The sequence below is a fragment of the Equus asinus genome, chromosome 2, assembly GCF_041296235.1.
Source record: "Equus asinus isolate D_3611 breed Donkey chromosome 2, EquAss-T2T_v2, whole genome shotgun sequence".
NCBI lineage: Eukaryota > Metazoa > Chordata > Mammalia > Perissodactyla > Equidae > Equus > Equus asinus.
Genome location: NC_091791.1, coordinates 83,345,865 through 83,922,580, shown reverse-complemented (window position 1 = coordinate 83,922,580; position 576,716 = coordinate 83,345,865). Strand labels below are relative to the sequence as shown.

At 42.5% G+C, this 576,716-nt stretch overlaps 1 protein-coding gene and 1 pseudogene across 2 annotated transcripts; one reads left to right on the top strand and one right to left on the bottom strand.

The window, feature by feature from the left end:
* Positions 1-22,091: 22,091 nt before the first annotated feature.
* LOC123283676 (U2 spliceosomal RNA) lies at positions 22,092-22,211 on the bottom strand (annotated as a pseudogene).
* A 140,850-nt stretch (positions 22,212-163,061) lies between these two features.
* SLC35F3 (solute carrier family 35 member F3) lies at positions 163,062-539,204 on the top strand. 2 transcript variants are annotated; one of them, XM_070492484.1, is made up of 8 exons: positions 163,062-163,499; positions 163,906-164,135; positions 436,548-436,875; positions 524,396-524,615; positions 531,132-531,257; positions 533,300-533,492; positions 534,329-534,418; positions 537,651-539,204. In XM_070492484.1, the coding sequence occupies exons 1-8, from the start codon at positions 163,447-163,449 to the stop codon at positions 537,884-537,886; spliced, it is 1,476 nt and encodes a 491-aa protein (XP_070348585.1). In that variant the 5' UTR covers positions 163,062-163,446; the 3' UTR covers positions 537,887-539,204. The 2 variants fall into 2 exon arrangements, with proteins under 2 accessions (XP_070348585.1, XP_044614738.1); XM_044758803.2 differs by lacking the exons at positions 163,062-163,499; positions 163,906-164,135 and adding an exon at positions 421,160-421,540 and having other exon boundaries at positions 537,651-539,178.
* Positions 539,205-576,716: the final 37,512 nt, after the last annotated feature.

The following is a 576,716-nucleotide window of genomic DNA, read 5'->3' as shown; positions in this document are numbered from 1 at the left end:
TAACCAAGTGAAAAAGGAGAGTGGTCCACCCATAGTGAACAGCATGAATAGTGGTCCTGTAGTGGGAGGGGCCATAATGATGATCATGAGGGACTAAGTGTGTCCAGAGCAGAGAAATTTAGGGGGGCATGTTGGGAGCTAAGGCCAGAGGGGCAGACCCCTGGGTGAAGTGAAAGAGGATAGTCTGTGTCCTAACAGCTGCGAGAGTTCATTGAAGGGGCTTAGGTAGGTGAGTAACAGGATCCTGTCCAAGTGTAGGAGATCCAACTTGCTTAGATTAGAGCCAGTAGCAAGCAAGACAGAGAGAATGCTGGACATTACCCTAGTTCACACGTGTTCCCACTGCCCAGGGCTGGTCTTGGGCCCAGTGTGGAACGTGGCTGAGTCTGTATGCCGGTGGTCCAAGAGCTTCAGCTGGGCCAGTTAGGGCCTGAGGGCAAAGAGCCAACAGGACAATCGCAGGAAGACAGAGGGGTTTATGTTATTATGCTGGTAACTCAGTTTAAGTTTTGTGTTTAAGAAAAAAGGAGTAGGAGGAGGCTTTGATTACAGATATCCTCTCTTCTTTCTTGACATAAATTTAAACTTCCAGTGGCGCTTTTCTTGTCTCCTCTCTCTTGCTTTGCTCTTCCCCTCCACACTTCTGTAACAGAAGTGCCTGACATCAGGCTTTTGATTGCCAAGGCATCCATTTCAAAAGACATCCATCTCGAATCAACAGCGCCAGCTGTATGACACAGCTACTAGCTAAACAACCAGATAAGGCATTAGGCTGCCTGCCCATGAAGGTCCCTCTTTGAGAAAGCCCTGGGTGACCGAGATGACGGATCACTTAAGTGAGCCCGCTTCCCCCTCCCTCCACCCAAATTCTCATTCTTAGGTTTTCAATTCACCAATGAATAAAGGGTGAACCCATTTAACCCTAGACACCACCCCTCAGACCCTAGGTCTAATAAAAGCAGAGCCCCAGGTCTACTCTCTCTCTCTGTTAGTGCCTACAAGCACAGCTTCCCTACCCGCCACACAAGAGGGGCCAAATGAAAACTGGAACTTCAAGCTTACAGCAAGGAAAGGGTTTTTATTTCGATGATCCCAGCTAGGAGATGATAGTGAGCCCTCAGATTTGTCTCATTTTGTCTCATCTTCCCAAAAGATAGGAGGCAGGGGTTCTAAAGGTTTGTGAGGAATGTGGCTGCTTGTAAAGAGGCCAGGGGAGTGGGGACTTTCCCACCAGCTTGCATTCGGCCTTGGGAGGCTGCTTGTAGGAAGGAGGAGATGATAAGGAATCCAGGTAGTTCCCTTGGCTGTCTGTCTCCATGGCGAATAGTAGATTCAGGAGCCAGGGAGCCAGGGAGTAAGCAGGGAAAGAGTGCTTTGGTTTTAACCCCACATATGCTGGGTTTACTGTGGGGAACTGATCTCAGGGCTGGCATCATCTCTACCCATGACTCACTGCGTGGCCCTCGGGCATGCTGTGTACCCTGCAGGACCTGTGAGTGATAAATCTTGTTCCTCAAAGTTCCCTGAGGGTTGTTGCTGAAGTGCATCCTGCAGTCATAAGAAGAACCCCAAGGGCCAGTCCAGCATTGGCCCTGGTAGATGGCTTGGGGAAGTGTCTGTGGGGGCTCGCCACCCAGGCAAGTGCCTCAGGCATTCCCAACTAGTAGCATCACCATCAACAGGCTGCGGCCAACATAACCACTTGATTTATTTGACTCATCTTCATTTTGTGAACATGATGTGTCAATAACTACTGGATGATAAAGGCACACTGGGAGCCAGACATAGGCCCCTCAGGAGGCTGCACCGTCTGAGCGAGGAGCCACTCTGCACACTCACCCAACACCCCACGTTGGGTCATTGCAGAGCCCTGGCAGGCCTTTCATGGTTTCCCCATGGTCTCACTGCTTCGAGCTTCCTAAATCATCCTCTTCTCCAGGACAGCGCTCAGGAACAGCCAGCCTGAGTGCACATCACCCCTGGTCCTGGCAAATATTGAATAAGAAAGGGAGTTATTGGGAGCTGAGTGGACCCAGGGCAGACTCATGTCTCTTACATCACTTTGAGCTTGAAAACTAATAGTGTGAGAGACACGCCTCCAGAGACTACCCCGCTCTGTGCTGGCTCACAGAGCTGTTTGGACACTCCAGACACTCGCTGTTTCCAAAAATGCACTAACATCTGTTAACCCGGGAAGCAGAAAGCCCCCCTGGAAGGGTGTGGCTGTTACATGAGAAGAGAGGCAGATTATGTCTGTAACTGAACATCCTTGTAAGAGTGATTTTCATGGAGATGAGTGGATTTGACTTTCTATTTGTGAAGGGAAAGAGTGAGGACCTTTTACCCTTCTGGATCTGGGAAGATCTAAGTCCTCATGGGGGAAGGGAGGTGTGTCTGGTGGAGTAAGCAGGTGGCGGGGATGCAGCTGTAGGAAGAGATGCAGGAGCAGAGGAGGGTGGGGTAAAAATAAAGTAGGAGTGTTTTTTCTGTACCCATCACAGTCAGTATTGAATGGTGCTCATTCTGATATTGCATTTTTTTCCTATGATTATTTTCCAAGCATTACTAGGAGATGTCAAGGCAATCCATAAGTCTTAGCTTTTTTGGTAGAAAATAATGATACTTTAGGAAGCAAAACACAAAAAGCAAGGAAATGTGTTGTGCAAAGTACAATTAATGACATCAGTAAGCAGAGCCGAGTTTTCTGATTGACATCAGGAGTCTTTCTCCATACAGAACTGGACTTGCACCCCAGATGATGAAAAACACATGCATGCAAGTTGTTTGTTTGTTGCCCAAATCACAGTTGCCAGTAGAGTCGTGTCATATGGCATCATAGAATGCAAGGCTCACTGTATGAGAACATGGAAAATGACTTCAGGTCTAGGTCTCCCTGTGGATGGTAGGCACTTCACATACACTTTATTATAGTTAGTGCCCACAATATTGCCATGAGATAAATCAGTGTCATTATCTTAGTGGTATAAGTAAAGATATTGCAAAAACGCAAAATAATTTTATCAATAGAGATAGATCCTTGGGTGGCCTCGGCTTGGGCTGATGAGTTGAGAGTCAGCAGCATTTTGCCTAAGAGTGGCTTCCCTTTAGGATTACTGATGACATGGCCATCTTGAGGCTGGAGAAACAGGATTTGACTTTTTAGATCTTCCAGCTCAACTACTTTCTGCCAATTGGATGGAAGAACTGTCACCTTTTTTCTGTTAGTGAGGCATTAGTCAATTTTTCTGAGCAGCTCTCTGACCTCTGTACCATTCATACTTCTCTTTACTATAAGAGCCTTCCCAGGAGAAGACAATAAAAATATCATTGAGGGGCTGGCCTGGTGGCGCAGCGATTAAGTACACACATTTTGCTTTGGTGGCCCGGGGTTCACTGGTTCAGATCCTGGGTGTGGACTTATGCACCACTTGTCAAGCCATGCTGTGGCAGGCGTCCCACATATAAAGTAGAGGAAGATGGGCCTGGATGTTAGCTCAGGGCCAGTCTTCCTCAGCAAAAAGAGGAAGATTGGCAGCAGATGTTAGCTCAGGGCTAATCTTCCTCAAAAAAAAAAAAATCATTGAATATCCCCAGAGTAGGTTTATTAACCTATTTAAATGTAAAACTTCATTAGGTAAAGGCAAAAAACTCATGCCCTTTTTGGGTGTAACCTGAAGTTCAAAATATATGATCAGGTCTAAAAATGAGCGGCAGCAATGGGACACAGAGCTTCTCTGCTTCCAACCACAGCTCCTCCATGAGATTACAATTTTCCCCTCACCACCCGCTCTGTCTCTCCCTGCAGAGTGCTGAGTGAGACACTATTTTGTGGGGCATTCAAAGAACGTTTATTGTCAGTTTTTTATTTCCAAAAAGAACTCCAGATGTTGCAGAAACGATGGCTTAAGTGTCCATCTGTCAGCTCCTGGAACCACACCTTTCCATTTTAGGGCACAGCTAGGAATGGCTGTGCCATCTGCCATAGGGCGTTTGACAAGGTGAGCCAGTAACCTCAGCTCCTCATTATCCTGGAAGCCTGGAATCACTGGAAGCCTGAACTCACTTTGTTGGCCAACAGAGGGGACTCCAAACACTGCCTGGTCACCGCAATTATTTCTGCAGCCCAGAGAGGGGGTTGTCAGAGCCACTTCCTTTACCTCTGCTCCTAACTCAAGCCAAAGGGAGCCTAGAGTGGGGGAAACCTCATCAGAATGATGAAGACGCAGAGAGGTCTTTTAGGAACAATGGGCAGACAATGCCTGGTAAGAGAGATGCTGGTGGATACAAGTAAGCTGAAAGGTTAAATGTAGCGGATGCTAAAGGCAGGCGGAGTCCTTTGAAATGCTGGAGCCCTTCCCTCGGAACCTCTGCCCACGGCCCTTCAGTGTTGGCTTCTGAATAAACAGAGCATTCACCATAAATGTGATTTCTTAAATGTGGATAAAAGTCCATTTAGCAGCCTGCTTCCTCAAAACTTTGATGTGACTGTTTTCTCCAATTTAGACTGTCTCACCACCTGCTGAGAAGGTCTGACACTTTCACGATGACCAGGGTAACTTAATTTAAAATGAGGCAGAATTCTAAAACAATGTAAATTGTTTGTAAGCTTTCCCATGGGGGCCTTGGACAGTCAGTGTCACTATTTAGGTTTCATTTCCCTTATTCCCAGCTTTGTCTTCCCTTCTCGTCTTTTTCTTTTTCTTAATTGAACTATATTTGATGTATAACATTGTGTAAGTTTAAGGTGTATGACATGTTGACTAGATACATTTATATATTGCAATATGATGGCCATTGTAGTGTTAGCATCTCTATCATGTCTCATAATTATCATTTCTTGTTTTGTTTTTGTTTTTGTTTTTGTTTTTGTAGTGAGAATAATTAAGATCTAGCCTCTTAGCAAGTAAACGTAAACTTAGAATTCTACATCCAGGAAGATGAAGTAGAAGTACTTTTTCCTGTTCCTCCCACTAATTACAACCCTGCACATTACATATAAAAGAAACACAAGAAGACTCTGAAAAGTGGAGCAAGGAAGGCAGACCAGCTGCAGAACTCGGGACCCAAGGAAGACACACCAACCAAACACTACAGAAAAAACGGTGGTCCCACGTCATCCATGCCAGCAAAGATAGAGTGGGAAGCCTAGACTTTACCCTCACCAGGCTGTAATGAGGCACCCCAGTGCCCCCACCTAGGTGGTATCAGAGAAGGCCAAGCGGGGCCTGGGGACTGCTCACCAGGCGGTAATGAACCTCTAATGCCACCCATTCAGCCTCCTACACACTGTATCCGTATAGCCTGGCTTCCAGCCCACAGGCAGTAACAGGCACCCCTCCCTCTCCTGCTGGGTGGTGTCAGGGGCAGCCTAGTAGACAGGAATTTAATCACCATCAGGTAGTAATAGCCCACCCACACAACAGTGGAGTGGAGACCATGTGGGGAGCCAGAATTCCCACCTCCATCCTGAAGTAACAATGAGACCCCCTCCCCTCAGGTGTCAATCAGGCCAAGTGGTAAACCTGGACATCTACCTCCTGTTGGTAATGAGGCAGTGCCCTTGCCTTCCCCTGCCGAAGCTGTATCGGAGAAAGCCAGCTAAAAGAGGTTTAAATAAGATACGATCTCATTACACAATATAAAGATGTTCAGTTTTCAATTGAAAAACAGTAATACCAGGAACTCAGAAGATCTCAAACTGAATGAAAAAAGAATCAACAGATGCCAACACCAACATGACACGAATGTTGGAATTACCTGAAAAAGATGTTAAAGTGACCATCATAAAAATGCTTTAATGGGCAGTTATGAACTTGCTTGGAACAAATAAAAAAATACAAAGTCTCAGCCAAGAGGGAAACTTCTTCAACTTGATAGAGAGCATCTATGAAAACTCTACAGCTAACAAGATAAAATGATGAAAAACTGAATGCTTTCCTCCTAAGATTGGGAACAAGGCAAGGATGTCTGCTCTCACCATTTTTTTTTTCCTCAGGAAGATTTACCCTGAGCCAACATCTGTTGCCAATCTTCCTCTTTTTGCTTGAAGAAGATTCTCCCTGAGCTAACATCTGTGACAGTCTTCCTCTACTTTGCATGTGGGTCACTGCCGCAGCATGGCCACTGATGAGATTGCGTAGACTGTGCCCAGGAACCAAACCCAGACTGCCGAAGTGGAGCACACTGAACGTAACAACCAGGCCACAGGGCTGGCCCTGCTTTCACCATTTTTATTCATCATAGTTCTGGACACTGTAGCCAGTGCAATAAGGCAGGAAAAGGAAATAAATGCATAAATATCTGAAAGGAAGAAATAAAACTGTGCCTATTTAAAGATAACATGATTGTCTATATAGATAATCCTAAAGAATTTATTAAAAACAACTTTCTAGAACTCACAAGCAACAGAAGGGAGTTGGATACTTACCTTAAGACCATATACTAAAATTAACTCGAAATAGATGAAAGACCTAAATGTAAGAGTTAAAACTATAAACTCTCAGAAGAAAACATAGAGGAAAAGCTTCATTTGGCCATTATTTCTTGGATATGATACCAAAAACACAGGCAACAAAACAAAAAATAAGTTGCACTTCATCAAAATTAAAAACTTCTGTGCATCAAAGACCACTATCAAGAGAGTGAAAAAGTAACATAGAGAATAGGAGAAAATACTTACATATGACAAATCTGATAAGGGATTAATATCCAAAAGACATAAAGAACTACAATTCAACAATGAAAAACAAACAATCAATTAAAAATGGGTAAAGGACTTAACAGACGTTTCTCCAAGAGAATATGAAAAAAACCAACAAGCACATGAAAGATGTTCACTAATCATTAAGAAATGCAAACAAAACCACAATAGATGCCACTTCACACCCATTAGGATGGCTACTATAAAAAAACAAAACAGAAACGAGTTGGTGAGGATGTGGAGAAATTGTAGCTTTGTGAACTGTAGGCGGAAATGTAAAATAGTGCAGCTGCTGTGGAAAACAGTATGACTGTTCCTCAAAATATTAAACATTGAATTACCATATGATCCAATAATTCCACTGTGGGTTTTATACCAAAAAAAATCAAAGCAGGGACTTGAAGAGCTGAGTAAACAAAACGTGGTAACATATACGACAGAATATTATTCAGTCTTTAAAAGGAAAGAAATTCTTCATTCCAGTGGTATGGCAATTTTAGTTTTTACTGTATCTACACAACATCTGTTCTATTTTATGAAAATTGAATTTTAAAAAATTAACCGAGCATTGCTGGGAAGATGGCAGCATAAGAGGAGTCTGAACTCACCTCCTCCCACAGACAAAACAAATTTGCAACTACCTGTGGAATGATTACTCCTGAGAAAGAACCAGAAACTGGATAAAAAGAACCCCCACAACAGGAGACAACACTGACTGAGGTGGAAGAGGCAGAAATTCCTTTCTGGAGAGGAAAAGACCACATTCTGGCTGTCGTGCTTCACTGCCGTGAGCAATCTTAAAGTACGAAGCTTTATCTGGAGGATCGGGGGACCTGAGCAGGAGAGCTTATGCCACAATAAGCAGCTTTTAAACTCAGCACAACCAAGACAAGTGTTATGATATCTGGCTTTGCTAGCTATTAAAACCAATGAGGAATAACCCCAGAAAAGCTATCAAACATAAGAGAAAGAAAAACCTGCTGTTACAGGCCCCTGCACACATTCACCCATTCCAGAAACCAACACAAAATCACCAGTAAGAAAGGTGCAAAGTCCTTTGGTAAAGGAGACTCACTCGATAAGCTCTGAGTATATCTCAGAGAGGTAGGAGGTTGCAGGATCCACCCCCCAGGGACTAAGACACTGGCAGCAGCCATTATTTGGACCTAGTACAGGTGTGTTGACAGACGCAGGCAGACACCATTACATTTCTTCCCCTGGCCTGTTAGCCCAGGAGTGTGCACTGCCCACTAGAGCACTGATTTAATCCAGCTCAGCCAGGGTAGGCAGCCTGACCCAGGGACTGGCCCCACCTTCCAGCAAGCCTGCAGGCAATTTGTGAGTCCACATAGACAGGGTGTGTGGGACCTCTGCAGTGGGGAAAGAGGGTCCATCTCTGTGGGGAAGGGCATGCCTGAGGGGTAGACTTGCATTGGTGGAGTGTGTGGGACCTCTGCAGCAGAGCAAATGGGTCTGCTTCAGCAGGGCAGGACTACATTAATGAGGTATGTGGGCCTGTGGGCAGTGGGGCTTGTCAGCTGCAGCAGACTTGTGCTTCTCAAACAGCCACATAATGGATCTGCTCCACCTTCCAAAGCTTGAAACAATTGTGTACTGACACACATGGGGTTGGCCCCACACAGCTGCACTCTTGAGAGAGCCAAAAACAGCCTTGCAGGCCAGAGGCCTACAGCAATTGTGAGCCCCTGAGTCTGGCAACCAGCCATGCTGGGGGCCTATTCACTTAACAGCAAAACAGAAGTAAGTGTGTGCTATTAGACCTTGTAGCCAGCTGTGCCGGGACTCCCCCACCCAATAAAGTGACTAAAGGAGCCCTAGCCCCTGCATACAGCTGAGCCTTACAACCAGCCAGCCAGGGGGACAGCCTAGTCTTCCTGTGCACCTGCAGTAAGAGCAACCCTGCCAAAACAGAAGAAGACATGTAGCCCACACAGGTGACACTGTTAGAACTTTTGGAACTGGTGATGAGAAGGAAGCACATTGCTTGGCTTCATAAGGCATCTCTTATACAAGGTTGCTTCTCTAAGACTGGGAGACATAGCTGATCTAACTAATACATAGATATAAGCACAGAGAAATAGGCAAAATGAGGAGAGAAAGGAATATATTCCAAATAAGGGATCAGGGCAAATCCTTAGAAAAACTAAATGAAACAGAGATAAACAATCTACCTGATGAAGAGTACAAACTAATAGTCATAAGGATGCTCACCAATCTTCGGAGAAGAATAGATGAACACAATGAGAACTTCAATAAAGAATGGGAAAATATAAAAAAAGAACAAATCAGAACTGAAGAATACAGTACTGGAGATGAAAACTTCACTAGAGGGAATCAACAGCAGAGTAGATGATACAGAAGAATGGATCAGTGAACTGGACGAATGATTAGAGGAAACCACCCACACTGAACAGATAAAAGAAAAAAGAATTTAAAACCATGAGGACAGTCTGAGGGGCCTCTGGGACAACATCAAGTGCACTAACATCAGTGTTATAGGTGTCCCAGAAAGAGAAGACAGAGACAAAGGGCAGAAAATCTATTTGAAGAAATAATAGCTGAAAACTTCCCTAACATAAGGAAGGAAACAGACATCCAAGTACAGGAAGCACAGAGAGCACCAACCAAGATGAATCCAAAGAGGCTTACATCAAGACATTACAATTAAATTGTCAAGAATTAAAGATAAAGAGAGAATCCTAAAAGCTGCAAGAGAGAGGCAATAAGTTACATACAAAGGAAACCCCATGAGGCTGTCAGCTGACTTCTCAGCAGAAACCTCACAGGCTAGAAGGGAGCGGCATGATACATTTAAAGTGCTGAAAGGAAAAAACCTACAGCCAAGAATACTCTACCCAGCAAGGTTGTCATTCAAAATGGAAGGAGAGAGAAAGAGTTTCCCACAAAAGCAAAAACTAAAGAAGTCTATCACCAAGAAATCGGCTTTACAAGAAATGCTAAAGGGACTTATTTAAATGGAAAAGAAAATACCACAAGTAGGAATAAGAAAATTACTTTAAAAAAAAAAACCACTGGTAAAAGCAAATATACAGTAAATGTAGTAGATCAACTACCTATGAAGGTAATATGAAAGTCAAAAGACAAAAGCACTTAAGTCATCTATATCCAAAGAAGAGCTTAATGGATAGACACATACACAAAAGAGGTTAGATATAACATAAAAAACATAAAATGTGTGGGGAGGGAGTAAAAGAGTAGGGCTTTTAACAAGAGGTCAAACTTAAGAGACCATCAACTTAATATAGATTGCTATTTACATAGGTTATTAGATGAACCTCATGGTAATCACAAACCAGAAACCTATAATAAAGACATAAAAAATTAAGAGAATGGAACCCAAACATAATATTAAAGAAAGCCATCAAACCACAAGGGAAGAGAGCAAGAGAAGAAGAGTGAAACAGAGAAGAACCACTACTAAAAAAAAAAAAAAAAAAAATCAGAAAAAGTAACAAAATGGCAATAAGTACATACTTATTGATAGCTACTGTAAATGTCAATGGACTGAATGCTCCAATCAAAAGACATAGAGTAGCTGATTGGATTAAAAAAAATCCATATATATATGCTGCATACATAAGACATACTTCAGACCTAAAGACACTCACAAACTGAAAGTAAAGGGATTGAAAAAGGAAGTCCATGCAAATAGCAAAGAAAAGAAAGCTGGGGTAGCAATATTTATATCAGACAAAATAGACTTTAAAACAAAAACTGTAATGAGACAAAGAAGGGCACTACATAATGATAAAGGAAACAATCCAACCAGAGGATATAACACTTGTAAATATCTATGCACCCCAAATAGGAGCACCTGAATATATAAAGCGATTATTAACAGACATAAAAGGAGAAATAGACAGTAACACAATAATAGTAGGGGATTTTAACACTCCACTTACCTCAGTGGATAGATCATCCAAACAGAATATCAATACGGGAATATTGGCCTTAAATGACACAATAGACAAGACAGATTTAGTAGACGTATACAGAATATTCCATTCCAAAATCACAGAGCACACATTCTTTTTGAATGCACATGGAACATTCTCCAGGATAGATCACATATTAGGCCACAAAACAGCCTCAATTAATTTAAAATTGAAATAACACCAAGCATCTCTTCTGACCACAATTCTATGAAACTAGAAATCAACTACAAGAAGAAAACTGGAAAAGTGACAAATATCGAGAAATCATTTGCATCTCTAAATACTAGCAATGAACATATAGACAACAAAATTTAAAATGCAATGTCTTTTATATGTGATTCAAAATAAAAATGAATTATTAGTTGTAAATCTAACAGAATATATACAGTTCTTGTATGCTGAAAACTGAAAAAGCTGATGAAAGAAATTAAAGATGATATAAATAAATGGAGAAGCATACCATGTTCATGGATTGGAAGATCAATATAGTAAAGATGCCAGCTCTCCTCTAACTGATACCCAAGTTTAATACAATTTCTATCAAAATTCCAGCAAGATATTTTGTAGATATAGACAAAATTATTATAAAGTTTATATAGAAATGTAAAGTAACTAGAATAGCTAAACCAATTTTTAAAAAGAATAAACTGGGGGATCAGCCTGGTGATGTAGTGTTTAAGCTCAACAAGCTCCACTTCAGTGGCCCAAGTTCTCAGGTTTGGATCCTGGGTGTGGACCTACATCACTCATCAAGCCATGCTGTGGCAGCATCCCACAAACAAAATGGAGGAAGATGGGCACAGATGCTAGCTCAGGGCCAGTCTTTCTCATGCAAAAATAGGAAGATTGCAACAGATATTAGCTTAGGGTCAATCATCCTCACAAAAAAAAAAAAAAAAAGAATAAACTGGGAAGAATCAATCCACTTGAGTATTTAAGATTTATTACGTAGCTAATCAAGATTGAGTGGTATTAGTAAAGTGACAGACACATCAATCAATGAAACACAGTATAGAATCCAGAAATAAAGCCACACAAATATGCCACACTAACTTTTGACAAAGGTGTAGAAACAATTTAGTGGAGGAACTATAGCCTTTTCAACAAACAGTGCTGGAGCAATTGACATCCATAGACAAATAAATATATCTCAATCTTGATCTAAGTTTCACATGTTTCTTGATCACATGATCATAAGTTTCACATTCCTCTCCTGCGGTACAACCCTGCACATGTAGGTACGTTTGGTCCTTGTCACATCACCCCACAGGGAATTGGGGCATAGGGAACTGGTCCTGCTGAGGCGTTCTATGAGCAAGTCTATTTTGTGATCCAGAGACCTCGCATTTCCTGTCCAAATACATAACTCAATATAGATATAAAAACTTGGACAGATTCTCTTGCAAGGCAAGTCTTACTTTCTAATAGCAACACTGATTTTTTATATTTCAAAGTTGGGAGTTAGTAAAAAATTCTCTATGAGGTTGCACGTTCTCATTGCTCATGCTCTGACTGAAACCCAACTATTGACTGCCGACCTGCTTCCACTTTCCTCTCATGTCTTTGGCGCATTGACAAACTCATCTATGAGTCATCCCACACCACAGATCTGCACCTGTAGAGAGTTCTATTGTTGATACAGAGCCATCCTACTCAGGAGTTCTGTTTGTTCCTATGGAAGCTTAGCCTTTGGCCTCCCCAAAGAACCGTAATCTATAATTTCTGCTTTTGTTTATTCCTTCAGGGTATTCAGGGGAAATACAAGCATGCTGTTGAGGGGGAAAGATCACACCATGTAAACCCTTCAACTCTATGTTCCATCAACAAAGTTCCGGGTCCCGTGCACAGCACAGTGCCCACCACATGGTAAGGACTCACTATACAACTATTGATTGAGTGAATGAATGAATGAATGAGTCTTAGACCACACGTTCACCTGTCTAACTTTAATTTCACTGCCACTTCAAGTTCCACTTCCCTCCTCTTTTATTTGCTACCACTGCTGGCACCAGCTCCATGCCCATTTGTCCTGACTGCCATCAGCTGGTGTTCTAATAGCCTAATCCTGTAAAGGTGCCAGCTTTCACCTTGGTGTCTACGCTGGTGCCCGTTACAGCTCTGTCCCTGTTGTTTCTAATTTTTTCTCCTCCCTCCTCCTTTCTACCCCACCACCTGCTATGTGCCAACAAGACATTCATTTCTAGAATCTTCTGTTGTTGTTTCAAAACTGCTCCCTTGAGTAATGCTGTTCACTCCCAATATTTTCTCTTATCCCCTTCCCCAACTTGGTTTGCCTACATCACACATATCTTCCTTTAATTCGCGGATGGATTTTTATATTTTGCTATTAAGTGATTTTGTCTGGCCATTGAACAGGAGCCATGTCTAATCCTGCCTTATTTCTTGTGTCTAGCAAAAATGAGCTGAACATATGCCCAAGACAGGCAAAATATGGGAGCAGAAACTTCTTAATGTTTTGCTCATAATGAGTAAAAAAGTGGAAACGAGGGTAGGGAACTAACATTTATTTTATCAGTAAATCTGTCCTGAGTTCCTACCATGCAGCAGGCACAATTCTAGGTCCTTGGGACATGTCAATGAATAGAAGACAAAAATCTTTGCACTCAAGGAGCTTTCATTCAAGAAGACACTTACCATGTGCCAGGCCCCATTTAGATAATTTACTTCTGTTACCTCCTTTAACCCTCACCCTGATCCCGTTATGTAGGTACCATCCCCAAACGGCACTGAGAATGTTCTTTTGACTGAGTCTTCATTCTCTCATCTGTGATAGGTGGTTAATACTGCCTCATAAGGTAAATGTTAGGAGAGGACACTGATAATTATTGAGCACCTATTGTGTGCCTGGCATTTTTTTAGGTACTTTATAAGCTTTTCCTCACCAGCTCTGTGAAATGAATTGTCTTGTCTCAATTTTCAGGTAAAAAACCTTATTTATCAGAGCAATACAATAACTTGCCTAAAGTCCCATAGCAACTATGTGGCAGAGATTAATTTAAACTAACTCCTGTCTGATGCCATGTGCTAACTCAGACATTATTCAGTTGGAAGTTATTGTTTATTATCTCTTATGTAAAAAGAAATGTGACAGTCCCCAGATAGATTAAAACTGCAGAAATAAAGTCCCTGCCATAAATAATGTTACAGTCTAGTGGAGGAGATAAATTTCATCCCAATTGTCAGAATTAAAGCAATTTTTTAGACTATGGAAAACTGGGATAGAGTCCATATGAGCTGATTTAGGACATATGAAGATTTGTCTTCCATCCTCGGCCTGGTGCATATTGGTTTTGAGGGAACTTCAGGACGTTTAACAGTTGGTGGCCAAAGGCAATTAGGTATACAGTTGTAGATCTCAGGCACACCTTTGGTTATGGGAGTTGGAGCTGTGGAGTGTATGGAATTGTCCTGGACAAGTCAGTAGATTAGTGAGAAAAGAAGCTGCCCAGACAGGAAAAGCCAAGGAACACCAACATTTAAGGCAGTGGTCCTCACATTTGACTGTGCATAAACATTGCCCAGGGCAGTGCTTCCCAACCTTGCTCCCTCTGGGCTCCATGGAAAGGACCTCCCATAACTGGCTTCCCCGACCCCCTACATCCTCCTTTGTCTTTAGCTGAAGCTGATGTTTAAGGTGGTGGCTTTGGCCATTTTGGTGAGTTGCTCAGGTTGCCTGAGCCTCTCCCATGTATATATGTCACAAAGCTTTGTTTAATTTTCTCCTGTTATTCTGTCTCATGAATTTAATTCGTTCTCTGGCCAGAAGAACCCAGAGTGGGTAGAGGAAATGTCTTCCTCCCCTACAGTAGGTCCCAGACTCCAGATTTTTAATTAGCACCTGCAATGATTCTGAGTCAGGTGGGCCAAGGATCTTTCTTTAAGAAACACAATTCTAAGAATTGGATGTAAGGGGAATGTTCAGTTCTCTGAAATGCAATGTCCAGGAAAAGAAAAAAAAAAAAATTAGGGGGATGTTGTGTTATTTTGAAAGCCAAGCAAACATCGTTCCAAAGCAGAAGGAGAGGCCAGGAGTCAAGAATGCCACCAAGAAGCCAAGGAAGACACAAGACACTAACTGAAAATCATGCATTCTGTTACCAGCAAAGGGTAGTGGCAGTGACTTTGGAGAGCTCAGGGGGCCAGTGAGAGGAACATAGGGAGCAGGTAAGTGGAGACAGTGGGTCAAAGACCAAATCTATGGTTAAATCAAGAGCTTGGCTGGAGGGAGGTATGGGGTTGAGGAAAGATTTTGGGGGTTGTTTTTAAAGATGGAAGATACTTGAACAAGTTAAATGCTTGAGAAGGAAACAGTAAACAGAAGAGGTTATAATTTATGAGAACCCTGGGATCATTTGATCTCTGAGGGGCTGAGAGATGGAGGAAGGTGCAGGGACTCAAGCCAGAGAAGCGCTACAATCATTTTTGAAGGGCTATTCAAAGCTGTATTTCCCCAAATGCATAATCATCAGAATTACTATGGAGTGTAGAAAGAATAAAATTTCTCCCCTTCTGCCAACCCTTGGAGTGGCTAATTTAATAAATATGGAGATTTCAATATAGCCAAGACACGGCAACCTATATTATTTAAAAACCTCGAAGGAAGTATGATCATTATCCAGGGTTTAAAACTGTTGCCTTCCTGTTTATTAACTCACGATAAATCACTTTCTCTTAGTCTTTCTCAGAAAATAAACACTGAAACACTTCCTTGGGGTGAAAACAATATATTCTGGGCCTGAGTACTTGGAGGCGGGAAGCAGGATCAGTTAACTTTTGTTCAAACAACGTTCAAAGACCAAAGCTTGTCTATTTCCCAAACATAGTAACAGCTTTCATCACCTTGGGGCACCAGCGACCTTGGGTGTGCTTGTATATAGTCATTTATGGCTGTGGGAGCACAAGAAATTAGAAAAATCTGTTTAAGAAAGTACAGCATGAGGATGGACTTAGCCTTCATTTCACCATATAAACACAAGCAGACCCTGGAGGTGGGGTAACGACAATAGGAAATCAAAGAACCAAGGGCTTTCACATCTGGGGCAGAGACAGGGCTGCCGTTGCAAAGATCTGGTTCAATTTTCAGTCTGCCAGCACCTGCACACGTCACTAGGAGCCAGACATCAGTTTTCTGATCTTATAACTGTGAGTAAAAGTTTCTGTCCCGAACTGCCTCTTGGGAAGGTCATAGCATTAAAACAACATAATAGACACAGTAGTGTTTGGTAGAAACATGCCATATAGACATGATTATCGTGCCGGCCAATGGCCTCAATGAAAAATTTATCCCTAAATAGTTTGCCTGTGAAATTAGGCTGTAAATCATGAAGGAACTCGGCTTTCTAGATGACATGGCAATTCCATCTACTTCCTGTCGGAATGAAAATGATGTGCAAGCCTTTTCTGGCACTTTAACAGTTTACGGATTATGGTGACATGGTGTGTGTGCATACAGCATAAAAATATGTATAAAATAGCAATGTTACCCTTATTCAGTTTCCTCAGCTATCCATTTCAGTGCTCCCTGGTTTCCTGATATACACAGAACAAAAGTCTTTTCATAAGCCTTGAGTTTTAAATATGTATTAAATCTCTTCTTAATGCTCCTTCTCTTAATTACCCCTTAAAATATATAACAGGTCTCAAATTCACATCTTGGCAACGCTAAAGTCTCTCCTATCTCAGCAGAGGGCATTATCATCAACCCTTTATGCTTAAACCAAAAACCCAAGATTTATCCTTTTACTTCCTGAAACCTCATACCTATTTCTCCTTCAATTTACTTGTGACAAACATATCAGATTCTTTTCATTTGCTCAAACAAGCCAAGCCTTTTCTCACGTTTAAGCTTTTGAACTGATGTATTACACTGATGCTAAGGCATATATTTTAACACATTTTAATATCTCTGCAATCAAAATGTGTTTTACAATCAATGGCGAGTCACAGCGATAATTGCGTTGTTTTTTTTCTTTCTCAGAGGTACAATAGTGATGTCTTAAGTCCAATGGAAAAAAACAGAACTGTGGTGCCCTCCTTGTCCCCCAGATCTTTGCATGGCTCGCTCAGTCCTACCCTTCCTGTCCTCTGCTCAGGTGGATGCTCTGTTTCCATCTCCCCAGAAGTTCTCTCCCTCCCATCTCGTCACACTGTACATCTTCTTTATAGCACTTTTACAATTTAAAAAGCATCTAATTGTTTACTTGTTTATTGTCTGTCTCCCTTACAGCCTGTGAGCTCCACAAAACTGAGATTTTGGCTTGTTCTCTGCTGTATCCTGAGAGCTGGTGGGAGAAATTGATGAATGTTTCTTGCAGGAATCTCAAGTCAATGGCATCTCTTCTACAGGAGATAATGTGGCCCGTTCCCACCATCTTGGTGTCTGAGATGAGCACCGCCATCTGTATCCCCAAAGCCCCCATCTCTCCACCACAAGCAATTGCTGTTTAAATCTCTGCCATCAAAAAAGTAGCAGGACTCACAGTGTCGTGGATGATATAAATAGAATTCCTATAGGAAAAGATATTTGGCAAAAAAATTTACTATTTGACATACCTCTATCCTTAAATCCATTGTTGGAACAAAGGATAGGGGAGCCTCACTTCCAAGGCTTGTGTAGTGATGGGTGACAATAAGTCTCCTCTGATTTGTGGTGTGTTAGCTTGAGGTTGGTTGGTTTTATAAATCGAATGAAAGAAAGGTACCCAAAGTGCACCAATTACTCTAAGAAGGTTTCATTTCTTGGAAGCTGACTGATGTAGAAACAAGTGGGTCCTGAAGGATTGGGATTCACTTGGCAGAAGTTGTCCTCCCACTCAAGCCCTTGACCCCAGGGAAACACATCCAGAATTCCTGAGACTGCAGGGACCCAGCTACTGGATGAAATTGTGTCCAGAAACTGGGAAGTGGGACCAGCCATTGTGCAGACCAGCGTTAAATGAGTGGTCTGGGCTGAAGGCGGGAGATCCAGGAAGAAGAGGATTCCTCGCTGTCTCTATCGAGGTAGGGAAGCCCAGACGCATGTAAGTCAGGCCTCTTTACAAACTAGCAAGCTGCCACTGTTCCTATGCTTCTTATGCACCAAAAAGGTGAAGATGAGATGGCCCAGGTGTCCTTACTACAAGGTCCCTAAAAAAGTCTCTTCCTCAAAGGAAAAACCAGTTTCCAAATTCCTCCGAGTAAGCACTCCATGGAGACCAGATTACATTCCTATCATTCCTTGATGCTTTTATAGGTTAGCGTGGAGCCAGCCACCGGCCTTCTCCTTTCACCTGTTTTCCAGGAGCAGCATAAACAGCTTGGAGCTCCAGGGCTCCCAGGCTGCAGCTGCTGCTCGGAGCACATAGCCACCCACCTCGCGGGCCACTGGGGGCTCCCTTCCTTTCCTGGATGGCCTGTTTTCCTCTGAGCCATTCTTCAGTCCTATGAAATGTGAACATATGCCACATTTGAGACGAAAATGCTCTGGGAATCTTGGGACACATAAAGACAAGCAAACAGCCCCACCTGTGTGCGTAGCCTGGCAGACTCACCGCCCATTCGCACCCCAGCCCAGTGAGGCCCGGAGCTAAGTGCTGATTCTCACCCTCTGGGTCCCTGCTTCAGAGCTTCTGGCTCTCAGAGACTTTCCTAAAAAAACCACATGCCAGCATCACTCTACCATACAGAGGACAGCAACTCAGGGCTGTGATTATTTTGTTTTTTAGGTGATGACGTTTTTTCTCACCCTGTGAGCTATTCTGCTTCAGTCTTCCCCTCTTCTGTTTCACGCTGACATTTACACCTGCTGTCAAACCAAACTGAGGCCCAGAATGGACGCTAATGACCAAAAGCTTCATCCAAGGGTTGGCAGTCGTGGGACAGCGACTCCAGGCTCCGGCTCCTGAGGCTGTGCTTTTTTATAAAATTGAGTGAAGAACCGGTTCCTTGTAATGGAATCCCAGTGCCACTGAGGGAAGCAGCTCGGAATTCCGTAGAGCTGGGAGACTCCTGTGTGATCCTTCTCTTTGCCCTTAGCTCCACCTTCCATCCAGTCCCAATTGGCGCTCCTACTGATGGCAATGGTCCCGTATTCCCATCTAAGGAGCCCGCTGCGGCCACCAGCAAGATCTTTCAGGGACATGGAATATCAAAACCTTACGTTCCTGACTGTATTGTCACAGTGCTCCCAGCACCCCATGAGTGGCTGTGCAGATTGTAAAGCTCGCCTATGGCACTACTCTCAGGGACAAGGGGACCGTTGAAGACAGGCTCACAGGAACCGGTTCTGGCCGGTGGAAGGCCTGGTGGCACATTAATAAATCATACACTTAACAGTTTAGATTAAGTCACATCTGAATGAGTCATTTCTCTATGAAACTCGCCGCTCCCCTACGTCAGCAAGGCAGAGGGCCAGAGCAGGGCTGGACACTGGCGCACGGTGCTGGCTGATAAAGTGCTTTTTGTGTAATGATTAAGGGCCTGTGAGAGTCGGGTGCACCGGCCTGGCTGTGGAACCCGAGGCCCCGCACCCCCACAACAGTCGGGGTGGCCCGGTGAGTGCGCCACTGTTCAGACAGCCGCTCTGCGGCTGTGAACCCAGGGCCCCCACACCAACACTAGGGGCCCTGTGTAGTTGGGGAGAGAAGCAGAAACCGTGAACAAACCCATCAGCCAACTTCACCTCCCCGTTTGTTTTTCATTCTGTTTTTTCTTAGACAGGCTCTAAGGTCAGAAGAACAAAGAAGTTGGATGTCTGTAAAGTGAGGGCGTCCTGCCCCTGACACAGGTGATTCCAAGGCCAGGCAGCCAGGGAGGTCAGACAGAGACAGTGCGGGGAGCACCCAGCATCCTGCCTGGGGAGAATGGGGCCAGCACTTCCATGATGTGTCACACACTGGCAGACCTTCCCCCAGATCACAAAGCTAATGCCCTCACAGGTATGCCCACCTGGAGTTCCATTGAACCTGGTAACACCCCACCCACGTGCAGGCCGCTGCCCCTCTGCCTGCAGTCCTGTCTTCAGCCCAGGTGAGAACCTCCAGAGCTGTGCTTGGAAACTTCCATGAGTCGCCAGTTACTCTGGCTGTTGTGCCCTAGACTAGACAATGCCTCCTAACAGGTCTCCTGTCTGAGTCCAGGCCCTTATGCCTCCCTGACCTTCTCCATGATGCCTATTGGATGACCTTTCCTGGTTTTTTTTTGAGGAAGATTAGCCCTGAGCTAACATCTGCTGCCTATCCTCCTCTTTTTGCTGAGGAAGACTGGCCCTGAGCTAACATACGTGCCCATCTTCCTCTACTTTATATGTGGGACCCCTGCCACAGCATGGCTTGCCAAGGGGTGCCATGTCCACACCGGGGATCCAAACTGGCGAACCCCTGGCCGCCAAAGCAGAACATGTGCACTTAACGGCTGCACCACCGGGCCAGCCCCAGGATGATCTTTCTAAAATGCAAATTTTAAGGTGTAATTCTCTAGCTTAGAAAATCCCCAGGACTCCACAGTGCCTGCCTAAGGAAAAGTGCACCCCTCGCCCTGGCACGTGACACTTCCGAGAGCTCAGTCTCCCAGCCTCATCTGCACAGATTTTCTCCCAGGATCCTCCTCAGTTCCACTACCCACCCCTCCCAGAAGCGGTGATAGCAGGTGCCCAGCCACAGGGAAGGACAGGCCCATCACTCCACATGAAGCTCTCCACCGGGATGCAGAGGCCTCTGATGGGGGCTGAACCTGTGCTCATGCTCAGGTAGGGCAGGAGCCAGGAAGATGCCAAAAGAGACAAAAAAGATGCCGAAAGAACTTTTCTCTTTCTGACACACAAGAAACCTTTCAATGCCTCTGTCATGGAAGGCTTAGCTTGCATAACAAACCTAGTCTCCTTTCTGAGCCCTGAGTTCCTGATGCTTTTTTCCCCACTGTCCAACAAGGGGAAAAATTCCTTCCAGGGATTTCCACATTGAACTACAATATGAGGTGGTGTAACAATACTATTGTTATTATTATTATTATTACTTTGGTGAGGAAGATTGGCCCTGAGCTAATATCTGTGCCAGTCTTCCTCTATTTTGTATGTGAGACACGGCCACAGCATGGCTTGATGAGCAGTGTGTAGGTCTACGCCTGGGATCCAAACCTGCGAACCCCAGACCACCAAAGCAGAGTATGAAAACCTAACCACTATGCCACCAGGCCAGCCCCAACAACACTATTTTTGGAAACAGCAGTTTGCTTTAACAATAGCATTCCTGCTTAAACCTGGCTTTGATGAAAAATTCTTCCCCCAAAACTGATTATATAAGTATAGAAACATATTTGATAAGAAAATGTGATATAATTTTAAATAAAATATGTAAAAATGGTTTCAATCAAGGTGCTAAATAGGGAAACCTTCCTCATAATATTTCCTTATTCTAATTCCTTCCTTAAAATTTTCTAAATTTTACATTTCAATTTAATTATTTTAATAATAAATTTAGATGTTTCAGAAAACCCAAATGTTTTTTGTTTGAGATGTTCTGTGCTTTCTATTTTTGTAATGCTTCAAAATTAAAACTTAAAAAGTAATACACTAAAGTTGAAAACCCCAAAATGGATGTGTCTTCATATTATAATGTTGGACTTTCAAAGTTCATTAGGTATCCAGAAATTTCCTAGAATGTATGATTTAAAAAAGTAAAAACATTCAAATGAAGCCTCCAAGAAGTTTTACTTTCCCTATAAATATTAATAATTCCCTGAACAAGATGTGAATTTGGAGCAGAGTTCTGCAGGGGCACACTGGTACAAGAGGCATCCTTTGGGGCCAGCCCAGTGGTGCAGCAGTTAAATTCACACGTTCTGCTTTGGCAGCCCGGGGTTCACCGGTTCAGATCCGGGGTGTGGACATGGCACCACTCATAGAGCCATGCTGTGGCAGGCATCCCACATATAAAGTAGAGGAAGATGGGCACATATGTTAGCTCAGGGCCAGTCTTCCTCAGCAAAAGAAGCAGGATAGGTGGCAGATGTTAGCACAGGGCTGATCTTCCTCAAAAAAAAAAAAAAAAAGAGACATTCATTTGGCTGCTGTGATGCTGCGAGCCTTGTGTGACTTGGAGCCCACAGCCCTGGCACAGGCTTTCTTTTAGGCTATCCTAAAATTGCAGACAAGGTAGTGTGATCCTGAAGTCACCAGCTACGACTTTGGCTTCCTAATTCTCTGTTGTTCAGAGAGTCTTTTCAGCAATTCTGTAAGCACCTTGTCCCTGTATTAAACCCCTTTTGATTAAAATACCTGGAGAGGTTTCTAGTGCCTCATTCTGACTAATACAAAGCCAATTCTTCCCATTATTTTCCCCATTTTATAGGTGAGGAATTTGAGGTATCCTGATTATTCATTTCAGTTATTCCTGCTTCTCCTACTCTCTTTGCTCACAGAAAAATCCTTACCGTTATAACAGCAATTATGGCTTATAAGCCATGAGAAGCACAAAAAGTACTTAAACTGGTAAGAACAGATACTATGCTTGATTTTAGCCAAAAGGCGAAGAAGCAGTGAAAAGTACTTAAGGATAAGAAAATATGTGAGACGTTTATTAAATAAGTTGAAAAAGGCAACCTTGGAGTTAAAAAAAGATGGGCATTAGAAGGCAAAAACTACTCCAAAAAAGGTGAATTAGAGACATTCTAAGGGCTGGGCTCAGATAGAGTGGATAAAACAACAGGATTAGAGTGTGTATTTAAATAGTACCAACGCTCCTAAGAAACATGTCTCCTTTATTAACCCTAAAATCTCTAATATTTGGAGGATAACCATGCCAAAGCCATGATACAGGAGTTGTTGGTGTTAAAGTGGAGGCAGAGGGATACGTATACCATGGGCCATGAGAATGCATCTCACAGATCTCCCATCAGAGAGTGTAATCGATCAAAGGCTCTTGCTCTGTGCCCTGAAATCTATCACTGCTTTTGCCCTGAAGCCATGATTCTCAGTCAATGGCTAGAGCAGCAGGGACAATGAAGAAGGCCATTCCCAGGAGCCACTGGACATCTTTGACATCTGATTTGGCTTGAGGACTCCTTGACAGCCAAGATGAACCTTCCTTAGGTGGTACTGGGCACTGTCCTCTCGGAGGGACACCTCCACCTACCCATCCTCTTCTCCCCACTTCACTCACTGTCAGATTTGCATCGACATCGCTTTTCCAGACTTCCCCATCTCTCTCCCCGTTTCCTCTTACAGGTGTGGCCCCTGATAAAATCCTTGATGTTAAATCCCGTCCTGGCACTTGCTGCTCAGAGGACCTGGACTAACGCATACCCTAAGTACAAAAGGAATACAATGCCATTCTCTGCAGTAGAGCCCAAGGAAAAAAGACACACTTCTAAAATGAACTGTATTTGATGGGCCAGGCAAACTTGGGGGAGGCACCTTCAAGTGCCTTTTTAAGCATTCACTCTGCGCCAGGTGCTGGGCAAGAAATTTTTTCCTACTTGTAGTGAGGTCATAAGTTCACTAACGCTGAAATTCAGATATGCAGAGTCTCTATAAAAATTTGGCCTTCCTGTGGAGCCCTTCCCACCAAGTAGAAATAAAAATTTAACTTTATTTATGTTTGAAAACTTAGACTGATCTGATCATTTATACAGTCCCATGAGTACCTAATTTCTCTTGAATTAAAAGAGCTGTTTCTCTGATAGCTTCTCCCAACTGTTACCGAACCTGAAATGAGTTCGCTCGCCCGTTGCGCAGCAAGCCAATCTCTGACACTGGATGTGGTGGAAGAAAGCAGGAATTTTATTTTTGCACAGCACTGAGCAAGGAGAGAGGGCAGCTAATGCTCAAATCCCAAACTCCCCAAAAAGCTGAAAGGAAGGGTTTTTATTTGGGGTTTTAGGTAGGGGAGGGGGAGCATATGGCCTTGCTGGTCAGAGCTTTCCCACCAGCCCATATCTCTTTGCGGGAGGAGATAGTCCAGGTGCTTGTCCTTGACGGTGTCTGTCTCCATGAAAAATAGCGGATGCTGGAGCCAGGAAGCCAGAGAGTAAGCAGGGAATGAGTGTTTTGGTTTTAACCCCATATATGCTAAGTTTAATATGGGGAAACTGATATCAGGGTCGGTATCACAACCCCTGCCTCTCTTCTTGAAATGATGGCACGGCATCCAGAAGGAACCTGTGGAGAGGGCAGAGACTCCAGGTTCTTAGCTACTCCTTGTCTGGTCTCTCTGCTTGTTCAGAATTCCAGAGGGCTAGTAGTTGCTGGTTTGTCCTCATCTTGGTTCTTGCTGCTGCAGGTCCCCTGGTCTCTGTCGCATCCTCCTTCTGGCCCCTTAGACAGACAATCCCTTACAGTGTCTGCCATGGGCTCACTTGGCCCTGCCACAGCTGGCATCGTGGTCAGACATCTGGGTATCATCTCAGTATCCACACTGTGTGGGGACTAAGGATGGCTACAGCAGTTATGTTCCCAAGGTGATGTGGCCTTGCCCAGGTAGATGAGGCAGCATGTAAGACACGATAACTTAACAGAGTTTGAATGGGGGCAAGGGCACCAATACCTCCATTCTCACCCTTGGTGTAAGGCTCACCTATCTAAAATTCCCGCACCCTGAATATACACACACACACACACACACACACAGAGTGCTGACCAACGCACAGAGAGGAAGTCTCCAAACTTTCCATTAAGCCTTAATGGAGAGCAATGAGGCCTGACTTCGGAATGCATGTGGGTGGGGAAGCCGGGTGCAGAGCACGCATTTTGCAGTGCAGGTCAAGGCAGAGGCAGTGTGCGTCTGAAGGCAGCGGCTCCCAATTCCCCAGACAACTTCCTGGTTCTACAGTCTCATATGGTGTCAGTGGACCCTCTTCACAGAATCTCAGCTAGATTCTACTCTTCAGCCAGTGGTTTTGTAAACCATGTAACGCCCTGAAATAAATCTTTTCCCACGCAAGGTAGCAGTAGTGAATTCTATTGTCTGCTGCTGAACACTGACCACAGCAACACCATATTGAAATTTCATAGTCATCTATCTTCTGCGCTTCACGATTGAGTTCCTTAAAGACAAGGACAGTGCTTTCATTTCTGCAGCCCCAGCAATGAGCACCACGCCTCAGCCCTAATGGGAACAAGAAAGAGCTCTTCCTGTGGGCAAGATATGGTGGGATGTGGAGCAGAGTCAACCAGCAACTTTGTGTCAGAGCCTTAAAGGTAGCTTTTCATTCTTCAGTCAGAGCTGGCAGGATCACTGGGGCCTCCAGTTCAGTTTAGCACTTTATCATTCACTGGTTTTATTCCAGCCATCGCCTTGAGGGTAAAAAAGTCCAATAAACTGTGGTATTCATTTGATATATAATTTGCTTATCATATTTCCTTAGATTTATGACTTTATGGTGCTCATAGTTACTTTATTCCTTTATGTCAACTCATTTTGTCTTCTTTCAAGCATCTTTTGTGGATTTGTTCTGCTTTTCTAAAAAAAAAATGATTTTATTAGAGTTGTACCAAATATTAATCTTTCTCCTAAAATTGTCTTAAAATCAGATTAATGTGGTAAGAACTTCATATGACATAGAGTTTGACTGAAACATTCTGATATCTTCTCCGAATTCTTTTTTACTATCAAATGAAATTGTCCTCAAATTATCTTGGAAGGAAAAAATTGCTTTTGGGGAGCTCTAAAGATTTTCTCTTTATTGGTGATAGATACAAAGTTCAGTCTTCTAAATTGTGATTTAATACAATGTTTTCAAACATTTAATGTTGAAAAGAAAATTTATTTGTTCTAGAGCTTTATAATAATAATAGTCCTATAACTTTAAAACTAACCCTAAAATCACTAGCTTTTAGTCAAGACAAAAATTCTCTGTCCAGAAGGCAATAGTAAGCCACCTTTCATTCTGCAACCCCAGACTTCTCCATTGTGTTGGGATTAAATCCATGTCACTATGCCAATGGATTTAAGGATTTTAGAAGAGGGAGAGGGAAAAGGGGAAAAGTATTATAAAATGATTAATAACTTCTTGGTCTCCCTGACTACAGAGTTCATGGTGCTAATCCTTTGACTACAAAATAGTGTTGCAAAAATGATCTTATTGCTACCTGCCTGATGTCACGGGAGGATGACGAGTTTGCTGTGTTCTGTAGAGGAACCGGTTATAGTTGTAAGTGTCAAGTCAGTACAGCATGCTTTATACACTCCATGATGGACTTTCCACTGCCTCCTCCCACCCTCCCTCCCTCAGTTCCTCTCCCCTTCTCACCCTCTCTTCCCTGCTTGTTCTTTTTTCTTTCCATCCTAGTTTTTATTACCAAATATGATTTTCCTAAGCTCCTTTAAGCTCCTCAAAGTAAGCAAGTTAAATTTTGTCCTCTTCATAATTTTGCCTACTGTCTGCCATTGATCAACAGAAAACTATGAAAAGGTGTGTCTCTATATATATTAAAAACTAAACCTATAGAAGGGTATACAGTGGAAAAACCCAAGTCTATCTCCATGTCCCCTGACTCTCTCAATAGCATTTATCAGAAATACCATTATTAACTTTAAAAAATATGTATTTTATATGTATGTGTGTACATATGTACACATATGTATATTATATGTAAGGATTAGATATACATTTGTGTGCATATATATGTGTATATGTGAGGGCAGATTTCATTTGTGTGTACATACATAAATAGTTATAGATATAGATACAGATTTACATATGTGTTTATGATGATAGATGTATATTTTAAAGTTAATAATTATTATTATATAACCTTGATGTCTTCATCCAGAACTATATTTGAGACTTCTTCCCATTCTTCATAATTGCTACATAGTATCATGGTAGGAATAGATCATAATTTGGGCTACTACTCTTTTTTTATTAGGTTTTTTTTTCCTGTTTGCTGAAATCGTTTATGTTCATTATTGAAAATTTGGAAAGCACAAGCAAGAATGATGAAGGAAATGAATCCAGCTACCGTGGTGTACATACGCTTTAGACTACCTGACAGGGCTGCCCCGTGGAAAGCTGTCTCCAAGAAGACCAGTTGTCCAGCCTTGAGGAAAGAGAAATCTCACTGAGAGCCCTTCTCAAGGGCTCAGATGGGCCTCTGAAATGACACAGCACCTCTGAATTCAGTCCAGATCATATGAGTGCCAAACACCAACAGATGTTTTGAAAAGGCTTATCAGGAGTGATTATTCCTTTGGTTCAATCAGTAATTAATTTCCTCCAGAGTACTTAAGGTGTTGGCCTTGGAGTAGGAAGTATATGGAAGAGCAATCACCTGTTGGTCAAAGAAATCCATTGTGGTATAACCAAGAATATATCTGATCTTTGTCCCTGATTCCTGACACAGCTTCAAAAAGCCTGGAATTTTCTAAGGGACAGGACTGTCCTTTTTATGCTAAGGCTGGAGGGGGCCCCTAAGTAGGTTCATGATGGGATCTGATTACCAGAAAGATCAACCACGTCATTAGAGTGTTGAAAGTTTGGGCCAGTCTGACCTCTAGGAGATTGAGTTCACTCACATGACTGATGATTTAATCAATCCCGCCTATATAAGGAAATCCCAATAAAAACTCTGGACATTGAGGACCTATGCCCACATACCCTCCAAAGCAAAGGCCCAAAAATCATGAGCGTGTAAGCTTTGTCTTATTCCTGGGGTGTTTAATATGGCTGCTTTATTAAATTTCTGCCATGACACAATCTTTAACGCTTCCTGTTAGTGTTACTAAGTACAATGGGAAGCAGCAGAGCCATCTTTAGGCTTCTGCTATTAACAAGACTTGTGACCTGTAGAAGTTACTTAACTCGCCTAAGCCTTAGTTTTCTCATTCACAATAAAGGGAGTTAATACAGTGAAAACTGAAGAACAAGATGGAGGAGTGGGAAAGTGCTTTGAAAGGTTAAAATGTCCTCATCACTACAACCTTCATCTTCGGTATTCAGATTAATCTAGTGTTGACTCATTGTGATAGATCTCAGGACATTGCAACTCTCTACTATTTGTATTTGTATTAATTTCTTTCTGAATTTACATATAGCTAGGATTAGCAGCTGCTTACTTTGTGCTAGGCAATGTGCTGTGGAATTTCTTTCATAACTTTCTCTTGGTCAAGAAGTAGATGCTCTTTTTGGTCTCATTTTATAGATGAGGAAAATGAAATTTAGCAAGGAGAGAGTTAAGCTGCTCGAGGTGACCTATAGTAAGTGATGGAAACCAAGGCTGCCTGTGTTCAGAATGCTTGTCCTTGGCCAAAATCCTCCCCATTTCCTAACTGATACTCCGACATGCCAGGTCCCTGTTCCTATAAAAAAGTCAAGGAAGACAAAAGAAAACAGGCCAATTGTCAATCAGTCTATTCCGATGTTCTCCATTTTCCATATTTGCCCCAGCAATTATATATTCTTTTCAATAACGTTGTCATTCTGTGTTGCTCAAGCACTTGAATGCTATTTTTAAGGTGCATTATTAACAATTTTGGCTATCAAATACTTTTTTCTTCAAAGTATCAAAATTATCACTGATTGCATTCATTATTAACTCATAGCATAGGTCGTATCATGGTTGATTATCTCCTCCTATTCCTGAATTCCTTTGCAGAGGTTACTGTCTGTTATTTTCATGCAGTGGACTGTATTGAATAGAAATTCTATCGCCTGCTTAGTCAGTAATTCATATGCTACTAGCAAAATAAAATCTACCAATCCTATAACTATGTTATCTTGGAAATTACCCTTGATTTATGAAGGATATTACATAGGGTGAAATTGTTCAACATAATTATTTTTTGGCTTGTACGTCAATGTGTTTTCAAATGTAACAGACCAATTGTGAGAGAGCCTTCTACTCTCTGTGTGCTGGCTGAACATACAGTGTGCTGCGGAGAGAAGCTACTGTACATGCAGGAAAGCCACATCCACATCCAGAAGGTCTGAGTTGTTTTGCAACAGTGTCATTTGAAATAGTAGAATCCTTTCATTTTCTCCTGGCCCACCAGCCTCCCCAACCTAATTATCAGATGTGGGGAAGAGGAGTAAAAAGTCATTAAGCTTAAGAAGACAAGGAGTTTGCTAGGCTCCTGCATCAGTTCAGATAATGCAAGCTGTGTACAAACAAACCCAAAGTACCAGAGGTTTACCACAATAGAACTTCATTTTTACTGATGTAACAATCCAATGTCTGTGGAGTGTGTGGCTTTCCACACAGTAACTAAAGATTTGGCTCATTCCGTTTTGCAGCTTCAGAGACTTCAGTCCAGCCAGAAGACAGAAAGAGTATTTTAAAGAATATCAAATTTTGTTTCAATGTCAATAGAAGCCAAATAATCAACAGATTGCCTAGAGATGAAAGAATGAAGCAAAGATGTCAGTTACACGGTATGAATATTCTGTGTCACAGGCTCTGGTAGCCTGAGATGTCCTCTTCCTCAGCTGGAAGATCTGCAAGATGAATCTCCTTACAGACAGGTTGGATGAACACTACCAACTCTGGGATTCTCCTTTTTCTGTGATTGCACTGCTAACTGACTCCTTCTGACCCACCCATTCTTTCTTGTTAGCACGGGCCTGCCATATCCAAGAGGCTGCATGCAATACTGATTCAGGACAGAGCTGTGGGTGTCACTCTAGAGCAAACGTTAGTTCCACTGCCCACCCCTCCCAACTCTGAGGGCCCCACACTCTGTTCACCCTGAGTGCCTATGTGATATGGGTCACACGCTAAGCTTAATGAGATTCATCACTCCAACAATTCTAAAGAAGGCAGAGAAGATACAGATATCAGCCAATGACCCTTCAATGGTATTGACGTTGCATAGACCACATTATGAAATGCTGTCAATGTGTATTCACATTTACAAATGTGCCTCATGAGTCTGTTTAGCACTGGGCCATAAGGTTCCCATTTCCAGAACCACATCCCCACCCCTCAATGATTATGTCAGGGTGTGCATGTTTCTATCAATTGGGTTCCGTCAGCCTTGGGTCTCGGAGCCCTCTGTCTCTTTGACAGGAACCATTTTCCTGAACCAAGAGAGCCATTTTCCATGTAGTGAGTGTATGGTACTTGGGAAACAATAGTGATTATGTATGTTGGTCTCTCCCCCTGGTTCCCGGCACAGAGCTCTTAATACCCTAAGTAATAAGAGCACCAGGGCATCTTTTGTTCTAATATTTGGTCTTTGACCCTGGTTCCTGACACAGGGCTCCTAAACCTCTTGGAATTTCCTGGGTGACAGCAATGTCTTTTGTTCTAATGAGGTGACTCTGGGTGGGTTCCTGGATAAGCACTGTCCCCCGGAAAGACCAAGCCATGGTTAGAAGCTTAGACTTTTCAGCCTTTTCTCTCTTCCCTTGAGAACAGAGAAGGGCTGAAAACAGAGCTAATGATTGATTATGCCTACTTGATGAAGCTTCCATAAGAATCTCAAAAGTACAGAGTTTGGAGAACTTCTAGGTTGGGGAACACATGGAGGTACATGGAGAGTGGCATGCCCAAAAGAGGGATGGGAACTCCGAGCCCCTCCCCTTGCCCTACACATCCTTCCCATCTGGATGTTCATCCGTATCCTTTATCATATCCTTCTATAATAAACTGGTAAACAGTAAGTAAACTGTTTCCCTGAGTTATGTGAGACCGTCTAGCAAATTCGTCGAACCCAAAGAAGGGTGTGGGGACCTCTAATTTATAGCGGATAGGTCAGAAGCATAGGTGTCAACCTGAACTTGCAACCACATCTGAAGTGGGGGTGGGGGGCAGTTTTGTGGGACTGAGCCCTTAACCTGTGGGAACTGGTGACATCTCCGAGTAGATAGTGTAGAATGGAATTAAATTGTAGGACACCCAGCTGGTATCATAGAATTGCTTAGTGGGGGAAAACCCACACATATCAGATGTCAATGCGGTAGTAGTGCTAGAGTAAAAGAGACACACCGGAGGAGAAGTGAGTCTTCCCTGAACAGCTCTGGACAAAGTTTTAGGATGACTTAAGAGAGTAGACAGCTTCCTAGATTGTGTATTTTGAGAGAAATCAAAAAACTCAGCTGCCCAGTCAGTTCTAGCTCTGATCATCAGCTCCTCTGGGCCTCACATCTACTCCAAAGAGCTTGGTCCCAACTGACTCAGATTGTTAAAGTGTGAGTGGATAGTGACCAGCCAATCTAACTAAGCCCTTGATGTCCACCAGAGGGAAGGGCTTGAGGTCGCAGGCAGAACCACTTTGAAGACCAAAGGTCTGCAGAGGAAGAAAGCATGATGGAGCACTGTCAGGAAGTGCTCCATCAAGAGGTGGCGGGTCCCTCTGGGAAATATGAGTATCCTCTAGCCAGGAGAGAAAGTTAGGGTTTAAACATCCCTTCCCTGACAAAGTTGTTTTTGGGCAGTAGGTTACTATGGCAGCAAATATTTAGCCAAGTTATGCCAAAAGTACAAGCACTTTGTAAGCAAGCAGTCACGGAAACATCTGACAACATTTCTTGTATGCTCTGCAAAGCCCTACTCTGTTTTCGGGCACCCCAGTAGGCATCTTGCGTAAACTGTTTGCTCTGAGGTGGAGGCAATATTCTGAGGGCAGGATCACTCAGCCTTATGCTCAGATCAGGTGACAGAGTCCTCCAACAAGTGGGGGGCGCTGACCAACAGGAACTTAGACTTCAGTCCCTGTTTTGAACGCATTAGGCTGCTGGGCCTGACTCTCGTTCTGACCTTGTTTTTCGCGTATAAGCAGAGGCTGGAGAATCTTTTTAAGTTCACCAAGTATTTCCAGCACCACCTATTTATCCATAGCAAAATTATTTCTAGAATCTCTTCTTTGAATGATCAAATCCCTTGAAGATGATTCCTATAGCCATATTAGAAGTACCTAAGTAAGCACCTGGAGTCGTCATCAGTTGTGACCAGATTCTGAGCTTTATCAAGGTGAGTGTTTTAACCTGTTTTGTGCCTTGCTCTATGCTCAGTTCCTAGACCGGTGCCTAAATGATTTCATGCAAACATCCATACATATTTGACATTTGGATTCGTGAATGACTCAGTGTCAATCATGGTTAGGGTACTTTGCATGCTAACTTAGCACCTTTCAGGTCCAGATGAAAGCTAATTTGCATACATATCATGTTTTTATTCTAAAGAATTTCTTAAGTAAATTACCACACTGACAGTATAACAGGAGCACTGTTCCGAGATGACCTCAACATAATTGGGAATTGAAATGATACTAGAGGTGGGAGAAAAAGCTCCCTGAATTTGCACAGGTGTTAGAAATTTTAGTTATGTACTTAATGTCTGATATCATTTGCCAACTCTCAGATATAGAGACATTTCTATAATACTTCATTTAATGACTGTACGCAATTCCTATAGCCACCCTTAGAGATTCTGAGAATGGACCCTTCCTACCCCACATCCTAGTCTCATATGCTGTACAGTCAGCAGAAGGTTAACTATTCCTTTTTTTCTTTCTTATTACATTTTTTATTGCAATAACATTATATTATAACATATAACTTTCAGGTGTACCTCATAATATATTTCAATTTCTGTGTAGATTACATCATGTTCACCACCCAAAGACTAATTACCATCCATCCCCAAACACATATACCTAATCACTGCTTTCACCCTCCTCCTCCCTTCCCCTCTGGTAACAGCCAGTCCAGTCTCTGTCTCTATGTGATTGTTTGTCATTGTTTTAATCTTCTACTTATGAGTGAGATCATACGGTATTTGACTTTCTCCCTTTGACTTATTTCACTCAGCATAATACCCTCAAGTCCCATCCATGTTGTCACAAATGGCCGGATTTCATCATTTCTTATGGTTGAGTAGTACTCCATCGTGTATATATACCACATCTTCTTTATCCATTTGTCCCTTGATGGGCACCTAGGTTTCTTCCAAGTCTTGGCTATTGTGAATAAGGTTGAAATGAACATAGGGGTGCATACATCTTTATGCATTTGTGTTTTCACGTTCTTTGGATAAATAGCCAGCAGTGGAATAGCTGGATCATATGGTAGATCTATTCTTAATATTCTGAGGAAACTTTATATTCTTTTCCATAGTGGCTGCACCAGTTTGCATTCCTACCAGCAGTGTATGAGGGTTTCCTTCTTTCCACATCCTCCCCAACACTTGTTTCCTGTCTTGTTAATTATAGCCACTCTTACCAGAGTGAGATGATATCTCATTGTAGTTTTGATTTGCATTTCCCTGATGGTTAATGATGTTGAACACCTTTTCATGTGCCTGTTGGCCATCTGTATATTTTGTTTGGAGAAATCTCTGGTCAGATCTTTTACCCATTTTTTAATTTGGTTGTTAGTTTTTTTGTTGTTGAGATGTATGAGTTCATTGTGTATTTTGGATATTAATCCCATATCTGATAGACGGTTTGCAAATATCTTCTCCCAGTTGGTAAGTTGTCTTTGCGTTTTGTTGATGGTTTCCTTTGCTGCGCAGAAGCTTTTTAGTTTGATGTAGTCCCATTTGTTTATTTTTTCTATTGTTTCCCCTGCCTGGTCAGATATAGTATTTGAAAAAATGCTGCTAAGACTGATGTCAAAGAGCGTACTGCCTATGTTTTCTTCTAGAAGTTTCATGGTTTCAGGCCTTACATTCAAATCTTTAATACATTTTGAGTTGATTTTTGTGCATGGTGTAAGATTACAGTCTACTTTCATTCTTCCGCATGTGGCTGTCCAGTTTTCCCAACACCATTTATTGAAGAGATTTCCTTTCTCCATTCTATGCTCTTGGCTCCCTTGTTTAAAATTAGCTGCCATAGAACAGTTATTTTATCATTGTTAGCTGCTCAAAGATTTGATCCACAACTTTTTTTTCTCCCTAAAGCTCCAGGACATAGTTGTGTATTCTAGTTGTAGTTCCTTCTAGTTCTTCTTTGTGAGCTGCCACCACAGCATGGCTACTGACAGATGAGTAGTGTGGTTCCACACCCTGGAACTGAACCTGGGCTGCTGAAGTGGACTGCACAGAACTTTAACACCACACCATCAGGGCTGGCTTGATCTAAAACTATTTTTAATACAAATACATTTTATTCCTCATATCCCGTGCTTGGGCAAAAACTCCTCAAAATCACCTGAAAAAAGGGCACACTTGTCCTGCGCATTTGGTTGTTTGACGCATCTCCGTCTACTGCTGCTGCTAATTACTTTGAGTGGCTGTCAAAGGGAACATTTCCCTCCACGTGCTTTCATCTCTCTGCCAGCAGAACTGATCCCACTGCTCCACGGGTTCCAGAGTCATTTATCTCAGTTTAACAGGACATGTGCTAATGGAGCAGGAACAAGGTCACACTGAAAACGCACAGCAGCTTAACCAAAGCATTGCCAGGGAGAAGGCCCCCCAAGTGGATAGCAACATCCACTGCAAATGAAAGGATGGGTTCCTCCATGCATGGACTTAGCAATGACAACTAGGTTCTGTGTCACCCTGAGCACCTGGCCAACCTGATCTGATGTCTCAGTCCCCAGAGCTCCCCATCCCTCAACAGAAGCCCCCTGATTGGTACACGTGTTAGCTACGTGCTGACATAATAATGGATATTTGTGGATGAGTGTTGCTTTCATTCATTCATGCATTCATTCATTCATAGGATGAATACTTTTGGGCACCTCTTTTGGTTCTGCTATGAACCAGGCGCTCTGAATAGAAGATGAATAAAACCTACTTACTGCCCTGAAGGAACACAGAGTCTAGTGTGGGAGAGGCGACACCTACAGTGCATCCTGATGGAGGTATCCACAGGGAATTAGGAGACCAGAGAGATGAGCACCGAAACTAGCTTGGGGAGGCAGGGAAAGCTGCCCAGAGGAAGTAAGGCTACTACTTTCTGAAGTTATGATGCTTTTTATTTCATGGAGGCGACACTCATGGGGGAATCATCAGGCAACAAGATAGGTAAGCTGAGTAGATATTTCAGGGAGATGGGGAATTTGGGATGACTCCCAAATCACAATATTTGAGTGGTATGTCTCTATCACAAAAATAATTCTTTTTCACTTTGTATGGAATCCATAAGAATTACAGAGAACTTGGTTAAAGGAATAGAAACTCCTGAGTACAAGGTGCTTTGTCTTCTTAAGGCTGAGGTAGGATGGAGCTACTGAACTCTCACCTCTCCAGCTTTGTACCCAGCAGGTATTTTGTTTATTTATTTATTTGTGTCTGGCTTTCAGGAAAGGATAAAGCTGAGTACCAGGCCGTGGTTTGCTGCTGCAGCAATTCTTTCCCAGAGAGGCCTCTGAAAGGCCCTCTGATGGAAAACCAAGGATGATGGTGGCAGATAGAGCCCAGGTCAGCCCATGGGTGCCATGGATGTGGGGGAAGACGGAAGGCCATGGCATCCTTGGTCATCAGCGCTGCCCTTTAGCTGGGTGGGCACCAATACTTACACACTGGCACTACTTGAAGTGGGAGAAACTCATTCTTTAAAATTTGTGTTGTTTTTAGTGCTTTCTGGGGAAAAAAGTAGTTGTAACAGGGTTACCATTTAATCCTAAACTGTATCCCTCTGAAGATTGCAGGATGTCAGATCTAAAGGGCTAGTGATTGCGGCCCCGAAGGAGTTTCTTTACATAAAGAAATTGCTTGAGAAGATGAGCCATGTTATGGCACAGGAAGACCAAGGTGTTGAAGCTTTTTCCAGGGCAAAAGGAAGCCTTTGAAGGAGGGACAATTTTGAGAATAGTGTCATGTTTGCCATCTGACTCTTGGATAAGCAGAATCTAAGCAGAAGACAGCTATCAAAAGAAAACGTGTTACTCAACAGCAGCAACAAAAAGAACCACATAAAAAAATGGGCAAAGAACTTCAACAGGCATTTCTCCAAAGAAGACACATGAATGGCCAATAAACACAGGAAAACATGCTCAATATCACTAATCATTAGGGAAATGCAAATAAAAACCACAATAAGATATCTCACACTCATTACGATGGCTACTATCAAGAAAACAGATAACAAGTATTGGAAAGATGTGGAGAAACTAGAACCCTTGGGAATCGCTGATGGGAATGCAAAATGGTGCAGCTGCCATGGAAAAAAATATGGTGGTTCCTCAAAAAACTAAATATAGGGACTGGCCCGGTGATGTAGTGGTTAAGCTTGCATGCTCCACTTCGGTGGCCTGGGTTCACAGGTTCGGATCCTTGGCACGGACTTAGCACCGCTCGTCAAGTCACACTGTGGCGGAATCCCATGTGAAATAGAGGAAGATTGTCAACAGATGTTAGCTCAGGGCCAGTCTTCCTCACAAAAAAAAGAAAAACAATTTAAATATAGAATTACCACATGATCCTGCAATCCCACTTCTGGGTATATGTCCAAGAGAATTGAAAGCAGGGTCTCTAAAAGATATTTGTACACCCATGTTCTTAGCCGCATTCACAATAGCCCAAAGGTAAAAATGGCTCAAATGTCTGTCTATCAACAGATGTATGGATAAACAATATGTGGTATGTCCGTACAGTGGACTATTATTCAGCCTTAAGGAGGAAGGAAATGCTGACACATGCTACAACATGGATGAACCTTGAAGACATCATGCTAAGTGAAATAAGCCAGTCACAAAAGGACAAAAAGTGTATGATTACACTTATATGAGGTACCTAGGATAATCAACTTAATAGTGATAGAAAGTAGACTGGTGGTTGCCACGGGCTGGAGGGGAGGGGAGAATGGGGAGTTGATCGATGGGGACAGGGTTTCAATTTTGTAAGATGAAGACTTCTAGGGATGGATGGTGCTGATGGTTGCACAGCAATATGAATGTATTTAATGCCACTGAACAGGACAGTTAAAAATGGTCAGGGGCTGGCCCGGTGTGTAGTGGTTAATTTTGTGCACTCTGCTTCAGCAGCCTGGGATTCACAGGTTCGCATCCCAGGAGCAGACCTAGCACTGGGGGTCAAGCCACACTTTGGCGGCATCCCACATAAAACAGAGGAAGATTGGCACAGACAGTAGCTCAGCGACACTCCTCCTCTCCAGAAAAAAAAAAAAACACAAAAGAAATATGGTTAAGATGGTACATTTTTAACCAAAATTTAAAAACAAATTTTTAAAAAGGTGGGGGGGCAGAAAACATGTTAAAGGCATTCACCTGGTAAAGGAAACATGAGTGCCCACAGTGGCGAGGAGGTGCCGGAGGTGTTGACAGTAGCAGGACACATCACCCTGGTGGGAACCCCAGCAGGGCACCGCCAATAGGCACTAGCCCACGTGGCCATTATATGCATACGTCAGGTGTGCAGGAAACTCTTTTATTTTCTTAAAATCAGGTACATTTTGACTTCTAGGACTGCCATGTCCCACTGCCACCCCCAATCCCAGGAGGGAAATTCAATCTCAGCAATTATTGGTGCTGCACCCATGCTGGTCCCGGTGCCCCGCAGGTGTGCTTACCCTGTCATTCCTCTGGTCATCCCTCAGGCCACACTGAGGAGATCGGGTCTGGCCCCGCCCTCGGCCTACTCTACGTGGTCCCTTTTTCACCAGAGCCTTTGCCTCTTCCAGGTCAGAGTCAAGGAAGCAGAGTCTTTGGCAAAAAAGCAAGCTTCAGGACTGGATCTCATTTCCCCGGGGACCATTCCGTCACTGTCCCCAGAGGCATGTCCCCTTTCAGAGCCATTACCAGGGAACTTGGCGAAGGGACCTGCAATTCTCTGTCTATTGCCTCTTATTTTGCTCCTCAAAAGCACTCTCGTCCTCTCCTCTCCCCAGGTGCACCCAGCAACGCAGGAGGAGTGTTGACTTCAGGCTGCCCTGCTTCACTATGTGCCCAAGACTCTGAGGCAAGAAATTCCAGAGCCTGTCTGCTTACTTGATAAGGGAGGAGGCGGCAACCCAGGGAAGACAAGCACAATTTAATTTTTAAAATCAAGTATCTTGCTACCATGACTGGTGGGCCCAATGGCAACAAGGCTGGCTCCTTAGCATAGCTGCCACATTCCCTTAATCTTTGAGCTTTCTGGAGAGTCAAGATCCTGTACCCTGGGAGAAGTTAGTGATCATTCAGTTCTCAGACAACATCGATGACCCCTCCCCTCTTTTTTATGATCGACCCCCAAGGGAGAACTCAGCAAGCTTCAGAGATGTGGCAGGAGAAATTGCCTCGTCAAGAGGATTTCGTTGAGTGGAGTTTGAGATCTGTTAGTAGATCACTCAGTCTGGCCGGGATGCCTACCATGCTTCAGTGTAGATGCTTATCTCCAAGCAAACAGACTTACAAAATGGAAATTCTGTGTCCCAAAGAATGACTTCTAAGAAGCCTTTCCCAAAGATACCATCACCAGAGAAGGGGGCAGGTCCCTTCCATTTGTGACTAGGAGTTGCTCCAGGACAGCCTGGCTGCTGGCCGTGCCTGGATTGGTGACTGTTTTTAGATGTTCTATATCTCGCCAAGGAAAATTTGAACCACCTCAATACCTATCCCAAGGCCTATTGAATACTCAGCTCAGAATAAGGATTTGTGTGTGAACAATGAATGTCCTTAGGGTTCATGTATTTGCAATTCTATTCAGGCTCCTTATCCTGCCTTTGCAGACACCGTTTCCTCAATGAAAGGAGCCTCTTTGCCAGGAGGGATCATTAACTCCCTTGTTGGATTTGATTTTCCCTCTGGAAGGCTCAGTGTTAAGGACAAACAACTAGCTCCCCCTTGCATGGAACATGGATGCCTTCAGCACTGTCCACCCTGCAGTGCCTATGGGGACACATCAGCTGCGCTGTGGTAAGGCCTCTTGTGCACAGCCAGACAGCACCTTCTGAGGGCCACTCCGACCTCCAGCACTGCTGCCATCAGGAGCCTGATGCCTCAGGGGAAGCACTTGGGACATGCTTAGGAAAACTGCTCAAAATTTTTGACACTTGGTCCATAGTCTGACACCAGGCACAAGTACCTGCCCCCATCCCTTCTGGGCGTCCTAACCGCCTGAGTGTTGGCATCCTCCAGCTTGCCCACATCCAGCTCCTAGAAGTTCTCTAAGAGGAAGGAACCAGGTAATAGCGGTTTATGGTTCAGTACATGAGACAGCCTGTTCTGCTCCTGTGAAGAGGAGGAACAATTTGCCAAGCACACCCAGTACACCAGCACCTTCAGAATCTGGTTGTGCTTGCCTGAGGGAAGCCAGGGCACTTCTGGACAGCTGGCCATGGCCTCTGGTCATGGGTGACTGCAGGAAATGCTATTTCTCTCTGTGCTGGTCCCTGTCTCTATGACGCTTCCCAACCAAGGTCTTTACCCCATGCTCTCTGCATTCGTACTGTGGAGGACTGAAATTGGCCACCCCAAGATAATGTCTCTTTGGTATGAGGATTATTTTGGGGTGGTTACTTTTAAAAACTGCAGACACACACAAAAAAACTCTGAGAGGCAGAAGTTACCCTTTGTAAGAGATGTTTACATTTGTAAGGGAAATCTCCATCTGTAAAGGTGTCTTCTTCTCTGTATCAGGAAGAAGGGGGGATGATCTTATCTCTAGAAACTCTTATCAATGCAGAAGGCAAGGACTCAAGTCTGCAAAATAACCTCATTCTTGTTTACTGTGCTTTTCTGGTAATCTCCCACAACTGACTCCCCCACCCACAACATCCTCCTTTGTCTTTAGCTGAGGGTGGTATTTAAGGTGGGAGCTTCCGCCATTTTGGCAAGTTGCTCAGTTTGCCTGAGCCTCTCCCACATATACATGTTATAAAGCTTTGTTTAATTTTCTCCTGTTATTCTGTCTCAGGCAAATTTAACTCATTGTCCAGCCAGAAGGACTCGGAGTGGGTAGAGGAAATGTCTTCCTCTCCTAGAGTAACAACAGCTGTTTATCAACCACTTACTGTGTGCTGGATACATGCCTGAGCACTTTGCATATTGTGAATTCACTTAATCTTCAGAACAACCCTAGGGATGAGTGCTATTATTGCCTCTCTTTTCCAGATGAGGTACAGAAGTTAAGTAACTTGCCTAATGTCACCTCAATAATGAGTGATGGAGATGGATTTGAACTGAGACCTCTGGACACTAGAACTCAGGACACAGTGAAATCTTGCCTTTCGTAGCTGGGTTTTTATCTGACGCACAGATCATATCTGTGTAAATTTCTTTGTACATAACTTAATACAGAGATGCAAGCATCAAAGCACGTAGCATACGTTTTTTATTTTTATGAGAAGCAAGCTTTGTCTATCTTGGTAAAGATGCTTGGACACTGTAAAGTCCCGTTCAGGTTGTTCTCTTTATCCTCGGGCCCAACTGGCCTGTTGAGATCTCTGAGGAAACTCCCCACCCTTGGCTTAGACTCAGGAACTGGTTTTCCCTGGCTTTTGTGGCAGTAGTGATATGGCAGGCTAGGTGGTAAGAGCTGTAAATTGTAGAGAAATAACTCATGTCAATTTCCAGTTTCTGCCATTACCTGGAGGGACCACGGAGCATTGCTTGATGGCCTGGAGCAGCTTCAGCCAGTGAAGAATTAGCTTTACAGGCTTCCAGGCAATTTAGCGCCATTAAGAACAATCTGCCCTTTCTTCGCTGTGGTCTATCATTTTGTGACAGAGTCCTTATTTCATGTGACCCTTTCTCTTCTCATAGCGGATGCTCCTCCCTTGAGACGCTTTCCTCTGTGATGGTGCCCTAGGGCTGTGACACTGGCTCCCAGGGTTTTGTTATAAGCCCTGCTTCCAGGGCTGCTGGGAAACCATGATAAAAATGGTTATATGGCCGTCTGCTGGGAAGCTATACCAGGAGGCAACATGTCCGCAATTAACAGTGGTAATTTTCCACAGACATGCTGCAAATGATCTGTTTTATTTCCAGATAGGCCCTTGAATCCTCATGAAGTCCAGAAAAAGCTGATCCTTTGCCCTTGCCAGTGACTGGCAGTTTTCAGACACTTGGAGCAGCGAGATTGCATTTTTAAAAGTGCCACTCTAAATTTAGCAGCCAAATTGCCCATGGCTCCCTCTCCCTTTGTGCTTGCACCACCTAGGAAAGCTCACCTTCACATGCAAGGTCATGCAGATTGGGCAGACCATGATTCTGCTGCCTGGGCGACCCAGAACAGTTCTGCCATGGAAACAAAAACGCTGCACTGGGGGACAACTGCGAAAAACGGATGCTGTTCCGTTCAACTGCGGCAAAGTGCAGAAGCAGAAGAGCATTTTAGCAAGGTCCGTGCATAGAGGTCCTGGTTCCTCCTGGTAAGAGAATTCCCAATCAACATCAGGCCAGAATGAAGTCTTAGAATGAGAGTCTTTGGCAAAATGCCCTAAAATGCCCTCTCTGGCTTTTCTACCTCCTATCCTTATCTTTTATTTGTCTTCTATTATTGTTCTCTTCTTTTGTTCTTCCTTTTTCTCCTTCCTTCCTTCTGTTCAGTTCTCATTTATTAAGGTCTGGCTGTATTTTGTGCAAGCCCGCAGTATTATTACCAAAGGTTGTTAAACAAAAAATGACTGTCCCTATTCGAGGGTTAGACAAAGAAACGGGCAATCATAATATGACATCAGAATAGGACGGCACAGCAGGAAGAAGGGCCCTCAGCCAGCCTGAGAGGTGCCCGGGAAGGTGGCCCAGTGAGAGTGACACTGAACTGAGTTATTCATCTCCCCACTGGATCAAACCTGGCCCAGTCTGAAACTGCCAGGTGCAGAGGGGAGCATGTCCCTTGTTTCTCCTCTGCTAAGCTCACGTGGTTGATAAAAGCGATGTCAGTGACATTTCATCCTGCCGAGCCGTATACTCAGTTCTGTCTGGTCATCACTCCTGGCTTCCTGTCACCCCTCCCACTCAGGCCTGTGGGGATAGAGCTCACACCTCTTCTTAGAGGTTAAGAGAAGGTCTAGAATTCAAAAAATCACAGAAGGAAAATAGTCATGCTCCACCATAGGAGACAAATATTTTAAAACTTATTGCCTACATTTTCAAGGAATGAGAGCTCTGGGAGTTAATGGTGTGCCTCGAAACTGCAACAAATCAAATATAAACTGCTTAGTGAGTGAATAGAGATATCTAGGACTAAATAAGCTTTGTTTATCTGAAGGGAGTCTTTTAAATAAGACAGTTTGCCCTTGGCTAAAAGCTGTCTTGAAAATTAGAAGATGATTAGTCTTTGGCTGGTGAATATGATGTAATCTGCACAGAAATCAAAATATACTGGTATACACCTGAAATTTATATAATGTTATAAACCAATGTTACCACAATAAAAAAATAAACATAGTAAAAAATGAAAATTAGAAGATGTTTTAGGGTATCTGTACATAGATTAGACTTGATGTTGATAAGAATGACAGGGACAGAGGTTTCCAATAGCTTAGGATTCTGCTAGTGAATCTGGTAGTGCATTACCATGTGCATTATTAGATACATAGAGATGTAACTTTCTTTTCTGAACGTGAACTCTACTTAGCTCTGAAGTCCCCACTCAATCCTGCCTGTTTAAGGAGATTTGGTTTCTTGCAAGAAGTCCACCCCCTTTTCTCTCCATCTAGGGTTTAAACTCAATCAGATTGAAGTTCACACTCTGTGACTTCTGTCTGTCTTCCCCCGATCTCCCAGGGTGGCGTCTGCGTGCACAGGGTTCCTGTCTTGGTGCCATCATCTGGGTCTTACTGGCCCCACTGGCTGGATTATCCCTCTTGATCTTTGTAACGTGGTGTCTAGTCCTGCTGCATGTGCTGCAATCTCCCTGGTCCTACCCAGCCTAGGCAGATGCCAGCGCCTGCTGCTCAGGTCCCTGTCCCTGTCCCTGCCACACCCTGCAATGTCCTCTTGCCAGCCCTAGGGTCTTTCCACTGCCCAGCCCCCTCTACAGTCCTGTGATCCCTATTGGACATGCAGGAAAATCTGTGTCTCCCCCAAGGCAGACCACGGGGTCCAGGGAGCATGCTCTCTTTGGCCTTTTCTCTCTGCAGTTGGCCCTGCAGCCATTTCTATGCCACTGTCTCAACACATCACAAGGTTGGGGCACCTTTTGAGGTGGTTTCCTTCCAAGAGTTTCAAACAGGAAATAGGAGGCAAGTCCCATCAAGTCTTCCTTATCTCTCATCTGCCCTGCCCCCTTCCACACACACCTGCACATATACAAGGGCCAGGCGGGTAAGGCACCGGGTCTCAGCTCTGAATCACTCCTGCATCCTTCTGCAGGCCAGAATGGTGTCCATGTCTTCCTCCGAGTCAGGGAAGTTCTCCTACATTCTAACCTCATCCTTGTTACCTATGGTTTAGTTTATAAACCTAGGCTCCAAGAAGCCTAGGCTCACTGACATTTGCAAATCTTTTTTGTTCAGAAAAGTCCAATTCCAGCTTTTTGCAACTGTTGTCTCTGAAAAGGACTTCCAGAGTGTTTTTAGAAGTCACAAGGTGACCATTAATTCCTTCGTTCCTGTTTGGATCTTGTTCCCCCTGAAGCAAGGGAGGCTGTCTCAGTCTCAGTGTGTGGACAGCCTCAGGGCAGCGAAAGTGCCAGGAATGGAAAATGCTCTCAGGTCACATTTCAAAATATCAGTCAACTGCCCGGAGGCTCTCTGAATAGGTGCTCCCCACCCCTGGCCCTTCTTGTCCCCATACCCTTGTCTCCACGGCTTCCTGGCCACAAGCAACCCTCCATTAAAGGAGAAGTGGTTGTGGTGGAAAGATGCCCATTCCTGTACTGGGCAGCATTCCTCTCTCAGAAGAGGGAAGGGAGGGTCAGAGTGCCATTTTGCCAAGGTCACTGTTTCCATCTAGGTCAGAAAATGTATGTGCTTTCCATTTACAAATAGATTTGATAGAAAGTACGACATTTGATCTAGCTGACCAATGGGTGAACCAAGAGGAGGACAAAAGAGCTGTTTAGGAGAATATTCGAGAAGCAGGAAATTGTATATTCGGTTGAGAAAAGAATGCCCAAATGAGATTGCTAAATTAGATACAAAGTTTTAAAATCTGGGGCTGGTACGGGGGTGGGGGGGTTGGGAGGTGGGGGAGGGGAGGAGTAACCTCTCTAACACTATTAACATATAGCTTATCTTTTCCCAACTGACTGTAAGCAGTGCCTCTTACCTGTGAAGTGACAAGCAAATACGCAGTGACAATACAATGAAATGCCACAGGCCTGTCTGATGTTGGTCAACTAACAGATAGCAAAGCCCTATCTTCTTCAAGAGGCTTAAAAGGATATGTTCTAACATCATACGAAAACTAAAGCAATATGTGTTTTCCTTTTTTACAAGTTTAGTAGATATGTAAATATGTTATATATGTAAATATATTATCGATATCTATATGTTTTCCTTCTTACATATGTAATCTGTATATTAAGACCATTCCAGGAAGATATGGGGGTTTTGAATTTCAATCCTCGCTCTCTGACTGACACTTCTGTGAGAATGACAGTGTTTTCATTTATTTTTCCCATGCATATTAATTGGACATCTGCTCTATACCACGCATGTTCCAGGCAACAGGGTACAGCAATGAACACGACCGATAGGGTGCCTGACCTGAGGGACAGGCTTCTTGCCACATTCAGGTAAATATTTAATAAATTACAGTTCATTCAGGTGAGTGTTGAGTGTTTACTTGGTACCAGGCATGGGTTTAAGTCCTGGGGGTACGGTAGTGGGCAAAACAGATCCCACCCCTCACAGAGTGACAGCGGCGATAACTGAGCAGGATCCCAGGAGCAGCCCAGCACTTCTCTGCCCCCTGCCGTCCCTACGTTCCTCTCCTCCCCTACCCGTTGAAACCTTTGTAAGATTTCCTAGCTGTAAGAGTTGAAATAAAATAATTCCCTTCCAGGGATTACACATTCACCAAAGGTTTTACTGAGGGGAAAAATCCTCAGAGAATATTTAGTCCGATCCCTTCATATGTTACCTTCATAGAAATCGAGATGCAAATAGGTTGTAACTTGGCCCCAAATCACTACAGCATGACACAGCTAACACCGGAACTCAGGTTTCCAGGTTCCCACCCCTGAACTCATTCTACTCTATTTTTCCTCTTCTCCACCATTTTGTTATGATGTGGTAGATGGTCATAGAGGTCCTTTACAAGACTCAGGAAGTCCTACTATTCCTATTTGCTAGGAATTTCATTATCCTCTATGAGAATGTACTTTTTCCAAATTTTTTTGGTATCTGTTGAGGTGATCCTATTATTTTTCCTTTATTTTCGTGATTTTTGAATGTTGAATCAATCTTGCATTTTTCAGATAAACCACATAGTGATGATCTTTTAAAAATATTTCAGGAGGCAATTTGCTAATATTTTGTTGTGCATTTTTGTATCTTTTCTTGTAATGTCCTTGTCAAGTTTTGGTATCAGGGCTGTGCTGACTTCAAAAATTGAGTTGGGTACTGTTCCGTCCTCTTTAATTTTCTGAAAGATTTTGTGTAACACTGCTATTAATTCACCAGTAATGCCATTTGGGTCTAAAGTGTTTCTTTGAGGAAAGGCTTTATTTGATTAATTTTGATTACACATTCAGTTTCTTTGTTAGATACAGGTCTATTCTGGTTTTCTATTTCTTCTGAGTCATCTTGGCAAGTTGTGTTTTTTTGAGGAACTGGTCCAATTCATCCAAAATGTCAAATTTATTGGCATAAAGTTTCAAATTATATCCTTTGTTATTCTTTTTTTTAAAGTTCATTCTTTTCTTTTAACTATTCCTTTTTTTTTTTTGGTGAGGAAGATTGGCCCCAGGCTAACCTCTGTTGCCAATCTTCCTCTTTGTTTTTCTCCCCAAAGTCCCAGTATATAGTTGTATATCCTAGTGGTAAGTCCTTCTAGTTCTTCTATGTGGGATGCTGCCACAGCATGGTGTGATGAGCCATGTGCAGGTCCTCACCCAGGATCCAAACTGGTGAACCCTGGGGTCCACAAAGCAGAGCACGTGAACTTAATTACTATGCTACCAGGCTGGCCCCTCCTTTGTTATTCTTTTAAGGCCAGTAGACTGGATCATAGTGGTGTCCCCTCTTTCATTCCTGCTATTGGTAATTGTGCCTATGTTGTTTTTTTCTTGATCATCTAGCTAAAGGTTTTAAATTTTCTTCGTCTTTTCAAAGACTAGCTTTTAGTTGAAATGATTTTCTCTTTTGTTAGTCCCATTTTCTGTTTCATTGATTTCTGCTCTTATTTTTAATTGTTTTCTTTCTTCTACTAACTTTGAGTTTCTTCTATTCTCTCTTTCCTTAACTTTTTTAAGATGAAAACTTAGATCATTAAATTTTTACCTTTTTAAAAATGTGGGCATTTAATGCTATAATTTTCATTCCAAGCACTGCTTTAATGGTGTCCCAGAAAATTTTGATATATTGTATTTTCATTTTCATTCATTTCAAATTATTTTCAATTTCTCTTGTGATTTCTTCTTTGACCTATGTGGGTTATTTAGAAATGTCTTACTCAATTTCTAAATATTCTTCCATTTTCTAGATATCTTTCATTATTTCTTCCTAATTTAATACTATCATGAGTAGAGAGCACACTCTGTGTTATCTTGATCTTTTGAAATTTTTTGAGACTTACTTTACAAGCCAGCCTGAAGTCTCTCTTGGGGAATATTTCAAGTATATCTGAAAAGAATGTGTATTCTCCAGTTATTAGGTATAATGCCCTATAAATATCAACTAGATCAGGTTAGTTATTAGTGCTGTTAAAATCTTCTATATTCTTGCTGGTTTTTCTGTCTAAGGGTTCTATCAGTTACTGAGACAGAAGAGGTTTAAAATATACAATCATAGCTGTGTAATTATTTCTTTCTCCCTTTAGTTCTGCTAATTTCTGCTTTGTAGTTCTCTTATTAGATACATATGCACATTGGATTTTTGTATCTTCTTAATGAATTCAACCTTTCGTCATTATTAAAGGCCCCTCACTGTCTTGAACTTGCAATGTTAGGTATTAATATAGCTATAACAGCTTTCTTATGCATAGTGTTTGCGTGGTATATTTTTAAAATTTCCCTTGTGATTTCTTCTTTGAACCACGGCCTTTTTAGAAAGATGCAGCTTAATTTCCAAATATTTAGGGATATGTTAGTTATCCTCATGTTGTTGATTTCTAATTTAATTCTGTTATAGTCAGAGAGTATACTCTATATAATTTCAGTCTTTTGACTTTTACTGGGACTTATTTGTTTTATAAGCCAGCATAGGGTCCGTCTCAGTGGCAGACTCACAGAGACCCTTGACCTTGTGTAGGCTCCTGGTTTTAAGCTTCGTTAGAGTCATTCTCTTTTTTTCTTGCCTTTAATGTTACGGTGGGGAAAACTACTCCTGAGATATGATCTGTACTCCTAAAGCATTGCCCTTCTGGTGTCCACTGAAAAACGAGACGTGTTTTCCCTGCTTCTCTAACAGCTGGACACAAACCCAAACTTAGTCTCCTCAGTATGGGACACTGCCGAAGTCTCTATTCAGCTGTCGCAGCCCTTCAGAGCTAATTCTTTGATTCACCCCATACATGTGCAGTTAGGTACAGCCAAAGATTTGGGGCTCCCTTTCTATAGTTTTTTTCTATTCCAGGGTTTTCCCCGTCAATTGCCATCTCCTGTCTACTCAGGCCAATACGACTGGATCTTTCTACTTGAGCTCTGTTAACCGCTGTGGACACGGAAGTGTCCTCAGGGGAGAAGCCATATGAAGGTGCATCTCAAAGGGGAGCTCCCTTCTTCAATTGCATCCTCTCCATTGTCAGTTTGCATTCTCTGCTCATCAGTGCCTTTAAGTAGTTGTTTCCAGTATTTTACCCAGCGTTTATAATTGTTTACAGAAAGGTAGTCAAATATAAGGTATTCCACCATTATTGGAAGTCCAAACCTGTGGTTTAATCTAAAACACGAATGGATTGTAGATGCCACGTTTGGAATCTTCATCCAGATCGACTGATTTGCATCCTGGCCCTGTCACATTTAGCTATGGGGTCTTGGCCAGTCTTTCTGTGCTCCAGTATTGTCACCTGTAAAGTGAAGGTGATAATAGTTCCTGAGTCACAAGGTTGTTCTGAGAATGAAATGAGTTAACACATGTAAAGCTCTTAAACAGCATCTAATTCTGGTGTTCAATAAGTATTAGCTAATATCTATTTGGAGACCCCTTGTTTTTCCATTGTGAACACAAAACGCTGTTTCTTTAGCTACTTCTCTTTGACTGAATTCCAGAATGTGATTCCAGTTAATTAGGGTCATATTAAACTCTATAGCTTTTGCTAGTTTCTATTCCAGCATATTGCACTTGAGATAAATGATATCGTGTATATACTTTTCATGCCAACGGAGCTCTTATTAATGATGTAGATAGTTCAATGATTTGTTTTATAGATCTTTTTCCCCTGAAATCTTAAAATCTACTTTTCAACTGAAAGCATATTTAACGTGCTTGTCTCTTCAAAATGCATATTAAAAAATCTTCCAAGCTGACAGTTTATAAACAACATGCCAGAAATAAAGGAATCATCATATTTTTTCTGCCTCCTTTACTTTTTAAAATAGCATCAAGGTAATGTTTTTGAACTCTATTATCTCACTGCCAAATTGGGAGTTGTTATTTTTACCTCTGTAGAGAAGGAAGAAATTTTCCTCTACCCTTCTAGGATCTTCTGGCTGGTCTAAGAGTTAAATTGACTAGAGACAGATTAACAGGAGAAAAATGAACAAAAGTTTAATAAAATGTATACGTGGGAGAGACCCAGGTAAACTGAGTAACTCACCAAAATGTCCAAAGCACCTTAAATACCATCCTCAGCTAAAGACAAAAGAGGATGTTGTGGGTAGTGCTTTGGGACTTCAAAGGAGAGGGAGGCAACTTACCGGGAGATGGAATGCAGATGTTTGAAAAACAAATGTTTGTCATGCCATGCAGAGACAAAGGGACATGGAGAGGACTCTGATCTCTGGGCCCTGCTGGTCTCCCCCACACACCCAGCCCACTTTCTTTGCAGATATTTCTGGTGATAGTTCTGTTCCTGTTACAGCCATTTATCTAAACACCTTAGGCAGTTAAAGGGGAGGTAAAAGAAAAACATCCTGAGGCTTCCTTTTCTTAAAAATGGTCAACCTGACATAATCAATATCCCTAAAGGCGTATTTTGGAGTGGCAAACGCTGTTCCCCTTCATCTCCAAACAAGCACTTTTTCCTTTTGAACTAAACTTAAGAGCAGTGAATCACCACACTAATGAAAGCAAGTTCCAAATCTAGTCAGATAAGACAACAAAATACACTAATGAGGTAGCATGTGAAGGGTAGCAGAAGATACCAGCCCAAAATATGATTGTGGGAGCTCAGGACATGCCACCCAAAGTATGCTCCCTTGGTATATTGATTATTTTGAGCTGTAGACACTTGAAAATAGCAAATGCAGAGAGAGGATTTCTCTGGACTCCCTTTATCTGCCAAAGACAGATCCTCCTAAAGGAACTCAGTTGTCCCAGACCCCCTTCCCCAGAGTTTCATCAACCCGGGAAGACTGACTAACGTCACAGGAGACGAAACTAGAAGCCAACACCACACACAGATGAACTGTCACAAACTATCATACCTCTCATGCGGTCTTCTAAGCGCCCATTCATTTTTCCTAAAATTAATTTACTCACACCCAAGAGGCCTACGTTTCCCCTCCCTTTGCCCTATTAAGATGGTAGTTAAGCCTGAATTCTCAGCCCCCTCCAGGAGGTACTCATTTTTCCCTGGGTGTCTCCTATGTATACATGAGTTATACATGTCAATCAACTTCTGTTTGGTTTGCTCTCGATCATCTTTCATTATGTAGTGTAATAAAGTCATCTGTGGTGTCATCTGTAGTGACCTCAGAACTGATAATAGAAATCAATGAATACAAAAGAACTTCTTATAAGATGTATGGGAGGAAAAAGTGAAACAACAGTGCAACAGGACTGTGAAGTAACAGAAGTGTGAAGCTCAGTGCAGACATAAGACCATGTAATTACTTGTATATGTAAAGCAATAGTTTCCAGTTTAGGAGTTGGTCTCATTTCACATCTTCACCACTATCTTCCATTACAAATTCCTGCATAGCCATGTCCTAATATTTGGAAAAATGTTAATTTTCCTGAGTCATATAAAAAATTAATAACAGGGCTGGCCCAGTGGTGCAGCAGTTACTTTTGCACATTCTGCTCCGGAGGCCCAGGGTTCACCAGTTTGGATCCCAGGTGCAGACATGGCACTGCTTGGCAAAAGTCATGCTGTGGTAAGCGTCCCACATATAAAGCAGAGGAAGATGGGCACGGATGTTAGCTCAGGGCCAGTCTTCCTCAGCAAAAAGAGGAGGATTGGCAGCAGATGTTAGCTCAGGACTAATCTTTCTCAAAACAAAAAAAAAAAAGAAAAAAATTAATAACAGAATCAAATCTACTACCAGATCTCTCTTTTTATGTCTAATCCATGAAACTGATATTTTTGTTTCAGAATCTTCTCTCCTTCTGATTGTCTTGTTATTATAACACAAATTTAGGTCAGTCCCTTCTTATTGCTACTTTGAACTTGTTGACACAAAATAACCAATAACCATTCTATAGATAAGAGAAATAAGGTGAGTTTTACTTGAGCCAGGGTGAGGATTATAATCTGGGAAGGCATTTTCCAGAAAGGAAGAAAATGTTCCAGAGAAGCATGGTTTTTAGTACAGTCTTATACTTTTTTAGAATACAGAACGTTGATTAAATACGCCCAATCATCAAAGATTCAAAAAGGCATCCAGTTGCAAATGAGTAGGTCCACAGGAGCCTGATGTCAGGAAATGGACTAATACCTCGCTACTGATAGGGTGTTACCAATTAGGTTGGAGGAGGGGAAGTACGCATTCTTATCTTAAGAGAGTGCTTTCTTTACGTTAAAGGTTACACAGATGTACTATGTATATTTGACTGCCATAAGTCAGGCTTTTTAGTTCAAGCCAAATCTATTTTGAACCCGAATAGTTACCCCATACACCTCAATATGTGAGCATCTCTTGTCACTAGATAAAGAGTGGTTGCTGCTCTGTGTCTCCCATTTCCAACAGTCTGAACTTAATGAAGATGTGCTTCTGCTTTTCCTTAAGCCACACTGACTCTAAAATGTCATGGTTCCCTTGCTGTAATTTTAAATACTTGGAAATGAAAGACCTTCAAAAAATCCCCTTAGAATAAGCTAGGTCTCTGGGAAATTGGGAGATAATTTGCCATCTTTTCACCTCTTGCAGTTGCTGTAAATTGTTACCTTCTCTATATCCTTATCCTATTGCCATGTGACTTTGCAGCTCATTCTATCAAGAGCTTCTTTCTCCACCCCCGACTCTGAGCTGGGATCATTTCTTGCTTTGACCAACAAAAATGCAGCAGAAGTGATATGCCATTTCCAAGTTAGATCTTAAAAGGCGTGTGTGCTTCTGTGCTCTCTCACAACTCTGCCCAGCTGCCATGTGGAAAGTTTGGGCTGGCCCATTGGAGAATGAGAGCACACGGAGAACAGATGAGCCTTTCCAACTGAGCCTTGACTAGCCATCTCTAGCTGAACCTGCGGCTGACCAGAGATACAGGAGCAAGTCCGGCTGAGACCAGCGGAGCCTGGCCCAGATCATCAGAACTGCCCAGTCACCACACAGACTCATGAACGCAATAAATGTTGATTCTTCACTCCACTAATTTTGGTGGTGGTTTGTTACATTGAAATAACTTGCTGATGTGAATCTTGGTACCTAAAAGTGGGTTGCTGCCGTAATAAAAATCTAAAATATGAAGCATTGGCATGGAGCTTGAGTGATGGGCCAGTGAATCATCTTGTAATTCTCAGTACTTGGAAATAGAATAAGCCAGGCTCAGGAAATCGGGGAAATAAGTAGGTGCCTCTCCATCCTTACCTCCTCTCAACAAATCTTCTTCTAGAACTTACTGTGATCACAGATAACCTATGCTTCAAAGGAATCATCAACTAGGAGGATGAATAAGAAAGGAAAGGATCTCTGGAGTCACAAAATTTAAAAACAAGTACATTTTCAGGATAGTGTAACAATGGGGTTTAATTAGATTGTTTTCCTAACACATTGTATAAAGGTACAGTGTGGCTCGGTCAAACCTAGATGGAGTGCTGTAGTGAAAGGAGGTGGAGGTTGAACAGCCAGAGAGAAACCGTACTGCACTGTCCATGAAGTAACAAGGAGAGGATTGAGGTCAGCAGGAAACGAGGAGATCGAGAAAGGAATACGTGAATGCCGGTGCACATGCACACGCACCCTGGGAGAGACAAGCCACAGACTCAGGCATATTCTACATACCACCTGCTCTCTCTGTCCTGTCTATCCCAGCTCATTCTGTCTGGAGTGGTGAGGTGCGTACATGAGGAGTAATGGACCATCATTGGAGAGCTGGCCGTGTGATGTATTTAATTGGAAGCCAGACTAGGAGACAAACAGAAACCATGAGCACAGCCATGCTTTGTGCAGCTCTGCACTTGCATAGGTTTGCAGAACCTCTGCTTATAGGGGTTTGCTTTAAGATGAAGTCGTCAGAAATGCATTTTCTGTAATAGCAGAAACTGTCTGTCTCTTCTAAAAACGATATCATTAGGATCACTCTCGGAGCCAGCTATTCACTCTTCCTTGAAGTGTTCATAGAAAAAACTTAGATGCATCCCTGTAATCTAGAAAAAGTATGATGCAACAATTTTGCAAAATGTGACCCAAATTGTGTATCCACAGAATCTGTCCCTGTGAGGGATCCAGAAACAATCACAAAGCAAGAGTCCTGGCATTTATGTCTGTGTGCACCAAAGCCCTCCAAGATAGGAAAAGAATTAAGGTCTTTCACTGAAACAGCATCAGCTAAGAGAAAAAAACAGTCCAATTCCAATCAGATATTTCAAGTTTCTGGCCTCTGGGCACTGTTCTACAGCAATCTCTTTTGTGACCTTACTTCACCCTTTATTTACCTGGATGAAATTGGCCATTTCCAAGAGAGTTAGGTCCAAGCCTGGTGCAGAGTTTTAAGAATTAACCTGTATTCGCATATCAGGCAAGGCTCAAAGATGAGGCATACTGCAGGTTTTCATTAATTGTACTTTTAATTACTTCCATTTTGCATGTAGTCCAAGAGGGGAGGAGATGAAAGTAAAATATAAATCAGAACATCATAGTTTTAGGAACTAGAAGAAGTAGCAGCAGCTGTCTGACTACAGCTCTGTGTCTGTAGGAAAAGCAAATTCTCCCAGAGAAGGCACATTTTGATGTCTTTGACTCTGTAAAGTAATAAATGATAATAGCCTAGAGAAAAATTTAAAAGAGAGGCTTGACTACTCTTGTGCTTGCTAGAGGATCAATTTTGCAGAGTAAAAGCTATAAAAGGGATTGAAAATCATAAAAAGCCATGTGAAAAATGTAGTTCAGTGTTATTCTTTTAAACATACTTCTTTTGACAAATTCCTATACACATCATAGCCAAATCCGCAAACTAGTCAAAGTCCAAAGTTGTAGATTACACTTGTGTTTATAAATCTACTCTCATGCTAATGATGTCTGATTTCTTAAGTTTTTGAAACGTGGAATTTTTTCTTTAAAGATTGACACCTGAGCTAACATCTGTTGCCAATCTTTTTTTTTCTGCTTTTTTTCTTCCCAAATCCCCCCAGTATATAGTTGTATGTATATATTTTTTAGTTGTGGGTCCTTCTAGTTGTAGCACGTGGGATGCTTCCTCAGCGTGGCCTGACAAGTGGTGCCATGTCTGCACTCAGGATCCAAACCAGCAAAACCTTGGGCCACTGAAGCAGACCACACATACTTAACCACTCAGCCACGGGTCCAGCCCCTAAACATGGAATGTTTGATGCAGATTTTTTTTTAAGTTCCAACTTAACAAGCTAGAAAAAGAAGAGCAATGTAAACCAAGAGTATGTGCAAGGAAAGCAATAATAAAGATAAGAGCAGGAATCAACATAACAGAAGATAAAAAACTCAACAGAGCCAAAAGATGCTTCTTTGAAAAGATCAGCAAAACTTATAAACTCCAAACAAGATTGATTTAAAAAAAAAAAAACGGAGCAGGGAAGAGAGAGAACACAAATCACCAATATCAGGAGTGAAAGAGGAGTCATCACCACAGATCCTACAAACATTAAAAGGAGGTTAAAGGAATATTATAAACGGTTTTAAGTCAACAATGTGACAAATTAGATGAAATGGACAAATTCTTTAAAAACTAAAATTTACCAAAATAAGAGAGACAATTTACATAGTATATATCTACCAGAGAAATTGAATTATTAAAGACTTTCCCACAAAGAGAACTCCAGGCCAAGAAGTTTTCACTAGTAAAGTCTACCAAACATTTAGGGAGGAAATAACAACAATCTTATAGAACTTCTTTCAGCAAATAGAGGAAGGAGCATTTTCCAACTCATTTTATGAGACCAGCATATGAACACAAAAATACTAAATACAAAGTACCAGATACTAAAACCTGACAAAGACATCACAGAGAAAAGTAGAAAAGAAAAAGAAAATTAAAGACCAATATCACTCAGAAACAGAGATAGAAAACTCTCTAAAGAAAAAAAATAGCAAATCAAATCGGAACATAAAAAGGATACTACATGATTACCATGTAAGGTTCATCTCAGGAACAGAGAGTTAAACAGTCCAAATTTAATCAATATAATTCTCCTACTAATAGAATAAAGGATTAAAAAATTATCATCATTTCAATGGATACAATAAAAATAATGAGCAAAATTCAACATTCTTTCATGATATAAGTGCCCCACAAACTCGGAATGCCAGAGAACTTCCTCAATGTACTAAAAATATCTATAAAAATGTACAGCCAACATCATACTTAATGGTGAAACATTGAACTCTTTCCCCTAAGATCAGAGATGAAGCAAGAAAGCCCATCCACTCTGGGGCCATCCCCGGTGGCCTAGTGGTTAAGTTTAGTTCGCTCTGCTTTGGTGGCCTGAGTTTGGTTCCAGGGCACAGACCTACACCACTCATCTGTCAGTCACCATGCTCTGGTGGCAGCTCACATACAAAAGGAGAAAGATTGGCAGCTAACATTAGCTCAGGGCAAATCTTCCTCAGTAATAAAAAAGAAAAAGAATGCCCACTCTGATCACTTCTATTCATTACTGTAGTATAGGTTCAGCCAGTGTGATAATATAAGAAAAAACAGAAAGACATGAAGCTTAGAAAGGAAGAATTAAAGCCATCTCTACTTGCATATGGCATCATTGTTTACATGGAAGAATCTAAGAAATTTGCAAAGCAACCACTGGAACCAATAAATGAATTTAGCAAGTTGCAGGATCCAAGATTAAAGGTATTTTTATATACTAATAGCAATCAAGTGAGAAATACAATTGAAAAATTCTATTTTCAAAAACATTAAAAATTAAATAACTTAGGAATAAATTTAACAAAAGATATGAAAAGCCATTGCACTGAAGACTACAAAGAATTTTTGCAAGAAATGAAAGAAAGAGCTAAACTAATGAAAAGTATAACATGTTTATAAATTAGAAGACTTATTAATATCATAACAGATATCCATTATTCTCAAATTGATCTATAGATTCAGTGCAATCCCAATCAAAATCTGAGCAGATATTTTGAGTAAAAATTTACAAGTTGAGTTCTAAAATTTATATAGGAATGCAAAGGACTTAAAATAGCAAAACAACTTTGAAAAAGAATAGTTAGATGAATTGCATTACCTGATTTCAAGACTTACTATAAAGGTCCAGCAATGCAGACAGTGTGGTCGACATCCGTAGTCATTAGAGAACCGCAAAATAAAACACCAATGAGATGCCAGCTTACACCCACCAAAATGGTTAACATAAAACGCCACCAAGGAAAACCTAACAATACTACACAGGACTCTCAAACATTGCTGTTGGCGTGTGAAAAGGTACAAACCCTTTGGGTTCTTATAAAAGTTCTACCCCTAGCTTTCATCCAAGGCAAGCGAAAATGTATGTCCACAAAACGTCTTGTAGAAGAGTGTTCATAGCAGCTTTGTTTATAATAGCCCCAAACGAGAAACAGCTTCAGTGTCCATCACAGAATTGCTGGAAATTCATACTATGGAATACTACTCAGCCGTAAAATAGAATGGATTACTGATACCTGCAACCATATAGATGAATGTCAGAAAGCCGCTGAGTGAAAGCGTACTTCCTGTGTGATTCCATTTCTATGACGTTCTGGAATAGGCAAAACTAGTGTGTGATAAGAAGAAACTCAGAACGTTGAGGAAATGGGAATGAGAGTCACTGGGAAGGGGTACAAGGGATTTTTCTGAGGTGAAGCTAATGTGCTCTATCTTGATGGCGGTTGGAGGTTCAAGTGATACGCTTAAAAGATTTGTGCATTTTATTTATATCAATTTAACTCAAAAGAAAAAACCTGTAAGCAAATATGGAATTCTAGTTAATGATGCACATGCAGAAATTTTTTGAGGAGGCATGTCTGATATCTTCAACTTACTTTGAAATGCACAAAAATAAAATGGATTGGTGGTTGGCCAGAGTGATGAAGATATGGACAGATACATAATAAATCAAGTGCAGAAATTTTAACTATTGAATCAAGTGGTAGGTATGTGGGTGTTCAGTGTAAAGTTATTTCAACTTCTCTGTACGTTTGAAAATTCTTATAATAGCATAGAAGACTTTAGGCGATGGTATCACGCCACTTCTGTATTTAGATTCCACAGGATATAAAAGACAAATGTAACAATTACATCTTAAAATGACAATATGTACAATTGTACAATACTCCAGAAATTATAATCTTTGCAGCCATATCAATTTAAGATATAGAATTTTGTTGTCAACCTCACAACATCTAGATGATAGATTTTACAAATCTTTCAGGGGTGCACGGGCAAAAGAAGTTTGAAGACAATCGCACTAATAACCCCTGAGGCCAGTTGTGCGCTGCAGCGTGGTACCTGGACCTGCTGCCTCTCTGCAGAATTTCATGCTTAGCGGGTTTCACACCCCTCCTCCTTCCCACCCCAAGTCTGGACATTTCTGCCCAATTGCTATTACCTCAGGGAGACATGCTGTAGTATAGCAGTTAATGTCTGCAGTATATGAGTTCACGCTAGGCTCTTGGTTCTACGAACCTTTCCAGGTTAAGAATGTTTTGCAGTAATGGTCTGAAAAAATGTATTAACCCAAACCAATGATTCTAAGGGTAGAAATTTAAGGGATCTTGGAAGCCAGTTGGGGAGATCATTTGGGGCAGTCAGAGCCCAAAAAAGACTTGCTCTGTCAGTGTGTTTTAGAAATTTGTGTGAGCATTTCTTGTTTGTCACAATTATTGGGGAGTCAAGTGGATATCGGCATTTAGATATGGGCAGGAATGCTGGATATCCTTCAGCCCGTGGGACAGTCAGGCCCAATAAAGAATTGTCTCACACATCCTGTGTGATTTTCAAGCATCCCAATTTCATCTCAGTGAAAACCCAATTTATATTTAAGTCCATTTTATATGTAAACCTTCCTTTTACATATAAACCAAAACTATTTTTTGCATGATTTAAATTTTCCAAGAATGCTACTGTGAGATTGTATCTTGTTTTGTCTAGAACATAATAAGGAGTAATTTCTCGTTTTAGAACATTCTATTGCTTCTGTCATTGCCCTCTTGACATATGAGTCACTAATATAACCCACTCCATTGCGCCATGTTTGCAGCTATTGCGTTCCTGGTGACTCAGCTCATACGTACAAACATCTACCTACATCCTCTATTGTGATCAGACCTGAGCATTCACATGTGGAAAGACATATTTTGTCACAAGTGGCTTTCCTTGTAGTTTAATTTATATTGCAATTAGAATGATTTATTTTATTGAAATTCTCTGTGTAGGTGGTAATACCATTTGTAGATTTCATTTCTGAACAGTAAGGATGCTGCAATTTATTTGTAAAAATTCACTGATCTGATAGGATTGAAAAACCCTGGCCTATATGCCCCTGGAACTTCTTAGCACACCACACCTCTCAGGCCTCGAGGCCATCACTTCACCAGTTCACGCACTCAAGGTCACCACTGATCTTTCTCTGAGGATTCCTTTGAGCCTCCTGCTCCACTGCTGGGTGAATATTATGGACTGCATGTTTGTGTCCTCCCCTCAAATTCATATCCTGAAACCTTAACCCCCAGTGGGATGGTATTAGGAGGTGGGGTCTTTGGGAGGTGTTTAGGTCATGGGGGTGGAGTCCTCATGAATGGGATTAGGGTCCTCATAAGAAGAGTTTGCTTCCTCTCTCTCTACCATGTGAGGACACAGCAAGAAGACAGCCATCTGTGAACCAGGAAGCAAGGCCTCACCAGACAAGGGATCTGCCAGCACCTTCATCTTGGATATCCAGCCTCCATAACTGTGACAAATAAATTGCTTGCCATCCTGTCCATGGTAACTTTTTCTAGCATCCCCAGTGGCCTAAGTGGGCTTAGATCCAGTGACACCTGTGTGGCAGCCTCCGAAGGTGCTCTTCATCTAAAAGGAAGCCCAATCAGGTGCATTTCAGCAGCATTCAGTGTCCCTTTGAGAGCTGGGGCCTAAGATGATAACACCTCTAAAAGAAGGCAATAAAATGCTGGGCCTGCACACACAGCACCCAATTCCCAGACAGCCTAATGAGATCAAGTATGAGGAAAACAAGCATGTGCAATGCAGGCTAGGAGTAAATAAAACACCTCTGGTTGTGGACTCATGACCATGTCACTACAAATGTGTCCGGGCAGCAGGCTAGTGTCTGCGTGTGTAGATGGTCACGGGTAAGGAAATTTGGGAAATGATTGACCTTATTATGCCAGCCTGCTGGCCTCGCACCAAGTTCCACAGTATGAGAGGAAACCAGGTCGCTCCTACCCTTCAGCTGTGACCCAGTGGGAGGAGACTGAAGTGAATCTCAGGACCTCACGAGCATCGTGGTGCCACCTAGGGATGGAGGCCAAGTTGTTCCAGGTGCCAGGCAGCCTTTTGCACAAGTTGCACAAGGCTCATATGCTGCAGGGTTTTGCTTTTAAAGTATTATTATCAGATTTTACTCAAATTGATTATTAGATCTAATTATATTACATATTGCACATGTATTTTCTAGTTTCTTTTATTAACTGTGTTCAGATAGGTAATACTTCTGCATGGCATGAGATTCAAAAGGTTCAAAAGGGTGCACAGAAGAAGACGAGACCCCTGAACTCTCTGGCCCTCCTATGAGTCTCCTATGTGACAGTGCTCTGTGCATTTTCCCAGAGGTATTGTTTGCACAAATGTGTGAGTGTTGCTACACAAATCATTGCAAACTACACACCCTGTTCTTCACCTGGCTTCTTTACATTTACCAATATGTTTCACAGATGACTCCGTATCAGGATACGTGGAGCTGGTTTACTCTTTTTAACAATTGCTTAGAATTCTACTGGGTCGCTGAACTGTGACTCCTTTAATCTGTTGATGGCTATTTAGGTTGTTTCAAGTATATTTCTATCATAAACAATGCTGTGGTTAATATTCACATCTTCCACACATGCGCATGTGTGTGAAGTCATTTTGCACCTGCGTGAATATCTCTGCGAACACATTCTGGTGAGTGAAATCACCAGGTTAAAGGGTATGTGATGGGAATTTTCAAAGCTTTTGCCAAATGTCCCTTCAGGGAAGTGATAACAATCTACGTGGCCACTGGCAATAGGTGAGAGTTCCTTTTTGCCCCATTCTCACCAGCACAGTGTATTATCGGGCATTTTTATCTTTGCTAACCTGATAGGTGACTAATGAGATCTCAATAGGTTTAATTTGCATTTACAAGACACTGTTATAACCATCCATCTCTTTTAATCCATATCACTTCCCTGTTAGGTATAATTTTGTTAATTTTGCCCATTTTACTGATGAGAAAACTGAAATTAGCGAGGTTAAGTGATTTGCAGAACATCACACAGCTAGAATTAGAACACAAACCCACATGTTCTGCACCCAAATGCATTCTCTTTCCACAAGACCATAGTTGTCTTGGTGGGTAAAGTAGCTATGGCCCAAGGAGCAGTAGATTTTGGTTCTTGCTGGAAGGAAAGTCTAGATGCCTCTGGAAAGATAAGGCTATGAAAGAGAGAAATGGGTTACTTTTTAGTAACCAACCTTCTGAGATAGTAGCAGTCTTTTGAGATCTGGGGTCAACCATAGTGCTACTCTTTGACCTGGGAGACCTCAGATATGGCATCCATTGACCTGAGCCAGAAAGCAATGCCAGCATATTCTGGAGAACATAGACAACCTCCTAGGGAGCCAAAGCCCTTCAGGAAAGGACCCCTCTGAGGAAGTGAAGACACCAAAAGGGATTGCTCATGTCCCAGAAGTTAGGGTATAGGATGAGGCTGGGCTTCAATGATGCTCACAATTAAGGGACCTCTGAGGAGATCGAATGTGCTTCTGTAGCTTCTTGTCTTAGTTTTAGCTGCCGCCCTGCCCCAGTGGAGACCCCTGGAAACTCCTGTAGTAAATTTATTCCTCAAGGAGACTGGTCACAAAATACGACGGTTGTTAAAGAACTAGTGCTGAGGAGCTGAGGTCAGGGGTTCGCTGGTCTTAGTCCAGTTTCTCCCACAAGGGAACCCCTGAGACAAGGATTCAAGTGCAAGTAGCTTTCTTGGGAGATGCAGAGAGGACCAGTAGGGGAGTGGGGAAGTGATGTAGGGACGGGAAGATGGCCCATAACAGTGCATTATAAACAAGCTACCATAGTGGGCTTAGGGGGCTTAATCCCATGAGGGGAGCTCTGGGAAGTGGGATAAAACATACATCTCAGAATCATCCCAACTGAGGGGTGAGGAAGCTGGAGCATTTATATACTAACTCCCAAGAGTCGCTGGTCAAGGGCTGCTCCCAGAGAGGTAAATTCCTTAGTATTTTGGGCTCACCATGCAGGAGTGCAGGGCGGGCCCTGTGATCCAGAAAATGGCTCAGGCACGCCAATCCTGGCAGTTGCAAGCTGGCTGGAGTGCGTGGAACTGGGGTGAGGGACAAGGGCAGGGCACAGACAGGGCTGCAGTGGCCGTGCTCCTCAGCATAGTCACTGGAAAGTGTCCCAGGCTTCAGTGGTGACAGTGAGAGCAGGGAACTGCTCTGATCTCTGCACCCCGGTCCTAAGCAGGGTTGAGTTGAACCTCTGTCTGCACAGAACCCCTGCCCCCACCTCTGCTCCAGACTTGATCATTCCTATCAGTACCATTGTGGAATGTTCACGCCCGGGAATACATGTATCATGTGAGACTTTGATGAAAGTTAAACTTTTCACACAGATATGACATTTTGAATCTTATATATTATGGACATAATTGCACAGATTTCCCAGAAGATCATCTGTGGACCCCTGGGAGGTCCTTTGGAGCCCCCCATGTACATCGACCTTCCATGTGAGTGTGGCTGCCTGCCTGTCCAGTAGCCATGCGCTTCCCCATTGTCAAACATTTCTGATTATCTTCTCCTTAAAACTCATGACCAGATGAATTGAATTGCAAGGTGATCATTTTTGAAGGTTTTATTTTTCAGTTTCACAATATGATTCTCTATTTCCACAGTTTCCTTTGGAGAAATTAAGAGCAATTATGCAAAAGTTCAGCCAGGAAATGCATCACAGCTTGTAATCAGATGTAGTCCAAGTCTTTGAAGACTTGAACTTAGTTAGTGTTCTCCTGTTATGAGTTTTTATAACGTGCATTTGGACAGCTTTTTAGAAACATCTATGCTCTAATTCTGTGCTAGTAGTACTGAGTTGGGTTTTTCTTTAGTGAGTATGTCGCTAGTATTATTAACCAGGGCTCATGAACTACTGATCCTCTCAGATTTTATTTACTGTGAGTGAAGAAGTACAGGGTGCCAATATGCCCTTAGCAGGCAGGCTGCATCTTAATTTCTCCACTTGTAACTGTACATGAATAATGCTGGCTTAACTCTCAGGAGAATTGATTAAATCACTGTTTAATTTGCAAACTGTACTTTCAGTCCAAATCAAAGGAAGTCTAATTTAGAGGAAAGAACTAATTATTATGAAGTAAAACCTTAATCATTTTCCATGTTATACATCTCTCCTGAAACGTATCTGTTCATTTTTTTTTTCTCTCCGGAGCACACTGGGAACTGTAGAGAAGGCAGGGACAAAATGAATTCTGTCTGAAAAACGATAAGGCAAGACAGAGCCACGTGCTGTTCAGACTTCAATATCGGGTGTGCCTTAGCAATAAAGGCTGAACGACGATTTTTCCATTTATTAGGCTAGCCTTCTAAGGCTGGAGCAGAAAGCTGGGGAGGAATATGGGCATGTGTTAGAGTAGCAGAAATTAAAGGCCTGGCTGATGGCGCCTACTATGTCAACAATTTACACTCCCCACCCCTGCTCCCACCCCCACCCCCAAGACTGGAGGGTGGGAAAAATATAATCAAGCATTCGTCTCATTGGAGTACTTATTTTTGGAACACAGAATCCTAGATTTTCCTATAATTTATAGTCCTTTTTAACTCTAGATCCTTACCAGTACTGCATAGAACATCTCGATTTTTCCACAAATTTATAGAGTTAAGTAATACCTGAACAGTGATATAATAAAATCATTCTTCTAGCATTCTATAAAAAAATCTATTATTCTATAAAAAAATACATTCTTCTAGCTATTATTGTATCACTGATGACATAACTAGCATAATTGACTGAGTGTGGTTGACTGATTTCCAGTTCCTTTAAGTTTTCGAATCCCCGAGCATGTGGTTGTCCATAGGATTCCTTTATTAGCGTTTTAATGTCTCTAGGATCTGTAGTGCTGTCCTTTTTTTCCTTCCTGATATTGGTAATTGGTGTGTTACTTTGTGTTGGTCAGTCTGGCTAGAGGTTTATCAATTATATTGATTTCTTCAAATAACCATCTTTTGGTTTCACTGATTTTCTGTCTTGCTTTTGTGTTTTCAATTTTATTGATTCCTGCTCTTTCATTCATTTGAGACCTTTTTCCTTTTCTAATATAAGCATTCTGCTGTAACTTCTTCTCTAAGCACTGTTTCAGCAGTATTCTACAAATTTTGACATGCTGTGTTTTCATTATCATTCAAATCACAATGTTTTCTAATTTTCCTTGACAATTTCTCTTTGACCTACAAGTAAATTTAGGAGTTCATTGTTTAATTTTCAAATATTTGGATATTTTCCAGAAATCTTTCAGTTATTAATTTCTATTTTAATGTCATATGGTCAGAAAAGATACTTTGTATGACTTCACTTCTGTTAAATTTTTTGATTTATTTTACTGCCAAGAATATGGTCTATTTTTGCAAATGTTCCATGTGTATTCGAAAAGAATGTTTTGCTGTTGTTGGCTTGAGTGTTCTATAATTGTCAATTAGATTGAAAGGTTGTAGTGTTGCTCGGGCCTTCTGTATCCTTGCCAATATTCTGTTCATTTGTTCTGTAAATTACTGCAAAATAAGTGCATTCCCTTTGAAAATTATTAATTAGACAAAAATTCCAATCATCACCACTTGAATCCAACATTGAATTAGAGATGTTAGGCAGTACAATAACATAATAAAAAGTTATAATGGTAAAATAATTGGAATAGAAGGAGCGCAATTATCATTATTCACAGATAAAGTGACTTTTTACATACAAAAGTCTGAATGCCTACATAGACAAATTAGTAGGTTCAATAAATGGCAGGCAATGTTACTTAACACTGGATCAATATACAAAGAAATTGCTTGCCATACACCAGTGACAATCAATCAAAAATAACTTTTCAAAAGTTATAATCTGCAATAGAAATAAAAATATATGACATTGAGGAATAAGCCTAACAGGAAAGTTACAAGAAATCATCAAGAAAATGATAAAAATTTATTAAGAGATAGTGAAGGCAACCTAAATAAATAAAAATATTATGTTCATGGGCCTGGCCGGGCGGTGTAGTGGTTAAGTTCACGTACTCTGCTGTGGCGGCCCCGGGTTCGAAGGTTCAGATCCCACGCGTAGACCTAGCATCACTCAAGCCATGCTGTGGCAGCATCCCACATAAAACAGAGGAAGATCGGCACAGATGTTAGCTCAGCCACAATCTGCCTCAAGCAGACAGAGGAAGATTGGCAACAGATGTTAGCTCAGGGCCAATCTTCCTCACATGCACACACAAAAATTATGTTCATGGATGAACAGCAAAAATCAAGAAGGTTAATTATTCCCAAACTAATTTATGAGTTCCATGAAATTCCAGTGCCAATCCCCAACAGACTCCATGTGCGTGGACCGTGGCAAGTGATTCAAATTATATTCGAAAGAGAAAATGTTTAAGAAGTCAAGACAATTTTGAAAAAAATATCCCATGATAAAACCTGTCCTATCAGACATCACAATTGAGTATAAAGCTAAAGTAACTAATACAATGTGTCACTGGCGTGGAGATAAAAAAATAGATGATGGAGCACAATGGAAAGGCGAAAAATAGTCCCATGCACGTGAAAGTGGTTATCCTTATATTTAAAATAAAATTTTTTTCAACTTTACATCATACAAAGAAAAGAATCCATTTGATAAAGTTCTAAATATGAACGGCAAGACATTGAAATTTCAGAAGAAAATTATAGAAGACTGTCTTATGGTCTTTTAATTTTAAAAATTATCTTCTAATTTTAAAAATTAGTCTCCAAAATCAAGAATTCCTGTAAGTCAACAAGAAAATTACTAGCAACAGAGCAAGAAAATGTGGCTAATAATAAGGAGAATAAAACAATAGAAACAGATCCAGAGATAACACATTTGGTGGAAATAGCAATCAAGACATTAAAGTAGCTATTATGAATATGTTCAAGTTTGGGGAGTCATTCAGCAGGTGAATTGTTGAAGATGGATGAAAGGTACATGGGGAGGGTTCATTATACTATTATGTATACTTTTGTATATGTTTGAATTATTCCACAACATAGCTCTAGAATCTGACGGCTTCTCACCACCTCTACTGCTATGGTCTGAGTCACTGAGATGTCCTTTCAACACTATCACATTAGCCTCTGAACAGGATTCCTTCCTTTTGCCATTGCTCTCCTACTATCCATTCCCCTTAGTCCTTTTAAAACAGAAGCCAGACTGTGTCACTCCCCTGCTTGAAATCCTGTAATGGTTCCCATTTCAGTTGAACAAAATCTAAAATGCTACAATATCCAACAGGTCTCCCCAAGGTCTGGTCCCCATTTCCCCTCCATCCCTCTCACTACCCTCCTCCATTACTCGTTCCACTTCAGCCACCCTGGCTTTCTATTATTCCTTGAGCATTGCAGCCTTGCTCTGGGTTCAGGGACTTTGCACTGGCTGTTGATTCTACCTGGAATATTCTTCTCCAAGACATCGTCACAGTTGACCTCATAACCTTATGCCAGTTCTTGCTCGATTGTCTTCTTCCCAGCGAGGCCCTCTGAGGGAGACTGGATTACAGTCTCCAGTTCTTCGCTGCCTCTCTGCTATAGAATTATACATTGACATCTTCATCCGTGACTTTTCAGTCCCTGCCCCTGTGTAGGTGGAGTCTGCTTTTCCTCCTACCTGGGCTTATTTCGTGTGACTTGTTTGAGCTTTGGAATGTTAGCAGACAAGACACAAATGGAGGCCTTGACTATGATTACAGGATTTGGCTTGGTCTCCTGCGCTTCTGACATTTACCATTTGAAAAACACATCTTTGTCCAAAGGACATGAGGAGATCTCATGAGGCTGACCTGGACATAACCCCTCGCCCAGGCCAAATCCAGGTGACCCAGATTCTGAAGCAGAGCCATCCCAGCTGACCCGTAAACCTAGTTTTGTAGCTGCAAACAATTGAGATTTGGGGAGTGTTTTCTATGCAGCTTTATCACGGAAATAGATGACCAGAGCATGCTCCTTGACCAACCATTTACTAGTGTACTCCTCCTCCTGTCGTTTCCAGTCATCCTCACTCTGCTCTATGTTTTCTACAGATTTAACACCTTTTAACAGATAATATTTTCTAAAATTAAATTTACTGTCTCCTCCCAAACATAAGCTCAACGTTGGGCAGAGATCCTTATTGTTTTTCTTCTCCGCTGTATGCCTGGCTCTCAGAGCAGCACCAGCGCTCAACACTGGATGGGATGAAGGAGTGAACGCATGTTTAATGCACTTTTGTTTGATGGCAAAACACGAAAGCAGGGGCCAGCCCGGTGGCGCAGCGGTTAAGTGCGCATGTTCTGCTTCGGCGGCCCGGGGTTTGCCAGTTCGGATCCTGGGTGTGGACATGGCACCTCTTGGCGGGCCATGCTGTGGTGGGTATCCCGCATGTGAAGTAGAGGAAGATGGGCGAAGATGTTGGCTTAAGGCCAGTCTTCCTCAGCAAAAAGTGGACAGTTGGCGGTGGATGTTAGCTCAGGGCTAATCTTCCTCAAAACAAAACAAAACAAAACAAAAAAAACCCGTTAAAGTAACAGGAGAACGAATATATAAATTGTGGTTCAGTACAGTATCCAGCAGTTAAAAACAGTGAACTAGAACTATATTGCCTAAGCAAGAATAAATCTTAAAAATGCAAAGTTGGGAGAAAAGCAAGTTGCAGAATAATACTAATATTTGTATACGTTTTAAAGAACTACTATGGTTTAAGGATATGTGTGTATGTTTATATGCCTGTGTGTATTTATAACAAAAATCTGTCTAAGGAATGATAAATACCAATTCAAGAACATAGTCACCTCTAACAAGGTAGAGAGGGCATGAGATCAAGGAGGAAAGACAGGAGCATTCAACTGTGTCCACAGCAAAATGTGCAGACTGGCAAAGATAAGTGTCGAATACATGAGTGCTGGTTGTGCTATTCTCTTTCCTCATGTTTTAAATGTTCTTTATTTAAGTTTTTAAAAAATTTAATTTTTTAATAATATATTTTTATGGCTCAAAATTCAAAAGATGCAATAAGTTATATGGTAAAAATTTTATTTTCCAATCCTATCCTCTGGCAACACATTTCCTTCCCTGAAGGCAGCCAATTTTACCAGTTTCTTATGTATCTTTACAGAGTTATTCTATGCATATTCAAGGATATTATATACTCTCTCTCATTCAACCATTTACGCAATGTGTAGCATGTTGTACCCATTATTATTATTTTTTTTTAAGGAAAACTAGTCCTGAGCTAACATCCGCTGCCAATCCTCCTGGGTTTTTTTTTTTATAATTTTTTTTTAAAGATTTTATTTTCTCCTTTTCCTCCCCAAAGCCCCCTAGTACATAGTTGCATAATTTTAGTTGTGGGTCCTTCTTGTTGTGGCATGTGGGATGCCGCCTCAGCATGGCTTGATGAGCAGTGCCATGTCCGTGCCCAGGATCCAAATCGGCAAAGCCCTGGGCTGGCGAAGCAGAGCATGAAAGCTCAACCACTCAGCCACGGGGCCGGCCCCCTAATCCTCCTCTTTTTGCTGAAGCAGATTGGCCCTGAGCTAACATCCATGACCATCTTCCTCTACTTTATATGTGAGATGCCTGCCACAGCATGGCCTAATGAGTGGTGTCATGTCAGTGCCTGGGATCCAAACCTACAAACTCTGGGCCACTGAAGTGGAACATGTGAACTTAACCGCTGTGCCACTGGACTGGCCCCTGTACACATTATTTTGGTACTTTTTTTTCACTTAAAATACATCTTAGAGTTTATTACATATTTGTATTTAAGGAACTTCCTTACCCTTTTTATTAGCTGCATAGTATTCAATTGAATAATGCACAATAATTTATTTAATCTTAATTAAGATTAATTTATTTAATCTTAATGATACGATTTTAGACTGATGCCAATCTTGTGCTATTACAAAAAAAGTAATGAGAGGCCGGCCCGGTGGCACAGTGGTTAAGTGCACACGTTCGCTTTGGTGGCCCCAGGTTCACCGGTTCGGATCCCGCGTGCGGACATGGCACTGCTTGGCAAACCATACTGTGGTAGGCATCCCACATATAAAGTAGAGGAAGATGGGCATGGATGTTAGCTCAGGGCCAGTCTTTCTCAGTGAAAAGAGGAGGATTGGCAGCAGTTAGCTCAGGGCTAATCTTCCTCAAAAAAAAAAAAAAGTTGCAACGAAAAACTTTATACAAACTCATTTCATCTATTGTGTGTGTGTACGTATGTGTGTATATCTGCATAGTAAATTTCTAATTGTGGAATCTTCCACTTAAAAGGTATGTACACCTTGAATTTATATTGTATAAATTGTTTATATTGTATATATTGAATTTATATTGTAATTCATAATATCTACAGATATGCTAAATTGCCCTTCACAGAAGATATACCAATTCAGATCTTACTAGCAATAAATGAGAGTGTCTGTCTTCCCATATCCTTGCTAACACAGTATGTTATCAAACTTTATAATTTAAAGAAAAATTAAAGATAAAAATTACTTTGGCTGAATTGTGGAAAATAAGTTTGAGGGAAGGCAGCCTGAGGGCAAAGAAATTATTTAGAGAGTTATTATTATAAATGAGAGAAATATGGAAGTAACAATGGGAATGGAGAAAAATGGATGGTTTTAACATATAATTAATAGCTATAGTTGATAAGATTTAGTCACTTATTTTAATATATAACATTAATTTTGTTGTCACTTATAAAATCAAAAGAATGGAGATAACCTACCTCTTCAAAAATGAGATGCTCTAAATAAATTATAGTTCATTCTTATGATGGTGTGTTACTCAGTAATTAAAACTCAAGCTGCTTAGGGGGCACGCCTGGTGGTACAGTGGGTAAGTTTGCACGTTCCACTTCGGCAGCCCGGGGTTCACTGGTTTAGATCCTGGGTGTAGACATGGCACCACTCAGCAAGCCATGCTGTGGTAGGCATCCCACATGCAAAGTAGAGGAAGATGGGCATGGATATTAGCTCAGGGCCAGTCTTCCTCAGCAAAAAGAGGAGGATTGGCAGCAGATGTTAGCTCAGGGCTAATACGAAAAAGCAGATACAAAACTTAAAATAGACTATGATCTCAATTTTGCTATGTTATACCACTATCTTTATTTTTCAAGGAAATGCACCAAAATGTTAGCATTACTTTTTCTCAATTATGGATCATTTACATTTTTGCTTTATGTTTTTCTGGATATTCTATGTTTTCTTTACAACCGTACTATTTTATACAAGACAAAAAGCAGAACAATTGCATTAACAGGATTATATAACAAGAACTACCATGTCCAATTTGATATCATTGACTTGTAAGTCATGGCCATCTTTACTTACCTTTCTTCAAAGCTAGTTTGTCTTTAAGAGTCTTAAAATACAGTTGAATTATATTCCTGTTGAAAAGGTGATTATGATACTTGTAAAATGCAAGGCAAAAGTCCTTCATGACATAAATGATGGAAATAAGTTCTCCAATTATACGTAAGTGCTCTTAAAGAGCTTTCCTAAAATTCAGACTGTTTAACTCCTTACTAACTGAACCCAAACCAATTTTGATTCTCACTATGTCTGTAACTGTACAGCCTCATCAAGAATCTGATTGATTGTCTAAGACACACAAGGTGAAAGCATTCTGAAAAATCTGTTTTTATTTATGATTTCTGCATTTAGTTCCTGAAAGTTATTGCTTTGTGTGTGTTTACAGTGAGTTTATAATCAAAAGAAAAAAAATGGTTAGATTATCTTGCCTATCATATCATTTTGAGGCAGTAAAAGTGTTCTATAGACATTAATAGGTTAATTCTCTAACTTATGTTGTACTTGGCTGTGGGCTAGTACCTTTTACCTCTTTGAACTAAGGCAGTGAAGAATCATAAAGAAGGAAGTTGACACAAAATAAGGGGCTAGTTCAGTAATAATTTGTCCTATTAATATTTTGATACAAAATTTCTTCTTAAGAAAAAAAAACTTCCCTACAAGTTCCCCCTTATTATGTTCCCAAGAAATGACACTTTTAGTTCCAGATTATTAACCACCTTCATTGTTTAATTAATCAGAAATACACACTTTGTCCAACACCACCTTGTGTTTTTTTAATAGCCAGCACTCAAAGTACCCTTCTCTAAACACCCAAAATGGAAGTGTTCTCTTCATTTTTCTGGTTGCTCTGGCCCACTCACTCTTTTCCACTTCATCTCTTCTGTGACTCATGGGGTAATGCCCTGAACTCAGAAGCAGCCTTCAGCTGGAAAAGAGAACAAAACAAAGCCACTGTGTATAGCAAGACACTCAGACCTTGAATTTATTCACATCTGTTTGCACAATGGAAGCCTGGGTGGTTTATAAACTACTGATGCCTGTGGAGGCACATTTGTGTGTGTGCGTGGTTAGACAACACAGCCATTGTCAAAGAGCAGAGCAGTAAATCATTTCATTTGGGCCTGAAAAGACCACTGTGGTTCTTAACAAGACGTTCACTTGCAGCAGGCTATTTTAGCCAAATACAACTGAAGTCTTCTGGTAGGTCAGACTTTTGCAGATGATACCATGTTGGTGCTATGGAATGTTCAGCATTTTTCATTCCGCTCTCCTTTCTTTTGGTAATACAAGCATTTCAAGAGTCATAGTAATAATATGTTTTTAAGGATCTGGAATAGATAATGAAAACATTTCTAGAACTGAAATGTATCTTTCATATGAATAAAAAGAAAAGAAAGAATCTCCTTGTAGAATACACGATGTATTACGGTATCCTCAAGAATTCAATTGGTAATATCAATAAAACTCTCTTGGAACAGAATGAATGAAGAAAATAAGTATAGTTGTTGTTAACGGTCCCTTAAGGTACACCTCTCAGAATGTATTGAGCATTTAGAAAAAAGCTTTGGTTCTTTTTCACTTTCAAAGGAACAGAATTACCTCTCACTGTATAATATGAATCTCAACAAATTTGCCACACAAGAAAAAGTTTAAATTCAATTAGTTTCAGTTCATGAATACTGTTGAGTACATGCTTTACGTGCTAAAGTCTAAAGGGAATCATAATAAAGTTTTGACCTTCATAGAAGCACTTGGTACATGCACTGAGTATTTTAAGACCTATCAAATATTTTCTTGGAAATTGTTAATATGTTTTAGGTGTGAAAATGGCATTGTTATTAACTCTTTTTTTAAAAAAAAATCTTATTTTTTAGAGATATACACTGAAATGTTGAAAGATGAATTAATACAACATCCGAGATTTGCTTCAAAATAATCTGAAGGGGAGAGCAGACAGAATAGACAGGGGAACGAAGAAAATAAGATTGGCCATGAGTCGATAATTGTCGAAGCCGAGAGATGTATACACCAGGGTTCACTATACCGTTTTCTTACTTTTGCTTAAATTTAAATTTTCCATAATAATTTTTTTAAGTATTTTCCTTGAGACCCATAACTTGTAAGACCTAACGTATAAAGCACTATTCTAAGTATTTTATCTATTTAATACTTATAGGAACGCTGGTGAGATAAATACTGTTATTAACCCCATTTTATATTTGGGGAACTGGAGGCACAGAAAGTTAAATAATTTGCCCGAGGCAACATAGTTATTAAGTGGAAGAGCAGAGACTGGAATCTCGGCACTCTGGCTCCCGAGCCTGAGGTCTTCTGCCACCTGGTAGACAAGCCCCTCTCTCCTTGGGCACAGACCCAGGACACAGCGGCAGAGAGCCCGGATATGGGCGCTGTGCTACGTGGATCCGCCCCATGCTCTCTTCCTGAGGCATTCCACTTCCGGTATCACGCCTTGTGGTACTTAGTTCTAGTTTAAGAAGACGTTTTGAAGGACTCGTTTCCAACGGTTTTGTATTTTTATGAATTTTCTGCTTGTTTCACTAAGCATTTTCTGTTGAATAAATCTTCTCCCGCCTTGGGTTTGGGTTGGTGCGTTCTGTTTTCATCCAACTTCATCATCTGTCTTTCTCATCTTCAGGATTCCTATTTTAAAAGAATGTTCACCTTTTAAATTATCATTCTCTGTTTTTGTCCTTTTACACATTTAAAGTTATTTGTAAATCTTAAATTTCTTTCTTGTCTTATTTCATTATTTCCTTTTTTTCTATTCTGCTGAGATATTACCTGTCTTCTTTATTTTTAAATTTTATTTATATAAGTAATATCCATTTTAAATTTATGTAAAATATTTATTTAAAATTTTTCTTATTTAGATAATATTTATTTTAAATTTTATTCATTTTGGCAATTTAGAAGACTTCTTTTTTAAAATTTTATTTATTCTTCTACTTTCTTAGTCATTTAATGGGAAACTAAAGTTTGCTGGCTTTCCCGGATCTCAACACCCTGAAGATGACAGAAACAACAGGCGTGTTAATGCAGACCTGAGGGAGAAACTTCCAGGGGCACAGAAGGTGGTTGGGGAGAGCTTTGTCCACAAGCCCCTTGCGCTCGCTGACACTGCACTGGGAGGTGCACGGCCAGCCTGTTGTCGCAGGACAGCAGCTATACCAGCCTGACACCAGTATACAGTGGGGACACATGATGGCAGCCCCTGCGCGTTTCTGTGGCAAGCAGAAAATCATCGCCATGGGCAGAAAAGCCAGCCCCAGGACAGCTGCAGTTTGGGCAGAAGGTGAGTCCCATGGTTAGACCTAAATTCTCCTTCTTTTTGAGCCTGTTTAGTATCTGAGGTGTAACTCTCTTAAGTCACAGCTGGATAAGACTTTAAAACAAAGATCCTAATATTGGTCTTTCAGATGTGAGGACGATAGCAAGTTGTCAAAGGTGCTTCTGAGATCTGAAGTCTGGATGATAAAAGGAAATGAAGAAAGACGTCTAGGAGAACCTACGGGGTTTTTTTTTTGAGGGCAGAAGAGATGATGGATGAGCTCAGGGTGAGAGTGTGAGGAGATGTTGGCCCATCATGTGTGATGCCTAGGTGGCAACCTAGTTTTGGAACTCGGGGAAGACAGCTCCAGGCTGTAGATACAGAGGAGAAGCAGAGGAGATTGGAAGGGAGAGAAAAGATAACTTATAGTGTAGTGATGGGGAAAAGGCCCAATGGTGAGAATGAGATGCTGAAGGCAGGCACAAAGGCCAGATTCAAATAGAAGCCAGGGTGTTTATAACAGAGGAGATGCTGGTGGAAAGGAGACCACACAGGGTGCCCGCATCAGTTTATTTTAGTGATTTAGAAAATTGCAAATGGAAACCATCAGCTTAGAGGCAAAGTTGATGCTGGGAGCTTGAAGGGCAAGGGACTCATTTGGAGAAACCACTGTGGCAACTGCAGTATAAACAAGAAATAAATCAAAGCAAACCAAACGGAGGGAGAGGCAACAAGATCAACAGGGAAAGGAGCTGGACTGAGAAAATGACTTTGTGAGTATGAATAGCAGTGGTAGCTACATTTCTTCTGCCTTTTGGACACGTCTAATCTTTGTCTCTCCTTCCCTGCCCAGCATCTGATGAGATTTCACAGATGGTCTGCCTCCAGTGTTTCTTTTCTCCTTTATGCCCTGTGGTTCGAGTGGATTCAGAAACTCTGGTCCGATGATACCCTCAGCTGTAGGCAGAATAATCACAATCTCTGCTCCCCTTTGCTCACACAACTGCCTCGGGCCATGGTTTCTTCCTCTGATGAGCCTGCAGCCATGCTAAATTCTCCCAGCATCCTCAAACCTTAGGCTTGACAGATTCTGGAGGAACCTCACAGTTACAATTTTGAGAGATGCTGTTTTCAGGATGATAAAAAGGAAGTGAAATGCTCCACCATATCCAGAATGGTCCCATAGCCTTTATCTCACTTGACCCACAAATTAGAAGGGGATGATGCTGCTGTAAATGAAGAAAGTAGGTCTCACAAAGCTCAAAGTCACGTGACTGCTTAGCAACAGATCAGAACTGAGAAACACCAGATACGCTGGTGGCTTGTGTTATATCTTTTGTTTTTGTTGTTTTATTTTATGTTATTTCATTATTTTGTTTTATTTTATCATTACACAGAAAGGACCATTTGAATTAGAGGCAGAGTAATAATGTTCTCCAAAATTATTGCTCCCAGAGCCAATATTTAACACTTTTGCGAGCACAAGCTTGATGGAAATTGTATTCTTACCCTGACTGGAAAGATCAGATTCCCAGGAGCCCAACCGAAGCATTAAGGTTTGCTTTTCTCAGAGCTGCTGAAAATTGTAATACAGGACGCAACACTGATCTGCATTTACACAGCTCCTCTGTCCTCTGGGGACCTCAGAGCTGGCAAGAAGTATCCACTCCTCTATTGCCATGTGGACACAATGGCCCTCTTTGGAAGCGCCCAAAGCAGTGTGCTTGTATTAAACCAGCCAGTCCTCCATGGTGGCACTTGTGGGAGTTCGAGAAGCTGAAGGGAAGGTAGGCGCCCACGCCTGCTCCGATTTGGGGGTCATCTGATCTTTCATTATGAGCAGATTCTTCAGCCAAAGTGAGTTAAGTCTTCACAAAAGTGTTCCCCGAGACACACGGTCCTCATCCAGCTCAGTGTCACTCAGCGTGGGCTCAGGGGACCACCTATGCAGAATTACCTGGGAGCTTAGTAAAAATGCGCTTTCCTTGTCTCCACCCCAGACCTACCAAGTTAGACTCTCCGAGTGGCAGGGACCTGGAACCCAACTTTCAGCAAGCCCCTTTGATCTTTGTGCTACTCAAATGTGAAAACCCCTGATCCATTTATTCTTTTATTCTAAAGGTGATAAAAACACTGCCCAGGAAAACAAGGAGAACTGCCTGAGCCTGGAGCTCAATCTCAGGACTCAGCGCCCCTCCAGCACTTTTTTCATGCAAAATCCTCCGTGAGCTGCAGGGCTATGGTCTTTGTGTCCCCCAGTTGTCATCACTCATCCTTGTCATCTGAGGGCCTCAGTGGACATTCTCCACTTGAAAGACAGGTGTGCTGTATTTTACAGCTGTGCCCACTTTTCCAGGAAATTGAGCCTCACCATACTCCATATAAGAAAAAAAAATGGGCAATTAAGGTTTATTTGAACTACCAGTAATTATTATAACTTATTATTGAGAGCTGCCTTCAACATGGCCGGCAGTGGGCTTATCACTCTATATGTGTCATCTCCTTTAGAGTTCACAACCATAATTCCACACCATTCACACCCTTCTCTCCATCCGTAACTTCCTTAATGAGGTGTGGACAGGTGGAGTGACTTACTCCAAGATGTGCAACTAGTTAAGGGGCAGCTGAGATTTCCATCGAGAATGGAACCTCTTTGCTCCTCAGCTCTCAGGATCACCCCATAGGAGACCTGATCCACCACCGAGCCTAACCACTCCATCAGCAGGATGTGTCATCCATGGTCACTGAGCACTTGAACCTCCTTGTTGAGGCCATCCCTGACCCTTAGCGGAAGCAGCCCCCCTCCACACACACGCACACGCCAGCCCTCCTCATTCTCTATTTCCTCCCTGTTTTATTTTCTTCAGGGAATCTGCCACACACTGAAATGGATTTGCTTACTCCTGGGCTCTTGCCTATCTCCCCAGTGGAATTCAGACACCATGAGGGCAGGGATCTTGCCTGTCTGATTGACCATTGTATCATCTACACGTAGAACAGTGCTTGGCACGTAGAAGGTTCTCGGTAAATATCTCTCAAATCAGTAAGTGAATGAATGCATAATCTTTGGTTTCAGTATCTTCCAGCTTTTGTAGAAAAACTCTGCTGATGCTGGAATCTATCTCCTCTTTCTAGAAGTGTGGATTTGGACCCGATTTCATTCCTGATCCTCTAGAAGAAGCCATTCTGCAGCATTTTAAGACAGCCCCTATGCATGAGATTGTTATCACCTCTTAGCACTCTGATTGCTAGTCTTTCTGTCTTCTGGAATCCTTTGATGAAATAGGTACAACTTCCCATTTGTCTTTTGTCCCTGTGTTTCCAATGTCTATGTAGGGTAGGTTACAGCATTGGTGTCAGTGACTCTGCGACCACCTTTAGGTCCAGGTAAGAGAAGCCCCTAACCTGGCCTCCAAAGTATAGAGGCCTTTCACTCTGCCCTCCTCTGGCTGTGCCTCTTCCATGGAATGAGGAGTCTGCAGGGGCAATGGAGCATGCCCTCTGGGACCCATGCCCTCCCCGATAGACTGTGCTGCACATATTTAAAACCTAGGAATTCCCTTCCCAGATGTGCCCAACCCTATAGGGATGATGGGACCTGTATGGGCCTCTATCCTGGGTCAATCCTCCCGAAGGTGCACTGCATTGATGGTGTGCGCCCTCATGTACACCCAGGCCCAAGGGGCAAGTATCTGCAAGGGGGGTGTTGGTGGGACACAGTTGTGTTGCTGGAGCAGGGGATCCACACATGCGCGTAACGATCTTGCAGGGCAAGATGGAACCAAAAGTGGGAAGAGACAGAGGTGGACAGCAGTAAGTTTTCTCTGCCCCCATCACCTTCCAACTCAGGACTCTGGGCATCCTCAATACCAACCTGGTCTTCAGATCATCATGAAGGTATATGTAGGGAGGTAGGATGAGAAAACATATTTTAGGTAAGTTTGCTGACTTGGTTCTAAGTTTTGAATGTTCCAGTCATTTGGCCTGTAGCCTCTCTTTGTGCCTTGTCCTGGGCCCTGCAAGTTTTGGGACAAGCCCGAGTGACTTCTGAAAGTTACACTTGATCGTAGCAATACTGACATGTCCCATGTGCATATCTTGCCTCTCAGCTTAATTTTTAGGTTTCTTATGTGTCTTTTCTTGCCTCAGTTATGCCCAGCACATTAGTCCGCAATGACTACTTCCACAAAAACGAGCAGATCAACGTCTGGATAAACAAGAGAGCCAGATCCATGGCAAACTGGAAATTGGCGTTCAACTTTCCTGACTCCCAGCCCAGGGGGGCCACTCCATTAGTGTGAAGTTTCACACAACAGTAGGCAGAGCATGTGAGGATCCACCCAAAAATCCTTGTGTGCTTCCATTACCCCTGCTCAGAGAGCGTGCCATTCACAGCGCACATTTCTTGTCCACAATTTTTCAATCATTCTCATCATGTAAATGGAAGTGGTTTCAAGAATTCATGTTCTAACTGCATATTCAACCCTCTTAACATAGATACATTTGTGCTTATTTTTAAATGTTTTAAAGGATTATTCTTGCTTGAGCAAATCGAGCAATTTAAGGAGGATCCTGCAGGCTTTATTTACAAATCCACAGAGGCTGATATATGGCCATCTTACTTGAAAGAAAAGAGTAATTATCCACAAAGAGCCATATCACCTCTGGGAGCCAAGTTTGCTGTAAAATGTTTCTGTCTCCATGACTGATAGAGATCAGACGTAAATAATCCGACCCCGTCTAGGAGTGTACTGATGCCTGTTTACCACTGAAGTAGCTTTTGGGGGCTGGCAAAACATTCCATTGACCTTTAGATTTACAATATCATAAAGACATTATAATCTCTTTTATTTATTGTTCATAAAAGTGAGACTAAAAAAAAACTGAACTCACAGGTACAGAGAAGAGATGGGTGGTTGCCAGAGGTAGGGGTTAGGGGACCAGTGAAGTGGGTGAAGGGGGTCAAAAGGTTACAGACTTCCAGTTATAAATGAGTAAGTCCTGGGGATGTGATGCACAGCATGGTGACAATAGTTAATAATACTGTACTGAATATTTGAAAGTTGCTAAGAGAGTAGATCTTAAAAGTTCTCATCACAAGATAAAAATTTTGTAACTATGAGATGTTAATTAGACTTATTGTGGCGATCATTTTGCAATATTCACAAATACTGAATAATTATGTCATACACCTGAAACTAACATATTGTTATATGTCAACTATATCTCAAGAAAAGAAAAGTGAGACCACAAAGGAGGTTAAATATGGTCTCATGAACATAAAGATGCTGATTTCTCCTCTGGGGTTCAGAATCTCCGTCTTTCCTTGCCCAGCCCACACGTGTGACTGGCTCCTTCTCAACATCTCAAGAATAGCTTGTTATTTTCCTGAAAGGGTGGACATATAAGTGATTTTCTAGTTAATATCCCAGAATGTAAAAACACAAATAATTGTTACTCCTTTCAATATGTAGAATCTCATCAACAGAAATTTAAAAATAACTGCCGGAACGTAGGCAATCAACATTGATTGGGAATCTTATAAAACATGTCAAGTTCTACCAAACCGCCAGGAAACAGGCTTCTGCGTGCCAACCGTGGAAGACACATGCGCAGTTAATTTACTGGGCTGATGCTCCTCAGTTCACTGTGACCGGCTCTCTGTGATACACAGCTGTGATGAGCAGTCCAAACTTTCTCTACTTTTATTTTTAGCAGCTTTAATGAGGCATGATTTACATGCAGTAAAATTCACCTACTTTAGGCGTTGAGTTCCGTGAGTTTAGATAACATACAGAGTTGTGTAATAACCACCACAATCCAAGTACAGAACATTTCCATCATCCCTCATGCCTCTTACTTCCCTCTGTTGTTGAGAGACAAGATAACCACTCAGCATTAATCCATGTTAAGGTTAAAATGAAACCATAGACCTCCACTGCTGGAGGCTAGGGACACTATTATTTACCAGTCTTGCCAAGGAGAAAGGAAAGATCACATCTTTACACTTGAGATTTCTTTGAGAAAATAAACATTAAATGCCAGAGAGCCAGGGTTTGGCTATTGTGTGTGGATGTCCAGGTTTATTTGCAGTGCCTGAAATCGAACTTTCCCAAGGTATTTTGAAGCCACAATAACGTAGCCCATGGGATTCTTGACTGCTTCAAGTAGTTATTACGTCTGCTCAGCCCGCTCCACAGCCCCCTGAGGATGAGGTTTGCTGGCACACTAAGCACAGCCCTTGAGAGTCCGACAGATCTGGGTTTTAGACAAAGCTTTGCAGTTTTATCTCTATGTGACCTTGAGAAAGTTATTTAATTCCTCGCTTTTCTCCTCTGTAAAGTAGCAATAAAAACATCATCTCATAGGATTATTATGAGCGTTAAAAGAATTGACATGAACCTACCACTCCACAGGCCACGCATCAGCAGTTTGCATCTGTGGGGAAGAAATTTTCCTCTGTCCTTCTAGGTTCTTCTGGCAGGTCTAAGAATTAAATTGACATGAGATAAATTAACAGGAGAAAATCAAATTTAATTATGGACGTACAGAACCCCACACACCTCAGAGAGTCAGAGACCCTCACGTACAGGAGAGGTCCAAAAACAGAAAATAAAGTGAGGTATTGATGCCATCTTGAGCCAAGGAGGGGGATAAAAGCCTGGAGCTCCAGAGGGGAGAAGGATAATTCACAGGATGATAGGAAGAGCAGATGTTCAGTAATCAGAGGTTTGTCCTGCCATACAGATAGGTCATAAAAAGTTATTTCTGGTAATAACTCTCACTATGGGCAAGGCCCCCAACTTAAATTCTTTAAAGTTTCTCTTGAGCCCTCAGTGTCTTGATTACCTTCATCTCAAAAGAAATCCACATGCCAAAGAGGCACATCTTGGGGAGGCCTGTTCTGAACCCCTTCACATCCTGGCAGGCCAGTTGTAGATTATACACTGGATCTCCAGCTAAGGCTGTTGCCTCCACCATGAAGCCCACCACAGATGCCCTATGGGCTCAGCAGTGCGTGGAGCTCCTTTGCTGCTTCAGGGTGGACGAACAAGCCGTGCTCAGGCTGCTTCTACCCCGTGACAGCCATGTGGAATCAAGCCACCACTGTCCAGCTGAGCCCATCCCCTCCCCGAGGCTTCTCAAAGCCCCCACTACACAGATGCCATCAGTGGTGCAGAAGTGATCCTGGAGATGAAGCCTAGTGTGTTCCTGGTCTGACCAGGAGTTTTCCACCTTAGTATAAAACCTACCATCCTTTTATTTTTGAAAGAAAACCCAATTTTATTCATTTTTGATGTAAAAAAAATACAGTTTTGTAGTTGCATACATGGAAATTTACAGAAAAGCACATGTCAAATTGCTCATTATCTCAAGACCCAGAGAAACCACTTTGATTTAGGGCATTCTTTTTACAAACTTTTTTTCTGGGACTATTTTTTTTTTTTTTTAAAGATTTTATTTTTTCCTTTTTCTCCCCAAAGCCCCCCCGGTACATAGTTGTGTATTCTTTGCTGTGGGTTCTTCTAGTTGTGGCATGTGGGACGCTGCCTCAGCGTGGTCTGATGAGCAGTGCCATGTCCACGCCCAGGATTCGAACTAACGAACCACTGGGCCGCTTGCAGCGGAGCGCGCGAACTTAACCACTCGGCCACGGGGCCAGCCCCTCTGGGACTATTTTTTAAAAGTATTCAAAAAATTTTAAAAGCTTTATGCATCCTTTTAAAGAAAATATGGCAGTTGATCAGTGTAACAAGTGTTTTTTCAGTCCCTGACTCTATATTAAAAATTCAAAGGGATGGAACTATCCACAAGGCCCAGTGCTCCTTGCCAAGAAGTTGGAATAAGCGAGAGGGAGCGATGTACTGACACAAGGCCGAGGTGAGCAGAATGTGATCGGTGCTACGATCGAGCTAGAGGGGCACAGGAAACAGATTAATTGCAAATTGGTGACTGGGTCACGGTGGTGAGTAAGGATTCCCACAACAGGTGACATTTGAGTTGGCTCTCAGAGTTTGGGTAGAATTTCATCAGAGAGTGATGGGGAAAAGGATGTGTTGGAAAAATAAAAGGGAAGACAGAACACAGGTGTGGGTGCAGTTGTGTGCAGGCTGGGTTTGGGGACGCCACGTCGTCTGCTATGGTCAGAAAATAGGGTGAGTGGAGGGGTCAGGTCAGGAAGGGCTCCTTGGAGACAGAATGTGTGATAGTTCTGTGGGCGGTGTTGCCAAGAAGGCAGTTCCATTATTAAGAGAGTCGCTCAAGATGTGAATGTGTTGACAAACTGGCAGTGACAGAAAAGATGCTCCCCAACATACTTTTGATCTGGGGCAATACTGTGAGAAGGTTTGTACGTGAGGGCTACTGTCCTGTGAGCACAGCTTGATTAATATCTCACAGCTTGGTATTCACACTTCCATGTAATTAATGGCTGAAACGCTATAGAGGCAGAACAGCAAGCGGATGTCGTGGGCAGGTAATCGGGGAGGAACGTGTTTGTATGTGGACCAATAATAAGACAGAACTCCAGGCCGGGACTGCAGCATTCTACTCCCACCCGTGACACCCACCCTGCATTTTTAACGTCCCACTGACTGACTGTTATGGCTGCTACTTTATCACCACCTGTCTCATCTAGCCGCCATTTTTCTCTTCTCATGTTATCGTTCTATTGCAGTATTTCTCAACCTTTTTCTATTATTGCCCCCACTAAAGAGAAAAATCACACTAAACTTAAATTTAATTACATCTTTATTAATGTCATTTAATTTCCATATAATGAAATAAATTAAATATTAAAGAATAAGTTTTTTTGGGTAGAGTCGAGCTTTGGAGGGCCATGGATATTACAACATCTAAAATGTTTTATCCCCCCCCCCCCCGCCGCCAAGAACCAGTTTTCATTCCCTTGCGGGTGATAGCACCCCATTGAGAATGTGTGTTCTATTTAGTGTGTGTGTGTGTGTGTGTATAAATAAATAAATACCCACGTATTTTATTGTAAGCCATTCTAAATTTTTCCAGAAATAACTTCAGTATAAATTATCAATGCCGTTTATAACATAGATGTGGTAAGCTTTCACAGAGGAGAGGCTGAATTTGAGATGATGACTTAGCCAATGGGCTCATTTATGAAGGAAACATTAGTCTGTGAATGATTTATTACCCAAGGGGGAATGCGGACCTTCATTTTTTAATTGCTTCTATACAAAATGTTCTGGGACTTCGAAAGAGCATAACACAAAAATAAAAATCTTAAATGGCAATGCCATTTTATAGAGGAAGTTGGAATGACGTGTACAACTAATAGGGCAAGATGATTCAAAGCCTTAGCCTGAAATTCTGTAAAGTCAAAGGCAAGAATAAGATGAGAAATCATTCCTTAATAGAAATCCCAAGACACTTGTAATAGAGGACATTTGAGTTGGACTTAACTAACCCCAAGAAGAAACAAATGGGGCTTCTGGGCCATGTGAAGTCCAAGACGTAAGTTAGTCCCAAAGTTCCTGGACGTGAAGACTCGGAGACTTGAAGCTGAGAAACCTCAGCCAGGGGAGTTTTTCTCTGCAGACTAAAGGAACTCTGCTTCATTTCTTTTTATTTTCTTTTTTCATAATTAATCTTCAGTTTTCTTTGCAAATTAGAAAAAGAGCACACAGCCTCTGTGGCTTGTGATAAAAGAATATTATATAGACAAAACAAAAATAATCTTGAACTGACTTTTATACATAACTACTATGAAGATTTTGTTAGATTTACTTCCCTCTTCTTTCTTATATTTTGATGTGTAGGTATTTTTTCTAAAACTAAGATAATATAATGTGGAATTTTTTACTCTATTTTAAACAATTGCATAGTAAGCATTTCCCCATGGATTTAAATAATTTTAAGTCAAGATTTTTTTGGTGGCTACATGGTAATCTGTCATCTAGAGGTACAATATTTTATTTAACTGTAAGCCATCATGCTGTACATTTATTTTTTGCCTGCTTTTTTAGTAGGATACATGATGCTAAAATAAATATCTTTGCAAATAAGTATTTGTTTATGTTTCTGAGTATTTCCTTAGAAATAGAATTATTAGCTCAAAAAGATATAGAAGGGTTTTTAAAAATGTCTTTGATATGAGATAGAAATCAAAGTTTATTCTTTCCAAGTTTTTAGCCAACTGTTCCAACCGTCCTTGCCCACTGCCCTACGCTGACACACGCGCGTATGTGTGTATGTCCGTGGGCAAATGTGTATGTAAGTGCGTGTGTGCATGTAAGTTCGTATACACACACACACACAAATTTCAGTTCCGCCTTTTTCTTCTTTTTACTTATTTTCTCTCTCCTTCCTCGACAGTCCTCTTCTCTCCGTTCTCCCCACCCCAGATTATCCATATTGACAGTATAGTTTGCATCCTTCCATATTTTAGTGCATATATTTTAAATATTCCAAATTTTCCTCCAAAAACTTAAAACCAATTTACTGTCTTCCTACTAACGTATTCAAGTGAATATTTTACTGGGTATCATATTTTACCTGGAGCTTCTTTTATTCCTAGTGAGTTCAAACACTTTTTCAGGTCATTAATTCCTTATATTACTTTTTGTTTAAACAAATGCTCTATTCTTGTTAGGGCCCCATTTCTTTTTGCATTTGGATACCTTTCTTTTTCTTATTAATTTGTAAAACTGTCAAATAGGTTGCAAATGGTCTTTCTCAGTTTTTTGCATACATTTAAAGTTTGATCAATTTCTTCTTATTGTGGTAAATATACATAACATAAAATTTATGATCTTAACCATGTTTAAATGTACAGTTCCGTGGTATTAAGTATATTCATATCGTTGTGCAACCTTCACCATCATCCATCTCCAGAACACTTTGCATCTCGCAAAATTGAAACTTTGTACCCATTAAACAATAACTTCCCATCTCCCTTTTCCTCAGCCCCTGGTGACCACCATTCTACTCTCGTTACTATGAATTCAGCTTTTACATATATATAAATGTCACATATAAGCGAGATCATACAGTATTTGCCTTCTGTGCCTTGCTGATTTCACTTAGCATAATGCCTTCCAGGCTCATCCATGTTGTCACAAATGGTAGGATTTCCTTCTTTTTTAAGGTTGAATAATATTACTTTGTGTGTGTATATATATACCACATGTTCTTTACCGGTTCATCCATCAACAAACATTTAGGTTGTTTCCATATCTTGGCTATTGTGAATAATGTTACCATGAACACGGGAGTACAGACATCTCTTCAAAGTAGTGATTTCATTTCTTTGGATAGACCCAGAGGTGGGATTGCTGGATCATATGGTAGTTCTACTTTTAAGTTTTTGAGGAACCTCCATACTGTTTTCCACAGTGACTGCATGAATTTATATTCCCACCAACAGTGCACGAAGGTTCCCTTCTCTCCACATCCTCGCCAACACTTGTTATCTCTAGTCTTTTTGATAATAGCCATTCTAACAGGTGTGAGGAGATAACTCATTGTGGTTTTGATTTGCATTTCCCTGATTATTAGTGATGTTGAACACCTTTGCATGCACCTGTTAGCCATCTCTATGTCTTCTTTGGAAAAATGACCACTTTTTTAACCTAGAGAATTTAGTTACTTCTCATTAATTTTATTAATCTTTACCCCTACACTTTCTTTACTCTAAGAATATATAAATATTTACATTTACTTTTTTCATATTTTTATTTTTTTAACTTAAATATTGACTTATTTAGAAATTAATTTTTTAAATTGTATAAGCTGGGGTCTAATTTTATATTATATTAAGGCATATACTTTCCCTAAGAATTAAGCAGTTCCTCTAAGTTTGAATATTAATTCTCTATTTCCCAACTCTGTTTTTTCAATTTCCAAGATTTTTAGTTATATTACCTTTGAATTGGCTATTAGTAGTTATAATTAAGTATATTGAGTCAGATTTAATGTTATATCTCTCCGATTTAAGACTCAATTTCCAGAAAATGGTTGAACCTAAGATGTGGAGGTCTTTTTTGTTTGGAATAACTCGTATCATTTTTCTCCAACTAAATACCGATAAAGCCAGGCTTGGTCAAAACAGTGGCCCATTCATCTCATCTTTGAAAGTCTTTCCAAGGGATGGCTTATGAAAGACTATAAGAATGTCTCTTTATTATATAGTCTTTCCAAGTTATTGGGTTTCTTGAAATATGTTTCAGGATCTGCTAATAACACATTAGATCCACGTGACTTGGTGCTTGTTTCTTAAATTCTCTGCCCCTCAGTTTCTTTAGTTGTAAAATGAGGATAATAAGAAATAATACCTACCTTATACTGTTGTGAGGACTAAATGTGTTAATATGCAGAAAGCATTTAGTACTGGGCCTGGTTGTTAGCAGTTATTATGAATATGCTTATCAAATTTCAGAACTACCTATAAATTAATTGTTATACTTAAGGCCTTTGTAATCTCTTGCTCAACTCTATGTTCTCATCATACTAAGTTACCTGCAATTTCTCAATGTGCTTATTCTTTCATATCTCAGCATCCTTGGGCAGGCTCCTCCCCTTGCCTAGAATGCCCCCCACCCCGTGCCCACCTCTCTGCCACCTTCCCTGACCCCCTGCCTTCCAGCCATCCTTCAGGACTCAGCTCAGGTCTCACCTTCTCTGTGAAGCTTTCTCCAAATCCCCTCAGCGACTCCTTTCCCCACCCTCACACCCCCATCTGGGTTAGGTGCCCCTCTTTTATGATTCCTCAGTACCCTGTACTTTCTCCTATCATAACATTCATTCATCACTCATTCATTCATTCATTCATTTAATAAACACTTATCCAGTGGCTCCCATGTGCCAAACACTTCCTACACCATTGAATTATCAGTCCACTTGCTCCTGGAGGGCATGGTACCCAACCGGCATAGAGTGAGAACTCAATAAATAATGACTAAATGAAGAAATGCCTTCCAATACGTATGCAGCCCTTAAATTTTACCTTCTGGGCTCCTTTCTTAAGCCATCAAAATCCTTTTGGGGAATTCTAAAGTACTCTGCAGTCTAATTTGAGCCTAAAGAAGGATCTTCCTTATCAGAAAACAGATGAGAAAGTGATCATCTAACTTGGACATTCTGTTTTCTTCCTGGGAGAAACAAATTACTGATCAATTTCACCAAATGAGTGTAGACAGTATTTCCCAGGAACCTCGTTAAAATGAAATAAAAAAGGCTTTCTTGCTGCTGCCCTCAGTGGAAAAACTCTTTCTGGCTGTTAGGATTCAGGAGAGGTTTCCCAGCTCCTGATCTGGTGGGAGACATTGGAAAGAATTTGAACAATCAGAGAGTCTGTCTCTTGCCCTAGACACACACACACACCCCTTTCTGTACCACCCCTCTTTCCATGGGGGCTTGCCTGGATTCACATCAGAGAACTCTCACAGCCGTTCTCCAGCCCAGGGAAGGAGTGTTGGAAACAGGCTGAAGCCTTCTCGAGGCTGTGCATTTCTGGATGTTCTTTCTGTAAAGCTCCTTAACCAGGATCAAGTCCCGTATCTTCCTGCCTGCACTTGGTACACAAGGAGTTTCCAGGAGAAAAGGGCACTCTGAGTGAAATGCTGATCTCCTGGTCTTATGAGTGAGTTCATTTCCAGATCGCTCAGTACTTTTGCAGAATAGATACCAAGATGGAAGCGTGTTGCGTCCTCCTAAATCTAACTGGGAGCATCCTCAGTGGTGCGGGGGCCTTGGGGACAGGACCTGCGAATTAGCTTGTGCTCCCTCTAGTGGCTTTGACAGAACACAACATGGATGTTCCGACAGAGAAATTAGATGACAGGAGTTACCAGTCTTGCGCTTTGTTTTCCTTAAGAGTTAGAGGTGGGCGTGTTTTAAAATGTCATTTATTTCAAATTTTAGGAACAATAGTAGGAAACCCTTACCCCGTAATTTAACATTAACGAGTAGTCAAATTTGGCATTTAAACTTACTTCTTGTATCTTTTAAAAAACGATTTCACTTTTAAAAAAGTTACACTTTGAACATCATGCAAATAGGAATGCAAACTTCTAATTCATACCCTTTTATTTGAATTTCCAGTTGATCCAGAATAAAGTAGAGTATAACATCCTTATATAGTCTGCTTTTGAATAAAGTGTGACAAGGTGGGAGGGAGCTGTAATTTTCAGCATTACAAACTGTGTGCGCGTCAGATCGGCACAGAGAAGTGAAGTCTGTGCTCGCTCAGAGCTGCACTGAAGCTCTGCTCTTAGTGTGTTTCGTGTTTCTCCTCACAGCACATGCAGCAGAATCTCTATGCCTTAAACGTAGCCCAGCCCTGCATCTTCGATGCCCCCTGGCACAGACAGTAATAAACCAGCAAGGCCACCACAGCCCCTGCACCGTAAGGTGCATACTTTATGGGCTCTGCTCTCCTCACTGCAGTGTGATTTATCCAGCTCCATGTACTGTGTGCTACTGGCTCCTTTTATTACTTAGCAGAGGTTTGGAAATAAATAAACTCTTCCCCAAGCCATTTGCCCCTACACAGCTGGCTGAGCCAGCCATGCCTCCTTTGGCGGAGTTTAAGCACTGCTCATACGACCTGTGTGTGGGCTAATTTTGTGTGTTAACTTGACTGGGCTAAGAGATGCCCAGAAAGCTGGTAAAACATCATTTCTGGGTGTGTCTGTGAGGGTGTTTCGGGAAGAGGTCAGCGTTTGCATGGGCAGACTGAGTAAAGATCGCCCTCACCAATCCCTTGAGGGCCCAAGGAGAGTGAGAAGGCGGACGAACGGTGAATTCTCTCTCCTTGAACTGAGACATCACTTCTCCTGCCCTCAGAAGTCAGTACTCTCAGTTCTCAGGCCTTTGGATTCCCACTGAATTGCACCACTGCTTCCCTGGGCCTCCAGTGTTCCAACAGCAGATGATGGGCATTCTCAGCCTCTGTGATGGTGTGAACCAATTCCCATAATAAATGTCCTCTTATATTTATATCTCTATATATCTTATTCGTTCCATTTCTCTGGAGAACACTGACTAATATATATTCCGACACCCATGTTTTCCTTATGTCCTGAGTCATTCTTTAAATGCCTTGTGTTGGGGTCAGTCTTTAGGGTACTTTCTAAGAAACTGAATCATGGACTGGCCTGGTGGCATAGCAGTTAAGTTCACATGCTCCACTTTGGTGGCCCAGGGTTTGTAGGTTCCGATCCCGGGCACAGACCTAACACTGCTTGTCAAGCCATGCTGTGGCAGCATCGCACATAAGTAGAGGAAGATTGGCACAGATGTTAGCTCAGCAACAATCTTCTTCAAGCAAAAAGAGGAAGATTGGCAACAGATGTTAGCTCAAGGCCAATCTTCCTCACACACACAAAAAAGAAACTGAATCACGTAATTGAGCAAAGGCATTGGGCTATATGGCCAATTTACCAAAAAGCATCCATTAAAATCCAGCAAAAATCCCAATAACAACAACTGGGGTTTTGAGAAATTGGACCTGGGACAGTTCAGGGCAGGTAAAAAGACCTTGGAGATTGAGGTGAGGGGACCTGTCTCCATAAGTTCTGAATGCTCGAGTAATGTCCCCTTCCTCGCCTCGTGACTCTCATACTCTCAGCCCATTTATGAAACAGGAACTGAAATTAGGGCGGAACAGTAGACAGTGAGAGTCGTTTCATCTAACTACTCATCACCATCATCATTTCGTTCTCCACTGGCTTCTTCTCTCCTCCAACACTCACCTCCGACGTGAGTGCTGTTTTTTCTGTGGACTCAGTGGGGACACCAGGGACTGAGAGAGCCCAGTCATGGCCTGGGGTGTTCTAAGTATATGAAAGTATTATAAGATTTGTTAAAAGCTTTGCTTTAGAAGATGGCAGTGACTTTAGTAACTTAGTCTAAGCCTTTTGGAAAAGGTTGGTGTCACTTTGTTGAAGAGAAAGTTTTAGACACACTCGGTTATGTTCCAAGACTCGCTGGGAATGGTGGTGTCAGTGCTCTCGTATTCAAATGCCCGTGTGAAAGGACAGGGCTAATTAGAACAAAAGCTCACATGGGTAACAATGGTATTAGCATTTATTGAGTGCTTACAGTCTCCCAGCCACTCCACTCAGTGCCTTAACTGACTTAGTTAACAGGCCCATGAGCTGGTGCTGTTACTGTCATCCATCTCACAACGGTGAACCCGAAACGTGGAGAGTTTAGCCTCAAGGTCACACGGGTGGAGAATATAGGCTGTCTGATGCCAGACCCTGTGCTCTGAACCCCTCCTCACCCCCGCCCCACGACCTCTCACAGGACAGGGCAAAAGTCACTGACTGTGGTGCCGTGAGGGCATCCAGCCCACCATCTTAGAGACCAGGGCAGGAATTATCACTTTCAGTTTGCTCCCTATATTGTCAAATCTTGTTTTACTGACCCCATAAGATGGGCTCCTGTAATTTCTCTTCTGGATGTTGGTATTGGGATAATCTTAAAGCGTTTTTAACTCAATTATGTCTCTTTTTCCATATGTAGGAAAGAGCCATAGTTATGTCATGGAGCATACAGTTGTTTAAATGCTTGCACAGGTCATGTTGTCCAGAAGACTGAGACATCCCCTCTCAATCAGAGCTCTCACCTTCCAGATGCGTGTAAACGCCATCCAGCCCGCACGCTACCAAATAGGGTGCGTGCAGGCTTGGTTCATTGCCTTTCCCTGTGGAGAAAAGAGCTCTAGTAACGTGCTCGCCGAGAGAGAGGCAGCTGAGAGAGTGAGGAGGGCTGTGAAGTTAGTCAGTCCTTGTTCCACATTCCAGCTCTTCCATTTACATAAGTAGGTGATGCCAGCAAAACCTGCTAACTTCTCTGAGTTTCCTCTGGGCCATGCGCTGCTACGCCCATAGTTGCCCCATACATAGCCCGGGCCTCACACACAGGAGGTACTCAGTGAATATTTGTGGAAGGAATAAATGCATGAATGAATGAATGAATGACATGATCAATACAAGAGCCTGGCAAAAATAGGGTACAGTCAATAGATGATGGTTACATTCACATTTCTTCCTCCTCTTCTTTGGTGTCATTTTCCCCAGGCCACCTGCACCTGCCAGGAGTTAATAGAGCCTGTACAAGAGCAGTCAGAGACGATCTTTCCTACTGAAAGGGTGACTTATGTACAAGGACTCACCAGCCTAGCTGTGGGTTCACAGTCCTTACAGAGAGGCCAAAGGCTGGTGTTCCAGTTTGTGTCTTTCTGAATGCCACACAGGCTCCTGGTTTGGGCAAGAGCTTAGTTACCGAAGAGATGAAAACCTTTTTTGAGCGTCTACTGGACAGCTTTCCCAACAAGGACACTAAAAGGCACGTTGTAGAAGTGGCCTACCAGGGCCATGCTTGCACCCTGGCCAGTGAAGGGATGGAGGGTTTCTGCTGGCCAGTTTTTACTCTGCCTCACAGCCCTCCAGCTCCACCCCCACCAGAACCTTTTGTTGGCTGGAAGACTCTTTCTGATGACCACGTGCTGCCTGCTCTGATGGGCTAGCTTCAAAGGCTGCTGCTGCCGTTAGAAAGTGCAAGTCCTTTCTGGCTTCCTTCCCAATATGGTCCGTTGTCACAAGACAGAGCATGGTGATGAGGCCCATGGTTGGTATGGAGGACACACTGTGAGCAGTTCTAGAAGGAATGATCGGTAAGTTAAGATTCCTGATTCCTCCCACCTCCACAATACACCAAACTCACAGGACACCAGTTTCCACACTGAAAAATTGAAAATAATAATTGCCCCAGCTTGCTTCTCTGTGTCTCAAGGAATGTTAGAGAGGTGCTACTTGCAAAATACCTCTGTCTACATTAGGGAAATGTGCCTGGTGCTCTTTCAACACAAGCGTTTATGGTTTTGGAGAATTTATTTTAACTATGCAAATTTAAACTGGCCCACAGCCCCAAGGCCAATAAGATTTGGAGGGGGCTCGACAAAATCATTAAAATCCAGAATAAGACGCCTACGTAGTACTTCTCAGAGTTCTGTTGCCCCTTCCTGCCACATCTCTCTTCCATGTATCTCTCCTTAGGGCCACCATCGGTGGTGGCTGCTCCCAGAGGTGGGTTCCCACGTGCTGCAGTATCTTAAATCACCTGCACGTCAAGTGATGTGGAGAGGCGTTGGGAGATGCACAGAATCCCATCACGGGGGCAATTCGTGAGTCTTCTGAGGCTGGATTACCTCCCAGGAATGGTGAAAACCGATTCTTGGCTCCAGATCGGTGCTTGCCACACCTTTCCCCATGGTCCATGGGCTCCTCAGAACCTGTGACATTTGACACCAAACCTCATACTCTGGTTAAAACTCTTGTTGTCTGCTGCAGCATCATAAAACTACAACAGCCATGGGTTTAATAGCCTTGAATAGCTCTATGTAATCGGGTCACACTAGGTAAGGAGACTTTTTCAAACCTTTAATAAAGAAAGACTCAAAAAGAATTGTATTAAACTAGGTGTAGCCCAATCTGTACCCAGACTGGGGCTGCTAAGGCTATTTCTGCCTTGGGGGCATGTGTCAAGGTTTGGTTATTGCACGATTATTTTGTTAGAACAGTAAGACTTCCACAGCCCTTGGGTATGGGTTCAGTTTTCCTAAAGGGAATGGTTTCACATCACCAGTCACTCTGGAAAGAGGTCACTGTTGTGCTAGGAAGTGAGGACCCAGGAAGCCAGTCTTGGACCAAAGGGAAAGAAAAAAATCCTCCTGTATGTGGCAGCTGGAGTTGGTTTTGCAAGCAATCCAAGTCATGCAGATACTCGGAGACTTTCCAGCGATGAAAGAGTGAGCCTCCTCCAGCCGTGTGAAGGCAGATGAACGCAGAGCAGGAGGTCCGTCCGGGAGGGGACCTGAACCCGTGGTCCTTTGTAGCAATTGTAGACTTCTCTTTGTATTGTCCTTCCCCTCAGTCAATTTTTCTTAGAGGTTAAAGCCTTATGTCTGACAGCCACGGTGAATGAAAGAAAAGACCTTAGTCCTGTGGCGTGCTGGGAAACTGGCTCTCTTGGGGAAAAAAACCAAAAAGCTCTGAATTGTAGCATTTGCCCATTTCTCTGGTGTGAATACTCCACCACCATGGCCTATTTCAAGCTACCAATGGTTGACCATATGGCTTCAAAATTCCTCATTAGTTAACAATGTGTCCTTGTGAGCAGCGCAAGCTGAGAAGGGTCACCTCCTCCTGACCTCCCACCCCTCTTCGTCCAGGCCATAGTAGACACAGCAGGGGTGTAGACAGGGCACAGGTGTGTCCGCAGGAGCAGCCCTTCATGAGGGTCATTATCAGAGGAGGCAGCACAGTGGTTCTGGGATGAGGAAGCTGGTACAGGTCGGGATTTTGGCAGTAGAACTGTTGGGGGCTCATAAGCCTGCAATCTGGGCCATGTCCAGGGGTGAGCTAGGGCTGACTCATATGGCTCTCGAGTGCTGATTACTAAAAATTTTCAGGAATTTCGCCAGCTTGCACACTTCATATCACTAACTTAAAATCGACCGCAGTTGGAGTACTTACTTATACCAGGAAATCAGCAAAAGCTACAAATCAAGGCCTTTTTTCCTGGAAATACAGTTTTTCCAAGCACACCACTGTCAACAAGGCAGGTACAATGGATGGAAAACGTGACTTCCCAGCTATCATAGCGAGATAAAGACCAACAAAAAGAATCCCCTACATGTGTACCACTTCACACTTTCATTATCTCCTTTAGTCCTTGCAACAGTCTTGTCAGACACTTGGAGAAAATATTATTTTCCCCATTTTATGGGAAAAAATGACTAAGGAATGGGGAGAATAAAAAGAGGAAAGAGTGTAGAGACTCTTTAGAAGTCAGCTGTATAAAGAAGAGTCTAGTGTCCTAGTGATGAGAGGGCCATCATTCTTACGGAGCTGGTGACAAGTGATGGGAATGGAAGAGGTCTGAGGCACTGCATCGAGTTTCTGGGAGCAGATCTGCTGTTCTCCCTGGAGCTCTCCGTGGTCATAGGAGCAGCTTGGAGAAGTGGGAATATGATTGCCCTGTGACTGGGACTAACACAAGTTTATTAGTCCACCGATTTTTGCAAATCATCCTAAATCTTCACTAATTCATATCCTCTAAACTGGAATTGCAGGATAATTCAGCCAGACTGAGGCTGGCCTTATCCCATACGACTTTAAGGAAGTCAGTCAGATCTTGATGGGCAAGGATAAACTGAGAACATGTTTTTTTACATGTCAGTGATTCACATTCCCATAAAAACAAGACTGTGTGAATTACACCTTTATTAAAACAGGTTCAGTAACCTAATGAGTTGAAAGCTCCTGATATTATAGATACACGGAAGAAAACTTTGGTTGAAAATGGTGTGGAATTCAAATTCTCACAGCTTCTCACTGGCCTTTTCTATCTTGCTCAGATGCTCCTCAATTTAATCCTGAGATACTATTGACAAGAGGGCCTCACGCAGGACCTAACCAACAGGTGATGCCTCTTTGAACCCTTGACCTCTACTAATTTTGAAGGTGTCTTAAGCCTCTTCTCAGCCTTTGGGATTCCTGTTTCCCCCCCAAGTATCTTTAATTCTCATTTGTAAAATAGGAAAAACAGTCTATGATTGCCAATAAAAAAATGTAATTAGAAAAAAACTTATACAGTGTATCTGGTATCAGAAGATTATATTAATCTATGAAAGTGCTGATTAATTATAGATAATGGTTGGGAAAACAAACATTTGTCTCCCTGAGAGAGAAGAAGCTGCCTCAGGGCACACAATCCTGTGCCGGCTGGAGCTCCTACGGGAGCTGAGAGAAAAGAGAATTTAATCTTTATTCATGAATGTCTTTGAGGAAAAAAATGTAAGGAGAACTGAAATGGTTTCCATCTTTGGGGAATGTTTCAGTGAAGTAAGTTAGGATAACAACTATCATTTTGAGCACTGAGGCTCTTTTGCCTTAAAAGCGCAATAATCATCACCTGGAGGGGAACACGAGCAGATATTTATTGAAGCAGCCCGTTGTCATTTTCCTCCACAGAAGTTCAGATCAGAGCAGTGGTTGATAAACGGGCTCTGTGCGTCTAAGACAAAAGGGACCACAGTCTGGCAAATCTGATAGTCAAAGCATCTTTGAAACCCGTCTCATGCCCCACCTCTCCTGTGTGGACCCACACTGATGATGCAGCTGCCATGATGAATGAACTGTCCATGGGATCTTCCCAGTCTCACATCCACTGGTATTGCCAAAAACCTATGAAGGGGCCAGTTTATTCCATTCCAGTTCTTGCTTGAGATAAAGCAGAGCTTATTTCTCCAGGCACCAACATCATCATGAAATATTTCTTGAGAGAACAGGGACTGCTTGCCCCTTTGCTAAATTATTTGCAGCAGATTTCCTTAGTATTCCTGTTTCCTGGATCATGTACATCCTATGGGAGTCCACGTTCTACTAGAGTTTTTTCTCTTCTTCCAGAGAACATTCCTCTCACAAAGATGCTCTCTGAGATTTTTGTTTTCCAGTTTAGGTAAGAAATCTGGGACATAGCACTTGGTTGGTAATGAGAACTGCTTGGCTCTCTTTGAGACTCATCTCTTCCTCCAACACCCACACCTGCAAGATAAATCATATATGTTCTCACAGTTACTTTGCTGACTGCTCAGTAGAAGAGCTGCTCTTCTTTCTGCGATCTTCCACATGATTCTAGAAAAGTTGAATCTGGATACTCTGGCAGAGCAGTACCACTTCCCAGGTCTGATGGTCCAGTCTTGGACTGTGAATGATGAAGACTCAGCATGCTGAGTTTCACCTGGGCATGGAAAACAATAAGCATGAAACAGAGGTCACTGAAATACCCAGTGTCCAACAGCATCTCATATCAAAGAGTGCTTAGTCATCGCTTTCACCCACTGGGAGAGGGGGAGAAAGAGAGGGTGAGAATCACCTGAGGATGAGCTGAAGTGATTCCAGCTCACTGGGGAAAAAGTTTGTACTTTTGACAGTTATGATTGCCCCATTCCTTGTATTGTCAATTATTGTGTCTTAACATGACTCTAGCATCTGTGCGATTAGGGTAAGTAGTGACAGTGGTTTCATCAAAGTAAGTAAGTTGCCTTTTCACCTCTTTTGTTGAAGATAAGAATTAAGGACAGTTTGGAAAGAGTTGGATTGAAAATGGGAACTCAAGAGAGAAAATCAACAAAATCAAAAGCTGGGTCTTTGAAAAGATCAATAAAATGTATCAACTTCTAACTAGGTTTATCTGAGAAAAAAAGGAGAAGACACAAGTTACTAATCTTAAAAATGAAAGGTGGGCCAAAGCTACTGATCCCATGTGCATTAAAAGGATAATAAAGGAACATTCTGAACAACTCTATTCTACAATTTTAATAATGTAGATGAAATGGATCAATTCCTTGAAAGGCACAATCTATTAAAATTCACACAAGGATAATTAGATCATCTGAATATGCCTATATCTATTAAATAAATTGAATAAATAATCAATAACTTTCCAAAAGAGAAAACACCAAGCTCAGATGGATTCACTGATGAATTCTACCAAACACTTAAGGAAGAAATTATACCAGTTCTCTACAATCTATTCCATAAAATAGAAGCACAGGAAAAATTCAATTCACTCTATGAGGCCAGCCTAATGACAAAACTAGACAAAGACATTACAGGAAAAAAAACTACAGACCAATATATCTCATGAATGTAGATTCAAAATCCTCAATATTAATATAGTAAAATCTTAGCAAATCAAATCCAACAATTTATCGAAAGGGTTATACAACATGACCAAGTGGAATTTATCCCAGGAATGCAAGGCTAGTTCAACATTTGAAAAGCAATTAATGTTATCAATCACATCAACAGGCTAAAGAAAAAAAATCACATTATCCTATCAGTAGATGCAGAAAAGGCATTTCACAAAATCCAGCACCTATTCATCATAAAATCTCTCAGAAGACTAGGAATAGAGGGACGCTTCCTCAAATAGATAAAGAACATCTACAGAAAAAAACTCTATGGTTAACATCATAGTCAATGGTGAGGAGCTAGATGCTTTCCCACTAAGGTCAGAAACAGGTCAAAGATTTCCTCTCCCAACACTCCTTTTCAATATCATACAAAAAGTCCTTGCTCAGGCAATAAGACAAGAAAAGGAAATCAAAGGTATATAGATTGGGAAGGTAAAATCAAGCTATATTTGCTCACAGATGACATGATTGTCTAGATAAAAAATCCCAAAGAATTAACAAAAAGGCTTCAAGAAGCAATAAGTGCTTATAGGAAGGTTTCAGGATAAAAGATTAATATACAGAAGTCAAATTCTTTCTTATATACCGACAATGAGCAATTAGAATTTGAAATTAAAAACATAATACTACTTACATTAGCACCAAAAAATGAAATACTTAGATATAAATCTAAAAAAATATTGATCTATGTAAGGAAAACTCTTATGAAAGAAATCAAAGAAGAACTAAAAAAATGAAATCCCACATACTTGGATGGGAAGACACAATATAGTCAAGATGTCAGTTTTTCCCACCTTGATCTATAGATTCAATGCAATTCCAATCAAAAACCCAGGAAATTATTCTGCAGATATGGACAAACTCATTCTGAGGTTTATATGGAAAGGCAAAAGATCCAGAATAGCCTGCATAATATTGAAGAAAATGAACAAAGTTGGAAGACTGACACTCCTAGATTTCAAGGGTTGGATAGCAAGCTAGAGTCACACAAATATAACCAAAAGATCTTTGACAAAGGAGTATAGGATCTTCAGTGGAGAAGGGATAGTTTTTTTTAACAAATGTTGCTGGAACAATTGGATATCCACGTGCGAAAAATGAATATAGATACAGACCTATACTGTTCCCAAAAATTAAGTCGAAGTGGATCACAGACTTGAATGTAAAATGAAAACCCATAAAACTCCTAGAAGATAACATAGGAGAAAATCTCAGTGATGTTGGGTTTGGTGATGACTTTTTAGATACAACACCAAAAACACAGTCCATGAAAGAAATCATTAATAAGTTGGATTTTATTAAAATTAAAAACTTCTTGAAAGTTTGTTGAAAGGCTTCACATTGGAAGACAGTTTAGCAGTTTCTTAGAAAACTAAGCATAACCTTAACATACACGATCCAGCAATTGTGCTCTTAGTATTTCCCCACAAGAGTTGAAAACTTAGGTCATCGCAAAAAATATGCACACAAATGTGTATAGCAGTTGTATTCATAATTGCCAAAACTTGACAGCAACCAAGATGTCCTTCAGTAATTAATAAATTAATGCCTAACTTCCTTTTCTCTGCCGCCTATAGAGGATTCTTTATTAAAAATCATTCTTGAAATGACTAGATCTTACAGCTGAAAAAAGGTTGAGATTCTTTTTGTAAAGTCTCTTTCAAGAGAGGAGACTCAGTTTTGAGGTTTCATTTGGGTTTTTTGCCCTTGCTTTTCCTTCCCTTAGAGCTGAAGATAATAGATTGGGTTTCTCATCACCACAGAGATGTAAATTGGAGAAATTTGTTATCTAAAATGATGAAGCGAGAAGTCAATCAATCACTTAGGAAGTGAACATTCTATGCAAAAATTGTACTATTTTCCCATTAATGCAAATAGAACTGTCAAGAAAAATCTTGCTCTTCAAAATATTATAACTATACGGCAATGGATAATAGAGAAAACAGAGAAAATTTAAATGTTTGCAAAGGAACAAATAAACATAACTTGTAGAGTGTAGCTCATGATTCTTTAAAGTTCTACTGAACTTATTTCTGTTCCATCTGATTTGAGGACTTAATGCATACAGCTTTATTCTTAATTGTTTTAAATCCAAAGATATGATCAGTACAATTCCTGAATAAGAAACTTGTCAGTGCTTCTAACATGTTCACTAAAGCATCTGGCAGAAGCACATGTGGACATATTCTTGATCAACTAGTACTATCATTCAGTCTTAAAGCCACGTCTTAATTATCTGCTTCAAAGAGAGAATATGACGGTGAAGCTGAAGATGGAGCATTAAGAGAGTTGCTAGGTCATACAAAGTGTTCCCCTTTTTTCTGTTCCCCTTAAGGAAATCTTCCACCTATCCTTCAAAATGCAGTTCAACTGTCACCTTCTCTCTGTGAAACCCCCCTAGATCCCCAAGCAAAGAATTTTTTTTTTAAAGATTGGCACCTGAGCTAACAACTGTTGCCAATCTTTTTTGTTTTCTGCTTTATCTCCCCAAATCCCCTCCCAGTACATAGTTGTATATCTTAGTTGCAGGTCCTTCTAGTTGTGGCATGTGGGACACTGCCTCAACATGGCCTGACGAGCGGTACCATGTCCGCGCCCAGGATCCGAACCAGCGAAACCCTGGGCTGCTGCAGTGGAGCATGAGAACTTAACCGCTCGGCCACGGGGCCGGCCCCAGCAAAGAATTTTTTTACAGCTGTGTTCTCAAATGCAACTCTGTTCTAGCTCTTTTAATATTGCATTGAAATCATTTGTGTTCAAGTTGCTCCCCTTCAAAAGCAAAGACAATATATTGTTCATCTTTATGGCCCTACCAGCTTGACACAAGTACAACCTCACTAAAGGTTAAATTAAGGAATGAAATAGTACAAATTATTATTAGTACTTAGGTAACAGATTTTAGCGTCTTATGACCAATTCTCATTTCTCTAGTCCTCAGTTATAGACTAAGCTTCTAACCCTAGTCACATTCCTTATCTTAGTCAATTACCTTAGTCACCAAGTCCTTACCTTACCAGTGTGCAAGTCATCATTCATAAGAAATTGTGGGTCTTTTACTGAGAATTTATCATCACTGCTAAAAAACGTCAACAAGCAGACAACAACCACCACAAAACTTAATAACAATGACAACAACAAAAATGCAAAGTGAATGTCCTCCTAATGACAGTTCAATAGTGCCATCTTTATGGAAGCAGAACATCAAGTTGCATTATTTATTTAAACATCAAACAATGTCTTCTAAGTCTGAGTGATCCCAGGTTCCTCAGGATTCCCCAGCCTATGTATAAATTATTCATTAAAATTTTAATACATCCTGCCCCTACTCACATACGGTAGACATCCCTTCTTTCCTCAAAGTCCCATGAGGCACTGCTTGAGGTCTCTAAAGAGAGACCTGCACTGCTGCCTCCCTTCATGCCCCTTGCTGATGCCCACATGGATGAAACCCTTGAGAGCCGCGTCCCATTACACTGCTATGGGGGCCATTCGTAGAGGCAGTGCTGACTCACCAGGCAAGGGCCAGCGCTCTGAGACCACCAACAGCAAACCCTCACAGTGTCAAGACAAGGCTACATTCACTGCCGCCTGCAAGGAGATGCTCCGAAGTGGAGAGAGTCTTCCTGCCCCCTGTATGGACCATCTGGCCTTTGTCCCTGGTTCCACCAAGCACCCCACAAAGACTCCTTGACTGCCTGCTCCCCTCTCTCCACAGCGTTCACGAAGAAACCCTCATGGAGGGAGTCAGGCCAAGGACTGGCATGTTTACTCTCCGGGTCTCACCTCTGCCAACAGGAACTTGTGGATGACCCTCATCTTGACAAGACTTTTAATGCCAAAAATTAAAAATTAAAAAAGAGATGTCTTTTGGGTGCTGTCATGTTTGAATCTAAATGTAGTCTCCATAAGGACCTCTGTGACAAACAGGAAGCTTACTTTGTCTTTACATTTGAATGTATGGGTTTGATATTCTTAGATATCATAAGCCATATGTAAGTGGCATCAAACTGGGCTTTCTGGCTCCAGCCTTGAGGCTGGCCTCCCTATGGTGTAGACCAGAAGGAACACAAACCAGACTTGGGAAGATCACTGAGAATTAACCTTTACCTAAGACCGCTTTGGGAGGAGTGGAGAGAGTGTTTATGTTGCCCATCACCCAACAAGACTTCCAGGAAATCCACTTTAGACTTCTCTCCCTCTCCCCACGTTCTCTTCCTCACAGAAGCATTTGTCTTCCCCAAACATTCGCGTCACTCTGTGGCTGGGGCTGGAGTAGATGCCACCCAGCATTGAGCCAGCTCTCTCAATGGGCTTTCGTGCTTCAGCATCAGTAAATTAGGAGTATGGAATTCCTCTTTTGAAAAAAACCTTGGGAAACTGTCTCTCTCTTAAAATAATTAATCTGTTTTCAGCAACGCCACTGCTTAAGTGGGAAGCTGTTGAATTCTTTTTTAAAATCCTAAATAGCCATAACACAAAGTATGGCGCATTCCATCCCCATCCAAGATAACCAAACAATTTTCCCATAAAACAAGCATATATTAAGTTTACAAAACAACCCTGGCTTCTTGTTTTCTGAACAGGCATTGTCATCTCCATCTAAATTAGTTCTTTCAGTATCTAGAATTCACACAGCTTTCGGAGAAGTCTAAGTTTTTTAAGTAAGTCCAGGTACAAATTGCTCCTGCAGTGATATGATGCAGCCATGTCTAAACTTCTACTTGGGTTCTAAACCTACGTGTTCCTGTGACCACCAGGGCGGCTCAGAGGTCTCAGTCAGGATAATGGGCAAGGGTCCCAAAGGGAATCAAATACCTCTCCCCTCCCTATGAAATATGTAAATTTTATTGAATTATGCCTCCCCAGAATTTGGGCCAAATAGTAATTTCCAGCCTGCAAACTTGTGAGGAATTTTCTTAGTCTTTCCTAATCAGAAAGTGACAGATCCATGCAAAGGTTTGGTTCTCATGTGATATATACAGAGACTCAGAGTGCTTTTTCCCAAAAACTGTAATTCTGAACTCAGAGTAGTTTCCTTGGCTTCCTTTCCACTTTGAAGAGGACTCCAAGGGTCAGCACAGATTGTGTGTGTTACACCCCAAGCTCCCACACCACCAGTCTAGTACCTTGGCAGTTGTGGTGAAACTACTATAGGGGAGGAAGACATTTCCTCTACCCTCTCTGGGTCCTTCTGGCCAGAAAATGAATTAAATTCACATGAGACAGAATAACAGGAGAAAATTAAACAAAGCTTTGTAACATGTATACATGGGAGAGGCTCAGGCAAACTGAGGAACTCACCAAAATGGCCGAAGCCACCACCTTAAATATCATCTTCAGCTAAAGACAAAGGAGGATGTTGGGGGTGAGGGGTGCCAGTCATGGGAGGTTACCAGAAAAGCACAGTAAACAAGGGTAAGGTTATTATGCAGATTTAAGTCCTTGCCTTCTGCATGAATAAGAGTTTCTAGAGATAAGGTCATCCCCCGCTTCTTCCTGGTACAGAGAGGGAGACACCTTTACAGATGGAGGTTTCCTTTACAAATGCAAATGTCTCTTAACAGAGTTTCTTTCCTGTCTGCAGTTTTTAAAAGTAACCAGCCCCAAATAGTCCTCATGCCAAAGAGATATATCTTGGGGTGGCCAATTCCAGTCCCCCATACTACTCTCTTGACTCAGTTTTAGGTTGGGGTTCAAACCAAGGTATGGCTGGCTAGTCAGGCTCCAATTCCTGGTGACAGTCCATCAAACAGACAAAACCAACAGGCCCTTTTGCTCCTGCTTTGAAGGAAGTCTTAGGATGGCACAGTATCCATAAGACACAAAGTCCAGCACCAGAGCACTGAACAACAATGTAGGGCTTTTCTGAAAGTTTCTTGGGGACGTGTGGAAGGCATGAGGGTAAGGTGGAGTTAACATCATACAACACATGGACAGACTTAGGGAAAATCCATTTGAGACATCTCTCTTTCCCCAAGTATCACTTATAAAGACTGTCCCCAACTCCTACTGTTTTGTGCCTCCAGACATTCCCAAGTCGTTTTACTGTCTTCTCACTCCCCTCTGACTTTGGCCAACCTTCTCTCAGACCTCTACCCCTTCAAGTTGTTATTATTATTATTTGCTCCAGGAATCTGTGTTTTTAATTGAGACATAAGTGACATAGAACATTATGTTAGTTTCAGGTGTACAACATAACGATTCGACATTTGTATGTATCAGGGATCTGCTTGAGGACCTTCCTTATGGGGACCAATTCGGTCTTTCTTATTTTCTCCAAGGGTGTATCTCCACCTCTGACACCATCAGGGAAAACAAGCCCCGGGGTGAGCAGGGAAACGGTTGACACTCTTTTGAAAGACCGGGTGGGGAGAGGGGGATGATGGCAAATGATCAGCATTTCTATCCTGGTCACGCTGAGTTAAACTGTGCTTCAGAGGCCCAGTTGAGGGCTTGTAAAAAGGCTCTAAGCTTTTCTTCCCTGTGGGCTCTCAGTCTCTCCAGCTGTGTTTAGCTGCTGAGAAATAACATTTCCCTGACTCGTGAAAGACAGCTTCCCAAGCACTGGCGCACTCAGCAGCTCTCAGCTTGCTTTCTGCCTCGCACATTTCCTGCGGACAAAAGGTGTAATTAAGTGTTTTGGTTGAGAGAGGGACCCTCCAAACTCCTGCCATTCTGCTTTCCACAGGGATGTAAACAGGCACCGAGGCATCAGAAACAGCGTTCCTTGATAAATGGAACGGATAATGTCATGCGGGAGTTGAGAACAATGTTTACAGCCGCTAGGCCAGAGTTGAGGTAAGGAACTGAGAGAACGTGGTGTTCCATATGGCAGTCTGAGTGCAGCTGGGCGCTGGAGGGACCCTTAATAAGGGCCTGTTGGGATTCGTTCGAGACATCTTCGTGGAGGCGTGTTTTGATCAGTATTTCAAAGAAAGCAAGGTCGTGTTGTTAAGGAAAGAGGAAGAAGCAGGCTTCAGGATAGATGCCTCCCTCACAGGGACACCTGATGTGAAATCTCCGCACCTCACAGGATGACTGACATGCAGCAGGCGCAGGGAGACGATCATTAAGAGGATTCCACAGGGACTGCTGAGCATTCACACCTGCTCCTGGAGCTGACAGCGTCACCGGAGGCAAACAAAAACAATCAGGTACAGGGACAAATGGAGAGACATTGCAGGAGGGACTTTTGATAACTCTTTCTGGGTCCATTCCAGCATCAAGGGACCTTCTAAATTAAACATATTACCTGTTTATTTCACCTAAGAAGGATATAGACACTTCCTTGCCCTGGTATGTAACCACTGAATTCTTAATCTTCTGGATTTCAAGACAAGAATTTGAAAAAGGTATAATGTTTAAGATGCAAATAACAGAGGTGGAAGAGAGTGGATGATTGCTGAGGGTGGTGGGTGCTGTGCGGAGAAGAGTATGGTGAGGCCATATGGCCCATTTAGAAACTCAGTATTACCGTAAGCTGCCTTCAAGCTTCCTCCTGACTCTCCAGAATTTTAGTGTTAGTGCCATATGGATACAATTACTACTTTATGAATAGAATAAAAATGGAGTATTGATTTAGATCATTTTTGTCAGTCTTTGCTTCCTTTTCCATATTCTAATCTAGAATATTTCAAGTATTGATAAAGTGATTGATAGCATTCACATTTCATTGCGAAAAGTAAAGGATGTGTGTGTGTGCGCATGTGCATGTGTAGTTTGTAAATACACAAGTCACCTGGTGTGTGGCCAATTTTCAAGGAAAGATTTTATTTCTATGGTTGGACTTCTCTGTTACTGATTTACCTTTTTTTCTACTTTTTTATTCACTTACTGTCAACCTAGATAAAACCCTTTCTCCTCAATGCGATATTCCCCCCTCACCTCATCCTTTATGCCAAAAAGAAGAATAAAATGTATCTATATCTAGGCCTAAATCTGTCCCTATACCTGTACCTACCCCATATCCATATCTATATCTATTCTTGCTCCTATGCCGCACAATGATAACTTTTTTCCAAAGGTGAGAATGCTACTTTTGTCTTCTCATATTTCTAAGAAATTATCCCAAACCAATAGTCTTGCCCTACCTCACCCCTTTCAAAAAATTTGACTTTTTATTATTCATTCTCAAGAGCATGCCCAGCAAAGAACTAAGAAGGGAAAACCAGGAGCCGAGAGCTTGAGGCTATGGATTAAAGTTGATAGGTCTGAACAGCAGTGTGGGAGTAAAGGAAGACACGCCAGGGGAGAAAAGCAAAGGCTATTTATTCAGAGCTGGTTGCAGCGAGAGCATCAGCCACCATCACCTGGGTTTTGGCAGAGACTCAGAAGCAGGCAGAGGAGGGGGAAAGCTTTGTAGTGGGAAAAAGGAAGCTTCCAGGTATGCTCTGTTGGAGGCTGTTGGTCTGGGGAAGCTGCACGTGGGCTAAGAGAGGGGCATCCTATGTGATGGATAAGGGAACATATTTGGCTTTCTCTGCTTGGTCTTAAGTTGGAAGCCGGAACAAAAATTAAGGATGCTGTCAGTTGTTAATCAAGTCCAGGCCATTTGGGGCTGATTGTTATAGGAGTTGTTATTTGGCTCCCTGGATTGTCGCTAAAGACTGCAGTCTGACTTCCTACAAGTCTGACTTACAGCAGGCTGGCTGCCTAAGCTGTTTATTGTACATAGGGGTTGGTTTCCCAGGCAGGTTGGGCAGGTTGTGGAGCAGAGTTTTATTTTTTGTTCACAGTCTGGCCGTTATCCATTTGTACATCCAGTCCCTCAACAATGCTGCAAGAAGCTGGAGGTAGAACTTGGCCCTAAAGCCAGCAGCAGAGAGAGCTAAAATTTCTGAAGGCACAGAGCTTAAACTGGATTATTCGCCAATTGACATCACCTGATGTGTCACCAATCAAAGCGGGATTGAGGCTTGAGGAGTGGGATCAAGCCCTCCCACTGACTCCCCCATCCCAGGTGACAGCTGGTGATGTTGGGTGACAGGGGGCTGTCCTGTCTGAACCGCACTTTCAGATTGTGGCCCGGGTAGCCTCTGAGCCACTGTAGTGCTCAGCAAAGTAGAGAGGGCACAACTGCTCTGTAATTTGTTCAGAAAGAGGGCACTGTGTGCTCACAATGCCAGGCAGAAGCATTTGAAAAATATCTGCAGACCGTGAGCATGTTAAATGTGGCTCCCAGTCTTCCTTTCCATTGCCATGAGGTTAGCCCAACAGTCCAACACCCTGAAAATAAGACAGCGAGCTGGGGATGCTGTATTTCTTCTTTATTTCTTAATTTAATCCGGCCTACCTCTTCTCCCTTCCATGTCAAACTGTGGGATTCCAAGTTTTTGAAAAATCAAAGCAAAGATTCTCTTGGTGCTAGAGATTGAGTAGTCTGATCAGATAGCTATTAAAGCTCAATTGCAAAGTGATTGATTTGAAGATTCACTTAATAAATGACTGACTGAAAAACAAACTGAATAAATGATCAAGTTAAAAGCCCATCTTAGATTTCACTGCCTCCCGGAAGTTTGCCACACAGCCCTGGTGTGACGGTGCTCCATGCTCCTGTTGGCTCCCATACCTCGTATGAAAGGCCTGCCTGGTGAATGGTGTTGACATCCCCGTCACTCCCCTCCTTTACTCTGGGAGCAACTTGAGGGCCAGGACTACCATGTATCTCTGAATCCCCAGCACCCATCACTGCCCTGCACAGAGCAGGGACTTGTTTGACATTCACTGAAGGAATACCTTAGTCAGTATGAGGACACCACAAGAAAAAGGTTGGCGATTTGGGAATATTAAAGAGAGTGTTAATAGTATCACTGTTCCTGTCTTCTTTACTTTCAAGGATTAGCCACATGTTTCTTAAAATTTTGTTCTACGGTGCATGAATCATTCATCAAAGATTACCAAATAATATAATATTACCTCATCCTTGTAAGGTAGTTGGATCTGAGCACAAGAGCAGGCTATGTTGATAGATTCAAGTAAACCGAATTTGTGCGCAGTAAAGTTCCCACGTGAAGAAGTGATTGTCAAGTAGAGAGAGGTTCGGATGGTGTGGGTGAGAGCGAGGGTTTCTAGCTGAGCCATCATGGTGTCGTCTGAGGGAATAGTGGTCAAAGGTGGTGGGGAGTGGGAGATAAGGACAACCTTGGACATGGTGAATTGGAGGTACCTATCAGACATCTAAGTGGGGTTCAGGAGAAAGGTTCGAGCTGGAAATATAAATTTGGGAGTCAGTACACAGAAATGGTCATTGAAATCTCTTAGTGAAGGCTTCTGTCCGGGTACAGTGAAGAAGAGTGGAGAAAGAGGAGCAGAAAGACTAGAACTGTGCCCTGAGAAACATCCATGTAAGGGACAAGTGGATGTCCACAAATCCAGAAAAGTAGGAGGAGCCAGGAGTAGGAAACCAGGATAAAGACTATTCAGGGACTGTGAAGAAAAAAACTTGGAGTTGTGATTGCCCCCAAACAAAAACATCAGAGGTCAGTCCTGACCTTTATGAAGAGATACGTATATAGATAGTGGTTTTCTGCAGGAAAGAGAAAGAAATAAACATCTTTGATTTCTAAGCCAGAGAGGACTTTTCCAAAAGCCCAGTTGACGGAACAATATAGAAGATAGTTTAAAAAATGCAGACGGTCATACACAAAGCAAAGTTTTCTTTGCTTCCAAAATAATAATAAATAATAATGATAGCAATTACCTACTCTTCCAAAATAACCTGTCAGTGAAATAAAATCCTATTTCTTTTTAAGCCAGAGACAATAGTACAATAACAGTCACCATTTCTATAAAACATATGGTCAATCCAGAGATTTTGTAAGATCCCAGTGGCTCATAGTGACACCCTCATTGCCCATCAAAGTTGTGTTTCCTCAGTTTAGTTCAGAGACTGAGCCATCTTTTCATGGAAAAGGCTCTCCTAGATGAAAGCCTGTGGACTGATGTTTGTTACCTGTTCTGCGACAAGATGGCCGTCTAGGATCAAGGTGGTGGACAGTGTTGGCGGAGGTCGAGAGTCTTCTGTGGCAGGAGGCAAGGAGGAAAGCAGAGGAGAAGGTGGAGCTAAGATTGTTGGTTTGGGAGTAAGAAGTTCATGAATTTTTTTTCTTGATAGCTTCTATTCTCTCTAAAGTAGAAGGTGAGGTAATTTGCTGAGAGTGAGGATGGGGATGAATGTATGACGAGAATGCAAAAGCTTTGAGGTTTCTGTTTTGTTTTGTTTTTTGGTGGAGAACAGAAGAAAAAATTGACTAGAGAATAATAGGATCTCCATATAGTTAATATGGAGTGGCACCAGCCTTAGAATTTTCTTTTCAAACCAAGGCTATTCTAATTCCTTCCATCTGAAAGATGTGAATTTAATTAATCTCTCTTTCTTGCAAATAATATTCATGTTGCTTTTATTCATTTAAGAATAGCCCTTCTGCCAGTGCACCTGCGGCTTAAAGGAGCTGGCTTCCTTCTGATGCTTCATGATGCTTCTCTTATTTCGAGCATCCACCCAGTCATGTGGACAATCCATTGTACCACACAGTCTGGTGCCTCTCCTCTTGCAAGATCATCTAAGAGCTCATAGTCCCAGTGATGGTGCATACAATCTATAAACCCACAAACAATATGCCCACTGCCTCCTCCGTCTCTGGGGGCCAACATTTACTTCATTATTTCCCTTTTCTGTACTCATGTGGTCTGCTACTGGTCTTGTGTATATACCCCAAAGGAACAGTTAAAGCATCAGGAGAATTCCATTCTAAGCTCCCATTTGCTACTCTGAAATCCCCATCACTTCACCTTGATTCCTTTCTCAAAGATGCTCAGTATTCCTGTGGCCTAATAGACTGCTCTGCTGGCTTCTGCCTGGGATCATAGCGCTACTGTCTGTGCTTCTCTGATCCTTTGTGACTCAGGGAATCATTCAAGGGAGACAGGTCTTGTCCATGAGGCCATACTTCTCCCTTTATTGTAAGGAATCTCTGTAGAGCTCACCTCCCATGTATTTTGCTTGAATTAAAATCAAGAATCATTGCCTGTTTTTTACTTTGTTAAAAAGGCCACTATACCCAAAAGCAGCAAAGATTACCATGTCACCTGAAGACATAACCCAGCTCTCTTCAATACTACCCATCCTGTTAGCTATTGATTGGGAATTGATGACTTTGACCCACCGTCTTCATTTTGGGCCTGCTCACAAGAAAGAGGGGCATTCTTACATGAAATAGTATTCTCCAGCCTCCAATGACTGGCAGGGTTGTCACCTTCATTGATCACCAGGTTTCTCCTTCTGCAATGAGAGAGTAAAGCGAATTTTGTGCAAATTGGGTGCATAGGAAACAACAACAGGACCACTACCACAAAAACAGCAGCCAATAAAGGTCAAATGCTTATATAAGCATTTTGTTTATGTGTATTGCTTCTCTTTGTTCACTCATTAAATAAACACTTATCAAGCCTGCTTTGGTGCTGTGCAGTAAGGGGAGGAAGATGAATGAGATGTGGTCTGTCATTCAGGTTGCTCCCAATCCAAAGAGGGGAATGCCATCTCGACACTGTCTGTAGCGTTTTTCACATCCAGAGTAGCACAGTCATCCTTTGCTTCAGAGTGGCAGGGACAGCGTCATAATTTAGGGAAGGGGAGACTGAGCTTGGCCATGAAGAATGAAGAGGAATTTGGGACAAAGGGAAGGGCCTGGGGCTGGACATGGACTCCCAGGGCATTGGATAGTACAGAGGGATACACAGGAGTGAAGGGCCAGGAGGGAAGGCAGGCAAACTACATGACAGTTACATTTCTGAGTGGCTTAAACTTCCTATTAAGGAATTTGTTATTTTCTGTAAACAAATACATACCACTTAAGTATTTTTAAAGCAGAAAGTGATCAACTTAGACTTGTGTGACAATGTCATGGTTCTCTTATGTTTTCCTGGTGTTGTTTATGTACTTTAGTGCTGCCTGCATTACAGCTTAAATCACTTGACGGCAGGAGCTGGATATGTGTGGCTTGATTTATACAGGATTCAGTACAGTGTCAAGCACTGATGTGTGCTTTATTATTATCCTTTGATGCTTACTTCTGGAACTAGACGATCTCTAAGGTGCCCTTCAGCTCTGAAATTCTGTAAGTATTAGTCAGGGTTCTCCAGAAAAACAGAACCAATAGGAGAGATAGATAGTTGATAGATAGATAGATAGAGATGATAGAGATAGATATAGATAGATAACAGTAGATAGATATAGATATTGATTGATAGAAATAGATATAGATAGATAATCTAGATAGATAAAAGTAGATAGATATAGATATTGATTGATAGAAATAGATATAGAGAAATAAAGTATATAGATATCTATAGATAGATGATAGATATAGATATTGATAGATGATAGATAAATAAAGAGATTTATTTTAAGGAATTGGCTCACGGGATTGTGGATGCTAGCATGTCCAAAATTTGCAGGGTGGGCCAGCAGGCTGGAGACCCCAAGAAGAGGTGATACTCTAGTTCAAGTCAGAAGGCCACCTGCTGCCAGAATTCCTTCTTGCTCAGGGATGTCAGTCTTTTCTTCTATTCAAATGTTTAACTGATTGGATAAAGCCTACTCACCATGATGGAGGACAATCTGCTTTAGTCCCACTACCAACCTAAATGTTAATCTCATCCAGAAACACCCTCCCAGAAACTCCCAGAATAATGTTTGACCAAAGACCTGGGCACCATGGCCCAGCCAAGTTGACACGCAAGACTAATTATCACAACTGCCTGTGAAAACAGCAACACTATGCTGATTTCATTTTATGTAAAAAAAAATAATAACCAAAACAATTATATTTTGAGATTTATCTGGAGACTTTGGTAGTACATTGCTCATGTCTTTTTTTTTTTCCTTTTTCTCCCCGAAGTCCCCCAGGTACATAGTTGTATATTTTAGTTGTGGATCCTTCTAGTTGTGGCATGTGGGTGGGATGCCACCTCAGCATGGCGACCCCTGTTCTTGTCTTTAATATTGTAGATGAGTGAAATATGTAGTTGTGGGTATTTTTAATGATACTGAATTTCTTGAGGGAATAAAACCTTGCATTTCTTTTGTGTTGACTTCTTCCACCAGCCTGCACTCAGAGAGTGTGAAACACTGAATGATGACTGCAATGTCCTTGCCATTGTGAAAACCATTCAAAGAACAGGCAATATGAACTGTGAATGCAGAGAACTTTCACTTTAAAATGGCATCTAACTGATGAGCCCTCTGCAACCTCTCTCATAAACACACCAAAATGTTGTAAAAATAGAGAAAGAGAGAGCATTTTTGTTAATCCTGAAATTTAACACTTATACTCAAGCTATTGCCATTGTATTTGATGCAACCAGTGCCTGTACTCAAAGATAAATTTCATAACCTTAAATGCTTTCATTATTTAAAAAGCAAAGAATGAGTGATAATGACAGAATGAGTGAACTACTCGTTCTTTCCAAAATAACAGGCAAAGAATATAAACATGAGGATGGTAGTTAAAAAAAAAACCTTGTCAATAAACGTATGATGAGAAATCAATTCATTTGCAAACAAAAGCAGCCAAATTGAAAACTAAGTTCAGGAACTGGTACTTTGGGTAAAAAATCAATATTTCAGAAAAAATTTAATTTTAACTGTAGAAAAAGATAATTTAACAGAACTAAAAATAATAAGATGTAACTGTGAGTATGATCATTAAAAATGTTTAAGAATTTATTATTTGTTCTAATAAATTAAAAACTTTCAAGGAAATGAATATACTCTTCAAAATATGAATTAGTAAAATTGACTCAAAATAAAGCTGAAAACCTAAGCAGAGAAAAATCTATGAAAGATTTGAGGAAATAGCTAAGTAAATTTACTTTTTCTCTGCTGGTCTTTTTTTTTTTTTTAAAGATTTTATTTTTCCTTTTTCTCCCAAAGCCCCCTGGTACATAGTTGTATATTTTTAGTTGTGGGTCTTTCTAGTTGTGGCATGTGGGATGCCGCCTCAGCATGGCTTGATGAGTGGTGCCATGTCTGCGCCCAGGATTCGAACTGGCAAAACCCTGGGCTGCTGAAGCAGAGAGTGCAAATTTAACCACTCAGCCATGGGACCAGCCCCCCCTTTTTTTTGGTGTGGAAAATTGGCCCTGAGCTCATGCCTGTTGCCAATCCTCCTCATTTTACTTGAGGAAGAGTGGCCGTGAGCTAACATCAGGGCCCATCTTCCTCTATGTAGGATGCCACCACAGCATGGTTTGATGAGTGGTGTAGCTCCACACCCAGGATCTGAACCCATGAACCCATGCCGCTGAAGCAGAGCTCACTGAACTTAACCAGTACACCAGCAGGCTGGCCCCCTCTGCTGGCCTTTTTGATGTTGGACTTCACTACGTCTAATGCGTTATGTATACTATTGAGTCTCCATGGTTGGTTCAGCACACAGAATTCACACGCTTAATTTGATTTCAGGGATCCATTGTGGCAACTGTGTTCATGAAACAGTTTGGAAAATTCTGCTGTAGATAAATTTTGCTATGAATATAGATAGAGTGACCACAAATAAAATGCTAGGAAATTCAATTCAGTAGTACATTAAAAGAATTCAAGGGTAGTTTAATATTAGGTAATCTATTAAATCATCACTTCAATTGGTCCAACAAAAAATCATATGATAGGGGTAATGATTAAGTTCAGCATGCTCCACTTCAGCGACTCCGGTTCACGGGTTTGGATCCTGTGGGCAGACCTTGTACCACTAATCAGCCATCCTGTGGTGGCAACCCACATATAAAATAGAGGAAGACTGGCACAGATGTTAGCTCAGGGCTAATCTTCCTCAGGAAAAAAAATTAAATTAAAAAAATCATCATATGGTAATCTCAATGTAGTCTAAAAGTGAGTAAAGTATAACACTTACTCAAGGTCTTTTTAAAGTTTTTGGAAAACTAGGACTATTATGACGTATTTTTCCTGTGATAAAGGAATCATCAACATCATATTTAATGGTGAAATACTAGAATCATTTCCATTAAGATCAAGAGTGAGTTACAAATACTTTCTAGGACCATCATCATTTAATACTGTTTGAGAAGTTCTGGCCAGTGAAATTGTGTATGAAATAGAAATGAGTAACTCTGAAAAGAAAGAAGAAAAATTTAATTTTCTTACAGTTTATGTGATAATATATCTAAAAAACAGAAAGTTAATTGAAAATTGCTTATAAGCATTAAATGAGTTAGTTGAAAGAGGTGAATGAGGTCAAAAGATACAAACTTCCAGTTATAAAGTAAGTAAGCCCTGGGGGTGTAATGCACAGCATGGCGACTATAGTTAACAATACTGTTTTGTATATTTGAAAGTTACTGAGAGAGTGGATCTTAAAAGTTCTCATTGGAAGAAAAAAATGTATAACTATCTGTGGTGATGGATGTTAACTCGACTTATTGTGATGATAATGTCACAATACATACAAATAGTGAATCATTATATTGTACATCTGAAACGAATATAATGTTATATGTCAATTCTATCTCAAGAAAAAAAAAAATCCTGAAAGCTATCAAAGAAATTTTGAGTAATTTCTCCCCTTTATATATAAAAAGCTTTTGTAAATCAATAAGAAAAACATTCATACTCCAGAAGAAAAACTGGGAAAAAGCCATAAAAAGAGAATTCACCAAAGAAATACAAAAGGTCAATAAACATAACAAAAACGTTTAACCTATTAATCAGAAAAAATCAAAATGAAAACACAGTGCCTGTCACATTGCTAGAAGTTTAGATAATTTAAATCATAATGCTCAATATTGGTGGAGATAAAGTAAGAGCAGCATTCTATCATACTGCTGGTGGAACTATAAATTGGGACAATTTCTCAGAAAAGGATCTGGCAATATAAGTTAAGAACCTTCAAAATGTTCCTAACCTTTGATCAATAATACCACTTCTAGCAATCTATCCTAAAAAAATATGAGGGAGGAAGCCAAAGAGTTGTGTGCAAAGTTTTAACTGTAATATTTATGACAGGGTAAACTGGAACCAACTGAATATACCACAATGGAGAAATTATACAATAAGCTGAGGTACATGCAAAAATGAAATATTGTACAGTCATTAGAATTAGGTTTTTAGAGACTATCAATGGAAATGGAAATTAATAACAGAATTAAAATAAAAATTGCTATGTCAAACCATATATATAAGTAATATGTAAACTGGAACTTTTTCAAAAATTGTATGTATGATTAAAATGTTAACTCTTTAAACAAGACAGGAAATGAGGTTTAAGTTATATTATTTTAATTTTATTCTTTATGCTTGTCTGTGTAAGTTTTTTAAATGAGCATGTAACACTTCTACCTAAGAATCATATTATAAACTTTTTAAATGTTTATAGTCTACTAAAATGAAGTTGGGAATTGTAAAGATGGCTCTAATCTGTCAAAGAACTGAAAAATAAATACACGTAAAATGAAAAGACAATAAAACTGGGGGAATTAGCTTTAAGACTATTAAACGTGCACGTTGTGCATAAGAAAACAATGAAGAAACAGCCAACATGTTTCACTATAAGTACACTATAAAAATATCTGATCAAAAATCTTTAATAAATTTATTAAAGTGTTGTGAAAAAAATACCGAAATTGTATCAACATAAAAACCTTTGAAGAGTTGGCAGCCCGCAAGGAATGTAGTCATAGCGTATGTACTAAAAGTATGATAAATTATTCCTAATTAATCCTTTCTGAACTATTCTAGTCGGTCTAGGTGTATTGTCACTCTAAAAGTCTGATTCAGTCTTTCCAAACACATTCACGAGCGTTGCTGCTGAAGGACTGAATTTCTCCATGCTGCTCATGATGTTTCCCTCTCCCATGGGCCACCATTACAGATATGACAGAAAAACTAGTGGAGAATTTTTAGCAAAACATAGCCTTGTAAAGCTTTATTTCTATATTTTTGCAGGCGGTATGCTGCCATGAGGTCTTTTCAGGAACAGCCCAAAGTTAAGCAGACAGCTATCTATTACATCTGTGTTTTACCCTTAAAGGGTAAGCATGTGTGGACAAGGGATTGAGAACTAGCCCATAAAGAGCATGCAACATCTTCCTGCCTGAGGCCTGGAGAGATGAGATTCATAATGACTGGTATTTAGCACATATGGCTACTCACATTTCCCTCATTTGGTGTGTTTAGGCTGGAATATAAAATGACTCATTCCATCTATAGGCAGACCAAAATTGCTAAAGTATTTTTCAATTCTATGTAAAATTTCTATTCACTTATACAACATCACTTTAAATATTACAGACATTCGGCTCCACTGAACCTTATTTAGGTGGTGCTCAGTCTAATGGTATTAAGAAGATTGAGGCACAAGTCAAGTAAATGACTTGCCCTGCCCTTAAACAAAATAGCAATATGGGAAAAAAAAGAAATTATAAATAATATTTTGGGATGTCTTCAACTAAGTATAGATAATGATAAAACGGTTGTCTGAGTAGTATCTTTCCCTTTGTCCTCTTGTAATCCATACAAAAGCAACAAGGAGAAAAAAAAAGTCACACAAATTTCTTTTTCCACGACACTGAAACAGATGTAATTTACAGATTCAAAAATATGTCTAAGGATACAAATGGTTGACATTGGGCCCAATCTCCACAGATAGAAATGAGGAGAATTATGAAAAGCAGCAAGAGGATCAAGAGGAAAATCACACATTGCATACACAGATCAAAGATGAAAATAATAGCCACATTCTCATAAATAAAATTCTCATCAGAAGCAAAAAGGGAGAGACAACAAATGAGTGAATGGCATCCTTAGAGTGCTCAAAATCAAGGGTCAACCTAAAATTCTATATACAGTGGAAATATTTTCCAAAAATGAAGGTGAAATAAAAAATTCTCTAAACAAAACCTGAAGGAAGTCTTTCCCACCAGATCCACGTTGGAGCAAATGCGAAAGGAAATAGTACTTCAGACTAAAGGGAAACGCTATCTTGTGGGAACTCAGATAGAAAACAGATCGAAGAGAAGAATAAAATTGCTGTATATAGAAAATAATATGTGAATGAATGTAAAAGGCTTTTTCCCCTTTACTTAACTTCTTTCAAAGACAATCGACCATTAAAATAGAAAACAGTGGTGATGGAGGACACATATGTAGATAAACAGAAATAAAATATATGACAACAGTAGCACAGAGAACGGAAGAGGCTAAATAAAAATTTTGCATGAGGTTCTTGCAATATATGTGAAGTGGTTTAATATTATTCAAGTTGAACTGTGATAAGTTAAGGGTAAAAATTATAATCACTAGAGCCATAAAAAATGATACGAAGAGTTATGGAAAAAAATACTAATAGATGAGATAAAATGGAAAACTAGAGGGGACTTGATTACCCCCAAAAAAGCATGACAAAAAAGAGGGAAAACTAGGAAAAAAAATAATAAAATGGTACACCTAAACACAACATATTGATAATTGCACTATGCATAAATGGAATAAATACTCAAACTAAGAGGAGGACTTATTGAATATAAATCCTTGGATTTGCTGGATAACAATGTACGACACAACTATATACTATCTACAAGAGATGTGCTTTAAATATAAAGACATAGGCAAATGGAAAGTAAAAGATGAAAGAAAATATACCATACAGGTACCAGCCAGAAGAAATCTGAGATGACTATATTAACAATCAAATAAAATAGTGTTCAAGAAAAGGAGTATTAGCAGAGATAAAAATTTCATAATGATAAAGGGATCAATCAATCATAAAAATGTAATAATTTAAAATGTATAAAAAATCCTAAAGAATCCACAAAGAACCTATTACAGCTAATGCATGAATTTGGCAAAATTGCAAGATAGAAGATCAACACACAAAAATCCCCTGCATTTCTATACACTTAGCAAAGAACAATCTGAAGACGAAACTAAGAAAAAAATTCCATTCACAATAGCATCAAAAGAATAAAATACTTAGGAGTAAATTTAACCAAGAAGTTCAAGACTTATACACTAAAAACCACAAACTATTTTTGGAAGAAATTAGTAAGACCTAAATAAATGGAAAAACATCCCGTGTTCACGAATTGGAAGACACAATATTGTTAAGAATGGCCATGCTATCCAATGTGATCTACAGGTTCAATGCAATCTCAACCAAAATCCTCATGGCCTTTTTTACATAAATGTGAAAGCTAATCCTAAAATTCATATGGAACTGCAAGTGACCCCAAATAGCCAAAACAATCTTGAAAACTAACAAAGTTGGAGGACTCACAGGTCCCGATTTCAAAACCTGCTATAAAGTTACTATAATTAAGATAGTGTGGCACTGGCACAAAGATAGATATATAGACCAATGTAACAGAATTGAGAATCCTGAAATAAGCCCATCCATCTATGGTCAATTGATTTTCCACAAAGGTGCCAAGACCATACAATGGCGAAAGAATATGCTGTATTTTTCCACAAAGGGCTCAGACAACTGAATATCCACATACAAAAGAATAAAGTTTGTCTCTTAACTCATGCCATATACAAAGATCAACTCAAAATGGATGAAAGACCCAAACGTAAGGGCTAAAACCACAGAACTCTTACAAGAAAGCATAAGGGTAAACATTTTATGACCTTGGATTTGGCAATAGACTTTTAGAAATGATACCAAAAGCGCAAGCCACAAAAGAAAAAAGTAGATAAATTGGATTTCGTGCAAATTACAAACCTTTGTGCATCAAAGGACAGTATCAAGAAAGTAAAAACAGCCCACAGAATGGAAGGAATATTTGCACGTCATCTATCTAGTAAGGATCTAGTTTCCAGACTGTATAAAAAACTCTTAAAACTCAACAACAGAAAGAGAAACCACTTCCTGCCCACTACGATGACTAAAATACAATACAATAAAATAAAATAAAATAAAAATAAGTGTCGACTAGGCTGTGGAGAACTTGGAACTCTCATACATCACTGTGGTAATGTAAAATGGTGTTGCTCCAGTTTGGCCGTTTCTTAATATTTAACCGTAAATTTATCATGTGGTCAAGCAGTTCTTAGGTATCCATCCAAGAGAAATGAAAACATATATTCATACGAATACTTACACACAAATGTTCTTAGCAGCTTCTTCAAGGACAGTGATGGAGAGGGAGAGCGTGCAAGACTGACAGGTAGACCAAGGCTTCTGTAACGTAACGCAGTCAAGGGAGCACCATCCCATTACCTTTGCTGCATTCCCTTAGTAGTTAGAAGCAAGTCACAGGCTCCACCCACACGCAAGGAAAGACGATTTTTCAAGGGTGTGAACACCAGAAGGTGAGATCCTTAAGGGTCACCTTTGTGCCTATCTGCTGGTTTCCTTCTCGGAAAAGTGTTCTCTTATTACTTCGCCCCCTTCCACTCCCATTCCTACGTCCCCTCATCTGTTTTTTCTGCATAGTACTTACTAGTCACTACTTGACATTACTGTGCATAGTCATTTGCTCCTTCTCTTTCTCCCCATGCTGGGAGCTAAGCTCCATGGGACAAGGACATTTGCAGTCTACTGTTGTATTCCCAACACATACAAAAGTGCCTGACACGTGATAGGTGCTTAATAGGTCTTAATGAATAAATGAATGAATGACTGAATGCAAGTAAAGGCAAGATATTTTTTAAAGAATGGCCTCGTGTAAACTCTATTCAGGAGAGATTAATTTGGCTACGCAGACAGGAAAGAGGAGAGGCTGAACGTGGGGAGATTAGTCAGGCGGCCATCGTGACCATCCAAGTGCCTAAAGCCAGGGGTCTGAAGCGAGGAGCCCAGGGAAAGGCAGTGGACCAGAGACACAGCCAGGGAAGCAGTTTCGTGGGTAAGTGCATGCAGAGAGGCCGGTAGACACACAAGGAGGGGCTGGCAGGTCTAGAGCTCTGAAGGGGTCTCAGAATACTCCCTCTCTACCCTCCGCTCCTGCTCCCTCCTCTTCCCCATTTCCCAAGGCGCAGCAGCCAGCTGGGCTGCCTGCCACCCTCTGCTGCAGTGACAGCCAGCTGGTCATGGTAGGAGAGGGCCCTCGCGCCACACTGGAAAGATCTGGCCACATTCGGCCCCTGTGAAGATGGTGCAGGCCCATGACGGGTGAGGGAATTGCGCCCTTTCACAGGGGAGAGCATCTCACGCACACAAAAGCTCTCTCAGTAAATCTGGACCGACACCTGCAACCACCTAAAGAGCATTGCAGCTTAATTAAGGCCCCAGACGGGTGGCGGGATGAAGTCGTGGTTCAGCAGTCTGCATGCAGTCAGCAGTGCACATTTGTCAGATTTACAGGACGGGGCAGAAAGCGCCATAATTTTATCAGCAAGGGTTGATTTTGTATGAATGGATATGTGGTGACCCCATGATTTGAAACCACGGTGGTAACCAGCCCTCAAAAGCCTTGAAGCTGTTTGGGGCCACTTCCTCATGAAAGCTAACCCAGCCCAGAGAAGTGGGCAAACACACTTTAGAGTACTGGCCTGGCCAAGAGGAAAGAGGCTCAAGGAGAAGGTGTTAAAGGTCTAGTGTAGCTCCAAGACTGCCATTCAAAGGCCTACGCGGCCCAGGACTCAGACTCTCACCCTTGTGATCCTTTCACAGGGTGGCTGTCATATCCCCCAGTTATCCAGCAAGGTGACCACAGAACAAAGTGCTATTGAACACTGGAACAGCTTTTCCCAGAGAAGATTCTGGGCACTTTGAGGGGTGTGAGCCCGTATCTAAGCACTTATTGTGCCCGCCTATTTACCTGGAGCTAAAGGCAGGAGTGTGACTAAGATGAGGCTCCTATCAGAAGATAGTATAATGCCGGTGTAAAAAGCAGGAGATTTTGGAGTCAACCTACCTGGGTTTGAACCTCAGCTCTGCTATGGATCAGTTGCATGACCTTGGACAAGTTACTTCATTTCCCTCTGCCTCAGTGATATTTTAAAAACTCAAAATGGGGATGATAATAATAATGGCAATTTCATAGAGTTGTTGTGAGGGTTGAGTGCTTACAAAGACCCTAAATACCTTCTTAAGAGCCATCTGTAAGTGCTGAGAATGATGCCTGGCACATGTAAAAACAGCAAATGTTGGTTATTTTATTAAGGGTCTAAGTCACTGTAAATATTCCAGAACTGAAAAGAAAGAGCTGAATTAGGCATTGTACTAACTGCACAGCATTCACACAAAATTAGAGGCAAGGGAAGAGAGTCTATGTATTGCCCACTCCTTCCTGGACCCTTAAAAATAGATGCAGATCTTCCACACAGGGGATCTAGGAGACCCAAGACCCAGTCTTGGCCACAGCTATGTCTTGTGGCCCAAGAGTCATTCTCACTGTCCCCTTCCTGTCTGCTGAGACCATCTTGGACTTGGCTTTGCCGTCTCCCTCTTGCTGCAGCCTTTGCTCTCATATTCTCTCTGGACATGTCCCTCTGATTTACGGGTCTTCCCTTCTCTAGGTCTGACTTATAGGCTTCTGCTGCTCCACACATCATAGTGTCAGATGAGAGCTGTTTGGGCCCCATGGGACAGAGAATGCGGCCAGCCTCCCTCTGATGGGGAGGGATTGGACGTGCAGGCTTGAGACATTTTTCATGTTATGAAGAGGCTGAAAGCCAGCTTCCTATTGCTTTCTGCTTTTAAGACATTGAAAGGCAACCAATATATATTAATAAAAGGGAGGATGCGTTAAACAGTTTTATAAAGATTACTCTAGAGAAGGTATATACGGGGTTTATAAGCCTAAACATTTGAAAGTATGCGTTAGTAATTATTTCAGATCCTCCATTTTCTCATCCCCTTGTTCAACTAGAATTGTCAAAGACTGATGACGGTAAAGCCTGCCCTTAAATGTTTTAAGCTGAGACCAAACCACAATGCAAGCTTGTACACTGCTCAAAGGCGAGGCCCACCCAGGACTCAGACCCTTCTAAGTATTTGAAATGTCATAAATCAAGCAAGCAACTGTCAAATATATATGTTTTATGCTTTTGCATGGACAAATATACCTTTCTAATGACTTGAAAGGCCAAGGAGAACCCAAACAGAGGTCCACATTGGAACATGGCGATGTTGGAAGGTCCATCCCCCATCCCTTCCCACCTGTGGCTCTGTCCTGCACCACAGAGAAACTCACAAGCACACAGGCATATAGGCACCCCCTCCACATGTCTAAATGTCCTTCACAACTTCTCAGGCACCTTCCCCTTGGCCACCCCTCAGACCTGGGATGCACACACTGGAGGGTCGAGCCCACTCTCAGGAGAACAGACCTGAGGGAGAGGCCTATACAGGTCCTGAAAATATGCTTGGAACCAATTAAGCAGGGAATTACTGGATCCTAAGTCCAGAGTGCGATAGGTCTGGGCTCCAGGTAGATAAGCTGCTTGGTCAGCTCATCTCTTCACCCAAGACTGGAGGGACAGGGGTAGGAAGGTCCCAATAGTGGAAGACAAGAGCAGGTCCACTTAGAGGAGGATGCTGGGGCAAGAAGCCCTCTACCCCAGGTCTAAAAGAGTACTAGGGTGGTATGTTAACAATTTTGCATGTTCTCTTTCCAATTTGTCCTTGCATTTCTAAGAAAATGTTACTTTCTATATTTTAAGCTATGGTTTTAATTACAATTATGTAATATGTCTAATCAAAATGACAAAGTTTTCTGCTTCATAAAAATGAAAAACAGTAAGTCAACTGATCTGATTTTTAAATCCCAACTGTGACCATAAAATGCTGGATCTGATGGTCTCAGGACCCCTGTTGGAGACCATCTCTAAGTCTGTTCAGTAATTCTAGAAGATGAAGACGTAAAATTATTTCACACTTGCCAGTATAAATATCATTGCTAATATGAACTGAAATGTGTAGCTTCTATATGGAATTAGACGGCCACCCCTCCCCGGCTTACCCATACACAAATCCTACTAGCAGTGGAATTTGTTGTTTTCACATGTGCTCACAGTAACGAGGTGACACCACACCTTTTCCCTACTGGAGCGGTATCAGAAAAAAACAGCTAAAACAGGGGTTTAAATAAGATTCAGAGTCTCAGAGCATTATACAAAATGTCTGGGATTCAATAGAAAATCTCTCATCATACCAAGAGCCAGTAAGATCTTAAACTAAATGAAAAAAGACACCAATTAGGAGACAGAGATTGGTAGAGTGGATTTAGAAAACATAACCCAGTTATCGGCTATCTATAAGAAACTCACTTCAAACGTCTCAGGACAGGCAAGTTGAAAGTAAAAGAACAGGAAAAAGATGTATCACACAAACATGAACCAAGGCAAGCGGGAGTGGCTATGCTAATATCATATAAAGTCGACTTCAGAGCAAAGAAAATTACCAGAGACAGAGAGGTCATTATGAAATGGTAAGAGGGTCAATCCACCATGAAAATATAACATTCCTAAATGTGTATGCACCAAACTACCAAGCTGCAAAATATGGGAAGTGAAAATTGGTAGAAACTGCAAGGAGAAATAGACAAATCCATAATTATTCTTGTGGACTTCAACCCCTCTCTCTCAACAATTGACAGAACAGCTAGAAGAAAGTCAGCCAGGATATAGAAGAACTCAATAACACACTCAACCAACCGGACCTGATTGACGTTCATAGAATACTCCAGCAGAATTCGCATTCTTTTCAAGCATCCTACTAGTAGGATGAAAAGATAGGCTATAGACTAGGAGAAAATATTTGCAAACCGTTATGTTCAACAAAGCACTACATCTAGAATATATAAAGAGCTTTCAAAAATCAAACAATCCAATTAGAAAATGGGCAAAAGTCTCAAAAAGATATTTCACTGAGGAGATGGCAAATAAGCACATGAAAAGATGTTTAACCTCATTAGCCATTGGCAGTAACTATGGTTAAAATCACATGAGATATGATTACACACCAATTTAAATGGGTAAAAATAGAAAAAATGTCAAATGTTGGCAAGAATGTAGAGAAACTGGATCCCTCATACGTTGTTGGTGGGAATATAAAATGGTATAGCCCCTCTGGAAAACTGTTCGACAGCTTCTTAAAAAGCATGCAACTGTATACAACCTGCTAATTGCTTTCCTGGGAATTCATCCCAGACAAAAGAAGACATGTTCACATAATAACCTGTACACAAATGTTTATAGCGGTTTAATTTGTAATAACAAAAAACTGGAAACAACCCAGATGTCCTTCAATGGGTGTCCTCTTGAACGAACTATAGTACATCCATCTTGTGGAATTCTACTCAGAAATAAAGAATAATGAACAATCAATACACACAAGCACCTGGATGAACCTCCAGAGAATTTTACTGAGTGAAAAAAAAAGGTCAATTCCAGAAGATTATATACTATATGGTTCCATTCTTATAACATTTATGAAATGACAAAATTATAGAAATGGAGAAGAGATTTGTAGCTGCTGAGGAATAAGGAGGATGTGAAGGAAGGAAGGAAGTGTATGTGTCTATAAACGGGCAACATGAAGGATCCTTGTCTTGATGGAAATGTTCTGTATTTTGACTGGACCCATGTCAATATCTTGGTGCGATAATGTGCTATAGTTCGGTAAGATGCTACCATTAGGGAAACTGCATAAAGGTTATGTGGTATCTCTGTGTATTGTTTTACAACTGCAAGTGAATCTACACTTATTTCAAAATAAACATTTTAATTAAAAAAAGAATGCTCGGGTGCAGCAAGGTCCAGCACAAGTTTCATAGGCTCTAGAAAAATTCACATTGAAATAAAGTCATGAGATTTGGAGGAGAGGAGTAAAGGGTGTTAGTAATGATTTTAATGACTTTTTAAATGATTTTTAAAAGTCAAAAGATCTTTGTAAATATAAATACCCCACCCCAAGCCACGTGTTAGAACTCTGTCCTTGATCTCTTGTCTATGTATCTTAAGTAATGCTTTGCATTCCGTAATTTTTAGTCATCTAGCAATTTACATGATGTGCAAATTATGTCTGCATTTTATAAATAGATTTTAAAACTCAAAGCTGGACATCTTTCTCTTCTGACGTTAGTACTCTGGTCATGAAAATAAAGCCAGGTGTTCCTGGCAGATATTAAATGATTCCTTGGGAGATGAATTTTAAAAGCTTGCTTTTCATCCTTCTATCATATTATGATCATTTATAAAGACCATCAAAGGCAATATTCTCATTTATCTTGCTCATTGAACGTTTTAATACCTACACTTGACCTGGCACTGACTCAAATTAAATGATTTAGCTTATTTCTTTCCCTCTGAGTTCAAAGCCCTGTTAAAATTGCTTGGACGTAATAAGCCCATAGTGGCAGAGAAATTGTATCTTGAATTCAAACACTGGGCAAAAGTGATTTTACCTACCAACCCATTGCTCTTTCTGGTTCTTCCTTATCTTCAGTAGCAACTGCAGTTTTCTGCAGTCTATGTCACTGTTTTACTGCCCAGTTTGTGCTCATTAAAAATGCCATCATCTAGAGATAAATTGGTGAAACTCATTGACTTCTGGTCCATATCTCTTTGTGATTTTTGCTGACAGCTACTGAAAAAAATATTGAAATGTTGATAAGTTGTACATCTGGCAGAAAAGAACGTTCGTCCCCTAGGGTCATGAGATTTTCACAGGTAGTTTTTCAAGTTCTGCCTGAAACTCAGAACAGGAAAGGCACATTGAAAAGGCATACAGGGTATCACTAACTTAATGCAAATTAAATTAAAAAAAAAAAACCCTCCAAACTCCTTTCCTTCATCCTCACAATTAGAGTGCTCTTTATTTCATGATTGACTGATAAAGCTTTGGATCATAAAACAGAGGCAGTTTCAGAGTCAGTATTCTCTTTGTTCAGAATTGTGATCAATTATAAATAAGGAAACAGTAAACGTGTGCTTGGCTTTCCAGATACTTCAGAATTTCCCCCAAATTTGTAGTCTTCAAAATGGCTTTGGACAGACACGTGTGTACACACACGCATGTGTAAATGTGTAGTATTGAACAAAGCTTACCATGTACTTCTGATCCCCAGACTTCCTCACAGACAATCACTACTATGAAATGTATAACATAAAAATTCAGATGTGCATACTTTGAATATTAAGCATCAGTGACACATGCTCGAAAGTCCCGCATTAAATCATTATTGACTAAAATGCAGAGTAACCTAGAAAATAATTTAAGTATTCATGAAAACATTCGTTTTTTATAGGTTCTCCTACAAGGCGTTCCCATAATGCTCATGGCCAGCTTGATGCTTTGTGAACTCTATGATGCAAAGGACTAGGTCTCTTTACTGACAAATATGTACCCAGAGCCTGGCCCTCTGTCTGGCACAAAGCGGGCACTCAGTAAACATTTGTGGAAGATGAGTAAAGTGAGTGTCCAGCATGACTCCCAGGTTTCTGCTTGGGAGCCGAATTGGATGGCGATGACTTTGACGAATAGAAAGTGTAGAATAAGGACAGAAAGAATGAGGAAAAGATAATGAACTTGAGACAGGTATGGGAATGTAAAGAAGGAGGGAGTGTTCCACAGTGTTGAATGCTGCCGAGAGAAAAACATATAAAAGGGCTGAAGAGTCAAGGTCATCACTGATGATCAGAAGATTGTTGGCTACCATGACCAGAACAATTTTAAAGGAGTGAAGTACAGAATCCAGCTCCTCACCCTCCCGCTAAATTCAGGAGCAACCTATACAGCCTAGCAAGATGTACTTTTCCTTATAGCATTTGTCACCTTCTAGCACACTGTATGCCTTCTTATTTATTTTGTTTATTGCCTGTCCCTCTTTGGAGTCTAGCAGAACTGTCCAGTGAACGACTGAGTGAGCTAGCTCTGCATGGCCTGGTAACAAGCAAGCTGGGACCAGGGGCTACTTGTTCCCTCAGTTGGAGGGACTACCTATGAACTCAGCTCCCCAGGGGACAAGGGGTCCAAGATCTCGAAGTGCAGAGTAGCTGGTGTTATCTAGTCCTCACCTAAATAGGTGGTATCTAAGCTCAGACTGCCTGGTGCCTGAACCACAGATGTTTATTCTCTTGTGCAAAGTTATTCTCATTTCTACCCGATAAGAAGGAAACCAACAAAGGCCAGTGTGTCTCTGCTGGAACACAGCCCCATAGTGCATCAGCTGTAATCTGCCCAAACATACTTGTCTGTAGGATGCTGTGAGGATGAGGGACAGGTGTGCCTGTGTCCTTTCTCCCTGTGAGTTCCAGGTGGCACTAAGTGATGGCCCAAGTCACTGTAAGCAGAGAGGTTGCTTAAGTGGGGCAGAGGCCACTGTGCCCCCTGGAGCCTGGTGGAAGACCGACTGGGCCACCTTGAGATAGAAGATATCACATTGGCAGTGAGAGGAGGTCCCTGGGAAGGCCAGTTATGGGAGGGGGGATCTCATTACCCATGTCCACAGGCTCTCCTGACTAAGCATGGCGATGTGGTTTCTATGGGCCACGAGAGCCTGGGAGTGAAGAGGTCATTTGATGACCAGGAGTCCATGATTACCTGATCTCAGAGGAGCTGCTCGTGAAGTGAAGTTGCCTCTATGCCAAAGGCCAATGACGCCCCAGAGTGGGGGAACTGGCAAGGGGGTTCATGGACCACTAAAGGCCAAAAGCACTTGGATTCCCTCACAAATGTCTGAGAGGGGCAAGTGTACCTAGCCTGTTCTTGAATTGGGTGTTGGGGAGTTTGAGTTCACCATGAACAAGGAGGGGAGACTGTCACAAAGTCCTAACTACATGGTGAAGCCCCCCCACAGACCTGCACCAGGTGATGTTCCCTCTGGTATTCACCCTGAACCAGGACACTGGCAGTGGCAGGACACTCCGTTAGAACATCAGCTCCACAACAACAGCAGGGGCTTTGTCCTTGTTTCACTGCTGTATCTCCGGTGCCTAGAACAGCTCCTAGCACGTGGTAACGACCCAATAAACGTTTGTCCAATGAAATGAATGAATGGATTTTTGAGTTGAGGAACACATGAGGATTAGAGAGGTGCAATTATAGAAACATTTAGCTCCTGCACCAGAAGAGCAACACAACTTCTTCTTCTTCTTCTTCTTCTTTTTATTTGCTGAGGAGGATCATCCCTGAGGGAACATCTGTGCCAATCTTCCTCTGTTTTGTATGTGGGACACCACCACAGCATGGCTTGATGAGCCGTGTATAGGTCTGTGCCTGGGATGCGAACCCGCAAACCCCAGGAGGCTGAAGTGGAACCCGCAAACTTAACCACTACGCCCCTGACTTGGCTCCATCAGCACAATTTCTTTTGACGACCATTCTATTCTTGGTTTAGTGATTGGGCAGTAAAGCTATATAGTGTGTGTATATCATTCAACAATGTTACATTGTGGCTTCTTCCCAGAGTTTACCTTCTCCTCCTTTTCATGAACTTACCTTGCAGAATTGAGTTGTTTATACCCCTTACTCCATGTAAGGCTCTCACTTCCTCCTTTATTACCTGTTCAGCTCTCATTCCCTCCTTAGCCAGACCCACTCAACTGCATTTAACATATGTCCTCACTACACACATTTTAGGTGTTCATTGGTATGTGTGTCTGCCTTGACATACAGTTGGCACACATGGGCACAGTGTCTCAGAAGGAGCCAATTCTGATGGGTTAGTATCCATGCCACATCTATTTTTAACTATTTTGAATATAGTCCTTGTGTACAGCCTTGAAAAATACATAATACTTATTTAAAAGCGTTTTTAATTTATATTAATAATATCAGAAAATATATATCTTTCTCATTTTTTCTTCATTGTACTTTCTTTTTGCAAACCATCCACATTGCCTTCATTTCATCTGACTGCTACAAAATGTTCCATTGCATACACACAACATTTTACTTATCCACCCCTCTAAGCACAGACACGGAGGTTACCACCTGCTCTTCGCTGCCATCATCATCACCAATGTAGTCAAGAATGTCCTACTATATCTTTATGGAGCTGTGTGCTAATTTTTGAGGTATGTCCCAGGATGGAACTGCTAAATAGAGTGATGTACGTGACTGACTTCATTATGTACTAATAATTATTCTCTATTAAGGCTGTATCCATTTACATTCTGTCCATTAGTGAATGCAGATTCCTGTGTCCTCTGATGGTCTCTAGAACTTGATATTAGCGACCTTTAAAAAAATTGAGAATAGGGGCTGGCCCCGTGGCCGAGTGGTTAAGTTCGCGCGCTCCGCTGCAGGCGGCCCAGTGTTTCGTTGGTTCGAATCCTGGGCGCGGACATGGCACTGCTCATGAAACCACGCTGAGGCAGCGTCCCACCTGCCACAACTAGAAGGACCCACACGAAGAATATACAACTATGTACTGGGGGGGCTTTGGGGAGAAAAAGGAAAAATTAAATCTTAAAAAAAAAAAAATTTGAGTATAGCGGTATTGCATTGTTGGTTTAATTTCTGCATCTCTAATTTCTAGTGAATATTAGCCTCTTTAATGCTCGTTAGCTATTCAGCTTTTCAATTCTATGAATTGCTTATTCATATCCTATGCCAGTATTTAAAGGGTTTCTTGATTTGCACTATTTATTTTCATGAGTTTCTTAAACATGCCACGTGTGAATCCTTTGTAACTTACTGGAGACTGAAAAATCTTTTTCCCATCTGTTAACATTGCTTTCTCTACAGTATCTCTACAAAGTGGGATGAACTTTATGTCCTGGTATTTCCAGAAGTATGTCCAGGTGCAGGATCGATGTTGATACCTGAATCTTCTACTGCTCTGGGGAAGGTGGCATCTTAAAGAAGGGGACCCAGAGAGTTCCCCTTCACTGAGTTCCCAGTATATACCAGACATCAGGATCCCTGCATCTGATCAGCTGATAGTCTAAAGGGAGAGACACACAAAGAAAGAATCATCCTGACAATGAAAACGTATAGAAAATAACTGATCACACGACACACCTCCCTCCACGATGGACCCGGTGGGTCTCTGACACAAGCACATCATTTGCCAGCAGCATCCCTCCAGTGAGTGCCTGCTGATACGGTGGTTCAGGATTAACTGGCTATAACATCGTGTCACTCTAGAATGCAGCTTGGGGTTGTGTCACATCAGACCAGGCCCTACGGGCTTTCATCCCTGAGGATGGAAATCACCGCTCCAGGCACAGGGTCATACCTGTGCCCTTAGCTCCGCCACGTCAAAGGACGCACCATTTTCTGGAAACCACCTCTGCTGTGCTAGGGCTCACTCTGCGCGCTGCTTATGGAAGGAATCCTAGGAGGACTCAGTGCAAAGCCAGCTCAGGTACTGCCGAAGCCCCAGTGGCCTCCGAGCAGGAAGTCAGGTGCCGAGGATGGCTGATTTGTTGCCTGTTCTGTCAGGTTTGTTCTAAGCAGGAGCTCATAGAGGCTTGTCTTGCTTCAGCTCCCAGCCTGACACGCAGTCAGGGCCCCCTGGGCTGAAATGAAGCACTAGAGTACCTTCTTGCTTGCTCACATTGTAATATTCTGCCAGTTCTTTTGTACACACCTACACTTTCTGTTAAATATTTTAAATCAAGGTAGCAACTCAATGAGATTTTCTGTTCCTTCTCTGTAATTTCCTTCTTATGCTGCTTTCTATCTTCTTTTCTCTTTTGCCCTCCCTAAAGGCATACAGTCAACTCTAAGTTTTAAAGGAAAAAACATGAAGGATGTGAGTTATACAGGCCTCTTGCTTTACCATCTCCTCCTCGTCTGATGACCTGACCATTGTTGGCCATTCATACACTAGGGGATAAAGGACAAGAGGGAAAGAGTAAAAATGGGTTCATTTTATGACCTTTTTGTATCTTTGATTTAAAAACAATTGTGGAAAAGGGCAAGTTAAAGCTACTAGTAAGTAGTGTTTGAGGTTATCTGTGGATGTTGTCATGTCATGTGTAGGCATGACCTCCATTATCTTATAAATAGGATGGTTAATTTCTCACCCTTTCTTTCTTTCGTAGAAAGGTGTCTTTCTAGATCCTTTTTGTGATACTTTCCTGGGGGTTCCAGGTTCAGCTAACTCAGAGAGTGATGTGTGTGTAGGTGGCAAGTTATGGTGCATGGGGCTAAATCTGACCAGAAACAAAATGGATTTTTAAAAAAATTTCTGGGAACCAGCCTGGTGACTAGTGGTTAAGTTTGCACACTCCGCTTTGGTGGCCCGAGGTTCACAGGTTCAGTCCTGGGAGGGGACCTGGTACTGCTGGTCAAGCCATGCTGTGGAGGCATCCCACATAAAACAGAGGAAGATTGGCAACAGATGTTAGCTCAAGGCCAGATCTTCCTCATAGACACAAAAGTAAATAAAAAATTAATCTTCCTAGCTCTTGGCAAAGGTGAACTGGATCTGAATTCTTGATAATACTATCAAGATTCTGAAGACATTTTGAATTTCCCAAAGTGCCAAACAAAGGGGATTCATTTTCTCCAATCTGTGGCCTAAAATCCCATTCTTCTTAACTGGCCATTGTCATGGGCTGATGGAATAGGAGGGTAAAATAAGAATCTTGAACAGCTTCAACTTGAAGCTGACAGCAAGTCACCATCTAAAGAAGAATCAGCCTTTTAGTGTTGGGGTAAGAAAGAGTAGAATGAACCATATCTTGGAAAAAACCCACAACTTTTAAAATTTACTTTTCCTCCTTGAGAAGGCACAAAGACCTTAAGCTTTTAGGGTCAATGGAATGACTGAATGCTTTGCTACTCCAAAATGTGACAGACTCATTCACTACGGAAACTTTCTTTGTTGTTTTATTTGTTGAATACATTTTAAGGAGCCAGAACTCTGTTTCTCCACCCTGATATACATGACCTTGCTGTTTGTAAGTAGTGTAAGTTTTTCTTGACCAGTGCTTATTGAAGTTTCTCCTTAACAATTTCTTTACTAAAGAAAACAAAAGGAATGTTGAAACGATTTTTACCCTCACTCAGTTAATCAGAATATGATACCATTAGCAATGTTCTCCAGATTACCTCCAGGTAGGGTTGCCAGATAAAATACTGGACGCCCAGTTAAATTTGAAGTTCAGATAAAACAGGGAATAATTTTTTTAGTAAAAACCTACCCCAAATTCTGCCAGGGACATACTTATACTACAAAATATTTATTGTTTATCAGAAATTTAAATTTAACTGGGTTTTTAAAATTTAAATTTAACTAGGTACCCTGTATCTTGATTTGCTGTCTCTGGAAACCTAACTTCAGGCCCTTATTTAGTAAGCTATAAATTAGACCTAGATGAGTCTTTTCATCACAGTTTTTAAACTATTTTCTTCTAGCCAAAGAGGTGTGAGCGATCCCATGAAGGAGGAAGGCAGCTGGGTGCATAGAAGGTTCGAGGCTGGGACCTGGGAGCTCGGCTAACTCACGTCACTCACTGGTTAATTGTCATTGGATAAGATGCATCAGCTGTCTCAGCCCCCATTTCTTCAACTACAAATTAGGGGCTTGTGCTGTTTTCTGGCTTCTCTTTAGGGCCCTAAGTTTCCACACCACGCTCTCTAGAGCCCTGGAGGGAAGGAGATGAGCGCAGAGGGCTGAGCTCCCGGCCCTTCCTCTGCTTCAACCTGGGAACCTACATATTGGGCTCCCAGGTCAGCATTCGATACCGCTTGGATAGAGTGTTTGGGGGCTTAGATTTCAAAATAAAAAATCACAGTAGACATATGCAAGGATTCTCCAGTTGTAAATGTTACAAAAGTCTTTAAGGGACCCTGCAGAGAAAAAAGAGGAGTGAGGCTCCACGTCTGAGCAAAACTCAGGAAATTAAGCCTATGTTGACTTTGACCATCAAATTCTGCCAACGAAACCTTATTTGCTTCTCTTTTCCATGAAGTTTATTTTCCTCCTGTGGGTATAATAGGATGTGTTTCCCTTCCACACAGTGAAATATTCTGCCTAAAGAAAGTGCTCTGGGAATGCTAATGAGGTTTTATGGGTAGCAGATTTGAGGGTAGAAGCTGGACAGAGAGAGGAGAATTTACAAGCATCCCAGGATAGAGCTTAACCAGAGGCTAAGGCAATTTTCTAAACAGCATTTCTGTGTCCAGGTTATTAAATGCTTTGCTATCCCAAAATATGAAAGAGTCATTGACTGCCAAAATTTTCTTTCTTGTTTTATTCTTTCAATACATTTTCAAGAGCTGTGACTCTGTTTCTCAAGCCTGGATCCACATTACAAATTCCTAGGAAGCTTTTAAATAATGCCAATGCCGAGGCCTCTTTCTTAGGGGTTGTGATTTAATTGGTGTGAGATCCAGGCATTAGGCACTTTTTAGAAGCTTCCATTTTCTTCTGACTTGCGGCCACAGCTGAGAACTCCTCAGAATGTGTGCAGATCCATCCTGGGTGCTGAGGAGGGACTACCAACCTGCTCAGTGTGCCTCATCTGTGCCATCGTCTTGCCCTTGTGTCCTGAGATGGAGGAAAATAGCCTCTGCTCAGTGCTAAGGCCAATTGCAACAATGTGCCGTGGGCTCCAGCCCCTCCCTACATTGACATGAAGCTATCCCTCACTCTCTTATATCATCACATTTTCTCTCTTGACCATTCCACCTACATGCAAGCATGCTGATAACAAAGCCGCGTGTCCAATAGTCTCTCCTGAGCCACATCCAGCTTCAACCACTGCCCAAGTTCTCTGTTGCCTCTTAGATCAAAGTTCGAGTCCCCTGCACTTGAGGTTTACGCATATTTACCTCCCCGTCTCTCTTTCCATTTTTGTTATGATATATTTTCCCCTGCTAAAAAAACAGATGCAACACATGTATGATTTATGAAGCCCCATAATAAAACAAATATCTGTGATCCCGCTGTCAAATTTAAGATTCTAATATTACTACGCCATGTTTGCCTCCCTTTCACTCTTGTTTGTTTTTAATTGCTTTTAAAGAAGTTGACTAGGTACAAAAGATTGTCTATATTATTGGTAACAGGGAAAAAGATATAAAAATAACAAGAAAGGGAACGTCCATGTACACTACGTGAGTAATATGACATTCCCAGTCGGTTGACTCCCCTCTGGGACTCTGCGTCCCACCTGCTTCCCCCATCCCAGACAAATGCTCTGTTGCATTTCGTATTCGGCATTCACTCGCTTTCCATAGTAATTGTATGAGTCGTATCCTCCAGCAATGTGTAGTTTAGCATGCTTTTGCACTTTCCCCAAGCTTCTCTCTAACCTCCTCTAATCAGGCTTTCATTCCAGCACCGACTGCCAAGTCCAAGACTAACCCTCTGGTCTTCACCATCAGCCTCCCAGCTCCCACGGGCACCCTTGAGTTCGCTCCCCTTGAAAACATAGGATGCATGCTTTCCCGGTGAGTTAGAAAAACAACCCAGTTTTCTACTTTCTGTCTGGGAAAAACCCAGTTCTTCCCTACTATGCATCTCTTTTACTACTCACCCAGAACACTTTACTTCTGACACTTTTGGTCACCGAATAGGTGGAGGTTTTTCCCCATACCAAGCAATTCTCTGTGATACCAGCTGGCTGTCCTACAGTTTAACTCAATTTTGACACTATACCTGGAGGTAGCATCAAATCCCACAGGTTAAGGGCTCAGTCCCCAAAGACCTCCCCTCACTTCAGATGCCAATCACAAGTCCAGGTTGTCACCTGTGCTTCTGATCCATCAGTTATAAATCAGAGGTTACCATGACCTCCTCCTCACATCCAATTAATTTGCTAGAGTGACTGACAGAACTCAGGAAAACAGTTCACTTATGTTTACCGATTCATTATAAAAGGATATGATAGAAGATACAGACGAAGACCCAGATGGCAGAGATGCGTGGGGCAAAGTATGTTGGAAGGGGTGTGGCGCTACCATGCCCTCTCTAGGTGCCACCTTCCCCACAACCCCACCTGTTCACCATCTGGAAGCTCCCTGAGCCCCGTACTGTTAGGATTTCATGGAGGCTTCCTCACGTAGACATGATGAATTATTAAGTCCATTTCCAACCCCTCTCCCCTCTCTGGAGAAGGGGGAACAGGACTGAAAATTCCAAGCTTCTAATCATGTCTTGGTCCCTGTGGTGACCACTCCCCATCCAGGAACCATCTAGGAGCCCACCCGGTGTCACCTTATTGGAACAAAAGATGGCTCCTAACGCTATTATCGCTTGGGAATTTACAAGGGTTCTAGGAGCTCTGTGCTAGGACGGGGGCAGAGATCAGTCTATATATTTTCTCCTATTTCATACCTGGTCTTTCCCTCACGTGTGGTCCTTCTCAGTTCGCTTTCTTGGATGCTTCTCCTCTTGCTGTACTCTACATGTTGGAATACCTGGAACTCACACCTCACACCTCTTCTCTAGCTAAACTCACTCCCCAGCTGACCTTGATCAGTCCAATACTGTAAAAACCATTCACATGCTGATAACCCTGAATATAGCCTCCTCTGAGCTCCCGTTTGTGTATCCAACAGCCTCCTTGACATCTCCACGTGGATGTCTAATTTAATATTACAAAGTGAAAAATATAATGCTTTGTATTGCTTAGCAAACTGCTTCTCTCCACGTCTTTCCTGTCTCAGTAAATGGCAGTTGCATTCTGCCAGTTACTTGGGCCAGAATCTTGGAGCCATTCTCAAATCCTCTTTTTTTTCCCTCAAATGTCACATCTAACCCATGGCAAATCCTGTGAGCTCTATCTTTGGAACCCATCCTGAATGTGCCCACTTCTCACTTCCTCCACCACTATTGCCTTGGTGAGAGCCCCTTTATGTCGCCTGGATCCTGCAAGAGCAACCACTCTGGTCTTTTTTCCATCTTGCTTGCCCCCTGCCCACTCCCACTCCAGTTAATTCTCTACACCCAGGCAGAATGATCATTTTAGAACATTATCAGACAAGGGCCCGAAGCTTCTCCAAGCCCTCCAGAGGCTTCTCATCACACTAAATTCCAAATTGCTTTCCACTCCCACTGCCTACCACACTTTTCCTTGCTCACTCCACCCAAACCACTCCAGCTTCTAGTCCTCAAATGCCAAACACTTTCCCATCTGAGAGCCTTTGCATTTATTACTGGTTTTGTTCAGAGATGCCTTCCCTGACCATGCTACCTAGAGCATCAGATCCTGATATAAGCATTTTCAATATCTAGTTCACTATTGTGTTCTAAGTTCCTGCACCACTATTTGGTACACAATACGTGCTTGATAAACATCAGTTGAAGGAATGAGTGAATGAATGAAAATGACGTGTTTCCTGCTCTCGAGGTCTTACAACAGAGTTGGCAAGATGGGCCACACACTCATTCTACTAATTAGGAATTTTGTTTCAAAGTACCTTAAACAAATTGGAGACAGTCTACGCAGAAAAGAGGAATTCACCACAGAGGTTGAATATATCACTGAAGCAAATGGTAAAAATGCAAATGAGTCTCCCAGGGAGAGAAACTGAGTCTAGGAACTGGAGAACTGTCCACTCTCCCTCTCTTATCTCTGCCTCGCACAGTTCCATCCCTGCTGACCAGTTCCTTCCACTGCGTGTCCTCACAATGGGCGAGGGAGATCCAGCCTACAGTTTCCAAGCAAGTCCCATTACCTGCAGAGACTGACTGTTTTCTCAAATTCAAGCCTCTTCGAGAGAAACTCTTGTTTGGCCAGTTGGCATTGGGTGCCCCACTGTGCCAGGAGAACAGCGCCATTTTTTTCTAGAAAGTGCCCTGAGATCTATCACAGCTAACTGGGAGAAAGGGTCGCAGCCCATGGGGCTCTAAGCAGACATTCTTTAAAGATGGCCGTGCCTGTTTGAACTACAATCCCAAGCATCATATGACTTGGGTTACAATTTCTCCTTTCCCCTGTGTTAGATTGTCAAATGTCTGTTGTCTCCATACCTGAGAATCAAGAACCCAACCTGTAATGGAGGTTCGTTCACTACTCATGTCAGTAGCTGCCCCATGAAGTGGTTCCTTTCACTGGGGTTAAAGCAGAAAGCCTAAACTCTAAGGATGTTTGATTGACATCAAGATAAGCAACCATTTTTCTCTCCTTTTCTTTTAATAAAAATGCATCACCACAGCAGATTTTTCGACATTATATTTAGAAGTGATGCATTAGAGCAACGATTAAAGTGATCTGTAGTTTAAAAGCCATTTGGTGGCTTTCTCTCTTATCTTTAATCTTATTTTCAGCTCTTTCCAACTTATTCCTGATATTTATGTTTCTTCAAGTAAAAGAAAGTGATTTTTTGCTGACTTTTTTGGGATCTCATCTGATGATGGAAGCAAGGGGATTGGCCAAGCAGGGAAGATAAAAGTTGTCCCAGGGCCAAGATAAGAAAAGCTACTGGAGGTGACTGGGCAAAAGGGAAGAGAATGGATTTGATGTGGTTGACGTGGGCCAGAACTGGGGAGGTCTGACCTTGGAGAAACCTTGGAGCTATTTTAATAAGGATAATTTCCTTTTGGAGGGAGTTTGATCCCTACTATTAATGCCACTTTCTGCTCTCCACTGTGGGGCATCCTTCTTACTACACTCATGCCAGCAACCAAAGAAAATGGTTCATTCTATATAAATCAATTGCTATAGGTGTGACAAATACTTTTCTCTGTCTTTGTATTTTAATTTGTGTATGTATATTTATCAAAAGAGGTTTTTAATTCTTATCTGGTCTAATTGGTCAATCTCTTCCTTGAAAGTTTCTGCTTGTGCTTTGCTGTCATTACTGGGTGGTAGAATGAGCTTAGGGCTTCCCACCATTGTCCTACACTGCCATTTGGAGTTCTTTCTTAGCCCAACCAGGATAAGGTGTCCTCCTTCTGGAGGTGAGGGCTAGCTTTGGTATTCTATTCCCCACCCCCATCTCACTGGGTCCCTTCCACCCTCCCCACTTGTCCACACATCCCCTGCGTGACTGCCGTGTGTGAGCTCTGGAGCTCTTTAGACTTATACTTTGTTTAGGGATGGTTCTTTGCTTATCTTCTTTATTTCCGTTTTGTAATTAGTCAATTTAGGTTTTATACTGCTTATTAACCTAATTTTTAAAAAATCAATAGACTTCATGTTTTAGAGCAGTTTTAGGCTTACATAAACATTGAGCAGAGAGTGAAGAAGGTTTCCATATACTTCCTCAGCCCTCCTCTCCTAGTTCCCCCTCTTACCTAGCATCTTGCATTCCTGTGGCACATTTTTCACAATTGACCAGCCAATATCAATACCTTATTATTAACGGAGGTCCCACGTTTACATTAGGGTTCACTCTTGGCGTTGTACATTCTGTAGGTCTGGTCAAATGTATAATGACATGTATCGACTATTACAGTACCATTCAGAATGGTTTCACTGCCCTAAAAATTCCCTGTTCTCACCTTATTCATGTCTCCCTCCACCCACTCCAAAACTCTGGCAACAAATGATCCTTTTGCTGTCTCTGTAGTTTTACCTTTTACAGAATGTCTGACATACAGTTGGTGTTTCAGATTGGCTTTTTTCACTTAGCATCATGCACTTAAGTTTCCTCCATGTCTTTTCATGGTTTGATAGTTCACTTCTTTTTAGTGGTGAATAATATGCCATTGTCTGGATGGACTTATTTATACATGTAAGTATTTATTTATTTATACAATTCACTTATCCCTTCTCCCCTCTACTGAAGGACATCTTGGTTGTTTCCATGTTTTGGCAATTATGAATAAAGCTGCTATAAACATTCATTTGCACGTTTTTGTGTGGAGCTAAGTTTTCAATTCCTTTGGATAAATACCAAGGAGAGCATTTGCGGTTGTATTGTAAGAGTATATTTAGTTTTGTAAGAAACTGCCAAGCTGCCTTCCAAAGCGATTGTACCATTTTACATTCCCACCAGCAAGGAATGAGAGTTTCAGTCCCTCCACACCCTCTCTAGCATTTGGTGTTGCCAGTGGTCTAGATGACAGCCCTTCCAATAGTTGAATAGTGGTATCTCATTGCTGTTTTAATGCGCAGTTACCTAATGGCATATGACATGGAGCATCTTTTCATATGCTTGTTTGCCATCTGTATAACTTCTTTGGTGAGGTGTCTTTTCAGATCTTTGGCCGACTTTTTATTTATTTAGTCAGTTAGTTATTTATTGAGGAAGATTAGCCTTGAGCTAACATCTGCCACCAATCCTCCTCTTTCTTTACTGAGGAGGATTGGCCCTGAGCTAACATCTGTGCCCATCTTCCTCTACTTTATATGTGGGATGCTGCCTCAGCATGGCTTGACATCAGTGCGTAGGTCTGCACTGGGGATCCGAACCAGCAAACCCCGGACCACTGAAGCAGTGTGCGAACTTAACTGCTGCACCACCGGGCAGGCTCCCTGGCTCACTTTTTAATTGCATTGTTTGTTTTCTTATAGTTGACTTTTAAGAGTTCTTTGTATATTTTGGATACCAGTCTGTGATCAGATATGTGTTTTGCAAAGATTTTTCTCCCAGTCTGTGGCTTAGCTTTTCATCCTTTTGACAGTGTCTTTCACAGAGCAGAGTTTTAAATTTTAATGAAGTCCAGCATATCAGTTCTTTCTTTCATGGGTCATGCTTTTGGTGTTGTATCTAAAGAGTCATCACCACATCCAACGTCGTCTATGTTTTCTCCTACGTTATCTTCTAGGAGTTGTATAGTTTTGTGTTTGACATTTAAGTCTAATTTTGCCAATTTATACACATTGAGAAAATCGCCTATTTTGTCCAAATTTTCAAATTTATACATAACATTATCTTAACAGTTTAATTTACTTTCTCTCTAGTTTTGTATCCTTTTTTGTTCTTAATATTATTTGTACCTTTTACATTATTTTTCGTGATCAGCTGTGCCAAAAATTTGTCTGTTTTATTGGTCTTTTAGAGAACCAGCTTTTGGTTCTCTCAATTAATTCTCCCCTTTGTGTGTTCATTTTATTTATTTGATTAATTTGTTTTTAATCTTTATTTGTTCTATCCCTTTACTCTTTGGTTTATTTTTGTTGTCCTTTCTCTCGTTCTTTGAGTCATATGTTTGGTTACTTTATTCTTAATATATCTTGTATTTTAATAAATGCTAATACCTAGGAAATCTCCTCTGTGTATCACTTTGGATTAGACACCAGTTTTGTCATATAGTGCTCTCATTATCACTCATTTTTTATTGTAATTTCAGTTTTGATTTTTATCTTAAAACAGGAGTGAGTTAGAAGAACATTTAAAATTCTTCCAAGGGGTAGATAGTTTTTGGTTATCCTCTTGTTGTTAATTTATATTATCATATTATGATCAGAAAATGTGTCTCGTGTGATCTCTTCTATTATCTCGTTTTTGAAATATGTCATATTTTTATGTCAATACATGGGCAGTTTTTGTTAGTGATCCATGGTTATTTGAGAAAATTGTGTAATTTTTGTTTTTTAGGTAAGCACAGTCAAATAGTGCGTGTGTATGTGTGTGTGTGTGTATGTTTAAAGCTGATGGTTGTGGGTATGTATTAGAACTCGCTAATTGAATTATGTCCTTACTTATTTTTAGACCCCTTAATCCAATTTCTTAGACAGATAGTTAAAAACTCCTGTTACGATGGTGAATTTGCCAGTTTGGTTTCCATTCCTATCCATTTTTGTTGCTGTATTTCCATGCTGTGTTATTCAGTGATCCAGGATCATAACTCTTACGTCTTCATTGAGTGAAACTTCTCTCAAACAATTTTTTGGTCCCATTTAATGCATTCTCTCTGTTAATTACATTTTGTTTATTATTATAGATACTGGTCTTTTACACTTTTCGTGGGATAGTTTTTTTCCCCATTCCTGTATTTCAACAACTCTGTCTTTATAGATTTTTCTTTGATACAGATTTTTCTCTGAGATTTTGTTTGATCTCTTATAAATAGGGTATACTTAGTCTTTGTTTGACTTTTTAACCCAGTTTTTAATATGAAAATTTAATTTCTTCATATATGTTTTCCTTACTGATATGCTTTAACTTACTCTTCTCATTTTATTTATTTCTATTTTCTTACCTATTATCTCCTTTTTATTCCTTTCTTATCTTTTAGAAGTTTTTCATTTAATAGTGGTTTCATTGTTTCATATCCTCCACCCTTCCAAATAGTTTAAAAGATCTGTTTTCTATATCTAATCTTCTTCCCTTTTAAGCACATGTATTCAGATATAATGTTTTTTCAATAGTGAAATAAATCATTAACCACATCCTGCCTACTAATATGAAAAGAGAAACATTGTACCATGATTTAACTTAGCTCATCCCTCTCTTCTGCTAATTCTTCTATGATATCATCTGTGACTATAATATCAGATTGTGATTAGCTTGTTTTTACCTAATGAGTGATATTTATGTTGACTCAACTTTGGCTGTTTATTGCTATTTCTTGTATCCCACACCTTCCTCTTTCTTGAAAATATTCATTTGGCTAGAGAACATTTTTCAATAACTTTCAGAGAGAATTTGTGGTTAGTAAACTTTATTCTTTCCACATGCGATATCATCTTTTTTTAATCATTATTTGCATTTGACTAATAATTTAGCTGGTTATCGAATTCTAGGTTCACAGTCTTTTTCTTCAAATCTCTGAATTAATTTCCCCTGTCACAGAGTGTTGCCAACGAAGTCAGGTGTTGATCTGATTGTTATCCTTCTGTGGTACATGTGATATACCTCATTAACTGCCTGTCAGCATCCTTCTACCCTCCCTTCTTCACATCACCCACATTTCCTTGGAGTATCTAACTCTTTCCCTCATATGCCATGTCCTTTGGAGAAAGCTGGATCTCTCTCCCAATTCTAACCACCATCACAGACTCAGGGTCCTAGATTGGCTTAAGCCAATGAGCACAATGCATTCCTGAAGGCCCCTTCGTTGGTCCAGGTGTAGACATGTGTCTTAACGAATTGTACCAGGACCAATGTCAGGATTCGCGGTTAGAGTGCTAAAACAAAAGCTTGCTCTCTTTTTATAAACAAAGAAGAATGTAGCTCCCACTGAGACTGGCAGTCAGTATGTAAGCCAGTCTTAGAAAAAAACTAATTCTGTGTACAGCAGAACAGAGATAGAAAGAAAATGGCCCTTTGGTGACATCATTGAGCTACCAGATAAACCAGCCCTTGAAAGTTATCCCATTACTGGACTTTACTCATAAGTACCAATGCATCCCCTTTATTCCTTAAGCCTGTTTGAGTTGTGTTTTCTATTAATTTTTGGTAAATAAAGTGAACAGTATGTTTCAAGAAAGTAACTTGTTTTCTTCTCCCTGGAAGTTTTAGAAGTCTCTCTCTATTTTTAGTGTTATGAAATACCACCACATAATGATTAGATCTCTTTCTTCTATCCAGCTAGAACTTCATGAGGGTTTTCATTCTCATGATTCATTCATTCCTAGTCATCAAACAAGTTTTTATTAAACACTATGTGCCAGGTAGTTTTATAATGTGCTAGGATAGAGCAGTGACTATAACAAAGTCCCCATCCTCATGGAGAGACAATACACAAATAAATATATAGTAAAATACATATAATATAGTTTCAGGTGTTCATAAGTGCTGTGACTTGAAATAAAGCAAGGCAGGAAAATAGATTTTGACTGGGGGAGGGATGTTACTACTTGGGTGGTCAGAGAAGACCTCTCCTAAGAGGTGACATTTAAGTAGAGACCCCAGTGACCTGAGAATGAGTCATTTCAGAAAAGTCATGTCTGCAAAGAGTGGTCTCAGTAGAGTAACTAGCAAGGTCTAATTAATGGAATCACATTGTATGTTCAAGGAAGAAAAAAAGAATGAGTGTGATCTGAGCAAAGAGGAGGGGGAGAAGGTGGTAGGAGATGTTGGAAAGGTGACCAGAGGTCGGATCATTAAGGGCTTATAAGCCGTAGTGAAGAGTTTAAATGTTAACATGAGCATAACGGGAAGTCATGGGGGCAGAAGGGAGCTAGTGAGCAGGGAAATGACATAATCTAATTTTAAAAAGCTAAAACATTCGGTCGTCTGTGTAGAGAACTGACTGTATTCGGTACTACTGAATGGGCAGAGTGGAAGCATGAAATAATTATGAGGTTACTGCAGGTGGGAAATGATGGTGGTTTCGATTTTCATGACAGAGGTGGAGGTCGTACGTGAACAGAGTCTGGATACATTTGAAGCAGAGCTCACATGATTTGCTGGGGTTAGTAAACTTTGTGTGAGCTGTGAACATGCTCAGTAATTTTGGTTTACTCACGGTACGCTTTCCTTTTTTATCACCCCTGTTAATGGTTTTTGATTTTTTTCTATGTATCTCTTTTGTCATTTTAAAGAATTCAGATGGTACAGGTGCCATGTGCGTATCTCAGCCTGCCATTTTTATCCAATCTTAAGAACTATTTTCTGGAAAACAAAAATTTTTTACTGGAAGCAGAATACTTAGAATATGATTTAGTAAGATATCAACTATTCCACAATAATTAACATATATTTTAATGAAAAATTCAATTGACTTTCTATAATAAAAGTTCAGGTTTTTGCATACCAGTTAAATTTTCTTCGATTTATTTTAATTCCCTCATTTCACGAACTGCTTTAAACTCTCTGCTTTTGTCTTAACCCCTGTTTTATAGTGTTAAAATATACATAAATATCTTAGTACAAAATTTGGGATTTTCATGGTGCAATGGAAGCATTTTCCTAAGAGATACCAGTGAGCATTAAGCTGTGTGGGTGCCCCACTCTCATGGAGATCTCCATGGGAAGAAAGAGAAGAAGGAATTTCCTAATCTTCATCCAAGGAAAGAGATCATGCTGAAATCATTTCATTATCTTCCTTTCTCAGGCTAATTGCTGCCTTGAAGTTATCATTCTGAGCATCACCAAGTCATAGAAGATAGATCATTGGAACAATGAATTTGGTCAAGCCAATGTGTTTAAATCTGGTGAGGAGGTGCGATGTATATAGTCATGCTGGCTGCATAGGAGGACACTGCTTTCATTCTGTCATTCAAACCACATGTAAAAGGCATGATGACGTGGGAGCAGGCTGCGACCTCTGCTCCCTGTGCTCCTAAACCAAAGGCAGAGCATCTGGGTGTCTCCCTCCCCTGCCCACACTCCACTCCCTGCCTCTGGCCACAGCGGAAGCTTTCTGCCCTCAAATACTTTCCCAATAACCTATACAACTGAAGAAACCTAAGTCCACATCTGTGCACCAATTTAAATGAGCTCTTCAGATGAACAATGCTTTTGTTGTCCTGCTGGAACTGCTTTTATTGTAAGTACTAGACTAAGGCCCACAATGACTTTCTCTTCCATAAATTGTCTGGCAGGATTTCGTCAGATTTCAACTGGGATCTTCCTTGATTCGTCTGGGGTGGCGGGAAGGTAAAGAGATTGTCATCTGAATGCAGCCTTGGAAAAGAGGCACCAGTTTTGTTCAATGTTTGCGAGGGAGGGGCCGGATACAAGAGGGAAACATAGCACAGCACAAAGAAGCATTTCTGTGGGTGCCTGAGGCCGGTGTCAAGCTGTTTTCAACTGAATCCCTTTTTAATTACATTTTCATTAAATGCATAGGATGCCCAGCAACATTCATTCGTGGCTGAGCTTTGACTTGTGCTAAAGCAGGCAAGACACCAGGTCCAGGAGCAGAACTCTGAGCACTGGGAGGACTCTAGTCATGGAAGTGCCTTTCACGCAAGGATTGAGGTTTCTGTCCCTCCGGAGGTGAGGGCGTGGTCTGGGGCTGGGCTGTCCATTATTTAGTTTGGTAAATATTTATTAAGTGCCTCTCCTGTACCAGCTATGATGTGAAACATTGGGATATGCCAGTGAACACAATGCACAAGATCCTTGCTTTCATGGAGCTTACATTCCCGTGGCTAAACAAAGTATATAAATCAGCCTTGTGCTTAGAGGATGTCAGAGCTTTTGAAGAGCAGCAAGGAGGCCGGGATAGCTACAGATCAGTGAACCTACCAAAGGAGAGTAGATAACAAGATCAGAGAGAGCAGAGGCCTTTGGGGCTATTGTTACGTCTTTGGTTTTTACTCTGAGTGAGGCAAAACCCACTGGACAGTTCCAAGCAAGGTAATAACATAATCTGACTAGTATTATGCTAGGATTACTCTGAATGCTGAGTTGGGAACAGACTCTTAAGGAGTGAGGGCCAGAGAGAAATCAGAGAGAGTAATTAGGGGATTATGGTAATAACCCAGGAAAGAGGCAATAGTGGCTCGGAGTGGATGGGGTGGTAGCAGGAGTCATAAGAAAGTAGAGCTAATATGACTCACTGATGGTCTGGATGTGGGGTATGAAGGAACGAGGGGATTCACGAATGATTTCCAGGGTTTTGGCGTGAGCCACTGGGAGGATGACGTGGCTGTTACTTGAGAGGGAGAGATTCTAGGAAGAGTAGGTTTTATTGTGGCAGAGGAAATTTGGGAGTTTGATATTTTTGCAGGGACATGTCAAGCTTGAGATACCCATTAAAGACTCATGTAAAGATGGCCATTGGAGAAGTTTGGGCTGGAGATAAACACGTTGGAATGTGAGATGGGTGAGAACGTTACCTCTACCCTATACCCACTCCTTTCCAAAGGGAAATTATGGTTTTCCTTTCCTTAAGTTCTTAAATCTACACACCATGCTCCAATCCCCTCCCCCACCACCAGGGACATCCCCAGGTTTAAAGCTCATATTTTCTATAATTAAGAAGTGTTAGCAAGTTTTATGTTATGATATCATCTTTGTCCGCCCTAAGTAATGGGTATTCTCCATTTCCTGCACCCAGGATGAGCATCTAATCAGGACCTTTCCAGGTGTGTACCATGTATGGATGGATCCTTAAATAGTTATGTCATTTGCATCAGCAGTAACTACAGACTTTTCCTTTGTGGCTTGAGAAGGAGGCAAAGAAGGATAATAAAGACATGGCCACATTTAACTGTAAATCTGCTGATGGAAACATTGACTTTACAGCATAGGAAATAATATCCACTTCACAGTGAACGTATGAGGGTTGAATGAGAAAATATACATGAGCATTTCTTGTAAACTATTGTGCAAATGTGAAGAATAATACATGTCTTAAGATTCAACTCCTTTTACTGATATTCTAAGAAATAAAATGACTGGATCAAGGTCTCAAAGCTATTTAGTTATAGTGACATTTCAGGGTCAACATCTCCTGATTTTCAGTTCAATGCTCCGTCTCCAACTTCAGATGGAAAATTTCAGCATGCACAACAGTGCTTGTGCTTTTGGTTAGGGTAAGCTTGAGTGCATGTTGCTGCACGTCAGGGTACAAATGAGTGACTGTTCATCAGAACAAGGAATTCACATCAAATTTTGAACAAATCTAAGTCAACTTGCCAAGTGGACAGCTGGCATGTTCAAATAGGCATAGGAATAAAAAATGTTAAATGGATGTTTTTGATGGGCACAAAGAGATTTGAAGACATTTGGAAAGATGCTTTGATGACACTGCTGCTTGAAGTAACCACATGTCTTCATTCTACACTGTAACAAATGTCAAAACTTTGATTGGTTCAAACATCCTATGAACTTTAATAACGATGCTCAAAGCAATAAAAGTAAATAAAAATGCAGACCCCATTACACAGGAAAACGTTAATGGTATGGAAAGTATACCAGAATGAGTTGTGGAAAGAATATTGTCTTAGGAGTTCAAAAACTTCTTTCTAGAACTAAGTTCTCCTTCTAAATCGCTGAGAAACTTGGGTCTTCTCTGGTGCCATCTACAAAATAATGAGTAGCATGAGGTAAGTATATAAAGCTCGAACATTCTACGGTTCTCTAGGGACAATACTTGTAAAGACTGCCCTTCTTTTGGGTAATGGTGAGAAAATGTGAAGATAGAGTGTTGTTATGGTTAATTTATGCGTCAACCTAACTGGACATGGGATGCCCAGATATTTGGCTAAACATTATTCTGAGTATTTCTGTGAGAGTATTTTTGGATGAGTTCAACATTTAAATTGTAGACTGAGTAGAAATGATTGCCCTCCATAAGATGGGTGGGCCTCATCCAATCAGTTGAAGACCTGAGTAGAACAAAAGGCTGACCCTTCCCCTAGTAAGGGAGAATTCCTCAGCCTGTCAGCCTTTGGACTCAAACTGGAACATCAGCTCTGCAAATTTTAGACTTAGCAGCTCTATAATTGCATGAGCCATTCCTTATAAGTGTCAAACTCTTGAGGAAATGCCCAGAGATGAAGCAAGAGGATTTTGGGTTTGTTTTATTATTTTGAATACAATCTGATAGCTAAAAATAAATGAACAATAGAAATATGACAATGTCTTGGAGATTCTGGGAAGTACATGTGGCAAAATTGTTAAATGATTAAATATTGATTTGTCTCTTTAACATAATGCATTACTTATGTAGATTTTACCCTCGATCATTGAACAGTCCAGAATTATTACGTAAAAACTGAAGCATCGAGAGATTCTGTGCAAAGAAAAAAGACTGTGCCATAGCCCATTGATTTGCTTCTGTCTCCTGACAATTTTCCAAATGAGTGAACATTTGGCAAAAAAAAAAAATCCCACAAAACTTAAATTGAGTTGACTTCAGTTTAATCAACCCCATTTTAGCCAGAGTTTGCTTTAAATGATTTCTGACTATTTTCCAAACCAAAAGCCACCCTCCATGAATAAAGATTATCACCGCAAAAGATATTGAAAAGTTTGTGCTATAAATTCTACAGACCATTTTAAAAGCAGAGTTCTGGAAATCTTTTGAGTAATAGCGGTAGGACTGAATTGAGGGAATAATTCCAGGGGCTGAAACTGAAGAAAAATAGCACTTATTTTGGTATCAAATATCTATATCTATGTCTACATCTATATTTATATCTATGTCCACATCTAATGAATGTATATATGCATATAGCCTCTCTCTATATGGCCTGAGGTCATTTATGCTCTCATTGTCACAGCTGTTTTGCAGTGAAATCAGACCTGAGGCTCTAGAGCCATGGGCAGAAAGAAAGGAGATAGGATGTTTGTACAATTTTCATCTTGGTGGGCATGAAACAGCAAAATCCCAGCGAGGCAGTATGTGAAATCCAGCCTCAGCGTCCCAGTGCCCTGGGATGGGACATTTAATCTTGTAATGAGGTGTAAACGGCCTCTAAGTAATGAAGAACACTTTTTCAGGTGCCCCCCAAGTTGTACGCTTCTCTCTTTCCATTGACAGCAATGGGACGTCTAGATTGCTTCCCACAGAGAAAGAGAAAGCCTTGTTGCAGAGAACTGGGTCAGATATAGGAAAAGAAATACAGGAGGATCTAATAATGCAGTTAAGAACCAGAGGCTCAGTACTGAAAGTCTAAACTTTTAGCAAGTGCCCAAAACCTCCCAGGAATCTTGGTAATTAATTAGTGTGTTGGCGATGACGCGAGTGATGAGATAGAGTGGGCTGGCGGGGATTAGCAGGAAAGACGGACTGGAGTGGGGTGCAGAAAAGGATTCTGGAACCAGATGACAAAAAGGAGGAGGCTGGGGAGGGGTCATTTCCCTGGACACTCTTGTCTGAGGGTTTCATCAGTGCCTGATAACACATGACACAGGGTTATAGCCTATAATATTTTAATTTGTTGCACCGGTATAAATATATATTGATGAGTATTTATATCCTTAAATTAACTGTGTTATGCCATTCTCAAGTTATCCTTCTTTTCCTTGCCTTTTAATGTCTAGAATAACAAGAATCCCTTTTGCTATTATTAGATGTTCCAGATCCAGGTGGGCCCAAGCGGCAATGGCAGGAGAATGGAGGTGGCTGAGTGAGCAGCGCCCCTTGTGGTGAAGTGCCTAAGCACATGAAGAGGGCCACATGCTGCACTGCTATGGGCTCACGTTCCATCCAGCTGGGACCTCAGGATTCTCAGACGTGCTACAGCAGCTAGAGCCAATGGGAGCCGGACATGAGGACTAAGTTGCCTTCCTTGCAGTTCTCTTTTATCTTTTCCTTTTTCATAAATCAGAGGCAAGAATTACAGGACCTCAGTGGCTTTGAATAGATGCTACCCTGCTTGGATGATGCTCGTGAAGCAACTTTAAGAAAATTCTCCGGGACAGGTCTAACTGTAAACCCTTTTCAAGGTTATCTTCCTTTCCGGAACCTGATCCTCTCCTCCACCTTTCTATGTTTGCACTCTAACAATATGATGTGCACAGCTTCCTGCCCCGTGGCAGGATGAATTCTACTCTTGCCAGTTCTGTGCAACTCCAAGCGACTTAACCAAAGTTCCTTGACTTTTTCTTAATTCTGAAAATAAGACACTGCTTGCAGTATCAGTTCTATGGCCGAAGAGTCACTCAAAGGCCATGTCATTGTTAGAAGAAAGGTCCTTTGAGAAAGACCATCAAATATGGGTTCCACAGAGCTGAGGGTCTGCACAAGCCAGGGTGAAAGGCAAACCCAGTGCTGAGCTCTCCTGCATTCTAACCGGTGCCAGTTCCCACGGTTCACGTCAGTTGGTTTCTGATCTTCAGCCTTTCCATCCAGACCGTGGATATAAAGACACATTACATAAAAATCAGTTAATGTTTGTGAAGACATTTAGTGAGATTAAAGAGTGGACTCAATGTCTGTGAATTCTGCCACTAGCTCTGCTGTTAAGGTGAGATTGACCCCAGCCAAGTTTTCACCCTCCGGAAATGAGTCTTTTTCTCTATAAGGATAATGGGTTGCCCTGTTTATCAAAAGATCTTAATTATTCAGAAGCTAATTATTCTGCCTCTGCAATATCTTGGTTATTCTTCCTCTTGGCTGCCTATCTCTGGCAGCCTTTTCCCTGATGATTAGTAGAGCAGGGCATGGATTTTCCACTCTGTCCTCAGTTGTGCAAAGAAAATTGACTTTTGTTATCTCCCCTCCTTTCCAACTCACTGGTTAGTGGGGAAGCTTAAACCTGCCCATTAACAATATACCTGTCTTTTTCAGTTTAAACAGTCTCCTTTTGGGTTAAAACAATTGGTTTCAGAATTCTATACTTTTTCCTTCTCTACTACTCTCTATCTCAGACAGAGTTGACAGTTGACAGTATCCTTGATCGATGCAAGGTTCTCTGGATCCCTTCTGGTCTCACTGCAGAATAGTGGGGTGAGCTGGGGACAGCATCTTCTGAAGTGCAACTGGCCCCATCTAGCCTTTTGGAGTGTGATGGCATCCGTTGCCACTGACCAGTGACCTTGCCTTGCGTCTAGTCATTGAGAGGCCCATCCACAGTGTCCTCCTCTTGCAGACCTTAGGACTCTGCCAATCCCATGGTCTTCTCAGCAATAGGGCTTGTGGCCAGCATTGGGCAGGAAGGGGCTAATTCTCTCTCTCTCTCTCACGTACCTTTATCTGGAAGTAGCCTCCACGTCTAGAAGTAGCACACATAACTTCTACCTACATTCTCATTGGCAGCCAGAAGTACCAAAAGCGTGTCGTCTCCTATATTAGAAATCCACAGCCTTTTTATCTTATGCCCAGGGAAACATGCCACCAACCCAGATGCACTTGGGGTCCCCTATACTTACCAGGAAGTTTCTACAGCAGCTTGACCCCAACCTTAGAGAGGTAGCCTCGAATCTGAGAAGAAATGGAAAGCTTGACCTTCAACTTCTTTGGTCTACTCTTGTCTCTCTCTAGCCTCCCACGATCCAGATGGAAAGTTCCACTCTTCTTTCTATTTAGACAAGACTTCCTGGACAGCATACTCTCCTCCTACTTCCCAAGGTGACATCAGCCCTTGCTCCTTCCTTAGAACTCTAGCAGAATGGCGGCCAGAGATAGTCGTTTATAGAGGAGAGGAATGCAAACACATGAGTTAAAATTATTAAAGGTCAATCTTTACTACATCAGGTCTCTATCAGATGGACAAGGGAAGAGTACAAGAGATAAGATCCAAAATGTTCAGTTTGCTTATTTACCAGAAGTTCTATTGAATGATTTGATGGACCGTTAACTAAAACTGTTGGTTTAAATAAAGTTTAAATAATGTGAGAATCCCATTGTACACACATTGTCTCTTTCTTCTCCTCTGGATCACCAAGGGTTAGTTATAATTGCTATTTTAAATAAATCATGATTAAAATATATCCTTGGGAGCCTAGTACCTGGAAGATGACTCATCAATAATGGTAGCAAGGAAGTGGAAGCAGATGTGGAGAAAGAAGGGTGCTTATGCTGACCCAGTCCCTGGCCTTTAAGTGGATTCAGCCCACTGAGAACTCGCTGCTGGGACACAGGAAAACCTTGTCTTGGCAACGCTCATAATTCCCGTTATTTACCCAAACACCCCCCTGCTTTTCTGTTTGAACCCATTTTCATTTGAATCTCTGACCTTATTGTTGCGCATTCTGACTTCTGAAACCTCCTTCAGTCCTCTTCATCAGAAGCTTCATTATGGCCCTCTTCTCCAACTCTGACACTCAGAACCTCTTCACTCTGGGCATGACTTTGCTTTCATCCACCCACACATGTGCAAGAATAAGAGTGTCCTTCCCATGCCATGCCAGCTGGACAGCCTACCTGCCCTCTTACAACTGGTAGAGTGAAAAAATTCTAGAGCCAAGTGCCCCTGCAGTGACAAACTCTCTCCAGTGAAAAACACTTCAAACATTCTTGCGAGACTCCTAACTACCCAGAAACTTTGAATAAGCAAACTGAAAACAAATGCAAGATTCAAATCACTTTGCGTAGACTCTTTTATGAAAATTAGATTAGATCTTAAAATCCTCTAGTATAATGCACTTTTTTGTTTAAGAAGACATTGATGCATTTTGGAAGTTAAGGGAATTATCACCTAAGATTCTATAGCTATTTATCACCAACATTTCCGCGCTTACCATGTATAAATCTCATTAACTTCATCATGTGAAGGGTGGCAAGGGCATGACGATACTGAATGTAATAGACTTGTTATTGCAGGACGTTGTCATGTATGCCACAGTGGATACAACTGAGTCATCTAAGTGGCAATCCATCCCGTCTCACTCTTGGCACTTTTTACCAATGACTACACATAAGGGACTGCTCTGTTGAAATTAGGTGTATATCTATTTTCCCTCTAGATGGTGTGTCCTTGTGTGTAAGGGCTGTGCTTCATTCATGTCTGACTAATGACTGATGTTGTGTTTGACCAGAGTCCCTGCTCAGTGCATGCTTGATACTTAAACTGAATGAAAGGAGTCAGTCACTCAGTTTTGTAGTGAGACTCTCATTCTTAACTTGAGGATCATAGGTCATCTTCAGAAGGTCTGAATTTCTTGAAATGATGCTCAAAATTATAGTATGTGTGTTTGTGCACTCATACATGCTCCCCAGCAACCTTGGGGGAGATATTTCAGTTTTGAGCATCAGAATTTCAAAGGGGTTAAAGGACTAGTGTAACAGAGAAAAAAACTGTGCTGTGTGGAGCACATTTATCACTAATTCCCCTGAAATCCTGACCTCCCTCGAGGGCCTGAGGGACACGTGGGCCTGAGCAGATAGAATCTGGAAATGCTCCAAACAGAAGGGTCGGCATCACTGAAGAGAAAGAAATGGCTCCAAGGGATCATGATGGGGGTGATGTGATTCTCCAGGACCAGCTGGATAACAAAGCAAACAAAAAACACCAGCAAGGCCAAGAGCAGGAGGCATGGGTCAGCCCCCCGTGTTCTTGAGCAGAGAGGCTGTGGACCATGCACGTGGCTTCTCTCCTTCCTGTAGTTTAATGGAGGGACTTCTTTCTCTTGACGCCATATAACAACCCTTCCTCAGAGAATCAGGGAAGAATTATTAGAAAAACAAACAAAAGACGAGTTGAATAGAGTTCAAAATGGAAGTGATGTTTCTGCTTAAATCGACAAAAACAGAGCTAGCTTTTGAGTTGTCCATCAGTAGAAAAGGCTTCTTTGGAAGGCACGAGATCCTGGACACTGGGGGGGTTTAAGCAGAGATGAGATTTCTCCCCCTGAGATGCCACGGAAGAGATTTCTCTCTGTAGAAGCAGTAAGAGTAGCTGACTACTCAAGTCTTCCTAGAAAACTTAAATGTGTTCAGTTGTTAGGCATCTACGCTCATTACCTGTGCGTGTAGAGGGCAAAGTCACAAAGTATACAATACTTACAGAACTTATATTTGTTTGCGAGTTTTGTTTTTGAAATTGGTTTTCTGCCCCTCCTAATATCTGCTTTGGTTAAAACTGGAATTGGTTTAATTCCCAGAGCCCACCTACACTGACAGGAGCTGACAATTATGATATGTGCTGGGTGGCAGGCAAGAATCAGCCTAGAATTTAAAATCTGAAGTGGATATTTTACGAAGCAGATAAAGTGCATGTCCAGGTGATAAATAATCTATTAGGAATGGAAGGCAGGGCATATTCAGATTTTTTTAATTTGCATTTAACACGCAATACAGGAAGTAATCACTTCCTGCTCTAAATTCTTACAGAACTATGTGTGTCTAATGTAAGCACCCCGTGCTTTTTACCTTCTATTTTAATCATTTGTGTATATGTCTTGTCTCCTATCACTTTGCAATTCCTTGAGGGCAAAGCTTTCAGCTTTATGTCACTCAAAGTACCTAAAAATCTTGAAAAGATACAAGTGGGTTATATTTCTCCTGCAACTAATTTTTTCCTTTTCTGTTTTCTGTGATTAAACAAAGATGCCAAATACAGGAACCATATAGCTAAGAGCAAATACACAGCCAAGCAAAAGGTGAGAGGAGAATCATCAAAATTTTGTGCCAGTACACTGTATCAGTCAAGGTAAGCAAGTCAAGATAATGTTTCTATGCTGCCGTAACAAAGAAACCGAAATGTCGGTGGCTTAGTGCACATAAAAAGCTTATTTTTATTTTAATATAATTAAAGTCTTGCTTTTTGCTCATGAGACATCCAAAGGGGATGTTCCTGGGTGGGTGGGTCTCCAAGACAGCTCTCCTCCAAGGGGACAGTCAGGGACCCAGGCTCCTACCTGGTGACATCATCGTTCCCCAGCACCAAAGCAAAAGGAGCACGTGTGAAGTATTTCTCAAGAAGTTTTAGGGGTCACGTCTGGCAGTAGCACACATAACTTCTACCCACATTTCATTGGGAAGAATGCATCAGATGGCCTCCATTAAAGGGAGGCTGAGATATGTAGTCTTACCATATGCCGAGGTTAGGGCATACAGGATAGGTGAAACAGGTATGGTGAACGCAAAGCACTGGCTCTGTCATAGTGACCAGGTATCTATTTTATCAGCGTATGAGTGTACAGAATATGCTCACCCCTTCCCTCAAGAAAACAACTCAAAGTCCCATCAAGTCACTGCATTGCACTCAAAATCCAGGATCTTCCAGCGATGTGTTAATTTTTCAACTTTCCTCTTCCTTAAATTCAAATGTGACCATTGAAAGCAAATCTTTGACTAAAAAACACAAGTTATCTGGCTCACTACACAAACTCGAGATACAATAGTGGAATAAGGACAGGACAACAGCAACAAATCCTTCCTGGAGAAAGGGGAAGAATGAGGAACACACAGAAATTGTCAGTCCATAGCAATGATGAAATCCTGGAGCATAGGCCTTGGAATGGCTCCTACCTGGGGGGTAAGGGAAATTCTTTGGCAAAATGCTGATTCTGCTCTTCAACAGGGAATTCCTTGTCCATTGTTCCCCAGGGCCCTGGGCTCAGCCCCTGGGGAAGTTCACCCTTTCCATATGTCCTCGCTGGCCACAGCTGGAATCATTGTTGAGGAGGATGCTCTTCTTGAGATCTGTGAAGCTTCTGCAGTCTGTTTCCTGTTCTTGAGTCTAGTCCCAAAGGTTGTAGGAAGTGTTGAAGAGCCAAAGGCATTTTTAGTTGGGACTTAACACTTTCTCTGAGTTATCTTTGTCTTAAAAATTGATCTGTTGGCTTCTAGTTGGTACTATGTACCATTAACTATGTCGAGAATTCTCTCCTAAACATAGTTTTCATGTCTCCCTTAATTCTTTGCTTCCTCATCCACATCCTTCTCTCTCTCAATTTAATGGCAACTACCCTGAGGCTATTGGGTTGGGAATACCACATATGTTAATCTGAGAAGATTCAGTTGATCTTCCTTTTTCAGGGGCTTTAAAGTCCCATTTATTACTCTTTGGCGTTTAGAAGCAATTGGCTTTCCCAATCCTGCAAGGCTCCAAATTTCTAAACTGTATCTGTTTTATTTCTTTTCCTCTTACAAATCAACATTTTTTTCTTGAGATCATTTCTTTCTTATAATGTCTTGCCAAACACAGATGATAGTAGCTAATATAGAGGAATACTTTGGAATATAGCATTGTCTTTGCTATTGTCAAAATATCATAATTCGGGCTGAGGATATTCGTCTTAGCTGGTCTGATCACATGTCTGCAGGATCAGAGCAAAGGCCTCCTTTCCTATTGCACATTGAACAACGTTAGAAATCTACTTTTCTCTCTTCCTGCTATTGGTTAATCCGATAACAGTGTTTACTTAGTCATTTGCTGAATACTAGAGGAGTTAGAAAAGAAATGGAAGACATGGCCTCTAAATTTAAAAAGGTTACCATTTATTGAGACAAGATAAAACAAATGCAGTATGTGTGGGTGCCTGTCTGTCTAGCCATCCACCCATTCATTCATTATCTTATCTATCTATTTATCTATCTATCCATCTATCAAAAGTAACCCATATATCTTCCATAAGCATATCAAACACATATATCACAGTGACTAAATCTTCTGAACAAAACATTAGGACATATTCTCTGACAAAAGGAGCATACTTTTGAGAACAGTGAAACAGTATTCAAAAAAAGACTAACTCAGAATATCAGAGACATTTTCTTGCTGCACATACTATCTGGGTTAAAAAATTAGAATTATAGAAAGGCTGAAAGTTAGAGCCCCAGAAGAGAGAGACTGGGAAAGAATTAGTTGTACAATCACTTTGGCAACCTTATAATCTAGTCTTAACCTAGAAACGGGAACTGACAGAAATAAGAAGTGAAAATACATTTTGCAAATTGTGTGCGATACATTTCTCACATATCTTGTTGTCCAATTACAGTCTTAGTCCTTCATTTTCCCCATTTTCTCATTCATTTAACAAATCTTTTTTTAGCAGAACCTACCTACCCAGGCATAACGTTGGATACGAGGGTCACAATGAGAGAAGACCATCTCTGCCTCATGTAACTTTTAGCCTGGTGGGGAGACAGGTTTTAATCAAAGAATCGTATAAATTAATCCGTAAGAAAGCTCTGATAAGGGTTACAAGGCAGCTATAGGGTTGTATGGGCTGGACCTAATCCAGTTTGGGGAGGGTCCGAAAAGTCTTCCTGGAGGGAGAGTCAATAGACGTGTTGCTGTTGAAGGAAATGACAAGGTTAATGGAGGTAGGAGGTGGATAAGGCTTTCCAGGCAGAGAGGGGGTCTTGTGCCGTATCCTGGAGGCAAGAGCAAGTCAAGCACATTCCATGGACTCTAAAAGGCTGATGTGGAAGGAGAGCAGATACAGAGTGCACGACAAGAAGCAGCTCGGGTGGGGCAAGGTTCAGGATCTGTGTCTCTAGCTGAAAGAACCGAGATACCATTGAAAGCGTTTTACATAGGAGAGTCACATGATCAATTCGGCCTTTGAACGGGTTGTTGGCTAAGGAGGTGGAAAGGGCTGGATGTGGGGAGACCAGTTAGGATGTTGCTTCAGTATTCCGGGAATTCTTTTCTGATCTGACTGTGTCTACACCTCCACTCTTACTTACACTCTTACAGCTTCTCCATTCACATTGTGCCCTCCAAACAGGTTGCTGTTTCACACCTCCAGGCCTTTGGATCCGTTACCCATTTCTTCTCCCTTCTGTAACAACTATTTCTCCTCCTCCTCCTCCTCCTCTCCTTCTTCCTCTTCTTCTCCCCTGCTCCCCCTCTCCTCCTCGTCCTTCTTCTTCCCCTGGCTAATTTCTATTCATTTTCCAAAACCAATTTGTGTATTATCTAATCTAAGAAGCATTATCTGACCTCTCCTGATGCTCCATCTCCTTCTCCACTCTTCCCCCAGTACTGACTCAGAAATCCCTTATACATGCTTCTATAGAATCGTTTGCATACATCAGTCATGGCCCGCATTGCACTACACTACAATTGTTGCTTAGTTACTTATTTGTTTGTTTATTATACTGTGAGTTTTAAGGGCAATAATGTCTGTCTTATTTGCTGTATTACTAGCTTCCGTTACAGAACCTAACACATGGTATGCACTCAATAAATGTTTAACTTAATTGTAAAATAGACACATGCCTTAATGTCCTAAATATTTCAAGGTACATGGACCTTTTGTGAAGAATACATCATTCCTATGTCAAAAAACTTGTTAGTAGTAAAGTAATAATTAAAAGTTAATGAGTTAAGCTTCACTTACTGATTTTAAAGGTAAACTATAGAAACACATATGCAGAACATATTCCTTATTAAGAAGTAGCAGTTGACTAAGTTGGATTGCAACACGGTACCCATTTTGATAAACTTAATGACTGAGGTTTTATTATGGGCAGGAAATGAAAAATGCACAACCTCATCCAGGCAATGAGTAGAGTTGTTTCTGCCATGGCATGCAGATATACAGACCACTGCTATTATTATCCTAGTCTCAGAACTAAAATCATTCAAAAATGAATAAAATGCTAACTACTCAAAATGATGCCAGTGCATGATCATTTCCATCCCTGACCCCTTTCCTTCAAATTAACCCAGGAAACAAACGGAAGCCAGAAGAGAAAAAACAAATCTTCTCATAGCAAATTTCTGAGGGCAGCTTGATAAATGTGTTAGCTTTGATGAAGTGTATGATTACTTTAAAAAAGAAAATTGAATAAATGTCTATAAAAATACATATAAGGAAGACATCAACATTCAGGTAGGATGTAGCAGGTGGTATAGTAAAGTTGATCTTGGCAGATCAACACTTTCACTGTGACAACTTGAAAAGCTACGTAAATAATATTTGTAAGGGCATCAGAGAGCTGTGGAAGGAACAATGATTAGGTGAATTTATATTCCTGAGAAGCAAAACTGTTCTAAGGTGAGCTGATGGTTGCCAGCTGTTTTTCTCCCCCTTGGGGCATATGCCAATTCTGGCCACAAGCTGAAGACTGAAAATGGCCTAGGAAGAGGACCTCTACCAAGGATCGGTGAAATCAGCGAAGCTTTTAGTGACTGAGCAGAGCTGGGGGACAAACTGGAGACTCGAAGAGCCCCAAGTTTCCCCGTGGAATACTTGCTGAGTTCTAGGTTTGCGTAGGAAACTGGGGAGCTAGGTCAAAAGCTTCTAAAGGTGGAAGGAGCCCTAAGAGTCTCTTGAGGATTAAGCAACAAAGACCCACTATGAGAAAGAGCCTGTCTAAAGAACACCAATAGTCTCTCTCTTAAGATATTTAGCAGTTTTTAAAACTGCATGGGTGGGAGGCTGGAGACCTGGGTTGGGAACCTCTGAAGGGCAGAGGTGGATTTCCTGCAGACTTTTAGAACTCAGGTGATCAATGCCTGCCAAGCTTTCAATCAAAAGCCTGGGAAGACTATGCCCAAGGAAAAAGGGCAAATCAATGTAGAATTTTACTAATATTGCAACCTAGTCCCAAATCAGTTTAATCCCTGATTGGATTATGGTGATCAATTCTTCATTCTCTCTTCCTCGTAGGAGAAGGAAAAACTTCTCTGATGAGAGATATAATCATCTGGAGGCCCTATAATGTTTCAAATCACAGTATCTGGAATACAATAGAAATTACCAGACGTGCACGTAAGCAAAAACATATGACTGACAATCAAGAGATAAAACAGACAATAGAAACATATCTGTAGAGGACCTGCAATACTGGAGCTAACCAACCAGGACTTTAAAAAAACTATGATTAATTTGTTAAAGAATCACCAGAGAAGCTCTTTGAAAAATATTTATATGCAGTACATACAAAGGAATTTCTTATTGAGGGATCTGTATAGAAGTCTGGAAATTAATATTTTTAGAATACTTCCACATGGTTTTGAGGCATACCTGTCTTTAAGGCATTTAATTCACTGATCATCTGCATCAGCCTCATCAAGAGCGCTCATGAAAATGCAGACTCTCAGGCTTACTGGAGAGAAAACACCTCACTGTGAATAGAATATAAAAGCCTGAGTTTTATGTTTTTCTTCCAGTTTTTTTAGATATAATAGATATAATACAACACTGTGTAAGTTTAAGGTATGCCACATAATGACTGAAATACATATGTATTATGAAATGATTACCAGAATAAGTTTAGTTAGCATCCATTACCTCATATAATTACAAATACAATTTTTTTTCCATGTGATGAGAACTTTTAGGATTTACTGTCTTAGCATCTTGCAAATATACCACACATCAGTGTTAACTATAGTCATCATGTTGTACATTACATCCCCAGAACTTATTGATCTTATAACTGGGAGCTTGTACCTTTTGAACACCTTCACCCAATTCCCTCTCCCCCACTGGCATCTAGCAATCGCCAATCTGATCTTTTTTTCTTTGAGTTTTGTTTTTTCGGATTTCACATATCAGTGGTATACAGATTTTCCTTTCTCTATCTGACTTATTTCACTTAGCATAATGCCCTCAAGGGCCATCCATATTGTTGCAAATGACAGGATTTCCTTCTTTTTAATGGCTGAATAGTATTCAACTGTATATATATACACAACATTTTCTTTATTCATTCATCTGTTGATGAACAATTAGTTTGTTTCCATGTGTTAGCTATTGTAAATAATGCTGCAATGAACATGGGGGTGCAGATATCTCTTTGACATTGTGATTTCATTTCCTTCAGATATATAGCCAGAAGTGGAATTGCTGGGTCATATTGTAGTTCTACTTTTAATTTTAGGGGAAGCTTTCATACTGTTTTCCACAGTGGCTGTACCAGTTTACATTTCCACCAACAAGCACAAGAGTTCTCTTTTCTCCACATCCTTGCCAGCATTTGCTATCTCTTGTCTTTTTGATGGTAGTAATTCTAACAGGCGTGAAGTGATATCTCATTGTGGTTTTGATTTGCATTTCCCTGATGATTAGTGATGTTGAGCACCTGTTCATCTACCTGTTTGGCCAACCGAATATCTTCTTTGAAAAAAATGTCTATTCAGGTTCTGTGCCCATTTTTCAATTGGATTGTTTGTTTTTTTGCTATTGAGCTGTATGAGTTCTTTACATATCTTGGATCATAAGCCCTCTCAGATACATAATTTGCAAATGTTTTCTTCCATTCTGATTGCCTTTTCATTTTGTTGATGGTTTCTTTTGCTGTGCAGAAGCTTTTCAGCTTGATGCCCACTTATTTTTTATTTTGTTGCTGTGCTTTAGGTGTAATATCCAAAAAATCATTGCTAAGAACCATGTCAAGGAGCTTTTCCCCTATGTTTTCTTCTAGGAGTTTTATGGTTTCAGTCTTTAATTTGTTAGCATCTGGAGTGATTCTGAAAAATTATGAAGTTTAAGAACCACCAGTGTAGAGGGTTTTTAAAAAATATTTCCACTATTCTCTTTGTGATTCTGGATGTTCTGCAATATCCCAGAAAGAACTTACATCAGGATCTCTTTTATGCTTGGGGTGGTTCCTACATTCACTGCTGTGTAATGATGTATTGCAAACTGATCTACACCAATAAGTTAGGCTCTTTGGGTGCATAGTGTTAGCCAAGGAAAATTTTTACATAAGTACATGGAAAAGTAGTAACCCATAACCTAGCTATCAGGTTATAATAAAAGCAAGTTACACTAGATTGCACCACACATGCACACAGTTATTAAACAAACAACATTTATCAGCATGTGTGCAGAAAAAAGTTTCTATGGCCTGTTCTCTAAGCTACATGAAGTTTCAGCATTCTGATCACATCTAAAACCTACTCCAGGTAGAAGGATAATTCTTTAGAGCAATATTTCATTACTCTTATAGATGCTATTGGGCAAGTATAAATCCTTATACCTATTAGCTGGGGAAAGGATGGCAAAACTTGGATATCAGCTCTCAGGATAAAGGTTACAAATCCTGTATAACCTGTTTATGCAAAGGTGGAGAGGATCTCTGAAATACAGTATCCAATATCTTGAATTCCTGTAATTCCTCCATGGGAGCCCACTCCTAACTCTTATCATGCCATTAAACAAGCAAATAATTTCACCAATAATAACACACTTCTGATATTCACTGTGCCAAAGAGCAAAGCTTCAGGCGTTGACTGATGTCTGGGGAACAGGACAGCCTGTAGTGGCTGCCTCTGTGTGTGGCCCTTATGCTATAACGCTGGCTGACCACACCTGATTGCTGGCCCTGGCATCCATGAGGGAATGCACATGCAGCATCACACAGCATGGGATGAAGGACTTAATGTGAGTTACAGACATCAGAACAAGATTCAAAGAGGACTGCTTATAGGGTGAGAGCACTGAGGGGTAAGGAGATAAAAGGGGTGCCCACAGCACGTGGTAAGGTGGGGGCAGTGATTGCAATGGCTGACAAAGTCACTGTCCAAAAACAACCCAAGGTGTTACGACAATGACTACATCTGACAAGTGGAAACATTATAGAAGTGACAACAAATGTTATCACTAATATTTCTTGAGCATTAAACCCAGGCTCGGCAGGGTGCTAAATTCTTAATATACTTGAACTTACTCAAATTTTATAATACCTATTTGAGGGTGATGTGAAAAAAATGAGACTTGGAGGTTTCCCAAGATTATCTAGCTGGTGAGTGGAGAAGCCAGTTTATGGCATTTTATCTGTCTCTAAATCTCATGTTATTTATTTATTTATTTATTTTAAAAAAGGTGAAAAAAGAGGACAGTGATGTGGCTTAGCAAATGCACGTGTAAAAATTTTGTAGAGATTTTCGGCAGCACGAACCTGGGTTTGAGTCCACAGTTTGAGGTAGCTGTCAAAAAAACCCAAAGCAAAACAAATTCAACTTTTAGCTGTGTTGCTTATAATAATGGCTCATATCTATTAAGTACTGGTCCTGGCCACGTGCCAGACCCTAGTCTAAGTACTTTATGTGTATTAACTCGTGTTATCTTCACAAGAATCTTTCAAGGTCATCCCTTCATATGGAAGAGGGAACTGAGGCTCAGGCAGGTTAAAGACCTTGCCCAGGGTTACAGCAACCAGAACGAGGTGATTAAATGGGGAGACGCCTCGGTCCTCTTCTGGCTACGCCTTGACCTTCCTTTGGGTTCAGGAAATGTATCTGTAAAAGCAAGGTGGAGGATTCTAAGTTCACAAAACTTCAGGCATTATTTACATGAGTGGTTCTCAAGCAGCGTGCACAGACTCCACCTGGGAAGTTCAATGAAATGGAGAGCTCCCATGCCCGTACTCAGAGGTGATGATTCAGAAGCAGCATTTTAAACAACTGTCTTGAGTGATTCTGATGTCAGCTTGTCCTCTGAGGATGCTCTAGAGACACCAGTTGAAGCGTTCTTCATGGCAGATCAGGATCGGCTTAAGAGGAGATATTTTTGGTACAAGGGAAAAAGAAGACTTGTCTCAAAGTCTCAGAAGAAGGGATTAAGAAGAAACCTTTCAGAAAGAGAAAGAGAGAATCACCTTTTTTCCTAAGGCTCTCACAAAAGAAGGGTTAAAAATTATGTACAATTATGGAGGGACCAGCCTGGTGGCGTAGTGGTTAAGTTTACTTGCTCCACTTTGGCGGCCTGGATCGCGGGTTTGGATCCTGGGTGCAGACCTATACCACTCATCAAGCCATGCTGTGGCGATGTCCCACATACAAAATGGAGGAAGACTGGTATAGATGTTAGCTCACGGCCAGTCTTCCTCACCAAAAAAAAAGTTATGTACAATTATGGAGGATATTAATTTTTTATTTATACACCTAGATATTACTTGTTACTTTTCTTTTTACAATTGTTTTGCTGCTTTTGTAATTATAACAGCTGTAAAAATAATAATACATCCAGTAAAAAAGACATTTTAGAAGAATGTTGTGACACTGGAAAACCGTATAATATAATTTTTTAAATTAAGAGACTTTATTTTTTTTAGAGCAATTTTAGGTTCACAGCAAAATTGAGAAGTACGGACAGTTTGCAAATACCTCCCACCCCCACATACACACACAACCTCCCCACCAGTATCGACATCTTGCATTAGCATGGCACGTTTGTTATGAACAATGAACCAACACTGACACATTATTATCAACCAAAGGCCATAGTTTACATTAAGGTTCACTCTTGGTGTTTTACAATCTATGGATTTTGACAAGTGTGTAATGACATGTATCCACCAGTACAGTATCATACAGAATAGTTATCCTATGCTAAAAATCTCCTGTGCTCACTCATCCATCCCACCCTCCCTATCACTCACCACCCCCACCAGGAATCCCCAGAACCACTGATCGTTTTCCTGTCTCCACAACTTGCCTCTTCCACACCATCATATAGTTGGAACCATATAGTATATAGCTTTTCAGATTGGCTTCTTTCACTTTGCAATATACATTTAAGGTTCTTCCATGGTTTTTCATGACTTGATAGTTTACTAATTTTTACCACTGAAAAATGTATCATTGTACGGATGTACCACAGTTTATTTATCCATTCACCTATTGAAGGATATCTTGGTTGATTCCATGTTTTGGCAATTACGAATAAAGCTGCTATAAGTATTTGTGTGCAAGTTTTTGGGTGGATGTAAGTTTTCAACTCAATTTAGACAAATACCAAAGTGTGCAATTGCTGCATTCTTAAGAGTATATTTGGTTTCACAAGAAACTACACAGCTGTCTTCCAAAGTGGCTGTACCATTTGGCATTTCCACCAGTAATGAATGAGAGTTCCTGTTGCTCCACATCCTCGTCAGCATTTGGTGTTCTCAGTGTTTTGGTTGAATCCATTCTAGTAGGTGTGTAGTGGTATGTCACTCATTGTTTTAATTTCTAATTCCCTAGTGACATATGATATTGAGCATTGTTTCATATGCTTATTGGTGATCTGTATATCATCTTTGGTGACATGTCTGTTCAGATATTTTGCCAATTTGTAAGTTGGGTTGTCCATTTTCTTATTGTTGAGTTTTAAGCATTCTTATTTTGGATAATAGTCCTTTATCAGATATGTCTTGTGCATATATTTTCCATTAGTCTGTGGCTTGTCATCTCATTCTCTTGACAGGGTCTTTTGCAGAGCAGAAGTTTTTAATATTAATAAAGTCCAACTTATCAATATTTTCTTTCATGTATCATGCCTTTGACGTTGTCTCTAAAAAGTCATCACAAACCCAAGTTTGTCTAACTTTTCTCCTGCATTATCTTCTAAGAGTTTTACAGTTTTGCATCTTATATTTAGGCCTATGATCACTTTTTTGCATGTGGATGTCTAGTTGTCCCAGCACCATTTGTTGAAAACACTATCTTTTCTCCATTGAATCAACTTTACTCCTTTGTCAAAGACCACTTGACTATATTTGTATGAGTCTATTTCTAGGCTTTTTATTTCATTCCATTTATCTATCTGTCTATTCTTTCACCAACAGCACACTGTATTGTTTACTGTAGCTTTATACTAAGTCTTGAAGTTGGGTACTGTCAGTCCTCCAACTTTGTTCTTCTCTAAAATTTTCTTGGCTATTCTGGGGTTTTTGCCACTCCATATAAACTCTAGAGTCAGTTTGTTGATATCCACAAAATAACTTGTTGAGATTTTGACTGGGATTACACTGAATCTATATATCAAGTTGGAAGAACTGACATCTTAACAATATTGCTTCGTCCTACCAGCGAACATGGAATATCTCTCCATTTCTTTAGATCTTTGATTTGTTTATTCAGATTTATTTATTATTTATTTTATTTTATTATTTATTCTGAGTTATTTCATCAGTTTTGTATCTTCATATGGATCTTGCACATATTTTGCTATATTTATATGTTTCTTTTTTTGTGCTAATGTAGGTGGTATTATGTTTTAAATTTCAAATTCCCTTCGTTCATTGGTGGTGCATAGGAAGTTGATTGACTTTTGAACATTAACTGTGTATCCTGCAAGCTTGCTATAGTCGATATTTGTTCCAGATTAATTTTTGGTCATTTCTTTGAGGTTTTTCACGTAGATGACCATGTCATTTCTTAACACAGACAGTATTATTTCTTCCTTCCAAATAGGCATACTTCTAATTTCTTTTTCTTATCTTATTGTATCAGCCAGGACTTGCAGTACAATATTAAGGAGTAGTGAGAAGAGAGGTCCTCGCTTTGCTCATGATCTTAGTGGGGAAGCTTCTACTAGTTTCTTACCAGTAAATGTGATGTCAGCTGTAGGTGTTCATAGATCTCCTTTACTAATTTGAGGAAGTGACCCTTTATTCCTAGCTTGCTGAGACACAATATAATTTTAATATAAAAAAGCAAGCATAAAGTAGTGTGTACAATTTGATTTTGACTTGGTGAAAAATGTATTTCGTATTGGAAAAAAGAGTGTAAGGGAATACACTTGTAATGCAAAGTTGTCACTTTGGCTGGAAATGGGTATTTTCTAAATTTGCCCCAATGAAACAATGTGTACTTTTTCATAACAGAAAAATAACATTATGCAAAGTGATTAAACGTTCTGGAAAGAGCGGCTTTCGGATAGAAAAAAACGATTAGAGGCTAAATATACTGGGAATCTAAGACGACCAAACTGACTTAGGAATTGCGTCATCAACAAGAATGCAAGCTCTCTGAGGGCCAGGCCTGACTGAGCGACCCCCGCAGCGTAATGAGTCAGTCACCGCTGCCTCAGCTTTGCCTATCAAATGCCATGTATTTACTTAGCATTCTGAGCATGGTTTTTGTGGATATGCAACCAGGTTTCTGTTTTTCCACGTAGTTTTGCTCATTATTTTAGACTAGGGAGCGAGTGATCGCGAGCTATTGAGCCGTTGAAACTGAAGTGAGCTACTGAACCGAACTACTGAACCGGGAGCACCGTGACCTGACAGGTCATGAGAAGGGAGGAGGAGCGCCCCAAGTCCCCAGGTTGCCCGGCGGAGCGCGGCCGCCCAGTGCCGGCTCCGGAGCCCAGCGCACGCCCCGGCGGCGGGAAGGCGACAGCAGCGCCCCCGCCTGGCTCCTGCGCTCCCGGCCCGGGCACATCGCGCCCGCCCAGGTGCCTCGAGAGCGCACACGGCTCCCAGCGCTCCCCGTGGTTCCGTGGCTCCCGCGTCCGCGGTGTGCTAGGGCGGCGGCGACGGCGACGGGCGAGGGGCGCGGCCCCGCACTGCTTCTGCTGCCTGCTGGCTGCAGCGAGCGCGCGGACCGGCTGGAGCCGGGCTGAGCCACCGCGCCCGCGTCGCGCCGCACGCCGCGGTGGAGCTCGGGGACGGCCGGCGCGGGCGCGCACAGGCGGCGCGGGGCGGCCGGCGCGGCGCGGACCCTCAGCGGGCAGCGCGCCCAACTCCCCCGGGTCGGTGGCTGCAGGCAGCTCGGCCCGTGGCCCCTCCGCCTCAAGTCTGGGAGCTCCCGGCCCCACTCTGCTGTCGCCTATGGGGATCCGAGAGTTTCCCGGCGGCGCATCCAGGGGCAAAAGCATCGCCATGTGAGTAGCACCCTGGGGTGGGTGCGCGAGCGGGCGAGCGGGTGACCGGAGCGTCGGGATGGCCCTTTTGCTGCCAGGACACCGGGTAGTCTGGGGCTCGGGAAGGCGCGGCGCGCGGCGGAGCTGCTCGGGAAGTTTAAGGCGTCCTCTGCCTCGCCGCTCGCCCCAGCCTGCCCTGCCCCGAGGCGCCCAGGGCGGGCACCTGAGACGGGACCCGACGCCGAGGCTGCCGGGGGAGCTGGGGTGGGCGGCAGGCGGTAGGAGGGGGAAGCGCCCGCCCTGCGGCGGCACCTGCCCCTGGAGGGCCCGGGCTGCGCCCTTGCTGGCCCTGGGATCTGCTCCTCACCGAAATCCCCCCCTTCTCTGTCCTGGCTCCCTCTCCCCGTCCACCTGCCCGCGCCCTCAGTGGCATGAGGAGGTCACCGGACGTCAGCCCCCGGAGACTGTCGGACATCAGCCCCCAGCTCCGGCAGCTCAAATACTTGGTGGTGGACGAGGCGATTAAGGAGGATCTGAAATGGTCGCGCTCGGTGGAGGACCTTACGAGCGGGCCCGTGGGGCTCACGTCCATCGAGGAGCGGATCCTGCGAATCACCGGCTACTATGGCTACCAGCCCTGGGCAGCGAGCTACAAAAGTAAGACCTCTCCATCGCCTTATTTCCTGCGTCCGCCGGTCGGTCGCCCCTACCATTGTCACGGCAGCCTCGGGGAGCCGGAGCGCACGCTGCCAAGCGTCCGCCCCCCCTTACCGCCCTGCCCGCAGATACAGACCCAGGTTTGCAACTTTTAGGAAGAGGCTTGGCGACGGAGTTCTCTAGGACCTTTGGGAATTTCTGATCCCTTCTCTTACACCCCCTCCCCCTCCCACACACACCTCTCTATCCACTTCTGCTAGCTCTTGAAGTGTCACAGTGTGGGAGACACATTGGAAACTCTGTACCCGGCACGGTGTGGCTTCCCTGCGGATCTGAAAGTGTTACTCGCCCCGAGTCGGGTCGGGCTCAGCTGGCTCAGTCAGAAACCGCAGGCTTGGCTGGCCTGGATTTTAACTCTTCAGTGTGTCTCTCAGGCCCTGATGGTGGAGGACAGTTCTTGGGGCCTTCATTTTAGATCTCATTCACTCCTGGCCCCAGGTATTTATCTGCCCTCAGCGCAGAGGTTCTATATGGATCCTTCTAGATACTGGCATTTGGTTCCTGAGCCATAAATGGCTGGTGCCAGGTGGAGCAGCTGAAACTTTTCTTTGCCAGTGGGCCCCAGCGGATGGCTTTGGCAGGGCTGTGATCCATTGTACAGACATTACCTGTGTGTGTGACCAGGACTAATTTGCTGGATATTTCTTTCCGTCTCGTTGGAAGGGAAAAGTTGGCTACAGCAGACTCCAGATAGCTATAACTGTAACCATAATTAGATGCTTCCATCACTGTTGTTTGACATAGCAAAAAGAGATTGCCATTTACCATCTCCGTCAGTATAAAAAATGGGTACTGCTTCATTCCATTTGTAATGAAGACTAGCAGCTTAATGATTTTGAGATATGTTTTACCCATCGTTGCCTGAAATTGGAACATACTTTATTGGTCCTTAGGAAAAGAAAATCAGGCTTTTGTAATTTAATCGTATTCAGCTCTAAAAATATGTCTGTCTTTAGCTGTTTCCTAAAACCCTTGATTCCAAGGCAAAGGTCAGCAGTATGCTGCCAGTTAGCTGCTTACTTTTATTTTCAGGAAGAAAGATAGGATTTTAATGTTTTCTTTTCATGCCTTTACTTGTTTTTAAAGGACTGTGGTGATTGCATTTAACTTTGTGTAAGCCTTTTAAAGCTTATCTGTGTCTCCTCAAATCTTCTACTGCTAAAATTGTAGCTGATAAATTGGCTTTGGGTCATAGAAGGAAGACAAGGGACCAAGTTCTCCTTTCAGCTGAAAAGCACTGGGCATAAAATAACCAGACTGAAAACCCATTGGAAACCACTTCTCTTATGGATGAGGATAAGACACTCAATTTCTATTTCTGCTTTCTAAATTTATGGTAGGAATTTTCTGTTTTTTATTTCTGTTCTCTGCTTTCTTAATAACTAAAGACAGTGGTAAAAATTATGGCCTTCCTGGAGTGGTCTCTTTAGCTCCTGAAGTCATGCTAAGCTTTGTCTTTGTAATTCTGCTTGTGACTGCCCCAGGTGTTTTGTAGAAATTGTTATCAAGGTTTGTGACTTTGGGGGTCAGCGGGAGCTTACAGCAGAGATGACTGTGTTTGGTACAAATACCCTTTATAATTAAGGCAGGGGAAAGGCCATATGGAAAATGAGTCCCTTGTACCACCGGTGGTATTTGCAAATATCCTCTCTCTCCGGCTTCACTGAAGGAGTAAATATTAGCAGACAAGGCTGTGGTGATCGTTATCATATGAATAACATCTGCTCACTCCTTCATTCCTGAGAAGATTCCTCTTTATTCTAAGGTATTTCCTTTTTACTGAAATGCTTTAGATGACAACTGACATTTTGATGAATTAATTGGATTTTAAGTTTAAATTTAGAGAAGCTAATGTATTAATATAGCCAAAGAAGTTTTAGAGAGTACTTTTGCTGCTTGCCATTTCTACCCGAGTAGAAAAAAATAATAAGGAGGCTTATCCATATGCCAGTATCAGTTATTTTGTTGGTCGGTTAATAATCACGCTCAAAAGACTGGGAGAGATGGTGATTACAAAAGAAGTATTCTCATGGGCTCCAGAGCAAGCTATGGGATGCTCCAAGCCTCATGCTTGACATTCTTATGTCACCTTTCAGTCATCTTTCAAAGTGACTTATCTATGTCTCCTCTGAAGGAGTTGCCACTGAGAGTTTCTAGACTATTCGAGAGGGAAAAGTCAGCTGCCATTGTAGCAACAGAAATTATTTGGACCACTTGTTCATTCTTATCCTCAATGTTTAGACTTTATTTTGGGCGGTTAAGACAAACAAGGTAAATGTGAACAGTGCAGAAATGATCTTTGCTCAGTGTTCTCAACCTGGTCAGTGAGATGAACAAGTTTCACTGTACACAAGGGACGTTTTGTAAGGATTTTTTTTTCTTGAATCCTAAAGGCCCCTGGGTCTGAGAGGGATGGTTTGTGTGGAACATTCAACTGAGAATTAAACCATAAGCCAGCAGGTAGGAAGGGTCGAGCTCCTCTTCTCAGTGGCTAAAGTCCTTTGAGCAACATTCATGTTTCTGAACCAAACTCCTGGGCAGTGTTCTCAGGCATTCCTTGGATTCCCAGCTGGGAGCGTCCCCAGAGCCCAGAAAGCACGTGGCCCATGGTGGATGCTCAGTAAATATTGTTGAATAAGCGAGTGGATGCTGCCTGAAATACTGACTTCTGGGGGAGAACCTTGGAGAGTACCTCTGTGGTGGTTTGTATATTTTAAGTCTTTATGCTGACTTCCTGTTTGTTTGGAATTGCTTCACTCCTTCCTTGTTCTTCTATCATAAGTGCCACTGCCATCCTTGGCTTTCTGAACCATAGACTAGACCAGAATTCTTGACGGCAAGTTTTGGTTTAGCCCAGGGTTGAGAAACTGTTGACATTTGTGCTGAATAATTCTTTATTGTCAGGGGCTATCCTGTGCCTTAGGGTGTTTAACAGCATCCCTGGCCTCTAGCACGCTTCCAACCCCCCAGGTGACAATCAAAAATGATTTCAGACAATGCCAGATGACTTCTGGCAGTGTCTCTTTGGATCAGAATCCCTCATTTAGCCTCACTCCAAATTCATGCTCCAACTGAACTTTTTTCTCTTGACCGGTAGTGCTAACCCAGCAGGCCTGCCTGCCTTCCAAATTCCTGACCCTCTCCCTTCATTCTTCCCGGACAGCTTCTCAGGTTTTCATGGCGGGCCAGGTCAGAATAAACCGCCTTCTGAATGGGCCTCTTGTGCCTGCAGCTTATGTGGTTCCTCATTCACTCCCTGTAAATTGATACCCTGTGGGAAGTGCTTTAGAATTCATAGCAATTTACATAGTTTATCTAATGACTTCCTTTCCCCTCCCACCTTGTACCACAGCAGAAGAGAAATGGCTGGAGTATCTTCTGCTTCCCCGTTGCTTTCTTATCTCTCCGGTATAGACATCCGCTGGGGAGGAGATGGCCGTAGAAGGGAGGAGGAGGGGCAGAGATCAGGAATAAGTCAGCCATATGGTGGAGAGCCAGGCCCAGGCATCTGACACAGTGGGGACTGGTGGCATTTTGGCACAGGGATGATGGAAGTCGAGTATCTTGGAGATCCCAGATGGAGGCCCTTATGCAGGATGAAGAAGCATTGAAAAATGCTCACTGATTTTCACTTATTCATTCAGCAAACTTTTTGGATCATTTACTAGATGCCAGATTACAGAGATAAGGGATGGGGGAAAAAATGAGGCTCACTACAGAGGTGTGTCTTGTCAAGAAATACCTGCATCTGGATAATAGACGCATTGTTTACATTTAGCAGAGGTGTTTTCCTTCACAGAAAGTTTCCTTAAAGGGTGCTTTCAAAGGGTGAGCTCACAAACATTTCTCTAGTAAAGAAATTTTTTAGGAATAGCTTTTAGGGGGTCATGTTTATTGCTTAAAATGAGGTACAACTGCCTTTTGAGTTGATTTATTAATACTAGGTGGTGCTGGGATGTTCAGATAAAAATGATTTTTTAAAAATGCTGATGGGTTTAGTTTTAAGTGGAGGGTGCTAGTCCCAAATGACCACCCCATCTCTAGCCCACTCCAACCTGCCGTTGGGGACTTGAACCTCGGCCAGGAGCATGTGGATTACTGAGCATAACCCAGTTTGTCTGCTTGGAGGTTTTATAGTTCAGGGTCAGATAATGTAGGTCACTGAATAGCTCACCTGGTGACAAGGAAATCTCATGTTTCAGGATTCTCCAGGGTTACCATGTTCGAAAGGGTTTGCATGAGGTGAGGGGAAGGGGTTTGTGGGGAAAGACCATCTTTCTACTCTCTGTGCCATTCCAGACTCCACTGCGGGCGTAGGTTGCTGACGTCGTTAGCAGTGGTAACTGGAACAGTGGCTCATAGTGTAATTGCATTCATGGTGAGCAGCTTCCCTTTGATCCTCCCAAAATAGTAAAGGTCAGGTCAGCAATTCAAAAATGACCCACTTGTAAGAGATTTATAATTTGGTTGTAAAAGTTTATTCTAGAATGGAGCTTGGCGTATGAAATACTAGATAGAAAAGATTTTAAAAGAAAAAATGTCGGAGCATGGTGGGAGTGGGGCGAGGTGAGTTTAGAGCATGACATTTTCTAATATCTCAGAGAGTAGATTTTATTCCTGAATATGAATACATGCTAACAATTTAGTAAATAGTTTTCTGAGATTTGAAAGAGTTAAAATGCCAAACTGCTATTTTTTAAGGAAACACAGTCCTCCCACGCACACTCAGATCATTGACAGGGGGTTATAAACCTCTGCATCTGGTTGTGAAGGGCATATGGTCCATGCTCTCATCTCCAGGGAAGCAAAGTTCTCAGCTTTAAAAGAGTCCTGGGCAAGGAAATTTCTCCTGGTCCTTAGGAGTCTCTCCTGGGTCTCTTTACAAAGTGTCTAGTCTAAAACACACCCACAGTGAGCTCCGGTCCTTTCCTTAAGGAGTTGGAAGAATTTCAGGTTAGTTGCATTGAAGAATTAATCCATATGTGTATAAGCCATTGAACTCTGAGTGTTGCTAAGGATGCTCATTTGTATTGTAGCCCTCAGTGAAAGAGGGGACAACCTCAGTTTCTTTTATGTTGTCAGGAGAATCAGAGGAAATGGAATCAGGAGGAGTGGCGTTCACATCCCAGCTTTGTACCTTTGTAGCAATATCACTGTTGGCAAGTTACTCACCTCTGTGAGCTTCTGTTTTCTTATCTATAAAATGGAGGATAATGTAACTACTGTTCGGGGTTCTCAAGAGGATTAAATGAAATAATGTATATGCAGCATCCGGCCCTTTCTTGGCATCTATAAATGCTCCTTCATTTGCGTTCATTCATTTAGCAAACTTTTTGGGCGTTTACTATGTGCTCGAATATAGAGAGAAGTGGTGGGAGACACAGACCTTGCCTTCAAATTTTGCAGACTAGAGGGCGAGAAAGTGAAATCTGAAGTGATGATAGGGTGTGATAAAGATTGGCTTGGGGTGCTTCGAGAGCCCTTTGTCACAGTGGTGAGTGCAGTTCCGAAGCTGGAGGAGTAATAAGCTAGCTGCAGGAAGTGGGTGGAGGTGAGGTTTGCGTTCCAGGCAGAGGAACAGTATGTGCACATTTCTGTGCATATACCATTCCTAGAAGGTAATTCAGCTTGACTGGAGCATAGTGGCACCGGAGTGTAAAAGACAAAGTGGGACCGTGAGCAGAAACTGACTCTAGTGTGTTATGCTCTAGTCCTCTGATGTGTGTCATCAGGAGGGCCACTGATGCATGTCACCTTACTCATCCGGTCCCAGTCTAAGTGTCACTTCTTCCAAGGAACCTCCCTGACCGTATTAGATCTGGTGAGGTGTCCTTGCCAGAGGCTCCCACAGTGCTGTCACTTATAATATTGTCCTGGCCAGTTGAAGTGTGTGGCTGAAACTTACAAATGGAAAGCTCTGTAAAGGCAGGGCTCATGACTGTGTCTCCAGCCCTCAGAGTGGCTCTCCGCACTTAGAACTGTAATGAATCTGTCCCCAGCTCATACACTATCTTTGGCACCTAAATCAGTAAACAGTTGTTAAATATATTAATGAAAGGCCACTTACACACACACATAGAGTGACTGCTAAGCATCTACATTTCTGTGGGGTCTTCCAGGATTATCCCACGTAAACACTTCTGATTGCCTTTCTCAGTCAAGAAATGGAACTCCCATGGGTCAGTCTCCTGAGCTCAGTCTCCTTAACTCAGCCCAAAACAGGGGCAAGCGCTGTCACTCCTAGAGCTTATACCTCAGCCGGTCTCATATAAAAGTGTTTGTCTAGTTTTGATAACCTCACTTTAAAAATGATATGCAAAAATGAGCAGGGCCCAGGGAAGAAGAGACAATGGATCAGTGGTAATTGAAAATGTGTTCTACAGGCAAGATTAAAATATTGGAGGAGGGAGAGGGAAAACAGGCATATGACTTGCCATTTGGAGAACAGTTGGGGCGGGCACCTTTGGGAATGTCTTCCCAGCTCACCATGACCCCCTTAACTTCCCTGCACCATGCCGTCAGGGTGGGACTTTAGCAGCCAGAATCACGTCATCTTCCTCCTGGGCACCTTAGATCGGATCGGGGTGGACTCTTGACCCACACCAATGCAATCAGTATTTCCCTCCTAGAATTTGCGATTAAAACCAGGAGATTGTGGTCTGGTGTGGGGTGGTCTTGAGTGGAAACGCTGTGGGGGAGCTGTTCTGGCTTCTGTGTGGATGGAGAGGCAGGGAAAGCTGGTCTACAGAGAGAGAAGAGTCAGGCAGGTGTGCAGAGCAGCCCAGAGCGAGCCTTGGCAATTTCCAGGACTCCATGCTGCGTCCTATTTCCCTCCTGGGTCAAGGTCTTGCCACAGCTCCTCCTCCAGGCTCCAGGAGATGCCACTGTGGCAATACCACAGCCCTTTTCTAATAAGTGAGCAGAAGCTGGGTATTGTTCCATCCTACTGTAGACGCCTATCTGAATAAGATTTCTGAACCACTTCTACTCAGGCTCATGTAGGACAAAACAGGGATATACAAACCAAAGAATTTTCCATTGGAAAGAAGAAATCACTTCTTGACTGCTGAGATAAAGAAGGAGCTTCTGTCACCGAGAGATTCAGAAAGAGGTGGACATTCAGTAACTCAGGCTGAATTAAGTATTTACTTGTCCTCTGTTAGGGGGATGAAGCAGATTTTGTTTTACATGATGCCTTTTGGTTCAATTCAGTGGTGAGTGTCCATTGATCAATAGAGTGATAAACTGGTTTCATTTCTTTATCTTATCTCAGAGCCTGGAAAGGGACTTGTACAAGTAGGTGCCTGATAAATTATTTTGGTTGATATGGTGACAAGCCCTTGAACAATTGCCTAGGACATGGGCACACATTTTTCTCTCATGCAGCTTGAGGTAACCTTAATTTAGGACAGTGTTTGAGATTGTAGGAAATAAATTGCTCCTCTCAGGTGATTTGCAGTGTATAAGGCTAGAGGCTATTTTGGACTCCTGAGACAGAGATATTCCATGTAATTTCTCAGAACGGTTTTCTAGTTTTGACAGATGTTTTCTGCAACATTCAGGTTTTCTCTGTCAGTCTGCCATGTATCCTCTGCAGTACGTGACTGGATAAGAATTTATTAGGAAATTATTATTATTATTTTCTATTTTTTGAGGAAGATCAGCCCTGAGCCAACATCTGCTGCCAATCCTCCTCTTTTTGCGGAGGAAGACTGGCCCTGAGCTAACATCTCTGCCCATCTTCTTCCACTTTATACGTGGGACACCTGCCACAGCATGGCTTGCCAAGTGGTGCCATGTCTGCACCCAGGATCTGAACTGGTGAACCCAGGCTGCTGAAGCAGAACATGTGCACTTAACTGTGCCACCTGGCTGGCCCTTTTTTTTGGGACATTATTTTTATCCTTCACCATCTACTTTGTAACAATGGAGAGTTATAAAAATTTGGGTATGTCCTTAAGGTTTTATTCTAAAGGGTCCGAAGTGGGAGCCACTGTCAAGATGGCAGTGTAGGTGGACTCTGAACTCACCTCCTGCCATAGACACAACGAATTTACAACTACTCTTGGAACAGGTACCCCTAAGAGAGGACTAAAAACTGGATAAAATCCCGACAACAGGGACAGTGCTGACTGAGGTGGAAGAAACAGAAATTCCTTTCTGGAGAGGAAAAGCCACCTTTGAGCCTCAGTGCTTCAACGGCCGGCTGGGAGCAATCCTCGGGTGCACAGGCTTCCCTGGAGGAGTGGGGGATCTGAGCAGGGGAGCATTACCACAATAAGCAGCTTTTGGACTCAACACAGCTGACCAAGGGTCTTAATATGTGCCTTTGCTGGCTGTTAACTACAACAAGGAATCCCCCAGAAAAGCTATTGGACATAAAGGAAAGAAGTCTGCTCTTAAAGGGCCCACACACAAATTCACTCATTTTGGAAAGCAACCTAAACTCACCAAAAAGAAAGGTGCACAGTCCTTTGGTGAAAAGAGATTCACCAGATAAGCTCCGGGTGCATCTTGGTGATAGGTGCGACCTCTTCAGGGACTGAGACATTGGCAGCAGCTATTATTGTGACCTACCACAGGTGTGCTGACACAGACATTGGCAGACGCCGTTGGAGTTCTTCCCCTGGCCTGTTAGCCCAGGGTCTGCCACACCCATTAGAGCACCAATTTAATCCAGCTCAGCCAGGGCAGGCAGCTGCCCTAGGGACTGATCCCATCCAACAGCAAACCCTTGGGCAACTTGTGGGCCTGCATAGGCAGGGTGGGTGCCTGGTACCTCTGCAACTGGGCATGGGTCTGCCTCTGTGGGGCAGGCTGTGTGCAAGGGGTGGGCCCACGTTGGTGGAATGTGTGCAGCCTCTGCAGTGGGGAGACGGGGTCCACTTCACTGGGTCTGGGTGCGCACATGGGGCAGGATTGTGTTGACTGAATGTGTGGCCCTGTGGGCAGTTGGTCCTGACAGCTGCAGCAGACTTGTGCTTCTCAAATAGCCACATAGGAAATTGGCTCCACTTTCCAAAGCCTGAAACACTTGGGTGCTCCCATGCCTTGGGCCAGCTCACTCAGATGCAACCCTGAGAAAGCTGACAAGAGCCTTGCAGGCCAGAGGCCTACAGCAATTGTAAGCTTAGAAACCAGCCACACTGGCGGCCTAGTCACTTAACAGAAAAACTCCACCAGAAATGTGCTATTAGACCTTGCGGCCACCTATGCTGGGACTCCCCACGCCCAAGAAAGTGACTGAAAGGACCATAGCAGCCACATGCAGCTGAGTGTTACAACTAGCCAACCAGGGGGACAGCCTAGCCTCCCTGGGCACCTGCAGCAAGAGCAACCCTGCCACAACCGAAGGACACATGTAGCCCAGAGGGGACACTCCTGGAACATTTGGAATGGGTGACTAGAAGGAAGCACACTGCTGGACTTCATAAGGCATCTCTTACATAAGGCCACTTCTCCAAGATTGGGAGATGTAGCTGACCTATCTATTACATAGATATAAGCACAGAGAAAGAGGCAAAATGAGGAGACAAAGGAATACATTCCAAGTAAGAAACAGGACGAAACACCAGAAAAAGAACTAAAAGAAACGGAAATAACAATCTACCTGACAAAGAGTTAAAACAAATAGTCATAAGGACGCCCACTGATCTTGGGAAAAGAATGGATGAATTCAGAGAGAATGTCAACAAAGAATTGGAAAATATAAAAAAGAACCAATCAGAAATGAAGAATACAATACTGGAAATGAAAAATTCGCTACAAGGACTCAATAGCAGAATAGATGATACAGAAGAACAGATCAGCAAGCCAGATGAAAGACTAGAGGAAATCACCAAAGCTGGACAGATAAAAGAAAAAAGAATTAAAAAGAATGAGAACAGCCTAACGGAACTCTGCGACAACATCAAGTGCACTAACATTCATATTATAGGTGTCTCAGAAGGAGAAGAGAGAAACAAAGGGACGGAGAATCTATTTGAAGAAATAATAGCTGAAAACGCTTCTAATCCAAGAAAGAAAACAGACATTTGGGTACATGAAGCACAGAGAGCACCAAACAAGAAAAACCCAAAGAGGCCCACACCAAGACATGTTATAAGTAAACTCTTAAGAAGTAAAGATAAAGAGAGAATCCTAAAAGTGGCAAGAGAAAGGCAAGCAGTTACATACAAAGGAAACTCCATGAGGCTATCAGCTGACTTCTCAGCAGAAACCTTACAGGCTAGAAGAGAGTGGAATGATATATTTAAAGTGCTGAAAGGAAAAAACCTACAGACAAGAATACTCTACCTTGCAAGGTTATCGTTCAGAATGTAAGGAGAGAAAAAGAGTTTTCCAGACAAGCAAAAACTAAAGGAGTTTTATCACCAAGCAACCAGCTTTACAAGAAATACTAAAGGGGCTTATTTAAGTGGAAAAGAAAAGACTGCAATATGAATAAGAAAATTGCAATTAAAAAAAGCAATAAAATCACTGGTAGAGGCAAATATACAATAAAGGTAGCAGATCAACCACCTATGAAGCTAATATGAAGGTCAAAAGACAAAAGTACTAAAATTATCTATTTCCATGATAAGAGGGTATTGGATACACAAGCACAAAAAAAGAGGTTAAACACAACATCAAAAACATAAAATGTGGGAGGAGGGGTATAAAAGAGTAGAGCTTTTAGAAAGAGGTCAAACTAAAGAGACCATCAACTTAATATAGATTGCTATATACGTAGGTTATCATATACGAACCTCATGGTAATCACAAACCAGAACCCTGTAATAAATAAACAGAAAACTAAGAGAAGTGTATTATGCTGGCATAAGATACCTGAGAGGGACTTGAATTCCCCTCCTCTGTACATTTTTTTTTTTTTAAAGAACAGCAGTGGTTTTGTTTGTTTGTTTGTGTTTGTGAGGAAGATAAGCCCTGAGTTAACATCTGTTGCCAATCTTCCTCTTGTTTTTTTTTCTCCTCAAAGCCCCAGTACACAATTGTATATCCCAGTTGTAGGTCATGCTATGTGAGATGCAGCCTCAGCATGGCTTGATGAGCGGTGCTTAGGTCCACGCACAGGATCGAAACCAGTGAACCCTGGGCCACTGAAGCAGAGCACGTGAACTTAACCCCTCGGCCATGGGGCCAGCCCCGTGTACATTTTTTTAAAATAAATTGGCCAATGAAATAGTTTGAAGACCATTTAAATGCCGTAACCCAGAACAGCAGATTTTAAGGTTTTATCCAAACTTTTACTTTGTCACCATTTTGTTTTATTAAATATGTAGCATAAAACTCTTTTATAAGTTTATTTGAGTTTATGCAATGGGTATATTTTCAAAGTTACATGTAAATACAATTTATAGAATTAGAATTTATTGTAAAAACACTGGTGCTGGTGCATGTGTAACTGTGTGTGTTCTGTCTGTAACCTACTTGTATCTTGTGATTCTCCCAGAATACAGTGAGGAGTTTCAGTGTGGTGGCTGGAAGGTGGAGGAAGGAACCCTTTCAAGCTAGACCCCACTGCCACCATGATCCCTCTTGAGAAGCCAGTGGGCCAGGCTGGGGTTCAGGAAATTGCTGTGTGAAATTTCAAACACTACTCGTGAAGGGGCTCATTTGTGAATGGTTTGGAAACAGATCAAACAATGGAATGTATTGCGAATGAATATTCATTTATCCATTAATCCATCCTTCTGTCTATCCATCCATCCATCCAGTCACTCATTCATTCATTCAAATGTCAAATAGTTCACTGCTTCTAAAGGGCAGTAAATATACTCACTTCTAAGATAAACATATACTAAATATATGGTATAGTTACTATTTCCTAGAAAATTATGTAGTGGGGAGACAAAACAGACACATATCAATCTGTCAGGTCTCATACTTGCCTTGTCTTGGGGCTATCTCCCAGAAGCATCTCACGTGTTTCTTTTTGGTGCTTCCCTGACTAGATACCTTGGGGTCTTTTGGACGATCATTGAACAGCCTTACCCTAAAGTCTGTATTGTGTAAACAGTAGTGTGCACAATTTTTTTATTGTCGAGCACCATAGACAGCTAGTTAGTACAGGATAGATTATTGAGCCCCAGGGAAATTCTTTTTCTCTTCCTTTGGAAACTTGAGCTCTCTTACTGTAATCAGAATTCTAATTTGTTCATTTGATGTATCCCAGACATTAAACACTTTTTCCTTTTAATGAAATCATGCAAAAACAAAGATTTTTGACTGGCTTGATAAGATTAAGCTACTAAACCAGCACATTTCTTCCCTAATGTTTTATGCTGCAGGCATTCTGTTTCTTTCCAGCTCTGAAGAAAGCCAGGCTGAGACCTGAGACATTTTCCGTCCTCTAACTAGGGGCCCGGCAGAAATAGAGTGGACCGGAAGTCAGAGGAGTTGGGATTTCCTGCACTGCCCGTTCTGTCCTGCACTTCTGCACCTTGTTTGTGCAGTGTCTCCAGTTCCTTCAGGAGAAAATTCCCACGTCCATAGAAATGCTCTTTGAAAGCTATTGTCTTGGCTGTTCAGCTTAAGAGTCATAACACTTTTTAATTCATATGGGTGTGACGGGAATGATGTTCCTAAGGGGCATCTTTACTTTTGTACATTAATAACAATCAAAACGTCCTGATTAACGGGACCGTTACTTTCTTTAATGTCGAGAATGGTACGATCTGGAGTTCTGTTCAGCATTTTCTTGCATTAGTTGATCCTGGAGCCACCTCCCCTGTGTGGGTGACTCCAAGCCTCAGGGATGTGGCTGAGCTAACATATAGGGTAAGGCTGTGTTGTTGGAGGACTGTGTCTTACTCCCTCCCTTCCTGTCTTGCTCGCCTCTTTCCTTGCCCCCGGCTTGTCTCTGTGCTGAGCACATGGAAGTCTGAGCACCCAGAGAAGGCCGTGCGTCTTTGGGACTGATGGTCCCTAATGGACAGCAAGTGACCTAGAGTCCCCCGAATCAATGCTGAGTCCTCTCTTGTTTTCTGGTTGATGTGGCTCTTTTAGGGGAGGCAGCCGGGGTCCCCTTGCCACCTGTACCTGTTAAGAGGCCAGGAGGTGATGATAGTTACCTTCTAGTGGCCTGGATCTTTTGTCCCAAAGCCTCAGCAGTGCGCTGGGAACTGCCTCATTTTCTCTGTAGAGGGGTCTGTGTTGCTTTGGTGGAAACATACTGTAAAGAAAAAACACACTGTCATTTTCCTTTACATTACACACGGTACTCTCTGAATAGTACTTCACTTCTGCCGTGGCTGGTCACAAAAGGTGTGGTAGTTTTCCCACACCAAACAATTCTGTGACACCAGCCGGGTGTCCTATGGTTTAACTCAATTGATACTATCTACCTGGAGATAGCGTCAGGCTCTCCTAGGCTGAGGGCTCAGTCCTGCAAGACTGCTCCCCCCATTCAGATGCCAATCACAAGCCCATGTTGTCATCTGTACTTCTGACCAACTGGCTATAAATTGGAGGTTCCCACAGCTCCCTCCTTGAGTTCAATTAATTTGCCAGAGTGGCTTATAGAATTTAGGAAAAAACTTTACTTAGTAGATTGTCAGTTTATCATGCAAGGATCTAACTCAACAGCTCGGTGGAAAGGTGCAAAGGACAAGGTATGTGGGAAGGGGCAGGGAGCTTCTGTGCCCTCTCTGGGTGTGCCACCCTCCCAGCACCTCCATGTGTCCACCGACCTGGAAGCTCTTGGAACCCCCACTTTTTGAGTTTTTATGGAACCTCCATTACATAGGTGCGATCGATTAAATAATTGGCCATTGGTGATTGATTCAATCTCTAGTCCTTCTCCCCTGTCTGGACGGGGCGGAGACTGAAAGTTCCAGCCTTTAATCACAGTCGGTTCCCCTGGCAACCAGCCCCCATCCTTCGGGGCTTTCTAAAAATCACCCCGATAATATAAACTCAGGTGTGGTTGAAAGGGGCTCATCATGAACAACAGAAGACACCCCTTTCACTTTTATTGCTCTTATCACTTAGGAAATTCTCAGGGTTTTAGGAGCTCTGTGCCAGAAATCAGGATGAAAACCAAATATATATTTCTTATTATAAATCACAGTCTCACACACAGATATAAAAGACATTTTTGAGGCAGTTGGAGAAATTTGAATGCCTGCTGTTTATTAAATTATTTTATGGAATATTGTTGTTTTTCTTGGGCTTAATATTAGCGTGGCTGTGAGGAGAGTGTGGTTATTCTTGAGATAATGAAGTATTTAGGGATAAAGTGTCATTATATCTGCAATGTACTTTTATTTGTTTTTTTAAGATTTTATTTTTCCTTTTTCTCCCAAAGCCCCCTGGTACATAGTTGTGTATTTTTAATTGTGGGTCCTTCTAGTTGTGGCATGTGGGACGCTGCCTCAGCATGGCTTGATGAGCGGTGCCATGTCTGCACCCAGGATTCAAACTGGCGAAACCCTGGGCCGCCGAAGCAGAGGGTGCGAGCTTAACCACTCGGCCACGGGGCCAGCCCCAGCAATGTACTTTGAAGTAGTTCAGCAAAAACAAGTATAGATAGATAGATAGATAGATTGACAAACAAAATGGGGCAAAATTTTAATATTTAGGGACTCTAAATAATATACATATGTGTGCATTTTTTGGACTGTTTTCCCCATCTTTCTGTAAATGTGAACAATTTCAAAATAAAATATGTCATTGTTGCGGCCAATGGCACAGCATAGCCCAGGCCTGAAAGGAAAATACTGTATATTTGATTCAGAGTTATTGCATCAGAATTTAGCCAAAAAGCAGGGAGAATTGTGTGACCTCTGACAAGTTGTCTCTGGGAAGGTGGAGGTCCTTTACTTCAGTGGCAGCATTGGCACTGGCTTCCAGCCACACTCAGCTTTCAGTGTCATCTTCTAGGTAGGATTAGAGCCTAAGTGTTGTGGTCTGAATGTTTGCGTTCCCCCAAAATTCAGCTGTTGAGACCCTAGGAGATGGGGCCTTTGGGAGGAAGGTAGGTCATGAAGTTGAGCCCTCTTGGTAGGATTAGTGCCCTTATAAGAAGAGGCCAGAGAGCTAGGTCCTTCTGTTTATTCCGTGTGAGGACACAACGAGAAGCTGGCTGTCCACAGCTGGAAGAGGGCCCTCAGCATAACCCGACCGCGCTGGCACCCGGATCTCGGACTTCAGGCCTCCAGACTGTGAGAAATAAACGTCTGTTGTTTATCAGCCACCCAGTCTGTGGCATTCTGTGACAGCAGCCCAAACTGACTAAGACACCAAGGTAGCATCTGCCTCAGTTTCCCTCCCTTACCTCTGGCCACATCAGTGTCTCTCAAACGTGCTCCTCACCTGGATGTGTTAATGGCATAGATTGTGGCGATGGTTTCACGGGTGTATACTTATCTCCAAACTTATCAAGTTATATACGTTTAATATGTACAGCTTTTTGTATGTCAATTATACTTCAATAAAGTGGTTTTTAATTTTTAAAAAAAACATGCTGCTTGCCTTGTAGGACATGTGTCAGGCTCCAGGATTCTTTTGATGAAAAAACCTGTTTTTCAGGGATTTAGATTTCTGGTCCATTTCTCTAAATGGTTTAACTTTGTACTTTATAGAATAAAAATATGCTTGTATTTGGGGATGATTTGCCTTACCCTGAGAGTGAACAGAGAGCATAGCATCTTAGTCTGCAAAAGAGGCTGTTTTTAAAGGATTCATTGGCCTGTGGTGCAGATTGCATTTCAAGCGCTGAGTCTCTGGAATACTAGTGTCACATCTCCTGTTATGTTTTACGTCTCTCCTGACCAACTGTCATTTACGCTTGAGCACTGTCTTTCCTCCTGGCTCCCAAGGATCAGGGCAGGGCCAGACAGGGAAGGCCACTTTCTTTTGAGAGCTGCTCCCAAGGAAATTGCTTTATCAACTGCTACCCGGGGAAGGATGGCGCTGGGGGCAAGAGGGAAAGAATCCATAAGGCTTCCAGAACTCCTTCTGCACCCTGCGTGTGGGCCAGACTATCAAAATCTCCATTTGCCTTTAGCAGCTCAGAACCCTTGGCAGAATTCAGCTCTTGGGGTCCCTAGACAGACATTATTATTGCTCTTTGTGAACAGAGAAATGAGGCACAGAGTAATGAAGAGAGCACACAGGGATTATTTTTGCCTCAAGGTGAATACGTGAGAATTGGAGGCAATATTTTAAGATATGGGGGTACCCTTGTTAAAATAGGGAAGATCTGCTCCTTGAGAATAAGAAAAAGGGAGACCCTTTTGGAATCCACAGTGGAAGAGAGGAAGCAGAAACGCTACAGTGTATTAAAGAGCAAGTATTCATTGAGCTGCGAGTGGGAACAATTGATTGGTCTCAGAATAAAGTATGCACAAGGTCGGAGAAAGGGTATTGAGTGGAAGGCAGGCGTGGGGTTTGAATTTCAAACAGTTTCGTGAGAAGCGTGTGTGAAGGTGCTAAAGCTGAGGGAGGAGAGAAGACAACTACTTTCTAAAGCTGCTCTGAACATTTCTGTAGTTGTCTCTGCGAATATCAGCGCTCATTTCTGTTGGATATACATCCAAGAGTGGAATTTCAGGGTTGTAGTGTTGTGGTGGACAAACTCCAAGATGATTTCTGATGATCCCCACCTCTGGTATTCAGCCCTGAGTCATTCCCTCCCCTGGAGTGTGGGTGGGACGTGTGACTTGCTTCTAAATGATAGAATGTGGCTCATGGTGGGCTATCATCTCTGTGATTATGTTATGTTATGTGAGATTCCATCTTACCAGCAAACTCACTTCAGATCTTCTCTCTCCCTTGCCAGCCCTGATGAAAGCATTGGCTGTATTGGGAGGTCTATATGGCAAAGACCTGCAGGTGGCCTTTAATAGTTGAGGGTGGCCTCTGGCCAACAGCCAGCAAAAACCTGAAGCTCTCAGTCCTGAACTGAGAGGCTGCCCAACAATCGTGCAAATGGAAAAAGCAAATCCTTCTCAGGTTGAGAACCAGCCCTGGCTGATGATGAGGATTTTTAGGCTGCTTAATTTTAAAACAGTTTATGATGAGGATTTTTAGGCTGGTTAATTTTAAAACTGCAGATGAGAATCAGGCTCCGAGGAGTGGAATTTGCTTGCCCTTTGATCAGAGACAATTGCATTTGTGAAGGAAATCTCCATGCCTCCCTCTCTGCGCCAGGAGGAAGTGGGGGATGGCCTTATCTCTGGAAACTCTTAATGGGGAAGGCAAGAACTTAAGTCGTTTACTGTCTGGCAACCTCATGTAACTGACCCCGCACCCCAAAATCCTCCTTTGTCTTTAGTTGAAGATAATATTTGAGCGGTGACTTCTGCCATTTACTCAATCCGGTTTGATTCTTATCTAAAAGTTGTGGGACCGCCCAATGTCCGGACCCTACCGGCACTGGTACCATTTTAACTTTTTTTCCTTTGTCTTGTAAAGAGATGACTCACATACCCATGCCTTAAATTTAGCCCTAACCCTCAACTCGGGGCAGCAGCAGGAGCTCTGACTGCCCGTGGGTCCTGTCCCCACGCACCAGCTCTGCCTGCCCATGGGTACTGTCCCCATGCCAGCGGGGCAGCAGAAGCTCTGACTGCCCATGGGTCCTGTCCCCATGCTATTCCACACTATTCTCTAAATAAAAGAGCACTACTGCCAGATCTTGAGAGTCTAAGAAATCTTTCTTTCGACTCCTCGGCTCACCTACCCCGCATCAGCTGACATCTTGATTTCAGCCTTCTGTATAGAGGGGAGTAAAGAATAGGCTGAGGATACAATCTACCGCAAGGGTCAAGAAACGGAAGCAGGCATTAGGGCATACCTCAGGTCTGGTCCTGTTCTGCCGTTTACTAACTGGGCATCGTTGATCCAGCCTGGCCATCCCTTACCTTTTATGTTCAATGAAGGGATTTGGCAAGATTATATCCTGAATCCCCAACAGCACAAAATTTTAATGAGTCTAAGATTCATGTACAATATTCAAGGAAATAATCTATCCTATAAATGAGAGTGTAGAGGTAAAAAAAAAATTTAAGAGGCTAAACAAATGTGTGTCCTGTCTAGAAAATTAGCCCAATCTGAGCCACCTCTTCAGTTTGTAGACAGCAAAGCCCACGATTTGACTTTCTGATACTAAGTTACTGGAAAGGGAAACACGTGGATAGAAGAGTTCCTTTTTATCCCACCACTCGTTTTCTCTTATTTCTTTTGGTACATTGATCAAAAATGTATTGGCTAAGTATTTCTTGATTGATTATGTTGAACACTAAAACATGATATATTTCATGTTTGCATTTCAAAGCTTTGAAAAATGCAAGAAATGACATTTTAGGTTTCTATTGCAACTTTTAAAGGAAATGAGGATTTCTGTTGGGCCACAGGGGCACCTGGTCCTGGGGTTACACATTTTAAGGAGCAGAAGGGGCAACCAGGAGTCTTAACACTGGCTTTCACTGGGTTGTTTTCAGAAGACAATTATAGAGCTTTGCATAAATTCCTTGAAGAAGAAGTTGCACCACTGTCGAGCCACTTGAAAGCTCAGCGGGTCTTAGTTGTGAGCAGCTCTGCAGAGATGGTGCCGACAAAAGAAATCTGGCGGGGAGCTATTCCTGGAGGTGAGAGAGATAACAGAAATGGAGAATCTTTGAAAGGCTGTTGAGAGGAGTAGCTTTTGGGAGTTTCCCCTTTGAGAGTGATTGATGAAGGAAGCTTCTACACCCCCAGACAGGGTGCTTTGTTCTGCCATCATCTCTGGCACCAGCTTATCAAGTGTCAGACTGGGAAGGACTCGCTGCCTTTGGTCTTCATCCCTCTCTGCTATTGCAGCAGGAGTTTCCTTTGATTTCTTGAGGCAAAAGCCAACTATGGTTTGTCTTTTGATTTTCTTTCTCACTGCAAAGAGGTATTATAATTTCCCACTTGGCGAGCTGTGGATGTTAGAAGGCTGGAACGAGGACTATTAAACCCCCCATTCGTAGAACCCTTGTATTTTTATGTGGTTCTCAGAGTCCTGTGAGCTTTACAAAAGATGTTATCCCAATACACTGTATGATTCCATCTACATAAAGTTCAAATTTGGCATAACTAATCTGTGCTGGGGAAGGTCAGAAGAGTGGTCATTCCTAGGGTGTACAGACTGGGAAGGGGCATGAGGGAGCCTTCTTTCTGGGGTGGTGGAAATATTCTGTATGGTAGTCTGGGTTGCAGGGTATATGTATATAAAAGGGTGCGTATGCATGTAAAAACTTATCAAGTGCTTTGCTATATATGTTATACCTCAATTTAAGAATCTCTTTTTTTAGAAAGGCGGTCATTGGGTGGAGGGGGCTACTCCATAAGGAGACTTTGGTCCCTGGGTGGATCAGGTTGTTTGTGGAGGACGGTGACCATCTAGGTCCTATGGAAATCAGAACTTAAAATTAGCACTCTGCTTCCTTTGTTGTCATTGTCATTGTTGTTCCATCGAAGTCATGAGTAGCAGGATCACTCTTAAACAGTCCCACTTGTTTTGGACATCTGGATGTTTATAAATAGAAGTACATGGCATTTTCCCATTTTAAAGGAATGCTGCCATTCTTCTCTTTTTGCAAATTAAACTCACTGATTTAGGTGCTCCTTCTTGCAATAGAAGTTCTGAAGAAGTGTGTGCTTAAAGAAAACTGCAGGTTTTGGCTATGTAAGTGATGACGAGGACACTAAGGTCATAATGAAAATAACTAGGACTTTGTGTATGACCCTTTGTGTATGCCAGAGGTACGATAACTTGCCATCATTTTACTACTTATTAGTTTTCCCCCAGAAGATGTGACAAAGGAGATAGAAGGATGGTGAAGTACAAATTGGTTCCCTTAAAAGCTTTATCCCTGTTAATTGCAAGTTTTTATGAAAGCAGCAGTCAAAACTAAGGCTTGAGGGTTTCTCTTTATTTAAATTTCCGTGCTTTGATTAATTCCAAGTAATCCAACCAACTCATTGTTGGCTGTCATTTTGGATACCGTTCTCTCTGTGCCTTTTGGTCTTTAGAAAATTGCAGGTGCAAGGTGGAAATTTGTTTGAAAAAATATAGTCTATCAGCTTGTAATATTAAAAAAAAATTTTTTTAAACGCAATGTAGACTCAATAGTTAGAAGCATACTTTTAATAGAATGGGTAAAATAGAGGACTTGCTTCCTGAACCTGTTGACTAAGAGGCATGCTGATCTGAGGACTCTAGAACTGGAGAAGGAGGGCATGTCAGGGGCTGGAAGGAAGAAGGAGGTGAGGAGCGGAAGCAGGCCAGGGCTGGACTGAAGACAATGGTGTCCCAGGTAGGGTGGGGGTCTGACTTCATTTCCAAAGCACATAGAGATCACCTCTGGTTTTGATACTATTCACTCCTTTGTTTTCTCTGACTCTATTAGCACAAATAGTCTAGAGTTCAGGATGAAGTGCTTTATTCCATTTGGAGCACTATTGTATAAGCTGGTCACCATTCTTCACATGCTACCGAGAAGGATGGAATAGGATGTTGATTATTCATCTGGTTTCAGAGTTTGCCTTTAGGTTGAGATATGTCCAGGCTATAAAATGGATGCATATTTTATCATTCAAATTAAAAAGGGTCTCTGTCCACTTGAGCTTCCCTAAGTAAGGTTTTAGAGAAAAGTGAATGCCCCAGGCATCTATATCCACTTCCTCGTTTTCCAAGACTTTTTTGCTGCTTATGTTTCCATTACATTTGCTACTAGATCTTTTCTGTGCACTTGAGTTCCTTATTCCTAAAAGAAGTCTTCACTAATCCACTCAGGTAATCCAATCCAAATAATTTCCCTGATAATAACTAGTCAGCTAAACAGGTTATACTGTTGACTTATATAACCCATATGCATTTAACTTGCTTGAAAGAACTGCTATTAGACAAGAAAAACATAAATTTTTACCCGAAGTCTTTTAATGAACTGTTTTAAAAATCCATTCTCATTGAGGTAAAATAGCCATAATGAAGTGAGTGTGAGTTCTGAGTGTACAGTTTGATAAACTTTTACAAAATGAATATACACGTGTTTCCTGCATCCAAATCAAGAAACAGAATATTACAGGCATGTAAGCTCTTTATTTTTGACACCTATATGGGAGCTGTCCGTACTTAATTTTAAAGTGATCAAAAAAGCCATACGCTTTTACTCGGCTGCAAAGGTAGCTTCCCATAGAGGTGAAAGATGTTTCGGTGAAAATCTAGCTGTCTCCTGCCCTTTATAAGCAAGCTGTGTCTAGCACTGGTATTTTGTTGCAATGATCAAGATATCTTTCAGACATTCCAATATGGGCATCATGTGAAAAATGGGATCTCATTCTGCTTCTAGGAAGCTTTAGGTTTACTTGATAATTTTAATCTTCCTCTGAAAGAACTGTCTTCCAGGAAGATCTCTGTGCTGAAATTCCCATCTGTTTACGCGTTTTTGTCTACCTGTTCTGTCAGATGCCTCAACATTTTAATCATAGTTATTTTAAAGTTTGTGTCTGATAGAACTGATGTCTGGTAGTCTCTGTATCTGGTTCTGTTGATTGCTTTATTTCTTGACAGTGGATTGTTTTTCTCTTGCTTTTTTGTGTATCTCGTAGCGTTTGATTGAATACTGGATGTTGTGTGCACAAGAAGAGAAGAGACTGAATTATATATTGTTAACGCCCAGAGTTGGACACACATCTTCTTGTGTCAGGCCGTTAGTGCGGGAGGTTGAGTGAGTCTGGCTGGGAATGGACGTGGGTTTGGGGTTTTTTCAGTTCCTTTTTAAACCTTTCCCAGCAGCAATAGATCTTTGCTTGTGTCCTGGGGGCAAGAGGATTTCCTACTTCACTCCAGAGTGAGCTGGCTTTGCTCCTACTCCTACCCCAGCAGCCATAGACTTTTTTCCTTGGCCCTGGGGTGGGAAACTTTGCTGCCCAGTGGCTGAAGACCTGTGCTTTGTAGAGAGAAGGATTGGGGAAGTGGACCGGGCTTCGTCCTGTCTCCTGACAGCCCCTGATCACCTCCCACAGCCTATGCTACCCTGCCAGGCTCTTCTGTCCCCTGCCCAGCCCCCAGTCCTTCTAGTGAGCTGCTTGGTGGAGGTTCAGGGAAAAGAGCTTGTGAGTGGGTGCAGACTCCCCTTGTGTCCAGCTCTTCCGAATTGATACACTAGTCTACACTTTGCCTTTAAGAACTCATTAAAAATTTAGCTGCTTTCTTCTTACCCACTGGTATGGAAGCATCTTCTTTCTTCCGTGCTCTGCTAAAGGTGAAACAGATGATGTGTTTCATCTCAATTTGGAGGCTCTTGTCACTCTTTGGAATTCAATTTGCTTGTTTGTCTGTGACCTCTGCTCTCTGATGGGCTCAATAAATATTGTAATTTTGTAAATGATTCAGCTCTTTCTTGTTTGGGTAATGCTCTCTTGAGTCTTTCTGCATCCTAAGAAGCAGTAGAACTTGGTTCTAAGTTTTGAGTTAATGTCAATTATGTATTGGTTTGTGGTGTTGGCAGATATTACCAACTTGCCAAGGGGTGAGAGGTGCTAAGTATTCCGACATGTTGAAATCCTGCGACCTTGGTGCTGGGGCCTCTTTGGGATCCCAGCTTAGCCTGGTGAAGACAGAGACACTGTCTTAGGAAACGTTATCTATCTTCTGATAATAGTTTGTAAAAGGGGAGCAGACAAATTGACATCCAGCTTAGTTTGAAGGAGTAAGCTTTACTGGTTAAGTAAGGTTTTGTAGGTTACTGTCCTGTCTGAATCATAGTATCTTTGCTCAGTGTCCACGCCTGTCCTCATAAAAAGCTACATTTCAGAACGAGACGAGGGGCCTGGGGAGCATTCCCTGCTTCCCTTCTTGAGTCCCATCCAGTGCCTCTGTCTCATAGACTCCGGCATTTTGTGATGACAATACCTGCCAATTAGCACTTAACAGTCTCTATGTCTACTCCCATCTACTCCGGTGAATCCAGCACTTCACAACATTAGTCACCAAATACCTTCCCCCACATCAAAAGGAGACACTCCCCTGTTTCCTAGAAAGGAGAAAAGATAGAGAACCCTACCTTATAGTAGGATACAGAAAAAAGCCTTCCACTGAATTAGCATGCCACACCTGTGAGTGAGGACCTTGTCTTGGAGAATGAGATGAAGGGCATTTAGAAAGTGATATCTTTGATAAAGGCTTTAGCCAGGATGCAAACAGTAGCTGAACGCGAACCAAATGGATGTGGAGGGTTTAGGATATCCACATTGTTAAAATTCAAGATGTGATATACCTTTTTGATTAAAAAAAAAAGTAAGGAGAAAAATTGCCCAAGCTTGTCTGTCTGTATATCTCTGCCACTGCCGAGTAAGCAGTAAAGATAATCCTAGCCTACCTGATAGCTCTGTGTTTATGCTTGTCCAATATTAGGAAGATTGACTTCTCCTATGAATTCAAAGACATCAGTTATTTTATATTAAAAGTGCCCCGCTGTAGTTGTTTGCTGTTTTGGAAGAGCAAGTCTGAGATTCTCTCACGTAGGCAGAGAAGAGCTTTTGAAGTGTTTGGAGAAGGGATGTGATGGGATCAAATTTTCATTTTGGAAAATCCTCTCTGAAACAGACTGGAGACTGGACTGAAAACGTTGCCTGATTAGGAAGCTAAATGCTATAATCTAGGCAGGAGAAAATAAAGATCACAACCAAGGCTAGGTCAGTGAGGATGCAGGTGGTGGGATAGAAGTGAGGATAACGGGCGTAGAAGTGATGGACTTAGAGATTGATAGTATATGGTGAGTGCAGGAGAAGGCTGAGGAGAGGATGATGGTCAAATTTCTGACTTGGGTAACTGGGTAATCTTCAGGTAGTAACGTCTGTTAATTAGTTGGAGGTAGTTTCTAGAATTCAGGAGAGGTTTGGGTTGATTACAGTTATTAAACTAAAGCTAAAGGAAGCCATGAATCACTGCCATCGTGCCCATTGATTAGTTGGAGTTCTTGGTCACAAGCAACAGATATCCAATCTGTTAATCATATGCAAAAAGGTAATTTCTGGAAGAGCACCAAAGACTCAGATAAACTATGAGAGACCAAATAGCCAGGCCTGAAAAATGGACATGATGCTGGGGCCCCAAATGCTAGGAAGCAGAGACCACGGCAAGGTTCATACCTAAGACGAAGGCCTACAACTGATCAGTCTGATCTGTAGTTGGTTCTTCTGTCTTTGCTTCACTTGCTTAAGATTTACAGGCATCTGATTGGCTGAATCTGGGTGATCTTCCTCTGGCTGCACCAGGAGAGGGTGTTGAAGAATCTTGTGCCCCGACTTAGGTGGTTGGAAGCTGCTGTGAGAGGCAAGTACAGAATATTGCCTTCTGTCAAGATTATACGTAGTGGGAATTTCCCCCCAAATGGATTTTGGGATATTAATAGAGGGGGTGGATGCTAGAAAACAGCCGAAGGGTCATTATATGTAAGGAAGGTGTGGTCGATGAGAAAAAAACGCTAAAAAAATGGATGGAGGGTTGGACAGACTGATGTACAGACATACAGAATATAAAGAAACTAGTGTAGGAAAATAAAAAAGAGTCAAAAAGATAAAAGGAGGACAGATAAAAGAATATAGGGTCACAGAAGCAAGGAAAGGAAAAAGTGCTAAAAAGGCAGGACTGCTTAACATTAAATGCAACATAGCAGTTGAGGAAGATGAGGAATAAAGAGCATCTTTTTGGTTTATTAGTAGGTTATTGGATCTCTGAGCACCCACTCTCCATTATCCACTGTAGAATTTGGAATGGAAAATATATCCATTCTTCCCCAATCTTTGTTATGATGTTTCAATTTCTTTCAAGTTACTAGGATCCAGAAGTGTTCATTTAGAACATCAAGCTAAGTAAATAAATACTATTTCGTGTCTAATTGGCTTGGGCACTGGTATAATTAAGCACTGTTGGGAACTTTGTGAACCCCTGTTCAAAGAAGAGGTGAAGTCAGCTCGTGTTAGAAATGTCTTCCTAACATGGAATAATGAAGCGTGTGTGTCACAGAGAGCTGAGGAGAGTCATCGCCACAGCTGAGAGATGTCAGAGTGCGTAATCACAGTCATTGCTCACTTCTGCTCCTGACACTTAGGCGTTCACTTGTGGGAGAACCACTTACAGAAATCAGCGTGAATCCTCTTCAGAAGAATGGTTCACTTAAGCTCTCTCGGGACTGAACATTTTCTGAAGCAAGGCAGAGCGTGATAAACTCAGGGAGGAAGAAGGAGCCTGGGAGCTATGGAAACCCTGAACAGCACAGAGGTCAAAAGTCACAGTGGCTCCTTTTTTTTTTCCATCTTTTAAAATATTTTTTTGAAATCGTCAAAGTATTATATTAAATTCAAGCAATGCACACAAAAGACAACATAAAATACGCCTGCCCAACTTTCTGAAAATACTCCCTAGAGGTAACCGCTGTTTATATATTGGTGTGAGCCTAAGTGATTTCATTACAAGCATCCACTTGAATGTATACACTCACACGTGTTTTTACTAGAATGGGATCATAATTTGCACATTGTTCTGCAGCTTGCTATTTTTCACTTAATAATACACACATGCACGCACACACACAGTATTGTTGACATCATTCAATGCCAGTGAAATCTTAGTAAATGAATGCTGAACTTATTTCCATTTGACTGTTTGAGCTGGAGAAAAGGAGACACAGAAAAAGGCAAAGAGACACAGAGATGCGTACTCAGAGAAAAGGAATGAAGCGTGGTTTAAGTGGTTCTGCTGAGCCTCTTGCCATTCTGCTCCATCTCCTCTTCCTTTGCTGGGTCTCCATCCCCACATACTTGCAAAGGCTGCGCACTTTGTTGCACTGAGCTTGATTCTCCCATTCAAAGATGGATTCCTAAGCGTCAGCCAGCTCCTTCATTTGACTCTCATCTGAAGAAACAGCAATCAGATATAATTTTGAATAAAGCAAACCTGACTCCTACATGAGATGTGTTTGCAATGTACTGTCATTTATTTAAGCCTTTCCCTGTTGAGGGACAGTAAGGTTGTTTCCAGTTTTTTATTGTTATCATTACAATTTCTGCAGTAACCATCCTTGCACATTTATCTTGTGGATGGATTTGTCTTTGGTTATTCGGTGAGACAGATACTTAGAAGTGCCACTACTGGGTCAAAGGGAATGCACATTAATATTACTGATAAGATACCATTGCTACAAAACGCCTTGCAGAAAGCGTGTACTGATTTCCAACACTTTCACCAACTGTACTTGAGGATGCCTAGATCCTCATGTACTGGATAGGCCATAAACGTATTTTTCATTATTTTTCTCCAATTGCCACCACTGAGAATCCTTTGACTAGCTGCTGCATTGTGCTTGTGCTGAGCGTAGGCAGTTGGAACCGTTAGGGAAACGAACTGTTCTCTTTCCATGCACCTTATATGGTTGTAGCTAAGGTGCTGAGTCCCTGTGAGCATGCCTTTCTCTCATTTTTGTAACTATGGTGTTTCTGCCCCTCGGTGATTCTACTGCGATTTCATTTATTCTTCACAGCACATGAGGACCTTTTTCTAGAAACCCATTTTATGTGAGCCATTGTGATCCTGCATTATAACTTTGTTACTGCAGTAAGTGTACAGATTTAAAAGCTCATAACTAAATTTGCTGGAAAGAGCTAAGAGAGGTACCTTTAAAGCTACTATATAAAATGTCACTGAGTGATTATTTAATGTGAATCCCTCCCATTAGACCAGCCCTGTTCGAGGAACCTTTAGAAAGACAGGGATCATCACGCTGCGCATTTTCCAGGCATCTGGAACCAAGCTTAACACATGGTCTCTGCTCACAACATATTTGTGGAATCAATCAATCAATTAATTAAAGCTTTGTGGGATTTTAAAAACCAATTAGACTGCAACTAGGACACTCAAATGATTGTCATACTTACACGGTGGTCAAGTTGAGAGCCATCCCTAGTTACAACAGTGCTGCCATCGCTCAGACTATTTTTAGAACCCGTTTGGGGGGATTTCCTTTATAAACGGCATCAGAAGAATACTTTTCTTTTGATTGTCCTCCGGGTGGTAAATCATTAACCTTTGAGGCTAGATTTTGCTTGACAGCTTTTTTGAGGTATAGTTGACATGCAAAAAAGTGCGCACATTTAATGTCTACAATTTGATGAGTTTGGACACCTGCATAGACCTGTGAAACCATCATTCTTGTGCCTCTTTGTTTTGTGGTAAGAACACTTGACATCAGATCTACTTTCTTAAATTTTCAGGCGCACACTACAGTTTTGTTAACTATAGGCACAATGTTGTGCAGCAGATCTCCAGAACTTATTCATCTTGTGTAACTGAAGCTTTATACCCAGTGAACAGCAGCTCCCCGTTTCTCTCTTCCCCCGGTTCCAGGAAACCAGCATTCTATTCTCTTCTTCTATGAGTTTGACTATTTTAGATACCTCATATAAGCGGAATCATTCAGTTTTGGACCTTCTGTGACTGGCTTATTTCACTTAGCGCACTGTCCTCCGGGTTCATCCGTGTTGTCGCAAATGGCAGGATTTGCTGTTGTTCACCATAGCCCAGAGAGGGAAACAACCCAAATGTCCTTTGGCAGGTGAATGGAGGCTAGATTTTGTTTTAGAAAATAGACAAACAACATTCTGAGGTAATTCTGGTGATGAAAAGGAGAAACTATAATGGATAATGCCCTGTGACATTTGAAACAAACCTTGCCTATAAAGCAAAAAGACTGTATCTCATTTGGCTCATAAACTGATTCAAAGAGTGGTCTATAGATCTCCATCAATTATCAGTAGTTCAAAGGGAATTTGATAGTTTTCTGAGTGAAAAGTAGTGAAATAAGCTTGTTCACAGATATTTCCCCAAGTTGAAAAGATTCCATGTGATTTTTCCGTAGTCTCAATAAATTCTTATTTATTTTGTTCTTTAACGCTCAGTTAGCCAGGACGCAAATCATGTTTAGTTAATAAAATGCAAGTAGATTTGATCAATATGTGTACGTGTCGTTTTCCGGTTATTATTTCCACTAAGTTTTCATTGTTTCAGTGGGTAGCATTATATTCCTGATATAAAAAAATCCAGTGTAGACATAGACTAAATCTGTATGGACTTGGCCATGTATGTTTGTTAATGTGATAACTTTGTGTAAGCAAATGAAAGGAAAAGTGCAAAAAGATGAACCTCAGTGAACAGCTAAAAATTGAAATTTGTTGCATAACTAATCCATTCGCCTCTAGGCACAAGTATATTGTGGAGAAACTTTACAAATATTGAGAAATATATATATTTTTAATTCAGTTTCAATTTTTATTTTTTCCTGTATTTTTCTTTGGGGTTTCCTCCATAGTATTTTTTTTTTAGCTTGCTGAATTGAAGACTAGCTTCCTCTATTTCTAAATTCTGTTATGTTTTAATGTATGTATGTAAGGCTCTGAGTACCAGTCTGATTACATTCATGTTTTGATATGTGATGCTTATATTGGCGTTCAATTCTAAATCTTTCCTAATTTCCATTGTGGTTTCCAGTTTCCACTTTAGTCTCTGGGTCAGGGCTTCCACATCTAGCAGGGAGTCTGACAACTTGAGCCTCATACGCCCGAAAGTGTAGCTTAGGGGTTCCAGAGCCTCAGGGCTGACTCTTTTTATCACCCACAGTCTGGGGCAGGCAACCGAAGTCTGGTGTCTATGAGTTTCAAACAAAGTGCACTGACCTGTCGTAAACCAGCCATTTCCAGAGAAACACAGGATACATTTTTCCCGTGTGAGAGGGTTGAATGTTGTTGCTAGTGGCAGAGCAGAGATCAAAGCTCTGGAAGCATCCTCGGTGCCCTCCTTGTTGCAGAAACAGGTATGAGTTGTGCCATTGAGAGAAGCTTGCAAAACCAACTGCAAAGTTAATGATAAATTATATTTTTACGATTGTAGAGGGAACAGAAGGAACTATGGCAAAATTCCTTGGTTAAAGGAGACTTGAAATTTGCACGATATTAGTAGCATACAATTAGAAGAACAGTTGCTATCGGTCGTGCGTCCTTGGAGGTATGTTGCTTTGACTGAGATGAAACCACCAATGTGCGAAGTCTGAATTAGTACACCTGCACAGGTATAGGAGGGACAAAGGCTCGATGGGTTTTTGTTGTTGTTTTGTTCGTAATTGAAAATCCATACAAGTAGAAGAGAGTTTTCATTTGGTTAAGGCTTATGTTGTAAACTCTGATGCAGACCAGAAAAACTGACTCAGAGGCAATACCAATGGAGTACCAGTGAAATGTGCAAGCAGAAAGCGCATGGCTACTGCAGTACAAGCCTTCACCCCGAATGGCCAGGCTGCACGCAGCCTTATTTCCAGAGCACAGATCGTGGTCCACAGTGTGCCTCCGGACTGTGATTCGGCGTGGAGGAAATAATGAAAATTACTAAGTCAGTTACGTTATAGACAATAAATACACTTCTTTTTCAGAGGATGTTTGAGAAGAAATAGGCAGCAAGTACAAGACCGTTTTTCTGCAGTGTCTCTCTGGCTATTGAAAGAAAGAAGTGGTTTTTTTTTTTCTTCCACTTTTTGACATGATACTTTATTTTTTCCCCAGCTTTATTGAGATATAGACATATAACATTGTGTAAATTTAAGATGTACAAGGAGAGGATATGATACATGTAGGTATTATGAAATGATTTCCACAATAAGGTTAGTTAGCACATCCATCACCTCCATAATTACAACTTTTTTGTGTGTGGGGAGAATATTTAAGATCTACTCTCTTAGCAACTTTCGAGTATGTAATACAGTATTGGTAACTGTAGTCATCATGCTGAATATTAGATCTCGACCTCATTCATCTTATAACTGGAAATCTGTAGCCTTTGACCAACATCTCCCTTTTTCCCCCACCCCCTGCTCCTGGCAAACACCATCCTACTCTCTGTTTCTTTGAGTTTGGCTTTTGAAATGAGGACAGCGTCAAATGCTTCTTCATGACACCAGTAGTGCTTGGAAAAAGATTCCTGTGATTTCAAATAGATTGCTCAGGTTGCATATCTCAGGGAATGTAGTCAACATTTTGAATAGCCTGGATGTACCACTTTGGGGCTAAGATATGATAGCTTTTAATGTTGAAGATGGGTTTTCAGAATTTCTTAAGGAGACCAAACCGTGCTGCATAGAATCTGATTGCTGAATGTTGGACTGTTTCTCAACAGTCACTGGTTTTCGTTAACAGTTGAAGTAAGAAATTGATGACTGTACAAATGCTGCAACAGAAGAAATACCGAATGGAACCACATCGTTCCAGTGCAGGAGAGAATGGCGTGGGAGTCTATGTGCCACAACTCCCAAACTTCAGCTGTTGAAGGATACTGGCTGTTCTGTTGGTGTGGTGTCTTTTGAAGCAAAGATTTCTTCAGTGAGACATCTCTCTGTAAAATTCAGGATGTATCTTCAATTTGAATATCCAGAACCATCTAACAGAGCCAGCCTACTCTTCTTGATATTCAAAATGGCCTGTAATTTAGTTTGGACTTTTCATTATAATACAAATAAAAATTGAGAAAAGATACCAGATAAATGTGGTTGAAGCTGTCTGTCTTGGAGCCGGATTGTTCATGAATAGTTGCAAACAGTATTTCTGTCATTGTTGTGAAACAGTTTTCATTGTCATTTACAATGTTTTCTTGTCATTTCTGTTTTCTTGTTGAAAATCTTTGGATGAAGCTTTTAAAACAATTTACCTAAGACCAGTGGCCCATGTGCCAACACCCATTAACGGTCAGTGGATGTTAAGAATTTGGAAAGCACTGTTCTAAGGGACTTATGGAGAGGGTTGCTAAAAGTGCGTTAGACAGTGGTAACCACTGAACCAGCTCTGTGTGTGCCCAAAATGATGGCTAAAATGGGCAGTGCATTAGAAAGTGCGAGTTCCTGTTGAAATGACTGAAGATATAGAGCAGGAGAGCCTGTGTACTAGTCACACAGGCTCTGCTGTTGCCTTACTGTGTGACCTAGGATATGTCACGTCTCTTCTTGGCTTAATTTTACCATCTGTGAAATGGAAGAGTTGGATTAAATTTGGGGCAAAATATTCAAGTGTAATTGAGATAAACAGGCAAAATAAATGACTAAAGTGAATCATCTGCAAGAATAATTTTTACTTCTACCAAGAATCACTTTTCCCCCACTTTTATTGAATCTGGAGACTCTGTGTATCCATTGTGTTACTACTTTTGATGTACACATAGATTCAGGAAATAGTCAATTTTGCTCTTAACCCTATCCTAATAAAAACAGCAGTGGAGGCACAATGATAAATAGAAACTAAAATATGGCCTCCGATTTAGTAAGGGGACCACAGTAAGGCATGGTGGCGACTGGGGTAACCTGGAGTGGGCATGCCCTTTTAATGGGGACAGCCACTACTGCCTCCTGCCATCTGTTACCATGGCCAGATCTTGGGATTTTCAAGAGAAGCATAAAATTAGGATTTCTGGGTAAAAACTCTTAAACTTTAATATTTTCAACTAGTTAAAGTTTTTAAAAAGTATTTTCCAAACTTCTGTGAGCTGAATGCTACTCGAGATCTACCAACTACTGATTTTTGATAAGTAATCTTAAAAAATGTATTCTAACTCAAAAAATGTGTATTCCATGAGAATGTATCTTATTAGTTAGCTATGCCTCCTGTGGGAGCCAGAATGATCTGAATTTTAACAAGTATCCCACAGTGTGTGTCCCTGCTCCTTGAAGCAGTAAACAAATACAAGAATATAAAGAACCTGCCACTTGAAAACAAGTGCAAACAAGTAGCAAGATGATTTATTCTCAGGGCTGAGAGCTGAACAGAGAAGTCTTGGTTGGTCATTATCTGAGTTTGTTTTTCCTCCAGTACAGTCTTCGGTTCTGTTTGGACCCCCCTACCCTGCCCAGAGGAGGCTGGTTTCCATGTTCATCTCTGTGGCTTGCATCTGGGGTCAGTGTTTTGCAAAGTCAGGGCTCAGATGGGCACCATAATCATTAAACTGTAAAGGCTAGAAACTTAAGACCAAGTATTACAGGTGAGGCTAGGAAGAGGCGCAAAGTTAGTTAAGGTGCTGTGGTGATAGGCATGCTTGCGTGAATACAAGCACAGCCCCAGCTTAAACATCTTCTAAGATGGGAGGCTGTTTCTCCCCTTCCAGGGGGACTGTGAGAAGCCAGCTGTGCCAGCCTGAGGATACACAGCTGGTAGTGGAACCAGCGCTGGAGCCCTCAACCTCCCACTCAGAGCCCCTTCCATCAGCAGTTAGTGCAGATTCTTGTCCAAAAATTCTTTCCTCCACCCCATTGTGTCATGTAGACCCATGGGTTGCTGGGCTTGTTTTCTCATAATCTCCCATTCAGACGTTGGAGGACAGGTGTCTGCCTTCCTTCGGATCCCCTAACTTTTCCTCAAGGGCTTAATTTTCCCTCCCTTTTCTCCTGGTGGCGTCCCTCCCTATTTTGTCTCCGTGCTCCCCTGAGCTGGCTCAGTGAGATCCTCGAGCATCCACAGCAGCCGGGAGAAGGTGAGGCACCAACTCCCACGGCTTCCCATGGTGTGCGGGGGGCCCTGGGGCTGGTGATCAGTGTGGCGGGTACTTTAGAAACGTTGATGTTTTGGGACGGTGTTCTATGAATGCAGTGGTCAGGGCCGGAGGAAGACCAATGGAGACTGACTTTTGTTCAGGTAAGCGAGGTGGGGCAATGTTGTTACAGAAGAGGGCTGATCTGAAGGAACTGTCATCACCCAAGGACAGAGGTTATTTAAGCGGAAGTGGTTCTGCCTTTGACCCTGAGATCACTGTGGCTGGTGGGCGGATGAACTGGCTGGTGAGAGAGAAGTCCCCCAGGACCGTGATGCCTGCAGAGCCCTTGAGAAGAGCACTGTAGAGCGAGGCCAGGAGAGAACCTCGGGGTCCTCTGATGGCGCTCACTGGGGCTTGTCACCTTGGAATCCTTGCGCCCTTTAGTTAGTGTCTCTAGCAGCCGGGGGAGGGTGTTGACAAGTACATCTGGATATTTAGACCATCTGCTGCATCACTAAATTAAACTGGTACCGAGAATGTACATCCAGGAACCCAAGCCGCTGCTCTCGGTGGGGCAGCCCTACCCCAGATGCAGGAATCCACTGGGAGGCACCCACAGGGCACACAGCAGTCCCCAGCAGAGAGGCCCGGGGTCCTGCAAAGGGCACAGACGTTCCTCACCAGCAAAGGCAGCCTCTGGTCAGACCTGAGGGGGGAACAGGCTGTTAGTCCCCACTTGGCTTCCTCAGGCACCCCTGCACACAAGGTGAGAAAGGCTGTGAGCATCACTATTTTTGAGAACAAAGGACAGCCATCTATTTCCATTGTATCGATCAGTTCTCAGAGGGAAAGCTCCACAGAGCAAAAAAGAAAACAAGGAAGAAAACAATTATCAGTCAAGGAAAGTTTCCCTCCCTCCCTTCCTTCCTTAAATGGCACCTCAAACCAAAAATGTCACAGAAAACAGCGAGGCATCTCTTGAAAATAATTTATCCAAAAGAGCATCTCCTATTATGCTCTATCCCTTTGCCTTGCGTTATGTTTCCTCGTTGGACTTTCCACTCCCTCGACATTATATAATGTTATTTGTTTATCTTGTGCTGTCTGTCTTCCCTCCCTAGAATGGAAGCTTTGGTTTGTTCCTTGCACTGTCTCCAGTATCTGGAATATTGTCTGACTTGAAGGATGGATTGAACGAACCAAGCTTTTAGGGTAACAAGCTCTAATGGTGGTAACCAAAAATAAGGAATTGGGAAAGATTTCTAATAGACACCTTTCTCCCAGGACAGTGTGAGGTGGGAGAGGAAAGGGGAAGTGGGGCAGATTTTTTGGAGAGAAATGCTTTTCATATACCTCTTCGTCCTCTACGATATGCAATGCCATGTCTCTTAGATCAAGTGTATCTTGCTATGGTAGATCAGGGTTTTGAAAGAATGCAATTCTCAAAGACAATGCATTAATTAGCTTAAAGCATGAAAGATGTGGTATTGCATGCTGCAGCATGCCCCAGGTATCTGAGCAGAGACTTTAGGAGGGTTGCTGTTCTCAGGAAAATGCCACATTGTGAATGGTTGGGATCCCCTGTTTCATAGAAACAGTAAGCTCTCAAAGTATGTGTTGCTTAATGATGGGGATACGTTCTGAGAAATGCATTGTTAGGTGATTTCGTTGTGCAAACATCATAGAGTGTACTTTCACAAACTTAGCTGGTATAGCTTACACACGTCTAGGCTATATGGGACCACTGTCATATATGCGGTCCATTGTTGACCAAAACATCATTATGTGGTGCATGGTTGCATAGAAAAATATGGGTTTTTAAGGTCATTATTTTCTAGTGAGTTGGTAATCAAGAGGAAACAGCTCAATCACATCAGAAAAATTGGCCTTGCTTCAATCTTTAAACATCATAGGGTTCTAGGGTTAGATACTGTCAGAGTTTGAGGTGATGAGGCAAACAGTATCATGGAAAAGCCTGTGGACTGGGTGTCAGGAGACCTGGGTTCTGATCCTGTCTGTGCTGATTCAGTGTCTGACCTGGAGCAAGTCACCTGACTTAACTGTCTCCATTACCTTAACTGTCCCATAGTTGTCCCTCAACTGCACCACAGTTTGTTGCTATGTGTATTAGTTTCCTGGGGTTGCCGTAACACATTATCACAAACTTGGTGGTATAAAACAACAGAAATTTATTCTCTCATAATTCTGGAGGCCAGAAGGTCAGTGTTAGTTTCCCTGGGCTGAAGTCGAGATGTCGGTACAGCAGTGCTCACCGTGGAGGCTCCAGGGGAAGATGCATTCTTTGCCTCTTCCAGCTTCTGGCGGCTGCTGGCAGTCCTTGACTCGTGGCTGCATCACGCCAGTCTCTGCCTCTGCAGTCACATTGCCTTCTCCTCTTCTGCATGGTGTCTAATCGCCTTCCATCTCTCTATAAGGACGCTTGTGATGACATGTAGGGCTCATGCAGATAATCCAGGACAACCTCTTCATCCCCAAATCCTTAATTTAATCACATCCGTGAAACTTAAGTATAAAAGCGGACATTCATAGGTTCCAGGAAGTAGGACAGTGACATATCCTTGGGAGCCATTGTTAGCCCACCACACTAGGATGACCTCAATTTCAAACTAAGAAACATTTGTTGATGTCCTACTACATGCAAGACACTGTGCTAGGTTTAATGGAGAAACCAAGTTATGTAAATGCCGTCATATCCTCAAGGAAGACACAGTTTAGATGGGGAGCAAAGACAGGTATGAGTGGAGGACATTACCAACGGGGAGGACAGAGTGAAAACCTGATTGTAAATGATGAGTGTGAGAATAGAGCAGACGGTACTTCAGGAGTTCGTAAAGGAGAGAGCTCCACCACCTGAGGTGGTCAAAGAAAGCTTCAAGGACCATTAAGATGAATCTGGAAGGCTGAGTAGACTCAGGTAGACGAAGAAGAGGGAATTTCAGGTTAGAGTAAGATACACAGAAGCTTAGAAGCCAGATTCTGCGTCAGTTAAGAGGACAGTGCTTAGACCAGCCTGATGAACGTGAGTGCGGTGTGAAGGAGAGTGGGAGAAGTAACCCTGGGCAGGTCATCTGTAGCCAGAGTGGAGGGGGCTTTGAATTTCAGATTGAGCACTTGGAAAACTATTTATTGATTGCATAGGTAATACATTCACATAGCTCAAAATTCTAAAAGAATACGACAGCATACAGTAATTTCAGTATTATATGGTTCTTATTTATCCTACCAGAGAGATATATTGTGTTTGTATCTCATGTGCGCGCACACACACACAGTGGTACATACATCCATATGTAATCTTCTCATTCATTTTTACAGCTGCATAATATTTTACTGTATAGCAGAACCATAATCTATTTAACCAGCCCTTGCTGATGCACCATTAGACTGATTCCAGTCTTTTGTTATCACAAACAGTGCTGCAAAGAATAGCCAGTACACGCTCTGTGCCCATGTTTAGATCTCTAAGTGTATTCCTAGAAGTGAAATTGCTGGTTAAAGAATATCCATTTCTAATATTGGTACATATTGCCAAATTGTCCTTGATAGAAGTTGCATCCATTGGTACTCGCCCATTACATTATCAAAATGGTCCCATCTAACTGATCTTTGCCAATCTAATTGGTGAAAAGCAGACTGCTTTGGGGCCCTTGTAATCTGCATTTCTCCTTTTATGAGTGAGTTTAAGTATTTTTTTCATCTGCTTAAGAGCTATTTGAATTTCCTTTTCTGTGAGTTCTTTCTTTGTATTCATTCCTCTTTCAGTTGATAGTCTTTTTTAAAAATTGATTTACAGCCACTATTAAAAAAATACAGTAAATGTGTGATGGGATTAAAAATGCCCCCAGATTCCATGCAGCTCTTCCCACAAGTGGTGGAGTCTGTTTCTCCATGCCTTGAAATGGAGCTGGTTTTGTGACTTGCTTTGACCAATAGGCTGTGGAGAAAGTGGTGTTGTGTGACTACTGAGCAAGGCCCCTTTTACTTCTTCTCTCAGCCCCTTGCTGCTTTGAGAGAGCCATGTAGAGGAGTCAAGCTAGCCTCTTCAAGGATGAGAGATTACAAGGTACTGCCAACTATCAGACATGTGAGTGAGGTCAACCTGGGCCATCCAACCATTCCAGCCACCAGTATGAGTGTACCCAGAGGAGACCAGCAGAAGAACTGCTTAGCTGAGCCCAGCCTGAATTGCCAACTCAGGGAATGCTAGCAAATACATGTTGTTTTAAGCCATTGATTTGTGAGCTTTTTTTTTTTTTTTTTTTCCAGAAATGGCTAAGTGAAACAAAAAGGAAATTATTCATTTGTAATAAAAATTACTGGGGCAGGCCCCATAGCCAAATGGTTAAGTTCATGCCCTCCACTGCGGCGGCCCAGGGTTTTGCTGGTTCGGATCCTGGGTGTGGACACGGCACCACTCATCAAGCCATGCTGCGCTGGCATCCCACGTGCCACAACTAGAAGGACCCACAACTAAAAGAATATGCAACTGTGCACCAGGGGACTTTGGGGAGAAAGAGGAAAAATAAAATCTTTAAAAAAATAAATAAATGAATAAACAAAAATCACTAATAATTTTTTCAGTTGGTCATTTGTCTTTTGACTATCCTTTGGTGCTTTGGCCATAGAGAAAATTTTTAATAGTCAAATTTATGCATCCTTTTTTGGTTTTTGTTTTTTGGTTTCTGGGTTTTGTGTGTTCATTAGAAAGACTTCTTTCATTCAATGTTTTAAAAAGCATGGGCCTATGTTTTCTTCTATTCATTTATTTAGGAATTATTAGGAATTAAATTAGGAATTTTTCCATTTTCTGCATTGTCCTGGCCTATGACATTTGCAATCTGTTCCATTTCCTTAACTCCCCACATTTGTTTTCATCTGCTCTTATAGTTGAATGAATTTGAGGCTCACTGCCAGTCATTGTGCCAGTTATTTCATCCCCTATTGTTGGAAGTTTGTCCTCTACTATTGTCCTCAAGAGGGGCTGATGGGAGTTTAACTCAGAGTTGGGTTGGGTCATCCCTTCTTTCCCTGAGGACTGTGTCGTGGTCCACTGTGTTCCAGCATTGAATGTTGCTCTGGGGAAGTCTGAGGCCAGCCTGAGTTTTGTTTCTCTGTTATAAGTGGCTTGATATGTTTTGCCTGACTGTCCAAAGGTTTTTCCTCCCCTCTTTCAAACTGATTTTCCTAGCATGCCTTAGAGTTGACTCTTTTGTGTCAATTTCTCCTGAGACATATTGTAACCTTTCAGCATGTAGATTTAGGTCTTCCTTCATGTCGGACGTATCTTTAAATGTTTACTCTGCCCCTTGTTTCCATGTTCATCCTCTGGGACTTCAAATCTACATATCTTGGCTCTCCTTTGCCATGTTTCACATCTATCATTTTCTCTCTAATCCGATTAACTCTTCCTGTATTTTCTTTCCATTTTGCTGGATTTTTCCTTTCTGCCCTCTCTTACCTGTGCTTTCAGCTGTAGTTATCCTTCCTTGTTTTTCTTAGTTTTACATGTATTTCTGTGATGGTTTTGTTCTTTTCTTCTACTTCTTTCCTGATCTCAAAGATGTAATTTCTTCAGAGATGTTGTTACTTCGTTATGTTCTTTGAAATGCGTGGAAAAATGGTAACATTTTCCGTCTGCTCCATGGCAACGCTTTTCTGTAACTGTTCTTTATCTGCCACTGGGTTTTCCTATGCCTTTCCTCCGTTTTTGATTACTTATCACTGAAGCAGGTGACTTTCTAGCACAGTTATTTGTGGGAAGCTGGGGGGGAGGTGGCGATGGGCTGTGTTCCAGATAGCTGGGAAGTCCTCATGCCCCAGGGATATATGTTGTAATTCACTTAGATTTTATTTCTCCCTATCCAATGGGGCTAAGCTGTGTGGTTTTTCACAGTGAAACATCGCTCTTCCCCACCGTTGCTGCAGATGGACTGCATCCTGCCTCCAGACCCCTTCCTGTTTTTTCTCCTTTGGCCCTGCCTCATTTCCTTCCTGCAGTCACACCTGGCCCGCCGTCTGCCACACGCCACACTGCTGCTGTGGCACACGAAGCATTTGGGTTTTGCACCTCAGGAAATGCCTCTCAACTTTGAGAAAAATGCCTTGTCAGCTCTTTTTAATCCCCATGCTCTGATTCTTCTCTTCTTCCCACATGCTCCCCGGTTCATTTGCCATTGATTTGGGTAGGTTTCCCAGCAGTTTTTGGAGTTGGGCATTTTAACTCTTCGTTTCACCAAAAATGTAGTGTTTTCCTCATTCTTTTTTGCTGCTTTTGGAAAATGTTGACTTTATGCTACCTAAAATAGTGGTCCTCCCAAATGGAGAGCTTTGACCTTTAGCCTATGAGTGATGGGTTAGCATTAAAAGGCTTTGAATAGTGAAACAAAATGAAGAAAAAGCTTGAGGATTAATATTGTGGTTGTTTCGTGAAGGATCAGTTCAAAATAATAAAACACTAGAGTCTGGGAGATAATCCTAAAACCAGAGGTAACATCCAAGTATGAGACAATAATGGCCTGAAATGAGCTAACAATGTTAGGATTGCCAAGGAAAGAAAAAGTACAGGAAACATTAAGAAGGAAAAATCAATAATACTTGAAGGTATATTAGATTTGATGGGGGAAGAGGAGTTAATGACTAACAGTTTGAAACTAAGTGAGACATAGAATAAATGAGACTGTGAAATGATAGCTGGGATTTCGCTGAGGCTTAATACTTTTGGTAAAAGAGAAATAAGATTACCTCTGAGAGAGAACTTAAAAGTCAACACAAAAGTAATTGTAGTGGATCTGTACAATTACCTTAAAATGATAGACTGGAGAGACACGGTGTGAGGTGTTGCAAATATCCTTCAAATCACATTCCAGAGGAGTGGAGTCTTGGCTGTCCATCCATCCATCATAGCTCTGTTGGCACAGCCATCTCTGTGGAGGAGGTGCATGCCCCACGCTGCCTTGGCTGATGGCATCTGTCTAGCAGGCAGTTGTCTCTCAGCAGGAATGAGACTTGAGGGAGAGGTGTCACCTGCACAAATACAGGTGGTAGGTAATCCACGAAGTTTCACGGGATAGAATGGGAGAGAAAATCAGACTCTAAGGATAGAGCCTTTAGGAGCAATGATATTTACAGAGTGGCAGGAGGAAGAAGACCTGGATCAGAACCGAATCAGAGAGGCAGGAAGAATATTGGAAAGGTGCAACACCAAGAAGAGAAAAAAGTGCCAGCAATGTGAGGCAACAGTAAGCCGTGGCTGCTGAGGAAGCTCAGGCAGCCGCAGGCTGCATTACTGAAGATAGTGCCTCCAGACAGTCATGACAGGTCACAGGCCCATTGCACTTTGCTGTGTTAAGCTCCATCTGAACACAGCTCCAAAACTAGAACCTCTTTTAAAGAAGGAAGCTGAGATTCTGACAAAATGGAGTGTACTGGAAAGGGGTGGAAGCAGGGGGCAGATGGTAAGCTGTGCCCTGCCTCATGCGGAAGTTAGGCCGGGGAAAGAGAGCACCGAGGAGAAGGTGTTACAAGGAGCCTCAGAACACTGAAGGGCCTTTGTGGCTGACCTGTCTCCCTTCCACCTGTACCGTGAAGGCTATACTGGCAAGCAACTCAGTCTCTGAGCATCCTTTGTAGCTGGGGGTGGCCGTGTGCCATGGTGGCAATGAAATACACAGGAGAGTACCTGGGAAAGGAGTCCTTTACTGAATAGAAGGAGAAGCCTCCCTAAGAGGCTGCTTCCTTCGCCCTCCCCACACCCCTGCTGAGATTCAGGCACAGTGCAATAGCCCTTTTGCAACCATGAGGATGCAAGCTCCCTCCCTGATAGGGATGATAGACCAGGAAGGCAGAAGCTGTCTGGGTCTTTGCTGACATCCATAAACAGCCGCTTCAGCCTGGGACCGTGTATCTCCAGTCTGCTTATTACATGAGGAAAACCAACCGTATCTGTTTCAGCCAGCGTTGACTGGCTTTCTGTTATTTGCAGCAGAAATCATTAACTACAGCTATACCTTTCTGAGTTGCAGGAAGAAAGATTTAAGTTCAGTCAAGAAGACCTTTCTATTGATTGGAGTTGTTCTGCAATAGAACGGACTTCTTTTATCTTTTTCTCTGGAACAGCTCTTTCTCCCTGTAGCATCACTTGATGTCCCCATTTGATGAATGTCCCCACCAGCTGTCTGGTCACCCAGGCCAGAAGCTGGGAGTCGAACTTGCTTCATCCTCCTACAGCCTGTGCATGTAATTGATGGACAACTGAGGTCGGTGCTATCTCTGTAACATGGGTGGGGTTATGATGACAAGTATACAAATGATGATGCCGTGTGTGAACTGTGTGATCTTCTTTTCATGTCATCCCCACCCCCTGCCCCTTCTCGCTGCCTTGGTCCAGGCTCTTACCGTCTCTTACGTGTATGACTAAAGGGCATTTCTAGCTGGTCTCCCACCCTCTAGTCCTTCACATTAATGTTAAGGAGTCCTTCTAAATGCACATCCGTTCCTGTTACTTCTCTACTTAGAAATCCCACAAAATGTCTCTTCACCACCCAAACTATAAACTTTGTTTAAAAGTTAAAAGTTGAGTGTGACTTTCATTATTACCCTGGAATTGATGAGAGTCTGTATTTTATAGAAATTCAGTAAACATTGGGACCAGAACACCCCGCCCTCTCCACATGCACCCCTCCAAATGTCACTAGGAAGCAACCTGGCTGGCCCTGCTCTAGTCACCTACCACTTCAGTTTATGCAGGGAGAGGCCCAGGTGTGCCTTGTAGAGCAGTTGTCATTGCCTGAGGGAGGGTCGCTGTTTGTGCTGAGGCTTTCCCTCTCCTTCCTCCCTAAGCCAAAGGAGGGGAGAGTAGCACCACCAGAAGAGGAGAGTAGACATCTGCTTGCGCACCGGGCCATCTGAGCAGGAGAAAGAGAATTGGAAAGATGTGGCAGGGCAGAGAGAGAGGGCAGCAGGGGGCAGCCCACATGTGCCATTAGAGTGGTTGGTGATGTGTGAGTTTTCCGTGGAAGGGAACTAGACTTGAGATGTCATGCCAGTGTACCACCAAGGAGACTGCCTGCCAGTGAGGGACGCCAGCAGCAAGCAGCTGTGGATGCAATGCCTGGGAGGTGGAGGGTGGAAGATGTGGAGCAGAAGTCTAAACTTCCCCATCAGGAATCCGTGTAGTGGGGAAGCTTGTGGGGCTCTCTGGGGAACCCACCCAGGTGCCCCACAGCAGAGTTAGCGCTTGGAGGGCATCGACCATGTCTCTTAGCCATAATGACTAACCAGGAATGGATGACAGCTGCTCCCAGTTAAGTGAAGACGCCTTTGCCTGGTCCCCTGTCCTGCTGTCCTCTTCTTGCCCTGGAGGACCAAGATGCCAAGAAAGGCAGGTGGGGGGAGAGTAAAAGAGCCCCCATCCCAGCTCCAAGACATCCAGTCCTTGTCCATCTTGCTGAGTGGGAGGAGACTGTTTTGTATTGGAAATGAAATTGGAGTTTTAGACTAGACTAGTTTACTAATTAAAGGAGGCTGAGTGGTAAAGGAAAATTAACCACAACACAGGAGTGTCTGGAAGAGGTGATACCACTCCATCTTCATTCCACCAACTGGTGTTCTAAGTCCCCCCGGCTATGACTGTGGCACCAGCTGGTGTTCCAAGTCCCGCCAGCTGTGGCTATGGTCTCTGTCACCTCTCCGGCTTTATTTCTTTCCCTCCTTTCGGAATACCTAGAATATTCTAGCCTTACTACATCATGTGAAGTTTTCTGAATGTTTCAGTTATCCATTGCCTTGTAACAAACCACATCAGAACTTAGTGACATAAAAATGACAGCCATTTGATTATTACACACGGCTTTTTGGTTGACTGGGCTCGGCTGGGTGGTTCTTCTGCTGGTAGTTCTTGGGTCTGTCCTGTGGTTGTGGTCAGGTGGTGGCTGGGACTGGACCCATCTGGAAGCTCAACTAGGATGCTGAGAAGACTGGGTCTCTTTTCTAAGCTTTAGGACTTCTCACTCTGCATGGCCTCTTTTTATCACTTCTCCACATGGTTACTCCAGTATGCCAAGGGGAGGGAGTAGAAGCTGGCTCTGAGAGGCCAGGCCAGGAATGGGCATAGTGTCGCTATTGCTGACTTCCTCACACTAAGGACTCTGTACTATTTTATGTTTCTGATTTTTTGTGTATAATGATCCTCCTGACTGATGCATCCTACCTGGTCCCTAAGCCTTCTCTGAATAGCTCTTATTGACTCAACGTAGGTCTGATCATTTTCTTCTATGTACCCTGTTATAGGTTTTGGTTCAGGTGCCACTTTCTCCCTGGCTAGACTGTGATCTTCCAAATGGTCATGACTTTCTCCTCTTGTTTCTTTAGTGCTAGCAAGGGGGACTGATGGACACACAGTAGGCATGTAGTACGTGTTTGTTGATGAATGAACAATTGAATGAATGAACCCATTCCATGAGGCCTGGTCCAGTAGGGGCCATTGACCATCATAAGGATTTTCATAGGACATACTCCTACGAGTTCAACCGGGTGACATTTGAGATCCTTTCCAACTCAAAGATTTTATGAATCTTGGTCAAGAGAGGGGAGAGAATATAATACATGAGAATGCATGAGGAAGTATTTTTAAAATTATAAAATATAAGTGCAAAATGTTGTTAGACTGTCGATTTCAATATACCAATTGATTGCTATACCACAGGACTTAAATCCAAGGTTATGCCAGAATTTTGGGAGCAGAGAGAGTTAAAGATTAGTTCCAAGTTACAGAATATAAATTAAGAAAAGTACAAGCAAGTACTTTCAACCTTGCTCAAGTTTTCCTTTGACCTTTGAATACTAAACAAACACATGAGCTGCTGCCCTAAGCCTTACCCTTTTTTCCATGGCAGAAAATAGAAAAACATTTCAGACCACTGTTTATATTATTTTTTCATTTTTGAACTATGGCTGTGATCAGGTACCTCTGAAATGAACAAAAATAAGGAAAAAAACTCTTTGCTTCCTGAAGGAGAATGATTTACTTTCCATTTGCCAGTCATCTCTAGAGACTTTTATAAAATAATACACGTTTGAGTAGCTGATGAAATAGTTTTTAATGGCATTTGCGTGTGTGACTAACTCTAACGCGTATTCTTATTTTCTGATCACCTAATTTATTCCCAGATATAAAGTAGTATACAGTAGCCATGCATTAAAGTTACTTATCACTGATGTAGGTATTTTTTTAAAGAAGGCAGCCTTAGTCTTATCTGCAATTCCAGCATTGAATAGTTTGACAGCCAGATATTTCAAAATACTTAAAGACTTCTGGCCCTTAACTGCAGCTGCTGCAGAAAAGAAAAAAAAGCAATAAGTAGACATAATGGAAATCTCCCCCCAATGGCCTTTCCATTTCCTCTAGGCCCAGGGGAGAGCATTTCACTGGAGAGTGGGAATAAGGAGGATTAGCAGCAAACAATATTAAACGGGGGAAAAAAAGATATAATTTTTTTCAGGAACAAGTCACACTAGGAAACTAATGGAATTCTGTGCTTTGATCCCTGTAAGTTCTATGAATGTCGGTCGAGTTTTAAGACTAAATGGGTAGAAATAACTACAAGCTGTAAAAATTTCATGGAACAATAGAACTGTTGTTGCGGGAGGAGACCTTAGAGATGGATCTTTCTCATGTGCTAAGTTTCTGATGATTTCCAAAGAGGTTGAGTGGCTTGACCAGGACTTTCTAGTGGGTGGCAGGGCTGGGACTAGATCCATGCTTCTCAACTGTGCCTGTGCCTTGAAGTCACCTGGGGGTTTCAAATGCTGATGCCTGGGTCCACCCCACATATTCTGATTTAATTGGTCAAGGGTGACCTGGACGTTGAGAACCCTGATCACCAAACTTCCATGGCAGTTTCTTGTCCACCGCATCATGCGTTTTGTGCAGCATTTTGTGGGTGGCAGGACATAGACATACCTGCCACAGAATGTTTCCTCTCCAGTGCACATATGCTTTCTTATCCCATTCTTGCCTCCTACAGAGTCATCTCTGGATCTGGGGCCTGAAAGAGCCTGTCAGAATCTTGATCACTGCCTGTCTTTCTGGGCGTGGGTCCTGTTCTCATATAAGATTGTATAGCGTGTCTTGGCATGATGTGCTAGTTGGTACTTTGCTGTTCACATGCCCTCCAGTTCTCCTTCCTTCACCTAAGTCAACAGCTATACTTTCGTCACTGCCTTCCTGAGCAGGTGCCCTTGCTTCCCCTCACCCGTGACCCTGCCAGGAGATGACAAAGTAAGAAACCTTCTCCTTGGCCTTCAGGCGAGGCAGTTAAACACCTGTCTCTTTTTTCTTTATCCTCCAATACAAAGGACCACTTTTCTCCCCAGACAGGTGACCCTGTGTCACTTTAAAACACAGAATTTAGAGTTGGAAAGGACATTAAAGATCATCTGGCCAGATGTCTCGCTGGGAAGAAATCCTTTCTCTCCTCGCCTGGCAGATGGCTTCCCAGTTTGGACTTGGATACCTATGGTGAGAGGAGCCATTTCTTCCCACCCCAGCCCATTGAGCTTTTGGATGATGCTCGTTATTAGCGTTCCTTCTTAGGTTAGATCATTTCTTACATTACCCTAGCAGAGTTCCCTCATTATAAACTCCACCCTCAGGTCCTAGTTCACTCTCTGCTTCACTGGGAAAGACAGGTTTAGAAGAATGGCCAGAACAGAGACCCACTGCTAACATCCCCTTGGAAAGAGTGGCATAAAAGGCACATCTAAATGCTTGACAAGCTGTAAGTTCCTTTGACCTTGACCTTGGGTAACTCATTTTCTCCATCCACCTGGGAGCAACAACTGCTTCCTGTGCAAGGGCAGGGTTCTTAGGTTATTAGAGTCAGCTCTGTGTCTCTTGGGGGCTTCACACACCTGCACCACCTGCTGAAGTCCTCGCCCAGACCAGAGAAACTGCCTGGAGAGGTGTGCATGCTTCCCCAGGAGATTGCATGTCTTGCAGGTGGGACAGTTCCGAAGACTAACTGTCCATCCCTGAGTTCCCCATCCCCCAGGAAATTGGATTGAATCCTTCAAAAAGCAACTAAATGCTGGCAGTGCTGTCTGATTTTGCCTCAACAGTGAATGAGGCTCCAGAAGGAAAACAGATATAGCCTACAAGTATTTGTTAAATGCTGGAACAGTCGTAGATCTGAGAAAAACTGTGAGGAAGTGGAATTTGACTTCTAAAACTCTGTCTTTCCCTTTTACTATCTCCCACCTGCATTTTGGTTGCTGTCTCTGAAACCGCCTTCCTCTCCCAACCCATTCACACCCATTCCAGTGACCAGTGTCTTCACGTCGCCCTGACTGTCCAAGCTTTACTGAGCTCACTCTAGGTGCTTTCCTACCCAGCGTGGTACCCTATTCAGACCAGCAGCCCGGGCATCACCTGGGAGCTTGTTAGAAAGACACAATCTTGGGCCCCACCCGGGACAGACCTACTGAATTCGAATCTGTGTTTTAAGATTCCTAGTTTACACTTTGAGAAGCACTGCTCTGAGATCTTTCATGACACCTGAACTTTCACCTCCCAAGTTCTGATAAACATGTCCTCATCTCAGCTTTCTTAGGGACCTGCTTTGTCAGGTGACAGCTCTCCAGCTTGTTATGCTAATGTGTTAGTGTCTTACCTTTCTGTGAAGGTTAGGTGCATTTTAACTGGAATGGGCATAGTGTCTTAACCCAGGGCAGTGATGCTAACGGTGTGACAAGGAAGCAGGTGGTATTGGGGACAGAAGAACCTTCTGGCATGTTCCAACCAAAATCCATAGAGATGAGGCTACAGAGGGATTGTTCACGAAATTCTCATGGGGTTGTGCATTCGTTCATTCATTCATTCATTCATTATAAGAGTAAATATGATCATGGTAGCAACCTTGTTAAATATAAAAGTGTATATGTCAGAAAATTAAAACCATCTATATTTCCACCATACAGAAAACCATTGTTAACACTTTATTTTGGTGCATATCCTTGCAGATATTTTTCTATGAAAAGCCTACAATTTATATAATTCGGGCTTATCTGTTTCTAGAATTTTAACATAGTATTCAGAGCAATTTCTATTTATCTTTAACTATTCTTCAAGAATGTGATTTTAAATGGCTGCATTATATACCTGTATCAAAATGTGCTTATCTATGTTCTTATTTCTTGAAATATAGTGTTTTTTATTTCTAATTCTACTCCCATATATTAGCACTGTGTTAAACATTTGTGTTCATGAATCTTTGGGCACACATGTCACATTTATTGAGCTCCTACTGTGCCTAATGCTGTTAATTGTTAGTCAGGCAAAATTAAGCCAAAGGGCATCTTGGTCTTCATAGGGGCTTATACTGAGAGAGTTCAAAGTAAAATAAATCAAGCTCTTTGGTAATTTCTACAAAAGGTCGGAGTTGGTATGTTAGTACTTTATCCTGTGCAATTTTCTTGTATATTTCTACCTTGAGGAGTTGCTTCTTTTGACATTTCACAGGTGACACAGTCCTTGATTGCTAAAGTAGGTGACACTGATAATTCATAATAGAAGATAGAATGGTTAACATTTCAGACAGAACCCAAACATTACATTTTCAAGATGTTCTCAAACCTCTACAGTGCATCCCTTTTCATACTTGAGCCTTTTGACAAAGAGGGGCCTGGATAGGAATATTGCATTTTTTGGCATGGCAGTGATGAATTAATCCCCACTCCTTGCACAGGCCTCATAACAATAAGAGCTGTGAGTTGCATAGCAAAAGAGCTTAGCATTTTGGAAGAGCTACAGTGAATTTTGTGCGTAGCTGCCATCTCTTTCAAAAGTGACGGGGATGTTGTCTAAATCCACAGCTGTGGATCCCTCCTAGAGCACAGAGGCAGACATTAGCCAGATGGCTCTTTCCAGCACTTTGTGGCCATCTCTATTTTTGCTCTTGCGAACTTGCACTGGTCTCGTTAGGACTTCTCTTTCTACATCTTAAGTGATGGGCCACTCATGGTGATGCCTTTCACATATCTGAATCACTTCACCCAGTCTGTCTCTCCCCAGTGTGTAGAGAGCCTTGTGGGAAGATGGGGCCTCCTGCCAGTGACTAACACACCGTTTAGTGCAGGTCAGCTCCTATAAGCTTGCTGGAGTAAGGACAGAGTTTCACAGGCTAACACAGGCACCTGCAAGCTATCTGGCTTGCAGATTTGGGAAGTGAAGGTCATATTTTGCCTCATGCTGGTGACCAATCTAGACCTGTGTCAGAGCATCTTCCTGCGTAGCTGTAAGTCAGTCATTTACCGTAAACCTGATTGCCACCCCACATTTGCACTTAAAGTTTGTTCTCCAGGTTAGCTGGAGACACTCTGGGTTTGGAGCCTTGTTTCTTCTGTTATCAGATTGGCTGATACCCGTTGTGGGCCCATGGTCCAGACCTGGACTCTCTACTATGATCAGGGGTTTTCCCACTTAGAGCAGCTTGAAGAAATTTAGCTGTCATTTCTAAAGAGCTCAACACAAACTAATGCCACTCTCAGTTTAAATATGGCAGTGAGAACTTTTCAAAAGGCCCCTGGACACATCTGTGCCATTGAAACCTCCTAACGTTCTGTGGAATTGCCCCCTTTTACATCTGGTAAAGCCGGGGCTCCAACCCAGTGAGCTGAGGGATCTGCCTTGGACCACACTTGGACCACTTTGAACTCATTCATTTCGTTAAAGGGTGAAAATCATGTTCCAATAACCTGAGTGAGCGTGGGAGTAGATTTCTTCCCCAGTCAAGCCTCCAGATGAGAACACAGCCCTGGCCAGCAGCTTGAGTGCAGCAGAGGACTCTGTTAAGCTGCACCCAGATTCCTAACCTCCAGAAACTGGGACAATAAACGTGTGCTGTTGTAAATCCCTAAGTGGGTGGAAATTTGTTCTGCAGCAGCAGGAAAGATGGGAAGGTTTTCAATAAACAGAAATAGATCTGGACTCAGTCAGATTTAATCTGGATGGGGATACCCACTTCTACTTCTTGACCAGCTAAATAGCCTCAAGAATGGCCACTCCAAGGATTTCTAAAGATTCTTTAAAAAGATAATTAAAATAGGGGAACAGTCTCCAGGACTCTTAGAAGACAACCAGAACTCATCTATTCAAAGAACGAGTGTAGAATTTCCTAGGTCATAGAAAGGCTTCCTCCTCTCACAAGCTAATTTTGCTAAGGGTCAAATATAGTTTTATAGGAATTTGATAGAAAAGAAAAGGAAATTCATGATTGTTCTTCAGTTCCTTTGTGTTCTTTGGAGAAAAGCATCAATGCTGGCCCTGAATGGACAAGTATCCACAAACCTCCAGCTCTGCTTGACATAGTCCTGGCGTTGCCTTTTCCTGAATCAAAAGCCCCTGAGCGTCTGTGGAACATACTTATGGCAGTGACTCAGCTTTCCCTCTCTACTTTCAGAGTAGGGTTGCTAGATTTAGTGAATAACAATACAGGACACCCAGTGACATTTGAATTTCAGATCAACAATGAATAATGTCTTATTATATTTGAAATATTGCATGAGACAGACTTATTCTAAAGTTCGTTGTTGATCTGAAATTCACATTTAATTCAGCATTGTATATTTTATCTGGCAATCCTATTGTAGAGGCATTTCAATTGAGAATTGGAGCCCCTGCCCCAGACATGTATTTTAAGCACTCTTTTAGGAATACCGTTCCATTTTGAGGGCTTTAAAAAAGAAAACAGGAACATTGGTGAGGAATTTTGTGCATCCATATGTAGTTTTACTTTTATTTTATTAAATGAGAATTCCATTTTAGATAGATTATCTGACCAGTGGAGTATCAAATGTACACAGGGTGGGGGGTCTCATGGCACCTGTTCGTCAATCTCTGTTTGCATCAGAAGGAAATGTAAAATTTGACATTGAACTTCAGCATTCTTTTGCCACTTCTATTCAATGTGGTAACCTTGTTCTAATGATTATGTTTATGCTAATCAGTCAATACGATAGCATTTTATGAGTTGAGATCAATATGGAACCCAGTGAGAAGAAATTTTACACCAGAAATTACATGTAGGATGACTTTTCATTTAAAGAATCTTTTTAAATCAGATTCAGTTTAGTCTGAAAAACGACAGCCTGTGCCTCAATAAATTTTTCCACTCTGAAGTGTTGAAAGGCATTTATTTATTCTGAAGCCCGAGATAGCTTTAATTGCTATTGAAAAAAGTAAGTTCTTTGATGTTTTCATTTTAAATTGTGTTTTTTGACTTCGGCAACAAAAAAGAAGATCTTGCCTCCAAATTGAAAGTTTTAGAAATATAGGGTCTGTTGTTTTCACACCCTATAGGGCTGCCGTAACACGGTGCAACAAACTAGGTGGCTTCAAATAGCAGAAGCTGATTGTCTCGTTCATCTGGAGGCTGGAGGTGTCAGCAGGGTTGGTTCCTCGAGACTCTCTTGAGGGCAAATCTGTTCCAGGCCTCTCTCCTAGCTTCTGCTGGTTGCCAGCAACCTTTGCTGTTCTGTCACTCTGGTTCTGCCTTCCTCTTCACGTGGCGTCCTGCCTGTGTGTCTGTGTCTTCACATGGCTGCCTTCTTATAAGGACAAGAGTCATGTTGGATTAGGGGCCCACTCTTCTCCAGTATGACCTCATCTTGACTAATTACATGCAATGACCCTATTTCCAAATAAAGGCGCATTCTGAAGTAATAGGGTTTAGGACCTCAGTATATCTTTCTTGGGGACGCAAGTCAACCCATAAAACAGAGTGGGCACATTGCAGCCAAACGGAACTTACAAAGTGTTGTCTAATTCCCGCCCCCCGCCCCCGCCTTTGTGCAGTTAGACTCGGTCTTCAGATGACTTTGTATGTGGCTCTACCATGCCTGTTTTGATAGATTTCTCATGGAATGTTTTCCCTTCCGTGAACACTGTGCCATTCAGAGGAGTTGGAGGGAGGCTGGTTTTCTGTGGGCCGCTCTCTAATGCGCTAGAACAGAGAGAGTTCCTTGTGGCGGCCACGTACGCCTTGTAATTGACACTGCCTGTGGAGAGCTGCCATGGTTTCCACCAGGAGGCATGGCTGGAGGGGCTGGCACAGACGGGCCCGCCTAACCTTAGCGTTGCTCTCTGGCTTGCCTTCCTCCTTCCTTTCTTCTCCCTGGTGCCCTTCCTGCCTGTCTGTGGCCACCTCCTGTCCTCTCTCCTGGTGTCCCTACCCCCTCTCTTTGACAGTGGGAGGAAGATTAACTGTGTGAGGTCTCTCTGTGCCGCTCCCCTGCTTCTTCAAAGAAAAATTGACACATAAAAGCCACAACTAATTAAGTGTGAATGTAGACTGCAGCACACGGCCTTGGGCCTAGTGTCGGAAGGCATGACTCTCTTTAACAGCTCTGTTAACAGAGGCCTGGAACAGTCACTTAAAAAGATGGGTGTCTGTTTTTCTCTTGCTTAATGTGAGTTCCAGAAATACACAGTTCGGGGCTAGTAATGTAGTACCGTGATATCATCAGACTCTTGATGGCCATAGGCTCATCCTGTCTTCCTCCACCATCACTGGTGCTGACTTCTATTCTCCAGTCATTGCATCTGCACTCGAGGCAGGAGGAATGAGTCGGGGAAGGAGGAAGGTGACAGTCCCCTCACTGAGGTGGACTCCCTTACAGAGCTCTCCTGGACTTCTCCCAGTGGCTTCTGCTTACATCTCACTGGACCCCCTCTCTCTAAGGAGGCTTAGAAATATATTTGTAGTGGAGTGGTTTCCTACCACTCAACAACACGGGGGCCCTGTTAGGAAGGAGGAGAGGAGATGATGGGCAGACGCTGGTGACCCCTGCCACAGTCTGGCCAGCCTTGCAGTGACACGGGGGATCTGTTGGTGCACCACAGATTCTCTGTCTCCTCCTGTCTGCTGAGTGGACATCATAGTTAATGCCCATCCACTTTCCGTTGGTGTTGGGAAAGGGAACAGTGGTGGGGGTGCTCAGTGAGCTCTTTCAAAGAAGCTGCCCACTTGAGAGGTCTACAGCCCAAAGAAAGATGGGACTTCCTGTGGCCTCAGGATGAATCACGCCTCAAGTCTCACCCATACCTAATAGAGATGAGATTTTGGAGTTGATGCTGGAATGGGTTAAGACTTTGGGGGCTTTTGGGATGGGATTGAATGGGTTTTGCATGGGAGAAAGACACGAATTTTGGGGGAGACAGAGGGCAGAGTGTTTTGGGCTGAATTGCGACCCCAAAATTCACATGCTGAAGTCCTAACCCCCTGTACCTCAGGATGTGACTGTATTTGGAGATGACGTCTTTAAAAAGGTGATTAAGTTAAATTGATGTCGTTATAGTGGGCCCTTATCCAGTGTGACTGGTCTGCTTCTAAGAACAGGAAATTTGCACATAGAGGCACAGAGAGAGGACCCTGTGAGCACACAGGGAGAAGACGGCCATCTGCTAGCCAAGGAGAGAGCCTCAGAAGAAGCCAACCCTTCTGACATCTTAGGGATCACAGACTTCTAACCTCAGAACCGAGAGAAAATAAATTTGTGTTGTTTAAGCCACCCACTCAGTGATATTTTGTTATGGAAGCCCCAGCAAGCTAATGCAGATTTGGGGCTCTGTTGGATTCCTAAACTTGCACAATAATCTTTAGGTGGGCTCACTCAGTGACACTGAAAATGCAGAGTTGTTTTGTTATTATCTTCATGTGTGTGGCTGTCCTCTTCACTCGTGTTTAGACCCTCGTTCAGAGGCAGAATGTCTAAATCCAGGGCACTTCCTGTGCCCAGCTTCTCGATACGGGGTGCTAGGAGCTTATGCACAGAACGTGACTGCTTAGCACATCCAAATATCGCTGATATCTACGGCCCCTTCTCCTCCTGTTACAGACGTATCAGCCATGCAGAGAAGGACTGGGTACCTGGAGAGAAGAGATGCTGCTTTCCCACACCACCACATCCCACTTCTCTCTGACTGAGACCGAACATCGTTACAAAGGGGAAGAACCGTTTCCAAGAGCTGTTGGCAAAAAAAAAAATTCTAGTGTAACATCTGGTGACAGCAGTAAAAGAGAAGAGGAAAAAATCGTTATTCAGGTCAAATCCTATGATAATAAGTAGAGTCATCAAAAAATGTCCCAGTCTCTTCTTCTGGTTCCCTTGTTGTAAAAAAGGGGGCCACAGTCAGTCTTGGACCGGGCCTCGTGAGCTTGGGCACTGGCTGGGTGAGATGAAGCCCAGGAGTGTACTGGAAAGGATCGACAATTCCTCTTACACCCAGGCCTGTCACCTGGATGGGAAGGGACAGCTCCCACTGCCCCAGGAGCTTGGCTGGGGCCTGTTGGCCACACACAGCCTCATCCTGAGTCGGTAGCGGATATGGAGCAGTAACCCTGAGTATGAGGCGCTCCTGGCAGCTGTCACTCCTTTCCCAGCTCGCTGACACGTGTATTTGAAGCAGTGTAGAAAGCTCTTTGGCCATTACCAGCCAACATTGCTGCTCTAAATGTGGACTGAGTGCTTGAAATGGAGGCACTGTGGTGGGGTGGTTAAGCCCATGAGCTTTGGCATCAGGCTGCTGGCTTCAAATCCTACCTCAGCTTCCGCAGGATTACACAGGTGAATTGTGACATCTACATTAAGAGACTTGTCTGAGTATTAAACTGGATAATATGCTAAAAAGCATTTTACATAATGCCTGACTCATTATAAACAGTCATTGTGAGCTCTTGGTTTTGTTTTATTTCCTCCTTTTCCCAAGGTGGGTATGAAAAGTAAAGAGTAGTGATCAAGGGCACAGTCAGGATTGAGTCCCAGCTCTGCCACCTGTAGCTGTGTGACCTCCTCTATGCCTCAGTTTCTTCATCTTGAAAATGTGTATAGTACTACTAGCTACCTCCTGTGGTTGTTGAGAGGACTAAATGAGCCAAACATGACCGGCATAGTGAGCTCAATAAATAGCGCTTATCATCATCGCCGTGGTCATCATCATCACCATCATCATCATCATCGTCATCATCTTCACAACAGAGTAAGAAGAGGGATTAAGATGAGCAGTAAAGATTTTTCTTCTCATTTCCCTGTTCAAACACATTACTTAGGTGGGCTGAGTTATTGAATGAGATGGCCCAGTGACTTACATACATGATGTAATTTAATTATCACTAAACTCTGATGGTTAGCTCTTACTACCTTATTTTAGAGATGAGAAAAGTCAGATTCAGGCAGTGGAGCCATTTAGCCCTGGCATGAAGGGACAGAGCTGCAATCAACCACAGAGTGCTCTGAGCCGCTGCTCCCTGCACTGCCCCTGCCACCTTGGTCTCCACTGTGACAGAAAGAGGAACCTCGGTCTCATCATGACTCCACGTCCGAGTCTCACGACCTTTGTCCCTGGCAAGGAGTGAATGTGCCTTAGGGCCTAAAGACATTGCCACCTTGTGTTAAAATGCAGTTGCATGGTTCAGGGGCCACGTCTGCAGGCCCATTAGTCATCAGAGAAATGTGACCCCACGTCATCTGTAGAGTCTAGAATAATAGCATATTTTGGTGCTGAAGTTGATAGTCTGTAAGAGTCCCGGGTTGGGCAGCAGAGCCGTGGGACTTGGGGTCACAGTCTGCGCACCTCCAGCTGAGGGAAGGTGCTGTGGAGAACTGAGCAGTTCTCAGGAGAGGTGACAGATGCTCTGGGTCCTCTAGAGTGGTGACCTGGCAGGGAGGGGGACACTGTCTGTGCATGTGAGGTGGACAACCGATCCTGCCAGCTTGAACATTGTGGGGATCAAGTCTGACACTGCAGAACAGGGCCTGCCAGCATTGACTGACTGCAGACGAACCTTCAGAAATACCCAGACATTTATAATTTCTTGTGAGAAATTGGGGATGTGAAGTCCTATAATGTGTGGTCCCTGTTGTCTCTTGAGAAGCTTATGAGTTATATAATACAAACATGAGAGCTAAGAGGGATGAGCCCAGGTCACGGTGGCCACATGGCTGGGGAGGCAAGGTGGACACCCTCTTCCCCTGGGCTAGGCAAGGAGGATGCGATCAAATGCACGTGGGCATGCTGGCTTGGGGGCAGAGCTGGGGCAGTTTTTGTTTTTGTCCCTTTTTAAAATAAAAAAAACAACGGTGCAGACAGTCCTTTTATGATATGGCTGGTGCAAAATTTTTCGAAAGTCTGATTACAGACTTGGCTAGACAGTTGACTCAGAAGAAACATTTTAATCCCTTGGATACCCTTGTACTGATTTTTAATTTTTTTCTGAGACTCTGGCTAAACTTAAATCCTTGCTTATGACTCAGTGAGTTTGCTCAATGTAGAAACTTTCTCTGATGAAAGTGTTCTCTTAGAAAGTTAGGGTTTCAGGAAAAAGCTAAGCCCATTCTTGGGCAGGTGATTGTAATTTTTCAGGATATGTTTCTGTTTGGTTTCTAATAAAGCTAATGTGAGAGTGTGTGTGTGTGTGTGTGTGAGTGATGGCAGCACTTGCTGTTTCTTTATTTATGCTCATGGACTCTTGGAGTTAATTTCTGTATCTTTTGAGTGGTGACTTTACTCTCTCCACACACGTATCGGTGACTTTAATAGATGAAACATCCAGCAGAGACATTGAGTTTTCTCAGGAGCCAAGTTTAGTTCATTTTGTCTCTTAGATAAGCGTGGTAGCGTGGGTTTCGGAATTTACTGTGCACAAGAGAGGTAGGCCTTCATCATTTTGAGATGAAAATATTTGCAGAGAGGTACTATATAAAATGATGAATGCTTAGAGAAGTATATGTCATCAGATCCTAATCTGTGTGCTACAAGGTGCAAACACCAGAGAATTCAGAGAGAAGACAGCAAGATGGGCTGGCGTCGTTGTGGAGGGTCACGGAGGCATGGAGGGTGAGCCAGGCTGCAGAGCAGAGGGTTTGAACGTCTGTGAGGAACATCACCTATAGAGAAGCTGAAACGAAGATTTCCAGGACCCTTTCCCAGAGACGGGGAGCCAGGAAGTTGGGACTGGGGCCTAGGAATCTGCATTTTAACATTTGCACCACATCCTTCTGATACAGGTGGTCCATAGACCATGTTTTGAGAAATACTGTCTTAAAAGGTAGTTAAAATGCTTCTATAAATGAAGAAGATAAAAGAAGGCATTTTGATGTTAAAGGCAAAGCACTCTTCTGAAAAATCCTAGATACCTGGCATTGTGGTGGCCTGTGCCTCTGTCTTCGTGGAAGGGGCTTGCTGATGGAACCCTCCAGCTTGTGTGAGCTGGGATCTTGTGAAAATAATTTCATTATGTAATATCTGTGAAATACCTGTCTCTAATAAGCTAAAATAACCTTTGCCAATCACAGTCCCATGAGTTTGGAGAATTGTGTATTGGGAGGGAATGAAGACAAAAATTTCTCTCTCTCTCTGCATTTGACCAATGAGGAAATGGTAGTGCCAGAAAGGGCCATGATTGCCGTCCCTTAGTGAGAGACATGATATGAGTAATGGGACTTAGAAAGAGCCTAGTGTCAGGAGAAGGACCCCAGGCTCTTCCTTCTGAGCTGCCATGGCCAGAGTGATGGTTGAAAGGTGAGCAACAAGCCGACCATCATGAGGTGGTCAGGTACCAATGCTCAGGATGGCAGCACAAACCGGGAGGTAGAGCAGATTCAGGAGGGATGGGGGGGGTGGCACTGTCACTGACGAGCTCACGTGTTCAATTTGGAGTTTCAGGTTGCTAGTGGGGAGGGGACTGTGGCATCTTTTTCTACTTGTGTATACCAGCTTATGCCCCACGTATGGTTCATCTCATTCCAAAAAGGGTTTGAGGTGTGCATCAGCAAATGACACGGATGTGCCTCTGTGTGTTTTATATGTGTGTGAGCTAATAGAGATGAGGCGTCAGAGTCATGAGAAAGAGAAAGAAATAAGATAACCGTAAGAGCTAATGTCATTACCATAAATGAGCCAGAGCAAAAAAGAAAATACATTGGGTTATATAATTTTTCTTACCTAAAAAAAAAGGAAGAAGAAGGGGGGAGGGACCAGGAGGGGGAGGAGGAAGGAAATATAACTATTCTTCAAGAAAATCTCAATTTTTATGGCACAAATTTTTTAAGTAGCCTGGCTTTTTATTATAAATGTAGTCTTGTAGAAAAATTGGAAACTGCCTATAAAGATAAATAAGGAAAAATAGAAATCATCACTAATCTTACTACCCAATATTAAACATAGTTAACATTTTATTGCATTTAACGACTTTTCATTCTTTTCTTTTCAACTTTTTATTATGGAAAATTTCAGATTTAACACAAAGTAGGGAGCAGAGTAGCAATTTCTCATGTATCTGACGCGGAGCAATTACCAGTGTTCTGCTGTGTCTGACAGCTTTTTAAGCTTCAGACTACCTACCAAGATACACTTCTTGTTTTCTCAATTAATCTCCTATTGTGAGTTTATTTTTACTCCTATGTCATTGGAAAATTTTTTTAACGTAATATGGAATATTATGCATTATTTCATGTTATGGTTGGCATTAGAGTTTAAAGAGACGTTATTGTCCTGATGTGATACTGGTAACATTTTGACAATTGATCTGACAGTGGGTTTACAGCAAATACAGCAGCCAGCTTTCTGAGACCTTTCTCGAAGCACCCTTGGTGAGGGCAAAGGGGCTACATTAAGATGTCACCTGGTGACATCTTGACTCTGCACATAGCTTGTGGTTAGCCCAGCTGTGTCCAGTCCACCTCCCTCCCTGCAGGTCTGAGAGTTGGGCTTCCATTCCCCCACTGCCCGCTTCTCTCGGGGCACTTTCCTTAAGCAGTTGTGAGGGTTCTCTTCTCTTCCCACAGTAGGTTTCATGCAAGTAACTTGACTGGAGGGTTGAATAGCTGATCCACCTCCGTACGCCTGTTTCCACGGAGTTGCGGCTTTGGTTTTTAGAGGAGAAGATTCACAGTAAAGGCAGACCTGTGTGGTCACAGCCCTCAGATTGAAGGCTTCTGGAGCCCTCTCACCTCCTGACATACAGAGCACCTGGTTCTTGTTGTCAGCTGACAGAGGAGGGCCCTGCTGTTGGATTATCTTTTTCCGCTGCAATGATGAAGTGCTTGCATTCATCCTGTTTACTGAGGGCTGCTCTGTACTGTATATTTCAGGCACTGTTGCTATGTGCTGATAAATCACACTGATATCATCATCATTCATGAAGCATTTTTGGCCAATTGCTTGCATAAATTACAGCACCAAGCGTGTCCTGTGCCTTCAGGCCTCGATAGCAGTTTGGTTCCTCCATCATTAAGTACGCACTGAATTGCAGGCACTGCTCTAAGCTCTGGATGCGGGTATAATCTTATAGAACTAGGCGAGCTATGCAATTGTCAAGCCAGGATGTTTAGGCTCCGTCAGTGAATGCTTTCCATTTGGCTTTGAAGTTGAGAGGGACTCTGATGACCTCAGTAGACAGGAAGTCAGAAGGGGCTGTCCTGTGTGCTTTATGCAGGTTCAGAGAGAAGAAGTGGTAGCATCCTGGAGGTTTCCTTCTCGGCTGTGCGGTCAGGCATACTGTAGGATATCCACGCGTCCAGTGAACTGTTTCTGAAGGCAGCTGCGATGTCTCGTGTGCTAGACTCCGGGGGGACGGGTGGTGGATCACAGTGGCCGGAGGCTAGCAAGTGTCTGCCGCTCAACGGGACAAACCTCTGAGGAAGGCAAGAAGTGGAGAAGGAAGGGGCCAGGACAAAGCAGAGAAACTGGGTGTCTGATGGCTGGTCAGAGGTGTCTAACACACTTCACTCCTTCTTGGCCACTCTCCATCTCCACTGAGATCCCAGGTAGCTTTTGTATTTGGAACCACTGCTTCATTTATCAATGCAGAAACTGCAGCCTTCTTATTTTGCAAAGAAGCCTTCCTAAAGAACTGTGTAAGGGGGTTGGTTGGTGGTCCTCTTCTGCACAGATTGTGTGTAGAATAGATTAGTCTTCAAAGAAGCTGGTTATTACCTAAAGTTGTCCCCAAGAGCAAGGCAATGAAACAGATAACGGCTCTGTAAACAACTAGTCTTCCTAACAAACCTCAGTGACGTGGCACCGTGGCTGCACTCAGGGTCCCCATGGGGGACCGGGTGCTCCCGAGCATGGGTTTGTAAATTATTTTACGTCACCCAGCTCAGCGACTGAGGGCTTGCCTCCTTGTCCTGTCCATGATTCACTGTGGCATTCGTGATGTTTATGGAACACCACCTCTGTTTACTTCCTCCAGAAGGTAGGGGAAGAAGGCCGATCTGTCTTTCGTGGTTACTAAGAATTGAAGGAGGTAAATGGTGTGATTCATGGCAAAGATCATAGAAAGTGGTCCTGGAAGACTTGAATTTGAGTCCTGACTCACCCTGCTCCCCTCTGTGCGCTTCAGCGGGACACCTGACGTCTCGGCCTCGGTTTTCTCATCTGTAAAATGAGGGAAGTAATTCCAAATGGACTTCAAGTCTCCCTTCACATTAGGAGATTTTTAACTTGCCCAAATGACTAGAAGAGCGATTTGAGTATAAAAGCTCACAGGAATAATAAAAGCAAGCATATGGTGAATTATTCAGGCCACACAGAGCCCAAGCCTGTCAGGCAGCGTGATTTGAAGAGAAAGGACATTTTGTCCTGAGTCTGGCAACCTCTCTTTGTTCCCTCACTTCTACGAGCGACAGCAGTGGGCTCGCTCGTTCATCTTGTGGGGACCTTACCAAGGTGGACAGATGTTAAATCGCTGTGCTGTGTGGTTAGACACATCATCTTGTCATTGGCTGAGCTAGGGCAAGGTCATGTAACAAAGGAGCTGCTTGGCTCGATGCACCATGTGTAACGTTTTAGCGTTTGGAGGCTGCTGTTCACACGGAGACTTTCGCTCTTTGCCTGTGGGGGTAATGCACCTGCACCAGCAGCTCCTCTAGACGGGTGGTCATGGGTCCTGCATGGGCTGCATCTTCTGACGTGGGAGGGTAATGTGGAAATTGAAGGAATCTCATGGACAGTATCTTGTTCTATAGTGTGAGTGATGAAGAAACTAGTGGCAGCAGTAATTGTCTTGTCACCATCAACTTCAGCTGACCTGGTCAGGCTGAGGTGGGCTCACAGAGCAGACAGAACTGTCACCTCCCCTCCTGATCCCCACCACCTGTGCCTTCTATTGCGCAACTGGGCTTCCTGGCAGGGAGGGGGAGGGCTGGAGTATTTGAGTTCCTGTCTGTGTCAGCTGTGCCTTCACACACATTTTGTTTAGCCCTCACAAGAGCCTCATGAGGAACACGGGATTGATGTGTGCTTAAATGATGGCCAGGACTTTGTGGTTGGAAGGAGCGTGGAGGGCATTTTGTTGTTAGCGCTGTGAGGTTGATTCCAACTCCTAGCAACCCCATGTACAGCAGAGCAGACCCTGCCCGGTCTTTGTGCTCCATCCTCTCCCTTTCCGGCACTATATCAGACATGCTCCACTGCTATTCACAGGGTTTTCATGGCCAATTTTTTCAGAAGTGGGTGGCCAGGTCCTTCTTCTGAGTCTGTCTGAGTCTGTCTTAGTCTGGAAGCTCCACTGAAACCTGTCTGCCGTGGGTGACCTTGCTGGTATTTGAAATACCAGTGGCATAGCTCTCAGCACCACAGCAACACAGCCGCCACAGCATGACAACCGACAGACAGACACGTGGTGAGTTTCGACCAGGAAATGAACCCGGGTCACGGCAATGAGAGCGCCGACTCTTAACTGCCGGACCAGCGAGGGCTGGCTATGGAGAACATTAGAGTCTCAATTCAGCAGATATTTATTGTGCACTACATGCCAGGCCGTCTGGTGACTTCTAGGGATTCAAGAGTGAGCAGCCTGGCCTCAAAAGCCTTGTGATACAGTGGGCATGATGGCCCGGAGTAACCCAGGACCGCCTTAAGAGGCAGAATGAGTCCGGGCCGACTGCATGGCCTGGTCTCTCTTCTGCACATCACGCTGCCCCCTGCAGGCCCTGTGGTTCCCACCCACTTCCCTTGCAGATTCTTTTCACCACTCTATGTTGACTGTGCTGGGGATCATTGTTTTCTAGAAGTCTACCCTGCCAGAACTGGCTTTCCTTCTGGCCCTCCTGGGAGAAGACAAGGAACGTGACTGAAGACTGAGGGCAGGCAGTGGACTCTCAGCTTCTTTCAGCCAGAATTTCCAAATGGAGCGAAATTGTGTTTTCATCATCGTACCTATGTGAAACTGAATTTTTTTGATCTTGATTGTGATTTTAGGTGGTGAATTGAAACAAGTTGGAAATCTGAGCTCCCGTCACATTGTGCTGTCAACTGTAACAATGATAGGCTTTATTTTAATCAAATGATAGCAGCTGGCATTCTTTGGGCACTTTGTTTATGCCAAGCATTGTCTTAGCATTTTTTTATGCATTAACAAATTTAATCTTCATGACAAATCTACTAGGTATTATTATTTCCCCCATTTTAAAAGTGAAGAAACTAGAGCATAGATCAGTTAATTTTTCCCCCTCCTAAGCTCACGCAGCTGGAAAGTGGCAGAGAGAGGATTTGAACCCAGGCAGTCTGCCTGGAGAATCCGTATTTTTAACCATTTGCTATCTTGTCTCCTTTTAGATATGGCTGAAGATCAATTTAAGAATATACATTGCCTCACTCTAAATACTTAAGTTGACAAAAGAAAGTCAAGAAAAATAGTTATGTGCAAAGTAATATTCTAAAATAAAAATTTATTTTGTGTGCATTTAAAAACATTAAAAACATATCCTTTAAAACAGTGTAAAATTGTTACCTGTCTTTTTTGAAGAAGTGCTGTCCTTTATTCTGAGATTCTGTCCTTGCTACATTTTTGGTGTTAAAAGTTTTTTCTTTTATTAACATATAGTCGTTGTTGACAGTAGTGGGTGTTTTGAATGCCTTACTTGGCAGAATGAAGTGATGGAGAGCGTGTGTTGACTTCCAACATTTTGGGAGAAATTTGGTCTGGGAAACCCAAGCCATGGGCCTCTGTCACCAGGGCTAGTGCTGATGACCAAAATAAATAATACAGTGAATTCTTGTTACTCACAGTAGTTATGTTCTATAAAGTCGCAGTGGACACTGAATTAGTGATTATTGAACCATTGTTCCTAGGGACATACAGGGTTAGGGCTCCTGGGAGCCTCCGGTTACAACATTTTCGTCAGTCCGTCAGTCAGTACACAACCTTGTTTTGTTTGTGTTTGTTTAAAGACACCTTGTTGAATATATTGCTGATTCATTAACGCTGAGGTCACAACCAACAGCTCTATAACTTATTCCGTGTGAAGCTTATTGAACACACAGATTTATTTTCTCCATAAGGCGTGTCACAGCCTCTTGCACTTAGAAACACTGGACAGCATTTCAGCCCCGTGCTTGGGGGCCATGTTGAACAGCAAAATCACCAAGAAAAAAAAAAGCACAAAAATGTGAAAAATCTGGCACTAAGTAGATGGCAGGAAGGACGTGAGAGCTAAAAGGAGAAGGCACGTCACCTTGTTCTCCCCCAGCTGGGAATGTGAATGTTAGTGACTCAAATTTTTTGCCATAAATGACCATGAAACCTGCAGGTACTGATTTTGAAATTTACAAGTAAGTTTTAGTAAGTAGATGAATTCACAAATACATAATCTGCAAATAATGAAGACTACTATATTTTAATGCAATATTTAAAAAAGTGAAAAGTAATGCCAAAAAATCCATGATGAACAAAATAAAAACCTTTAAGTAAAGAGAAAGTTAGCATGCCTGAGTTTCCCCTTGCCCCAGACTCCAGTGTGGCTCCTGAGGCTCCTGCTGGCTCTGCCCCTGGCCATCTCCTGAGTCCCTCCAGGCCCTCCTTTCCAGGGTCTTCATCATGTCCCCACCCTCGTCCAGCTTTCAAGTTTGTTTATGCCTAGAAAACCAGGATGGGGTTGCCTCTAAGAGTGTCCATATAATTTACCATGCCACGTAGGGCCCTCCTGAGTGTGAAAGATCTTGCTAACAATAATTACAGCTGTTAATTGGCTTTCCCTGGATGTAGGCTGAGATGCAATGAGGTGTGAGGTCACCTTACCTCCACCCGAGCACTGGGGCTCTGACCACCTCCGGGTACGGGTGCCTGTGCTGGTGGAGCCCAAGCTCAGCAAACCCCTAGGAGCATGCTTATTCTGATACAAAGCCTGTGTCCTTGTCCCCATCCACAGCCCTGCTAATTTTCCGCTTCATCCTGGTCCTCCACAGCCCTGTTTTTGTGCACCCTTGCATGCAGGCCCCAGTTGCTCACCAGTGACCCTGCTTTCCCTCTGTGCCCAAAGCTTTCCTCCCCACATTCATTCTGCTTGGCTGTTTTTACCTTTTTATTTTGAAATAATTAAAGAGGGACAGGAAGATGCAGAAGGAGCACAGAGATCCCATGCTCCCTTCACCCAGTTTCCCCTGCTGATAACATCATATGTGTCTATAGCACAATATCACAACCAGGAAATGGATATGGGTACAATCCAGAGGGCTTATTCACATTTCACCAGTTTTGTTACATGTACTCTTGTGTGTGTGTGTGTACAATTGTGTAACCACCACCACAATCAAGATACAGAACTGGCCCTTTGCCACGAAGGTCTCCCTCATGCTACCCCTTCATAGTCGTACTCACCCCTACCTCCCGCCATCCTTAACCCCTGGCGATCACCGATCTCTTCTCTGTCTCTGTAATTTTGTCATTTCAAGAATGCTATACAGATGGAACCATATAGTACATAACCTTTTGAGATTGGCTTCTTTCACTTAGCAGAATGCCCCAGAGATCCAGCGAAGTTGCTGTGTGTTACATGCTTCCTCCTATTTCTCACTGAGCAGAAGTCCACGGTGTGGCTGTTAGCACAGTTGTTTGACCATTTACCCATTCAAGAACATTTGGGTTGTTTTCAGTTTGGGGCTATTATCAATAAAGCTGCTGTGAACATTCATATACAGACTTTCGTGTGGACAGATTTTTCTCTCTTGTCTGGAATAAATGCTCAGAAATGCAGTTGCTGGGTTATATGGCAAGTGTATATTTAATTAAGAAACTGCCAGACATTGCCAACAGCAAGGTATGAATGATCTTGTTTGTTTGCATCCTTATCAGCATTTGATGTTGTCGCCATTTTTTAAAGATACTCTAATAGGTATGTGGTAATACCTCATCATGGTTTTACTTTGCATTTTCCTAATGGCAGACGATGTTGAACATCTCTTCATACGCTTATTTGCAATTCTTATATCCTCTTTGATGAAGTATATGTTCATCTCTTTTGTCCATTTTCTAATTGGATTCCTTGATTAATTTTTACTGTTCCATTTGAGAGTTCTTTATATATTCTAGATATGAGTCCTTTGTCAGATACCCGCATGCATTTTTATTGAGAACTGTGTGCGAGGCACTGACCCAGGACCTGGGGATTCAGCAACGAACAAATGTCACTTAGAGTCTGGTGAGGAGGGGGACCTTAACAACTATTCACACTGTTAGAGATTTTCGCTGTGGTCGAGAAGGGCCGTGAGGAAGAACTGTGGTGCCAAGAGACCAGATTGCGGCGAGAGGCACTTCACCCGACCTGGGAACCGGGCAATCCCGGAGCCGAACCAAGATCTGAGAGAGCAGCTGATGACCAGGAACAGGTGTGAGTGGAGCAGGTGGGGCTGGGGTGGGGCTTCCTGCAGCCCTCCAGGTGGCTTTGCATCTTCCCCTGCTCCTGCTGGAGGCTGATTTTTATTCCCTGGTAAGGAAATACATAAAAAGCAAGAAGGAAACCAAGCACTGTGTTTTTCTTCACCTCTGAAATCAAATCCCACCCCCAACTTTATCTCTACTGCTCAGCAATCAGAAAGTGCATTTCAAATTTTTAGCCATGATAAGACTTGTTATATTAAGATAAAAAATTTGGCAAAAGCGTAGTCAAGCCAAAAGAAGTACTGTTTCTTTCTTGTATCACCTAATCCTTAAATGCACTTGGGAACAAGTGTCCTATTACAGGGGTAAGGTGATAATTTCATTTAGAACAGAATTGGATTTATGCATGATATCCCTCATACAAATTTAATGTTTGAAAATTGAGTAGTTTCAACAAACATCTACAATCGAATTGTTTGTTCACTCCCTCTGTAGAAGCATAGCAAGCTTCAAGAGTATAACATTTGAAAAACTTTGACTTCGATGTGCTCTGTTTAACTTTTGTCCCTTCTCTTACGGATAGAATTACTCCCAGCTTGTCCTCTCTTATCTGCCTCCTTATTTACGTACAACATCCAAGGTTGCTGACTTGTACTGCCCTTGCTAGCAATCCTCACCAACTACCTCCTTTCAAAACCAGTTCATCAACAGAATTGAAGAGAGTCTGCATGCAGCATACATAGCTTCAAATGAAAGTAAAAACCCCCACTGGTTTCTTCACTGTGATAAGCAATATACAGGCCCATTTCTCTCAGTTGAAATTTTAGAAGCAAATAAAAGACCCCCAGGAACTGGAATATCTAAGCGTGTGTGGGTTGGCTTTAGATTTGGAATTAGTGCTTCCTGAACTGAAATAAGACCGCGTGGCCTGACCCAGGGCACGGCATAATCACGACTATGACAGAAAGTTCAGGAAGTAGGGTGACCCTACTCAAAGAGTGTGGCTTGCTCCTCACTGTTGCCCCAGTGCACCCTGTGTTGTCCTTCCTCTACCTTTGCTCGGGCTATTTACCCCTCTCTGCTGTCATCAAGAGAAGTTACAGCAGGATCAGGGTCAGGGGTCCTTGGTGGCAGTGACATATTGTTTTTTCCTGTCATTGAGGGTTTGAAAAGCTACATGACTCTTTCCTCTTGTGCCCCTCAGCACACCACACTGTGGACAGTCCTATCTATGTTACCGCTCCCTCTCTGTTGATTCGGTCCGAAAACCTAAGAAGAGCAGCACATATTTTGAAAAGTGTAAAATGCCATATGAAAGACTATTAATGATGCTGATGCTCCTGGTGTGAGGTCCCCTCCATGGAACTTGAAGGATAAGAAGAGTTCACTGTCAATTCATCAAAGCTCCCTTCCTAGGAAATCAATGAGACCCCTCAATGACATATGACATCATGTCTTCTGATTCCAGATGAGCCTCTCCCTCTCGGAAACAATACCATTTGCCAAACAGCACACAGTATGACTTACAGAGAAACACTGACCTGAGGAGACTTTTCATGCATTTCTAGCTATTTGTGCTCCCTGGGGATTCTTTCTATTATGCAAGTTCACTATTGCATAAATTATGCAGTTGTGTTTGCTTTTATCTGATCTTCCTACAATGATCGAATCTGTATTGGAAGAATCCGTCAGCTACTTCTAAACTTAGAAAGATGGAGGATTGATTTGTCTTTTTTTTTTTTAATATTTCATGTGGGTGTGCAGCACTTCTGTGACCATTAAGAAAAATTCCGCTTTGATTCTTGGACTCTCTTGAGACCCACACGGGTCCTTCTCCTCTAGTTCTTATTACAATCACTTGGTACCCCATGTAAGTTAAGGAGGATATCTTTTCAGCACAGCCCTTCATCAATCTGCCTCCCTTTAGACATTCTGGGGTGCTTTATGGAGACTTTTTAAATGGTCATGTTGGATAATTCTCTAAGCTAAACTCATATATAAAAATATAAGGTAGAGAATATTGGAACCACAGCTGCCCACCAATCCATGTGTGGGCGCAGACCCAGAGCTGTCCTCTGAGAAGGTGCTTGATCCGGCCTTTCAGAAACTCCTCGCAGGGGTGGATGGACTTTTAATCAGACAAATGTTCTTGGTATGCCTTTTAAATCTCTTCCTTTTCAGTATACCCAGTGGTTAAGGATGCAGTTCTGGAGCCAGACCGTGCAGTTAAAATTCTGCTTTCACTGCTTCCTAACTGTGCAACCTTCAGCAAGTTCCTTAGGATCTCTAAACCTTACTATCCTGGCTTAAAAGTGGCTGGTACAATAATAGTGCTTATCTAATAGCGTTTTGGGGGTAGAAAATGAGTTAATTTATGTAAAGTGCTTTAAACACAATATATGTGCGGTATATGTGAGCTATTATTCTTTCATTCTGGCCTTAATGTTCTTTTTGTTTTTCTTTTAATTTGGTTTTTATTTTTATCAAAAGAATACATGTATCTTTTTAAAAATTTAAGTCGTTCTTTGGGGATTATAATGTTTTACGCAACTTCTCTCTTCCCCAATTTCCCACTTATGAGAGGCTGCCACTTTCAGCTCTTATCTTTTTCCTGTTAATTACTTCTATTCTGAATATTTTTCCAGTTTTTAAAATGACTGTTTAATTTCCAAATATAGAAAGTGAGGATTAACTCTCTTACACTCTCTACCTTCCCTAGATATTCGGTCAATATCTAGACTTTGTATTAGCTTGGCTGTAATATATGTATGTCCGAGCCATCTTGGGTAATATGGGTATATTTCCTTTCTTGTTTAACTTGTTTCCCTTGAAGTTTATCATTGAATCACTTTAACAGGTGCTTATTTTTTATGCACATATTATCAGCAAAGTCACACTCTCCAACAGATGTGAAAATCTCCTCTTTATGCGTTCAAACATCTAGAGCATCTATTTGTTTTACTTTTTTCCTGGAGCCCTCTGTTGCTCCAATCTGAACTGATACTCTCTAGGCCTCTTGGGATTTTCCTTCATCATCATTGCTGTCATCACTGTCTTCATCATTGTCATCATCATCATCCTCCTCCCAAGAATTCCCTTTATTTCTCTTCTGTATTAGATCCTGGTTTCCTGATCTCATTTTTGTCTTTCTTTGTTTTCTCCCTTCTTTTGTTGAACCGCATCCTTCAGTGGCTTCTTGAGAAATCCTGTAAGGTTGCAGGAATTTTTGTGAACTTGTATGTATGAAGACTGCCTTTCTACGAACCTCTTCTTGACTAAAAGATTTGCTAACTATGGAATTCTAAGTAGAAAACCATTTTCTCTCTGAATGCTGAAGGCATTCTCCATTGTATTGCAGTTGGATTACAGTGTTGCTGTCGAGAAGTCTGAAGCTCTTCTGACCGCCCATCTTTCCGTTTTCATCTCCCTTTTCTCTCTGGAAGCTTTTAGGATGTAACTTTTGTCTGATATTTTGACACGTTACAATAATATGACTTGCTTGTGAGACTTTTAAAGTTATTTTTGATGGCTACCTGGTGGAATCTTACAATCTGAAAACTCGTGTTCTTTCACATTTGAGAAATACTTTAATAGTATTTCTTTGATAATTTCTTCCCCTTCAGTTTTCCCGCTTTCCTCTTTTTGGGCTACCCATTCCTCAGATGTGGGATTTCCTGGATGAATCTTGTAATTGTCTCACACTTTATCTCTTATTTTCCAAATGACTATCTTTTGGGCAGATTTCTCCAAATTTATCTTTTAACATTTCCATTAATTTATTTCCTCCTGGTATCATATTTTAATTTTAAAGAGCACTTTTATATTGTTCTTTCAGTTTCCTCCCATCTCTCAAAGTCTCGAAGGTTAATAATTATAAAAGTCATTTTTAAGGATTTTTTCTGCTTCCTGCATTGGTCCTATTTCTTCCAAATTCCTTTCTTTGTTGCTTCGATTTGGTCTGTGTCTTTAATGTTAGAATTTTTCATCTAATGTCTGATGATTTTTGCCTTCATTCATATTTAAGACAAAGGTGTAAAAAGGCTATGTGGGAGCTCCGAATGAGTGGGTTGGATTTATCAAATGGCAAGCTGCACTTTAAGGTCACTGGCTGGGGATCTGGTGGTTCATTGAAGGACTCCGAACTGTTAGTAACTGGAAATGTTATCTCTTGTTCGAGTGAGTTTCTCCAGAAAGCAGTCATCCAGTTCTTTCCCTGAAAAATATGAATCTGGCTGCTACTTTTTCAGGGAAATGAGTGGAGAAGGAGGCCGAGCAGGGTCTTACCATTGGGTATGTAAACTTGAATTTAATTCCTCACTTTCAGTTAAGCACGCTGTACATGGCATCCCGGAGTTCTTGCCTGGCTACACAATGCTCTGGAGTCTAACTGCGTCTTATACGGACTTTCTACCAATTCCTTTGTTTTCTACCCCATCTGCACCCTTGCCTTCAGAAGCACCTGGTGCTAATAATGACTGAGCTCTCCAGGGGTCATGTCACTCAAACTTGCTTGCTGGCTTACTTCCCTCCCTACACACACTCTCTCCATCCTCCACCTCAGGCAGGCATTCAGCTTTCTTTGGTCTCCTAAGTCATTTATCCATCTCTCTTTCTGCTTCTAAAATTATGTGGACTCTCTTGAGTGTTATGGATTTCTCTCCTATTCTCTCTGTCCTTGTGGAGTTTTGCCCTTTTTATCTCTTTACTATCATTTCAGTGAAATTTCCAGAGAAATTGAGGTAAAAATGGGTTTACTCTGCCAAGCCTTATCAAAAGTTTCTCCTTAATTTTCAAGGAGAATTTCAACTTGGCTGTTTGCCTGGTGATTACAAAGCAGGGCAGTAGGGTTGATGGGGAGGCAGTAGGACATGGTGGTCTGGGGCAGTGGTCTCCAAGAATGGAAATCCTATCCCAGGGCATGTAGAAGATGATCCACTGGCGTTAGGGAGATATTAGATTTCCGTTTATATTTTTAATCTATAACGCAAAAAGAATTTAAGCTTAACTAATGCTGTTAATATTATAAACTTAATGCTTGATATTGGTTTGATGCAATGCCAAGATGATCATGGATTGCACAGGGTACACAGAGGAGTGTGGGGCAGGTCCATCCACAGCATGGCAAGGTGGACACTGGGGCCTCATTCATTCCCTTTTCCCTTTGGTAGTGCTAAAAGTTATGGATCTGGCTAATTTTATAAAAACAAGACTGAAATAGCATGTTTCCTGCACCTTATTAATGAGATAGAGAATTTCTTTGAAAACGTCTTGTTCCACACTGAGATTCTCTGGTTATCTTCTAACAAAGTACTTAGGAAGGTTGTTGAACTTAAGGATGTTCTATGTTTGTGTTTTTCTTTTACAAAAAGGCAAGCTCTATCAATCGTGACTTTCTCTGTTACAGCAAGGACTGCGACCAAATATTACAAACACACACTATCTAATTAAGGCAAAGATGATGTTTTAACAATGAGTGAGAAAATAATATATTTTAAAATGGAACTGGTGGTCTATAGCGAGCATTTTGAAACTAAATGTTTCTGGTATTATGTAAATATTTTTGTTGAAAACGTTGTGTTGCATATTAAACTCATACCTACATACTTTAAAAAACAACCTTGGAAACAAATTCTCTAACCAGTTTAAAGATATTCCAAATGAAGAGTTTCAGTAGGTTTTGGGCCCATTTGTGAAAAATATAAAAATATCTTACTTTTCGATTAGTTTGCAACTGAGTTCAAGGAAAATAGAAATTTTCTGGCTGGATTGTAACAAAATATTTCCCTAATTGGTGGGTAAGATTGAAAAGTGAATATCATTATTTAATAAGACCAAAAATATGCTGCATTTTTATCACCATATCTTTGTATAATATGTTTTTTGGTTGTGAGTGCCTAAGTGTCAAAGTAAATTTAACTTGTGATCAGATCTTGGATCACTGTGTCATAAAGTAGTAAACTAAGATTTAAAAAAAATAATGGTATATTCACAATGTTAATGACAGTAAAAGATTGTACTTATAGTAAATAAAGTAAAAAATTCAAATATAGTTTATTTCATCTTCAGCTCTCTCAGCCTTTAGAAAATGTAGTCAATAATATTGTAATAACTTTGTATGGTGACAGATGGTGACTGGACTTACCATGGTGATCCTTTTGTAATGTATATAAATATCGAATAACTATGGTATACACCTGAGACTAATAGGATATTGTTTGTCAATTATACTTCAATAAAAAATGAAAATAAGTTAAAAAATAAAATATGTGTATTTTATCAGTTTTATAATGGACATCATAGTATTCATTCTTTAATATAGATAATTTTTTTAAAAGTGATATACATATACTGAGAGTATATGCTCAAATTTTATTTTTAGTGTTAGGGGTGTTTAAACTAAATAAAAAATGAAGACTAAATAAAAAAATGAGCTTAAAGCCAAGGATTTAGAGGAAACTGACGTGGATTCAAATCTCACCTCTGCTACTTATTAGCCATGTGAACATCGGGAAATTAACATCCAGTTTTCTGTTTCCTTAACCAAAACAATATATGCACAAGATATTGCAGTGTTTAATTAAATGCCTAGAAAATAGTAACTGCTCAATAACTGGCATCTACTAATAATTATGAAATGATGATGGTGATGAGGTTTGTAGCGATGATGATATGGCATGTGGACTTGCCCGTGTGTGGTAAAACTGAACATCTGTATTCCAGGTCCTTTCAAGAGCTAGTATCTGGAACTCCCTGATGCCCCTCTTTTATCAAAAGCTGAGTTGTGGTAAATTCTGTGGATCTCCTACAGAGAGATGGCAAACACTGGATTGAGTCTGCCTTTCACGCGTGCACCCTCATGGGTTACTGTGTCCTGCTTTCTTGTGAACAGAACCCTGTCATGGCCTTAGAATCTCCAGGGAGTCACTATAGTGATCTTATGAGTTGGAACCTGGTTGCCAACTCTGACCCAAGGAGTGGTCAGTTCCTCCTTCCTTCTTGGGTTGCTGTCTCCCATCAGAAGGCTGTGGACTTTGCCACACCATTCAGCCTCCTCATAAATAGACTATCTTTAAGGAAAAGTTGTGCTGATTTGTTTTTTGCTTATAGAGTCTATGAATCTTTTAACTAATTATACTTTTCTTCTTTGCTCTGGCTACCAGGAAGCTCAACAACTAATGTAAGCTATATTTTACAACCCTACAGGAACCTTTCTGCAGTGCATTTGGAAGACTGAATCTTGCCTGCAGCTACTTGAAAAAAATTATTATTATTTATTTTCCCTTTGCCCTAATTCCTTTATTTATTTAATTTTATATTACTGTATTATGTATTTTTATGAAGTATCTCAAAATTTTTTTTGGAACCAGGTTGAATAAAATAAAAATGTAAACCTGGTAATTCTCCCAACATAAAGAAATATGACTTCTCTTCCTTTTAAGTATTTAATGGCTAATTGCTAAAGCTTCCATTGTGCTGATAAGAACTCGGAATTTTGTGGAGGGTAAATGAAGGGATTTGTAAAGACGGTGGGAGAACAGAAGTGGATACTTGACCCACACGATGGTGAGCGACCATCCCGACACAGGCGGCCAGGGTGCTCTTTGGATAGGAATGTGAGAGGACTGATCTGGGGGCAGAGGGCAGGAGGGACCGCTCCTTCACTCACTTCCCTCAAGATTGTTTGCTCCATCACAGTCAAATCAATAAAGAATAGTTTATTTGGTCTAGGAGCCCATTTTGACAACCTAGTTATGCACCTCTTCTTACAAGAGTTCATCTAGGTGGATGCCATAGCAGGGCCGCGGATTACAAGAGCATCTTAGAAAACAGGGCATCAGGAGTGGGACGGAGGGCAGGGGAGAGAAGACAGAAAGGGAAAGTGAGAGCGTGGCTTCTCCAGGGCCCTGCGGAAATCCCTGAGAGCCACGTCCCGCAGGTGCTTGCTCTCTCTACTGTAGAAGCTTCCACTAATACATTTTGTCATTCGAATGCAGTTGACATGCCTGTGCCTTGTCTGATGCGTCATTTGCTATTCACCTGGGGAGCTCTTAGCTCATCAAAGCCTGCAACAAACTTCAACTGAAAGAAAAAGAAAATCCAAAGTGTACAATTGATCATATCACCAAACCCACCAAATGTGTTTCTATAACTCTCGGTGAGCACAACTTGATCAGTCTTTCCGGACCAGTGGGAGAAGGCAGACTCACCCTTGGAAGAGGAATAAATGTGTTGAATTTGAAGATCTTCTGTCTTTAACCTTGTGAGGACTTGCTTTGAAGCCCCAGCCCACTAGCTCTAAGGCCTGGGTTTGTTTATAGTAGATTGATCAAAAATCTCTTCTAAATCTGAAAGGCAGACTGTAATGGATTTTTCCCATGCAAATCGCCATTCTGACTTAATCATAGAGATTTAAGACTAAGAGGCCCTTTGAGAGGTTCTCTACTCTAATTCCGTCATTTTACAGGTACCGTTAAATGACTTGTCTAGGATTGCACGGCTCAGCTGGGGCAGAGTGGAGAGCAGAGCCAGCCTTTTGAAGTCTAGTCCAGGGTTTATTCTCAACAACACATTGCCTCCTGCCCAGCTCTGCTCCTGGGCCCTGAGTCAGCGTGGAGTTTGTCTGCACCGGGGATTCTGCATCTGCTCTCAGCTTAGCTGATACCTGCGGAATGATTAGTGGTTCTGCTGAAACCCGTGGTCCCTAATTGTACCTCTCAGGAAGCATAGATGACTCAGCTGCCCGACCTGCCGCCTGCTAAAGTGATTCAGAGTGAAGCATTTGGAGCATTTTCATTGTGTGAAAGACTGTCAGTTGCCTGGTTACCAGAGTGACAAATAGAAAGTAATTGTGCCTCCGTGTGGCCGTGGGGGAAGGGTATTTAATTGTCACCGTGAAGTCTGAGAAGTGGAGTCAAAGGCCACGTACCTCACAGATGTGAAACGTTTGTTACTTTCAGTGGATTTGTCTTGCCACAGTGTCAGCCCCCGTCCACACGACCATGCAGAGACAGGCCAGTGGAGAAGTTAGTACTAATAATATTGCTAATAACCATAGACAGACTTTTATGAGCCCTTTCTAGGAACCAGGCATGGTGCTAAGTGCATGATCTTTGACACTTTTTAAGAACATTTTGAGGCATGTACTCTTACCATCCCCACTTTGCAGATGAGAAAACTGAGAATGAGGAAGGTTATCCAAGGTGGCAGACCTCATAAGAAGTAGAGTAAGGGTTTATACTCAGGTTGCTGTGACTCCAGAGTGCAAGCTCTTAACCACAGCACTCTTCAGCCTCTCTACAAATATAGCAGAATGTGGTGTATCAGTTACTCCTCCTGGAGAAGCACATGGCCGGTTTCTGAAACCACTGCACCCTGGTTAAGTTGGGATCCAGAATGGAAGCGATCTGCCTTTCTCCTTCTTGGCTTTCATTTGAAGAGCCTGCTCAGCCGAAGGGAATTCATCAGGCTTCTTTATCCTTCTTTCTTCTCCTCCCACAATGCCGTCCAGTCTGGAGAGGCTTCCTGATACAAATTAAAAAGCACTTTAGGGGAATTAAATGATGTGGTTGGAGCCCAGGTTCAACCTCTAACCCCTGTGTGACTCGGGAAGGCAGTGTCCTGGGCCTCAATTTCCTCATCTGTAAAATGGAAGGCTTTGGAAGAGGTGGTTTCTAAGGTTCTTCTAACTCTTAACAAAAATCCCCCAAATTGCGGCTGGCCTGTGGCTGAGTGGTTAAGTTTGCATGCTCTGCTTCGGCGGCCCCGGATTTCGCTGGTTCAGATCCCGGGTGCAGATCTAGCACTGCTCATCCAGCCATGCTGAGGCAGTGTCTCACATGCCACAACTAGAAGGACCTACAATTAGAATATACAACTATGTACTGGGGGGCTTTGGGGAGAAGAAGAAGAAGAAGGAAAAAAAAAGAAGACTGGCAACAGATGTTAGCTCAGGTGTCAATCTTTAAAAAAAAAATCCCTCAAATATAAAAGTATGTTCTGCGCTATTGGGAAGAAGGCAGGCTCTGGAGAGAGCTCACCTGGGTCTGAGTCCCTGCACCTTCACTTACTAGTGGTGTGTTCTTGTGCAAATTCCTTACTCTCTACAAACCTCAGATGTCATATTTCTAAAAATAGAATGGTCTACCTCAGAGTCATTGAGAGGCTTAAACAAGCTAATGTGTGTAAAATGCTTAGTTAGCACAGTATCAGCCACATGGCAAATGCCCAATAAATATTAGCCATTATCATCATCACTATCGTCATCATTATTAATGGGTGATATGGGATAAAAATTAGTCTAGAACTCAATACTAAGAATGTATCTAAAACATACCCATATACACGTTTTTTTTCACCTTGGACAAAGCCAGATATAGAGATACAGGGGTTCAGGGAGTAAGGATTTGCAACCAGTGTTTGTAAGAGTGGAGAATGATCTGGTGAGGAGAGGAGGGAGTCAGGCAGGGAGTAACAGTCCGCGGGAAAGCTGTGGGAACAGGAGGGTGGGAGCCCCTGATGAGCTGGATGAACCCGGGCCTGGCTGGCGCAGCAGCCTGCGTATACATGGGAGGGCCATTTATTTTAAATGAAGTGTCAAGTGTGCCTGGATTCGGCCGCTTGTGTTGAGACTGATTGCAGACCTTTGATGGGGGTGCTGCTTTGGTCTATGATAAAATCAGCCAGGCAGTCACCATCTGAGTTGCTCTTAAATACTTTCTGATGCCCTGAGGATGGAGGCTTTTCTTTGATGAGTCTCAGGGTACCAACAACCGAAGAGAAGGGGAAGATAAAGCTTCCCTGCTGAGCCCTGGTAAACAGCACATGTGTAACAGCAGGGAACGGCAGCCCTCTGCTCACGAGGTCACCAGGTTCCGAAGTCCATGAGTCGTGGGACGGGCCTTGTCTGTGACTGCATCCCTCCCGTAGCAAGGAGCAGGGCTGTAACGCAGGGGCCAGCGCTGTCGGACGGGACTGGTGCCTCCGCTGAGTCCAGCATCTGCAGCCTCCTGGTAAACCCCCATTGCTGCACATTTTTCTGGCATTTCTTTCTGGGTGCTTTAGGAATAGCATAGCCTGAGAGAAGAAGAAGGCAAACGAAGTTTTCCTTACCCCGGCTCCATTCTGAATGCCTGCACAGAGTTTTCAGCCGGACTAAATCGAATTGTCTTCACCTGTGGGCATTTAATTGTCATCGTTGAGCAGATGGAGCTTTTTGTCAATGTGTACACACACACACACGCACACACACACATGCACACACATGCACACTCTAGTACTCAGCCCATCTAGTGTCAATTTGGAAGGATAGTCAATTCAGTGAGGAAGGGTGAGCCGAGAGAGATCCTCAGGGAAGATAAGGACTCGGGGGAATTTGTGGGCTCCTGCCACACTCATGCTGGTTGTGCAGACATGTGCCACCACAAGGCTTTTGGAATGGGGTTTGACCCAGTTTGGGGCAACCGTGCACCCCCGGCTCACCGGTCTAAGCGCCACTGCCTTCCCGGGTTGTGGTTCTGCTGTTCCTGGTCGTGATTGTTGCCTAAACTTTTGGGGCTTCAGGATTCTTTTGTTCAGTGAAATTTAAAGGCTGTACATTTTAACGTATAAACTTACGGAACACTGTATAAAGTTAGGCTTACACAGAATAAGACCAATACTTCTGTTCGGTTGCTTAGCTTCTCAGTGATTCCATTCCTAGGGAAGCCCGGGGGGTTGTATAAAGAACCAGGGCACATTTTTTGTGATTCTTTATTTTTGCCACTGAGGAAGGATGGGATTCCACCCTATGTAAAGCGCTCTGACCATTTGCTGCGAAGTTCTGTTAAGCATTTGCTGTGAAGGAGGTGCTGAGTGAGGCATGCTGCATCTGAAGATGAAACAGATAACGGCATAGCGGGGTAAAGTGCTGCCAGGGCAGAGGAATGTGTTGATAGCCTCTCTCCTGACTGCTACATGGGGATGACTTTCGCCAAGACCCATGTCCTTCCAAAGCCTCTTGTGACTGGCATCTGAGACCCGCCAGCCCCCCTCCCTTTTGTTATATTCCTGGAATAAAAGATGGTCCCTGCCCTCAAGGGGCTCACAGTCTAGTGGGCAGACAAATGGCATCAAAATAGCAATTGTTACATAGAAGTATAATTTAAAAGCTCCGATATCAGTCTGATCCTATCAGGAGACAGAAACCACACAGGGATTTAAACAGGGCAGTTTAATATAGAAATTATTAAGCTGTGATGCAAATGGAACTGTAAGATGTAAGAAGACTGCACAGGGTACCTGAGGGCTGAGGGGGAGAATCCAAGGAAGGATGAACTAGGATAGAGATCCCCTCCCCAAGCCTGAAGGGCATACCTCATCAGAGAAGGTTTGGCTGCAGCCCCCTGGGTGGCAGAGAAGCTTGCTGGTTTGCCAGGGCTAGGGGTGGTCCACAGTCGTTGGCCGAGCAAGAAGCAACCCTCCGGGGCACAGGCAAGCTAGAGCTTGCACAGGTGTGCAGAGGGAGTGAAGCTACCAGGTTGGGCGGAAGGTGGGAATACCCAGTGTGTGTGCTGGGAGAGCCTCAGGAGACAGACCTCCTGGATGGAGGCAGACGCGCACAGGAAGTCTGGGCGCTGGTGCAGGCGGGTCTGTGCAGAAAGGTCTGCAGGAAGGAAATCACCAGGCTGGGCCAGGGCCACCAGGTTGCAGACAGACCTCGTGTTCTGGGGTATGCCTGGGACAACAGGGCACCTCGCGCCTCCATGTCCTCACGGCCACACTGCTGACCAACGGTGCAGCTCTGGAATCAGGGAGAGAAGTTCTTTCTTCCTGCAGGGTCTCTCAGCACCCTCTACTGAGAAAGCTTAACCTTGTGCTCACTGCACCAGAGAAATACTTAAATGAATTCATCCTGTCCATTGTCACAGAGCCAAGTGAAGGAGCTCAATTTGGAGCTGAGAGACAATAACTGGCATAGCTCTCTGGAGGTTAATTCCAGGGATAGCTGTGCAGTGACATTGGAGTGGAACCTTGAAGAATTCACTGGGCGCATTCTACAGTCCTCTTCACCTTTGCTTTCCTTGCCTGGTTTGCTCTCCTTTCCGACTTTCAACCATCTCCACTCTGGGTTGTGTGATTGCTGCAGAAGGGCAGAGAGCTGCATTGTCTCTGTGGCCTTTGCAGACCCTGCAGTGGACGGTCTCTAATGTAATGGTCCTGCCGTCCTACAGCCTAATATGCTTCAGTGGGCCCCGCAGGGTAAGGGGCCAGATGTGTAGGGGAGTATTTAAGATCACCAGTGACCCAGCTGCCAGCTACCTCTGCGGTAGCTTGCAGCACACCCACCTCTGCTTTGCCTCAAGGCCAACTCAGTGCTTTGGGGTTTCCCAGAACACCGCGCTGCTTCACACTTCTAATCTTTGTCTTGCTGTTTGTTGCCACTTGACTTGTCTTTCATGGTTCATGTTAGTGTCTCCTCTCCTCCACTTTAAGCCTTGCTTCCTCAGGGAAGATAAGGACTCGGGGGAATTTGTGGGCTCCTGCCACACTCATGCTGGTTGTGCAGACATGTGCCACCACAAGGCTTTTGGAATGGGGTTTGACCCAGTTTGGGGCAACCGTGCACCCCCGGCTCACCAGTCTAAGCGCCACTGCCTTCCCGGGTTGTGGTTCTGCTGTTCCTGGTTGTGATTGTTGCCTAAACTTTTGGGGCTTCAGGATTCTTTTGTTCAGTGAAATTTAAAGGCTGTACATTTTAACATATAAACTTACGGAACACTGTATAAAGTTAGGCTTACACAGAATAAGACCAATACTTCTTATTCCTTCCTGTCCTGTGTGCGCACGATTCCTTCTTCCACCATCATCCACATTCTTTTCTTTTCTCTTTTTCTGTGCTCCTTCACATGTCAGCAGTTATCCATTCCCAACTCAAACTATTATATTTTGAAATCTGGGCTGTGTTCCTAGACAAGTTGGGGTGATTCCACTTTTTCCACTCTGAGTCCTGTTTACCCACTGACTTAGGGTGTGAACTGCAGGATATTTTAGCACCAATTCTGGATGATCATTCATGACACAGATTCTGAACACTCTTACTCTTCTTGGCCTTCTTTTGCAAAGATTTCAGGACTCGTCACCCTGTGTTCATCTCTCGCCTGCCCCCATCCGTCCATTAAGCATAATGCGGGAGCGCTTTCCCCAGAGCAGCTATGATCATGTTCTTTCACTACACCTCACCCTCCAGGAGCTCCTTCCTTCTTAGAGCCCGGAGCCTGGGTTCCTTACACTGGCGCTTGGTGCCATCCCACGCTTGTCTCTGCTATTCCATGTGCGGATTCTGCTCTCTAGCTCAGCAAGTCAGTTTGCTGACCTCTCAGCACAGCCTTAGTGTTCCTGCATTGTGTCTTGGCTTGTTCTGCTTCTTGTCTGCAGCGTCTGCTCTGCTGAGGCTGCCACGTCTCCCATCACTCCTGCCTACTGAGACCCTGTCTGCCAGCACCCAGCTCAGAGGCTGCCTCTGCCCTGCAGGTGCCGGAGACCTCCTGTGCTCTTCTCCTGTGCTGTTCTTATCTCCATTCGTGTGTGTGTACTGCCTCACAGTGTTTTTATTTACATACCTTTCCTTTCCAGACTTTAAAATCCACGCAGACAAGGTTAGTGTCTTTATCTCTCTGTGTCCCTCACAGCATCTCTATACCAGACACTGACAGATGCTAAAGATTAGTTGAAATGGATGAATAAATTAATGAAAATATTTCAACATTTAGGATATGATTCCTCTTTTAAATAAGAGTCCTTTTATAATGAGAATAACCCCTATATACTCTCACACAATGTGACAGTTTTCCTAGCAAAGCCCTTTGTTTATAAAAGCACAAAATATATCCTCTTAATCACAAAAACTCTCGTCTCTAGGTAACTAGGATATTTAAAGATTTAAAAGTGAATATGAATGCTCACAGTGAATGGCAGAGGTTCTAACTCAGCAAAAAATTCATGTATGTAAATAGGAGAGATCATGGGCTGCTTTCCATTTCTTTGGTGAAAAACAGCTTCCTATTCTTGATTTAATAAGCAGATATATAGTTAATTAGGATTGCAGTCCAACTCAGAAGGTAAAGATGCAATTTAAGTCTTTGCCTTTCCCTTTGATTTCCTTTAGATTTAGGTTTGGTGTGTTATTAATATGAAAACAGCCTACCTTTGTTCCCAATTTTAGACAATGGCAGGAGCCATATTGCTGGTTAGCAGGGCTATCTGAAATTGGCAGTGTACTTATTGACATCCTGATGTCATAAACAATTATTAAGAAAGACGTGGGAACACCCATCACATCAAACAGGAGATGCTTCTGTAAGCCATTGCTGTGTCTGAGGAATGCTATTGATTTCTGGATTAAACTGCAAGAGCAACTGTTGAGTGCCCCTCTGTGACCAAAAATGGTAATGGAACAGAAGCTGAGAAGGGTCTGAATTCACTGCAAATGGAAATTTAAAAATCCAACTGTTTCTGAGTTTTATCGTGGAAAAGTGAAGCAGCACATTATCTAGCTTATAAATGAAGCTTCGAAGTTGGACCTTTGTCTGAGCCTGTGGGGGACGGGCCAGAGTGGCTGAGGACTTGTCAGGGATGCTAATTTCTTTATTCACGGTGAGCTCTGCTTACTCCGGGTGTTGATGCTGTAATTGGCATCAAGGGAGGATGGCTGCTACTGTTTGACAGTGAGGATGACATTCCCCTCCAGGGCTGATGCTTTCATTTAGGAAGAGACAAAGAGAAGGAACAATTCGTAAGCCAGGAGACGGGAGCCCAGAGAACTCGATCCTTGCAGAAGTTCCCTTCTTGAAAATAGAGCCCAGACTGGCGAGTTGGGCCCTAAAATCTGTGTGGCCACGTGACAAAGCCCTGGATAAAACCACTTTCTTTTGAAGATGATGCCTGCGGTTGGCCTGCGGGATCAAGATGAGCAGCAAGGGAGAAATCTGCCAACCTCAAAGTGTTTGCACTTTCAGAGACTTAATCATGCTTTGTGACATGTCAAGACCTTATGTGAGTTCGGGAACATTTTTCTTAATGTAGAAGGGAAGGCTAGTAATGCCGGTGGCATCTCTGCTCTCGAACACCACTTGATAAACAAGCAATACTTACTGAATAAGCTCTGGAAAACATAGAACAGGCAGTAGTACATTCTCTTCATTTATTCATGCCTCAAATGTTGGAAATTGGATTTCCAATATTAAATGAATGGCTCTTGTCATAATTGTTGCCAGTCCTGCTATTGAAGGTTTTCATTTGTATCGTGCTTTGTAAGAATCCAAGTGTTTTTACCTAAATAGTCCTTCTGTTTCCTCACAAACACCCTGGCAGGTAGACAGGGTGGGTACCGTTCCTATTTTATGCTCAAGAAAACTGAGGCTTACAGAGGCCGTCAGGAGTATGACTGATGTAGTAGGCACAGGGTTACCGTTGGTAGTCAATTTTTTGTAGGTCCTAAGGTTTAAGAGGTCTTTCTCTCATGTAGTGGAAAAGAAAACAGTTTAGCAAGCAAGATGGCAGAACTATAGATTCATTACACTCTACATACTGCTGTATGTATTTAAAATCTCTTGCATGAACCCTCTGATCCCCCATCTTGGAGGAAATAAGTACTGGATTGTTTTTATTTTGGTATATCCATCATCTACCCTGCTGGCTCTCATCGTCTAGCTGTCCTAAATTTCTGAAGGCTTGGAAGAACGGCGAAAGAGTGGCCAACTGGTTCAAGTAAATGTGTTTGTTCCACATGCTGAGAAGCACACATCGCCTCATCCTGCAGGAGGGCCAGCCTCTGCCTGGGGACCAGGTGTGCTCCTGGCCATGGGATTCTCAGCCTGTCTCTCAGTGATGTCATGGCATGAAAAGATAGTCTTACATCTCTCCATTTTGCTTAAATAAGCTCTTTATTTTAGAATAGTTTTAGATTTACGGGAAAATGGTGTAGTATAACAGAGTTCCCAAACACCCCACACCCAGTTCCCCTACTATCAACATCATACATTACCTTGGTCACAATTGATGGACCAATATAGATGCATTATTATTAATATTAGTGCGTACTGTATTCACATTTCCTTAGTTATTCCCTAAGGTCCTTTTTCTTCTCCAGGATCCCATCCAGGACACCACATCACCTTCAGATGTTGTGTCTCCTTAGCTCCTCTTGGCCATGACAGTTCCTCAGACTTTCCTTGCTTTTGATGACCTGGACAGTTTTGAGGAGTGCTGAGCAGGTATTTTGTAGAATGTCCCTCGGTTGGGATCTGTCTGATGTTTTTCTCATGTTAGGGGTTATGGGTTTGGAGAGGAAAACCACATAGGCCCTTTTCATCACGTCATATCAAGAGTATATGCTGCCAGCGTGACTTACCGCTGTTGATATTGGCCTTGATCACCTGGCTGAGGGAGTGTTTATCAGGTCTCCCCACCGTAAAGTAACCGTTTTCCCCCATTTCCATACTGTCCTTGAGAAAGATGTCACTGTGCGCAGACCTCGCGTAAGGAATGGGGAGTTGTGCCCCACCTCCTTGAAGGTGGGGTATTTACATAAATCATTTGGATTTCTTCTGCAAGGGAGAATTGTCTCTCCTCCCCCATTTATTGATTTATTCAATCATTTATGTATGTCAGTATGGACTCATATATTTATTTTATACTTTGGGTTACAATGCAGCACTATTTATTTGCTTGCTCAAATTGTCCTGGCTTTGTCCACTGGGAGCTCTTTCAGTTAGCCCCTGTGTTCGCTTTGACTTATCTCCATCATGTGTGTGGGATTTTTGTTGTGGTGGTTGTTTTGAGCATTTCCTTACTTCCTGGTGCTATAAGGTGCTCTAGGCGCATTTTGTTGTTTCCTGCTCTAGTCCTAGAGTCAGCCATTTCTCCAAGGAGCCCTAGGTGCTTTTATTGGAGAACAGTATTAGAAACCAAGGTGAGTCTCCATTTTTGACAATAAAATATTTATGGGGAATGAAAAGTAAGGCATATGAAATATTGTGACATTTGCCTTTATAGTCTGTTTAAGCTTAAAGGGAGAATGTTTAATGCAGTCCAGCTGTTCCTCACTTTAGAACCTGAGGTCAGGAGGGTTATAGCTCCCACAGCCAGTGGAAGAGCAGAAGACTTTTTTTTGCTATGGAAGAAAATAGAGTATGTGATTGATGGCTTTTCCAACAGTTGGGAAAGAATAGATGAGTCAATAAATGGGATTTTCCAAGGGGTGAGCCTTACGAAACAGAGTAAAATTAGAGTTCGTCCATAACCAATATACATATCCCATGAATTAAAGACCCAAACATGAAAAAAGAAACTTTAAATTTATTAATTAAAATTATTAATTAAAAAATGTGGAAGGATATCTGCATAACCTTGGAGTAGAGACAGTTCCTTCAACAAAATACACACAAAAGGGCAAAATCTATAAAGGGCAAATATTGTTAAAAATAATGACACCAGCATTTAAAACTTCTGGGTCACAAAGACAACATGAAACCAGTTAAATTCTGGGATAAGGTGTAATGGAAGAATATGTAAAGAACTCCTACCCATCAATAATAAAAAGACAAACTAAGAAATGGAAAAAGGAGAAGTGTAAGCATTCAGTTCACAGAAGATGAACATCAGAATGGGTCAATAATTGAAATGATGCTCAGTCTCACTAATAACTAGGGGAATGCAAATGAAAACACTAATGAAGTATGATTTCCCATCCATCAGATCATCGAAGAACTGAACAGTGTGAGAGCACGAAGAGCTGGTGAGGTCAGGGAAGGAGAGCTCACACACTACTGATGGGAGGAGAAATGGCTTCAGCTACTGAGGAGGGCAATTCGATGGGCCCTAATAACACTGTAACTTTCCCTATGACCTACAAACTCAGCTTCTAAATGTCTGTCCTAGAGAAGTAGAAACATGGAGTCACATAGATATGATGAATAAGAATGTTCTCTATATCATTATAACAGCAAAAACTTAGAAACAGCCTAATGTCCATCCGTAGAGGATGGATAAATAAAATGTAGAATTTGCTTATAATGGACAAGTAAACAGCACTCAGAAGACTACCTGAGATCTATCTTTTTATCTATTTTCTATCTGCATTTCAAAATGTCTATATCTCAAAAATATTTCTCAGTTAAAAAAACATGTTGCAGAATGAAACATGATAGTAACTATAAATGTCATAAAACACACAGAAGAATGCAATATATTTTCTATGTGTATATCCATATGGATGTAAAAGTATTTTTAAAAGTTGGGTAATAATGCTCAAAATATCATAATATTAGTTATCATTGGGAATAATGAAAGGGAGTTGGTTTGAGTGTGGAGCAAAATATATCGTGATGGTCTAATTTTGAACAAAGAGAATGGATTTCTGTATTAGTGGTGAAACTAAAAATTGATTTTGAAAAGAAAAAGATACACAGAGAGAAATTACGGACAAGAAAAAACCCACAAATTTTAGCTCTTAATGAATGGAAATGTATTTTTTTCTAAATGTCTTTGCCAAAGTTCCAAAAGGTTCCATTTATTGCCGAAGGGAAAACAGCTTTCTTGGTTAGAAACCAGGTAATTTTCTAATACATGCACCTGTTTCATGCCCATAGTACATGAGTCACTATAACTCCCTTTCTTCCTTATTTTCAAGTGACTTTTCTATCTTATAGTTCCTGAATTATTCTCTCACTTGCAGATTTACCACTTGTTCAATATGCATTAAGATGGAAATTCATTAATCATACAAGCAATAATCTTTAGATAAAAGGAATTTATTTAAGAGGACTTTAAGGAAGGAATCCTTTGCAGCAGCTTAAAAATTTTTTAGTCTTAATTAAAAGAATAAAATCAGAAAAATGAAAATCCTTGAGAACTTTCAAAAATAGTTTAAAGGCAAATTGGAATTGCTCATTGCTTCCTCCAGACCTGGAGTGCAGTCTCAAGAGGTCAGTCACTTCGGCTTCTGCGAAAACTGGACTCAAACCACATATGACATGTGCAGATCTCTAGGAGTGAAGGCTTAGGTCATCAGCATGTTCTAAGACAAAAAAGGACTAATACTAATGAAGCAAGTTTTTCCTTAATTCTAGTCTCATGGTGAAACCGTCTTCTGGAGTTCTGCCTCCTATGGTGTATTTCCTAGGCCAGGAGGCATTTGAAGGGCCCTTAAGAGATTTCCACGCCAACCCCTGACGTGCACAGAGCCTCAGTGACCTGGCAGTCAGTCAAATGCAGAGCCGTTTGACTCCTGAGTTTTCTTACTGATAGATCACCATGTACCTGGAGGATTTTCCCCGCCTCCTGCAGATCTAATTCTTATATATTCATCAGGTGAAATGAAAATAACCCTCCACTAAAGCAGTGGATGCTGCTGCTGCTGCTGCTGCTATGACAATGCTGATGGCAGCAGTGGTGACCTATAAGGCGGATAGGAGTTTTTTTAAAAGCCCCTTTGTGACTCTTTGGTGATATGAATGTTTGTCTGTAGGCGTAGGCTAACTTGGATGCATAGCTAAGCTGCTACCAGACACTGCAAGATCTCAGTGGGCAGGAGGTGGCCTCCTAGCCTGCTTCTTGAACTGGAGTTATGGGAATTGCAGCCCCAAGCTGTAAAGCCCTGAGCCAGAAAAGTGGGATGGAGGCACTAGTCACTGAATAAGGCTCTCTGGTTCCTCTGAGAAGATGGAGGAGCATCGCAGGCAGAGCGCTGGTCAGGAGACAGAAGTTTGGGACACTAGGCCTGACTGTCACAAAGGCAATTTAACTTTGGGCAAGTTTTTGAACCACACTTTTACTGGGAGATGAACATGTTGGTTTACACGATATCTGCGGTTCCTTCCTGCTGCTATGTTCTAGAATAATTCCTTGGTTCTGTGAGAGTTGAAGACATATCCTCAGTACTTCAGAAGAAATGAAACTGAAGCATTTTCCTGATTCTTCTCCTGGATTCAAGATACAGGAGCGGTTGGAATCTACTAGCACCAGCCCCTTCTCTCCTCCAGTCTTGAGACTGGGACCAGGAGTTTCCCTCTTCTGGAGACTCTCTTTTCCCCTGGGAAACATTTTCTGTGAACCAGGCATTAAGACACAGAACCTTATAAGTGCAGCTGTACTTATGGGGACAAATGAGAAGAGTCCTGGAAATCTAGGCGATATGGTGATTTGTCTTCACCACTGTCATAGTCACCAAGAGCAATCTTTGTTGACCTCTTCCACAGATCCAGCTCCTTATCCCTGTGCTTCTCAGACTTGAGGGGTATACAGACCCCTTTGAATGGGGAAAGAGGTTTTCATAAACACCCAGTGTTTTCTTAATCTTTATAAACCTAAAAGGTACTCACAGAGCTGTTTGCTTTCCATGTGCGATCTGAAGTGTGTGGTGTGGTGACTCAGTTTTTCCCACTTTTCTCTACTTAAGCTACCAAAACAAAACATACACAAAAGCAAAACACTTGTACCTCGAAGACACCAGTCATTCATTTCTTCTACAAATATTTATTGAGTACTTACTATGTGATGGGTGCTTTGGATACATCAATGAACAGATCAATTTCCTGTCCTTGTAGAATTTATATTCTAGACCAGGGTTTGGCAAACTTTTTCTGGAAAAGTCCAGAGAGTAAATCTTTTCTTCTTTGGATGCCATACGTTCTCTGTCACAACTACACAGCTCTGCCATTGTAGTGTCAAAACAGCCACAGCTATAGCCATAGATGAATGAATGAGTGTGGCCATGTTCCAGTAAAATTTTGTTTGCAATAACAAGTTGGGGGCCAGATTTGCTTGGAGGGCTATAGTTTGCTGACCTCTGTTCTAGAGAGTAAACAATAAATCTAATAACAAGAGTAAATTATATTATAGTTAGAATGTCAGTGCTATGGAAAGGAAACATTGAGCAGGGGAAGGGTGAATGGAAGTGCTGGTGGGTTGAGGGCTGCAGTTTTAACTAAACCAGGAGGTGATATCTGAGCAAAGTTTTGAAGAAGGCAAGGGAGCCCTGTGTTCTGAGGGAAGCGTGTTGCAGGCAGAGGGAACAGCCGGCAAAGTCCGGCTGTGGAAGAGTCCTTGGTTCTGACTGAGGGCCAGCATGGCTGTAGCAGAATGAAGCAGGGGAGGAGTTGGAGTTGAGGTCCGAGAGGGAGAACTGATGGCGAGGAAAGGAGGGCTGGGAAGGACTTGGCTTTTCCTCTGACTGAGATGGGGAGCTGCTGTTGTGACATTTAATCTTTGCTGCTATGACTCTTCACCTGGGTATTTTGCTTGCTTGGGTTCTTTTGCTCTTAGCAAACTTAAAGCAGCTATGGAAGGAGCAGCACAGCTTGGCACTCAGAGGATGGTAAACCCAGAGGCAAATGCTGCATTTTGACATTTGGGGTTAATGGGTCGCCATTGAGATTCTCCAAATACATTTTCATTAACATCTTTAAGATTATCATAAAAGTGAAAATATAAACACCGTTAAAGTCTGTCACAGAGCATTTCCAGATTCCCCAGGAATGTGTCATTGGACTGGCATTGCCCTGTAACACACCTTCTCACATGTGCCTTTATGAGGAATTCAGGTTGGGGACAGGGAGCATTGAGGGCCATTCCCAGATTAGGACTAAACACATAAATGTATTTAAGGAAAGATCCGGTTTAATAATTAAAACCTGATAAATTTAGGGGCTGGCCCCGTGGTGTGATGGTTAAGTTCACATGCTACACTTTGGGGGCCTGGGTTTTGTAGGTTTGGATCCCGGGTGTGGACCTACACACCGCTCATCAAGCCATGCGGTGGCGGCATCCCACATACAAAATAGATGAAGATTGGCACAGATGTTAGCTCAGGGCCAATCTTCCTCACAAGAACAACAACGAAAATTGATAAATTTATTTTCTCTGTATCCCAGATTCCAGAGTTCTAGAGATGCCCTGGGGGCTCTGTGGTCACTTTTGAACTGGAAAATGCCTGGGAACACTCCTTCTTCTCTTCTTCCTTGCCCCTTCTCACTCACCTATTCTGTTCTTCCCCAGAAGCAGCTTTCAGCCTCCGAGAGTCCTATTCTGGTGGTCATTCAGGAACCACCAGCAGAGGATGGCAGGATTGCAGGTGTCACAGTCAGGGAGGATGAAACACACTGTCAGGAGCTGATGTCTTGAAGTCAAAGTATTGTTTCAGGCCCTTGTTCATGAAGCCCCAGCAACTGGGTTTTCCCTGGAGGTGTTCCCCTACTTTAGGATATGCTCTGAGCAAAAGAGAGCATTTTTTCCCAGCCAGAAGTGGGCTCTTCTCTGGTCTGGGGTGTACAGGTTGTTCACTCTTGCTTCTGTTCTCCTCTTCATCCTCTGGATTAAAGCCATTTGTTTATGAAGACTGCTGTAAAGTCCCCTTTTCTCTTGGCTTTGGAAAGTCCGTCCTTTCCTAGCTCCATGTTGAAGTGTGTATTCATCTCTGCTGCTGTCCTCTACTCCTGTCCTTGCTCAGGCCCCCACATTACTCGTAATTAAACGAGGATGCTTGCTTAGGAAGAGTTTCCAGTGCAGCATACCCTGGAGGAGTAGCTGGCGGTGCTGTCCTGGCTCAGTCCTGTTTGTGTTCCCGAGGATGGCACTTGCTTCTGCAACCGCTGCTGGCTGTCACCCAGCACCCTCAGGAGACCTCCTGTCACATCTGTGCTCCGTCAGCTCCAAACCGTGACTCCACACTCCTGGAAGGCTGCCTGGTGGACTCCTCCTCCCAGTCTTACGGACAAGGAGGGCTGGGAGAGGAGCAAAACCTTCATTTACTTCTCAGACTGCTTCCCATTTTTCTCTTTCTTTTTTTAATGGAGGTAAAAGGTAAAAGTTCATTTTTTTGGATATCATATCGCTTGCCTACACAGTTTACGTAAAGTAAATAGTTTAAAAGTATATATTTTAGTTTTAACTTCACCATTGTTTTGCGTGGTGCTAAAAATCACTTAAACATGGATCTATTTCTCTATGATCTCCCAAATTCCTATCTCTTGAACAAAAGCAGACCAGAACTGTTCGATTTAATTTTTTGAGGAAAGAGAGGCATTTGAGTAGGAAATGGAGATAGGTTGTCTCTCCTCTGCTTTTTAGATGTGTTTGCAAAACACTCCAGCCTTCCAAGCTAGATGCCACTGGCAACTCTGTGTTTGCAGATGCTCAGGGAATTCAATTTTCTTGGATACTTGCTATCAATTTATTTCACGTTCGAGTTAACTCAAGTGCAGAGCTCGTAATTCCATTAAATTCGTGACTCTTCTCACATCGGCTAGAAAGATGACATGCAATCCTACTGGGCTCCTCTAAACCAGAATTTTCTTTTAATTTGCTTATCCTGATCTAAGATTCTGTTCTGCCTTTTTGATCAGGGCAAAGAATTCAGCACTCACTCCCCGGCCCGGCCTCAGGGGAGTGTAACATACATCCTGACCACCTTCCTCAGCTTTCTTGAATGGTGACATCCAGCCAAACACCAGAATTGTGCAGTTTACTCAACAGTCTTCGCTGTTAGGGGTTCAGATACATGAGGAATCCATGTTACTCTTTAAGAGTTATATTAATTTTGTATTTGTCAGCACTCCATGAAAATTGCTGCCCTTTAAAAACCAGTCTTCAGGGGCAGGCCCCGTGGCCAAGTGGTTAAGTTCGCGCGCTCCGCTTCAGCGGCCCAGCGTTTCGCTGGTTCGAATCCTGGGCACAGACATGGCACCGCTTACCACGCCATGCTGAGGCGGCGTCCCACATGCCACAACTAGAAGGATCCACAACTAAAAATACACAACTAGGTACTGGGGGGCTTTGGGGAGAAAAAGGAAAAAAAATCTTTAAAAACAACAACAACAAAAACGATCTTCATTGTGAGCAATCGGTAAGAACCTGGAGTTACAATAGTGAGCTGAGACCATTGGCACAGGTGTTTGTTTTTTGTTAAAGAGTTTGCTTGCAGACACAGTCATCCCTGCGAATTGTGTGTGTATAGTCTGAGGTGGTTTTCTCACCTCACATCCAGGAAAGAAGGATTTAGCAACCTTTGGCCTTCTCGCTTCTCCTCCTGCTAACACTTGATGTTATTCTGGAAATCCTTCTCAGATCCTAAGTGTTAAATATGTAGGAAATCCCTCCCAGCCCGCTCACTCCTAATCCACTCTAGTCTTTCACACTCTACGGTGTAAATTAAGGAGTAGAGGAATGAGAGCGCGCTAGCCTAAAACCATTCTATCCCCTGATGGACTAGTTAAGATAGAAACAATGATTCCTAAGCCGAAAAACTTCACATGCATCCCCCACCCCTTAGCCTCCTCAGTCAGGCCTGACGCTGGCTGGTGCAAGGGTCCTTAACCAAGGCGCCCGTGGGAAGAATTCTCAGGGAAAGGGAACGTGCGTTGGTGGGAGGATGGAGCACAGGGTCTGTTTTGCAAACCTGTAACTGAAATTTAGCATTTCCTTCACTTGGGTGTTTACAAACACCGCAGTGGGGTATGCACGGGAACTGTGACTTTGTCACCAGGAGAAACAACATCTTCGTATCACATTACAGTAGTTGAAGATATTGGCTACACTAATCAATACTTCAAAATTAGAGTACTTATTAGGACCTCTGCAAGATCTTATTATTGAATGCGTTAATAAATAAGCACATATATTATTATGCCACAGAACGTTTTAGTATCTGATAGATGTATTTCAATAAAGTTGATTTCTTTTGTAACCCTAAGTGCTTTATATTAAGAGATTAAAAACGTTGTTCTGCCAAGGAGGCCACAGGCTTTACCAGCCTGCCAAAGGAATCTGTGGCACAAAGAAGTTAAGAAGCCCTGGTCTGGTGTCACTGCAGCCGCTCACCAGCCTTCGTCCCCATCATGTCCATCACTCCACCCAGGAGGAATGGGAAGGTGGATGGATGACAGGTGCTATAGCTCAGAGGGTACACGGATGGGCTCTGGAGTCAGACTACCTGGGTTTGAATCCTGGTCCCAACAATGAGTGGCTCTGTGATTACCTTGGGCAAGTCATTTAACCCCACTAAACCTCATTTCCTCAACTCGCAAGCCTTAGTAATAATAGTCCATATCTTACAGAGTTACCAATGTGGGTTATATAAAATACTAACTGTGGAGCACAGGGAGTTCTCATTATTTGCGATAGTCATGCTCCATAGTCACCGCAGGCACTGAGTTAGTGAATACTGAACTGTTGCCCCATTGGCCTCCCAGCACCAGGGACCAGGATTGGGGTGGCAAAAACTCAGGAATCAAAAATAAAATAATACAGTCAGGTCTCATTATTTGTAACAGTTATGCTCTGTAAAGTCACTGCAAACACTGAGTCAGGGTCTACAGCAGTCCCCTCTTATCCATGGTTTTACTTTCTACAGTTTCAGTTATCATCGGTCAACAGCAGTGTGAAAATATTAAATGGAAAATTCCAGAAATAATTTATAAGTTTTAAGTAGTGCACCACTCTGAGCGGCGTGATGAAACCTTGCCCTGTCCCACTCTGTCCCACCCAGGATGTGAATCACCCCTTTGTCCAGCATATCAACTCTGTATACACTACCCACCCGTTAGTCACTTAGTAGCCGTCTCGGTTATCAGACCGACTCTCCTGGTGTCGCAGTGCTTGTGTTCAAGTCACCCTTATTTTACGTAATAATGTGGCCCAAAGTGCAAGAGTAGGGATGCTAGCAATTCAGATATTCCAAAGAGAAGTTATCATGCCTAATTTACAAATTAAACTTTATCATAGGTATGTATGCATAGGAAAAAACATAGTATATCTAGGATTTGGTACTATCCATGGTTTCGGGTATCCACTAGGGGTTTTGGAACGTGTCCCCCAATGGATAAGGGGGGACCACTGTAGTGAAGCATCACTCCTGAGAGAAATACAGGTTAGATTCTTGCCAGCCTCTGGTCACAACATTTTCATCAATGGATCAATAGATAACCCAGATTTATGTGAGTTTCTACTTAAAGACTTCTTTTAAAATATGTATTGTTGCTTCATGAACGCTGAGCTCATGGCTAACAGTGCTGTAACTCATGTCTGAGCGAAGCTTGTCTAACACACATCACAGCCTTCTTGCCCTTAGGATCAGTAGACAGCATTTCAGGACTATGCTTGGGGGTCATGTGAAACAGCAAAATCACCAGGAAAAAGCACAAAAATGCAAAAAACATGGCACTACATAAAGCACAAAAGGATACTTCCTTATAGTATGAAAGCTCCAACAAGACCACTGTTGCCTTTGATTGACCTTGGCTGGGAACATGAGTGTTGGGTACTCAAATATTTCATTTCTCTGTGCATGTCTGCAAATGACTGTGAAAGCACTTTGAGTATTGATTTAGGAGCTACAAATAAATTTTAGCAAGGAGGTGAACTTGCAAGTATGGAATCTGTGAATAACGAGGGTCAACTGTACCTGACAGAATAATTTCTGGAAAATATTTGCTGTTATTATTGCGCTCATTATTTTCAGCTCCCAGGACACAGCCCTGCCCCACCTCCTCCTTCACTGGCTCTGAGGAGAAACAGGAAGCAGTAGGGGAAGACAGTTTTCCAGATTTCTCTTTGCTGACGGTCCCACGTCTATCCTACCCATATGTGCTCCTCTTTGCTTCCATTCTTTCTTTCCTTCCACTTCTTACCATGCACAAGCGTCAGCTTAGTGTAAGAATGGATGCAAAGAGCACCGGGTACTGGGAAGTTAGACAAACATTTATATCACAAAATGCCAGCAGCCGAATCTGGTCAGAGCTCTCCAGACACAACCTACTAACCTGCCTTCCAGTGCTTGTTAATAAGATCATTCATAAGAAGTAGCAATTCAAGCATCTGTCCCCAAATTCGTTTCAAATTACATTTCCTTGACACAGAGCTTACCTTGGCAATATGGTCCAGGATGTCATTTGGGGAACTCTTTATTTGCCTGTAAATATCTTTAAGCTTCTATTTTTTTCTCTCTAATGTAATTTCCTCATTGGTTTTCTGCACTGGTTACATGCTGTCGTTCTGGAGAGGAGCCAACTGCACCATCACTTGCATTGATAATTCAAGAAATAGCAGCTAGATATTAGAAAACGAAAGAAGACCAAAATTAACTGCCATCTGGCATGTGTTCCAACCTGACCAGGTGGAATCGGGCTTTGATTTGGCCCAGAGGATCTGCCCAGCATGCGTCTGCCAGAACTGGAATCGGGGCCAAATAGCAGAGGGGCGTATTTCAGCCAAGTCTAAGAGGAAACTTTCAGACAGCTCCTGCTGCGTTTGCAAGGTGGTGACCTCTCAGTTTTTCTGGCAGAGGTCAAGACAGTCACATGTCAAGAAGGAAGCAGTCTTCTAAACTCTTTAATTACCAGATTGAGGGGGTGAGGTCTCGGTCACTCCCTGTATTAGCGTTCTCCAGAGAAAACGAATAGGAATTGTATGTATGTATATGTGTGTGTATATATGTATATGTATACATATGTATATGTATATAAGAACAGAGAGAGAGGGAGAGAGAGACATTTATTTTAAGGAACTGGCTCATGAGATAGTGGGAGGCTGGCAATTCCAAAAGCTGCAGGGCAGGCTGGAGACCCAGGGAAGATGTGTAGTTCAAGTCCAAAGGCCGTCTGCTGGCAGAATCCCTTCCTGCTCCGGGGAGGTCAGTGTTCTTTCTATTAAGGCCTTCAACTGATTGGATGAGACCCAACCACATTCTGGAGGACAATCTGCTTTACTCAAAGTCTACAGATTTAAATGTTAATCACATCCAAAAACTACTTCACAGCAACATCTAGACTGGTGTTTGACTAAACAGCTGGGCACCATAGCCTAGGCAAGCAGACAACCGTCATACTCCCTCCCTCACTAGACTTCTTCAGACTCAACACCTGTAGCTCAGCATAAGCGATGAACAGTCAGCCCTCAGAAAAAACACACATTTCCACTGTCTTATGCATTAGGGTCCGGGTTGGGTTGGCTGGTTAAAATTACAAACGTGAAATCTTTAAATGTGAAGAGCCAGGCGTAATCAGTTGATATATTCTTAGGGTCCCTTCAAGGGCGAGTTGAGTTGGAGTGTGACCTGATAACTGCTGCTCCAAGAAGCTCATGAGCAAGAGCATGCATGTTTAGCATGGTGAGAGCGAGCTAGACGACAGGGTTGAGAATGAGATTCTGTGTTGCTAGGGCATTCCTGCGGCCTCGTGGGTCAACTCTTGCATGCCATTCCATCCTTTCTTTCTTGTAGAGAAGTTTAAAATCCCAGTTTTGAGAGAGTATTTACTTCATTGTTATCTTGGAGGATTTCACTGTGTTGTAGTTTTAGTCATTCTAACCTAATCTTTAATTTTTTTTATTCCTATCCTTATTTATTAGCTTTCAAAGATTTCATGTTCCTCTGTAGTTAGTTATTTATTCTTCAATGAATTCTCTCTAGTATAATATATTTCCATTTCCATGTAACAAAGTGCTGTTTTTGTACTTAGAAAGCTAGATAAAACCATGGGCAGAGACAGACTATTATTATAAAGTCCTTGCTCTTCCTGAAATGAAAAATCAGATATTCAAGTAGTAAGCTACCTACTCCTTTCCTTTTCCCCTCCCTCCTTCCCTTCTTCCCTTTTTTCCTTCTCTCCTTTAGAAATTGTGCTTTGTCCTGTATTCTAAACTGGCTGTTGGAAGATTAGCTTGCTAAAAGTTTGCTTGAATTCAGACTACTCTTTAGAAGTTTATTCTTTCTCTTTCAGTAACTGCTAGAAACGTTAGGTTTTAGAAGATTCTAATTAGCAGCAATTCTTTCAGTGCTACAGAATTTTTTAAACTGAATTATTATTTTTTTTCTTCTGAAGAGAATAAGAGCCCAAGATTGTAGGCTGGGAAATGGCTTCAAAAGCTGAGCACAGGTCTCCAGCGGCCACTCCTCCCCGAGCCCTGGAAATTTACCACACTGTTCCTAGGCTTGTCCTGCTGAATAAAGGCATTTCATAGTTCACTCTTTAAAGGTACCATTTAGCAAATGGCCCAGAGCATACAGTTGCTACTTCAGGATCCTACAAATGCAAGATTGATGTGGTAAATGAGTAGCTGGGTCTCAGAAAGCCTGGGAAAAGCATAGCCATGGAAATTTTAGATTTTAGAAAGAAACTCTATTCAGCCTCTCCTTTTGCAGTGAGGAAGTTGAGGCTTGGGGAGCCCCTGGGATGCACCAGGCCACCTGGCCTGCAAGGCAGAACGGGTCTTGTACACAGACCTTCTGATGCCGAAATAGAGCTTGTGACCCTACAAGACACTGCCCCATCCACAGTGACCTCAGGACTTTGGACATCAAGGTCACTACGGAGGCTGGCACATCACCCCATGCTGATGCTCTGGGCAGATGTGTTCCTGGGTTGGGAGAGTCATGGAAGGAAGCACACAGCAGGGCGAATGAAGAGATTCTGCTGTTGGATTCTGAAATAAGTTCATCGTCCTCTGGACAGGCTCACCCCCATCACTCATGCAAAACTCCTAACCCCACGTATCATCCCTTCTTTGAAATGAAAAAGTAGAATTTCTTTAAATTTTGAAATATTTTGAAGTATTTTATCTACCAACTTGATTTATTGAGTGATTGGTCATTGCCTCATTATTTGTTCATCAAAGTCATGCATAAGTGTGTGTTACCGCTCTGGACCAGCATGATAAACAGGCCTGCCACCCAGGGTGATATAGCCCAGCTGGATGCAGACATTTGTTGCTGTAATTGGGCCATGATGTCTGTCAGGCTGTTGAAACTATGGGGAAGATCTTGAAGACTCTAATGCTGCCTTTGGGTATCTTTTGGGTCTGGGACCTCCCTTTTGTCACCATTGGCCTTGCCCTTCCACGCACACCATTCAGGCTTTTATTCGTGGTTAGGTCTCTCCCATCTTAGGGCCACTGGTAATGTTCATTTTCTCAAGCTTTTATTTACTAAAAAAAAATTGAAAGATGTTGCTGGTGACATGGAATGTGACTAGCCTTAGATTTATAATGTCCTAAGAGTGTGTTTTGTGCCCAACTTTGCACCCATAAGGCAGCGCCCCAGTGGACGCAGCCTTGAGCTTTACATTGAGCTTGTCCACTGGCTCTGAGCTGAGGCATTTTTGAGCTGTGCTTCCAGGGATGATGGTGTTCACTGTTCTCAAAAAGGTCATTGGAGAACATGAAAAGATTTTGCTCATGAGATATTTAGTTACACATTTATTAATGCATTTAACAAAAGAAATCTTTAGTGAGTTATTATCCTGTAGTGGGCCCTTCTGTGTCTGACTCTTAGAAGCTGAAAACACTGCCCCTGCCCAGAGGTAGCTCAGTCCAGTGAAGGAGTCAAACAAATGAACACATTGGGACAATGCAGTGCAACAAGGGGCTGTGGGACCCCAGAGTAGGACCGAACACTCGGCCTTGGAGGGAAGTCAGAGAGGTTTCCTTGGAAAAGGAGGTGTCTGTGCTGAATTCTGAAGGCAGTGAGGACTTATTTCAGCAAGGAAGAGGAATGGAGGAGAAGAGGGGGGTTTCAAGAGAGGCAGCCCCTGGAGGAAGCACAGAGGTAAAAGACGATGGGCACAGCCAGTGCCCAAGTCTTGGTTTCTATTACCTTCTCCAAGAAGAGGAACCAGGGCTCCTTGGAGACATGCTGATTGTAGGGCTGGGGCTGAAATATGCAAATGAGCCTGGAATGCCTTGTCACTCAGGGATAAGGAAGTGCTCAAAAGCAAACATTGATGGGGGTATGTCTTAGGGGCACCGGAGCCAACTGAAAGAGCTTCCAATGGACAAAGTTAGAACAATTTGAACAAGGAAATAAATAAAGTAGCATTTGATAATAACGAAGTATAAAATAAATGTGCATGAGTCCATACTGATATAAATAAATAATTGAATAAATTAATAAATGGGGAGAAGAGACAAATTTGTGGAAGGATCCCAAATAATTTATGTAGTCACTCTGACCTCAAGGAGGTGGAGCATAGCTCCTCACTCTTGAGTGAGGGCTGCACAGAGTGGCGTCCTTCTAGAGAGGAGAGTATAGAACTGGGGAGAGGGGAGTGGAATAGTGACTTTACAGCGGAGGAACTGACAGACGCTGCCTGAGCCAAGTCTTCAGCATCAGCATCACTGTGGTACATCTTGTTGGTAGCATGTGCCCTTGATATCAGGTGATGAGAAGGGAACTTTACCTCTGTGGTCTTCCCTCCCCAAACTCACAACCCCAGCAAAATCATGAGAAAAACATCAGGTAGATCCCAACCGAGGGATGTTCTATATGGTACCTGACCAGTACTTCTCAAAACTGTCCAGGTCATCAAAATCTAGGAAAGCCTGAGAAGCTATCACAGCCAAGAGGAGTTGAAGGAGACATGACAACTAAATGTCATGTGGTATCCTGGAGGAGATCCTGGAACAGAAAAAGGACATTAGGTAAAACTAAGGAAACCTAAATAGTGTATGAATCTTAGTTAATAATAATAATGTATCAATACTGATGCATTAGTTGTGACAGATGTATCAAAGTAATGTAAGATGGCCATAATTGGAGAAACTAGGTGAAGGATATATGGGAACCCTCTGACTATCTTTTCAACTTTTCTGTAAATCAAAACTACTATAAAATAAAGTTTGTTTAAAAAAAAAAAGCGTGCAGCATTAGGGGAACTGTAGATAGCTCGATTTAGCTGGAGCAGAGGGAGTGAGGTGGGAAGTGATGAGGGAGGATGCTGAGTAAGAGTGGGCCCAGATCATGGAAGGCCTTATATACCAATTTCAGGGCATCAGACTTACCCAGTATAGATGATGGGGAGCTGTGGAAAAGTTCTATGCAGAGCACGGTTCATATTATCTTCCAGTCCATCTGGGTGGTGGTGTGAAGAATGGAGTGTAGGGTATTAGACTAGTGACAGGTAGACTAGAAGGCTGTTCTTTTCTTTTTTTTGAGGAAGATTAGCCCTGAGCTAACTACTGCCAGTCCTCCTCTTTTTGCTGAGGAAGCCTGGCCCTGAGCTGACATCTGTGCCCATCTTCTTCTACTTTACACCAAGCGGTGCCATGTCCGCACCCGGGATACGAACCGGTGAACCCCGGGCCGCCGAGAAGCGGAACATGCGCACTTAACTGCTGCGCCACCAGGCCGGCCCCTAGAAGGCTGTTCTTAATCTAAGCAAGAGAAAATGAGGGCCTGAACTAAAATGGCCACAGATAATGGAGAGACAGGAACAGATGTAAGAGATATTTCAGAAATAAAATTGATAAAAGAGAAAGAAATTTTGTTTATTCATTTATTCATTCATTTAACAAAAGTTCCTTGGGAACCTACCATGTTTTAGCACTGGCTATTTAGCAGTGAAGAAAAAGATAACATTCCCACACTCAGAACTTGCATACTAAGGCGGGGAGACAGTAAAATAAGCTTCAGCGGCCTGGGATTCATGGGTTCAGATCCTAGGCGTGGACCTACACACTGCTCATCAAGCCATGTGGTGGAGGTGTCTCAGATACAAAATAGAGGAAGATTGGAATGGATGTTAGCTCAGCAATAATCTTCCTCAGGCAAAAAGAGGAAGACTGGTAACAGATGTTAGATCATAGTCAATCTTCCTCACTGAAATAAATAAATAAATAAATAAGAGGAAAAGTTGGGAGAGACCAAGTGAAAAGATGAATTCCAACAGTTACTCTTTTAATAGACTTTGCTTTTGAAGTTGGTGTCGTTTTTAGTTCTGAGTGCTGATGGAGAACAGGACAAACTAAATCTTATTACTCTGCCAGTTTTTTGCCTATATGGAAAGGTATAGATTATATCAATGTGTTACTTTCCCAGTCCGTTGCCATCCTTTATGTCAATGGAGGCAGGAAGAGAGAAGAAAAGCCAAAGTTGTGTGCAAGAATTTGCTGGTAATTTGTGCCATTTACACCCAAAAGATCCACAGCCAGATGGCCTCTTGTGCTGGCCCCTCTCTTGTTCCAAACGCCCTCTCTTTCTCCTTCCTACAAACCCACCCACTTTCTTGGTGCAGATGGTCTTTCCCACAGGATCCCATCCGTGCTCTCAATCATACAGCAAGTACTCCTTCAAAACCTACTGAGTTCAGAGGACCATGGTTCTCACTCCATATTGTGTGTTTCGTTGGTTCTTTGGAGAAGAGACATCACCACCCATGTGTGAACTCAGAGAGAACCCAGGTCTCCTCTGGACCTCTTGAGCCCCCTTTTCACTTCCAGGCTGGGTATCAGTAAAGGAGGGCATGACTGCTGATGCCGTAGAATGGCCACTTGGAAGAGTCCCGAGTGAGCAACTGCCAGAATGACCCCTTGCCTTTTCTATCACTGAAACTTCTGCTCTACCCAGAATAAGCCACTTGCCTATTCCTGCTTTTTAAAATTCATTTCACGGATGAATGCTCATGAGTCAAATAGTTTTACAAGCTTTGTAGACCAAAACAGCAGCCCATTGAGCCCATCCTATCTATTTTCCCATCTCTAAAGGCCACCTGTTTCAGTTCTTTTAGCTGACTTTTGGTGTTTAATTCCATATTTCTAAATCCCATGCTTGCTTTCATCCTTCCTGATTGTTCTGCTTTTGGCCTTATCTATTGACTTTCTACTGTAAAAATGAAGAATTTAGCTGTCTTTTGTCTCTGTGCTCCTGCTGTCCCCAAACACCCCTCTCAACCATCCATTCTTCAAATCATTTGTAACATAATTTTTGAAGATTATTATTCCTGTTTATATTAATTAAATCTTATTTACTCTTGAATTTATAGTAAATTATGATTGCTTTTCCTTTTCTGAGCAACCTTTTGGTTTTCTTGAAATTAATTACTGTATTTTCTGTTTGCTTATTTTTCTGTGACTTATCATAAATTTAACTTCAAATCCTCCACCATTTTTTTTAAGCTTTGCTCAAGAATTCAGGACACATAAACATTCCAACAATTTTATCTTCTTAGAAAAATCTCTCTCAGAGTTTGCTCGCTATGCCTAATGCCCAGCTGTCATCCTGACATTCATTTCAGGAGTCTCCCCCCTCCCTTCTGATTCCTGCCTCCTATATCTCCCTCTTTCTTGGATTATTCCCTTTTTTGGTGGAGCAGATCTTCTAGAAGCATACAGAGAAAAGTTGCATGGGAAGTAAATTTTTGAGACTTCACGCATCTGAACATGTCTTTAATCTATTTTTATATTTGATTGATAATTTGCCTAGATTTGGCAATAATGATCTTTGAGAATTTTGAAGATCTTGCTCTTGTGTCTTTTAGCTTCCAAAGCTGCTATTGGGGGGATCTGAAGCCAATTTACTTCCTAATACTTTGAACATAGCTTTTCTTTTTTGCCCTCTCCGGAAGCTTGTAGTATCTTCTGTAATTTCAGAATGATATGCCTTGGTGTGGGTTTATTTTCATCCGTCAGATTAAGTGCTTAGAAACTCATTTGTTTCTGTTCTTGTAAATTTTCTTGAATTGTATCAGATAATTTCTTGCCTTCCATTTTTCTTTTCTGGGACTTCTATTATTTGAATGTTGGGTTTCCTAGCCTGGCCCCAGTCCTCTAATTATCTTTGCCTTTCTCTTCTATTTTCCATCTGTTTGTACATTTACTCTGCTTTTTAGGGTCCTCAGCTTTATTTTCCACCCCTCTATGGAGATTTAAAATTCTGTCTGTGCAGAAGTCTCAGAGTGGGAGTGTGCTTGGCTTCTTTGAAGAGTAGGAAGGAAGCCTTGTGTCTGGCAATATTGGCAGGGGTGAGAGCACAGAGGCAGCTGTGTCAGGTCATGCAGGGGTGTGTAAGCCAGGTAAGGACTGTGTGTTTTATTCAAAATGTGATGGGAAGCCACTGAGGCATTAAGCAGGAAAGTGACAAAATCAGATTCAAGTTTTGCTAGGACCATTCTGTTTGCCTTCTGGAGCTCTGTTTTGAAGCTGTTAAAGAAGCCAAACAAGAGGTGACAGTGGCTCAAACTAGTGAGGGGTGAGGAGTGCTTAGATGCTGGACATAATTGAAGGTAACACCCGCAGGATGTTTTCATGGGTTGGAAGTGGGATGTGAAAGCCTGGCATCAAGAACAGCCAGGTTTTTGGTCTGGAAAGATGGGAAGAAGAGAGTGTCAGTTCTGAGATGGGGAAGATTAAGGAAGAAGCCAGTTGTGAGGAAGGGACGCTGATAGGAGTTCAGGTTTGTCCTGAGACATCTACTAGGCATTTAAGCAGAGATGGGTGGATATGATGAATATTGGTGCCCACAGTCATGGAAGAGGTCTGCGTTAGAGATGTGAATTTGGAGTCATCAGCTTATAGAAGGTATTTGAAGCTCTAGGTAGGATGGAATCATCTGCAGAGTGAGTTTACAGAGAGAAGAGAAGAGTCCTGATGACTGACCCTGGGGACAGACAGGAGCAACCAGTGATAGAGAGAAAACCTGGAGAGCAGAGTTCCTAGAAGTCACAGATTAAAGTTTGTTGAAGAGGAAACTAAAGCATATTTCCTGCTCCTGAGGCGTTCACAGTCTGGTTGGGAAGATGGGCTTCTAAGGAGATAAATGAAAGTATAAGTTAATAAATGTGAAAACAGGGTGTGAACCCAGTGCTGTGGGAGCCCAAGGAAGAAGCTCTGACACTCCCAGGGAAGCTGGGGGAGGCTTCACGGAAGTGACATCAGGCTGTATTCCGTGTTGAGTAGAAATTCTGAGTGAGAAAGTGGGGGAGGGCATTGCTTCTGAGGGAGCAGCCAGTATGGAGCAGTCATGAGAGTTGTGACACAGCCATGTGACTGCAGTGCCAGTGGAAGGGGCAGTTTACCTGAAGGAAGTGTGGTAGACACACAGGCATCTGCACTAACACGGGGGCCTCTGACTTCAAGGCTCTGTGGTTTTACTGTGGCAGATGCTGCCTGTTGTGGGTGGGACTGTAGAGCTCATGACTGTGGCTCTCATCTGGGTGGCAGGCAGCATATGACCCTTTGATCTTTGCCACCTCCTGAGGATGGGGCAGGAGAGAGTTGCAGAATGGTTGGCAGCTAGGAGGACCTAAGGAGGCTCAGGCATCCGTGGAAGATTCTAGGGAACGCGCTCTGTCCTGGGATTCGTCTGAAAAAAGATGGAGTGAAATGGTGTCTGGGCCTGCAACCTAGAAGGCACTCAGAAGTTATTAATTCAACCAGAGTCTGCAGCTGTGAACAGAAGAGTACTGTTATTGATCATTTGTCCCCCAGGAGAGTTGGCTGACTGTAAGACCTTTTAAGGTACGAATAACCTTTGATGGGTAGAAATGTACGAGCAATCTATATAGGGCTATATCGATCTTTACCTTTCATCTTAGCAGCTCAGTAAGATAGAATCTCCTTCTTTGGTAATGGCCTCATCAATGTCATTATCCAAAGAGCTAATCTTCTACAGTTAATGGGGCGACACAGGGTTAATAACACTACTACTGTAGTAAATAACCCCAAATTCTCAATGGCTTACTACATTAAAGGTTTGTTTTACTCCCATCCCTGTCTCATGTGAGTCCAGTGGCTTTACTGGGTGTTTCTTCTCTGTGCTCCTCAAGGATCCCTGCTTCTTCCATCGTGAACTGCAACTACGTTCAGCACATGCCATCATGATCTGCACTGAAGGGAAGGAATATGGAGGAATTTTTTGCCAGACCTAGAAGTGACATACATCACGGCCACACAATTCCGCTGGCCAGCATGCGGTCACATGCTCTCAGCCTGACTGCAAAGAAGACTGAAGTCTGCAGCGTAATCTTCTTGACCAGGAAGAGAAAATGGGATTTGAGAGCATGCATCCAGCTATCCATCTAGTCTATCTATCTGTCTGTCTATCATCTATCACACACATACATAGGGCAGATCTAAATGACAGTAGCAAAACTGTGGCATATTTTACAGTTGTTCTTAGAAATGCTCTTCTGGTCCTTGCCCATTTTATAACAAAAGTTCTGTTTGCAAAGCAGCATTATAACTTATCTGAAGGTGAATGAGATTATATTCTGCTATGCTTAATGATTCTTGTGAAACCTCCATGGCCATATTAAATACATAGTACCCAGCACAGTGCAAAAACATACAGGTGTTCAGTAATCATATTGATGAGTATATCCTTGGATAGATGAATCATGGGTAGACAGAAGAAATCAGAAATCATTTTGGTTGTTGTTTTGGAAGAGTTAAATGACTTCCTCTGTGGTCAGTGTTGTTAATATAGAGTTCTCTCAAATGGCCTAGATATCTTTAATCAGTTGCCCTTTACTTGCAACCAGAACTGGATTCAGTGGACACGTGCTTTTAATGCTTTGTTTTGCTTAGCCCCTTATAATGGATTGAATAGTGTACCAAAATTCATGTCCACCTGAAATCTCAGAATGTCACCTTATTTGGAAATATGGTCTTCGCAGATGTAGTTAATTAAGGATCTCAAGATGAAATCATTCTAGATTTAGAGTGGACCGTATATCCAATGACTAGAGTCCTTGTAAGAAGAGGAGAGGACACAGAGAAGGCCATATGAAGAAGGAGGCAGAGGTTGAAGTGATGCAGCTGCAAGCAAGAAATGCCAAGGATTATGGGAACAGCAGAAGCTAGGAGAGAGGCATGGAATAAATCTCCCTCAAAACTTCCAGAAGCAAGGAACCTTGCTGACGCCTGGATTTTGGACTTCTCACCTCTTGAGTTGTGAGAGAATAAATTTCTGCTGTTTTAAGCTATCTGGTTTGTGGTGATTTGTTTTGACTGTTCTAGGAAATTAACATACTCCTTGATTGCCCACTGAAATGTTCTTTTTTTTTTCTCAAAAGTTTTTTACTTATAATTCCATATATGGAAATTCTTTTCTTTATTTTTCCAGTCTAACTTGGCCACAGCATAGGAATGGACCTTTCAAGTTTTTCCCAAATAAAACCTTTGCATCCAACCTTTTGGGGGGCTTCTATGAAACTGCCTTCCCTTAGTTTATATCCAATCCTGAGAATCATTCTTTAGATGCTCCACATTAAAGACAAAGCAAAACAGGAACCTCCTTGATCCTTGTGCTTCTCATGACATAGGGGAAGAGGTCCTGGTCAATCCCCCCTGAACTCAAGCCATCACCTTTATGCATATGCGTGTCCACCGTGACTGCTTCAGTCGGGCCATGAATATAGAGCCAGGCCAGCTGCCCAGCAAATCCTGCTCTCTCATTTCTGGACTCTATGGTCCTAGGGGTTCTGCTTTTATCCAGCAAACAGCTGTCTCTGACTGAGTCAGAGGAAATGGTACATAGCAAAGGGTATGATAAGTAGTCCATTTGGACCTCAGATGTGGATCATTATCAAGTCACTTACATCAAAGTTAGTATTTGATTTAGCATGTTTGTAAGAGAACACTGAAAGGAATGGTGTCCTGGTCAACATAGTCTGGCGATATGGTACCAATTTTGTATTGCCCCATGAAGCTCGTTGCATCTCTAAAAAGAGGCTTCTACAAGATAAAAAAAGCATCTGTCTATGTTCATAGTCTTTAAGGTACAAAAGGTTGACAACTACTGAAGTCAAAAGAACCAAAAGAAAAGAAGCAATCCCAGTAACAGCCGTAATCAATTACTTACCTAGGAAAAAAAAATAATTGTCTTTTTTGATACATTGCTAATGTTAAAAAAATCTTACATTGTACAAACAATCCAACCACATTACAGAATATATGGAAGTGAAAGAAAAGTAAACTTCCAGAATCGCAGCATCCTAACACAATTGTTATTGAATTTTACTTCATTTCCTTCCAGATTTTATTCTCATCTGCATGTTCTGCGTAGTTGACGTAATTTTTTTCCTTTTTTCTTTATTTGGTTTTTTTTGAAGAGTCTATTTTTATGAAAGTGTGGTGGGTGTGCAGCGTAAGAAATAAAATGGTACAAAAGAGGCGCTGCGATCAAAAGCAGTCGTCTTCCGCCCTTCCTCGCCCACCTCTAGTCTCACACCCCGTTGGAAACTTCTTCACAATTTTGCATTACTGTTTCTGGTAATTACTTCCATCAGTCTAAATAATATGCTTAGGATTTTATTTCTTTTTATTATGAACTATTTTAAATACACCAAAAGCTTCAAAAATGCAGTGGAAGTGATGCAGGCTCGGTGAGACAAGGAGTCGAAAGAAAGATTTCTTGGATTCTCAAGGTCTGGCAGTAGTGCTCTTTTATTCAGAGGACAGCATGGAATAGCATGGGGACAGGACCCCTGGGCAGGAAGAGCTGCAATGTGTTGAGGGTTAGAGCTAAATTTATAAGGCATAAGTATGTGAGTTATTTCTTTACAAAACAAAGGAAAGATCATGAAAAAAATCATTAAAATGGTAGCAGTGTAGGTGGGGTCTGGTTATCGGGTGGTCCTATAACTTTAGATAAGAAATCAGATCGGATTAAGTTAGGACGTCCTATGCTTCCGGGAGGATGATATAGATCAGTATGTAGGGCAGGACTCCTTGGGCTTCTCTCCCTGGGGCAGCCTTGATCCTCATCAGAACCACCCTGCAGCTCTAGTGAATTCTGTTTTGCTGTCTACCGTGCTTCAGTCTTTTGAGCCTCCACAGTCGTGTCCCACCGCCACCATCCCATCACTTTGTCTCTCTCTCTCCGCTCCCCAGAGTAACCGGCACCTTGAACTTGAAGTTCATCTTTCCCACGGACGCTCTTACACCAGCAGTTCTCAAACATTTTGGTCTCAGAATCCTTTTGCATTCTTAAAATTTACTGAGGACAACCAAGATATAGTTCTTTATTTGAATTATAACTATCAAGATTTACAGAATTTGAAACAAAGACTGAGAAATTTTAGAAAAATTTATTAATTCATTTTAAATGATAAACTCATTACACATTAATATAAATAACATTTTTGTGAAAGATAACTATATTTTACAAAGTAAAAGAAGAGCAACATTGTTTTATATTTTGAAAAATGCTTTATATCCATCTTAAGAAAAGATAGTTGGATTCTCGTATCTGCTTCTACATTGAATTCTTGTGATGTCACATGTCATGTGTCCATGGAAAACTCTTTTGTACACTCATGATGGAATAAGAGTGGAAAAATGTCAGGTATTATTATGAAAATAGTTTTGACGTCACAGAGGCTGTCAAAAGGTCTTAGGGACCCTTTGAGAACTACTGTTTTGTGGCATCAGTAGATAAATAGAACCATAAACTACATAAAATTATTTTAATTGTTTTTCAAGCTTTACTTTGTATCATTTTGTACATATCATGACAAAATTTGCTCTATTCTCTCAACATTGCTTTTTATATTTATTAAATTAATTTGTGTTAGCAACTGTATAGTACATAATCCTATGACTATTTCATCGTTTTCCTGATCTTTTGTTGAGAGATATTTGGACTGTTTTTAGTTTTTCCCTCTTACCAAGAAAGTTACAATGAAATACGTGTCCTTGTCTTCTTGTGAGATTTTGTAATGAAGGGAGCTTGGTGGATAACTGTCCTGTTGAAAGGAATATGTACCTTTGACCTTTCTAGATATTACCAAATCGCTCTTCAAAGTGGAAATTCACACATTCACCTGATGTGCAGAGTTCCTGCTGTTTCATAAGACTGACACTTGTTATCATCAGACTTTCCATTTGGGGCCATTTTAAGGGATATTATATGATATTTCGTTATTGCTTTCATTTGCGTGTCCCAGATTACTAACATATTTATTGGTCATTTCTGTTTCCTCATCTCTGCATTTCCTGTACATTTTCTTTGTCGATTTTTGTCAGTTAGGGTATTATTTTCCCCTGAATTTGTCAGAATTCTTTATAATTCTGATTTCTAATCCTTTGTTGGCTATATGGGTGAAAAATATCAAATATTTTTATAAATGAGACATTTATTTGTTGGAGAGGCATATAGAGATTTAGCACACTCGAGCTAGACTATCTTGGTTCAAATCCTGATTTGTAATTCTTTGTATATTCTGAATACTAAATCCATTTGTGGATTATCTGCCTTGCAAAATCTTTACTGCTGAGTGACCCTGGGCAATTCGCTTAACAACTCTTTGTGCTTCAGAGTTGCTGTGAGATTTAAATGAGTCAACATATGTAAAGCATTTAAATAGTGCCTGGCACAGAGGCAGTGTTTTACGTGTGTTTGCTACTATTACAGATGGTTGAAGTGCTCATTGTCATCCTTCTACATCTCATTTCCTCCTTCTCTAGAGAGGTCACCAATATGCTGAAAGGTGTGTAACCTCACAGTTTGTTTTCCTGTATTTACCTCAAAGGTATACATTTATAAACAATAAAGCTTGCATAAATAGAGTAAGATTATATCGATCATTCTACAACTTGTGTTTTTTAGTCAACATTTTTAATGTATTTCAAACCTCATAATAATAGATAGTGTTTATTGAGGGCTTACTATATACTAGTCACTAGGCTAAGTGATTTTAGTCTATTAACTCATGTAATGTTCACAAAGGTCCTCTGAAGTAGGTACTACTAGTATCCTTGTTTTACAGGTGAAGAAACTGAAGAATAGAGAGGTTAATTAACTTGCCCAAGATCACACAGCTACTTAATGCAAGAGCCAGGATTCTCAACCAGACATTCTAGCTCTAGTGAAGGTGACCATATTGTCATATGCTTATTGGCCATTCGAATGGCCTCTTTGGCAAATTGCTTTGCATTGTGTTTGCCTACTTTTCAATGGAGTTGACTTTTTTTTTTAAAGATTTTATTTTTCCTTTTTTCTCCCCAAATCCCCTCAGTACATGGTTGTATATTTTAGTTGTGGGTCCTTCTAGTTGTGGCATGTGAGATGCTGTCTCAGCATGGCTTGATGAGTGGTGCCATGTCTGCGCCCAGGACCTGAACCGGTAAAACCATGGGCTGCCAAAGCGGAGGGCGCGAACTTAACCACTCGGCCACGGGGCCGGCCCCTGGAGTTGTCTTTTCTGTATTGATTATAGTTCTCTATATAGTCTGGATAAATCCTTTGTCAGTTATCCTCATTGCAAAATCTCCCATGCTGTGGTTTCTATTTGTACTTTGTTTAGAGTCTTTTTTTATTTGAATAGGTTCATATTTATGAATACTTTTATTTATGGTTTATATATATGTATTTCTTGTCTAAGAAATACTTCTCAACCCTGAGATTATAAAGATATTCTTCTACATATTTTGAAAATGTTGAGCATTTCTTTTTTGCATTTAGTTTATAATCGCTGAAATTTATCTTTTGTATGGTGTGAAGTCACATCTAGTTATTTTTTTTTTCAGTATGGATACTCCCAGCACCATTTATTAAATAGTCCCATTAGCTGTAAGGCCTTCTTTCTCAGTTTTCAATTTGTCATGAATACATAGGTTTGTTTCTTTTCTTATCCACTGATCCCCTGTAATCAGGTGCCACACGCCCTTAAATCTCTGGCTTTATTATAGGTCTCACTCGCTAATAGGTCAAATTCTCTCCTGATCTTCTTCTTAATAATGTCGAGTATACTTGCCCATTGTTCTTTTATATTAATTTTAGGGTCATCTTCTCAAGTTCTGTCGAAAACCTTGTTGAGATTTTGATTAAACGTAACTTGATTTTTAAGATTATTTTGTGGGAATAGTCGACAGATTTATCACAGTGAATCCCCCAGTACATGAACATGATGTGTCTCTCCATGTATTCAGTTCTTCTATGTCCCTTGTGATGCTTGATTTTATGTGTCAACCTGACTGGGCTACGCAGTGCCCAGACTTTGGTGAAACGTTATTCTGGGTGTGTCTGTGTGGGTGTTTCTGCATGAGACTAACATTTGAACTGGTAAACTGAACGAAGCAGACTGCCCTCGCCAACGTGGGTGGCCTCATCCGGTCTGTGGAAGGCCTGAATAGAACAAAAAGGCTGACCCTCTCCCGAGTAAGAGGAATCTTCCTTCCTAACAGCCTTCAGACTAAGACATCAGCTTTCTTCTCCCTTAGGACTTGAACTGAAACATCAGCTCTTTCTGAGTCTCTAGGCTGCCAGCCTTTGGCGTGGAACCGCCCCAGCGGATCACCTGCTTCTCAGGTCTGCAGACCCAGACTGGAAGCACACCGTTGGCTCTCCTGGGTCTCCAGCTTGCCGACTGTACATCTTGAGACTTGTCAGCCTCCATAATTGTGTGAGCCAATTCCTTATAATGAATCTCTTTATGTAGATATATCCTATTAGCATTGTTTCTTTGGAGAACCCTGATTAAGGCAGATTTTGGTACTGAGAAATGGGGTGCTGCTGTAACAAATACCTAAAAATGTGGAAATGGCTTTGGAACTGGGTAATGAATAGAGGCTGGAGGAATTTTGAGGTGCATGTTAGAAAAAACCCAGATTTCCATGAAGGGAATTTTAATAGAAATGTGGATGTTAAAGGTGATTCTGGTGAGGGCTCAGAAGGAGAAGAAGAGGGCTGAAGAGAAAGCCTCTAACTTCTTGGGAAATATGTAAATATGTAAATAATCACAAATAGAATGTTGGTAGAAATATTGAGATTACAGGCCATGCTGCTGCAGTCTCAGATAGAAATGAGGAATAGATTATTAGAAATGAGAAGAAAGGTGATCCTTGTTATAAAGTGGCAATGAATTTGGCTGAATTGTTTTCTAGTGTTTTGTGGAAGAACCCTGAAGTTATCATGAATAGATTGTTAGTAGAAATATAAACATAAAGGTGCTGCTGGTGAGGGCTCAGAAAGAACAGGGAGCATGTTATTGGAGCAGTTATTGGAAACTGGAGGGAAGAAGATGCTTGTTTTATGGTGGCAGAAAGACTTTTGTCCTGCTGTTGTGTGGAAAGCAGAATTCTTAAGCAATTAACTTGGATGTTTAGCTGAGGAAATTTCCAAGCAAATACTGAAGGTACAGCCTGTTTTTTTTCTTGCTGCTAACAGTAAAACCTGAGAGGAAAGAGAGAGAGGTTTAGAGAAGAGCTGTTAAAAAAAAAATTAAACCATGACTTGATCATTTTGGAAACTGTCACCCTATACAGATGGCAAAAGATGCTGCAATTAAGATTCACTATCATGAAATCATGCGTTAGAGAAAAGTCAAAGGTGTGGCTATACAACCTTTTGTTAATGTCTTAGAAAGATCGAAAGACCAGAGTGTTCAGTGACAGGAAAGAGTCCTTGAAGAGATTGAGTGTGTGACTCATAGATCGATCGCCTCAATCTTAGAAACTCAGTCAAGCAAAGTGAGGAGGAAACACAGCTAGAAAAGAGTGGTGGGACCACCCAGCATTCTAGATTGAAGAAGCGGGTGAAAGTCTCTGAGACATCTCCGAAGTGTGTGGGTTTTGACTGGTCAGAAAAAGTTTGTCTGAAGGTTTGGGGAAAAATTTAAGCCAGGATAAAGGCAACTAACATAAGAAAAAGCAAGATAAATGAGAGACTTTAGGAAAAACACAAAAGAAAACCATATAATAAGGTTATGGTCCAAATGAGAAAGAAACTAAACAGGGCATAATTTTAAGCAATAAATTAAGGTAAAATGGAAGGAAGGAAGGAAAAGGTAGATTCTTTTGATCTAAAACTGGAAACACGTTCTTCCGCGTGACATTGGGCCCCACCAAGGAGGAAAGGGTATCAAATAAATTCTCTGCCATGAATGAAATGTTTACAATGCTGCAACAGTGCTTTTCTCTTTATTTATTCTCAGATGTTAGTGTCAATATGTAGACAGAGCTGGAAAGATATGGTGGTACTTGCAGGTCAGAATATAAATGTCTCTAGACTTGACCTTGTAATAGTGGAAGTGTGAGTTGGCAGAGGTGGGTGTGGAAGAGGGAGCAAAGGGGGAGGATTCTAATGTCCTCCTCCTACAGGGTAGGAATCAAGACATCAAGAGGTGCTGAAAACTGCTGGGATAAAGTTCAAGTTTAAGTGTATTATTTAAAGTTAATAAGCAAATCATTATTTAATATACATATATAAGTATATATATGTGTGGCTGTGTGTGTGTCTATATATATAAACATTGAAAGGAAAAAGGGGAGGAAAGGGGAACTATAAAGAGAGCTATCTTTCAAATTGAGGGAACAATAGATACAATCTAAAGTTGGTTAATCGAGAAGCAGAATTTTAGTCAAGGTGAATTTGTGCATTCATGTTTTGAAACACTTCTGTATTAATCATGTTTTCTGTTTTCTGTATATTATGATGTTTTGACATCTTAAAATATCTTTCTGGCTGGGGAGTGACTGGCCTTCCCTGGGCCAGCCAAGTGTTAGAGGCAGCAAAGGGCTCGGCCCCAGCATGTGCTTGATGCACAGACTAGCCATCCAGAGCCATACCTCCTCTATCAGGTGCCAACACCAGGGGACAGTATTCTTAACTACCCCACGGCCAGGTACCAGGCAACTAGGGACCACCCCTATAGCTTAAGGCCTTCTGAAATCCTTCCAACTGGCCAGTCCTAAACTATTTACTCTGCCCTGCTTTGCCTTTCCCACAAAAACCCCAGTAAAAGGATCTGGCCTAAACCAATCGCTCACCCCTGCTTCTGCTTCCTGACCAAAATCTGATGTCCTCCTGGGGCCCTGCTGGGCAACCCATGCCTCTTGTTTCTAGGGGAACTGTGAGTGACATTTAAGTTTTTTTTTCAATGGCCTCAACCTCTCTGTGTCCTGGTTCAGTAACCTTTATAAATTAAGACCTCTGTACAGAACATTCCTCTGCTCCAGAATCATGCCAGTGGTAATTAAAATTTGAAAGAGCTAGATAAAAATGGGAAGATTGGCCTCTACATATGCTAAACATCTCTGTGTTCTAGAAATGGAATGGGAACGCAAAGTGGTGAGCGCTACTGAAGCCACAGGTGTGCAGGGCTTAGAGCCCAGTGCAGGCCCTGAGAGCAGGGATCTCGGCTCCCACCGGGTAATGAAGATGGAAAATGTTTTGCTCAATATGGAAGAAAAGAGCAAGGCTTACTGCTTAAAGCCAGAGCCTGAGTAAGGAAGATGTAGTGCACACATATAATTGGAATATTGTTTAGCCATAAGAAAGAAGGAAATCTTGCCATTTGCCACAGCACGGCTGGGTTCTGAGAGCATTATGCTAAGTGAAATAAGTCAGACAGAGAAGGTGAAATACTACATGATATCAGTTGTATGTAGAATCTAAAAAAGTTGAACTTGTAAAAACAAAGAGTAGAATGGTGGTTACCAGGGGCTGGGAGTGGGGAAAATGGGGGATGTTGATCAATGAGTACAAACTTCCAGCTGTAAGATGAATAAGTTCCGGGGTCTAATGCACAGCATTGTGATTATAGTTAAGAATACTGTGTTAAACACTTGAAAGTTGCTAAGAGAGTAAATCTTAAATCTCACCACAAAAGAGAAATGGTAATTGTGTAATGTGGTGGAGGTATTAGTTAATGCTATGGTGGTAATCATATTGCAATATATAAGTGTATCAAATTAATATGTTGTAGACCTTAAACTTACACAATGTTAGATGTCAATTATATCTCAATAAAGCTGGGAGGAAAAAGCCAGAGACTGAGGTGAGGAGGTTCCACCCCAATCCCATTGCCGATGAAAGGAAAAACAAGGCAGTAAACTTACAGCCAGGAGCTATGTCAGAACTTGCGGGGGTAGGCATCTGGGAGGAGGGTGGTCAGCCACATGCTTAACTCGACAAGGAGCTGGATCAAGCCACCCGTTGGCTTTGTCCTATATCCGATATATCCCAATATTATAATGTAGCAGGAACTCCAGAATGCTATTACAAGGTCTGATTATGGATTAAATGCCAAAGGGCTAGATATAGCAACCACAAAACACCTCACTAAAATACAGGAAAGAAGAGCGAATGAAAATACTACAAAAATTTTAAAAAAAACAAACAAACAAGGAAAGACCCCTCCCTTTCAAAATTAGCATGCCAATCAAAACAGCAAAATAGATGGAGAAATCTAATAGTAAAATAGATGGCAAGACAGCAATAAGACTATGAATCCACTCCAGATGAAATTAATTTTCTAGAGCAGAAAGATGAAGACTTAAAATAAATTTAAAGATCCTCAGAGATAAATGAAGACAGAACTTCCATTTCAAAATCCACAAGAAATTATGGGGAAAAAATAGAGAGAGATAAAACAAGAAGTGGTAGATATGTAATTACACATCTTAGAAAAGTGCTGTCACTAAGATAAAGAAACTCAGTAGATGAGGAAACCTCTACACTAGATGCAGTTGACGATGATCAGTACCGTGAAGACAGTACTGAGGAATTCACCTGGAAAACAATACGAAGACAAAGCAATTTTTAAAAGCTAGAGATAGTAGTTAAGAGACAAGGAGAAGAGATTAAGAGGTGAAAATTCACCATTCAATTAACAGGAGTTCCAGAAGAATAAAATAAATGGAATAACAGAGGAGTAATATTGAAAGAAGATAGCTGACAATTATTCAGAATTGAAGACAGAACAATTCTCAGATTGGGAATGCACAGCAAATAGTGAACAAATCCACACAGAGATAATCAAAGCAAAGCTGCAGAAGATCAGGACTAAGGTGCCAGAAAGAAAAGGTAGATTTTCCTTGTCTAAAAATATCTTTTTTCTGATCTTACCTCAACAGATATTGGGATATAAAATTTAAGTTAGAAAATAATTTTTCTTCAAAGTTTGAATTTGCCCATTTTTTCTTCTGTCACTCAGTACTCTAGATTCCAGAATGATCTTTCTCCCTCTGAAGTAACTTGTTTCCCTCTCTGGAAACTTTTCAGCATCTTAGAATCCTTATCCTGACATTTTATAAGCCTATGTTGACTCATAGGTTTTGTCCTTTTGAGTTTTGTTTTGTTTGTTTCTTTGTTTAAATTCTTTGTGCTAGGATTTCAGTGGGCTTGTTAATCTGAAGACTTATATACTTTAGCTCTGGGGAAAATGTTCTCCTTTTTTTCTTTCTCCTCTCTAATCTCTCTGTTCTTTCGCTTTCTGACTCCTATTAGTTCAAAACTGGATCTCCTAAATTGATTTATGTCTTTTTTATTTTTCTTTGTGCAAACCCTTGAGTTTTGCTCAAGATTCTAGATATTAATTCTTCACTTTGTGATTCATTTTTATTTATTTTTAAAGCTTCTTTTTTGTTCGTTATTTCTCTTTTATAACATACTATTCTTATTTTACAGACATAATATATATGAATCTCTCTGAGTTTATTTATTAAATCTCTTTGAGCATATTGATCACAATTTATTTTTGAAATTATATTTCTTGAAACCAGTTTTTAAATAGCTTTTTGAGATACATTTCACCCATCATGCAACTTGCCATTTAAAGTGTACAATTCAGTGGTTTTTAGCCCATTCACAGATATGTGCAGCCATCACCACAGTCCATTTTAGAACATTTTCATGACTTCAAAAAAAAAACCATTGTACCCTTGACCCCCCATTTCTCCCAGCACTAAGCAACCACTAATTTACTGTCTGTCTCTACAGATTTGACTATGTGGAAGTTTCATGTAAATGGAATCATGTATGTTTTGTGACTGGCTTCTTTCACTTAGCATAATATTTTCAAGTTTCATCTAATTCATCTATGTTTTCTTTTGTTGTTCATGTTTTTGTGTGTCTGTGTGTGTGTGAGGAAGATTAGCCCTGAGCTAATGTCTATGCCAGTCTTCCTCTACTTTGTATATGGGACGCCTCCACAGCATGGCTGACAGGTGGAGCATGTCCACACTTGGGATCTGAACCTGTGAACCCAGGCCACCAAAGTGGAGCTCACGGAACTTCAACTGCTCGGTCATGGGGCTGGCCTTTGTTGCTCATGTTTTTGATGTCATGACTAAGAATCTGCCAAATCCAAGATCATGAAGATTTTTCTCTCCTAAAAAGTTTTGGAGTTTTAGCTCTTATATTGAGATCTTTGATCCATTTTGAGTTAAAATTTTGTGTATGGTGTGAGGTAAGGGTCCAACTCTGCTCTTTGTTGTGTGGACATCCAGTTGTTCCCAGACCTCTTACTGAAAAGACTATTCTTTCACCACTGGGTGGTTTTGGCACACTTGCTGAAATCAGTTAACCATAGGTGTATTGGTAATGCCTGGACTCTCAATTCTGTTTCCTTGATCGATATGTCTATCCTTGTGCCAATACCACAGTATCTTGATTACTGTTTCTTTGTAGTGACCTTTGAAATCAGGAGTGTGATTCCTCCTGTTTTGCTCTTCTTTCTGAAGATTATTTTGAGCATTTGGGTCCCTTGCAATTCCAAATGAATTTTAGAATCAGTTTGTCATTTTGTATAAAGAAGTCAGCATGGATTATGATAGAAATTGCTTTGAATATGTAGATCAATTTGGGAGCACTGCCATTTAACAATATTAAGTTTTCTTAATATTGTTTCTTAATAATATTTCTTAGCTCTTTTTAAATTTTTTTCAGCATTGTTTTGTAGTTTCAGAGTATAACTTTTGCATTTATTTTGTTAAATTTATTCTTACGTATTTTATTCTTTTTTATGCTATTGTAAATGGAATTGTTATCTTAATTTCATTTTCAGATTGTTTATTGCAAGTATATAAAAATAAAATTGATTTTTTTAGAGAGATATTGTATCCTGCAAGCTTGCTGAACCCATTTATTACTTCTTTTCTTTTTCTTTTTTTAAGTATGCTGTTTGGTGAGGAAGATTGGCCCTGAGCTAACATATGTTACCAATCTTCCTCTACTTTTTCTTATCTCCCCAAAGCCCCAGTACATAATTGTATATCCTAGTTGTAGGTCATTCTAGTTCTTTTATGTGGGATGCTGCCACAGCATGGCCTGATTGGTGGTGTGTAGGTCCATGCCCAGGGTCTGAACCATGAACTCTGGGCCACTGAAGCAGAGCACACAAACTTGACCACTCAGCACAGCGCAGGCCCCCATTTATTGCTTCTAATAGTTTGGGGTTTTTTTTTTTTTTTTTTGCCAAGTTTATTTTTTTGAGAGAAGTTGTAGGTTTGCAGCAGATTTTGTATTCCCATCAGCGATAAATGAGAGTTCCTGTTGCTCCACATCCTCACCAGCCTTTGGTGTTGTCAGAGTTCCAGATTTCGGCCATTCTAGTAGGGATATAGTGGTATCTCATTGTTGTTTTAATTTACATTTCCCTGATGACATATGATCTGGAGCACTTTTTCACATGCTTATTTGCTATCTGTAGATCGTCTTTGATGACTAGATTGACTTTGGTGACTATTAAGGTATTTGCTTCAGTTTTTAATCAGGTTGCTTGTTTTCTTATTGTTGAGTTTTAAGAGTTCTTTTTATATTTAGCTAACAGTCCTTTATCAGATGTATCTTTTGCAAATATTTTCCAACAGTCTGTGGCTTGTTTTCTAGTTCTCTTGACACTGTTTTAACAGAGAAGTTTTTAATTTTAATGAAGTCCATCTTATCTATTATTTCTTTCATGGATCTTGCCTTTGGTGTCGTATCTAAAAATTCATTGCCATACTCAAGTAATATAGGTTTTCTCCAATGTCCTCTTGGAGTTTTCTAGTTTTTCAGCTCACATTTAGGTATATAATTCATTTTGAGTTAATTTTTGTGAAGCGTGTAAGATCTGTGTCTAGATTCATTTTTCTGCATGTGGATGTCCAGTCGAAAAACCTATCTTTGCTCCATTTCATTGCTTTTGCTCCTTTATTGAAAATTAGTTGATAATGTTTATATGAGTCTATTTCTGGGCTCTCTATTCTGTTCCCTTGATCTATTTATCTAATCTTTTGCCCATCCTGTACTGTTTAGATTACTATAACTTTATAGTAAGTCTTGAAGTTGTGTAATGTCAGTCCTCCAATTTTGTTCTTCTCCTTCATTGTTGTGTTTGCTATACTGGGTCTTTCGCCTCTCCATATAAACTTTAGAATCAGTTTGTCAATACCCACAAAATAACTTGCTGTGATTATGATTTGGATTGCATTGAATCTATAAATCATGTTGCGAAGCATTAATGTGTTGGCAATATTGAGTTTTCTTATTCTTGAACATGGAATATCTCTCAATTTATTTATCTAAATTATTTATCTAGGGTTTTTTTTAGTGGATTTTTTAAGATTTTCTATGTACAAGCTCATATCATCTATAAATAGAGATAGTTTTACCTCTTCCTTCCCAATCTGGATTCTTTTTATTTCCTTTTCTTGCCTAGTTGCCATGGCTAGAACCTCCAGAACAATGTTAAATATGAGTGCTGAGAGTGGATATCTGTGTCTTGTTCCTGTTCTTAGCAGGAAAGCATCCAGTTTCACTTTAAATATGATGTTATATGAGATTTCACAGATGCCCTTATCAGGGTGATGAAGTTTCCTTGTATTCCTCATTTACTGAGTGCTTTTATCATGAAAAGATGTTATATTTTGTGAACTCTTTTTACATCTATTGAGATGATCATGTGGTTTTTGTTTTTTATTCTGTTGAGATGATGTATTATATTAATTACTTTTGGATGTTAAACTAACCTTGCATTCCTGGGATAAATCCCTCTTGGCAATGGTGTATGATGCTTTTTTTATATATTGCTGGGCTTCATTTCCTCATATTTTGTTGAATCTTTTTGCACTCATTTTCACAAGAATTATTGGTCTGTGGTTTTTCTTCTTGTGATATCTTTATCTGGTTTTGGTATCGGGGTGATGCTGGCCTCATAGAATGAGTTGGGAAGTGTTCCTCCTCTTCTGTTTTTGGAAGAATTTGTGAATAATTATATTGATTCTTCTTTAAATGTTTAGTAGAATTCAGCTGTGAAGCCATCTGGACCTGAGCTTTTCTTAGTGCACAGTTTTTGGGGTTTTTGTTTGTTTTTACTGATTTAATCTCTATATTAATTATAGTTCTATTCAGATGGTCTGTTTCTTCTTCATTTAGTTTCAGTAGTTTTTGTCTTTCTAGAAATTTTTCCGTTTCATCTAAGTTATCTAATTTATTGACATGCAGTGGTTCATAGTATTCCTTTATAATCCTTTTTTCCCCCCATAAGGTTAGTTGTACTGTCTCTTTTTTCATTTCTGATTCTATTAATTTGACTTTTCTTTCTTTATCTTCTTGGATAATCTAGCTAAAGGTTTGTCAGTTTTGTTGGCCTCTTCAAAGAAATGTGTTTTGGTTTCATTGATTTTTCTCTATTGTTTCCTACTGCCTGTATCATTAAATTCCACTCTAATCTTTATTATTTTCTTCATTCTGCTTGTTTTAGGTTCAGTGTGTTCTTCTTTTCCCAGTGTCGTATAGTGGAAGATTGGGTTTTACTGATTTGATATCTGTCTTCTTTCTCCATATAGTCATTTACAACCATAAACTTCCCTCTAAGCAGAGCTTTAGCTGCATCGCACATGTTTTTGTAAGTTGTGTCTTCATTTTCATTCATCTCAAAGTATTTTTTAATTTCCCTTTTGATTGCTTGTTTGATTCACTGGTTATTTAAGAGAGTTTTGTTTAATTTCTACATAGTTGTGAGTTTCCCAACTTTTTTTCTTGCTATTGACCTCTAATTTCTAATCTCATTCCATTGTGGTTAGAGAACATACTTTGTATTATTTCAACACTTTAAGCTTTATCAAGGTTTGTTTTATGGCCTATCATGTGGTCTATCCTGGAGATGTTCATGTGTACTTGAGAAGAATGTATATTCCATTGCTGTTGGATGGAGTATCCTATACATGTCTGTTAGGTGTAACTGATTTTTAGTGTTGTTCAAGTCTTCTATTTCCTTGTTGATCTTATGCCTAGTTTTTCTATCCATTGTTGAAAGCAGGGTATTGAAGTCTCTATTAATGTTGAGTTGTCTGTGTCTCCCCTCATTTCTGCCGGTTTCTGCATCATGTATTTTGGTGCTGTTATTAGGTGGGACTTTTGACTGGGAAATCGACTGTTGGACTTTGGATCTCCAAATATTAGAATAAGAAGGACTTTATTCAGGAGTTAATGTAAAGTTAAATAGATCAAAAAAAGGTATTCTTATTTTAATTTTCATTTACTTAGCAAGGTTTTAGAAGCTTCCTTTCAGATATTTTACAGCAATTTTATTCCATGATTCAGTGAAATCATTATGATTCTGTTCCAAGATTATAAGTCCTGGCTGTTTTCCTCCTGCAGGTGTGTCACTTAATACACTGCAGCTACTCCCTTCAGGGACCTATGGCTCACCCTGACACACTTAATTACATGTAATGTCTTTCTGTATAATAGTCGTGCTGTGCCTAATTGTGTTCATTTTATATAATTAATTCCATAGGACTTTAATGTGTGCTGTTAAATCAAGTTAAAACATGAAAATAGTTTGATTTAACTGCCTTAGAAAACTGTATCCAGAAGGTTCCTGGGGTAAATATTGTATAGTTTAGGCATTATAGTATCTGGGGACGTGGATTGTGTGTTACCAAAGTTCCTTCTCTTCTCACAGTAACCCATATTAATAAGGGATCACGGTGCGTTTATCCCTGTCAGTGTGGGAAGCAGACACAAAGCTGGCCAGAGTAGGACATTAGGAGATTCAGTGTCAAAGCACTGAAACCTTTATTGTATTTCATTTGAGAATTACTTAAAAAGAATACAGTGAAAAATAGTGCCAGTTGCTTCAAGTAACTTGAAGATAGAAAAATACAGAAATTGCCTAGAATGAAAGGAAGAATATTGGCACAGTTGGTATGGGTCTTTGAGACAGTTCTTTATACAATTAAAGTGCTCACAGTCATGGGCATGGAAAGGGAAGATGTGAGAAGGGATATGAGATCTGCTGATAAAACTTTTTTTTTTAAGGAAATTGGCTTCTGGTTTGACATTTATGTTTTCAGGTCTAGGAAGATTGAGAACTTGAGAATGGAAAATCGACATATATTTATATATATATATATATATATATATATATATCTCCTTTCGTCGTTGTTTTTAGACTAAGATTTATATTTCATTATATATGAGTCTGCTATGAACTCTGAAAAAAAATTCCATGTTCTTCTTCGGTGAGCGTATGAATATTAACATAAAGGTGTAAGAGTTGTACATTATGACCTTTTGAAAATAAAGCATTTCTGGGTTTTGGCTTGACTACCCTTAACCCAGGAGTCATTTTTTGCAGCTCTACGTGAACATAACCAAAACTGGCCATTTCTCTAGAAAAATAAGAGTTTTGCTAAGTGTGCTTCAGTTTAAGAAAATCCAGTGAAGGAAAATGAAAATTAAAACAATAAATTAATATAGTAAAACCTTGCCTTACGTGGGGTCCAGAAATTTCGGTTGTATGAAACATGAGGCCACATTATTGTGAGGTCAATGAAATGACAGAGGTGACCCCAGCCCAAGCAGCAAGCTTTTGGTGAGAGGTCAGGGGTCCTCTGAGTCAGGAGCCAAATCCATCCCATTCTGGCTTCATTTTGGTACCTGGTGGCACTATTCCACTTTGGCTTAAATATCAGTGAAACTGGGTCTTGTAGCTGGCTGGAAAATAAAATTTAATCCCAAAAGGTTGGAGTTTCCACAATTTTTTTTTTAGGGACTTGTAAAGAGAAACACTGTGAGTTGCTGGTACCATAGTTTTATCTCTAACTACCTCTTTCCCAAGCCTTTTCTCATCATGGCAGCTGAAATCAGGTGAGTTCCGTCCTCTGCTGAGGCTCCCATCCCACTCCTGCAAAGACTCCAAGGCCCTCAGGTCTGCTGCCCCTATCCCTTCTTCTCTGGCCTCACGTGGTACCACTTTCTCCTTGCTCACTGTGTCCTAGCCACACTGACTCCTTGCTGTTTCTTGGTCCCACCTGGCTCACTGGCTGGGCCCTCACACAAAAGCAGCGAGTCTAGGAATCTCCATGTTTGTTGGTGTCTGATCTTTTCAATGATCCTCAGAGGTAGGGATGGGAGAACACTGAGGATGCAGAAATTCCACCTTCCTAGGCCTTCCCACTTATGGAAATAGGGTTGCCTTCGATTACGCTCCTGGCCTCGTCCTCCATCTTCACTTCCGGCCTGTCTCCCCACAAAGATACAGAGTTTAGCCCCTGCTGCACTTTTTACAGAGGAGCTGCATGGAGGCAGAGAACAGACGCCAATCTCTCTCTCTTCTCACACACACACAAATTATATTGAGATTTGCGTTATCACGGGGTTTTATTGTACCTCATTCATGCAGATCATTAGGGAATGCGTAATTCCAGATGAGTTAGTTTTTGTATAAATAAAGTTGGCCCCTTAAAGCATCAGAGGTTTTACAAATAACTGATAATGGAAATCTTTTAAAATATATGCTGTTTTATTCTGCTTTCTTAAAACTTGGTTATCAAGGCTTATCACTGCGATCAGCATTTATTATAGCCTCTTTTTATAAGGATATGAGGATATTGCAAGGGCACTTGTGATTTCTTGACATACATATTACAAATGACGACTGACTTGAAGGCTACTTGAAATCTCCGTTTAGGTTTTATGATCGCCCCATTTATTTTTCTTGCTCCGAAGCTTTCATCTGGCTACTGTTGCTACTCTCAGCACACCCACCTTTAGCAAACAGTGCCCACCGACAATTCTAATTTTCTGTGTTAGAATAGTATACCATGGGCTGCAAAGCCAAAGAAAAATCTTACTAGAATTTTCTCTAAACACTGGTCAGTAGTCTCTGAATGAGGGTGTGACATTTTGTTTGCCACATGGCCACTGCATGTCCCCTGCATGTGTGCCCATGAGCAGCCTTCCTCACACTGACTCTGGACTTGATCAGCTGACTTGCTTAGACTAATACGACAAAAGTGACCTCGTGCAGCTTTTGAGCCTAAACCTCAAGAAGCCTTCCAACTTCTGCTCTCACTCTCTCAGAACCCTGAAACCTCCATGTGGAGAAGCTTGGGCTATCCTGATGGAGGATGAGAAATCTCATGGAGAGAGAGGCCCAGCCAATGGCCAGTGCCAACTGCCCGACACATGAGTGGGGACATCTTAGAGCATCCAGCCCCCGCTGAGCTGCCAGGGGACTGCAGGCACATGCATGATCCTAGGCAGAACCAGCAGAAGAACTGCCTGGCTGAGTTCAGCCAAAATTGCTAATCCACAGAACCATGAGCAAATAAAATTGTTGTAGTTTTAAGCCACTATGTTTTGGAGTAGTTTGATACACAGCAATAGACAACTGATACTGATGACCTGTGTCATTTACCTGCAAAGTACCTGCGTGTTAGTGCAAGACCTTTGACCGCCTGTGTGGCTGCCAGAGGTGGGCTTTGCTTATCGCCAAATTGTGGGCTTGGTTTCAGGTAACAGAGAGGTCTCAAACTAAGTGAGATTTACTCACGTTATAAAAATTTTAAGGCTGTCCTGGGGATGTTTAAGCATTTAAGGATAATTAACGACTCATTATGAGATTGGAAGGGAGACAGATGAGCTTAAAAGTGTTGGGAGCCTTAGCTAACTGAAACTCAATCAGAAATGAAAATAAAGCATCTCTAATTGTGGGAGGGAAGCCATTGTGAACGTGGGATTCAATGTGAAAAATTCTGCACACACCAGACTTTCTGAAATAGTGAATGTCCTCGTGTCCCTGCCTTCTGGTCTATGGCTTCTTCTTCAAAGTTGTATATTAAGAAAACTCCAACTGCTATGGGCCAGATGCAGCCAGAGGTGCAGTGAAAGTGAGAAAGTTAGCCCTGCCCTTCGTCTAATTCACTGTCTGTAATGGGAGACTCTCATGTTATCTGCTAAAGCTGACTTTAGCTACAATAGAAGCCGTGACACTGCTCCCTGAAATAAAGCCCTAAGAGAAGTAGGAACAAAGGGCTTTAGAAACACGGGAGACCAGTAACCAGTTTCCCCAGGGAAGGTCGCCGAAGGATTGCAACACCCCAGTCTTCTACTGCCTTCTTCCCCTGCCTTCTCCCCCCACACAGCCAGTCTCACTTGTTCAGTTTATAAGGCTTCCTCCTAGCCGATCAGGTGTGCAGAGTTGGAGCCTTGGTCCTCAAGGCCCCAAGAGCCTGTAGAGGAGGAGGGTCAGCTACCAAGCTCCCATCTGCCCTGCCATGCTGAAATGCACTGATTCTGAAGATACCCCCCCACCAAAACGGGGGGCAAGCTGTCTCAAAATCTAGCTGGTGACAAGAGTATGTCTAACTGGCTGGGGGGCTGGAGAACAAAGACATTCAGTGCAGTTCTGGAGAGGAGGGGTCTATTGCTATATAGGCATCAGTGACCAACTTCCGGTCCACTCAAGACTGGAGTTAAATACTAGCATAGAGGGAGACTGTGGGCTCGGGGTCACACAAATGTCGCCCATTGTCTCCCACCTTGCCAGGCCCCATCCAGCACTTCCTTGACCAACTTACAGAACCTACTGGAGCCTACTGCTATTACTGGAACCTACTGAGAGGGGATTAGTCTTGATGAACAATCTTCTAGAACCTTCTAGGAGAACCCTCCTAGGATGAAGGCTGTGTAATGCCTAGTTTCTATAATTCTATTCCTCTTCCTCTCCTGCATTTTATCTTGCTTCCAGATGCCTTTGAGCCCAGTCTTGAGGACTAGAAAGTTACTACCTATTAGCCCCCAGCCCGATGGGCTGGCCTCTTTTCTTGCCCATCAAAAGGAAGGGGCCAGGAGTCCACCAGGGAACATTACTGCATAACCATAGGGTTCTTTCCTGAATCTTAATCAACATTAATTAAATATCTCATGATTTTTAAAGTAAACTTGTCTCAGGCATAATCAAAATTGATTGATTATGCCTAACAATAGTAAATATCAGATGTTCCAATTTTGGCGGTAAAAATAAGTCCCGATGAGTGATCTCTCTGCATTCATTCATTCACCTACAAATATGTTTGAGTGACATCTACATGCCAGGCACTGATCCAGATACTGGAGACACAGCAGTGAACAAAACAAAAATGTATGTGCTCCCAGAGGTTACAGTTTAGGGGGGGAGACAGACAATAATCTACAGGTAAGTTAATTTACATCAGATAGCCATCAGTGCTATGGAGAAGAAAAGGCAGAGAAGAGGAATAAAGAGTCCTTTAGGGGGAGGAGTGCAATTTAAATGACACAGTCAGGAAAGACCTCAGGAAGGAGACGTTTTAGCAGCTCTGTGGGGGAGCAAGCCATGGTGCTTATCTAGGAAAGAGCCTTCAGGAACTGCAACAGCAGCACAAAGATCTTGCGGCCAGAGCACGCCTGGTGTGTTTGAGACATGGTGACCATCGCGGCTGGAGCAGGGGGCACAAGGGGGAACATAGTAGGACAAGAATCAGAAAGGATTGTGCGTGTGAGTGTGCCTGTGTGAGTGCAGTAAGGGATGGGAGTACACATGTGAGCACCTTGGCTTTTGTTCTGAGTGAGATGGGAAGGCACTGAGGGTTCACGCTAAGGTTTGCAGAGATCTGATTTACATTTGAAAAGGCTCTCCCTGCCTACTGTGCTGAGAGCCAGCAGGTGGGGCAGGCAGCCAGAACCCACAGTAGGATCTTCCTGGAAGGCCTGTGGGGGCCCAGCTGACCCCAGCCTCCTCAGGACTGGTTCCCAAGGTCTCTGAGGCATTCGTCCCAACCCTTATAACACAGCCTCGCATTTTCCTGCCATTTCTGTCCCTCTTCTTGCAGCTCAGTCTTGCCTTGATTCCAGTGCAGGCCAGTCTTGCGCTGCTCAGACTGTGCTGAGTCCTGGCTGCCAGGCTCTGTGTTCCTGGAGGACACCTTCCTTCCTCACCCCATCTAGCCTTTGTTATGCAGGCATCAAGGCAGCCAGGTCCTGTGCTCTGGTTCCATATGGAGCTTTTAACCTGCTTCTTCTTCCAACTACCTCCCCCACCAGGACTTGGGCTTACATGGCCTGGAGCAGGTATGGAGCCAGACAAAGGTTTGAGCAGCACACACTCTGCAGTTTTCCTTATGCAATACTGCTATCCTCTTTGCACCGTGTAGAGACATCACTGTCCTCTTGTGTAAGATGAATTCTCATGCATTTCCCAGAAGCCTCCTACCTTCCTTTGTGCAAATGGGTCCCTGACAGGCTGCAGTGGGTGAACGTTGGTGAGGTCTGAAGGCTGCACGTCCAGCTACTCCAACACTACTGACGAGTGTGGGGGATCAGAATTGGCCACCCCAAAATGTATCTCTTTGCCTTGATTATTTTTAAGAACAAAAGACTCTGAAAGAAACTTTGACCTTCCCCCAAACTGCCTAAAAAAATTTGAGATAGAAGGCCTGTGCCAGGAAGGAGCTAATACAATAGGATAATGTTGTCTGTAGACAGCCCAGCAAACACTGGTTTAACAAACTTTTGCATTCCATGTCCATGTAACTCGCCTTACTCCCCTTTGAAGTCCCAAACCACTACCCCCAACATCCTCCTTTGTCTTTAGCTGAAGATAGTATTTAAGGTGTTGGCTTCTGTGATTCTGGCGAATTACTCAATTTTCCTGGGTTTCTCCCATGTATACACGTTATTAAACTTTGTTTGATTTTCTCCTGTTATTCTGTCTTATGTCAATTTCATTCTTAGACCATCCAGAAGGACCTAGAGGGTAGAGGAATTGTCTTCCTCCCCTACACATGAAATCACAGCACACCAAAATAGAAGACATACTCTTTACACCTTCATTTTCCAGTAGCCTTTGACATTATTTATTTCATCTGTATACTGAGGAATTTATCCATATGCATGCCAACCTTGTAGTCCAGATTTTTAAAATAAAGTCCATAGTCCAAATATTGTGTCCTCATTTCAAATTGTGTTGACCGATTTCTGGTTTAGAAAATATGGTTGGCATATCCAAATTAATCCTCTCCCCAACAGACAAATATAACAGAATGTTGGGTGTGTCACCAATTTCTTTTTAATTAACATCGTAGATAGTTTCCATGTGTATTCTTACCTAATCAGGTCCACAGGATTGGTTTAATGACCCACGTCGGTTGGTTAACATCTTTTTCTGTTTTTCCATATGTAAAGAACTTGTTTATTCTCTGTAGTTTTTTTTGTAATGTTATAATTGACATCGTTTTTATGTTATTGCATGACCAATCATTTCATTGTAACAATTTCATGTGATGGCCACTTGAAAAGAGCCTTTAACGCTCTTCTGAGCCTTCTAGATTTGTGTGTAGAGTTACCGTTGGAACTGCTGGGGCTGGGAAGGACCTGAGAGCTCACCTCCAGTTTGGAAGATGAGGAAAGCGATGTAGATGTTACCTGTCCCTCATGAGGCCCTGCCTCCAGGTCACTGACCTCTCACGACTCTACCAGAGAGTCTGTCTTGTTATGTACATGGTAGATGGACTGTGCCTTCAGGACGTCCTTTCAGAGGAGTTGCCAGCCTCTGCCCTAGGGAGCAGGGCCTCGAGAGCAACACAGAGGGCCTAGGAATTCATCAACATAACAACAACTTGTAGCACTCGCTAGGTTGCCAGGTGCTGGTCAGATGCTTTGTTCACTCGAACAAATGTTCACTGAGAATCTATGTGTCAGGCTTGGGATATGGTGTAAAATAAAACAGTCAAAAATCTCTTCCCTCCTGGTACTTATTTTAGAATGTTTTCAGAGACATTGTTCAGGTCAGGGCTTCATGAGAGTGGAGACCACATTCATCTCTCTCTCTGGTGTCCTGTGTGTGCACGGGTGGACGAACTGTCCTTGAATTACCAAATACATGTATTTCCAAATCCTTGCCATTTCTCTTACCTCTAGTAAGAGCAGAGCATTAATGAGACAAATAGAAATGATCAATGTAACAGATCTGGGTCCATGACTTCCACAATCATGGTTGCAATATGTAATATTTCAGAATATTTAACGAGCATCACGTCTTATGCAAAGCCATGGCTGTGCACTTTTTCATTGAATAGGTAAAGGCTTGGGAGGGAAAAAGCAGAATGCTTTAAAAGATTTACAGCTTCTGAATCAAATACATTAGTACCAGCAATAGAATTTTTGAACCTGGTTTCCTCCCAAACGCTGTACCTCCTACTGGTGTTTCTCATTAAGATGTAATTAGTGGCCATGGACCTCCCTTTCTACTCCTAACATTGTAGACTAGTTGTCTAGGTTATGGGAATTAAAAGACTCTACTGTTTCTAGTCAATAAAGTTTCATTATATTCAAAGGGAACAATTTATGACCCTGGGCAGGAAAATGAATCGGGAGGTTAATGAGAGTGTGGTAGCTCACACTGTGAATGAGACAACTATGACAATGTATCTGAGTGGAAAGAAGTGTTTTTAGAGTCAGATTTATGTGATGACTGAAATTAATTCAACACAGGCAGCTTGACTGTTTTGTGTGCTGTTGCTTACTTCAGGGACTTCTAGACTAATAGGACAATCTTACTAGTGCTAGTATATTTGGGATTTTTTTTTCCAGTCTTGTCTAAATAGCTGTGCTCTGAGTTTGCGTTTATCTCTGAAGAAAATTGCAGTTAAGGAGCTTGTTGTGGCCATATGCTTGCTTTTGTCTTTTTGTCAGATACCAACATAGAATTTTTGTTAGTGACAGTTGCCCACACCCATCCTTTGGGCCCTTAATTCATTCAAGAAATATTTTCTGTGCACGCATCAGACACTGATGGAGATAATGCAGCAAACAACAGCAAGTCTCTGCCCTCATTAGTGGAGGGAGAGAGGCGCGAAGCTAACATACAACTAAATACGCAATATGGTAAGCAGCCTTTAATACTGTGGAGAAAAAGAAAACCACGTTGAGTGGTATAGGGAGGATGTGGAATTGCGGTGGGACTCGCCATTTTTTGTAGGGAGGTCAGGAAAGTGAGCTGATAGGGTGGTAATTGAGCAGAGACCTGAAGAAAAGGCTGGGGCTGTGGATATTGGAAAGAAAAGTGTCCCAGCCGAGGGGAAAGCCAGTGCATCCCCTGAGAGAAGGCTGTGCTTGAAATGTTTGAGGCGCAGAAGGAAACCAGGGTGCCTGAGGAGGGTGAATCTGGAAACAGTGGCAGGACACAGGCTCGAGGGAGCAGGGCCTCAGAGTGTGTGGTAAAGACTTGGGCCCAGTGGGGAGAGATGGGAAGATGCTGAAAGGCTTTGATTAGAAGGATGACGTGAACTAATTTAAGTTCTATACGAATCACTTGGCTTGTTATATGAACAAACAGGTGGTGGGGGGACAAGACGGGACACTGGGAGACTTGGTGGGCCTCTTGCAATAACCCAGTAGAGACCATGTTGGGGCATAGAGGGGTACGAGAGGCTCCATTTACTTAGCTGTTTCGTGTGCATGGGTTTGTACTTTCCCTAACAGCATGCAAATCCCAGAGGGGCAGGTAAGCCAACTGCTGTTTCCTCAGTCCTTCTGTAAGCACCTGGCATGGGGGATAAACACAACACAAGAGCAATGATGACAAGAAGGGATGCCAGAGCTGCGTGAGACTGAACAAACCAGCCTTTGGATCATAATCCCTTCTCCTAGCTCCTGGTTCCTTTAAAGATACTGGAAGATTATTCTGAAAGTCCATGAACCAAATCAATTTAAATCATTTCATCTAGTCTGATAAATACGTGTTACACACCACTTTTATTTCAGATGGGGAGAATGAGGACAATGAAAATCCAGGAAATACTGAAAAATCACTGGACTTATAGTTTGTTCTTTCCCTCACCTTTACTTTTGCATCATGCGTGCGTCAGAAAAAAATCCCATTGGTGACATTATGTGCTTTGCTTTCTTCTTCTTCTTCTTCTTCTTCTCATTGTGTTTAATTCACCTAATATACATATAACATAAGATTTATCATCTTCACCATTTTTAAGTGTACGCTTCAGTAGTGTGTCTGGTCACATTGTCGTACAAGCTTTAGTTTCTTTTCCTGCTAAGTCTGGCAGGCCTAGAAGCCATGCTGAGTTCTTGGTTAGCAAAACTCTCCATCTAGCCTTCTGCTGTCTTCCTGTTATGATCCTTGATGCTGTATTTTAAAAAACTTCCTTCTTGTCTCATGGTCTGAAAAAAAATCACCCTCCCTCCACAGGTGTTAGTTGTCATCCTGCTCTCTAGAAGAAATCCCCCCACACCCACTTCAGCTTTCTCATTATGACATAGTTCAAGATCACAAGGTCACGTGGCTGGTCGGTGGCTTGTAACCTGTTAGTCCAGTTCTTTTTTCGCTGTTCCCTATTACCTCTTCTGGATCTACGTCTTCCCACAGGGCAAGCCTTTTCTCTTCTGACTTCATCACAATGATTGAACTCTGGGTACTTCCAAAAGCAGTGCCAGAGCAAGCAGCTGCCCTAGAGGAGTTTGTCCTGTAAGGGAGGGGACCAGGCAAATAGCTGTATATACTTGAAACACAAATGACAGACTCTGTAATGATAGCCATGACAGCTTGACCTCTGCAGATGTGCACACATGAGTTATGAGTGGGCAAATTTGTGGCAAGATGGGGGGCTGGTGGTGGGTTGACTAGTGTCAGTGCTGGAGTCGCAGTGGGGCCAGTCAGAGAAGGCAGGTGAGGGAGGAGTGGAGCTCAAGTAGAATTTTAGAAGGAGTCGAGGCTCGTGATTTCTCAGAGGTAGGAGGTGATCCTTTTCAGAGGAATGGAGAAGATTCAGAGAGTGTGGAGAAAGCGAAGTACAAAATTGGATGCCATGCCCATTTATCTAATGGAAGTGGAGAGAGTACAGCAAAAAGTCTTGGAACTGAGTCTTTTAGGGCGAAGCCATTTCAAGTGCGTGACAGAGTTTCCTGTGGTGGGAAGGGCAATTGGTAGCCACCGTGGGAGTCTAAGAAAGGAAATACAGATGATACTGGGTGAGAACTTCTCTCACCACATCTGGGTAGCTTGGGGAGGAGCAGAGACTAAAAAAGAAAAGCCAAATGAGGATGTTGACCAAGAGTCTGGGCTTAGGCTGTGACACCTGAGTTTGTTGACACTGAGACTAGAGGAAACTAGTGGTGAGGAGGCTGTGGGAATCAAGGAGAAGGTAATGAACTCAATTTGAAAAGTTTCATTTTACATGACAATGAGACACACAGATGAGAGATTATTTAAAACATGGAAATTGAAGAGAGAGAAATTGAAAAATTAGTGATGTAAATCTGAGTTGTATGCTCCGTGTTAAAACAATGGAGGCAGATGATTTAGGCAAAAGGATGAACTAAAAATGAAACTTGGATAAAGAAACATCTCAGCCAAGAAACACAGACAAACTGCTGAGAAAACAATTAGTCAACAACACTGGCTGCCCCATGGGTGCAAAGCCTTCACCTCAATATAGGGAAAGCCTCAGAAGTGGTCTCCAAGGGCCTGTGCTTAGAACACATGCTTTATTACACATACAAAAATATGGGAATATTTGCACAGAGACATGTCTTCAGTGCAAGTTAATGGCATGTGGGCTGAGCACGCTGTGCTGATAAAGTGATAGAATGATAAGAATAGTTATCTTTAGAAGATTGCAGATAGAATGCAAGGGAGCACCTTCAGTTCCTCATTCCACACTGAGGAACACTGAGGGTGTTAGAAGGGAGGACCATGCTATCCACGTTGTACAGCAGTAAGGAGGAGGTGAAATAGAGTTCATTGCATATGGCAGTGGGTAGAATCTGGAAGATGTTGAAAGAAGATTGAAAAAGTAATGATTTCAATAATTTACTACTTGACTTTTTTCTTTGATAAGCAAAGTAAAAAAGCTCTGAAATCGTATGTCATATGTTGCCAAGTGGTACCAATATCTACCTATGTTTTAAATGTATTATCAAGGTGACAGCATCATTAGCTTTGACAGGAAAGTTTGCGACCCAAAGGATTTTTCTTGGGGAAAAAGTCACAGCTCAGCAGTTCTCTTCTGTGACCCAGTTTGCTGCCCAAGGGGAGAGAGTCTGACAGAGATGAGTCCTGCGGTAGAGATGCAGAGCTGCCAGGGAGTTCTTACAGCCTCACTGAGGATGGGTGTGAAAACTCGAGCTGACTGGTAGGTTGGCCATCCATGGATCAGACACGCTTCAGAGATCCAGTCGGCTTTGGCCAGGGCGTGGATTCGCACAGCCTGCACCCAGGCTGCGGGGCGCAGCTGCAGAAAGTTTCCCAATGCAGTGGATTGGGGACACTATAAACTCTTGGTCCTCAGTGCTGCCTGGCACTTTTCCAAGGTTTCGGAATGCAGCTGGTGCTCCTGCTCTCCAGAGCCTCTCTGTCAAACTTTCTTGCCAAACTCCCCTTTCTCTAGCTCTCCCTGTTCCCAGTAGATGACATTGCCTGCTTCTCCTCCGGGAATGTGAAAGCTGTCAGAGAGGAATTATTTCAGCTTCCCACCATTAAATCTACAAACCGACCTGCATCCTCCCCAACCATTTCCTCCTCCCCTCCTACTGCAGAGGACTGTGTCCGCCATCTAAGGCCAGTCCCGTCACCTGTGGCTTGAACCTATCTCCTTCCCTCTGTCAGCACATCTTATGGTCTTCTTCCCCTCTCTCCCCTGAGTCCTTAGCCTTTTCCCTTTTGGCTCTGTTCATTAGCTGCATTTAAACAGGTCTCAAGTCTTCCTCATGTTAAAAAGCAAAAGCCTTTCTTGACTTCTCCTCCTACTCCCCCTCAGCTACCTCTGTTTATCTCCAAGTTTCTCAAAATAGTTATACACACTCCCTGTCTCCCTTCTTCACCTCCTGTTCATTCCTCAGCCTGCCCAATCTGACTTCCGACCCTATTACTCCACCAGAAGTGCTCTCAACAAGACCATCAGAGATCTCTGTGTGGATGAGTGTAACCATAGATATTTTTCATTTACTCAGTCTCAGCAACATTCAGCCCTTTGACCCTTCCCTCCATTTTGAAACAGTCTCCTCTGTTGGCTTCCGTCTACACTTAACCTGGTTTTCTTCCTACCTCTCCAGAAGCTACTCCTCAGATTCCTTTGCAGGCTCATTGTTCTCAATCTGACCATTAAATATTTGCACTCCTCGGGACTCTAGCTTAAGCTTTTTCTTACTCTGTGTTCTGTCTCTGGCTATCTCTCAAAATAGGTATTTACATTTTTTCTATAGCCAATTAATTTACATTTTTCTTAGAATGATGGAACTTCAGATCTGGAGCTTAGAAATCATCTGTTCCAAAATGTTATTTTACACAAGAAAACAGACCCACTGAAAGAGGCCGTAACTGACTTAACAGGTCAGAACTGAGGTCTCTTCATTCTCGTGTAATTGTCCTTTCCTCCTCCCCATGCTATGATCTATAAAAAGGGCTTACGAGAGCTTTAAATTCCAGCTACCTTTTTTACAGAAAAAAAATCACAAGCTAATCCTAAAATTCATATGGAAATGCGGGGGATCCTGTGTAGCCTAAATCATCTTGAAAAAGAAGAACAAAATTGGAGGATTCGCACGTCCCAATTTCATAACTTACTTTACATAAACAGTAATCAAGACAGTGTGGTGCTAGCATCAGGACAGACATATAGAGCAAGGGAATAGAATTGAAAATCCAGAAATAAACCCAAATATCTATGCTCAACTGAATCTCAATAAGCAGGCCAAGACCATTCAACAGGGAAAAGACATCTCTTCTACAAATGGTGCTGGGACAAATGGATATCCACATGCAAAAGAAGGAAATTGGATCCCTATCTCACACATATATAAGAATTAACTCAAATTGGATGTCGGAGCTAAAACTATAGAACTCCTAGAAGGAAATGTAGGAGTAAATCTTCATGATCTTGGATGAGGGGTTGGTTTCTTAAATATAACACGAGAGCACAAACAACCAAAGAAAAATAGATAAATTGGATTTGATCAAAATTAAAAATTTTCTGTGTCAAAAGACACTATCAAGAAAGTGAAAACGCAACCTAGAGAATGGGAAAAAATATTTGCAAATCATATATCTGATAAGGGTCTAGTATCCAGAATATGTAAAGAACTCTCTCAATACAACAATAAAAAGACAGACAACCCAATTAAAAAATGGGCAAAGGATTTGAATAGACAGTTCTCCAGAGAAGACATGCAGATTTCTAATAAGCACATGAAAAGATGCTCAACATCATTCATCATTAGAGAAATGTAAATCAAAATCTCAATGAGATACCATTTCACACCCGCTTAGGGTGGCTAGAATAGAATTTTTTAATGTGCAGAAAATAACAAGTGTTGGTGAGGATGTAGAGAAATTGGAACCTTCGTATACTGCCAGTGAAAAGGTAAGATGTGCAACCACTGTGGAAAATAATTTGACAGTTCCTCAAAAAGTTAAATATAGAGTTATCTTATGATCCCTCAAGACCACTCCTAGATCTATAGATATAGATACTCAAGAGAACTTAAAACATATGTTCACACAAAAACCTGTACACAAATGTTCACAGTGGCATTCTTCATAATAGCCAAGAAGTGGAAACAGCCCAGATGTCCATGAACCAATGAATGGAGAAACAAAATATGGTATATCCGTACAGTGGAATATCATTCAGCCATTAAAAGGAATGGAGTACTGACACGTGCTTCAATATGGATGAGTCCTGAAAACATCATGCTAAGTGAAGGAAAGTCAGGCACAAAAGGCCACATACTGTATGATTCCATTTATATGAAATGTCTAGAATAGGAAAAGCCATATAGAAAGAAAGTAGGTTAGAGGTTGCCAGGGGATGGGGGAAAAGGGAACTGGGGGAGACTGCTGACAGGTATGAGGGTTTCTTATTGGAGCAGTGGAAATATTCTCCAGTTAAATAATGGTGAGGGTTGCACAACATTGTGACTATACGCAAACCACTGAATTGTCTGCTTTAAAATGGTGAATTTTATGTGATGTGAATTTTATCTCAATAAAAAAATACAAAAAGAAGAAAAAGACCTTCAGAGCAATATTTAATGCTTCTACCTGTCTGTCCTTCCCACCCCCTACAATTACTCGATCATACAATCCTGGGCTTTCTTGCAACTTCTTGCAAAATTCCTTTCCTTCCCATTCCTGCTACCACATGTTTAATACTAGCCTCCTAACTGGTCCCCTTCCTCAGCCTCTTGCCTCCCACCTACCAATCCAGCACCTCACAGCCAAATTCCTTTTTTTACCACTTTCCCCCAAAAGTTCTTAAACCCTACATGAACCCATGCCCCTGTCAGAATATTACAGGCTGTGATCATTTACAAATGGCATCAGACCAACTGTCCATCTGTAACATGATTGATTGGAATTCAGAATACATTTGTACCATAGAAACCGTATTACAGGTGGAGAGGTTAGGTCCCCAGCAACTCCTACAGTGTGTTTAATCTTCAGGTAACTGAAAGTTAGTTCTAATAGTATTGGAGAACCGAATCATTACAAAACAGTGTTTTTGTGGGAACATAAGCTCATAGTTCTAACTTGTAAGCCCACTCAAGCTCAGGCTGCTGCTGTTGGTTCCCATGTCCAGAGTCAGGACTTGGGAGGATCTGGCGGAGGTAAAAAGGGTTGAGTTGGCTGTGGGGAGGCACTATGATAAGGTTGCTATCCTTCGATTATGTCAATGCAAAGAATCTATAATCAATCTGTAAATCAAAATTGGGGTGAGTTTATTATGAGCCGGGTGTAAGGACTATAGCCCGGGGACTTCCTTCCCCGGGGAAGCAAGGGCACAAAAGAAGTGGGGTATACAGAGTGGTTATATACTGTCTTGGAATAAAAAACAGACATCATATATGACAGGAATGTCTCTTTTACAATAGTCATGAGATTACTTTGTTGGCAACAGATCAGTGGTCACAGGGTAAGCACAGCACGTTGGTAATTAATCCTTAGTTTCTAGGAAGAGCTGCTTATCATTAAGGAAATGCCAATATAGGAGAAGCTACAAACCTGTCTTTAAAGGCATCCTTCTTTTCTTTGGACACTGTAAATGTTTAAAGCAGATGTACAATGCATGCTCAACAGGCCACATCAGGGCCTTTTGGAAAAACAAGGTCAGGCCAAATTAGTTTTAAACCAAATGGCTTCCTCATATACGCCAATATACCCTACTGCTTTTCATTTATTTATCATTTATGAACACAGAGCCCTCTCTCTGGTTGGAGTTACCAATTCTTTAACCCGTCATTGCTGTTCTCTCCACTTCTACTTCTTGATGCTTTTTTTTTTTAAGATTTTATTTTTTCCTTTTTCTCCCCAAAGCCCCTCCGGTACATAGTTGTATATTCTTCGTTGTGGGTCCTTCTAGTTGTGGTATGTGGGACTCTGCCTCAGCGTGGTTTGATGAGCTGTGCCATGTCTGCGCCCAGGATTCGAACCAACGAAACACTGGGCCGCCTGCAGCGGAGCGCGCGAACTTAACCACTCGACCACGGGGCCAGCCCCTCTTGATGCTTTTTAACCAGGCTTTCTGCCCTTACTCTCGTCCACATAAAACAGGACACACCACCAAATCTTCTACACCATCCAGTCTTGGCCCCTTGGGGAGGCTGGTAACGTGACACCCCTTCCAAGCAGTGCCCCCTATCTTTGCTCTGTGAGGCCGGGGAGGAATTGATTTTTATATTAATATACAAAACAGATTCACATAATGATTCATGTCTACTGGCAGTGTCCTTATAAAATTTGGTAAATCGTAGCTCACTTTTCTGCAGTTCTTGTTCTTTCCTCCGTTTCTTCTGTCATTTTTTGAACTAGGCAACTTCTTGGGACGTGTATCAAATGGTGTCACATATGGGTAAGAATCCCTGTAAATGCCACTACTTCATGCAGCATTTGATTCTAAGATTTCAACCCACTGCCTGCCCGGAGCTCAAACTAACTGTCTGTGTCACAGAAATTCCCAACTGAGACACTGCAATGTGAAGAGGAGTGCTGGCTTGTTGTTTAGCTTTGCGTTGATTTTGTTTTAATTCCCAATGGAAGGTGCTGCCGTGTCATTTACATAAGGGTTGTGTATGGAGTTGACTGGCATCTTCTGTAAAATATGCTCCAGTGATCTTAGTTTACGTAGAGATTTGCACCCAAAGGAGCTGCCCACTGGCCTCTCTTAACCCTTATTTGTTTCCTGACCCTGAACAATCAAACAGCCTTTGGAAGCTTATCTAAGGGTTTGTTTTACTCAAATTACCTGTTGGATGGGAGGAGGAGAAGAGATAAGACAGTTTTCTTTTTTCTCTTTCCTCCTTGTCTTTTCTTCCTTAATTCTACAGGAAAAGATAAAGACATGCTGATGATCATGTTGGTCATGTCAGCTTGGGCAGAAGTCTGTTGTCCTGAGCAGCACTTAGACTGGCCGCTGACTTCCCAGTGGTTATCCTGGGTTCACGGGTTTGAAAGAGCAGGGGTACTAGTTCTCAGAGCGCTCCTCGATAGACTGGATCATGGTGCAGGGCCCTGGTGTGACTGTTTTCTTGCTCATGTTTCCTATCACTTGTTCTACTTTGGACTTCTTTCGTTTGTTTTCTGGCGTCTATTGGTATGTTGTTTGCTGGCATTTGTCCTGGCTTGCTTTCTGTTGGACCATTCCATTCTCCTGCACCCATGTACATCCCACGCCATCTCTAACACAGAATTATACACACAGGACCTGAGTCATGACTGATTCCCTCCTTTCTGTCCCAGCGTCTACTGTGACCTCTTTGTCTTTGTTCCAGAGAGCTTGTAAGGCAGGGCCGTCTTCAGATTTCCAATCATTTCTTATGAAGGGCTGAATAAGCTTTGGACTTCTTCCTAGAAATTTCTCATTCATGTAAGTCTTTGTGCCAGAAACACTGCATTCTTGTCATCAGAATGCTGACAACTTAAGCTTGCTGTGGGTATACATTTTGAGTGGGAAAAGCATTGTGAGGCAGGAGGTGAAGTAGCTTTCTAGTACACACAACATTTTAAAATAATAGATTATCACGCTAATGAGCAATTTTCTATAATTGTTAGTCACAGTTATTGCTAAGGAATAGCCAAAAAAAAAAAAAAAAAGTGTGGGTAGAGGGAGAGCAGGTTGCTCCTAAATAATTTTTTGTCTCATAGGTGTTATATGTCCCTGTGTGGTTGGGCCTACCTCCGGATCCCATTCAATTGTGTGCAGGATGCCAAGTGAATATGAGGCACAGAATCTTGAGCTGAATCAACTCATTCCAAAAGCCTCGTCTACACAGTGGAAACCAACATATTTTTCAAGGCCTGGAACTGACTAACTTTTGCAGCCTAAAGTGCATGACCCTAAGACATATGTATATCTTTAAAGAAACCACTCTAGAGAAATTATGTGTTGTGAAAGGTTCTGGACAACATGTCAGTTTGTTTATGGCAGGAAAATTAGCAGAGAACAGAGGGAACCTCATGATGGCTGAATGGAACCCCAATCTTCCAGCCTCATCCCCGCCCGCTCAAGTCCAGTTGTTCAGGTGTTCTAAGTTATGTGGGAAATGGATTTCAGAAACAACATACTGCCTAACCAGGATTTGGTCATCCTTGATACTGTTTGGACGTATCATAGCATCTTCAGATTAGAGTATCTCCTTGGATCTGTTTTGGGGGATTTTCACCCTTAAAGGGACCCAGGGTCCACATTAGCAGTGGACATTCTAGAAGCAGCCTAAGTCCTGTATGTGTATGGCAGGAGGTCCAGAGGGCAGAGTATAGAACACCAGTACCTCAGGTTTCTGACTGTTTTGCAGAAGAGCCCCAGTTCTGTAGCCAAGTCTGAAAGTTTTCCCAGGCTGTGTCCAAAGAGATTGTTGGCTTCCCCACATAAGTCTTTGGCAGAAGGGTGCTTCTATATCCATGAGATATAGCTGCATGGAAAAGGGGGAGGCACCTATGGAGACTTCCCCATCTACCGATGATAATTAGAAATTCCCTGTGCCCTGATCTTTATGATCAACTTGGGCCTTCAATAACTGGCTTTTGTTTTCTGAGTCTTATTGGGATTTTTAACTAGCCATATTTGGAGATAAGTATTCAGTCAACAATCCTTGTGTTATGTCCCCTATTTCCCTCTGGTCTTAATTGGAATGGGATAATTACCATTTTGACTTGAGTTTGGGCATATATGGCAATCAATTTTGAGGTGTAATTTGTTTCCAGGCCATCTTGTATCCAATCCTCAATGTCCTCACACTTTAGAGATTTGCTTTTATTGGAAGATTATAAAGGTCATAAACCTTAGACCCCTGTCAATGACATTCCCTTGAGTAGAGGCTCTCCTCCCCTCCCCCATACCTTAGGAAAGTCAGTGATTGTGGTACTGATAAATCCCATGCCAATTTTAGCATGATGTCTGGGCTGTCCCATAGGGAGGTTGTCTGTGTATGATGTGGGAACCACTGGAAGCTCACTTTGATTCTGACTGCTCTTTGAAGAGTTTCAGATGCTGTCTGAGTCTAAGCAGGGACAATTTCTGGTCCTTAGTTGAGAAGTCACTTGGGGGTATTTGGTGTTTAGCATAACTATTAGAGTGAACCATGGGAACACCAGTTTTGTAGGTCAAAAACAGCCAAATATCAGCAATTTTGTATGTTTTAATGGAAAAGAGTATAAGCTTCTTGAGATCAGGAGGTATCTTGTTCATTTTCATTCATATATTTCCATCACAACATCCTGGTGTAGTGCCTGGTAAAATCATCGGAGAAATAAGTGGATGATTGAATGAATGAGCAAATGAATGATCTTGGTCCCCGGTGGAATTGCTCTTGTCTGACTCAGGATCTGGATGTATCTCAAAATGCTGTGTCCATCTCCTTAAAGTCAGAAGATGACCTTTCATGACACCTGAACTATGTTCCGGAAATGGCAAGCTGTCCTGTTTATTCAAGCATATAGTGTGTGCTGACGACTGGGAAGACACGAGTTGGGGGTTGAATGTTGGGGTGAGAGTATGAAGGACATTGAGAAGCATGCCCAGGAGTTCAGACCTTAGTCCATATCCAACTGGGAGTTATCACTGGATTGTGAACCAGAGGAGTTAGCTAAACATACCTGCATTTTAAAAGAAAACAGTGTTCTTAACTTGGACAGAATGCTAATATTGAAAAGAGAGACGTACTTACCTCCAGGAAAGGGATAATTAATGTGCATTCAATCCCTCAAAATCTTTCACATAACACAGTATAAGCTTGACTACACATGATTAATACTTGCAGATTGCCTGAGCGCTGGGTTTTCTTGGCTGGGATGGATTTGTAGATAATAAAAGACTTACCCAGGTTGCACATACCTATCTCAGCTGAAGAGTGGTGAGCGGTGGTTATTAAATGTCATGACAATTAAGGCAGATGGTGACATTATAGGAGAGACCACTTAGAGCTGCTGGAGCGTGGAAAGGCTATATGGACAACATTTAGAGATTTATGCTATGGCCCTAGCTCTGCGTGCTCAGCAGCTTTCTCCTGCTCAGCAGTAATTTCTGACCTATTATCACAGCATTGTCAAAATATGAGATAGACTCCTGGCAGGATTAGCAATTGGATTTCTCTGGGTGTAATAAACTGCCCCTCCATCTGATCATTTCATTTCATATGCCAAGTCCTTTGGGAACTTTTCCAGACTGACCTGTGAGCCTGACATGACCTGTTTGAACTTCTGGGCAGGCCAGGTGCTTGACAAAAGTAGGAATAAAAGGAACTTTCTCTCCTTTTCTACCCGTCTTTCTGGCCACCAACTCCCCCTCCCCTACTGTTGCCTCCGAGCCTTTAGGTGTGCCATGGTTGTCTGGGGGTGGGGAGAGGGATCATTTTTAACAGTGAGTCATAGAAAATAAGGATTTCTTGCTCACCTTTAGAGCTTCCAGAAGTCTCCCATGGCACATGCCAGCCTAGCCATCTGTGGCAATGATTAAACACTTGCTTTAGCTGGTGACGTACCTGTCAGAAATGACTAAGTGCTCAGAACCCAGATTCAGAATGTTGGAGCTGAGATTAGCTGACGGTCAGCAATCCAGGTCACTCCTTTGTACTTAGAGAGGGGCATAGGGTTGCCCAGAGTCAAGTGTCCTTTCCAATGTCACCCAGCTAGTTAGTGAACAAGCCAGGCTGGCATCAGGGATTCTTGTCTTTACCGTAGGACCCTGCTGCTGTGCCATGCTTCATGCTGTTTATCAAACAACAGCTTTGATGAGCCTTTCAAAGTATAAACGAAATTGTATCATTCTTCTGTTAAAAACCCTCCAATGGCTTCTCAACCCACCTAGAAGCAAGTCTGCAGCCCTTACCTGTGATCTGGCCCTCGTCCACCTCTCCACCTCATCTCCCTCTGCTCTCCCCTGCCCACTCGGTTACAACCACGGGGCTTCCCTGGTGACCGGGGACATGCCTGAGGTCACTCCGGTCTCAAGGCCTTTACACACATTTGTCCTTCTGCCTGGACTTTGCCTGTCCCAGGGAGTTACATGGCCTTTCTTCATTCATTGTTCAGGGGTCCCACCTCCACCTCTGTCTCCTCATTTTTATGTATTTTATATTTATTTCTTTGTGATTTCTTTCCTCCTCCCAGTAGAAGGTAAGCTCCGTGAATGCAAGGACTTTATCTCTTATCTACCATTGTATTTCTGGCACCTACAACAGTGCTTGGTGCACAGAAGGAACTCAATAAACATTTTGGAATGAATGAATGGCTGGACTTATGCTAAGATTTCTTTAGAATTTATTATTGTAATTTATTTTCTATAATAATATAGAAGCTACAGATTAAAATTTTTTCAGTTTGGTATTTTTTGAGCAAGCATTTTGTACTTTGCAGTATTTTGCATTTCATGGGATTAGCTAAGAACTAGGTACAACAGTCTGTGTTCATAAGGAACTTAATGAGTTCTGGAAGGAATGCTGTAGGTCTGTGAAGATTCTAAGTAATTGTGCACGTGGAAAACTAGTCGCCCTCAGGCAGAGTGTTTTGATTGATCAGCACAGTATTTTACAAGAATATGGATTTGGAAGTCTCCTGCATGGCATGCACTTTCCCACTTTTGTGTAAATCTTGGCCATTTCACTTAAGTTACCTGGTCAGACCCTGAAGACGTCTGAGTTTGCTTCACCTGGAAGTCAGGGTGGGCTAAGGGATTGAGAGAAGGCAGAGCTCACTATGGAAGGAGGTGATTAGGGAAGTCTTCCTGGAAACAGAGAGGGAAGCAACGGGGTTCCTGATGGGTGACAGCACGTGCCAAGCCCACAGAGTAGGAATGACCGTGTTGAGCAGTCAGGCAGTCGGATTATGGGTGTTGAGTGCTAACGGGACACAAGATGAGACCTTGAGTTGTCATCACACCAGTCACACCCTGTTTGGGGAGGGCAGTGGGCTGGTGCATTTCAGAAGGTTCCTCTGCTCCTTGCTAGGAGGTCAGGTGTGGCCTTGGGTGATCAAATCTTAGTATGGGCATTGCTTCCTGGCATTTTTTGCCTCTGGGAAGACATAGAAAATGAGAGCATGTGCAGGCACCCTGGGTAGGAGAAGAGGCCACTTGCCACTGGAGAGGGTGGCCTGGGGCTCCCAATGTCCGGAGATCAATATCCTGGCTCCCCTGGCACCAAGTGGGCGGAGAGTAGGAGGCCACAGTGTAGACTGTGGAAATAAAGGGAAGGAGAGGAGATACACTGATTTACTAGATATGAAAGCATGAGAGATAAAAAGGTATGCCCGAAATAACTCCATATGCTCAGGCCGTGGAAACTGGGAGAATTCCTTTTGAAAGAATGTCTTCCTTTATAGATCATATATATTTTTAAGTATATGGAAAGGTGGAAAAGGTAGAGTGCTATAATCTTGTTTGAAGAGCGTAGACATGAAGCAGCTGCTAAACTACAAAGACTCTGGTCCGACGGTTTAGCAATGTGCCGTCAATCACAGAGGGCCTTACAAGGCAGCTGCCTCTTTCCCTCAGTCTTCTTTGAGTGGCTAAGGGTTAGCATCGCTTCATGCCATTCATTCATTCAATCAGCATTACTAGGTTCCGGGCACTGTGTGCTCTGCGCTGGACATAAAGGTTTGCATAGGACTTGTGCTCTGCCCACAGCGCCCTCTTGGTTCAGCGAAGAAGCAGGCAGGTAGACAAGCCTTCATCTTAGAGTGAGTGAAAGAGATGCGCACGGCGACGGCACAATGGGGCAAGAAGGGATTTTCTTCCGAGGGTTCCTGACACATCACAGAGTTGTTCAGGCACCGGAAAGGTCAATGTGCAATAATGGCTTCACTTTAGCTTTTTGTTTGTTTGTTTGTTTTGCTTTCTAATTACAGAAGTAATACATGAATATGTTTGCATTGTAAAAGATTCCTCTATACAAAGGTATACGGAATAAAAAGCAAAAGTTCCCTTCCTCTGTTTCCATTAATGGAACCTCTACTCCTATTCAGGAATAACCACTGTTATTAATTTTGTTTGTGATCTTCCAGACCTTTTTCTATACATCGACATCAGTTAAGTACATCCAGAAACATGTGGATCCTTGGGGGGGACCATGGGGGGTGTTTATATTTATGTGGCATTCTTCCTTATGCAGTATTTGATAACTGGCTTTTCCACTCACTCTTAGAATTCCATGTCTGTCTGTGTCTATCTAAAACTGTTGGATTAGTATTCCGTGGGATGACTGGGCCATATATAGTTGACTTGGCCTCACTTAGTATGGACCCCTAGATTTCCCTGAGCAGCGTTAGTGCCCATCCTGTCTCCCAGGCTGCTGGCACTGAGCTTGCCCCAAGGGTGAGCTTTATTGGTCTTTTGTTGGTTATGAGAAGCAAGGTTCCTGGCCCATTAATGCCAAGCCTGAGCTCTCATTGCATGCCCTGGCCCCACAGCAGTGAAGGGCTCAGCCATTCAGGAGTGCGAAGGCAACCAGGCCTGGTGGAAGAGAGCTCACGGCCTCCCTGGGAGCAGAGGCGACACACCCAGAGGGAAGCTCTTCCTTGAGATTTAAGTTCTAAGGACATTCTCTTCCTTCGTAGGATTTCCTTTCTGTTAGCGTGTCTCTGCCTTGCTTTATCTGCAAGTTCCTGTACAGAAGCATCAGTAAGATTTCATAAAGCAATGAAGTTACATCTTGAGCTACATGAATGTTATTCTCGGGCCCCTCCTTTTTCTCTTCCATCCCCTTTGGAACTCTCTTAAATCAGACCATTGTAAAGTTGAGGACCTCCCGCCACCCCAGTTTCTTGCCATTTCTGAGCACCTGAGGGGGCTATGTTGTTGTAGAACGTGATGTCAGACTCAGCATGGTTTTGTGAAGATATCTGACCTGACGTCTGGGCTACAGACCTGTTTTATTTGGAATACAAAGCACTGCAAATAAAAATGAACATTGGTCACTGAAGATGGGTGCACTTCGGTGGCTGGGGTCTCCACCACTCGCTGGCGTCAGTGGACCTGGTTTCATCCGTTTGTGCTCCTGGGCTAATCCCCACAGGCAGTGAGTTGCTTCCCTGAGGATAAAGTCAGGAGTCTTGGCCTGGCCTTGCTCCATAGAGTTTTTGAACTGTGGGAAACTCATTTAACATCTTTGGGCCTCAGTTCCTAGATTGTGAAAGGTTTCTTGGGGTTTTAAGTGAAGTTAGCATGAGATCATGTATACGTCAGCCACTGTAAACTATAAAGACCAACTCAGGTGACCATGGGACAGTTGTATTTATATTTATCTGTAATTCTTCACAACATGCTTCCTGACACCGTCCCTTTGCCAGAACGTGTATTTGAGAGCAAAAAGCTTTATCTGACCCAGTTTTGAGCTTATCTACTCAAGGGTAACTTTACTTATTTCCACTCCATTCTGATGAGATAATGTATGTAGAAAAACACCCTGTAACCAGAAAAGTCCTACAAAGTGTCAGCAATGATAACCTGACCTGCTTCTTACTTCCTCTCCCACTAGCTCACGGGCACTGTCACCCCACCTTCAGGTGATCATTTTCCAGCATTTTTCTGTGCTTATTATTAGTCATTTCATGGACAAAGACCAATCCTTTCTTTTCTATAATTTCTCCCCTGAAACTCCTTAAAGTCCCACTGGACATGCAGCAAACACCCCTGGATTCTCAGCTCCTTCATGGAATAAGTCCCTGAAGGGGGACCCCAGGAGAAGGCCTCAGCTGCTCACTTCTCTGAGAATAGGGTGGGAAGTCTGTTCTTCCACCTCTAGCCCCCGGGCCCTGCCGGGACACCTTCCAGCCAGCTCAAAGGGTACAACAATCCAGCTTAGAAGGAAAGAATGTAAAATACCAGCCTCTTGAATATGCTCTCGGCAGGAACAGAGAGACAAGTTACCCTACATTTTGACATTTTCTCCATGCACATGGTGACAAGATGATCAAATGGGCTGAGAAGGGCAAGAAAAACTGGAACACTGTTGGAGGGGGAGTCTGCAGCTGCAGGATGTTTTTGCCAGATGCAAACACGTTGGCCAAGGCCAGCGCTTGCTCTTCAACAGCGCTGTCCAATAGCAGACCACCCAGGCGGCAGGGCAGCGGAGCTCCTGGTGCGCAGGGCCTGCAGTCGCTGTGCACCCAGGTGTCAGGTCAGACTTCCTGGAGAACTGGTCAAGCTAGGGTCTCATGTCTAACTTCCTGCAGCATGAACTTGCCTTCGCCTCGAGGGGCCGAGTCGTTGCCCAGAACTTGGTTCTGTCTGTTTCCACCAACGACATCAATTTGGAGAGAAGTATTGGGAGCCTCTTATTTTGAAGACAGATGAAGAAGTCTATGCTAGTTCCTCCTCTGCCTCCATTTCTGGAGGGAGGCCAGCTAAGTGATGTTCAACTTCAGAATCCAGCTGGAACTGGTAGGAAATTGATTTGCTTTTTAAATCCTCTGACTTCATGCTTCATGCAGTGATTGGAAGCTGAGCTTCAGAGAGCAGCACCATGTGCTCATGGCAATTTCTTAAGCCAACTCCGCATCAGAGGAGTGATGTCCTCTTAGCAGAGAGGCCGTTTTGGGTGCTACAGGCAATTCCCCGTTGATGCCTGACTGTGTTAGTTAGTGGTTTCCATAGAAACAGCGTGACGTTGATGGTTCATTTCCCAGGACAGCGCTTCCTGATCCTTAGGGGAACTGTGATCTGACCCTGAGCCCCAGAGGACTGAGGGCTGCTGATTTCCAAACCCCTCTCTATCTCAGCTGTTTTTGAATTTCATGGCGGCATGGGAGTAGGGAGTGATAAAGCGTCAAGGAGGCTTGTGGGGGCTCTGATAGCGCTAGTGGCAATTGTGGAAGTAGATTTTTATCTAAAGGGGGTGGGAGTAGCAAGTGATGGCTTAAAATGGTAGGATGGATCAATGGCTCTTTCACTCCATCTAGCTACATACACATATCTATACATATGGGCATGTACGTGTCTCCATATACACACATAACAGGCAGGGAAGAAAATGTGCCTCCTTACTGCTACAGTCCTTATTTTTGTAACTGGTCCTGAGGCCAGAGCTGATATTACAACTCCATCTCTCGGTACACACCACATTTTACCTTTACCCTCAGCCAGACATCTGGCTGGTTGGGGTGCTTTATCGGATGGCATGTCTTAAACCTTCATTCCTGAAAAGTCTGAATTGTCAGTGGTCCTGCCTTTTTTGGGTTGCCGTAGTGTTTGATTAATTTTACTATTGAAACTGAACCTGCCTCCAGAGAAGGAGGGAGCAAATCGTCTAGGCCAAGGAAACTGGTAAGACTGCTGGATCCCAAGGGCCCACGGGAAGTTAATGGTTATTCACTTAAAGTGGCTCAGTTGGCATGCCTAGTGTGATGAGTTGGATTTAACTAGATTTGGGGTTTTCCCTCATGAGTAAGAAGGAGGGAGGGGCAAGGGAGGGAAAGAGCTGGGAATGTATCCAAGAACATGTGTATAACGACCAGCCATGTGGTCCAGGCTGGATAAAGGGGAAGCGTGGACGTGAAAGGGGAGCAGATGTAAAAAGGTAGTTAGACTGATGGACTCTTAAGTCAAGGGAAGGGATGTGACTTGACGTGTGTTATTCTGCAGTTCAAGGGCACTCACTGTTGAGTCAGTACTAGTAATTTGGAGACTATATGAATTTCTTAGAAAGGCAAATTTTATTTAAATAAGAGATGATTTGATGCGTAAAAATATGAGACTCAGTATTGTGAAGGGCGGCAGATTGTCGTAGTTGATAATGGCATCCTGGAGCCCATCAGCCTGAGGTCAAGTCGTAGTCCTGCCACTCAGTCCTTGGAGGAGCTTTGGCAGGTTGTTCAGCTTCTCTGTGCTTCCGTTTTCTCATCTGCAAAATGGGAATAACAATAATATCTGTCCTCAGGAGGTGATGAGGATTTGAAGGAGTTAACAGTGTAAAGCACTTAGAAATGTGTTTACATGCAATAAATACTCGTGAAGTATTAGCTATGACTCATAATCAGTGATACTTTTATGCTATGTAACGGGAGTGGGTTTAGTCCTGATTCCATCCTGACATAGGTGGGAGATTCTGCTTAGATTTCTTCTTTGTTATAGGTTTGTGTCCACCTAAGCAAGAAAATCATTTCTAGCCCAAATGGGGCTGGCTGGAAGCACAGCACGCAGCTTATATTTGCAAAAGCGGGTCTTCACCGCCTTTTCTTCTTTCTAACATTTTGACGCTCCATGTGTTCTGTAAATATTTCCTTTCTTCTCCCCAATATTCCCTCCACAACTCAGAGTATCTGCAGGTTTTTCCTGAACTCACTTGTCTCTTAAGGAATCAGAAAATGTTAGCAAAATGCCTTCATCTATTTTCCCATAGCATGTTTCCCCTCACCCGGGGAAGCAGCCAGTCCCTCCCTCGGCTGTACTACAGATGAACAACCAGTTGTAAACCATTCGGAGAGGGATTCATTAGAAAGCTAAGATCATAGCTCTGGTCATACTACGGAAGGCGCCTCATCTCTGTTCATTTCATTGTCGGTCTTTACTCAGCCAGCTCTTTGTGACACGTGGAATTACCGAGGGGATAGCGCCATATCTGTTGTGATAGGTTTGACTCTCTCCACGGCCAGAACACAAATATATTTATTTTGGGGATGTTTGAGGGACAACAAAATGTTCTTTGTGGCTGGAACAAAGGGCCCCAGGGGCAGTGGTGGGAAGCAAGACTGGAGAGGCTGGTGGGCACCGGAGGCAGAGTCTGGAAGTATAGGCATCATTGAAGGGTTTTATGATGGGATGTAAAGTGATTCGATTCTCTGCTTTACAGAGGGTGTTCCCACATGGTGTGGTAGATGGAGCTGGAAGTGCTAAGCCTGGTGGAGGCAGGGAGCCCGATTATAAAGCTCCTTCAGTTATCTAACGTTAAAGTGATAGAAACGACCTCTTCCATTCATTGAGCACCTACCTTGTACTAAGCACTTTAAATACAACATTGCCTCATCCAATCCTAACAACAACCAAGAACCACAGGTCTCACTGTACCCATTCTATAGAGGAAGCACCTGGGCTCAGAGAAATTAGGAGAGAGCACACTGTCAGTGCTCAGACTTGAGCCAAAGCCCCTCTCCTTTTTTCCCCATGGCATCCTACCCACTACAAATAGCCTCTCCAGGCTGGGAGATAAGTTATGGAACCTGAACTAAGTCACTGGCTGTGGAAAATGAGAGGAGGAGGTAGAACTGAGAGGACTGAGTAATTGGATTTGAAGTGGAAGAAATGAAGGAGAAGAAGGAATCTAGGATAACTCCCGGGGTTTGGGTTTGTCTGACTGGTGAACAATGATTTGATTTACAAATATAGGCCACTGTAGAAAGTGCAGATTTAGTGGAACGATAATTTTGCATATATAAAAGAGATGAAAGAGACTAGTCAGTGCCTACACATTCAAGACACTTGCCAACTGGAGGTGGTGTGGTGGTGATGGTGGTAGTTGGGGTGATGTTATAGGGTAGTAATGGAGGTGTGATGATGATGGTGGTGGTGGTTGTGTGGCTGTGATGATGGTGGAGATAGAGGTGAAGGTGGTTTTGGAGGTGGTGGCAGAGGTGAAGATGGTGGTTTGATAGTGGTGGTGGTGATGGTGGTGGTAGTGGCAGTATAGGTAAGTGTGGTGTGGTGGTGGTGATGGTTTGATAGTGGTGATGGTGATGATGATGGCGGTGATCATGGTATAGGTGGTGGTAGTGGTGGTGAGGTAGGTGAAGTGGTGATGATAGTGGTGGTGGTGGAGGTGAAGGTAGTGATTGTGGTGATGGTTTCATAGTGGTGGTGTTGGTGATGATGGTGGTGGTGGTAGTGGTAGTGGTGGTAGGGTAGGTAAGGTGGTGGTGGTGATGGTTTGATAGTGGTGATGGTGATGATGATGGAGGTGATGGTAGTATACGTAGTGGTAGTGGTCGTGGTGGTGGTATAGGTGGTAGTGGTAGTGGTGGTGATGTAGGTGAAGTGGTGATGGTGATGGTGGTGGTGGTGGTGGTGGCAGTGCTGGTTTGATAGGGGTGGTGGTGATGGTTTGATCGTGGTGATGGTGATGACGATGGTGGTGGTGGTATAGGTGAAGGTGGTGGTGGAGGTGATGGTGATGGAGGCGGTGGTGATAGTAGTAGCAGCTGCATAGAAGCAACAGCAGTAGGAGTGGTGACAAATTACTGCTGTCATCATCATAGTCCATTCATACTTTCTGTTTTAGAGGGAAATCATATTACCAGAGAAGGCAGAAATCTTATCATATACACAGTAATTGAGGTCCAAGTCTGCTACTGGCTAAAACTGAGTGTGCCATAGTATACTTAACACTGGTTTTTGGGAAGCCACAAAGAGCAACTGTAATAATGTTTGGGGTGACAAGGGTTTGGCTCTTCTTGAGACACACTTTGAGACACCTAAAAATACCACTCATACTTTGAAGCAGTTTTGCCAAGATGCTATCACTGCACCTTGATTCAAAGAGCAGTACAACGAGAGCACAGAATTGCGTTCTTTTCCAACATGGCTATCTCCACAAATGTCCCTTCTTCAGATGGGAGTCACCCTGCACAGTGTATGGAACAAAGCTGCTGTTCACTAACTGTGGGATGACCTAATGGGGAAGGAACTGACAGGGAAGAACGAAAGATTGCAGAATGTAAAATGGAAACATTCTGCACCTCTGAGTTGATGTGAGTTTTTCTCACAGGCCTGATTTAGAAGTCTGCACTGGGGCTGGCCGTATGGCCTATTGGTTACGTTCGTGTGCTCTGCTTTGGTGGCCCAGGGTTCACTGGTTCAGATCCTGGGCATGGACCTACACAGCACTCATCAAGACTTGCTCTGGCAGCACCCCACATAAAAGAACTAGAATGACCTACAACTAGGATATACAAGTAGGTACTGGGGCTTTGGGGAGAAAAAGAAAATTTTTTTAAAGAAATATTTGCTAAGTTCACTCACAGAGCATCATATAATTCTGTTAACAGTCAAAGGAGGTGCTTGGAGTGTCGATGAGCTTTAAATAACAATTGCTTTCTATAATACACAGCAGAAGTAGGACATTAACACCCAATTCTGAATGAGTAGGTGTGTGAACCTTAGTTCTTAATCAAGTAAATGTAAATTAGGTCTTGTTCATAATTAGGTAATGTAAATTAGGTGTTCATAAAACATGACAGGTAAATAACACTCAAAAGAAGAGAAAGAAAATGAAAACAAGTGAATACCATCATCATCACCATCGTGCCTCTGGTTCCCCTAAACGAAAACCACCTTTGGGTCAAGATTCTGAAGAAAACCTTTGTAGAAAGAACCAGCATCCCTAAGAAATGGTCCCTCAGTCTCTGCTGCAGTATCTCCAGTAACAGTTATAATGGATATTATTATATATATGCACCCATATCACCCTTTCACTATCTCTATGCTGTTCCTCAAGTGATATTTTTGGGTGAAACCCACTATAAAAAGTAGAAAGGTGGCCAGGAAGCTGGTGTTGCCTTGTGGACAGATAATCAAAAAGGCTTGGTGAGTATCCTCCTTTAGAATCCCTGGGAAATTTTGGTCAATTCCTCTATGTATTTTCCAAGGAAATGTACAGAATCTTCCCTAAATCTGTTTGTTGTTATAATGAATCTAAACAGTCCTGGAATAATTTGGTGATGTAATTTGGAAATAAATAGATGAAAAGTGTGGATCCCCAGACGCACATTTCTACTCTCTGGGAGGGAGACAAGAAGGAAGAAAGGGAAGGAGGAACTCCTTCTATCTAGGCTTAAGGCAGTGAGCTCAGGCATGGTCTCCCTGTGGAGCCAAAAATTGGTACCTTATGCAGGAGTTGGATTATGTATGTATTTCCTTCTACAGAGCATGTAACTCTGCCTGAAAGAGCTGTGCCGGGACGGGGCAGGGATTCCAGCTAAGACACTCTGTTGTTCGTGCCCTTCATTACATAGCCTCAGAGTGCTTTCTGGAGCTGTTCTTTGGTGTGACCTACCTCATAAGCCTCCTCTCGCATCCCTCTTCATTTCGCCAACTACTCTTCAACCACTCAGGTCTTCTTCTAGTCCCATGAATATGAGCTCCTTCACACCAGATGGTCTCCACCCATGCTTTCCCTTCTGCTGGAAATGCTTTCCAGCCTAACCTTTCTATCCCAAATTAACTACCTCCTCCTCATCCTGCAGGTCTCAGAGAAGGCACCCCTGAGCCGCTGAAGCAGTCAGTACCCCGTGGGATGGTCTCAGTCGCTGTGCTTTCCAGCACCCACTGCAGTGGTCGTTCATTAAGTAGTTGTGCCTGCCTTCCGTACATACTGTGAGCTCATGTGGACAGACAGGCTCCCTCTCTCACTCAGCAGATACTCTTATTCAATGAATACTTTCTGTTGATTGCATTTAACAAGAAACATGGCATCATGGTCTTGGCCTAGACACCCCTGAGAACTGGAATAAGAAGAAGGGAATAATAGAACCTCCACCTGGCTGATGTCACTATCATGCCACTCTCCCAGTAATGATGTCCGTATTTAGTCTAATACAAATTAAAGTTAATTTTAAGAAGTTAGCAAATATGTTCTGTTCTTAGCAAAGTTACTCTGAGTTTCTATGGGTTTTGTGAGGATTAAGTAAGAAAATATATGTTTAGAATGGTTCTTGGTACACAAGTGCTCAATAAATATTGATTATCTTCCTGAGCCCAGAGAGATCCATATAGCATTCCTCCAGATCTTTTAGTGCCGAAGAATTCTCAGACACAATGGTTGGGGAGGGAAGCAAACAAGTCATGAATGTTCTCTTTCCACATCGTTAGGACAGAAAATGGAGTGGAAGGCCCACAGGTCAAATAATGTCTACGAGATAAGCTAAAACAGACTCGTCATCCTTAAGAATCTATTAAACGTGGGCAAAGCATTTGAGTTTTGCTGTAGCAGTAGCCAGATAAACTTAAAACAGGCCAAACGCATTTTCTGCTTCAGATTCACGAAAGCTAAAGCATAGACTGGAGGAGACCCATTCTGCTCAATGGAGAGGAGAATACCTCTGACTCCCACACTGCTTTCAACAGGAGGAGCACGGGGCTGCCATGCCACACGTAACTGCTGTGGAAGTTTCTGGATTTGGCTTACAGCCCTTCAGAAAGTATCAGTACCGATGGTACCACATGGGAGAAAGAGAGGAGCCTCATATCTTCCATTTGCTGGGTCCTCTTCAGAAAAGGGACGCTCTGAGTGATAAAGGCTTGAGTTATAAAGCGAGAGCTGGCATTGCACTCTTGAAAACATGAGAACAGGATCTCAGACCAGATTCATATCTGGATAAGGTTTGTGGGGGAGGGCTTTTTGTTGCTGTTTGTTTTTTAATCCTGATTCCTTGTTTAGGGGAGGACAGAAAAGCAAGATTCGAGAAAGGGTCCAGCATTGTCTGAGTAAGGGAGAAGATCAAAGCCATGTCCAGGAGAGCCAGCTTTGTGCAAGATCTAACCTTTCAGCACCAGTGCTTTCTTGGTTTGTAAATTGTGAATGTTATTTCCTCCCCACAGTGGATAAAAGATGAATGAGTGCGTGCCTGTGCTCTGACATGTTTCATTGCCCAGGAGGTGAGACTCAAACTGGAGAGAACAGCCTCAGAAACCCCAAATGTCATCCAAGCTGTGACTGCTGCCTGTGACATAACTTCAGTTCCCGCCAGTCCCCTCTTAGTCCTTCTGCAGTTGAGGACCCCACCAGACAAGCTCAAGAGTCGAGCTGCCCAGGCAGCTGTTGGCTTTCCGCGCAAGGATTCCAAACCACAGCCGCTCAAGTCTGAACTTCTGAAAAAGTATTTGGCAGGAAACGCACACAGATGGCCAAACAAGCTCATTTATGTGCTTGTAACGGAAAGAGAAGCCAAACAAATGGGAGAGAAGTAAAAGTGAACAGGACAGAGCATGGGAAAATTCACTGACGTCAGTATTATCTGCCTATCAAATCGACATGCTGCAAAGTTATATGTCACTCTATGCAGACATTCAAGTGTTTTAGAAAAAAATCACAAAATATACATGTAAGATTAGATTCACTATAAATAGAGGGAAGTTGGTGGAGAAGGCAAAAAAGAATGCAGCTTTGTGGGCAAAATTTGGAACACAGCCTTCTGGTCTATCCATGAGAGAGACAGCAGTGAGTTAAGGTTCAGCCTGCCTCTCCATGGAAAGGTGACTAATGAAAGGATGTGTATTTATTTGCCTTGATTATTCCTTGCCCCCACTCTCTCCCAATGCTTCCCTGATGTTGCCTTGGCGATTCTGTTTCATTATTAAGAGAAATGCTTTGTATCTGAGCATCTGCCTCCAATCATAGCTACATCTGGCCTTCAAGGCCACCCTCAGAGGCCGAGCATCCTAGAGGAACCTGGTCTTCAGAGCTGTGCATAAGCAAAAGTTCTCAAGGACCCTGCCTTCTGAGTGGTGGACCTCTGTGACAGTAACTCATAAGCATCATCAGGCTTGGTCATGGCCACAGGTATGTAGGTACAACATGGGATATCGAACACTGCAGTGGCAGACTTCACACTGTGGGGACTTTTAGTAACAGCTCTTCTCATTATTCAAATCCAAGCTGAAATGCCGAGTTCAGTTCTCTATCTAGACTAGACCCTCTTATCTGGGACAGATGCTGCTTGTCCTACCTGACAGCTGTTCCCTCTTCTTCGTGAACAGAAATACCCTGCATTAGGCTGCATGATTGTTTACAAACATGCATTGTCTTTCCTTGGAAAAGGATTATACTTCTTCACTTATTGACATCAGCTTAGCCATGGACTTGGTCTGGCCAATGAAATGTGAGTGGAAGTGATGTATGCCACTTCTGAGCAGAAGCATTAAACACCTGCATGTCATCCATCCCTCAGCCACGAGATTAGCAGCATTCCACATAGAGACATTCCATCAGCCTAGGTCCCAGAATGAAATAAACATGGAGCGAAGTCACAGCTGACCCACCACAAACAGATGATGTGAGCGATAAAATAGAACATTGTTTTCGTTAGCCACTTAAATTGGTGGTAACCTTACCTATCCTCCATAATCGATACTGAACATGGACAGCATTGGCTTCGGTTCTGGGAAATGGACAAAGAGGGAACATTATCAGAGGCTGGAAGGATGTCAACTTGTGTCATACACTGGTGAAAAATTAGTTAAAACTGTCACCTGAGATCACTTGGAGGGCAGATAATGTCCCTAATGTGTCTGTAACTTTAGACAAAAAGGTGGGAAAATAGAATGTTCGTAGCAAGATTTGATTGCTCTTGGATGTAGTTAGCAAGGTATAAGAAAGAAATTATGAGAAAAGAAAGAACTACTCTGCAAACAGGATTGAAAGGGAATAGAGAGTATGTGGAAATTCAGGAACTTGCACAATTAAATGATGCAAAAGATAAAAGGTCAAACTGAGTGGGCCTTTCAAATGACAACAGCCAGTTAAAAAGTCAACCTTGTGCTGAGGCCCATATCAATGATCTGGCCATAATGACCTAAATTCATTAAGATGACCCCTAGCAAATATTTCCTTTGGGAAAAATGGTCTAAGTAAAAGAGACTAAAGGTGTGGCTGTACCAGGGGTAGGCTCAAGTTACATTTAGTTAAGTCTAGAAAGATGATATATCTCCAAAAATGTAGGCACGGTCACTGGCACTGGCTGACTAAAATCAAATTGGTACAAATATGATGAAATTTTGAGAGAGTGATACTGCTAAATGAACCACCAGCTTGGATAAAAGTAGATTGTGTCATTCAAGATTTAAAATAACCTTTGGGTAGCAGGTGATGTAAGCATGATGGCAACATAAGACATCCCTTGGGCTGTCGCCACTTTCAATAAGAAAAATTCAGCATTCATCCATGAACAGTAGTGCCTCATGGGAGTTGTGGGACCCAGCACCACAGACCAAGGAACCAAGAGGAGTCTTGCCCACCGGTGCATCAGGTAGTAGGCAGATGGCCTTTAGGACCAGCTGTGGAACCTACAGGAGACTGTGAAGTGGTTCCAGCCCCTCTTGGCTGTGGTCCAGGAGTGCCTACAGGACACTGACTGGAGCAGTCACCTATGGACAACAGAGCCTTTATGGAAGTCCACGTTTCCAGAGAAGAAGTTCTAGCACCCCATTGGAGAAAAGGAATAAGTTTGGACACATTGGAGTGGGTAAGAGGAACAGCTCAACTTTGTGGGCATCACCTCTCACCCAAGGCAGCATATCTTAAAGGCTAAATGAGACGGCCCGTGATATCCCACATGATTTCTCCTGTGGGGAAAAGGGAAAGCTGGTGAGCCAACACCCAGCTTTTCCAACTATGCAGGACACTGCCAAAGAGACTCATTTTTATCTCTTGCAGCATCCAGAATGTTAAATTGGGAGCTCCATAAGTGGAGAGAAGGAGCAGATTGGCAGAGCAGCAAATAAGATTCCTGAAGAGCATTAAAGGGACATGGTTTCTGCTGACAGCATTCTGGACTCCATCAGGAAGTCTAGTCATGAACTGTGGGGAAAATCTCACCCATAGATCCCTTCAACTGGACCATGGGCATCCCCAGCACGCTTATGCCCAAACCACACATGCCTCTACTCTGTGGCTGGCTTCCTGTGTGAGCTCCCAAGGGCAGTAGCAAGAGTGAGGTCTGGTGACAGGGAGCGCATGCAGAAAGCAGGCCAAGGTCTGCTATCAAGAGAGAAACCACAAACATGAGCTGTAGTGTTACCTTCAGGAAAACAAAAGGAAGGCTATAAACACCTGGCCTGGTGTGTTGCAGCATCAGAGAAGACACCCAAGCTTAAGAATTCTGCCACAAGAGAGCAAGTAGTGTGAAGCAAGTATATCCATACAAGGTCTGAGAAAGCCCCCAAATCAATAGCAAGACTGACAAACAGTATTTTTACTTTGAAGGCAGTTAGTAAAAATTGAAGGAGGTGACTGCTACTTCAAATGTGAAAACAGCACCAAAAACTCCAAAGAACGTGAAAAATCAAGGAAATGTGATATCACTGAAAGATCCCAATAATCTTCCAGTATCCACACCCAAAGAAATTGAGATCTATTATTTACCCAATAAAGAATTCAAAATAGCTCTTTTAAGGAAACTCAATGAGCTACAAGAAAACACAGAAAGGCAATACAATGAAATAAGGAAAACAATACATGATGAAAATGAGAAAATTTAGCAAAGAAATAGAAATCATAAGAAAGAACCAAACAAATTCTGGAGCTGAAGATTTCAGTGAATGAAATGAAAAATGCAATAAAAAGCATCAGTAGCAGAATAGAGCAAAGAGAAAAAAGAATCAATGAGAGAGAGGATAGGAAATTTCAAATAATTCAGTCAGAGGAGAAAAAATAATGAGAAAGAGTGAAGGAAGCCTGTGTGATCTCTGGGGCATCATAAAAAAAAAAAAGTCCAAATCATTAGCATTCCAGAAGGAGAAGAGAGAGAGAAGGGGGCAGAAAGCTTATTTAAAAAAATAATGGCTGAGAACTTCACAAACTTCTGAGAGATTTGGACACCCAAGTTCATGAAGCTAATAGATCACCCTATTATTTCAATCCAGAACAATTTCTCCAAGACACAGTAAAGTGAAAGTGTCAAAAATCAAAGACAAAGATTCCTAAAGACGGCCAGAGAAAAAAGATTGTAACCTACAAAGGAACCCCCATTGGGCTACCAGTGGATTTTTCAGCTGAAACTTTATATGCCAGGATAGGGTAGGAGGATATAGTCAAAGTGCTGAAAGAAAAAAATGTGCCAAGAAGAATACTCTAGCTGGGAAAGTTATCCTTCAGGAATGAAGGAGAAATCACATCTTTCCCAGAAAACAAAAGCTGAAGGAATTCATTACCACTAGACATGCCTTACAAGAAATGCTGAAAAGAGATCCTCAAGCTGAACTGAAAGGATGCTAACTAGTAACATGAAAACATATGAAAATATATAACAAACTAGTAAAGTCAAATATGTAGTCAAACTCAGAAAACTAATACTGTCATATGATGGTATGTTGACCACTTAACTATAGTATAAAGGTTAAAGAACAAGAGTATCAAAAATAACTATAGCTACTATAATTTGTTAATGAATACACAATAAAAAAGAGACACATTGTGACAATAAAAACATAAAAAGGAGAGTAAAAGGGTAGATTTTTTGTATGCAAAGTTAAGTTGCTGTCATCACAAAATAGACTGTGATATGTATAAGATGTTTTATGTAAGTCTCATGGTAACCACAAAGCAAATACCTACAGTAAATTCACAAAATAGAAAGAGAAGAGAATCAGAGCATATCAGCATAGAAAATCACCAATTCACAAAGAAATGCAGCAAGAAATCAAAAAAGAAAGAAAGAAACTACAAATCAGCCAGAAAACAATTAATAAGATGGCAATAGTAAGTCCTTACATATCAATAATTATTTTAAATGTAAACAGATTGAATTCTCTAATCAAAAATAACAGGGGCTGGCCCAGTGTCACAGTGGTTAAGTGCGCATGTTCCACTTCTCGGCGGCCTGGGGTTCTCCAGTTTGGATCCTGAGTGCGGACATGGCACCACTTAGCACGCCATGCTGTGGTAGGTGTCTCACATATAAAGCAGAGGAAGATGGGCACGGATGTTAGCTCAGGGCCAAGCTTCCTCAGCAAAAAGAGGAGGACTGGCAGTAGTTAGCTCAGGGCTAATCTTCCTCAAAAAAAAAAAAATCACAGAGTGGCTGGATGGATTAAAAAAAACAAGACGCAAATATATGCTGCCTACAATAGACTCGCTTCAGCTTTAAGGAGACACTATACAGGCTCAAAGTGAAGGGATGGAAAATAGTATTCTATGCAAGTGGAAACCAAAAGAGAGCAGCAGTGCTATACTTATATCAGACAAAATAGACTTTAAGCTAAAAACAGTAACAAGAGACAAAGAAGGTCATTATATAATGATAAAAGGGTCAATTCATCAAGAAGATGTAACAATTGTAAATATATACACATCCAATATCAGAGCACATAAATATATTAAACAAATGCTAACAGATCTGAAGGGAGAACTAGACAACCATACAATAATAGTAGAGGACTTCAATACCCCAATTTCAGCCATCAATAGATCATCCAGACAGAATATCAGCAAGGAACCATTGGACCTGAACCATACTTTAGGCTAAATGGACCTAACAGACATATATAGGACATTCCATCCAACAGCATTAGAATACAGATGCTTCTTCAAGTGCAAATGGAACATTCTTCAAGGTAGATCATATGTTAGGCCACAAAACATGTCTTAGCAAATTTAAGAAGACTGAAATCATACCAAGTATCTTTTCTGACCACAATGGTATGAAACTAGAAATCGACAACAAGAGGAAAGGTGGAAATTCTAGAAATATGTGGAAATTTAACAACACACTCTTGAATAACCAATGGATCAAAGAGGAAATCAAAAAATATCTCAAAATAAATGAAAATGAAGACACAACATACCAAAACCTATGGAATGCTGCAAAAGAGGTTCTCAGAGGGAAGTTTATAGTCATAAATGCCTATATTAAGAAAAAAGATCTCAAATAGACAACCTAACTTTACACCTCAAGGAACTAGAAAAAGAACAATCTGATCCCAAAATTAGCAGAAGGAAGGAAATAACAAAGATCAGAGCAGAAATCAATGAAATAGAGACCATAAAAACAATAGAAAAGATCAACGAAACTAAGAGCTGCCTTTTTTTTTTGTAAAGAATGAATCTTTTTTTTTTTTTTTTTAAAGATTTTATTTTTTCCTTTTTCTCCCCAAAGCCCCCTGGTACATAGTTGTGTATTCTTCGTTGTGGGTTCCTCTAGTTGTGGCATGTGGGACACTGCCTCAGCGTGGTCTGACGAGCAGTGCCATGTCCGCGCCCAGGATTCAAACCGACGAAACACTGGGCCGCCTGCAGCAGAGTGCGCGAACTTAACCCCTCGGCCACGGGGCCAGCCCGTAAGAGCTGCCTTTTTGAAAAGATAAGCAAAACTGAAAAACCTTTAGCTAGACTAATAAAGAAGAAGAGAAACTCAAATAAATAATCAGAAATGAAAGAGGAGACATTACAACTGAACTACGGAAATACATAGGATCATAAGAGACTACTATGAACAATTATCTGCCAACAAATTGGATAACCTAAATGAAATAGATAAATTACTAGAAACATACAATATACCCAGACTGAATCATGAAGAAATAGAAAATATAAACAGACCAATAATGGGTAAGGAGATTGAATCAATGATCAAAAACCTCCTAACAAAGAAAAGCCCCAGACCAGATGATTTCATTGGTGAATTCTACCAAACATTTAAAGAAGAATTAACACTAGTCCTTCTCAAACTCTTCCAAAAATTGAACAGGAGGAAATACTCCCAAACTTATTTATGAGGCCAGCATTACCCTGATACCAAAGCCAGTTAAGGACACTACAAGAAAAAGAAACTATAGATGAATATCGCTGATGAATATAGATACAAAAATTCTCAACAAAATATTAGCAAACAAATTCAACAGCCCATTAAAAGGATCCTACACCATGACCAAGTGGGATTTATCCCTAAGAAGTAAGAATGGTTCAATATACACAAATCAATAAATGTGATACATCACATTAATAGAATGAAAGGTGAAAATCACATGATCCTCTCAACGGATGCAGAAAAAGCATTTGACAAAATATAATGTCCTTTTATGATAAAAACTCTTAACAAACTGAGTTTAGACGGGACGTACCTCAACATGATAAAGGCTATATACGACAAGCCCTCAGCTAACATCTACTCAACGGTGAAAGGTTGAACGCTTTTCCTCTCAGATGGAGCAAGACAAAAGTGCCACTCTCACCACTTTTATTCAACATAGTCCTGGAAGTCCTAGTCAGAGCAGTCAGGCAAGACAAAGATATAAAAGGCATTCAAATCAGAAAGGAAGGAGTAAAATTGTCTTTACTTGCAAATGATATGATCTTATATATACAAAGTCCTAAAGACTCAACCCAAAACTGTTGGAACTAATCAATGAATTCAGTGAAGTTGCAGGATATAAAATCAACAGATAGAAATGAGGTGTGTTTCTATATTCTAACAGTGAAACATCTGAAAAAGAAATAAAAACAATAGCATTCACAATAGTATCAAAAACAATAAAATATTTAGGAATAAATTTAACCAATGATGTAAAAAATATGTACTCTGAAAACTACAAGACCTTGATGAAAGAAAGACACCACAAACAAATGGAAAGATATTCCATGTTCTTAGATCAGAAGAATGAATATTGTTAAAATATGCATACTACCTAAAGCCATCTATAGACTGAGTGCAATCCCTACCAGAATCCCAATGGCATTTTTCTCAGAAGCAGAAAAAGCCATCCTAAAATTTGTATAGAACTACAAAAATCTCTGAATTGCTAAAGCAATCCTGAGAAAGAAGAACAAAGCTGGAGGCATCACACTTCCTGATTTCAAACTATACTACAAAGCTCTAGTAGTCAAAACAGTATGGTATTGGCATAAATATAGACACAGGCCAATGGAATGGTATCAAGAGCCCAGAGATAAACCCATGCATATATGGCCAATTGATATGACAAGAGAGCCAAGAATACCTGATGGGGAAAGGATAGCCTCTTCAATAAATGATTTAGGGAAAACTGGACAGCAACATGCAGAAAGATGAAATTGGATCTCTATCTTACACCTCTCACAAAAATTAACTTGAAATGGATTAAAGACTTAAATGTAAGCCCTGAAACCATAAAACTCCTGGAAGAAAACATAGGAGAAAAGCTCTTTAACATTGGTCTTGGCAACAATTTTTTGGCAAAAAAGCACAAGCAACAATGGCAAAAATAAGTAAGTGGAATTATGTCAAACTAAAGAACTTCTGCAGAGCAAAAGAAACAATCAACAAAATGAAAAGGCAACCTACGAAATGGAAGAAAATTTTTGCAAACCATATATCTGATAAAGGGTTAGTATCCAAAATATATAAAGAACTCATATAACTCAATAAGAAAATAATCTGATTAAAAAATGGACAGAGAAACTGAATAGACATTTTTCTGAAGAAGGCATACAGATGGCCAACAGGTACATGAAAAGATGCTAGATATCACTAGTCATCAGAGAAATGCAAACCCAAATCACAGTGAGGTATCACCTCACACCTGTTAGAATGGCTACTATAAAAATGACAAGAGATAAGAAATGTTGGCAAGAATGTGGAGAAAAGGAAACCCTTGCATGCTGCTGGTGGAAATGTAAATTGGCGCAGCCACTATAGAAGACAGTATGGAGGTTCCTCAAAAAATTTAAAAACTATCATACTATCCAGTAATTCGCTTCAGGGTATATGTCCAAAGGAAATGAAAACAGGATATTGAAGAGCTATCTGCACTCCCATGTTTATTGCAGCATTATTCACAGTAGCAAGACACAGAAACAACCTGAGTGTTCACCAATGGATTGATGGATAAAGAAGATATGGTACATATATACAATGAATTACTATTCAGCCATGAGAAAGAAGGAAATCCTGCCATTCAAGAAAACAGAGATCAACCTTGAGGGCATTATGCTAAGTGAAATAAGTCAGATACAGTAAGACAAATATTATATGATATCACTTCCATGTGGACTCTAAAAAAGCCAAACTCATAGAAACAGAGTAGGATGATGGTTACCAGGGACTAGGCGGCTGGGGGAATTGAGGAGATGTTGATGAAGAATACATGCTTCTGGTTAGAAGATGAATAAGTTCTGAGGATCTAACGCACAGCATTGTGATTATAGATAACAATACTGTGCCAAGTACTTGAAAGCTGCTGAGAGAGTAGATCTTAAGTGTTTTCACCACAAAAAAGAAATCATTATGTGACATGATGGAGGTGTTAGCTTACACTGCAGTAGTAATCATATTGCAATATATAAGTGTATCAATTTAACACATTGTACACCTTCAACTTACCCAATGTTATATGTCAATTATATCTCAATAAATCTGTGAAAAAAAGACAACCCTTGGGCCCCAATCTTTTATGGGTAGGAAGCAGGCTGAGGCACAGTTTCTGAAGTGGGTGTATCATCCAATGCTCTTTTCAGATTTGGCCAAGGAAGATAATGGGGAAGAAAGGACTTCTCGGAGGATGGAGTCGGTGGCCAAAAAGAACAATACTGGGGAACTGCTCCCAAGATGTAAGATCAGGGCCTCATCAAGACCTTCTGTCCCCAGGGCAGGGGTTGCCTGGCACATCTCAGTGGGATTTCAGAATCACTATGGGTCAGCAGTTATTCTGTGTATCCAGTTCTTTTGTTTTCCAAATAGGGATTCTGATTGAAGTTATCCTTCTCCCAGCAGATGTTTACCACTGTGTATTAGGTTTGAGGTGTGTGGGGGGTGAGAGATGGTTTCCCAAGAAAGAAGAGATATATATGCACTTCTGGAAGAGACTACTAGGCACCACTCAGAGACTCCTGCTCTTTGAGCTGGAGAGTGAGTGAATGAGATTTTGGGGCTGTCTCTTGAGGAGGGGTGAGGGTGTTCTGCATGTCGGAAGAGAAAGGAATATTTGTGACCAGGAAGGCAAACTGATAAATTGTGTTATTGTTCGCAAAGATCGGCTTCCTTTCCCTGAGAGAGGATTGTCCTCCTTGCCCCATTGCCATCAGGACTGGCCATGAGATTTGCCCTGGCTAATGGAATAGGAATGGAGATTATGCATGTCACTTCCAGCCAGAAGCCATAGCGCCAGCTTGTGGTTCATCTTGTTCTCTATTCCCTCAACCATGAGATCAGCTGTGTTCCAGTTAGAGGTGTTTTGTCGTCCTGGGTGTCAGAGCAAAGAAACTGGAGCAGAGCTGAGGCCAGTCTGTTGTAGACATACCACATGAGTATGAAATAACCTTTGTTGTTGTAAGACACTGGAATTTGTGACTACAGTAGCTCATTCTGAAGGATACATACCCTAAATTGGTTTGTGAGGCAGTGTTCCCAGTCCTAGATAACTCATCATGATTAGTCTAAGGGGGTCACAGCAATCCCATTCTCCTTTGCCAGTGATTGGTCTACAGTGGTCATGTGACAAGTTCTGTGACAAGGGCCTGGGGTAGGAGTCTGTTGGGGATTTTGTGATGAGCGAACAATATAAAAGAAGCCTGCTCTACTGTACTGTCTTAGTCTGCTGAGGCTGCCATAACAAGATACCACACACTGTGTGGCTTAAATAAGAGACATTTATTTTCTCATGATTCTGGAGGCTGGAAGCCCAGGATCAAGGTATGAGCAGGGTTGGCTTCTGGAGAGGCATCTCTCCTCAGCTTGCAGATGGTAACCTCTCTGTGTCCTCACATGGCTTTTCCTCTGTGCTTGTGCCAATGCTCAGAGGGAGAGAGAGCTGTGGTGTCTCTTCCTCTTCTTATGAGGACGCTAGTCCTGTCAGGTTAGGGCCCCACTCTCATGGCCTCATTTAACCTTAATTACTTCCGTAAAGGTCTTATCTCCAAATACAGTCACATTGAGGGAAGGAGCACAATTCTGTCCACACCACCCACCCCTTTCCTTTCTCCTTGAAATTCTGTCATTTGAAGACACAGTGCATGGATCTATTGCAGCCACTGGGCTCCCATAAGGGGAAGCATTGCTGAGGTACTGAGGACAGCCAAGTGCAGAACGGAAAAGAATATTCGTCTTTGGTAACATCATGGATCCACCAGACCGACACTGGAACTACTTCCTGTCACGTGAAATGGTTTAAGCCACTTCTAATCAGTTCCATTGGTTAATATTACCACAATAATGTTATCTAACAAACAACCTCAAAATCCCAGTGTCTCACGACAACAGAAACACTGTTCTCACACTCATGGGGCTGCAGGTTGGCAGATCTGCGCTGAGCCTGGCTGAGCACCTCCTCTTCAAGCTACAAGTCTCTGGGCTTGGCTCTGGGCTGTGGGTTAGGTTCCACTTGGCTCCATTCGCTGGTTATGTTCCTTGGACCAGGGACCGCCCTAGGCATGTTCTTATGGCAAAGCAAGTCAGTGGCCAAACCCAACCATTTTAATGAGTCTGAGAAGTATACTCCACCCACAGTGAGGAGGGTACTGCAAAGTTACAAGCTACAAGCAGTGAGAAGTGAAGAATTGGGACCAATAATCCAGTCTTCCACATCAAGTATTATGTTACCTACTGTGGAGAGCATCTTAATTTATTCTGTGTCATGTGTATGAATGTGAGTGGAGCACAGAAGAGGAGAAAGAACACAGCCCTTCTATTTATACAGACCTAGAGTCAAACCCTAGCTCTGGGCATTTCTAACTGTATGGCCTGCATCAATTTATTTAATTCTCTGAGCCTCAGTTTCTCTAGTTATACAACAGATTTTACAAATGAAATGAGAATGCATAAGCAGGCAGCTTACACAGACCCTGGCACGTAGTAGATAAGCAAGAAAACGGTTTCTCTTCCATTCTTTGATTCATGGAAGCAGTCAGAGGACAAAATATAAATACATAAGACTAGACTGAGCAACTTCCTTTCCTTTCCCTATGTATAGTGTTTGGAAAATCTGACTTGCTTATTTGCACACTCGCCTGGCAGCACTCTTTGCAATCAGCAGTGTCTGTAATTCTCTTTCTTGCCCTCCAGGTATGAATGATGAGTGTGATAAGCAGAAGCCCCCTAAGAAAAAAGACTGGTCATTCGCTATCATTCACTGAAATAAACTGCTGAAAAGTTATTCTTAATCTTTAATTAAAAGTATTGATCATTTCCAATACAATTTCACGTGTTTATGTCGAGAAAAATCAATTGCTTTTTTTTTGTTGTTAACAAAGAAAAAAACCTAGTGAGCCCCCTGGGTGGCTCTTTGTAACAGTGCTTTTTGATTTTTCGATTTCTCTGAAGGTCTCTCTCTTTCATAGCCCAGGTAGCAATCTCCCACAAGTGATTGCCATAGCAGTTACTAGATGTGTGGACACAGTCATTCTAATTGTTTATGGACTTTATTTCGGGTAGCAGGTGACCTAGCAGAGCTTCTCACTCAAGAAGGGTTTGAAATGCCTGTCAGAAATCTCAGGGGGAAGAATTCCCTGCTTACTCTGCTCTGACTGCTGGGCAGTACGCAGCGCACACACTGAAGTGCTTTGCTTTCCAGAAGGGGAAGTGCTGTGACAGTCTTCTTTGTGTGAACACTACTTGCAGTAGGAGTGAGTCAGGGCTTTGGCTTGAGGCCAGGATCAAGTTCTCCCATTGCCCAGGGGCTTGTGAAAGAAAGTGATGCTCCCTGTTAAGGACCTCTTTCTGTGGAGCCTTAGGGCAGGAGGGAATTTTAGAGAGTGCCTAGGAATGCAGAATATACAGAATATAGATGTCCTTTCTGGAAGTTTTGCTTTAGAGCTCACAGGTTAAACCTCTGTCACCCTTTGACATCATTTGGAGATGACAGCCTCAGAGAAGTGGTGCATTGAAGAACATGGAAGCAGGTGCAGCTTGTCTCCATGTGGCTGATGCGTGTGCATACAGCTGGGCCTCAGGGACCCTTGGGAATGGGCTTGCGCATTCCTTGGGGTCCCCCTTCCACCTCTCATTGCTGTTTCTCTCTGCAGTTGGTTTCTGTCTTACAGGGCACAGACTGACCTCTCCACATGGCCGCTAGCATCTTTATCTTTCTGTATGTTTCCTCGTTCATTCTTCATTCTAATAAATGTTTCTGAGAGACAGCTGTGTGCCAGGACTCTTCTAAGCTTCAGGATACAAAAGTGAGCAAGTCACTGTTGGCCTCTTGCCGGTGGCACAGAGAGGAGGAAGATGAGGAAGAGAGAGCCTTGAGGAGGGTAGACACTGCTCTGGGCACTCTGGACACTACCTGGGCTCTAACGTCAGGAGGCATCTGCCCCACGGGACCAGCGATAACTTCCTAATGAAGGACGTCTTCGAGCTGGGCTTTGAAGAGGGGTGTGGACTCAGTAGGCAGAGCTGTGGAGAGACAGTATGGCCAGAGACTGTAGTTGTGCCCTCCCCCCAACCCCCCGTAAAACTTAGCAGTGTTCAGAGAACAGCAACTGGATCAGGTTGGCAGGCATGTGGCATGACTGGGAAAGGAATAGAAATAAGATGGGAAGGGTAAGGTGGTTCCAGATCTTGAAGGCCTTGGAGCTCAGGTTAGGGAATTTGAGGAAGAAGTGATATTGAACGTGAAATGAGTTCACTCACCTGCTGCGCAGCAAGCCAATCTTTGACACCGGGGGTGGTGGAAGAAAGTAGGAATTTTATTTTTGCATAGCACTGAGCAAGGAGAGAGGGCAGCTAACGCTGAAATTCCAAACTCCCTGAAAAGCTAAAAGGAAGAGTTTTTATTTGGGGTTTTAGGTAGGGGAGAGGGAGCATATGGCCTTGCTGGTCATTACTTTCCCACCAGCCTGTCTTTGGCCTTGAGACTACTTGCAGAGAGGAGGGAGCCCATGCCCTTGCTAGTCAGCAGCTTTCCCACCAGGCTGTTTCTCTTTGCAAGGAGGAGATAATGAATCCAGGTGTTTGTCCTCAACAGTGTCTGTCTCCATGGAGGATAGTGGATTCCGGAGCCAGGAAGCCGGAGAGTAAGCAAGGAATGACTGTTTTGGTTTTAACCCCATATATGCTGGGTTTAATATAGGGAAACTGATATCAGGGTCGGTATCAAAAGTAGAGAAAAGGGGGCAATTTCTGAGTAGAGGAAAAAGAATATTCTAGCATATGCCTTCTAGATAGGATACATAGTTGGATATCATTTTAGATCCCATAATCCTTGTATGATCTCGTGGATGCCTGGACAAAAGTTGATGGCCATGGGAATAGAAAGAGGAGGATGACTCTTAGAGACAGGTCCAAGGTGAATTTCATAGAATATGGCAGTGGCTTGAAAAAGGCAATGACAACCACACTGAGTCCTCAGGTCAGCTAACGGGGCACTAACAGGAATGGTGGAGCCAGAAAGAGGAGCTGCCTTGGAGCAGGAGCTGTGGAGGTTTTGGTTCAGGATAATGTGTTAGGTTTTAGCACAAAGTCTTATACATAGTAGGTAAGTATTTGCTGGATGAATGGACAGATAGATGAACTTGTGTTTGAATATATAATTAATGCATAAAAATACACAATAAATTTCATCTTTCTGGTAATCAAAAGAATGCAAAATACAATAACCCTACACAATTTTTTAACAAATAACACAATTAGAGTAAAAATGCTGGCTAGGGTACTATGACACAGGCAATTTCATCCACAGCTGGTGGAAATGTACATTCGAAGAGCTTTTATCCATATAGATCATCCATCTTTGAATGTGGAAATCTACTGCTAGCAATTTGTCCTGAGAAAATCATCCTGAATACAGAACAATCTTTTACTAATATTAACAAAAATTTTAAACAGTCTAAATAGGATACCGATCTAGTTCATTAAGTTATATTCATATAAGAGAATTATGTAACTCCTTAAATCAAAGTTTGAAAAGATGGAAAGACTCATTTTTATAATTCTGGGGAAAATCTAGTTCAAACTCAATTATGTTAATAGTGGTTATCTCTGGATAATGTGCACTTAAACATTATTATAGCCAACTTGAGAAACAGACAAGTAAGGTAGAAAATAAGTTACATATTTCTTTTATAATCAGAGGAAAGAAAACCACTATTTTTTTAATAGAAGTGGATTTAACTTTTGGAGTTTATCCCCTCCTCTGTGTTCACATGGGCTTGCTTGAATCTGCTGATGACAAGGCTTCGGTTTTCTGAAGGCTTCTGTCTGCTGAGCTACAGAGCAGCCATGCACGAGACCCGTGCTCCCTCTGCCGGCTCCAGAAGGCGCTGAAGCCCCCGTCCCTCCCAGGTGCCAGGACACGCTTCTCACAGCAGCGTCTCAGGAAGAGCTCTCCCAGACCAAGGCCTCAGAGCTGAGAAACGGAGACAGCGAGGAATGACTCCAAAGGGAAAAAAAAAGTCTCTTTACAAATAGAGGAAACAATGAGATGGGGCTTTGAGGACATAGTGAGACATTTAAGGAGAGGCTGACCTTGTCCCTTCATATCTGTGGAATCCTCGTCAGGATTCTGGGGGAATTGAGGGCGTGGGAATAGCTCATCCTTGGGGTGGAGCAGGGTGAGTTAAACGCTGGCCATCCTTTCTGCGGCCCCTCCAGCCATCTCCCGTCCTGGCCCTGGCTGTCTGGTTAAATGCGTGCCTAGACACACAGTAATTTATTCCTACCATTAAAACAATGCACAGGGTACCCTGCTCCCCGTTGTCTCTCATGAAAGTCATATATCACAATTTATCTTCTATACCCTATTCCCCAAAGAAATCTCAAACGACTAGTCCCATGTTACATTTGGGAATTCCACCCAGTCTTTCAGAGAAGTTTAGAACTTGCCTTCTTCATGGCTGGTTCCAGGAAAAACTCTCTCTGTCATACTTAAGGTTACTGAGGGAAGCACAAGTCTTATGAACCTCTCATGATTCTCGCATCCATCCTCTCCATCCAACCACGGGCTAAATTGCCATAGTCATCAAAATAAGCACTTGGCCTTAGACCCAGGGCACAAAAGAATTAGGATGGAGCCTTCCACAAAAGGGCTTGCATTTGCCTTCACCTTGCGTTTCCAGGAAATTTGTTTTTGGGGAGAAGCTCTTAATATACTTGCTACAGGCCAATATTGATGGTCTCTTAATTTACGAGAAATTTTAAGAAAAGACAACAGACAAGAAAGGAGCTGATACATGTAGATACAGCGTTGGAGAGTATAATTGAGATTAAAGACATTTATCTATTATAGGATACCCTAAGAGGAAATTTTCCTCTTTTCCATGGCTTTAGTTCATGCTACATGGTGACATGTAAGATTCTTCTCACCAAAGCATGAAAACTGATGCAGGAGTTCTCTTACCCCCCAATGCAGTGATGTGCTGCTGAATGTTTCACAGCCAGCTCTCCAGGAGGGGAGGAGGGAGCCCTGGTTTGTAGCATTTGTCAATTTCCATAGTGAAGTTGCTCCCACCATAGCTGATTTCAGACTACCAATGTGACATCGGTGAGTGTGTGTTTGGGAAGAGATGCGCGCAGTGGGCTACTGAGCCAGCATGAGTTGGTTTGAGCACACTACTGCATACCATTAATAGATTTCTACTGTATTTTAGAAGGTTATATCATGTGTAGGTATTGCTGATAGAAATATATTGAGTTTTTGCTTTAAGTTCGGAAAGGAAAACAGATCTGAAAAATGTACACTTGAATTTCTGTGAAAGGCTTATAATTCCTTCTTTTTTTAAAAAAACAAAAAAGATTGCTTATTTGTTCCTTTAAATGTGAAGAAAGGGAAGTGAATAAAACTACATATTCGATATGACTGATTTATCTTTGATTATAAACTGACAGATTTATAAGAAGTTCCCGTTTAATGGAGGACTATTAGTTTGATGGAAGAATTGCAAATGACTATAAGATAGTTAAAATGTTTGAGTTGTGAAGGTTTGGTTTCATTCCTCTGCTTTGGACAGAACTGTATGTAGGGTTCACATACATTCGGCATTGAAAATAATGTCCTTCTTTGCTGAGAATATAGATCTGATTGTTTTAATGTGTTCAATTTTCAGCCTCAGAACAAAAGATTTTAAAACTTAGCAAAATTTTTGGTTGGAATGAGAAAGGATGTCTTTTATTCGATGTTTCGGGGGAAATTGGGAAGAGGAATTTTTCATCATATAAATGTGCAGACACAAGATGGTGCTAAAGGAGTATCTTTTAAGCATGTTTCCTTTGTTTCAAAATAATATTTAGTAATGCATAATTTTAAGATGTGATGTGCATTGGGGTTTTTTTTTTTAAGGATCTTTAAAGGGGATTAGGTACTGAGTTAGTACAAAAACATGGTAGAAAATTGTCCTTAAGGTCTGTAAAGTGAGCAGAGCAATGTGAAGTCACTGGGCTGGCTCTGCTTCTGTTGCTCTGACTTCCTGTCCTTCCAGAGAAGCACAGTCGTCTTGCCTGCTCTTGTGTGGGGCTGCCTAACTGCTCAGGTTGGTTTCCGCTCTGGTAAGGAAGAGTGTAAGACACTCCTGGAAGAGCCTTGACGTGCAAGATTTCTCTCTGCCTTTTTAGAGGACTTCGTAGCTCCGTTTCTGACTACCCATCCCACCTTTAAGTCGTTCATATCTCTGTCCCTTTTACCCACTGCTGCCCATGTATCTGCTTATGTAGATGTCTCAACTTGTGGTGCTTTTGGAATTTGTGGTTTTAATTTATGTCTTTCTCTGTTCTCTGGCCCCTGTAGACACTTACATAATGGGCTGCTCCTCCGAGGACCAAAAGTCCCAGCTGCTGTCTGATTGCCAACCCAAAGCACTTCCCTGGGACCATTCCTCTCTCGTGTTTACCCTTGACTTCTCTTTTGGCCTTATCTCAGGGCTTAGGACCCCAATTTGTTGCCCTAAATTACCACCACTTCTGAAGTCCAAATGCTGGAGAATAAGGTAAACCGAAGATCTAGTCACTAACCCCACTTTACCTGTCAAATTATTTTGAGATAATTTGAGACAGAAAAAAGTTACAAAAATAGTAAAAGGATTTCCATATATAATCAGATTCCCCAAATGTTAATAATTTACCACATTTGCTTTATTATTCTCTCTCCTTTCTGAACCATTTGAGAAGTTATGGATATAATGTAACGCTTCTTTTCCTTTCTCTCTCAATACTCGTGTATTTTTTAAAAACAAGGACACTCTCTTAGGGAACCATAATACCTTTATCAACATCAGTGATCCTTGAGGCAATACTTTTCTCTAAGCTACATACCTATTCAAATTTCGCCAACTGTCCTACTCGTGTCCTTCATAGGGAAGGAAACAAAGTGTTTTGTCTGGTCCAGGATCTAATCTAAGATCACATATTGCATTAGTTGTCCTATGTCTTTAATGTCCTTTGATTTGAAACAGTTCTTCTGTCTGTTTTTCATGACCTTGACTTTTCTGAAGAGGCCATTTATTTTGTAGAATGTCTCTCAATTTGGGTTGACTGATATTTCCTCATTACTAGATGGAGGCTATGCATTTTTGTCAGAAATACAACAGAAGTGATGTTGTATCCTTCTCAGTGCATCGTCTCAGGAGGCACATGATGCCTTTACTGCTGATGTTAATTTCAGTCCCTTGGTTAAGGTGGTGTCCACAGGTCTTTCCAGTATACAGTTACTTTTTTTATCTTTGTAATTAGTAGATATGTTTCGGGAAGATCGTGGAGACTAAGTTCGTATCCTGTTTGTCATCAGTCTTTCCTCTAGTTTTAGCATCCTTTGATGATTCACGTCATAAACAAGTGTTACTAAGATCTTTGCCAAACGGTGATTTTTTTACATTCCCTCTACAGTTACTGATTGGCTTTCTACTTTAAGGAGAAGTTTGCCCTTCTCCTTCATTTATTTGTTTGTTTATGTCAATATGGGTTCACGAGTTCTTATTTTATTATATGGACTATAGACTGTTACTATTATTATTTTTTTCTTTTTTTTTCCCAAGGAAGATTGGCCCTGAGGTAACATCCATGCCCATCTTCCTCTGCTTTGTAGATGGGATGCTGCTGCAGCATGGCTTGATGAGCAGTGCCAGGTCCATGCTCGGGATCCAAACTTGCGAACCTTGGGCCACCAAAGCAGAGCACGCAAACTTAACCACTATGTCACCAGGCTGGCCCCTATTGTTATTTCTTTTGATGCTCACGTTGTCCCAAATTTGGCCAGTGGAGTCATTGTTTAACCTGGCTCTTGTGTCCTTTGGACATGTTCCAATCTTTTTTTGATCAATTATTTACTTTCTGTTGCAAAAATAAGTCTAGGCTTGTCTTGGACTTTCTCAGCCCCAGCCCTGAAATCAGCCGTTTCTCCAAGATGTCCTGGTTCATTTTGTGGAGGATAATGGTCTTCGGTAACAGAGATCTAGGAACTACTGGAATTATCTCAAGGTAGATTGCTTTTTTACCTAATACCTATCCTTATTCTTGTCACTAAAAGCAAAACAAATTCAGTAAGAGAAGGTTCAGTAATATTTCTCCCTGGCTCTATCTATGTTTTCCAGGCTCTAGGATTTCTGGGTTCCTCAAAATGTGGGGAATAAGTAGCCCTTTGCTGGACACACCCCTGCTCCCAGGACACTGGGCCTGACTTTCAACTCTGAGTGCTAAATTCAGATGTGGATCACAGATGGCTCTTGTTTGAAAAGTTTCAGGCATGTGTCACCTCAATACAGTGGAGAAGAAACCCCAGAAAACTGTGAGCTGAGCAGAAGGAGCTCTAATCCACCTGTAAACCCGGAGTTCATTTCACAATGCCGGGGTATGATAAAACATGAGATCCCCAAACTCTGTTGAAATTGCTATTGACATTTTTTGTGGGTTTTATTTTATTTTTCTCAAAGAGTATCTAGTCTTCCAGAAGATAAAATAGTAATAATGCATAGCCATCACTTCGTGTGTCGTTATGCAGAAACTTTAATACACCGTGGAGGCTAAGTAACCGAACGTCACCCTGAGTCGGTGTTATCCCGGTCTGTTCTCTTCCTAATGCACTCTTTGCCCCACATTTCTCTGACACCCGGAAAGGATTGGGAGCATACATTTTACGTAATGAGTTTATTCCCTGATTTCCACCCCACTCTCAGCTACCCCAATCCCAACCTTTCCTGTTAATGATCACTTCAAATTCCAAGGTCAGCAAAATATGGCTAGAGGCCCAAATTTGGCCCAAGACCTGTTTTGTATGACCAGCAAACTAAGGATGGGTTTTATAGTTTTAAAGTGTGGTAGAGGGAGGCGGAGAAGAGGGGAAAGAGAGGAAGAGGAAGGAGAAGAAGCAGTGACAGAGACCAGATGTAACTCACAGTGCATGAAATTTTTACTCTCTGACCCTTTACAGAAAATGATTGCCAACCCTGGCTCTATTTGACCCTCTTAGCAGCTATGTGAAGTAAGCAGCAGAAGAATTCTTATTCTCATTTTAAAAATGAGGAAACAGACTCAGGGAGGTTAAATGACTTGCCCAAGGTCACACACTGATTCTTGGAGAAGCGAGAACTAGAACTAACTCTTCTGACTGAGAGCCCTTTTAATATAGAGCTTTGCTTCTACTTTAATTAGAAATGAACATTGTTCATCCTTCATTAGAGGAAGAGGATAAAAACGAAGCTGAGGAAGTCTGAGTGAATTGTCTAAATCATACTGTGTTAGTTGGCTTTGCTGCAGAGGGCGGAAGCAAGAGTTGGGAGGAGCTCACGACACCTCTGGAAGTTTCTGCTTGGACAAGGCACGTGTTTTCTCCACACACATCAGCTGCAGCACACCCATGGCTCAGCTCAGTCACTGGAGGTGGGGCGTATGCTCTTTCCGCAAGTTAGTTATGGAAATATTGAGAGTAGTGTGATAGGTTAGCGGTTGCGTAGAAATTTCCCCTTATTAACACAAAAGGTCTGGTGTAGGGAGGTGGGTCCTTTCTCTGTCCTCTGCTGAGCTGAAGGGAGAACGAAGCTCTGTTACTTCCTATGTGAGCCTTTCGTGTAATCATTAGATAATGTCTTCCATGCACCCTGGTAGAAGTAATCCTCTAGACCCTTATATTAGGTGATCAACTTTCTACTCTGTTTTATCTAAAAAAAACCCCTAAACTAGCTAGTGTAATGGTGAGGATATGAACAGAATAGTTAAAAGAACTGGAAGGTAACAGATGAGAAGCTGAAAATAGCATAGTTGCCTATTATATAAGGAATAAACTTCCATCAGGCAGCAACACGCACAGTCAGATTTTCCCCCTTTGCACCCGCCCCCCAAAAGAGCCGTCAACAATTTGAAGAGCAAAACAATTTTTTTCTTCCGTGGGCTAGCCTGTAACTGGTGGGCTGCTGCTGTTAGAAGTACCAGCCTTGAACTCGTGAAGGCTTTGCCAAACGGAAGCCTCCCTGTGGCTTTGGGACGCCTTCCACAGTGTAGCTGGGTGTGGGGTGCTGGAGGGGCAGGCAGCGGAGGGGACGGCTCACGCTCTCCCTCACAAAATTTGGCAAATACTGGAATTCCATTTTTCCAGCAGTGGGCAGGGAGGACCACAGTTGGCATGGTACATTAGGTGGCCCCTCTGTGTTTCTTAGAGATGAAATTGAGGCAACAAGAAAGGCTTAATGGCTCTCAACTTGTGTTCTTATTGCCACTGAATGGAAGTTGGGGTTCCCATTTCTTGTGGAATGGAAAATTCTCGGTATCTTCTGCATAGCTAAAGTATTGAAATCAGTGCTGACAGCACTGTAATATGAATTGTAGTAGTTTATCTTGTTCTGGGAATAATGCTAATAATAGTGGATGAGCTAACGTTTGCTGGGCATCTGCCGTAATCCAGGAACTGTGCTTAGCACGTTGATACATAAATTTGAATCCTCCTAGAACCTGAGTTCCTCCGAGCCTCCAGTGCGCATGCAGTTTCTCCTTCAGTTGCCGAATACAGCCAAGCCTCAAGTCCAAGAAGACAAGAACCTGTTCTTGCCAAAAGCAACCAAGTTCTTCTGCACATCTGGAGCCACCATTGCCCAGAAGGACAAGAGATAGCACCTGGTTTGGTGGCTATTATTAGCCTCATTTTGCAGAGGAGGAGCCTGAAGCTCAGGGCAGTCGCTGGCCTCCATCCCCTCAGCCAGAGAGAGGCCGAGTTGGGACGGACCCACGGCTTTTGTGAATCACAGCTGTGTTCTCTGCAGAGCACCTCACTGCTGGAAACTTGAGTCTGTTTGCATTTCTCTACTCAAAATTCTCAACTTTGTTCATAATCAAGGGTCCTTTAAGCATTTACTAAATTTAGCATTTGCTAAATCTAATAAATTCTACCAGATGCCTTAAAATGTTTTATTTTCTGCATCTTAGTATAATTTTCAAGCAAATTTCTAGTATTTGCTCCCTTTGGGTTCAAGCGTGGCATAGTATATATGAGAAAAACTTAGAAACTAAAACTTTTGAGACTTAACCATTGTGGACAGCTCTTCAGTAAGAAAAAAGGTGCGTGGTGATTTTTTTCCCTCATTTCTGGTCATCTTATTTTCATAAATTATGAGGATGAAAGATGATTTTCTTAATGCAGAGCAAATGAAATGTATTTTTAAAGAGAAACCTGGAAATATCAGATGCTTAGTGAAGCTTAATAGTAATTAGAAGTATTAGTAATTAAAGTAGTTTAATATTGACTTCAACATTATCGCTGCAGTAATTAAGAATTTTGCAGGTTAGTCACAAGCATTCAAAATCATTAGCAAAATACTGGTACACCCATTTGTCTGCACTTTACAATAGTACCTCTCATCTCTGGTGAAAGGCTGTAATGATGTGTCAGAGAGCCTTTGCGTATGACCGGTTACCTTCCTTCTTCTTTTATAAGTCTGTATGCCCCACATCATGCTCACCAAAGATGACAGGTGCTATTGTAAGTGCAGACAAATGGATGTACCAGTATTTTAGCAACGATTTTGGAAAATCTGACTTCAAATGGCCTCACATTTTGAACCACTTGGGCATTTTTTTGAGAGTTCTATTAGCACACACAGTATCGAGCATTGATTTCTAGTCCAGAGCTTCTTGCAGGGATGTTCCCTCCATTTGTGGAGGGGAGTTAGGAAAAAGTGATCATGTGAGAGAAGAACTTGAAGGCCAACCTGTGGGCCTCCAAATCTGGGACGAAGGGGGTCAGCCTGCCGGCGCCCTGGCGTGCAGCTTCTACAGCTATGATTTACGAGAGCATTTGGTTCCAAAGACCCAGCTCTTCGTTTATTCACCTTGGTGATTTGAGTTAACTAAGCAACCAGCTGAGTCCCACTAATGATGGTCCCTTTAGGCTGATATCTCAGACGTGTTCTCTGCAGGTAGCCATCTGTGAATCTGACTTCCGGTATTTGGTGACAGAGCCCGGCAGCAGAGGTGGAGTGTAATAGAGGGTGTGGAGTTCTCCTACTGACGGTCTTACCAACAACTTTGAATGCTTACTGGATACCAGCCACTGTGCTAGGCACTGGGGATACAAAGAATGTAGCGTCAGTGAGCTAGAAGCCTCCTGTGGAGCAGCAAGCTGCTAGCCAGTTCCTGAAGGCTTTCTAGGCAATCCAGTCCTCCTGGGTGGGGCAGCAAAGGACAGCATTCTGTCCAAGACTCAGAATTTGTTGTTATTAATCAAATGCCTTCTAACCATTATTCCTGCTAGGCTTCACTCACAGCTCATGTTTGTACAGCTTTGAAGGTAAATAGAGAAGTCAAGTTGGGCTTTCTTCTTCCCCTTCCCCAACAACCTGAGAACATGTTGTCCCCTAGAGGTTGAAGTAAGTTATTACCTTGTAGCACAATATACAGAGAGAAAGTAATGAAAACAAAGCTGAGGGAGAATCCTAGAGAAAGAATTCACAATTCTGGTGATGGAGACCATGTGTATGTACATACAGGTACTAGATGACTCGTCTCTTCTCAGGTCTGTTTTGGTTCATAAGTGAACTCCCGGTGATTTTCAAAGTGGCAGTGCCCCTGCCAGATTCTGGGCATTGTCTTTTATAATCTATCAGTTCTACTGAAATTTGGATGGGGGCGTGTCTCAGAAAATAATCTAGTGTGGCTCCTTTATGTGGCCACACGGACCCTACCTCACATCCTGGATATGGTGTCAAGTGATGAGACTAGCTCTGCTTACCTTTTATAGCCTCACACCTGACCTGGCCACCTAGGTGCTTTCTTTTCACCTCGTATTATCCTGCTTGTATCAGTCAAGATTGCCCAAGTTATGCTGCAGTGACAAATGACCCCCAATCTCACAGCTGACAATGTAGGTTTGTTTCTCACTTAAGCTACACCTCCATTTTGGGTGGGCTTCAGCTCTGTTCCATGTCATCTTTATTGCAGGACCCCAATCACATTTCATTGTGCAAAGCGAATCAGATGACTGCTCTTGACTTCATGTACTCAAGAGGATACTCCTCCTCCTGGTGGGGCACACTAGGTCCCATGGCTGGGCTGTTGTTCATGGGGTAAGAAGACATAGCCCATCCCAGGCAGAGGCAGCTAGTGTGTGCCTGGCACGCCACTCAAGACTTTCTCAGCAACTGACTGATCAGTGATTGTAAGAACCTCCGTGTGCCTAACCCTGATCTCTTGTCTTCTCTTGTCCCCAATCCACCTTCCATGATGCCGACAAAGTTATTTTCCTAGAGAACAACTCTGAGCGTGTCTCTTCTCTTCAGAAAGATATTTCATCATGTTTGTTGCTCACAAATTATAATCTAAGTTATTTAGCATGACACTCACAGCCTTCTCAGATCTGGCAGCAACCTACCGTTCCATTTTCCATCTTGCATCATGACCCACGGCACCTCTTACTGTAATTGCTCAGAACTACTTAGCTCCTCCCGGGACATAAAGTATGTGGTTGAGCATGTCCTCTGAGGTATATGGCTCTGAGTTCAAAGCCCCGTGCTTCCATTTGCTGGCTGCATGATCCTGGGAAAGTGGAGTCACCCTGTGAGTCAACTGTTGAATGAAGATAACAATAGTATCCACCTCATGGGGTCGTGTGGTATTAAATGAGTTAATGTCTGATAGGCGTCTGTGATGCTCAGTAAATGGGAAATATTGTTTCTGCTGTGGTGACTGGTTTTATTACTATTTCCTGACCACATCTTTGAGATTCATGCATCTCAATCCAATCTCATCCTCCACATTGGAGACTTCTCCTCCCACCCCACCCACACCCAGCACATCTCTACCTGTTAAAGTCCTACTTGTCCTTTTGGTTTTTTGTTTTTATGTTTTGGTTTTAATTATTTTATTGAGGTCACATTGGTATATAACATTGTGTAAATTTCAGTTGTACATTACTATATTTTAGCTTCTGTATAGACTGCGTGTTCATCACCAAAAGTCTGGTTTTTATCTGTACATATGTGCCCCTTTACTCCTTTTGGCCAGCCCTCCTCCTGGTAACCGCCAATCTGTTATCCTTACCTATGTGTTTGTTTGTTTATCTTCAACATATGAGAGAAATCATCTGGTATTTGTCATCCTCTCTCTGACTTATTTCACTTAGTATAATATCCTCAAAGTCCATCAATGTTGTCACAAATGGCTCTTTTTTAGGGCGGAGTAGTATTCCATTGTATATATGTATACCGCATCTTCTTTATCCATTCATCTGTTGATGGGCACTTGGGTTGGTTCCACATCTTGGCTATTGTGAATAATGCTGTGATGAACATAGAGATACATAAAACCCTTTGAATTGATGATTTCATGTTCTTTGGATAAATAATCGGAAGTGGAGTAGGTGGATCATATGGTAGTTCTATTTTTAATTTTTTTGAGAAATCTCCATACCGTTTTCCATAGTGAGTGCACCAGTTTGCATTCCCGCCAGCAGTGTATGAGGGTTCCATTTTCTCCAAATCCTTTCCCTCAGGTGTTATTGCTTAACTTTTTAATAATAGCCATCTAACAGGGATGAGGCAACATCTCATTGTAGTTTCGATTTGCATTTCCCTAATAATTAGTGATGTTGAACATCTTTTCATGTGCCTGTTGGGCATCTGTATGTCTTCTTTGGAAAAATATCTGTTCATATCCTCTGCCCATCTTTTGATCAGGTGGTTTTTTTGTTGTTGTTGAGTTGTATAAATTCTTTATATATTTTGGAAATTAACCCCTGTTGGATACATGATTTGCAAATATTTTCTCCCAGTTGGTGGATTGTCTTTTCATTTTATTGATAGTTTCCTTAGCTGTGTAGAAGCTTTTTAGTCTGATGTAGTCCCACTTGTTTATTTTTTCTTTTGTCTCCCTTGCCTGAGGAGATATGGTATTCAAAAAGATACTGCTAAGACCAATGTCAAAGAGCATACTGCCTGTTTTCTTCTAGGAGTTTTATGGTTTCAGTTTTTACAGTCAACTCTTTAATCCATTTTGAGTTAATTTTTGTGCATGGTGTAAGATAATGGTCTACTTTCATTCTTTTGCATGTGGCTGTCCAGTTATCCCAGCACGACTTATTGAGGAGACTTTCCTTTCTCCATTGTGTATTCTTGGCTCCTTTGTCAAAGCTTAGCTGTCCATAGATTTGTGGTTTTATTTCTGGGCTCTCAATTCTGTTCTATTGATCTGTGTTTCTGCCAGTACCATGCTGTTTTGATTACTATTGGTTTGTAGTATATTTTGAAGTCAGGGAGTGTGATACCTCCAGCTTTGTTCCTTTTTCTCAGGATTGCCCTGGCATATGGGGTCTTTTCTTGTTCCATATAAGTTTTAAGATTCTTTGTTCTATTTAAGTGAAGAGTATCATTGGGATTCTGATGAGGATTGCCTTGAATCTGTAGATTGCCTTAGGTAATTGGACATGTTATCTATTTTGTTTTCTCAATCAATGACCATGGAATATCTTTCCATTTCTTTATGTCTTCTCCAATTTCTTTCAATAATGACTTATAGTTCTCAGTGTATTGGTCTTTCACCTCCTTGGTTAAATTTATTCCTAGGTAGTTTATTCTTTTTGTTGTGATTGTAAATGGGATTGTGTTCTTGATTTCTCTTTCTTCTAGTTTGTTATTATTGTATAGTAATGCAACTTATTTTTGTACATTGATTTTGTACCCTGCAATTTTTTAATTATTTCTAATTAACAAATTAGGTTTTTGGTGGATTCTTTAGGATTTTCTTTATATAGAATTAAGCTATCTGCAAATAGTGACGGTTTTACTTTTTCCTTTCCAATTTGGATGCCTTTTATTTCTTTTTCTTTCCTAATTGCTCTTGCTAAAACTTGTAATACTATGCTGAATAAGAGTGGCAAGAGTAGGCATCCTTCCCTTGTTCCTGTTCTCGAAGGAATAGTTGTCAGTTTTTTACCATTGAGTATGATTTTGGCTGTGGATTTGTCATATATGGCCTTTATTATGTTGAGGTACTTTCTTTCTATACCCATTTTGTTGACAGTTTTTATAATAAATGGATGTTGGATATTGTCAAATGCTCTCTCTGCATTTATTGAGATGATCGTGTGATTTTTATTCTTCATTTTGGTAATGTGGTGTATCACATTGATTTGTGGATGTTGAACCATTCCTGCATCCCTGGAATAAATCCCAACTGACTGTGATGTTTAATCCTTTTAATATATTTTTGTATTCTATTTTCTAATATTTCATTGAGGATTTTTGTATCTATGTTCATCAGTGATATTGGCCTGTAATTTTCCCTTTTTGTGTTGTCCTTGTCTGTTTTTGGTATCAGGGTAATGTTGACCACATAAAATGAGTTAGGAAGCATCCAATCCTCTTCAATTTCTTGGAAGAGTTTGAGAAAGATAGGTATTAAGTCTTTGAATATTTGGTGGAATTCACCAGAGAAGCCGTCTGGTCCAGGACTTTTGTTTTTTGGGAGGTTTTTGATTACTGTTTCAATCTCTTTACTTGTGATTGGTCTATTCAGATTCTCTATTTCTTCTTGATTCAGTTTTGAGAGGCTGTATGAGTATAAGAATTTATCCATTTCTTCTAGGTTATCTAATTTGTTGGTGTATAGCTTTTCATAGTATTCTCTTATAATCCTTTGTATGTCTGTGGTATCTGTTGTAATGTCTTCTATTTCATTTCTGATTTTATTTATTTGAGTCTTCTCTCTTTTTTCTTTGTGAGTATGGCTAAAGGTTTGTCAGTTTCATTCGTCTTCTCAAAGAAGCAGCTGCTAGTTTCATTGATCCTTTCTATTGTTTTTCTTAGTCTCTACTTCACTTATTTCTGCTCTGATTTTTACTATTTCCTTCCTTCTACTAACTTTGGGCTTTGTTTGCTCTTCTTTTTCCAGTTCATTCAGGGATTGGTTTATTTGAGATTTTTCTTGTTTCTTAATGTAGGCCTGTATTGCTATAAACTTCACTCTTAGTACCACTTTTGCTGCATCCTGTAAGTTTTGGTGTGTTGTATTTTCATTTTATTTGTCCCCAGGAATTTTTTGATTTCTTCATTCATCCAATAATTGTTCAGTAACATGTTGTTTAGTCTCTGTGTACTTGTGACTTTTCCATCCTTGTTCTTGTAGTTGATTTGTAGTTTCATGCCTTCATAGTTAGAAAAGATGCTTAATATGATTTCAGTCTTAAATTTATTGAGGCTTGCTTTGTTTCCCAACATATAGTCTATCTTTGAGAGTGTTCCTTGTGCACTTGAGGAGAATGTGACTCTCCTGTTTTGGGATGGAATGTTCTATATATATCTATTAAGTCCATCTAGTCTAATGTTTCATTTAAGGCTACTATTTCCTTGTTATCTTTCTGTCTGGATGATCTGTCCATTGATAAGTGGGGTGATAAGTCCCCTACTATGATTGTGTTGCATCACTTTCTCCCTTTAGGTCTGGTAATAATTGCTTTATATACTTTCTTGATCCTAAGTTAGGTACATATATATTAATAAACATGATGTATTCTTGGCGGAATCTCCCTTTTATCATTATATAATGCCCATCTTTGTCTCTTGTTATCCTTTTTTTTGTCTTTTAGTCTGTTTTGTCTGATGTAAGTATGGCTACACCCACTTTCATTTGGTTGCCATTTGCTTGGAGCATCATCTTCTATCTCTTCACTCTGATCATATGTTTGTCTTTAGAGCTGAGATGGGTCTCCTGGAGGCAGTTTATTGTTGGGTCTTGTTTTTTAATTCATCCAGCCGATCTGTGCCTTTTGACTGGTGAATTCAATCCATTTACGTTTATGGTGATTATTGATATATGAGGATTTACTATTGCCATTTTATCTGTTGTTTTCTTGTTGTCCTGTATCTCCATTTTTTTTCTTGTTTCTGGCTACCGTTTTATTTTGGTGGTTTTCTATGATATTTTTCTGTTACTTCTTTTTTTATGTTTTGTTGTCTACTCTAAATTTTTGTTGTGTGGTTACCATGAGGTTTGTATACACTGTCTTGAAGATAAAACAGTCCTTTTTCTGCTGATAGCATCTTATCTCCATTGGTCTGTGCAGATGCCATCCTTTTCCTCTTTCCCTTCTATGTTCCTGTTGTCACAAATTTTTCTTTTTTATGTTATGAGGTTTTGACCAAATTGAATTGGTTATAGTTATTTTTGATACTTTCTTTCCCTTTATCCTTTATGTTATAGCTAAGTGTTTACTTACCTATTCTGATATAGAGTTGCAATTTTCTGATTATCTCTTTATCACCTTGCTCAAAACTTTGTAAACCTTTGCATTTTTGTTTCAGATATGAGGGCTCCTCTCAAGATTTCTTGTAAGACAGGTCTAGTGGCAATGAACTCCTTCAGCTTTTGTTTGTCTGTGAAACCTTTGTTTCTCCTTCATATCTGAAGGATAATTTTGCTGGATAGATTATTCTTGGCTGATAGTTTTTGTCTTTTGGTATTTTGAATATATCATTCCGTTCTCTCCTAACCTATAGAGTTTCTACAGAGAAATGCACTGAAACTCTGATGGAGTTTCCTTTGTAAGTTATTTTCTTCTCTCTGGCTGCCCTAAATATTCTTTCTTTGTCATTGACTTTTGACAGTTTTAATATTATATGTCTTGGAGAAGGTCTTTTTGCTTTAAGATAATTAGGAGTTACCATGTACTTGTATGTTCAGTTCCCCCACTCCCCCACCCAGGTTTGGGAAGCTCTCAGCTATTATCTCTTTGAATAATCTCTCTGCTCCTTTCTCCCTCTCTTCTTCTGGGATACCTATTATACTTATGTTACTTTTCCTAGTTGAGTCAGATATTTCTCATAGAATTTCTTCATTTTTAAAAAATCTTAGTTCCCTTTCTTCCTCCACCTGAATCACTTCTAGATTTCTATCTTCAAGGTCACTAATTCTCTCTTCCATATGATCTGCTCTATTTTTAAGGTATCTACTTTATTTTTCATCTCCATTGTGTTCTTCATCTCCAGAATTTCTGTTCAGTTTTTTTTTTAGAGTTTCAATCTCTTTGGTGAAGTACTCCTTCTGTTCATTAATTTTATTCCTGAGCTCATTGAACAGTCTTTCTGAGTTTTCTTGTAAATTGTTGAGTTCCTTCATTGCAACTATTTTGAATTCTTTCTCACTTAGATTCTAATCTTCTGTGGCTTCAAGTTTGGTTTCTGGAGAGTTGTCATTCTCTTTCTGTTCTGCTGTGTTACTGTAGTTCTTCACAGTGTTTGATGTATTGATCCTCTGCCATCACTTTTGTGGTAGTAACCACCTTTCTTCTTTGGGTATGGCCTTGGTTACTTTGATTCTGAGCTGCTTCTGGTTGTATTTGAGAGCCTGCACATTTCATCTTCCACTGTCTCTGCTAGAGTCATCATCAGTGCCCTCCTTGTGCTACTTGTGCCTCTGAGGTTGCTGGTGCCTTGCTGCTTATCATGTCACTGCAGTCTCAGGTGTTGCCACCTGGGTCACCAGGCTGTGAGCACTTCTGCTGCTTCTGGGGTCACCTGGGTGTCATGTCCCCTCACTTACTCTGTGCAGGCTTTCCATGGGTTTGGATGCTGCTGCCCTATGCACCACCTGTACTGCTGCACCCAGGTTGTCTGGGGGTGCTAGCTGCACTGCTGCCAGGGCCCCAGGAAATTTTTTGCCGCCCCCACTACTGGTAGAGCCAGTGTCAGGGGTGCCACCAGAGGGGACTGGGTCACCAGTTCTGCTGTGGTTTCTGAAGCCTCTGGTCACAGGTTCCACCTGCCACCACTGTGGGAGCAGAGGCTAAACATGGAGAGATGGTTGTTGCTGCTCATTCATCCAGGCTCTAGTCTCTGGGGCAAGCTAGTGTGTTTTGAAAACTCAGGTTAGAGTGTCCCACCTCAGCCAGGAAAATCTGTTTTGTGTACTATCTTCACCACTGGAAAGATCAGGCCACTGCTGGAAGAGGGAAAGGTGGCTTGGTCACTGGCTCTGCTCTGTGTCCTGTATTCTCAGCGTGTTTATGCCACTTGCCACTGCTGGGTGGAGGGGGAGTGCAGGGGCTAAGCCATGCCTGTCATTTCTGCTTCTGCAGCCTCTGTTCACAGGCACACATGCTGGACCCACTGAGGATGGCAGAGGCTAAGTCATACGTGCCATGTCTGCCCCTGCAGCCTTTGTTCATGTGTACCAGTGTGAGGATCCATGCCTTGGATTGCCACTGCTGGAGGAGGGGGAGAGGCCTGCTCCCCTAGTTCCACTGCCTGCAGTGGGGCTAGTCCACCCATCTTCAGATGTATAGACGCATGGATCTCTTAGGCATCCTGTTGTGCTGTGTAGGGAGTCATTTGTTGGTCAAAGGATGTCTGACTTGTTGTAACATAGAGGGGAGAGACAAAGGGAATAACTGACTCTGCTGTGATGCTGATGTCACTTTTGTCTTTGCTCTAACTGAATTTTTTATTGAAATAATTGTAAACCTACATGGAGTTGTAAGAAATAACACAGAGAGATCCATGTCTCCTTTACCCAGTTTGGTAACACTTTTCAAAACTATAATACAGTATCACTACCAGAAGATTGACATTGATGCAATTCACTCTCCTAATCAGGTGCTACCAGTTTGACTCGTATTCTGCGTGTGTGTGTGTATGTGTGTGCACAGAAGCATGTGTGTATATTTAGTTCTATATCATTTTATCATATATGTAGGTTGATGAATCTACCACCATAATCAAGATATGGAATGAGAAAATCTCCATCACAAGGATGTCTCTTCTTGCCCTTTCATAAGTGCATCTACCTCCCTCCCACCACATCATCCCCTTCCCTAACCCTTGGCAACCACTAATCTGCTCTCCATTTCTATAATTTTATCACTTCAAAAATGATTATATAAATGCAATCAAACAATATGCAGCCTGCTGGGATTGGCTTTTTTCACTCAGCATAATTCTCTGGAGAATCATCCAAGTTGTGTGCATTAATAATTTCTTCCTTTCTTTTGCTGCTCACGCATATTTTAAGGTCTTCCATGACACCTTCCTGATGCCCAAATGAGCACAATCTTTTGTGCTTACTTAGCAATGTTTAATAACTTTCTGTGATTCAAAGCTATTTAATAAGCATGTTTTATATTCACATATCTCTTCAGGGTTTTTAAAGTACTTTTTCATGCATTATTTCACATAATTTCATATAAATATCTCTCTTGTGTCATTGTACACATCTTGATGAAATAGAGATGTACTCTCTCCTCACTGCATGAACATCAAATACAGTGCCTCTCTCACAGTGGGCCCCAGTAACTGCTGGATGGTGAGATCCTTTCAGACATATTTTTATGTAAATCCATCTCCTGAGCATGATTCAAGCATACTGAGTAATCCTATCATTTTGGCACAGCTGAAGGGGCAGATGTTCCTGTGTAAAAGAAAAATTGTAGAACAAGGAAATTTTTTTTAAAAGCTAAGATAATATCATACATAGGCCGATTTAAAAGCCACCTTTGGGTGTTTCAATATACAGATATTATCGTAATAAAAGCAGAGTATTAAAAATCTGGTGCCCTAGATAGTTTTTGAAGGAAATAAATTGCACACAGATTTACAGCAGAAGAGACTTGTAAGCATGGCAGAGTTCCTTTTTAGCATAAATCTGGAAAGATTATATGTTGCTTAAGAATGCACTGGATGTGTCTAAATAAATCCTGCTTAAATATCACATATACCTACACAAGCAGACACACACGTCTATTGGCTAAGGTCCTACCATGGGGCGACTCAGTTATTCCCAGTGATTTCCAAAATGTGTTTGAGAAGCATCTGTTCATTGCTCCCTCGAGAGGACAAGGGCACACCCTGCAGACTTGGCATCCCAGTGGGTCCCAGGGTGAGGGCTCACAGGGGAGATATGGTTGTCTGGAGTTGGAAGAGCCAGAGAGCAAGTGCCCACTGGCTGTGTCCTCAAAGTGGCAAAAAAACTGGAAAAAAATGAACTGGTATCAAGACCAGAAAGAAGAGTAAAATCTAATAAGGCCAAGAGTGAAATATTTTCAGAAACACAGAAGGTCCAGACACATATCCTTCAGGGAGCTGGTGAGTCTGGGTGTGTTTTCATTTGATTTCAAACTGTTTGATGCACATGTACATCAGGGCCATGTTCTTCCCTTTGCTATCTCTATATCACCTAGCTAAGGATGATAGGAAGATTCCAGCCCTGAAAACCACAGTTATTGTGGGATGAGTTGTTCAGGAGGAGGCTAGTCAGGGGAGAAGCACATCTTTAGGTTCCTTGGGTTAAAAGATGCCCCCTCCAAAAGTCAGAACCATGGACAGAGGGTGAGGGCTAAGAATCAAGGTGGAGTGATCAGAGTGTTTGAGAAAAACTGGAATTGAACAATGGCAGTATTGGAGACATAGCTGAGAACTGAATTCCTTGAGGGAAATACATGAAGAGGAGCTGATATTTGGGCTTAATTTTGAAAGATAAGTAGGGGTCAAGTGGGAAAGGGGGTTCCAGACAGGAAAGAGCTTAAGAAAAGGCAAGAGTATGGAACAGGTGTGTTACATTCAGGGAATTACAATAGTTCCTTGATGCTTTGGAGGAAGAAATAAAGAGACATATCCTGTTTCCTTACCTAAATTTTGAGTGTCTGGCGAACAAGAGCTCTATCCCACACTCTTTAACTTGATCACAAAATCTAGGACACCTCAGTAGACTCATAACTTGTGGGATGGCTCTAAAGGCAGTGTGCAAGATAAAAATTAGATATATCAAAGTTGCTCTTGAAAAATCTCTGAAATTGTCTGTAAAATACAGTAAATAGACATCTTGCATTGAAGTGAATTTAACACAAACACATTTTCCTCCAGCACAGGAGGATATTCATGTGTCTGTAGCTGAACAGAAGAATAAGTAGTTGGTTTGCACTGATGCTCTTTAAGACATCATTAAGAGAGTAAAAAGGTAAGCTACAGAGCAGAAGAAGATATTTACAACATACCCTAAAAGGGGCTTGTATCCAGAATATAGAATAAAGAATCCCTACAAATAAAGAAGAAAAAGGCAGACCATTTATGTTTACATGACCTAAAAAACGTGAACAAGCACTTTACAAAAGAGGACACCCATTGGTCAATACACGTGAGAAGGTACCCAACCTTCTCATTTGTCATCAGGAAAATATAAATTGAAACCAAAATGACATACTCATACCTCCATCAGAATGGTTATAATTTAAAAGAAAATTGTGATACAGTAGATTTGAAAAACACCAAATACATAGGAGTAAATAGAATGAACAAAAGATGGAGAAGACTTTTTTCATGAAAACTACAAAACATTGCTGAGAGATGTGAGAGAAGACCTAAATAAATGGAAGGATACAGCATGTTTATGTTTTGGAAGACTCAATATAAACACGTCAGTTCCCCAAAATTGCTCCATAGAGGTCGTGAAATCTCAATCAAAATCCTCGAGGACTTTTGAGAGTAACGTCAGCATTATGGCAGAGTGAGCTCTTCCCTTAGACTCTCTCCCCTAAGATACAATGAAAAGGACATTCATATGCCAACAGAGGACATTCACACAACACAAAGATGTCCAAGAGATGCACGCAGCCATACATCTGAAGGTGGAGGTGCTGGACGCCCCAGAGGAAGTGGAAAGAGGTAAGTGGATCTCCTCTCCACCCAGAACAGCAGCAACCCAGGCCACAGACTGTGCACAGCTATGAGAGGAGATGGGGGAGGGATGGCCTCCTTGGGAACACCTTCACTCTTCAAATTCACTCACAGCCTGTGAGAAAGCCCCAGATAGAGGTGACTAAGCTATTGGTGGTGGGGGATGTCTTCATCAAGCCACACCCCAGAAAAGCAGATAGCAAGGGCAAAGTGAGAATGTCCCTGGGATCACACAGACAGAAGAAAGCCCCCCTTCCCCCACCTGGCACTCCAGCTCAGCCAGTCGGCCAAGTGCCCACACATACAATAGAAAAGTAGCCACTATGGAGAAGTGAGCCAGGATCATGGTAGGCTCAGAATACGTAGTTCTAGACCCACACTCAGTGGCAGCAGGTGGAATCTGCAACCAGATACTATCACTATGTGGAGGCACAAATTAATGCCATCAAAGACTATGAAAAAATGTATTAAAACTTGAGATGAAAAGAAAAATGACAAGCACCCAGAAATCAATCACGAAGGCACAGAAATTTATAATATAAATGAAAGAGAATTCAAAATAGCAGTCAGAAGAAAACTCAAGAAGTTACAAGAAAATGCACTTAGACTGTTCAATGAAATCAGGAACTTCTTCACAAAAAAGAGATTGAAACTAAAAGAAAAAATAATCAGAAATGTTGGAGATGAAAAACCCAAAGGATGAGATAAAGGAAAATCTAGACTCCCTGAATAGCAGAACTGATATTATGGAGGAGAGAATTAGCAGTCTAGAGGACAGAAATATAGAAGTGCTTCCGATGGCAGAGGAGAGACAACTAAGACTGAAAAAAAGTGAAGAAATTCTCTGAGAAATATCTGCCTCAATAAGGAAATGATAAGGATTATAGGTATTCAAGAGGGAGGGGAGAAGGAGAAAGGAGCAGAAAGTTTGTTCAAAGAGATAATAAGTGAGAATTTCCCAAACCTGGGGAAGGCACTGGAAATACAAGTGAAAGAAGCCAATAGAACTCTTAATTACATCAATGTAAAAAGACCCCCAAGGCATATAGCAGTAAAGCTGGCAAAAGTCAATGACAAAGAAAAAATATTAAGGGCAGCAAGGCAGAAGAAAATAACTTACAAAGAAACCCCTGTGTGATGTTCAGCAGATTTCTCAGCAGAAACCCTATAGGCTAGGAGAGAGTGGAATGATATATTCAAAATTCTGAAGGATGAAAACTTCCAGCCAAGAATACTCTATCCAGTGAAAATATCCTTCAGATATGATGAAGAAATAAAAACTTACCAGATAAACAAAAGCTAAGAGAGTTCATCCACTAGACCTCCCCATTGCCATCTACAAGAAATCCTCAAGAAGGCCCTCATACCTGAAAAAAAAGAAAGGTTTTACAAAACCTTGAGCAAGGACATAAATAGGCAGAGAAAATCAGAAAGTTGCAGGTCACCATCAGAACAGATTAGCAAACACTTAATTAGAACATTAAAGATAAAGGGAAGGAAAACATCAAAAATGAATATAATCTCGTTATTTTAATCACAAGCCCCCAACACAAGATGGAATAACTTGTGACAATAATAGCTTATAAGAGGAAGAGGAAAGGGATGGAATCAGCTTAGTCATAGGAAATAAGAGGCTATCAGAAAATGGGCTATCTCATCTATGAGATTTTTCATACAAACTTCATGGTAACCAAAAACAAATAATCAGAACACAGACATAAATGATAAATAAAGAGAAAACTAAGAAAACCATCATAGAGAATTACCAAACTGAATTGGTAGTCTGAAAAACATGGGATAAGAAACAAGGGAAATGCAGAAGAACCAGAAAACAAGTGATAAAATGGAAGCAGTAAGCCCTCAAATATCAATAATCACTCTAAGTGTAAATGGATGGAATTCTCCAATCAAAAGACAGGGAGTGGCTGGATGGATTTAAAAACTAGACCCAACGATATGCTGCCTCCAGGAAACTCATCTCAGCTCTAAAGACAAACAAAGGTTCAGAGTGAAGGGATGGAAGACAATACCCCAAGCTAATGGCAAACCAAATAAAGCAGATATTGCCATACTTAGACAAAGTAGACTTCAAGATAAAACAGGTAATGAGAGACAAAGAGGGGCAATATATAATGATAAAATCAACACTCTACCAAGAAGACATACAGTTATAAATATATATGCACCAAAGTACATAAAGCAACTATTAACAAACCTAAAAGGAAATATTAACAACAACACAAAAATAGTAGGGGACCTTAACACCCCACTTACATCGATGGATGATCATCCAAAAAGAAAGTCAACAAGGAAATAGTGGATTTAAACAAACAACCAGACCAGATGGACTTATATATATATATATATATATATATATATATATATATATGTATATATATGGAACACTCCATCCCCAAACAGCAGCATGCACATTCTTCTCAAGTGCACATGAAACATTCTCAAGGATAGACCATATGTTGGGAAACAAGGCAAGCCTCAATAAATTTAAGAGGATTAAAATCATATCAAGCATCTTTTCTGACTATAATGCTATGAAACTAGAAATCAGCTACAAGAAAAAAGCTGGGAAGATGACAAATATGTGGAAAGTAAACAACATGCTATTGAAAAACCAATGGATCACTGAAGAAATTAAAGGAGAAATCAAAAAATATCTGGAAACAAAGGAAAATGAAAATATACGACCCACCTCATATGGGATGCAACAAAAGTGGTCCTCAGAGGGAAATTCATAGCAATATGGGTCCACCTTAACAAACAAGAAAAGTCTCAAATAAGCAATCTTAAACTACATGAACAGAATTAGAAAAAGGAGAATAAACAAAGCCCAAAGTCAGCAGAAGGAGAGAAATACTAAAAATTAGAGCAGAAATAAATGAAATTGAAACAAAAAAAAATAGCAGAAAGGATCAATGAAACTAAGAGCTTGTTCCTTAAGAAGATAAACAAATTGACAAACCCTTAGCCAGACTCAGGCAAAAAGAGAGAAGGCTCAAATAAATAAAATTAGAAATGAAAGAGGAGAAATTACAATGGATACCACAGAAATACAGATAATACTATTAAAAACTGTATGCCAACAAATTGGACAATCTAAAAAAAATGGATAAATTCTTAGACTCATACAGCCTCCCAAACTGAATCAAGAAGAAATAGAGAATCTGAATAGACCAATCACAAGTAAAGAGATTGAAACAGTAATCAAAAACCTCCCCAAAAATAAAAGTCCAGGAGCAGACAGCTTCTCTGGAGAATTCTACCAAACATTCAAAGATTTAATACCTATCCTTCTCAAACTATTCCAAAAAATTGAGGAAGACAGATTACTTCCTCACACACTCTACAAGGCCAACATCAGCCTGATACCAAAACCAGACAAGGACAACACAATGAAGGAAAATTACAGGTCAATATAACTGAGGAACATAGATACAAAAATCCTCAATAAAATATTGGCAAACCGAATATAGCAATACATTAAAAAGATCATACACCATGATCAAGTGGGATTTATAGCAGGGACACAAGGATGGTTCAACATGTACAAATCAATCAATGTGATATGCCACATTAACAAAAATGAGGAATAAAAAACCACATGATCATCTCATTAGACACAGAGAAAGCATTTGACAAGATCCAACATCCATTTATGATGGAAACACTCAATAAAATGGGTATAGAAGGAAAATACCTCAACATAATAAAGGCCGTATATGACAAACCCACAGCCAACATCATACTCAATGGGGAAAAACTGAAAGCCATCCCTCTGAGAACAGGAACAAGACAAGGGTGCCCACACTCGCCACTGTTATTCTACATAGTACTGGAGGTTTTGGCCAGAGCAATTAGGCAAGAACAAGAAATAAAAGGTGTTCAAATAGACAATGAAGAAGTTAAACTCTCAGTGTTTGCAGACGACATGATTTTCCACATAGAAAACCCTAAAGAATCCATTTGAAAACTATTAGAAATAATCAACAACCACAGCAAAGTTGCAGGGTACAAAATCAACTTACAAAAGTTAGTTGCATTTTTATACTCTAACAACACAGTATCAGAAAGAAAACTCAAGAATACAATCCCATTTATAATCACAACAAAAAATAAAATATCTAAGAATAAATTTAACCAAAGAGGTGAAAGACCTATACAATGAAAACTATAAGACATTCTTGAAAGGAATTTAAGAAGACATAAAGAAACAGAAAGATATCCCATGGACATGGATTGGAAAAGTAAATAGAGTTAAAATATCCATACTACCTAAAGCATTCTACAGATTCAGTGCAATCCCAATCAGAATCACAATGACATTGTTGACAGAAATACAACGAAGAATCCTAAAATTCATATGGGGCAAAAGACCCCGAATAGCTAAAGCAATGCTGAGAAAAAAGAACAAAGCTGGAGGCATCACAATCCCTGACTTCAAAATACAGCACAGAGCTGTAGTAATCAAAACAGCATTTGTACAAAAACAGACACAGAGAACAATGCAGCAGAATTGAAAACCCAGAAATAAACCTACACATCTGTAGACAGCTAATTTTCAATAAGGGAGCCAAGAACATACAATGGAAAAAGGAAAGTCTCTTCAATAAATGGTATTGGCAAAACTGGACAGCCACTTGCCCAAGAATGAAACTAGACCAGTATCTTACACTGTACACAAAAATTAACTCAAAATGGATTAAAGACTTGAAGATAGACCTAAAACCATAAAACTTATGGAAGACGTAGACACTATGCTGTTTGACATTGGTCTTAGCAGCTCAAGTACCATGTCTGACCAGGCAAGGGAAACAATAGAAAAAATAAACAAATGGAACTACATCAAACTAAAAAGCTTCTGCACAGCAAAGGAAACCATCAACAAAACAAAGACAACCTGACATTTGGGAGAAGATATTTGCAAACTATGTATCTGATAAAGGGCTAATATCCAAAATATGTAAAGAACTCATACTTCTCAACAACACAAAAATCTAACAACCCAATTAAAAAATGGGCAAAAGATCTGAACAGACATTTTTCCAAAGAAGATATACAGATCTTCTAACAGGCACATGAAAATATGTTCAACATCACTAATTATTAGGGAAATTCAAATCAAAACTACAATGAGATATCACCTGATGCCTGTCAGAATTGCTATAATTAACAAGACAAGAAATAACAAGTGTTGGAGAGGATGTGGAGATAAGGGAACCCTCACACACTGCTGGTGGGATGCAAACTGGTGCAGCCACTATGGAAAACAGTATGGAGATTCCTCAAAAAATTAAGAATATGAATACCATACAATCCAGCTATTCCACTGCTGTGTGTTTATCCAAAGAACATGAAAGCACGAATGTGTAAAGATATATGCACCCCTATGTTCATTGCAGCATTATTCACAATAGCCAAGACCTGGAAGCAACCTGGGTGCCCATCAAGGGACAAATGGATAAAGAAGGTTGGTATATATACACAATGGAACACTACTCAGACATAAAAAGGATGAACTCTTGCCATTTGTGACAATATGGATGGACCTTAATGGTATTATGCTAAGCGAAGTAAGTCAGAGGGAGAAAGTCAAATACCATATGATCTCACTCATAAGTAGAAGGTAAAAACAACAACAAACAAACACATGGAGACAGAAATTGGATTGGTGGTTACCAGAGGGGAAGTAGGGAGGCAGGAGGATGAAAGGGGTGATTAGGCACAGGTGTGTGGTGATGGATTGTAATTAGTCTCAGGGTGGTGAACATGATATAAGCTACACAGAAATCGAAATATAATGATGCACACCTGAAACTTATGTAGTGTTATAAAACAATGTGCCCTCAATAACAACAACAACAAAAGATTCTAAATACCAAGTGTTGGCAAAGATGTGGAGCAAATGGAACTCCCATACACTGCTGATGGGAATGTAAATTGATACAATCACTTTGTAAAAAATGTTTGACAGTTTCATTAAAGTTGAATATACTCCTACCAAATGACCCAGCAACTCCACTCTGAAGAATAATCCGCTGGAAATTTAGGCTCATGTGGACCATGTGTAAGAGGCGTTACTTGTAATAGCTGGAACATGGAAGCAACCCAGATGTTTAGCAACAGTAGAATGGATAAATGAATTGTGCCATATTCATGTGTTGGAATACTCTCCAGCAAAAAGCACCGTGAAATGGAACATGGAAAAAATCTCACAAACAAAAACATATTGTGCAATTTCATGTTTATGTAGTTCAAAAAGAGGCAAAACGAATCTGTGGTGTTAGAAGTTAGGATATTGGTTAACTTTGGGAGGCAGGAGGGAAGAGAGATCAGAAACATGAGGGGCATTTCTGGGGTCCTGACGATCTTCACTTTCTCGATGTACACATATCATTTGTTGTTTTTCTATTTGCATGTTATACTTCAATAAAAAGTTGATTAAAGTCTTATTATCTCCTTAAGAAGTGTTTAAGATTTAGAACATATGGCATATGGAAAATATGGAAGGTCTCAGAAAGCCTGTTTACTGCTCCCCCCACATATCTGGCTCCAAGCATGTGAGCCATTCCCACCCCACTCCGCTCCCTTCCTCCCCAACCCTGTCTCAGCAGCACCTATTCTGTTGCTTGGTGACCTCATGGAGTATTTACATACACTGTGTGACTGAATAACTTAAGCCAAGGTCAGAAGTAAACCAGAGATGGCACTAGGGTTAAAGACTGTGTCATTCAGGGGCTGGCCCCATGGCCGAGTGGTTAAGTTTGTGCACTCCAGCCTCAGCGGCCCAGGGTTTCACTGGTTCAAACTCTGGGCGCAGACCTGGCACTGCTCATCAGGCCATGCTGAGGCAGCATCCCACATGCCACAACTAGAAGGACTCACAACTAAAAATATACAACTATGTACCGGGGGGCTTTGGGGAAAAAAAGGAAAAGTAAAATCTTAAAAAAAAAAAAAAGACTGTATCATTCAACACATGGGTCTAAGTTCACAGTTGTAGAGAGAAGGGATCCAACCTCTGTCATCCATGTTGGGGGGCAGCTCATCTACAAACCAGAATCTGTAACAGATTCAACAGTGCCATCCGCCCAGTGTCTTTCTCCCGACTGGAGAGAGGACTCTGGAGAGCACAGCTTTTAATAGACCCAAAAACTAGAAAGCATTTGGCAGGTGGCTGTGTTCCCGGGAGCCAGGCATTTATTAGTTAGCCTAATTTAGAACAGATCACTCGTCTCTTTTTATAAAGATCTGTTGATGCTCAGTAAATAATAAGTAATAATAATAAGGTTCTCTTGTGAAAACAAAGTTTTTGTTTATTCTAGACTATGTATATACTGGGGGGAGTGGGGCGGAGGAGAGGCTGTGCAGTTCTAGAAGCAGCTGTTGGGGAACATCGCAAACATTGCCCAAACACAGAGGTCGGAGGGAAATAATAGCAGGGGGTTTGGAGCGCCTGGAGCATGCGCTGACTTCATCTAACGAGGTGGCAGTCAGAGAGCATTGCCCAGGCTGTCAGATTCTGCTGCCTCGCTGCCTCTGTCTGTCTCTCTCTTTATCTCTCTTGAGTGTGTCTGTGCTGTTACTCTTTGCTTATCACAACATTAATTCATGCCCAGAGAAAATTTAAATAAGACAATCAAAAAGAGAAAATGTACCTACCACCTCATTGGTCAGAGATGGCCACTGTTTATTTTTCCAGGATTTCCTCCTGCATACATAGACTTTTTTAAAAAAGGTTGCTATTGTACACCCTGTCTTTCAGTTGCTTTATTCAATGAAAAGTATGTTTTGAACATTTTCTCACATTATAGAATATCCTGCTTGAACACCATTTGTAATTGATGCCTGATAAATTGCTAATTTAAATTATATCCGTTTGTTATATATTTAGGTTAACATATTTCATTGCTACAAGCAATGCTGTGATGAGCATTGGCATATATCCTATGATAGTTTCCGGAAGTGGATTTGCTGAATCCAAGAATATGCAAAATTTCCGGTTTTTGGCATATATGGTCAAGCTGACATCCAAAGGTTGCAATTCCCACCAGCGGTGTGTGAGTGCTCTCTTTCCCGTGCAGTCTTGACAACATTGTGTATTAACATTTCATCTGACCTTTGCAATTTGATTTGATAAAGGAAACATTATGTATTGTGATTTAAATATTTATATTTTTTGAAGCCTTTTCATGGTTTTGACCATATTTTTTCATTTATGAATCCATTTTTCAAATTTTTTGCTGTGATGTTAGTTTTTTTATTGTTGATATGTTGGAGCTCCTTACATATTAAGAATTTTATCCTATGTTGCAAAAATTTTCGTTTATTTTGCATTTATCTGTGAATTTTATTCCTGGGGGTTTATGATTTCAACCTCTGGTATCATACTTAGAAAGGGCATTCCCATTCCAGTATTATATGAGTATTCCACACATATTTCCTTTAGAGCTTTTATGTTTTAATTTTTACGCTAAACTTTCAGTGACACTAACCACCATTGAGTGCTAACTCCATGCTGGGCACTGTTTGAAGCGCTTTGCATGTACTTACCCACTTGATCCTAGTAACTATGTGAGGGGGGCTACTATTGTTGTGCCAGTTTCATAGATGAGTAAACTGTGGCACAGACTGGTTAAGTAACTTGTCTAGGGTCCAAAGTTAGGAAGTAATGAAGCTGGAATTTTAATGTAGTAAGTCTGACTCTGCACATAATATTATCTCTCCTTAAATTTTTTTTTTTGGAGGGAGTGTTTTTTCAAATAATTGCGGCAACTTCCATTCTTATTTATTAAAAGATCGGCCCAAAATAGCTGGAATAATTTGGAGTAACTTTATATTTTTTCAAAAGAATAAAAAAGAAAACCCAAATCCCTTCTACAACAAGAAAAACAATGTGAATTTTTAAGAGCCCCACAGAAGTGAATGTCATTTAAATTACTAAGGGCGCCTTCCTTTGACTTGTGTTGAAAGGCATCTGGAGAGCTGGGTGAAGGTTTTCCACTCTCTGGGGGCCAGAGCTGTAACTGAGGAAGTACCCTCCGCCACAGGAAAGGCTGCGGGGTCCCCAGCTCTTCATAATCCAGTTCCCCACAGCAGATGAACAACAGAGAAGTGTGACATGGGGTTAGTGCTAGATATCGCTAACGTTAACCAAGTTAGGAATAAGATAGTGGCCATAACCCTCTCTTCTGATGAGCTCTTCATCCAGTGGCTTAATTAAAACCAGTGGCTTAATCTAGTGGCTCGATTATCCTTACTCTGAAATGTCGTTGATTTTACAGATCCAGAAGACATTCAGTGCAGTTCACGGGCTGAACGCCTGCTTGGAGCAAGGCCCCATGCACAGGGTCTGCCTTCTCAAGGAGGAGGTGCATGGGTGCGTGCTCAGATGGTTCCAGGATAGAGAGACTCTGATGAATATGAAAAAAGAGGTGGAACCAAAGTAGTCCATAATCTGTGGAGTATATGTGAGAGGAAGGAATGAGAACAGCAAGAGAAGTTGGCTTTTTCATATCGCAGAGAGCTCCGAATGCCATACTGGAGGGAATAATTTGTCCTTTCAATTAACAAATATTTACTGAGCGTCCGTTATGTGGCAGGTTCTGTTCCACGTACCAAGGATATAGCAGTGAACAACACAGGCCAGTTTCCTGCTCTTAGGAAGTGTACTTTCTAGTGGAGAAGATAGGCAAAAAATTTAAATAATAAATATAATTTATCAGGTAACTCTAAGTGTGATGAAGGAAAATAAAACAGGATAATGGGGTAGAGTTGTGGTCCTCAGCCTCACCCCTACCTGCATGCTGAAACCACCCCAGAGAGGTCTGGAAAACAATGATGCCCAGATCCCTACTGCGAACAAGGGGATTAAAACCTTACAGTGGGCCCTGCATTGATATTTTCTAACGGGCACCAGAATGAGAGCCACCGAGTCAGAGAATGGGGACAGTGCCATTTAGATGGCCGGTCAGGGAAGCCCTCTCTACCTGAGCAGAGACCTAGCATGGAGGAATAGGCCCTGCAGATGTCTGGGAAAGCTGTGTTGCCTACACCTAGCCCAACATCTGGCACTTAGTAGGCATGCAGAACTGAATGAATGAATGAATGAAATGAATGGATGAACAAACAAATGAACTGCATCACTATATGGAATGGTGTTGGAGAAGCTTGTTTGGAGAGGATTAAATTAACTGGGCATCTCACGTCAGGGGTCCCAAAGCCCACCCGGAGATTCCATGATTTACTAAGAGGACTCACCATATAGTCATATTTAGGACTAAGGTGTATGACAGCAAAAGGATGGAAAGCAAAATCCGCAAGGGAAAAAGGCACATGGTGCAAAATCTAGAGGCAACCAGGCACAAGCTTCCAGAAGTTTTCCCTCCACGGAGTCACACAAGACAGGCTTAAGACCTGGAGCAACGAGTTGCGACAACATGTGTAAAATGTCGTTACCAGGGAAGCTCATTAGAGACTCAGTGCCCAGGGTTTTTCTTGGGGCTCGTCCTGTAGGCATCCTCTGCCTCACTCATACCAAGATTCAAGACTCGAAGAAGGAAAGCAGGTGTTCACAATAAATCACATTGTTTGTGGTTCATCTGAAATTGGAGCTCCCAGATGCCAGCCAAGGGCCAGCCAGCTGAGCAGGCCTGCTGTGTTAACTCTTCTGCACATGCCGTACACCAAGCATCAGACGGCCTCTTTATATTCCTATATCAACCCTATATAATTCCCCAAAGGGCCATTTCTTGTAAGGTGTTTAGAAGTTTGTGGTCACAAGACTAAAATCTATTACCATAAAACTGTGTGTAGTTCCAGATTTTTCCCTTCTTTAGACATTAGGACAATTTTTGAGAAATGTAATATGTAACCTCTGATACTTCTTCCAGTTCAGGGTGCAGTTCAGGTTCTTGTATAAGATGTTGAAGGCTCAAATGGACCGCAGATGGCAGTTATTCCTCTTCCTGAAACAGGACCATTTATCCCAAAAAGATAGGTACATGACACCAAATAAAGGCATTCTGCAGTATTCTATGGAAAGGTCATATAGGACACACTTGTAATATAGGACATACAGTTTTTATATCATCCCTTTATATCAGTTTGTCCTCTTTTCAATGAATTAAAAAGAATAGTGAGATACTCCCTCAGAAATACTCGCAAGTTATAAGGAAATGGCTCTCTACCCCCTCTGATATGCTTCTCCCCATCCTTTCTAGATCTCAGCTCCAGTAAATCATCCAAAAGTTGAGAACTGATAGATGAGCCCTCCAAGATGTTCATCATAAAAATTCAGCAGTGGAAACAGTTCGATGTGTTGGCTATTCATTCCTCCTTTGCATTATCTCTAATTCAGATTCAGGGACCGTTACTGAGCCTCCTTGCTTTATCTGAAACATAAGGATCATAAGATTGACCCTGTCTATCTCACAGGCTTACCCTGATAACTTTTGCCCAAAGGCAGTTTGATTTAAGCTTGGAGTTACCAAGGAGTCGCCATTTCCTTGGGCTGACAAAACAATTTACTGCACAGAAACCTCTTTAGAATCCTTGATGGGTGGACTTGAAATTTCAAACGGAGGAGAATGACATGGGTTGTGGCAGCTGTTAATTGGACTCGATTAAATTTATCACTGGGCCTTCTGCACAGGGCGGCAGTTTAATTATGGAGCTACCATGGGTATAACAAAGACCATTTTTCAGAGCAGTCCCTGAGGATGGGCCTGGCAGAATGATAGTCAGCGTCTTCTTGTTGATATGCAGATGGTGTCCTCCCTGGCCTTTTTGCTGGATGATATATTACCATAAGAAGACCTATAATAAATGAAAAAGTAAACTTGAAATAATTAGGAAGTTTTACAAGCTGATGAGTGACGTCTTTCCTAAAGCTTTTTGGGATGTTTAATACGGCTCTTGCTCCATCTGGTGTAGATGGAGACCCAGGCCCTAGGCCCAGCACTGCCCCTCACGGGCCCCTCCTTGATGAGCAACTCACTCACCTTCATTTGTCTTCAGTGGCTCCATGTTGCCTTTTAGATAAATTCCAAATTAGTTCACAAGGGTCCTCAGGACCTCACTTGGCTCACCACTCCCTCTCATCTTTGAAGAAACTCCCCTTTATATCTAAGTTCCACGCATTGGACCACTTGCTAAATCAGTAATTCCCAGACTATTGCCATGGTAAGCCTTTTGCCTGAAACACTCCTCTCTTCCTCCCCCTTCATGCCCCCAGCCCCAGCTCTTTTGCTGCAATAACACCTGCTCATCCTTTAGACGTATGCTCAATATCATAGCCTCGCGGTGGCCTCCCTCACGCTCCAGGGTGAGGCCTCCCAAAACCTCTTCCGCTCCTCTCCATCATAGCACTTAGGTCACTGTGTTGCAGTTATCTTTTGCCCCCTTTAGATGTAAGCCAAGCCACATCAAAGACCACATCTGTCTCATTCACCCCTCTGTCCCTTACTGCCTGCTACCGAACCTGGCACATAGTAGCCTCTCAGTTAATATTTATTGAATGACAGAGGGTAGATTATCAGAAGAATAAACTCACACTACTAGAAGCAGAGTAAAGCAATGATTACAATCTATTACATGGTTCTGAGTGCTTAAAAGGGCCTTGGGGACCTCAAAATTGACATAGCACTTTCAGTTCTGTTCTTCTGGGCTTCATTTAGGGCATGAAGTGCTGGCTGGGAGAGAACAACAAATAGCACTTAAAAAAAGGGGGGTGTGGTTGAGGGAACTAATCAGCAGAATCTTGCCTTTGGACAAAAGTTTGCCTCTTGGCCCCAGAGGTTCTGGTGAAATGGTGTTTAGGAACAAGGAAGGAGCTCACCCTACGGGACTGAGCAGCCTGGGACAATAGGAATACACAGAGGTGCTGTTGTCTGTCTGCAGACTGAGGGGGAGGGCTGCAGGGGTGAGTGAAACGTCCGAAGGAAGGTTTCTGGGTCCAAAGGCAGATGCTGGAATGGGCATGGTGCTTGCTCCAGGAAAGGAGTCCCTTTTTAATGGAACAGGGAACATTTACTGCCCCTGGGGACATGGTGAAGAAGAGTTGGTCTTGGGAAGTGAGCCCAAGCTCCTGTGCCTTTGATAAAATGTTTATGCCAGCCTCGAAAAAGAAAGTATGAGGCCTTGCTAAGTGGGATCCTGTGGCTGGAACTCTTACAAACACAATGTGGTCCAGCGTATTAAATGTGACCGTTTCTCCACCAAGTGGGTCACCAAAGTAGTTACCATGTTGTGGATTCTGGATATCTGACCTCATCGTGGTTTCTTATGGCCAAACGTGTTACTCTCATTGAAAGATCAAGGTTGTGTATTTGATATGGAGCAACCTCTTGTTTATAGGGGTCACGAGATGACGTGAGCAGTGCCCTGGGGGGCTCTGGGAGTAGTTCAGCAGCTGTCTAAGGCAGCCAAGAGAGCACCCAGAGAAAAAGTTCCCACTCCCTTCCATGAGCAGCGAAGGATGGACTGTGGTGCCCCAGGGATGGAGATTCTGAAGAGGTGCCACTGAGCATGGCAGGGAAGATGGCCCAGTACAATCTGAAGCACGTGCCTGTTCTTGAGCAAAGTTATAAGCTTCCTGAGCACAAACTACCACTTACAATACCTCTGTGTCCCTCACAGCACCCTAACAGGAAACACAGAGGTGCCCCGTCGTTTCATGTTGAGTGTTTGGTGTGTTAATGTTTTCAGTAATCATGTAGGTGGGAGGAGTAAGATTGCTATTCAGAGACTGCTGTGTGTGCAATATAAGATAAAACAAATGAGTAATTATGACCTGCTGTGTTTTAAGTCTATCATCCTCTGTAGTCTTTGAAAACCCACGTTCTTAGTGTGCAAGAAAGGCAATCAGATATAGCAAGGGAAGTTCAATAAAAGCCCTGAAGTCTTGGATTTGAATTGGAAGTCTCAGTGTGAACTCATGAGACAGTTTATGTATATGTCCATCTATCTGTCAGCATACAAATATTTCTGAGTTCAGTGTCCAACCCAATAGCAATGAGCATCCTTCAGTCATTAACAGAAACCAGGGCTTTTTGAAGAAATAGCTGATTCCAGGTCTGGGCAGGAAATATACAAGATGAACCCGGGCTCTCTTGTAATACCAGATAGTGAGGATGCTGTCAGAGACCACAGGGGTCATGCCGGGCCACCAAAAGCTGATTTAAGGAGAACAAATTTTGTGTTTGACGTTCTCCTTTCCCCAAAAAGTCCAGCCATTGTAATTAAAATTTTAAAAATCAGATCTTTGTCAGATATGCTTATGCTTATTTTCATCTCAGCAAATTTTGATACATACAGATGTGATGCCTCCCCAAGCTTTTTAGCGCTTAGTGTTTCTAAAGGTTTTAATGCATCCTCCTTCAGCCTGTCTAAGAGCCCTGATCCAACGCGGGAGCCCCTGCCTGCTGTAATGACAAAGAAATCCACCAGGGGGCAAAATAAGCAAGTATAGGTACAATTTTTTCCTTGTTTTTGTTTCATTTTGTTTTAAGACGACTTTATTTCAGGGAGAAATGTTACTTTGGGACAGATTGTCTGTTAAAGGTTTCTCTCTGGACTAGTTCCCTGTCCCGGTCCTTTAAAGGGTCTTGATAAACTTCCCTGTTCTCCTAAGTGAAAACCGCTCTTCACTTGATTATTATTTCGTACTCTGAATCAGGGGTTTGTTGACCCCTATGCTTTATCAGTCATAAGCACATACTCACTCAGGACATCCAAGGCAAGTGATCGGAATTTCAACTGGAGTTACTTAATTGGAAGCACGTTCTGTCACTCATAATAACAGAGTTTGAAAACTGTTAATCTCCTTCTTAAACTGAGCCAATTCTTTTTTTTTTAAAGATTGGCACCTGAGCTAACAACTGTTGTCAATCTTTTTTTTTTTTTTTTTTGCTTTTTCTCCCCAAATCCCCCCAGTACATAGTTGTATATTTTAGTTGTAGGTCCTTCTAGTTGTGGCATGTGGGATGCCGCCTTAGCATGGCCTGTTGAGCAGTGCCATGTCCGGGCTCAGGATCCGAACCCTGGACCGCCGAAGCGGAGCACGTGAACTTAACCACTTGGCCACGGGGCCGGCCCCTGAGCCAATTCTTGGTTGTCAGGTTTTAAAGGATTTTCCTTTTTGGTATTAATAGCTGCGCCAACTCCTAGCTCACGTTCTCCCGTCTACTTTCAGAGGTCAGCTCTCCATATCCACATATTTGATTAACCACATCTTTGATGCCAGCATATTGTTTAAGTAAAATTTCTTAGATTCTTTCAAGGCCCCAGAAGACCCTAACAGATAAGTTTGTGTGATTCTCTGAATTGGGCTGTCTGATGAGTTTTACCCTCCATCCTTTTAGCATCTACAGCAAGGGGTCCTACCCTGGGGATTAATGAGTGCCCCATGGGGCATTGGTCCTGCATGCTACTCTGCTGCCTGCGTTGTCATAAGAACCAGGAGGTTTAAGAGCACACCATCTCACCACCTGAGACTTTTATTCAGTGTCTCTAGAGTAAGGCCTAAGATTACATGTTTTTAGAAGTTCTCCAGGCGATTAATCTGAGGCACAGCCAGATAGGCAAACCCCTTACCAGGTTCCATGACTGGGATAGAGGGGTCCATGAACCTCTTAAGGTCGGCTGTTAAACCGTTCATGTGTGTGTATGCATGTGCACAGCTTTTTAGGCAGCAGGGGGCATAGTTTTCATCAAATTCTCAAAAGAGTCCACAGCCCACAAAGGGGCATGAACTGCTTCTATCAAGAGGCCTCCTCCCCCATTTGCACACCCATCGTGGGGTCCCCACGCCTGTGCTGGAGGACTGGTCCTCACAGTGATGACAAAGCACTTCTCTCTTCAATTGAATTCTGCCAATTAAAGTTTTAGCGTGACAGGCAAGATCCTTGAGTGGACCTAGGCTTCTGGTTCATAAAGGTTGCAGCCGAACAGGCACTCGATGGCAAAGAAAAGGCAACACGAAGAGGTCTGTGAGCTTTTTTAACTGGTCTGTAGCATATTCTTTATGGGGCTTGCATGGCTCCGGAAGATGCTCAGAGAAAATACTAAAAATCCTCATGTCTGCATTTTATATTTGTTCAGTTGAGCATCTCATACCCTTTGAGGAGTTGACATATTCTTGTTTGGCAGTCAACGCGTAAACATAAATGAGGTGCCTGATTGTGCAGAGTTTGGCAATAATTATGGTCGGGTAAATAACTGCCAGAAAGGTGATGGTAATAAACAGGAAGACTCCAGGTTAGGAGTGATCAAGGCAGTCTAGAATCCCAGCTTCATCCAAAGCAATTTTTCTGGGCACACAGGGTCTTGTATGTCTTGGTTCTAACTGTGGCAAGTGCTGCTAAACAACCCTGAATTGTAGTCAGTATCATTTCTTTTGTCCTCCAAACGGCAGGGCTCTAGACCAATGGCTCTTCTCATGAGTCAGGCAATGACAGGGTTAGAATAGACCAGGAAAGTGGAAAGAACACAGTTACTTTAGACACACCAATGCCACCACCAAATGTCCCTGTGTCCCCCAGGTGCTTATGGTGAAGCAGGCTGCAGAAGGGCTTGCAGGACCAGTGCCACCACCAAATCTGCACACACCTAGCCTGAGAGAGAAGACTGAAAACAAGGCCGTTAGAGAGATAGCTGAAGAGAGTCTAAACAAAAGATTAGCCAAGCAAAGTCAGCAGTATATCAAAGAGGATAATGTGGGGCCGGCCTGGTGGTGCAGCGGTTAAGTTCTCATGTTCAGCAGCGGCGGCCCAGGGTTCGCCGGTTCGGATCCTGGGCGTAGACCTACACACCGCTTATCAAGCCATGCTGTGGCAGGCATCCTACATATAAAGTAGAGGAAGATGGGCATGGATGTTAGCTCAGGGCTGTCGGTGTCGCAATCCAATGTACACATCAGGATAGATGTGGAAAGGGCTGATGGCCACTCTGAGTTTATTGTAACCAGCGTTTCAATATATACATAGCTTACAGCTGTTAGACATACACAGGTGTTCTGGATGAAGTAATTAGCGAATGCCAAGAATTCTTAGTGATTTCTCAAGGAGCCCTCCCTCGGCGTCTGTTTTGATATTATCATGTTATTGCTGTGCTCGTATATTTTTATCTCGGAGCAGGCAAGGTCTCTTAGGCAGCGGTCCCTCCTGCTCCCGATATCGATATCGTTTCTCCATCTGTGCCCCCGGTCGGCCACCGCCTGTCTTAGGTTGCCTACCCCTGGAGGTCTTACCCGTCATTGGCTAACCGGCCTTCTCACCTCCGGGTCACAGTTTGTTGGCAAGCCTTTTCCAGTGATTATTAACCCTTCCTGTGTCAGGGGCAGCTACAAGGGCCAATCTTCCTCAGGAAAAAAATGATGAGGATAGGCAGCAGATGTGAGCTCAGGGCTAATCTTCCTCAAAAAACAACAACAAAAAAAGGATAATGTAGCATGAATGAGTAGGTATAATCCCAAAATGCCAGAATCATGTGATATTAGAAAATCTATTTATGATCATTTTATTAATATACCCACAATGAAAATCCATATGATTTCCTTGTTAGATGCTCAAAAAGCATTCAATATGATAGTAATTGATTCTCGATTTTAGCAAAAACAGTTCTCAGTAAACTAGAAGTTAACAGATGCTTCTTCCATACAGTGAAAATGTAAGTACCTCAGACCTAAGGCCAGCACTGGACCTTATGAAAAACAGTCGAGGCATTCCCATCCCTGCTAAAGTAAAAAGTGGCAAGACTGCCCACTGTGACCGTCCTTACTTAATGTTGTCCTGAAAATTCTGGCCAATGCAGAAAGACAACAGAAATACGAGGTCTACGTTGGAAAAGAAGCTGGAAGATTACCATTTGCAGATGACATGATGCTCTGCTTGGAAAACCCAAGAGAATCAACTAAAATCTATGAGCATAATGAGCAATTTAGTAATATAGCTGATTATATAAGAAATTTGAAAAGAATCAATAGCTTTTCTACCTACTAAATATAACCAATAGGAAATACATTAATTTTAAAGTCCTTTTCAATAAGCCACAAAATATAAAATATTTAAAGTAAACTTGAGGAGTGTAAGATCTATGACAATAAAATAAAACAGCCAAGAACTATAAAAGAAAACGTGAATAAATAGAAAGTTCTCTCATCCTCGCATTGCAAGATTCCATGTTATAAAGATGGCTGTATTTACCTGGGCTAACAGGATTTAAATTGTGTTAAATTTACAAGTTATCATTGGGTTTTTTTCAGGGAGGAACCTGAAAAAAATCAAAATTTATTTCTTGATGAAAGCAGAAGATAATCCGGAAACTTTGAAGAGGGCAAAATAACTAGGGGAATATTCCCCTCAACAGATTTTAAAATATCTTTTTTAAAGTAAAACAATTAAAATATTGCGGTACTGTCTGAATATACATAGTTTTATGGAAAAGAGTAGAAAGTAAAGAAAGGGTTTCAAGAACGTATAAGAATTAAAGAAATGCTAACAATTGCCTCAAAAATTGGTTGGGAAAGGATAGATTATTCAAAGGTGAAAAAGTTAGAGCTCTACTCATTCTGTATAGAAAAAAAGCACAAAAGAATTAGAGTAGAGTAATATTTAAATGTGAATTTGAGAATGTAAAATTGCTATAAGAAAATATTTTTACACATATATTCTTGTGGGCGGTAAGACTTTTCTAAGCATGACAGCAAATGTAGAAATGATAAAAATTATTTTAGTAAATATATCTATCTAAAAATTTAAACTTCTGTTTGGTGAAGAATACCGTAAGGAAACATAAAAGTTAGACAACAAATTGGAAAAGTTATCTATACTTATACAATAGAAAGTTTCTGTCGGGCCCAGCCCAGTGCATAGTGGTTAAGTTCGTGCGCTCCGCATCAGTGGCCTGGTGTTCGCAGGTTCAGATCCCGGGTGCGGACCTAGCAGCACTCGTCAAGCCACACTGTGGCAGCATCCCACATAAAATAGGGGAAGACTGGCACAGATGTTAGCTCACCGACAACCTTCCTCAAGCAGAAAGAGAAGGATTAGCAATAGATGTTAGCTCAGGGCCAATCTTCCTCAAAAAAACCCCCAAGTTTCTGTCCTTCATATATGAAAAGTTCTTTAAAAAAAATAAAGAACAACCCAAAGGAACACGTTTAGATATATTTCAAATTAACAATCAGTCAAAGAAATATAACAGAAACAGAGAGAGCATTTTTTCCATATCGGATTGGAAAAGATTAAAAAGAATAGTAATGCTCGTTGTGGGTGAGAATGTTGTGAAATTGCAAACTATGTGCTGTCTGTGTAATTACGAATTGGTACAACCTCTCTGGAAGATAATTTTGTAATATATGCCTGAAGCCTTTAAAAAGTACACACATTCTAACCCAACAGTACCACTTCTAGAAAGTACCCTAAAGAGATAATCAAGGGTGCAGTAGGAGAATACGAACATGTTCAGGATTGAAAGACAGATAATATTGAAGAGACGGAAGAGAAGTTGTAACCGTCATGCATTGCTGGTGGAGACATGCAACGGTGCAGCCACTTTGGAAAGCAGTCTGGCAGTTCAACAAAAAGTTAAATATGGACTCACCATATGACCCAGCAATTCGACTCCTAGGTGTATATCCGAGGTAAACTAAAACATATATCCACTAAATAGTCTTGTCCGTGAATGTTCATAGCAGCATTATTCATAACAGCCAAAAAGTAGAAACCACCCAAAACTCCATCAACTATGGGGGAAACAAAATGTGGTATATCCATACAATGGACTATTATTTGTAATAAAAAGAAATGAAGTACTGTTACGTCTACAACCTGGATGAGCCTTGAGAACTTTATGATAAGTGAAAGAAGTCTGTCACAAAAGAGCCACATATTGTATCATCCCATTTGTGTGAAATGTCTAGAATAGGCAAATCTATAGAGACAGAGAGCAGAGTAGTGATTACGTAGGGGAGGGGAGTCTGGTGGGAAATAGAGAGTGACTGCTAAAGGGTACAGAGACTTTGGGGGAGGATTATGAAAGTGTTCTAAAATTGATCATGGTGATGGTTACACACCTCTATAAATATGCTAAAAACCCCTGAAGTGTACACTCTAAGTGGGCGAATTATGTGGTATGTGACATATCTCAACACAGCTATTATAAAAAAAATGTTCAGGGTTATAGTGCTTATAATAGGGAGAAATCTACGTGTTTTATCTTCTCTTCTGCTCCCACCTGGTCCAAGCCACCATCATCTCATGCCTAATTATTGCAGTGGCCTTCAAAGTGGTTTTTCTTTTTATATTCTTGTCTCCTACAGTCTTCTTTCCACACAGAGGTCAGAGTGATCCTTTTAAACAGGAGTCAGGTCATGTCCCTTCTCTGCTCACAACTGTCCTGGGTCTACCATCTCGTACGGAATAAAGCCAAAATGCTCACAATAGCCCACCGGGCATGAGGACCTGGCTGTTACCCCTCTGACATCATCTATTTTTGTATATGTTTGACACTTTTCCATTATTAAAAAAAAAAAAAAGAAAGAAGGAAGGAAAGGACCTGATTCCATTGTATATATGAGAAAACCCTGATTCTGAAAACACAGTGCAAGCATGGTTGTTTTCTCTTGGGAAAGATTCACTGTTCGATTTTGACGTTGATGTCCTGACATGGCACCCATGCGCCCTGTTTCCTCTGCACATCGTGTTTTCCCTGTAGTTTGGGTTTCTGAATCACGAGCCTCGTCGGCTGGCACCTATATGCAAATCAGCTGCTCGCTCACCTCCAGACACTGTATGAGGCACTTAGCTTTTAATTTTATATTTTTTTACATTCAGACCTGATCATTACCAGAAATAATACTGTTGAGGGAATGAAAAAGAGGAAATTATTTCTGGAAACACAGTTGTTGACATTTTGGGGGGGTCACCCCTCAATATTTTATGATTTTCCCTAGCTCACAGTAAAATGGCCTCTTAAACCTTGCTTGTTATGAGAATGCGTTTGTTTCACAGTCATTTGAGAATTGATTTGGCCAGTCATTGTGTGATTGCTCCCTAAATCCCAACCTTGATTTCTTTAATCTCTTCCGCGTTTCTTGGGCTGAGAAGTCGTGGTCCAGCTTTCAAGCAAGATTCTTACATTTGGACCAAGATAAAGTAATATGGGTGAGGCAGCATCTTTATTTTTTCCACAAATCATCTTATTTCTTCTCACTGACCTGAGTACTTATTGCTACTAACAGAAGTACCTGAAAGTAGCTCCTATTGTTTTCCTTGTTACAAAACGAATACACGTTCATTGTAAAAACTTTAGAAAATAGGGATAAGATCCCTCTTCCCCAACAATATGGTATTTGTCTATCCTTTCCATATTTTTCCAGGAATTCATATTTTTAATTACATTAAAAATTGAGGTGATATTTTCTATAATCTTTCGTAACTACTTTTTTTCAGTGAACAGTATATCTTGAATATTTTACGTTAGGTATTTTTACTCAGTATATAACATTTGTTTATATGGATGTACATAATCTATTTAATTATAAACCTTATTGTTGACTATTTATATTGCTTCTAGTTTTTCATGACAATGAGTAAGCTTTGTCATAAACACTCCAAGTGGTTTAGTATTTGCACACATTTATGATTTTCTTAGCATCAGCTCCTAGACACCCAGACCTGGAATTGGTTGTCAGAAAGCATGCACACATAAAAAACTTTCAATACAATTTGCCAAAAGTTCATTAGCTTCATCTTTTCCTCAAGCGCATTGCCTGTGGTGGATGAAAGTTCTGAGGACAGTGAATAAGGAATACGTGTAATCACCGCTTTATAAGATATTAGAGTAGAACCCTCCCTTTGTTTTATTTATTTTTTACAGATGGGGAAACTAATGAAGAGAGAGGATTTTTTCCCGTAATATTGCATATTTTTATGCAAAAGGGAAAAATAAAGATATTTAGGGTTTTTTGTTAACCAGTTGAACCTGATTTTTCACTATTTTTGAATGGAATGGAACCAAATTTACAGCTGGCTCATCCTGGTTCTGCTTTACTCTAGGACTGCATGGGACCTCTCACGCCTGGAATATTATAGAAGTTAGAGTAATTTCTCAGCAAAAGAGTCTTCGCACAATGTGAATGTGCTTGTGGGAAGATGTGTGAATATTTGAGACAAACATCTACTGGCTGAGACTTGACCCCAGTTCCTGCAGGTCTCAGTGTCTGAGAAAAACCTTCACTCTGCCGAGGAAAACAAGCAATAGAAACAACTGCTGTACTTCAGACGCTTGAGAATCCTGAGAGCTACGAAGACAAGAAAGCTTTATAAGGGGAAAAAGCATAAAAATAACTTGACCTTAGGAATTTCCAATATGCTTTACAAACTCACCCGTTTGATTACCCTCTTTTCAATCTAATCCTCAGAATTTTGGTTCAGTTCTAGAATTTTCTTTCTAGAGGTTAACTTGCAGGCCTGTGGTTCATTCATTCCTTCATTCCTTCCGTCAGTCACGTGTCTGCCCTCACAGTCTAGGGGGGAGATTGACAGCACCCGCAGTATAGGGCCATGGTGGAGATGAGCGTGAGGCACTGAGGGAAGACCCTGTTGTCAGCCCCTTTGAGTGTGGGCTGATTTCTCCTAGAATTTTAGACCTGGATGGGTCTCAGGAATTCTAAGATCATCATTACCAACAAGGAGTTGGATTCAAATATAAAGCCTCATATTTCCCCATCAAGGGCCCAGCCTCACACCGTATAGACTAATGAGAATTGCCGTGAAAATTCAGGATCCTCATTAAGCAAGCATGATTATCTTTAAGGGTGGAAATATATAACAGGCCCATACATGACAATTTTTAAAATATGACTCCTACCCCTCTGCCACTGCCTCCAGTGCTGAAGCAGACAGACCAGCATAAACACAGAACCCATGAAGTACCCAGGGCCATTCTTGCAAGAGAGTCAGAGAGACCTGACCATGGTCACTGCTGAGTGGCGTTGCTGGGGCACGGCTGTTCCAAGCTTTTGCAGGAGGAGCAACACGAGCTCTGGAGCCCAGTACCCCAGCTCCAAAGATGAAGCCAATGGCTCCATCCCCACCCCGAGCAAGCATGGGGACTTCACCTGTAGACATTCCCATTACAGTTGGTAAACAGGGGTCATTCAAACCAGGGTCCAAGGGGCAGCAAAAGAGACTCTATTAATATTTCCCAGGACAATAGGCATAGACAGAACCATGCTAGGCAAACCAGGGCGTACAGTCATCCCCCTTATAGTGAAAATCTTCTCCCCTTGCCCCAGCCAATCCAGAACATCAAGAAGCACTTAGCTCCTTGTTAACCAAAATGTTTCACTGCTTTCTCTGCAGCTATGATACAACTTTAACCCAAGTTTATGTGTTACATATATCTACTGTATATCAAGGTTGAAATGCATCTATTATATATAAAAACGGGTGTTCTTTCTCTGTGTATGCATCAACATCTATCTTTGTCAGAGTCCAGATTATTCCTCCATCTCTTGGCCCCAGCCTTTCTTGCTTCTCCCCATTTCTGTATCCACAGTGACAGTGGCCCTGGCCCTGGCCCCGGACACTGCAGCTGCGTCTTAGCTGTCATCTCGTGCTCAGCACTCATCTTCCACTTCTACCATCTGTTCTGCACTCAACAGGAAGAATTACCAGCTTTTGTTCAGTTGTTTCTTTACTGCTTACTCTGTGCCAGCCACCGGGCTAAGTATGTTTCATTCATTAACTCACAACAGCCCTTCGAGGCAGGTAGCATTTTACGAATGAAGAATCAGGCATAGTAGTGCAAAGTAACCTGCCCAAGATCTAACAGACAGTAAATTGGGGACTGGGGTTCTATTCCAGACTGTCTTTCCCCAGAGGGGGAGTTCTCAGCCCTGCGTGACCCTGCTTCCCATCATTTTGGCAAGTTATGTCCATTCCTGGGAGCTCACAGTGACCCTCAGGGGCTCTCTCCTCAAACGGAACACCTCGGTTTATACATAACCCCCCGGCCTCCCACCCCTGTGTCTCCTTTGGGGACCTGCCGCTGAATCCAGGCTTTGCTGTGTCCTTCCTCTCTGCCCCACCCGCTTGTTGCCTAGGAGTAATGACAGCCTGACCCCTCCGCTCCAGCGGTTCCTGTGCCCAGGTGCCCCCTGGACTTGTGTGTATGCTGTCCGCTGTGTCCTTGCTGCCGTCCTTGTCTAATCGTCCCTGGATGTCAGGGGCTCACACCTGCCTCTTTACAGGATTTGTTTCGTGGGCAAAGGTTCACTATTCCTGGGAGACAAGCTTTGAAAACCCCACTCAGCAGCTGCCCTGGAGCCCTCACTCTCCTGCGATGGGCTCTGGGGTGCCAGCCCGGCGGGGTGTTGCGTCGGAGTGAGGGAGTTGGGCGTGCTGGATTCGTGTCCTCCCTCTCTTGGCAACTTAGTGCCATCTCCTATGCATCCCCATTCGTCCCAACTCCTACTCTCACCATACCCCCAAGAGAGGAGGGGGCTTCCTGGATTCCAGGAACACAGTGAGGCCTCTGGGCTAAGAGAGGGAATCTTCCACGGGAAGAGGAGAGGGTCATAAGTGGAACCTGGGCCAACCTCCTCCTGAAGGTTTTCATTTTTGGAGCAAGGCTGTCTCCCCTCTGTGACAGGACAGGGCCAGGCTCCTTGCCTCTCTCACCTGGCGCACTTCTGCTCTCCTCACTCACTCCTCCCCCCAAAGGCCAGCAGAGCTGAAGTGAGTCTGGGGTAACGGAAGCTCAGAGTGAGCAGCTGAGGCCACTTCTGCCCTAGACCTTGGGGGAAAAGACCATTTCACATGGGGTTTCTCTTTACTTGTCCGTTGAAGCCTTGATAACTTAAGGCCTTAATACAAGGCCACTGAAGCCTTGATACCTTAAGGCCATAGGAAAAGGAACCGAGGATGTCAGAGCAAGAAAATCAAAGGAATTATGAAGGCTCAGTGTGGCCTGCTGGGAGGACGGCAGATGATAGAGGGCCAACGCCCTATGTAGTAAGCCATGTCTGTTTTCCTGAGGGTCCCTCTGCATATTCCCCTGGGGAACCCGAGGTGTGACGTGACCTGTCTCTGGCTGTATTCTTCCTAATAGCGAGGGGTCCAGCACACTACTTCTCTTGGGTTTCTATATGATGCTGAGTGTAGTAACTCTGTCCCAAGCGGACCCTCTAAGAACATGAAGGGTAAACAGGAACAGTGACGCAGGTCCCACGCTGCGCGTCTATAAACGTTGGCCTCTCCACCACTGCTGTCCTGGCTGTCTGCACAGACAGCTTTCCTCCCTGGGGAATATATCTCTGCCTTGCAGGTTGCTTAATGCCTTTGCCCGTAAAGACTGTCTTATTTCTAAAGCCTCACAACATTTTGAACTTTCGTCATTTTTTTTTTTCTTGCAGGATTTGGTATTTCTACCACAAATTGCCTCACGTAATTGGATGTTGATATTAATACATTCCTTCTCTTCTGCCTACCGACATACATTGGTAATGCAGCACACTTATTTGCCAGACACTGGATGTTGGGGAGAAAGTGGATGAAAGCCGTGTGTGGATGGCACAGGGGAGTAATTGCAGGCAGGGTGGGGAAAAGGAAGACTGAGGCAAAGGCAGGAGGAGAGGTCCTGTAGGTCAAGGTGTACTGTGCTGAGGTAGAGGGGGAGGGACAGCGTGTGAGGAGGTGACGTATACTGCGTTGACAATGGAGGCAGAAGGGGAAGGAAAATAAATTGGACGAGCTCGCAATGCCCGAAGAACGGCAGTCTGGGGCAGCCACCTCTGTCCGTTTGGTGTGAAACACTTTCATCTTGATAGATTTCCAAGAGCAAATTTTCTGTGTAGGGAGGGGAGGAGAACGTGAACTGAGCAGATGTTTCAGTGCCCCATCACACAGATGGCCTTGTTTTGAAACTCATCAGCTGAATTTGGCAAGGCTCTTGCCCTCTCTTCTGAGCCACCTGGTGAACCAAACTTCGATTCTCTTCCAGCTCTGCCATGCCTTTCTCCTGAGAGGGCTCCCCTCTGGCTGTGCAGTTCCCTGAGAGTCATTTAACTTCTTCCCTTTGCCCAATGCCCGGGAGAGAAAGAGTTTATTGGGAACTGTCAGCTTCTGCCTCTCAATTTCAAAGATAAAAGTAATATTCCTCCTCAAAAAGAAAGAGAAAAAAAATCTCCCCTTCAAAAGAGTGCAGGGAAGAATATAAGGAACGGATCTTGACTCTAGAAATTTTTCCCTCTCTCTCCCTGACTCTGTTACGGTCTGCCTCCTCCCTCCCTCTCTTTCTCTGTCTCTCTCTCCCCCTTCCCTCCCCTCTCTCTCCTCCCCAGCCCTTGTGAGTTGTCTCTGAGCAGTGTGCCCTTCACCACCTCTACTCCCCCTAGGCACAGTAATTAGAATCGTGGCTACACAGCTTACACTTGAAATACAGATGCCAAGGCTTTTTCGCTGTTGCTTTTCCTTCTTGTTTAGCATGGTGCAGGGCTGCCTACCTCCTGCCGGCCCATCACAGTTGGCCACCCTTTCTTCAGGGATGAAGGAGGAATCCTCCCATCTGAATGGAACATCAGGTAAGGGAGGGTGATTAATCATCACACTCCATAGAAACATCGGGAGATTATTGCTGGTAATTTTCTCAAGGATGATTGTGAATATTTTATTGACATTTTGTGAGATAATACTGTGATATTTGGGGGCAACAATTTTCTTTATTTTACAAAACTAGCATATAGAAAAAGTAGCACTGTCTTTCCGAAGAGGGCTTCTCATTAAAAAAAGAGTAAAGACCCAGAGCTCCATCTCCATCATATTATCTGTAAAGAGACAGTGTCTGAGCTGTTGACTGAACTCTGCCCTGAGGAGCTGTGGTACCCACGTCCTGCAGCTGGGACAGCTTCCGTGACGAGCTTGCTCTTTTCATTTCATGGTCAGCTTATCTCTAGCCTCGATTTTTCTTAATAGACTTTATTCTTCAGAGCAGTTTTAGGTTCACGGCAAAATTAAGAGGAAGGTACAGAGAGTTCCCGTATCCCCCCGCCCCAACATTATCACCCAAAGTCAGTGGTTTGTCTTAGGGTTCACTCTTGGTGTGTATATTCCAAGAGTTATGAGAAATGTGTAAGGACGTGTGTCCATCTTTATAGTATCATAAGAAAGCCTTGATTTTAATAAAAGAGAAAATAGAATATTCCATCTCCACTACCGCCTCTTGCCCTCTCAGGGAGGGCAGCAGCTGTCCCGTGTGGAGCTGTGTGTACCTGTCCCAAGCGGGGACTTCTGTCTGGGGGCGCGTCTGGCAGAGACAGGCTGGAGGAGCCCTGGAATCTGAAGCGGGGAATGGGTGGCCCAAGGGCTGCAGCTCCTGAGCTTCTGTGCCCTTCGAAGTTCATCAGGATGGGAGGGGGCTGGGGAAGCCCCTCTGACCTTGGTCAGGCTGAGAGTTGTGTCGATTGCACTAAAATTAGGGACTCTGGAACCGTTTGGGATGAAGGACAGCCTCTTGGCTCACATCAACGCATTTTTAGGTCTTTTGTAAAGGAAATCCTCCATCTTGCAGTTCCTTTCTTAGTCGGAGGTTCTTCAGTAGTGGTTTCGTGGGGTTAAGAAATATTCCCAGACCACCAGGGAAAACTTAACACCTGCTGGGGTACCACTTGAATTCTATGCCCAAACGAGGCAGGATGTTAAAGGCTTTTTCCCTCTTCTTGTTAGTGTCGGCCACCCCTAAGGCGTGTGAGGATCCAGGTAGCATCTTCTCCATTTGTCATTGTTCCAGGTCACTTGGGGTTCCACCCAGAAATGGAGAGATGACTCCTCTCTCGGTGGTCGGACCTATAGCAGGGGCCAGGTTAGGAACCACATACCATTGCATTCTCTTCATTTTCCTCTTGCTCCATCTCGGACCCTCTGCGCAGATCACTCACGGCCTCCCAGCTGTTCACTCCAGCTGTGACCAGAATTACAATGGAAACAATAGCTAACGCTTTAGAGCCTCTTATGGGAAGCTCTTCGTATGTCATTAAATCTCATTACATTTCCCCAGCACTTCACTGAGAGAAGTACAGGCAGCATCAAGTGAGAAACAGACTAGAGAGGCAAAGGAAATGCCCCAGGCCCCACAGCTCACATGGGCTGGAGCCCTGGGGATGCAGGCGCCTCCAGGAGGCCCAGTCAGAGTGCAAGTGAGCAAGTAATCGCAAAGGGGCATCAGATCCGCGTCCAGGCCAGGCAGGCTTCTCTGTGACATGTCAACCAGTATAGGACCCTTAGATTCAGCCTGGTGTGTGGCTCCAGACTTCTCATCTCAAGAATAATACTTGTTTGCAGTGAGGTCTTACAGCTGTAGAATACCTTGCACTTTTCAGAGCACTTTCACATCTATTGGAAAAGAAGAACCACCTTTTGAAGCAGACAGGGCAGTCATCACAAGCCCCATTTGTAGCAAGCAGAGGGAAAAATTAGCATTGAATACGTCCCTTGTGCCGGAAAATCGCATCTCCGCCACAACTCGGTGAGGGAGATAGCATTGATCCGTATACAGATGAGACAGCCAGGGCGGGTGAGGCTGACTTGCCTAGGGTTTCCTAGGTGGCTGTCCTGCTGCCCGGCCCGTGTTCAATCCCCTAGTCCAGAGGTCAGCACACTTTTTCTGGAAAGGGCCAGATGGTAATATTTTAGGCTTCGTGGGCCATTTTAGGCTCTGTCACAACTACTCAGCTCTGCCGTTGTAGCCCAAAGCAGCCACGGACAACACATAAGCAAGTGGGTGTAGCTGTGGCCGATACAATTCTACTTGTAGAAAAAATGGCGGCCAAATTGGCCAGCGGGTCATAGTTTACCAACCCCTGCCCTGATCTCCTCAGTTCTTTGGGTCAAGAACCTCTGATGTAGCTAACTCTATGTCACTCAGGCTGAACTGAAGCCACCAAGGCAGGGCCCTGCACCCTAGGGATGGAATATGACTTTCAGGAGATCTCTGAAAGTCTGTTACAGATTTACTGCATCTTCACGTCATTGAGCCTCTCAGAGAACCTGTGATGGCTGGGGATGCTCCCCCAGGAGTCCACAGGATGGGGGCCTCCACATCCCTGCTGACCGGCAGATCACCCCACACAGCCCAGCCAGTCACCTGCAGTCACCTCTCCACTACCCTCCCGTGCCGTTTGTCCTTGAGCCCTGTAATTAACGAGGCACAGAACTGGGGCTCAGACCATCCTGGAAGTGTTATTACCATTCTGGTTGTCACGCAGCAGCGAGCCTCTGTGAACAGCCGTTCCAAGTGGACAGGACAGGACAAGACAGCTTTCCAGAGGGTCACTGTTATTTACAGCAGTGGCTCTTAATGGCTCTTGGCATGTGGAGCACAGTCTGTGATTCTCTGATGACTGCCTGCCAGGAAACGCAGGGTGAGAGTTTGGGGCTGGGGCCCCGGCAGCCTTAAGCATAAAGGAAATCTTATGAGAGGACCCGAGGTATTTCACGGAACCCACAGAATTATTGGACAGCCTGTCTAGGGAGAGGAGGACAGGACACCTGTGACGCATGACCAGTAGCATGCTGTCATGGCACGGCTGCCTTCACGAAGTTTGGTCCCAAGGATTCACGGTCTCTGCATCTCGTCCCTGTGTTCTAGTTCCAGGAGAGGGAATAGGTTTGGCCTGGCTTTGGTGAGGTGTGTATCCTGGATCACCAGCTAGAGCCAGTACATACTGCACTGTAGACAGGCCCCCTGGGGAGTCCCTTCCCCAGGAGGCATGGCTGTCATTGGTAGCTCCTCAGATGTGTCTGCAGCCTGGTCTAGGAGCTATAGTCAGGAGGCCTGGGCCTTCACCCCAGCTCCGTAGCCACCTGGAGACGTGACCTGGAGCAAGCCATTCCCTCCCTGGGCCTCTGTTTTCCCATCGGTTCCTCTGGGCTCTGACACTCTGTGACCATATAGTGATGGGCAGCCGAAGGGACACTGGCCTCTGCCTGAAAGCTTTGCTGGGTCCCTGAGTTTTTCTGGCTGTGACTTCCCAAGAGTAACGCCCTGAACAGGGGCATCCTTCTGTCCCCTGGGCACTGTGTTAACCGCGGGGCCCACAGTCCTACCCCAGGAGGCAGCCACGCACCTGTTCCATTGGGAGTCCACACCGGCCTCCCTGTGGTCCAGCGGGCGCATGCAGAGCTCCCAGATGCCCGGCGGTGAAGATGAAGCCCATTCTCCCCGAGTGGATATTATAAGTCTTTTGGATCTGCTCCAGTCCTGCCCTCTCTCTGCCTGTATGATGGCTAATTTTATGTGACCGTTTGACTGGGCATGGTATCCAGATACTTGGTCAAACACCAGTCTTTCTTGTGAGGGTGCTTTTTAGATAAGATTAACATTTAAATCAGTAGTTTGGAAATAAACCAGATTATCCTTCATAATGTGGGTCGGCCCATCCAATCAACTGGAGGCCTTAAGAAAAAAACCTGACCTCCCCAAAGAAAGAGGGAATTCTGCCAAAAGACTGCCTTTGGTCTGCAACATCAGCTCCTCCCTGGGTCTCCAGCCTGTTGGCCTGCCCTGCGATTTCGGACTTGCCAACCTCCACAATTACATGAGCCAGTTCCTTAAAATATCGACTGATTGATTGATAGATAGATACATAGAGCGATAGATAGATGGACAGACAGACACATCCTATTGGTTCTGTTTCTCAGGAAAACTCTGATGAATAAATATATCCTCCTACCCCAGGACAGGTCAAAAGACAGAACCGTAGCAGTAGACAGACATGAAGCCCCATGTGCTGGGCATTGTGCTCGGACTTGCCCTGTGTTCCCATCTCGTTTAATCCTCACCAGAGCCTTACAAGGCAGGTGGTCTGTTCCCAGTACAGACGTGGATGCTGAGGCTCTCAGAGGTTCAGTCACTCGCTGGGAAGGGAAGTTGCTCGGGCTTAATATGTCTAGCTAACGTCCAAAACAAAGCTATTTCTACCTCACCCTGCCGCCTACCAAGTAGGAGCTGAAGTCAAGTGGCTGGCACAAAGGCAGGAATTCAACCACACATTTTGGCCAGATGTCCTTAGGGGGCTCCGTGGTGTCTAGGTCACCAGCTGGCAGGCAGAACCCAGGATATGGAGTACCCATTCCCATCCCCAAGTGGCTGGTGGGTCCCCTCTGGGAGTCCATCTTCCTCCTGGGCATAGGAGCAAAAGCTCAGATGCCCTGTGGTGCCTCTGCCCTCTCACTGCCACCCTTAGTGTGTCCTGGCTCCTAGGAGACCTCAGGCCTCAGAATTCAGCTTTATAGGTACAGGGTCCACAACACAGAGAGACCAAAAGCTGCCGAGGCCCAGAGCTGAAGGCATTTGGTGCTGCTGAGAGCGGAGCAGCAGAGGGGAGCCCATGAGCCTCAGCAAGCCTGGCCACTGATTTGCGGAGTGTTCCAGCAACCACGTTTACAGCAAGTACGTACGGTTGCAATAAAGCGTCATTTCCTTTCCTCCTAAGTCACTTTGATGTGGCCCTGCCATGAGGACAGTCGCCCTCTCAGGATCTTGGCAAGCCAAAATGGTCCTTATTGGGTGAAGCCAAGAATACAATTAAGAAATTTAATTTGCAAACTCATGCTTAGCTCACTTAAGAGAAGTTTCCATACATCCTGTAATAATAGGTTGAGTGTCTCACAGCCGTGAGACTCTCCATTCTGCCCACTCTTCCCCAACCCAGTGCTTCTCAGTGTGTGGTTCCCAGCTGGCAGCATCGGCAGCACCTGGAGGCATGTTGGAAATTCACATTCCCAGGCCTCGCGCCAGCCCTCCTAAATCAGGAGGCTCCAGGGGACTCTGACGCCTGCCTCCCAAACTCGGCTGCGCAGGGCCCTCTCCTAGGGAGCTGAAGAGGCCTGATGCTCGGGCCCCAGCCCCAGAGGTCTGGGGAGGACTCTTCAGAGCTCCCCTGGTGATGCTACCCTGCCGCTGGGATGAAAAGTGTTGTTTTTGAGGGTTTTGCCAGTGGGGTGACATGAAACGATGCACGTTCAGATACATGTAAATTCCTGATGCGAGGGGAGGTGCGTGCGCAGCACCCAGTTTCACCACAGCATGGAGAACAGGGCATGGCACTGCAGTGACTGTAGGAACCGTGGCCACACCCTTCAGGAAAGAACGAATACTGCCCTGCTTAGTGACCCAAATGACCGAAAACACCACAGCTGCTGTGTGGGCCCTGGCGTCTTCCACCCAGGACAATGGAGGTGTGCTCCTTGGAGAGAGAAGGGAGAGAGGAAACAGCCCCCTCTTGCCGTGTTCCCAGTTGACAGGGTGGGTTCAGGGTCTACACTGACTTCCGAGTCAGGAACCTCCGTGTTTACGCTTCAGAAGGAACTGATGAGCTGGGGCAGGGGAAGCAGTGTGACAGAGTCTCCACTGCTGAGGCTGTGGGTAACGATGGATGCACCATCGCGAGCTCCCCAAAGTGGCAAGATAGTGCAGTGGTAGCTGGGAGGCTGCGGGTTCAAATCCAGCTCCATCAACTTTCTAGCTGTGTGGTCTTAGGCAACTCGGTTAACTTCTCTGAATCTCTTTCTTCATCCAAAACATGAGGCTTCTAGTTTCAGCCTCATCCTAACATTTTGTGATGAGTTAGTGCTTTATGTCTACAAAGATGCTAGAGTGCCCAGCAGCGCTGGCATTTGATGTACATCAGCTCCCCGTTGTAATAAATTAGTACATTCATTTGCTTTTTGAGTTAGAGCCCAACCCATCGTGAGCTTGGTTAGCCCACACAAATTTACCCTGCTCAGATTACCCCCAAGGGAATTGATAAGCCTGAATTTTAGGATCTGTGGAAGTTGAGGTCCCAAACCTTCAGTGAGGTAAGTGCACATCCCCCAGAGGGCCGGTGATGAACGTCTGTTCCAGGCCTGGACCCTTGGAGATTCCGATTCTGTGCAGCAGGGCTGGGTCCCAGGACACTGCGTTCTGAATGCGTTCTCCAGGTGAGTTTGAAGTGGATGGTCTGCCAGGCTCACTCCGAGAAACACAGGCTCAAAACACGCAGCTTCCCTTATGCCCACTTTTATTCATAGAAAACAGAACATGGATCTATTTGTTTGCTTGGGCTGCTGTAAAAAAGTACCACAAACTTGGTGGCTTAAAACAAGAGAAATTTATTCTCTCACGGCTGTGGAGGCCAGAAGTCAGGGATCAAGGTGCCGGCAGGGCCAGGCTCTCTCCAGAGTCTCTGCAGGGCGGCCCTTCCTTGCCTCTCCCAGGTTCGGGGCTCCAGGCATTCCTTGGCTTCTGGCAATGAAACTCCTATCTCTGTTTCTGTCTTCACTTGGCCATCTTCCTCCTGTGTCTGTCTCCTCCTCTTATAAGAAGGCCAGTCATATCAAATTAGGGGCCTCCCCACTCCAGCAGGACCTTATCTTAACTAATTACGTCTGCAATGACTCTATTTCCAAATCAAGTCACATTTTGAGGTTCTGAGAGTTCAGACTTCAATGTATCTTTTGGGAGACACAGTTCAACCCCAACAATGGGCCAGGCTTGAGGGAATGCCAGATGGAGGAGTGGAGCGGGGTGGGCAGCTCAAAGTCCCCAGAGTGAGCGTCATTGTCCCTGCCTCCTGCCCAGGGCTAGGACAGTGAGGTGGTGCAGGCACTGGCCTGGTGGGCACCGGGCCCTCCCTGCCCGCCTCCTCTGCCCTCTCTCCACCCCTTTGCATCTCTGGGAATTCTTTGGCACTTACCTCATGTCTGCAGAGCAGACAGCACTGCTGAGCAAGAGAACAAAATGACACAGACTCTTGTCTGGTCTGGTTTTTGACTGAACAAACCCAGGCCACTCATGTTCCTCACTTCATTCCGTTTAGACAAAAGGACATCAAAAGCCATTCCTCGCAGAGCTGGGGCAGAGCTGCAGCCACTGCCACCAGCTCTGGCCTGTGAGGAAGGCCTCGGCGTCCCCTCCCCATGCGAAGGGCCAGTCACAGGTTAAAGCTTTGTGCAGCACACGCAGGGCTGCGCCTACGCTCCCCGCACCCACCTACAGGCGCCTAGAAGAATGGCAGTGGACAGAGGCATTTAAGAATGAAACATAATTAATTGTCCTACTTCTTCTGGACATAGTGAGAGAAAAAAATGGTTAATAAAGATTGTTCTCTTTGATCAAAATGAAGAGGATTTCTTGCAAGATAGATACAGTCAGAGCTTCCTTGATTAGAGATTTTAATAAAATAATGCATTGAAGTGAGAGACACACAAATGAAAAAGTTTATTGGACAACGTAACTATGGTGACATCCCCACTCAAGACACTGAAACTATATGCCTGTTTCTGAGCCTACGAAAAACTCTGAAATTCACAGAACACCTCAAAAACACATAGAATGGTGAGCAGCAGTAAAATCCAGCTACCTACAAGTCTGCTGGCATCTCAGACAATAAGATTCCTCCCATCTCCCTTTCAGTCTCCATCAGGACTGCCAGCTTTGTGGGCCCAGGGTCTCAGCTCCTCTGACTCATTTCCCTGCCCGACACTCCTTGACAGCGAAAGCTTTTCCGGTGTGGCTAAGGTGAAGAACATTGCTCCTGGTGGGCGACTGCATATTGGGAAAGAAGAACCATTTCTTCAGCCTTTGGTAAAGAAAAAGAGACTGGAGCAAGAGGAGTGGTTAGTTAGAAACACCCTGCAAACCTATTTAACTCATCCACTGTCTCAGAAGAAGCAGTGGCTTCATACCAACTGGCTAGAAAAGAAGTCTGGGTAAACCACTGGCTCTGAAAGGCTGTCCATGGTTTCTTGACAGCAAGAGGCCATGGACAAAAGCTCAGCTGTGTGTGCAGGACAGACGCAAGATTGGATGGTTTGTCTATGGCTTCTAGACAGCAAGGGGGCCGTGGCCAGGAGCTGAGCTATCTGTGGAGGACAGACACAGGACTAATGGCTAGGTGGGCAGCAGGTCTCAGAGCCCAGAGATACCAGCAGGGCCAGGAGGTCCCCAGTAAGACAGCCAGGTCAGCGTGAAGGGAGGACAACTCAGGGCCAGGTCAAGAGTCCAAGAACACAGGGATCAGACCCAGATACACACCGCACCCTCTTTTCATTCCAGGGCACGGTCCACAGTCAACACCTCTCACCGGACTCTTGCTCTTGCCTCCGTAGTGCTGCACGTCTCTCCCTCCCTCCACGCCCTGCCGAGCGCCTCTCTCTCAAGCACAGCTCTGACCCCATCCCTCCCCTTCAAAGGCTCCCCACCTTAATAGTGCTTCCCAAGAGCCACGGCCCAGTGCCCACCTGCACCACCCCAAGCCCTTCTGCCAGAGAGGGTGGAGGGGATCAGAAGGCGGAGCGTGATGCTTTTCTGGGACATCGATGAATCTTCTTCCTGAGCCACGTGCTGGAGTTCTGCGTGAGACACGTGCTGCCAAGAGGCTCTTGAAGACTTTGTACACACTTCTGCTTCCTATGGCAGGTTTGCAGCCTTTGCTGAGGGGGAGAAATTTCACAGCACTTGCCGACTACTAGAGATTTCAAGTGTTTTAAGGTAGTTAATTTTTGAAGAGAAGAGGAAGCTGGTCTGTGTCTCCAGAGAGTGTCTGGAGTCTACAGTTGTTTATGGAAAAGCCAGTTTCCAAGGAAGGACAAAGAGAAAATCTGTGAAATCTTTAGTGTGATGTTGTATAGAGAGTTGGCCACAGGAAGCTGGTTCCACGTGTGAGGCTGTGAAGACCTCACATCCCCCCTTGGCCGTGAATGTGTGGAACAAGCTGGTCCCTCAGGCGCTCCTGATTTCAGAACAGCATCCCCATCAGAACCTATTGGCCAGTCCTTTTAGACAGTCACTCTTCAAAGCCCCTGCTCCCTCCCCTGCACTGTGCACTCTGATAGCCCACCAGCGGCGAACCCAGGGAGCCAGCGGGCCAGCCTTCTCTATCGTGAACCATCTACTTCAGAACCACCCAGGCTCAACCTGGGCAGTTGTGAGAAAGGCACATTCCTGGGCCCCGCCGCAAACATATTAAATTAGAGCATCTGCAAGTGGAGCCCAGGAAACTACCTAAAAAAATCTCTCCAGGTTCTTGTTCTGTTCTCTAAACTCTGATAACTGCTGTTCCAGAGGTTCTAAGTCGGATCTTTCCCTTCAGGAAAATGGCTTCACAGCTGGAATTCTGTCTTTGGAGAATTATTCTTGGAGTCTTGGTCTTGGAGTGCTGGTTTGCATTTTGGGCTTCTAAGGCTTCAGGTTAAAACACAAACAGTGCTTAGGAGGAAGCACTTTCTCACCAGCTCCTGAGAACAGATGAGCCTAGATGGTTTCTGTGGCAGGTCGTGATTTGCTACAGGTTTTCTCTTGTGCAAGCTGTGGTACAGCTTTGCAAGTATGTTTCTCTTTAATTTCTTACAACCGAGCAAGAAAATCAGCTCATGATTGCTTAACAGTCCCACCTCATTTGGGGCATACTTTATTCATCGAGCTTTTAACCCTTTCCACAAACTAAATCTATACCGTGAGAATTCCAAAAATAGGATTCTGGAAGCTTGTTCTAAAAGGGAATTCCAAAAATGTTTGAACCATGATAGCGTTTTAGTAATGAGAGTACCATCCTCCAAGTGGCCTCCTGGGAAATGCTGTTCTCACTTGGTTGTGCGTTTCCCAGTGGGTATAATTGTTGCCCTACTGTGTGCTTGGGATATGCGCTTACCACACAAAGTCCCGAGGCTCAGGTGGCAGGGGCGGGCTGCACCCGACGTCTCCAGTCCATCGGAATAGGACCTCTTATCGTGACTTTTAATAATAACCATACTACACATATTTATCTGGCTATTTTTAATCAGCATTTGTATCATTTCTCTCTTTGAACTTCATGCCAATCCTATCAGATAGCTCAGGCAGCTTCTGCCATCTTTTTTTTTAATAGACTTTATTTTTTCAGAGCAGTTTTAGATTCACAGCCAGACTGAGCAGAAAGTACAGAGGTCTCGTATACTCCCTCCCCCAACCCCCCACGTACCGCCTCCCCTACTGTCAACGTCCCCCACCAGAGGGGTACATTTGTTACAACTGATGAACCTACACTGACACGTCTTAATCGCCCAAAATCCATAGTTTACATTAGGGTTCACTCTTGGTGTGTCATACACTCTATTTGGACATTTGGACAAATGTATGACATGTGTCCAGCGTTAGAGTATCAGACAGACTAGTTTCACTGCCCTCAAATCCTCTCTGTTCTGCCTGTTCCTTCCTCCCTCCCCTCAACCTGTGGCAACCACTGATCTTTTTACTGTCTCCATAATTTTGCCTTTTCCGAATGTCATGTGGTCGGACTACCATCTCCTTTTACTGGACATGGAAACTGAGGCACAGAGAGGTGTGTGGTGGCTCCGTGTGACACGGTCAGCCTCCTGGCGCCACACTCGCTCCCCTGGAACACTGCCTGTGAATTGCCTCAGCTGTGATGATTTCAGACCTGGCTAGGATAGAACTAAGGTGACGATAGTGAGTAGAAGAATTTTGGAGAATGTTCCCATTAGGCTGAAGGTCCCTCTTCTTGATTCCACCTCAGTGAAGCTGATACATGGGAGCTGGAAAGCATTTTAAAACTAAGGCAAAAAAAGACATTGTTTTAAAATCAAACCTTAAGTCTCGGGACAGCAGGCTTAACTCCCATGTTCAGATAGTCCTTCGCTAATACCTGGCTTTCTTATCAGCACCAAATTGAAGCCCATCCAAGGGAAAAAGGGTTTTTTTTATGAGCCCGAGGGCATGGCATTAACTCTCTTGAATTTTATCAGTTATGTTAAAAATAACTTCACAATTCAGGTTCAATTAAAGAAGAGAATAAAGGCAGTGGAGGGGCGGGCTGCTGAATGAAGCAGGCCAGTTATCTGAGACTGATTGCAAAGGCCTCTGACTTCAGCAGTGGAATTCACGATGCTTCCTTAGAATGAATAGCAAAAGAAAAAGATGTTTCTTCCCCTGGCTCGCTCCTCTTCCTAAGCTCTGCGACCTTGGGTCGTCACTGAGGCGCCCTGCAGAAGGAAATTTCAGTAATTCAGTGGTAGGGTATGTATAGCTCTATCCTAGAATTATTTGGACTGGATTTCCATATAAAATCTTTCTAATCCCCTGTCAGCCTCTAGAAAGTGAAGGCGAGTAATGAGAGCACGTGGTTTAGAAGAGACAGTCTGGAGCTCTAAGTCGGTACCTCTGGTGCGTCTGCGTGGGACCTCAGACGGTTGCTTCACCACTCTGGGGCTTTCTCTGACTTCCCTGAAAGGAGGTGGCTGGCTCTTCACCCTAGGTCTTCTCAAAGATGCCTGCAGGGGCTAGGGGTCAGTTCATCCTGTGGCCTTTGCTTGGGCACAAGTTTAGAGCTTAATGAATTAGGGACCAAGGGATGTCTGCCTTGACCTTCAAGTTTTCTTAAATTCCTCCCTAAAGAAGGAGGGCATCAGGAGGAAGAAAGACATCACTTCTGCATGGTGAGTGCAGCTGACAGCACTGGCTGAGAGGGCCTCGTTAGTGGCTCATGTTCCACAGGACTTTAGAAGACACATAAATGCGTGCACACACACACATGCATGCACACACCCCTTTATTCCACTTCAAATGCCTGGTTAGGAGGGCTCATGGGCACTGAATTTAGAATCACCAGGTTGCTGTCTATTTGAAGTCTTAATCCTGGGATTTCATTCACCTCTCCTCCTTAGTTCTTACATCTGCCACCTTCTACCACAAAGGCATCTAGGAACTGATTTAAGTTCCGTGAAATTCACAGAGTCCTGAAGTAAAGTGTTCCAGAAATAAAAATCATCACACCCAAGCAAGGAAGAAGGGCAGACATAGGAGACTATTATTCCTTCTTAATATTTTACATTATTTATCTTTCTTTCTTTCTTTCTTTCTTTCTTTTTTTTTTTTTTGCTGAGGAAGATTCTTCCTGAGCTAACATCTGTTGCCAGTCTTCCTCTTTTTGTATGTGACCCACTGCCACAGAATGACCACTAACAGATGAGTGGTGTAGGTCCACGCCAGGCCACTGAATTTCACCACTAGGCCACCAGGGCTGGCCCTTATTTATCTTTTTATTGTGGAAAATGCAACATTTACAAAGTAGAAAGAATAGTTCAATGACCTTCCATGTGTCCATTAGCCAGCTTCAACAATTAGCAATTCATAACCAATCTTGTTTCATCTATACCCCCACCCATTCTCTCCCTTCCATCAGATTAAAGAAAATTCCAGACTTCATATCATTTCTTTTGAATTATTTCTAAATGTGTGTATTTCTAAAAAATAAAAATAAGCACTTTATTTTTTTAAACCTTACAATACCGTTATTATAAATTATCCAGTGTTCAAATTCCCCAAATTATCACATAAATCCTTTTTTTCAGTTTGTTTGAACCAGGATCCAAATAAGATCCATGTATTTCAATTAGTTGATATGTCTCCAAAATGTCTTTTAATCTATATATGCTTTCTCCATTTTATTTTTTGCCTCTTGCAATTTATTTGTTGAAGAAAGCAGAATTTTTTCGTCTTAAGAGCATTCCACAGTCTGAATTTTGCTGATTGCATCTCTGTGGTGTCATTTAACATATTCCTTTGTCCTCTATATTTCCTGTAAAGTGATAATTAGATGTAGTTAGACAAAAGCTGGCTTGGATTCTGGTCTAATTCTCTGTCTTTTTGTTTTTGTTTTTTTCCAGAATAATTTATATCTGGCTCTGTGTATTTCCATAACAAGATGCATATTGTCTGGTTATCTATTTATATATTAGTAACCATTAATGAATTGCTTAAATCCATTAATTCATCAGAGGCTGCAAATAGTGATAGTCTATTTTATTTTACTCACCGGAAAGCTTCTATAAAGAGAAGCTTTCTTTGATCAACTATTTCATAACCCTAAAGCGCAGTTCATATGGGAATGATGAAATAAATTAATTCTTTCCCTTTTTTTAACCGGTTTTAAAAATAATAAGTTGGCTTCCATCCTCCAAAGGTGACCAATAAGTTTTTTTCCAAGTATTTTTATAAACTCATGGATTCAGACATATTTGGTGTATTCAGATCCGTTGCAGTTATTACATTTATTGATACTCCAGTTGTCCTTTCTTTGGCCAGAGGGATCTTGTGTCCTTTTGACCTCTTTGATAGCTTCCTTTCTTTCTGGTATGACAATATATTCTAGAATTATCTTGCACATTTACTGCTTCAGACTCAGAATCAGTCATTTTTCTAAGGAACCCCGTGTGGTTTAGTGGGAGACAGTATTCGGAGGCCCCAGTCAAGGCGCTGAAAGCGCTCCTTGCTTTCTTCAGCTGCCTGAGACCCTGTCCTGTGAGCCTGTCCTGCTTTACTCTCCATCCCCGGCTGGTGACCACGTGTGCTCTTTCCAGTCTTTTGCTGTAAGAAATAGTGCTGCTGCACATCCTCTGTGTGATGTCTTTTGGTATATCTCCTGGGATGAATGGAGCAAAAGGTAAGTGCATACATCATTTTGCTGGATGATACTAAATGTCCCCTCATAGGTTGTGTCCTTTTACATCCCGACCAGCAGTGATTGGTATCTGTTTCCCTACAGCCTTGCCAATTGCAGTGTGTTGTCAAACTTCTGGATTTTTGTCAGTTTGATAAATGAAAAATCATGCAGTTTAATTTACATTTGTCTTGAGGTTATGCTTAAGTGACATTTGCATTTCTTTTTTCCCTCAGTTTTTTTTTTTTTTGAGGAAGATTAGCCCTGAGCTAACATCTGCTGCCAATCCTCCTCTTTTTGCTGAGGAAGACTGGCCCTGAGCTAACATCTGTGCCCATCTTCCTCTACTTTATCTGTGGGACGTCTACCACAGCATGGCTTGCCAAGCGGTGCCATGTCCGCACCCAGGATCTGAACCGGTGAACCCTGGGCCACCAAAGTGGAATGTGTGAACTTAACCACTGGGCAACTGGGCCAGCCCTCCCTCAGTTTTATTGAGATATGGTTGACATATAACACTGTGTTAGTTTAAGGTGTACAGTGTGATTTGATATATGTACATGATGTGAAATATTCACCACAATAAAGTTTACATCTAGTTATTAACATCTCTCACTGCACATAGTTACAGTTTTTGTGTGTATGTGGTAAGAATGTTCAAGATCTACTTTTTTAGCAACTTTCAAATACACAATACAATATTATTAACCTTAGTCACCATGCTGTACATTATATTCCCAGGAATTATTTATCTTATATACATTTCTTTATCTATGAACTGTCTGGTCGTATCTCTAGCCCATTCTCTATAAAATTGTTGGTCTTTTGGCTATTTTTAGAACTTTTTTATATTAGTAATATTAACCCTTTGAGTTATAATTTCCAAAATGTTCCCAATTTATTTGACTTTCTACTTCACTGAAGCTGTTTTTAAAATAAAGCAAACATTTTTATTTTCATAGAATCACATTGGTCAGTCTTTTCCCTGATTTTGTCTGGATTCTGAGGGAAACAATTCTCTTAAGAAAATACATGCTTTTTTTATATACATAAATATTTCAAAGTGGTATGTTTTAATTTTTTAAAAATGGGATTCTCAGGGCCAGCCTAGTGGTGTAGTTTGACACACTCCGCTTCAGTAGCCTGGGTTCATAGGTTCGGATCCTGGGTGCTGACCTACACTACTTGTCAGCCACGGTGAGGCAGCAACCCACATGCGAAATAGAGGAAGATTGGTATAGGTATTAGCTCGGGCCTACTATTCCTCATGCGATAAAAGAGGAGGATTGGCAACAGGTGTTAGCTCAGGGCTAATCTTCCTCAGCAAAAAAAGAACAAAACAACCAATGGAAATCTTCTCATTTTATTGTCCTTGTGAAAATCTAAGGCACCCAGGACTTGGCATGGCATGAGTCTTCGGTGGAAATACATTCATAAACACCTGGCCAGTCAGAATCACTTTTATAAAAACAATACTGTCTTGGCTGGGGCAGTGATAGCCCCTGTCTTTATGTCAGCAATACCTGTACCCAAAGTTTCTCTTTAGTCAGGTAAGGAGTATCGATACAATGTGGGGTCCATTATTTAATAATGGTGATTGTGGCCATGTGAACGTTTTGTCTCATATTCATGAAACTTCTAATTTAAGTGCAAAACACCACATTGTGGGCCCCTTCACAAAGCTGTGAGAGTGCCCTGCTCTTGCTTCCGTCCATCCATCTGTTCATCTGTTGTTTAGCAACATTCCTTTGTTGAATACCTACTATGTGCTGGGCACAGGCAGAGCAGTTTATAATTTATTCTTTTTATTTATCTAGTAACCTACTTTCATTGACATATCACAAGAGATATCAGCTGCAACAAAAAAGGACTTTCAATTCAAATCTATGTTGGTTCATTTCCAGCCTTTGTGTTAGACGTTATAAAAACAGACCTAGTTGTTTTTAAGATCATTGCTTTTTGCTAGTCCATTTTCAACCATCATGGAACACAGTGTTTAAAAACCAAATGCACATATTGCTATGTCATTTCTCATCAGTCATTGGGTCATTTAGGAACCATAATGATCACTCCTTGTTGCTATCATTCAATTTACTGGTTTTTTCTACTTTCCATGGTAAATGGTCTTATTAAATAAATATTCTGTCTCATAGCAAAATGCTCTTCCTCTATGTAAGATTGATGTTTTAGGAATTCAAGCTATTTTGCGTGCTTTGTAAAGTCTATGAAACATAGTGGCTCCTGTAATAGAGCATATACTGAGCCTGTAGGCCTCTCAGACTTAAGACTTTAATTTTTAGCACTGATAGAGAAAACAAGCTGCGAAGTGAATCTTTTTTTTTTTATTAAGATTATGATAGATTACAACCTTGTGAGATTTCAGTTTTACATTATTGTTAGTAATGTTGTGGGTACACCACTTCACCCTTTGTGCCCTCCCCCCACCCCCCCTTTTCCCTGGTAACCACCTATCGGTTCTCCATGTCTATATGTTAACTTCCACCTATAAGTGGGGTCATATAGAGTTCGTCTTTCTCTGTCTGGCTTATTTCGCTTAACATAATACCCTCAAGGTCCATCCATGTTGATGCGAATGGAACAATTTGGTCCTTTTTTATGGCTGAGTAGTATTCCATTGTGTATATATACCATATCTTCTTTATCCAGTCGTCAGTTTCTGGGCATTTAGGTTGGTTCCACGTCTTGGCTATTGTACATAATGCTGCGATGAACATAGGGGTGCATGGGATTCTTGGGATTGCTGATTTCAGGTTCTTAGGATAGATACCCAGTGGTGGGATAGCTGGGTCATAGGGTATTTCTATTTTTAACTTTTTGAGAAATCTCCATACTGTTTTCCATAGTGGCTGCACTAGTTTGCATTCCCACCAACAGTGTATGAGGGTTCCTTTTTCTCCACAACCTCTCCAACATTTGTCTCTTTCGGTTTTGGATATTTTTGCCAATCTAACGGGTGTAAGGTGATATCTTAGTGTAGTTTTGATATGCATTTCCCTGATGATTAGCGATGATGAACATCTTTTCATGTGTCTCTTGGCCATACTTATATCTTCTTTGGAGAAATGTCTGTTCATGTCCTCTGCCCATTTTTTGATCGGGTTGTTTGTTTTTTTGTTGTTAAGCTGTGTGAGTTCTTTGTATATTATGGATATTAATGCTTTGTCGGATAAGTAGCTTGTAAATATTTTTTCCCAATTAGTGGGCTGTTTTTTTGTTTCAATCCTGTTTTCCCTTGCTTTGAAGAAACTCTTTAGTCTGATGAAGTCCCATTTGTTTATTGTTTCTGTTGTTTCCCTCATCTGAGGAGTTATAGTGTCCGAAAAGATTCTTTTGAAGCTGATGTCAAAGAGCGTACTGCCTATATTCTCTTCTAGAAGACTTAGTGTTTCAGGGCTAATCTTTAAGTCTTTGATCCATTTTGAGTTTATTTTGGTGTGTGGTGAAAAAGAATGGTCGATTTTCATTCTTTTACATGTGGCTGTCCAGTTTTCCCAGCACCATTTGTTGAAGAGACTTTCTTTTCTCCATTGTAGGCCCTCAGCTCCTTTGTCAAAGATTAGCTGTCCATAGATGTGTGGTTTTATCTCTGGGCTTTCACTTCTGTTCCATTGATCTGTGGACCTGTTTTTGTACCAGTACCATGCTGTTTTGATCACTGTAGCTTTGTAGTATGTTTTGAAATCAGGGATTGTGATGCCTCTGGCTTTGTTTTTCTTACTCAGGATTTCTTTAGCAATTCGTGGTCTTTTGCTGCCCCAAATGAATTTTAGGATTCTTTGTTCAATTTCTGTAAAGAATGTCCTTGGGATTCTGATTGGGATAGCGTTGAATCTGTAGATTGCTTTAGGTAGTATGGACATTTTAACTATGTTTATTCTTCCAATCCATGTGCATGGAATGTCTTTCCATCTCTTTATGTCGTCGTCAATTTCTTTCAAGAAAGTCTTGTAGTTTTCATTGTATAAATCTTTCACTTCCTTGGTTAAATTTATCCCAAGGTATTTTATTCTTTTCATTGTGATTGTAAATGGGATTGAGTTCTTGAGTTCTTTTTCTGTTGGCTCATTGTTAGTGTATAGAAATGCTACTGATTTATGTATGTTGATTTTATACCCTGCAACTTTGCTGTAGCTGTTGATTGTTTCTAATAGCTTTCCTATGGATTCTTTGGGGTTTTCTATATGTAAGATCATGTCATCTGCAAACAACGAGAGTTTTACTTCTTCATTGCCTATTTGGATTCCTTTTATTTCTTTTTCCTGCCAAATTGCTCTGGCCAACACCTCTAGTACTCTGATGAATAGGATTGGTGAAAGTGGGCACCCTTGTCTTGTTCCTGTCCTCACAGGGATGGCTTTCAGTTTTTGTCCATTGAGTATGATGTTGGCTGTGGGTTTGTCATATATGGCCTTTATTATGTTGAGGTACTTTCCTTCTATACCCATTTTATTGAGGGTTTTTATCATAAATGAGTGTTGGATCTTGTCGAATGCCTTCTCTGCATCTATTGAGATGATCATGAGGTTTTTGTTTCTCATTTGTTAATGTAGTGTATCACGTTGATTGACTTGCAGATGTTGAACCATCCCTGTGTCCCTGGTATAAATCCCACTTGATCATGGTGTATAATCTTTTTGATGTATTGCTGTATTCGGTTTGCCAGAATTTTGTTGAGGATTTTTGCATCTATGTTCATCAGTGATATCGGCCTGTAGTTCTCCTTCTTTGTGTGGTCCTTGTCAGGTTTGGGGATCAGAGTGATGTTGGCTTCATAGAATGTGTTGGGGAGTACTCCATCTTCCTCAACTTTCTGGAATAGTTTGAGAAGGATAGGTATTAAATCTTCTTTGAATGTTTGGTAGAATTCTCCAGAGAAGCCGTCCCGTCCTGGACTCTTATTTGGGGGGAGGTTTTTGATTACTGTTTCTATTTCTTTACTTGTGATTGGCCTATTCAGATTCTCCATTTCTTCCTGGTTCAGTTTGGGGAGGTTGTAAGAGTCCAGGAATTTGTCCATTTCTTCTAGGTTGTTCAGTTTGTTGGCATATAGTTTTTCATAGTATTCTCTTATGATCCCTTGTATTTCTTTGGTATCTGTTGTGATTTCTCCTCTCTCATTCCTAATTTTATTTATTTGAGATTTCTCTCTTCTTTTCTTGGTGAGTCTGGCCAAGGGTTTGTCGATTTTGTTAAGTTTCTCGAAGAACCAACTCTTTGTTTCATTGATCCTTTCTACTGTCTTTTTAGTTTAAATATCGTTTATTTCTGCTCTTATTTTTATTATTTCCCTCCTTCTACTGACTCTGGGCTTCGTTTGTTCTTCTTTTTCTAATTCTGTTAGGTGTCCTTTGAGGTTGCTTATGTGAGCTTTTTCTTGTTTTGTGAGGTGAGCCTGTATTGCGATGAATTTCCCTCTTAGGACTGCTTTTGCTGCATCCCAAATGATTTGGTATGACATGCTCTCATTTTCATTTGTCTCCAGATAATATTTGATTTCTTCTTTAATTTCTTCAATAATCCATTGCTTGTTCAGAAGCGTGTTGTTTAGTCTCCACATTTTTGCACCTTTCTCTGCTTTATTCTTGTAGTTGATTTCTAGTTTCATAGCATTGTGATCAGAAAAGATGCTTGATATTATTTCAACTCTTTTGTATTTATTGATGCCAGCTTTGTTTCCCAAAATATGGTCTATTCTTGAGAATGTTCCATGTGCACTTGAGAAGAATGTGTAACCTGCTGTTTTTGGATGAAGTGTTCTATATATATCTATTAAGTCCATCTGGTCTAATTTTTCATTTAATTCTATTATTTCCTTGTTGATTTTCTGTCTGGATGTTCTGTCCATTGGTGTTAATGCGGTGTTGAGGTCCCCTACTATTATAGTATTGTTGTTGATGTCTTCTTTTAGTTCTGTTAAGAGTTGCTTTACAAATTTTGGTGCTCCTGTTTTGGGTGCGTATATATTTATAAGTGTTATGTCTTCTTGGTGGAGAGTCCCTTTTATCATTATATACTGTCCCTCTTTGTCTTTCTTTATCTGTTTTGCTTTGAAGTCTACTTTGTCTGATATTAGTATAGCGACAGCTGCTTTCTTTTGTTCATTATTAGCTTGGAGTATTGTTCTCCATCCCTTCACTCTGAGTCTGTGTTTGTCTTTGAGGCTGAGGTGTGTTTCCTGGAGGCAGCATATTGTTGGGTCTTGTTCTTTGATCCATCCTGCCACTCTGTGTCTTTTGATTGGAGAGTTCAATCCATTTACATTTAGAGTGATTATTGAAATGTGGGGGCCTACCGCTGGCATTTTATGCCTTGTTTTCCAGTTCTCTTCAATTTCCTTTGTTTCTCATCCCATGGTTTAGTCTGTTCTGATGGAGAGCTACTACTCTCCGTTGTTGTCCTTCTACTTATCTCCTTTGCTCTTGGTTTTGTAGTCCCTTTCCTTTTTTTGATTTTTCAGGAATGAGGTTTTTCCTGAGCATTTCTTGAAGAGGAGGTTTGGTGGCAATGAACTCCCTTAATTTTTGTTTATCTGGGAAAGTTTTTATTTCTCCATCGTATTTGAAGGATATTTTCACTGGGTAGAGAATTCTTGGCTGCAGGTTTTTGTCCTTCAGATTTTTGAATATGTCATTCCACTCTCTTCTAGCCTGTAAAGTTTCTGCTGAGAAATCTGCTGAAAACCTGATGGGGGTTCCTTTGTAGGTTAATTTCTTCTGCCTGGCTGCCCTTAGTATTCTCTCCTTGTCGTTGACTTTTGCTAGCTTCACTACTATATGTCTTGGGGTTGGTCTACTTGCACTGATAAAGTTTGGAGATCTATTGGCTTCCGTCACATGAAGTTCCATCTCTCTCCCCAGGTTTGGGAAGTTCTCAGCCATTATTTCTTTGAACAGGCTTTCTGCCCCCTTCTCCCTCTCTTCTCCCTCTGGTATACCTATAATCCTTAGGTTGCATCTCCTAATTGCGTCAGATAATTCTCAGAGAGTTTCTTCATTTCTTTTTAGTCTTAGTTCTCTCTCCTCCTCTGCCTGCAGCATTTCTATATTCCTATCTTCCAAATTGCTAATTCTTTCCTCCATATTATCAGCCCTACTGTTCAGTGCATCTAGATTTTTCTTAATCTCCTCTATTGTGTTCTTCATTTCCGGTATTTCTGTTTTGTTCTTCTTTATAGTATCAAACTCTTTTGTGACATAGCTCCTTAACTCGTTGAGTTGTCTATCTGAATTCTCTTTTAACTCATTGAGTTTTTTAATGAGGGCTGTTTTGAAGTCATCATCATTTAGGTTGTATATTTCATTGTCTTTGGGATTGTTTTCTGTGTGTTTGTCATTTTCCTTCTGTTCTGGAGATTTAATATAGTTTTTCATATTGCTTGATGGTGTAGATTTGTGCCTCCGCATAGAGATAGAGTTTAGTTACTGCTTCCACTTGTTTCTACTGGTGTGGTGGGGGAACAGCTGTTTATACTGCTCCAACCAGGAACCCTATCAGCTGTTGCTAACTGGGCCTGGGCCCCTCCTCACAGTCACAGTGATCCTGTGGGTTCCCTCTTCAGCTGTGGAGGCCGTCACAGGGGGGCTTCAGACTGCTGGTGCCTACTGTTGCAGACCACCTAGACGTGCTCCCTCCATAGGTTCTGCAGTGGTTTTATGGGTTTTCCCAGCGGCCGGGGGCAGGATCACTTATATTTGCAGCTCTGTCACTGTTGGTGCCCACAAAATCTCGCTTGTCCACTATGGGTCACAGCAGAGCTATGGGCATTTTCTACAGTCTGTGGTTAGCTCGCCTAGCTATGCTACTTTTGTCCCAGGGTCTTCCAGCCTTGTGGTTGCCGGACGGGTGCTCTCTACTAGTGCTGTGCAGAGGCTATGGCTGAGGCTTCTGTGAGACTGTAGAGTTTCCCCCTGGGCCACAGAGCCAGGTCGCTGGAACTCCACCCAGCCCCAGTCCTCTCCCCTAGGATCTCGGGGAGCCCATTGCCCTGTCTGGGGGATAGCCGGATACCTTGAGTTCAGTGGCAGCTGGTCGGTTGCTGCCCTGCCTGGGATTCTCCTCTTTGGGACCCTCCCGGCATTGTGGATGCTGGGCGGGGCCTCTCCGATAATGGCAGGCAAAGACCCTGCCTGCTGCCCGGATGGGACTTCAGAGTTTCTCCCCCAGGCCATGTAGCCAGCCGCTGGAGCTCCACCCAGCCCCGGACCTCTCCCAGGAGATCTCTGGTAGTCCCGAGCCTCTCCCTGGTGAAAGCCCGGTCAGAGGAGCCAGTGGTGGCAGCTGGCGGGCCGGTGAGCCGCCTGGGATTCTCTCCTGGGGCCCCCAGGCGCCGTGGGTGTGGGGTGGGGCCTCTCTGATAATGGCAGGGAAAGACTCTGTCTGCTGCCGGGACTGAACTCTAGAGTTTCTCCCCCGGGCTGCTCAGCCAGCCGCTGGAGCTCCACCCAGTCCCGGAGCTCTCCCAGGAGATCTCCAGTAGTCCCGATCCCCTCCCTGGTGAAAGCCCAGTCAGAGGAGCTGGCGGCGGCAGCTGGCGCGCCGGTGCGCCGCTTGGGATTCTCTCCGGGGGCCCCCAGGCGTTGTGGATGCTGGGCGGGACCTCTCCGCTAATGGCGGGTAGGGGTTTTCCCCACCGCCTCTGGTGTGTAACTCTGGAGCTTCCCTCTGGGCTTAGGTGTAATTGCAGGGGGCTTAGGTAGGGCTCTGTTCACCTGTTTCCACTGTCACTCCTCTGGCGTGTGCTCCCTCCTGCCCTTGGCGTGTGGTGATGTTCTGGGGGCATCCGCTGGAAAAAAGCCGCCCGCAGGCTCTAGGCTGTTCGGGGGTCGGGGTCGGAGAGTTTTCACCTATCTCCACCTCCTCCCGGAGGGAAGTCCATCCGCCTTCTGATGTATAGCAGTGTGGGTCTCTCCGATGTCCTGAGATGCTATATAGATATCCTTTGTCAAGCGATGAATGTCCAATTAGTTGTAGATTCGAAAGAGAGAGACAAAGAAGTCTGCTCATGCCGCCATCTTGGATCTTCCAGTCCGAAGTGAATCTTTAATGGGCAGGAAGTTTTAATCTCTCAAGTCTGTAAGGCCCAACATTTTGTTTCTTTTCCATCCGCACATCACATAGTGCCCTCCCATTCTCCCCGCAGGTGTTTGGTGTGTGGTTCACCGGGCAGGGTGCAGATCGACCAAGCAGGCACGTTGCATTCCTATTCCTGACCTGCTCTCAAGCATCGCTCAAGCATGTGACGGGCCCTCTGTGCTAAGTCATCACTTGATGGTGTTGGCCAAGTGCTCCTGGGGTTGGCTGTCGATACTGAGAGAACTTTGACCTGAGCAGCATTTGTTTTTTTAAGACATGGCCAGCAAGCAGAGAATCAGCATGGGGACAGATCCCAAGTCTCAGTGGATGCTTCGCAAGCCCCCAGCAGAGAGCTGACATGGCCCCTCTGCTCTGAGACTGGGACCAACAGGGTGCCCTCTTCTAGCCTTGCTGTCTCCTCCTAGTCTTTCTAAATTCTCCCCATGGCCCAATCTCCCACCTGTTTGCCCAGAGACCAGTGCTCTGAGACTTAAAAGTGTCAAGTGGCAGGTGTAGAGGGTAGACATCCCATCAGGATCACTAGTGATGATAATGATTCTTCCCCGTCGCCCTGTTCTCCAATATTCTGTTCTGTTGACACAACTTGGGTCCAGTCATGAGTCTAATCATAGCAGCAATTATTTTAAATAACAGCGGCAATAGAAGTGACTCACTATATTCAAGTGCTGTGCTAGGTGCTTTAGGAGCCCGGCTCAGCTAATCTTCACAGCACTCTTGCAGGGCAGTATTATTATCGCATTGATGGGACACCATGGCAGGAGATCCGGTGATGAGCCTGGAACTTGAGAAGCGCTCAGGGCTGTGAGCATCTTCCCTTTTCCTTTGGCTCCTGGTGAGCTCTCACCCTGCTTTCCGGCCTGGCTCGGGATCCTACTTCTCTCTCATTCCTCCTTCCTCATCTTAAGGTCCTCCAGCTTTCCTACCCACCTTGGTGGCCAGCCCTCCTTGCTCTGAACTCCAGGGATATTGGCCTGACACACACAGCAACTTCCCGATTGGGAAGGGAAAATTGATGGTGGGTCCTTGGATTCTTGATTCTAGACTCTTGTCACTGTTGTCACCTTCCATCAGCACCTGCAGGGGCGCCAGCTATTGCCTGCAGACCCCACACTGTGTGAAAGAAGCAAGGAGTCAGCCGGTTTTAAATGAGATGCTGGACCTAAAGTTTCCAACTTCCCAGGTAAACGGAAAACCACTTGGACTTGCCCACACAAGTATAGGGTTGTCAACAAATGACTCAGCTGGGGTAGAAGAGAGGATCCCAGACACAGGAAGTGAGAACAAGCAGCTGCTGGGCACACAGAGGGTCAGCCAGACCCCTTCATAAGGGCTTGGGAATAGATGTGGGCACCAATGTGAGCGGCTCTCTAGACATCTCCAGACACTCCCTGTGATAGAAGATGACTCACCTGTTTCCTCCAGCACATCCTGGTCTCAGATTGTTCCAATTCTGGTGATTTTTAACCCATTTCCCTATTTCCTTTTATGTTCTCCCACCCCATGCCCAGTTCTACAGAGGAGCAGTTAGAAACACAACAGGTTTCTGCATGTTTAGAAAGAGCATATATACTGGGATCCACTCTTGGCCCCAGACTTTCAGCATCCTTTCTGCCAGCCTTCCAGTGAGCACTCCTCAGATGCTTCTTTCTGAGCGGGGGGTACTACAATGGCTCAGCATCCCCGCCTCTTAAAACTGCACACATCTCTGAGAAGCACAAGGAAGATCAACCACATGTTGGAAGCAAGTGAAGACATGGGAAGGAGCAACCGAGGACACATGTGGTCAGAGCCCTTCCTCTGTCTGCCGCTTCCTTTGCCCCTCACTCTCCAGGCCAAGCCTCTTGTGAGCAGTTTCCAAGGCAGTCTTTGTCAAAGACATCATAGACCGTCTCAGGCACCCCTTTCCTCCAGCCCCTCCCAGCCTCAGCATGATCCTGAGTGTCACATTACAAATTCATCTCTTGCCTTATTTCCATCTAGTTCCCACATTACAATTTCTTGATTCAAATTTGACTTTATTCCACCTGACTTCTCCCACTTTTGGCTCCTAAGCAATACCCTGGCCAAGCAAATAAAGGAAAATTTTAAAATCCAGATTTATCAAGGCCTCCAGTCCATGTGGGCTGGGTTCCCACCTGCTTTTCCTCGTCTCTCAAGGCTCCTCCTGCGTGCTTCACTCTTGTGACAGTAGCCTCCCTTTCTTGTGTCCCCTCTGGCTGGAGTGTTCAAGTGCCAGGTCTTTAAAAGCCTGGCTCATCCTTCCTTCAGGTTTCAGCTCAGTTTTCACACTCTAAAAGAGACGACTATCCCTGACACCCGCACATCACGCCACTTCCTTCATTTACTTGCTCATTGTTTGTCCCCCCACTGAAATACAGGCCCCAGGAGGGCATTGGCTCCATCCTGAAAGATAAACACAGCCAGACAGGAGTTAAAGCAGTAACACAAATTTTATTCAGTGACTACTGACAGTAGGGGAAAGTGCTGAACTCCATTCTGATTTCTGTTTTCTATGATTCTGTGCTTTAAAAGGAGAACCAGGGAGTAGGGAGGGGGGATGGCGGGGGACCAGTAGAGTCAGAGAAGTGAAGCATTACAAAAAACAAGAAGAGGGGTTGGTTCATATGAAACCCATCTGGGTTTGTTAGCAGGTGCTTGTTGAAGTTTGGCTCCTACCCTCCCACAGAGACTGGGTGACGGGTCTGTCATCAGATGTTGGCTGGAACCAACAGTCCATTCTTTTGACAGCCTTGAAATTTCTCAGACGGGCACTTTAAGAGGAGGTAGGGTCGTCCCAGGGATGTGGCCTTGAGATGTTGGAAACTACATTAGTGTTTTGTTCAAGTCCTTATAGGCCAAGGTTGTGGCCTAATTGAGAAGAGGGTTCAGAGGAGCCTGGCTAGAGTCTGGCCAAGGAGGAATCTTTGTCAATCCCCAGCCACCAGCACAGTGCCTGGAATATAATAGGTGCTCAGTAAGCATTGGCTGAATCAATGAACAAACAGATCAATAGGAACCCCTCCATTACCACACCCCAGGGTGGGTGAGGGGGTGGGTGCAGGGAGAAGTGGAGGGAGTTCTGTCACTCATGGAGAACCCCAGGATAGAGGGTGACAGCTGAGCAGACCCTCCGGCTGTAAAATCTAGCCACACGCCTTCTGTCACTCCCCCACAGAGGACTGCAGTCCTGTACGATGAGCCCTTACAGAGATGCTTCAGAATCCTCATTGACCTTGACTCAAGGTCATTGATTTGAAGCAAAAGAAATTTTAAAAGAATCAGCATCAGGTTGTAATGTGAGCGTGTTTGCAGCAATAACACATCTGTTGTGTTGACAGACCAACCAGAAAAACAGAGGCAGCTGAATGAAACCCACAATTTTTATTCTTAACTTTATTCCTCTGATAAGCTACACAAACTGTGGTCATAATTAACATTTAGCTGTTATAAATCCCTGCCAGGTCTTCCTCTCACCTGTCATATGCTATAAATATAAACATAGGAAGATCTGTCGGCATATGGAAACCAACTTGTACTCCAGGGGCACTGGAGAGATTTTTAGTAGATGTTTAACCTGGTGAATATCAACCTGGCAGCTAAGTGATTTCAGATGAAAAAGAAGGGAGGTGTCTAGAACAGCTATCATAGGCATCCAGCTACATTGACTAGCACCTTCTGCTCAAGTCAGAAATTAGTTCCTATGAAGGCATTTTGCTCATCGTCCTGTTGATTACCTGGATTATGTATTTCTTTTAAATGATGAAACTGTTCAGGAAACTGTGATAGATGGGGAAATAAAATGCTAGTGACAGCTGCATGAGGCAGGCAAGGATCGTGCTCCAGTGTCTAAATTGCTGTGGAGTTGGTCTCTGTAGGAATGGAGCAGAAACTCAACATCTCCCTTCTGAGCAAACATATTGAAAAAGCAAATGGCAGAAATCCCCATAATTTAGCTTTTCAGAGAAAAGTCACAAGAGGGAGCAAAGTAAGTACTCAGTGATTTGTTCAAAATGCGTGCTAATGCTAAAAGTTTGCCAAGTAGCAAAGAAGGAAAGCTAAGTAGTCATGATCCCTGTCTTCCAGGAGCCCAGAGACTAGTCCAGAAAGAAATATTTTTAAACAAATAATTACAGCAACTCCTGGGGGGGTATTCATAAGTGTTGGGCTGGGGGCTGTGATCAAATAAGTGGAAGAGACAGTGCGTTAAATCAATTTCAGCAGGTTTTTGTTTTGCGTTTTTTGTTTTTATTGCAGGTCTTCTCAGAGCCTTTAATAAGCTAATGTACATTGTGGATCTTCAAGGGGGGTATGTATTGTGCAGCATTTCCCATTTCCCATAGCCCCCAACCCTAGTAGCTAGTGTTCCAAGGAACACACTTTGGGAACTGCACATGCCATCCTAAGTTCTGCATGCACGCAGTGTTGATGGAAGCATAGAATGGAGTAGCTCTGCCTTGGAGAATCAGGAATGTCTTCTCAGAGGAGGATGCATCTGATCTGGGTCTTCAAAAGTGAGGAGGAGGAGGCGTTTTCCATGCCAAGGGAGTGGGAGGGGGAGGAAGAGCATCTATAACGTTATAAAGCTGGTTCTGGAAGACAGGGCAGTGGAAGGTGGAGGTGGAGGAGAGAGTTTGGAGACATCGGGGGAAAGCTAATACGCCTTGCTAAGGCGCATAGGTCTATCGTCTAGGTCAGTGATTCTCTGTCCTCACTCTGCAGCAGAACACCTGGGACGCTCTTTAGGAATACAGATTCCCAGGTGTACCTCATCCCCCTGAGATTGTTTAGTTGATCTGAGATGGGGCCTCAGCATCTGTATTTTCAATTGATCTAATGAGCAACCAGAGTCGAAAACTCCTGCTCTCGATGGTGGGGAGAAATCAGGGGGTTTAAGTGAGCAAGTTACAGAGCCCTTCCTCCCTCCTTGCTTAACGCCTTCCATCAGTCCGTAGACCAACTTTTGAGCGGCCCCCTGTGTGCCCTGGATCATGCAAGCACTAAAGATCAGGCTGTAAACCAGAGTCCAGTCCTGCTGGAGCTTACTCAGAGCAGGAGGACCCAAGACTAAGTGAATACGGGCATCGCTGCCAATCTAGGGAAAGGGTGACAGATGCTACAGAAAGGGGCTGAGGCTGGCCACCGGGAGTGTGTGTGAGATAGTGACCTGACCTGGGCTGAGCGCCAGAGGAGGCATCCTAGGAAAAGAGACACTTAAGCTGAGATTGAAAAAAGAAGTAGAAAGCAACAGACAGATAGGAAGGAAAGTGTATTCCAGGCAGAGGTGCTAAAGGAAGATGAGCGTGTCTGCAGGGAGGAGCCAGGTGGGCGATGAGCAGGGACTGGAACACCTGGGCCGGGAGGGCTTATGTTTTAGAAAGACCCCTCTGGTGGCAGCGAGTGGGGAAGAGAGGCTAGGACTTGGTGCCAAGTGACCAGTCAAGAAACTCTAGCATGGTGCAGGCCAAGGCTCATTGGAAAATGAATTAGAGTGGAGACAGAGGAGAGACAAGACAGTTTAAAACATGTTCATGCGAGAGAGTCAGCAGAATTTAATGAAAAGTCTCTTTGGAAAGGAAGAACGTTTAAGCGACACTAGAGTATATTTCGATGTAGGTGTCAAAAGAATTGAGCTTCCCCAGTCTGCTCCAATCTGTTCGGCCCAGGGTGGTTTAACACCTGATGGATAACTGAGATAGTCTGGGCATCCAGCTCTGAGGACCACAATAGGCAGTTAAGATTAAAGAGGTGCATTTTAGTTCATTCACCAACCCCCTCACTGATGTATTCTCGGACTGTGGTGCTGCAATCGCTGAACTGGGTGGTCTAAAATTTTATTGTCATTAATGTGTCCTTAAACACACCTACCAGTTACTGAAGTTGACTCATCGCAGCTCACAAGAGACAATTGTACACATCTCCTCCCAATTTCAAGTTCAGTGACATCATGTTGAAAACTTGAAATGGACTGTAGCATCAGTATTTATACCATGGCAGTTGGAAAATGATGCAGATCCGGGCCTTTATTTTCAGAGAGCTGGTTTGCCACTTCCTGGGTTATATGGTAAATCATCTGGACTGCACCATGTGTAGGCTTCGAAGATTTTGAAAAAGATATATGTACAAGACTCACTTTAAGATGCTTCTTGTATGCTTGGTCGTTATAACCTTGTCCTAAGTGGCCTTGATGTAGAGTTCCCTTGGGAACCCTCCTGCTTAGTGACAAAGCAGAAGTTGGTAGAAAGCATGAGTCCTGCTGAGATTGACTGCCAGTTCTAGGTATCTTTGTAAAGTGGTAGATCTTCTAAGGCTCTAGAAAGAAAAAGAAGTAATTATGCTGTAGAAAGTCATGCACTGTAGGAAAAGGGAGATTGAGTCCCTATTTTTGCATTGTTTTCCCTATTTTGGCATTTCGGAAAAATGTACATAGAAAAGCGGAAAGATAAGAGTTGAGAAGAGAACTTTTCTTGGAAATCTACAGCAGCCCTTGACATTCCTAGACTTAAGTCTTGCATTTTGGCTCTTTGTAAGCACCGTGCCGTCCCATGATGTGGGCTTGTACTTTGCTGAGGGGCAGAGCTGAAAGAGGCACGTGGGCTGCCAGGCCAGCCCCTGGCAGCCTCGTCCAGCCTGTGAGTGGAACAGTTGGCCCCAGGGCCACATTGCAGCACCTGTGGAGTTCTGATTAATACAGGGTCCCACTCAATCCTGCCCACCCCCAGGCAAGGAAGATAGAGCCATGCCCATTTCACAGAGGCAGGAGCTGAAATACTTAGATGTAGATTATAATCATCGATAGTAGCTGAATGGGCTCTGAGGACAAATACTGTAAGAATGCCAAAGGCCTAAGGCATACACGGTAGTAGGTTGATCTCTCGAAGACTGTATTTTGTCTTTTTTTAAACCTGGCCAGTTTCTTTTTATTTGTTTTTATAATAACACTTTTAGTACATACTTGCTTAAGAAAAATCAGTCAAAAAAAGGGAACCAAAATATAATTTTAAAAGTCACTTTGCAATGCCACCAAACACAGTAAACTGCTATTAATATTTTTGTTAAAAAAGTCACTATTTAATAATAGCTACCAGTAGATATGTTGTAACCATAGTTCAGAATAAACTTTTATCTCAGGTTTTAAGAAGAATATGAGTGTTTTTGTAATAACAGCTTTATTGAGATATAATTCACAAACCGCACAATTCACCTACTTAAAATGTGCAATTCAATATTTTTAGTATATTCACAGAATTATGCAACCCTCACAGTTAATTTTAGGATGTTTTTATCACCCCAAAGGAAACCTCATACCCATGAGCAGTCACCCCCAACTCTTCTACTATGCCAACTAATCGACTTTTCTGTCTCTAGAAATTTGCCTATTCCGGACATTTCATGTAAGTGGGATGATATACGATGTTGTCTTTTATGTCTGGCTTCTTTTACTTCCCATCTTTTCAAGGCTCATCACTGTTATCACATGCATCAGTACTTCATTCCTTTTTATTGCGGAGTGATATTCCATTCTGCAGATATACTGTGTTTTCTGTATTTGTTCAATAGTTGACCTACATTTGAGGTGTTTCCATGTGGGGCTGTTATGAATAATGCTACTATAAACATTTGTGTATAAGTTTTTGTATGGACATATGTTTTTATTTCCCCTGGGTATATACCTAGAGGTAGAATTGCTGGGTCAGATAATAACTCTATGCTTAACCTTTTGAGGAACTACCCAACTGTTTTCCAAAGTGGCTGCATATTTTACAATTCTACCAGCGGTTTATGAGGTTTTCTTCTCAATTTCTCCACATCTTTGTCAACACTTGTTATTGTCAGACATTTTGGTTCTAGCCATCCTACTGGGTATGAAGTGGTATTTCATTGTGGTTTGATTTGCATTTCCCTGATGTCTTTTGATGTTGAGCATCTTTTCATGTGCTTATTAGCCATTTGTATATCTTCTTTGGAGAAATGCCTATTCAGAGCCTCTGCTCATTTTTTAAAAAATTTTTTAAAAGACTGTTGTTTTAGAGAAGTTTTAGGTTTACATCAAAATTGAGAGGAAGGGGGCCAGCGCCGTGGCCGAGTGGTTAAGTTTCTGTGCTCCAAATTTGGCGGCCAAGGTTTCGCAGGTTCGGATCCTGGGTGTGGATGTGGCACTGCTCATCAGGCCATGCTGAGGCCGCATCCCACATGCCACAACTACAAGGAGCCACAACTAAAAATATACAACTATGTACCAGGGGGCTTTGGGGAGAAAAAGGGAAAATAAAATCTTTAAAAAAAAAAGAAAAAAATTGAGAGGAAGGTACAGAGATTTCCCATGTACCCTCTGCCTCCACACAAGCATAGCCTCCACCATTATCAACATCACTCATCAGAACGTTTTTTACCAAGGATGAACCTATGTTGACACATCATAACCACCCAAAATCCGCAGTTTACCTTAGAGTTCACTCTTGGTGTTGAACATTCTCTGAGTTTGGACAAATATATAATGACATATATCCTTCATCATAATATCATACAGAGTATTTTTGCTGCCCTGAAAATCCTCTGTGTTCTTCCTATTCCTCTCTCCCCCTCCCCCCCACACCTCTGGCAACCACTGATCTTTTTACTATCTCCGTAGCTTTGCCTTTTCCAGAATGTCACATAGTTGGAATCATACAGTATGTAGCCTTTTCAGATCAGCTTATTTCACTTAGTATATGCATTTGCGATTCCTCAAAGTCTTGTCGTGGCTTAGTAGCTTGTTTCACTTTAGCACTAAATAATATTTGATTGTCTGGATGCACCACGGTTTACTTATCTATTCACCTACTGAAGGGCGTCTTGGTTGGTTCCAAGTTTTGGCAATTATGAATAGAGCTGCTATAAACGTTCATGTACAGGTTTTTGTGGGACCTAAGTTTTTAGCTCCTTTGGGTAAATACCAAGGAGCGTGATTGCTGGATCATATGGTAAGAGTATGTTTAGCTTTGTAAGAAACTGCCAAACTGTCTTCCAAAGGGTCATACCATTTTGCATTCCCACCAGCAGTATACGAGAGTTTGTGTTGCTGTACATCCTCATCAGCATTTGGTGTTGTCAGTGTTTCAGATTTTGGCCATTCTAATGGATGTGTAGCGGTATCTCATTGTTGCTTTAGTTTGCGTTTCCCTGATGACACATGATGTGGAGCATCTCCTCATATGCTTATTTGCCTTCTGTATATCTTCTTTGGTGAGGTATCCATAAGGTCTTTGGCTCACTTTTTAATCACCTTTACCTATTATTTTTATTGGGTTATTTGTCTTTTTATTATTGAGTTATCAGAGTTCTTTATATATTTTAGATACATCTTTAATCAGATAGATGATCTGCACATATTTTCTCCCATTCTATTTGTTGTCTTTTCACTCTCTTGGTGAAGAAGCATGTGATGAGAAGCATGTGATGAGAAGCATATGATGCTATTTTGCCTATGCTCAACTTTCTGACAAAACTGCCTCAGAGCCTTACCAGATGCCCCAGTTCATCTTCCGTCTCCCCATGTGAATCCTCCGTCTCCCAGAAAACTTCCACTTGGAGCTGGAAGCACTCACATTGTCTTTTATTTCTTAAGATTGAGGGGTTTTCTTGTTTTGTTTTTTTTCCTAGAGGTACAACTTCCTTTCAAAAACAAGGAGTCACTTTGAAGACACTATAAGTTTCCTGCATCTTGTCTAAAGTTTAAAACTGAAGTCCAAGAAAGAGTGGCCTCTTTATTTTACCTCCAAAAGAGTCTCTGAAATGCAGACAGGTCCTGTCCATCTGAAATGCTGTCAGCTGTGAGACAGACCTCGTCATTTTGGCCGCTGTGCACTTCCGGAGGTATATTTAGGTTGTTTCTATTCACTGTTCCCAGAATAGATGTAGTTTTTTGTTTCTCTCTTGTCCTCTTCTTCTTGCTCCTTCCTGGCCCAAACTAAAGGTGATGTATTAGGTGTTTTCCAAGCCCTTTGTACTTGGGAGAGTACAAACAGTGTCTTAGACAATGTCCAGGGCCCCTTGCATGGGCACAGGGTGTCCTCTGTAAGCCATACCCCAAGTCACTAGCAAGCAAGAGTGAACTGTCACCACAGTGCGTAAATATGCATGGATTGGGCCCATGCACTCCAGATGCCAGTGGGATTCCATCACTACTGTTCGAATTCATATAGAAGTTTTCTACGAATTAATATATCTGGTGGAAGATGGACTTATGTTTACCTATATCATTTCTGGGCAGGGTTATAGATATATATTTTGCAATGAAAGTGATTTTTTTCTTCCAGTTTATGCTGACACCTTAGGTTTACATATTTGTTAGCTTCCATTAGCTCCAAGGACTGTTGAGTTGAACGCTTTGAGGTGTATTTCTCCCATCTCCTTACTGAATCAAATAATGCTTCAAGAGCCCTGGGTCAAGTGTGCCTTAAACTCTGAGAATGCTGGAGACAGATTTTCAAGCTACAATTATCCTTCACGTCTTAGATGTTTTAGGTTACTACTAATTCCAAATTAGAATCCTGCTATCAATAGAGCATTTGATACCTACTCACTTTAAATGAACAGTCAAGGTTAAAACAAAAATCGATGAGCTTCTCTTGTGAGTATTTCCTGTAAGCTGGGCTCCACACAGACCTGCTACCGGGTTTGGTCCTCACTGCAGTGAGCAGGGAATTCGAATCTTGAATGTGTACATGCATGACGGTTTTCTTTGGATGGTGTGTTCTTTGTTTTTATTCTTATAAGTTTTACAAAAAGTGGGCTCAAGAGAGGGGGTAAGGTGTAGATGGAGAGGGGCATGTTTTAGACAGTAGCAAGGACAGAAAGAAAGCCTGAAAGAAGATGGGTAAGTGATTGTGTTACAGTTTGTTCTTTTGAGCTTTCAGGAAGTAGAGAGAACACATCAGACCAAATAAATCCACGCTGAGAAGTATCTATATTAATAAACAATATCTAATGGGTGTACACAAATCCATTAATAAAACCTGTGTCTAATAATTTCTAACCTGTGCCCTGAAGCTGATAACTATGGTTGATGTGCTGAAAGGGATGAAAGCAATGCATTGTGGGGCTGTTTCCCACCATCACGCCAGAGCTCACGCCTCCCTCATGGGCTGGAGCCCTCTGTATTTCAGACACCTGCCATTGTGAGGGCCTGGGAGCACCACAGAGCCTGGCCAGGACACAAGAAGATGGCAGGCTCTTGTGTAAAACAGACACAATAGCCTTCTCAGTCATGTACACTCTAGGGCAAAGTTTAAAACTCCATTTAAGCAGGAGTGAAGAGATGAGGGAGAGGACTGGGAAAGACTTCACGGAGATTGGAGCAAAGACAGAGCATCCTAAAGAAGCAGTCGGAAGGCAAGGTGACTGGTCCTTGCTGTGCCAGCAGAGAGCTCCACCGGACTGATGAGTGTCACCATCTCAGGAGCTGTAGGTACGCTGTGTTCCTTCAGTCACGCGGGAAGAAGTCAGCCTTTTCTCATTCTCCCCTCTCTTTGTCTCATTACTAGCATGTTCTGAAAATTTGTACAGCAAGAATAGAAAAAGGATGTGAGAAAACAAAATATTTAAAATACGGGAAGTGGACTGTATATTTAATTTTGATGTTATAATAGACAATTCTAAAAATACAGAGGGACACTGGCTTTAAAAGTACAGACCTAAAAGAGTTTTATATAAAAGAATAGAGGTTATCTAAATATTTTAAAAGAAAAGACAGACACACCATTATTTTATACACTCATACGTGAAGACTTTTCCTGTTTTTACTAGCATTTATAGCTGTTTATGAGACACATTTTTAGACCCTTTAAAAAACATCAAGAATGGTCTCTACCCCATCCTCTACTGAACCGAATTTCTAAAAGTAGGCAACATTTTCTTTTAGAGAAGTCTCAAGGAGAAGTGAATGAATCACTATTTTTATTGTGGCACTTAGAAAAAATGGGAAGAAAAAATTGGTAGCCTATTTCTCTTTTTCTGAATAGATATATATGCGTGTCTATATATACATGAATGATATGGTCTGGATGTGAAGGGAATATTTAATACGTGTAAAGGTCATATTGGGTATAAACTGTGCACCTTATTCTTTCTCTTTAGCTCTTTCCCTGTGGTATTGAATAACTTGTTTTATTGGCCACATTGCACTCTTCTGTGTAAAAACACTAGGCTTTATTTCCCATTTCCTTGTTGTTGAACGTTTAACCTGTTTCCACATTTTTGCTTACTAGTAATAGAACTTGGATGAGCATCTTTGTAATTTATCCTTGTTCACATCAGATTCTTTCTTGGGAAAAATTCCTAAAAATAAAAATAGTGGGTAAGAGGCCACAAACATTACTTCTTAGGAATTTCAAAATATATTGCCAACTTTCAGAAAGGGTATATCAACTTTTACTGCCATCAGCAGTACATGAAATTTCCAAGGATAATCATCTTAAAATCAAAGTGAGGGTTGACAAAAATCCAAGAACAAAGTTTGACTAGGTAATTTCAAAAGGTTCCCATGGAGCTAGAAAAGTATTATTGTGCTGGTGTGCTGTGGCCAACCTGAACCAAGCCTGGTTGTCTCCCTAGTGAGGGCTGCGGGCTGGTCATTTGTCATCGGGATACTAACACTTCATCTCAGATGCACCCCTGGAGCCCCGACAAGCCCACCTTTGTCAAAGTGATGAGGAGTTATTTGTTGGAAGGTAGTTTTGGAGTCCACAAGACAGAAATACTCTGACATCAGCGAGATAATTTTAGGAACAAACCATTCATACATTTAACCCTCCAAACCGACCTGGGTGGAGCATTAGGGAAATCTTGGGGCTGGTCCCCCTGCCCTACACTAGCCAATCGTTTTGGGAGAAAGACCTGACTAACTGCCTCAGTCAGGAGCACGATGTACCCCTAGACCTCAGGCCTCTTCTTGCTTTTTTCCAGTATTTGTGGGACCTCCTCTTTCAGCCTTTGCCTTAAGCAGAATTTTGGTTTGTTTGCTTTTGCAAAAGAATGAGCTGTGTTCCTCCTAGCTGATAAAATTGTGGAACTTCTCTCTCCCTTTGTCCTGCACCCACTCCTCTGGTGACTACTGCAATTTCTTGTGAATACCCATGCCTCCACGTGCCCAGCATAGGTCAATAGATATCTTGTAAAATACAGCAGAGAAAAATGTCAATTCTCAACACTTATTTTTGGGAAGACACAATCATTTCTTCAGAGTATTTTATAGTTTTTGGCCCGTGAGGTCATTTGGCAGTCTCTGGCATGCAAAATTTTTACTCGCACCCAGTGAGTTCACAGAGGTACATTGGACTTGGTCAGCTGTGCTCTGAGGTAACGGTCCCAGCATGTCATGCATGGGGTGTCACTGGTCAGAAGGCACCTTCGTTGTCACTGAGCAGGAAGCACACCCTCAGGAACAGAATAAGCGCTCAATCAAAGGCTCCGACAGAAAGCCACAGAGCTGCTGGCACCAGGTATGCTAGTCACACTCTGAGCCCTCCTTCTCCGAGAACCTGGCCTTGCTGGCCTCCACCAGGGCCCCACCTTTCTCTGAAGCCAGGCCAAGTGGCAGAAAACAGCCAGAAGTCTGGGGCAGGGCTGAGGGATTCTAATGAGAGCAACTTGGCCAAGAGTCAAAGCCACTGCTGTTATCTGGAGTGGGGAGCAGAGAGCACCGATATCCAGAGGAAAGTTCCCCCTTATGGGCAAACCAAACCTGGACCAAGACTTCCTGGGGGAAGTCTAGCAAGGAGGAGGATTTTAGTCACTGCAATTCCAGGGGGTTCTCCCTTTCTGGCCGGTCAGCATGACAGTTCCCAGGAGGTTCTGCTTGGTGAGGAGGACGGTGGGCCTGGAGCTCGGGGTGTGTGAGCAGTGCTGGGTAGGAGAGGGTGAGGGCACCTTGTGGATGGGGAGGGGGCCGTGGGCCGTGCTGGGGAGGGGGCATGTAGCAGCTGCTGTGACAGGGAACACGTCGGGCAGCCGGTGGTGTGTTCAGCGGTTTTCAGGCACGTCTGTGCAACACTCAGTAAAGCCCCTACAAGGAAACGCATGACACAGTCTCCATGATTCTTGGAGGCTCCTGGTGTTGTCATGGAAGGGCAGAGCTAGGCCAGGCATCAGGAAAGCCCAGCTATTTCCTAGATCCATCAGCCCAAGCGGAGACTCTAGCAGGAGAGCCAGGTTCCTGGGAGAGGAAAGCCAGCGGGGCCTGGGGACAACGGCATGAGGAGCAGGGTGCCCAGAGGTCACCTGCACAGAGCGGGTGTGTGCTGCCTGGAGCTCCTTTGGTGAATATGCAGGACTGTCCTGATTCCCGAAGGGGCTGTTTGCAGGGCTGGTCCAGGAAGCTGATCTGGACAGAACCTGCCCCCGCAGACCTGCTAAATCTGCTTCTCCTCCACCTAAACCACTGGTAAGTTCCTGCTTCTTTCTGCCCCAGGGACTTTTCATTCATTCAACAATGCTTATTGAGGGCATGTTCCGGCCTCGACAGTCAGCAGGAAGCTGAAGCAAGTGTACAAATAACCCCAGGGCAAGGCAGACATGATTGCTGCCTTCAGAGAAGCGCAGAGGGCCATCTTAGTCTCAGAGAGCAGGACTTCTGAGTCTCTGTCTGCCCACCTTCAATCCTCTCCATCCTCACTGAACGTGATCCTTGCCTGCAGGTCCTGGCCCACCCTGCACCCAGGAACTAAAGAGTAGGGCAGGCTCCTTCCCAAACCCACACATCTTTCTTCTTTTCAAGCTGAGTCTCATGGCCAGTCCCCTTGATTCACCCTTGGAAACAAACACCAGCCAAGAGAGTCTGCCCCTGGCATTGATGAAGATCTGATACAGGTCAGTATTCTAGTTGCCACTGCACAAAGGAGGAAGAGCAGAGGAATCAGCCAGGAGTCCAGCTGTGGTCGATGAATCATCCGGAACACAAGCCGCAGCTATTTCTGAAGTAAATGGCATCGGATCTCTCTCCTCACCTTGAGTCCAGCGTCCTGGTCTCCAAAACACTTGCTCTGAGATGAAGCCAGTGAGATGCACAGAGTCCTGAGCAGAAAGGAGTCAGCCAGCATGGCTTTGTCACTCCTGTTACCATGCAGGCAGAATGGGATAATCTGAGAGGAGGGTGGAGAGATAATTCTAGAAAACTCTAGAATTCTGGGACCTGTGGATATACTTCCTTCCTTTCTTTTTTCTCTCCTTCCTCCCTCCCTTCCTTCCTTCTTGCTTGAGTACCTACTACATAAGCCATATACTATATTAGGCACAGGAGATACAACAAACCAGAGATGGACCCTCCCCATTAAGGAACCTAGTGGGAGAGACTGAAAATAATAACTGATGTGTTCTGAGTGCTTACTTTTTGCCAGGTGCTATTATAAGCACTTTACATATATTAATTCCCTTAATCTTCACAACAACACTATACGGTATCTACTCTTATCATTTCCATTTTAAAGATGCAATGACTGACCGTGGAGAGATTAAACAGCTTGCACAACTGAAACCATTTATAAGCAATGCCCTTTTCCATACTGAGTCACAGTGTTAGAAGGAATGTGTGGAAGCGGGCATGTCTGTTTCCCAAGATGGAAGAGAATGATCATTTCTTGAGTACCTGCTGGGGAGTAGACACCATGTGGTTCCTCTACGCCCTCTATATTATCTGTGTTGGCACCTTGCTGGGACTCTGAAGGTCCCAGGAAAGGGAGCCCCTGCTTTCCCCAGCTGTCTGTTCATGAGCTCCCTCCTGGCCGTGCTGCTGTCCCAGGGCAGCGGCCCCTCCTCAGCTCCCACCACACCATGGCTTGATGCAGCAGAGGGCCACCTGCTGGTGTCTGCCACTGAGCATGGGATGAGCCTGTGACTAGGATCCACAAAGAAAGCAATCAGACATCCCCTTCTCATCTCTGTGCCTTTCCTTTTGTTTGTCATGATCCCAGGTCTAGCTGTTGTCTAGTCATCATGGAGCACTCATAGAGGTGCCTGGAGGGGATGTGTCTGGAAGCTCAATCATGACATCCAGTGGTCTTGCCTCTTGAAGTCCTGCCTGCAGTTACCCAATCTTGACATTTCTCCCTAGGGAAAGGGGAGAAATCCCAGTGGGAGCCTCATGAGGCTGAGTTTGTCCTGGTGATCCACATTGCAGAGGAAAAAAAGGGACCTGTGAAGATGAGGAAGGCCACCAAGTGTCGTGTCTAGGGGTTCTTGTTTCCCTGCACTTCCACTTGGAGTTGTTGAAAAGGTTATCAGTTATTCCTGCCAGGTCAGAGGAATGAGCTGCCCAGTGCCTGGGAGTCAATTGCTTTCAATCATTAGACTTTCTCTCCTGTTGGAAATACCACTGCTTGCTCCACTCTGAAAGCTTCTGAATGCTGCGGACTGATTTATTTAGTTAAAACTCCATTTCTGGTTCCTGGAACTACTTTAAGTGATTATTTTTAAACACTGGTAACCACAAAAATAATTTGTTATTCCCGCTATTTAATAGTTTGGAGGACTATGAAACAGTGTTGATATTTCAGAGTGAATTAATTGAAGTGGTCTGTTTTCTGACTATTGAACCTCTTAGCTGGATTTTTAAATTTTTATTACTTATTTTAACAGATGAAGTAAAGGTCTTCACATAACTTACAAAGATGTGATTTTTAACTGTATTTTTCAAACCACATGGATTATGACCCATGAGTGGATCGTAATAAAACCAACTTAGTTGATCGCAATCAGCATATTTTTTTTTCAATGAAAGAACAGAACAAAATGAATAGAATAGAATAGCAGTGCTCACATGGGATAAGGATGTGTGATTAATTAAATTAATATTTAACATTAATATAATGTATAATATATATTATAGATAATATAATAATATTAATAAATTAAATATTTAAATCAGTTATGTATGTGTAAAATGTATTTTCCCCAATTTTTAAATTGATACATAATTTACAAGCAGTAAAATTCATCCTTTTTAATATACAACTCTACATATTTTGACAAACATAAATGTATTTCTGACTATGTCAAAAAAGTGAGAAAACTTCTTGAAGCAAGTCTCCTTAACTAACTGGAGACATTCATGGAGGATAAGAGTCTTTTAAGGTCTTTGGACAGTTGCTTTATCTAGGAAGATAGTTTCATACACACCAAATTTTAAAGCCAAATGGAACCTTGGAGATTATCCAATCAATGGTTTTCAAAATTTTCTTTTCACAGTGACAACTTTTTTATAAATCAAATCTAACATGGAATCCCAACAGATAAAAGGAGAGTTGCTTTGCACAGAGACTAGGAAACACAATTTGAAAAGTGCCAATGTGGTCCAACTCTCTCGTGCCCACATTAGGAAACTGAGACCAGAGTAGGCTGAGTGACAGCTCGAGGTTGGCCACCCTTATTGACAGGGCTGGAGCTCAAATTCAAGCTGTTGGCTGTTGTTCAAGGCATTTTCCATGCTCTCTTGGCCTGAAGAGAATCATACGTATTCCTTGACCCCACCATAGGGATTGGACCCCTTCTTGGAGTAGTGCAGTGGGGCTATAGATATTCACCTGCTAGAAGAGAGGAAAGAATAGGCCAGTGACCACCATGGATGGCGGAAGTATGAGTCAGTCTGGGAAGGCCAGAACAGGTTGTTTGGGCAACACAAGTTATTTAGAAAGACTGAAGCCTGAATATAAGCCCAGAGCTGGGAGGCCAGTACCAGAAAAAAAAAGTGGTAAGCCTCCAGAATTTGAAGAATCAGCCAGGTCCTACCTAGCTACCCCCTTCCTGATGATTCACCCCGGCTTGTCTGCTGTTCTCTTCCTAAACGGCCATAGCTGGGCCCCCACCAGTGTGTTGCAATTTAAATATAGCCACTCGGTGGTAGGAGGAACTGGTTGTTTCATCTCCTTTCTTATCTGGGACTTCTCTTTCACTTCTTTTCTCTGGTTTGCAAGTGGGAAGCGGGGGGTAAGCAGGGAGGCTGCTGGGAGCAGGTCAGGGCGTGTAAAACTCATGCTCATGGTATGTAAGTTCTGCATCAAAGGCTTGTTACTCCTGTATCTCTTCAGTGAACTGCCTTCAATGTTTGGACTGTAATCCTAAGAACACAAAACCCACCTGCTCTTTATGAGGCCACCATACCAGACTGCCACACATTGCCATTAAATATCCCACCTCCCCAGCCTCATCACTGAAAAGAGAAAAGCAGACGAGAGTGGGGTTAGTGACAAAGAACAGGCTTCTCTCAGAACAGATGCCATCTCCTATAGAGCTAAGGAAATGCTTGGCTTTGATGAGCAAACCATTGTACCATACAATTTTAGAAGATGACAAGGAAGATCTCTTAATGAATATGACCTGAGAAAAGTCACCCCAGTTCCCCTTTCAGATAAATTCCTGTAATGCTAAATTTAAGACAGGTAGATGCCCAATGACATTCTTCAATTATTAGCTCACAGTAATACCCTCCAAAGACGAACAGGCGTCAGAGGTCAAATGACCGAACTACTTGCCTGAGTTGTTCCCATTGATACTTCGGGGACCATGTCTCTCTCTTTATTGAAAGAACTGTTAGCACCTTTGTGTGTGTGTGTTTAATTTAAGATTTGGGTTTTTAAGCAGGGAGCTTGCGTGACTTTCTAGGTGTCCTCTCATTAGGTCATTATAACCTAACTCCAGCATAGAGTTTTCAGTTGTTGAAATTCTCAAAATACTGGTGTGTGCACACACCAGAACACAGTTAACTTTCTAGAATAATTTATCTATGTGAGTTTGTAAATTGCATCCCGACCACACCCATTCCCAACACAGGTGAGAACTGGGGAGTAGCAGTCCTTGTAGGGTCGAGCAGCAGGAACTCCGAATTAAAAAGGAGTAGTAAAGGAAGTTCTGGGGGGGGGGTTTGGGGGGTGTAAGGTTTTTTGGTGGAAACACAAGGCTGATGGAGTTGAGTATAGAGAAAGGAAACAGCACTCAGTACTTAAAATTAAGGGGAGGAAGTTGAGAAGACTGTTAGTACCTCCTCTTTGACAAGCAAAGGTTGGCAGACATGAGGAGGTGATGACCCTCAGATGGCAAAGGTCCTGGAGTATCAGTGTTTAGGTTACAGTTATTCAATGAGTGAAGCTAATGACAAGGGTATTCAGCCGTATTTAATTATCTATTTGACTTGTATATAACATTGCAATAAATAGGAAGTAGATGTCTAAAAACCAGACAAATATTTATTGGGCACTTTTGTTGTGATCTACCTAGTAGGATGAGTGTGGACAGGCCAATTTGAAGGGCAAAGGTTGTTCACTTTAGCAGCACATACACTAAATGTTGAAGTGCTAGGGGAGACCCCAGCAGAGCTCAGGTCCTCCAAGGGGCACACGAGTGTGATGAAATCTATCAAAGCCACATCCAGATGAAAGCAAATAGATTATGGATTACTTGACTAGTATCTCCCACCTGAATTGGAATAGTTATGTGGAATTTTTGCATTTTACACTTATAAGAGAACAGCATAACAGTTCTAAGTGTAGGCTTTTGATTCATTCAGGCTTGGATTTAAATGCCTGCTCAGCCAGTTACTCCCTCTATAACCTGGGACATTTTATTTAGCTCTCTTAGCCTATTTCCCCATCTGTAAAACAAAGTAAAAGCAATCTTACAGAACTTTTGTGAGTAGAAAATGAAATGATTTATGTAAAACACTTCTCACAGTACTTGACACATAGTGCTCAAAAAATGGGTACTGTTGTTATGTGATATTTGTTTTAGTTATTGTGGATATAATAAATGTTAATTGACGAAACAAAACATAGGAACATTGTGTTTTGATAAAAAGGCCATCTTTAATATATAATGGGAGATTCTTTTGCTTTAAGCTTCTTTGTGCTGAATTTTTACAAAGAAGGGAATGGTGTCATCTTAGTGACTTGTGTCATCTCTAGGGGTCTTGGGACAAGTTCCTTGTGAGAGGTATATGGTGTGGAGGCTTCCACTGGAGGGCTCTGCAGAGACCCTAAAAACCTTTTCTTGGATATAGCAATGAGGAAGCAACCCTGAAAAGCCCCGGCTTTTTGGAGACCTAGGGGTCATTATATTCATCATGGCTGTTCAGGAGGGCAAGTAACAACAAGAACCCTACAAGAGTAACTTCCAGGAACCACTTCTGCCAGAGTCCTGGGAGTATGCAGTCGATATCACCAGAACCAGCTGGCAGGTGCCAAGCTAGGAAAATCATATTGCTCTGCCTCCACCCCTCCACTGAGTTACTCTTCTTAGGGACAAGAATGACATCGTACAGTAGAATATCATCTTTGAGACAGGAAACCAGGTAGAGTGGGAGGTTCTGAAACTCTGGGTAAGGACTTAACGATAACAACAAAACCCACCTTAAATCACCACTGAACCTTCAGATTCCCGATGGAGACTGGGACCAAAACTGATGGCTGGGCATGTGTGAATGAGATGCCCATAAGGCCCTTCGACTTCTGGGGCCGCTACTAGTGCATCCTACCTGCAGAACAATGGCAGGGCACCTTTGATGATGCACCATCATGGGATAAACGCTGCTGGGGACTCAGTGGTCACTCAGGGATGGCCCTAGCCAATGATGCAATAGGTATGTCATTGCTTTTTAACAAGCATCATTGGCCAGTAGCTTACAGCTGGGTCTGAGTGGGAGCAGCGAGACCAGTGCCTGCAGAGGCGATGGCCAGACCTGCTGCTGTAGCAGAGAGTTCTGAAACTCTGGGCAGAAATGAAGCTTTCTCTGCTTCCCAGGGAGTCTGGCTTCTCTGGGCTGGGATGATGGAGCAGGAGTAGAAATCGCCTCAAACCTTTATTTTCTTGTGGCTGCTTTGCTTCTGTGGACTTTGCATTTTCTTCCCAAAAAGGAACTGTCCACTGGGGCCAGACAAGATAATGCGCCCCTAGGTTCCTTCAACGAAGTTAACGCGAGCCGTGGGAATCTTTACTGTTTTCTGACTCATCCTGTAATCCAACAATTCAGGACTTTGCGCAGGGAGGAGTCAGCTCTCAAAACAAAGTCAAACGCTTGCCTTTTTAAACTTGGGAGACACTGAGGCTGAGTTCTCAGGGTCTCCCCCCAGGCGCTGCTCTTATTAAAGGGCAGATGGGGAGTTGGTGGCCAGCGCTGCTGTCCAGCCCTGAGGCTTCAGCCAGGACCAGGGGGGGACTCGGGCTGCGGGGCTGGGCATCCCAGGGCGGGGGGCGGAGCAGGTGAGCCGGCGGGGTGGGAGCGGGGAGTGCACTTGTACGTGACGTTGGAGTTTGCAGCAAGCTCCGAGCAGGCGGCTGTGCGCGCGTGTCGCGGGTGGCTGCACGACCAGGGAAGATGTGCTTGGAGGGGCGGCCGCCGCAGTGAGCCGCTCGGCGACAGGAGCCCCACCGGCAGCCCCAGCCCCGGGAGGCAGGGCCTGAGCGACACCGCTCGCGCTCCTCCGCGGAGGAGGACCCCGAACCGAGAGAGGCGCGCTCCAGCCGGCCCCAGGATGTAGGCGATCGGCGGCGGTGCTCCTGCAGGCGGAAGGCTCATCATGAAGAAGCACTCAGCCCGGGTGGCCCCGCTCAGCGCCTGCAACAGTCCGGTCCTTACCCTCACCAAAGTGGAAGGTAACGGCCCGGGGGCGGCGGGGGCCGGAGGCGGGGGCGCTGCATCGCGGCGGGGGCTGCCTGGCCGGGGGGCTCCGTGCTCCCAGGAAGCGTCGCCTGCAGTGCTGCGCCGCTCTGCCAGCGGCGGGTGGCCACTCGGTGGCTCCCGGGCTGCCCTGAGCTGCGGCGGGGCTGCGAGGCTGCCCACGATGCTGCCGCGAGCACTGGGCTGAGCCCTTCCCGGGAGGCCCCCAGCACATCTGGCGGCGGCAGCAGCGGCGGCCTCTGCTCCTTTCCCACCCGTCCTGAGGCACTTGCTAGCTGGGTAGGAGGGAGTCGTCCAGACGGGAACCAGTGCCCTCCTCACACGCTGTACCCTCGAGCCCCCTGTGTTTGGAGCATCCTGCTCCTCCCAGGCAGACCAGAAATGTTGCTCAGCTGGTGGAGGCAGGAGAGGGCTGCTGCAGGCTGAGACATCGCCCCTGAGGCTCTGAACCCCCCCAGCCCACCAGTGAAGTAAGTACCCAGCTCTGTGACAACAGTCAGGGCAAGCAGGTGAGAAAAGCCACCACCAGCCTACAAACATGTTCTTTCCACTACTCAGGGGACATGAGGCAGAGACCATGAGAAAGAACCCACCAACCTCCGTGGAGAGCCGAGCCTTACTCAGACACAGCTGTTACTCTGCTGGAGTAAAGGGGACCCTGCTTTCCTATGTCGGGGAGAGGGGAGCAGAGATAGACCAGTCGAGTCCTTAACTCCTCACCCCCCGGAGGCAGAGGTGGAATGACTGTCTCCCTAGAGCTGATCAAGTTGGCCAGGTGAGGGCTGGAAAGGGACAGCCAGCCGATGGGGAGAGGAAGGTAGACCCCTTCAGCTCCAGGCCCTCACTTATCCTGAGCTAACAGAGCCCAGGGCAAGCTGGGGGGAGGCAGGGCAGGGAGCATGGGCTCCGAGAGAGAGCCCAGCTTATGCTGAGCCCCTGGGACTGCAGCCTGGAGCTGGGACCTCTGTATGATGGCTTCTGAGGACCCTGTATCCCCTTGTGAGTGCTTGTTGGTTACAGTGAGAGCAAGACGGAGGCCAACAGGGCAGTTGTGTGCTCCGCACTCAGCCCATCCACAGCGGCCTGCCAAGAGCCATCCTGGTACCATTACCCCCATCCTATAGATGGGAACTGTGAGGCCCAGAAGGGTGGCTGGACTTGTCCAAGCCCCACAGCTAGTGGGTGGTGAAGCAGGAATGGAATCCGGGGCTGTCTGCCCAAACCCATGCTTTTCAGAATATCCTTTTGCACTATCATGCAACTACTTACCTATTTCTCGTCATTTTCTGTCTTTAGGAGGTTGACTTTTTTCCTTGGTGTAGCTGTCTCCCTCGTTCCCCCATCCCAGTCTTGGGAAAGACTTGGTATCAGACATCTACACGTGAATTTAGTGCCTGGGCTACCTCCCCCAGGGGGCGTTGCATTTCCACGCCTTCTCAGGGACTTTGCCCAGATGTGTGTGCAAATTGGGGAGGGGAAGGGTTGGATATTTATTTCCCTTAGGGAGACTGGAAGTGTCTGCTCCCTCACGGGGTCCTCATGGCAAGTCACCCCTCGTCACCTTTTAAGTGAGGCAGGTTGGCTGTGCTGCCAGCATCGGGGTGTCTCCCTCGGGCAGCCCCCAGCCCCCTTGTGCAGGACAGGTCCGAGCTGCACTCAGAGTCAGGCTGGCCATGGATGGTGAGGCCTGCCAGGCTGGCGCTCTGACCTCAGCCGTGCTGCGGGAGGCGGTGAGTGACGTGCCAGGCCCAGGGACTCCATTCCAGCCAGGACTGGAGTTTGCCTTCAGGAATGAAAACAGGAATACCGTAGTCCCTTCGTTCCCTTGGGGCTACTGCCACGGGGGGCTTTGAGCCTGCTGTTCACATTGACAGCCTTAGAAAACCATTTTTAAGCAACATTTGCGCATAAATGACTGTGGTTAACGGGAAGTGTATTAAACTGAGAATTGGACTGTCCTCATCTCCTTATGCAGTTTGACTTGTATAAATCTTAAGCACTGAGCCTCAGTTTCCTCAACTGTAAAACCAAAGTAACAACCTACCTCAGCAGACTGTTGGGAATGCAGTGAGAGAGGGTAGGTGACAATCCCCAGCACGCATCTGGCATACAGTAGATGCTTAATAAATGTCTGGCGAGCTTCCAATCACAGACCGTCTCACACCTTCAGCAAAGCTTCTTGCTGCTCTAAACGGGTACATGTGTGAGGACAGCATCTAGGAGCATCTGGAGAGTTCCCGTGACACCAGAAAGTCTCCAGTTGCTTTTTTGTATAGAATACCTAGGTGTGTGTCAGCGAAAGTCTGCAGGTCAGGGCCAAATAAAACCTGCCCTTGCTATGCCTGGGCTTACATGGAGCTCTTTCTCTCTGCTTGGTTTTTTTCCTGGGTGTTTTTGTTCAGTTTGGCTTTTAGTCTATTTTTTGAAACCATTTGCATCTCGTGTGCCTGTTTTGGAAGGGCTGAATCATTTCGCTTGCCTTGGATGCACAGGGCAAGGTGGTCCCCATAGTGTGGCTGTTTCTGTGTGGATGGCAGACAGGCTACAGTGAGGGAACGCAGCCAGCTAGGAATATTTATTAGCTTGTGGAGTGTGTCTTCTAAAAGGAGGCAAGAAGGCACCAGCTTGTGGTACATATAAAACCAAAATAGAAAATGCAGTGCTTGGTTGAATTCAAACACAGGAAGATGGACAAGATGACTTTATTTACTCAACAAATACCTCATTTGACCCTACTCTGTGTCCTTTCTGTAGTTAGCAAGACCCTGGAAATGCAAAAATGAATAACACTAGCTTCATTCTCTTAAGGAAGTTCCAGTCTATTGGGAAAGAAACATACAGATAGGTAAATTATCTAGTAAAAGGTAGTAAGCTCTGGTTCAGAGCTAAGAACAAAGTTTCACAGGGACACTGACAATCAAGTAATCTGAGGAGGCCTTCCTGAGGAGGGGGCCTTCCTGAGGAGGCGGCCTTCCTGAGGAGGAAAGAGGACTTCTTGTGGAAGGAGACCTTCTTGAGGAGGGAAGAGGCCTCCTGTGGCGGAGGAGGCCTTCCTGTGGAGGAAGGAGGCCTTTCTGAGGAAGAAGGAAGCCTTCTTGTGGAGGAGGCCTTCCTGAGGAGGAAAGAAGCCTTCCTGAGGAGGAAGGAGGGCTTCCTGTGGAGGAGGCCTTCCTGAGGAGGAGGAAGTGCCCACCTCTCATGCTGAACCAAGTAACTCTGGCTAATGGTTAAAGCTCTCTGGGCATCAGTTCTCTCGTGTGGAAATGAGGGTAACAATACATCCCTCCTAATAATGAGAATAATAGTATTTGTTAATGAGCCTACCACTGTTGCGGGCACTTTGCTTGGGGAGACTCCTACCTTATCTCTGTTTCTCCCAAAGGAAAAGTAAGCAGTGTTACCCCAGTTTACAGATGGGGAAATGGAGGCTCAGAGCAACCGTTCATGCAAGGTCATACAGTTAGAAAGCAAGGGGGCCAGGCTTCACATGCGTATCTGCCTGGCTCCAACATGTTGTGAAACCTTTGCGCAACTGCATTTTGTTTGAGTAGCAGTGAGAATTACATCTGCTCCTGGCACTTTGTAAGTGCTCAGTGCGTGTCTGCTCCCTAAAGCTCCCATACAACATGACATGGAGGTCTGGACCCCCACCCCTTGGGGCTCACAGGGTCCAGTGCTGTTGACGTTCTCAGTGCTTCTGCTCCGGGGCAATCGGCCTGTCTCAGCTGTCCCCAGTGTAGGTCTGGCTGCTTTGTTTTTGTTAATGGGACAAGACTGTCGTCCTGGGATGCTCAATATTATGAATTTGGAGACCACTGTCGTCCTGGGATGCTCAATATTATGAATTTGGAGACCCAGCCCTGCTGGCCCAATCTGAGAGGAGTCTTGAGAAGTCTCCTGCCAAAGGGTTCCCACACCCAAAAATATTCTCAGGTCGCATTGTCCTAGGCCTGAGACCTCAGTCACAAAAGGCATTCACGTGTTGATCAAATGCATACTAATGTGTTCAAGAGAATGAACCATATAGGACTAGGGATGCTAAGAGGAGTAAATTATAATTCTTGACCCAACGGAGCTTCCAAACAAATGAAAAATGTCACAAATGCACATCAATAATGATTACGTGTCGAAATGTAATTTTGTTTTTAAATTCCATGAAAGGAGTGTAAAATAAAGGGTGTGTTTCAGTGGAGGCGAGCTCACTTCTGCTGGGACGCAGATGGTCACTAAGCAGCACTCTTGCCACCATTACCTCCCGCTTTGCCAAGATGGTATAATCTGACAAGAGACTCTTTCCTGCTGAGCATGGATGTGGCCTCAGAATCTGTCTTGTCTCCAAACTCCAGGGGATGACTGCATGTTCATTGGCCTTGGTCTTCCTGGAAGCATGATCAGGATGCCATGATAGAGGGTGTCCCTCTGCCCTCTGCTGTCACAAGTGGGAGGTGAGAACATGGCGTTCCTGGCAAAGGCAGCCCCATAGTCAAAGGTGCAGAGTTAGGAAAGGGTAGATTTGCAAGTGGTTTACTGGGGCAGGAGTTTAAGTTGTCTAAAGAAGGGAGAGGAGAAGGGAAGTGTGGAGGTTAAGGCTGACCATGGGCAAACGTGGAGGCCTCCTGAATGCTGGGCTTAGGAGAGAGGACTGAAACAGGCAGAACTGGGGCGCCATGGAAGAGGAGAAAGACGCCATCTAGGTCTGAATAAATAAGCCGGTCTTCTATAGCTGTGGTGTTCCAAATGGGTCAGGAAATCTAGTTCATCAACCACAATAAATATTCTTTAATAAAGAAATTAGGATGGACTCAAAAAGTACCAAAGTGTATACATCCAATAAGCATCAAGGTTGATCTGTGATGCCTTTATTTCAGTGTGTGCATGTGCATGTATGTGTGTGTGCTGAAGGTCACAGTGAAAAAAATTCGAGAAACATCTGGAAGTATCCTCTGGAGACAGGGAGCCATGTTGGGCAGTGATCGCCACAGGCCGGGCATGAGCTCATGGTACTCAGTGTGCTGGGAACATTTGCTCTGGTCTTGCCATGAGCCCCTGACCTGGGTTGCCTGGTTCTGTGCTCAAACATCCCTGTGCAGTGGCTCCTGGCATTATTCCCACCATACAGGTGAGGAAGCGAGTACAGGGCGACTGGGGCATTCATTCTGTGAGACACCTGCTGCATGGTGTGCCCATATCCTAACCACTATGCCAGCCATGGCAAGGACAGGGACAGGACAGTGGAGGAATCGACAGATCGTGGTGACAGAGTATAAGTAGAAGGGCTGGAAAGGGAACCTCAAAGACAGCTCTGAAGTTTAAGCCTGAACAGCTCAGGGAATGGCCATTCCCTTCGCAGTCACTGCAGTGGCAGGAGGGGAAACGCATCTGTGAGGGAGGGATGGGGAAGTCAAATCCAGACAAGCTGAGTATGAGGCCTTGGCAGTGCCTTCAAGTGCAGGTGTGCAGCAGACAAGTGGTGGGGAAAAAGGTGGTGAGGGCTGAGTGACAAACCAAGGGAAAGGGAGATGGCTCCGTGGGAACAAATGGACAGGCCAGAAACCCAGTGGCCAGGTACATTTGGGAGACAGGCAAGGCAGAAGAGAAGCTGGAACGGCTAAAACAGAGGACCCAGATCATATGGCATCACGGAAACGACAGGAAGAAACCAAGGAAAGAAGGAATGTGATGTGGCATCAGATACAGCCAGAGGGGTGGTTTGGTAGAGTTTTAAGTGGGTGCTGCTCTGTGAGCCACTTTGCAAGGGTGAGTGTTTGATGAAGGAGGAGAAGAGCAAGAGCAGGACACTCGGTTAAGGTGTTTGGCAGGGAGAGAGGTAAGAGAAGTTATGCTGTCTTTAGGGGGAAGGGGAGAGATTTTGAGAGCCAGGCATGTCTGTAAAGCAGCGGAAGGAGGCTGGTTCCAGGACAGGTCTGAGGTTGCCCCAAGAGAAAGGGGATTGATGCAGCAATGGCCCGGGGGAGGCGGGGGGTATGGGAGGGAAGCACAGACGAGAGAAGGGGTGGGGAGCCTTGAAAGGAGCTGGGGAAGAGATGATGGGCAAAGACCTGGAGAAATGTGGAGAGCGTGGGAGGGAAGCCCAGGACCTGAGCTGGTGAGTTTGATCTTTGTAAGTAGGAAGTGGAATCGTCTGCTGAAAATGATGGACGGGGATGGAAGGCTTGCAGAGGTGGGAGAGGGTTCAGAATAGCTATATTGGGAGAGCCAAGAAGGGATGTAATTCTTAAAAGCCTTTTTGGAGTGTGATACGTTTTCACTGGTTAAGACGTCATGTAACTTGGGGAAAGCAGGTACAGGGAAGAACACTGGGTGGGGTCAGGACACTCAGCTCTCATTTCCTGCTCCCCCACTAGCTGATGAATATATTGGACATGTCTCCTCACATCTTGGAGCCTGGGCTTCTCTTTTTTGAAAAGAAAGGGGATTGGGATAGATCTTCCATAGGCTTTTTCAGCAGAAACGTTGTGTGAGTCTATTAAGTAGCTTACTCATTAGCAGAGATTGGTTTATCTGATTAAAACCCTTCACTAGCTATAGTCAGAGAGCAGAGCTCTGAAGGAATGAGCTCCAGGACAAATAAGAAATGTGGCCTCTGTGTGTCAGTGGGCAGGCAGGGGGAGTTAAGCAAACACATCACTTTCAGGGGTGGGATTTGGGATTTGAGCAGAGGGAGGACAGCCCAGCTACGTGAGGACAGCTTGCTCTGTGAATCTTCAGCAACAAGAAACCGCTGGACTCAAGACAAGATGCCCAGATGTTGAGGTGGTGCAAATAGAGGTATAGAAAGACCTCAGAGAGAAGGTGTGCAGCTTCCAAACTTTGCCTGGAGCTGACCCAGGTCTTTTCATAGAAGATCCTTACTCCCAGCCTGGGATTAGCTCAGCCATGTCACCCTCAACTGGTGCAGAAGGCTTGCCCTCAGGGAGGAGATGAAGCCTGAGAGGACTCATTTAAGGTCTTAGGCTGACCCCACATAGGTCCTTGACTGAGCAAACGCAGTCCTGCCTTACAGATGAACGACTCTGCTGAGAATGGCAGTCTATTTTAGAAAACTGTGCTTTGTTCTTCAAGGTAAATTGTGTAATGGCCCATGCCATCAGTTAAAATACTGCCCTGTTTTCCTGCTCCCCTCCAGGGGAGAAGGCTCCGGGGCACCCGCAGAGGCACCAGCTGCCTGGAGGGGCCGGCCCCACTTATAATCTGCCCTCTGGAAAAACCCTGTCTGTCCTCTGAGCTCCAACAGCCTGAGCTCCAGTCCACATAAAAGTTGAAGGAACCATCTGACAAGGAAAAACATCAGAAAAGAGGAATCTGCCCTTCTGTCTGTTTGTGTGGGGGTCATTAGCAGCACCAAAATATCACCAGATCTGCAACAGTGAGCACCCGCTGTGTATACAGAGGTGCGATGTGCCCAGCCATGAAAATGGTGAGATTCCAGGAGGCTGCACAGGCCGGGGCTAGCAGGGCACGCAGATTAAAACTGATCCCCTCCAGCTCAAATGTTTTCACAGCACGTATTGAAACACGGTTCTTGCTCCCTCCCAACGCAGACATGACTCTTCCATCCCCCAAAGCACAAATGGCATTAGGTAGAGCTTACCCATATCCAGTCATTTTCTGACAAGTCATGTTTGCCTTAGGCTGTGTACGTTCCAGGACTGTCTTAAATCCACTGCATGAGGTGGTGTTCTTTGGAAATTTGGGAGTTACGTGGGGCCCTCTAAAGAAATGTGGAGTCGGGTGGAAAAGCCAATACAGACATCTATTCAGAGATGGTGGAGTAAGTGGCCCAGATTGAAGCGATCCAGGGCAGCTCTCATACTGCTGCCGGGTGGAGCTTCAGGGGGACCTCGGAGAAGCCTCCTACCACCCCACTCCGCTCCGAAAAAAGCAGCTTTCATTCACCTCCCAATTCTGTCTCCACACCAGGGAAAGAATTTTGGTTTTTGAAAATGACTTTGCTGCCGCCATGTTTTCTCCTGTCTCTACACGCAGCCTCTGAGAATCACCTCACAACCAAGGCTTAAGCAATTCACAGGAGGCAAACAAATAGGGGACAGTACCTAATATTTCTAATCTAGTCATGCAGTGCAGTTGTTTCTTCCCCTAAACGGTCATCAGAATAAATACTCTTATCCACAACTTGTCACCATGTCCTGCATAGCGGCGGCTCTCAGGCCCTACCTCATACCTTCACAGCCACAGTACACTCTCCACTGTAACACTCTCAGGTTACACACTGCTCCGACCGGGTGACTTAAACAACAGACATTTATTTTCTCACTTTCTGGAGGCTGGAAGTCCAAGACCGAGATGTTAGCAAATTTGGTTTCTGGTGAGGACTCTCTTCTGGGCTTGTAGACGGCCACCACCTGGCTACGTCCTCACATGGCCTTTCCTTTGTGTATGCACACAGAGAGAGTGAGAGAATGAGCTTTCTGCCATCTCTTCTTATAAGGCTGCCAACCCTATCAGATCAGGGCCCCAATCTTGTGACCTAATTTTAATTAGTTTCTTAGAGACTCCATCTGCAAATAGAGCCACACTGGGGGTTACAGCTTTGGCATATGAATTTCAGGGGTTCACAAACATTCAGTCATAACAGCCCTCATTTCAGGATGGTGAGTCTTGATTCAGAGTTCCATACACACTCAGGCTTTTCCAAATTTAAACACAAGGTCTATCCTCTGGAAACCTCAAGTCTCTCTTAGTGATCAGCGTTTCCGACTGGGGTGTTTAGCACTATGACCCTAATTGACTTTCAAAAGGAAGAACAAGGATGCTCTCCATTCCTGTTGATGCTTTGGAGTCAGAGAGATGCTTGGAACTGCATCTCAGCTAGTCACTAATCTGTGACCTTGTGGGAGTAACTCCCAGAGCCTCCGCTGTCCAGTCTGCAAAACAAGAATAGTCACACTGACCACCAGCATTATGACAGGTTAAAAAAGATATATAAAATCTCCTGGCAGAGCGCATAGACATAGACATGGGGTGTTTGACTGTCATTTGTCCCTTTACTTCCCTGTACCCTCTCCTTCTCCTTTACTCAGGGTCAGCATCCAACTTTAATTATCTGTGGATTATGTTCTTTCCTGAGACCAGTGCTAGTCAGGAGTGTGGCTGGGGCCTTGGTCATGTGTGAACAGTGGGAGTATTTTCTGACCCCAAGTCCAAGAATCCAAACAGATGGTCTGGCCCATGCAGGTGGGCATAATGGGTCAGGATATGTGAAATGAAGATTGCTTTGGGAACTCCAGGGCCTGTGGTGGCCTTAAACATGTGACAGCTTCTTCTTGCCTTTCCTCCAAACCACTGCTTAAAAAAAAACAATCGCACATAAATTCACTGGGAAAGTGTTTAATGAGTAGATGAGATAAACAGAACCCGACTAGATTTTTGGGAGATGAATTGTACTTGCCAGGCCCTGAAGTGGTATATGCATCAGTGATCGATAAATGGGAAATCGTTCATCAGGCCCTCTTTCCCTGTCAGGAAAAAAGGGGGAGGGGGTTTCATTCCCAGAACAGCTCTCAACTGTGTCCTGTTTGGTGGAGTTAGAGCCACTGAACCCTCTAAGATGCAGGTGCTCTAAGCTCTGCCACGTGGACTAAGCAAGCTCTTCAGGGAAGGGCGTGTCTGCCTTGTGCCCCACAGTAGGTGTCAGTAAATGTTGTTGGATGAGTAGCTTAAAACCTAGCTAGTCCCCCCAAGAGAAATGGAAATATATCCACACAAAGATTTATATGTGATTGTTCATAGCAGCATTGTTCACCGTAACCCAAAACTAGAATCAATACACATGTCCACCAACTGATGAGTGGATAACAAAATAAGCAGTAGCCATACAATGGAATACAACCTGGCCATAAAAAGAATGAGCTAATGACGCATGCTGCAACATGGAGGAACGTCAAAGACGTTGTGCTAAATGAGAGAGATCAGATATCCAGAGTAGGCAAATCTGTAGAGATAGAAAACAGATTTTTAACCCGGAGTTGGGTAGAAATGGAGAGTGACTGCAAATGGGCATGAGGACTCATTTTGAGGTGATGGAACTGTTCTAAGACTGGATAGTGGTGATGGTTTCACAGTTCTGTAAATTTACGAAAAGTCATGAATTGTACTCCTAAAATAGGTGAATTTTATGTTTATGAAAATGATGCCTCAAAAAAACTATAAAAAATTAACTGTATAGATCTTGTTGATGGAGATGTCATTGACAGGAGTCTCCTCCCATCCTCTCTGCAATGATATCTCCTTTGCTCTTGAGAGGCTGGGGCCATACCAGCCAATAGTTGGTCTTTAATCCCACCTCTGGGTCCTTTACCCCTAAGACATGACTTGGGAACTTTCTAAGTGCAAAACTTTTTCAAGAGAGAGTCAACGAGGGTCCACCTGTTCTCAGGGGACCTCAAAAAAGAAACATTTGTGTTCTCTTGGAAGTTTGGAAGAGCCATTTTATGGGAACTTTAAGTTGGGAGTGAATGATTTTCCAATTTTTCTTGCTTTCTTATTGTAGAAATGATTTTCACTACATAAACATAAAAAGCCCTCAATTCATCATTTTTTTAGGGGAAAGCAGTGGACAGTTCACAAGACAAAAGACTTGCCTTGGTCCCAGAATAAGTTGTCAGCTAAACCTCCACCTCACCCATTATGACCTAGAGTTTCCTTCTGCTGAGCAGACACTGCTTCTAGGTAGTGCTCTGCTTGACCACAGAGTGGGAATGTTCTAGAAATCCCTGGTAGGAGACAGGCATCAAGCTTGATTCTGCAAGTGGGAAGACTGATGCATGGTTTGAATTGCCTGGCTCTGAGACAGAGCTCAGGATGGAAATTCACACACACACACGGTGAGATGGTTCCATCTCTCAATGCCATGGAGTACATATGTGTACATGAGAACACTCCCCCTATACACACACATACACACAACTTTCTCCAAAATGCTCAATGGAAGCAACTCAGACTACAGAACGGGAAAGAGCCCTCCCGTCCCCCGGAGCTTCTGAGTGAATTAAATGGCGTAAACAGAGCATTTAAGACAACACAGCCAAAGGGAGACGCTTGACTCGACAATTACAGCATCTGTCAGCACAACCATTGAGCCAGAGTATGTAATCTGCTGTGCTTTGCTCCCAGAACTGTTGGCTAAAGCACAAGGTTAGAATGGAAGGTACAAGATCATAGAGTAGTTGTTAGCAGAGAGAGTGTGTTGGAGAGTGAGAGGGCAAGGGTGACATAAATAGTATTTCTAGCCATGTAATACTCGTCAGAGGAGCTGGGATAGGAAACAGCGTGAGGGTGATTCCGCATTGATTTCTTTGAGGCGGTCTGCACTGCCTCTTTCAGCTGTAATGAAGGAGTGAAATCAGACAGAGGAATCGCGTGACTTGCAATTTCGGAAGGGAGGGAAAGTAAACAAAAGTTTCCTGCACTTGAAGATTCAAGAGGCTTTTGAGAAGGGATACTAGCCCCCTCATTGTAATTCCTTCCCTCTGAAATCTGAGTATAAATTGGACCAGTTCATTGAAAATGACCCTGAGAATGGTGTGTAGAGAGGGTCATATTTGCAGCATTTCAGATAGTGGAGAATACATGCATCTGCTACTCAGATTTCTTATGTCACTCCATACTTACTCTTTAACTAATTTTATCTGTTTGTATGGACGTTGGGCACGTACTTCCTAAATAAAGAAGGGTTAACATCCAAACTTGCTCCAGTCACTTCAGCCAACCTGGCTGAACGTCTGACCTGCTCCGTGTCTGACCAAAGCAAGATCGGGCGTTGCAGGGGGGCAACACAGCAGAGGGTCTAGATCTTACCATCTTACTCACTGCCCCTCAGCAGACCACGTGTGTTCCTGACCCTGAACTTTGCTTCTCTATCTTCAAGGCCCAGGCCAAGCTTCCGCCTTCTCTGATTCTTTTCACGATTATCACAGCCCACTCTGGCTGCCATCCCTTCAGAATTTCTGTTAACCATCAAAATCTCTCCATTTTGCACGTGATTGTTCTGTAATTCTTTCATAGGTACATTTTATCACTCTTAGGTAGACTGTAAATTCCTGAAGAAGAGTAATCATGTTTTTTATTTATTTATTGACCGCCCAAAGCTCTTGGCACAGGGCAGATGCCTTATGGCAATTTCCTAGCCAACTGAAATGCTCCTAGGATATGTCATGCTGTAGGTAGCAGCCCTGTGAGGTTTATAAAGTCTATGCTGTTATGCATTAGGTTAAATGAATGCTGGATGGAAATAGAATGTGATCGCACTTTTCTTGTGTAAGCGTGCATGTGCGTGTGTGGTGCAAAGACCAAAAAAAAAAACGGGGAAAATGCCAAAAAATGTCAACAGTAATATCTCTGAGTGTTAAGATTAGTATCGATTGCTTTTTATTTATGCTATTCAGTACTTTAATAAAGTATTTGTAGGGAATATTTTTAGGTTATGTGAGGTCAATCGAGTTTAACAGAAGTATTAGGAATGAGAGAGGTAATGAAATTGATAAGTGATTATTATCATAAGAGGCTCAGTACAGTGAAATGGAAAGTTTGCAATGAATTAGGTTTGGATATTTACGATTCTTTATGGGTCTACATTCCAGTGTTTCCTAAAGTGTGTTCCAAGGGACACCAGCCCTACCACAGGAGTGACATTTAAATAATATGGGAAGCACTCATTCTATAGCTGCTTTTTGGAAATTCGGAGTCGCCATTAGCCCTGAATATTCCTACAGCAAAGGAACCTGTCTCTGATCTACCTAGCGCTTTCCAAACTTTTCTGATCACGGAATCCTTTTTTCCTGTAATGCTTGTTAACTGCATTATGCTTTGGGAGACATTATTCTATCTTCCTTTTAAATAATAGTGTAGATTTTAGTTTTGAATGCCTTTATTTTGCTTGTGTATTATTAATATTCCCTTAGTAAGTGATCCAGAGAAGTTACAAAGTTAGAGAATAACCTCTTTAGTATAAATCTATAGGAGCATTTTAACAATACAATGTTACATAATTTGGTGATTTTTCTCTTTCATTGTAACAGCTACACAGCATCAGTCACCACTTAATTCTTTAAGTCTTAAAACTTTATTTTCCATAATGAAAAACTAAATGAAAAAACATGCTGTAAGCCTAAATTTATTCAACCTCCTCCAGAGTCCATTCTTAAGTGGGAAGTTGGTACTTTGAAACTGCATTTTATTTCTTTGTGGACTTTTTTTCATCTCTATAATTATCTTTTTCAGTATGAGTTTTTGACAGTGATGCTGATAGTTGAAATATCTCCCTCACCCCAAATACTACTTGAAAATTATCCCAATAATGAAAGGTTGCAGAGACTAACCCAAAATGTCTGGTGATAAGAGTATAAACTGAAATGTGCATGCTTCTGTCTGAAATTGAATTTGCCTCAAATTGTGGAGATTCACTGCGAAAAAAGTCAAGATGTCCTGGTGGGAGGGCAGGATGCAAAAGGTGGGGATGCTCCTTGCCTTTGCCTTCCTCTGCTTCTCCCTGCCCCCCAGCCCAGGACAGAAATAAACAACTTGTTGGAAGCTCAGAGGGTGTGGTTAAGCATTTGGTTTTCCAAGGGCTTTCAGACCAGGATCTATACACATGTGAAAAGTAAGAGGAAGCAGGAGATTAAATATTAATAAAGCAGGTAATGAAGCACAACATAGATGGCTAAAACAGATGCAGCCAGGCCTGGCAATTAATGATAGGAGTAGCTAACACCTGTATAATAGGCTACCTTGAATCAAGATTTTGCCTCAAAATTATTATGTTTCAGAGAGGATGATATATAAAACTTGATTTAATGTTGCTAAAGCTACTTGAATTACTATTAAGCTTAAATGAAATATATAGAGTACATTTGACCCCAGTACATTTTGTACACGTCTCCTAGACCCCTATAGTGGCGATGACCGCTTAGCACTGTGTGCCCCCATTCAGCGAAGTGCTGGTCTGAACCTATAAAAGGCAAGTGTGCTGTCTTCTGGAAATGTGCCTCTGTCCACGGTTCTACCCTGCCCGAGTTACAGCTCTGTTGAAATTTCCAGCTGACTGACACGCACACAATCATGAATGAAAACCAAACAGTGGAAAATAACGCCTTGCCCCCCTTCTCATGGTCTGTGGGAACAGCGCTGCTGCAGGGCCGCTCGTTGGGCTGCAGCCTGGTTTCCAGAAGTCACACTGCGGGCTCTAGTACAGAGCGTCTGGGCCCTTTCACAGGAGCAGCTGCCAAGGCTGTGGTTTTTAAGTAGCGCTTCGAAGTGAGACTGAAGGCCATCAGCAGGAAGCCAGTCAGAACCAATAAAGAGATGAGAGGGAAATGTCTATTTTTGCTTTACATGCAAAGTAAGAGGAGAATCTCGGCAAATGTGCCTTTAAGGAACAGGCAGGGAGGAGCTGCTGTCAATACACTGGGAGCTTCTAGAGGTCAAGGCCTGTGACCCAGCCCCTAGCACTGCCCAGTACCCAGTAGCAGGGCAGGACGAGTCAGCTGACACAAACTGGAGTGAAACTATTTCAGCCGCTCTGTGTTTTCAGGAGAAGTGTTTCCCGAACGCTGATGGGCACACAGGTCACCTGTTGAAATGCAGATTCTGATTCTGGGGCTCTGGAGTGGGGCCTGAGATTCTGCATTTCCAACAAGCTTTCGGGGGAGGGGGGGGCCCCGGGGGGGGAGGGTGCGGTGCTGATGCTGCCAGCCCATGGATCACACTTTGAGGGTCAAGATTCTGAAGGATCAGAAAACCAGCAGAAACCTGTCTTCTATTTAAGTTCTGTTTCTGGAAGCTGCCTCCACGCCCCCTACCCCCGCTCCGCATCCCCTTCCAAGGTGGCTGGCCTTGACCATGGCAGTGGGGTCTAGTGCCCTCTTGACCCCGCCCCTCACCCTGGTCCGAGCTGCGACGTGAAGGGTTGGAGGCCCGGTTAACCGCGCGCTTCTCTTCCTCCAGGGGAGGAGCGCCCCCGGGACTCCCCGGGCCCGGCGGAGGCCCAGGCGCCGGCGGCTGGAGCGGAGGCCGGCGGGAGAGGGAGCCGCCGCTGCTGGAGATGCTCCCGGGCGCAGCTCAAGAAGATTTTCTGGGGCGTGGCGGTGGTGCTGTGCGTGTGCTCCTCCTGGGCAGGCTCCACGCAACTCGCCAAGCTTACCTTCAGGAAGTTCGATGCGCCTTTCACTCTCACGTGGTTTGCCACCAACTGGAACTTTCTATTCTTTCCGTTGTACTACGCGGGGCACGTCTGCAAGTCTGCGGAGAAGCAGTCTGTGAAGCAGAGATACAGGTAGGTGCCTCCCGGCGGCCGGCCCTGCCCTGGGGCTGCTCTCCTAAGCGCTGATGCTGCTGGGCCGTCCTGGCGTCTGGCACTGGAACGGCCCGTGGGAACAGCGGTGAGAAGTCACATCTCAGCTGCTGTCTCAGTGGGGCCAGGATGGGAACTCTCTTTTCTCAGGGTGGTGAATGCTTCCTGCCTGGGCCTCCAGCCCCTCAGTCCTAGGAGCTCCTTTATTTGAACTGGAGAAGGCAGAGAGAAAGCATCTTCCAGAGATGGCCTGTGGTACGTCCCCAAAAAGGGTAGAAATGGGAGAACTCTCTAGCTCTGTCACCCCTCCTCAGGCCAGGTGACTCAGTGGCTTCCTGTAGCTTACCTTCCCTCATGAGGATACACGTTCACTGCAAAGAATTGGTTACCCATTCACTTTCCAATCCAAGACGCTTCCTCCTTTGCTCACGTGATTGCATGGGTCTGAATATCTGGCAGTGTGCTATCAAAATCAAAGCAGGGTCTGGACTTCGTGGATCGTGTTTTCTCATATGGAGTCCCTTGGTATGATATCCCTTTCAGAAAGAGGCCAGAAATTCTGACCCAACCCTCCACTTCAATATACAGCAGGGCTCCCCATAGCCCTCCGCAGGGGTCAAATTGTTGGTATTGACCTTGACCCTTATCTAGGCCAATCACTGGTTCTCGTGGTTGCCCGAAGTGGAGGCCCCCCATGGGCTGTGTCTAGGCCTTGCTACTGGCCCAAATTAGATCTACTCAGAAAAAAAAAAACCGGGAAAGAGTACTGGCTAAGGTAACCAGGTAGGCCCTGGGAACTTATGTTTTGTCAGTCCCGGAGATGGAAAAAAATTTGAAAGCTGAAGCCTCTTCATACCATCACCACTGCCTTCTTCCCCATCTCACCCCACCCCACGAAACACACACCCCCACAAAATCTCCAGGTCCCGTTTACTACCTGCTTCAAACTTCAGCCCCGTTCTGAAATTGCCCTTAGAAGTCACAAGGTAACTAAAACCATGATTGGGTCCAAGGAGCAAAGAGGGTTGGGAATGGAGGTCCAGATTCAGAGCAGAATTTCTGTCTGGGAATCTACAGTTGTGTCCCTGGAAAGTTAAAGTTGGAACTGTGAGGTGCCAAAATTTTTAATGTTCAGAGGGGAGTTGGGCTGGCTTCTTTCAAAAGACCAAGTTGTAAATCAGAGCACTAGTGCTAGAGGAGGGCACTCTGATGGCACTTGGACTGAGTCACAGGGCCAGCCTCACAAGTCCCCAGAGTGAAAAGGGTTGGGAGTGAATTCTAGAGACAAGGCATGCAGGAACATGGAGCGAGGAGCCCGGAACTGGAACCCTGGCCTGGGGCATTCTCAGGGTTGACTTACACCAGTGGCTCATGGACAAGCCAGAAATTGCTCAAGAGGCACTTAATGCACCTCTTCGGAACAGCAGCCAAAAGCAGACTGAAACCAATCGGTTTAGAAACTTTGATGGGGCCCAAGATTGTCCCAAAGGCAAGAGAAAAATAATGGCCTGCTTTTAGTCGCAGAGAAAAGCAAATATTCAGTAAATGATGTATTTCATGGTTAAGTAGCCCTAAGTGTATTTAATTTGTAGTTAGAGGTTTGCCTGTCTTTAAATGGACTAGAACATGCTGCTGCTGCCTCTAACAAAGGGCTGAGAGCTTATGTGCCCTCTCGTGATAATTACTGGGAGAAAAGATGAAATGCCCTTTCCCTTCCCCCTTCAGCCATGCAGGCTGAAAGAGGGCCTCCCCTGAGGGGCATGTGTCCTGAACATGACCATCGCTTACCTTACAACAGGACAGGCACTGCTGGTCACTTAGGGCTAGCCTGAAACCATGTAAGTGATTGTGCTGGAAACCACACAGAGGGATCCAAGCTCAGTAGTGGTCAAAAGGTCAGGGTAGGGAAAAGGGAAGGGTCATTGAAGCGGATTAGTTAAACATAGAAAAACATCAACACCTCGATTTCAGCCTATTGTCTTCCTATAAAAATACCTGGGAAGAATCATGAAAGAATTATGGTGGCAGCTGTGTCAACTGGAGGACAATGGGGAGGGGAGAGGAGAATAATCATAACTTGATTAGTGAAGCCAGTTAAAACCTTGCTTAATTTCTGTAATAAAACTTAGCTCCACCTCTGAAGAAAAATTTTTCTGATTGTAAGCTGTGCTCGCCCTGTAGCTAAGCAGAGCCATTGACTTACCAACCAATTATTGGGTTTGTAGGTTAAGCCATGCACACCGCTGGAGGAGTGAAGGGAGAGGCTTTCTCCAAAAAGGGAGAGAAAAATTTTAACATCACAGGCTTTACGTAGGAAATCACAACTCTGTCACAACTCAAATTGGGAGTTCTTTAGAGAGACTTTAGGATTCCCAGAAATCAAGGAAAACTGAAATCACATCTTCCATTTTTGTGTTTTCATCAAAATTAACAGCAGAGAGAAGATCTAGAGTTGGCAGCGGAGATGTCTCTCTGGCTAAAAGTGTTTTAACAGGGTGCTGGGGACAAAAGGAGAAAGGTAGAGAGCTGTTTCACAAAGAGGGAAGCTGGACAGATGAGCCAGCAATCAGATGGAAGTTTCTTTTCTCCAAGCCCTCCCCACCTAGGCTACTTACCCAATGTGAAGCTAGAAAAGTCAGCCCAAGCACATAGAGCAAAGCACTTATTGCCAGGCACAGAGCTCCTCAAACTGCAACGCTCTGTGGGTCACCTGGACCTTGTTGAAGGGCCCACCTGATTCAGCAGGTCTGGGTGGATCCGAGATTCTGCTTTCCCAATGAGCTTCCAGGGGATGCTGGTACTGCTGGCCCACGGGCTGCACGCTGACTGTAAAGATCCTGGAGTTGTTGAGTCTCAGCTACAGGTTTTTTAAAATACTGCCTATCTGACCAAATATAGGAATGAGGTCTTACCGTACCATGTGTAACTGACAGGGGGCTCGCTTGGGGCCGCAAGGATGTTTGAGCCCTGGTCCTCTGCCACTTACAAGGCCAGAAGGCTTCATGGGCAAGTCATCTGAGCTCTGGGAGCCTCAGATGCTTGTTCAAAAACAGAAGGTGATGACACATGCACCGACTTGCCGAAAAGATTGTTGTGTGATCAAATGAGACACCATATCTGCAAGTGCCCTATAAAGTGTGAAGTGCCGTAAAAATGCGAGGCACCATCACTGTATTGTATGTCTTCTGTGGGTTCTATGGAAGGATGCAGCCCATGCCTAGTGCATCAGCTGCCTTGTGGTGGCCTCTTTAAACTACAGGATGGGCCGTAAAGGGGGAGCTAACCCCTGCGGGGTCACGCCTTGGAGATATCAGCATGTGGCCCCACTGGCTGCATGGGGCATCCTATGACTGACCAGGGCTTCTCATGACCCAGCACTGCTGTCAGGAATTCGAGTGAGAATGTGAAAACCTCCCAGCCCAACTGTCCTGGGTTTTCAACCTCATGCCTGTGGTCTCCCCAGTAAGCACCCCAAAACATTCTGGAGTAAAGTGAGCTCCTCCCTTCCCCCAGATGATGGACATCCCTGTCCTCGTCTTCCCTCTTTCTTGCTGACACCTGGCCACAGGGACACCCTGAGGAAATAATAGTGCCCAGGATGCAGGGAGGGCTCTGGCAGCAGAGATTTGCCTGGGTGCTGCAGAAACTGCAGGCATGACCTGATGGGAACTCAGCTCCCAGGAGACTCCTGCACACTGAGCACCAGGGGAGCCACAGGGAAGAGGCCATATTGGTCCATGGCCCTGGAGAGGCTGTCGAGGACAGGTGTGATGACACACAACCTCCCAGCCCCTCTGACCCTGGGACAGGAAGACGGCTTCTCAGATCCTGGAGGCTGCCACAGCCAGCAGAACTTGGCCAGAGCAGATCTGAGGCATTGCCATCTTGTCAGAAGATCTTCCAGAAATTTCTACCAGTAACGACCTCTTTTTGTAAGCAAATGCTGGGACTTTCTGCCATTGTGCAGCGGCCAAAAAAAGTGAAGGATATAGCGGTGACAGATATTTTCCTCTGTCTTTTGTAGTTTCAGCCTCCTGTAAGCTAGCCAATTGATTGTTTCAGAAATGCTGAGAAACATTCTGAACCAAGAAAGGGAAAAGGGTAGTTTTGATGCCTTATACTGTAAATCCTACACGGCTGGTGTGTGTAGCTGCAAAGATTTACACAGGAACCATAGCGGGTCTTGCAGCTGTAGCGTTCCGAGTCTAAGGAGCTGAGTGGAGCAATGGCAATCTGGAGGTTGGTTCATTCTGAAAATGGTTACTGCACTGCTTCTCTGGGCGAGGCACTAGGGATCCAGCGATGATTGGTCCCTGTCCTCGAGGAGCCCGCAGCCCTGTAAGAGAGTCAGATAGCCAAGCAAGGGGGGAGGAGTATATGCAGGGGAGCTCAGGGGAGAGGCCCAGGTGTGTGGGTCCTGGGGCAGAGTGGACAGGTTTCTTAGAGGAAGTAACCCCGGAACAGTCCCTTTAGAGAGGAGCAGATGGTCGTCTCGGTGCTGAGTCCTAGGCAGGCAGAGTGGTGTGGAAAGAGCACACAGGCTGGACAGAGAGAGCGTGGCACCCGAGGGAGCCGCTGACTCAGGGTAGGAGGTAGGTGGGGTGAGGCGACAGAGAAGATCAGGGAGTCGGGCAGGAGCAGACCCCAGTGAACCTCCCACGCCATGCAGAGAGGGTTAGTCCTGGTGTGAATGTTGGGGGGAGGCTTCGAAGGGTCCTGGGCAGAGCAGAGAAGCCATCAGTCTGGATCTTTAGAAAGACCACTACCGCAGCTCTGTGGTGAAGGGAATAGAGTGCAAGACTGGAGTGTTGGTCTGGTTGAACGGTTACTCGATATCTGTGTGCCCAGGGCACGTGGGCAGGTGTGGATGACACAGATGTCCTGAGCTTAGGAGCTCACAGGCGAGTGGGAGAGAGACCATATAAAACACAGCAGGGGACGTAAGGAGGAGGCGGGCGGAAGTGCAGGCAGACTGCCTCGGCTGCAGCTTGGGTCCGAGGACAGGGCAGAGAGGGTGTTAAGACTAAAAAATCAGAGTGAGGCCCAGATGGAAAGGGCTTTGGTGGCTGGATCAAGGGACAGGGCTCTACTCTGCAGGCAGTGGGAGCCTTGGAAAGTTTTTGAATACAGGACTGGTATAATCAGAGCTGCTTTCAGAAGCAGGATTCAGGTGCTCATTACGTAACTGGTTATGGATCAGAAGTAGAATGACTCTCAGGTATTTGGGGTTTTTGTCTATTTGTTTGATTTTGGGTAAGGGCACCTAGTTCCTGAGCAATAGCAAGATCCTTGAGTGTAAATCTGGAAGTATTGCAAAGCCGGGTCTCTTTCTTTGTACTGTCAACTTCTTCAACCTACAGCAAACTCTTGTGTTAGTGAAAAGTGTTTCAATTGTTGTTTTGTCACCAAATTCAGGCATTCTGTAAATGGGGGAGAAATCTTCCATCCAGGACACATTGGTATGTGTTTTGGGGCGTGTGTGAATGCTAAGGCTCCACCAAGGCAGCCCTAATCTGTGACGCCCAGCACGTCCCTGCCTTCCTGGCGCTGCCGGACCTCCCATGGGACGCAAGCTGATGGGCTTCATTGCCTAGACATGCTCTGGCCTGTTGCTCCCGTCAACAGTTCTTCCTTATGGAGGGAGGACACACCGGAAACAAGGCGGCAAGGACCCTCCATTCTCGGAGGTTAGAGATATTCCCTTAATTCATCCCAAAAAATCTGTCGAGGGTTTTCTATGTGTCAGGCACTGGTCTAGGTGCTGGGGATACAGCAGTGACCAAAGCAAGGGAAATCTGTGCCTTCGTGGAGCTTGCTTTTAGTGAGGAAACCAAGATTAAACAAATAAAATCTAATATGTCCAATGGTGCTGAGTGCTATGGAGAAAGACGGAGCAAGGCTGGAGGGTAGGGATGCTGGGTGGAGGGCAGTGATGTCAGGCTGGGGACCTGTCTGTCTCTAGGGGCCTGTGGTTACCCCAGCATCTCTCCATCCCATGCAGACCCAAACACCTGGGTCAGCCCTGGTTACTCACTGGTTCATTCATTCTCTTTTCCTGCAAGCATTCATTCCTACAGTAAGCATTCATGACTGCCAACTCTGACCATGACTGCGGGGCACTGCAGAAAAGAAGCTCTAAGCACGTTCCTGCCCTTGAGATGTTCATAACCCAAGGGTAAAGCCACCCTGGGCCCCGGGATACAGGAGTCCAGTGGCGAGGAGGCCTGACCAGTTTGGCCTCCAGTGGGACCCAAGAGCCCTTGCTGGCCACCAGCTCAGGGAGCCCAGGGAGGGGAGGGGAGGACAGAGTGAAACATGCCACCCTCAGCACATCCCTTTGCATTCACCCTTTCTCCTAATCTGTAGCTGTCTTATTTCCTGTCTTATTTCCAAGAATCATCAACCCAAAAAAACAACAAGCTTCATCCAGAGCCCTCCCAGTTGGTGTTTCTGTTGTTGTTGTTTGTTTCTTTTTGTAATTGGTCTAGAAAAAATGGGCAAAATATGTGGAACCGGAGTTTTCAATTTGGCCTGTGTCTTCTGCTTGGTGGTAAATAATGGCAATGATGCACTGACAGCTTCATGCCAGGAGATTTTGGTCAGGTTTGCTGCTGAGGCAAAGTACCTCCCCCCTGCACACACACACACACACACCACATGCACATACACCACACACACATGTTCACATGTAGCCACCTGAGCAGGAGACGTATGGTACAGCCAAAGGATAGCATGTAATCAGTGCTCCAAGTCTAAGTAGGAAGTCATAACGGGTCCCAGTGTCAACAAAGGAAGAAATGAGATGAGGGCAGCTGACATACGTTTAGATAGTCTCTGCCTGATTTAAGATATTTGAAATATTCAAGGATGCGTCAGTAGAGAAATGAGGCACAGAGCATTGTCCTCATACCCCAGAGAGTGACACTGCCCTCGTACATTTACGCCATGTCCCCACCATCCACAGTGTCCTCCCCTCCATCCTATCATTGTAGTATTCTTAGTGGAGCTCATTTATTTCCCCTCAGATAACACACCAACCCCACCACCACAGCTCAGTTACACAGCTGCTGGCCTCATCTCAGTGAAATTCAGGGACAACCAGACACCCCCATAGACGAGTTCAGGATATTTCACAAGTGGGTTTTCAGCCTTTACTGAGGCAAGTGGAAATATAGTATTAGCTCCCAATCCCCTCTGTTCTCATGTGCTTCAGGCACGTTCATCCCCTAGTGATCTGAGGTCTCTGTTAATCCTTGAACAGATTCAAGGATTTGTCTTTGAAGTTCAGCTGTTGAAGGAAGTTATGCGATTTAACCTTGAAGTTTCAGGGCGTGTCTAATTCAGCTGCAGCAATGTTATGCTTCCCCGTGCAGTTTCATTGAAATTTTGCAAAAGGTCACATCCAATGCTTACGTTTGTGGGTTTGAAGAATGGCAGCCATTTAAATAATGGCCATATCAGTGTGATTATGGCTCTTTGGGAATCAAGATGCCTTTGACTGGACTTATCCATGAGAGATTTAGTAACATTTTTAGCACAAAGCAGCAGCAGCAGGGTCCCTGTGAACACCTGCAAGGTCAGTGTTGCAGTGGCATAGACGATGGAGAGCAAGAGAGATGGCTTCCCAGAGGGGTGATCCTTCAGCCGCTGGGTCTTGAGGAGCAGTTAACGTTTGTATGAGCCAGACGATGGAGAAGGGCTCCTGTGTGTGGCGTGCAAGAAGTGCAGAGAGGCCGGTGCAGGTGTGTATGGGCTGCAGGAAGAGGGCACACGGCTGATGTGACCAGGAATAAGAGACTGCCCTCCATCCCACCCAGCTAATGTTGAGCTGTTTCTTGCTTTCCACATGATTCTTAGTCATAGAGTCAAGACTAGTAAGCCACAGGCACATGGAAATATAAAAATCTCGCCACATTTAGGAAAAAGATCATCCATGTAGAGATCTCAAAAGATCAGAAGGGGACTTTGAGGATTCTCTGATCCAGCTCATCCAAATCGTCAGAGGCCACACATGCTCAGAGAAGGGGCATGAGACCTTTGTTCTCTTCAGTCCAGACCTCTCCAGGAATGCTACCACGAAAGAAGTGGGTCAATATTCTCTCCTCATGGGAAGGAACATGGAGGCAATGCCTGGGGAGTATGGAACAACAGGGATAAGAACGCTACTAGCCCAAGCGTGGGGCACTGAGATAAAATAAGAATGCGGGCTTGCCATTAGCTCAGGTTTGAAACCCAGCTTTGCCTTTATTTGACCATATGGCCATGGATCAGTCACCCAAAGCTGTAAGCCTCAATCCTTATCTGTAAAATGAGGACCAAATCCTACCTCTGAGGGTTGCAATTGGGGTTGCCCATCCTCTGGGCTCTCGTAGCTCCTATGTAAATCTTGTGTTCTAGCTGAACAGAATTAAATGTGATAGTGTATATAAAGCCCTGAAGTGCCCTTGGTCCAGAGGTTTCCTACCTATCTTTGGTTGACTCTAAATGTGAATACCAAAACTCATACAGATCATGGCTCCTGCTTTGTACAAATCGTAAGATCATGATGGTGGTAATGATGATAGTGAAGATGGTGATAATAGTGATAGTGATGATGATGGTGATGGTGGTGGTAATGATGGAGGATGTTCCAACCACAGACGTCTGAGTCTTTCTCCTTATGAAGATTCAGATAAACCACGTAGCCAGCGTGAGGCCCACAGCAGAGAGGATAGCATCAGCCCTGTCATCATTTTGGGCTTTTGGGGAAGGGGCGTTTCTTGGCAGAGGTGATCTTTGAGACAAGTTTGACAGGAAAAGGGCAGAGAACTCCTGTGGTATATGCCATTGTCACGTCATTCTAGCACATGAGCTAAAAGCCAGACGGAAATGCAAGGTGATTCATTTGTCTAGAAAGCAATGTCCTGTCAAGCTTTTGACACTGTTTGTTCTTTTGAAAGCTAAAAAAGAAAAATGGGGAAACTGCTGGGACTGTGTAGAATGATAAAGCAGATGCACGGCTGTCATGTTCTTTTTCTTCCACGGGCACTACCTTAGCCTTTATTGTACACAATTCCTAGCTTAATTGGAATGGACACCCCTGTCCATAGGAACAGACATTATAATGGCTTCCAAAGCACTTGCCCCCATTCCCACCCCACACTAGTGCATACATACTAGTATGGTATCCATGCCAGGCGTCAGAGATACAGAGAGGAACGAGGCCACGTGGCAGAAGGAAGGGACCCCAGGCCCTGAAGTCAGGCTGGTTCAACTTCTCAGATCCACCACTTAGGATCTGCGTGACTTTGGGAGAATTATTTATAAGTGCTCCTTTCACTTTAGTGTTCTCATAGTTAAGAATGGGGCCAATAATGCCTATTTCCACAGGCTGGCTGCAAGATTTAGGGTGCTTTATGCAAATCCCCTTGCCTGGGACTCGGCCTTTGGTTGGTGCTGAATTAACGGTGGTCGCGTCTCCCCCTCTGCTGGAACGATGATTACTGTGGTATTGGTTTTTAATTGTCATTCTCTGCCTGAACAGCCCTACTGCTCGTACCATATTTCTTTGAGCTGTTTCATTTCTAATTGAGCCACAGAGCAAAGGGACTTGTTAGCTCTTGCATCTTCTGTATGTAATTTCATCATATTACATTCAACATAGGCTTCCCTCAGCGAAGGATTGGGAGCCTATGGGAAAAGGAAACACTGAAAATTGTTATGCCTCGGTTTTAAAGTAGAATCAAACCAAATCCTGTTACATAGCCAGGGTCTGTGCTGAGTGCTTCAGAGTCAGCCCCCTTCACAAAACAGTTTTATCTACTCCAAGCAGGAGCCAGAGCAGACTGGGCCACCCTCGGGCCAGCCCTCTCCTCCACCCCCCCACCCGAACCCCTGCAGGTCTGGGCCTGAAGCGGGTTGGAGGGGGTCTCCAGCTGAGAGTCCCTGGGAAAGTTCAGATGCGTTTCCTAGCCTAGGTCATCATGTTCTAAGAGAGACCCCAGCCGTTAATGAGTTCCTTGGGTCTTAGAGCCAGTGGACCTGGTCCCGGAACGCTCTCCGTCATTGAAACTGCGTAATCGTTTGATGACCACACCCCATTATCAGCTACTTGAGTTTGTCACAAAAGATGAAAAATCTGATTGGCCAGAATAAGCTGCCTTTTCTGATATCTTTGCAAATTCTATTCTCATGCTTCCTGGGCCATTTAAAATAGAATTATAGTAATTACATTTACCTCCTTGGCTGTTTTCTACTTTAAGTAGAGAGAAAACAGAATGATTTATGTACTTAATGTAGCATTTTGGAGTACATCAGGATCCTTTCACGCTTTTCTTATCCAAGTGCCTTACTTTATGACACTTACATCTAAAGAGTTACTCTCAATCTTCCATACATTATTAATTTATAACATAAAATAAATGAAAAGCACTGGAAGCTAAAGCTCCCTTGTTGCACGAACATTTTGTTAAAACCATTATATGGCATTATTTTGCCACGTTTCTCTGGGGGGAAAATGGAAGAGAATTTTTTCAAAGAAAGGCTTTAAATGCTCCACCAACAGAGTGGGGACAGGCTTGTTAATATTTTATTATGAAATGGTGTTGGAGGGATTGGGTCTTTTACATGCTTATTGGTTATTCTTTTAAATGTTTGGTTGTATTACAGTTGGATGAAAGTTGGTGTGTTTAAGCCCAGCACAGAGTGCACTTGATTCTTGGTAAAGATGTTTTGTCCCATGTAGGGAGCAGGGAGAATTTACAAGGTGAACTGAGGGACATGTGTACACATGCATTTTGCAGAATCCTCTTTGGGGACGTGTGAGGCTTAGTAGATCTTTCCTGGAGAGGAGATACTGAGCCAGCTAGGTCTCTTGGCCAAGCCCCCCGCTCTCAGGAGTCCTAAGGAAGCCACCGGTGCTCCTTAGCGCACTGGCGCTGTGGTGGACTTTGAAATCATCCTGCAGCAGAGATGGGAACTCTGCCACAAAGATCCCTGCTTCTTCTGCCACAGTGAAGGGTTGTTGCAAGGAGGACCTGTCCAGCCAGGGACTATATCCCTCGGCCTCCCTCGGCATCGGAACTGGGCCAAGCGACTTCTCTCCAAAGTGATACATATCCACCAAGGCAGATGAGAAGCAGGCGGGCATTTCCCACCCTCCCCTTTCCTGCTCCGCTGGCTGCACGCACAGAATTTCCAGGCTCCAAGGGATGACAGACCACAAACGGAAGGAAGATCACCAAGTGGTGAAATGCCATCTGTCTTCCAACGACATGAATCAGAACTGAACTTCTGTTGTGCCAAGCCTCCGAACTAGGGGTTCGACACAGCAGCTAGCATGGTGCTAATTAATATAGTCCCCATCTTTACACCCAGCCCACGGAGTTGGAGTCCATCTGAAAACCTGCATCCTCAATCACAGGCCCTTGGACATCCTCACTACCCAAAATCTTTCCTGTCGCTTCATTTGTATTCTGAATATAATAAAAATTTTAAAGTGTATCTGGACAGAAAAAAGACAGCCTTTAAACATAAGGACAGGGATCGTGTCTGTCTTGCTCACCTGCATACCCCCAGCACCTAGCTCAGTGCTTGGTACTGAGTACATACATAACGGCTGCTGGAAGAAGGGAGGAAAGGAGGGGAAGGAAAGAAGAAATTGTCATGTGGGCAATGTCAATATTGTCATCCTCATGCTCACTGTCAGAGCAGCTTGCTGAGATCAGCTCTCAGAAGGCACTCTCAAGGGAGCAGCCCTGGAAGTGACCCACTGTCCTTACAACAGGAGGCCCCCCCCCCCACCATCCAGATGATGAACTGATGCAATTCTGAAAGAGCTCTTTAATTATAAAGCACTTTTAGAAAAAGAAGTGTGTGACCATCAGACATTTTTTAGAAATCAGTCAGGTTTGAAATTATTAGACTCCAGCTCAGGAGATGCCCCTTAACGCTGTCTGATCGAAGCCAGAGTAAAAACCCATCCTCATAAAGGTTCAGTTGGGCGTTTATATTGGCTTGTGTTTCATATTCTCTTAAAACTATTCCCTGACTGTATCCCAGAACAGAGGAATTTAGAGGATTTGTGCATTTAAGTTCTTAAAAGTCTTGCAAACGTTTTAATCTGCTGTGAGATTTGAGACTTTTACATCTATTTCAGTTACTCTTGCTGTTTAAGAAGCTACCCCAAAACTTGATGGCACAAACACCCCTTTCATTCTACTTTGGGACTCTGTGGAGCAGGAACTCTGACAGGGCATCAGGGATGGCTTTTCTCTGCTCCATGATGTCAGGAGCCTCCAGTGGGAACATTTGCTGGATGGGTAACTCAACAGTTGGGGGCTGCAATCATCTGGGGCATCTTTCCTCAATGTCTCATGGTTGATGCTGGCTGTCACCTGCTACATCAGCTGGGACTGTCAATCTAAGCCCTTACACGTGGTCTCTTCAGGTGGCCTGGGCTTCCTCACAGCCTGTGGCCCAGGGTAGTGGGACCACTCTTATAGTGGCTCAGAACCCCAGTGGTATCCTTTTAGGACCTGGCCTCAGAGGTCACCAGTGACATTTCCGCTATCCTCTTCCTGTCAAGGTAGTCACAGGCCCACCCAGCTTTAAGGGGGACATAGACCCCACTCTTCAACTGGAGGGTGGCAGGGTCTCTGGAGGGAAACTTCATGAAATGGGAGGTATTGTTGCTACCACGTTTAGAAAATACCATCTGTTACAACATCGAAAGGAAATGTGGCATGTGGGGAGGTGGTGGACTTGCCTCTGTTGGAAAGAGGTGTTACTGGGCTACCAAAGGCGGCCAGCACTGGAAGGTTGGGGTTTAGGAGGCAGAAGACGTGGCTCTGGAGGAGGATTCTATCGAGGAAGCAGCAGGTCCTCAAGGAGCCTTTATCCTGACCTGGGGGAGAAGTCAGAACGCTGATTTCACCTGAAGCTGGTGGACGTGGGCCTGGCTAGCCTTCAAGCCCATCCAGACACCAGTGGGGACCTCTAGAGCAGATGTCTGCTCCAGCTCCACCTTGGACTTCAGCTACTGCCTTAGCCATCTCTGTTCTCTGAGAAGCAGGGCCTTTATCAGTAGCACAGAAAATCATATCAACCTGGCTAGAGAAGGCTAATAGAACTGATAATAAATGATTCAGTGAGTGGAAAACTACTCTGGAACTGCCAGATTATGAGAACAGAAGCATGATGTGTTTACTTTCCAGGTAACTCCTTGATACCTCTTTCCATACTGATTTTTTTCCCCTTCTAAAGATGTAAATTATTTTTATGCAAATCGTGTTCAAGGACTGCAGTATTACAGGCCACTGACAACACAGTAATTTGTAACCCAAGTCACGTCCTTTTATGCACTGAACTGCCAGAAGATCTAGCATTAATAAAAACCACACATAAGACAAAAACAGGCATGTGATGAGTTAAGGCATGAAGAGGAAATTGCTCCCTGAAGCGGCAGGGACAGCAGAGGAGAGTGTTACTGTGGCTCTGTGGATGGAGCGCGCTGAGAACTGGCAGCCTTTGTTGGCTGCCATGTGCATTCAAGTCAGCTGGTATAGGTGAGGGATGAGGCTAGACCGTGGTGCTGTCCTCAGAGCCAGGGAAGGGCACAGGGGAGGCAATAGACATGGCAGGATGTGATGGTCTTGAAGGAGCAAAGGCCACAGCCAAGTCCAAGACCCGGCACAGTTCATGGGGCTGGAAACCACGTTGTGAAACCAAATGGGGTGGCGTGCAGGCACCAGCGTGGCCTCCTAAGCAGTTCCAAGGCCAGGTGCATGGGTGTACTGAGTGCTGAGTGCTTGAAACAGAAAAGAGAGGGAGAGAAGGAGAGAGAGAGAAATGTAGCAATGGTTTTAAACTTTATTGTTGGTTAGTTTGGTTAGTTGTTTGGTCAGTTGGTTGTTTGGTTCATCAGTTGACTGGGTTGGTTGGTTGGTTGGCTAGTTTTTGGTTTGGGGGTCTTTAGCAGAGAAGTACTTTCATGTAATTAAAAAAAAGCCACACAGGGAAATGCTATATAGATAAAAGGTTCAAGAAGAGCTGCTCTGGCTGTATTCCAAAGGCAGTGATCTTCCTCCCAGTCATATTTCTGTTCTTCTTGATCAGATGCTAAGGCCTGGGATGAAAGTCTGTTCCTACCAGAAGCACCACCTCAGCCTATAAACCAAATTCTTTTCTTTGCTGCCGCTTAAGTGAACAAAATGTCTTTCCCCACCGCCTGCCGGTCCAGAGTCATGGACCCCCACTCAGTGTGAAGGCCAGGTGAAAACATCACCTGTGCAGCTACAGTGTGGGCTTGCAGGTCCATGTGAGCTGTATTCTGGTTTTCTTCCGACAGAATCACTTGTTTGTACTTATACCAGGAGGAGGGGAAAGCTGCTAGTGCTGCGAGTGAGTCTTACGAAACACACCCCAGGAAGCAAGCAGTAGCTGGTGTCTAAGTCACAAATTCCCAAATTCCTGCAGGGAATTGCTGACTGCCGTGGTCACTTCCATCCCATATGGAAGCTTCCATCCCTTCGAATGAGAAAAATGAATTCCTCATGTCCTTTTCCTTCTCCTCCAGCAGGGAGGCTAGCCCACGTGTTTGCCTCACATCACTGGGGACCCCTCAGGCAGGAGGGGTGCCTCCCCCTTGCCTTGTGGGTCTGAACAGATTCCTTATGGTTCTCACCTCTTGTGGCGCATTTGGTCAGTGTCTCAGTGGGGGCCTCTTGTCCAACCCATCCAGGTACCGAGTGCTTCTTGGCATGGAGGCCGCAATCTCTTGGGGTCACCCATCTACCATGGGTTGGGGCAGCAGTCCTGTGGGAAGAAGAGGTTGACTGCCCTGCCCCCAGCCAGGACCCCATATTTTTATTTTACTGAAAATAAAACTAGGCCCTGCTAATTATGTAGTCGTCCTGAGGGTAAATTTGAATTTGAGTGCTCTGTCCAGTTCACAGTTCACAGGTGAACTTGACCCTTCAGCCTAGGCAGAAAATTGATATCCCGGGTGTCCCCAGCAGAGTGACTCAAGCAGATCTAGATTCTTATTGTCTTGAGGCTGCATCCCCCAAACTGCGTTCCACAGAACGCGGGTGGTACAGAGCGTTCATTAGACTTCTGTGTCAAATTTGTAATTGTCAAATCAATTTGTGAAGTGTGTTTTTTTTCTTGCAGAACTTCTCAATCTCTGAAGTGTTGATGAGCACTGGGACCTTACAGGTGGCATATAACAGGAGAGTTAATCGTAGAGGCCATTTTCTAGTGAAGATAACACATGTCCCAGCATTCTAAGAAGCACAGTTTTCAAGATAATATTTAAATAATTATTTCAAATAGAAGAAGTAATGGATGGAACCCTAAGCTAAAAGGAGATGCAACATGCGGCAATTGGTGAGCCTGGCGATAGAAAAGAGTAGAGCGTTTGGTTGGGACAGAAGCAAAGGCAGAGAGAAGGGTAGGGGGAACTGGGCCTGGTCCCCCAGCAGAGGGAGGCCAGACATGAGCCCTGCTTACTACAGATTGCAGTGCCAGCACACTCCACAGGGAACCCGTGAGAGCAATGGGATATTTCAATGTCCTGACCATTGCTGGATGCCTCATTAAGCTAAAGTTTGGTCCTCTGATACATCCCTGACCTTCTTTAGGATAATTTCATTGCTCAAGAGGTGAAGGAAATAACTAGGAATGGGGCTAGTTGACCAATAAGGAAAAAGCAGCTTAGTGAATGAAGGTTACATAGACACAAGAGAAAGTGACCATATCATCTTGAGCTTCATGAAATGTTGGGTGGGCATGGAGAGATTTTAAATTAAAAGATCATTTGAGTTTGACCCCTTGGCCCTGTAGGCTAATAATGGAAATAACAACCAGATAGAAACTGTATGGAAGAAAAGAGCCCATTTGCAAGCTCAACCAAAACCATTTGAAATCCCTAGTAATAAACATAATAAAAATTTATGGGACCTCTAGGAAGAAAACTTTAAACTCGCCTGAGACTCAACAAACATAAAAATGTCAATCCTCCCCACATTCATTTATGAGCGCGATTAAAGTATCAAAAGGTTTGTTTTAGGAAGTAGACAAGAAAGCCCTGAAAAGAAGAGCAGTAAGGGGAACTAGCTGTTCTAGCAGTTAAAATACGCTAGGAAGCCTCAGGAATTTAAGCAGTGGGGGCTTGGCACATGTGTAGACAGAAGACCAATCAAAACAAAACAGAACATCCAGAGGAGAACTAAATACATAAAGAACTTTTGTTTATGGTCCGTGTGGTATCGCCTATAAGTGAAGGAAGGATGAACTATTTAGTAGGTGATATTGGGACAACCAGGAAGTCATCTAGGAAAAAATAAATTTAACTCATACCTCCTACTATAAGCCTAGATAAATTCCAAATGGGGTTTAGGTGTAAAATCTGAAATTTTATGAGGACTAGATAAAAACCTGGGGTAATCTTTTTTTTCTTTCTTTCTTTCTTTTTTTTTTTTTTTTTGCTGAGGAAGATTTGCCTCACTAACATCTATTGACAATCTTCCTCTCTTTGCTTGAGGAAGATATGCCCTGATCTAACGTCTATGCCAGTCTTCCTTTATTTTGTATGTGGGTTGCCACCACAACATGCCTGCTGACAAGTGGTATAGGTTTGCCCCCAAGAACTGAACCCGGGCTGCTGAAGCAGAGGACACCAAATTAACCACTAAGCCATAGGGCCAGCCCCTGAGGTAATCTTTTTATTACCTTTCTCTTATTGCCTTTCTCACTGTGATACAAAGTCTAGAAATCATCAAAAAAAGATTAATAAATTATAAATTAAACTACGTTAAAAAAAGTTTAAAGACTACTGCTTGGCAAAAAAAAAGAAAATCACCATAAGCAAAGTGAAAGAAACAAACTAACAAACTGGGGAAAATATTTGCAAGTCACGTAATAGACAAAGAGTTAAGCTCTCTTATAAATAGAGTCTTTACAAATTAATATAAAAATGACCAACAATTCAATAGAAAAATGTGCAAAGGATATGACAGGTTGTTCATAGGAAAGGAAATGAAAATGGCTCATACATGTATGAAAAAATGCTTAATCTCACTCATTATAAGAGAAATGGTAATTAAAATAGGTTTTTTTTTACCTGTGAGATTAACAAGTAAATCAATAAAAAGAAGATTTGATAATATGCTATGTTGGTAAAACTATGAGGAAACAATTACTTTAATACATTGCTGGTGGGGTGTAAATTAGTAAATCTTACGTAGGGTAATTTGTATAGTAGTACGTATCAAAATCACAAATGCGAATCCTCTTTGACCTAGTCGCTTCTCGGAATTTACATGAGGGGAGGGACAAGTAAGCTCAGATCATGAAGTATGAACAAGGTATCATTGCAGCATTGTTTGTAATTAGTTACAGTTTAGAACAACCTAAAATATTCATCAGTGGGGCACTAGCTAAAGAGACTGTGGCTTACAGTGGAATGCTCTTCAGCTGTACACAGTGTGGGTGCTCACAGCCCTTGTCAGCTAAAGCCACTTCTCGTTCCCTTTTGATCCATCTGCCACCTTTCTGACCTAGTTCTCATCCTCTACTCTTATACATTCAATAGAATACCATCACGAATTCTGCATGAACTTGACACTTGTTGAAAGGTTTTCACAGATACTAGCCCTCCTCTGTGTGCCAGCATGGTGAGAACAGCTGTGGGTCTTACATGGCAAAAATCAAAGCGTTTGATGATACCCAGTGTAAGTGAAGGCGAGAAGAATTTGGCACTCTCATATGCTGTGGTAGGAGGATGAATTGGTACAATAATTTTGGAGGACAAGTTGACAATGTCTATGCAAGTTTTAAATGTCCGTTAACCAATCAATTCTGCTTCTAGAATTTATCCGGCAGACACCTGCGTATATAAGGATGTTCACTGTATGTTTTATAGCTTGGCTTCAGGGCTTTTGGGTCAATGTTGAATGGCAGTAAAACAGCAAGTCCGAATGCCTACTTCTGTCAGGGGGCTCGTCTCTTTACCCTCAATGTGAGCTAGTCTGTGTAGCTATTCTAACCACCAGATGACTGATTTTAGAGCAATGAAAGAAATATCAACGGCTAGTCAGTCAGTCAATCAAAGAGAAGGGCCCTACAGATAGACACCAAAGCCTGTTGATACCTTAAGTTCAGTCACATCTTCTGTGTCAGACTAGAGTCTAGAACATTCGTTTCCCGGTAATGATAATGTGATGCCCAGGATGTTAAACTCATCTCACAACGATAGCCAAGAGATTCATCCCGGGTATATTCTATTTGATGTAACTCAAGAAATTCACTCAACAAAAATTAGCTGAAAAAAAAGAAGTTGATTTTCTACTTTAAAAAACAGGAGTAAAACATAAAGGACTGGTGGAGACAGGGAAGCATGGGGTGCATGGTTATTTTAAAATATACCCGAAGGAGCGAGGAGGGCGAAAGGGGTGATAAGGAACATGTGTGCAGTGGTGGATGGCGATTAGTCTTTGGATGGTGAACATGATGTAATCTACAGAGAAACTGAAATATAATAAGGTACACCTGAAATTTATACAGTGTTATAAACCAATGTTACCTCAGTAAAAAAATAAATTATACACCAGAATTCTTTGATATTCTTCTCTTCAAGAGGTAGAGCTTAGTTTTCCTCCCCGTAGGTGTGGGTTGGACCTAGTGTTCTTATAGGCTGGTTGTCTCCTTTCTGCTTTTGGCTCCTTCAAAGCCAAAATGTACACTAACTTTCTCTATCCTTGAATAGTGTTCATATGCTCTCCTGTTCTCAAAACTCATTCTGGAACTCATTGCAGCCTCCAACCAGCTGCACCAGCCCTCCTAAGTCAACCAAGAATGCTTCTGCCAGGCCTCGCCTTCTCCTTTCCAGAGGCCACTAGTGATGCAGGCTTGGGTTTCACCCTTTTGGTACCAAACCATTGGAGAAGTGTCACCATCTTTTCCAATCCAAGAAGGATAATCTTCAAATGGAGTAAGGAAAGTGAAGCACAAACTTTACTAAGAAGGTGTTAAAATCCAAGAAAGGAGCTAAGATTAAAGAAGTACACTTAGCAACTCTAAGTATCTTCAAGTCTTCAGGCCCAAGTTAATTCCATGCCAGGGTAAGGAAGAAGCTTTTGAACACGACAGTGAAAGACGTTATAAGAAAAGGAAGGATATTAGAGGATCATTTCTCGGTTTTCCAAATGGTGGGAAAAAAGACTGTCCACCAAATAAGCATAGCATGGACTCATAGTAGAACTCATGAGTGAATTATTAAATAGTTTGTGAGCACTTAATAAAGAAAGGCATAGCCAGAAGCCAGAACGGTTCATTTATAAAACAATGGCAAATTAGCCGTGAAATCTTTGTCAGCATGTTTTAGTTGATCAGGAGCCATCCAACATTCAACACCTGTGAACTGTCCCATTCAGGACTTTTGGCGGTAACTAAGATGTTCAAATGTGGTAGGAGTCTTTGTTAGCCCATGATAATTTGGTTCATATAGTGTATTTTCAAATGTGATAATTAATTAAAAACTTCTGCTTTGTGAAAGACACTGTTAAGAGAATGAAAAAAATTCAACAGTAGAACCACGAATCTGAAAAGGCTATATACTGTGATTCCAACTATATGACATTCTGGAAAAGGCAGAACTATAGATACCATAAAACACAGATCAGTGATCAGTGGGGAGGCGGAGCAGGAGGAGGGGGACAAATAGGTGAAGCGCAGGGGAGTTTTAAGGTAGTGATATCTTGATGGTGGGTCCATGACTCTACACATTTATAAAACTTCCCCCCAAAAACTATACAACACAAAGAGTGAATCCTAATTTAAATCATAGACTTTAGTTAATAGTAGTGTATCAATACTGGTTTGTCAGTTGTAACAAATGTGTCACCAATGCGAGACCTTAATAATGGAGGGGTGGGGGTGGGGCTGGGTATATGGCAACCTCCTGTACTTTCTGCTGGATTTTTCTCTAAACTTAAAACTGCTCTAAAAAATAAAATCTATTTTTTTAAAATATCAAAATTAAAAGTAGAAAAAATAATCGATTGAAAACTTCTCTGAAAATAAAACTAAAAATTATGAAAATAAGCCTTTTTAAAATTCACTTTATAAATGCAACAATGAATTCTTAGAATGACTAAAAAGTGAATCACGCAACTTTGGGGGTGATGGGAATGTTCCGTGTCTTGATTGTGGTAGTAGTATTGGTTGTATAAATGTATCAAAACTCATGGATATTTACAACTTAAAATACCTTCATTGTATTGTGTGTAAATTATACCTTAATGAAGTTAATTTTTTTAAGTGAGGTGAGTGACTTTGGAGTGTAATTTTTATGCCAAAATTGTATGATAGCACAAAATACCATCCTTCACTTCATGTTTGACTTTTGCCGCGTGATCCTAAAGAGTATTATTTTTATAAGAGCTTTAACAGTTTTTTTGAAGTCTCCTCTAAATACTTTATATTTGTGCCATTCTCTTTTAAACTCTCTTTGAAGTCATTATCCTTATTAAATGTCTCTTCTTTAGTTGCTAAATCTTCTAAATCTGCTGACCCTCATTGGTCAGTGGCTTTGTGTATGTCTTGATCTGTTCCCTAGCATCACTGCCATGGATTACTGGTTTGTTTCATTTTTGGGTTTTGGCAAGATTTGCCATTCACTTTGCAACTAATTTCCCTATATTTGGACTTGGCAAAAGAAGATGGACAAGGATGTTGAATCAAAGGATGGACATCGATGCTAGTGTTGCATGGGGAAAGATATTTGAGTAGGAAATACTTTTATATTGCCTTAGAGTTGGTTCATTAGGGACTAATTTCACATTAGGATGATTTTTGCTTTCCTATGCAACTTTGTAATTGAAGAGACTGCAGTGCTAAAGGTGTGAGAATGCCTTGGAGTAACAGGATGCATTTTAAAAATCAGCTACGTAAATGAAACCAAGCTGAACTAATGGCTCAAACAGTGGATGGCCCTATGGGTATTCAAGAAGATACTGACAAGAGGGACATGATCGGCCTAAACCAGCAAGGCAAGATTTAACAAACATTATCTATCATATAGTATCTATTTAAGTTCAAAATACTAATTTCAAATGTTCAGTGTAGATTGCACCTGTGGCTTGTTGCACCAGTGCTTACAGGACAAGTCTTGGTTTTAGTGGCCCGATGAAGGCAAGCCAGCGGTATCAGACAGCTCCGCAGGAAGTAATGTCGTTCTTGCCTGGGTTAATTAAAGTACGCCATGCTGACTGGTGGAGATAAGAGTCACGCTGCATTCTGCACTGATAGGACCATGTGGAATAATGTGTCCTGTTCTGAACTCCACACTCTTATAAGGGTTTTGATGACTTATTGTGTCCAGAGGAAGGATGGGATCATTGAGGAGAGGGGGGACAGAAAGCCATTTCATCCGAAGAATGACTGACAGAACTGAGAATATTTATCCTGGACAAAGTGAGACTTTTGGAGAGCCTGACAGCTGCCTTCAGACCTTCCAAGTGAAAAGGGAGAATTTTAGCATTTTGCTGTAGGACAAGATGACCTCTAAGAGTCCTTCCCCCTGGAAGATTCTGATGCCTGCTGTTGTGTTAAATCTTCGCTTTAAAAGAGCTCGTCACACGTGCATTCTAATTCTTCCTCCAGTATCCTGCATAAACCCTAAACAAAAGCATACCGCTGCAGCTCAGTACAAGGTAATCGCTTCCCACCTCCCATTAACTAATTGGAACCAACAGTAATAAGAGAGGATGAAAGACGGTTTTTATTCAATCCGGGCTGTAGCACACAGAACTGAGCTGCTAAGTGCGCTTTCAGAATGCTTCTCCAGATGTAGCTGGAGATGCTCCGGCTCCTCTGGGCAGGGCTGCTCCTCCTGACTTATGCTGACACCCTTGTCTAGGCAGAGGTGGGCTGTTTTTACTCTTGGGTGGTTGTGTATCTATTAGTCAGCCGGCTATAGTCAGTGATAGCTTTGTTTCTATGCTGATGCCTTTAGCCAGTGAACTCACAGCTTCAGTACAGCCAAATCATACTAATTCAGGCCCCTTTCGTTGACAGCTAATTTTGGCAGAGATTGAACTGCAGTATTTTGAGCCACTCCTGAAGAAAAAGTTTGCTAAGGCAATGGGTAGTGTAGGTAAGGGGGGAGGAGGCAGCGTTTAACCTCTGTGAAAAAAATGAACCTTTCTTTGCATCTTTTTGAAGCACCCATCTCCTTGAAATTAATTGGCATGATAATTGAATATTCTCTCTTCTCTACATCAGGCTCTTTAGTACTGGTTACTGTGTCTCAGCCGTTCTCAGAGTTTGGTGTGTTGAAGAATCACCCAGGGAGCCAGTTCAAATGCTGATCCCCAGGCTCTGAGGCTACACCTTCTGATTCCCTCTGCCACTAGTGGACTGTGGACCAGGGGCTCTGAATTTATAACAAGCCCCCAGGGGATTCCACACTTTGTGGAAGGCTGCTGTGTGGACTCAAAAGCAAAAGTCTGCCCTTCTGTTCTTCAACACGTTCTCACTTAAAGAAAAAAATCTAGCAGCTTAGACCAAAGGCGTGAAGTTTTCCTTTGTACTTCAGAAGTGAGTGCAGAGAGAACCATCTGGAATTTAGATAAAAGTGTCTTGTGGAGTTTGAGGTTTGTGCTACGTGAGTTCTGCTCAGGATCAGAGCCTGCTGGACGGAGGTTTTGGTCTCTGATTCCAGCATCCTCCTTCTTGGGTTTTGATGGTGAAGACTAACTAGCCTAGGCTGGGGGATAAAATTCCTGTGTCCAGGCTTGGGATATGGAATTCAAATATCTGAGTACTGTGGGCCATTCACTTAACCTTTTGGAGCCTCGTCTTTTTCACCTATTGAGAAGGGAAAACAAATCATCTTAACGTCGTAAAGCAAATATGAGGATTAGATGCAAAGTCATTTCACAAGTGAGCACGTGTCACCACAAATGTTAGTCCCTCATTTCTCCCTCACTTCCCCTCCATCATAATTATCCAAGAGCAAGAACAAGACGCTTGACTGGACTTCTCTGTGCTTGCCTCCCTCCTTTGCAGCTGCCAAGTATACACAACAAGGTGCCTATTAGAGAGAAGAAGTTAGAAATCCAAACATCAATATGGATTTTTCTTTTCTTTTCTTTTTTTCCCTACATGAGGCTAAACCAAGAAAAATGAAAAGGTTTATGGACTGAAATTCTTTTTCTCTTAAAAGTGAAAAGAATTTTATTAAGTACAGTTTTGACTAACAAAATGCCAACCAGGGCTTGCTGCTGGCAGGCCGTCCAGCCTCCCACACCCTCTTCTGGGCAGGAAAAAGGAATGTGGCAGGCCTGGACTCCCCATGGTGATCCTGCCAGCAGGATCGTGGTGTTATTGTTTGGGACACTATTGCACCCTGCCCCGCCTCTGAAAGATATGCATTGATACGGAAACTGAGAAAAATAAAAGGACTTAACTAGTGTCACGTAGTCAGCAGGTCGGAGGCTCAAATCTGGGTTTTCAGGGAAGAAGTCCTAGACCCTTATATCCTCATGACATTGACATCTCTCCAGCCTTTAAGGCTCCTGCCAGGACTATTACCTGGCTAGGTAAATATTCAACAAATATTTGCTTAGCACTTAATGTGCCAAATTCTGTGCTGAGTGCTGGAGGGCAAGTGATGACTAAGACACAAGCTCAACTCTCAAGGCATTCTCTAACGGGCCAGCACAGGAACAGACCTGCTGTGGTCCTGGCTCAGTGTGTATTGGGGCAAAGTATTTATTCTTCTGAGCCTTGGTTTACTCACCTGTGACATGGGGTTGATAAGACCAACCTTACTGGGTTGTTTGTTATGACTATGGAAATAATTTGAGAATAAATGCATTAGTAAAGAGTGCATGTAAAAGTCCTAGCCCAGTGTCTGGCACAGGGTTGGCAGTCTAGAAATGAGGGTGGGTGGGGGGCAGGCAGCTTTCAGGTCTGGCTCTTCTTGCAGAAGGAAACAGCTCCACTTCCTTCCAGGGGAGCTCTCCTCATTATTTCCCTTCCCGATCCTCAGGAGGTCCCCTGGCATTTGATTTTGGCAGAATCAGGACCCGAGCGTGCCAAATGAAGCCTCTCTTGGCCCATCCCATCAGCCCGTTTCCTGCAGGTAAGCTGTGACATGCACCAGCTTCAGGTACTTCTTCCAGAACAGAGTTCTTGTTGTGGCCTCAGGGTAGGTGGTAAGACCCTCGGCGGTGCCAAGACATGGGCTCTGGTCCCCACCTTCTTCTCACTCCCCGCACCCAACCACCAGGTCGGGGTTACTAGAACTCAGTCTGCTTTGGGGAAAGAAGACTGTGTTCTAACATTTACTTACCAGATAGAGCTGAGTTTTCATTAAACAAACAGCTATTTGACTAATGGGTTTGGCCTTGGAACAAGAGCAGGCTGCTTACATTTCCAGGTTGTCACAATTCTGGGTTATAGTTCGTATCTGCAGCAGGTGTGCCCACGGTCATGGGGCTTTGCATTTGGTTACCTTGCTGATGGGATCAAACACACACACACACAAGATTGCTGGTGAAAGAAAAGAGTTGCTATGTACAGTAACTCAAATGATTGATCCTGTTAACCCTGCTCACTGCACAGGATGCTGCCGGTGGGGCAAGACTGGGTAAGCTCCGTGTAAGAAAGGGAGGGACATAAGAGGCACAGATGGAAGATCTGGGAGCCCGGGACTAGCCGTTAGGGAAGATTGCGGTTCTGTCGAGAGTGAGGAGTGGGAGTGCTTGAAAGAGAAAAGAAGAATTTTAAAAGAAGAAGAATAGTAAAGAGTTGGAAGAATTTCAAAAGAGAACAGAAACTTCTAATGAGAATTTTACTTCTTATTAAGATTATGGTTAGTATGTTAAGTAAACCCTCTGTTCCGCCTCTCTTGGGCAAAGTTAGGTAAAATTTATCTGACTTCTATGTTGTGGGCTCTGTTCAGGGGAGGAGGCAACGGTGTTCTGAGCCTTCATTTAATGTCAGGTGGGTCTCCAAGTGTGGGCCCTGGAGGAGCAGCATCTGCACCCCTTGAGAACTTGTTAGGAATGCAGATTCTCAGGCCCCACCCCAGACCCACTGAATCAGAGTTTCTGGTTTGGGGGCCCAACAGTTGGTGTTTTAACAAGCTGTCTGGTTGATTCTGATGCAGGTTTAAGTTTGAGAAGCACGTAGATGGAAGCAACACTTTAGACACAGGGAACACCTGAGATTGACTAGTACCATCCACAGAAGGCAGGACAGTTGTGCTCAACCCTGACTGACCCTAGAGTCACCGGGGGGGGCTTTAAGTGTCCAGATGCCCCACCCTAGAACAACTAAAGCAGGATCTTCAGGGGTGGGACCAGGCAGCTCTCCACGTGACTTCTGTGTGCAGCCTCAGGTAGGAATGACTGGGGATTGTCTTTATCTCTGTGTCAGGGAAAACAGAGACTCCAGAGAAGGTTAGAAGTTTTAACCTTGAATTCAGGGGGTGGATCTCAAGGAGCCTTTAGACAAGTGTTGGTGGAGCCTGCAGCCAGGCTACCAGCAGTTTATGTAGAACCAACGTCAAAACGAGCACTCTCCACAGAGGGCCAGACTCCCTTGGATAGACTGTGTAACATTTGGCTTTGTGTTAAAAAAGTAATAAATTTATGTTTGGAATTATAAAAGCCTGTTTTCATTCCAAACAATAATAAGCTAGAATAAAGGGGGAAAAAGCAATCATAATTCAGACTCAGCCATCATTTTCACTTTGATGTGTTTCCTTACACATCTCATTTGCATATGTTGATATAACTGAGATGATATAATCTGGTACCTGGTGTTTTCCTTGAGCAGTGTCTTTTGGGTAACACTACAGTCTTTGTAGCCATCATTTTAATGACTGCAGGATATTGGTATATGGTTTCTAAATAATATATCATAATGGTTTGAAAACCAGCTTCTTTCATAATGTGCAAAAAGGGCCTGATAACGGAGATGCAGTTGCTCAGTCTGTTCTCGCTGGTGTTCTTGGGTTCCACTGGGAGATGCCCCGCTGCTCCGTCATCTCCAGGAGGGTCTTCCCAGGAGTGCCTTAAGCAGGCCGTAGCTTTCAGCACCTGAGCTCCTTTAATATAGCTCCTCATTTCCCACTACACAATTCATTTGAATGTAAGTTCTATCTTTCCTGATGCTTGTGGCCCAAAGGCAGGGATTTTGGCACAGAGGAAATTTTTTAACTTTTTATTATAGACCACTTTAAACATTTACAAGGATACAGAAGAGTACAGTGGACCCCTCCATGTAGCTATTTATCCAACTTCAACAATTATCAATTCGTGGCTGGTTGTGTTTCATCTATATCCTTACCCCTGCTTGCTCCTGTATTATTTTGAAACAAATCCCAGACGTCACATTATTTCATGCATAAATACTTCAGTATTTCCATACTGTATAAGGACTCTCTATTAAAAACAACCATAATACCAGTATCATACCTAAAATAATTAATAATAATTCCTTAACAGTATCAAATATGTAGTCAGTGTTCAAATTTACAGTTGTCTGCTGAATGTCACTGATTGATATGCCTTGTAAGTCTTTTAAATAAGTCTATAGTCTCTCTTTCTCTCTCTTCAATTTATTTATTGAGAAAATAGGGTTGTTCATTCCAAAGAGGATTTTTTTATATGATAACTTGACGACTTCAGTGTGTACCATCACTGCTTTTGTGTTTTTATTTCCAGTAAACGTATGACATGATGAATCACCCACCCTCATTTTACTCCTCATCGCTCATTCCTTCCCTGACCCTTTCTCCCATCCTCTGACTCCCTTTCATGATCCTCACTACCCTCATCCTTGATCTACGGTCGGGATTCATCTGCATAATTTGCTGGGCCTGGTGCAAAATGAAAACACAGGGCCCCTTGTTCAAAAGTATTAAGAATTTCAAGACAGTTACAACAGAGCATCAACCCATTGAAACTCCCCTGATTTTGAGGCCCTGCACAGCTGTGCAGGTACCTGCACGTGAAGTCAGCCCTTTCTGTATCCTATCCCTCACCTTTCCTCCCTACTCATTAGCTATGAGCAAAGCTCAGGAGTTAGGTGGGGCTCAGGCTGAGATAAAGATGCCCTTTCCTGGGGAACTAGAAAGACTGCTAACGGCCCAGGGAAGTGGCATGGAAGAATATCACCTGCTGTGGGTGAAGGGTTAAAAGAAAAGGCACCCACAAAAAAATTAGAACCCAAGCTTGCTTCATGCTCAGTTGAGAAATCAAAGTCAAAATCTGCAGTGCAAAAACCCAAAACCATTTTAAAAAAAAAAACAAACCCAGAACTGTGAACACCGCAGAGCCATGGCAAAGGCAAATGCAAAACTTCCCTTTAGGAACTCCACCACCCAGAACTCCCTGCCATGGCAGACGGTTCCAGGAAGATGAGCTCACTGCTCTGAGAAGAAGGCAGAAGATGGGAGATGCTCCTACTCCATGAGCTTCAGATAACTGAGCAAGGGAAAGAGCAATCTCACCCTAAGTATGTTTAACATAAGCAAAGAGATAAAGGAAGAAATATGACCCATACAACAAGAACAACAGATGTGGTAGGCAGAGTAATGACATGGCAAAAGGGACTTTGCACATGTGATTAATGTTAAGAACCCTGAGATGTGGAGAGCATCTTGGATTATCCACATCCTGGATGTGGGTCCAATATAATCACAAAGGTCCTTAAAAGTGGAAGAGGGAGGTGGGGAATGAGTCAGAAATGAGAAGACAGAAAAGGCAGGAGAGATTCGAAGGGACTTGACCTGCCTTTGATGGCTTTGAAGATGAAGGAAAGGGACACACCCAAGGAAGGAGGGCGGCTTTAGAAGCTGGGAACAAGCCTCAGCTGACAGCCAGCTGGGAAATGGGGACCTCAGTCCTACAAACACAAGAAACTGATTTCCGCCAGCAACCCAAATGAGCAAGGAAATGGCTCCTTCCCCAGAACTTCCAGAAAAGATGCAGCCCTCCAGACACCTTAATTTTAGCCCAGTAAGACTTCTGAGCTACGAAACTGTAAGAGAATTTGTGCTACTTAAGCCTCTATGTTTATATTCATTTGTTACAGCAGCAGTAGAAAACCAATACAATGTATTTTTAAAAGACAGGTTTGGAAAAGCACCAAGAAAAACCTATAAATAAGGGAAGTCTGAAGAATTTACGAAAAATGCAGCACAGAAGGATAGGATGAAAGAACCCATGAGGCACAAAGAAATTGGTAGTAATTATTGACTGCAAAATGAAGTGGATCTAACGTGCTGAATTATAATAACATGCAAAATAAAAGTGAGAATTTCAGAGAGAAGTTAGATATTCTAAAGTCCTTTTCTTATTCAAGAGAAAGCAAGACATACTGATTAACTTTAGACTTTTAAGAAAAATATAACATTAAATTTTCATGCTAAAAATTTAAAGATAACTGCTCATTAATAATATGTACATGAACTGTGTAGAGGAAATAAATCCATCGAAACCTAGGAAAGGAGAAACAAAAATAAGCAAACATGAAGCTTGGTCCACAGAAGACACAAAATAAGATGGTAGAAGTCAGTTCAAACAGACCACTAATTACAATAAATGTCAATGTATAAAGAGATTAAATTGATCTATTAGACACAGAGACTAAAGTCAGATTTTTCCAATTCAGCTATATGCTATTTTCAAAAGGGGTGAAGTAAAATGCTTAGGGTTTATGTAGAATGTTACAGGCTGGAAGTTCCTCAGGACTGGCACTCTCTCTTTGCATAAGATAACGGGTTTCAGGAAGGCCCAGAGAGAAATGGCCTTCAGGAAGTGTCCCTGTGTCAGCCAGGTGACTGTCCAACTTGAGGGTCACCCACCCGGATCCACTGGGGAATGGCCACTGGATGAAGCATCCTTTCAAAGCCAAGCCTCTGGCCAGCTTACTTGTGCTGGATGAGAGCTGTGGTCCCTGCCAGAATCTCTGCCATGATACCCTGGAGCCAGGAGACTGTTCACAAATCAGAGTATCAGAGACTCTTTCTCTCTCCAATTTCTTTTTAAAAACAGAAGCCATGAGTTCAGTTTCTGGCAGTATAATATTGAGATCCTATAAAACCTTCACCTGAAAATGATGCTGGATAAAACATTTTTAAACCTCTTAAATGAAGAAACCAAAACTGAGGTGAAAGCAAAAATCCAGAGCTATCAGTAAGCCTTTGACCCAGTCTTAGCCTGGGGACATGTGCCCCACCCAGGGTCTGCACAGCTCGCAAGGACCACCCTGGGTCATAAAGTGAAGTTGCTCGACTGACTACATTAAAGTTAAGACTACCTTTCATAAAAAGGCACCATAATTTGGGAGAAAATATTAGCAATGCAAATACTGACAAAGGATTACTATCCAGAATGCCATTTGCCATGCTCCTATCTCAGGCCCACCCTCCAGGTATATGCTAGGGACCTTCCGCTTGCTGTCTCCTCACGGACATCACACCAGCGTTACCTCTTCATAAATCCTTCCCATCAGCTAATTGTAATATGATAACTCTAAGAATTTAAAAAATACTCTTGACCAGGTGCCACCTCTCTGAATACGGCAAAACTCACCTGAAGAGTAGTCTATACTGTCCATCTCCCTTTGTCTCTTAAACCCCTATTACCACCAATTAAGCTCTTATCAGAGTCATTTGTTGCCAAATCCAGTGGTCATTCTCAGTTCTAGTCTTACTTAACCTATCACTTGATCTCTCCTCCCTTCTGAAAACACGTCTTCACCTGGCTAATGGGACGCCACACTCTCTGTGTCACCTGCTTCCAACTTGGGCTGTTCCTTCTCAGACTGCCTTACTAGTTCCTCCCGCCTCCCTGACCTCTGAACAGCCCAGGGCCTCATGCTCATCCTCGGTCCTTTCCCCTGAGATATCCACATTGGCTCACTGGAGGAGCTCTTCCAGTCTCATATCTTCAGGATGGAGACTCCCAAATGTATGTCCTAGGCTGGACATTCCAACACCTGTAACCAACTCCCAACCCAACATCTGCCCTTGAATAGCTAAAAGCCATCTCAAATGTAACGTGTCAAAAATCAAACCCTTTAATCACCGCTCCCATCTGTTCTTCCCACAGTCTTCCCCTACCTCAAGTTATGAGATTATTATAAAATCTCAGCCTGATTTTTGATGCCTCTCTTTCTCTCCTGCCCTATCCAACCCACCAGGGAATCCTGTTGACTGCACACCTGTAATGTGTCTGGAAACTGGCCGCTTCTCACCAGCCCCACCACGTCCACCCCAAACCAACACATGATTCTCTCTCCCCTGGAGTTCTGAGTTAGCCTCCCAATGCTTCTCCGTCTCCTTCCTTTGCCTCCCTGCAGTCTATTCTCAAGACAGCACAGGGCGAGCCTTCCCAACACAAGTCCTCCAGTCACTCCTCTACTCAAACCCGTGCAGTGACCTCCCACGTCACTCAGAATAAAAGCCAAAGTCTGCCTCTCATGTGGTCGAGGCCTGATCCTTCTCCCACCTCATCCCTGGTTCTCTCTCCTGGGCTTACTCGGCTCCACCCATACTCCAGCCTTCCTGGATCTTGAACTTGTCAAGGACGTACCTGCCCCGAGTCTCTGCCCTTTGTTTTCCCTCTTTCTAAGAGTCTCCCCTTGGCATCTGCACAGCCCACTCTTGCTTCAGGTCTCTGCTCAGATGTCTCCCCTCAAAGAGGCTTTCCCTGAGCCTCGAGCTCAGCATGCCCTTCCTCCCTCACCCCACTCTGTCTCTTCTCTGTAGCTCTCAGGAGCATCTGGTCCACTCTCTTTACTGATGGGTGTGCTTATTTACTCTCTCTACCAGGATGGATGAGGGGAGGGACTTTGCTCTGTCCACTGCCACATCCCAGAACCTAGAATAGTGCCTGGCAGAGAACAGGCATTCAGCTTTTTAAAACTGTGGTAAAATAGACACAGCATACAGTTTACCATCTTAACCATTTTTATTTGTACAATTCAAGGGCATTAAGTACTTCACACTATTGTGCAACCATCACCAGAACTTTTCATCTGCCCAAACTGAAACTCTGCCCCCGTTAAACACTAACTCCTGTTACCCCTCCCCCAGCCTCTGGTAACCACCATTCTACTTTCTGTTTCTCTGTATTTGATTACTCTAGGTATTTCATACCAATGGAACCATACGGTATCTGTGTGACTGACTTATTTCCCTTGGCAGTATGCCTCTCATGTCACTTATTATGCCTCTTAGCCCTATGCATAACTAACCTTATGTCCTCAAGGTTCATCTATGTTGTATCCTTTGTCAGAATTTCCTTCCTTATTAAAGCTGACTAATATTCGATTCGAATGCTTATGCATTCTTCCATCAATAGATACTTGGATGGCTTCTGCCTCTTGGCCATTGTGAATAATGCTGCTATGTGCAAATACGTGGGTGTGCAAATACCTCTGTGAGACCCTGCTTTCATTTCTTTTGAATGTATACATGGAATTGCTGGATCATATGGTTATGCCATTTTTACATTTTTGAGGAACTGCCATACTGTTTTCCATAGTGGCTGCACGATTTTACATTCCCACCAACAGTGCAGAGGGTTCCAATTTCTCCACATCCTCATCAACAATGGTTATTTTCCGTTGCGTTTTTTTATAGTATCCCTCCTAGTGGGTGTGAAGGGATATCTCATCATGTCTTTGATTTGCATTTACCTAATGATTAGTGATGTTGACCATCTTTCATATGCTTGTTATATCATCTTTGGAGAAATGTCAGTTCAAATCCTTTGCCCATTTTTTTTTTTATTAATGTTATGATAGATTACAACCTTGTGAGATTTCAGTTGTACATTTTTGTTAGTCATGTTGTGGGTACACCACTTCCCCCTTTGTGCCCTCCCCCCACCCCCCCTTTTCCCTGGTAACCACCGATCTGATCTTATCAATATACTAACTTCCACCTATGAGTGGAGTCATATAGAGTTCGTCTTTCTCTGACTGGCTTATTTCGCTTAACATAATACCCTCGAGGTCCATCCACATTGTTGTGAATGGGCCAATTTTGTCTTTTTTTATGGCTGAGTAGTATTCCATTGTGTATATATACCACATCTTCTTTATCCAATCATCAGTTTCTGGGCATGTAGGCTGGTTCCATGTCTTGGCTATTGTAAATAATGCTGCGATGAACATAGGGGTGCAACGGACTCTTGAGATTTCTGATATCAGGTTCTTAGGATAGATACCCAGTAATGGGATGGCTGGGTCATAGGGTATTTCTATTTTTAACTTTTTGAGAAATCTCCATACTGTTTTCCATAGTGGCTGTACCAGTTTGCATTCCCACCAACAGTGTATGAGGGTTCCTTTTTCTCCACAACCTCTCCAACATTTGTCGCTCTTGGTTTTGGATGTTTTTGCCAATCTAACGGGTGTAAGGTGATATCTTAGTGTAGTTTTGATTTGCATTTCCCTGATGATTAGCGATGATGAACATCTTTTCATGTGTCTATTGGCCATATTCATATCTTCTTTTGAGAAATGTCTGTTCATGTCCTCTGCCCATTTTTTGATCGGGTTGTTTGTTTTTTTGTTGTTAAGCAGTGTGAGTTCTTTGTATATTATGGAGATTAACCCTTTGTCGGACAAGTGGCTTGTAAATATTTTTTCCCAATTAGTGAGCTGGTTTTTTGTTTCAATCCTGTTTTCCCTTGCCTTGAAGAAGCTCTTTAGTCTGATGAAGTCCCATTTGTTTATTCTTTCTATTGTTTCCCTCAACTGAGGAGTTATAGTGTCCGAAAAGATTCTTTTGAAACTGATGTCAAAGAGTGTACTGCCTATATTCTCTTCCAAAAGGCTTATTGTCTCAGGCCTAATCTTTAGGTCTTTGATCCATTTTGAGTTTATTTTGGTGTGTGGTGAAAAAGAATGGTCAATTTTCAATCTTTTGCATGTGACTGTCCAGTTTTCCCAGCACCGTTTGTTGAAGAGACTTTCTTTTCTCCATTGTAGGCCCTCTGCTCCTCTGTCGAAGATTAGCTGTCCATAGATGTGTGGTTTTATCTCTGGGCTTTCACTTCTGTTCCATTGATCTGTGGACCTGTTTTTGTACCAGTACCATGCTGTTTTGATCACTGTAGCTTTGTAGTATGTTTTGAAATCGGGGATTGTGATTCCGCCGGCTTTGTTTTTCTTGCTCAGGATTGCTTTAGCAATTCGCGGTCTTTTGTTGCCCCATATGAATTTTAGGATTGTTTGTTCAATTTCTGTAAAGAATGTTATTGGGATTCTGATTGGGATAGCATTGAATCTGTAGATTGCTTTAGGTAGTATGGACATTTTAACTATGTTTATTCTTCCAATCCATGTGCATGGAATGTCTTTCCATCTCTTTATGTCATCGTCAATTTCTTTCAAGAAAGTCTTGTAGTTTTCATTGTATAAATCCTTCACTTCCTTGGTTAAGTTTATCCCAAGGTATTTTATTCTTTTCGTTGTGATTGTGAATGGGATTGAGTTCTTGAGTTCTTTTTCTGTTAGTTCATTGTTAGTGTATAGAAATGCTACTGATTTATGTATGTTGATTTTATACACTGCTACTTTGCTGTAGTTGTTGATTATTTCTAATAGTTTTTCTATGGATTCTTTGGGGTTTTCTATATATAAGATCATGTCGTCTGCAAACAGTGAGAGTTTTACTTCTTCGTTACCTATTTGGATTCCTTTTATTTCTTTTTCCTGCTGAATTGCTCTGGCCAGCACCTCCAGTACTATGTTGAATAGGAGTGGTGAAAGTGGGCACCCTTGTCTTGTTCCTGTCCTCAGAGGGATGGCTTTCAGTTTTTGTCCATTGAGTATGATGTTGGCTGTGGGTCTGTCATATATGGCCTTTATTATGTTGAGGTACTTTCCTTCTATACCCATTTTATTGAGGGTTTTTATCATAAATGGGTGTTGGATCTTGTCGAATGCTTTCTCTGCATCTATTGAGATGATCATGTGGTTTTTGTTTTTCATTTTGTTGATGTAGTGTATCACGTTGATTGACTTGCGGATCTTGAACCATCCCTGTGTCCCTGGTATAAATCCCACTTGATCATGGTGTATAATCTTTTTGATGTATTGCTGTATTCGGGTTGCCAAAATTTTGTTGAGGATTTTTGCATCTATGTTCATCAGTGATATAGGCCTGTAGTTCTCCTTCTTTGTGTTGTCCTTGTCAGGTTTGGGGATCAGAGTGATGTTGGCTTCATAGAATGTGTTAGGGAGTACTCCATCTTTCTCAATTTTCTGGAGCAGTTTGAGGAGAATAGGTATTAAATCTTCTTTGAATGTTTGGTAGAATTCTCCAGAGAAGCCATCTGGTCCTGGACTCTTATTTTTGGGGAGGTTTTTGATTACCATTTCTATTTCCTTACTTGTGATTGGCGTATTCAGATTCTCCATTTCTTCCTGATTCAGTTTGGGGAGATTGTAGGAGTCTAGGAATTTGTCCATTTCTTCCAGGTTGTTCAATTTGTTGGCATATAGTTTTTCATAGTATTGTCTTATGATCTCTTGTATTTCATTGGTATCTGTTGTGATTTCTCCTCTCTCATTCCTAATTTTATTAATTTGCGATTTCTCTCTTCTTTTCTTGGTGAGTCTGGCTAGGGGTTTGTCAATTTTGTTAATTCTTTCGAAGAACCAACTCTTTGTTTCATTGATCCTTTCTATTGTCTTTTGTGTTTCAATATCGTTTATTTCTGCTCTTATTTTTATTATTTCCCTCCTTCTACTGACTCTGGGCTTTGTTTGTTCTTCTTTTTCTAGTTCTGTTAGGTGTCGTTTGAGGTTGCTTATGTGAGCTTTTTCTTGTTTAGTGAGGTGAGCCTGTATTGCGATGAATTTCCCTCTTAGGACTGCTTTTGCTGCATGGCAAATGATTTGGTATGTCGTGTTCTCATTTTCATTTGTCTCCAGATAAAATTTGATTTCTTCTTTAATTTCTTCAATCATCCATTGTTTGTTCAGAAGCGTGTTGTTTAATCTCCACATTTTTACACCTTTCTCTGCTTTTTTCTTGCAGTTGATTTCTAGTTTAATAGCATTATGATCAGAAAAGATGCTTGATATTATTTCAACTCTCTTGTATTTATTGATGCCAGCTGTTTCCCAAAATATGGTCAATCCTTGAGAATGTTCCATGTGCACTTGAGAAGAATGTGTAACCTGCTGTTTTTGGATGAAGTGTTCTATATATAACTATTAAGTCCATCTGGTCTAATTTTTCATTTAATTCTATTATTTCCTTGTTGATTTTCTGTCTGGATGTTCTGTCCATTGGTGTTAATGGTGTGTTGAGGTCCCCTACTATTATTGTATTGTTGTTAATGTCTTCTTTTAGTTCTATTAAGAGTTGCTTTACAAATTTTGGTGCTCCTGTGTTGGGTGCATATATATTTATAAGTGTTATGTCTTCTTGGTGGAGAATCCCTTTTATCATTATATACTGTCCCTCTTTGTCTTTCTTTATCTGTTTTGCTTTGAAATCTACCTTGTCTGATATTAGTATAGCGACAGCTGCTTTCTTTTGTTCATTATTAGCTTGGAGTATTGTTCTCCATCCCTTCACTCTGAGTCTGTGTTTGTCTTTGGGGCTGAGGTGTGTTTCCTGGAGGCAGCATATTGTTGGGTCTTGTTCTTTGATCCATCCTGCCACTCTGTGTCTTTTGATTGGGGAGTTCAATCCATTTACATTTAGAGTGATTATTGAGATGTGGGGGCCTACCACTACCATTTTGTGTCTTGTTTTCCGGTTTTCTTCAATTTCCTTTGTTTCTCGTCCCATGGTTTAATCTGTTCTGATGAAGAGCTGCTACTCTCTGTTGTTGTCCTTCTACTTATCTCCTCTGCTCTTGGTTTTGTAGCCCCTTTCCTTTTTTGGATTTTTCAGGAATGAGGGTTTTCCTGAGGATTTCCTGAAGAGGAGGTTTTGTGGCAATGAACTCCCTTAATTTTTGTTTATCTGGGAAAGTTTTTATTTCTCCATCGTATTTGAAGGATATTTTCGCTGGGTAGAGAATTCTCGGCTGTAGATTTTTGTCCTTCAGATTTTTGAATATATCATTCCACTCTATTCTAGCCTGTAAAGTTTCTGGTGAGAAATCTGCTGGTAGCCTGATGGGGGTTCCTTTGTAGGTTAGTTTCTTTTGCCTGGTTGTCCTTAGTATTTTCTCCTTGTCGTTGACTTTTGCTAGCTTCACTACTATATGCCGTGGAGTTGGTCTTCTTGCATTGATAAAGTTTGGAGATCTATTGGCTTCTGTCACCTGAAGATCCATCTCTCTCACCAGATTTGGGAAGTTCTCAGCCATTATTTCTTTCAATAGGCTTTCTGCCCCTTTCTCCTTCTCTTCTCCCTCTGGTATACCTATAATCCTTACGTTGCATCTCCTAATTGTGTCTGATAATTCTCGGAGAGTTTCTTCATTTCTTTTTAGTCTTGCTTCTCTCTCCTCCTCTGCCTGCAGCAATTCTATATTGCCGTCTTCCAAATTGCTAATTCTTTCCTCCATATTATCGGCCCTACTGTTCAGAGCATCTAGATTTTTCTTAATCTCCTCTATTGTGTTCTTCATTTCCAATATTTCTGTTTGGTTCTTCTTTATCGTATCAAACTCTTTTGTGACATAGCTCCTGAACTCGTTGAGTTGTCGGTCAGAATTCTCTTTTAACTCATTGAGTATTTTAATGATGGCTGTTTTGAAGTCATCATCTTTTAGGTTATATATCTCATTTTCTTTGGGATTGTTTTCTGTGTATTTGTTATTTTCTTTCTGTTCTGGAGATTTAATGTATTTTTTCATATTGCTTAATGTTGTTGATTTGTGCCTCCGCATGGAGATAGAGTTTAGTTGCTCCTTTCACTTGTTTCAGCTGCTGTGATGGGGGAGCAGCTGTTTATACTGCACCAACCAAGAACCCTGTCCGCAGTTGCTAACTAGGCCTGGGCCCCTCCTCGTAGTCACAGTGGTCCTTTGGATTCCCTCCTCTGCTGTGGGGGCCATCACAGGGGGGCTTCAGGCTGCTGGTGCCTACTGTTGCAGCCCACCTAGACGTGCTCCCTCCTTGGGGTCTGCAACGGTGTTATGGGCTTTTCCAGCGGCCAGGGGAGGGATCACTTATATTTGTCGCTCCGTTGCTGTCGGCACCCACAAAATCTCACTTGTCCACTGTGGGTCACAGGAGAGCTATTGGCATCTTCTACAGTCTGTGGTTAGTTCACCTAGCTATGCTGCTTTTGTCCTGGGGTCTTCTAGCCTTGTGGCTGCTGGCTGGGTGCTTTCTACTGGTGCTGTGCAGAGGCTTTCCCTAAGGCTGCTGTGAGCCTGTAGGGTTTCCCCCTAGGCTACAGAGCTGGGTCGCTGGAACTCCCCCCAGCCCCAGTCCTGTTCCCCAGGAACTCGGGGAGCCCTTTGCCCTGTCTTGGGGGAATAGCCGCAGATCCTGATTTCAGTGGTAGCTGGTCAGCTGCTACCCTGCCTAATATTCTCCTCTCCGGGACCCTCCCGGTATTGTGGATGCTAGACGTGGCCCCTCCGCTAATAGCAGACAGAGAGTTTTGTCTGCTGCCCGGGCAGAACTCTGGATCTTCCCCTCTGGGGCACGGAGCAGGCCTCTGGAGCTTCACCCAGCCCCAGTCCTCTCCAAGATCTCCGGGAATCCCTAGCCCCATGGGGCGGGCAACGGCATCTGGGGGTCGCCCCGCCCTCTTCTCCGGGACTTTCCTGGAGTTGAATGCTGGGAGTTGCCCCTCCGCTAAAGGCAGACAGAGTGTTCTGTCTGCTGCCCGGGCAGAACTCTGGAGCTTCCCCTCTGGGGCGCAGAGCAGGCCTCTGGAGCTTCCCCCAGCCCCAGTCCTCTCCGAGATCTCCGGCAATCCCTAGCCCCACAGGGCGGGCAATGGCAGCTGGAGGTCGCCCCGCCCTCTGGGATTCTCTCCGGGACTTTCCCGGAGTTGAATGCTTGGCGTTGCCCCTCCGCTAAAGGCAGACAGAGAGTTCTGTCTGCTGCCCGGGCAGAACTCTGGAGCTTCCCCTCCAGGGCACAGAGCTGGCCTCTGGAACTTCCCCCAGCCCCAGTCCTCTCCGAGATCTCCGGCAATCACTAGTCCCACAGGGCGGGCAAGGGCAGCTGGAGGTCACCCCACCCTCTGGGATTCTCTCCGGGACTTTCCCCGAGCCGTGAATGCTGGGCATGGCCCCTCCGCTAATGGCAGACAGAGAGTTTTGTCTGCTGCCCGGGCAGAACTCCGGAGCTTCCCCTCCGGGGCGTGGAGTCGGCCTTTGGAGCTTCACCCAGTCCCAGTCCACTCAGAGATCTCCAGCAATCCCTAGCCCCACCGTGCCAGCAGTGGCAGCCGGGAGACCTCCGTACCCTCAGCGACTCTCTCTGGGACCCTCCGGGCGCCACGAACACCAGGCGGGATCTCCCCGCCAATGGCGGGGAGAGACTCTCCCCACGGCCCCAGGTGTGCAACTCCAAAGTTTCCCTCTGTGTTTAGGAGTAATTGCGGGGGTTTAGGTAGGGCTCTGGTCACCTGTTTCCACCGTCACTCCTCTGTTGTGTGCTCGCTCCTGCCCTAGATGTGTGTTGATCTTCTGGGGGCATCCGTTGGAAGAAAGCCGCTTGCGGGTACTAGGCTGTTCGGTCGGGGTCGGAGAGTTTTCACCTATTTCCACATCCTCCCGGAGGAAAGTCCGTCCGCCTTCCAATGTATAGTCGTGTGGGTATCTCAGACGTCCTGAGATGCTGTCTGGATATCCTTTGTTAAGCGATAAGTGTCCAAATAATTGTAGACTCGAAGGGGGAGAGACAAAGAGGACTACTCACGGCGCCATCTTGGATCCCCTCTGTCCCTTTGCCCATTTTTTAATCAAGCTATTTGGGTTTTTTTTTTTTTGTCATTGTTGCTGTTGACTTGCAGGAATTTTTTATATATTCTGGATATTAGCCCATTATCAGAAATACGATTTGCAAATATTTTCTCCCATTCTTTAGGTGACCTTTTCACTCTGTTGATTGTGTCCTTTGATGCACAGAAGTTTTGAATTTTGACATAGTTCAATTTCTCTATTTTTGCTTTTGTTGCCTATGTGTCTGGTGTCATATCCAAGAAATCATTGCCAAATACAATATTCCGAGGCTTTTCCTCTATGTTTTCTTCTCTGTGTTGTACTGTTAGGTCTTATTTTTAGGTCTTTGATCCATTTTGAGTTAACTTTTCTATATAGTGTATGGAAAGGATCCAAATTCATTCTTTTGCATGTAGTTTCCCAACACCGTTTGTTGGAAAGACTGTCATTTCCCCATTGAATGATGTTGGCACCCTTGTCAAAAATCATTTGACCATATATGCAAGGATTTATTTCTGAGCTTTCTATTCTGTTCCATTGTTCTATATGTCTGTCTTTATGCCAGTACCACACTGTTTTGATTACTGTTCCTTTGTAATGTGTGAGACCTCCAATTTTGTTATTTTCCAAGATTATTTTGGCTATTTGGCACCCCTTAAGATTCTAAGTTCGTAGGCCATCTCAGCTTCTTAGAGATAAAAAATAAATAAATCTATCAAGTTGTTTACAAATTGAGGGCTATGCCAGGGTTTGTGGGAGAGGCATGGCCAGTGATACAAATAAAAATTTTGAGGCTTCCTTCAGCATTTCACTATGGTGATCTAGGGCAGCATGAGGCTTTCAAGCCATAATGCCTGCTGTTCAGATGACATTCACTTCACCCTGGCCCTCCAGAGTCCATGGGAAAGCTGGTAATTGCCCACAAAGCTCATTGCACATTCTGGAGCCTGTGCTGGCCCACACTTGCTGATTGTGATGGATGCCATTCCAAGCTGATGCCAGCGAAGAGCTTTCTCGGAGAGAAAAAGGCAACCACTTGTTTCAGGTTTCGTTCTTGAGGGACGTTCTCTGTAGCAGCTATCAAGGCCAAACGGGGGTGATGCCTGCCTAATGCAAGGTCTTGTGAAGATGGGGGCCGGGTGTCATGGCAGCCCAGAAGAGGGAAGCTTGATAAATTGCTCAAAAGTTATCCTCATCCTGCTTATGGAAGGTTTAGCATTAAGCAATGCCAATTCCTTGCAGGTTGTGAAATGGGAAAATATGGCCTATTCCTGGGGAAGAAGGGATCTTCTCTCCAGCAACACAGCTCCGACAGCAGGATGATTTATCGTAAGCAGTAGCCTAAGTGTGTACTTCTTGGGTTCTTTATACCATTGCCTGTGGAATTTTATTGCAAAATTAAAAATTGGATAAAGTCCAAATCATAGGCTTCCTAAAATAGTAGGAGAGTAGCTGTAAATTTAAAGATTCGGGGGAAATATGAGTCGATTTAATCCATTGAGTGACTCCAGTGGTCACCACTGGGATAGGATTTCTATCTAGGCTTATCTCTACTATTGGGAGGAGGTCCTGGGCAGACACAAGCACTGAGAAAAGGAACTCTTGTTTTGTACCATGTACAGAGAACCAACAGTATGATGACTCATTCTTTATTCTTTTCAGATAATAAAAAAAAAGAGTTCTTGAAATGCTTGTCACTGAAATCTTGTGAAAACGATCAGTATGGAAACTGGAAACATCTACAGTCTGGCCTTGTTGATTAATGGATTCATTCCTGGGGTTATTAGTAAATGTCTTAGCTTCTCGGAGTCAGAGCTTCTTCCTTTTGCAAAGTAGAAAAAAATGCTTCCTTCTTTAATCTTTTATTTTACAGGCGTTTTGTGAGGTCCTTTGAGACCCATAAGGGAAAATGGAAAAGATGTTATAAAATTTAAAGTGTTATTTGTTATGGATATTATTTAAAATAAAATCTAGCCTAAAGCAAAAGTCTCATTCATCAGAGAGTTAAGTCTCAAGCTCCATCATCGCATTAATAGACTTTGCTTGCAAAGGAAAACTAAAATATTCCTGGTAAAACAATCTGATTCCATCATCCCAGTGAATAATGATAATGCCCTGACCTTCAATTAATTCAGTGACTGAGCTCTACTTAATAAATATGTGAGGACCACCAGCAGAGAGTGATAGAACTCTTTAGTACTTAAGAAACATTGGCTGGCAATCCTAATGGAATATTCTAGAACTGTGTATGCTTGCCAGAGTATGGAAAGTAGGATGATAAGAGAGCGGTGAATCACTATCAGTGAAACTTTCCAAAGACAGGAAACAAGACACAAGGGGTTCTAGGAGCAGAACAACTCACTTTCACCATAGACTACAAGATCAGAAAGGTTAAGAAGTCACACATCAAGAACATCTTCAACACCACTTTGCATACATTCTGTTGGAGTGCTGTTCTACCTGTGACCTCTTTACCCATGGTCCTTCCCCACATATGAAGCTGTCCTGAGATAGAGTGGGCCGGAGGGTGGGGTGAGTGTGAGTGCAAGCATTGGCCCATCCAACTGCCATCAGATGGGTTGGGAAGGAAGTCGAGCGATGGATGTGGGTTTGGCCTCCGTGCTCTTAAGATCTCTCCCACCCCTGTGAATCTGTGGCCTGTGACTTCATCAGAGAAGCTTTATTGCTCCTTTTAAAGATGCATGAAAGCAATGTCAGATCTTTCTTAAATCCCACGTGTTTTTCCACCCTCCTTTCCTGTCCATGATGGTGATGTACCTGTATAGAGTTGCTTTCCAAATGAAACATTGCGTGGTTCCATATGGTTCCTGGTCTTTGTGGGACCTGATTGCCTGGCTGTTTCTCTCTACCAGCTGGGACAGCAGGGACACTGCCCCTGGTGAGCCACGGCACAGTGCCAGCACAGTGCCAGAATTTTCAGGTGGACTTTGAAGTCCTTATAGGATCATGGCTGCACCTGGGATTTGTTAACTAGAAGGGGCTGAGTTGAGACCACAAGCCTTGAAGTGACTGTCTGGTCAGCACTTACCAGTGCCTTTCTTGCTTACCCTCAGCCTCTTTCTTCTGTCCTCAAACCATTATTTAATCACGTGACATTACATAATCATCTGATACCTCTGTGTTCCAGAGATTTACCAGTATTGGCTCACTCTAGCTGCCCCTGCCTATTTTTCTGTAGACAAATCTCCTCCATCAATGCATTGATTTTTCATTTGCCTCATTATTCCCAAAGCCAGACATGTGACTTCCAGCTATGTCTTTACTTATTTTTCCTACCCTTTTCGTAGGCTCTTGCTTACAAGACCTCAGAGTTTCGGTGATGGATTCCTATGGCTCGCCCTTTATCCATGACTCCCAGAAGGCCTGACACAGGTGTGAATGAGTCATAAGTTATGTGATACAGACTATAAATGTGTAGGATTTGGGGACAGGTCCCAGTGAAGGCTGGACTGGCTGGGAAGGCTTTCTGAAGGGTTGCTGCAGTAATCCAGGCAGAGTGGTGAGGGTCTCGAATAAGGTAAGAAGGGGTAGGGGAGAGACTTGAAGGAACATGTGGGGCCTTGGTGAATGATGGGAAATTCATAAAATGACATCTGAAGCAGTGGGAGCAATGGGGGAAACAAACAGTCTGGGAAGTCCCCTAGCCCAAGGGTGCCAGGAATCAGCTCCTGGAGGCATCCAAGTCTAGGAAAGTTAAGACTGACCGGTAAGAGTGATTTTGAACCTCCCTTACTCATCATAGACCACTTAGCAACGTTTGTGTACAAAATAGGCGGCACTCTAGGACGTAATATTTTGGTTAAAAATGTATTCATATACATTAAAATCTGCTTAAAAAAAAGGAAAAAGAACCACAGATAGTGGAATCCAGCAAGCGTATAGTGGCATCCTTGTTATAAATAACATTTAGTGCCCACGAAGGCCAACGTCTGGCCCCTTGCTACTATCATCAACAGTGATGGCAGGTGGAAAACACAAAGGGGCCCATGCAGAACTGCCAGGGGCAGTTTCCAGGTGTTTCTCTCCCCCAGTGCTGGGCTCTGAACACTGGTAACTTAAAATAGTAATTTCTCAGTTGCTTAAGAGGAAAAGAAGAAAGACTAGAGCCATTCTTACCGGTTTGATGCCAACTTCTCTGACGTCACCAGGAGCAGGAGGAGCCTGTCTGAGAGGAGGGAGGGAGGGCTTCATGAAATCCTTCACCGTACGCAATCCAAGGAGGGAAAACTAAATCCAGCTGCCAGGACTCTGTGCAGCCAGGAGGGTCAAGGTTAGGGGGCATAGCTGCGGCATTAGGGGCACACATGTGAATGTCGGGCGCCCTGTCAGTATCTGCTGGGCAAGGAGTACGTCACTTAGCGTGAACCTAAAAGTGACCTCTTGTCATAAAACCCCATGTTCCGTGCGGTAACTGATTTCACAGTGTGCCTTATAACACCCCTGCATCCTCGAGCTTCGGTAAGCTCCACTCACCATGGTTTAAGGGGAAGATAGAGGAGTTCGAATTTGGGGTTTTTCTTTCCCCTGACCTATTGCTGGCTTTTACATAATCTTGAGCAAATCACTTATTCCTTCTTTGATCCAGTGCAGAATGGAAGGAGATTCTTAACACCTCCCTTATTTCTTTTCTGCTTTATTTTTTTTCATTGATTTAGTCAATCACTTATTTGTTCTTTTCCCCCCAGTTTTATTGAGATACAGTTGACATATAACTTATTCATTCTTCCAGTGAATACTGATTGAGTGTCTCAGATGTTCCAAGCACGTTCCAGTCTCTGGTGATAGCCCAGCAAACAGACCAAGCGCCGGCCCTCACCGAGCGTTCATTCTCGTGAAGGCGGCCGACAGTGAACGCAGACCTACACACGTGCGCTTAGGCGCACACACATCCATACACAGATGCACATACACAGTCCACATCCACGTGCACATATGTACATGCATACACATGTAGATTACATATATAAAGATATGTGCATGCATCTATAGTACATACAACCATGCAATTTCACATGATGTGGGTCCTCTGAAGCAAGTTATTGAATAAGACTCTGGGGCAGTTACAAGCTTGGAAGTTAGAAGGACAAAAGCAGTGCCACATGCTGGAGCACAGGGGTGGGGGTGAGGGCAATCTGAGGCCTTGACCACTGTGGGCAGAAGCTCAGGTTTGTTCCAGCTACAGTGGGAAGCCGTCATGAGGTGTAGGAAGACGAGGACTTATGGAACTCCGTGTGGACAAACTTGTCAGACTTTCATAGGATGGAACTTCAGAGAGCATATCTAATCCAGTTCCCTGGTTTTAATAATGAGGAAATAAAAGCCAAGGAGGTTAAGCCATCACCCCAGCCACACGGCCAGAATTGGGACCCAGCCCCCAATCTCCCACCAGGATTCTTTTGACTCCAGCTCTCTCTGTTCCCTTGGGAACTGCTTGTTCTTCCTCACCCCAGCCTCATGTTCCTCAAGCCACCAACCAGTATTTTCTCCCCTGGCTCAGTGGCCTCCACCCCTACAGCCACCAGCTTCCCCAGCTCCAGAGTCCCACACGGCAGCTGCCCAGAGCTGTTCACCCAGGGTGCATCTAGTCCATCATTCTGCTGGGGTAAACCGAGGCACCCAGCAAAAATGTGCTCCCAGGTAGGTGTTAAGGTGAAAAGAGTTCTCTGGTGTTGCCCTTCCCCAGAAGCTGCTGGAGCTTCCTGCCTACTTCCCAGGGAGATGGGTCTGGAATCACTTCCAACAGAATCTGGAGGTGCTGACAAAGTCACTGGGATCCAGAGGTGACATGGGTAAAAAGAGAGAACTGAAAAAGTGGTGGCCATCCTGCTTTCATTTGCAAGAGGAAGGCCCCTTCAGGTACACGTGTTCCTGGAAGGCCCACAGGTGCCTCCACTTTTCAAGGGACCACTGTGGGGGAGCTTGTCATTTAATTAAAAATATGAGTGTTTCTTAGAATATGACAAGTGGTCTTCCTACATCTGAATCACTTAGGGAGCTTGTTAAAGTGCAGGGTCCTAGGTCCCCCTCTACTTGCTAAGTCAGAATTTCTGGGAATCGCTTACTTTGAAAATGTTATCTAAACAACCCATTTCCAAATTAGGCTTCTTGGTTTCAGCTGTTGAATGGTCCAATCTGACTGAGTCACCATAATTAACCCAACTAAATATATTAGGAATTGTTACCAAAAAAGCGCTGGATTGTGAGAATTCTGTTAGGAATTAGAATGATAAAGAAGTCCCACCGCTGGCAGACTGTCTTCGGCACAAGCGGAACCTCAGTTCTTGCAAAGATGGATGCTGTCTCCTCCACATTTTCCCCCATAATAGTGTATTGGTCTAATGAGTCAGTGAAAGCTCTTGAGACCTAAGGTGGGGTTGGCAAACTTTCTCTGAGAAGGGCCGGATAGTGAATACTTTTAATTTCTGTTGCAACTACTAAACTCTGCCATTGTAGGGGGTATGCAGCCATCAATAATACATAAATGAATGAGCATGGCTGTATGTCAATCAGACTTTATTTTCAAAACAGGCATCAAGCTGGATTTGGCAATGAGCCGTAGTTTGCAGAACCCCTGATCTAAGGTATTACACCCTGGAACTAAGTTCAATATTTAGAGCCAAAATATGTGATTCTGATAAAGCCCCAGACCTAGAAGGGTGTGCTCATAGTGTTTAGCAGGGCCATATGGGACCTGTGCTGTGAATCAGACAGAGTGGGCCACAGTTGGTATGTAGTAGACACTAACGTGTCCAGAACACAGTGCTCACATTCACCCGAAATTCTGCCCTAGGATCACAAGTTTTACGGTGTGGGCTGGCATCCGTTCTCCATTCCTTGAGAGTACGTACAAAGGAGGATGATCACAATGGTAATCCATCTAGAAAATCTGTCGGTTGGATGACCTTGGAGCAGTGCTGTCCAATAGCACTTCCTGTGATGGTGCAGATGGTCTGTCTGCGGCGTCCAGTAAAGCCCCCACTTGGCCCACATTACTATTGCACACTTGAAATACGGCTGGTTCGACTGAGGAACTGAATTTTTAGTTTTATTTCATTTCAGTTAATTCAAATGTAAAAAGCCACATATACCTAGTGTCTACCAAATTGTACAGCACAGCTTGAGGGAGAATTTAAAATGCTTAACTTGAAGAGAAAGGCTGGGAGAAGGGTATCTCGTCAGTGTTTCCGAATATTTTGAGGCACTATCATGTACAAGGGAGGCCAGACTTTCGCTATTTTTTAAATTGCTTTAGAGGGCAAAATTAGAACTCTCCAAGAAGGCTGGACATAGCTTGTGGTGGTTATGAATGCAGACAGTGGAGTCCAATTTCCTGGGTTCAAATCCTGCTCCACCACTTCTTAGACCTGTGGCCCCCATAAACGTCAGCTGTGTCTATTAGTACCACATTGCTGCTACACAAAGACTCGATGAAGGAAGAATGTCTTAGTCTTGGAGCTGGACAGTACTAGAATGGCCTTCCCCTTCAAGTGGTGGTTTCCTACTCCTGGCAGAGTCTATGAGCTTGTGGAGCTCCAGCCAGGGCTGCGGGAGGTGAAAGAGGCCAGAATGAAAGGCTGGTCACCCCACATGACCTCTGAGAGCAGTGATGCTTAAGGGTGAAAGGGTCTGAGAGCAGAGAGTCGCCACAAGATGGCGGCCTATCTAGATGGAATTCTCTGAGTTAGGGAGCAGATGCCAGCAGAGAAGAGATTAGAGTTCCAGAGAGTCTGTGAGAGGAGGAGGAGGAGCAGAGGAATGATTCAGGATTGCTGGCAAGGTCACGGACACCTCTAACAGAAGAGCTCCTGTGGCCTTCTTGGGCACATCTATAGATAGCATAAAGCCAAAGGTCAGACAGCTATAGGAAAATAATTTGTATTCCCTATATTTCCAGGACCAGGTACCCAAAGAGAAAGCCATCTGCTTTCTTGAGGTTAGAGGAATTGAAGAGGAATGCCTCTTATGTGGTACTGAGTAGATAGCAATAAAGATGAGCCAGCAAGAAGAATAGACCCTCTGTAGGATCTGGTCACAGGAGGAGCCTGGACATAAAACTAGGGATGCTTGGAAGAGATTTTTAGCCAAGTCAAGTTGACCTGCATTGCATGGTAACTCAAATCTATCTGTTTTGCAGATAGTGGTGCCCTCAAAGTCACAGTGGTTTCAACGGCATTTTAATAGCCAACTGTGGGTTGCTATACTGCAGGCAGGGGTGGGGTAGGGTAGTGTAGGAGGAAACAGAAGAGGAAAGACCCTCTCTCCCAGGAGCTTGGCCTCTGTAGGAGAAGTCCTCCCGGTCTCTGTGGATAATGGTCGTGGAGAGGGGCTGGGGGCAGTGAAATCAGCAAGGCGGACACGGGATTCCGATGTGCTTTGCAGGCTGCTCCATCCCTGTTTCTCAGATGTTGTTTTCTGATTGGGGAGCTTTAGAGTGAAGGCAGCTCACCAAGCAGCCACGTTTTGTTCTGTTGTGATTTTCTGAGGGGGAAGAGGAGAAGCAAAGGGGGATGAGATATTGAATGTGGAGGCAAGCACTTTTTGCCATAACCAGAGTCTCCAGGCAGAGGTATTCCTTACACCCAGACACACGGGCCTTCTCAGCCCCCACCCAAAGCCAGGTTTACATCCGTCCTGAGAAGGTGGGAAGAGAGTTTCCATGCTCATGGCCTTCTGCTTTAAAACTCTTTTAAATGACCAGCTTTGGAAGTGGGTTTGTGTTCTAGCCTAGTCTTATTAAATGCTAATCTCTTTTCTAAAGAAGGGTGCCCCCATTTCATCCTACCCCATATCACCTTCCATAGAGATTCCTCTTGTTCTTTCATCGTAACCAAGAGAATATGACACGCCTCAAAAAGACACAGCAGTAGCCTGTGGCTAGAAATTACGACAAATAAGATTTACGGTTTTATATTGGTTTTCTGGGAGGCAAAAGCAAAATGAGAAGGTGAATGGCTGAGAAAGAAGTTATTAACTCTTCAAGGAGGATACACTGCATCCTTTGGGAGAGAGAAAGACTAAAGCTGGAATGTTGTCATTTCGTAGTCTTTCTCAGAGAACTTTTTGTGGGGCTTGGTTGTGTTAGTGCCTACAAACATGAGTTCTTTACCCACCGCACGAGAGGGGCCAAATAAAAACTGGAACGCCAGGCTTATGGCAAGGAAAGGGTTTTTATTTCAGATATGTCAGCCGGGAGACAAGAGTGAGCCCCCAAATTTGTCTCATTTCATCTCATCTTCCCGAAAGATGGGAGGCAGGGGTTTTAACCGTTTGTGAGGAATGTGGCTGCTTGTGGAGTTGGGTGGGGGAGAAGTGGAGGCTTTCCCACCAGCCTGTGTTCGGCCTTGGGAGGCTGCTTGCAGAAAGGAGGAGGAGATGATAAGGAATCCAGGTGGTTGCCCTTGGCTGTCTGTCTCCATGGCGGATATCGGTTTCTGGAGCTGGGGACGCAAGGAGTAAGTAGGGAAAGAGTGCTTTGGTTTTAATCTCATATATGCTGGGTTTACTATGGGGAACTGATATCAGGGCTGGCATCAGTTGGACTCGTGTGTTTTTTAATAACAGATGGAAAGGCAGAGGGGAGATAAACATGTGGCTTCCAACTTTCAACCCCCACCCCCACCCCACCCCCCCGTAAGCTGATGGCTCCTAGGCCTGCCGTGCCAGGGAGTGAGGTTCTGAGAGTCAGGCGGGCAGGCGTGGTCTGCAGGTCAGAGCACAGTGTTGGCGTCGAGTGCCCAGAGACCTGCCACAGAGGGCAGGAGTTGGAGAATAAAGGGCCCTGAGAGAGTGAAGGGCCAGGGCCCAGCACAGAAGTGGAAGTGGACAAGACGTCCAGGACATAGGCGGGCTGTTTGTGGAGTGGGCCTGAGTGAGGCAGCTTCCCTTACAGGCTCCATCTAGAACAGGAAAAAAAATATATAGCCAAAGACTGTCTCAAGTTTAAAACAACCAAGACTAAAAATGCTAATTTGTGAATTGGTCCCATTTACAGTTGTGTTATCAGAACTTGGCTTTGTGCCATTATGTAAATCAGCAATGTGTTTTTATTTCACAGCACATTAGTTAGACTTTCCTGGATTAGCTGGCATGTCAGGCACCATTACCCAATTCATCCTTGTTCACTTAACAAATGATCACCCTTGACAGTGGCTACGTTAGTGGCACCTGCCTCATTAACTGGCTCACTATTGTTCCTGTGGCTGGAGAGGTCTGCTTCTCTCTCCTTTGATCCTGACACAAATGCCAGGAATAGCCCCACCTTTTTTTCCACCAGGAGCCACTTCCTTTTAGAATGAAAACTATTAGCATTTCAAGGGCAGAGCTTCCTCATTTGCTTCCATCCAATGTACCCTTAATGGAGACGGTTCCTGCTTGTTTTCAGCCCATGGCTTCACCCAAAATGAGAATGCCCGCCAAAGCACTTGGAGTAACTAGTGGACTTCCTCCTACGCAGCCTGCACTTTATCTTCAACTAGTTCTTGTTCACCACCTACTTTCAGATGCCTGAGCAAATTCACAATACCAAGAAAGAGCTATAATTCGAATAACTAATGGCTGTGTTTTAACTTTTCTACTGAGATTCCTCATTGAATGAATTCACCCTCTCTCTGAAACAGGCTTTGCCAGTCTGTTTATGGGAAGCCAATGGAGAGAAGAATAACAAGGGATGCCCTCGAGACCAAGTCACAGCACAGTATTAACAGAACTGTGTGTTTTCCAAGGGAAGTGGGGTGGGACAAGTAAATGGTTGGGTAGTGCATGCTGAATTAAGGACAGACAGGAAGTAGAGGGACTAGGCCCCTAGACAGACTTGGATGACTCTCCCAAAGCCAGGCAGTCCCTTTCCTTTTATGTTACTAGGGATGAGCACTCGCCAGGTGCCAGCACGGTGCTAAGCATATCTCATTTCACCTGCACAGTCATCCTAGGAGGTAAGTGTCATTACCATCTCCTTTTTAAAGATGGAGAACTGAGGCTCAGACAGGTTGAATATCTTGTCAGTTATCACGGGCATGATTTGAACCCATGTGTGACCCCCAACACTATCTTGCTTACCCCCTACACCATCCTCATCCTAGCTAGAGTGCTCAGGTTCTGTCTGCAGGGCTGGGCCACTGAGACACCAATGTGAAGTGCCTGCAGACTCTGCATAGCAACTTGTCTTCAGTGCCAAATGTCCTCCTTGAGGCAAAAGTCAGCAGAGGTCATGGTGGGGACTGCAGAGTGCCTTCCCAGGCTTCTCTGTCCTTACATTGAGTGTTACAGGCTCAGTTGTGTCCCCCAAAATTCATGTTTAGGTTCTAACTCCTAGTACGTCAGAATGTGACTTTATTTGGAGATAGGGCCTTTAAACAGATGATTAAGTTAAAATGAGGTCATTAGAGTGGGCCCTAACCACTAAGAAGAGGAGGTTAGGACACAGACACACACAGAGAGAAGATCATGTGAGGACAGAAGGAGAAGACGGCCATCTACAAGCCAAGGACAGAGGCCTCAGAAGAAACCAAACCTGCCAACACCTTGATCTGGGCCTTCCAGCCTCCAGAACTGTGACACAATGAATTTCTGTTGTCTAAGCCCCCAGCCTGTGGTAGTTTGTTATGGCTGCCCGAGCCAACTAGTATGCATGATCTGAGGCATGTTTCCTCTTGGTTCCCAGTTGGCAGAGAAGAGAATGGACATAAAGTCAGTCTACATCAACTGCGATACCCCATTGGAAAACCAGAGATTTACTGAGGTGTTAAAACAGACTTTTTAAGTCTCCGAACAACAAGAAAATGGATTCCTTAGACACACATCATGGAATAAGTATATGCAAACAAAGTAGGCACCTCAGGTTTTTTTCTAGAACTGGCAAAGGGTCCATGAGAAATGGTAAAATAACCCACACTCCCAAGGTGACCTTCGAAATAGCTCAGCCTTTCACTTGGAAATAGACGCCCTGCAATGTCAGATCCTGTGAATCAATCATATCAAGCTCGTGTGAAGATTTCTGTGTATTTTGTCTCGGGATTATAGTGCATTGTGAAGGCCCAACCAACCACTTGCTCATCTATTATGCATCCTGTCAAATTACTGTCAGAGCTGCAGTCCCGGCCCGGGAGCAAGGAGCATGCTGTAGCTGCCGGCCTGAGGCTGAGCTTAAGCTCTCAGTTATTCTCTGAAGCATACATTTCCTCTGGTACATAGTGGAGAGGAGCATCCTAACCTCACAGCCCCGTGGAGTGAGCTGCTGAGCAGAATGAAGGCCCCTCTAACACCTTTTGACATTGTTGTGCTGAGATGCACATAGGCCCCTGTTAGTCAAGCTCTACAGGAAGGAAATAGCCCTGAATCCTTCACCAGACGGTTACTGCTGTGCTCAGTTCCAGAGGAATAAATAAATGTTCAGAGGACCCACCAAACTGATACACAGTCCCTATTGCTAGCCGGGACCAGAGCCTCAAACGCTCATGTGGTCCCCAAGCCTGATAACAGGCCTATGTGAGCCTTCAGTCCCTCCTGGCCTTTAACTTATGATCCAAATGGGCTTGGACCTGGTGGTCTCCTCCAACCCCTGCTCTTGACCTGAGCTAGACCTTGGAGGAGAGCTCTTCTCCATGGTCAAGAACAGAGCCTTCCCAGGGGCCTGATGGCCACTTCCGGATGGGGGACTCTCTCCATCTCCCAACAGCCTGGCCCAAATCAAAGAGCACGTGACCACAAGCCAAACCTCGATTTTCCAGCAACTATTTTGAACAAACTAACTCACCTCCTGTGCTTCACCCAACAAATATTCTTAAAACACAAAAGACAAGTATTTTATCCTAATTACTGTCATTTTCTCCACAAATAACTAAGAATAAATAATTGTGCAACTCACTGCTACTTAGCAACCATGAGTTTAGGTCTATGTGATGCTTTATTGAAGATACTGGGGAATGCAAAAGAGCACTGCAGAAAATTGGACTGGTCAGTTGTTCCTAAGGCAGACTCTAAGAAGAGTGAGACTGAATGGATTCCATAAATGTGGACCACCATTGAAAGACGGCTGAATTCTAGAATGCTTGAAAGGGCAGAAATCTTTGAAGGCAGGAGAATCCAGCCTAACAGAGAATACGGGCCTGGAGGATGGGTCCTCACAACTCTCTTGACCAGCAATCATGTGCAGGCCTTCTCCATAGACGTGTTGACTGGTGGCAAAAGTGTGGCGCCCGGCATTACAGCATGAGAATGGTCACCTCCATTCCTGGAATGTTTAAGGACATGCTAATTTTGATGATGATGATTATAATTGAGAGCACTAGCAGCAGCAGACACCACTTTTGGAGCACTTACTATATCAGGACTGTTTAGACACAGTATCTAATGAAATATTGATCATAACTTTTGAAAATAGGCATTATTAGCCCCATTTTATAGTTGACAAAATTGAGGCTCAGAGAGGAAAATGAACCTTCCCCAGATTATCCAGCTAGGAAGTGATACGGGCAGAAATCATATCCAGGTGTATCTGACTTCTAAATCCGTGCACAAAACAAGCGTTTGCTGTATGGCACATGTCCACTCCTCCCTCCGCTCCTGTTGATGTCCCACATAAATGTCTACCCAGAACTCTTCACCTCCCTGTATGAGTTTGTACTGGAACAGTTGGCTTGGTTTCAAATAGAATTCATACATCCAACAAATGTCAGTTGAGCTGCTTCTGCGTGCCTGGCTCTGTTCTAGTGGTTTTGGGAATGTAGGAAGATGCAGAAGAGAAGGAGAAAGTCTTTAATTGTCGTTCTGTCTCCTGTGTTAAAGAATTCAAAAGAATAGGGGAAAAATTAGAGGCCACCTAAGGCCCAGAGTGAGAGGGAGGGAGTGAGAGAGTGCCTGGCTCCTCTAAATGCCCGTGTCCAGGTCACTTCGTCCAAATGGTGACATTCCAAGTCATCAATGGAACTAGCAAGTGAGATCACTGACTCACAGCTAGTGGTCTTTGAGGGGCTCTGGGGAGAAAGAAGAGCAGAAGAATAGAGATGGACAAGGGAAGAAGAAAGACTCCACAAATTCCAACTTGCACACCAGATTTGATCCCAGGCAAAATGCTAGGCTGAACGGTTTGGGAGCCTTTAACACAAGTCGTGATCTCTAAGAAGCGACTCACATTCTCCAAGGATCTGTCTTGTCAGTTGGGCACCATTTCCTTTTTTGTTGAGGATTCCTGAGTGGTGGCTCAAGAATATGTAGTAGACACTATATAGCTGAACTTCTGCAAACCATTCAACTTCATCTTATAAGAAGCTTGGGTGAAGAAACAAGGGTTGGAAGCAAGACAGGCAGGGCCTGGAATAGCTGCCCCCAAAGATGCAAGTCAATTACCTAGTCAACCTCAGGGGACTTCTTAGGACCTCTAACTGGCCTTAGCCTACAGTCTAGTCTTGTTCAATATTTTTATCAATAACTTTGGGAAAAGCATAAAAGTTACATTTGTTGAAGTTGTAAATGACATAAAATCTAGGCAGGATGATGATGTCTTGCATGATAAAATCAAGATCCAATAAGATCTGGCTGGCTAGAAAGCAGAGCCAGATATAACAAGACGTTTAATAGGAACAAATGTAAAGTGTCCACATGGACCCACAAAATACAGGAGCAGGCTGGGTGCAGGGGATGGGATGGCCCAACAGCCACACAGCTGAAAAGGACTTCAAGTGATTATAACCTTAACGTGAGTTATTTGCATGGTGAGGCCATCAAAGTTTTTTATTTAATCCAGATTACATAAGAAAGTACAATAATTTGAATTAAGGAATGATCAGATTATACTAGTAATGTTGTGTGGGGCCACATTTTAAGAGAGACACGGCTGAGTGGCAATGAGGGTGGCAAGAAGACCCGAAGTCGAGTCCCACGTGATGTGAGAGAAACCGGGGTAATCAGTCTGGAGAGAAGACACCTCCAAATGTTTGATTGTCTATCTAATAGAAAAGGTATGAGATTGGTTTTAAGAGGTAGAATTAGGACCAATATGTAGTAGTTATATGAAGCTGGATCATAAATCAAGATAAAAAGAGAATATTCCCTCAGAGCCCTCCAAAAAGCTCTGGACTTCCTCAAAAATAGTGAGTTTTGTGTCAATAAAAAAAGTAACTAATATTTAGGAAGCACCAGCCAAACACTGCCTTTTCCCACGTACTCTCTTATTTTACCTTCACAGTAAACTGCAAGTTATGCCATAGACGCATGTTGGACATAAGGAAACAGATTCACACAAGTTAAATAACTCACACAAGTCACACAGCTAACAAATGGAAGAGGGAAGTTTCAACTCTAGGTCTGCCCAACACCCAAATCCATGCTGTCCTGGGACATGTTGCTTGGTGAGCCTTCTTAAGGAGGGCTTTATGAACCCTCCAAAACAATCAGTAATAATAATAATAATAATAGCTAACATTTTTTTAATGCTTACCATACACTAGGCACTAATCTAATATGCAAAGCAATTCATTTAACAACCACATGAGGAGAATATTATTATTATTCCCATTTTATAGATGGTGAAATTGAGACACAGAGAGATTAAGTAGTTGGCCTGAGTCACTACTCTACCCAGGATTTGGACCCAAGCCGTCTGGCTCTGGAGCCTGTTCCTTTAACCACACTTCTTTGCTGCCTGTCTGCATCATTAGCAGCATCAGTGAAGGGCTGCTGCAGTGTACTGAAAGCTTTTGCTCAAGGATGTGAGACTTCAATATCTGAACAGGATCATTCACTTTGACTCTAAGCTCAAATTCCAGTTCCTTCATTTGCATTGACTTTGGGTTGAAAGACAGTTGCCTCCATGTTGAGTGTGGTGTAGGACAAATCTTTATGTTACCCAAACATTCAAGTGCAGGGTCTATGCCACAGTATAGACTCCCCCTCCCCCAAGCGTGAGCACTGCCCCTGTGAAAGTGAAGAAGGTAGTACAGCTCTCAGCATTAGGAAGTGGAGGTGGTTGAATATGATCTAGAATTTGGTAGAACTTTAAGTAAATGCTCAAGATATAAACCATTATACATTAATACTTTTCAAAAAAAATCCTTATGACTCTTACCATTTATCAACCATTAATAAAAGTTTTTGAAATGCCATCATGCTAATCTCTGTGTGAACTGTGATTTAGTACAAAATGCTAAGGACATTTTGTCTGGTCTGTGGGCAGCATGAGAGATTAGACTCAAGCCTCAAAGTATTTTTTGTAGATTGAAGTCTGTCGTTTTTGAAAGCAGGGAAGGGGAAGGAAGAGAAGATAATATACGAGGAGTTTCTACCACATCAGCCAGTGTGGCGATTGCTTAACTCATATCATCTCATTCAACCACCACCATGGTACTCTAAGGTTCCTATTAAAATGCTCACTTTCTTGCTGAGGAAATTAAAGATTCCAAAGATTTCACAAGATGCTTATGTCCCCACAAGTGACATGTAGTGAATCCGAGTTTAATCTGTGTCTCTCTGGCTTCAAAAGTTATTATGTTTTATACTCTGACCCATGCTGCCTCCTGATCAAAGCAGTAAGAACCACAGGCTACCGGAGCTGTGGTGCTGCCCCATTCAAATGGGATTGGTATCTCAGGAGGTCATCAGAAGTCTTCGGCTTCCCTGATTATTTGGACAGAGAATTATAAGCATCATACTCCAATAACCCAGAGAAAAAATGGAGGAAGAGAAAGTGTATCTATCATGAGCACAATCTGTAAGTCAGATGTAGTTCCAAGAACCTTGACAAGCTAGTTAATTGAGGCCCAGTGATGTTGTCATATTAAGCTTCCATAGGAGACAACTTAGGAGACAACTGCTCTCCCAGGGATCCTGGAGGACCTTTGTCACCAGAACTTCCAGGCAATATGCAGATCAAGTTGACGTGAGAAACTCTTTTCTCTGCAACCTGCTCCAACACATAGAAATACTGAATAAAATTCCATAAGAGCTTGGAGGGACATCAGCATCACAGCAGAGTGAGCTGTTCCCTTTGTCTCTACACTCTAAGTTACAACTAAATGGACATTCATTAACCAACAGAGGATTCCCTACACAACACAACAGGATGCCTGAGAGATCCATGCAGCTCTACATCTGAAGGTGGGTGGACTGGATCCTTGGGAAACAGGGGAACTAGGTGAGTGGACTCTGCCCCCTCCCCAGAGGCAGCGATCCAGGTCACAGATCCTCACACAACTGCCAGAGTGACTGTGAGTGGAGGCAGGGGCAGCCTGGCCCACATGAGAAAGCTTGCAGAGCAGTAGCCAAGCACCATGGGAGCACCCACCTACCGAGGCTGCCCTGCCTATGCTAACACTCCCAACTGAGCAGTGGTGGCTCAGCCCACACAAAGGCATCCTGCCCACCAAGCACAGCAGCTTGGTCAACCCATCCATGAGCACAGCACTGACCTGTGTGAAAGTGCCTCTCCCACCTAGTGCAGCAGCTCAGCTAGACCCATTGGCTGAGCACAGAGGCTCCGCCCAAGTAAGCATAACCCACTCACCAGCACAGCACAAAGCCATGACCTGCCCACCAAGCACAGAGGCCCTGCCTGCCTGAGCTCAACCTGCCAAGCAGCTGTGGCCAGCCTGCTTGAATGCAGAGTGGCCTGATTGGCATGACGACCAGCACACAGGATGGGGTCAGAAAACACAACTCCTGCCCGTTGCCCCAGCGCTGGCAGGTGGAATCTGTGACCTGATACTTCCACAAGTGCACCAGCAGGGATCAATTCACCAAACACCATGAAGAACCACAGTAGTGCTGCAGAGCAGAAGGAAAATGGTAAGTCTCCAGAAACCAATCCTGAAGTCACAGAAGATTACAACCTAAATGACAGAGAATTCAAAATAGTTGTCATAAAGAAACTCAGTGAGTTACAAGAAAACACAGAAAGACACTTCATTGCACTCAGGAATAAAATTAATGAACAGAAGGAATACTTCACCAAAGACATTGAAGCCCTTAGAAAAACTATACAGACATTCTGGATATGAAGAACAAAATTAATGAGATAAAAAATAGAGCAGACCTTAAGGAGGACACAATTAGTGAATTAGAAGATAGAAATATAAAAATGCTTCAGGTGGAGGAGGAGAGAGAACTAAGATTTTAAAAAATGAAGAAATTCTTTGAGAAATATCCAACTCAGGAAAAATAACATAAGGATTATAGATATTCCAGGGAGAGAAGGGAGGGAGAAAGGAGCAGAGAGCTTGTTCAAAGAAATAAGAGCTGAGAACTTCCCAAACCTGGGGAAAGAACAAGTACATGAACTGGACTTACAAGTACATGAAGCCAATAGAACTCCTAACTACATCAATGCAAAAAGACCTTCTTCAAGGCGTATAATATTAAAACTGTCAAAAGTTAATGACAAAGAAAAAATATTAAGGGCAGCAAGGCAGAATAAAATAGCCTACAAAGGAACCCAAATCAGGCTTTCAGCATATTTCTCAGCAGAAACTTTACAGGCTAGGAGAGAATGGAAATGATATATTCAAAATACTGAAAGACAAAAACTTTCAGCCAAGAATATCAAGCAAAATTATGCTTCAGATATGATGAAGAAGTAAAAGCTTTCCCAGATAAACAAAAGCTGAGGGATTCATCACCCCTAGACTTGCCTTACAAGAAACGATGAAGGAAGCCCTCCTACCTGAAACAAAAAGGCAAAGGTTTACAAAGCTTTGAGCAAGGAGATAAATAGAAAAAAGTCAGGAAATTTCAGCTCTCTATCAGAATAGATTAGCAAACAATTATGACATAAAAGATAAAGGGAAGGAAAGCATCAAAAATAACTATAAACACTTCAATTTAGTCACAAATTCTCAACACAAAAAGGAATAATTCGTCACAACACTAACTCAGATGGGGAAGCGGAAGGGGTGGAGTCTGCTTAGGCTAATAGAGATAACAGGCTATCAGAAAATGGACGATCTCATTGATGAGATCTTTTATACAAACTTCATGGTGACCTTAAACAAAATATCAAAGCAGAGCCACAAATCATAGATAAAGAGAAAACCACCAAACTGAAATGGCAGTCAGAAATACAAGAGAAAAGAAACAATGGAAATATAGAACAATAAGAAAACAAAAGATAAAATGGCAGTACTAAGCCTTCATATATCAACAATCACTCTAAATGTAAATGGATTGAATTCTCTAATCAAAAGACAGAGTGGCGAGATGGATTAAAAAAACAAGACCCAACAATATGCTGCCTCCAAGAAACACATCTCAGCTCTAAAGACAAACAAGGCTCAGAGTGTAGGGATGGAAGACGATACTCCAAGAAAATGGCAAGCAAAAGAAAGCAGGTGCTGCCATACTTATAAGAGACAAAGCAAACTTCAAGATAAATAAAGACAGTAAGAGACAAGGAGGGGCAGTATATAATGATAAAAGGGACATTCCACCAAGAGAACATAATTCTTATGAATATATGTGCACCTAACACAGGAGCACCAAACAATATAAAGCAATTATTAACAGACATAAGGGGAGAAATTGACAGCAACACAATAATAGTAGGGGACCTCAACACCCCACTTACATCAATGGATAGATCTTCCAGACAGAAAATCAACCAGGAAAGAGTGGCCTTAAATGAAACAGCAAATCTAATAATAGATACATAGACAACACTCCATCCAAAACCAGCGGAATACACATTCTCCTCAAGTGCACATGGAATGTTCTCAAAGAAAGACCATATATTGAGAAACAGGCAAGCCTCAATAAATTTAAGAAGATTGAAATCCTATCAAGCATCGTTTCTGAAGACAATGCTATGAAACTAGAAATCAACTGAAAGAAAAAGCCTGGGAAATTCACAAATATGTGGAGGCTAAACAACATGCTACTGAGCAACCATTGAATCAATGAAGAAATGAAAGGAGAAATCAAAAAATACCTGGGGACAAATGAAAATGAAAACACAACATACCACCTCTTATGGGATGCAGCAAAAGCAGTACTAAGAGGGAAATTTATAGCAATACAATCTTCCTGAACAAACAAGAAAAAAAATCTCAAATATGTAATCTTAAACTACACTTAACAGAACGAGAAAAAGAAGAACAAACAAAGCCCAAAGTCAGCAAAAGGAGGGAAATAATATTAGAGGAGAAATAAATAAAATAGAGACTAAAAAAAAAAAAACAGTAGAAAGGATCAATGAAGCTAAGAGCTAGTTCTTTGGAAAGATAAGCAAAATTGACAAACCTGTAGCCACACTCAGTAGGAAAAAAAGACACAAGGCTCAAATAAATAAAATTTAAAATGAAAGAGGAGAAATTACAACAGATACCACAGAAATACAAAGGATTATAAGAGAATACTATGAAAAACTATATGCCAAGGTTTGCATAACCTAGAAGAAATGGACACATTTTTAGAATCATACAACCTCCTAAAACAAGAAGAAGTAAAGAATCTGAGTAGACCAATCACAAGTAAAGAGATTGAAACAGTAATCAAAAACCTCTCAAAAAACAAAAGTCCAAGACCAGATGGCTTCTCTGGAGAATTCTACCAAACAGTCAAAGGAGATTTAATACCTTCTCAAACTATTCTGAAAAATTGAAGAAGACGGGACACTTCCCAGCTCATTCTATGAGGCCAACATCACCCTGATACCAAAACCAGACAAGGACAACACAAAAAAGGAGAATTATAGGGCAGTATCACTAAAGAACATAGATGCAAAAATCCTCAACAAAATATTATCAAATCAAATACAGCAATACATTAAAAGGATCATACACCATGATCAATTGGGATTTATACCAGGGATGCAGGTGTGATTCAACATCTGTAAATCAAACAATGTGATACACCACATAAACAAAATGAGAAATAAAAATCACCTGGTCATCTCAATAGATGCAGAAAAAGCATTTGACAAGATGCAACACCCATCTATGATAAAAAAAACTCTCAATAAAATGGATATATAAGGAAAGTACCTCAACATAGTAAAGGCCATATATGACAAACCCACAGCCAACATCAGACTTAATGGTGAAAAACTGAAAGCCATCCCTTTAACAGGAACAAGACAAGGGTGGCCACTTTCACCACTCTTATTCAACGTAATACTGCAGGTTTTTGCCGGAGAAGTTAGGCAAGAAAAAGAAATAAAAAGTGTCCAAATTGGAAAGGAAGAAGTAAAACTCTCACCGTTTGTGGATGTCATGATTCTAAATATAGAAACCCTAAAGAACCCATGAGAAAACTATTAGAAATAAGCAACAACTACAGCCAAGTTGTAGGATACAAAATCAACTTACAATAATCAATTGCATTTCAACACCCTAATAACAAACTGGCAGAAAGAGAAGTCAGGAATACAATCCCATTTACAATCACAACAAAAAGAACAAAATGTTTAGGAATAAATTCAACCAAAGAGGTGAAAGATCTATACACTGAAAACTATAAGACATTATTGAAAGAAATCAAAGAAAACATAAAGAAATGGAAAGATATTCCATTCTCATGGATAGGAAAAATAAAAATAGTTAAAATGTCCAATTATCTAAAGCAATCTACAGATTCAATGCAATCCATATCAGAATCCCAATGCCATTCTTCTCAGAAATAGAAAAACAAATCCCAAAATTTATATGGAACAACAAAAGACCCTGAATAACCAAAACAATCCTGAGAAAAAGAACAAAGCTGGAGGCATCACAATACCTGAATTCAAAATAGACTACAAAGCAATAGTAATCAAAACAGCATGGTACTGGCACAAAAACAGACACACAGATCAATAGAACAGAATTGAAAGCCCAGAGATAAAGCCACGCATCTTTGTACAGCTAATCTTCAACAGAGGAGCCAAGGACATACAATGGAGATGGAAAATCTCTTCAATAAATGGTGCTGGGAAAACTGGACAGCCACATGCAAAAGCACGAAAATACACCATACACAAAAATTAACTGAAATTGGATTAAAGTCTTGAATGTAAGACCTGAAACCATAATATGCCTAAAAGAAAATATAGGCAATATACTCTTTGACATCAGTCTTAGCAGTATTTTTTCAAATACCATGTCTACTCATGCAAGGGAAACAAAAGAAAAAACAAACAAATGGACCTACATCAGACAAAAGCTTACGGCAAAGGAAACCATGAACAAAACGAAAAGACAACCCACCAACTGGGACAAAATATTTGCAAATCATATATCTGGCAAGGGGTTAATTTCCAAAATATATAAAGAACTCAACAGCAAAACAAAAACAACCCAATCAAAACGTGGGCATTGGATATGAACAGACATTTTACCAAAGAAGATATACAAATGGCCAATAGGCACATGAAAAAATGTTCAACATCATAAATTATCAGGGAAATGCCAAGCAAAACTACAATGAGGTGTCACCCTACACCCATCAGAATGGCTATAATCAACAAGATAAAAAATAACAAATGTTGGAGAGGATGTGGAGCAAAGGGAACTCTCCTACACTGCTGGTGGGAATGCAAACTGGTGCAGCCACTATGGAAAACAATATGGAGATTTCTCAAAAAACTGAAAACAGAAATACCATACAATCCAGCTATCCCACTACTGGGTATTTCTCCAAAGAACAAGAAATCAACAATACAAAGAGATTTATGCACCCCTATGTTCACTGCAGCATTATTCACAATAGCCAAGATGTGAAAGCAACCCAAGTGTCCATCAACTGATTAATGAATAAAGAAGATGTGGTGTATATATATATACAATGGAATACTACTCAGCCATAAAAACAGACAAAATCATCCCATTTGCAGAAGTATGGATGGACCTTGAGGGTATGATGTTAAGCAAAATAAGCCAGAGAAAGACAAACACCATGTGATTTCACTCATATGTGGAAGACAAACCATGGAGAAGGAGAACAAATTAGTGATTACCAGAGGGGAAGGGGGTGGGGGGGAGGATGAAAGGGGTAAAGGGGCACATAGGTATGGTGATAGATAAAAACTAGACTATTCGGGGTGAGCAAGATGCAGTCTATACAGAAACTGATATATACTAATGTACACCTGAAATTACACAATGTTATAAACCAATATGACTTCAGTGAAATAATTATTAAAAAAAAGAGTTACAGCCTTAAAGAAGCTGATGACAGCATGGAACCACCTACCACCACCATAAAAAATCCACAGGAGCTTATTGAAAATACATACTGTTGTTGAAATCAAAGAAAGGGCAGGGCCAGGTGCCGGAAATTAAGAAGTAGCAAAGACTCAAACACCCACAGGAAATCAGAATTAACTATATGCCCCAGTTTGAGCCTATTAGCATGATGTATGATTTGCAATGTGAGTATTCCTCTCTAAATAAAGCTGGAAATCCAAGAAGGGCCTTCCCATCTATGAGAGGAGACAAGAAAAACCCTGCTTATAAAATCAGGGGTGTGGCACAGACCTTTGTTACATGAGACGAAAAAGTTACCTGTTAGAAATTAGGACCCCAAGCCTATGCTGTGTGCAGGTATGGAGCCAAATTCACTTAAACCAGGCAGAGCCAAGCCATGAGCTAAGAAATTAACAAAAAAGCTGCCCAAGTCCAGGGAGACCCATGGGATCCATGCAGAAGCAACCGTGAAACTGCCCCATGGGGACATCTCCATAATACAACACATGATATTTTCACAGAAAACAACTGCCACTTGAAATGAGCCCAAAGTCAAACCTGCAAATCACAAAGTTAAAAAAAAATACCATGAGAGAGAAAGTTAGCAAACTGCAACAAATGGTGGAATTCACACCCCAGGAACTACTGAACAAAACAAAAAAGTTTATTAAAAGTCTGTTCAGAATGTTCAAAGAAAGAAGAGAAGGGGGCATTGTAGATGGGGGACCAAATTGAAAGCTAACTATGTAAACGTTCTAGAAATTGATGAGTTAAACAGTAAACCAGATACATCTGAAAAGAGAATTAGTGAATTGGAAGATTATTTTGAGGAAATCACTCAGAATAAAACATAGAGACATAAAGAGATGGAAAATACAAAGAAAAAAGATGAGGCATTGAATGAGGAGATACAGTGGAATGTTAAGAAACAATAAAATAAAAAGCTACAACATTCATGTAATATGAGCTCCAAAAACAGAAAATGGGGAGAAGCAATTTTTAAAAGAATAATAAGAAAAAATTTCCAGAAATGGTGCAAGATACAAATCTTCAGATTAAAAAGTACAGCAAACCCCCAGGTAAACGTACATGAAATATATACCCACTGAGGCATATTGTAATTATACTCCAGCAAACACAGGGCCCACAGCAGGGCAGCCTCTATGTCTCAAGAAAGGGATTGCCCTCTGTACACTTGCAGGAGAGTCTGAAATGGAAGCAATGCCTTCACTTACCCCATGTCCTGGAGTCCAATGTCAAGGGTGGGGACCCTCATCAACAAGCAAAAAAAAAAAAAAAAATGGGATTTACTGGAAGAATACTACAGAGACTTGATGAAGGAGTTGAGCACCTGGCTTTAGGTTGGAATGAGCCAGAACATTCTAGAACATGGAGGACTGGAACAGGAAACTTGAAAGCTAGTAGGACTAACCTCATTCCTTCCCCTCTTGCTTCCTCCTTTGGTCTCACTCAACTCTGCTGCTCTGTGTCCTGGCCTGATTTTCTCTTACTGGGATTGGGGACAGACCACCAATAGATGTGGCTTAAACTTCAGATTTGCCACTAAAGAAGAATAGAGTCTTTTCCATCAAAGATTTGAAAAAGCTGAGGGCTGATTACTATGGCTGTTGGGGATGAGAGACTAGAGCCCAGTTTGGGTCACATGCCTGATCCTACACACACACACACACACACACACATATCACTGGCCAGAAAGGCAAGAGGCAGCACCTGCCATTCAATCCAGATCATTAAAGGAGAGCTTCTCAAATGCTAATGCTGCACAGACGACCAGGCGAATTCATTAAAATACATATTCTGATCTCAAGCAGGAGATCTGAGTTGGAGCCTGAGATTCCGCTGTCCTAACAAGCTCTCGGGCAATGCTGATGCTGCTGGTCTCTGGACCACACTATGAGGACCTCGGCCAGAGCTTGAGGGGCGTTGGGGTGCCTCAGGAGGAGGAGTAGTTCCCCAAAATAATGGGGAGGCACGTAGCACAGAACTGGCCACTAAGGGGATTTTTGTGATTGGAGAATCCACTATAATTTGTGTTCACCACAGTCAGGGCCTTGCATCTCGGTAGTAAAAATGACTACAGTTGGACCTGGTACTCTCCAAGTATACTTTAAGGCAAAAACCAAAAAGCTGGTGGAGGTCCTTGATGTGTGGAGGACAAAAATGGAGCACCAGCTCTGAGGTGGGATGAGAGTAACAGGGGAACATGAAGTAGAAAGTGGCAGAGGGCGGTACCCAGGTGTCTTGGCTCCAGGGAAAGCATACTCACCAATCTCAGATTGCATGTGTCTGAGCTTGGCTGAAGGTCTGGTGGCTCGTGCTTATGTGTCTCGGGATAAGGCGCGCAGAGATTTGTGGGGCCTTGATTCATCCATCCCCGTAAAGGTTGCCTCAGTGCCTGTCTGCTGCCTTTTCTGCTGAGTTTTGACCACTCAGCACACTTAGAACCACGACAAGCATAGCAGTGGTTGAAGCCATTGATTCCTTCCAAGTCTGCCTGAGGACAGCAGGGAAGCCATCTGGCTTCTGAGCTGCGCCCCTCTGCAGACTGGTGGGGTCTCGATTCTGGTCTCACGTAGAGAACATGATCAGGGAAGATTTTGGCTCCCTAAATCATCTGCTTCCTGAACTGTTACCAAGAAATGATGAAAACAATCATGATGCTTAGTGGAGCATTCCGGGAGGCTGGAATAGATGTTAAAATCCTGACACAGGTAGCTGACACTCCTAAATGCCCTGTCTTAAATGGGAAAGGACCCTGAAAGTTTGCAACATGGTGCCTGGGGCCCACACTGCTCTGGTTTTAATATGCCCAGAGTAAAGGTTCGTTGCTGTTTGGGGTGGCCCCTGCGAACAAAGAGGAAGGAGCCGTGCAGGCTTGGCCTGTCCTCCTGCTGCTCACAGACTAGGGCCCCGGGAACAGTGGTGTTTGGCCTGCGCCTCTGCTCCAGGGAGCTATTTCCACCTTTAGATTTTGAAGCTGCTAGGATATGAATTACTTATTCATAGATTATTGACTGCACAAGGATCCGTGAGATCATTCGAACTGGTCCTGCATTTCACAGATAAAAAAACTGAGGCCTCAAGACATATAGCTATTTCATTTTTAGGTTTAAGACTCCTAAGACTTGTTATCAGGTTCCCAAAATGGGGAACTTGAGCAAGATCCTGCCTCCAGACACCTCTGCCCTGGCATATGGGGGCCACTTTAAAAACTTCCACTTTCCTAGATAATGTAGATTACCTCTCTCACAACCTGAGCTGACGGAACTGGGTGTTTGTAGACTCTGGGTGGACAGAAAGGAACTATAAATAGGATTTGCAGACAAATGGGAAATAGGAAGGTGCGTTGGGAAGCTCTGGAGTAAACAGGACCCTGAGAACAACAGTCCCTTGGGTGGAGGCCTGAGTCTAGGATGGGAGGAAGCGAGAGCAGGAACTCAGGTGTCCCCTGGAGTTTTCGCTAAGCTAGAGAAACACCCAAAAGCAAGGACAGCTTTCTCTCAGCTGTTTTTGAATCCTTGAATCTCAGGGAATTGCCAGTGACTTTTCGAGAGTAAACAACGCATGTCTCTAGTCAACAGCACAGGGCCACGCAATATGACTTTAGTCAGTTCCTAAGATCAAATCTATTTTATTTTTGAAAAGGAACCATTGGTGTGTGCCATGGAAATCCACCCAACTCTGAAGAAGTCCAAGCAGTTCATTTGGGTGGAGTCAGTTCTGGCTCTGTGTGTGCAGGAGAGCAAGAGAGAGAGAGAGAGAAAGAGAGAGACACACAAAGAGGAAAACCTTCAAAATAAGTGGACACACATCCACATACCATCTCCTGGTGCCAGCCTTGAAAAGCTGTTGTAGTTAATATAAATCAGTTCTATCCAAAATGGCACATTATGGGATGGACCCTATGTGTAAGTATTTCTGTCCTTGAGATACAATAGAATTTCATTCCAACTTTTGTAAAATTGTTCTCCTTAGTAACAACCCTGATTTTGCAACCGCTATTGAGTTTGTGTTATCTTAGTTTTTCTCTAGGTTTCAGATCAGGAAAACACAGCCTATTCATCTGACAGAATTACACAAATCTTTACATCTCTTCAGTTTGAAAGAAGGTGATTTTTAAAAGCAGAAATCTGTCGATAAAGCCAGAGGGAGAGCCTTCAGGCTAACTTCCCTGAATTTTTCTTTGTAAAGATAAATTTATGCCCATGGTTTTAAATAGTTTTGACACAGCTCCTGAAAATAGCAAACAGCATTGCCCACGCATCGGCTTAATTAGTCACAGGGAGTAGACCCTGAGTCCCATGCCCATTCCTGCAAAATCCGGGGGGCAGATTCCTTACGCTCAACACCCCACACAGGCCCCTTCAACAGCCGCCGAGCCGAAGTGGCAAAGGAACCACTGTAGCGGGCTCTGCTTTGTTTTTTCATTCTGTCCTGGCTGGCAGATGCGGTGGGCAGCTACTCTCTTCATGATACGATATTCTGTTTTACCTGGCGCATCAGCCACCACTCAGGTTTCACTAAAATAAATGCACAGACTGGGGAAGTAAATCAGAAGCCTCTAGCCTAGACGTAGCCAGGCTACTAACTAGCTCCCCGGCCCTGGGCAGAACTCATCACCTCTGTCCCTGAGCTTCTCCACATCCAAAATAAGCAAGTTGGGTTGCTAACATCCCTGCCAGCACGGATAGTCCACAGTTTTAGGATATCCACTTGCTAAACTTTCTAGCAGAATAAATGGACCGACATTGGCAAAATACGCCTAAATATCAAGAGCTGAGTTTTGCTCATTTATTCACCAATATTTGTTGAGTACCACTTTTGAGTCAGACGTTGTCTTTGGTCCTGGCAGGTACAAAGGTGACTAAGACACCAGCTCCTCCTTCCGGAAAGATATCAGTGGTTGATTGGAAGAGACATTGATACAAATAGTAATTATAAAACTCTGCAGAGATGTGAGGGAACGCGGCACAGAGTATTATGTGGGCAGATTTGCAGGGCACCTGGGGGAGCTGGAGGTCCCAAGAGGAAGCCCTGGAGGAGGGGGTGACTGGTGGTTGTGTGAAGGGGATGGCAGTGGAGGGGTGACTCTGAACTTCTGAAGCCCATGGGAGCATGGCCCTAGGGAACTGAGTTCAACCCAGTACGGGGACATGGCTTGGTTCCTAGTGAGGCAGGATGCAATCTCTGAGCTCTCCTGTCACCTAGCTGGGCCCTGCGACAGCAGCTCTGCATTCCTGCAGCCAGCTCTCGTAGGCAGGTCATTAGGACAAGAGATTGCTTGTGCTTCTCTGAGAAAGGCCAAGGACAGCAGATGATATTAATGTCAGGCAAGGTCTTTTGGAACCCGTATAGCATATTTTAACTATCCCGTTAGACTGTTCTTGGATATCTGTGGGGTGGATCTATGAGACAGCTGCATGAAATATCTCATTGTACACTGCGTTACTCCCTTGCAAAGCTTGGGCTTTGACGATTGCCTTTCTGGCCACTAACTGGTACCAAAACGCCATTGCCTTTCACTGTGACAAATGCAGAGAACACACTGGTCATTAGCTGAGGCCAAGGCCTCAAGCCTTGAACTTTCCACTGAAGGATGGGAAACAGGCTGGAACAGAAAGGGAAGAAAGCGAGGCCGGCCAGCAGATAAATGCAGGCATCTGCTACAGCTGTAGGGTTCAATTCTGGGACTCCAGTGGGCACCATCAGATCCTGTATCACCCAACCATTCTTACCAAGTCTGAACTCCAACTTCTTCTAGATGGCCAAGGAAAGATCCACAGATGTGCTACGCCTTCTCCACTCTGTGATAAAAGTGCTGTCAGGTCATGTGTTGTAAAAATGTATTCCTGGTTCAACTCTCGACAGCTTAGTGAAACTCAAAATGACTCATTGCTCAAGCGGAAGTAGCGGAAAAGGCAGCAAAGGAGAAGTAAAAGCCCAGCAGCTGTTATTTGCTGGGACCTGTGGAACGAGTGCTCGGTGCTGTGTCCCTCTGCTTTGCAGGGCACTGCGCTTCATTAAAGCAGAAAGTTAACTCTTTCCTGAGCCACTGCTTCCATTTCAGCTCTAACGCCTCTCCTAAGAACCCATCTCCAGCCTGTTATCTCCTGCCTGCACAGGAGAGAAATCCCATTGCAACAGATGGTCCTGTGGCGTCTTGCTGCTACAGAAAACCCTGTGTCCAGTCTCGCTGGGTTAAGTGGATTATCACAAGCAAAGGTTCTCAGAGCAGCTGTATCCCATGCTGCAGATATCTGAATGAACTCTCTAGAACAGGGAGAATGGTTCTGACATCAAGAGGCTGTTTCAGATTGGGAGGAAATGCACTGCAACTCTGTGGGCCATCCTTCTTCCTAAGTGGCCAGACCACTTCAGTTGGCACTTTAGTCTCCATACCTAAATGGAAGCTGTTGGTTATCCCTGTCTTTGCAGCTTCGATCTCCGCTTTGCGCATGGAATGCAGAATCACTTCACTGTAATTAGCAGGTTAACCAAGAGTCCTGTGGACAGGACAGCAATCAGGGAGCAGGCCCTCTCTCTGCGCTTTTCAGATACTTCTGCTGTTTGATTGTGCATGCAAAATAACCAGCTGAGCCCCAAACAAAAACAGATTCCTGTGGAGGAGGCTGTGAAATTCCTAGTTAGTGGGACATGTATGCAATCTGTGCTTATTAAATGTTCCCTCTCTAAGACATGGTTGAGGCTGGACTAGTCCTGGGGGGACATCTTAGGGACCAAAATTCTTTTTTTTTTTTTTTGAGGAAGATTAGCCCTGAGCTAACTACTGCCAGTCCTCCTCTTTTTGCTGAGGAAGACTGGCCCGGAGCTAACATCTATGCCCATCTTCCTCTACTTTATACGTGAGATGCCTACCACAGCATGGCTTTTGCCAAGCGGTGCCATGTCCGCACCCGGGATCCGAACCGATGAACCCCGGGCCTCCAAGAAGCGGAACATGCGAACTTAACCGCTGCGCCATCGGGCCGGCCCCCAAAATTCTTTGTATGCTGTGCATGCCCTCCATTTCTCTCGAATCCCTTTCCAGAAAGGACAACACCACTAACATCACAGAAGACCCATCTTTTTTTGTCTGTAAATGTCTCAGGCATGTTTCCAGAACTGACCAAGAATGAGAGAGAGAGAGAGAGAGGTGCATGCAATTTTAGTCAGACACAGATAATTTCTGGACTCACTGCTAACAAAACACTCTACTAGTTACCTAGAAAACCTGCAGTATAGGAAATCAAGCTAACAAAAGGGTTCAGTATTTTGTTTCTGTTTGTGCTGTAAAAGTTAACCTTTGTTTGTTTACACAAGTCTTTTAAAACTTGATTTGCATATACAAGGACACTTTGGCTAAGCCTGGGTCTGCTATGGAAGGGAAGATGTGCAACATTGAAACGTACCTGTGGGAAATGCAAACACATTTTCACTTACTTAGGAGCAGTGGTACTTACATGGGAAAACCATTTTACTTGAAAATACCCAAAAGACGTCTTAAAGTTTTTCAAAATAAACAAAAACCTTATTCATGACTTTAGTAACTGGTCTCTGCTCCTTATTTGCTTCAAGCTCTAAATAAATGCAAATGCAAAAAAAAAAAAAAAGAGGATATACACATCTACCCAATAGTAGCTGGATGCCAATCTGACTTTTGCCTGTTATAAAGGTTTTATTGTCTAATCTCAGAATCTCAAAGTTGAAAACATACCACTTAATAGAGTCCAGCCTTCCTGCTCATGCTGGAGTGACTATCTTTTACAACCTCCTTACAACCTGCTCACTGATACTCTGAATCAAGCTATGAAGTGGCATGGGACTATAAATATGCTGTGCTTCTAGGCCATTCTGCCATCTGTCTTCCAATAAAATCCATCAATATGTGCTGCATTCTGGGGAACTACCCCTTGGATCCAAAATGAGCATCCAGGTACACCACAGGGGGCTGGAACCTCATTCTCCCCATGGCACCTGTTTCCTTTATACTATGGTTAATTATACAGATGTGCCCTAATCATGTGAGTTGGCAGTGAATTTTATAAACAGCACTTGGGTCATCTATAAACTCCCCAACATTCTACTGTGAATGCAGTTATTCCTCAGGAAAAATTCTAAAATTTGTAGAAAACGATAAGCATGAAGATATATGTCACCTTTTTTATTATAATTTTTATTATTATAATAGGAAAAATTGGGAGTACTGTAGTGTCCAGTAATAGGAGAATAGCTGAGACTATCGCGATATATCCACCAGCCCCAATTCATCTGCAGTCTGTGCAGATGTCTATACATTCTGCATATCACCAGCCCCAGTTCCACACAGGCAGAGACACAAGTCAGCAAGTAGAAAACCATGTGACACTAAAGGAACATTCTTATGAGACGTCATCAGTTAAAAAGCAAGATATGGGCTTGCATGTACACACTGATTACACCTGTGTAAACACATCTGTGTGGGAGAAAGACCAATGGAAATATGTCAGAAGCATGATTATGTTGAAATGGTTTCGTCATGAGTAACACTTCTTTTCTCTTTTCAAATTTTTCTTCGACATTGTTTTCTATTTTTAAAATTGGTTTTTGTTTTTTAAAGTATACTTTTTGGTGAGGAAGATTGACCCTAAGCTAACATCTGTTGCCAATCTTCCTCCCTTTTTTTTTTCTCCCCAAGGACCCAGTATATAGTTGTATATCTTAATTGTAGATCATTCTAGCTCTTCTATATGGGATGCTGCCACAGCACAGCTTGATGAGCAGTGTCTGGGTCCACACCAGGATCCGAACCGGGGAACCCTGGGCTGCCGAAGGGGAGTGTGCGAACTTAGCCACTCAGCCATGGGGCTGGCCCCTAAAATTGCTTTAAGAAAGCAAATAAAATGTTCCAAACTTAATATTTTTAAAAGCCCGTTGTGGAGAGCAGGAATCCAACTGGATCACTTCTTGGAATTAAAGTGCAGCCTCCTCATGGCCCTGAACTCGGGTTTTTCTCTTCTTTGAATATTTTTCTGTGCCTCCTCCTCCTCTTGCCCAGAAGGCTGGGGTGCAGGCACACGCCATAGGCCCAGGCCATCCTTAATGCCTGTATGCATCCTTTAACCAGGATTCTTTAATTAGGGCTTTTAAAAGGTGAAGGAATTATTTAACATCCTTAATCACACTGTGGATAAGCTTATCAATTTACTGTGTAATTAAATTATATATAAATATCTGTGTGTTAAAAAAAAAAAAAAGATCTATCCACTTACGTTTGAATCTGAATAGGCTCTTCCCGGAAGAAGGCACAAACCTGTCCAGGTGATTGACTGTGGGGGAGAAGCGGGGGTTGGGAGTGGGAGATAGGTAATTTTCAGGACCCTTATGTAGTCTGAGCTTTTTACCACATGCATGTAGTTTTAGAAGGAAGAAGTTAAACAACAGTAACTAAAGCAAAACAATCATTACAGTTAGACCATAGATCTACCTTAGCTCTAACCACAACCCCCATGACTAGGTTGCTAATTGGCATTTCCCATCCCCGGGGGTGAGGTCAGTGTTTCAGTCCAGTTCTTCTGTGCTGTGGTTGCATCTTCTCTCCCCTTTCTGTCTGTTCATACGAGGTTCCAGCCTGTCTGTAAGACTCTCGATGAGAGACTCTTCTGTTCCCAGGGCTTGGCTCCCCTTGTTGCAGACCCTAATAACTCTTTTTTTCTTCTCCAATGTTTTTCTTTCTAAATATGACAAAAGGGCTTCTTTCCCTCAGGAACTTCATTTTGGCTAAAAGAAGTAACTGACAGACAAAAGTCCTACTTTAGAGAAACAACACGTATCTTCGATTTAAGGCGCTCCTATCCTCCCTTGAGGGTCCTGGACGCTTACAAAATGGCGGCACACCCAAGGCTCCCAAAGGTGCGCGGGAGCTTCCTCAGTGCCTCACTCTTACTGTTTTGCTATCTCCTATGTCTGTCACGTCCATCACTGACGTCCCCTTTAAGTGCGTTGGCAAGGAGCTGAAGCATCTTCAATGCTGGTTTTGGATCAATCTTTTTGTTGAAAGTAAACGCTGATAATTAGCTAGAAAGGGAGATCTTGTCCATGTTTTCTTCAGGAAGCACTGTCCTGGTGGTCTGTATTTTTGTATGAATGAACATGGCTTAGTTCAAGGACCACACTTAGAGCAGATGAGGTAACTTTTTTGAATTTCAGAATGAATTAAAAATTTTTAAGTTTCTGAAATCTTGATCAATCTGATATGTAAATAGGCCACAAGCAGTAAGCATATTGCCTTTCAGACCAACCACAAAAGGAGTACACATTAAATTTCTTCTTCATTCTTACAAGCTTGCCCAGTCCACTTGGCTTTTTCTGGGATGTGTCTGTGCAAATATGAATCAAGTAGATGATCTCTTTGTTCATCTGCAGAAATCGTCTCTTTGTTCATCTGTGGAGGGCATGCTGTACAGGGGTGCCTCTTCCAGTGTCATAGGAGAGCTGGGCATTGTCCACAGTGGTATGCACCCATTCTATCTACCAAACCAAGGGGTTGTGGAGTTTCCCAGAGTCTCCTTGGAAGACTGTCATAGAAATGCAGTTCTGTTCCAAGAGACTGGTTTCCTTCCCCTTTGGTTCTAAGAGATCATGTCAGCCTGTTGCTGAGCACTACTTTGGGAATTTATCCTACGTCTCCATGTCTCTGCCTTTCCCCAAACCCCCAATGACTGCCCTGTTGATTTACTATTTTGACTTCCCAGAACCTATTTTCATTTCTTCCTTATCACAGTTTCTTAATTTTTCACTCTTTGATTGGTTACATTCTTTACTTATTCCGTTTAATATCTTCTGAGCCAGAACCCACCAATTTAACTGTCTTTTGCATATCCAAATATATTTAAATGACATTTTAGCCCAAATGACTGTACCCTTTAAGAACTAGCAAAGGAGGAAGATCAAAGGGTATAACTGTGATTATGGGTCTACTTTTGCTATGCTAATCTTTCCAATCATTTTTATTTTCAATAAATATGGTTCGTATTTGTGACCAAAGGGAAGCCAAAATTAGTCATTTAGTTTAATTATATTTCTATTTAACACATTATTCAGTCTCTCTTTTTCAATCTATCAATCTACTTAAACATACATATTTTTGATCTGCTATGTATGTGTGTTCCTGAAATAGAAATATATTCTATCACCATCAAGCTATACTAACATTTATGCAATCTTATTTCAGTACAAGCTGTGGACAGGGATGGTGGGGGTTAAAAACGTTGGCTGACAGAATTATTAATGACCCCGACAAAAAGAACTTAGTACAGAGATTTGAGCCACAGGTACAAAAGCAGGCCAGAGCCACTCAATGCAGAGAGATCCAGGAAGAAAATCAGTAGTCCCCCTTCCTTATGCTCAAGGCTAGATTTACTCCCTAGGAATCTAAGCTCTGTCCTGAGCTCCTTGCCCTGAAGCTGAGCCCCATCTCCCTGGCACCACACCATGCTTAATGGAGGGGGCCGCTGCCTGCCATCAGTTGGGCGTGTCCTGCTTGTCCTCTTAGCCATATCAGATTGCCATGGTTTTAACAGTGGGCACTTTGAAAACCAGCATTGAGTCATTCATGACCTAGAGGTCCCCACAAAATGTAGAAGTCTGTGTGCGCCAGGGATGTTCCCTATCTCCCAGAGCTATCTAAGCTGTTTGCACCAAATTGCTTGGGTTGCCCCTGCCTCCTGATAGCATAAAAGTAGGCCATATGTTTGCCCAACGTTTTTGTCATTTTTCTAGAAAGTGAGATCTTGGTCATGTTTTGTTTCGGCAAGCACTATCCTAATGATTTGTATCTGGGGATAGTTCTTGCACATGAACCAAGTTAAGAGTGGTTTCTCATCTTGGAATGCAGTTGTCTGGAGTGCCTTGGCATCTGTAGAAGTGATATTCCGTCTACATCTTAACCCCACCCCCTCACCCTCTTCAGAGACTGCATTTGGACTTAATCGATGAAAATATATATTCCCATTCCCACCTCCATGGATGGCAGTAGAAATTTTCTCTGTTTCAGAGCAAAAAAACATAAATTGACCAACATCAACTAGTCAAGGTAATCTTCATGCAGAAAGAAATTAAATCCACACTAGAAGAAGATAACATCATTCACAGCCCAACAATTTTTCATACATAATCTGCCATCAATGAAAAATAACAAAGCTTGCCAGGAAACAGGAACAGATGACAAAACTCAAGAAAGAAAAATAAAGATTAGAAACAAATCCAGAGATGTTATAGATTTTGGAATTATCAAATGCACACTGTAAAATAACTGATTATTATGTTTAAGAGAATAAATAGATGAATGTATTTCACCAGAGTACTAAAATCTTGGAAAAATAATCAAATGGAAATCCTAAAACTGAAAAACATAATAATAGAAATTAAGAATCTTGGATTTAAGAACAGGTTAGACACAATAATAGAGAGGATTAGTAAAATGGAAAATATTTTTGCAAATATTTAGTTGGTCAATTGCAAATATTTACATTAAAGCACAAATTGAAAAATAGATGGGAAATATAAAAAGAAGCAAAAGATACATATAGGGAACAGTGAAAAGATCCTATATGTGTATAATTGGAGTCTCAGGAATAAAGAGGAGAGGTATATTGGCCAAGAATTTCTCAAAACTGATGAAAGACATCAAGCTACAGTTTCAAAAAGATTTACAAATCCCAAGCCAAAAAAATAAAAGAAAACCACACCTATGAACATCATGGCAAATCTTCTAAAAACCAAAGTTGATACAAATCTTTAAAGAAGCTGGAAAAGAAGATACATTGGCATCAAAAGAGCAAAACTAAGAACTGACAATTGACTTCTCAACAGAAAAACTGAAAGCCAGAAGACAATGGAATGATATCTTAAGGGCTGAAAGAATATGACCATCAATCTAGAATTCTAAGCCCAGTAAAAATACCCTTTAAATAGTGAAGGCAAAATAAGGATATTCTCATGCAAACAGACCAACATGAGAAGAAATACTTAAAGGGATACTTGAGGCAGAAGGAATGATCCCAGATGGAAGTACAACTCAAGCAAGAATGATGAACTTTAGAAAGAGTAAATATGTCGTAAAATGTAAAGAAATACTGACTGTCTAAAAGAGTAGTAGTAATGCATTACAGAGTTTTAAAATATGTAGTATAAAAATTCATGGCAATAAAAGCCCAAAACATGGTAAAGAAATGTGTCAGATGGAATTAAAGCATTATAAGGCCCTTGTATTGTCCCAGAAGTGATAAAACTATCAAGTAAAATATATTCTGGTAAGTCAAGAATACATGTTGTAATATCTACCACTGGAAGAATAATAAAAGAATGTATTTCTAACAAGCTGATGTTGGAGAGATGGGATCATTTTTTTAATTTGATTAACCCATAATAATGCCAAAGAAGACAAATAAAAAGAATAAAGAACAGATGCGGCAAATAGAAAGGAATAGTAAGGTGACAGAATTAAACCCAAATATAGGAGTAACTACATTAAATGTAAATTAAAGTTTCAATTAAAAGATTGGTGGGAGTATAAACTAGTAAACTACTTTGGAAAACTGTATTTCAGTATTTTCTAAAGCTAACCATATACATACCCTCTGATCCTGCATTTCCACTCTTTGGTACATGTCCCACGTAAATGCATATAGATGTGCATCAAAAGATATACTCAGGAATGTCCATAGCAGCATTATTCATATTCCAAACCACTCAATGTCCATAAGCTGTGGAGAATGGGTAAATTGTGATATATTCATAAAGTTAGATACTATATATCAAGTGAGTTACTGCTACCTACAACAATACAGATAAAATCTCTCAGACATAATATTGAGTAAAAGAAACCAGACACCAAAGAGTACATAATGTATGATTCCAACTTTATAAAGGAAAAATTAAACTATGGAGACAGAACTCTCCATAATGATTATATTTAGAGGGATAAGAAATGACTAGGAGAGGGCACAGGGGAAGCTTCTGGAGTGCTGGTATATTCTTTATCTTGATAGAGATGGTGTTACATGTATGATTTTACTTGTAAAAATTAAACTATACACCCTAATCTTTCTGCACTTAAGGAAATATATGTTATACTTCAATTTTTTAAAGTATTTCTAAAGAAGAAAGAAAATAAAACAATTCCATTTGCAATATCATCAAAAAGAATAACATACTTAGGAATAAACCTAACTGAGGAGGTGAAAGACTTGTATATGGGAAGCTATAAAACATTCCTGAAAGAAATTAAAGAAGACACAAAGAAATGGAAAGACATCCAGTGTTCATGGATTGGAAGACTTAATATTGATAAGATATCAATACTACTCAAAGCAATCTACAGATTTAATGCAATTCCTATCAAAATCCCAACAGTGTTTTTTGCATAAATAGAAAAATCCATCTTAAAATTCATATGGAATCTCAAGGGACTCCAAATAGCCAAAACAGTCTTGAAAAAGAAGAACAAAGTTGGAAGTCTTGCATTTCCTGATTTCAAAACCTACTATAAAGCTACAGTAATCAAAACTGGCACGAAGTGTGGTATGGCATGAAGAGAGATATAAAGACCAATGGAATAGAATAGAAAATCCAGAAATAAACCCTCATATATATGGTCAAATGATTTTCAGCAAAAATGCCAAGAGCATTCAATGGGGAGAGGACAGTCTTTTCAACAAATAGTGCTAAGAAAACTTAATATCCATACACAAGTGAGCAAAGTTGGATCCTAACTTTACACCATAGGCAAAAATTAACTCAAAATAGATCAAAGATCCAAATGTCAGGGATAACACTATAAAAATCTTAGAAGAAAACTAAGGAAGAAAGCTTTACAGAATTGTATTTGGCAATGATTTCTTGGATATGACACCAGACACACAGGCAACAAAAGTAATAACAGATAAATTGGACTACATCAAAATTAAAAACTTTTGTGTATCAAAGGACACAATCAACAGAGTGAAAAGGCAACCTATGGAATGGGAGAAAATATTTGCAAATCATATATCTGATAATGAGTTAATAGCCAGAATATAAAAGAACTCCTACAACTCAATGACAACAAAAAGAAACAATTGAAAAATGGGCAAAGGACTTGAATAGACATTTCTTCAAAGATGATATACAGATGGGGAGAAAGTTCCTGAAAAGATGCTCAAAATCACTAATCATGACCACAACGAGATATCACCTTACATCCATTGTAATGGCTACAATAAAAAATAAAAATTTAAAAAACAGAAAATAACAAATGTTGATCAGGATGTGGGGAAATTGGAACCCTTGTATATTTTTGGTGGAATGTAAAATGGTGCAGCCATTTTCCTCAAAAAAATGAAAAGTAGAATTACCACATGATCCAGCAATTCCACTACTGGGTATGTATACCAAAGAATTGAAATATGGGTCTCAAAAAGGTATTTGTCATGTTCATAGCAGCGTTATTACAATAGTCAAGGTGGAAGCAGCCCAAGTGTCCATAAACAGATGAATGGATAAACAAAATGTGGTGTGTACATACAATGAAATATTATTCAGCCTTAAAGAGGAAGGAAATTCTGACACATGACACAACATGGATGAACCTTGAGGACATTGTGCTAAGAGAAATAAGCCAATCACAAAAGGACAAATACTGTATGATCCCACTGAGATAGGGTACCTAGAGTAGTCAAAGTCGTAGACACAGACAGTAGAATGGCGATTGCCGTCAGCTATGGGGAGGGAAGAATTGGGGAGTTGTTTAACTAGTACAGAGTTTCAGTTTTGCAGGATGAAAGAGTTCTGGAGATTGGTTACCGAGCAACATGAATGTACTTAAACTACTGAACTGTACACTTCAAAATGGCTACGATGGTAAATGTTATGTTATATGGATTTTACCACAACTTAAAAATATGTTTTGAAAAGAAAGAAAACAGTGAAAGAGAGAGAGATAGCATGAATTTTGGATCCAAACTTAGCTGCACCTGAGAATCATTTGGAAATGTTTTTAAATACAGTGCAGTCACATTTTAATGCAAATTTGCAGTAACAAAATATAAGCATGACAGATGTTTCATTTATGCATAAAATTTCAAATAATGTGACTCCATTGAGATTCTAAAAGTTAAATGAATCACATTATCAACTCTGGGAGGCCAAGTGAACTGTAAGCCAGGTGGCGGTGTTGACATTAGCTGGCAAACAGAAATACGGTGCTACTGTGGGAATGCTAATCAAGATTTGTACATTTTGAATTATGGAATGTTGTTAAGAAGGTATCCCTCATATAAACTGCCCAATTCTCTTCAGAATCCTTGACCCCTCACTAGACAATATGATTGAATATGCCTAGGGTTGAATCCATGCAATCCATATTTTCGAAAGCTCCCTGGAGGGATTTTTAAGATTGATGGTCTATGCATCATTATTTGAAAATCAGTAGTCCCCCATAAAGGAATAAGCACATTCATTCTGTAAAAAAAAAAAAGAATTTGTTAACACATGTTACATATATATTAACGTATATACCCTGAGAATATAAGATGACGCAAAAGTCGAAAGACCACATGGAGTTTACGTTCTAGTGAAGAAGTCAATTAAATACGCAGTTATAGTGAAGTGCAATTACAGTAGAGGGTCCTGTGTGTATGAGGAGGAATACAAGGAATTTGGGGAGCACACATCAGGAGCGTTTCACTGAAGAGGATTTATGAGCGGATGCCCAGTGGATGGAAAGAAACTAAACAAAGGAAGAGGGAAAAAGGAAGCGTGTTTCAGGAAAAGGAAACAGAAAATCCTTTGAAATCTAGAGCAGAGGAAGAAAGAGCATTGAATTCACAGAACTGAAATGATTCAAGGTGGCTTCTGTTCAGAGTAGGAGTGATGGATAAAGTTAAAGGAAGGGTGAAGGCCAGGTCAGGAAGGACCTGGTAAGTCTTATGGGGAGTTTGGCCATTATCTTAAGGGTAAGTGAGCGAAGAGGAGGACCTCTCTGACTGTAGCTTGGAGTATGGAATGGATCAAATTGGAGATGAGACAACAATGGAGAGAGAAGCTCAATTAGATTCCAGCAGCAGTGGTCCAAGTGAGAGGGGATAGAGGAGACAGAAGCATTAAGCCAGGCAGTACAGGGACCATGGGAATAAGATAGTTACGAGAAATAATCTATAGGCCTCGGTGATGAACTAGATGTGAAGAAGAAAAAGGAGAAGTTAAGAAGGATTCCCAAGTATCTAGCCTGGTTAGGAATATGAATCGTGGTGCGATATCATGATTGAGAATTGAAGTGGAAGATAAAGTGCTCATTTGGGAAGGCTGAATTAGAGGTGTCTGGGATGTCCAGGTTGCAGATGCAGATCTGATAGAAGAGGTGTCTTGACTGGAGAGTCATCAGCTGGGCTTTGAAACCATGACAGTAGATGAGATTGCTCAGTGACTGCAGGGTAAAAAGAGGAGGAACTAGAAGGGAACCCTGGGAAAACACCAAAGAAGTCTTGCAGAGGAAGCCTTGGAAGGGTGTGGAGAGGATGGAGGAAACCAAGGGGAATGTGCTAAGTTGGAAGTCAAGAAGGGTGTTTGAAGGAGGAACAGTCAACAATGTCAGAGGCGTCCAAGAGTAAGATGAACACGGAAAAGTACCTATTGGATTTTGCAACTCCAAGGTCATTAGTCATCAGTCTAGAGGTTTGGGTGGGTGGTGGGAGCAGCCACTGGATTAGAGTGAGCTGAAGAGTGAGAGAGGTGGTCATGGGGACATCAGCGCAGGTGACTATTCTGAAAACGTTTGGCTCTGAAAGAGGGCAAGACAGAGGAAAAGGGGCTGACGAGATGCCTGCTTTTGCTTTGCGGGGTATTTTAAGGTTGGCGAGGCTTAGACATATTTCAATGGTGATGGAAAGGATCCAAAAGAGAGAGGGGATCGTTGGGAGAGTTCTTGAGGAGGGGGCAGAGCTGCGGGGCTGGCTCACCGATGTCTGATTGAACTTGTGTCGTTTAATCCATCTGGGCTACACCATCCTTATCTGCAACTTGTAGAGGTTTTCTCTGTCTATGGTTTTCAAACTGCAATCCTCAAGGCTGTCTCAGCTCTCACATGTCACCTTCAACCACAGTGACTTGACCTCTCTCTCGTGTGTTTTTAAACAATCTTTATTTTGAGCAATTTTAATACACGCATTTATTTTGGAAAAGCAGAGCAGTAGTCAAAGAATTATCATGAAAAAACAGCAACTCCTGCTCCACCCCTGCTCCCTCTCAGCCACTCCCAGTTCTTGTGGTATTTATGCCAATTTACCTAAGTTAAATTCTTATCTCCATTTTTCTTAAATGTAGACCTCCGTTGATTTCTGTCCCATCATGCTTCTGTTCCCTCCAGTATAATGCTATCCCAAGTTTGGGTTAATAATGTTTTCATTAGTATAAGCATGCAATTCTTGCTCACCAACTCTGTCTCCTTTTGTGAACAACCTGTCATTTCTCCTGCCAGTAATATTTGCCTCTTTTGTCTCATTTACCTTGATTTCCATTAATGATTGCTATTTTTTCATAAATGTTTCACCATCTCCAAAATCCATCAATATTTTCCCTGTGCTTGCTTGATGACAGACTTCCCCGGGGACTCCCCTCCTAGAACCCTCTGCGCCTCTCTGGTCTACGGCAGAGCATCCTCTCGAACGAGGTTTCACTCTTGCCTGTGTTGGAGCCTTGCCTCCTGCTGCTGTGCCTTCCTCTTCCTTGGTTTACACCCTGTGTTGATGCAATCTATCCTCCAGTGGCTTGGGAGACAATGTTTTCCAGTACTGCTAACTGAAAATGTCTGTATTCTACCTTCACATTTGATTGATGGTTGGATGGTTATAGAATTCTGGCTTGAAAAGCATTTCCTTGAAAAATGTTAAGGCCTTTATTGTATGGCTTCCATTTTTTTGGTTGAGATGTCTAGTGCTATTATGATTTCCTATCCCTTCAACCCATTTGGTTTTATTTCTCTTGGGAGCTTTTCATTCTTATCTTCGTCCCTTTATGTGACAAATATGTGCCTTGTGTTTTTTTTCTTCATTCAGTTTGCTTGGTACTTGATAGGCCTTTTCCTTATGACAATTCATGCCCTAGAGTTCTACAACATTTTCTTGAATAATTTCTTTTGTAATCTCCCCCTGCTTCATTTTTTCCATTTTCTCTTTCTGATGTTTCTTTTAGTTCAATATTGGACATTCTGGTTTGACCTTCTAATTTTATCTTTTCTTTCCTTCTCTCTTTCTCTTTCTCTCTCATGGGAGAGTATCTTAACTTTAAATTCCAACTCTTCTATTGAGTTTTTTCATTTGGCTATCCTATATTTCATTTCCAAGATTATTTCCTTTTTTATAGCCATTTGTTCTTGTTTCATGGATACAATTTCTTGTCTTATCTAGAATATTCTCTCTCCCCTGACCCCAACTGTATAAATCCTACCTGTCCTTCAAGGTTCAGCTCAAACCCACCTTTTTTTAAAAAATTATTTTATTGAGGACATATTGGTTTATAACATTGTGTAATTTCAGGTGTACATTAGTATATATCAGTTTCTGTATAGAATGAATCTTGCTTACCCCCAGTAGTCTAGTTTTCATCTGTCACCATACATATGTGCCCCATTATCCCTTTCTCCCTCCCCCCCACCCGCTTCCCCTTGGCTAACTGCTAATGTGTTCTCCTTATTCATGTGTTTGTTTATCGTCCACATATGAGTGAAATTATAGGGTGTTTGTCTTCCACTGTCTGGCTTATTTCAATTAACATTGTACACTCAAGGTCCATCCATGTTTCTGCAAAAGGGCTAATTTCATCCTTTTTTATGGCTGAGTAGTATTCCTGTGTGTGTGTGTGTGTGTGTGTGTGTGTGTGTGTGTACTTATATATATACACCACATCTTCTTTATCCATTCATCAGTTGATGGGCACTTGGGTTGCTTCCATGTCTTGGCTATTGTGAATAATGCTGCAGTGAACATAGGGGTGCATAAATCTCTTTGTATTGTTGATTTCATGTTCTTTGGATAAATACTCAGTAGTGGGATAGCTGGGTCATATGGTATTTCTATTTTTAGTTTTTTGAGAAATCTCCATTCTGTTTTCCGTAGTTACTGCACCAGTTTGCATTCCCACCAGCAGTGTAGGAGGGTTCTCTTTTCTCCACATCTTCTCCAACATTCGTTATTTCTTTTCTTGTTGATTATACCATTCTGATGGGAGTGAGGTGATATCTCATTTGTAGTTTTGCTTTGCATTTCCCTGATAATTTGTGATGTTGAACACCTTTTCCTGTGCCTGTTGGACATCTGTATATCTTCTTTGGAAAAATGTCTGTTCATTTCCTCTGCCCAGTTTTTGATTGAGTTCTTTGGTTTTTTTGTTGTTTAGTTGTATGAATTCTTTACATGTTTTGGAAACTAACCCCTGTCAGATATATGATTTGCAATATTTTCTCCCAGTTAGTGGGTTGTCTTTTCATTTTGTTGATGGTTTCCTTTGCTTTGCAGAAGCTTTTTAGTGTTTATTTAGTGTTTATTTTTTCTTTATTATTATTTAGTGTTTATTTAGTGTTTATTTTTTCTTTTGTTTCCCTTGCCTGAATAGACATGGTATTTGAAAAAATATCGCTGACACTGATGTTGGAGAGTATACTGCCTATATTTACTTCTAGGAGTTGTATGATTTCATGTCTTACATTCAAGACTTTAATCCATTTTGAGTTGATTTTTGTGCATGGTGTAAGATAATGGTCTACTTTCATTCTTTTGCATGTGGCTGTCCAGTTTTCCCAGCACCATTTGTTGAAGAGACTTTCCTTTCTCCATCGTATGTTCTTAGCTCCTTTGTCAAAGATTAGCTGTCTGTAGATGTGTGGGTTCATTTCTGGGCTTTCAAACTGTTCTATTGATCTGTGTGTCTGTTTTTGTGCCAGTACCATGCTATTTTGACTACTATAGCTTTGTAGTGTATATTAAATTTAGGGATTGTGATGCCTCCAGGCTTGTTCTTTTTTCATAGGATTGTTTTGGCTACTCAGGCTCTTCTGTTGTTCCATGTAAATTTTAGGATTCCATGAGCATGGAATATCGTTCCATTTCTTTATGGCTTCTTCGATTTCTTTCAATAATGTCTTATAGTTTTCAGTGTATAGGTCTTTCACCTCGTTGATTAAATTTATTCCAGGATATTTTGTTCTTTTTGTTGCGATTGCAAATGGAATTGTATTCTTAATTTCTCTTTCTGCTAGTTCATTGTTAGTGTATAGAAATGCAACTGATTTTTGTATGATGATTTTCTACCCTGCAATTTTCCTATAGTTGTTGATTATTTCTAGTAGTTTTTTGGTGGATTCTTTAAGGTTTTCTACATATAGAATCACGTCATCTGCAAACAGCAAAAGTTTTACTTCTTCCTTTCCAGTTTGGATACCTTGTATTTCTTTTTCTTGCCTAATTGCTCTGGCCAAAACCTCCAGCACTATGTTGAATAAGAGTTGTGAGAGCGAGCACCCATGTCTTGTTCCTGTTCTCAAAGGAGTGACTTTCAGTTTTTTGACATTGAGTATGATGTTGGCTGTGGGTTTCTCATATATCACGTTTATTATGTTGAGATACTTTCTTTCTATACCCATTTTATTGGGAGTCTTTATCATAAATGTATATTGGATCTTGTCAAATGCTTTTTCTGCATCTATTGAGATGATCATGTGATTTTTTTCCTCATTTTGTTTATATGGTGTATCACGCTGGTTGATTTATGAATGTTGAACCATCCCTGCATCTCTGGTATAAATCCCACTTGATCATGGTGTATGATCTTTTTAATATATTGCTGTATTTGATTTGCTAATATTTTGTTGAGGACTTTTGCATCTGTGTTCATCAGCAATATTGGCATGTAATTTTCCTTCTTTGTGTTGTCCCTGCCTGGTTTTGATATCAGGGTACTGTTGGCCTTGCAGATTGAGTCAGGAAGCATCCCATTGTCTTCAATTTTCCGGAATAGTTTGAGAAGGATAGGTATTAAATTTTTTTGAATGTTTGGTAGAAGTCTCCAGAGAAGTCATCTGGTCCTGGACTTTTGTTTTTGGGGAGATTTTTGATTGCTATTTCAATCTCTTTACTTGTGATTGGCCTATTCAGATTCTCTATTTCTTCTTGATTCACCTTTGGGAGGTTGTATGATTCTAAGAATGTATCCATTTCTTCTAGGTTATCCAATTTGTTGGCATATAGTTTTTCAAAATATTCTCTTACAATACTTTGTATTTTTGTGGTATCCATTGTAATTTCTCCACTTTCTTTTTTAACTTTAATTTCTTTTATTTCCTTATTTGAGCCTTCTCTCTTTTTTTCTTAGTGAGTCTGGCTAAGGGTTTGTCAATTTTGTTTATCTTCTCAAAGAACCAGCTCTTAGTTTCATTTCCCTTTTAGTACCACTTTTGTTGCATCCCATAAGAGTTGGTATGTTGTGTTTTCATTTTCATTTGTCTCCAATTATTTTTTAATTCAGAATCTATATCTTTTATGAGAACCTCTCCCATCAGTCTAACTCTCTCCACTAACAGAAATTCTATGGCGTTATTATATTCCACACCTAATATGTGATTATATCTAAACTCGCATTGCTTCCTATTGAGGAATCAGTCTTATCTCCCCAATTGTACCATAATCTTCTCAAGAGCCAAGACTGGTTACTTGTTATGTATCAGTCACAGTACCTTGTTTAGAACTGTGACTATAACAAGACAAACAAGTGTTTGTTGATTTGAATTAAATGACAAGCCATCTTAATCCCACCAAGCCAGGCTATCCCAGTCAGGGTTCTTTAAAGAGTACCAAGAACAGAGGTATTTGTCAAATGGTATGAGTGCAGAACTTATAGATTTTTACCATTTTTCCTGTCTTTCACAGTATTTCATTCACACCTAATTCAATAGCAATATCTTAGTGACTTGCTTTTATTAAGCCTTCTTTGAAGCTCTCGACTTAGATTCTATAGGAAAAACGCAACTTTCTCTTCTCATTTATAGTTCATTGGTTTAGGAAATATTTAATTGAATTATCCAGTTGAAATAACCAAGAACAACTGGCACAAGCAGAATGGAAACAAACACATCTAAATCTCAGTCAACACATGACTCAATTGGTAGGAAGCAAAGGGCTGGAGCACGCTGGAGAGTAACCTGCCAGCCTGGGGCCTTTAGTCTGCCAGGAAATGAAGGGCATTAGACTATCATGTCAGTTACGTGGAAATCAGTCAAGAACGCATCTCCTGTACTATATTCTTTGTATGTAAGAAGAAGTCTCTGGAAGAAGTGGATTTGTACTCCTCATCTCTCTTGGGTCCCCTTGCAATTAAGGGTATATATGGACAAGCCAGCTGACAAAGATGAGTGCACAGTCTTTGGTCTTAAAACAGCACCATCACTGGCCTTGGGGGCCAGTCACTTGGTCTAATTAAAACCAAAATCTATCCACCTGAGCTGTAATCCCCAGGCCATTAGTCTTCAAAGGGCCAACAGAGCTCTACTGGGCCCAGAAATCTTGCCTCTTCCATCTCCAGAATGGATCCCCACTTCCCTCCCCACTTCCAGTGAGCAACTTGGGCCATCAATATACAGTCATGTCTGTACCCCGCCCCTTCCCCATGACTTCTATAACCATCACACTTTGGAGGAATCAAACACAGACTCTCAGAGAGGAGGTACGGTGTCCCATTGACTTTCAGGGGAAACTTGGAAATCCTACTTGCATTGTGTTCCCTTAAGAAGAGTAACCTCTAAATATAGCTAAAATAGAGTGACATTAATGGCAGGAAGGAATACTTGTATTTCCTGTTGATCATACTCAAGGGACTGGCATCACTTGATAGCCCATAATCACAGAAATCAAGGGAGCCAACCTTGGTCACTATCCCTGGAGGAAAGAAGACTCTTCTGTGAATAGGGGCTTGAGAAAATCTCATAGAAAATGCAGCTGAACAGTTATATGAAAACTACACAGCAAACGAATATCAACCTATCAGATGAGAGTTTCATCTCTATAAAACCAAAATGGAATCAATTCAGTTGAATTGGTTTGATGGTAAATTTAGTGATTGGGATGTGTTACCTGGTGCTAGTTTGTTTAGAAGAAACATAGGACTGAGTTTAGTGAAGGGTGATGAGTTTTCTCTTTCTTCTATAGATATGCCACATAGTTGAGCAATGAACAAAGGCAGATTTCATTTTAGATTGATGATGGTAAGAACAAACAAAATTAAATTTTAAATCACATCAAATCCCCTTTGACTTATTTTTCATTTTCCTCCTTTACTGCTGCATTTTAAGTGGCACAGGCCACAGCTATTCCCCCACCCTGGTGTATTTGGCTTATTCTAGTTATACCTTTTCTTTCACTGACTCCTGTCCTCCTCACTCGTACACGGCCACGCTGGGCCCTGTCTGTGAGCCTGGACAGTGACGGCCGTGGGAGCAGCACGCCCTCACTCATCTGTCTCCTAGCGTGGCTCGTCAAGCCCAGAAGAGCAATGATCTTTGCTCCCGACAGTCAGGACAGCTGCTGGCTGTCTGTAGACCACGCCCCTCTCAGAGCTCTCTCCAGGCTTTCTCCCCAGCAGCCTCCTCTACTATCTTCTGCATGTAGATGGTTGGCTTTATTTTTCTTCAGCATTTTTTAAATATCAGTGGTCCTTCCCCCTAGAATCTAGAATGGCATTGAAAAACTTTCTTCTACAGGTGTTTCCTCATCTCATTCTCTCTTAAGATGCTGAACCCTCGGATCTGCTCACTCCTCCTGTGCTAGTCTTTTAGACCTGGTTAGGACATGAAGTTCCTCATGGTAGAATAACAAACTCTCAGAACGGCCTCAAGGAGAAAATGTATAGATAGGTGACACCATTTGTATCATAGCCAAAATGTTTTAGATGCACCCCAGAAATGACTGCCCCTGCCTGATAACAAAGACAATTTCAGTTTGGGGCAGATTTTAAAAAATATGTTTCAATGTTCTCTTCAAGTCTCCACCACCACCACCCCCAAAAATAAAAAGAGCTAGTGGCTTCCTTCTCTTACTAAGCAAAGGACAGAATCTCTCAGTCCATCAACATGGCCTTGGGCCTTCTTCAGATCAGATAATCCCAACATTACCTTCTGTCTAGAGCCATCCCTTCTAAACCCAAAATGAACAGAAGGAATAATCCATGACGTCAGATCATTGTGCGACGTTTTCTTCAATGGACTAAAGCAATAGGTTGAAGAGCTTTAATAGAAAGATGTTTATAAAAAATAATAAATAAAAAGACTTCACCCCTTCCTATATTTGCTTAAAAAATACACAAAAACTGGGTATAAGAAAAAAATGGTCTGTCTCAACCCAAGAATATAATAACACTGCCTCTCTTTCCTTGTTTTAGGGAGTGCTGTCGATTTTTTGGAGACAATGGCTTGACTTTGAAGGTGTTTTTTACCAAGGCAGCACCCTTTGGTGTTCTTTGGACACTCACAAACTACCTGTACTTACATGCAATAAAGAAAATAAACACTACGGATGTCTCCGTGTTGTTCTGCTGCAACAAAGCTTTTGTGTTCTTGCTCTCATGGATCGTTCTCAGGGACAGATTCATGGGAGTGAGGGTAAGTTCCTTATTATCTGTCTTCCTCCCTCACTCAGTCATGTCCACCAAAACCTGCCCATTGGCTTGCTTATTAGCTCCATGTGCTGGACCATAAGCATAAGCTGCTGACCACTTTCCTTCTGATCTGCAGCAGAAAAGGAGCCCAGCAGAGGGCCTGGTTCTCGGTGTGCCTTGCAAACCTTCTTGCTTGCAAACCATACAAGCATTCATTAAAGCACCTTTCATTTCAAGCATTTCAACAAGCATTCCCTAAAGTGTGTGCCAGTCGGGGACCCCCCCACCCCGGGGCTGGTGATGTGCTCCCCTCTCTGCGTGCTCACTCCCTCTCTCATGGGCAGCAGTGCCCTGCAGCCTGGAGCTCTCTGCTAACACTGCCACTCTCTGCTTAGGAGGTATCTGAAAGCCAGGGCGTCCTTCACATCCACACGGGTGTGTGGTCTCGGGAGGCCCCTTGTCTGGACTACGTGTACAAGCTGAAGTGGGCCAGACACACTTCCGCTAAATCCAAACTGTGGAGGGACAGTTTTACTTCCTTCCCACCCTAGACGAACGGGGAGTGAATTATACCCCTTGAATTACCTCTCGTTGTTACAACCTAGACTTAGTAAATTCCATTAAAATCTAGTCAAATTTCATAACAGTCATATGAAATGTGATAACTGCACTATCAAATGTCAGTGGAAATAGCAAGGGACTGGCCCTGAATAACAGGAACAGGTGACAATAGTGTGGACAGAAACCTGGTGGCTTCTGCTTGTCTCCCTCTGGTGGCCAGGAGCTGCTACTGCCCATCATCACCTTTCCACAAACAGGGACAAAAAGAGGATTCAGCCACGCAGCTAGTTCTCTTGTCACCAGAGAGCGTCTCTTCCTCCTTCCTGCCCCCCAGACCATGTGGCCGGCCGTGAAGCTGAGAGCCCTTCTGATGGGCAGTCCCACGAGAGCAGTCATGCTGGCACCCAGTGAGGGGCCAGCCCCAGGCCCTCTACTGTGTCCTTCACTCACTGCCCTGGGAACAATGACATCACCCCAGTGGCAGATTCACGCCCACCCAGTTATTCAGACAGCAGCGGGGACATGAGTCAGCTGCTGGGTCGTATTTTTAGTTTGCAGCAGGGGGAGAATTTGTTTTGGGGCTTCGTGTTAATTTTGGAATAAAAACTCACTCCCTGCGCTGCCACCCAGAACAGCTTTCAGCAAATAAATGATCTAATGCTTCTCCGCAAGAAATGCAGGTACTTCCGGCAGTAATCTGTGCAACGGCCTGCCTGACTGGACACCGCAGACTCAGCTGTCCCGGGGCCCCACGCCACGAGTGCGTGCCCTGCATGACCTTATTTTGGTGCAAAGAGCCAAGGGAATTCGTGGGACTTTTGGGCCTCATTCTGATATCCCAAGCAAATCCCAAGCGAGACCCAGTCACTGAAAAGAAGCTTCTGCATCTGAACAGAGAAAAGGAAGTTTTTGAGGTTAAGAGGAGGTGTGAAAATACTGGAAAGCCTCCCAGACTCATAGAGAACAATCTGGAACATCCAGATCTTTCTTTTATTGCTCTACATGGATAAGAGGGTACCCCCAACGTCCCTGAACTGATATGGTCTAGCCTTCCTGGCCACTCGACCCATCTGGTCTGTGCTGACCACTGTGGACAGGACAGAGTTTTGTGTTGAAGCCTTTGGCTCTAGGCCAGCACCAAAACACAGGTCCAAGGAGCCGGGGTGGTGGTGGAATTTTATAACCTGTAAAGCACCGTGCAGCGTGGGGCTCTCTGATAATCACTACTCCTCTTAGAAGTACATGACCCGTCACCTGAGAGCTTTCCACTCTAAGGTGTGGTGGATTTCCCTCTTCTCGTGTTCAAAGGTTCAGAGAGCCAGGAAAATCTGTGAGAGACCAGCAGCTGGCCAGTGCCTGAATTTCCCCCTTGATAGACAGGAGGAAATCTAAGCCCAAGAGAATAGCTGCCTGGTGCATGGGTTCTCTTAGACTTCTCTCTGACTGCTGGGTTATCCAGCACCTTCCACTGGGTAATTTCCAATGACTGAAGGGAGCCGACACTGTTCCCCATCCTGGACAGCTGAGCATAGAAGCTTGAGAGTCACACAGACATAAAGAACATGATGGAGCCTCAGCATTATGCTTGGGGACAGACAGCACAGAGGACTTGTGTTATTAAGACAATTACTCAGATCACAAGGGCTGTGTTCCTGGAAAACATCAACAGGTCCCAGTCCTGCGCATAGACCAGAAAGAAGCAAATGTATCTCCTAATTCTGAGGACATCCCAGCCACTTCTGGCACCAGAGGTGGCTGTTGAAAGGAGCCCAAGCTGGCCCCTGTGTCACCCTCTGACTCTGTGCTTCGATGTGCTTTTCATCTGTTTCCTGGCTCTCCAGACTCGAGGTTTCTAACAGAAAAGGGGGTGCTCCAGTCTAGAGTCAAGTGACTAGGATGTGGATTGTGGTTCCCTCTTAGAAGCTGTTGAACCTTGAGCAACTTACTTAACATCTCTGAGCCTTACTTACCTCATTTTAAAACAGAATATTCATGCTCATCTTATAGAACAGATGTGAGAGTAAAATAAGATGATGCGTGTCTGGCACATAAAACTCAATAAATATTGTCTTTCACAGTCTTGTCGTTATTATTCCTTTTTAAGTAGGGGGATTTCATGGATCAGCCCAGTCCTTTTGTTGACAGTGTCAGAAGCTGACAACTATTTAGGGAGGCAGCTTTGTGTAGCAAAAGCAGTGGTGGGATGAGAGTAAGTAGAACTCAGGGGACGTGAAGTATGGCCCCTCCTAAAGATGAAGCTCACTCACCCGGGTCAGAGAGACCATCCCTAGCCCACAGCTCCAGGGAAACGGAAGATGGTGGTTCTCTGATGGTTCAGCGGCTGTTAATAACCGCCCACTACAGTTAGGGCTTTCACACCAGGAGGGACTGACGAAGGAGCAAGAACGCGAGCTAAGAGATCATCCCAGGGGGTCCTCAAACCCCAGCAGCACATCCCTGGGGATCCTGCCCTTTTTCCCAGACCAGCCCCCATCTCAGTCAGATTGCAGCTGATGTTTCCAGTAATTACGATGCTTTCAGTGTTTCACCAGGGGCCATCCCTGAACAGAACTCCGACTCTGACCCTGACTCCCTCTGTTTGGGAGGCTGTCCTCTGCCCCCTGAGCACAGCAAGAGGAGCTCACAGCCCACATCCCTTTCCAGTCTCCGAAATAAGAGGGATGAACCGGAGGATCTCTAAATTCCCTCCAAACTCTTGCTTTGAGGGGATGAGAGCAGTCCAGGAGCCGGGAGGGAAAGAGCTGGGGGAAATATATTTAAAAATTAGTCTGTTCTCTCCCTTCTTCAAAATTGCCCAAACCGTACAAATCTACAACACATTACAGCTCTGACTGGCAGAGGACACGCAGCCCATCGCACTCTTAGCAGGAGTGGGGAGCGCTGGGCAGGGAGGTGACCAGACTCACCCAGCCCTGCACCACCCTCCTCGTTCTTCCTCACGCTCAACACTTTGCTCTCCTTCCCTCGGCCTGACATCGGATAGGAGCAGTGTGGCCGTGAGGGATACAGGACATGTCACTGAGTTGCTGGGGCACTGAGTCTGGAGCCCCGGGGCCAGACAGATTACAATAGGATCACCACACTAGGTGAGGCCACCAGCAAGAGATTAAGTGGCAATGTGCCGGCCGCAGTGTCTCCCACATCTGCGTTTCTTCCTCTTCTCCAGCTGATTCTTCCCAGCCAAGGTAGAGATGGCGGCTCTCGGCCCTGGGTCTCAAGGCCACTGTTACCCATTAGTCTAGATCCCAAAGTGCTTGTTTTAGGATAGTTCAGTGGGCTACACGGGGGGAGAGGGGGCAACAGGAGAGTGTGAGACAGGAGAGGCACGGGGAAGTAGGGGAATTCACCTGTCTTTATTTCGTCGTCACACTCAGCATCCTCCTCCAGGGACACGCAGATCTGGAAGGTGAGGGGCGTGGGAAAGCACAGGCCAAGCGTGACCAGCCTTCCTGGAGAGTTCATCTCAGTGTAGGAAACAGGCAGGGAAATATTTCCAAGTGTAAACCAAGAAACCCAGAGATGTAGTGGGGTACAATGTAAAATAGACACTTACTTTTAAAGATAGAGCTGGAACCTTCCAAGGAGTTCAGGCTTGAGGACGGACTCTCAGGCTCTGCCCCCCAAACCCGTAGGTTATGTTCCAACTGCTCCGCTGTAGGGGGGTTGCATTGGGGTAGAGCCTCCAGTTTCCCCTCCAGCACCTTGGTCGGGCCCCAGGCTTAGGGCTGGGGGTGTCCCAGCAGGGCTGCTGATGCCCAGAGAGCAGGTGCCCCACAGCTGGGTTGGCCGATCCCATGACTTGGGGCTGGGACCCCCCAGGAGGAAAAGAGCTGGAGGCCTGAATGAGGGGATCGCTGTCCCTTGATGCCACCTCTCATAACGAACTCATGGGCCCTGGGTTCCTCAAATGCTGACCGGAAGGCCGGTGACCACCCACACTCTCTATTTCTCAGCCCTCAGCCCCTTCCCTCAGCTCCCCCGCACTGCACAGCACAGCACAGGCAGAAGCTTTTAGCTGTTTATTATTTACTCAACAGAAAAGAGAGAGGAAGAGGCTGGAAATCTGCCTTTAAGTCTTTAGGAAAAAATAACCCCTTGTTCTCCTTCATTTCCTCAAACTTCAGCCCTAAGTTTGGAAAAACTCAGGCACCTTTAGAGATGGACCAAAACATCTGAAATGTAGCTATTTTCTTCCCTCCTTTCTTTTTCTAATTATTTTTCTCTCTGTTGACCTCCCATGCTGAGGCAGCCTGAACCATCCCAAGTGGCATCTTTGCATGATGCGTGTCCCCTGGAGCAGGAGCCATCCCCTCTCCCTGCCTGCTTGTTCACTTGCTCCTTTCTTGTTCTCTTGGGGGGCTATACTGATTGTCTTGCTGTCTCTGTTTCCTTTTCTTAATGAACAGTTGTACACAGGACAAGTACATTTGAATATGAAATGTCTGCACCCCGTGATGCAGAATGATGCCACTGGCTAAAAGTGGATTATCAAACCAGAAGGAACAAGTAGACAATTAGGGCCTGGCTCTTCTCCAGGAAATGATAATCACCTGCTCTCTCAAGGACCTCTGTGTTATGGATCTATCATTAGATGAAACCATTGCTTGAGGAATACACCAGAAGAAGTTTGTAACCCAGACAAACTCTGAGATTCAACCACAGTAACTTGCACTAACCTAAAAATTTTGTTTAAACCACAAAGGAAACCTCAGCTCAAATCTCAGAGTTTGGCTGGCAATGCCTTATTATGTGACTCATACTTTCCTATTTATATATATAAACACTGACTTTGCAATCGGACAGACCTGGAATCTGTGTCGCTGCTCTGCCACAGCAGCTCTGTGACTTTGGGCAAGTTAGTTACCCTCTCTGAGCCTAAGTTTTTATGTCTATAAAATGAAATGAATGATAACATTTATGTATTTTGAGGATTCAATGAGAAAATACACAGAAAACACTTATCCATGACCCGTCAGTAAATGTTAGCTATTTGATATTGTTATAGATAGCTGAGGTCAATTTGGAATGATGCATGAGAGGGATAAAACTCACAGTAAATCCAGCCATTGAAACCTGTATTGCACCCATCGTTCTGCCCTCCCCTGTGTTCTGCCTACATCACCCCCTCCCCGCTTCCCAGCCCACGGTACTGATGCAGCTCCATGACCACCTCCCATTAGAACTTGTACTTACTCTCCGCTCTAATGCATTTCTGCTCTGGGAAGTGGTGTCTCCTGTGGACTCCGACGATTTCACTTGCACAACAGAAATGTGTGCATCCCCTGGGAGTTCCCGTTCAACCTGAGAAGTCTGTATCTAGACGAGAACAGGATCCAGGGGGGCCGTTGGGGGAGGGTCCCGCAGCAGCTGAGTAAAGGAACTGCACCTCCAGGTTGGGACACTGTCTGTAGCCCTGCTTGGCAGGTGACACACGTTCTGGAGTGCTGGAGTGTGAAATGCAGCCAAGATCTGCGGTCTTCACCGCGCCCTCTCTGTTGAGATGAAATACATAAAGCAAGATCACGTGAGGTGCTTTCAGAAGGCTGGGAAGGAACTAGGAGGTAATTTCCAGGTGTCAGCCAACTGTTGTCATGACCAAAGTGCCTGTGGTGGGGATTATGACCACCTCCTCTCAGCTGTCCAAGAATGACGGTGACTGACTACCACGGGACGCTAAGCCACGGCGCCTCTCCTTGCTTCTGACTGTTTCCGGGTCTTTGGTCATGCCGAGCTTTGCTAAGTGTCCGCTTCTAAGCAGGAGCAGTATTTAGACAGGAGAGTAGGCTTTGCTTGTTGTTCTCCAAAGAAGGACTAGAAAGGAGACACCACTCTCCCCTCATGTTATTGAGCCCCGTGAACATTTCTACTGCATCAGCACTTAGGTGGCCATCCAGTTCCCCACCATTACCCTGACGGCCCTCTTCTTCCTTCTATCCAGATTGTGGCTGCCATCCTCGCCATCGCTGGGATCGTGATGATGACCTACGCAGATGGCTTCCACAGCCACTCTGTCATCGGCATAGCACTGGTGGTGGGCTCCGCATCCATGTCTGCCCTCTACAAGGTGAGTGCACGGGGAGCAAGCTCTCTGAGCTTTCCTCTGAGACAGCAGCAGGTCCCAGCATGGCTGGCCCATTACTTCAGCCTTTGATGGTGATGAGTGGTTGTTCGCAATGTGCACTAGGCAAACTGAGACTTGCAGTGCCGAGGCATGCTACTGCTTTCGGCTTTGGCTTTCTAGACCTTTGCATCAATGGCCATACATTTGCAGCATTTGGGACAAAATGAGGGAAACAGTGGATCACAGAGTCTGATTAGCAACTTCATTGTTGGGCAAGGACAGGAGAAGGGTCAGGGTCCCTAAATGGCTGGCTCATTGTTTCCTCAGACAATTTCCCACCAGATTAGGCATGAAGATTTGAATATCTGGAGCAGCTTTGTCATTTAAATCTTTTTATCACGGGAGTTTTCCGCAGCCACCAGTACCCAGCATGAATCCATGTGCGTTTCAAGCATTGCCCATAGGCTGAATAAATGAAAGTACAACTACTCTAAGATGGGGATTATAAAATATTTTTGACAAAACGTTGGGAGCCATTGGAAAGCATGTCCCACTGCAGGTCTAGAGGAAATGATTTTTATCCCCTGACTCGAGTCCCTCGCTGTTTCCTCCTCTGCTCCATCCCTGCTCCTGGCTGCTCTCTCCTCTGGATTCCCCTTTCTTCCTCTCTCCTTCTCTTTAGGTCCCTAGTGGAGAATGCAAATTTGGTCTCCAAGTTGGGAAACTGACCTGGAGGATTCAATGAGAAATGAGATTTTAGCTTATTGGCCCTTTGTGGATCCAGACAGTAGGACAGAGAAAATTAAGTACTGTAGAAAATGATAAGAAAAGGCTTTTTTTTTCCCCAGCTCTGTGAGTAATGCATTTGATCATTTTGGAAAGTGAAATGACTGTGCCTTCTAAGGTATCCTTCCTCTGCTCCCTGCCCTCCCTGCCCACAGAGAGAGACACGTGTCATCTTCCTTCTCTGGAACACACCTCACCAAGAGGATGTGATAGTTCAGCACCATTCTGAGATTCCAAAGCCACTCTCCAAATGCAGAAAATATTAAAAGGCCACACTCTGCTATACTCAGTTAGCTCTGTGCTAATGGGAAGCAGGGAACATATAGAAATTCAATCTACAGTGAACACAAATATTCTGATTTGGACTTCCATTTCCATCTCCTCCACTGCCTGCTCTTTATCCCTTTACCCAAAGGACCTGGTAGGTAGAGGACTGAAAACAACTTATTTCCCTTAAACGCTTTCTGCACATATGCCCAGAAAGACCTGAAAGAGCTGTGAGACGGCTGACAAAGGACAAGCAGGAAAAGTAGGAGAGACAACAATGCAGAGATTCAAATTGGACCACCAGTTCTGTAACCGTCAATAGTTCACTTAACACAAGGGCTCTACTGGGGCCTGCTGCCTCTGTAAGTTCAGCTTCCCAGCCAGTCCAGTCGCATTTGTCCCTCGCTTTCTGGCCTTTCACACACCTGAAATATGTAAAACAAGAACAGGTGCAAGAAGTCAAAGTTGGGTGCATTCCGCTCAAAGCCATGCCATTTCTGGACCAGGGTGGTGGGTTGAGCTTTGAGTGTTATAATCTCTGTACCTTCAATTTATAGAAAATATCGTGCAGCCAAAGCCCTTTTCTTAGGGGCAGTGGTTTGCAAACTGTGTTGTACAAGGTCAGAGATCAATTTTAGGGGTCCCACGTGTAATCACGGCAGATATTTCTAATAGGTGGCTTCCTCGTCTTCAGATGCTCTGAAGCTGGGATATGGTGTCATGAACACAACACAGACAAATCAAGCCTAGTGTGACAACCCATGGTTCCTGAAAATGCTCTCTGTGTAGCCAGAGCGTAACCGTCCACCGTGATGTTACTGAGATTTGGCTGTGTGCATAAGTGAGCGCGGTCACTGCAGCCTGGTAGGGTAGAATGTGCCTGTCACATGGCTGTCGGGCCTGTGGTCCAGCCCCGACCTTACCAAGCGCAGCCGCTTCAGTGGCAAGTTGGAGTCTGAACCTTCACCCCTCCTCCTCTCTCTCTCTGGCAGGTTCTCTTCAAGCTCCTCCTGGGCAGCGCTAAGTTTGGAGAAGCCGCCTTATTTTTGTCCATTTTGGGTGTGTTTAACATCCTCTTCATCACCTGTATTCCTGTCATCCTCTACTTTACCAAAGTGGAATACTGGAGCTCTTTCGATGACATTCCTTGGGGAAACCTTTGTGGATTTTCAGTCCTCTTATTGAGTAAGTGGCGATCACCCCGTCAGGATCCCCAGAGAGCAGTGACTGAGGAGCAGGATCTGTGCAGCTCAGGGGCATCTTTGGAAACCGCGCTGGGAGGAGAAAAACAGTCTATTGTTACCCTTACGTTCCCCGTGCTTTCCAAGATCGTTCTGTTTCACGAAGGAAAGCCTTCGTGATGAAGACATCGGATTCTAATTCCAGGGCCGCAGTCGCTGCAGTGGTAGCCACAGTCCTTGCTGCTCTGAATAGTGAACCGATAGCCCAGCATTTTATATGTTACCTACTGATAATAGTATATTCCTTATAGGGCTGGTAAGGGGTTGGTAAATTAATGCATGCCAAGCTCTTAGAACACTGCCCGATATGTGTTGATGTTCAATAAATATTATCAGTTATCATTATTATTATCATCATCACCATTACCTAATATAGGGCTGGTCTTAAGCAGAGAAGCAACGAAGGAGGGGCCTCACCCTGTTGCCTCTAAAACTGCAGCTCCTGTTTATGGTCACCCCAGAACCATTGCCAGCGACAGAGAAAAGCTGAGTCGGTAGGATGAGCAGGATGGCTCCAGTCCTCTGCTCTGGGGCCTTCTCACTGGTTACCTTTTCCAAATTTCTTTTCCCTCCTTCAAAGCTCAAGGAAGAGAGGAGAGCTGAGTAATCAGGATGTTTGTCCCTACTCCCCAAGTCCTGGAGCCCTTTCAGGAGCCCCGAGTTCACTGAGTCAGAGCAAAGGGCAGCAGTCACTCCTGCCTCCAGCACCAGCAGAGAAGCTGGAGTCTGAGCGTCCAGGCCTGTCATGAATAACACCCGTGTGTTTATTCTTTATTTCAGCATTCAATATTGTGTTAAATTTTGGAATTGCTGTTACATATCCCACTCTGATGTCTCTTGGAATCGTCCTCAGTGTACCTGTGAATGCAGGTAAATGTATATGGCTTCTTATACGGCTTCCTATATCTGCTTGTAAGCACACACGTGCACACACACACAAACACACACACACTCACAAACACACAAACATGCACACACACAGACGCACACACACTCGCAAACACACAAATACACATGCACACATATAAACACGCATGCGCACACACAGACATGCACACACACTTGCAAACACAAATACACATGCACACATACAAAAACGTGCATGCATGCACACAAACCGCAAACACACAAATAGTCATGCACACATACAAACACAAACATGCACACACACTTGCAAATACACATGCACACATACACACATGCATGCACACATACTCACGTATATTCTCGTCATCCCTGGTATAGAATGCATGTTTAACCTCCTGTATAGAAAGAAAGCACTTAGGTAAAATGTGGGTTTGTTATATATGCAATATTTTCTCCATAATGGGTTGATTTTCACTTACCACACCAAGATACAGAAAGTCTAAAGCCATCTGGATTCTAACTGATGTGGGGATCAGAGATGACTATAATTAATATTACTAGTAAATGTAGAAAAATATGTAGCAGGAAAAACATTCAATTTTCATAAGTGACTTTCTGGGGGAGATTTGCTCAGGGTCTGACGGGTATGACGTGAAGACGTGTTGACAAACTGAAGAAGCATGAACAGTATCCTCGCCCCCAGAGGAGAGGGTGCCCCTTGCCCGGCTCCTCAGCACCTGGCCTGTTTTCCGCTGGGTACCTGCCAATGCACTCAGGTGGCAGCTCTTCCAAAGCTTGTCGTCACCTGCCCCTCATCTCCTTCCTTTTCCCGGCTCATTCTGGTATGAATCTTGGATTTTCTTCCCAGAATCCCCCTTCCTCCCCTCTGACCCCCTGCATAATTCTCAGCCAGGCGAGGGTTTGTGAAGCATGTCTCCCCAGAGCACTCAGCCCAGCCCTGGCTCAGCTCCTCAGAAGCCATCTCCAGAGCCCTCCCGCTCTGGTCCGTTGGAGGATTAGCCTCCCAGAACGGCAGCCTCTGACGCTGTGCAGTGCCCCATTTCCTCAGCCCTTGCCCCTGGTTTGGTTTCTCACCCCTCCCATCCCACAGGTTCAATATGTGCCTTACCCTGGCCCCCGACTCTTCTAGAAGGGCCTCAGGGTGGCAGTGTGAAAAGAGGCCTGGCTAGGGCATCAGCGGACTGCCCACCTGGAGGACGGTGGTCCCAACTCATCACCTCCCTGGGCCTTAGCTTGTCCCCCCTCACAGTGAAGGTTGCACCGACCCTCATTACCTTGGTTGATATGAGAACCAAATGAAATAATCTATGGGATGGCACTTCAACAGCAGTAAACCCCCAGGCTCCTGGAGAGCTGGTAGAAAGCTGTCCAGTCTGTCAGTCTCCAGATGCTGCAGGCTTCTGAAAAATAGCTTACCAGTAAGTAAGTAACTTACTCCCCCTATGTCTTATTGAGTCTTTATAGTCACACAGCATTCTTACCACGAAGACATATTCCAGGAAGCTCTTACATAGAAGCTGACTTTGACCGTATCACACAGCCAGGTGTTGGAGAGATTAATCAGAATCATCTCTTATCGCTTACCTGCAACATAAGAGGTGTAATAATGTGTCAGAGGGAGGAACCCCATTCACTTCTCTACTGCAAGAGAGAAGCAGAGGAGTGGGCTATTATGGGACATGTCAGAGCGGAGCCACTGAGGGCCTTTGGACTCTCCCTGACGTCTGTCTCTAGGGCATGTCCTGTGACTTGCTAATTGACTATCCCCTTCCGTTGAATTATCAGAATGTTTTGCCAATATTAAAAATTAAAGTATTTCTGAATGGATACAAGGGGCACTTTAATTCCACAGGAGGGCTACTAGCAAAGTTTTTTTTCAGGTTTAACTTTTATCCTTCTTACTCCTTCTCCGCCCACGCTCTAGACAGGTGAGAGCTGGGGAGGGGGGAGGCCGGAGGAAGAGGAGGAACACAAGAGGAGAATGACAGAGCCAGCGTCCAACTGGGCCGCTGAACAACCCTTACATGTGGAGAGCTGGTGGCCAGCTGTCCAGGAAGTCCGTTTTCTAAAGCCACACGCTCTGAAGTCAGCAAACCCTCTTTTTCACCAAAAATGATATAATAGAAAAGCAATCTGGTTCTCTCTTGTCTAGAAGGCAGACTCCAAATTTGCTTTGTCTGGTTTAGTTAAGAAAAGAGAAAGAAGGGGCCGGTCTGGTGGCCCAGCAGTTAAGTTCACACATTCCTCTTCGGCGACCCAGGGTTCGCCAGCTCGGATCCCGGGTGTAGACATGGCACCACTGGGCACACCATGCTGTGGCAGGCATCTCACATATAAAGTAGAGGAAGATGGGCACAGATGTTAGCTCAGGGCCAGTCTTCCTCAGCAAAAAGAGGAGGATTGGTGGTAGATGTTAGCTCAGGGCTAATCTTCCTCAAAATAAAAAAAAAATTAAAAATTAAAAAAAGAAAAGAGAAAGAAAGCAAAAAAAAAAAAAGAGAGAAGGAAAAAGCCTTAACATCTACAACACTTTTGACCTTCTGGCTCAGAAGAGAATGAGGATCTGGGTTTTTATTAACTGACATGAGTCCTGCTGCTCATTTTCTTTCCTCACCTGATGTGAGGCAGGAATGAGCCCTGTGCCCGGTGGGCCTTTATAAACATTAAATAGTGGGATGCCCTAGGGCAGAACCAGAATTTATGCTTATCATCTTCAAAGAACCAGGCCAAGTTTGGTCTACATATATTTGCATGTCTTGTGAAATAATGCTTTTAATTTGTAAAAGTAGCATATGTTGCTGTAGAGAATGTAAACAGTACCAGAAATATAAAGAAAGTACTAATGTTTTCATTATCCTGCCACCCAGAGGTGGCCTCGATGAAACTTTGATGTCTGTCCCTTTCTCCAACTGCCCCTCGTGTTTTCTTTGGTCTCTCGCACTAAGGGCTCAGATCAGTGTGGGGAAGTGAAATACGAGTGCGAGGCTTCTTCCCAGAGAGGTTTTATAAAGGGAAGGGTGACTGGCTAGAGACAGCCCCGGCCACCTGGAACAAAACCAAAGCGAGCAGGGGTCGGTGGTCAGAGGAGACCTCTCCCCTTCCCGTCCCCGCAGAAAGGGACGCTGGAGGCCCCGCCCATCTCGAGGACGCGCATCTTCGCCCTGAGCCGGGCCTGGCTTGTTGCCCAGTAACCCGAGTTCTCTCTCCCCTGCAGTGGTTGATCACTACACCAGTAAGATAGTCTTCAACGGGGTCCGGGTCATCGCCATCATCATCATCGGTCTGGGCTTCCTCCTTCTGCTCCTGCCAGAGGAGTGGGATGTCTGGTTGATTAAGCTGCTCACCCGCCTCAAAGTGAGGAAGAAGGAGGAGACGGCTGAGGGCAGTGCGGACCCGGGCTCGGGACCTCAGAGCAAGAGCAGGAGGGCCCGCCCTTCCTTCGCCCGCTGACGGACGCCCGCTCTCTGGGTCTCCGCGGTGACCGCTCTGTTAAGGATCTGGAGGTCTGTTCCCGACAGGGGAACCTCAGCTGGGTAAGGTGTACATACCTGTACAGTTTTGGTAATCTGCAGTAAGTTATACGGTATTTATTGGCATGTCCAATTTGCTTGCACTTTTTCACATCAGCCCTTTCACTAAAGGGTACCAATTCAATATGAAAGAGAAAAGAAGAACCTCTCAGCTCTTTTTAAATGAATGTAAAAGCAAGTGAAAATTCTGCTTGCCTCGATTGTTTTGGATGTCACACGTTCTTGACAAGGCCGGGCAAATGTTTTGAATCTTAGCAACCGAAATTACATTGCACACTGTGATTATTTTTCAGCTATGGTAGGTCATATTTTGTTTTATACCAGAGCTGTACTCTTAATTTTAAGGGATTTCAATGAACCAAAAGATAACTGTAAGTTGATTTGGACGGAGAGACGGATGGACTGTGAAAGGGTAATGGACATCAAACACCATCGACTGTGGCTAATCTCGGGATGGCAGTTAGAGGCCAGGCCTGAGCCGGGTAACAGAAAAGGAGATAAATCCACGCCCAGCTGGCTTGCTCTCACGTGTCTGTGTAAGATCATGCAAGAGAAATTACAGTGCCTTCTACAGAATTTTCGTCTTTACCTTTGTGAAGCGAGGTGACATTATAAGTCACTGGCGCCGTCTTATAATTTAGACGTAGAAATCTTTAGAAACAAATAAAATTATATATATATATGGGTGTGTGTGTGTACAAAAATGACAAAGCTGATGACCAGTATAATGGAACGTGGTTCTCGGTGTGCAGTGTGCATATCAGGTCGGCTCCACAGGGGGTGGTGAATTGCTCGTTGCTTTTACTTCATGACCAAGACTGAAAAATTATTTACTGAATCTGTAAACCTTTTTATGAAACTTTTAAGCACCAGGCTGTTTACTTACACAATTTAGGTCTGCCAGAAAATTCTATCTGTGATAGATCTGTAAAGAGGGACAAGGGGACTAGAGTTTACTATTTTTGAAGTTTACATTGTTACATACAAAATGGAAACTTTATTTTGAAATGTTGTCATAACCCAATGGTGCACTCTGTAACCATGGAGTCTTTCGTTTCATAGGGGAAAGGGCATTCATGACCTGAACTTTTTAGCAAATTATTATTCTCTGTTTCCATTACCTGTTTGGCCAGATTAATAAACTATTTAAAAAAGAAGCATTTAGCGCTGTCTCGGTGGCCACTTTGTTACTTTCCCACTACACGAGATACATTCTTCCTTGCCTTGCGCTGTTCCCCCAGCAAGCCCCACCTTCCTGCACCTTCAGGGCTTATAAACCCATCCACCCCCCTCAGGGGAAGAAAATTCTTATTGTGAAGACAGATTTGACTTTCACAAAAGTGGAATGCAGACCGCTCAGCCGGGCCTAGAAGAAAATAAGTCTGAGGCAGCGTTTCCCTCCCCTCCTCCTTTCTCGTGTCCTCTTTCTGCCTCCAGGTGCCTGCCGTCTCCTCAGCCCTGGGTGTTGCTTCTGTCTCCCTTTCCTTTACAGACTGGTTCCACAGCTCGGCTTACACTGGTCTCTCATAGCTGCCACAAAATGGCGGCCTCAGTCCCTGAATCAGCACGGTCTTCCAACTCAGCCCCCACACCTAACTTCTGCCCGGGGTGTCCTAACCTAATTCTAGCTCTACAGAGAATCTGCTTTACCCAGCTTCAGTAATGTGTTCCAGGCAGCTGTGGCCAGAGGCAGTGCAGTTCAATGTCTCTCATTCTGTGGCTGCAAAGGGCCAGATTCTCGCAGAGGGGATGTGAGCAGAGAGGAGATGAGGAGCCTCTTTAGGACACCTCATCCCGCCACCCACCACTTGCTAGAGCATCTACACACCACGCACCACTTGCTACATGGGGTCAGGACCTGGAGAGTCTAGCTGTTCAGAGCAGAACTCCTTGCAGTGTTCCAATGTGTGCTGTGAGGGGGATCCCCTCAGCCCCCACAGTGGAGCCTGGGCCAGCAGGATCCTGGGCCAGTCACCCACGACTCTGTCTGGGCTCCCAACCCTTCCAGTTGCTGCAGGGAGCCAAACAAATCTTTCCTTTGTAAGCCATAACATGAAAAATTTGGGAAGCCCTACGCTAGAGCAGATTTACCCTATTCTCCCCTTGGGCATAAAAAACTATGAAGACCCAAAAGAATTGAAAGCAGAAACTCAAAGAGATACTGTACACCTCTGATCATAGAGCATCATTCACAATAGCCAAGAGGTGGAAGCAACCCAAGTGTCCATCAACAGATGAATGGATAGACAAAATGTGGTACATACATACAATGGAATATTATCCAGCCTTAAAAAATGAAATTATGACACATGCTACAACATGGATGAATCTTGAAGACATTATGCTCAATGTAACAAGCCATACACAAAAGGACACATATGATTCTGCTTATATAAGGTACCTAGAGGAGTCAAAATCATAGAGACAGAAAATAGAATGGTGGTTACTAGGGGCTCTGGGGAGGGGGGAATGAGGAGTTAGTGTGTAATGGGTACAGAGTTCCAGCTTTATAACATGAAAAAGTTCTAGAGATGGATGGTGGTGGTGTTTGCACAACAATGTGAATGTATTTAATACCACTGAACTGTACACATCAAAATGGTAATGTTATGTATATTTCACAATAAAAAAAACTATGAAGAGTAAGGTATATGAAATAAAAGGGTTAAAACTCTCAGGAGTTTTAATGCTCTTTTTCAGGACATTCTAAACATCAGTTGGGGTGGGGGTGGGGAGATTTGAGAGACTTCTTTCCAGAAAGATACAAATCACAACCCCTCCCCCCACCCCCAAGCAGGTTTCAAGGACTGGGATGAGCTCTGGCAAACCTGGAAGGGATGCATGAACAGAAAATTCCAGAAGGGGGTTCCTGCAGATGGAACCTTGGGGTGGCTTTGGGCAACAGTCTCCACCCCTGCTCTGTCTGGGGAATTGTCTCCCTCTAGAGACCAGTCTGGAGAGCAATGAAAGGATTTTTCTATGTTCATTCCTTTAAGGAGTGAAGCAGAGCGAAGACAGAGGTACAAAGAGGATGCTGGGGCCTCTGGTGCTGATGAAGGGGCAAAGGCCCTCCACAGTCTCCAGCCCGCCCCTTCAGAATGTGGTCATTTGGGGCCAGAGGGCGTGATGGGACCAGCCGGCTGTCTGCCACACGGAGTCACAGCTGTCTCTAGGAACCACACGCCCTGTGCGGACCCTGAGCTCTTGCCTTTCTTGGGCCAACAAGGATCAAGAGAATCAGGAGAGAGGAAACCGTGGTCAGAGACTTAACCACCCTGTAGAACAGGCGTGTTTGCAAATCTAGCCAAGGACGCATGACATGGAGTTCTTTATCTTCAATTTTAAAATAAATGATCTATTCTAAAATTAGAATGTGGGAGTGGTTGCGGAATTCTGCAAATATGCTAAAATTCGATGAACACTTTAAATGGGAATTTCATGGTATGTGAATTATGTCTTAACAAAGCAGTTTAATGAATAGATAAATGGTTGCTTCAAAAAATGATTTAAAATTCCTTTGCCAAAATCTCACAAGTAGAGAGGACATTTGTTGGGTTGTTGGCTTGTCTTTGGCTGTGTAGCATCTGATCCCTGTTGGAAATAGAGCCTTGCTATTGTTGCAGAAGCTAAGGGAACAGATTCTCCATCTGGGACCCACCCACAGTCTGGGGAGAGAGAAGAGAGTGTGATCTGGGCTCACCCAGTGGGCTGCAGTCTCCCAGGACTTCAACTCTGAGACCAGGGATGTCAGACCCCAAGGATAGCCCAGGAGAGCTGGGCTGACCAGCCAGCGCCTGAGGTCCCTGCCATGGGTCTGGCCTCCTCCCACCACGGAGATCCATGGCTCCTCCCCATTACCAGACAGATCCTTCAGACTCCCACAGTCCCAAAGAACCTTCCAATACATTCTTTGTTTAAGATGGCAGGACGCCATTTCTGTTGCTTGAGTCCAAGAAATCTGAATAATATGTGGGAGAAAACTGAGATGCTCAAAGAAAAGCTACAGCTTTGTTTATTTGGGATTTGTTTGTTTGTTTTCCTTCCTGGTCCTGACACTTCTTGAAACCGGGCTCATTATGATGTAGCAGGACTCTTGGTGGAACTGCTTTAAAGAATCGATAAGAATGATTTATAAGAAATACAACAGTGATAAATAAAGAGGGTTTAAAAGTTCTTCATAGTTCTTAAAATATTTTTTAAAGGAATTTTAAACAATAATATATTCCCTTACATATTTTTTCATGTGTTCAGCATTGCCAAATTCTTGAGAAAAATCCTTTTATTGAGTTAAAATAGTGGTACACTTCAGCTGAGGTAAATCTTCTCTAAATTATCCAAAAAATGTTGAGTTAGTAGAATCATAGGAAATGAAATTTTATGTAATTGCAGTGTAATTACTATTGTCGATACAAATAATCCATAATCCTTGATTTATAAGGAAAAACGCCCAAGAAGTGGGGTGTACAGAGCGGTTATATATCGTCTTGAAGCAAAGAGCAGACATCACATATCACAGGAATATCTCTTTTACAACAGTCACAGCACAGCAGGTCAGAGGTCACAAGGTGAGCACAGCAGGTCGGTAATTAATCCTCAGTTTCCAGGAAGAGATGCTTATCCTTAAGGAAATGCCGATATGGAGGTCGGAAAGCTACGTCCCTGTCGTTAAGGGCATCATTCTTGGCCTTGGGACATGTGAATGTTTAAAGCAGATGTCCAATGCATACTTAACAGGCCAGGTCAGGACCTTTCGGAAAAACAAGGTCAGGATGAATTAATTTTAAACCAAATGGTTTCTTCATATACTTCAATATATCCTATTGCTTTCTGTGTATCACTGTGAATTTTAGCTCATGACAAAAAAAATTGTGAATTTTTTCTTGTTGAAAAAAGAATACATTTCCTGGAGAACATTTAGAAATACCCATGAAGCTACAACCCAGCTATAGCTGCAGTTGGCCTCGTAGCCTGTGACACATGAGAGGAGCCCAGAGGGAGCCCCACACCCAGCCGTCTCTCCGAGAAGGACTTGAGGGAGCTCCCAGGCTCTTTTTCTCTGAGAGCGACAGAAAGGCACCCTAAGGAAGAGGCTCTTTGCCATAAGAAACAAAATTAGAGAGACTTAAAGGCCTCCAGAAGGAAATTCCAGGAATCCTGGGTATTTATTCCTCATCGGGGATAGAAAACCAGCTGGCCACCTAATAGTTCAACTCGTTAGGAATTCAGTTGTACGCCAACACTGTGGGAATCTCAGAGGCTAGGGAGAGACAACAGTTAACCCACCATCTTGCAGGCCCTGTTTTCGCCCCCCTGCAGCAGTGTGGATGAGGAGTGGAAGTGGCAATGTGGAGCACGAGCTGCTGGCACAAACACACCTGTTGCATAGCCCAAACTCGCTCACGTCCAAACAGATATTCTTGATCATCGGGCAGCTCTCCCCTGAGCAGTGACTCGGACCGGGACCCCTTCTGTGCGGCCCTTCGTCTTCAACATGAAGCTTCAGGGTGGTGGTGACAGACCGGAGAGGAGACTGGAGCTGGCTCACCTCACTTCTGCTCGCAGTTCGGGAAATGGATCAGTTTGATGAACCCCCAGCCAATCTCTGCATACCAAGAAGGGGGAAATTTGGAAAGAAAGAAAGGAAAGCTCTTGGTATGTGTTCTTTTTCCACTTCTACGTATTGATCAGGGATTAGAGTTTGCCTTCACTGTTTTATCCCCTGACCACCCTCGTCTGGCACCTCCATTTGTGGGAACTGGAAACTCAATTACACCAACTAGATGCAATTATTCACCCATTGTTCTCTTGCTCTGCCTGTTATCTGACTTCATCTCCCGAGTGAGAAAATGGCATTTAGGGCCTACCTTCCTTTATAATCTGGAGTGTGTACAGCAGGCAGCCTCAAGGGGATGCTGGTAATCCAGCACTTTTCTCAGATTTTGCAAATATCTCTGTTTTGTAGGTAGCCCTGCTGAATGGTATTACACCAGATGTTAGATTTCCTCAAGGGCCCTGTGTGTGAGTGTGTCTGCACGCATATGGCACGTTTACTGTGGGATTTTCTGTAGCACATCTTTCCAACCAATTAGGCTATTTCTTTTTTTTTTAACGTTTTATAAATAAATCATCCATGCAAACTAATCACTACATAATAATCACTATTTTTTTTTTTAATGATACCATTTAGCACTAGACCTATACTCATCCAGCTACAGCCTGGGGACCTTCTTCACCCTTATAGCATGCAATTACGATTGACGATGGCCCTGGTGTTTTTCTCCAAAGCTTAATTTTTTTAAATCAAGTCTTACTATCAGCACCAATTTAAAGTCTAAAGCACATTTGGACATTTAACTTGCCCCAGATCTGGCTCACCTGAAGGCATTATTGCATCAAAAGTTTTTACAGGTTACTTTTATCTGGATGGTCTCATATTTTCTGATAGCATTTAATTTCCTCCTTATTTTTTTAATCTCAGAGCAGGTGTTAAGTTACTATTTAGTAGTCTCAACTACCTTCCTGAATACGCTGGCAGATCCTTTTCTCTCTCTTGCTAATGACCATTTAATAAGATGAAATTCTAGGTCTTATCTGTTGCAGAGTATTTTTCTTGGTGTTTCCAAGAAGTTAAGAAATAACCCATGTTCTGCCATCTTTCCTCCTACAGGACAAATGTTATTAGAATTTTAGATGCCAAGAGGTCACTTAAAAACATTTGACCAGGACTTCAGAGCACAAGATGAATGAAAAGATTTTGAGGGCAGAGACAAAAAGAGGGACATCTGCTTCTTAAACTGCTGAGATAAATCAAAGTACATACAATGCACTGAAAACCTGGTCCCCAGGGTTGTCACGCGTATGTTTGTGAGAGCAACTTACAATCTGCAGAATGTCCTATGGCTCTAAGTACTTCTCAAGACACTTGCCCAAGACCATGTGACTGCAGAGGAAGACTGGCCCTGAGCTAACATCTGTGCTAATCTTTCTCCTTTTGCCTGAGAAAGATTGTCAGTGAGCTAATCTTCCTCCATGTTGTATGTGGGACGCCACCACAGCATGGCTTGATGAGCAGTGTGTAGGTCCGCACTCAGGATCCAAACCCGCAAACCCCGGGCTGCCTAAGCAGAGCATACGAACTTAACCACTACACCACCGGGCTGGCCCCTATATATTTTTTTAAAAAACAGAAATAAAAATTGTTGGTGAGAGTGTGGAGAAATTGGAACCCTCATATGTTGCTAGTGAGAATGTAAAATGGTACAGCTGCCATGGAAAATTTCCCAGTTCCTCAAAAAGCTAAACATAGAATTACCATATGACCAAGCAGTTCCATTCCAAGGTATAAACCCAAAAGAACTGAAAACAGGAGTTTAAACAGATACTCATACACCAATGTTTACTGTGATATTATTCGCAATGGCCAAAAGGTGGAAGTAACCCAGTGTCCATTAAAACATGAATGGATAAACAAAATATGATATATACGTACAGTGGAATACTATTCAGCCTTAAAAAGGAATGAAGTTCTGAGCATGCTACAACATGGATAAATCTTGAAAACATTGTAAGTGAAATAAGCCAGTCACAAAAGGACAAATACTGTATGACTCCACTTATGCAATGTACCTAGAATATGAGGTACTCCATAGACGTTCTGTCATAGAGATAGAAAGTAGACGTGGTTACCAGGGCCCGGGGGAAGAGGAAATGGGAAGTTATTGCTCAGTGGGTACCAAGTTTTTGTTTGGATGAAAAGTTTTAGAAACAGGTAGTAGTAATGGTTACATAACAGCATGAATATAATTAATGCCACTGAATAATACACTTAAAAATAGTTGAAATTGCAAATTTTACATTACATATATTTTACCACAATTTTTTTAAGGGCATGAGCTATGAATGGAGACAGATTTAAAAAAAACAGAACGTGCTAAGAACTATGGTGGTTATATATACAAGGATAGATAATGTGGGGCTAGAACTGACTGGCGGCCTAGCAAGAAAGAGACCAGGAAAACTTTATAGACGACAGCCCATGTGAGAGGGCATTTTCAAGGGAAATAAAGTGGGAGAAGAGGACTAAAAACAGAGGAAATAGCTGTACAAAAATGAGAAAGTAAGAAATGGGAAGCCAAAAGTTGAGAAATGGTGACGTGCAAGTTGTCTTTTATATACATTGGTGACATACATAGTTGTTTTGATTGCATTTTTTCCTATATGATTTAAAGGAGTTTATTTTATTTTTTCCAGTTTTATTGAGATATAATTGACATATAACACTGTATCAGTTTAAAGTATACAACATAATGATTTGAAATATGTATATACTGTGAATTGATTAACACAATAAGTTTGGTTGAAATCTATCACCTCACATAGTTGCATTGTGTGTGTGTGTAATGAGAACTTTTAAGATCTACTCTCTTGTCAACTTTCAGATATACAATGCAGCATTGTTAACTATAGCCACCATGCTGTACTTACATCCCCAGGATTTATCTTATAACTGGAAGTGTGTAGCTTTTGACCACCTTCACCTGTCTTCCCCATCCCCAGTCCGCCATCCCTGGCAACCACCAGTCTGTTCTCTGTATCTATGAGTTCAGCTTTTTTAGATTCCACGTGTAAGTGATATCATACAGTATTTGTCTTTGTCTGATTTATTTCACTTAGCATAATGCCCTCAAGAACACGTGGATGCAGATATCTCTTTGAGATAGTGATTTTGTTTTCTTTGGACATTTATCCAGAAGTGGAGTTGCTGGATCATATGCTAGTCCTATTTCTAATTTCTTGAGGAACCTCCACATTGTTTCCCATGGTGACGGCACCAATTTACATTTCTTGCATTTACTGCATTTTAGAGGCATTATAGCCAACATTTTTAAATTGGGAGATTTCACATAAAAATATGGATTTCTGATTTCTCTTGAATAACTTCTCTTGACAGAAGCTTGCAGCAATATAAGGTCTGCATTTCATAGCAAAAATCAGCAAACCCTAGTTGTGGCTACACCCTTCACCAGACCATTCACAAGTATCTGCTGTGTGTTTGCACTGGCCTTTGCTCTTTGCATTACTTACCTGGGCTCTGTGGGCCTTTGAGATTACTATTCATGGTATATAGAGTTCAGGGGCACAAGTGCATAAGATACATATGGAGATACAGATGGAGACATATATGGACATATATATAAATAGAATGTGTGTATGTCTGTCAATATCTATGGAAGAAGATAAGACTGGAAAAATAGGTAGGGTCCAAATCTTGAATAATGCTTCCAAATACCCACCTTTTTCTGACTGATACATAAACTGACTATGACTAAAAGGGGCGTATGGTGAACATCCCACTGGGGAGGTCTCCCTCCTTCGCAAAGCACTATAATGGAACTCTGGGAGGGAGCAGGCAGCCAGCATCTGTCTAAATACTTTCCAAAGAGCAGAGCCCAGGGGCCTTGCACACTGTCAGGTGGAGGCAGGCTGGTCCCAGAATCCCATCTAGGACTGCATATGGCTGCCATGCTCATAAAAGTGGCTAATGGAATCGAGAGTGGGCTCCTTTCAATACAGAGACGTTACCAGATCAATCAAGCAAGCAACGACACAAGCAGCAAAGAATCAATAAGGAGAGCATTTCAGTTCCTAGGCCAAGGTCTGGCTGAGAGAGTTCAGTGGGGATTTCTGATAAAAAGTCAGCAAGCAGAAAAGTCAAAACTGAAAATAGAAACTCTTTTAACTTTTATGGGAACTCGGAAGTATATACTATATGGATGATTTTACTAACATTAGAATTAATAATAGATGATTGCAGGAAATACTACATATTTCCAAACAACTCAACCACAGAGAATCCTAAGACTCTTTTAGGTTGTTGCCAGGTTGTTTTATACTTCACTTATGATGAGAAATCAATTCTAAAAATTCTGTGTTTATGAATGAGCATATTAAGGACTCTATATATGTACCCTTTCATCTGTACTAGTCTGTCACTCTCATATATGATCTTGGAATTGCTTTGAACATTTAATACTAAAAACTAGAAACTAAAATGACTTCTTCATCATCTATGATCTTTTGCTATAATGAATAACTTTTGAGATTTTAATAATTTAACTCAATATTCAATATAGCTCCAGTTTACAGCAATAACAAGAAATAGTAGCACTTGCTATGATTCAGTTGACTTGCCCTTTCAGTCCAGTCAATACTAGGCTTCTGAGCACCACCCTGCATAAGGAGTAGAAAAGATTCTTTAGATCTGCTTTGGGTACATGTCTACAGCTATTAGCTTACCACCTTGGTCACTCTGATGACCACTGATGGAGTCATTCTTTTGAGGCATAGCACAGAAAGGTCTTTTTGAAATTCAAAATCAGTTTCTGGGAAGAGCCATCCATTGAGCTCATAGAATCCATTAATTTATTTAACCAGAATTCGTTTCAATGATTTCCCAGTAAATCACCTAATATACTGCTGAGAAAATGGGACATAGGGCAGCCAGGCTTATTGCCACAATAATGCTGCGTTAAAAATGTACCTCCTGGAGTGATGTCAGCATCATGGTGGAGTAAACTCTTCCCTTAGTCTCTCTCCCTGAGATACAACAAAAAGGACATTAATAGACCAACAGAGGACATTCACACAACAGAATAGGTGTCTGAAAGATCCACTCAGCCATACATTTGAAGGTGGGGGTGCTGGACCCACCCAGGAGGCAGTGGAGGGGGGTAAGGAGATTTCCTCTCTCTCCTCAAATTGCAGCGATGAGAGCACAGGACCTTGCAGCAGCTGGTGCAAGACACTGAGAGGAGAAGGGGAAAAAAGAACTCCACAGGAACTCTTGTGCTCTCAGAATTGCCTCCTAGCCTATGGGAACAAGACACATTAAGGCAGCTAAGCAATCGTGGGAGCATCCACATGAAGTCGAGCAGCCCAGGCCGGCAGAGAGTGAGTGCAGAGCAGAGGCATGTGGGATTGCACATGCAAAAGAAATTGCCCTCCTACTTGGCACACCAGCTTGGCCAGTCAGCCAGAACAGAGGATCCTTGCCAGAGTACCTGCGCATATGTGTGTAAAACAGTAGTGGCCAGCAGGCAAGCCCAGTTGGCACAGCTTCCAACAGACAGGCACATCTGCCAGGGGTCAGAAGACATAGCTCCTGACCCTCAGCAGTGGTGGCAGGTGGAATCTGTGACCAGATACTACCACTATGCGACAGCACAAATCCATTCTGTCACATAGTCTGAAAAGCCATATGAACACTCCAGACCAGAAGGAAAATGACAAGTACCCAGAAATCAATCTTGAAGTTACAGAAATTTACAATCTAAATGACAGAGAATTCAAAATAGCTATCATAAAGAAATTCAACAAGTTACAAGTAAACTCAAAAAGGCAGTTTAATATCTCAAGAATAAAATTAATGAACAGAGGGAATCCTTCACAAAGGAGATTGAAACTACAAAAAAAAAAAACCAATGGGAAGTGTTGGAGATGAAAAACACAATGAATGAGATAAAGAAAAATCTGGAATCCTTAAACAACAGAGCTAACTGAATCAGTAATTTAAAGGACAGAAATATATGAATGTTGCAGATGGAGGAGGAGAGAGAACTAAGACTAAAATGAAATGAAATTCTCTGAGAAATATCAGACTCAATTAGGAAATGCAACATAAGGATTATAGGTGTTCCAGAGGGAGAAGAGGGGGAAAGAGGAAGAGAGAGCTTGTTCAAAGAAATAATAGCTGAGACCTTCTCAAACCTGGAGAATGCACTGGAATTACATGCAAATGAAGCTAATAGAACTTTTAATTACATCAATGTAAAAAGACCTTCTCCAAGGCATATATTAGTAAACCTGGTGAAAGTCAATGACAAAGAAAAAATATGAAGGGCAGCAAGTCAGAAGAAAATAACTTACAAAGGGACTCCCATCAGGCTTTCAGCAGATTTCTCAGCAGAAACCTTATAGGCTAGGAGAGATTGGAATGATACATTCAAAATTCTACAAGACAAAAACTTTCCCAGATAAACAAAAGCTGAGGGAGTTCATCACCACAAGACCCCCTTTTACGAGGAATGATCAAGAAGGTCCTCATACCTGGAAATAAAAAGAGTTTACAAAGCCTTGAGCAAGAAGATAAACAGACGAAATCAGAAAATTGCAGCTCTCTATCAGAACAGGTTAGCAAATAATTATAACATTAAAGATAAAGGGAAGGGAAGCATCAAAAGTAACTATAATCACTTCATTTTAATCACAAACTCATGACACAAAGCGGAATAAGTTGTGACAACAATAACTTAAATGGGGAAGAGGAAAGCGATAGAACCTGCTTAGACTAAGGAAATAAGAGGTTATCAGAAAATGGACTGTCTCAATTACAAGATCTTTTATATTAACCTCACAGTAACCATTAAATAAAAAATCAGAACAGAGATGCAAACTATAAATAAAGAGAAAACTGAGAAAACCATCATAGAGAAACACCAGTCTGAATTGGCAGTTAGAAACAAATGGGATGAGGAACAATGGAAATACAGAAGAACCCAAAAACAAGTGATAAAATGACAGCATTAAGCCTTCATATATCAATAATTACTCTAAATGTAAGTGGACTGAATTCACCAATCAAAAGACACAGAGTGCCTGTGTCTAAAAAACAAGATCCAACAATATGCTGCCTCCAGAAACACATCTCAGCTCTAAAAACAAACACAGGCTCAAAGTGAAGGGATGGAAGATGATACTCCAAGCTAATGGCAAGCAAAAGAAAGCAGGGGTCGCCATAATTATGTCAGACAAAGTAGACTTCAAGATTAAAAGTGCAATGAGAGACAAAGAGGGGAAGTATATAATGATAAAAGGGACATTCCACCAAGAGGACATATCACTTATAAATATATATGCACCTAACACAGGAGCACCAAAGTACATAAACTGACTATTAACAGACCTAAAAGGAGAAATTAACAGCAACACAATAACAGTAGGGGACTTCAACACCCTACTTACATCAAAGTAATCATCCAGACAGTCAATAAGGAGATAGTGGAATTAAAGGAAAAACTAGACCAGATGGACTTAATAGATATATAGAGAACATCTCATCCAAAAATACCAGAATACACATTCTTCTCAAGTGCACTTGGAACATTCTCAAAATAGAACATATGTTGGGCAACAAGGCAAGCCACAATAAATTTAAGAACGTTGAAATCATATCAAGCATCTTTTCCAACCATAATGCTATGAAACTGGAAATCAACTACAAGAATAAAGCTGGGAAAGTGACAAATACGTGGAGACTAAACAACATGCTACTGAACAACCAATGGATCAATGAATAAATTAAAGGAGAAATAAAAAAATATTTGGAGATAAGTGAAAATGAAAATACACCATACCAACTGATATGGGATGTAGCAAAAGTGATCCTAAGAGGGAAATTCATAGCAATACAAGCCCACCTTAACAAACAAGAAAAATCTCAAATAAGTAATCTTAAACTACATCTAACAGAAACAGAAAAAGAAGAACAAACTAAGCCCAAAATCAACAGAAGGAAGAAAATAATAAAAATTAGAGCATAAAAATGAAATAGAAACCACAAAAAACAGTGGAAGAATGAAACTAAGATCTGGTTCTTTGAGAAGATAAACAAAATTGACAAACCCTTAGCCAGAATCACTAAGAAAAAAAGAGAGAAGACTCAAATAAGTAAAATTAGAAATGAAAGAGGAGAAATTACACAGATATTACAGAAATGCAAAGGATTGTAAGAGAATACTGTGAAAAACTATATGCCAACAAATTGGACAATCTAGAAGAAATGGATGAATTCCTAAACTCATATGACCTCCCAAAACTGAATCAAGAAGAAATAGAAAGTCTGAATAGACCAATCACAAGTAAAGAGATTGAAACAGTAATCAAAAACTTCCAAAAATAGAAGTCCAGGACCAGATGGCTTCTTAGGAGAATTCTACCAAACATTCAAAGAAGGCTTAATACCTATCCTTCTCAAACTATTCCAAAAAATTGAAGAAGATGGAACACTTCCTGACTCATTCTATGAGGCCAACATCACCCTAATCCCAAAGCCAGACAAGGACAACAGAAAGAAGGAAAATTACAGGCCAATATCACTGATGAACACAGATGCAAAAATCCTCAACAAAGTATTGGAAAACCAAATATAGCAATACATTAAAAAGATCATACAGCAGAAGGATCCAAGATGGCGCCGTGAGTAGTCCTCTTTGTCTCTCCCCCTTTGAGTCTACAATTATTTGGACACTTATCGCTTAACAAAGGATATCCAGACAGCATCTCAGGACGTCTGAGAGACCCACGCGACTATACACCGGAAGGCGGATGGACTTTCCTCCGGGAGGATGTGGAAATAGGTGAAAACTCTCTGACCCCGACCGAACAGCCTAGTACCCGCAAGTGGCTTTCTTCCAACGGATGCCCCCAGAAGATCAACACACATCTAGGGCAGGAGCGAGCACACAACAGAGGAGCGACGGTGGAAACAGGTGACCAGAACCCTACCTAAACCCCCCCGCAATTACTCCTAAACGCAGAGGGAAACTCTAGAGTTACACACCTGAGCCCGCGGGGAGAGTCTCTCCCTGCCATTGGCGGGGAGATCCCACCTAGTGTTCACGGCGCCCTGAGGGTCCCAGAGAGAATTGCTGAGGGTACGGAGGTCCCCCGGCTGCCACTGCCTGCACAGTGGGGCTAGGGATTGCCAGAGATCTCGGAGCGGACTGGGGCTGGGTGAAGCTCCAGAGGCTGACTCCGCGGCCCGGAGGGGAAGCTCCAGAGTTCTGCCTGGGCAGCAGACAAAACTCTCTGTCTGCCATTAGTGGAGGGGCTACGCCCAGCATTCACAACTCCGGGAAAGTCCCGGAGAGAATCCCAGAGGGCAAGGTGACCTCCAGCTGCCGTTGCCTGCCCCGTGGGGCTAGGGATTATCAGAGATCTCGGAGAGGACTGGGGCTGGGTGAAGCTCCAGAGGCCGGCTCTGTGCCCCGGAGGGGAAGCTCCAGAGTTCTGCCCAGGCAGCAGACAAAACTCTCTGTTGCCATTAGCGGAGGTGCCACACCCAGCATTCAACTCCAGGAAAGTACCGGAGAGAATCCCAGAGGGCGAGGTGACCTCCAGCTGCCGTTGCCCGCCCCGTGGGGCTAGGGATTGCCGGAGATCTTGGAGAGGACTGGGGCTGGGTGAAGCTCCAGAGGCCCGCTCCGCGGCCTGGAGGGGAAGCTCCAGAGCTCTGCCTGGGCAGCAGAGAAAACTCTCTGTCTGCTATTAGTGGAGGGACCACTTCCAGCATCCACAACACCAGGAGGGTCCCGGAGAGGAGAATATCAGGCAGGGCAGCAGCTGACCAGCTACCACTGAAATCAGGATCTCCGGATATGCCCCCAAGACAGGGCAAAGGGCTCCCCGAGTTCCTGGGGAACAGGACTGGGGCTGGGTGGAGTTCCAGCGACCCAGCTCTGTAGCCTAGGGGAAACCCTACAGGCTCACAGCAGCCTCAGGGAAAGCCTCTGCACAGCACTAGTAGAAAGCACCCATCCGGCAGCCACAAGGCTGGAAGACACTGGGACAAAAGTAGCATAGCTAGGTGAACTAACCACAGACTGTAGAAGATGCCAATAGCTCTCCTGCGACCCATAGTGGACAAGTGAGATTTTGTGGGTGCCGACAGTGACGGAGCGACAAATATAAGTGATCCTACCCCTGGCTGCTGGAAAATCCCATAACACCGTTGCAGACCCCAAGGAGGGAGCACATCATGGTGGGCTGCAACAGTAGGCACCAGCAGCCTGAAGCCCCCCTGTGACGGCCCCCACGGCAGAGGAGGGAATCCAAAGGACCACTGTGACTACGAGGAGGGGCCCAGGCCCAGTTAGCAACTGCAGATAGGGTTCCTGGTTGGTGCAGTATAAACAGCTGCTCCCCCACCGCAGCAGCAGAAACAAGTGAAAGGAGCAACTAAACTCTATCTCTATGCGGAGGCACAAATCAACAACATCAAGCAATATGAAAAAATGCATTAAATCTCCAGAACAGAAGGAAAATAACAAATACACAGAAAACAATCCCCAAGAAAATGAGATATATAACCTAAATAATGATGACTTCAAAACAGCCATCATTAAAATACTCACTGAGTTAAGAGAGAATTCTGACCGACAACTCAACGAGTTCAGGAGCTATGTCACAAAAGAGTTTGATACAATAAAGAAGAACCAAACAGAAATATTGGAAATGAAGAACACAATAGAGGAGATTAAGAAAAATCTAGATGCACTGAACAGTAGGGCCGATAATATGGAGGAAAGAATTAGCAATTTGGAAGATGGCAATATAGAATTGCTGCAGGCAGAGGAGAAGAGAGAAGTAAGACTAAAAAGAAATGGAGAAACTCTCCAAGAATTATCAGACACAATTAGGACATGCAACGTAAGGATTATAGGTATACCAGAGGGAGAAGAGAAGGAGAAAGGGGCAGAAAGCCTAGTCAAAGAAATAATGGCTGAGAACTTCCCAAATATGGTGAGAGAGATGGATTTTCAGGTGACAGAAGCCAATACATCTCCAAACTTTATCAATGCAAGAAGACCAACTCCATGGCATATAGTAGTGAAGCTAGCAAAAGTCAACGACAAGGAGAAAATACTAAGGACAGCCAGGCAAAAGAAACTAACCTACAAAGGAACCCCCATCAGGCTATCAGCAGATTTCTCAGCAGAAAGTTTACAGGCTAAAAGAGAGTGGAATGATATATTCAAAAATCTGAAGGACAAAAATCTACAGCCGAGAATTCTCTACCCAGCGAAAATATCCTTCAAATACGATGGAGAAATAAAAACTTTCCCAGATAAACAAAAATTAAGGGAGTTCATTGCCACAAAACCTCTTCAGGAAATCCTCAGGAAAACCCTCATTCCTGAAAAATCCAAAAAAGGAAAGGGGCTACAAAACCAAGAGCAGAGGAGATAAGTAGAAGGACAACAACAGAGAGTAGCAGCTCAACATCAGAACAGATTAAACCATGGGACGAGAAACAAAGGAAATTGAAGAAAACCGGAAAACAAGACACAAAATGGTAGTGGTAGGCCCCCACATCTCAATAATCACTCTAAATGTAAATGGATTGAACTCCCCAATCAAAAGACACAGAGTGGCAGGATGGATCAAAGAACAAGATCCAACAATATGCTGCCTCCAGGAAACACACCTCAGCCCCAAAGACAAACACAGACTCAGAGTGGAGGGATGGAGAACAATACTCCAAGCTAATAATGAACAAAAGAAAGCAGCTGTCGCTATACTAATATCAGACAAGGTAGATTTCAAAGCAAAACAGATAAAGAAAGACAAAGAGGGACAGTATATAATGATAAAAGGGATTCTCCACCAAGAAGACATAACACTTATAAATATATATGCACCCAACACAGGAGCACCAATATTTGTAAAGCAACTCTTAATAGAACTAAAAGAAGACATTAACAACAATACAATAATAGTAGGGGACCTCAAGACACCATTAACACCAATGGACAGAACATCCAGACAGAAAATCAACAAGGAAATAATAGAATTAAATGAAAAATTAGACCAGATGGACTTAATAGATATATATAGAACACTTCATCCAAAAACAGCAGGTGACACATTCTTCTCAAGTGCACATGGAACATTCTCAAGGATTGACCATATTTTGGGAAACAAAGCTGGCATCAATAAATACAAGAGAGTTGAAATAATATCAAGTATCTTTTCTGATCATAATGCTATTAAACTAGAAATCAACTACAAGAAAAAAGCAGAGAAAGGTGCAAAAATGTGGAGACTGAACAACACGCTTCTGAACAAACAATGGATCATTGAAGAAATTAAAGAAGAAATCAAATATTATCTGGAGACAAATGAAAATGAGAACACGACATACCAAATCATTTGGGATGCAGCAAAAGCAGTCCTAAGAGGGAAATTCATCGCAATACAGGCTCACCTCACTAAACAAGAAAAAGCTCACATAAGCAACCTCAAACAACACCTAACAGAACTAGAAAAAGAAGAACAAACAAAGCCCAGAGTCAGTAGAAGGAGGGAAATAATAAAAATAAGAGCAGAAATAAACGATATTGAAACAAAAAAGGCAATAGAAAGGATCAATGAAACAAAGAGTTGGTTCTTCGAAAGAATTAACAAAATTGACAAGCCTTTAGCCAGACTCACGAAGAAAAGAAGAGAGAAATCGCAAATAAATAAAATTAGGAATGAGAGAGGAGAAATCACAACAGATACCAATGAAATACAAGAGATCATAAGAGAATACTATGAAAAACTATATGCCAACAAATTGAACAACCTGGAAGAAATGGACAAATTCCTAGACTCCTACAATCTCCCCAAACTGAATCAGGAAGAAATGGAGAATCTGAATAGGCCAATCACAAGTAAGGAAATAGAAATGGTAATCAAAAACCTCCCCAAAAATAAGAGTCCAGGACTGGACGGCTTCTCTGGAGAATTCTACCAAACATTCAAAGAAGACTTAATACCTATTCTTCTCAAACTGTTACAGAAAATTGAGAAAGATGGAATATTCCCTAACACATTCTATGAAGCCAACATCACTCTGATCCCCAAACCTGACAAGGACAACACAAAGAAGGAGAACTACAGGCCGATATCACTGATGAACATAGATGCAAAAATCCTCAACAAAATTTTGGCAACCCGAATACAGCAATACATCAAAAAGATTATACACCATGATCAAGTGGGATTTATACCAGGGACACAGGGATGGTTCAACTTCCACAAGTCAATCAACGTGATACACTACATCAACAAAATGAAAAACAAAAACCACATGATCATCTCAATAGATGCAGAGAAAGCATTCGACAAGATCCAACACCCATTTATGATAAAAACCCTCAATAAAATGGGTATAGAGGGAAAGTACCTCAACATAATAAAGGCCATATATGACAGACCCACAGCCAACATCATACTCAATGGACAAAAACTGAAAGCCATCCCTCTGAGGACAGGAACAAGACAAGGGTGCCCACTTTCACCACTCCTATTCAACATAGTACTGGAGGTGCTGGCCAGAGCAATTCAGCAGGAAAAAGAAATAAAAGGAATCCAAATAGGTAACGAAGAAGTAAAACTCTCACTGTTTGCAGCCGACATGATCTTATATATAGAAAACCCCAAAGAATCCATAGAAAAACTATTAGAAATAATCAACAACTACAGCAAAGTAGCAGGGTATAAAATTAACGTGCGTAAATCAGTAGCATTTCTATACACTAACAATGAACTAACAGAAAAAGAACTCAAGAACTCAATCCCATTCACAATCGCAACGAAAAGAATAAAATACCTTGGGATAAACTTAACCAAGGAAGTGAAGGATCTATACAATGAAAACTACAAGACTTTCTTGAAAGAAATTGACGATGACATAAAGAGATGGAAAGACATTCCATGCACATGGATTGGAAGAATAAACATAGTTAAAATGTCCATACTACCTAAAGCAATCTACAGATCCAATGCTATCCCAATCAGAATCCCAAGAACATTCTTCACAGAAATTGAACAAACAATCCTAAAATTCATATGGGGCAACAAAAGACCGCGAATTGCTAAAGCAATCCTGAGGAAGAAAAACAAAGCCGGCGGAATCACAATCCCCGATTTCACAACACACTACAAAGCTACAGTGATCAAAACAGCATGGTACTAGTACAAAAACAGGTCCACAGATCAATGGAACAGAAGTGAAAGCCCAGAGATAAAACCACACATCTATGGACAGCTAAATTTCGACAAAGGAGCTGAGGGCCTACAATGGAGAAAAGAAAGTCTCTTCAACAAATGGTGCTGGGAAAACTGGACAGCCACATGCAAAAGATTGAAAATTGACCATTCTTTTTCACCACACACCAAAATAAACTCAAAATGGATCAAAGACCTAAAGATTAGGCCTGAGACAATAAGTCTTTTGGAAGAGAATATAGGCAGTACACTCTTTGACATCAGTTTCAAAAGAATCTTTTCGGACACTATAACTCCTCAGTTGAGGGAAACAATAGAAAGAATAAACAAATGGGACTTCATCAGACTAAAGAGCTTCTTCAAGCCAAGGGAAAACAGGATTGAAACAAAAAAACAGCTCACTAATTGCGAAAAAATATTTACAAGCCACTTATCCGACAAAGGGTCAATCTCCATAATATACAAAGAACTCACACTGCTTAACAACAAAAAAACAAACAACCCGATCAAAAAATGGGCAGAGGACATGAACAGACATTTCTCAAAAGAAGATATGAATATGGCCAATAGACACATGAAAAGATGTTCATCATCACTAATCATCAGGGAAATGCAAATCAAAACTACACTAAGATATCACCTTACACCCGTTAGATTGGCAAAAACATCCAAAACCAAGAGCGACAAATGTTGCAGAGGTTGTGGAGAAAAAGGAACCCTCATACACTGTTGGTGGGAATGCAAACTGGTACAGCCACTATGGAAAACAGTATGGAGATTTCTCAAAAAGTTAAAAATAGAAATACCCTATGACCCAGCCATCCAATTACTGGGTATCTATCCCAAGAACCTGAAATCAGAAATCTCAAGAGTCCGTTGCACCCCTATGTTCATCGCAGCATTATTTACAATAGCCAAGACATGGAACCAGCCTACATGCCCAGAAACTGATGATTGGATAAAGATGTGGTATATATACACAATGGAATACTACTCAGCCATAAAAAAAGACAAAATTGGCCCATTCACAGCAACGTGGATGGACCTCGAGGGTATTATGTTAAGTGAAATAAGCCAGTCAGAGAAAGACGAACTCTATATGACTCCACTCATAGGTGGAAGTTAGTATATTGATAAGGAGATCAGATCGGTGGTTACCAGGGAAAAGGGGGGGTGGGGGGAGGGCACAAAGGGGGAAGTGGTGTACCCACAACATGACTAACAAAAATGTACAACTGAAATCTCACAAGGTTGTAATCTATCATAACATTAATAAAAAAAAAAAAAAGATCATACAGCATGATCAAGTGGGATTTGTACCAGGGATGCAGGGATGGTTCAACAATCGCATACCAATCAATGTGATATACTACATTAACGAAATGAGGAATAAAAACCTCACGATCATCTCAATAGATGTAGAGAAAGCTTCTGACAAGATCCAACACCCATTTATGAGAAAAACTGTCAATAAAATGGGTATAGAAGTAAAGTACCTCAACATAATAAAGGCCATATATGAGAAACTCACAGCCAACATCACACTCAATGGGGAAAAATTGAAAGCCATCCCTCTGAGAACAGGAACAAGACAAGTGTGCCCACTCTCACCACTCTTATTCAACATGGCACTGGAGGCTTTGGCCAGAGAAATTAGGCAAAACAAAGGAAATAAAAGGTATCCAGGGGGGCCAGCCCCATGGCCAAGTGGTTAAGTTCTCACACTCTGCTTTGGCAGGCTAGGGTTGCACAGGTGCGGATCCTTGGCACAGACATGGCACCACTCAGCAAGCCATGCTGAGGATGCGTTCCACATAGCACAACCAGAAGGACCTACAACTAGAATATACAACTATGTACTGGGGGACTTTGGGAGGAAGAAGAAGAAAAGAAGTAGATTAGCAACACCTGTTGCTCAGGTGTCAATCTTTAAAAAATAAAAGTATCCAAATCGGCAAGGAAGAAGTGAAACTCTCACTGTTTGCAGATAACATATTCTATATATATAGAAAACCCTAAAGAATTCATTGGAAAACTATTAGAAATAATCAACAACTAAAGCAAAGTGGCAGGGTACAAAAATCTACTTACAAAAGTCAGTTGCATTTCTATACTCTAATAATGAACTAACAGAAAGAGAAGTCAAGAATAAAATCCCATTTACAATCACAACAAAAAGAAGAAAATATCTAGGAATAAATTTAACCAAGGAGGTGAAAGACCTATACAATGAAAACTGTAAGACAGTACTGAAAGAAATCGATGATGACATAAACAAATGGAATGATATTCCATGCACATGGGTTGGAAGAATAAACATAGTTAAAATGTTCATACTACCCAAAACAATCTATGGATTCAGCATAATCCCAATCAGAAACCCAATGACATTCTTCATGGAAATAGAACAAAGAATCCCAAAATTCATATGGGGCCACAGAAGACCCCAAATAGCTAAAGCAATCCTGAGAAAAAAGACCAAAGCTGGAGGCATCACAATCCCTGACTTCAAAATATACTATAGAGCTATAATCAAAATAGCATGGCACTAGTACAAAAACAGACACACAGATCAGTGGAATAGAATCCAAACCCCAGAAATAAAACCACACATCTACACATCTATGGACAGCTAATCTTTGACAAAGGAGCCAAGAACATACAATGGAGAAAGCAAAGTCTCTTCAATAAATGGTGTTAGGAAAACTGGCCAGCCACATGCAAAAGAATGAAGGTAGACCATTGTCTTACACCACACATAAAAATTAACTCAAAATGGATTGAAGACTTGAAGGTAAGATGTAAAACCATAAAACTCCCTTAAGAAAATATAGGCGCTACAGTCTTTGACATTAGCCTTAAAAACATCTTTTCAAATACCACATACACTCGGGCAAGGGAAACAACAGAAAAACAAATGGGGCTACATCAGACTAAAGAGCTTCTGCAAGGCAAAGGAAACCAGGAACAAAATGAAAGAGCAACCCACCAACTTGGAGTAAATATTTGCAAATCATACATCCAACAAGGGGTTAATCTTTAAAATACATAAAGAACTCAGACAAGTTAACAACAAAAAAACAAACAATCCAATCAAAAAATTGGCAGAGGATATGAACAGACATTCTCCCAAAGAAGATATACAGATGGCCAATAGCCACATGAAAAAGTGTTCAACATCACTAATCACTAGGGAAATAAAATCAAACTACAATAAGCTATCACCTTACACCTGTTAGAATGGCTATAATCACCAAGACAAAAAATAACAAATGTTGGAGAGGATGTGGAATGCTGATGGGAATGCAAACGGGTGCAGCCACTATGGAAAACAATATGGAGATTTCTCAAAAAATTTAAAATGGAAACAGCATATGACCCAGCTATCCCACTACTAAGTATTTATTCAAAGAACTTGAAATCAACAATTCAAAGAGACTTATGCACCCCCTATGTTCATTGAAGCATTGTTCACAATAGCCAAGATGTGGAAGCAACCCAAATGCCCATCAACTGATGAATGGATAAAGAAGGTATATATATATATATATATATATGTATATGTGTATATATATATATATATACACAATGGAATACTATCCAGCTGTAAAAAAAGGACAAAATCGTCCCATTCACAACAACGTGGATGGATCTTGAGGGTATTATAAGTGAAATAAGCCAGACAGAGAAAGACAAACACCATAAGATTTCACTCATATGTGGAAGATAAACACGTGGACAAAGAGGTGGTTGTCCAGAGGGGAAGGGAGGTGGGAGGTGGGCATAAGGGGTAAAGGGCACATTTATATGGTAACTGACAAATAATGCACAACTGAAATTTCACAATGTTGTAAACTATTATGACCTCAGTAAAATAAAATAAAATAATCCCCCTCACACTCAGTGACTTGTAACCAGCACGCATTTGTTCATGCCCACTGGCTGCAGGTGACTGCACTTTGGCTGACGTAGGCTTGGCTCAGCTGAGCAGCTCTGCTGCACTTGAGGCTTGGTCCAGGCTGGGCAGCAGGCTGACAGTGGGGCTCCCCTAAAGGGGACATTCAGTTCTGTTCCACAGATAAAGCTGCCCTTTTCTTTGTTCCTATTTGTGTCTTCCACTTTTTCTCTGCCTTTTGTGGTTGTAATTGAGCATTTTATATGATTCCATTTTTTCTCCTTTCTTAGCATATCAGTTATACTTATTTTTTAATTTTTTTAGTGATTGCCCTACAGTTTGCAATATATATTTACAAAAATCACACTACTTTCAAATAACACTATGCCACATCACATGTAGTATGAGTACCTTATAATAACAAAATAATCCTAATTCTCCCCCATCCCTTATATCATTGCTGTCATTCATTTCATTTATACATAAGCATGCATAAGCATAGATATATATATATACATATATATATATATATACAGACACATTTATAAACATAACATGTAAACCTAAGCACATATAATTGAATACATCATTGCTATTATTATTTTGAACCCACTGTTATCTGTTACATCAATTAGGAATAAGAAAAATAAAAGTTTTTATTTTACCTTTGTTTATTCCTTTTTCAGTGCTCTTCCTTTATATATGTAGATACAGGTTTCTGACCTATTTTATTTTTCCTTCTCTCTAAAGAACTTCTTTTAATATTTCTCGCAAGGCAGGTCTACTGGCAACAGATTTCCTCAATATTTTTTTATTTCTCCATTTTGGAAGGATAATTTTGTGGAATACAGAATTCTAGATTGGTGAGTTTTTTCTCTCAACACTTTAAATGTTTCACTCCTTCTCTTGCTTGCATGGTTTCTGAGAAGTCAGGTGTAAGGTGTTTTTTTCCTCTGGCTTCTTTCAGGATTTTTTCCCTTATCTTTGATTATCTATAGTTTGAAAATGCTATGCCTAGGTGTCATTGTTTTGTTTTGTTTTGTTTTTTAATTTATCCTGCTTGTGTTCTCTGAGCTTCCTGGATCCGTGGTTTGGTGTCTGCCATCAATTTGGGGAAATTCTCAGTTATTGTTGTTTCAAGTATTTCTTCCATTCATTTCTCTCTTTCTTCTCCTTCTGGAATTCCCATTACACATATGTTACAACTTCAGTAGTTATCCCACAGTCCTGGGGTATTCTTTTCTGTTTTATTTCAGTCTTTGTTGTCATTGCTTTTCAGTTTGGGAGGTTTCTATTGGCTATGTCCTCTAGCTCAGAGATTCTTTCCTCAGCTGTGTCCAGTCTACTAACAGCCCATCAAAGGCATTCTTTATTTCTGTTACAGTGTTCTGAAGCATTTCCTTTTGGTTCTTTCTTAGGACTTCCATCTCTCTGCTTACCTTGCCCATCTGTTCTTTCATGCTGTCTATTTTACCCATTAGAGTCCCTAGTATATTAATCATAGTTGCTATAAATTCCCAATCTGATAATTCCAACATTTCTGCCATGTCTGATGCTGATGCTTGCTCTGTCTCTTCAAGTTATGTTTTTTTCCTTTTGGTATGCCTTATAAATTTTTTCTTGATAGCCAGGCATGAGGTACCAGATAAAAGGAACTGCTGTAAATACGCCTTTAGCAATGTGGTGGTGAGTATGGGGGAGGGGAACCACTCTACAGGCTTAAGATTAGGTCTCACTCTTTTAGTGTGCCTGTGCCTCTGGACTGTAGACTTCTCAAATGAATCTTAGTTTTTTCTCCTCTCTTAGGTTGGGGAAGATGGCTAGCATGGGCTGGAGTTGGGTATTTCTCTTTTCCCACATGGAAGGTTATTGATGACTAGAGTTGGGTATTTCCCTTCCCTCAGGTCATTTAGGCTCTGATAATACTCCAGCAGGTTAGGCTCTGGTTAACTAGTTTCTCCTGAGCACAGGCCTTGTTAAGAAGAACAGAAGCACCTCTCTTGTGCTTCCATCCCGATTCAGGGTCTCAGCCTATGCGTCCCAGCACACCAGAGTGCACTGGTGTAAACCAAAATGGTTTCTCTTCCCCTTCTCCTGCCAGAAGCATGAGGGGATGTTTTTCCAATATTTACTGTGGAAACCTAGTCAAGCTCCTGGAAGTAAAACCCACAATTGTTGGAGGCCCTTCTATGACTGGGTCCCCACGGAGTTTTTAACTCCCAGAGTTATTCACTCTGAGCCTCCAGGAATCCATCAATTACAGTTCTGGTTTTTCTACCCTGGTGTTGGTTCCCAGGGCAGTTTCTGCTCATTTGTCTCTGCTGTGGTAAGTTTTCTCTGTATTCATCTGTCTGTCTCTCCAATCTCGGGGGCAGTGGTTCGCCCTGTATCTTTACCTCTCTTACAAATCCCAGAAGAGTCATTGATCTCTTAATCTGTTGTTAGGACGGAATGGTGACTTCTAAGCTTCTTACTTGCAGAACTGGAAACCAGAGGGCTCACCTTACTTTTTAAAAGAACTTTAAGAAAGACTGAGGTGGCGCAAAAACAGAAATGATTACAGAAAAGAGAAACTGTGCAAACGTAGATGCTTCCCCCAGTTAACCCTGAGCCTTCAGTGACAGAGCTGCCCCTCCCCTTCCTCCAGTGGCCACCTCCCTCATGGCTTTTGGCCTGGCCCACAGATTTTGAGCTTAACCCCCATAGTGGTCACCCCTCTTGTGCTCCCATCCTGATTCATGGGTCTCAGCCTATCCCTTCCAGCAGTCAGCATTTTGATTTCCCGCCATAAGATGAGCCCATTCATTTTTGGCTGGTGTGTCCCCTTTCCAGCCGTGGCCAGAGACATAGGAGTCAAGCTTCTTAGTCCCCGTTGGGTGTGAGAATGTGTAGAGATTTAATCAGTTTCCAGAGCGAGGAATGTGCTGTTACTGGCAGGGTAAATGATAATTCACCACCCTACAGGTGAAGCCCCTTACCTTCATAAGCCCAATTTGTAGCATTCTCTAAGCATTGAATAATCGGAGCTTCATATCTGATAACATGAGAGTTGTTCTCTCATCTGAACAGTGTAGCCTATTCATGTTAGCGTTTAGTGCCCACAGTATTTGTATTTATTCTACTTATGGTCAACTAGACCCCTAAGATTTAGTTAGATGTTCATTCCATCCTATTCTCCTGAAATTGTTTTATCTTTGACACAAACAAGATTTCACATTTATCATTTATTTGTTCTCTAAATATTTTTTAAAATGGAATCTGCATATTGAAACAGCTCTTGTCTTTGAGAAACTTAGAAATTAACAAGAGGGCTGATCGAGGTCACCAAACCTCTAATACAAGGCAGCATGAGACAATTGACTCTCAGTTGACTCAGGTACACACTTTATGTTGTTTTGATCTGGGGGGATGGGAAATTACTTCATGAAGGAAATAACGTTTTGAGTTGGACCTAATAGGATGAATAGGATTTTCGGAAACAGGTGGATGACAGAGTAGTTCAGATGAACGGAAAAGCAGGAAGAGAAGCAGAATGTTAGGGGCAAGATGTGGGAACAGGAAATAGCTCAGATAAAGAGATGGACATCTGTAGGGGAAATCTGTAGTATTAGGGGCATCTGTAGTGTTAGCGAGCAAGGGTCCACTGCCCAACATGCGTAAAAGCCAATACTATGGCACCAGTTTTTCAGCAAAGAAAAGGCTTTATTGCAAGGTTGACTGGCAAGGAAACAAGAGGCAAGGCTCTCAAATCTGACTCCCCAATCCAGGGTTCAGGGAAAAATTTAAGGAGTTAGGGGCAGAAGGTGATGGGCTAGTCTCAAATCAATCCACATATGGTAATCAAGCTGCTAGAAGCCATATTTTCCTTATTGAAGGGCTTCTTGCTTCATAAAGGACTCAGGTGGCAACATTTCTGAAGATTCTTCATTCCAGGATCATCCTGGGGTTATAGGTTCCTGCCTGGTACATGTGCATTGCTGTCTCTGTTATTGAGCAAAGTTTGATTAATCAACAACCTGTTCTAAGGAAGCAAAACTAGTTTAAGCTGATCAACGTTTTACATGCTGTTTGGGTAGGAGATAAAATCAGATAACAGGCTAAGTCCCAAGGTGAGGGTCTTCCGTGCCATGCTGAGACACCAGGGCATTTGTTGGTCAGCAATAGAAAGCCACTAGAAGTGACTACAGGAAAGTAGCATGATTAAATATTGTCTATTCCAGCCCATCATCCCAGTCTGTTGAGATCTTGTTGATCTTGAGTCTGTCATTAAAACTATGAGCTATCTCCTCTGGCCCCAGACCCCCTGTAGGTCAGATAAGCATCTTCGAGTATGCTTCTCTAATTTGACTACAAAATGTACAAAAGTCATAGCCCAAATAATAATCCTAAAAGTGACCTCCCTCTGGGTTAATGATTACTCAAACTCTCCGGGCTATGCTTATCCAACAGCATAATACCCATGTATAATAGCATCCAGTCCACAGTTCTCAGCAATAATAGCAGATATTACTGATTGCTTATATCAATACACATGATTTACCTTCATTATCTTATTTAAGCCTTTCACCAACCCTATGAGATGAGACTATTGACATTTACTGTGCATTCCTTTAAACTGCAACTTCTTTCCTGTTCCAGACGCTTGAATCTCAGTTCCATTCCTTGGTTTTCAATCAACCTCCAAAGAAAGTATGGATTTTCTCAAACAGATCCTTCATAAAACCTTCAGGCAACTGTAACTCCTTTAGTATCTATCTGGCTAATAGAGTTGTAGAATTCACAAGATCAATTAGAAACTCTATTGTTGTTTGTGTTTATTGAGGCTAAATGAAAAGTTTCAAATCTGGCAGAGGGGAATATGAAATAGAGTTTTAACTTAGCCAAGAAGCATGATTTTTATCTAAGTAGATCTGAATTTTCTGAAAATTTTAAAATAATCTAACTGTGCCAGCCTGAGCCCTTAGTTGTCTAGTAATGATGTGGGTTTCCATGGGAACGCATGGGTCTGTGTCAAAGAAATATCTTGAATTTTAATAGTATGAAAGCATCATCTAGGAAATACTAAACAGCTATTGCTCGTTGAAACTTTCTTGGTGGTGATGGTTAACTTTTTACGCTCATGTCTGTTAATAGTGGTGGTGGTTTTGCCAGAAAACAACCTTTAGATATGCAAATAATTATAATAGCTAATCCTCTGTCTCCATTCCTCCATCCTCCAGAGTTTCAATCCCCAGATGTATTTTGACCTTTATTGTAGAGAAATAAATTTCTAATTGTTATATTTTTGAATTAAGTGTGATGAGTTAAGTTATAAAACTTTTCTTAGCAATTTCTTACCAATGAGATTAGTAAATGCGTCCATAGCCAGACTAACACCCTACGATTTTTCTTCAAAGTACATGAGACAGAGAGTGTAATGAAGGACTGGGGGCCTGTTTCAGAATATGCTCTCTGTGTTATGGAAGAGTTCTCAGAACAGTGTTCTGCTCCCTGTTCAGGGGACTTTCAGGGAGCACCTGTTCACTGAAAGCCTGTCTAACATTGCTTTGATGACTATTCCTTAAAAGCGAGTTCACAAGGGGGTAGAGCGTCAACTCTAGATTTCCCTGCAGACTTGCTACAATTCACAGCAAATAAGCACAGAGAGGTGAATGACTTGCCAAAAGTCACATAGCTAGTAAAGTCTGTTAGAGAAAATGGGAGACACTAGCTTGTATGAGACTCTGGGGAGAGGCCATGTTGACTTGGTGGGAGTTTTCTCCCTCATGTTTGGCCTTCAATTTGCTATGGAAACCAGCTGTGCTTTAAGTGACAGGCCTTCGAGTAAGCAAAGATGATTACGCTTAATGGAGGAGAAGTGAGTTGGGGAAATAGATGGATGCCATTACGTGAAGATAGCAGGAAGAGCTCATTCAGGCTCACTCAGTGACCTTCCAATAGGCAGAATGCTTTGGGGACTAAGGCCACCTTGTTTGGAACTAAGTTTTACTTTTATCATAGTAGTCTGTGCACAACGCTTTTTATTAAATCAAAGAGATCTAAAAGGATTATACGAAAGTCTGCAGTCCTCTGCTCTACCCCTTACCCTCACCTCTTCTATTTTCCTTATCTCTATCTTTTTAAATAGCATATTTATACTGGCATTTTTAACTTATCAAGTTTAGGGAATATATATTGACTTCCACCATGTTAATGAAAATATGATAACGTAATAAATATTTGAGTAATTTATTTTGTGCCAAGCATTTTTATCAGTACATTTTATATACTTATGTATACTTTATATATACACACATGCACACATATTCATCCTATCCTTACAATAACTGAGATAAGTAGTATTATTATCCTCATTTTACAAATGAGGAAACTCAGGGACAGAAGTTGAGTAGCTTACGTAAGATCATACAGCTAGTAAGAAGTGAACTAGGATTTGAAGTAAGGCAACTTGGCCACAAAATCCACCCCTGAAGCTATTATTCTCTTCGCTCTGCATACCTCCCTCCCCATCACGGCTTACATTCCCTTCATTCCCCTTACTTAATTTTTAAACAACTTTTGGTTAAATTAATAGTCAGTATTTACATTATTATGGTAATACCAACCTTGTTCGCTACTGAGCCAAGTAATCTACTACTCAAATATTTTTCCTTTTTCTCCTTCCTTTTTAGTGGGGGTTGATACTAGCCCTTTCTGAGGCTCTGAATTTCTGTCTACCTATCGTTAATTTTTTTTCTCAAATGGTCCAACGTTTCTGCCGTATGCATATTAACAGGTGTATGTGTTTATCTTCTGGAATCTCCTTCCTTCTGCTGCTATATGTGTTGGTTACTCTCTGCAGAGGTCTAATTGTGAGACTTCCCTTTGTATCAGAAATCCTCTTTCCTGGATCCTGTGGCATCTTCTTTCTTGTTTTAATTCCTTGTTTTCATGGAAGGTATATTCCGTAGCTTCTTGCAGAAGAGTATATGGGAGGAATCTGGGTCCTTGCATATCTGAAAACGTCTTTATCCTGCCCTCACCTTTGATTGATAGTTTAGCTGGCTCTAGAATTCTGAGCTGCAAATAATTTTCCCTCAGAATTTTGAAGTCATTTGATTTATTGTCATCTGGCTTCTGATGCCACTAGTGAGAAATATGAAGCCATTCTGATTGCTAATAATTTGTAAGTAGTCTCTATTTAGCTTTCTGGAAGCTTCCAGTGTCTTCTCTGTTATTCTGAAATTTCACAATAACATACCTCAATATGAATCTCTTTCAAGCCTTTTGGTAGGCACTTGGGGAACCTTTTCAATCTAGAGTCTTGTGTCCTTTGGCTCTGGGAAATTTCCTCCTCTTCCTTTTCTCTGTTTGCTCTTTCTTGAACTGTTGGTAGGATGTTGGATTTATTGGACCAATCCACTAATTTTGTCTCTAAGGGAAATATGATCAAATTTTTTCCATTTCTTCAGCTGCAAGTAACAAAGACCTAAAGTCATGCCTTCATCAAGATAGGAGTTTATATATCTCTCTTATGCAAATGTCCAGAGATAGGCTGTCTATTGTTGGTATGACAGCTCTACTCTAGGAAGGGGTCCAGTCAGATTCTTTCTATCTCCAAGTTTGCCTTATGGTGCATATCAGTTATGTTTGTAGGAAAGTTCTCAGAAGTCAACAAAACATACCTTTACTCACATGTCAAGAATTAGTCATATAGCCATACCTAGCTACAAGGAGTCTGGAAAGTGTAGCCTTTATTTTGAGTGGCTAGGCACTTGATAAAAAGTTGTAAGGAAGATTGTTTGGAAGAAGGTAAGAATATATATTGGAAGTGCCACTTCTTGTTGATTCCATCATATTTTCTACATAGATAATAATGTTATCTGAGAGTAAAGACAGTTGTACTTCTTTCTTTCAGTCTGGTTGCATTTTTTTTCTTTCTCCTGGTTTATGACGCAGGCTAAAATCTCCATTGCAGTGTCGAATAGTAAGACATCAGGTGAGAGTTATCCTCTTACTGTTCTTGATCTTTGGTGGAAAGCGTTCAGTCTTCCACCATTAACTGTGATGTTTCTTGTAGGTTTCTTGTACATGCCTTTCATTAGGTTGATCCCTTCTATTCCTACTTTTCTGAGAGGTTTTTATCAGAAACAGATGTCGGTTTTTGTCAAATGTTTTTCTATATCTACTGAAGTGATCATATGGTTTCTCTTTATGTTTGGTAATATAGTGAATTACATTGATTTTTTTCCCAATGTTAAACCAACCTTGCATTCCTGAGATAAACCCCCAGTTGATCAAGATATATTATCTTTTAAAAATATTGTTGGATTGCACCTACAACGTGACTGACAAACAATAATGTACAACTGAAATTTCACAAGGTTGTAAACTATCACAATCTCAATAAAAAGCTAATTAAAATAAATAAAATAAAAATTAAAAAAGATAGATCTTGAAATTGCTTTTTCCTTTTAAAGATGCAAAGACAGAAGAAAACAAGACAAGGATGATCCTGTTCCTACTATTATGTAACTGGTGCTAGGGAAATATTGAAATATTTTGTAGTGGAGAAAAAATATTGTTGGATTCAATTTGCTAAAATATTCTTTAGAATTTTGGCATCTACTTTCTTGAGGAATATTGTTTTGTAGTTCTTTTCTTGTAATGTCTTTGCCTAGCTTGATATTGGGATAATGCTAGCCTCATTATGAGTTGGGAATTATTCCTACTTTTCCATTTTCTGGAAGAGTGCTCTTCAGGTATAGCACTAGAAAGTGCTATTCAGGTTACCTATTCATTTTTAAGTGAGTTTTGTATTTTGTGTCCTTCAGGGGATTTGTCTATTTCATCTAACTCGTCAAATTTGTGACAGAAAATTGTTCATATTATTCTCTTACCATTTTTTTTATATCTGTGGAATCTGTAGTGATGTTACATTTCTCATTTCTAATGTTGGTAATTTGTATCTTTCCTTTTCTCCTGATCAGTCTGGCTAGAGGTTTATCAATTTTATTGACCTTCTCAAAGATTTTCTATATTGTTTTATCTGTTCTCTATCTTACTCATTTCCACTTAGATCTTTATTATTTTCCTATTCCGTTATTTTGGATTTAATTTTTTGTTTTTCCCCCCAGTTTCTTAAAATAGAAGCTTTGATCATTGAGTTCAATCTGTCATCTTTTCTAAGCTAAACCTTCAGTGCTAAAATTTTCTCCCTAAGTAATGTTTAAGCTACATCCCTCAAATTTTGATATGTTGTATTTTTTATTTTCATTCCATTAAAATGCTTTTAATTTCTGTTCTGATTCCTTCCTTGATCTATGGGTTATTTAGAAATATGTTATTTAGTTTCCAAATATATAGGGATTCTCCAGAGATCTTTATGTTATTGACTTCTAATTAAATTCAAGTGTGGAATGGCTTGAATTCTGTTTTATAGCTCAGAATATGGTCTATCTTAGTAAATGTTTCATGTCCACGTTGAAGAATGCTTATTCTGCTGTTCTTGGGTGAAAAGTTCTAAAAATATCAATCAAGTCAATTTGGTTGATAGTGTTGTCCAAATCTTCTACATCTTTGCTGATTTGCTGTCTACTTGTTCTCTCAATTATTGACAGAGTGGTATTGAAATCTCTGACTATATTCTGTGTTAGTGTATTTCTCTTTGCAGTTCTATTATTTTTTGCTTTATGTATTTTGAAACTCAGTTATTGGGGCATAAACGTTTAGGATTATATCCTTTTGATTAATTTGATTGATAAACTCCTTTATCACTATAAAATGATCTTCTTTATTTGTGATAATATTCTTTGCTTTGATATCTATTTTGTCTGATATTAATAAAGCCACTCCAGCTTTCTTTTGATTAGTGTACCATAGTATATCTTTTTTTGTCTTTTCACTTTAACCTACTTGCCTATTTGAAATGCATTTCTTGTAGGCAGAGTATAGTTGGGTTTTTTTTTTTAACCCAATCTGAAAATCTCTGTCTTTTAATTGAGTATATTTGGGCTATTTACACTTTATGTATTATCAATATGGTTAGGTTTATATCCATCATCTTAAAATTTGGTTTTTATTTGTCCTGTTTGTTCTTTTTTATTTTTACCTCTTTTTCTGTCTAATTTTGAATTAATTGAATATTTTCATGATTCAATTTTATCTTCTTTGTTGATTTACTGGCTATATCTCTGTTATAAAAAATTACAGTGGTTGCCTTAGGGTTTATAGTATGCATTTTAAATTTATCACGTTCTATCTTTAACTGATGTTACACCACTTCACTTGTACTATAAGAAGCATACAATAGTCTATTTTCATCTCTTCCCTAACAGTCTTTGTGCTATTGTTATAATACGTTTTACTTTTAAATATGTTATAAACCCCACACTATGTTGCTATTATTTTTGTCTTCTTTTTTATTAATCGAGATTTTATGCCATTTCCTCATTATTATGTATAGTTACATTCTTTTACATTTTTTTTATTAGCTACTTAACCTAGAGATAACAATATTCATCTTTGATTCATTAAAGTCTAATATAACCTAGACTTTTACTATTTTCTGGACAATCCTGAAACCTTAGAACACTTTAATTTCATACAACTCCCTCTAACTTTTTGGTTTATTGTTGTAAATTTTAATTATATCTATAAAAATATATATTTAAATATATATATAAAATAAATATACAATTGTTTACAGTGTAATAAAAAATACAATATTATATTATAAAATATATACAAATACATCAAAATATAATAAATATTAAATATAACGTATTTTAAATATGTATTTATTTAAATATACATACTATATTTATGTGTTCAAATATTATATAAAAACATGTACAAAAATATAAATATACACTAAACATATAATGATATATTAATAAATATATAAAGATATTTAAATGTATGATTTATCAATATGTTATATAATTTATGGATCTATATATATTTCAAACCCAACAAAACATTTTAATTAATATTTTATGTAATTAATGTTTATTTAGGTATGCCCACAGATTTACCATTTTAATTAGGCATATTCAATATATCTTGTCTGTCTCTCCATCCTTCTCTCTAGACTAATTTTCTTTCTGCATGAAGAACTCCTTCCCATGTTTTCTTGAGTTGAGGTCTGTTGCTCTTGAATTCTCTCACTTCTTTTCTGTTGTAAGATGTATTGATTTCTCCCCAATTTTTGAAGCCATTTTTTGCAAAGTATAGATTTCTATGTTGCCGGTTCTTTTCTCTCATCATTTTGAAGATACCATTCTCACTACACAATAAACTTTTTCAGTCTTCTTTCTGTTAAGAAGCCAACAGTGTATCTTATTATTGGTCCTTTGAAGATGAAATTTCTTTTTTTGTCTCTCTGTCTGCACTTAAGATTTTTCTCTTTATCTTTGATTCTCACTAGTTTTAGTGTGTGCTTAGTTGTTAATAGTGATTCTTAAATCTGGGCTTGATGTTCGCAGTGCTTGGGTTTAATAGTGTTTTCTCAATCTGTGGCTTGGTGTATTTAGTTTTGGAAAATTCTCAGTCGATAGCTATTTAAATATTGCACACATTCCATTCTCTCCTTCCTCTCCTTCCAAGATCTGATTATACATATGTTAAAACTTTTCAATGTGTGTCATATATTTTCATGCTCGTTTCTGTATTTTCCATCTTTTTGTTTTCCATGCTTTAATCTGAGTATTTTTCTTCTGACATATCTTCCAGTTTAAATTTTTTCTTCTGTTGTGTCTAATCTACTATACTCATAACATATAATTTTAGTGAAAGTATTTTTCACTTTTAGTATTTCTGTTTGTTTCTCCTTTAAAGTATCTATTTCATTGCCAAAAATTCCCACTTTATCATTTAATTTCTTAAATATACTAATCATAGTTATTTTAAAGTCTGTATCTGGTAACTCCAAAATTTGTATCTTCTGTGAATCTGTTTGTACGGTCTATATCCTCCTCTTAATTTTCATCTAATTCTTTTTTATATTTGGTTATTTTTGATTGACATTTCAAATATTTTGTTTGAAAAATTACAGATATAGTTTAAAGCTCTGAATGATGTTATTTTCCTCCAGAGAGGACTTACTTTTGCTTCTGTCTAGCAATTAGACTAGGACAGGTTACCTTAATCCAATCAGAGATTAAGATTATTCAAGGCTAAACTTTAATTCTTGTGAGATATGGTTAGCTGAATAGTAACCCATCACCCCTGTCCCGAAAGATGTCCACATCCTGATCCCCAGGACCTGTGATTGTTACCTTGTAAGGCAGAAAAGGACTTTGTAGATGTCATTAAGTTAAGGATCTTCAGATGGAGAGATTATCCTGGTAGGCCCTCAATGCAATCACAGAAAAAAAGGATGCGATGTGACTACAAATGGAGAGATTGGAGTGATGTGGCCATAAATTAAGGGATGTTGGCAACTACCAGAAGCTGGAAGAGGCAAGGAATGAATTCTCCCCTGGAGCCTTGGGAGAGAGTGTGGTCCTGCTGACACCTTAATTTTGGCCCAGTGATACTGATTTTGGACTTGTGGCCTCCAGAACTCTGAGAAAATAAATATCTATTCTTTTAAGAGACCATGTTTGCGGTATTTGTTACAGCAGCCACAGGAAACTAATAGATGAGCACTGATCGTTTTTGTGTTTTTTTACCCAATTACTAGAGTATAGACCTTTGGGGCCTCAAATGAAAGCCTGAGTTTCTAGGAGGAATCCTTCTCATTGATGGAATCTGAATTTTAATTTTTGTTCCTCCAGCCCTAAAAATTGGTCACAAGCCCTGCTCATCTTCTCAACTTTTGAGTGACAGCTTTCAAACTGGCAAATGCCTTGAGAAAAAAAGTGCCAAATGTGAGATTTACCCCTCTGCACATCTCTTCTCTCTTCTTGTTGTGTTGGTGCCTTTTCTGGTTGTTTCCAACAAGTAGGTTGCTCTGAAACGAGTTGATTTGTCCCTTGCAGTGCTTTATTGAGATATAATTTACGCATACTAAAGTCAAAACAACAATAAATGTACAACTAAATGACTCTTTACCTGTGATCATCACCCAGATCATGATATAAAACACATCCATTACCCCCAGAAATTTGCTTTATGCCCTTTTTCCCACCAAAACCTCCTCCCACAAGAGAAAAACCACTATTTTTACTCCTATCAACATAGATTAGCTTGGCCTATTCAATTGTTATGTAAGTGAATTATACAATATGTACTTGTTGTGTCTGACTTCTTTTGTTCATCATGATTTTTTAAGGAAATTTACATTGTTGCATGTGTCAGTAGTTGATTCTTTTTTTATTGCTTAGTAAAATTCCATTGTATGAATATACTATAGCATGTTTATCTGCTCCATTGTTAATGGGCTTGTAGGTTGTTTCCAGTTTTTAGTTATTATGAATTAGGCCGCTATGAACATTCTTTTGTAAGCCTTTTTGTAGATATATGCATTCACTTCTCCCTGATGTGTATCTAGAGGTGAAATGCCAGGTCACAAATAGGTGTATATTTAACTTATTAGAAACTGCTTAAAAGTTTTCTGAGGTAGTTTTATCATTTTGTAATAAGAGTGTCAGAGGCTAACATCCTTATCGAAACTTGATATTGTCAATATTTTTAAATTTTAGCCATTCTGATGGGATAATAGTATCTCGTTACAGTTTTAGTTTCATTTTTTTTTTCTGATGACTAATCATGGAAAGCTCCTTTTTATGTACTTTTTTAGACCTTTGTGTAGCACCTTTCTTTGTAAAGTAGCTATTCAAGTCTTTTTGCCAATTAAAAAAAAAATGGCATACTTTCTCTACTTCTTATTGATTTGTACCAGTGCTTTTTTTATATTCTTGTACAAGTCCTCTGTTAGACCTATGTACTACGGATGTTTTTCCAAGTCTGTGGCTTGCCTTTCCAATGTCTTTTATTATTATCGATGTCTTTTAATGAGAATCAGTTTTTAATTTTGGTGAATTCCATGTTATCTATTTTTTTCTTTTCGGTCAATGCCTTTTGTGTTATGTGGGTAAAGACTCTTTCTGTTGACTTTTAAAAAGTGTTTATCGCGTTCTGAGTTTCTCAGAATCCTTTCTTATTCCCTGATTGTTACCTTTTATATGTAACAACTATCCTACTTTTTTTGGATGTACATTTTCTCTCATCCCTCTGAAGGGAGAAATTATTATTTGTGTTGTTTTCCTCTGTTCTCTGTGTTGTCTATTTCCTTCTAGCTCTTTATACTTTGTTTATTCTAGTCTCTCTTTTCACTTTGGAAGTCTGTCTCAAAGATTGGGTAATTCTTGGCTGGGTGTGTGGAGTCAGGCAGTGAAGAGTTGGTTTGTATTCTGCTAGTGTGAGTGGAGCCAGTGGACTGCTGGGCTGCATTCTGCACTGATCGAGGAGCAAGCTAGGCTTTTTGAAGGAACCTCCACATGTCAGTTCCTCAAATTCTCTTCTCTAGAGCCCCTCGGTTTCTCTACAATGAGATCTTTCACTGTCTTGCCCAAGGTGTAGTCAAGGGATAGGCAATATGTACCTGATACTGGCCTTATGGAATCGGGGCTAGAGAATGGGGTTCAAGGTAACACAGCTGAGCAGATAGACTTCCATTTAATTCTCACATGTGTAGATCTATGCCTTTCCAGCCCTGCACCTCACCCAGTGCCACACCTAACATATTTACACCCAGAGCTGATCGTGTTGCAAACATTCCTCCTCTATATAGCAAAATTACTTTCAGTGATAATTATAAAGTGAAACAATAATAATGAATAGGAAAGAAACAGTGAACATTTTCTTTATTGAACTTTGTATATATAATCAGTAAAATCAAAGTAAAATAAATATTACACGCAAAAAAGGAAAAAGGAATGGGTAACATTTTTAACAACATAAATATACTTTTTGAAAAACAAACAAATGTATTCCTACATATTGACCTTGGACAGTAATGACTATGAAACATTGCTGTTTACGTTTTCAGGTTTCAACTTGAGCAAGCAGAATTTATCTTTACATGTTCATGTTCATTAGA

What these genes read in the sequence shown, in the direction of transcription:
- SLC35F3 (XM_070492484.1), top strand. Translation starts at nt 163,447, where the DNA reads ATGGGGATCCGAGAGTTTCCCGGCGGCGCATCCAGGGGCAAAAGCATC. An exon ending in TCTGTGAAGCAGAGATACAG is followed by an intron (nt 436,876 to 524,395) that starts GTAGGTGCCTCC and finishes TCCTTGTTTTAG; the next exon opens with GGAGTGCTGTCGATTTTTTG. An exon ending in CAGTGTACCTGTGAATGCAG is followed by an intron (nt 534,419 to 537,650) that starts GTAAATGTATAT and finishes TCTCCCCTGCAG; the next exon opens with TGGTTGATCACTACACCAGT.